At 42.3% G+C, this 576,716-nt stretch overlaps 2 protein-coding genes across 3 annotated transcripts; one reads left to right on the top strand and one right to left on the bottom strand.

Annotated features, from left to right (window-relative positions):
• Positions 1–20,012: 20,012 nt before the first annotated feature.
• ARRDC3 (arrestin domain containing 3) lies at positions 20,013–37,813 on the top strand. Of its 2 annotated transcripts, XM_054986425.1 has the most exons (8): positions 20,013–20,563; positions 25,279–25,360; positions 27,578–27,725; positions 31,098–31,200; positions 31,595–31,851; positions 31,963–32,125; positions 32,990–33,144; positions 35,096–37,813. In XM_054986425.1, the coding sequence occupies exons 1-8, from the start codon at positions 20,284–20,286 to the stop codon at positions 35,150–35,152; spliced, it is 1,245 nt and encodes a 414-aa protein (XP_054842400.1). In that variant the 5' UTR covers positions 20,013–20,283; the 3' UTR covers positions 35,153–37,813. The 2 variants fall into 2 exon arrangements, with proteins under 2 accessions (XP_054842400.1, XP_054842401.1); XM_054986426.1 differs by lacking the exons at positions 20,013–20,563; positions 27,578–27,725.
• An 87,895-nt stretch (positions 37,814–125,708) lies between these two features.
• Positions 125,709–554,303, bottom strand: ADGRV1 (adhesion G protein-coupled receptor V1). Its single transcript, XM_054987564.1, has 90 exons — positions 554,234–554,303; positions 553,375–553,559; positions 552,718–552,867; positions 551,365–551,460; positions 549,807–549,911; positions 547,865–547,978; positions 538,159–538,721; positions 536,280–536,550; positions 528,124–528,453; positions 526,280–526,456; positions 524,661–524,884; positions 518,362–518,488; positions 518,095–518,280; positions 515,860–516,040; positions 514,395–514,558; positions 510,546–510,669; positions 510,143–510,409; positions 506,485–506,611; positions 504,146–504,363; positions 502,628–503,371; positions 499,260–499,633; positions 496,103–496,279; positions 494,539–494,719; positions 493,074–493,276; positions 490,956–491,085; positions 489,726–489,803; positions 488,035–488,174; positions 485,655–486,264; positions 481,885–482,100; positions 478,367–478,582; positions 476,837–477,081; positions 475,084–475,265; positions 473,017–473,828; positions 472,089–472,298; positions 465,574–465,704; positions 464,964–465,063; positions 454,580–454,759; positions 453,780–453,943; positions 453,230–453,323; positions 451,538–451,616; positions 450,611–450,749; positions 447,642–447,783; positions 445,313–445,575; positions 443,766–443,941; positions 439,168–439,292; positions 438,169–438,335; positions 434,299–434,445; positions 419,892–419,993; positions 415,324–415,576; positions 414,395–414,541; positions 412,718–412,940; positions 411,688–411,892; positions 408,273–408,419; positions 403,359–403,614; positions 398,978–399,180; positions 388,295–388,471; positions 387,214–387,396; positions 384,912–385,091; positions 382,287–382,451; positions 381,260–381,377; positions 380,464–380,587; positions 378,927–379,065; positions 378,600–378,785; positions 375,060–375,292; positions 373,470–373,618; positions 370,926–371,127; positions 369,738–369,957; positions 368,209–368,448; positions 366,796–366,945; positions 364,857–365,330; positions 363,910–364,053; positions 363,025–363,196; positions 354,153–354,288; positions 351,315–352,162; positions 346,367–346,484; positions 345,243–345,414; positions 341,326–341,568; positions 335,209–335,616; positions 333,145–333,329; positions 328,758–329,004; positions 327,555–327,694; positions 326,866–327,026; positions 325,262–325,362; positions 258,967–259,083; positions 244,780–244,958; positions 208,806–208,963; positions 178,549–178,670; positions 143,094–143,285; positions 140,664–140,841; positions 125,709–126,115 (listed from the first exon to the last, which is right to left on the bottom strand). The coding sequence occupies exons 1-90, from the start codon at positions 554,301–554,303 to the stop codon at positions 125,997–125,999; spliced, it is 18,720 nt and encodes a 6,239-aa protein (XP_054843539.1). The 3' UTR covers positions 125,709–125,996.
• Between the last annotated feature and the right edge of the window lie 22,413 nt (positions 554,304–576,716).

Raw genomic sequence — 576,716 nt, 5'->3', positions numbered from 1 at the left:
AGTCTTACTCTTTTCTACTGCTACAGACAGACTAACATGGCTACCCATCTTGATCTAAAGCTTCTATGACATCTCCAGGGACAGCCCCTCTTAGAAAGTGTCATAGTAGTCCTATCAGGAAATACATTCACCGACCCTGTAAATCACTTTCAGCACAATGCTGTGCATAGTTGCTATAGACTAAGCGTGTTGATTTTGTAAGTTTTAACACTATCCTTTTTGTATACTTTTTCAATTGCAAAACTATTTTTAAAAAACAACATAAATAGTTCTTACAGCCAAAGAATATATCATTGATATATCACCAGTGTTAAGAATATTCCTCGACTACTAGATGATGTGTTAACAACAAAGAATGGCCATAAAAATCAATACTCTACTTATGAACCTCTCCGATGCAAGGGACTGGCCACTGTCAGTAGTTAAGCTATTTCACTGAAAGATTTTCAGGCTGAATCCACACTTACTGGCATAGCACTCAACAGTCGGAATGATAGCGTCTTACTGGCGTGTTTCATGATGTCATCGCACCATGAGAGCGGCATTGTGGCGGGATGACATCATAAAACGCACCAGGAAGACGCTATCATTCCGACTGTTGAGCGCTATGCTGGTAAGTGTGGATTCAGCCTCACTCAGACTATGGATACGCCTTACAAATAACCAGCTAACTCTTGACTGTTACCAGGAGAACCCTCAGTAAACTGAGTGCTGACATCCACTGTCACCAGACAGGACTCAGTAAGATGGACCACAAGGATTTCTCATTTTTTAGCTATTTATTGCAGAAAGCTGCATTTGCAAAAAACTAAAAAAGCAAAGATACTATAGTATTATTAACTGGAATAGTCTGATGCTGAGGGATTAATACTTTTCAGAAACGTTAGTTTCCCAGTATTTCTACCACCAAAATAGGGCTCTAGATTAAAAAGGATAAGAAAGACAAAATCCCAGGACTCCAGGTCACCCTGTTGGTCCAAGGAGCTGGGAAAATCACATTATTTGTTCTCCTTTTGCTTAGGCCTGGGTGATTGGGGGGGTGGAGAGGTAATCTTTTTCTGGGTACTGATAGTGGCTCTTGCCAGCCTGGCACCCAGATGGTCAATTCTATCACAAAATTCATCATGGAGATATACTTGATATTTTTCTGATGATGGGTTCTGGTTTGGTCCAGAAATATGATTCTTATAAGTACTGAAGTACTGAATTTAATCAATTAATGGCACCAAATGCTATCATACTTTAAATGTGAATTTTGGTAATGGCCAGCCCTGAACTTGTGCAATATCCAGGAGATGGTGTGAAGTGTTAAGTTGTAGAACCAAACAAGAATTGTGACCATATTGCTACCAAATACAACAAAAATGTAAACAGAAGTTTCCAAGCCAGTTCAACTTGGTCACAATTTATTTCAAAAGAAGAAATTTCTCAGAAACAAAGAGATTAGTTAAAAGGAAGTTGAAAAGAAGAAACATGATGCTTGGGGGTTATTCAAAACAATGGTGGTAGATGCACTAGTAGAATATACAGCAGCAAAGTATGAAAGGTACAACATTCATGAGGATACAAGTGTGGTTAAGGAGCAGAGCTAAGGAAGCTATGAAAAGCAAAATGACATCTTTTAAAAAAAACAATTGTCCAAATGAGGAAAACAAAGAACACAACCCCTGATTAAACAAGTTAGCTGGCCACAAGACGTGAAGAAAGAATTTGAAGAACATACAACAAAAGAATTATTTAAACACCACACAACTAAGAAATCAGCCATAAGGCAATTACAGTTCAATCCTAATAACAGTGTAAAAACTGCTTGAAATACTAAATCCTACAGCAACCTGACACTATTGTATTGGAGGTAACATCATCCCAGCACCATACTGGTAAAGACCTGGCATTGGTGCAGCCTCAAACGCAAAATATATTCCAAGACAGTATTTATTATAAATGTGCACAAAATGTAGGTTAAAAACACATCTTTCCATGTCGACACTGAGGGCCAAGCTACAAGTGACGAATGACACTTGAACAGCAAGTGTATTTCTCCCTGTTCACTTGCACTCCACTCAATCCACATGCCGTTCAAGTGTCATTCGTCACTTGTAGCTTGGCCCTGTGCTGGATGTGGTGGTTCTGTGCCTAAAAAACTTGTCAAAATTCATCCAACACTAGGACGTTTGTAATTAATTCTTTTAGTAACTGTAATTCAAAGGGAGTTATCTACGTGATTCAGTGTCCCTGTAATTTAATGTATATAGGAATGACTACTAGACCAGTCAACGTTCAAATATGTGAATATAAGAGCTGTATTAGATTAAAAAAACTGAACACCCCACTTGTTAATCACTATCTCACTGCTGGCCACACAGAGAAGCAGCCACAGGTGAAATGTATACAGAACACATCTTCAGGCTTATACAAACTCCTGCAGAAAATAGAAGTTTTTGGATTCACCAGTCACCACCTGCATACTTTGATGCCTTGGGGACTCAATGAAGAAGCGGACTGTACTTGCTGTGTCTGAGAGATATTTGATTTGGACATCTGCCTAGGCTCCTTACTTGACAGTGCTGTGTTCTTGCCACTGCAATGTCCTCTCCTTTCTCTCATCTCTTTTCTTCCCCCTCCTCCACCTCCCTTGGAAGCATATTTTCATATCACATGGGAGATATTGCATCACCTTTCTACCTTTTTATATAGCTGAACTTTTTGAGGTTAAAGTGTCACTTTATTTCTACTGCAGATTGATGAAACACACCCAAATACACTGGAAACCAAGCCTCAGGTTTGTTTATGTTTGAGATTGGAGAGCTGGGAGGAGGGGTTAAAGAGTTTAATACAGAGTAATTATTTCATTTGTTACATTTTTTCTACAGAAAAAAATAGCAAATTAAGAGCATTGTGTGAGTGCAGTCCTGGATTTGCTGCAACATTTGTATTTTACCACACAATACCAGAGGTAAATTTTGTTTTAGTATTTTTCTTAAAATAATTCTAGAACATAGTGGTTGCCAACACTAAATAATTTTTTTTCTTCCCCCTTCTTCTCTTATTGCAGTTTTAGATAAAGCATCGAGAGCATTTCATTATTGGCTTCTGAATGTGTGGGTGTGTTTGATTATAAATATTGTACAATTGACCACTGAGAAAGGCTTTAGGGCCAAAACACATAGGATCTGAATTTGTGTTGGTCATTGAACTGTACCATCATCTGTGTATGGAGAACATTTTAGCAACTTTTAGCATATGCATGAAGACTGCCATTCAAGCCTTATGTTTTAAACTTGTTTTTAACCTATATTTTGTGTACATTTATAATAAATGCTATCTCGCAGGGCTGATTTCAAGGGGGAACGCGCAGGAACGCAATTCCGGCAATTCCCCAAAGAGGTCACAAGTCAGGTGGCCCTGCCCACCTGACTCTCTGCCATCTTGGGCCCGTTTCAGCCTGGATTGGGGCTGAAACGTCCTGGATCGGGCCTCTGATGGGTGGTAGATCACTCTCCCACTCAGCAGAGGCCCAATCCTGACCATTTTGGGGCCCTTTTCAGCCCTTTTCAGTCCCTTTTTACCATTTTGAGCCCAGTTTCAGCCCTGAATTGCCAGGATTGGATCCAAAACAGCCCGGATAGGTGATGTCAGGGGGTGTGGCATATGCAAATCAGTTAAGCTAATGACACACTTCTGGTGATGTCAAGGGGCATGGCATATGCTAATGAGCTGTGCTAATGAGTTATGCTAATGAGTTTTTCCAGCTCTTTTTCTACGAAATGACCCCTGCTATCTTGGAATATATTTTACATTTTAGGTTGTAACTTGACCCCTCTATTTTCCCCCTGCTTGTTTGGGTTGAGTTTGTGGGGGTCTTCCCCTCATCCCCTTTTTCTTCCTTGTTATTGGTGCAGCCCCACCAATAAGTTTGTATATAATGCGCCGTCAAGTCACTTCCAATGTATGGTGACCCTATGAAATAAACAGTGCCAAAAGGACCTGTAATTAACTGCCTCACTCAGGTCTTGCGGACTGATGGCCATGGCCTCCTTTACAGAGTCAAGCTACCTCATGTTAGATCCTCCTTTTTTCCTCCTGCCTTCAAATTTTCCCAGAATTATTTTATTTCCCAGTGAATCTTGTATTCTCATTACATGACCAAAGAATGACAGCCTCACTTTAATCATTTTCGCTTCTAGGAAGAATTCAAGCTGTGATTGTTCAATCTGTCAGTGCAGATTTCAATGGCACAGGAGCCATAATTATTCCAGAGAGCAGATCACCCCATCCATCTGACTTTCTTCCAGAACTCCAGTCCTGATACTGCTTGATAAACATACAGATCCTTTCACTGCTGTAAACATACAGATCCTGTCACTGCTGTAAACATACAGATCCTGTCACTGTTGGCACTTAGTAGACAAGGAGGGATCGAGACCCATCCCCTGTTCATCACACAGCTGTCTTCAGCATGAGATTCACACTGGGAAGGGGATGACAGAATTGTATGCAATCTACCCAGATGTGCTCTAGCAAGAGAACTTCCTCCAAGGCAGCCAAATATTATGCTGAGGTGGCCATTTCTGAGAGAGGTGATAGTGAACCAGATTGACACAATCGTTTTCATCATCAGAGATGACAAGAAACACAGAATAACTCCTCACATGCAGAAACGTGCATAAATACATGTGTGAGAGAGAAAAATGCTCTCCAGCTTCCAAAAGACTCTGGCTTCTGGGGCAGTGTCTTACACTTCGGAAACAACACTCTTCTGTTCCGTTCTGAAGAAGCATACGTATTACATGCAAAAATTCTGGTACAGTATTTGGAAAGCTACAACCTAATAGTGGCTAATTCCAGTCAGCCATGTTAAGTCTATTGCAGCAAGCCAAAAAGGAACCTAGTTATGACATCTTAAAAGATCAGCTGATAAGTATATTGTGGCGTAAACCTTTGTGAACTAGAATCTACTTCAACACTATTCCAAATTTCAAAAAAACGACTGTTCAGTCAGCCTAGATTAGGAAAGCATCCTAAGAAAATTTTTAATGAGATTATGGCTGGCTGACGTTTTCCTCTTAAGGTTTTTTCCTTGTTTAACAAAGTTATTGCTCAGTTTTTCTTAAGACTCACCTAAATGCTTTCTTTTTTGTTTCCAAGTTGGTCTTTGAATCTCTCCTTTGATTTAATTTCTATTTAGCGTCACCCCAATGTTGGCCTTTCCCTATAAGTGGATATCTGCTCCCATTCATGCTTCTACCTAAACTGTGCCACTTCAAGTCATTCAGACTCAGGTTTTGTGCTAACCTCACTGATGACTTCACAAAGCTGGGGTGGTTACTGCAAGCACATTTGGTTTCTGAACTCCCTGAGTTCAGCCCTTTTCCTTGCCAAGAAAAAGCAAGCCCTGAGAATCAGCAGGTATAGTGCAGTTAGACTATCAGACTAGGATCTGGGAGACACAGGTTCAAATCCTTGCTCTAGCATAGAACCTTGCTGGGTGACCTTAGGATAGTCACACTCTCTCACACACTCTAACTGACCTCTCAGGGTTGTTGTTAGGATAAAATGGAGGAGAAGAGAATGATGTAAACTTCTTTGAATCCCCATTGTGGAGAAGGACAAGGTATATATGAAATAAGTAAAATCATGAGGACCAAGAAGCTTTTCCACAGATCACGGCTGAAATTCTACACACCAGGGAGCATGTTGTATTGATCTCAGTGGGGTTTACTTCTGCACAGGCCTCCAGATTGCATTGTAAGACGTACAACCAGGACTTTACAAACACTGGTTAAGAGAGGCAAAAGCAGATTACTCATTTCCTCCTCTCCAGCCTGACATCACCAACCATCTGTCTTCCCAGGCAAGCCCTTTCTAGAATTCTAGTACATGTACCTAAACTTCAGCTGCCAGAAAAGTACCACCAGCATAAGCCAACATGAGTGTGCCTGAAACAGGACACTTTGAGGATCATCTGGTACAAACAGCAGGTGATTTTCACACAAACATTTTTCTGCAAGCCTTATAGGGCTTCTGTTTAGACAAAGATGATATACCTCTTTGTTTATCCGCACAGTCAGTTGTTATCTCTGTTAGCATACAGCAGTCTTGCGCAACTTATGAACACAACCCATTTGCCATATATAGCTTGCCTCAAGAAGCAGAATAAAGCTCCTGGTTTTTTTTCTGTCTCTCTTGGACTGTGCACAGTATAGGATTGGTAGGCAATATCTGGCTTGGTGGTCACAGGCCTAAGCAGATTTACTCGGGCTCCTCCTCAGATCTATTCAATGGGGCTTACTCCCAATAAAGTGTTTTTAGGATTGCACTGTTAGCATATATTTATCTGGGGCTTAGGAAATGTTGCAGATATGCTTCATTTTATCTGTCATTAAATAGTATTGTCATACTATAGGATTGCACTGTGTTCCATGCACTATATATTTTTAAACATGTGTGCACGTACACAGAAGACTCACAACAAATACTTCTCAAAGGCAAGCACTATAAGTACTGGGCTGGGAAACAAAGTTGTCCACCATTTCTCATGGTAGGCTGCCTGGCTTTCTTCTATATAGATTATCTTTTGAGGAAATCATTCCACTTGCAGTAAAAAATTAACAATGTGTCACTTGCTTACAACATTAGCTTTCGGAGAACCTACCTAGCCTGCCAGGGAGAGAAGCTCAGCCTAAATTGTTTTTTTTAGAATAAGGATCTCTCAAACAGAGAGCTAGTTTTGTGTAGTGGTTAAGAGCGCGAAACTCTAATCTGGAGAATTGGGTTTGAAGCCAGCTGGGTTACCTTGGGTCAGTCACAGCTTCTAGAAGCTCTCAGCCCCACCCACCTCAAAGGATGTTTGTTGTGGGAATAATAACATACTTTGTAAACTGCTCTGAGTGGGCATTAAGTTGTCCTGAAGAGCGGTATATAAATCAAATATTATTACTATCTTATCAAGCTATTGTTTAGTAATATATATCCTTTTACATTTCCATCATGCTGCTATCAACAATAATGACATCAACTTCTTTCTCCAGTGAGACCAGGGGTCAACATCTAGATGATAATAATATTGTATATGGATCCAGGAGGATTAAGTAGCTAGTAATTTTTAAAACTGATGATATTACTATTCCCCAGAATTTCTGTAAGTTTTTACAAGGTCACAAACAGGGGGCTCCTAATTTCCTTCATCCTTTCTAACACAAGTTGAAATTTGTAATGGAGTCGGTAGGCATCTGATAAAACCTGGATAAAATTTTATATGATAATTCTTTTATATCCGTTGATGAAGATTATCAATTAGCTCCTTCAGAGTAACTTCATACAATCCCTGTCATGTGTCCATTGATATGTTGGCAATTCTGTTGATAGCACGGAACCTGTGTTTGTAATATTTTACAAAAAAAGAAAAATTAAACCTAAATAAATAATGAAAACAATGCTAAGCAACTTTTCCATGTGTTTATTTTCTTTTAGAAAATCTCATCTGTTGTAACAACAAAGCAAAAGCCCTAGAAAATACCTGGGCAAGACTTTGGGAAATACACTTGTTTTATTCTTTTAAAAGTTCTAAGTTAGTTTTCTGCCAAAGTGAGCTGAAGCTGATCTTTCACAGTGCCTCATTGACCTCAACCCTACCCCACATACTTTCTTTCCTCATCATGCTACTATAATAAAAAGAAAACCTTTTAAAAGACTGACACAACATAGGAAGGGTGTGTTTAATATTTCTACTGACATGAATTCATTGAATTGTATTAAGCAAGTCCCTGTAACACACTGCACAGCAGTGGCTGCAGGAATGGGTGTCAGAAAGTGTCCTGAATGATATGACATATTTAGAATTGTTTCCAATATTAGTAGCGGTGTGTATCCGAGGAACACAGCAAAAGGACTCCAGGGTCATTTTCTGGTGTGATAATGTGGTGGTGGTGCATGTTGTTAACAGCCCGTCCTTGCATAACCCATGGGTGGTGCAGCTACCTCAGGAACTCATTCTGTGCAGCCTTTAGCTTAATTTCTAAAGCACTGCAAGTACCAGGGATGCATAATAAAATAACAACATTTGATTTATATACCGCCCTTCAGGACAACTTAACACCTACTCAGAGCAGTTTAGAAAGTATGTTATTATTATCCCCACAACAAACTTAACAATGGGTGTTAAGCTAGGCTAACCCCCTTGTGTGGTAGGAATAGGGTGGGTTGCTCAGGATTGGTAGAGTTAATTGGCAAACACCCTAAGGCATCATAGTGATGGGGGTCCAGAACCACCACATGCTGTGTGGCTGGGTGGTGATGTGAAGGAGCACCCTTGGTGCTGAGTGGCATGTCTAGAACCTGGTAGATGCCTTGCAGCCCATCAGGGGAGCCAGAGGAAGCTGGGCACCTCTCAGCACAGGAGGGCTCTGCAGGCTCGGATAAATAAGGCAGGCAAAACCACCAGCCAGACTTGAAGCCAGAGAGTACTTGTCCAACCCAAGAAAGTGGCCTGGTACAGCCAGCCCTCTAAATAGCTAATATATTTAAGTAAGTGATGATGTAGATCAACCATTTAAAATTTAAATAAATAAACTAGCTGACCTCATATAACACTGTCTGTGTATTTATTGTCTTGTATCATATCTGAGGCACTGAGGCAAATTATTAGGCTTGCAACTACCATGATATACCTTCTAAATTTATGCAATAAATGTTGAGGAAACTTACATGAACACAGATCAGACTATAAAATCTAATATCTATCTATATTTAAATATATTTACAATAATCTTTCTTTCTGTATACAGTAGGTGGCAGTATAAGCAAGCAATGAACAGAATGTTTTAAAATGTAATGTAAAATCTTTGAAATATTATTCATAAGTCAATATATGACCTTTTAATGTAAACAATATTGCATTATGTAATATTTCCTTGTATGTGTGTGTGTGTGTGTGCGCGTGCGTGTGTGTTGTTTTTAAAAATTCTACAATGGTTCCTCCAACACAGACCAGAATGAAATGTGGAATGAATGGAAAGGAAAATACTAGTATCAAGAGTTTACCACAAGATGGCAGAGAAACATTAGAATTGGAAACAGAGTAGAAAGAAAACTCAAGGAATTAGAGAGGGAAAAAGTGGGTCAGTAAAGGTGGCATTCAAAGAAGGCAACTATTGAAGAAAAATAGACACAGATTTCAAATAATATGGACATGCACGTATATTAGATGTCAGATGGCTTGTTGTTGGGATCTTTGGAATTTTTATTCCCATCATACATAGAAAATATTTAAAATGCTCAGATACATTTATTTTACAAAATTTATATGCCACCTTTCTACTCTCACAAAGGCCATCAAGGAAGCTAACAAATTAAAACATACATAAAATCAGATTTTAAAACCATTAAAACCAACCAAAACCAACAACAGATCTTTAAAACAATTAAAGCCAGAACTAAAATACATTCAAAGACATAAAAACATTTAGAATGTTGGGCAGGAAAGAGGGATCACTGACGGAATGTCAAACAAAACAAAAACGTATTCACTTGCTGGCGGAAGATGGGCATAGAAGGGGAGAGATGAATCTTTCTGGGGAGCGTTGGCCAAGAACGCCCTCTCCTGGGCTACCACCTGCCTAATCTCAGACAGTGAGAGCACTCAAAGCAGAGCCTTTGAAGGTGATCATAGCAGTTGGGTATGTTCATAAGTGGGTAGGTGGTCCTTCAGGTATACTGGTCCCAAACCATCGAGGGCTCTAAAGGTCAACACCAGCACCTGGAAACAAACTAAGAGCCAGCATAGAAGGCCAGGACTAGAGTGATATGGTCCCTATTACCCACTCTACGCAACATCCGGGAGGCAGCATTCTGTACCAATTGAGATATGACCGCACAACCACTGTTGAAAAGTGCTTACCAAACCTATAAAATTGAGTCTAAAGCTCTTATACTCATGAAAGCTTATTCTGAAATAAATTTTGTTAAATTTTAGAAGTGTCACTGGACTCCTTTTGTAGTTTATCCTTAGTTCACATTACAAAGACAACAGAAATATTCCTATTGTAAAGAGGGTAACTAACTTCCACCATGTTTACTGTTGCATTGCACAAGCTTTGGATGTTCTACATACTTCAGTGTGGACTGTCACTTCCTAGTCAACTATTCCCTCCCTGACACACTAGAGAGAGAGAGACAAAAATGATCATCTATCCATGAACTCCTGCCACCTCACAGTTGTAGATGCTCACAACTGTGTTAAAGGACAGACTTCAGACCAACTGTCAAACTACTTATATGGAGAAAGGACACTGCAGGCTTTACATCTGGTAGAGAAAGTTCCTGGAAGTAGAATCAACATTTCTCACAATCTTAGCTGGTCAAGTGTTCCTTCCTTCACCTCATGCCAAGGAAAGCAACCTAAAGGAAACAAGCACATGCAGTGGTGGTGGAGAGAATGTCAGAGGGAGAGGGGCATTTTATACTTGTTTCTCTCACTACTTCCAGACTCAGCTAGAAGTATAATATACTTGCATAGTCTGTCAAACTTTTGCTTTTTCCTACTCTGTTCCACCAGCTTGAACTGTCGAGGTCATATACACAAACACATATAACACTCTCTCTACAAAAGGGGCAGGTATAAGAGATCTGAGGTCTCTGATAAGGTTCCATTCATTTCTTTCTGCAGTCGAGCGGCTTGTGGTATGGCTCTCTTCCTACATTTCCAGCTTCTGGAGATGACCAACAACATACATACATACATAAGTAGTCTATATACATACTTTTTGTCTCAGTCAAAAAAAGTGACAGCCCCCCCTTTTTTTCTGGGGTGCCTTAGTCCTGCCTTTCCTCCCCATCCCCATGCCCCTCCCCCCACCATGTGGTGCTCCCCCCCCCCAGAATTAGTAGTGGATTAATATGATTGGTGGCTTGTGTTGAGGGATGGGGGGGGGGGGAATGTCTGCTGTTGCTTTTTTGTGCCTTTGGGAAATGAAATGGGGTGCTTGGTGACTACGTTGGGGGTCTGTGAACCTGGTGATTTTGCAAAACAGTGTTGGGGGAAGAGGGGAAAGGGCATTTTTTAATTGAGAAGGTGCCAGTGTGTTTTTGTTTTTTCACATAAATGGGAGAGTCTCTTGCTGGAAGAAAAGCGGCATGCCCCTGGCTGCCTGAGAGAGAGGGAGAGCCCTGTTCCCTAAATTTTCAACACAGAAAGTAATTGAGCATGTTCACACACACACACACACACACACAAACACACACACAGAGAGAGAGAGAGAGAGAGAGAGAGAGAGAGCGCTGAGAAAAAGTTTTTAACCCGTCCCTGCCTCTCCAAATAGAGAGAGACACCCCGGCAACATGTTTCTCTTTTAGCACTCATTTGGCTAGCGGCTCTTTATCAGCATCATGGGTATATGACCAAAGTGTTATACTGGCCATTGAAAAAATTCTTGTAAAAACCCATCCAGACTAACACCTGTACTGATAAAACAGGCTGTTCCCCCACACTCTTAATTCCTGGTACTCGCTCCCTTTATCAACCATGGAGCACTGTGTTCCACCCCATGAATCTACTGTGGTGTATTACTTTTTCCATGTTTTATTTTTCTGGTCTGGTGGCTCTTGTTTAATGATGTGGTTTGACATCTAATGCAAATGTACATATTTGTAAAATATTGTTCATATTTGGTATTTGGTAGTGTGGTTTTTAAAAAATACTTGCTTGCGAGATATGCTTTTTCTACAGAAATACAGAACACACGACTTGAAGCAGACCATGGATTTTTTATTATTTTCACACATCAGTACAAGACTTCTCAATGTTTTTTAAATTCTATATACAGAGTAAATCCCCCCCATAAACTTATGATCAATCTTTTTACAGAGATTCACAAAAACGCTGACAAAAGATCTCTAGTCTGAAATACACTGAATAGAAATTGGTCTACAATGAGCATATATGTATGATGGGTCACATTTCAGAGAAAGGGTTCTGAAACAATGTCCTGGGCTGTCAGCTGTAGCTATTGACTCAAGGAATTTACCCAGAGTTAGAAGGTGATTATTGTTCATACTGAAACATTGCAGGGAACACGCAATCACAGTTATCATATACAACATGGGGCCTGTGTTCAGATTACAGCACACGTATTTTAAATTCTGGTCATAGGCCTCTTGAGTCCATGTTAAACACTCATGAGATTTCTGCCCCCCACAATCTAATATGCAGCCTTCACATTTAGAGTAGCACAGAGCAGAGAAACACCTTTTCACAACTCCGCAGACACTTGCCAGGACCAGCTTTCTCATGGCCGATCGCTGGTTTTGTCCTGCCAGCAGAGAGATGTATTCCTCAGCCAATCCTGCATATTTTTGCAAGACTGTGTGAATGGGGTCAGGACTCCCTGCCAAATCCACGAGGTGACATTTCTAAAAAATAAACAGGATAGACAAAAAACCAGTGAGCAATACGCAAAATCCCTCTTCATACATAAAACCCCAAAGCTGTGAGAACACATTTTATACACACCTGGAACGCATCCTGCAATTGCTGATTCGAGGTAGTGGGTTTCTCAGCATCCCAGAAACACCTTCTCTTATTTGGTGTGTGACTTTCTACCCCTTCCTCTTCCTTTTCATCCTCTGAAGTAAAAAGCCTCTTGGAAAGACCGGGCAGTACATTCTCCTTGTCAGAGTCCCCGCTAAGCTTTCGTCTTCTCAACGTAGTTGTCTTCTTCACCGGTGCCCCGAGATTCACAAGTTCATAAACAGCGGCAGGAGGGGTCAACACTGGTTCCATTTTCTTCCATGGCACAGTTTGCCCAGCAGCAACACCAGCAGACACCCTCCAGGACACCGCCAGCTGCTGTCCATGCCCCTCTTCCTTCATTGGTGCATTTAAAAGATGCTGGATACACCCCACAGGATGGGGGAGGGAACCGACACATTCCTCTCATCGAGACAAATTCGTAGACACCTCACACTTACCCCAAACCGGCAAAAAGTAACCCCCGCCTCACAGGGGCAGCATTGTCAAAATTCGCAAAACAGCCCCGATCACCCACCAAATGGCGTCACGAGGTTCCTCTCATCGAGATGAGTTGATAGACACCTCACACGTACCCCAAAACTGCGAAAAAGCAGTCCCCGCCTCGCAGGGCTGGCGGACCTCGAAATTCGCAAAACAGCTCCGAGTCAAGATGAATTGATAGAGGTATGACAAGCTCCCCCAAACCAGCAAAAAGCAACCCCATAACCAGCCTGCCCTGCAAGGTTAGCAGACCTCAAAATCACCAAAATGGTTCCTGCCGCGATTCTCGAGTCTCCCTCCACCTCTCTTGAGAAGATTAGGGCTCTCTAGGCCACCCCTCTGTACCACAACTGCCCCCCCACAGGGTCGGCTTTTGGCATTTCCATTCTTTATTCATAAAGGGATCAAGATACTTGTTTTAACATCGCCAATATTCAATGCAAATTTACTTTGCTGCCCCATTTTATAATTGGGGGGCTGCTTTTTAAACATGATACAGCCTGGATCAAGCAGGCAAAAGGTTGCTAGAGAAAAGATTGAGGGGGGGGGAAGGTGCATGATTAAAACTTACACACATGCTGGTACACAGCTCTGTGCCTCAGAAGGGGTGGGGGAAGGGAATCTCTAACAGCTCCTCCTGACTCAGCGACTTTCAGTGGGGGAGGGGTGTGAAGCAGGCAAAAAGAAAAAGGGGGTGAAACGTTTACTGGATCAGAGGAACTCTGTTGACGTGATTTATCTGGATTTCAGTAAAGCTTTTGATAAGGTCCCCCATGACATTCTGATGGGCAAACTGGAAGACTGTGGATTGGACTATAGGACAGTTCGGTGGATAGGGAACTGGTTAGAGGACCACACCCAAAGAGTGGTGGTCAACAGCGTTTCATCAGATTGGAGAGAGGTGTCCAGTGGGGTGCCGCAGGGCTCGGTTTTGGGCCCGATACTTTTTAATATTTTTATCAATGATCTGGATGAAGGAGTGGAAGGGCTGCTCATTAAATTTGCTGATGATACCAAATTGGGAGGAGTAGCAAACACCCAAGAAGATAGAATTAAAATTCAACAAGACCTGAATACTCTGGAGAAGTGGTCAGCTGCGAATAGGATGCAATTCAACAAAGACAAGTGCACAGCATTACATCTGGGCCACAAAAATGAGAAGCACAAATACTGGACGGGGGATACACTTCTGGGCAGTAGTTTATGTGAAAGGGATCTTGGGGTAAGAGTGGACTGTACACTAAATATGAGCAGTCAGTGTGATGCGGTGGCAAAAAAGGCCAATTCATTCCTGGGTTGTATCAAAGGGGCCATAGCGTCGAAATCGCAGGAGGTCATAGCCCCTCTCTATACTGCCTTGGTCAGGCCACACCTGGAATATTGTGTGCAGTTCTGGAGGTCTCACTTCAAAAAGGATGTGGACAAAATCGAGAGGGTGCAGAGGAGAGCAACAAGGATGATCAAGGGTCTGGAGAGACAGCCCTAGGAGGAAAGGCTGAGGGCCTTGGGAACGTTTAGTTTGGAGAAGAGAAGATTCAGGGGGGACATGATTGCTCTCTTTAAGTATTTGGAGGAGGGCAGGGAGCTGTTCCAATTGGCAGCAGAGGGTAGGACCAGAAACAATGGGCTTAAATTACATGCACAAAGGTACCGGCTGGATATTAGGAAGAACTTTTTCACGGTCAGAGTAGTTTAAAAGTGGAATCAGCTGCCTAGGGAGGTGGTGAGCTCCCCATCACTGGCAGTTTTCAAGAAGAGGCTGGGTGAATACTTGTCAGAAATGCTTTAGGCTGATCCTGCACTGGGCAGGGGGTTGGACTAGATGGTCTGTATGGCCCCTTCCAACGCTATGATTCTATGAAACATAAGACTTCGCACACTGTGTACCCCTGAACGACATTCAGCGGGAAGGGGGGTGCTTTTTGGAGACAGGGGCCCATTTCAGACTTTCATAGGCAGCTAAGACTCTCTCCTCCCTCTCCCCCTCCCAACTTACACTGCAATCTCATTAGCTAAGGGGCTCTCCGCCCAGCCCTCCCTGCTAGCGCGGGCTGGTCACTCTAGCTTTGAATATCAGAAGGCAGCAGTTCTCTCTCTCTCTCTCTGCAACACATGCTGGGGGGAATTTTCAAAAATGGGAAGGAAAACCTGCTTTTTTTCAAATTTGCACAGGAATTTCTCTCTGGGCTTTATTTTCTAAAAGGGGGATTAAAATGGAGACTGGGAGGGAACTCTGGCTGGTAAGTTCTGTGTGCTTCAAACGTTTTGCTTTTTAAAAATGAGGCTTAGTAGGAGGAATGGCTGTTTTTCTGTCTGTCACTCTCTGTTTTTACCAGTAACAAAAAAGAGAGGGGTCCCAACCCAAACAGACTACAACAAGGGCACAAGCCCTAGGAACCCAATAAATCTATGATTATTATATCAACATATTTTGTTATTTGTGTCTTACTCACCAAGTGAATACAAAAAATGTACAATCAGTCAAATATATACAATGCATACATCTATAAATACAACAAGTACACACATCTGTCCCATAGTTGCTGCAGAGTCAATGACAATTCTGTAATCTAAATATGCTGGAGTAGTCCTTGGAATGATTCTTCCTCTTGTGTTCACATCAGGATGGTCAATGTAAAGCTAAGTGTCCAAAACAGCAGTATCAGAAGAGCCTAATAGGATCCCTCTGGATGTCCAGGTAGGTGGCAACGAGCCCGCCAGCTTAGAGTTGCTCGTTTCGGTTTCCCTTCATCCTGGCCTCCTCTACACACATAATAGTCCCAATCACACTCTCCAGATGGCTATTTTCGTTTGGATATTTTCCGTTTCTAATCAATGCTGTGAATTAGCATAGTTTTGGACACTTAGCTTTACATTGACCATCCTGATGTGAACACAAGAGGAAGAATCATTCCAAGGACTACTCCAGCATATTTAGATTACAGAATTGTCATTGACTCTTTGCAGCAACTATGGGATAGATGTGTGTACTTGTTGTATTTATAGATGTATGCACTGTATATATTTAACTGATTGTACATTTTTTGTATTCACTTGGTGAGTAAGACACAAATAACAAAATATTTTGATATAATACTCTCTGTTTTTAACCTGCTTTTAAAACTCTGTATTTTGTGGGAAAACCTCATTCTCGGCTCTGTGTGTGTTTAAAATATGCTTTTGGAAGACTGGCTGCTTGCTTTTAAAATCGGGTGGGGAGGAATGGAGGATTCTGTCCCTGCTTTTAAAAGCTGGCTGAAACATGTTGCCGGGGTTGAAAATTTAGGGAACGGGGCTCTCCCTCTCTCTCAGGCAGCCAGGGGCATGCCGCTTTTCTTCCAGCAAGAGACTCTCCCATTTATGTGAAAAAACAAAAACACACTGGCACCTTCTCAATAAAAAATGCCCTTTCCCCTCTTTCCCCAACACTGTTTTGCAAAATCACCAGGCTCACAGACCCCCAACGTAGTCACCAAGCACCCCATTTCATTTCCCAAAGGCACAAAAAAGCAATAGCGGGCATTTCCCCCCCATCCCCCAACACAAGCCGCCAATCATATTAATCCACTACTAATTCTGGGGGTGCGGAGCACCACGTGGTGGGGGGAGGGGCATGGGGATGGGAAGGGAAGACAGGACTAAGGCACCCCAGAAAAAAGGGGGGGCTGTCACTTTTTTTGACTGAGACAAAAAGTATGTATATAGACTATTTACATACATACATACATACATACATACGTGTGCGTGCGTGTGTGTGTGTGTGTGTGTGTGTGTAAGGCAATTAAAAATAAAAGTATTGAAACAGCCAAGACATTCACATCTGGTTCTTACATGAGGTTCTTTTGTCTCCCAAAGATTTGGACATGCAGCACTAGGAGGCCTAAGTGCATAGTCTAGGATCTGATCAGTCAGAGATCACTAATTTCTTAGATCAAAGAGGTGGAATTTGTACAAGGGCTTTCCTGAACTGTTAATTTTTTATGCAAGCATACCTTAACCTTTGTGCAAGACTCTCTCGTACCCATTTTAATGGCTATTATATAATTGCACATGTAATAAATATAGAGAGAGAAGGTTTGCTGCTGTTTGCACAATTTATATTAACCTTAATTAAGTTCGAATCTGATGTTTCCTGAACTGAAAAAGGTATTGGAAGTTGACAAAACAGTAGCCCATTGTTGTTGGTAACCACTGATGTTATTCACCACTTCTAAAGAAGAAAATTAAAATGTATAACTTAAAAATAAAGCAAGACTTTTAAAAGGGTTGTTAAAAGGATGTGGGCAGTTGGGGAACAGAGGAGAGATCTATCATTCTTCAAATAACATCCCATGGATGTTTGAAAGATGTATGAAGCCATCATATTCCAAACAACAAGCTCAATAGTAATGGTTGCCCTATCTAGGAGAAAGTATCACATTTTCCCAGTCTACAAAAATTGTACTGGTAACTCAGAAAAGTAACAAGTGCAGTTCTAAACAGAATTACACCCTTCTAAGATGATCGACTTCAATGAACTTAAAAGGGTGTAACTCTGTTTAGGACAGCACTGAAACATCTGTGTGAGAGAGAGAAAATCTTGTGGGAAAGTATGAGCACAAAAGAAAAAAAAGCTAATCACACACTCAGCTTAACCTACCTCACAGGGTTGTTGTGAGGATAAATTGAGCAAAAGAGAACAATATAAGCTGCTTTGGGTTCCCACTGGGGAGACTGGCGAGGTATAAATGAAGCAAATAATAAATGGTTTCACAGATGCTGCATTGAAAAAACCATTTCATGAAAGCAATCTGCAATTGTTACTTTTGAAGGGGAAAATTGCTTACCTTCCTTGAGGAGAGATGCTGGGGCCCCAGATAAAGAAGTGGCTTATGTATCTTCCCATGTGTAAAAACACATCTCTTTCTCTTTAAGACATTATACCAAAAGCATTAAAAATGGATGGTCATGAGTGACTCAATCATTCCTGACCAGCAAAAGCACCAGAAAACTACTTCCTTAGGAAATACTTTGGAAAACATTACCTAAAATTATTTCCTTTTCAAAGAATCCACAGAAATTCAAGACCATTCAATCCAAAGCCCTTGCAAGAATAACTCTGTCCTTCAATATTATGGAATTTCCACCATCAGTAAAGAGGAACCTAAAATAACAGCTGAAATTATACTTAACATTCTGTCTAAATTCTTTGAAAATGTGTAGAATCCTCATCATGGTTAGCTAGGATCCTCTTTAAGATCTTAACTCCAGGCCCTGAAAAATATGCTTAAAATCTTTTCCGCCTTTTAAAATTCCGTGCCTTCTAGCCTGATGAAGAGTTCTGGGGTACTCAAATGCTTGCACACTGTTATCAGTTATTGGGTTAGTCTGTTTCACACAGAAGCTTCACTGAATGCCAAGTACAGAAGCCGTCTTTTGGACAGAAAAATGATGCCTAGTTTATTTATGTGTAAACTTAAAATGACTTTCTAGACAAATCATCACACATGCATATTTCTAAATATATTATCTAAAAATTGGTACTTTTTATATATATGCATATTCTACTAAATCCAGTGGCAATTATATGCACTTTCCAGTGTGATCTATCCACCACTCTTACCACAAGATGGCACAGAAACACAAAAAGTATCATACAAGAGTATTGGAATTTCCACTAGGTGTCAACCAAGAGAAAACAAAAATGACTTCATTGATCAAATAACTTGGAGATAGCTCTGCAAAAACAATTCTATGCATCCAAACTTTGTTTTACAGACCAACTCTAAACATGTTTACTCAGAAATAAGTCCCACTAGATTCCATACTTCCTGGTATATTTGCTTAGGATTATAACTTTGCAGTATGTTTACTCAGCTTCTTACTTGGGAATAAGCACCCTCTGGGACTTTTTTCTAAGAATTTATAGTGTATTCTCCCTGCACATTCTGAATGCTCAGAATAAAAAATTATTCTTAGAAATTTACAGAACTGCTGATTTCATCTAAGCATTTGAGGACAAAATGTCAGAGCTTAGCCAATGAGCAGCAAATCATGCAAATTAAATACAGCTGTTTATGCATATAGATTATTTGTTTGCACAGTACTTTTAGATGCCAGTGACAGGCAAACAGTCATGTGTGTTAGTGAAAGCAAATGGCCCAGTTTCTTTAGTGGTTTTTAAAAAGAAAGTAAACGAACCTGTGGGTAGATATTTTTTCCACAGAAAAATGCTAGCATGTTTTAACAGATCTAAGCAGCTGCATCCAGTAGACTAAGATGTGAGAAGGCCGCATGGGTCAGAGAAAACATGAGGGCAATGCAAATCTTAAAGACTGGGCTTTTTCAACTTTCTCACCTCACTAAGATAAGCAGTGTAGTATTTCCTTCATGTAGCTGATCTGGTAATATTTAGTATACTGGGAAATTCAGGGTTCCCCTTCTCTACCTTAGAAGGACTTCCAAATGTGCCTTCTAAAATAAAATTCTGAGCAAGATTTGAACCGGAAGACAAAACAGAGGAATCTTCCTGCCTCCATCAGATCAGTGCGGCTCCCTTTGATGTGACCCTCGCTCCTCTCCTGGATTCCCAATTAATTTTGTTCTTGGTTTTTAATCCATTAAACTATTTTTGTGGTTGTTGTTCCAAGTTATTTAGCACAGCCGTGGGAAGACAGCTGCCCCTGCCTCGTTCAAAGCCTTCCGGCCCGAAGCAGGCGGGCAATGCGTTGGGGCGGCTGCGGATCAGCTGTTAGGAGCCCTGGCAGGCAGCCTGTTCTGGTTTCCAAACTATAGCGCCGACTCTCTCTTAAAGGCTGCTGGTTCGGGGGTTGTGCAACCTCTTCCTCGAGGTTAGGGCAGTTTTTCACCCACGCCGAGACAGGAGAGAGGGGACGTGCAGTCCCCCGCAAGCAACCACATCAGGCAAGAGCACTGCTCCGCCGCTACACCTACTGTACCGAAAGCAGAGAGCCACGCATGCGCGTTGGAGTTGTTTTTCACAAAGCTCCTCTTAAAGTGAGCTGGCAGCCAGCGAGCGCTCGTCTTTGTACAGAGACCGCAGAGCTGGAGAGCAGCTGCCAGCAGCATCTAGCCTGGTTACTTTTTAAGCAATCCCAATGAAGTGCTTGTAGGGAACACACTGATCCTGCCTGCAGTCTTTTTTCGCAAGGCAGAGAAATTGATCAGTGTCAAGGAAAGATCACATTTTTCATATGAGATCTTGACTCATAAATTCTTCCCCCTTTTTTTTCTTACAGTATATTTTTATAGACTTTGTTATAAAAAAAATCAACATGGTGCTGGGGAAGGTGAAGAGTTTGACAATAAGCTTTGACTGTCTTAATGACAGCAATGTCCCCGTCTATTCCAGCGGGGACACAGTCTCAGGAAGGGTGAATTTAGAAGTTACTGGGGAAATTAGAGTCAAATCGCTTAAAATCCATGCAAGAGGACATGCAAAAGTACGCTGGACTGAATCAAGAAATGCTGGATCCAACACTGCCTATACACAGAATTACACCGAAGAAGTAGAATATTTCAACCATAAGGATATCTTGATCGGGCACGAAAGAGGTAAGGCTGAATTTGAATCAACTGCTCTAACATGATAGTTGGACAATTTTCCGTGTCAAATGGCATCTCTCTCTCTTGATTAGTGCAGCTTGGATGATCAGGCGCTGCGATCCTAACCATGTTTCCTCAAAAACAAGCCCTGCTGAATACTGGGGCACTTACTCCCTTGTAAGGGTGTTTAGATTGCAGCCACGGATATATAGCTATTTCAGTCTATAAGATTGGTGCCGCTTGCGCGGTTTAGATGGGAATATATGGGGCGTCTGCAAAGTGTTTCCAGACGCAAGACTTTCTCTAACTCTTGAGACCTTTTCACCGGCGCAGCCAGTTTACAAGGATTTTAAATGAATTAATTTTAGCAGCAGGCGTGTTTTTGCAGTCTACCTACTAAAGACTCAAGGAGAAAGCTAAGACAAAACCCCCAAAGGCTTGCAGGTTTATTAATACCAGGGCTCAAGCTAGTAAGTGATGGATAGAGAATCGTTAGCAGATAAAGGGCTCCCTGCGGTTTATTTTGACACTTGCTTTCAGCACCCCACGTGCAGGTCCGCATAGCTTTTTTCTCCTTAAAGCTCAGAAAAGTTGCTATGTTAAGTATATTCTTTTCTAACCCTTCTAGCTAGCAAGAGAGATGTAAAGCTCCGTTGTGGGGAGGGAGACCCCCAATTAGACGAACCTATCCTGAATCAGAGCATTATTTCTGAGTTGGGGAGTTCGGAAACCTCTGGGGTCTGCTATGTCAGTGCGGGAAATCTGCAAACGGCGAGTAATTTCAGCTAGTAATTTTAGATGCCCGGGGGCAAATCGACCTTCAGATTCCTAATCTATTGTTTAAACGGTGCCAATGTGGAAGTATAGAAGACTCTAAGGTTGTTTTTCTGAAGTTTCCACCCTTTGTTAGAAGCGGTTCAATCCTGTTTGGGACCGGTACTGAGAAGAGGGAGGGGGCACTCCTTGTGCTCTCAGCAGATTGGTTACAGGCGTCAGGTGGTGGCGATGACTTAATTCCTAGCACAAGAAAATGTTAAAACTGGTTATGTAATTTTGGCTTCCTTTTTTCCTTCTGTATTCTTGACTATATTGTAGATACACTGCAGATATGGGGGGATTTTTGCAGGAAGCCCCCCTCCTCCCCTGGGCTGTATCGTTTCTAAAACCAGCCGGGAAGTTGCACAGTATGTTCTATTGCTTCCAACGCAAACCCTGTAATTTTTTTTTTGCAAGCATGTAGTGCAAAGACGGTACTAGAAAGGTAGAAAGAATACCAGCGTTCTGTGGAGCTGCATAGTAGTGAAAGTTATTTCGGTTCATACCATTCGCCTCTATTTGCAGTCTAAAACTGCACTCCGCTCGGAAGGCGCAAAATCCATGCATCTTTGGGAAAAGGAGGCAGATGAAAGAGGTGTAATTGCAAGCAAAAGCCGCCACCGTTGTGGGAGCAGAAATGAGCTTGCACCTGTTAACGTGGCTGCATTCCTTTTAAGAGGGAAGGGACAGCCGAAACGCTGCATGTCTGGACTGCTTTAGGTCAGCCCACCTTGGACGATTTTTAGAATTAAAGGATCTGGGCGAGCGTTTCCTTTCCCGAGCTGGCCAGGCACATTTACCTTTTCGGCCAGCGGCTGCTTTGAGTGCAACCCGCAGCTCCCGTTCGGGCAGGCAAAGGAGTTTCAATGACTTGGCCGCGGAGACCGGCGCTTCTCAGCCTAGCATGTCCCTGAAGCCCCGCCCAGCCCTCCCGCAGCCATTGGCCCGGCGGGGTTTGTTAGCCTGTTGCTAAGGCAATGCCAGCCCTTGATTGGAAGGAGGCGGGAGGAAGGTGTGAGCTCATAGGGCAGGAGGAGGCGAAGGAGCCCGTTCTGCTTCCCGGCCGCCTTCAGTAGTCGGCGGGCAGCGTGCGCCCTTGGAGGGAGGCGCTTGCCAATGTCGCCCTTCGGGATCCTGGCATTCTCCCCTTTGTCCTGTCTTCTCTAGGGCCGAGCAGAGGGTGCATTGCAGAGCCTTCCAGGGTCGCCCCCAGATGCCTGTAGAAAGGGCTGGGTTCTGCACTACCCCCGGGCCAAACTACAGTGCTCTTCATTGTCGTGCCATACGGCGCCCTGGTTGCAGGCAGCTCCCACTTGAAATTTGGCTGGCCCCTGGGATCAAAACCCCCCCACTACTACCAGTCGAAGCTATCTGGTTTGGGGAGAGGTGGTCCATGCCGTTCAGTGAGATCTGTCCTGGAGGACACGCAGGGTGGCAGCGTTAAAACATTACCTAGGCACAAAAGGAGTCGGGCATGGGGTTTGGAGACCATTTGTAAGTGCAGCCCAGTCCTACTCATGACTCAGAAGCGATGTCTGTTGAGCTGTGTGGGGCTTTGCTCCCAAGTAAGCGCGCAGGGCTGCAGCCTACATCCGGTAGCACAGCTTATGGGGAAGGAGTAGATGAACATGTGGATCCCATCAGGCTGGAAAAGTGGATGTGCGCACCGTCACGTACAGCGGAAAAGTCAGCTGGGGGGGGGGCTTTCCTGCTCAGTTGTTCTGAAGACCACATTTGGCCGCATTGGAGCAGCAGCTCGACTAAAGGGTGGGGGGTGGGGGAGTGTCATTGCCTTAAGAAAACCGAAGCGCTGCTCTGGAATTGCGTTCGGGAAGCCTGACATACGGAGTGGTTTAGCCCGGTACCTTCAAACCGGCACGACCGGACAGCGCTTTTTAAGCTGCAGGTGCTTCTCAGATTTTCGGTTCACTTCCGTGTTCTCCGAGAGGCTGCAGTCTGCAATGGGGGGCGGGGGGAGACAGACCATATTGGCATGGCAGCCTTTTTGCGTTGGATCTTCCAACTCTCCTTTGTTTTAAGCCCGGGCAACTGCCTGAAATAAACGCGGTTGCTTTAAATTGGCCGGGAGCGGGCTTGACTCCTCCGGTCCCACTTAATGGCTTTCTCTGGATCCAGCAGAGGTTGCCAGCTTGAGTTTGGGGAATTCCTGGAACTTTCGGGGGAGGGGGGAGCATGAGGAGGACAGTTTAGGGAAGGTAGGGGACCTCAGTGGGATATAACGCCGTTCACCTTCCAAACCACCAGTCTTCTCCAGGGGGACTGATCTCTGTCGCCTGGAGATCAGTTGTAATTCCAAGACCTCTCCAGGCACAACCAGGAGGCTGGCAAATCTAGCTGCAAGAACTGCCTCCATTCCCATCGAGTACCACCCCCCATCCCACCCCGCAATCGTGTTTTAGTGCATTGTGCCAAGCGGCCGGTGCCTTTGTGCCTTCACACCGGGCGGCTCAAAGGAACTAGCCAAGCGTGCCCGCTGAGGCGACCGGAAGGCGAAGGCGCGGCTTCTGCGCTCTCCCTCCTCCGCTCTGCTTCCCTTGCTACGCCCACCAACAGCTAGTTTGGTGGAGCCGCTGAGCGAATCGGCGCTGGCTGGGGCGTGCGATGTATACTGTATGCATATGAGCGGCTGGCTGGGGCTCTGCTCGCGCCGGTTTAGGCCGGTCCTCTCCTGCTCGAGTCTAGTCTGTGATTGACAGCTCAGCACTTGTTTACCACAGTTTGGCTGCTGCTGCTGCTGCTCCTAGTGCTGGGGCTGAGGGGAAACTGCTGAGCTGGCAGAAAGACGAGGCAGGAGAAGCAGGCTCTGAGAAAGGAGGAGGATTTTTAAGATGAAGAGAACAAAACCTCACTCTTCCCTTCTCCTTCCCCCCACACAATACATATATAGACGTCTTCCATTTCTTTCTTTTCAAAAAGGCTTTGTAAAAGATTCAGTAATGATGCAGTGAGTGCATACACACTGGCACCCAGAAATCTACCTCGCAGTCAAGAGAGACATCAGTGGGCAGGAGGGGGTTACTAACAAAATTTCATAAGGAGGGGGTGACAAACATCAAGCTCTCTTTCTGATTGAGGTATTACCTCTGCTTAAATTTGAACTTTTCACCTCTATAAATTCAAAGGTATACCACACTTATGGACAGCAGCAATGGGTATACTCAAAGATCATTGTATTCATTATCATAATCTTTAGCATATAGGGTTTAACTCTGAAATCCTGTCCTTTGAGGATATTGCCAGTTGTAGAGAATCAAAACTTGCTTCCATCTTAGTGATTGGGTCGTTTCAAAATGCCCTTCACAGGACAAAGAAGTTTTATATTGAATCCAGAAATCCTCATTCTTAGTAAACTGTATTAATTTTATTGATATGTATATTAAAGTGTTGTAGATCAGTGCTATTACTGAACACTGCAGCTAACTAAAGAACATTATGAGAGGTTTTTTTAATGACTCTAGTACAGTAAGCAGATTGGAGACAATTATTCCTTAAAAGAATTAAAAAGAAAACCCCCTTGAAATAATACAGCCTAGTTCTTGACCATATAACCTACATTTAGAAAGTGGAGGAGAGAATGTAGAGGAAAAGGAGAAAGGAGAGGGGCAAGGTTAACTGGGATGAATACTAGATGCTGAATTTTGAAATACAGAAAGAACTGTTACTGAGATAAGATAAAATTCTTGAGGATTATCTGCAGTCCAGTTACAGGGATAAAAGGAATTGAGGTCACTAAAACAGCACAAATAAGGGTGTGGTATGCAGTTTTGCCCTACCCCAATATTAACCCTCTATTAGTCCCTTTGGTTTGTAAATCAGCCTGCGTTATATATGATGGTATGTGTATAATGTTTGCAGGTGGAATAGCATATTGGGTTTTTCCCTCCTAGATGATGACAATTCTGAAGAAGGCCTCCACATCATTCATTCAGGACGGCATGAATATGCATTCAGCTTTGAGCTTCCACAGACGTGAGTATACACTTGGTGCTGTGTGACAGCGCTACTGACAGCAGATCCATAGATAGAAAGTTCATACATCAAGATATGGGGGCAGGGAGAGAAAAAACCCTTTTCAATGGTCACAAAGATTGCACTAGAACATGCTACAGGGGGCATCTTCCTAATAAACTATTAAGAAGAGGTTGCTTTTATTCAAATCTTAAAACATTGGGGCCAGCTATTGCCCTCCTGTCAGTCATTCCCTTTATAAACCTGTTGCACAGGCAGAATATTTCATTTGATCAGGCCCATGACCTATTTTGCTCCTTACAAATGGGATGGATTGATCATTAGTCTTTTAGAGTTCTGGCATGGTTTCATGCCACATGGAGGTTGCACAGAGCTGTATACCTGATAACTTCAACTTCAATATATTGAAACCTTATCTGCCAGAAAGGTATAAATCAGAACAAAATGGGATGGAACAAATACTAAGGAAATGGCAAGTGGCAGTGGCTTGACATTTGTAAGATTGTGATTATATACAGAATCTGACAAAGAGGGAAGCTGGAATTAGGCAGATGGATGGGAGGAGAAGAGCTGTATTAAGTCAAAGGAAGGTGAAGGCAACCTTCACGCTTATAAAAGTCATAATACAGATGCATTCTAAAAATAGGACACAAAATATGGAGCAGGTTTGAAATTATGCTTGAGATTATTAGCTCAAATACTAGAAGAAAAATCAGGGAAATGGAACTGATATATATATATACACAGGAGATTTAAATATTATGAGCTAAATTTAATATATACATACATGAGAGAGTAAATCAAGAGAGGTAGAATGTGATTAGAGGACATCAGGGAAAAAGAATTGAGAGAGAAGGCAATTTTAAATAAATATACTCATAATGACTGAGTTCCCTAGCAGAAGTACAGTGTAAATGCTGTCACATATTTAAAGCATAGGCACAGACTTATTCTGAATGTCTGCAAATTTCTAACTGGGATGAGTCTGCGAGTGCTCAGCTTTCTGCAGGATTGCTTCCCAAGGAGACAGTATTTTTGATTTGCAGTTAACTGCAGTTAGTTCTGAAAACTCTGGAATAGAATTAATTCAGCTATTCCAGAGACTAGCCTTTTTGAGGTTACTGACAGGAAACAGAAATTATGTTAACTGAGAGCTTTGTGGGCAAAACAAATCTAGAGGGAATGTCTGAAACTTACGTGGATTTACAGTGCAACCTACAGAAACCTAACACTCAAACCAAGAGGAGAAAAATTGGTTATCTTCATGGTCATATGTTACAGAAATGAGCGAGCATTAGAGGCACAACTATGATAGCTAATAGTTATATTTTGATGCAGTGTATGAAATTAGTAAGACCGTACTTTTTTAATTCTGGTCTTCTAGGTGCATTCATAATGCTGAAGATTGTAGAAGATATCTTTCTGGTTTAAACAAAATTATTAATTTCCTTGAAAGTCCACAATATAGAAAGGCTGCTATTTTTGTCTAATGGTACTGAAAGGCAGCTTTATTTTCAAATACATGTGAGAATAAAAGAGTTAGATGAAAGAATATTGTATACCCAAACTCTGTCTATAGCCCATTATTTTTAACAAAAATTCTGACACCGCAGGAACTGAAGGAGCATTTCTTACAGGTGTTGGCTCTGACCTTGAAAAACCTCTGCAAAGGAATAGGCTTGCTGGCATCAATATGCTCAGATGGGCCCTTTTGGAGGTCAACTATGTTAAAGCAATTTGTTGGCCTCATCTTTTCTAGTACTTGGCTTGTTGCCTATTTTGAGATTTTAAAAGTGACCTCTTCTGAGGAAAGGATCTCTTGGCCTGATCCTGACCTATTTAAGCTGGAACACTTGGATATTAGCCTGTTAAATGACCATTCCTCTTAATGAGACCACATTGTGTAAATCGAGAATTTCAGCTTGACTAAGCTATGAGTTGGGTTAATGTATCCTTGTAGCATATTACAGTGCAAATCCAGAACAAATATGGTCATATTCTGTAGATATGCTGAGCAAATCATTTTTAACTACAGAGATATTTCTCCCAAACGAATTAAACATAAAAATCCTGCAAACAAATTATGCTTGATTATATATTATGATGCATTAACAGTACAGTACAATATTAATTATTACCCAGATTGAGTGTATATTTACGTTAAACAACAAAACAGATAAAAGGCTTACTCAGTTTTGACCTTTGTGTCCTGCACAGACCACTTGCTACCTCATTTGAAGGCAGACATGGCAGTGTGCGTTATTGGGTGAAAGCAGAATTGCACAGGCCTTGGCTTCTACCAGTAAAATTAAAGAAGGAATTTACAGTCTTTGAACATATAGATATCAACACTCCTTCATTACTGGTAAGAATTGACAGAATTACTCATTCTTTGTTTTTGGAATAAAACAATAGCAACACATGGTCCCTGAAATATCAAAACATGTAACGATAATTGCTAAGTACAATGAAATATTTAAAGTATAATAATATAATGACCTAGCAACCAGAAAGTGGTAGCGTATTGTATAATTCCGTAATCAAGTATTTTTGAGCTGCTTGTTCTGAAAGTTATGTATTGTAACTGTTCTGAAAAAATAACTTGCTTCTATATGGAACAGTTATGTTTCTCTTAAGAAAATTCAAATTGAGAATTCCACAGTTTTACAAAGCAAAATGTAAACAAATTGTACTGCAGTGCATTATTTATTATTCTTATAATAATTTGTCTATCAAATGGGGAGAAATGATCATAATTCTGTATGCTATCATAGTTTTCATACAATTATTTCAATCTGACCTAAAACTATTTTTTCACACTTGGTTTTTAAATAAATATGTAAAAATAGAATATGTAATGAAAAAGTCCATTGAAACAGGGTTCTTCTGCAAAAGGCTAGAAAGTCATAGTACCTCAACTAAAATCCACCAAAATTCAACAGAATATTTCTGTGGATTTTTGTGAATTTAAGATAAGGTCTCTAATCTTCATTTATGTAGGTCAAAAAGGATATCTTGGGAACTCTCTTAACCCCCATTAATGTCAGCAGGGTGATCCCATTGACTTTGATGTGTATAAGATTGTATACATTAGTAGGGTCAGGAGCATCCCCCAAAGAAGAAAGTATTGGTGCTCAAGAAAAAAAAGCCATAATGGGAGATTACTCTAGTAAACACATAAGTAGTCAGTCGGGTCTCATTAAGTGTTTTGAGGATTTCACATTTGTGATTCTTACCATTAGTGCATGGAAATATGTCCACTGAAGTGAGCAGTACTTAATAAATGTGTTTGGAATTGAAGTGTGAGGCTTCAATCCGGATGTCTGATTTAGCTGTCCATAATTAGTACAGTTGATGTAAAGCTGAAATCTTAAACTTAATTCTTACACATAGGCTAAACAGCTACTCTAAAGGGTCACCAGCAGGGCATAAGAAGCCGAGGCCTTCCTCTGATGTTGCTTCCTGGCACTGGAATTCAGAGGTCTACTGCTTCTGAATGTGGAGGTTCCCTTTAGTCACCATGGCTAGTAGCCATTGATAGATTTATCCTCCATGAGTCTCTCTAATCCCCTTTTAAAGTTGTTTGTGCCTGTGGCCATTACTACATCCTCTGGCCGCGAATTTCACATTTTAATCATTCATTGAGTAAATAAATATTTCCTTTTGTCCATCCTGAATAGACGGTACTGTCCATCAGCTTCATTGGATGTCCTCAAATTCTAGTATTATAGGAGAGGGAGAAGAAGTTCTCTCTGTCCATTCTGTACCCACTCTGTAATCTGATAAACCCCTATCATATCCCTCCTTAGTTATCTCTTTTCTAAACTGAAAAGTCCCAGATTTTTGCCCACTTTGCAGTGTCCTTTTTGAGATATGGTAACCAGAACTTCACACCTTATTCCAAATGAGGCCACTCCATAGATTTATACAGGGTCATTATAATATCAACCACTTTATTTTCAATCCATTTCTTAATAATCCTCTTTGTCACTGTTGTGACACACTGGGTTGACACTTTCATTGAGCTGCCCACTATGACCTCAGTGTTTCTTTCCCTCTCAGTCCCTGCAAGTTCTAACCCATTTACATATACTTGGAAGTTGAGATTTTTTGTTCTAGTGTATATCACCTTATACTTGCCTACATTGAACTTAATTTTCCATGTTGTTGCCCACTCATCCAATTTTTGAAGATCATCCTGGAGTTCCACACAATCAGCTTTGGTTTTCACTGTCTTGAATAATTTTGTGTCATCTGAAAACTTGGCCACTGCATTACTCCCTAGTTCCAGATCATTTATGAACAAATTAAGTAGCGTCAGCTCAAATACCAATCCTTGTGGAACCACACTACTTACTTCCCTCCATTGCTGGAACTGTCCATTTATTCCTACTCTTTGCTTCCTGTTTAGCCATTTTTAATCCATAAGAGGACCTATCCTCTTATCCCATGACTGCTAAGCTTACTTAGGAGTCTTTGGTGAGGTTCCTTGTCTAGACAGTGTTGTATTGTGGTTAGAGTGTTGGAATAGGATCTAGTAGAACCAGGTTTGAATCCCCACTCTGCCCTGGAAGCTTGCTTGGAACCTTGGGCCAGTCACACACTCTCAGCCTAACCTACTTCACAGGGTTGTTGTGGGGATAAACTGGAGAAGAGGGGAATCATGTAAGCCACCTTGGGCCTCTGTTGGGGAGAAAGGTGGGGTATAAATACAATAAAACAAAGCTTTTGAAAGCCCAAGTGTATAATGTATACTTGGTCACTGTTATCTACATGTTTGTTCACTTTGGAAGGTTGATAGGACGGGACTTCCCTTAACAGCGTCATGCCAATTTTCCATCAAAGTAATTAGGTTGTGGATTACATTGTAAACTAATCCATTGCCATTCTTTCCTATAAAAACAAACATGATGTGGCATCAAGTCATAGCTGACTTATGGCAACCCCTGCTGGGGTTTTCAAAGAAAGAGACTAATAGGTGATTTGCTGTTGCCTGCCTCTGCATAGCAACCCTGGTCTTCCTTTGTGGTTTCCCATCCAAGTACTAACCAGTGCCGACCCTACTTCTGAGATCTGACGAGATCAGGCTAGCCTACTTAAAACCAGTTCTCACTGGAATAAAATAAATATCGTTAGAATCAGTCTGTAAATGTTTGTAGGACTTTGCTGTTAGCCCTTTTATTTCATGGGCAGATTGTAGGGAAAGCTGTTAATTTGCCCTAGAGGATGGTTTATTCATCTACTCTACTCTTACAAATAACTTACTTTCTGTAAAAGAAAGGTAACCTTGAATCTAGAGGTATCACTGTTTGTAACTTAAGGACTCTTCCAGCCACTGGCTGTCTTTGGGTTGTAGATGCAAGACAGCTGTAATTCTTCTTGTGTCAGTGTTGATCACTGCTAGTTCAGCAGTACAATCCTAAATAGATTTACATTCTGCTAAGTATATTGAAATCAATGTGCTTAGAAGGATGTACCTCTCTTTAGGATTACACTGTAAATGTACTAGCAGTATCAGCAATTGGAGGCAGTGAGTAACTAGTGTTATCAAGAGTGTTATCTCGTGATAACAGGAACCTCTTTTACAAGATGTGTTCTGTTTCATGCCTGGATTTGTGATGAACTTTACTAAAAATACTGCTGTCTCAACACACCTGTAGAAAAACTATAGAGCAGTGTAATTTTGTACTGATCTAAAAATGTAATTGTTAGTATATCACTTCTGTTTTTCTTTCAGTCACCCCAAGCAGGCACAAAAGAAAAGACTCTCTGTTGCTGGCTTTGTACCTCAGGCCCAATATCCTTAAGTGCCAAAATCGAAAGGAAGGGCTACACCCCAGGTATGTAATACAGGTTCTTATGGAAGAGTTTCTTGCTTAACAAAAAGGCAGTCTTGTGGACATTTTGAATTAACCAAAACAGAGGGCCCCTGGCTACTAGTTAATCACGTTACCATTACAGCTGTATCTATAAGCTACATTAACCAGCTTTGCATATAGTACAGTTTCACTTTTTTCTCATTAGTGTGAATTCTGCCATTGAGTTCCATGTGATAAAGGTTGTACAGACAACCATAATCTTGTTGGGTTTGGTACTGTTACCACTGGAGTGACTAGGTGTTCTTACCATTATCCAGTTTAGGATGGGTAGTGTTACTAAATGTAATAATATCTGAATTGTAGGACGTGTTTTCCTGTTTCCATCTGATGGATCTCCTCTATGTTTATATTCAAGGTGAATCCATTCAGATCTTTGCGGAGGTTGAGAACTGCTCTTCCAGGATGGTGGTGCCAAAGGCTGCCATTTATCAAACGCAGGCATTCTATGCCAAAGGAAAAATGAAGGAAGTAAAGCAGCTTGTCGCCAACCTGCGAGGGGAGTCCTTGTCATCAGGGAAGACAGAAACCTGGAATGGCAAACAGCTGAAAATTCCACCTGTTTCCCCATCAATCCTTGATTGTAGTATAATCCGTGTGGAATATTCTCTAATGGTAAGTACCATGTTTAACTTTTTGGTGTCGAATGCTCAACTACTATTTTCTTAGTGGACTTAACAGCCATTTTGATTCATGTTTTAATCATTTGCTGTCTTTAACTCCTAGGTATATGTGGATATTCCAGGTGCAATGGATTTGTTTCTTAATTTACCACTTGTCATTGGTACTATACCATTACACCCATTTGGCAGCAGAACATCAAGTGTGAGCAGCCAGTGTAGCATGAATATGAATTGGCTTGGTCTGACACTACCTGAAAGACCTGAAGGTAATTTGACAGTACAGGTTCTGTATTATTCAATGTTGTGCTTTTTATTAATACAAACCTCAATAATCCACTGGCAGTACTGGAGAAATCCCCCACCTGTGCTTACCATGGTGTTCTCATTCTGATAGGAAGAGCACTGGCTTGTTTTCTCTTGAAAAAAAATTAAATATGGCTAAGCAGCTCCCAAATCTATCAGCTTGTACAGATTTGTATTTTTTAAAAAGCCCAATATCCAAGACTGTTTGCACAAGTTATTCTTTGATCCACCATCCCAGAGGGTCTTTGGGGGGGGGGGCGGGAAATGTTCTCTCTTGGAATTATTTTCTTGCTTGTCATCAAAAGCAGGAAGTGATGTTGGGGTGAATCCAACCATCTTCCAAGGAGCCTTCCTCCAACTTAAGTGACACTCCCTCTGATGGAAGACCCACTTAAGTTGAATGAAGTCTTTTTGGGCTGGAGGAAGGCTTCAAACTTGAACCAAAAGGAATGGAAATATTTAAACAAACAAATACCTAAATAAACTTTGCCCAATGGAGTGGTAGGCCAGGAACAGGATTTAGCCCAAATTTGTTTTTTATTTATTTATTTATAATGAAACCTCTCTGAAACAAAGCGTAACTAGAGCTGATGGAAAGCGTGTGTGCAAGTGGATGTATTTACAGGCATAGTGGTAAACTTCCTTTACAGTCCAGTAACAGATTGTGCAAACTTCCCATTACAGTTAAAGTAAAAGCTCTAGCTGCTGAGCCTTTCTTATATCTACCTTGTACAAATCACAATAACTAAAAGTTAATATATTTGTCATGTTATGTATCTTGACATGCATAAGAACATTGTTCGAACTGTGTGTAATTTTGCCTTCAGCACCTCCTAGCTATGCAGAAGTGGTCACTGAGGAGCAAAGACAGTCCAACCTGGCACCAGTAGCTGCTTGTGATGACTTTGAAAGAGCACTTCAAGGGCCGTTGTTCGCCTATATCCAGGAGTTCCGTTTCTTGCCTCCTCCACTTTATTCTGAGGTAAGGTTACGGTTACATTCAACGCCCCCCCCCCCCAATATTGCAAGATCCTTCCTCCTCCTTCCCTGTTGTGCACAAATTTCCCCCACCCCTTCCATTTGCAGAGTTACTTATGATTAGCCTTTCTGTCTCACCTTCTCTTCAAGAAGTTCCAGGCAGCACCTGGTTCTCCCGTCCTCTATTATGTGTCCACCATCTTCTTAACACCATCACAGTTAACTGAACCAGCCTTTGCACATTCAGTTCTAACTGGTTTCAGGATCTAATTTAGCTATAATTAGTATGAAGAATGGTGCACATGTCATGCTAAAATGGGTTGGCTTTGAAAATGGGGAGAGGGAGGTATTTGTGTGTTGATGGGCAAGGACAGCAGGATGCCCCAGTTTTCTCACAAAAGTTGATGAGATCTGTAGTTGGTTTGATTCCTCAGCTGCTTTTTGCAAATAAGAGACAGTGGAGCAAGATTCTAGATTTTTGTTATAGTTTATTTAGTTATTGATTCCCTTTCTCCCTTTTTCTTCAGTTTCTTCCTTTGGTTAGTTGTTTCTTTACTCATGCAAAATTGTATAGCACATGACTTTACTGCAGCAGATTTCTTCAAACAAATTCTTTCTGAGCACCACTTGAACCATTTTGGACTTCTGAAAGTAAATGCTGCAGCTTTGCTTTCAGGAATGATTTTGGCAGGAGTCTCTCCCCCGACTCCTCTTGTGAAAATCAGAATATGGGTGGTGACCCTGAAACCACTGCAGGGCCCTGCAAATAATTTGGCTCTTTCCTGTAAAAAGCTGGTCTTCCATACATCAACTAATCTGATTGGTGGAGAGAGCTGTCAAGTCCTAGCTGATTTACTGCCATCTCTGGCAGGGTTTTCATGGCAAGAGACTAACAGAGGTGGTTTGCCGTTGCCTACCTCTGTAACCCTGGTCTTTGTTAGAGGTCTCCCATCCAATTACTAACAAAGGCCAACTCTGCTTACCTTTCGAGATCTGGCAAGATCAGGCTTGCATGGCCTATCCAGGTCAGGGCAATTAATTTGATTACAGTTGTTTAAATAATTTCATCATAATTTAATTGTTAACATACTATCAGTGAAGTCCTAACCAGTAGGCTTAGACTGGAGTAACTTTGGTTAGGATTGCACTGTATGTAGCGTAGTAACCTATTCATACGTATGGGAAAGTAAATCTTACTGAAATCAATAAGATTTCCAGATAAACATAGTTAAGACCAGACTCTTTTGTTTTTTTTAGTTAGTAGGAGTCTCTCTGTTGAATTAATAATAATAACAACATTCGATTTATATACCGCCCTTCAGGACAACGTAATGCCCGCTCAGAGTGATTTGCAAAGTATGCCATTATTATCCCCACAACAATAGTCACCCTGTGAGGTGGGTGGAGCTGAGAGAGCTCCTATAAGCTGTGACTGACCCAGGGTCACCCAGCTGGGGAATCAAACCCGGTTATCCAGATTAGAGTCCCTCGCTCTTAACCACTACACCAAACTGGCTCAGATTGTTTTAATGCCTGACAACATTTTTTAATGAGCTACCTGTCTAACCATACACCTCTCCGTTACATATTAACTGATGCTCTGGGAGCATATCACAATAGCATGCACTTGCATTACAGTCCAGAATCCATTTTAATGGAGCTCACCTGTTTTTGTCCAGTCAAAGTCAACACAGTTATGTCAACACATCCAAGTATGCCACTTGATACATTTTTACAATTATCAGTCTTGCATACCTTAGTTGGAGAATGACTTTTATATATGTTGGATGCAACAGCGCACATATACATCTGCTTAGCTTTCTAGCTTGTGGTTTTTTGGATTGTCACATATGGAGGATGCCAGCAAGACACCTTATAAATAGACAGATATGTATTTGTGCTCTTATTTTTTAGGAAGGTCATACCAATTTTTTCCCTCTCTCTTTTTCATGCAGATTGATCCAAACCCAGACCAGCCCTCAGATGACAGGCCATCCTGCCCCTCTCGTTGAAGGAATGTCTCATAAGAAGAATTAACCTGGGTCTGAATTGTATTTTCACCGTGTTGAGGATAAAGGCATCCTATTGGAGACACACGTTGAAAGGAAGTTCTTGCATAAAAGAAAAGGTGAAGTAACGAAACAACCTGTGATTATGCTTTTGAAGCCTACGGCGACATCATAGGACTGCTCTTCATGCTTGAAGACCTGTGCTTTCCCTCCCTGTTGTATCCTGGCACATACTAAGAGCAGCCTTAATAGCCTACACTCATGTGTCAAAACACTCACCGTGTTGCAAGAGGGATGACTTCCTCTTTTGATTTGAAAATTTGCACATGCTCAATGCTTATGTTGTGCGGTTCAGTGTCACTACAGCTTTTTTCATTTATGTTGGGACTGTTGTTACCCTCTTCTAACTTGTTTGTGGTCCGCACAACAAGGAGCAAAAGAAAGCTTTGAAAACTTTGATGACAAATGCACTGACTTTTTTTTATTTACAAAACAAACAATATAGTCTGGACTTTACCTGCATATGCACATGCTCCGAACTGTCCCAGTAAGACTGATCCATGTATCGCCTCTTCAGCTTGGATACTATTGTGGATTGATTACAAACATCAAATGCCTTCAAGCCAATCCTTGCTGTATGTTTTGCAGCCTACTGTAGTAGATAAGCAACAGATATGTGAGGGGGGGAAATAATGGAATGAAACTAATAGGAGTTTTCATCAAGATTGTATACCTTCTTGATTACTTTTAAGAATTTGTTGCCTTTCTACTATTACCACAAAAAAAGAAGAATTTTGTTACAGACTGCCTAAAATCACTTAATCTCAGGTGAACTCATCACTTGCCAAAATGTTGAGATGCTATTTGTGTTTATGTTGCACTGTTGAATATTTCCTTCTGTTTTTGTTGTTTTGTTTGGAAAGGGGGCTTGGAAAAGGGACATGCACAAAGGATTCCATCCTCATTTCTTATCATCATTCTGGAACATGAGACACCGTTAAGAAAAGTTTGGTCAGGTTATGATGTTCAAAAAAAGAGCAACAGGAGGTAGCAGCCAACATACCAACCAAGAATTAGTGGAGGAAAAAATGTTCTGCATGATTTATGTAGTGATTCACAGAAAGGTTTCCTGGATAGTTAGGTGGGTAGAGAAAGTAAATTTATTTTTATACATAGTTAATCCATCACCACAGATTTTGTATAAGATGATTTGTAGTGAGCTTTGAAGACCTGTATCGAGAGAATCTTCACTCAGTCAGAAGGACAATATATTTTAAAAGAAGAGGATTGTTTTTAGGAAAGGTTTCCCAGTGTTGCCCACTCAGATCACTTTCTCTCCAAGGATGAAGACCTGTAGAACAAAATTAGTAAACTATGTGGCTACAGAGTAAGGAGGCTGTCCTGAAATAATAAAATTAGTAGCCATAGTTAGTTGCCAGAGAATTGCTTTGCTTGCATAATTCAGATATCTGAAAGCAAGCACACGAGATTTTCAGCTTTCTGTTGACTGGGCATTGCTAACTTGCCTTAAGAACAAGGGATCCGCTGGGGAACGACAGGTATGGAGGCACCTTTTGGCACACAAACGAGTACTTCACCATCCATTGATGCACAAGCATATTCTTGGGAAAGAAATGTGCAGCTGATTTTTATCAAAAGCAGCCATCCTGATGGTTAGGTGCAGAATGGCCACATTATAACTGCTATGTTGTTTTAACTCCACCCTTTATTACAAGTCTGGTTGCTTTGCTAGGGTGAAGCTCCACTAACTACAAAACTCCACTGACTAAATTCTGTCTTACAGTTGAGGCTTCATAACAAATAAGATAGGCTTTTCTATAAGTGGCCTTCAAGAAAACATGGACAACAATTCATGTTTGAACCATAACAGGGTGAAAAATACAGTATAAAAAATGAGCCACGTTTTAAGTGACTCAGAGAGTTTGGCCTTCAGCAAGCAAACTTAATATACTGGATAATAAGGAAACTTGAGTGATGACCTTTTAAAAATCTTGCTAAACGTTTTTGTGAATGTCCCTCTTCTGCAGAGGATTAAAAATATTTTGATGGGATAGTGGCATAAAAGGGCATTTGGTGGTTTTATTCTTTTTTCTTTTGCTGTTTTTGTTTTAACCAACTAGGGAACAATTGCTGTTAAGCATAGCATTACATTTATCATAATATGATGGAAGTTTCCATAAGAAGCAGAATTGACCAATATTGTAGTAATTGGCACTGCATCACATCAACTTGTGATCAGTTTAAAGTTCTAGACACTATTAAATTGTTCTTACAAAAAATTCCCTCTTGTACTCTTTTGTGGCATTACTGTTTATCTTTGATTCTGTAAAATATTGGTCAATTTCTGGACATTGTAAAATATGAGGTTCAGAGCTGTAGTCCAGTATTCAAAATAATATCCTACTTTTTATTTTGAATTGGAGAAAATAAGTAAAATCTAAAATGTTAGAGAAACAAGTGCAATATTTAATGTTTGCTTTATAGATTATATTCAATGGCTGTTTGTATTATATTTTTCTTTTTTATTGCCTTTTTTTTAGTTTGGTGCTGAATATGTCCTTGTAGACTCTGTTTCAAGAAAACAACATGTGGAAAACAATTTTTCCTATCGCTCTTCCTTGTGGATAATAAAAACTTTTTTACAAAAAACACACCACTTTTTATTTAAGGAGTTAAAAAAGTAAAAGACAACAAGCAGTGCAGTCCTGAGTAGAGTTACATCCTCCTAATGAACTAAAATTACACGGGCACAATTGCTTCCCCCTACATGCCTTGCACATATGCAGAGAGGTTTCCGTAAGGCAAATGTTCTCCCCCACCCCATGCATGCATGGATAAGCAGTCAGCATACGAGGTTATTATGAGAGGCTGCCCGTGCCCCTCCCCCTTCCTGATGTTCTCCTTCCATATGATCAAGGAATGTAGTCTTGAAGACTGCAGAGCAGTGGGAGAGAGTGTGGCAGCCCTTGTCCTATGCTTCTAGACTAAACTGAAGCCCCAGTACCAGTGAGATGAATTAAGGAACTTGTATAATAGGGAAGTATAATCAGAAATGCATTGTTCTGGGTAGTTTAATTTTGCATACATTGCAAGCCAGAGCTAGAAGCAATCTTGAGGCATGCAGAATTTTAATTTCAAATTTATAAGTAACATTTTTTTCCAAATCTATTGAAAGTAATCACTGAAAATTTGAAATGTGTGCCAGTCTTCTAAGAGATTGACACAATATCTATAATGTGTTAATAGATACAAGAGGTACAGAGCTAAAATATATCCACGGTATTCTTGTTCAGAATACAAAAATGTTACATCTTTCCTAAAGCTTACACCATGGAGGATAAAGCTGTATATTTTAAAACTGAATGCTATGATTCTCAAGCTCTTGTTAATTCCAGTGGAATAATTGGAGGCTATGAGTCTGATTCCAGGTTTTCAAACACTTTAATATTTCAGTTTCAGGTGGGTAACCATGTTGGTCTGTAGAAGAAGAGCAAGATTCAGGCCCAATAGCACCTTAAAGACCAACTACAGTTCCACGGTATGATCTTTTGAGAGTTAAAGCCCTGGACCCAAATCTTGCTCTTTAATATTTAAATTGTCAATGTTCTTTATCCTAAAACACATTTCTATTAGCTTTGGTGGTAGAGTATTTTTATAGATTACCTACCCTTTCCACAGCCATTTCATTGATCCCTATGGCCATAGTGCATTTCTTCTGGTTTATATTACAGAGAGCTCTTATGCTCATCTGACGCTTAATAACTGAAGGAACAGAAGTTTAAATCTCTGATCATAATACTGTAAAAATGTATCAATTACATGGGAGTAGAAATATTAATATACAAATAGTTTGACTTTAAAGAGATACCAAGAGAAATATAAAATAATGAGTTTCAAATATCTACAAATTCTATACGTATCAGACATGAGCATTACATAATGTCCAGTATTCATCTGTCTTGCAGCCAATTACAGCAAAATTGCCCGTCAAAAAACACTTTACCAGCGGCAAAAGGAGCCATCTCTTCCTTATCTTGTAGGTGATGAGATACATGGCACAATGTGTTTTAACCAACTGAATCATAATGCATATTATATCAGTTTCATAGCTGCTGTGCTTTTTTTTTTACCTTTTACTCTTAAAATAAGCAAAGAGTAAGATAAGTGAAAGAGAATAACCATGGTGTTGATTTGGTGCAGCAAATATCCAGGAGGTCTGCACCTGGGAGGATTCATTGTACCCCAGAGTACTTTTCTCCAGTGAAATACTAAGGATGTTGCAACGACACCACTGAATCGTGCACCACTGCAGGGACTGAACTACACCATGGCAGATCTTGCACAAGTCATGCATGGATGTGGCAGAAGCAGGACTGGCTGTTAACATGCATTCCTTTCTCCTTTGCATTAGTGCAACTTTGCACCCACAAAACATGAGTCTTGATTTATGGTGCTGTGCGAACACTGGCAAACAAGTAAAAGAAACTGCTATGTATCAACCAGTGATACAGCATTGCACTGATCCTATTTCACTACCTCGTATGCTAGAACTTAACATTTCTTTGTGTAGGAGGATATTTTGGAAAAGGCTTATCAGATGAGAACCTTTAAAAAAGGCAGCATATTTCCTTGAAATACATTACTGCAGAAGAGACTGAACCTTTAAAAATAGTCATTTAAAATGTGCAGCTTTGTATTGTTTTCTCATTTTTGTTATCACAGCCTCAGTCACTGCCAATGCAGTGGGTGGCAGAAAAGAAACAACCTTACGTACATTCCAGTATAAGAAGGAACATGTGAATTATTCTTCCCCGATTATTGTGAAGACTCCAGGATCTTTGTTTTGTGTTTTCCCCACATACAGAACTATAGGCCGAGGTCTTCATAGCTAGTACAATCTTAGCAACAGCTTGGACCTATATTTGACCTTGGACAGAGAACACAGTTGATCTTAGGAATGCAGAAAAATAACCCTAACTTAACCTACTTGTTGCCAAAATACTACCTTGAGAGCTACAGGGTGCTATTTTTAGAAACAGACTCATATCTTCTAAGCCATGGAGCAATGCAGTGTAGAAGCCAAATGCTACATAAGATTGTGTCTGGCTGTGTGTTTCTGGTGAGACACATTTCATAACACAAGTAAGTGGGACTGGTGTCAGGTGTCAAAAGCATTTTTGCTCTGTGAAGACTGACAGAAACATAATAGGATCGTCTGGGTCTGGGCTGTAGAGGCAGCTAAAGTCAGGGCTCCAGCTGTGAATTGTGCCATCCTTTACTGCCTCCCCCATCATCACATCTTTTCATTATAATCCTTGGTCTGCTGCCTCATGTCTGCCTCTGCAACAGCTACCAGCTCTTGGGGGCCAATTTTTCAAATTGCAAGGTGGCCTAACCTATTACTGAATTATCACAAGATCCTAACTTCATTGCCAGTTAGAACCCAGTGAGAAAATGAAGAGGAGGACGGGCAGGGAAGAACCCAGCTCAAATACAGAAACTGCAGAAATAGTCCCTGTGGTGGTTTGGGAACCCAAACAGATGTGTTTTCAGAGGAACATAGCGAAACAGTTGAGCTCAAGCCTATTAAACTCTTGCCTGCTAAGGGACGATGGACCTAGTTCCTCCACTCCTCCTGTCAGCAACCAGCCATCCCATGTGGCGGGGATCTGCCTCATAGAACGCAGCATTTACATGACCACAAAGATCTGGGCTCCTAGACAATTGCTCACAATTATTCAGGTTGTTACAGCTCAATCATCACACGTGGGGTAGTGGTAGACATATTACTTAGCAAACTACTGATATCTTTGTGAGAAACAGCAAAAATGTTAAGATTTATTTATTTAATATCATGCTTTTCTCCCAAATGAGTACCCAAAATGGCTAACAATGGTGGGGACGGGACAGAAGGCCAAGCAGGCCTTCTCTTTCTTAGCTGATCTTCTGCCCAGCTCTAGGCTGACAGCCAAAGAATAAGAGCCTCACATATGGAGGGGGCTGTTTGTGGCAGGATTCACTGTCCTGTCTTGTGGGTGGTTACTTTTCTCCATCTTGGTAGTTGGCATAAGTATTTCCACATTGTGACACTCTGAAATGGGGGTGGGGGTGGGGAATCAAGAACCAATAAAAAAAATGCCCAGGATATGATGAAAAGGAAGGGGAACCTCAAATTCAGCTCCCAGATTGCTCAGAGACTTATACAAGGCCTTGCATGAATTCAATATATCCCTCCTTTTCTTTAATTCTGTCCTGCAGAGGAGGGAAGAAAAATATGCTATTACCTGTGGGAAGGAGCAAAGATACCTTTCAAATCCAATTACTCGTTTATATTATTTTGTGTATTTTGATCCAGCTTTCCTCCAAGGAGCTAAGGGCAGCATACAAAGCCTCTGCCCTGTTTCATCCTCACGACAACCTGTGAGGTACGGTGGGATAAGAAAGAATGACTGGCCCAAGTTATCTGAAGAAGGAAACTAGAAAGAAAGCTTATACCCTGAAAATCTTGTTGGTCTTTAAGGTATCACTGGACTTGAATCTTTCTGTTCTGACTGACCCAAAGTTATTCCAATACTCTAACTACTATACCACATTGGCTAACTACTTGGGAATCTACAACAAGCTGTAGATTGTGAAAAGCAGATCTTTTCAACACACCTCTTTCAAAAATGGTTCTCTGCAGCCTAATAGAAGAATCCTCAGATTGTACAGAGATTTATTTAAAGGGGAAAACACCCCACAAAAATCCTTCCATTCAAGTTCCACTAAAAGTACAAGCTACTTCTCAATCTCACAAATTGTATGAAAAAGCCAGCATAGGATGAGCAATGATTTCATTATACGATTCCAGTCTATTAATGACACAAAACATAGCCCTTGTGAGTTCAAACAAGGACATTCCAAGCTCAGACAGAGTGTTGTGTTTTTTAACCTTATAAGAAGATGTTTTGTTTCCCTAGCTCATATCTTTCTAAATATGGTGGCATTTCTAATAAGGGGTATCAAAACATTATAATGGAATTATTTGCAGATGCTCAGAATTTTACCAAAGCACTAAAACAAAGGAAAAGTTGGTTTTGTGTTTTTTTTGCCAGCATTGATATAGTGTTGACAATAGCAAGTGCAAACATTCTTGTGCTAAGTGTTAGTTTTAAAGTTTAAAAGTTAAAGAAAAACCTTCTCAGTGTCTAGTAAACAAGTGAAGATGTGAGGAGAGGTAGGCACAATTAATGGAGTAACTAGCCGAAAAGAAAAAAAAATGCAGGCAGAAGTCTGATTATGCTATACAAGGAAATGACCCTGCAGAAAGCATAGCTGTTTACCATGTCGACATCTCATATGTTGAAAAGCAACAGATGCCAGCTGTCTAGCCTCAATGTCACTCCAGAAGGCCAAAGTGTTTGCAAGGACAAGCTTGGGCTTCTAGAGCAATGTGTTCATTATTGTCAATTAAACTATTTTGGCCATGATCTTCAATACAACACTGTTAGAATCCAAGTGTTCCCACTGGCGGTGCAAAATATATTTTTCTGCATTAACATAGTCCAGAGTCAAGAGAGATCAGGAACAGTAATGATAGTTTGTGGTGATTTTCAGAATAGCCCAGTGATTGCTACATATCTGGAACAGAAAGAAGATAAATGTTCATCTTTGGGCAAGACTGGCTTTCTTGTTGGAGTTGTGCTCAGAAAGTCATGGGTCTTGCTTGTATATGATTTATGTGGAAGATGTTGATGAGGCAGTTTATATTCCACTGGGGGGGAAATGCCTCTCTGTGTCTCCACAGCCAGGATCACATGTCTGCTTGCTTACACTGCCTTTCACAGATCCAATAATATTCACAGCTGATGTTTCCCTATTCTAGGATCATGTTCAAATGGCAAGAGTAACAGTGGGGAGAGGACGAAATGATTTCAGGCATTCAAATAAATTCCTTAGAAGCAAATGGCTCAGGTAAAGAAACTAAATTGTGAAACCCACAAGAATCTTTGTTTTTTCTTACTCATATAATCTTTCTATATTAAGAAATTGTAGGCAGCCATATCAGTTTGGGTTCATTTAGTTTGGCCCTAATAAAAGGTGGTATGTTGTGGTTTTGGTTTCTACAAAACCTTGAGCCAAGGGGAAAGGCAGGGTACAAATATTTTAATACATACATTCATTAGGGCTACATTAAGACTCAAGTGACATACATATGAAATACTCTTCCTGATACAACGTTTGTATGTGGTAACTTGTTCACATAAATATAATACAGAAATGAAAGACATTCTTAGAGGTACGACAGGGATGGTCAAACGTATTTTATTTGCTGCTGATAATGGCACTCATTTAATGGGCTGACAGCAATTACTGCACCTGATTAACACTATGCTATTTTACTAATCTGCCAAGAAAGACAGATATTCAGTCTCTCTAACTTCCGTGTTTCTGTCAGATGAATCCCAGAAAGAGGAGTTAACTGAAAAGGAGTGGAAGCAACTTGAAATAAGAATATTATAATATGAGTGGGAAGAAAATATGGGGAAACTACACAAACCATTGGATTCAGCAGGTGCATTCAAATAATGGCAACTTCCTCCTGGCACAAAGAGGTTTCCCTTGGAGTTGGAGCTCTCCCTCCAGAAACAGCAGAAGGCTCCTTGCACTGAAAGAAAGTACAACTGTTAATGGACATGCAGAATGCAACCCACAGACATCCCCTAATCATAAGCATAGTCTACAGACAAAGCAAAAAACAAAATGTTATCTTTTTCACTATTCATAGCTATGCTTTTGGAAGAGTGTTTAAGTCAGTGTCACTATTAAACCCATACATCTCTTTCCTATGAAAATTTTGGCCCAGGCTCTGAGATTGGTATATTCAGAGGAAAAACTATTCCTAGCTGAGCAAAGTAAGACCTTTGGTGCAACCATTCATCATTCTGTGTGCTTGTACTTTTTCAGAGTTGAGGGCCCTGCACCTGAACTTACCAGGGCCAGTAGAAACACCCAGGTGTATGGCACAGGCAATGCTATGGCTAGAGCAACTATTGTGACCCCCTGGTAGAAGCCCTACCTGAGAGTAGGCAAGGAAGGGCCAACTAGGCCACAGCACTGGAAGGTTTCGGTGGAGTGCTCCCCAAGCTGGCCACACCCATCACATACCACAGAGAGGAGGTGGAGCCGTGCCCACAGGCAATCCCACAGATGAGGCCAGCAATGTGCCCACCCATCTCAGGATGGCACAAGCCAGAGAAGAGGCCCTCAATGGTAGCAGGGGAGGGAGAGGTACAGGGAGGAACCCAACCACCTCTGTTAGCCACATCCAGCTGGACCATGCCCCCTTTCATGGGGCTTTAAACCAGTCTGAGGCTGCCCTGCCCACATGAAATACTTTAAAAGGCAGGAAGCAGGGTAGCCAAAGAGAATGGGTCAGACCTCTACCTTGCAGTCAGAGGAGAGGAGAGTGGAACAAGAGAGAGAGGAGCTAGAGTAAGATGGAACCTTCCTCCCCCTCCAGCAACTGAGGTTTTGTCTGTGGCCTGCTGCTAATGGATGCTGGAGAATGCAGTAGCCCTGGGCCCCATCCCTCAGCAGTACTATTGTTTTGTTTCATGTAATAACTCTGTGGAACATTGAGATATCAGAATTGGCACAATTTTTAGGGTACACTTCTACAGTTAAAATTCAAATACCAGAATATCAGCGTGATCATTTTTAAACAAAAGAAGAAAAAAATCACACACAATGTGATATTTCCCTGGAACACAGAGACATCAGAATGAATACTGCTGAGAAATGTTAGAAGAAATGTCCTAATGGTAACAGCAGTTTGAAAATGGAACCAATTACTGAGGGTGAGGCTCTCCCTCATAAGAGTCTTCAAGCAGAGGTCAGACATCCATCTGTTGGGCATGCTTTAATGTTGGATTTCCTGCATGGAGCAGCAGGTTGAACTAGATGACCTATAAGGTCCCTTTCAATTCACATTTGGGGATTAAGATGGCTAATCAAGAGGAATTTCTGGCCTTCCCAAGGTTCCACCCTCTCAAGACTCCACCCCAAAGTCTCCAAGAATTTTCCAAGCCGAACTTGACAACTCTATCCCCTACATTAAAAAAAAAAAGGAAAAAAAGTGTCATACATGGACTGCTAGCTCACTCTTATATACTAGAAGCCCGGCAGGCTCAAATGGTATGATCTAATGAGGTCTTACCAAACTGTGCTGTACATTTGAAATTTAATTAGTTCAGAAAGAGCTGAAATTATGCTCTCATATCTGCATTGGGGCGGGGGGGGGACTCATAGGACAAATTTTTGTTAAAATTTCACTGCAGTTATAATAAGCCATGGAATTATGGAGTGGGGAGAGTTGTCAAAGTCTGGGCCTTGAGTGTTTTTTTGATCTGCTGTCTCTGGACCTTGGGAAAAAATAAATGCTTTGTACTCTAAAAGTATTTAGAGGTCATATTCTAGGGCATGCAGTTTTTGAAGATTAACCTAGTGTGCCTATTTAATCAGTTGCTCTTTGAAATTTTATAGCAGGACTTTTGAAGACTGATTTTCTACCTTTAAAATAATTTTTCCATCATTTTCTCAGGAGAGCCCTTTGATTTTTTTAAGCTAAGGAACTTTAAATAGCAGTTTGTGTGACATAGTTTCCATCCACCATATCCTATGCTGTGTATATACTATTAAGTGAAACCTCTGGTAGTTTTGGAACTGAATGACATTTTATGGGAGTGAATCATAAAACATACAAGAGCAGAAGAAACTCATCTTTTGCCAAGGAAAGCTACCTAAACGATTTCTTCATTATGGCTTTGCAGTTCCTCTTCAGTAAAGGGAAACTGGGTGGTTAGTGTAATCAGCATCATATGTATAAGAATGTACCACTGATTTAGCAAAATGTCTGAAGATCATATTTTGGTTGCTTTGGCTTTCTAAATAAATTATCCCCCTAATCAAACATTTTATGGACAAAGATAGCACCAAGTCATAGTTAAACTGCAGGATCTGAGCCCAGCAGCACCTTAGAGACCAAAAAGATTTTCAGGCTATGAGCTTTCAAGAGTCAGAGTTCCCTTCTTGAGATAAGAGTAGAAAACATGTATCTGAAAAAGGGGTGCACTGACTCCCAAAAGCTCATACCCTGAAAATCTTGTTGGTCTCTCAGGTGCCACTGGAGCCAAATCCTGCTGCTATACTGCAGACCAACACAGCTACCCACCTAAAACTATCAATAATTAAAGTGAGCCCTGCTTTTATATCATGTTATAACCAAGCCATGGCTACAGGTACTCCTGACACACTACTTCTTGACTATTCTGGTCTTCCAGCCTTATTTTATCCAGGGTTGCCAGGTGGCCCAGGGGCCAGAGGACTGGGGCAAGGGGCAGAGAGGTACTGACCTCCTGTGCACCCAAGTCCCACTGAACTGGCTTCAACACACCTGACGTTTCCTCGCTTCTGCTGGAAAATGACTTTGTTTTCCAGCACAAAGGTAGAATCACAGGGGAGGCTTCAGCACAGAGAAGGAAACACTGGGCCTGCTGAAGCCAGTTCAGCAGTATGAAGAGAATGCATGCATGCACTGCCCCCCCTTCTCCCCTGTTGGCCAGATGAGCAGGGCCAGGGGCCGGCAGGTGGGGGCAAGGGGTTGGCAAGCCTACTCTCAGCCTAACCTACTCCACAAGAGTTAATGAGAAAATGAGGTAGAAGTGAATAATGTCATAACCCATTGGGAAGGAAAAGCAGGGTATGGAATCTAAATAAATAAATAAATTCCTACTACTTAACTGGCAAATAGTTAAAGATTCACCCCTTGAAAACCAGTTATTTTTCACCTCTTCTTGTGTAAGCAGTAGGCCCAGCCTCCACCATATTTAATAGCTGTTTGATAGCTGCTTGTGATATAAAAATCACAAGGCCTCTGGATAAATGCAGCCTGATCTGCAGCAGGGGAATTCCAGCCAGCGTTGCTGAGTCCCACCTAGGAGATTAAGGCATGAAGAATAAAAAGGTAAAGGTAGTCCCCTGTGCAAGCACTGAGTCAGTACTGACCCATGGGGGGACGTTGCATCACGACATTTTCTTGGCAGACTTTTTGTTACAGGGTGGTTTGCCATTGCCTTCCCCAGTCATCTACACTTTACCCCCAGGAACCTGGGTACTCATTTTACGGACCTCGGAAGGATGAAAGGCTGAGTCAACCTTGAGCCTGCTACCTGAACCCGGCTTCTGCCAGGATTGAACTCAGGTCATGAGCAGAGCTTGGTCTGCAGTACTGCAGCTTACCACTCTGCACCATGGGATAGCCATGCCAAGTCACCTCTCTACACAAGGGGAGCTGGCAGAGATTGCTCCTCAGAGGGTTTGTTAATTTCATCTTCGCCTCTCCTTTGGGGAAGTGAAATTGACAGAGTCTTTGGGGAGGTGAAAATGAAGTTAACAAATCCTCTGAGCTCTCCACTGGCTCTGTCTTTTTAAACTACCCTGGTGTAGAGAGGTGAACTTGACAGAGCCTTTGGTTCTGTATTTTTAAACTATGCTTCCCTACACTTGAGCGTCCTCAAGTGTAGGGAAAGATCTTACACTTGTTCTCCCATTGTGGATGCTAGGGAGACATACTTGAATATAAGACCATACAGAAAGTAAGTCATTTGAGCATCCCGTGTAAGATGTCTTGTGTAGAGACACTCTACATGTCAGTGCAGTTATTGGAACTCACCAGGGTTGGTACAGAAGTTGCTTGCTAGCACTGAAGTACTTCCAACACTTGCCTCAAAGCTTATCAGCAGAATCACACTATAATTTGTATGGTCATTGTGAATTCCTCCTTAGTATACTGTGAACTGGACAGGGTCCAGAATCACATAACAGATGGAGGCAGAGTGTTCAGCTTTGTAGTTAAAACACCTTTCAGAGCTCACTTGCTTTTCCTGGTTTCTAATTCTTAATTTTTACTACTTCCCCTAGTTCCACCTAAACTAACATAATGATAACATTGACTAACAGGTATCAGATCTATTTTGGTTCAGTCAGTTTCACAGGTTTAGACAAGATACTTGAAATGGTAAAATATTGTTGTGGTGGTCCCTTGTCTTCTTAAAAGGCTGCATGTAGATAAGTGGATCTGCTTACGTTCTGTACCATAATTTTTTTATTCTGGAAAAAAAGTGTATATAGACTGCTCCAAGCATGGGTGGAGAGAATGGAGTGTACTACTCACCAATGCTGTCATGGGCACTCCCTAGTAAGGGCCTATAAACAACTATGTGCACCTTTACTATGGCAGAACTAGTACTACTGGGGGCTAATTTCAGCTTTTCCAAGTACTTCTTGAACTGCTACAGAAACCAGTAAAACTGCAGAGATGCATGAGGACAGAAAAATGAACATGTCTGCCATGGGCAATGATGGTTCTAAGAATCCTTTCCAATCCTCTGGAATAATTTAATTTGTACAAAGACAAAGAGCAATTTAAATGTCCTATTATCATGCTATATAATGGTGTTTCGCAACAGATTACCGACAGGAGCTAAGTCATATTTTCTTGAACCAGTTTCTGAGCCTTTCATTTTTTTTCTGAGTCATCTCAGTCTTAACATATCTGTCTACTGCAAGGATAGTCGAAAACAGCTGGTTAGAAAAATCATCCAGATACCACTCAGGATAGGACATCTTGCAGCTTCTTAGTAACGCTGACAGGAAACAGAAGCAAAACATCTAGAGCGGGTAAGGTTATATTTGGACATTGTATTCCCTCTTTAAGCAAACCCTTGATTTAGCTAGCTTCTGCATCTTTTTAAGGAGTATCAAGCCCCTCAAAAACTGTGTTGCTATTGTGCCCTCCACAACATGAAGTGAGCTGTTAAGGAAACCAGGCCTTTCAAAGCTGTCTTCCAGGCAAATGCTTACATACATACCAGGCAAAGTTGGAATAACTCCATCTAAACAAGAAGGAGGAGGAGGAGGAGGATCCAGTCTTAAACTGGATTGTACTACTCCTGAGCACTGTGAATACATAAACAAACTCAGAGTTAATGTAACAGAAGCCAGCATCTTGCCGCCTCAGAAGAGTGGAATTGTTAAGTTGTTCATTTAATTATTTAATAGACTGATATCCCAGCCTTCTATCTCCACAAGACCACAAAAAAGGCTAACAATGTTAACATAAAGGGCACACAAATAATAACACAAAATTTTAAACATCACAACAGACATGAAACAATACAATTCAATTAAAATTCAAAACTTTTTTTCAGGTGAGCACTTGGTAGATAATTCATGTAGAATACTATCCTAAAGAAAAGTTGTACAGCTATTCTCTATTGTTGTCTGGTTTTGGCTTGAGCTGTTTTTATTTTGTCTTGAATCACTGTGGTTGGTAGGAAAATTGGTATGTGAGTATATAATTAAATAAATAAATAAAATGAGAGAAATCCAATATCCACTATAGCCTACAGAATCACAGAGTTGGAAGGGGCCATACAGACCTTCTAGTCCAACCCCTTGCCCAATGCAGGATGAGCCTAAAGCATCCCTGACAAATATTCATCCAGCCTTTTCTTGAAAACTGCCAATGAAGGGGAGCTCACCACCTCCCTGATTCCACCTTTGAACTACTCTGACCATGAACAAGTTTTTTCCTAATATCCAGCCGGTACCTTTCTGCGTGTAATTTAAGCCCATTGCTTCGAGTCCTATCCTCTGCTGCCAACTGGAACAGCTCCTTGCCCTCTTCCAAATGACAGCCTTACAAATATTTAAAGAGAGCAATCATGTCCCCCCTGAATCTCCTCTTCTCCAAACTAAACATTCCCAAGGCCCTCAGCCTTTCCTCATAGGGCTCAGTCTCCAGACCCCTGATCATTCCCGTTGCTCTCTTCTGCACCCTCTCAATTTTGTCCACATCCTTTTTGTCTTGAGGCCTCCAGAACAGCACACAGTACTCCAGGTGTGGCCTGACCAAGACAGTATAGAGAGGGACTATGACCTCTTGCGATTTCGATGCAATGGCCCTTTTGATACAACCCAGGATTGAATTGGCCTTTTTTGCCACCGCATCACACTGACTGCTCATATTTAGTTTACAGTCCACTCTTACTTCAAGATCTCTTTCGCATACACTACTACCCAGAAGTGTATCCCCCATCCTATATTTGTGCTTCACATTTTTGTGGCCCAAATGTAATACTGTGCACTTATTTATGTTGAATTGCATCCTGTTCACAACCGCCCACTTCTCCAGAGTATTCAGGTCTTGTTGAATTTTAACTCTATCTTCTTGGGTGTTTGCCACTCCTCCCAATTTGGTATCATCAGCAAATTTAATGAGTAGCCCATTTACCCCTTCATCCAGATCATTGATAAAAATCTTGAAAAGTACCAGGCCCAAAACCGAGCCCTGTGGCACCCCATTGGACATCTCCCTCCAATCTGATGAACCACGAGCCATTGACCACGACTCTTTGGGTGCGGGCCTCTAACCAGTTCCCTATCTACAGCAGCCAAAATAAACAAATAAATGAAAAACAGAAAGGAACATCAAATAGTAACCAAGCTTCTGTCTCTCCCTCAAAAGTGTTCTAAATATAATGGTCTTCTTAATCTATTTTGTGAAGAACCGGCCAGACAGATTTTCTCACATATACCTTGGGGACACTGTTTTTAGTGCTCACCTGCTAATCCTCTGATAAGAGTTGCCATTTTCTTGCAACTACTTCCCCACTGCTGAAGGTGGGTGCCCTATTTTGTGTGCTAGCCCTACTAGGGATGAGATAGGTGAGCACCGTTCCAGAAACAGGGCCTCCTCTGTTGTGGCACTAAAACATTGGAAGTCCTTCTCCACAGAAACTTTCCTGGTGCCCCATATTTTGGCACAATTTAGCTAACATCAATGTGCAGTCTCTTACACCTCAGTGCTTATCTATCTGTCACATTTTTATCTGACTCTTCCCCCAAGGGGTTTCCCTCCCCTTCCCCATATTGTTCTCACAACAACCATTTGAGGTAAGTTAGGCTGACAGAGGGACTGGCCCCATGTCATATGGAAAGCTTCTTGGAAGAGTGGGTTTTTTTGGTTTTTTTTTAAAAAAAATCATGATCTTCCACATCCTAGGCTAACCACTACACAACAACGCTTATAGGTTAGAATAATTAGATTGTCATTTAACAGCAAGTGTCTTCTGTGGCTTGATGAATTCTTAGAAGCTTCTTTTTTTGTCTCCTGAGCTTTAGAAGCAAATTTCTTTAATGGCCAGTAAATCTTGTTACAAAGGAAGTACCATAAGCTCTTTAGTTAGAAGTGATAAATGCTTTCTTGTAAAATAGTAATAAAGCTGGCGAAAGCTTACAGTTCTTATCGATATACATCATGCGCTTATCTCATTCAGAAGGATGACTACTAAGGTACCTTTAGTTATACCCATTTCAAATAGGTAGTTTACAATTCAGTCCCATGGATAAAAAAGTTGTAATGGGGAACCCTGTGTCTTGGGCCAGTGACGCATATCTACATTTTGATACCTGTAAGTCACAATCCCATTGGAATATACCAGTCACATAGGTTTGCACCAATGTAGCTGACTCAGGTAAGCCTGCTCTCATTCTTAACTGGCTGTCTCCCTCGTCTGCTTTAGAGGGCCATGCGCTACCACTGTGGTGATCCTAGCTGCTTCCAATACTGCCATGTTGTCACATTTATTTAAAATATATCACTTTTCTGTCATACACTCATATCCTGTTACCTTAGTGAAATACCCTGGGCTCATTCCTGGCACTGGAGCAATGCCTCAGAGGTTAAGATTGTATAGTACTTGTGCTTCTTCCTGCATCTCAACAGCACAGCAACTCATAGGACGAAGGTATTAGTTAGGCATCTATATAACATGCCAATGTTATAGGTCTAATGTGAGATTAGCGACTTTGACCAGAATTTCTAGCAGAGCAAGACAAACTCAGGTATATGTTGCACTTCCTTATGTGAGATGAGATGGGAACTTAAAAGAGACAGAGCCTTCATGATTGCAGAACCCAGTTGTGGAATGCCCTCCTCAAAATGATTTGCTTGTTGCCGAGTCTTACGAGCTTCTGGCTGCCAGATCTCTTTGCCCAAACATTTTGTTGATTTGTAATTGGTTTTAGTGTGTGTTTGAGTATGTTTTTCATGGCTGGTTAATTAAATCACCAGATTTTACACTACCTGCTTTTGTTATGGGTGATGTTGTTAATCCACCTATTTTAGCATATGTCAAGATTTTTTAAAGTTATTTTTAATCAACATCAATATGGCCACTTCCACATGCTGTTAAACGGACGGCCTGCTCACTGAACTCTGGCTTTTTTTTCACTCACTCCATATGTTTCTGATGTCAAAGCGGAAGCAGGCGGTTTGGCTTCCGTTTTTTCAGCTTCGTTTAGCTGGCATAGGAAAGTGTGGGAGATTCCGTTCTCAGAAAAGATGCCAAAGAAATGGAAGCTAAACTGCCTGCCTCTGCTTTGAAATTGGAGACGTATGGACCGAGTAACAAAAAAGCCAGAATTCAGGGAGTGGGCCATCTCTTTAACAGCATGTGGAAATGACCTATATCTAATTCTCAACCCATCCAAATGCATGCATACTTAAATCCAGAGGCTGGAGCCATGCATCAGCAAGATCTTTTTTACAAAGTTGAGAAATGCTCTAGTTTGACAGAAAAATCTAAAATCTAAAAAAAAAAAATTGCGGGAGTTAAATGATAAAAAGTGTACCTGTGGCTTTAAGAAACAGACGCCCTCGGTTTTGTCAGCATTCCAGTCAGTTTCTGTCAGTAAAAGAAAGGGAAAGAGGGAGAGGAGGGAGGGCTCTTTGAGGCTGTTTTGGCCCCTTTTTTTGGGGGGGGGACTGTTTTGGCCTTTGAGGGAGAACTCATTGGGGCCAGGCCTGGCAGCAGCCACCAGATTACTTACCTCCACCCAACTTGCTTGATTTACCCAGGGTTGGCTGCTTGGTAGTGTTTAACAGCAGCCACCCCATGAAAGCCAGTGTGGTGTAGTGGTTAGAGTTTCAGACTAGGATCTGGGAAACCCAGATTCAAATCCCCACTCTGCTGTGGAAGCTCACTGGGTGACTTTGGGCCAGTCACACACTTTCAGCCTAACCTACCTGATAAGGTTGTTTTGAGGATAAAATGGAGGAGAGGATTATGATGTAAGCTGTTCCTGTTGTGGAGAAAGGCAGAATAGAAATGAAATAAATAATAAATATAGCTGGAGGGGGTAGAGAAAGGGTAGGCTGGTTGATTGGTAGGTAGGAAGGAAGCAGGGAAAGGTGTGAATATGGGGGCTGCCCAGAGGAGGGAAAGAAAAAAATGTGGGGAGGGGATTCAGGCAGAAATGAGGTACCCCTGCAAGTCCTTGCAGGGTTCCTCACCACACAATTTGACCAGAGTTTTCCCAGGGAAGGCTGCTAGAGAGAGGGAAAACTGAAGTTAAGGTGGCAGATAAAGGTAGGTTGGCTGGGAAGGAGAGAAGGAAGCAGGAAAATGGGAGAGGTTATGGGGGCTTCCAGGGAACAAAAAAGGGAAAATGAAATGCCCTCTGCAAGTTCTTGTGGGTCTCTCACTTGTATGAAATGTTTTGTGATGCTCATTTGTATTGTTCATCTGTTGTTGCTCTTAAAGCTTAGATTGTGTGCTGGGCTTAAGCCTTTAGAATTGTGATCAGGCTTTTAAATAATGTAATTATATTTGTATTGGTTTTCCATCTTCGGATTTAGATCTCTTATAAGCAGTTTTGAAAACCAAGTTGATTGAGAGCTGTGGGATAGAAATACTTCAAATACATAAAATTATATTCACTCTGTTTTTCTTCACTTCTTCAAGGAACACCCAATCCTTTTAAGTATAGTCTTACCAAAAGATCATCTTCCTTCTGAGTAGCTAGTGAATGTCAAGAATAAAAAACTTATTATACATGGGAGACTCATTCCATTAGCTGTGATGCTCTTTGTGGTTAGCAATACTGTTTGAAGGGATGGTCTGTGTATTATCAGAAATCATTCTATCCTTTCATCTTAAAACCACTTGTTCTTTATTTATTGCAAAAAATTATCAGCCATCTTTTCAAAGAAAAGTCAGCCTAATTTGATGTATAATAAAAACCCTGTATGTGTATGTGTGTGTGTGTGAGAGAGAGAGTGACACACAGAGAGATAAAGAGAGAAGTATTCTATTCTATTCTAACTTATTGCTTAGAATTGATTTGTCTAGTTGGCAGGCTGAACATAGTCTCCAAAGCAATTATATTTGGTTTTGACAATTCTATCAAATTTAACCAAGATGTGGCAAAATGCAAGTTCATTTATAATGAAAGATTCTTTTCAAAACATTGTAAAAGCTATTTCACATATTAATTATACACCACTCTTTGGGCTCCATATGTGATGTTCCAAGCATGCATGTGCCCCTCTACTATGAAGCCATTACCACTAGGGCCGATTCCAGACGGCCCTCTGCAATCCAAAACGTTGCGCGTTGTCGCGCGTCATCGCGTGGAAAACGCGAAATATCGCGTTTTCTCGTGCGAGTTTTGCGCGAGGTCACGCAAAACTCGCGCGAGAAAACGCGATATTTCGCGTTTTCCGCGCGACGACGCGCAACAACGCGCAATGTTTCGGATTGCAGAGGGCCGTCTGGAATCAGCCTAGGTTATTTTGATTTTAATACCGAATCTGGACACCTGGGAACTAGTTGATTTGGGTGGCAAAATATAGGCCACTCTCAGGAGAATACAGATGTTGGCCATTCCTGACACAGATTAACTCAACATTCTACAGCACAAGGGTCATAATTACTTATTCAAAGTATTACTGAATGTTGTCAGGACATGCTGTTTTTCATCTATCCTTGGAAGCATGTGAAAATCAATACAATCGCTACAGGGAACGTCACACCTCCAGACATACATGGCCTCTCATTTTATGTTTCTGACAACTTTGTGATTAAAACTTACTCATATAAATCTATTCATTCTCATCTTGAAGATAAATGTTTTCCTTTCTTTCCTTTGACCTCCCTAGTGGCATGTTAAGCTAGTGAGCATCAGAGTTCCTGAAGAAAGAAAACACTGAACATTTCAGTTATGAGATGATTTCCTTCAAGAAAAACTGTTGTATGGAATCCTTATTCTTTTTAAAGCCACATGAAATAATACAGCAAAAGCTCAGCAAATTAGCTTGTATATAAGTAACATTTGATTTTACCATCCTGCCCTATATAAAGCATCAATATGGGTCAAGGACTATGTATCAAAGGGCAATCACAATCCATTGCCAAGGTAAGTGTATTTATAGCCTGCTGGTTTCCATTGTCTTAAGCATGCATCACATTTGACAAATCAGCTGCGTGTGTGTGTGTGTGTGTGTGTGTGTGTGTGTGTGTGTGTGTGATTACCCCAGTACTACACCAGTGTTTTCCACTGTAAACGGGTAAAGTAGGAAAGTGTAAAATGTTTGAAGCCAGGCATCTCAGCAGCCAGACCCTGACACCTTACCTTCTGCACAGTTGCTAGGTCCTTAGTATTTCAAACCCTGGATACTCATGGAGTGAGCTCTAGAGGTGTCAAATAGCAGTACTAATAATAGTACTTCCACGCACCAGTAGGAGTTGGTTGTTGTGGGTTTTCCGGGCTGTATTGCCGTGGTCTTGGCATTGTAGTTCCTGACGTTTCGCCAGCAGCTGTGGCTGGCATCTTCAGAGGTGTAGCACCAAAAGACAGAGATCTCTCAGTGTCACAGTGTGGAAAAGATGTAGGTTATTTGTATCTACTCAGGAGGGGTGGGGTTGAGCTGAGTCATCCTGTAAGAGTTTCCCAGGGTGTGGAATGCTAATGGCGGGAGGCTTCACTGTATCCTGAGGAGGTTCTTTTGCATATGGATTGGTACTTGATGTGCTAATCTTCTCTGCAGGGCTATTGTCGGGTGTAGAGTGTTTTGTTAGCCTGGTGTTTTTCAGAACTGGCAACCATGCTCGGTTCATTCTTAAGGTTTCTTCTTTCCTGTTGAAGTTTTGCTTATGCTTGTGAATTTCAATGGCTTCCCTGTGCAGTCTGACAAAGTAGTTGGAAGTGTTGTCCAGTATTTTGGTGTCCTGGAATAAGATACTGTGCCCTGTTTGAGTTAGGCTATGTTCAGCCACTGCTGATTTTTCAGGTTGTCCAAGTCTGCAGTGTCTTTCATGTTCTTTTATTCTTGTCTGGATGCTACGCTTTGTGGTCCCGATGTAAACTTGTCCACAGCTGCAGGGTATACGGTATACTCCTGCAGAGGTCAGGGGGTCTCTATGTAGAACTTTTGTATTCCAGGTCCGCAAGCCTTGGAGCAGTATTTTTCAAGGATGCCACTTTTACTACAATATAAACTGCAAAGGAGCTTGCAATCAGCCACCCTCAAGGTCCCTCAGCTCCATAAGACCCTTATAAAGGCCAAAACCTCCACAGGCCTTCAGTCTGACTGAGCCACTTGTCTTGAAGTGCAAAAATTCTACCAAGTAAGGTTGCCAGCCCTAGGTTGGGAAATTCCTGGTGATTTTGTTTCTGTTCCCTTCCCTCCATTTTTCTGCTTTCAGAATTGCCTCCCATGCTTGGGTCAGACAAACAGTTTATGTTCCTAAACATTCAGGAGACATGAACTAGGGAAATGCAGTCAAAGAGGTCTTCTTGGAGAGCGCCTTCAAGTGTGCAAGATGCACATCTGCTCTTCATACATCACAGAGTTAGAATGGGAAGAATGATTTCGGTGTAGCGTGAAGCTGCTTTTAGTATTCTAGGAAGAATTTAAGATCACAGAGAGGCATCTTGGGAGCTGGATGCATGCATTCTGCAACCCATATGTTTCCCACCCACATTCTGGATCTTTCTCCCATGTGTTTTGTACCTGATGGAAAGGGGTGGGGGTGATAATCTAGTCTGTTATTACTTAGTCTCCCACTAAATAAAGAATCCAAATGTGTGTGTGTATAAAATCCAGATTTATTCTTAGCATTTTGTATTAGTAATTAAACTAAATAAGTCATTGGCAATCAGATTGCTGGTAAGCACTATTCCCAATGCTGTAATTATATCAATTATTCTTATGTACAAACAACAAAGTAAACTAATCAGAGGTCTGTTCATTCAAAATTCATTCCAGAAAACAGGACAAGATTTGGCAAATTGAAGAGAATATCAGAGTAGGATCACAAGCAACAATTTGAGGGGGGGCAGAAGAGTGAAAATATGTTTCTGTATTATGTGGACTAATACATTTAGGCAAAACAGCTTCACGTGGAGGCTCTTAAAGCCATAAGTGTTCTTTTAAAGAATCCCAAGCAATGCTAAGGAAGGGCAGTAATTCTGTTCACTATCACTGATGCCCGGTTTGTGAGTGTGTTGGAGTTTTGCACAGCACTGGGGTCACAGCTAGTTCTTTGTTAACAAGGAAGGAATTTCCCTTTCGGATCAGTCTAGAAGGCCCTAGGTCTTTCACCATCCCTGTGGTAAACTAGAGGTTGTTAATCTCTACCTACTTCTTGCCTGTTAAACTCCAGATGTTTTACTGTCGCAATGTTTTGTCAGCAGACACGAGTATATGTGACAAAAGTAGGATGGATATTGCGACCTGTGCACTGCAGTAACCTGAATAAAATTCTTTAAAGGTTTCATACAAAAGTGGGATGACTATATGAATTCAGTAGCAGCTTAAAGACCATTAACATTTTCCAGGGGTATAAGCTTTTGGGCCTCTAACTCACTTTGTTGGATATGAATCTAGTTAAGGTCTACAAATCTAATTAAGGTAAGGTATCTGACAAAGTGTGCTTTGACTCATGAAACCTTATAACCCTGGAAAATTTTGTTGGTCATTTAGGTAATATTGGACTCAAATTTTGTTCTACTACTACACCTGAAACTACCTTTTTGTATAGTCTCTGCATTGAATTCACTCAACATAACTCATACTGTGTTTACCTTAATTAGATTCTATGTTTATTCTACCCTGCAAGTCTATCAATAGTTGGGACTTTGTTCTAACCCACTCTGAATGGACTGATTACTGTAATTGGTTCTTGTTTTCACTGGCCTCTCCCTGAAATTTCTCCCCACTTGTCTTTTGCTTGAACTCTGTATTTGGCTGTTTTTGACAGACACTGGTAAATTTTGCTAGTCTTTAAGGTACCTGTGTAATTTTGTCTTCCTGAAAGAGTTTTACAGATTGGAAATAATACAGATAGCAGGCAGAGCTCTTGGTGGATGTAAAACTCCTCCCAATATATTCCCAATCAGAATAGCTACAAGTTTGATATAGCTGCACTAATGTCCCTGCCCTTATTTACTTTGGCATATATTTAGGTCAGCCTAACAACCATAATAGAAACTCCAACCTGTTTAACCACAACACTTTGTGTTTGTCATTTCCTCCTTTCTCCTGCATTGCAAGCACTAGCAAGCTTTTCATGGGAGCTGCATTCCCATTAAAAATGTCTAATAGCTAAAATGTCTTCTTCTTAATATGTAGGGGTGTCAATAATTCCTAAGAGTAGACATGTTAATCTGCTGCAGCAAAAGAGGAAGAAGGAGCATCAGAAGAAAAATAAGCAGAAAAATGTGGCAGAGACTAACAGCATTTTATTCCAGCATAATCTTCAGTGTACTAGAGTCCATTTCTTCAGACACTATGAGACAGCCAGTGTGGTATAGTGGTCAGAGTGCCAGACTAGGATCTGGGAGACCTAGGTTCAAATCCTCTCTCTGCCTTGGATGCTTGCTGGGTGACCAATGGCCCGTCAAATACTCCCAGCCTAACCTACCGCACAAGATTTGTGAAGATAAAATGGAGGAGAGAAGAATAATGTAAGATGTTTTGTGGGCCCATTGGGGAGAAAAGATGGAGTATAACTAAAGGAAATGAAAAATAACCATGAATCAATCCTTGCTTCGCACTCATTTAGGTAGTCGTTTTGGAAAGAAAACCCCAAATAGCAGTGTCAAGAGGTTATGAAATGCAGGAAGTATGTAATGAAGTATAATTATATAAAATTCAAATCTAATCAGGTAGAAAAGCAAACTATTAGCTGGTTATGCTAACCTAGTTAGCTGAAATGAGTAAGAAAAGAGAAGTTTGTTAAAATGTAGTTACGTTGACTTTTAAAAAATCCTAAATCTTAAACCCAGAAGCAGAAGTTGTGTGGAATTTATGGATAAATCCCAATTCAGCAGCTTCACTTTGGCGTCTCCCTTTCAAGTTCTTTTGTTGGCAACTGGCAGGAAGCTCAGGGGATGGAGACAGGAGGGAATGGTGTTGTGCAATGCCATTTCTGAATGAAAAACTGTGACAGTGTCACACAGCACTCTAGGACCCCAATCTCTGTGGAAAAACCATCATCATGACATTGCGCAATGCTGTTGCCTCATCCTTGTCTGCTTCTGCTGCTCATTAGACAGTGACAAGGGCTGGGGAGTGAAGGGCAGAAAGTTGCCTACCAAAGTGAACCACCTGGCAGCTCTGTTGTTGACACCTTGTGGCATGTTTCATACTGGAGGATGAACATGAACATGTGGATTATTAGGTCCTGTGACAGTACTGTGTATATGGTGACAAAGTTAGTGTTTTGATTTCTTCCGAGGCCTGGTCCCCAGGTTTGTCTCTCTGCTACATCTTCTACTCTTGTTAGGAAGAAGCTGTTTTAGGCTAGGATGTATCTGTAAGGAAGGAAAGACTAGCCATCCAAAGCCTGTGAGGGAGAAGTATCATTACCCGGTATGAGCTGTAGTTCAATTATGATGCATGGAGAAGTAGATTTTAGTTCTTTATATATATATATATATATTCTTTTTAACATCTAAAAACAATAAACTACAAAAAACTACAATAGTACAAGGGAAGGGAAAGAAGGGAGAATAAGAAGGGGGGAAAGGGGGGTGGAAAAAAGGGGAAGGCAACTTACAAACACTAAACACTACATTTCAATGCTTTCCCTTCATACTGCCATAATTAAAAAAATAGCTTAATAAAGTAATGATGGAATGGTTGATCTTACAAAATACAAATTACAATTCAAATTAAATCTTTTTCCCCCCTCTGGGCCTCAGACGCAGTTCTCTCTGAGCAGCTACAGCCGCAGCGCTCGTTGCCTCCCCCCTCCCTTCAGGCTTCGAATCTTCTTCTTTTTGCTTGATGTCTGGCCCAAATTCTGGATTTTTGTCCACAAAATCCCTTAGCTGATCTTCCGAATTAATCTTGTAAGCTTGATCTTTGTAACTAAACCCGATTCCTTCCGGAAATAGCCATTTGTACTTTATGTCATGTTCCCTCAAAAGAGCGGCCAGCTTTTTATATTTAAATCTTCTCTTCCGAACTAAAAATGGAACGTCCTTCAGTATCTTGACTTTATTTCCCAGAAAGTTCAATTTCGCATTATATGAGTTATATAGGATATTGTCCCGGACCCTCCTGGATGAGAACTCAATAACGATTTCGCGAGGCAGCTGCCGCTTCATTGCATATTTTGAAGATGCCCGACGGACTCCCAAAATGGCGCTTCTTACTTCTTCTTTAGTTGCTCTCGCGGGTGACGCTAAAAGTTCCGAGGCAAGATCCCTTAAATCCTCGTTTTCCTCCTCTTTAACATTCTGGAGACGCAAAATGGTCTGTGTTCGTTCCACTTGCAGCCCAATCAGCTGATTTTCCACCAACTTTAGCTCCTTGTTCGTTGCTCTCGTAAGTGACGCATTTTCCCGAGCAGACTTCTCTGCCCCCCCCACTACTTCCTTGATGGCTTTCACATCGCTCTCAATTAAGCCCACCCTTTGATCTGTTTCATTCAGCTTGTCAACAAAGGGTTTTATGGCCTCAGTAACCGATCTTTTCACCAGTTCCTCGAGCGACTTGCCTCTTCCCTGCAGGGCAGCCGAAACTGACTTGCCCAAAGCAGGACTCTGTTTTTTTGCTGCCATTTTAGGGGGGGGGGACCGCCAATCTTCCGAGACTCTGCGAGGGGGGAAAAATCCGAATCTTCTAAACTTCAGATCCCACCACTCCTTCACATGCGCTTGTAGTAACAGAAGGGATTCGCTTACTTACAGGCTTCCGCCTAATCCTGTTCTTTGCCGTTTTCCATAGCCCGGCAGCACACAAGGTGCTGCGCACGTCTGCCGGCCTCCATAGGGACAAATGGGCAATTTACCCTCTGCCTCGATCTGCCAGAGGGCTCTTCCCGTCGCGTCCCGGACCCAGACTCCCTCCCTGGGAGCCCTGGGGGCTAACCTTTGCAGATCAGCCGCCCGGTCAGGGTGCTCGGCCGCTTCTTCTCGGACCTGCCGAGAGGAGCGTCCGACATGGCTGCGAAAACGAAACCGAATCGAGAAGTAGATTCTAGTTCTTGAAAGCTTAGGTCAAATCCACATTACTCATTCTAAATCGCATGTTCCCTGCATTCCCCATGCAATCCCGAGTGCCGGTCACATTACCTCATTAAACAGACGCATTTCATTCGCATTTCTCCCGAATATGTGGTCACAGGTTTTCAATGGGAGTTTCACGGTGGCTGTGAACGGGCCAATGCGCAATTTACGCGTTTTTTTTAAAAACCACCCCCCTTCCTGTCTCTCCGGCCGTTCCGAGAGTTCCTATTGGCTGATTCAACTTGCAAGTGCTCCGTAGTCTGCAAAAGACTGTTTTTGACTTCATAGCATTGGATTTATTGATTATGCTGTTTCTGAATCAAATCTGGTAGTTTGAAAAATCATTTTGGGGTGAATCCATCCTCAGAACGGACTCGCGAAACTTCCTTTGTAACTGTTTTTTTTATTTTATATTACTGTAATATCGAAATTACGAAATATCGAAATAATGACACTCCAAGGAAGTGAAACTTCAGTAAAATTCAGGCACTGAACTGTCCTGCATAGGAAATGCCCACGAAAGCTTCCCACATGCTTCCAAATTTCCAAAAAAGAAACGGGAGAGAGCCATCAGTGCTGTCAGTGGGGGAAAGAGAGGCATCATTTTCTTCAATGATGTTTCTTTATAAGGCAAGATCGAAATAACGGAAAAGTGCGCTCAAAAAAATAAAAAAAAATGGGCAGGAAAAAAGGTCCCGCCCAAAAAAGCAGTTTTCGAGCGGCCATGTGACCGGCCATGTGACCAGATTGGAAGCAGGAATGTGAACGAAGAGGAAAAAATCGCAGATTGGAGGCAAATGGAAGATATCCGATAAACATGCGGGTAATGGGTGAATGTGGATTTGACCTTAAGCTGAAATAAAATTTGGTTAGTCTTTAAGGTGCCACAAAACTCCTGTTTATTCTAGCTGCCATGTAGCCCTAACAAATTACTCATTATTTCCAAACAATTCAGAAGTCTGGCAGCAATGATAAAGACACAGTTTGAATAGCAACAGTCTGATCCAGAGCTCTTTACTCGGCACGCTCCATTCATGCTGTTGGGCTGGCGCCAACAGAGTCATTGGATCGCCACACCTCCACTTTCTTAAAAGCCTTTATAATGTTTTCAATTATCTAATCCCCATGATATTTCAGAAAGGAGGGAATCCTTTAAACATCAATTAGAAGAGTAGAGCTGTCAAGCTTCAAAAAGAAAACCCAAGTAGCTCTTCTTTAACTATGGATTGGCTGCTCCTGTCTGAACAGGACACCACTGGATATACATGTTGTCAGTTATGATGATGTCCTGGGTCACATTAAAAGCTATATAGGAATTGGAGGGGGGATTAATTACTATAGAATGGAGATTCTAACAGAATGCTACAACATACAGACGTTTGACCGGGAAAGGATTAAAGCCTTTTAAGAGTATGAAGGAGTTTTTAATGAGTCATTGTTTTTTCAAGCTGCAACTTCCCTGAGTCAACAATTCTTGCTCACAGAAAAGGAAGAAAGTTTCAGCCTCTCGTGAATCACCAGCGCTGCTTCCTGTAGCATGATGCTTTTCTTCAGTGTCTCCTTTGTGAAGAATGCCGTAGTCATTTCAGCCACTGCTCATCCAGATGTTGAAATAATTTATAACTTTAGGCCCCACCCTGCAGGAGCTCCCACATATGTGTGGCTTCTTCTTCTGTAATCATTATAGTGAATTTAGAGGGCTGCTTATCCCTTCAAGTTGTATTTATTTACAATATTTTATACTACTTTATCCAGATGTCAAAGCAGTTTATAAGTAAAATAATTGCAATTAAATGATAATAATTACATTTAAATAATGTAATTAAACCCATACAAAAACAGTTGAAACATCAAAATTCACAATATAACATTACTCTGTAATGTCAGAATTCCTCAGCCAAATGTTAATCTAAAGAAGATAGTCTCACATTCTCTACAAAAAGTTGGAAGAGATATAATGTTCTTCACCCTATCTAGTAAAGATTTCTAGAGGACAAGGATCACTACTTAAAAAATATATCAGTGATACTCAGTTGCTTGGGAGTGACATGTGACTTTTTCACATGGCAGCTGTGGTTCTTCTGAGCACCATTCTCCAATGTGGCACCTGCCTAGAGCTGCCATGTCTCCTGCTGAAGCAAGAGATCTCCTGCCAGCAGCCCTACTCATTTAGCTGCCGCTTGCTGTTCTGGCAGGGACAAAAGGGAGAGGGAATTTGTGTCACACCAGCACATAGGCTGACACTTTAGCATCTGCCCAAAACTGTATGGTTAAACCATGGAGTTCTGAGCGAATGCTAGAGCATCACCCTAACACAATGATATCACTTATGGGCTTTGCTGGAAGTGACACTATGGCATTAGCAGACTGCTAAGAAGTTAAGAGCCCCCCCCACACACACACACACAATCTGCCACCAGTTGCCAACCATGGCCTGGCAACCCTGTTTCCAACTCATGTTTATGAAAATCAGCAAGGCTACAGGAAGTTCTCACCTTGAAACAGCTGCAAGCACAGGGGTTGGAGGATGGTGGAAGTGTGGGCCTACCTGCTGTGCAGGCCTTGTGCCTGGGATGGAGATTTCTCCAGTCTCTGCACTCTCATCTCAGCACCTGGGCTGGGCTCTTGCTAGGAAGAGCAAGCTAGCTGTAGGCAAGAGACAGTAAAAACACCACCACAACCACCTAGGGAAAGAGTAAACTGGCCACAGTATGTAGGAGATGCTTTTACTCCCCCTTTCCCACAAACAGCTTGCTCTCCTCCAGGATCCTTGTCCCTCATTGTGAGAAGGTAGAGAAGAAAGCCTTCCCTCTCACTCCAGAAATAGAACAGCTACCTAACATTCAACATTGATAGGGAGAGGCAACCTTACATGTTCTGAAGTAATCTGGTAATTTATAGTTATATGTTTAATACTAATCATTATATTACTGCATATGTGTACTTGGTGGGGTAGAGCACACAGTACACAGTAATAATTTGGCTCTTTTGGTTGATGATAATCGAGAACTTGGCTCTCCATGAGCCATAGATCCTTGTCATTTAAGGACATCAATGAGGAGGGCTTGGTAGGTTATTCATAGGGATCATAAATTACATATACATACTTAAAGTTAGGCACATTAATATATGTATTAAGAAATATTTTTACAATCATCGGTATATTTTATATTGTGTTAAACTGATGTCTCACAAAGATGATGTCATGGACATGATTCAGATATAATTTTGCCTCATGTTACAGCAACCGCTATGTTCAGAACAACCATTATAATGCCACGGACAGATGACAAGGGCTGAGGGGCAACAGGGTTGATTGGCATCCTTTCACCTCTGATGCTAGTGGATGGGCCAGCCCTGGACTCATCTGCTGTAGGCCACTTTCAGTCTGATTCTATTTATTTACTTCATTTATACCACACCTTTCTTCCCAATGGGGATGCAAAGTGGCTTGTATTATTTGCCTCTCCTCCATTTTATCCTCACAGCAACCCTGTGAGGTCAGTTAGACTGAGAGAGTGAGTTTGGCCTAGGGTCACCCAGTGAGCGTCCATGACGTAGTGAGGATTTGAACCTGGGCCTCCCAGATCCTATTCTAACACTCTAACCACTACACCATGCTGGTTTCAGGCTGAGCTATGGGACTGAGTGTGTACTGGTTGCTCTAGTTGATGATCTCCATTTGAATGTAGATAAGGGCCATGCCTCTGTTGCTCTTACTGGAATTATCAGCAACCTTTGATATTGTGGACCATGCCGTCTTGTTGAGGCATTTGGAGGTAGAAGTAGGGAATAAGGGACGTGCTTTGGATTGGTTTAAAACTGTTCTTACTGACAGGACTCAGAGGGTTGCTGTTGGAGACAAATTGTCATCAGTGCAGGACTTGTCCTGTGTAGTTCCACAAGATCAGACTTATCCCCCATGCTATTTAATCTCTATGTAAAGCCCGTAGGAGAACTCAGTTGTGATTTGGGGGGGGGGTCTTTAATATGCTGACATTCAGAAAACCTTGTTATATTGTAATACCCATATAATGATATTCAATGGCTGATTTAAAAAAAACTAGAAAAGCCCTGGTGGTATGGGGTGGAAGTAAAGCCACTGCCAGAGCATTGGAGCAAGGAGATATGGGGAAACCTGCCATATGGAAGCCCCATTGCTGCTGCACTGTACCACAGGTGCATCATACAATCATAAGGTTGGAAGGTCCCTCTAGGATCATCTAGTCCAACCCCCCGCACAATGCAGGAAATTCACAAATGCCTCCCCTCCCCTCCACACACACACCCAGTGACACTTAGTCCATGCCCAGAAGATGGCAAAACAGTCAAGATCCCTAGACAACAATGGGGAAACTACAGAAACCTGTCCCCATGTGGAAAATACCTTAGCCAGAGGATGGCTTACAACCATGTTTAGGATAGCATTTTTTAAAGGGATTGGAACTGGAGTATAATGGAACAGCTCAGGGGTTTGTTTTCATAAGGGAGAGAATTGTAGTCTGTTGCAATGTTTATTTTATGTATCACTTTCCTTTTACTGCATTGTGTTCCGCCTTTTAACCCACTTTCTGCATGTCATGTCTGTTTTTGTTTGCATTGTTTTCTAACTTTATAACCCTAGTCCCATTGCATTGTTTATTGGATGTTTTATGCTGTTTAATTGCATTGTTTTTTTTAAAAAAAATTGTAATCTTGCTTCATTCTCAGTGAGAAAGGTAAAGTAAAATAAAGTAAAATAAAGATGTAACAATGTGGACCACTTCAATTGGGATAAAATCCAGCTTTTTATTAATTTTGGTGGTGCATCATTTCTCCTTGTCTGTCTCTGTTAGTGAAACAGCAAGTTGGGCAAAATGAAGGCAGTGCGCTGCATATCCTTTGGTATGGTTTGTGGTCATTCAGTAGAACTGTGAGAATCTCATAACTGTTTTGACAAACTAAGGCCATTTACTTATGGTAAATCCTATTGACAAAGTGGGACATCTCTGAGTAAATATTCATTTGGTCAGGCTGTGCATAATCCACAACTGCAGCTGAAACAGTGTTACATTTTGCATGTAAGAGTTAACTTATTTCCATTCCCATCTCTCTCTTAAATGTCAACTTTCTCACAGTAGTGACGTCTTCAATTAGGAAATCTCTGAAAGCTGAGAAGACAGCTAGCAGTAAAACAGTGCTCCAACCAAGTGAAATTTCATAATTTGTTTTTCACTGTTTTCTTTGAATTCAGAAAAAAAACACCCTGATATTTCAACATGCATATTAAATAAAGCTTAAAGTTCTGGGAACTGAATCGTAATGTCTAAGAAAATATTCTCTGATGGGATAGGGTGGAGGCTGTTGTTGATAAGCTTCCAGTTGTTCTGTGTTTTCTTTTGTTAATGTTTATTGGTACAATTAGTCTGTTTTTTCTTTTAACACGCATCCAGCCATGCTGAGAACTCTCTGCCCTTAAGGCTAGTTTTTATTAAGCAGCAGCCCTCATATAAGAGCCTGAAGAGGAAGCAGGAACATTGTCGAACTTTCAGTAAGAGGCCATGGTCACACGGAGATGCCATTTGTATGAACCACCTTCTCCACATAGAAGCTAAATGTACATGGTTGTTGTGACTCACTCAAGTATGGCAACTCAAGAAAGGCCTGCTGCAATTAGGTCAAGTATAAGTATTTATTTATTTAGTACTTTTTAAAAAATTGTGGCACCCAATTAGGTTGACAGAAAATGATGAGCCTAAGGTCACGCCGTTTCACAGTGAGTTAGGATCTGAGCCTAGGTCTTCGCAGGCATAATCTAGTGCTGTCTTACAACTCTCACACAGGCAAAGGTTTATAGAAATGATGTTCCTATGTAGGTATGTTCAGGCTGCCAACTTTAAGACAAAGCAAATAGACCAACTCTAGGGGATTATTTATGAATCATATATTTATGAATTTATATAAACCAGATGTGATTTATGCATTGCATGCACTTTGAAATTGAATAATTTTTGGTTGATTGGTTAATTTTGTAGAGGGGACTCTATTTTCCTTAGCAGGCTACCAACTTGACAACATTAGACTACTGAGAACCAGTTTGGTGTAGTGGTTATGAGCGCGGGACTCTAATCTGGAGAGCCGGGTTTGATTCCCCACTCTTCTACTTGAAGCCAGCTGGGTGACCTTGGGGTAGTCACAGTTCTCTGGAGCTCTCTCAGCCCCACCCACCTCACAGGGTGTTTTCTTGTGGGGATAATAGTAACATACTTTGTAAACCGCTCTGGCATTAAGTTGTCCTGAAGGGCGGTATATAAATCGAATGTTGTTGTTGTTATCATCATCATCACTTCAGACCCCATGAGAAGATTTTTTGCCCTATCAAGGCACACTTACCCTTTGCCACTTACAACACTGCCAATTTGTTGTCTATCATTTTGGAATAATTCATAGTCTACTTGCGTTTGTACCACTTGAAGCCAGCTGGGTGACTTGGGCTAGTCACAGTTCTCTGGAGCTCTCTCAGCCCCACCCACCTCACAGGGTGTTTTGTTGTGGGGATAATAATGACATACTTTGTAAACCACTCTGAGTGGGCATTAAGTTGTCCTGAAGGGCGGTATATAAGAAGAATGTTGTTGTTATAGGGTTGCCAATCTCCAGGTGTTACCAGAACTATGGGGAAATTAGCTGTAGTCTGGGTTTAATTATTGCGGATCTTAACCAGCTATACCAGAGTCCCTCTTCCAGATTACTCGTGCAATAAAGAGGCGAGACATAATAAAGATAAAACATGTTTTACTAATAGTGTTGTGTATGCCTATAACAACACACACAAACAAGGTACATACAAGATACTAGGAAATAAAGAGTAGGAAAAATAGAGCCGTTTGCATTAGGAGAACCCACTTGAGATCGACGGAACTGGGTATACTCACCTGGTCACGGCGTGGAAGAAAGATGTAGCAGCGAAGTGTGGCAGTATCTAATGCCTGCACTAGACATGCAGAGAGATGGCAGAGGTTCAGGATAGGAATGGCACGCGTACCTCATGGCAGGGGAAGCCTGCTTAAATACCCCAAAACATACCCTGGGGCTGGTGCCTTTCCCTGTGGTTCTCAAAAGGGGAACAAAGGTTTGATGGCTCTACAACTATCCTTAATGGGCCACTTTAGTGTCTAATTGTATGATAGTGACACCTCAGGAAGAGGGGACAAAGGAGGGGAGGGGAGTGCCGGGCGGGTTGATTGGATCTGCCAGGAAGCTGGCGTTGTCTTGTTGGCATCAGCTCAGGAATGCGGCGGTGGTATTGAGATGCGTCCATTAAGTGTCCTGGACAGCCGGCATGTAGCTTCCATTCTAGGGTGGCTTCCAAAATATGCATAGCAGGGCGAGGCTGGCCGCTGTGGACGTGACTGGCTCGCTTTCACGAAATGGCAGCCTTGGAGTAAACTGTCCAGGCTGGCTCTTTACTGCTTGGGAACATGGCTTCTTCCTTGGCGTGGCTTGGGCTTGCTAGCAGTGGTGAGGGCAGACTCAGTGACTGTCCTGCAAGGGCCTCTCACGGAAACTGACCAGGGGGTGCCTGGCCAGGCTCATGGAGACTCCCTTCAGCTGGCACTGTGCTGCTGGCAGCATGGCTCTGGGCCCAGGTGAGGTGGGTGCCCAAGGAGGCAGGAAACAGACATAGATGGCACAGTCCATTGCAGCAGAGAGAACAGGATACAGGTGTGGGCAATGCTGCCCCAAAACAGAGTCTTTGGTGGGTCCTTAAAACAGCAACACAGGAAACTGACATAGTCCATGGCAGGCCCCGTAACAGGAGGAGGGAGGTGGTCCCTGGCAACACAGGTAGGGCCTGGAGATGTTCCAGAATTACAATTGATCTCCAGGTGAGAGAGATTTGTTTCCCTGGAGCAAATGGCTGCTTTGGAGAGTGGGCTTTATGACAGTTTATTGCTCTGAGAACCCTCCCTTCCACAAACCCTGCTCTTCTCATGCTCCACCAAATCTCTAGGAATTTGGGGGTTGATTCTTAAGGACTCGGCCTTGGTGCACTCCTGTCCCCCACATGATGACATCACTTCTGAAAGTGATGTCATCATGACAGGGTGCAACCCTGAGTTGACTGAGTGCAACAGGGTGCATTACCATATAGGAGAGTTATGCACCTCCTTCTAACTTTCCCCTAACTGGCTTATATCCTACCACTCTGCTCAGCCTTCCTCCAACCTAATGAGTCTTCCTCTGATAAAGGAAGAACCACTTCATTTGGACAAGGATTCCTTAGACTGGGAATCCTAAGGGAATACAAGTCACTGCATTCAAATACAAAAATTTAACCAATCTGCTGCAGAAGGTCCTAACTCTTGTTTTCATCTCATGTCAGTATAGTCCATTGCAATAGGGAGCATTCTCTTAGTTTTGGTACATTTCCTTAATGGTTTACTATATCTTAATTTGTTACAGGTAATATGTCTTTCTATATGTACTGCTGTATCTCAGCACAACTGATTCTAGAAACCTATGCACAGATTCCTACAAATCAAATTTCTTAGAGAGATATTCCTCACAAGGGCATCATGACAGAAATGACATATCTCTTTTGCTTTGTCTACAGGTAGGGCAGATGGGGCAGATTCTAGAAGACCAAACACACAGAAAATACACACATGAATACTCACCACAGATGATGGTGCATGCACACAGTACATGCATTTCTTCTGTTAGTGATATACCTGAGGGAAATACAACTCATTTGAAGCAGCCCTGAATTTATCAGTAGAGATAGCAGATCTCCATAGTTTAGCAATCAAATCTCCCTTTTCTTCCTTAACATAAGGGAACAGCTGATTATCTAGTGGTAGTAAGTTTTACAGTAAACAGAGAGGGCCATTGAGGATTGTTCAAATGCTAATGAAAACTAGATGTCTGTAGACTTGGGATATGCAAAACATCAAAGACTTGAGTGGAGACTTGGCATTAAGTTTATTTTCTGGTGTGTTATATCAAAAAATGGAGCTTTCCACTCTGGATAAAAACAGAACCAACCCAATCTTCCCCATAAAACATGTATTGCTGATGTCATTTCAAATGTAAAGAATTTTTTAAAAACTAAATATATATTAAATTTTAGAGCAGAAATACCAGATGATGATAAAGTAGGAGAGGAGGAAAAAGTGGGAAAGGATTGTTGTTGGTATGGTATAAGCTCCATGGACAAGATTTGACAAGTCTGAAGATGGTGACTCAGGAAGTAATTTGCAGACCAAGGCCAAAACTACATGTTAATATGCACATCTGTGATTATTTTTCCTAATTTAGCTGCAGGCTATGATATAAACGTGAAAGATGAACACTGGCATGGGACAGAAGAGGGAATATTAGATTCTTTCCCTTTATACTGTTTTTCTGATGAAATTACTCCCATTCCAACTGTTGTTAGCATTATCCAGGGTTGGCATGGGGGGAAATGGAAAATTTGAGCAAACTGTATGAGGGAAAAGAGTTAAATAACCCCTCTCCCTCACAGTTGGTCTCCCTATTTTAAATTAAAACCCAAGTGGCTACATTCTGTAAACAAAAATCATTGGTGAAAATAATGAACTGTAGCCCCTTCTGCACCGGGGACATAACTCCTCACTATCCCTGAAGTCAAGCCAAAAGGCACGGAATCGGCTTGTATGAGGCCGTTTGCATCTCTCATGTTTGCACTGTGTAGCCCCATTGTTGTTGTTGGGATTTTTTTGGTCATATTCGGGCAGCTCCACTATGGCTGGTTCTCAGATTGAGAACGGGGGTGGAGGGGGCACAGACAATGACAACCTGCCCGCCCTCAACAGGTTTTAAAAACTTTCTATTCACAACATGTATGGATAGAAATGGGGTTAAATTGACCAGCCTCCTCTACTTAGCTAGAAGGTGAAATTGATGAAGGTCAGTCAATTTCAGTTGTACAGTATCTCTGCATGCTTTCAAACCAGCGATTCATTGATCTTGCACTGGACTTAACATTTTTTAAAAAAGAGGAAAGAGAGGGTGGGAGGACAGATGGAAAAGAGGAGAGAGGGAGTGGCTTGATAGATGAGAGTAGCCAATCACAATGAAGTGGGCTGGCAGGGAACAGGAGAGGGGGGAAGAGGGGGGAACACCTAAAAATGGAATAAAGAATGTGCACAGGGTAAGACTGCAAAGCAATTTTTTTTTTAAGTCATGGTATAAGAACTCCCAGGAAAGCCATGGAAAAGCCACATAGTGGCCAGAGTGACTACTCATGCTGGCAAATCTGATGCAGATGGCCAGGAAAAAAATCCTGCAGTGTGGGAACTGAACTGGCGAAATAGACCCATGCAGACTCCGCTTGTGTGTAACATGAAATTTCACCTTAACTAGGCTCATTTGAACTCAAAGATCATAATTTTTTCAAGAAGGTCTGGCCTTGACAAAGAGATCTCAAAGCTGTGTTTAATGGCGTAATGCTGGAGAGCTGAATGCAGCCACCATAATGTTCAAAACTTACATCATTTCAAGACAGATACCTAAGTAACTTCAGATAAAGTTTGCTTAATGCTGGGGGCTGCCTTCAGGTACTGGGCTGGTACTTTGGCGACATTCAGATTTTCAGTGCTATCCTAAATCTGTTCAGAATCCTACTCAGGTCTGTTCAATGGGTCTTGCTCCCAGGAAAGTGTTCTTAGGGTTGCACTGTTTATCTCCTTTTTTCCCCTCTTTCCTTAAAGCTAATTTGTTTAAACTTCACTTTTAAGATGCATTAAAAAGACACACATAGTGAAATTTGTTAGGCTAGGCACCTTGGAACTTCCAAGGTGGCCTTTCTTTATCTAAAATAGGACATATTTGCTACAGTGTTAATAAAGTGCAAAACCATTTTCCTCTGTGTGTAACTGTGGGATGTGCCCATTCTGTTTACCGACCAGGCTGCAAGTTACCACATAATAGGTTGGTTCCAGACTCACAGTGCAATCCTATGCAGATTTAGTCCAGTCTAAGCCCATTGACTTCAATGCATAGGGTTGCACTATAAATTTTCCAGTGGCAGAATGGAAGCTTCACGCCCCCCTACCTAACGGCAGCCCCTGTTCTCCACAAAATGCTGTTCCTGGGGGGTAAAGAACCCTGAAGAATGACATGAGGATGGCCTTTAGTAGGAAAGGGGAATAGGTGGAAACTGCCAGTTAAGTTTGGATCCAACCCAGTATTTGAAACCTAAGTGTGGTTTTATGAAAAGCTTCACACTTCAAAAACTTAAGCCCAAGAACGGGGTAGGAATAAAACTGGGAAATGGAAGGAAATTCTCTCCCAAACATTTTCCACATCTTCAGAATGTTCATGCATACTATGCTTTATTAGAAAATATCCCTGATGTTAAACAACCTGTCTTTTCTACCTTATAATAACACAATCCTATAAAACATAATAGAACTCCTTATTTTGACATATTTTCCTAGAACATCATGATCCTGACCAAAGAACTGAAACTCCAAGTGTCTTTTTTATTTTTGTAAAGCTTCACATACCCAATAAACTGCTTTTTACCAAGCCTACACTGACCTCTGCCAATAACCATTTTCACCCTCCATGTTCTCTTCATTCCAGTTATTTGCACTATCCTGGGAGGCTATTTAAAGAATCCAGTCCATCTGGGCCTCAAATTAACTCCACTTTAGAAATGACTCCTCTAATACAAAAGTCTTCCCTTCCTGTTGTACTTTTCTTGCACTGAAAATGAGTAGCCCCAATTTTGAATACCCCCTACCTGAGCCAGGAATAATCTCTCTGGATTGGGGAGAGGACTTTATTCTTCCAGACTTTTAAGTGGAGGGTTTTGTGCTCCCATCTCCTCCTCTGAAATTCAGGGACAATTTGGGAGTGGGGGGTTGGTGATCATACATTTATTTTTAACTTTGCTGATCTGCTGCCCATACTTGGCTTTATGATTTTAGCTGCTTAAAGTTTTTATTTTGAGCTGTAGTTATGCCTTAGAAATGATGTTTTCGCTATTATACTATTCGTACTTTAAGAGTTTAATTGTTGGCTACCTGGGAACTAGCTGTTGGTTGATGAGTGGGATACAAATGCCTAAAATAAATAAAGTAAATAAGATGAGTCACACGTGATATTGTTTCAATATAAAGATAATAATTTCCAGACCTAGCTCTATACCCTGTTATTGCATCAAAATTTCATGAGTATCATTTGCTGTGCTTGCAAATATTTAGAAACTGCTTTGCACTCTCTTTCAAAACTGATGCTCATCCCACACCTTTCTTACATATAAGCTATTAAGCAATCTAAGGACATACTTTCACATAAATTCAATTCAGGGGCTATAATTAAAATAAAATAGCTGTTTCCTGTTTTGTATCATTAATTTTGAGTTTTTTTAAAAAAAAGATGCCCATGTTAAAAAAGGATGCCCATAGAAATAATTTGGATGGTGGTAGTGGACAAGATCACTCCAGCCCTAAGGTACATTTAAAAACAGTACCCTCACACCTTATTCCTCACTCTATCTAAATCTACTTTTGACGTTTAAGAAAGTTCTACAGATTTCACTTGAACGCATTTCCAAATTAATTTGTGTTAGGATCAGAGCCTGAAGAGTTTAACAGCGCAGTCTTATGCCCTTACTCAATTCTAAGCCCTCTGAAATCAACAGTGCTTAGACTAGAGTAATTCCGCACATGATTGCACTGTAAACGGCTCCCAAACTGAGGAAAACACCCCATAATTAAAATCGTTGTTGAAATTACTTATAGCCAAATAGCACTCTTATTATTGTTGATCGCTGCACTCTCGGGAAGCAGCCTAAAAAGATCCAGTCAAAAGTAAGTCCCATGCTATACAATACGGCTTACTCCTCAAAAAAGACTAACGCCAGTATTGAAAAGGCGGCCAGTCCGCCCACGCAACGCTCCCAAGGGCTTCTACACTGCGTGCCTGCCTGCGATTCCGTTTTAGCTTATAAAGCCATGCTTCCCTCCATCTGATTGGCTGGCGAGGTCATAGCCTCCCTTCCAGCAACCAAAGACGCCGAAAGCAAAGAATTCTTGTCGAAGGGATTATTAGAATACACTCTGTAAATCCAAACAGCCGTACAGGACCCTGGCGATTCTCAGGCTTTTGTCGGCATTTCTTTCGTTGGCAGTCCGCTTTCTAGCCCGGAGAGCTGGCAAATCCGGAGCCCTCCTTTCCAAGACGCACGCAAGCCCATTAACTGCTACCGTGTGCTTTCGCGCTGTCACGTAGGGGAAGGTGACTCAACGCTGACTCATTGGATTCCCTGCCAATGGAGTTCCCAGCCGCTCAGCTGTTCTCGGTCAGCCTATCTCGGGCAACTGAAAGGACACTCCTTAAAGCTGCAAACGCCTGTCTGTCCCGAAGCCGCTTCAATCCAGTTTGCTCGGCAGCACAACTGCAAGCCTTTCCCAGCAGCCAGTCAATACTATGTTCCAAGCAGCGCGCGGGCGGGTTAGCCTCCCAACGCCAAACAAAAAAGCCCGCCTTTGTTTCCTCAGAGTTCTCCGCCGTTCCTCAATCAAGACGTTCTTCTGTTATCTTCTCGAAAAATGGCTGCAGTAATCTCTTTACCTATCGACGTGTGCCAAGCAAAACCTCCTCTTGCCCTGGTCTCTCTCCTGATTATCAGCTTCGGTTTCAGAATGTTATCTTTACTATACATCTGATAATTAACTCCGAGGACTAATCTACCTTCTACCAGTGACGCAAATCAGGCGTGATTCGACCTTACCTGTTCCAAATTGAAGAACATTCGATAGCAATGTTTGACATACAGTCTCCTTCTCGTTGTCACGATTTTAATCACGGCTTGTATGTGTGTGTGTGTGCAGTTAGCTGGGAGGGAGGGATGTCTGTGTGACTCTTGTGTGCCTCCATTGTGAGGAGTTACGCTTTACCAGCAGCTAAATCACTAGTCATGGAACTTGTCAAAACACAATTTCCTTGCAAGTACTACCAGCACTCTAGTGAGAAACTAGATGAATACTTGTCAGAGATGCTTTAGGCTGATCCTGCACTGGGCAGGGGTTTGGACTAGATGGTCTGTACAGCCCCTTCCAACTCTATGATTCTATGAAACACGTGATACCACTGGATAGTGCTTGTGATGTCACAACAGGACCTTATTGTGACATGGTTGCTAACAAGAGATAATCTACTCTCTTCTACCCACATAGCACGATTTGAGTCCAGTGGCACTTTAGAGACCAACCAGATTTTAGGGGTGTAAGCTTTTGAGAGTCAGAGTCCCTTCTACCCACATAGTTTCTTTTTTTAAAAGGTTACCTGAATAATTACTTTGTTCTATGAAGAGTAAATATTTATCTAGCCTAACATGACTGCTCATGTAGACTTTTCCTTTTGAAGGTAACCCTATCTCTATTTTACACCTCCAAAGGGGGATAAACTGGCATTTTCCTGGAAGAAAGTGGACTCCAGTTACATTTGTAGTGCTATAGAATCATCGCTTCCATTACACAAATATTTACACAAAAGATTATATGCACCAGCCCTTGAAGGGACTGTCTCATATGAGCTTACTCAACATTTCAGGTCAGAACAGCAAGGCCTGTTGATCATTCCGTTAAATGTTGGTGATAATGTCATCCATTTTCTCTGTGGTAACTCTTGTTTTATGGAACCAACTTCTTGAATAGGTGAAAGCCATTTATCTTTTCAGAGGTGCTGCCCAGCTTGTTATGTTGCTGGGCCTCTGGGGAGTGTGTCTGGCTATTTTCTAATATTTGTGTGACATGTTCACTTTTTTAAAAAAGGGATTGTATATATTTTGGTAAGTTGATATTGCAATTTAAATCTGCTTTGAACACTAGAAAAGCAATATATATATTTATTTATTAAATAGGTGGTGGTGGTGGTAGTGGAAAGTGCCGTTAAGTTGCAGCACACCTCTGCCTGGGTGTGCCATTGTTTGCCTCTGCATAGGCTTCCTTGGTGGTCTCCCATCCAATATTATAACCAAGGGCGACCCCCTGTTTAACTTCTGAGGTCTGATGAAATCAGGCTCGCCTGGGCTACCCAGGTCAGAGCAAATTAATCAATACCCATGTCAGAAATATATTTTACAGTTTCTTTGTTTCAGTCACAAATTATCCATTTTCTGCTTTAATTTTCCCTAGGTCTGGTATCCTTCCATTTTATGATTTTAAACAATGATAGCAATATAAAATACCGTTATATATTTATATATTTGACTGCTAAAAGCTGTTCAGAATAATAATATAAATCCTCAAAGTTTTGTTTTTTCCAGTTCTTATTCTATTGTTTTATTTTGGCAGTAGTATTAGGAATGTGTCCTTCAATAATTTTCCTACTCTGAACCTAGGATTTAAATCATATGAAACACCTTCCCCACCCCGTCTCGGTAAACGTATTGAAAACCATTTTCTCTCCTGTGAAAAGTAAATTTTTATCATTGTATGGAAAAACTTCTTGTGAAAGGAGGCCAGTATAATAACGTAGAGGGAGCATACGTACCCCAGATTCAAACAACCATGACATTCCCTAGGAAAATCCCATGCAATTCTTGTGTAAACCACTACATGCTCCTTAACCAGCTCTCACAATGTTGTTGTAAGAATTGAGGTCTTCCATCACTACACATCCAAGAAGCCTAAAGCCTGATTCACATAAACTGTCTGTGGCATAGGAACAAGTTCCCATTCTACTTTGTTTATCATCACAGGAGAAAACAAACGGGAGTGCCATGTGGCTCTTCCTTGCCATGAGCGGTATGGGAAGACTCTCTGTGAAAAACCAGGTTTCCTACTGCTACTAGTAATTTGCAAGTCAGCTCAGATAATGAGGTTTACTGAGAGCATACTCTGTGCTTATGTGTGGGGGGTGGGGAGTAGCATAGACCTGAGAGTTCTTAGGGATCACAAAAGTGGCATTGTTGACCTACTAACTCAAATATGACATTGTTGACCTACTAACCAGTATATGTAACTTGTCACTGTAATTACCCACTGTACTGGAGGACTGGAGAATAGCAAACATCTTCCATACTAATAGCCAAGTGGTCTGATCTGTGGATACTTAAATCTGGAGATTGGTGTCATAAACAGGCAAGACACCTAAAAACCTGGTCCAGGTTTACAGAAAATCTGAAATCTCAAAAAAAGAGAAAAAATATACATTGGGTTTTTTTTTTAAAAAATCCTCAAATGATAAAAGGAATGCCTTTAGCTTTAACCAGATGCCCTCAGGGTGTTGCTAGGCAACTCTAACACTTTAACCAGTATTTCAAGGCTGGGGGAGGGAACTGGGCCCTTTTCAGGGCTGTTTGGGCCTTCAAGGGAGTTGCAAAGGGGCAAGGCCCAGAAGCAACCACCACATGACTTACATGACTCACCCAGGCCTGACTGCTTGCTACTGTTCAACAGCAGCTCCCCCTGCACAAAAACTAGTGTAGTGTAGTGGTTAAGAGTTTCAGAGTAGGATGAGGGAAACCCAGGTTTGAATCTCAGCTCTGCTGTGGAAGCTTACTGGGTGACTGATCCAGTCACACACACTCAGTGTAACCAATCTTTCAGGATTGTTGTTAGGATAATAGGGAGACAAGGAGAATGATGTAAGCTGCTTTGGTTCCCCATTGTGGAGAAGGGCAATATATAAATGAAGTAATATAGATGGAGATGGGCAGGCAAATAAAAAAGTAGGGGTTGAAGGAGATAAGGACATGGGGAAAGGTGAGCATATGGAGGCTGCCAGGAAGAAAGAAAGAGGAAATCATGTGGGGAAGGGGGTACAGGGAAAATTCAAGTCCCCCCGCCCCCAGTAAGTTCTTGCAGGCTCAGCTGACATCATGTAACCTGGCTATAGGGGAAAGGCTACTGGCCAGGGGAAGGAAAACTGAAGCTAGGGACAGAAAAGGTGGGTGGGAAGGAGAGAATGAAATAGGAAAAAAATGGTCAGGGAAGAGGACATGGTGGGGTAGAGGAAAATGAGATGCCTTCCACAAATCCTTGCAGGTCACCCACTTTTTATGCCTATTTTTTTGAAAAGTGTCCAGGGGAAAACCAGGAAATTACAGGCCAGGCAGCCTAAAGTCTGTTGCAGGCAAGTTAGTAAAATCTGTAATCAAAGATAGAATTATTGGACACATACAGGAACAAAGCCTGTTGAGAGATAATCATAGCGTCATAGAATTGGAAGGGGCCTTACAGACCATGTAGTCTAGCTCTCTGCCCAATGCAGGAACAGCCTAAAGCATCCCTGACAATATTTGTCCAGCCACTCCTTGAAGACTGACAATGAGGGGGAACCCACCACATTCCTAGACCGCTGATTCCACTGCTGAATTACTCTTAATGTGAAGAAGTTTTTCCTAATGTCCAGTCCAGCTGGTACCTTCCCTCCTGTAGTTTAAACCCATTTCTGCAAATCCTATCTTCTGTTGCCAACAGGAACAGCTCCCTTCCCTCCTTTACGTGACAGCCTTTTAAATGCTTAAAGACAGCAATCATGTCTCCCCTCAATCTCCTTTTCTCCAAACTGAACTTTCCCAGGTTCCTCAGCCCTTCCTTGTAGGGCTTGGTTCCCAGGCCTTTGATCATCCTGGTTGCTCTCCTCTGCATCCGTTCCAGTTTGTCCACATCCTTTTTGAAGTGAGGCCTCCAGAACAATACTCCAGGTATTGTTGGTTAGTAAAATCTGTAATCAAAGATAGAATTATTGGACACATACAGGAACAAAGCCAGTTGAGGGATAATCATAGAACTGGAAGGGGCCCTAGAGACCATGTAGTCCAACCTCCTGCCCAATGTAGGAACCTGAACAACACAGTATATAGTAAGATAATGACATTCTATGATTTGGATGTTACACTGTTGTTAATACACCCCAAGATTGTGTTTGCTGTTTTTTCTGCTGCATCACCCTGACTGCTCGTATTTAGCTTCCCATCCACCTGTATCCCAAGATCTTGTTCACGCACATTGCTACCCAGAAGTGCATCCCCCATCCAGTATGCATGCTTTGCATTTCCGTTACCCAGGTGGAGAACCTGGCACTTATCCATGATAAATCACGTTATTCAAATCCGCCCACTTTTCCAGTGTGTTCAGATCTCATTGAATTCTATCCCTATCTTCAAGGGTGTCTGCTACTCCTCTCAGATTGGTGTTATCTGCAAATTTAATGAATAATCCCTTCACACCATGGTCCAGATCATTTATAAAAATATTGAAAAGCACTGGGTCCAGAACTGAGCCCTGTGGCACTCCACTGGATACCACCTTCCAATCAGACATGCTATCATTGACAACTACTCTTTGGGTGCGGTTATCCAGCCAGTTCCCTATCCAACTAACCATCCTAGAGTCCAGTCCCCAGTTCCCCAGTTTACCCATCAGAACATCATGAGGAACCTTGTCCAAAGCTTTACTGAAATCCAGATAAACTGTATCAACAGCATTCCCAAGATCCAGGAAGCCTGTCACTCGATCATAGAAGGAAATGAGGTTAGTCTGGCAGGAGCTGTTGGGGACAAATCTATGCTGCCCTCGCTGTATCACCATGTTGTCCATCAACATGGCTTCTGCAAAGGGATGTCCTGCCTAACTAACATTTTGGAGTTCTTTGAGAAAGTGAAAAACATATATAATGTTGTCCCAGGAGACATTATATACTTGGACTTTCAAAAACTTTTGACAAAATACTTTGCAAAATACTCCTGAGTAAGCTTAATAGTCATGGTCCTCTTATGGTTTAAAAAATAAGGCTGAGAAGAGGAATAAATGAAGAGTTCTCACAACAAAGGGGAGTGAGCAGTGGGGTCCCACAAGGATTGGTGTTGGGGCTGGTGGTATTTAATGAAGCTGGTGGGCAGGAGATTTAGGACAGACAAAAGGAAATAATTCTTTATTCAATGAGTGTTTAAAACGTGGAATTTGCTGCTGGAGGATATAGTGATGATGACCCACAGGCATAGATGGATTAGACAGATACATGGCAGATAAATCTATCACTGGCTACTAGCCATTGTGACTAAAGGGAACCTCTATTCAGAGACAGTATACCTGTGAACACAATTGCCAGGAAGCAACATCAGGACTAGGCCTTGGCCTCTACTGGATCTTCAAAAGATCACCCTGCAAGTGGATATAATTTCAAGAACCTTGCAAAGATGTTCTCCTAGTGAAGGGGAATATGGTAAAGTGATTCAGGCCAGACGAGTTAAAGGAAGGAAATTTAATCTATTTATGAAAGTTAATGAGTGTGCTTGCTTCTCTGTGAATTTGTGAATATATGCTCAGCAAGATACGATTCAATGAGGTTCTGTATTCCATTCAAATTCCCAATGTGGAATGTATCCTGAATTTAACTCCCTAGGCATTTTGCAAAATTCTGATTTAGCATTTTAAAAAATTGTATAAAACACCACTCTTGTGATCCACATTACTTAGGTTTTTGTGAGAACACTGCATGTAGTCAGGCACAGCTTTCTTTTATTTAGAGCCTCCTTCAGTTTGGCTTTTTTCATATTTTTGGGACACTACTGTCTACTGCTGAAAACTAACACTGACGAGTTTAAAAACATCTTCTTTTTGGGCTATCAGTTCTGCTGCCAAGAAAAATGTCAATGAAAGTGCTGTGTGTGCTTGTAGTTTCCCTTGATGAATTACAGACTTCCCGGAGGTACACCATCTAACACTGAGGAAGTTTGTTCTGGACCGTAGTACAGGGAAAGTACGGAGTATAGAAAATGCAAAGAAAAGTTCAGCATTTTTGAACTGGACATCCAGATGTTTCAGAGAATATGGGTTTCATTCTGACCCTTCCCTATACCCATTCCCAAAAGCTGCTTCTATACATTTTTATTAAAATTGTATAGCAACTTTGTACACAATTGTGTGGGGGCTTTAATGAATAACAGCATGAACTGTGTTCTCTTGCCATTATATGCATTGCCTAATTTACAAAATGCATAGTTCTAGCAAGTATGTCGTTCAGTCTTTCAGTATAAAGAGCACCCTCAATGAAATCATTGTACAGGCTTTGAAAGCCAGATAAGACCAGTTGGATATTGTTTACCCACTCCCTGTGCACTCTGTATTACACTGTGAGTCACCATGTTTGCTCACACTATCTTTGCTTCAGATTAGACATTTGAAACTCAAAATTGCCAGAAGGCATCGAAACTGGGAAAAGGTGTTCTGCTAATATACTGTGTACTTAAATGCCCTTTACAATAAAATGACACCTACTCTTTTTTTGTGGGGGGGGGGGGAGTTCATCCCAAAGTGTGCAGCAGAAATCTCAAAGGTTGTTTAATTCTTGGGACGAACAGTTCTATATTCCATTCATCCTACAGAATAAGGGCGAATGGACTTGGCTGCAATTAGCTGTTTTGGGGTGAAAGTACATTAGCCACATGCTGTAGGTAAACCAGACTCAATGGTTAGAGTCTGCTTCCTCCAATAAGACACACTGAGATTCTGCCTCCTTGGCTCCCATCACCATTTGCTCCAATATCTTTTTCTTCAGCTTGCAGTGGCTGGTTGCACCCTGCCGCGGCTGGTTGCAGCCTGCCGCAAGATTTCAGTTTTGTCCATATTGTGTGTGTGCATCATAAGAAAACAAAGCAGCTGGAGATGGAGGGTAGCAGCCACAGTGAAAAACAACAACTCGCAGGGTGGTTTGTTACTCCACAGTTTAATTGATTGACTCGTAGCCTTAGACTTCAGGAGCATGCATTGATATGGACTGAGCAATAGTTGGCATAAATAGAACGATCCACAGAATGGCTGCCAATTTTTGCCTCAGCAGTGATACCTGCACATCCACATCCTTAACATTTATATACAACCACAGCTTCTCTATTGAATATTGCCTTGAGAGCATTAAGCAAAACTTAAAATTGGGTTAATGGTAGCACAGGACATATGAGTTAAGCTATGAGCTTGGCACACTATGAAACATTCACATAAGTACTTCAACATGAGACAAAGTCATGTCAGATACATGCAACCCACAACCCTCAAAAGCTAGTGGTTGTACAAATCACCCTGTCTGGGGGAAAAAAAATCTTTATGGGAAAGACCCACAGCAAAATAAACCAATGAACATTAAGCCAGGTTGTAATGACTGGGTCTGAGGTTTCTAGAAAAAGTGTGTGTACAGTGTGTTGGGGTTGTTATAGTTTTAGGCAAATAGAAAAGGCATTTCATATTAGATAGAATCTTCCATGCAGGATATTTCTACTACTCCGATTATAGCATGAAAATTTAGATTTTAAAAGTGCAGGCACCCTAAGCTGACCTACATTAATAGTTCTCACAGGTCTCCAATCAATAAACATCCCAGCATCAGCACACAGAGACACATCCATGTACAAACACTGCAGACATTGATCTTCTCCATGCTGTGCTGGCTACTCTTTCTGCAGGACATGCTTGTAGTGCTACTATTAACCTAAATTATTATACAATGGGAAACACCACACCCCTTGTTTTCCTGTCATGAAGGAACACAGTTTTGTTTTGGAATACAAATAATTTATAAGGGAGTTCAATGTGAAACACAGGATGAGCTCTTAAATATTAAGAAACCGCTAAATAGGCTACATTTAGAGCCTCCTTCAATTTGGCCTACTACTGTGTAGATTACTTAGCATAATAATTAATCTGGATTTGGCAGTGTGCCACAGAGATGGAGAATGAAGAAGGTGCACTAAGCTAAAGAAGACTGCAAGAGTGTCTATACTGATTACTAAAACAGTAATGGTAAAATAATCCCTTTTTTCAGTTCATAACTTTGATCCACTTGTCTGGCACAGTAAAGACAGTCAATATAACCATTTGGTTAGGTTTGGTTGTGAATATATGAATAACAACATACAAAGAAAAGTGTGTATTTCTAACTTTGTACCATGTTAGCTCAAGGGCCATTAGTAGAACACCCTGTGTGAATGCTGAGGAATTTTAACTCACCACTGTGTCTTTAATGCAATCCTAAAAATCCTTCTTGGGATTAAGCCAGTTGCTGAGGAAACGAAACAGTTTATAATCCAGTTTCTGCAAAAGAAATGAATCTTGTCAACAATGCTAGGATTGAAACATCACACAAGGGCAAAATGAGAACTGGGAAGAGGCTCCAAACCAGTGCTAAGGGATAGGGAAGATCAGAAGCAAGGAGGCTGGAGGAAGGGGTGCAGACTGCAGAGTAGAAATCAGAAGGAAGGATATCTATCACATTTTTATTCCATCAACATGGACCCCTTATTCCATGGGTTACCAGCATGGCATCTATGAGAGCTATGGTCCAGTGTTTTTAGAAAGTGAGCAGGGCCAGATGGGGCTCTTGACTGGCTATTGGAGATCTGATTGGCTTTACAGATTTTTTAAAAAAATTGCTTTAGCAGCAGCTGCTGCCACAGCACAATGATCTTCACTGTGGGACTGAAGGTAAGTGGTGGATAAGCAGGAAAATATTTTTAAACAATGTTCATTTTCAAAGACATCCAGTTAAGATGAGCTTCTGCCTGAAATATTACAGTTACTATTAGAGTTATGCATAACCTCACTCCCTGATAAGGCTGGCAGGCATCCCGCTATGGTGGGATGCTGCCTGTTGGCAGCTTTGTTTGCTCGCCGCCACCACTCCAAGTTGCAGTGGCAGAAAAAGAATTTAAGTGACATCAGCTAAATTGTGACTTTACTTCCAGGAAAAAGCCAGAAGTGATGTAGGGTGGCTCTAAGAATTGCCAGAATTTCATCATGATATAGCCAACATTGCTCCCCGCCATTTCCTCACCCCCAACACTCCTGCCAGTTGCCCAGCTCAGTCTGGCAATCCTACTCCCTAACATTTTGTGGGTGGCCCTGCCTCCTGCAGCAGCCAGTTTGTGGTTGTGCCCACCACCTTGTGTCAGAATTTCAAAAGTGCCTGCAAGCCATAGATCAAGGAGATACGTGGTTGCTTGGTATGCGTCTAGAACATGGTAAGGGAGTTTGCCCGTTGCCACTGCTCTTCCTGCTGAAGCATTGCAGTGTGGCAGCTCTAAGGAAGCAATGGTGACAAGGAAGCAGTGAGTGATGAATTTCACGTGTTGATTTGAAATAACCAGCTTATTACATGGCAAAATGCTTCTCACACCATTCTAATCTGAGTATATGTTGGCCTGATGACATTGAGTGAATTTGCAATGAATGGTTCTATCCAATGGGCTTGGCATAAACTGGCCTGTTTGGGGGGAGCCAGAGCCTCCTATGAGAAAAGAATGATAAAGTTTCTTATTCAGTATAGATATCCCCTCAATGGGCCATGAATATTGGGAAATGGCACTGTGCAACTACCCAGCAGCCCTCGGAAGAGGTGTCTGTCTCTCCCCTGCACCCCTTCAGCAAGCTGAAACAAAGGGGCAGCTGCGTGCCTGAGTAGAAAGAAAACACAATGCAGGTTCTAGAAGACAAAGAGAGAGAAGCTGACAGATACTGGTGTGAGTTGGCTGAAGCACCTTGAGGGTGCAGGAGCCAATGTAGTGTAGTGGTTAAGAGTGTTGAGCTAGAATCTGGGAGACCCCAAGTTTGAATCCCCACTCTGCCATGGAAGTTCGCTTGGTGAACTTAGGCCAATCCCATACTCTTGGCCTATTCTTCCTCACAGGATTGTTGTGAGGATAAAATGGAGGAGAGAAGAATGATGTAAACCAATTTGGGTCCCCATAAAGGAAAAATGAGGTATAAATGAAGTAAAGAAAAATAAAGATGGATAATGGCTCTGCTGCTCTGTGGGAATGCTTCTTTGCCCCCAGCTGTGCTCTACTGGTATAGTTGCTAAATGCTACTAAAAAGTGGTAAGTCTCTACTACTCCCTCCTCTAGAGAGGACCAATCTGGGTAAGCCCTGTAATGACTCATTGCTTAGAGAAGTGGCATATATAACAATACATTACATACCCTGCACATAAAATGATAAAAATTCCCATGCTCTTTTCACCAGCACTTTAGCCTTTCTAAAATATAATCCGCTCTTTTAAAATGTCTTAAAGCTGTCTCGTTTACCCTCATGCCTGCCTCCTGACAGATGTACCCTGCCCCCATTGCCCATTTATCTTCTCTGGGCCTTTGCTTCTTGGCTTTGTTGACGTGTTTACACACTGATGAATCCTGAGAGTACAGGATCTTCTCAGGATCAAGTGGTTTTGGCGAGGCAGTCCATGTTGTATTACACAACCATCTGTGAGACATGTAATTGGCAAGCTGTGGATTTTCTCCATGGAAGAGGATGCACAGTAAGCCGCCTGCTGTCAGAGCCACACGTAGGAACGCTTGATTTGTTCCACTGATGGCTGCAAAACAAATGTCTAATAATAACTTGACAGAATCCTTCTCTGTTGGGAACACTGGATTCCCTGTCATTGGCTCTTCTTTAGAGAAAAGTTATACTGACCACAGTGTAAAGACAGCTGAATGAAGCTTGCATGAAGGTGAAAGAGACATTTTAGCCTCTTATATGTAATGTGCAAGGGATAATTTAGTTTCTTATATCCATCCTACTGACCTCTGATGATATTACTTAGAGCCCAATTTCAGTTCAAAATAATCTTGGAAATAGCATGAGGCAAGAAGCTTCATTTAGATACCATTAATTCTCTTAAGTCATGAAGCCAGTAGGTGTATTCTTAAATTACCAGGAGGTGAACCATCATTCTTCTCCTTATGGCCAGCTGCCAATGGAAAAAACTGACCTCATCATCATCAGTATATATTATTGGCCATGCAACGCTGAAACTCTAATGCAGGCAGGGTTTTTTTTTTCTGGGAACTGTCACTCACCACCATTTTATTTCACAGGTTTGAATTAATCTTGTCTATGTAAAGCACTACAGGGAATAGAGAAAGCCACTTTCTTTACAGGAGAATTGAGGTGAAACTGTCAGGAACATTTGTTGTTTTGCTTTTTGACAGCAGTGGCTGTTTTCTGCTTACACGCTACAATCTTTGCCATTAGGCAGCTAGGGACGTTTTTAGGACAGGTATAGAGAGAAGTTGAGTTGCTTCCAAAGTTATACAACACTCAAGTGATTTCACAGTTAAACTAGAAATGACGCAGGAGACTGATGGTCAGGATCACATGGAGAGGGGCTGTGGCTCAGCGCAAAAATGTTCAGGTTCCATCTCTGGCATCTCATGTTAAAACAAATTTTAGGGAGCAGGTGCTGGGAAAGACTTTGTGCCACCCGAGACTTTGGAGACCTACTCCAAGTCAAAGTATATCCGTCATCACCATTATGGCATCCATGGATGTTCCGGTGCCCACCAGTGTGTTTATGGGTTCCCTTTCTTCCCCAAATCACCTCATCATGAAGCAAAGAACCAGTCCTAGCTTTTCTCCACTTCATTGGATCAGGAGTTTCTTTAGATGGCTCCAAGAGGACTTTTGGGTCTGTATGCTCCTATCTGGAAACAGATGCCTTCATCATAGAAGGCTTGTTGGCTTTGTTTCAGAAATATTTCATCTCTGTGCTCAGCTTTATGCTTGTTTTTCTGCTATTATACCCTATTGTCTCTCTTTCACTGAATGTCCTAACTACTGCTCATTATTGCACTTTGCCAAGTGATTGTCCTAGTCGTTAATTGTATTATGTTTTCACTCGCACTGTGTTAATTCACCTTGGATCTGAGTGAGAAAGGCAGACTGTAAATAAAAAAAAAAACATGTTATTACTGTCCCACCTTCCATGGCAGCCTAATTCATACCTGTGCCGTTCTCAAAATTCCAGAAGTTTCCACAGATTCATCAAGATTGGGGACTCCTGGAGTAAACAATACTGAGCTACATAGAACAATGGTCTGGTGGTATAAGGCATCTTCATATGTATTTTTGTGGTGCAGGAGAAAGTGCTCAATCCTTTCCTAGTGAGCTGTTTCCTCAAGCAAAATACATATAATTGTGCTTTTCCCTTCCTTTTTTACCTAAGTGCAACAGGGGATATTTAAATCAGCAAAACACCACCTTCTCCCAATACTGAGAAAAGTTAAGGTATATGCTTAAATGTTTCCCACTGGAATCCACAGGACTTCAAAACACTTTGCTTTAACTAGCTTGTTCTTGAATGTTTTTACCAAGTAGGTGATTTTCGAAGGAGAAAAGTAATGCATAAAAATGATACAAAATAGACTGGTAATAAAGAAATGTATAACTAAATAGTATATAAAGCAACTGCTCTTCACAATGGGTTAAGGGATTGTCACCATTTTCCAACACAACATTTTGTGCCTCCATTGCGCTTTCTGCGTGCATCTGTTGTTCCTGTGTAGAAGATGATTCGCACTGCGGCATTTGAATATTCTGCTGTTGATCCCCATCATTGGGATGGAAAGAAGAAGAAAGTCATTTTAAGTAATATGTACTTTTAGCATTACAGATGAAGGAGGAAATACTTTCCAGTGTCAAGAAGAATACCCTTGTTCCTTGATCACCCTCTTGCCAGAAAATCCACATTTCTTTCTATTTTCCGTGGCCGCAGAGAGCCAGTAGTAGGGAGTTTATGGCTTTTCTTCCATTGCCATTAGGACCAGTTTGAGTTTCAGTTTAAATGAAAAGACACCAAAATTGTGCTTGTGCTTTCAGTAAACATGCTTGAGTAGCAGCTTCAGCTCCTGAAGAAACAATCATGGAATGTACAGTCATGGAACTCATAAATCAACAGGCCCAGCTCAGGCCATTCACAAACTCAAGCCAATCTTCCAGACTCTTTTTGCTTCTGGGTATGTAAAGTCTGCAACAGCGATTTGCAAACTACCCTCCCCGGTGCACTTCCACCTTTATTTGAAGAAAGAATTACAATCACAGAGAAACAAATACTGCCATTAAAAACTTGTGATACTATTTGGCATTAATTTGTCTGACACAGTGTTAGCAACACCCATGGCTGCCAAACTGGCTGGATCTACAACAGTCCCCACATGCATACAGCCCCATGGAGGTAGGAATTTATTCTGCTCTGTGTCATTGAAAACAAGCTTTGGTTTTTCTTCCACTGCCAATACAAAGAATGCCTGAGCTCAGAGAACAAACACATAAGCAAACTGTAAAATCCCCTCAATTGCCTCAATGGGGATATAATCTGGCTGCACAATCACACCCTCAAGGAGTTCTGTAGGGAAGCTCTGGCACCTCCTAACAACCAAATGCATCACGAGCAAAGGCTGCTGTGATTGGCTGTCTTCATGCTTGAAAAAAGCTGTCTAGCATAGTGTTCAAGGTGAGCAGTAAACTGTTAAGGGCTGATCTGGGACTCAATTTGTGAATGATTGCAGCAGTCAAACAATGGATGTTCACTTGGCTAATGTGTTTGCCTCAAGTTCTCAGTTTGCCTGGTTTTCTCAGATATTTGGACCCTTATTTTGGATACTGGGTGCTGCCCTGTCATTATACAGCTCATACGGCTGGCCTTTTCCTCAGACAATTTCTTCCTGGTGATCAGTAGCTCTGATAGGGTAAAGTATTGCAAAGTCCAGTTGATCAAAAACATTCTACATGCTTCTAAAAAGCAAAGTTATTTTATAAACAATTTTCCATTTTCCTTGAATGAGAGAAAAAACAGACATTTGTTTTATTCCCACTTTTCCATACTTTAATAATCTTCCTCTCAGCCTTCTTCTTGTGATTTTTCATGTGCCAGCATTTTGCGTCAGCACAATCCCAGAAAATACAACTTTTGTTCTCAGCAGCTACTCAGAGTTTTGAAATAAGTCAAATAGAAGCTTCTCCTTTTAAGAGAAATCTTTCTGCTCTACATTCCTGTTGCCTGACTGAGTTGCTTGGCTAAGGCCAGATTATAATAGATTGTTCTCATTTGTGAGTGGACTGTTTTTCTCAAGCCCTGGGAACATGTCCCAGGGCCAGGTTCTTAGGTCTGGCATCTATCTGACTTCATTCCTGTCATTTAACATGCATTTTCTTCCCTTGGCTGGGCAGTCAGCTTTTCTTCTAGAGAGACAAAGGGAATAAGGTAACTGTCATCATCACTCTCTCTTGCTGCAACAACAAACATCTTGTGTTAAGATCCACATCTGTATGTCAGGCTATTGAAGGACCAAGTTCTAGATTTCTGCAAATATTTTCCTTTTAGAGGTGCCTTTGTGCTCTGCAAATTGGAAGAGGGAGGTGAACAGAGCTAAGGTAAAATGCTGTGTGGATTCTGTTAAGAGCCTGGGGTTATTCCTGGCCTCAGCCTTGTGGATGAAGAAGTAGGTCATTGTTGTTGATAGTTGTCCTCCTGAAGGCAAACCACCTCTGCTTGTCCTTTGCCTGCAATGCCCCGTGGATGTGGTCATCTGAGGGCCAAGCTACAAGTGACGAAAGACACTTGAACAGCAAGTGTCTTTCTCCCTGTTCACTTGCCCTCCACTCAATCCACTTGCCGTTCAAGTGTCATTCGTCATGTGTAGCTTGGCCCTGTGTTGGCTGTGATTCTACAGCACATACTTCTCCTTCTCCTTCTCCTTCTTCTCCTATAGATAGCTGACCTCACGGACAGATCCATGCTACTATAACATGGTTATATATATAACATATATATACTATTGTAATGTACTGTCCATAGGCTGCTTTAAAGACAACTCAGAAACCTTAGTTAGTACAGAATGCAGATGGCTGCTGACAGGGGCTAGCAAATTCAGCTATCTTATTGAGACCTTGAAACATCTGAATTTGCTGTTAGTTTGTTTCCAAATTTAATTCAAAAGGCTGGTTTGAACATTTAAAGCTTTGATCAGCCTTGGCCTGACATACTTGCTGGACTGCCTCTCCTGGTATGAGCCATCAGAGGCTCTGTGCTCATCACAGCTGGGGCTGTGTTTAGTAATAAGGCTGAGGGATGTCAGGATGGTTTCAGCTCATACTCTTGCCTTTTTTCAGTGGCAGCTGCAGTCCTTTGGAATGGGCTGCCTAGAGAGTTGGGGAGGGAACTGTTATCTTCAGCCATCTTTAAGCGGGAAATGTTTATGTTATTATCTGTGTGTTTGGAAATGGCTTTGAGTGTATGCCAGAAAATCAGTATGTAAATATTTTAAATAAATGAATTGTGAAAAAAAACTTTATTGTAGGAGACAAGGAGTATGAGGCAAAGTGGCAGTAGAACTTACCTGGTCAGCTGTAGGTCACCGGGACTCCCTTGCAGCATAGCCATGTGTCCCAAAACGATGTCAACAAAAAATGGCCAGGCCATGGACAGCCTGGGAAGAATTGAAGAGGCTGATGGGTCTCAGTGTGGTGGGAGGGGGTGAGATAAGAGGAAAGGAGTTCTGAGGGCAAACATTCAAAAGAAGCACTAGAAGGAAAAGGAGGACAACAGAATGCAGCATTTTACAGGGAGGCAGAAAATGTCTCCAGTCTCTACTAGAGACTTGTGGTCAAGGCAAGCACTCCCTCTGAGGCAGAGGGAAGAGGTCTGGCACTCTTTGTTGAGGGAAAGGTATCTGAAGTAGGTGCCATCCGAATCCATTGGACTCTCTCATGTAACTCTTAAATATTCCTAACGTATATCCAGCCAGCAATGAGTAGGGAGTTTGGGTATTATTTTTGAGCCCTTCTAAAGTTCAGTTAAGATCCAAGGAATGCTTCAGTCCACATTAGTCCCAATACATCTCTGACTAAGAAAGGATGGGCAAAGGCTGTACAGCAGATGAAAAAGAAACCTGTCTTTCTGGGACATCTCCCATACTTTGAGTGCTACAGAGCTCAATCAGGAAAACAGGAAGCTGTTATTTGGATAAGCCCCTGGTGTCAATTCAAGCCTTTTCTTTTGAAAAGCTCTTCAGTGTAGGAAAATGCCTGAGAGTTGTGTCTCAGATCATCAAGAAAGAGCTTGCATGTACATATTTTACTGTGTGCACACATGCTGGGAATTCATGATGGGTTCCAGCTTCCTGGAGCATGTGCATGAAACTGAAATGGAAACACATTGTATGAGAAGAGCCCCACCCCCATCATTTTCAGTGCTTGTTGAAAGAATCCTGACTCAGAAGGTGTGTGTGACATCTACTGATGAGGCACTGTAGCAAATGCCTTTTATTCTTTAGAGATGTCAGCTAGATGGAGGGAAAGTGTAAGAGAGAAAGGTCATGGATGCTGCGAGCTGTAGGAGGTGAGGAAGCTTGTGAAAAATGGAACCCCCCCTGTTCTTTACCATTTGAGTTCGAATAGGTGGCATACCACCTGTTGATGGAGACAGTGGAGGGGAGGAGAGCTTCATATTTCTTATATGGGAAGAACTCCTGTAGATTCGATGCTCTGTCATCACCCCTGCTTCTTCCCAAAGCTTAGTGATTCTGGGGCAAATGCATGTTACAAGATCTTACTTTTTAAACTGAGAAGCAATCTGGGAAATGGCCATTGAAGAAACAATTATGCACCCCTGCCTCTGCTTTTCCTCAGCTCAAAATTGCAGCCTGTGAGCTGCTTTTTGCTTGAAAAAAACCCTGCATGCATTTGAATATGAAATATAGTTACCCCCTCTGTGTCAGCATAAGCAGCTTGCTCTGCATCTTTACACTGCAAAATATATTAATAAAAGCAAGGTACAAATCAGCACAATATAAACAGGCAAGAAAATTTTCAACCAGCATCCCTCAGTCTGTAAAATAACAAAAATGACCTAGCCTATAGAACTGCTGTGGATTATATTAAAATTATAACACTTTTGCTATACATAAAAGTCTTCTATTATTATCTTATGATTGATTTCTCTATGGATGTCTTTCCAGAGGAATTCTATCCAGTCTAAACCCACTGAACTCAATGCTTAGACTGAAGAAACTCTGCAGAGGATTGCTTGTTTGACCTAATCCGGTTGATGGGGTGGGGGGGAGAGAACTGAGGGGAAGCTTTATGTCAGGGTCAGGCCAAGGCTCTGGCAGGCAGTCCCAAATCGGAATTCAGAGGGTGTGTGCTCTAGCTTCTGAGAAGTCTGAAACTGGAGATGCTCCAGTCTGAAGTGAGCAAGCAAAAGGTGCGGCTGTGCTGACAGGCAAAGGGCTGAAGGCCAGACTAGTATACCAAGCCTGGCTAAATCTAGAGGTTTGTTTATGGCCTGCCCACTGCAGAGGCTGATGTTGCACATTCCTCTCTCCTTCAGTACCTGAAGACTTGGGGTCTGGTTGGGTGATCTGTTAAATGTGAGTTGGGTTGGGAAGAACACCATCCCAACTCATGTTTAATGTATGATCTGCTACTCACCTTAAAACTAGTGTAGCTGGGTGAATCAGCTCCCAAGCACACATGATTGGGCAGGAGAGGCTTTGTCGTTCCCTCTCTTCCACAGTGCATGCAGGAAAAGGCTGTGGGGGGGGGGGGGCAGGCTGTGTGTCTTACTGCCAGTTCCACCTGTCTGCCCAAGACTGTCTAATCAGATCCGTAACCTTATGGAGCCCATGGTAACCCACTAGAATCAGTTCAAACCACAAACTATCAAGGACTAGGTTCCTTTTGAAATAGTTCATATTGTATTAATTTGGCAATGTCTTTCCCTGTCACAATATTTAAAGTCAATACAATGCATAAATTATGAATCAAACACAACCACTAAGGGAAGTTTCTGATGTTTCCTTTCCCTACACACGTTCTGAACACAGCCAAAGTTGCACATCTTAGTACTGATGGTTCTGTTTGACACAAGTACAAGGTGTATCATCCTGTTGCCTACTGTTTGAACATAGCAACCACGGTCCTTACCAGATAGGTAAGGCAGCTGTAATTTCCTCCGTATAGCATTACTGTTATAAACAAATGTACTAACAACAAGCCTAAAATTGCTTACTTACCAGGCCTCATCGCTTTATGAATCCTCTCTTACCTGGTTCATCCTCCCCACAGAACTAATAACAGTGCATGGCAGGAGTTTAGTTCCCGTCTCCATGGACATGAAGGGTTAAATCTCTTCCCCTGCCCTGTTGCCTGGCCTCAGTCCAAATCAGGCCCTTGGCACAAATGCTATTTCAATTTTTTTTTAAATCACTGAAGTTCTGTTCACTGATCTCCCAGGATCACATTTAATTTAGACCTTAAAGCCATTCTGGTTTATCCAAGAGACCTCCTGGCAAGTCTTTACTTATTCAACTGTCTCCCTTGCCCAAATCATGCATGATTTAATAAACCTAGTATCAGCTTTGGGACCACTCTTCCATGTTTGTATGACTTGACTTAGATTTGTAGGCAAATCAAAATGTTGATTTTGCTGGTGAAGTTTTACTGTTCAAAATTAGCTAACGCTTACTGTAAAATGTTAAGCAGTCTTTGTGAGTGTTTTAAGGAGTTCGACAGCTGCTTTACAGTCCTTTTGAAAAAAAAACTTATCTACAAAATTATTTTCAAAGTTGCAAAGGGAAGGCTGCAGAGTATAACACCCGTGCCATAGAATTCTCCTTAGCAAAGTGATGGGTGGACCATTGTTCCTATAATTTCATACTGTACTGCTTCACATCCCGAACCCGAACAGTGAGCTCAAGCACACTTTACTCTGCATAGTATCAAGCTGTCAGTTACTAAGACATAATAAGTATATTACAAAGAATTTCAAGTTGGAACTAGCAACAACTAAATTGTGAATTCCTACTATTGGATTGTTCCTGCATATATGATTACATAAGGGCAGTCCAATTTTGCCAATGGACAAAAATAAATTTCTTTTTATATCACATCTATTTCTTTTCTATAAGGTAAAGGTTAGAGAAAATGGGCACTATTACAGTAATTATCCCAGCAGATGTTCCTGGGGAGGGAGGTGCTCTTAGGCTATTTTATAACTCATAGTTTCCATTTGGTGCCTTTTCCTGCTAGTTACAGTAGTAACACAGAAGTATCATGCTAGCTAGGAGTATGGAAACAAATGTAAAAAGAGAGTTTAAGAACAAATCCTAAAGTCTGGTATGAGAATATTGCCATTGCAGTATCCCAGAGACCATGATAGTGGGAGACACATCAAAGAATCCCCCTTACCACTGATGGAAAGCCCATAGTTTGGATACCCAGTAGACAGAGACTACCTGGCCCTCAAATGGAAGTTTTGGACCTGCTGACAACAGCACCCCCTGGCTATAAGGAAACATCCTAGGAACTTGTTTTAGGCAACATGAAGCTTCTTCCCCTTGAGTGCCTCAAGTGCTTTCTTTCAAGTCTGGGAAAACATTGATGGGTTCAAGACGCTGAACAGTAGAATAAGATGATGATGCCTGCATCTATTTGCATACTGGAATCCTGATGGGGTTTAGGGTGTCTAAAGACATTTTGCCCATGGCCTGGGCTGTATCCCTCTGAAGCCTCTAGAGTTATTCCTTACAACGTTTCATGCAAGGTCAACAGAATGCTGGAAATGGTCTACAATTTGAAACCTGCTTCCAGTAACCCCATGATAGAAAATTTAGAGAATATAGACCCCTATAAAGCAATAGCTGCTTTGGAAAGTAAAGGTGGCTACATTATGCCTGTGATCAGGGCTTTTTTTCTGGGGAAAGAGGTGATGGCACTCAGTGGTGGAACTCAGTACCACACAATGATGTCACTTTGGGTCAGCTGGAACAAGGGGAGAGTTTTTTAAAGTTTAAATCACCCTCGGCGGAAATAGTCTCATGGCCGCTTGGCACGGCCGCTCGGCGCAGAGGGCAATCTAAACTCCCCTCTGTCTGGAGATCAGGGGGTGGGGCTACTGGCCATGTGACCATTTTCAAGAGGTGCTGGAAATCCATTCCACCGCATTCCCACTGAAAAAAAGCCCTGCCTGTGATGATTTAAAGTGTGTGTGTGTCTTTAAATGCTTGGTGTGATACAGATGAAGAATGGGGGTGAAAGAAAGGGATGAATGAGTGAGATGATCGGCTGATGACTGAGAGTGTGGGCAGAGGGAACCTGTGTGGAAGCCTGAGGGGGTTCTCATTCTAGTTCAGTTAGGCAACCTGTGTGGAAGCTTGAACTTTGTGTGTCTGTGAGAGAACTTTCATTCTATCTGAAGCTATGTGTGTGCCTGAGAGAGAAAGTCTATGTATATTTGAGTGGGAAATTGATAATCTGAAGCAAGCAAACTGTGTGTACTCCTGAGAATGAAAGTTTGTGTATATCTGTGTGACTGAGCCTATGAAGAGAAACTTTAAGAATTGATAACTATCTCTGAAACCATCAAGCTTAATTAACAGTATGAAACCGATACACTTCTTGTAAAAATAAAAAGTTTTTTTTAAAATTCCAGAGTATCTGTTATTCCTATTTCCCATTACAGAGTATCTGTTTCTCCTATTTCCCATTCCAGAGTATCTGTTACTCCTATTTCCCATTCCTATCCTCAGGGTCACAGAGACCCACAAAGGAGCCTGATGCTTGTGTAACTTCTCCTTGTACAGGTTCTATGGGACTTAAGAAGCAAACTTTCACATAAATTTAAGTTAAAAAGAAAAAAAATTAAAATCTTTTAACAATTAATACTTGTATTTTTTCTTTATCTAAACTCGTAAGTGCAACCATACAGAAACTTTAAACCAACAATGTCCTTGAAAAGGGTAAACAGTTCAACTTGTCTGATTCCACCTTTTTCACTATCCTTCCAATTCAAAGCAACTGTAGCCCAGGCTTCTGTCTTCTTCTTGGCGATATACAGTCCTTATTCAAGGTGATGAGACCATATTAATGATTATTCAGCTCCCCAGCAACCAGCTTCTTCCTCAGCTGCCTGGCTCTAGCTACTGACTCCGCCCTACTGGGCTAAACCAATTACCTAACAGGGGTTACACGTGAAATGCAATAGAAAGAAAAACAAAGTTAGTACAGTAATGTTTCGTCTTGAAGGCCAGGTCAAACTGATGGAATGCTTGAAGAACCCAAACCAGAATTTGTAACAAAGCTGAGAGAAAGCCCCTTGGCAGTCCTGCAATTCTCATATTTGAAGAATGAAATGTTTATGCAGGCCAGAGCAATCCAACAAGATGAATCATCATTGAACAGGTGCAAGACAACATTGGGAACTCTCTTTGTCCTCATGCATCTTTAGAGACCAAAAAGCAGATTTTCCACATTGCTATAAGGCACAATGGCTATGGTGGCGGGCCTTATCCATTGTGCCATATGCAGCCTTAATTTAAGTGTGTTTATGACAGAGTAGCAAAACTAAGGGCCTCTCAAGACATGCAGGTTTTGAAAGAGTTCCGTTCCCCAAACCCTACTCAAGTTCCCTGCAGCTACATAACAGCTTTTGGGAATAGCTGTTACAAATAAAGGAGACTTCACAAAGTGCAAGACCCTAATGAGGCTCAGATATCCTAAATTACAGCAGAAGCTGGCCAGCCCACATGAATCTGGGATTAAGGCCAGGGAGTTTCAGATCCAATGCATGACTTCCAAGACAAGTTACACATTCAGCAGACTCATGTGATGTAGCTTAGTGCTGGAATGTACCACCTCAGACTGCTGAGGGGAGGGGAAGGGTTGTTGAGTGCACTGCCCACAGTAACCCGTTTATCAGGGAGGAGTCTAGTCTAAAATCCTTTTTATAAGGAATAGTTCTTTCAGTGCAGAATGGTCCCTATATTGACCCAGAAACCAATCTGTTCCAAGCCCATTGATTTAAATGGACTTAAAATGTTGCAACACTTCTTAGGACTGCATTGTAACTTCACTTTCTGGGTATCCATCAGCAGTCCTATACTAATTTGGTATTTGGATCTGGTTTTTTTCTGGGGTTATGAAATTAACTGAATCAATTCTTCCCCATGAGGGAATCTTTCTGGGGGTCTAGAGTGACTGTGAAGCAAATGATACCAAAATTGCAGTGGAATGATGGCTTCTTGGCCCCACCTCCCAATTTTCAAGAAATTGTGGTCAAGAGGTCCAATTCTACAGGTCCCTGAACCAGGTGCCCTAGCTACTCTACATTTTTTTCAAGGGCAGGGGATTCAGTGCTTTCTCCAGGGCAAAGATGCCTTCGCCAAAGACATAAGAGCAACCACTGACCAAAAGCCTCTTCAATGGAAAAAGAACCAACAAAGACCAACAGAGCCAATGCCAAACCAGGTAACCCCAGCAGAGCCAACCTTGGAGCAGGCAGTGGAAGGTAAGAGGAAAGCATACCCTCCAAAAAATCTCGCCCTGAAGGTGCCTGCCACCCAGCCAGCAGTTCTGTGGGCTATGAAAGAATCATCATGATTGGACAGACTGTTGAGCTCCCCCCCATGTACGATGCTATTTGCCTGTAAGACTTGCCTCCCTCCTGCCTCCATTTCCCCGCCCCCCAGGAAACCTTCAAAAACAAGAAAAACAAGTTGCTGTGGCCTTTAAAATGTTGGTCCAGGTTATTTCTGAATTTTGACGGGAATAATCAGGATTCGAATACTGGTATATCCAAGAATCTCAGGTATAGATCTGGATTCTGGAATATACCCAGCAAACACCGATAAGGTATTTTTTGGGAATGTTTTAAAACTGGAAATATTGAATTGCATATCCCTAGTTGCTACGCAGAGGCAGGCAATGGGAAACGACCTCTGTTCGTCTCTTGCCTTGAAAACCTTATGTGGTTGCCATAAGTCAGCTGTGGAAGAAGGCTCTGCCTGGCATTTTATACAGGATTCTAATGAAGAGGCATTAAGATCAGGGCTTGAAACATCTTTTCTTCATGAGTCTCCTTATTCATTTTTTAACATCCAGCCTGTTGAAGAGTGCTGCAGAACTTGAAAGCTTACACTCTGTTTTGTGTTATTATGGTTATTTTTAATAAAAAGTATTACTTTTTTCCTGAACTTCAGAGGACATTGAGGGAAGCTACATGAGATGCCTGGGTGTGTGTCGGGTACCACAAGGTTCCCTGGGTAGTTTAGTCTTACAAAAAACAGCTGCTTGATACAATGGAAAGGAATCCACAATGCAATTTTCCACCAGGGAGAAGAGCGATGGGGGAGATTCTCTCTCTCTCTCTTGCAAGAAGCTGCCCTGAATTTCCCACCTCTTGTTATCCCCCACCCGAGCTCCCAGAGGGAAACCCATGCTGAGACTTTTTGCAAGAGAGAATCCCTCCCATCGCTCTTCCCCAGTGGAGAAATGCACCCAGTGGCTGTATTTTGTAAGACTGCACTATCCAGGGAACTTCGTGGGACCCGACACATGAAGAACACATGTCTGGCATCTCGTGTAGTCTGGCTCATTGTCAGAAGTCTTGGTTTTCCAACAAAATGCTTCCAGCTACTCATCCTTCTAATGTCACTGGATCCAAACTGGCAGTTGTGTTCACCTGTTTGGTAGACAGTCACTAGATGATAGAAAGTCAAATACAAAGTACCACTTGGGGAGAACACCCACCTGGAAAAGAAAAAGACCACGGTATCTAAATAATATCTCCCATTCTTAGAGAATGAACTGTAGGGCTTTAACTTAAAAGGTCTCATCCTATTGCATTATGAAATGTTTTAAATGTGTATTTTCCAAGCAGATTAAATATAAACTCTTCTTTGTGCCACATCTTCCAAAAACATTTATCTCACAGTAGCTAGTTTGATGGTAGCCAACAGATTTGTCCAAGTGAGAAAGGGGATAAGAATAGGCTATACAAAATATAACATTCTGTTTTTGAGACCTGGAGAGCTTTACTCAACTACAAATCTCTTCTGTCTCATTTGAAAGAATTCTAGACTATGGCCGTCTTCACACTATAATGTTGTGAAACGTCGCGCAAAAAATGTGGAAGATAGTGTCTTCTCGCAAGAGTTTTGCGCGACATCGCACAAAACTGTCACGAGAAGACGCTATCGTCCGTGTTTTTTGGTTGATGTTTCGCAAGTCGCAACATTATGGAGGCAGGTTAGTAGTGTGAAAACAGCCTATGTTATAAAACAAGGTATAACATTGATCATTCCACAAGGCTTATTGATAATATTGCTACCTGCTTACATCAACAGCTTAGCTAGGTAAGTCTCCTGTTTCCAGGGGTCATTTCGTAGAAAAAGAGCTGGAGGAACTCATTAGCATAACTCATTAGCATATGCCACGCCCCTTGACATCACCAGAAATGTGTCATTAGCAAAACTGATTTGCATATGCCACACCCCCTGACATCACCTATCCTGGCTGTTTTGGACCCAATCCTGGCCATTCAGGACTGAAATTGGGCCCAAAATGGCAAAAAGGGGCTGAAAATGGCCAAAAAGGAGCCCAAAATGGTCAGGATCAGGCTGCTGCTGAACAGGAAAGTGATCCACCACCCGTCAGAGGCCCGATCTGGGCCATTTCAGCCCCAATCCAGGATGAAATGGGCCCAAAATGGCCAAGAGTCAAGTGAGCAGGGCCACCTGACATGTGACCTCTTTGGGGAACTGCTGGAACTGTGTTTCGGCGTGATCCCCCTTGAAATGAGCCCTGCTTGTTTCTAATGATGGCCAGACATAGAAGCGAAAGAGCGGAAGAATTTTCATTCTGAAAGGAAGCATAGCTGGACCTCGTAAGACTGCAAGTGCTCCACAGGACTAGCTTTCCAGCAGCTCTTGCAAGAGGAAACAGGAAGTGACTGCTGGTAAGGTTTTTCTCAAAGCAATATGAAAGTGGCTTGTAGGGTCTTCCCTACTTACACTTGAGTTATTGAGAAAGAAAAGCCAGCCTCTCTCTTAAGCTTTCTGCTTGACATTCCAAATTTTTCTTATTAGGCTACCCACTTGATGTATTGTTTCTGGATCTGACCTAGGCTTTCACTAGCCAGTATAAATTACATTGCAGATCATATGTTATCTAGACTAATTTCCCCTCATCCTGATTCTATAGGATGTCAGAACAAAATATGGGGCAGCAGTGGGTTGCCTGCATTTTTACTGACTTGGCTTCGTCATCTGAAAGGGTGGATTCTATGGCATCACATCCCTGCCGAGCTCCATTCCCTCTCCAAATTCTACCCTCTCTAGGCTCCACTCCCAAATTCCCAGATTTTTACTAGCTAAAGCTGGCAAGCCTATATTAGGCTGATGTTAAAGTCATAGCAAGACAACGGGTGGGTGTGAGTGGAAGATAATTGTAGAAGTATACAAGCCCCAAATAACCATTTGGCCTGATTTTTGTCATATTGTATAGGAATACTGCCCTCTTCAATTATTTCTCTGATGTTGCCAAATGACACAGTGACAGCATTTTATGTTCGTTTTGATCAACTGAAAATGAATATGCAAGGCTCAGTGGAGAATCAAATCAAATTGAGAATTTAAATAGCTATTGTTTTCACAGCTGAATGGCTCATTAATGATTTGCTAGATAAGGTAGAATGGGCACTTACTACGGCCATTTCCATGCTAATTTGCTTATTTTGGTTCTTTTTTTAATAACATTCTCTGCAAATTAGTTGCAATAAAAAGTGTTACAAAAGAAATAGTGGCTGCTCATGTCATGATATTTTGTAAAGGAGAATTATAATGAACAAAATAAAAAGGGGAATTGGTCAATATCGTATCTCCATAAAATCCTCTGAGATCACAAGCCACCTAAACAGATATCCAAAGGAAAACATCAAAAGAAATGAAGTGCAAAATAAGATTTGAATAGTGAAATACCAATCATAAAGGGGCATTAGAGCTTGAACATATATTGCACTCATTCCTGTATCCTTCAAAAATACACTCCTCCATAAATAGATTTAGATAAATACATTCAGGCAAACATGAAAATGATCAACAACATGAAAAGACAAACAACAGAATGGAAAGCCATTATTATGGTGAAAACAATTTTAAATAAATTTGGAGATCTTCAGATCTATCTGTAATTATACCTTATTAAAAATGAGCAAGTAAGCAGACGTGTAACTGACAGAGACGCTTTCCAATCACTAGTGTTATATGGATCTTGTGCTGATGGGTCTGTTTCCAAGGTTTTTGATTCAGAGATGAAGTGGGCTTGGTGAAGGTTTGATCTTATATAAGCATTGGGCCCTATTTGCTCAGCTTCTCTGTTCCCTGATGTTGCAACTGTTAAGTACAGATGCAAATAATTCCAGATGTTGACTTTGCCATGGGGATCTTGTTTTCAGAAGTCTTTCCATGATGTGCATCCCACAGCCCTCAGTGGTAAGACTCCACACACCATTTCCAAGGTAACTGATTTTTTTTTTTAACTTGGAGGTGCTGCAGGTTCATGCTGGTAGAGCCATGCAAGAGATTTAAGGACAAGCAAAGCCAAAAGGGGTGTCAGTTATGGTATGGTGGCATTTGCCAATAGCTAGGATTACAATTATATACCATGCCTGCAATCCAGATGAATGGGAGTTTGGTCGTTATGTTGAGTAAGCAAGGGATTGCATTCTCCAAGGATTTTGCATCAATCACCTCATTCATATAATGAAGAAACAGGGTTTCTCTCTCTGATCCAAGAAGGAAGCCAATTAACTGGGAAGGCAGCCACAAATGCCACTGGCACTTATGTGGGGATGGAGTAGGGACAGACATGTGCACTGCAGATATCCTCTAGTAAAAGGAAATCTATTGCTGATATATAAATATAAATCATCTTTAAAAGAAGACTCTGTTAAAGGAGAAGAGCAAAGGCTAACTGTGGCCATAAAGTCTTTGTCTCCTGACTGCATTGGAATAGTGTAGGGATATGAATTATAGATGCTAGGACTTGTGGCTGTAGTGGAAGGAACTGGCAACTTTTAAATTTTCTCTTGGTGAAAAAAAAGAAGTAAACTGATTCACAGCACTGACCTTCACAGAGTACAAGAAATGTGTTGATCTGATCATGGGATGCCACAGTAGTCATTATGTAATGGAGGGATTAAGTCACATGAGTTGGACTGCAGTTATATAAGACATCATCATCCATCAACACCTATAAATAATGTACGCAAACTTAAAGCCAAACTTCATGTTAGTAGAGAACATTGGCTCTACCAATGTGCACCTTCCTCCAGGTCGCTCCAATAATGTGTAATTGCAAAAATGACATCTGTGATGTTATTGCATTCAAATTTTCCCATACATAAATAACTGGCGATGAATTACAGTGAAGGAAGCTGCTGATGCTTGGCTATCACTTCTTATTTTCAGCTGCACGTGTATTTATTTCATTTATACACTTTTCCAATGGGCTCCCAAAGTGGCTTCCATCTTTCTCCTCTCCTCCATCCTCACAACAGCCCCGTGAAGTAGGTTAGGCTGAGAGTATATGACTGGCATAATGTAAACCAGCAAGCTTCCATGGCAAAATGGCAATTTTAGCCATGGGTTCCCAGATCTCAGTCCCATAACTACTACCAACACTGGCTGTGAATTATTAAGGAGATGTCTGGAGGGGGATGATCCCATTTTGTTAGGCCTTAGATGAAAATTTGTCTCCACAGACCACACACTGTCTGCTTATGTATTGGTAACATATTATCAAATCTTTTGACTAGCTATATAGCATCAAAAATGTGAGATGGTAGTTCATGTTCTTGGAGAAAGGAGAATTTTAAAAAAGGAAATGTTTTGTATAATTCCAAGAGTCGAGTGTGGTGTTCTTAGATACAGCCATGCAATTAACAGGGCAGACAGCACAGCTTGTACTGCTGGGAGTTGTAATTTAATGGGAAATGAGGAGAAGAGCTTGGACCCAGACACAATTACAGAGCTAAGTGACAGTGGTATCATCTTTAATTTTGTAAATAAACCATGTAAGAATTGAACTTGCACCTCAGGTATCTGACACAGCATACAAGGGAAGAAGTACAGGTATGGCACTTGCAGGGCCAGATCTAGGGTTGCCGGTGCCCAGGGCAACCCTAGTCCGAGCCCCTCGTGCACTTGCGCTCCCGCAAGTGCTCCTGCAAGTCCCGCAAATGATGATGTCATTTGACATCATTTTGATGTCATCACGCAGGGCGGAGCAGCGGAGGCAGCGTGCGGGGCTGGGAAGCCACCAGCGCCATTCACCTCCCCGCAGGCAAATGGCGCGGGCGGCCTTGCAGCCCGCCGCGCTGCCTTTCGCCTGCCCCACAGGACAGGGAGCAGCCGGCCCCTGTCCTATAGGGCAGGCGAATGGTGCGGGCAGCCGCACTGCCTTTTGCCTGCCCTGCAGGACGCAGCAAGCCGTCTGCACCCTGTCTTGCAGGGCAGGGGAAAGGCAGCGTGGGGGGCTGCGAGGCTGCCCGCACTGCTGCCCGCACGCTCCCGGCAGCTGCTCCCGGCGCCCCCTCCCTGGCGGCGCCAAGGGCAGACTACCCTGCCCCCCACCTCAATCTGGCCCTAGGCACTTGTATATTTCTCACTAACAGTGAAATCCTAAGCAGAGTTACTCCAGTCTAAGCCCATTGATTTCAATGGTCTTAGACTGGGGTAACTCTGCTTAGGATTTCACTATAAGTGGCAAGCAAGTCCTTTGTATTTGTGTGGGTTTTTTTATCGGGAAAATAGCATGGGGGAAAGGCTTAAAAAAATCTCCAAGCATTACAGGCTGAATCTCTTTCTCTTCCTGAGGTTTCTTTTAATATTTGGGAGTAGGGAATGAGATGTTATGGATATCCTGCTGGTTGGCTCTTACAAATAGGGATGCCGAAAATTAGATGGGGCCTGAAGATCTCATGCAATTACAACTGATCTCCAGACTATGGAGATTACTTAACCTGGAGAAAATGGCTTCTTTGGAGGGTGGACGCTATGGCATTATACCCTGCTGTGGTCCCTCCACTTCCCAAAGCCCATCCTCGTCAGGAGTGGCAATCTTACTACAGACAAGATGAGCCTTGCTGGATCATACCAATGGTCTGTCCAGTCCAGCATCCTGGTTCCCGCAGTGGCCAACAAGATGCCCTCCAAGGGCCTACACACAGGCATGGAGGCCAAGTCTTACTACAGCAGGTATTCATTGCTTTATATAAATAAATAAATAAAAATAAAACATAGAGGATCCAGTGGCTAATAGCTGTACAGGAATATGTGGAAGTGAACAGTATGTACCAAAGGTTTCTTTATACATTTTGAAGAGCAGACAAGGAAGCCACTTCTGAATCTGAGTGCTTTAAAAAATAAACAAACAATTAATGGTGGCTGCACTATATAAACTTAATGTAAAAAAAATATCAGATGAATAGCTCTTAGCTGAGAGGGAAATGAGTGCTCTATAAGTGTGCTGTGCTTTTATACATAATCAGTATAGAGTTTGGTAGTAGACATATAGCCCACTCCTAAACACGTTTATTCAGAAGTAAGACTTAATTACTGTTCAATAAGATTTACTCTCAGGTAAGTGTATGGAATATCTAAGATGGCTCTTCATCTCTTATGCCTCTGTTAACTAAAGAAATAAGAGTACTAAGGCTCAGTATGGTGCAGCTGCCTGCCAGAGAAGATTTCAGTGCAGAATGAAGCCAGATTATGCCATCATTACTCTACAAACCAGGACAGTTCATCACATTAACTGTCTGCAGTTTGAAAACAATGGTCTACCAGGTATTTACACAAATCCAAGTGTCTGGTTCTCACTGTATCATTTACTTTTGTCCTCTGATGTGTATTTTAAAAGCTTAACTGCACAGGGAAAGTATTCAAACTAACTGCTACTTCCCCGAGGTCAAAGCTTACTGATGAATGTACAATTGCACAATCCTAGCTCATTGTCATCATAAAGATTACTGAGGATCTGAGTACTATTCCAAAGGAAAAGTCCAAAGTTTAAATGAAACCCTCAAATAACCTCTGCTTTTATTAAGATGTGGTTTCAGAATTCAGGTATATACGTAGGTGCTGATTTTTTTTTACCCCTAAGATGTCAGGCAGGATATTGGATAGCTTTTGTATCAGAGACTGCTCAACCATTTGGTTAACAAAGGATACTACATATTTTCTCCCATCTTTCCCCCACTTTAGAATAAAGCCATCTTTGAGCTAGCATAGACAACCAGCTTACCAGAGCAAGATTCAAATCCAGTAGCACCTTAACGATCAGCAACATTTCTACTGCAGGACAACATGGCTAGCCACATGAAACCAGCTTGCCAGGAGATTGTGTGGTCATCGATGTGAGAGGTGACTAGAAGGTTCACTTGGAGTGACCAGTCACATTCCAAGCAATTAAAAGTAGCCCTCCGCCCCTGTTCTGGTGCTGCTTAACCACTTTCTTAACCTTCCTTTAAAGTTATCCTCTCAGCAGCATCTCTCCTCTTACTCTTGTCTGAAGGAGAAGAAGGCATACACATACATGCACCTTTGCTCTGGATGGGAAAATGATTGCACCAACACGCTTTTCCATCTGCTTCTCTTCTTCCTTTGAGTGCACACACACATGTACACGCATGCACACGCATATGCATGTGCACACACACACATCTTTGCTCTGGACTGAAAGGGTGTGTGCTATTGATGATTTCCCACTGCACCAAAGCTACTGTTTGCTTTTTCTAGGGAAAAGATAGCAGTATCTGTAGATTTTTCCCCCAGCAAAGCAAGTTACAGTTGGCGGGGTGGGGTTGGAAAAACAGCAGAGGAGAGTTTTCCCCATCAAATCATTGCAGACCTTTTTTTGAAAAGCTATAACTTTTGTGCAGGCTGCCATTTTATGGCTTGTTTCACCCACTGAACCACTGTTTTGTCACTGGCTCCACTCACTGAGCTGCTGTTATGTGACTGGTAGCTCCCCAGATTCTTGAAAAAAATTAAGTAGCTCCCCAAAACCAACTCTGATCTGCCTCATCTACATTACTGACTTTCCTTTACACATGGAAAATATTGGCACCTTTACCAAGAGGTAAGGTTTTGCCACACTTCACATAATATTGGATGGTTATCTGTCATAGCTATGCTCAGTAGCATTCAGGGAGGAAGGTATTCTTTCAAGCTGTAGAGTTTCATATCTAAAGCATTCTTTTAACAGTTTATCTTTCCTACTTTTTCTCCATGGTTTTCAGATCTCACAATATTATCATGTACTTCGAAAGAAGTAAATATCTATAACTTTTCAGAGGTACCATGATACCTCTGAAGTCACATGACTTTGTGTCATTTTAGGGGACGATTGGCTGGTGTATGTTTATATAAATACTTAATATTGATTTTAATGTTTAAAATGAACTGGGCGGGGGGGAGGATTGCTTCATGGAGGTGGCATGCAGATGCTTGTGTGAACAATGGAGGCAACATTTTAAAGTAAATTTTACTTAAGCGAAGAAGAATGTTCATAAATTATACATAAGAGATTATTTTAACCTGATCTCCAAATGTCTACTTCTCTAAATAAAGAAGCAGGAAGTAGTAACAAAATGCTGCAGGAATACATAAAGGGATAGATCGAATGGATGTTTTCATTCCACAGGAACAAGTCAATCATTAGGGGTGGAGGAATAGCATCAAAGAACATTATGAAAATAGCCACAGTTATCGGTACTGTAGTAGAATACTTTTCAGAAATGGCAGACTTCCTCTTATTTTGTGTCTGGTGTGGTGTTTGTCTGTATTTAGCCTTAAGAAAGCATTCTAATAAAAGTGGAAAGTTTTCTGCTGTAAGAATGGGGGGCATCATATAATTACCGCTACCTTAAAAAAAAAAACACATAGTTGACAGTGCACTTATATGTAGACTTGTCTAGTACAGACAAGTTCCCTACAACTTTGCCAAATTTCAGAACTTGGGAAAGGGCTGCTTTGAAAATCAACCTCAAGAAACAATGTTGCCATTCTCATGTTTACAAAAAAAAAGTTTCCTTCAGAAATTTTAGGAAGAATATATACAACTTGCAACACACCAAGCTGAAGTAGTTTGACACACCTTCTGTTTTTCATGACTGCCTACTGCAAACATGGAGGCGGGAGTAATTAAGCCTCTGACAGAACACAATACATAGCTGGAAGGCTGCATTTGGTCACAAATTGTGGCTCCCCATTCTAGCACTTGCAGGGGTTGGAAGAGATCAGATTTGACAACACATCTGCTTTCTGCTTGGAAAATCACCAAACGCTCAGTAGTATCTGGCAGTTCTTCTTCACATTAACAATGAACTACTTGAGTCCAGAAAAAAAATAAAATAGTGTTTATTGGCTCCTGTTAACCATGTGTTACTGATTGTACAGATAGTGCAAACAGATGAGTGTAACACCTCATTGCAAACAAACAATACCTTCTTCCTTCTTGGGCCATTTCCACACGGCTTACCTTTCCTCGGAACGACCCAGAACATCGCGCAAAAATCGTGGAAGATCGTGTGGAAACGGCCTTGGTAAAATTGGAGAAACTTTATTTTCTGCCTTCCTTTTGACATAATTGTATTAATACCCCCATAGAGCTTGCTTTCATTTGAACTGGGATAAAGTAGGGCTTCTTTTCAGCGGGAATGCGGTGGAACGGAGTTCCGGCACCTCTTGAAAATGGTCACATGGCCAGTGGCCCTGCCCCCTGATCTCCAGACAGAGGGGAGTTTAGATTGCCCTTGTTCCAGCTGACCCAAAGTGACATCATTACATGGTCCTGGGAATGTGCATGCACTATGCACGTGCACATGTGGTACCAGGGGCACCACCTCCCACCAGGAGTTGCCCCCTGTGCTGACAACCCACTGAATTCCACCACCTTTTTCCCCCAGAAAAAAAGCCCTGGGATAAAAAATCTGCAGGGTCTAAGTTATGTGCATCTAAGTTCCATTGACATAAAATTGGAAAGAAATGCTTAACTGTATTCTTAAAGCACATTGATTTCAACAGGATTTAGCAACACCCAATGGCCTGTGGATTGCACTCCTTAAACACCAGAAATGAGCTTTCACTTTAAGCACATTGCTTATCAGCAACATGTCTTAGGCTGCATTCACATGGTGGTGATTTCCTGTTATGCAGTTGTTGCCACTGTGAAAACAGAGTCTTTCACAGTGGCAATGCAGCATCCACACTGGGGCATTATCTGCACTTTCCTTCATTTCCCCTTCATAACTGCAAGTTGCCATACTCCACTGGAAGCTTTCAGCAACTTTTTTTTTTTACAAAAAAGACATTCCTCCACTCTGGAGATGTGGAGGGGGGAGAATAGCAGGTGCAAGGGGATTTTGGTAGTAATATGGTACAGAAGGTGAGCAGAATGTTCGAGATGGCGTGCTAAGCCACTTTGACTGCAATCATTCAGGAAAGGTTGAAGGAAAGCTGGAAAGTGAACACTAGAAGAATGTCATTGTGTCAATTCACCCCAAAATCCTGCTTTGGCTTCGGAACCAAGATGGAGCAGGATAGCCTTGTGAATGCAATCTTAGTGAGTTCAGTGGAACTGATAGGGTGACGTAGCTTTGCACTCTCAGAGACATTGTGGAAGTGGGAAAGATTTCTTTATTTAAAATGTTTTCAACCTAACTGGCCACAAAGCAATCAACAATAAATGCAGAACAATCATTTGAATCAACGGACTTTAAAACAAAAGTACCCTCAAACCCAAGAGAAGGAAATCAAATAAAAATATACTTAAAAAAAAACACTTAAAAAAATCCCAAATCCATTATTGATACTCATTGTGGAACCTGACTCTATCTAAAAGGCAGCTGTCAAGAATCTAGCCCCCATCTAAATCAGGGAGTCTCTGGGGGAAATGGATTCATTTTTTCATTTTAAATTGTTTTATTCCACCAAATCTCCTTAGACGCAAAACAGCTATATTCTCTCTCTCTCTCTCTCTCTCTCTCTCTCTCTCTCTCTCAGGCAGCATTCTCAGAATTGCTACTGGTTCCACGTGCAGGGCCAGCTAGACAGGCACAGATTAGGGGTCTCAATGCATGGATGAGAAAGTGGTGCTGGGAGGAAGGGTTTAGAATTGTTAGGCACTGGGAACTTTCTGAGACATGCTGAAGCTGTACAAAAGAGACAGCCTTCTCTTGAGTTCACTGCTGGGACTTAATATAAAAAAGGTGGCACAGGAGCTTTTAAACTAATCCCAGGGGGAAAGATGACAGGAGCTGGGGAACCTCTGGTTCAGGACAAAGACCAAAGTGATGATAATGTAAACACTCGGGAGAATATTAGTAGGAACACAACAGAACTTGGGGGTGAGAGTAGGGTGGCAAAGCAGGGCCATGTGCAGAGTCAAAGGGGCCGAGGGAGATGAGGGTTTGTTGGAGAGGGAAACATGTTATAGGAGTCTGTATGACAATGCTAGAAGCCTCCAAGCCAAGATGGGGGATGGGGAGTGCTTGCTGCTAAATGACAACTTGGATATCTGGGTATGTCAGAAACATGGTGGAATATGGAAAATCAGTGAGATATGATCATCCCTGGGTATAAGCTCTATAGGCAGGACAGGGAGGGGCGTGTTGTACATCAAAGAGGGCATAGAAACAATTAGGGGAATGAACTCACCAGCAGAAGCTATGAGTACAAATAAGTGTTACTTAAAAGTGGAGGTGTACTATCTCCCACCTGATCAAATCCTTGAGGCTAGTCTTGAGGAGGAGAAGGAAATAAGGGAGGTGACTGAAGCCAATAACGTTGCGATAATGGATGGCTTCGACTAGCTTCACATTGACTGGATAAATATGTGCTTGAGTCATGGTATAGAAATGAGATTGTTAGATATCATAAATGACTGTATGCATTAGAACAGTTGGTTGCAGAACCAAGAGGGGCAATGATCTTGGGCTTGGTTCTGAGTGGGGCCCAAAACCTTGTCAGAGAGGTACATATTGTTGCAAAATCTGGAAAGACTTACGACAATCCTATTAAGTTCAGCTTTCATGTGAATGGAAAGTTACGCTTGAAGTCCAAAACAGTGATTTCAAAAGAGGGAACTTTACAAAAATGAGGGGAATAATTAAAAGAAAGCTGAAAGGGCAACACAAGAGAGTCAAGCCCCTAGAGGACACTCGGAAGTTATTTATAACCGCACTAATTGAAGCCCAGATAGAATCCATTCCTCAGCTCAAGAAAGGTACTTCCAAATCTAAGAGAATGCCTACATGGTTAACAACCCAGGTCAAGGAAGCCATAAAAAAGCAAAAGGTCTTGATTTAAAAAGTGGAAGGTCTGTCCTAATGAAGTGAAGAGAAAGGACCACAGGATCTGGCAAAATAAGTGTAAGTTAATACTCAAGCATGCAAAAAGAGAATTCGAGGAGCAGATTTGTCAAAGTATCAGGACAAACAAAAAACATTTTTTAAATATATCCAGCGCAAGAAACCAGCCAGTGAAACAGTTGGGCCTTTGGATGACCAAGGAATAAAAGGACTGCTAAAGGAAGATGGAGAGATGGCAGAGAAACTCATTCTTTACATCTGTGTTCACTGTGGAAAGTGTGAGGCCTGTACCCATTCACAGAACATAGCGGTGGAAGGTATCCCAAGGGTCATCTAGTCCACCTCCCTGCACAATGCAGGAAATCCACAGCTACACTCTCCCCCATCTCTGACCCCCCTGCTTTAGGGCCAGAAAATGGCAAAAAAAAAAACCTTCAGGATCTCTGACTAATTTGGCTTGGAGGAAAATTCCTTTCTGCCCTGGACGTATAAGAAGGGGCCATGAGAGCCAAGCACCAGCTTATTCCTTCATGCACTCCCACGGAGCTTCCACAGCCACAGTTTTCATGAAGGGAGGCCGAAAAATTGAGTCAAACTGAGTAATGACAGATGAAGTTCTAGACCTATTGGGGAAATGAAAAACTAGTAGGTCTCTGGGTCCTCATGGGATACACCTGAGAGTTCTTAGGAAACTAAAATGTGAAATTGTTGATCTATTAGCACTTATATGTGACTTAACTCTAAACTCAGCCACTGTACCAAAAGACTGGAGATTAGCATATGTTACACTGTACAGATCTATGGTATGATCTCATTTGTAATACTGTATGCAATTCTGGTCACCATCTTTCCAAAAGGACATTGCAGAGCTGGAAAAAGTACAGAAGAGGGCAATGAAGATGATTAGTGGTTTGGAGAATGTCTGGTACATGAAGGAGATTTTGCCTTAGACAGAGTTCTTCAGATTTGCAGAAATTCTGAAGAACAATTATGCTTTTTAAAATTTTCTACAAACAGCTCACAATTGTCTTGGCATAACTTCACATAACTGTCAGCTAGAGTAAAAACGAACCCTCTTGGGCAGCAATAAATATTTTATAGACTTAATTTAAAGATATTACAGCATTAAACTGCATCTTGCAATGGAGCAGTTTTTAAGAAATCAGGGATCCCAAGTGAGCACAGATAATCCTCATTCAAGGCTGATCAATATCAGATCTCATAACTATGATGGGATGCCACAGCTATCAATGCATCCTTGTGGGCCTCTCTAGCTCCAAGCCCACCAAAGCCAATGTTCTTGCCAACACTGTGCTCTGCCCGTTTTCCACACAGAAGTTCTTATTTGTAGAATGTTCTCAAAATTAATCCTAATGGAGTGCTGGTTCACACATTGCTAAAAGGCTCTGCATTGTGTGCCCTGTGGAGGCTCAGGTGGGCACCAATTTGTTTGGGAAACCATAGTTTTTAAGCTAAGCTCCATAGGTACAGTTGTAATTTCCTGCTGGAAAAAAAATTGTTGATGTGATCACAGAAAGAACGAACATACTGTTGCGTTGCAACCAACACATGGTGACCCATGTCTATGGGGCGTTCCAGGCAAGAGACAAGCAGAGGTGGTTTTCAATTGCCTTCCTCCATATAGCAACCTGAGTTTTCCTTAGTGGTCTTCTCCATCCAAGTTCTGACCATGGCTGACCCTGCTTAGCTCCCAAGCCCAGACAAGCTCAGGCCAAACAGGGCTATTCACTGGAAATCTTACTTCAGGTCTGTTATATATTCATGTGAATGTCCCTGGTTTGGTTTGCAACTTAATGCTTTGTTTGGTTCTGTCTCATGAAGAAAAAAACATAACAGATGTAGATTTCTTTTTCCTATTTAACCTGTTCTTCTGGCATGTTATATAATTTGAGGTATAAAATATAAAATGGATGTTCTAAAAAAGGTTTCAAAAGCTCCTACTTTTTGTTGCCACAAGCAAGAACCAAATAATGTTTTACATTCCATACAATGACTTGCTTCCAGGTGATGGGAAATCATCTAGTGTCCATGTGTGGTGCTTTTCTTTCCTGTGGGGATTCTAAAGCAGCTTACAGCAGCATCTCTCTAATCCATTTTATCCTCACAACAACCCTGTGAAATAGATTAGGCTGAGTGCGATGAGGACCAAGAATTCTCAGGTGTGGGGCAAATAATTCTTTTTTTTAGTCATGACATGCCAGTTCTGACAGGAAGGCAAAATAAAATGTTTCATAGTAAACTAAGAAAAGATAAACAAGAAACTTAAGAAAAGTAATGATTCAGTAATAAGTAATGAGCAGTATTTGGGTCCAGTTACACCTTAGAGACCAACTAGATTTCCAGAGCATGAGCTTTAATGAGTCAAAGTTCTGGGATCTTTGACTCTTGACATCTCACACCCTGGAAATCTAGTAGGTCTCTAAGGTGCTACTGGACCTGAATCTGGACCCAAATCCTGCACTTCTACTACAGACTAACATGGCTCTCCACCTGAAACTATCATTTATTATGACTTTAGTCTCATTCCTCTTTCATTTCAAGAACTTCAAAGTGATTAGACCAAATTGTAATTTTTTTGTTCTAATTGCCTTTCAAAATTTTAAATGCTTTAGACATCTGCTTACCTTTGTGGGTAAGAACAACTTGGAAATTGCTTGGAGGTGGTGCCCCCAATCTTGGTTCCTAAGCACTGCTACAGTCTTTTGCATCTTCAGGATTCTGATGCTTCTGGAATCTATTTACATTCTTCCATTATACAGGAGGGAAGAATGTCTACTAACAGTACAGCCTGATTCCACAGATTTCAATAGGTTTAGACTAGAGCAACTCTGTATAAGACTGCAGAAAAAGTCTACTACTCTTGCTTCTCTAACTGATGGAGAATGCAGAAGCAAGAGAAAACCAGGTCCATCATAGTAGGCCCTGTACATACTAGCATAGGCATTTCTGGTACAATCTGAGTTTTTCCTATGCAAAATGATAATATGGATATACTGAAATCTACTAGTCCCTTTGGATTATCTGATACAAGAGATAAGACAAGAAGAAGCCATGAGGGATAAAGCACACTGCTGGAATCAAGTTAAAGGAGAAGTCACTGGATGAACAGGTCAGGTAGGGATTGTGACTCTCTCTTGAGGTCTCTGGGGCTAACCTCTGAGGACTTGCCTAATTTTACATACTTATATAAACAGTAAGAGTAATAAAAGGTTTCCTGTTCCTTTTGGAAGCTTGGCACCCCCAAAGTCTATTTATAAGCAACATTCATATAATTCATTTGTAAGCATGTGATGACATATGGCAAGTTGTCATTACAGTTTTCTGTGAAGCAGGCAGAGTGCGAGCAATCCTCCCACATTCTAGAACCCTGAGCATGTGTCAAATATCCATATGAGTCTCTGAAACTTAAGAGAAAGGAATCTATGTGTACAAGGGGGTATTTGTGTTTATAACTGGAGAAGGGCAGGGCCTGGAACTATGATTGTCAGCACAAGTGGAAGGCAACAGGAAAAGAGGAAAACCTAAAACGAGATGGCTTGATTCAATAAAAGAAGCCACGTGCTCCAGTTGGCAAGATCTAAGCAAGTCTGTTAACGATAGGACGTTAACAGTTAAAGAAATCAAGACCACCTAACGAAATAAAGCTACTCCCAAGTCAGTTTCATACAGAGTATTAATCATACATTGTCAGGAGGACCCTCCCTGTTTTTGTTGAACGATAGGATGTTAACAGACTCATTCATGGCAACCCTCATTCATAGGGTTGCCATAGGTTGGAGGTGACTTGACAGCACGTAACACACAAACAATGGTAGCGCAGAGGTAACTATGTTCCTAGAAATGTGCTCCCAGCATCCATCACTCTCTTCCAGCTTCGATTTAGAATTTTCCCAACATTGATTAGAAACTGAATGAAATGTCCTTCATAGACGACATTTGGTTTTCTTTCTTCCTTATAATTGCTCTCTCCTTACTGCCAAATGTATTTATTTTAAAAAGTATATCCTACCTTTCTCCCAAAACAGAATCAGATGATTGTTCAGATCTTTAAACTAATGATAAATGGTTAGTGAAATGAAGCAATACGTTAAAACAGCCGGAACAAGTGGCTTAAAACTAGTTCAAAATTGAAATCAATTATCATGGAAATTCAGGATAAATGTTACTTTGCCTTTAATCATCTCCCCCTTATGTTGGATTTTACAAGAGGATGTAGGAACTGTGACTAAAAGAAATTATGGTATTACTTTGCCTGATCCAGAGCAACAAGAATTTTTGTATAAAAAGACAAATATTTCTCTATAATGGATGCCTTTGTGCACACAAGAAAACTTTTAATAAGGAAGTGGTTTCACTACCAGTGGTATAGTTTCTCCATCACCTTTAGGCAAAAATTAGTCTCTTTTAATTCCCTAATATTTGAAATGATATATGATTGTGGTCAGGGAGCTTCAATACAGATGATTTCTTAAATATATTTAGTATATGCATGATAAATGAACCATGAAATAACAAGTATATACTCTCTGTATTCCTCACTGTGAAACTAAATAAGCAAGGAAATGCACTGAGATTTGACCAATGTCATGTGTGCAGTGTGTATAAGCAATGCCCATGGTTAGAATCTGCTGTCAAAGTGAATATCATCTGACTTTCACAGAGTAATCCAATGCATACAATACTCTGTTGTACATCAACAACAGCTGATAGAATGAATGCAGATTGTAGAATATAATCCTCAAGGGCATGTGAAGCATAAATGGGCAGGATTTGTCGGAACTGAGAATATACATACTGTTTTGATGGATCTGACCAAGGCCTAGCTAGTCCAGCTTTCCAATGACAGCTATGCAAGCCTTTTGCCACACAACATTCCACATTCTTGGAGGGGGTGTGGGGGACAAGAAATAATGTCATGGCAGTACTCCCCCACCCCAGGTTTAGGAACTTTCATTTAAAGGGATGTTGATCTCCTACATGCCTTTTCAAGATTCCTGATCACATGGAGAAGAACCATAAGACTGATAAAACTATGAGGAAGATTCTTGTAGTGGGTGAGATTCAATTCTAAAAGTGGATTTCACATGGTTGTTACATAATATGTTCTTTGCAGAGAGAGGACTGCTTAGGGGAATGGCTACTGGGATTGGGTTGTGATTGAATGACCACTGCCTCCTCTTTTGGCAAATCTTGAAGGGACTGGCCAAAGGAAGAGGGGCATCTTACATGACAATTGGCAGTATGTGATGCCCAATGCACTTTTGTGGCGGTTGTTGGCATGCTGGAGTCAGAAGAATACAAGGATCATTTAAATGCCTTTGAGCCCCATAAATGGTTCAGTGGCCATGAGCTGGGAATTTCAGATGAATCACAGAGGCCTTTCTGCTAGATCATGAGCCTGATAGAGCTCCCTCCTTACTGCATTTTGGACGGCAAGATGGGAAGCATGCCTCCTGCCTCTCCTGCTTGTATGTTGTGAGGAACAGCAGGATGGAGAGGTGAGGTAACTGAGTAGTGAACAAGATCCATGGCTGTGACTCTTGGCTTGTTCTTCACTCTGATATACCTCAGGGTGCTTGGCTTGCAGTTTCTATCCCAAGCTCTTTTGGTCTGATGCCCTGGCATGGACACTGGTGAGGTCTTCTTTCTCATTCTCTCATTTCCTGTTACATATCTCTGATGTCATGCTTGCAGCTTAGTAGACGCCATGCTCAACGGATCCTGGGTTTGGAAAGGCTGAAGAACCCTGGCTTAGAAAGAAAAAGTATTTTGAAGAATTAAGCCTAACCATCTAATACATAAGTTCACCTGGGATATATACACCAAAGAATAAGAAAAAATATGCCACAACTTTTAAGAAAGCAGTCATGAAAGTAATATAAAAATGTTATGCTGCATTGCAAGTTATGAATGTTGCAACCATCATGGCCATTAATCGTAATCTCTTATGTGCATTGGGATATCAGGGGCAGAGTCAGACCAGCCACCCATCAACAGATACAACTGGGTGTCATCCGCATATTGGTGACAACCCAGTCTGAAACTTCGCACCAGCTGGGCAAGGGGGCGCATATACAGGTTGAATACCAAGGAGGAGAGTATTGCCCCTTGCAGGATGCCACACACCAAAGGCTGACATGTGGATAAGCTCTCCCCAAGCGCCACCCTTTGTTCCTGACTGTGGAGAAAAGAGACACGCCACTGCAATGCAGTCCCTCGGATCCCCACCCCGGTGAGGCGATGGGTCAACAGTTCATAGTCAACCATGTCAAACGCTGCTGAAAGTTCCAACAAAATCAGCAGTGCCAACCCGCCTCGATCCAGATGTCTGTGAGGCTCGTCTGTGAGGGCGACCAGTACTGTCTCCGTCCCATGTCCTGGACAGAAGCTGGACTGGAAGGGGTCCAGGACGGAAGAATCCTTCAGGAAAACCTGCAGCTGTTCTGCCACCGCCTGCTCAATCACCTTCCCCAGCAATGGGCAGATCGAGACTGGTCGGTAACTGGACGGATTGGTGGGGTCAAAAGATTTTTTTTCAGGAGAGGCCTCACCATGGCTTCCTTTAGTGCTCCAGGGAAAACCCCAGAACTCAGTGATTGATTAATAATAACCTCCAATTGAGCTCCTAACCCGTCCGCGCTGGCCTTCACCAGCCACAACAGGCAGGGGTCTACGGAGCACGTGGTGGACCTCACCTGCTGCAGGATCCTGTCAACTTCTTCCTGAGAGACCATACTGAAGTGATCTAAATAAGGGCTGGAAGACGGCCAAGGGGCCTCCAGTTCTCTTACTGTATCAACTGTGGCTGGCAGGTCGCAGCGGAAGAGATGGTTCCTAACATGAGTAGGATCTGTGCCATGTAGGACTTTATAGGTCAAAACTAGTACCTTGAATTGGACCTAGAGGCACACAAGTCAGTATGAAGTATTTATCTTCTGAAATAATTTTTAATTGATTCACTTGCTTCTCCATTGTCTTACAGATCACAAACTTTACACATTACTTCATGAATACTCAAAATCTTCCATTGGATAGTTTTAGAGGTTATAAAATGGATGAAATTATGTTTTCCTTTGTATCTGGGATAATTCTAAATACCACTTGTTTAAAATTAGTTTATTATTGAAGATATATGCCAGTTACCCCAAGGTCAGACTCTTGCTCAGTAACACCCTTAAAGGAGTTTTCAAAGAAGAATTCTGCAGGCATTTTTGTAAATGTCAAGGGAAACACATCACTGTTAGTGACAAACCATTACACACTACAGATACTTGTGTGTAACATAAAACAGTGTGTATGTAAACAGTTAATTAGCCAATCAAACAACTCTCATAAAGTGTAATCTTTCAGCCCAAGAAAACATGGTCCTCTGGAAAGAGAATTTTACCATATACTAAGTACAGATATTGTTAGCAGTCAAGCCATACCCTCACGCTATTAAAAAACAGCTTATGATTATGGAGTGGACATACCACAAGCCTTTTCCCCATGTGCTCCAGCACATGGCACTTTGCCTGACTAAGCAGAACAGTTCTCAACTCCAGCTGAAGATGGAAAATTTGGGCTGATTCAGGCTGAATCGAGCTGCTGTGGAGTGCAGGAGCGCAGCACCTAAAAGTGCCCTAGGAGGCACATTCCTGATGTAATAACATTTGTTCTCCTTTCTCTTGTAGGTGTGCCATGGAGAAACCTCATGTGACTATCCACAAAACAAAAGTAAGGAGTCTTAAGTAGGTCTCCAAAATGTGAATCTATAATAATATTGATGTCTCTTCTTTTCCAGATGGGACCGCAATCTCATGGGGGCCGGGAACATCTCCACACGCCCCCAATCCAATGGGAGGCCAGTTATTTAAACCACTTGTTTCATAAAAAAACTTTCTCAAGGTCTCTTTCTACATCTGTAATAATAAAGAATCTCCTCAATAGTATATCTACATCTCTTCTCTCTTATATAAAGGAATAAAGTTTAAAGCTTACCACACTGCAAGTACAAATTTCCAAATTTCAATCAGCAACACGCCAAAGGAAACAGCCATGCACTTCAGCTCACATGATCTCTTACGTTATAAGCTCCATAACGACAGTGATCCATGCAATGGTCACCTCCAGATTAGATTACTGTAACTTGCTCTATGCAGGGCTTCCCTTGGGTCTGACCCGGAAACTGCAGGGGGTCCAAAATGCTGCTGCTCGTGTCCTGACAGGAATTTCATTCAGGGCACATGTGATTCCAACTCTGCAGCAGCTGCATTAGCTTCCCATGGAGTTCTGGATCAGGTTCAAGGTTCTGGTTCTGACCTATAAAGCCCTAAATGGACTGGGACCAGCGTACCTGAGGGACCGCCTCTCCCTGTATGTACCTCAGAGAGCTCTTAGATCTGCAGATAAACACCTACTGGTGGTCCCTGGCCCCAGGGAGGCTCAGCTGGCCTCAACCAGGGCCAGGGCATTTTCTGTCCTGGCCCCAACCTAGTGGAACTCTCTGTTGGAAGACGCTTGGGCTAAAAATCTAATCAATCAATCATCCGTGGCACCAAAATTAAAGGCAAAGAACAACGACAAAAAACCAGGCTAGGTTAAATTCATTGTTCAAACCTCCTGGTTTCAAGGCACCCAAAGTATGTATCCAAAACGCCTCTTTCTGCAGTAGTTCCCTCTGGATCCCTCACAAGGAACCCCTATGGGCTACATGCAGTACAGTGAACTTAAAGTCATATTCTTTGTCATGATGATTAACAAAATGTTCCATCAAGGGTGCCTCCAAGTTCCTGTTTCTAATGCGGGACATGTGTTCCATGATCTGGACCTGAATGGGGTGGACAAAGTGTCCAATAGTGGGCATGATGGAACAGTCCCTAAAATTTAAACGAACAATCATGTCTTTGAGGCTTCGGGTACATCTGATTAACTTCCTTGATATTGTGGTCTACTGGAATAATAGTAACAAGATTAGTGTGAGACCATATAGGAAGACAACCGATAGGAATTCCTATCTGGATTACAATTCCTACCACCTGAGGCACCTCCAGAATAATATGCCATATGGCCAGTTCCTTAGACTGAAAAGAAATTCCTCTGAAGCAGTTGATTACCATCGTGACAGCAGTGCTATGTTTTGGGCATTTAAAGAGAGAGGGTACCCTAACCACATCTTCCTAATGGCGCAAGACAGGGCTGAGAACATAACATGTAGAGACCTGTTCTGTGCCAAGAGAGAGACATGGGCAGCTAGAATTAGATGGGCATTACACTTTACGCCTTGAGGCCAGAACATAAGAAGTGTAGTACACAAACAGTGGCATCTAATAAAGGAGATAGAGGGATATGAGGTACAGCTCGCAATTAGATTCAGACCTATTTTGATGCCCTTGAGAAAGTCTTTTATGAAATGAGAGGTTTAAATAGTCAGCCTCCCGTTGGGCTGGGGGCATGTGGACATGTCCCCATGTCCCCTGAGATTGTGATCCCATCTGGAAAAGAAGAGACGGGCTGGGGGCATGTGGATGTGTTCCTGGGCCCCCTGAGATCGTGGTCTCATCTGGAAAAGAAGAGAGATCAATATTATTATAGATTCACACTTTGGAGAGCTACTTAAGACTACTTACCTGTGTTTTGTGGATAGTCGCATGAAGTTTCTCTGCGGAGCACCTACAAGAGAAAGGAGAACAAATGTTACTACATCATTGGGCTTAATTATAGTATCACGTTGATAGATGGCCAGGGAATTTTGTATGAAGGATATGCACTTTGTCTATGCTGCTGTTTAAATGTATTAGTGAATTATTGTTATTGATGGAATGTTAATATTTTTGTATGGATTTTAGGAATATTTAACATAGCTATTTATATATGCAATTAGTCGCTTTGCATGTATGTCTTAAATTATTTTGTAATAATCATACATTCCATATTTGGAGAATTAGTGTATAGAGTTATTCCATTGGGGAGTAGGCAATCCTCGTACCTTTGGTTGTGACTAGTTCACTTCCTGTTTCTTATTTTAGTTACGGGAGGAGCCTCTTTTTTGTTTCTATTTGAGACTACAAAACAGAGCTTGCAAGTGCTTGGCAAGCAACCATACATGGCTAGTGGACTGTGTTCAGCTTGGCAAGTTACAAATTGTGCTGGACTGTTATAGAAGGTTCTCTGTCTTTTTTGGACCACTGGAGGATTTCCAAAGGTTGGAACGTCTTATTCAAAAATGCTTCTTCTTTTGGCTGTGATGCCTGGACATTATCACGTTGGTTCTTCATTGGTAATAGTGAATGCAATGGGCCAGAAAGAAAGAAGCAGTCTTGAAGCCATGCCATTACGTGTTCCACAGGCTAAATCCAATGCAAGAAAACTGGCTAATGTACTTCTGAGGACTCAGCTTAAGTGGGAGAGGGATATGGAGATGGCTGACTTGCCCCCTTTGATTAGGGACATTTTAGTACTCTTCTACTTCAGTTGTGTTAAGTAGTCTTTGCCATGGCCTTTTAAGTGGTGTAATACCAGGCTAGAAGGGCAGGGGAGGTTACTGTTAGGAAAGTAGTCACCCATAATAATAGTGGAGGTCCCTATAAGTTTAACTAGCAGCAACCAACACAAGAGTGAGTGCAGACCCTGTGAGATTTGTAAGGATACTTGGAAAATCCCATATGGAAGTGCTGTAAATGCCATAAGCAGAAAGCTTACTTTATGAAATCAGATCAGAACATCAAGTTTGTATTGGTCAATGCTGCTGCTGCTGCTGCTGTTTACTAAAAGACCTTTGTACAGACAATTGTTCTGATGGAAGATTTCAACATGATTCCATTATCTGTGGCTTGCTCAACTACTCAGTGGAGGTAGCATTGTCCTACATATTTGACTGGCATGGAGTACGTGCTACAACGTGTGCTCAGAAACCTTATAAAGAAATCTGATGCTTGCTTCATTTTCACTTTCAACTCGGGGTACTGACTACTTCTGCTGCTTTGAAGTGTTGCATAATGGACTGGTTGTGCATCACTGCCACTCTGTGTTTGGAACAAGTCTGAATGATAATTCTAGCAGCCAGTAATGGTATGTTTGCCCCTGGTTTAGGCTGACTTTTTTTGCTGTCTGCTTTTAATGTCTTTTAGCACCCTAAAATGAGTACACTTTACAAGGAACTGTCCATTTTCTGTTAGTATGAAATGCTATCAACTGAATAAAGACATCAGGAACAAGAAAAGAATGCCATCAGAGTGTATGCGCCTGGATGGATCTCTTACATAACAGGGGGGAAATGCTGTACAAAACTATTTTCAACAGTTTCTTCCATTTCTTATTTTTTAAATGATTTTATCTAGATTTTTTTTAAAAACACACTATAATTAACTAAGAATACAGTAGTCAAATTTCTGCCGTACATACATGGCACAATCCAGACACTGTTAAGCATGCTAAAATCTCACTGAAATCTGTGGGTCAGAGAATAACCACCACCACAACAATGTGCTTATATACCACTCTTCTGGACAGATTAGTGCCATACATTGAGCAGTGAACCAAGTCAGTGTTATTATTATCCTCACAATACAGCTGGGGAGCCGGGGCTGAGAGGAAGGGTTTACCCAGGGCCGCCATCTCCTGAGCTCACAGCAGTAGTGGGGGTCAAACTAGCTGAGTGCTGATTTGCAGCCCAGCCACTTAACCACTATGCTACAGCATACTGAATACAGACAACCATTAACATAACATACGGTCATTTTATTTGCTTACATGTAACTGCCTGATAAGCCACTTAGTATTGTCACCATGGCAAATATGAGAAGAATTTTGCTGCTTCTCTATTTCCTTGGATTTACAATCATGAAGTTCAGATCTGTGGTAAAATGTGCATTGCCCGCCAGAATGTTACACAATGTGGAAACAGTAAACTATTTTATAACATTGTACTACATATTGTTACCCTAAATGTGTGTAGGGGGGTCTCCTTGTGATTTGGGGGAATTAGTGTACGAGAAGCAGCAAGAGGGAGTAACTAGTACGATCTCTACCAATTTATACCAGTATCATTCCCTCAGAGAACTCTCTAGTAAATAGGCAAATATTCAACAGGAGCAGCAAGAGAGCATGCACATGAAATACACGCAACAAACACAAAGATCTAACCAGGAAATCAGTGGGAAAAAGGGAGAGATTCAGGGAAGGGCTATATTTGCCAGTCCTGAGAGAGAAGATGGTCTGTGGAAGTAGCAGTCAAGATGGCCAGAGTCTCATGGAAGGAAAGAGGGGAGGACTCAGACTAGGGTTGCCAGTTCCCCCCTGGGAGCGGGGGAGCCCCCACTCCTACCCCCACCCTCTGCCTGTGCTTACCTGGCCAGCTGGGTGGTGGGGGACTTAATTATAGTATCAAGCTGACAGACGGCTGGGGAACTCTGTATGAAGGATATGCACTTTGTCTATGCTGCTGTTTAAATGTATTAGTGAATGATTGTTATTGATGGAATGTTAATATTTTTGTACGGATTTTAGGCATATTTAACATAGCTATTTATATATGCACTTAGTCACTTTGCATGTAAGTCTTACTTAAACTATTTTGTAAAAATCATAAATTCCATATTTGGAGAATTAGCGTATAGAGTTATTCCACTGGGGAGTAGGTAATCCCCATACCTCCGGTTGTGACTAGTTCACTTCCTGTTTCTTATTGTAGTCTCAGATAAGCAGCAGATACAGGAAACAGATTGCACCCAAAGCCTTCAGAGACAAGAACTGACTGAAACGTCAAAGAAATGAAACTATCCTTTGGGGCTTTTAAAGAACAGGTGATGGTATATTAAGTGAATGAACGAATGAACAAACAAACAAACAAAGGGGCCAAAGGAAAATGTGATAAGAACAGAGTCCTGCTTATAATGGTTTGGATCCAACCTAGTATTTTTAAAGAGAAATGTATAATCAAATAATAGTAAATAAAAGCCTTTGTAGGTGGCACTGGAGGCTGGATTTATAGCAAGTAGCTGTGTTAGGCACGATGGGATTTTCATTTTGCAGCAAGTCACTCAGTTCAGGCAATACTGATGAATTCCAGAAAGTATTTTTCATTTCAACTGTATTAGCACCATAGAGTTGGAAAAAAACAAAAGCAGGACTATCCATTTCCTAGTCAACACCCTCCGCAAGCAGATCAACATATGCATTTGAGACCACAATAGACCACAAGCCAAGAATGAATCATTTTAGGAAAATGCTAAAAGGACAAATAGCTGACCCTTCCCCTGATAAGCACCACCATCTTCCCCTTGGCCAAATTATATAAGCCATAATTATAAAATGAAGTTTTGAAGAGGTCATCAGTTTTTCCATTTTAAAAAGCATTTTTCAAAAGAGAGATGATTACTTAGTTGATTTATTGACTTTTAGAACACCTTTGGTCTTGGCAAAGTGGCTATTTTAAGATTTAGGCAATGGGAGCCAAAAGTTCCAGGAAATCAGAACCATTTCTATTTACCTCCTCAACATTCTAAGAATTTTAAGTCTCTAAACTACTCCTGCAGAGAAAAATAAGGTTAATTATATGTTACAAAAAGTTTCCCTGCCTGTCTTTCTCTTGTCTGAATATGCTCCTTTGCACCACAAATGAAACTATCCTTTTCTCATTTATGTTATGAATGTAGATTGCTGGAATTCAAAATGGCAGGTGTGCTATACTGATGCCTGGGAGCAAAGCATAAATGTTCCTTAGAAAGGAGATTGCAGGAAGCAACAGAAGACAATCAGAATGGCCTCATAGAGGGAAAATGCTTGTTGTAGCCTCAGAAGTTTCAATCCCTTTGTACTTAGGAGGTTTGGTCAAGGGAAGCAGAGAAGAGGGCATATGAAGACAATGGAAGAAGGAACAGAATCTTTCTGGGCTACCTGATAGAAGAAAGAGGTGTTGTCATGTGTTCTTCTTAGGTAAGTTCACCTATGTAGCAGTTCTACCAAATATCTTACTCTAATTGTAGCATCCACTGAGCCATTGTAGTGCAGTGGTTAGACTGTCAGACTAAGATCTGGGAGGCCCAGGTTTGAATCTCCATTTTGCTATGGAAGCAAGCAGGACCTTGGTCTAGTCATACACTCTTAGCCTATCCTACCTCGTAGGGTTGCTGAGAAGATGGAGAAGGGCAGAATGATATAAGCAGTTTTGGGTGCCCCCTGGGGAGAAAGGTGGGAGATAAATGAAGAAAAACTTCAACACAGTTAAGTAGTTCTGAGCCCACTGTAACTCTTCCAAGGATGGCACTGCAAAATGACTCAGGTTCATTTTTGCATTTGTGAACAGGAATTAGCATGCGTACCAGAAACTCTGTTATGTATGGGTTGGATTGTACCTCATCTGCCCTTTACTTATTCTGTTGTATAACTTATAACTTGTCATATGTTACAAAATACACGACAAGGTTATATTTTAACTTTATAGTGAGAATGGGATACTGGGACAGAAAACATTGAAAAGGACTTCAGGTATTAAAATAATAAGCAGCTCTACACATTGTCTATCTTCAATCAGGAGAGGTCTTGGGAGTGCAAATGGCCCTGGAACAAGCCAAGCTGAGTAGTCCCTACAAGTTAGCACAGCAGGGGCCACAGTTCAGCAGTGTCTGCAATGGACATTAGCTCACCCAGTGCTTCCTCCTTCAAAATGGTAGCAGTCCAGGAAGAGAGAGCTGGTGAGCTGACTCCAGTTACTGTTGGCAATGGTCTGAGCTAAACGGCCCTTGAGACATTGGCAGAGGTTGCTGGGGCCTGGCTTTGCTTGCTCTAGGCTGATAGTGTTCTTCTAGGGCATTGAACCACTGAGAAATTTCCCTCTAAGTTAGCAGTACTCATTTTGCACCTCATGGAGAGCCACATTCACAACTACCCTCAACCAAAAGCACCACATTTACTTTCTTTCCAGACACGAGGCCTATACCTCAGGGAGGCCTGAAGCTTACCCATTCCTCTGGTGATGGTTGCTTCCAGGTGGAAACCAACTTTCAAGCACAAGTTCCACCGAACAAGGACCTTACCCACTTTCCTGAAACATGGGGCAGGTGCCAAAGGGGCAATAGCGCTCAGAAGAGTCACATGTGGCTCTCAAGCCTCTGAATATCATTGCTCTGGCCAGTCTCTCTTGCCTTCGCTGTTCTGATCAGCTACAAAAAAATGGAGACATCTGTCTGGCAAATTGACTCTATCACTTTTTATTAAAACAGCCATATGCATATAGATTAATTAAAAAAATAGTCTACAGTTGGTGGAATATGTGCATCTAAGTTAGTGGGTTCAAATCTGAGTCAGCAGTGCAGCCACTGCAAGGAGTTACATTTACAAAAAAAAAAAAAAACTTTCTTGTTAATTCTCCAGTTACAATACACAGCATTCTACTACACAGCTGTATATAGTGGGATTAGTGCAAAAGAAAATACAGATATAAAAACATGGGGATTGGAACTTAAAAAAAAAGACGGTGTTACTAAAGATGAGTGTCTGCAATGGGTATTCTTCTAAGCTCTACAATCTGGGAGTTAACCATGCTGCTTCCATCCTGGCTGCCATGGCAGGAATCAGTATCGCTGATGGTGAGGCCCGCACCTGAAACACAGAAAGCAAGATGTAATTTGGGAGGGATACAACCAGGAAAAGCAGCAAACCTGTCCTCTTTTGTTTTATTGGACATCTACTCTTTTGTTTCCATTACAACTGCAGCTTCCATTCCTGGCGCAGATTTTTGAATCTATAAACTGCTCTTAGAAATACAAGGGGTTCTATGGGGTTGCCTCTGTGATTCTTTAATTCTGCAGTATTTCCTATATTATTATATTATGTTTTAAGGACTGGACTGATTTTTGCTTGCAATATATTCTTCATGTTATACATAGTATGCTGTTGATGTCAAGTTAAAATCAGAATTCCCAGTTCCCAAATTTAAACCATGCTGAAATTGAATTAACCACACTGGCTTGCCCCAGAGAGCGCTGCAGCCTGTAGTTTTACAGCTCTGCTTCAGGATTCTTTATTAAGGGCCTAGCCATTCACAAGGGTCGTTGAATGAGAGACTTAGCAGTTAAGCAGGCATGGAAATGATTTTAAAATTCCTGTGTAAAATGCCCTAAGTAGTTATTCCTTATTCCAAAATGATAGCACTCTAAAAATTGTGCTGAGGAAACACTGCTTGCTCTTTGTACATGTAAGAGTTTGTCTTTGATAAGGAAAACACTCTTTTCCTTATGTCCTTGTGCAACATATCATCCTCTCTCATGCTTTGGGCAACATAGCACCGTCTTTCATGCCTTTAATGAGCACACAAAGTATAACATGTACAAAACCTTCAGGATGTGAAAAGGAGATTGAGCATTACATGAGGATAGTTTTAGGTGGCTCTGCAGTAGAACAGTGGGATTTGACTCCAGTGACACCTTAGACACCAACAAGATTTTCAGAGTGTAAGCTTTTGAGAGTCAGAGCTCTCTTCTTCAGACACAAGTATGAATGGAGATTCCTAAGCCTTCATATCTCAGCCAAACAAACCTCCCCTGTAACACTCCACTCACCCGTGGTTGGAATATAAAGGTTTAGGGATCTCCATTCCTATTTGGGAGTGAAGGAGGGAGCTCTGACTCTCAAAAGCTTTTGCTCTGAAAATCTTGTTGGTTTCTAAGGTGTCACTGGAGTCAAATCCTGTTAAGCATTATAGTTACCCCTTCTAATTCTTCCTAAACTCCGTCCTCTCTTTCCTGTGTAAGAAACTTGTGCCTGAAAGGAAAACACCTGTTCAGGTAACAGATCCTCAAGAGATTATATTGACCTCCTGATTGCAGTAAGGTTGCCTTGAGGAAACTTGGCCCAAGGTCTACAACAGCTGAAGGGTTCCCTGAAGTATCCTTACACCAAGATTGGTTTGTCAAGGTAATGCCTCCAGGAATTTTCTCTAGAGATGAATTTTGAGTGGCAAAACCTATAAGGATGATGGCATAAGCAGCTTGAATTTTTCATTAAAAAGAGCAAGTATAACAGCCTTGCTCTGCCTTGCTCCGCTCCCCATTTCCAATTAGTTCTGTAAGTGGCACAACCATATAACTCTTGCCTGAATGTACTTCCTGTGCTCTGGTTTCAGGAAAAGTAAATACAGCATGAAAATTTGTCCAACCCAAATTTGGGCATTTCGAGACTTGTAGTTCCTATTTATTCAGAAGGGCAAGGAAGAGTAATTAAACATGCTAATGTCAAAAGAGATTAATGCCAGATATTACTTTCCAGTAAAACCAGTTACATATTACCAAAGGCTCAGGATGTTTGAAGGACTAGACAAGGTTATTCCTGTTGTCAATGCATCAGCTTCAGGTCAGTTGTACCAGCAATAAATCTGGCTCTCCAAGTCCTGGATATGCTCATCTTGCAAGAGATCAAGTTACCAACGTCTCAGTTAGCAAATAATTTATGAAATGTAAATCAGCTGGAAATCTGGCATATTCTACTGCATCCCACAAGTGCCCAGTCAAGTTGCAGTCTTCTTTTTTTTTCTTTTAAGTTTTAGGGCATGAGAGCCAGTTTGGTATAGTGGTTGAGACCAGTAGGACTCTAATCTGGAGAACTGGGTTTGATTCCCCACTCCTCCACTGAAGCCACCTGGGTGACCTTGGATCAGTCACAGCTTTTAGGAGCTCTCTCAGCTCCACCCACTTCACAGGGTTATTGTTGCGGGGATAATAATGACATACTTTGTAAACCCCTCTGAGTGGGTGTTAAGTCATCCTGAAGGGTGGTATATAAATCGAATGTTATTATTATTCAAATGTTATTAAAGTCTTCTCTTGGATCTCTAAAAAGGTTTTAGGAGATGAGAAAGGAAATGCATGGCATGGAAGAACAAAACCGCATGGAAGAACAAAATTTCTAAAACAGAAATGACTCAGATCGATCCATTACCTGGAGCCAGGCATGAGAAAGAGTTCCTCCTTCAAGCAAAGAAGGTGAAGTGTTACAGAGGCAGGATGGACTAACACAATGTGTGGGAAGATACGTACTTAATTATGTTACATAACCAGATGCCTATCTCTAAATAGTAGGTCTAGAGAAGGGGGTGGTTGTGTCTCCTGAGAAGAAAAGAGTAGGAGAATATTACCTGCAGATGTTACCTGCAGTTGTTCTACCATGGCCATCATCATTTCTATAAGCTACATTTTAAGCCCTGCCATAAGTATGCTGGCCTCAGATTCCAAGGCTGGACCCCTTCTGGCTGCCTGTATATTTCATCACAAAGTGACTGACAAATTCTAGATGTCCTCTATTACTCTTGATTTATGAATGGAGCCATTCCATTGGAGAGATGAAATTAAAATGTATCTAAAATAACAGTACAGAGAAGGTCAAGGTGAACTGCTATGTTACAGCTTCCTACAGATCAAAAAACAAAAAAGACACTCCAATTAGCTATCAAATACAAAATCGTCTGTTTTGTTATTAAGCAAACTGTTGAACCAACTTCCCTGTGGTTATTGGTAAAGCAGCTAATTTGTAACAAAGGGTATTCCACCAGACTTTAACAGATCCCGGATCTAAGGGTGTGCAGACTGGGATTTCTGATCCAGTTTTATAGCCAGATTTATCTGGATCTGGCATAATCCGGTGATGACAGATCACATAAGAAAATCCCAGATTAGACCCAGGGAATTGAATTTGGCTGAGACGGATTATTTGGCCATAGACAGAGAGCAAGAGGGCAGCATTGTGAGCAAGTGGGCAGCAATGCACAATGGAGACAAGCTTCATACCATGGCAGGAAAGTGGAGCAAGGCTGGTGCGGGATAGGAAGCAGCAGGTAGATTCCCATCCTGCCTCTCCACCCCTGTGCAAGTTCCAAAAGAGCCTTTTAAGCTGCTGCCAGACACCTTTTAAATGGCGTGGCTATGGCAAGCCTCATCCCGCCTTGCTTCACCTTGAGTCAGGAAGATTTTCTGTTTTTACATTGGGGTTCTGTTTGCACATTGGGATTCCCTGGTTGGTCATTGTTTCCCATCCTTCACTTGGGTTCTGTTGGGCTTTGCTGGTTCAGCTTGCATGGGAGAAGTACTGGTGTTTGGGACTGGCTTTTGCCCAGGGGTTGCCTTTGCATGAAGTTTCCCTTTGCCTGAAAAGCCTTGGAAATGTTTCCCCATAGGAAACAACAGTGTGGCTGGGGGCAGCTTGTCCAGGGGGGAGGTGTTTAGTGGACAGGGAAGAGTAGAATCCTGGCAAATTTGGTGGGGCTTGCTTGAAAAATGACACACACACACCTTGCCCCGGTCCTCAGATAGCTTCATTATTCCTCATAGAGAATAATGGCCAGATAAATCTGGGATTCTCTAACTGGATTAACGCATCTGACCTGGATTTCTGGGATAACATTTTTTTAAATATCCCCCCAAACCAGATCCGGAGATCCCCCCAAACCAGATCCGGAGATTCAACCTTCCCTTGAATCTCACCCAATGAAGGTAATCTATGCTAACCACGCTATTTTTGACAGGCTGTACTTCAAGAAAGACAGCTCTTGTCATTAGGCAGGAACACACAGGACCCAGATACTGAAACCACCAGGACCTGGAAAGTGGGGCTAAGAGTGAAAGCCTAACACTTGAGATGTTCCCCCCACTGTCACCTCTGTTAACTGGCAGTCTCTGTGTTCTGCAAGATCCTCCTAACAGGTGGCATCTCAGCAATTTCTTTCATTTAATAACACGGCAGGTTTTAACTGTAAGCTACTCTAACAGCCAATTTATATGAAAAGCACAGTATATATACAACAAATAAAATAATTTGATAAGCCATTTTACAGAGTTTGAGAGCTGAATCTGAGAAATCTTTAAAGAAAGTATCTACATTTTTACATGGAGGCATGAACAAAGTCCTGATTGAGGATGATTGCACAGTAGCTTCTTTTACAGGCACGTTTCTTCAGAACTGGCCATTATGGCATTCACTGAATTAAATGGCATCAGCCAACCTCAAGAAGCACAACAAACGACAGGTGATGCCACTGCAATTTTTTTTTTTGCTTGATTGCACAGTAGGCCTGTAGTGTGTTTAAATAACAAATTCAAGTAGATGGCTTTGGAAGGGCCAGAACCTTAAAATGGTCCCTCTGTATAGTAATGTCAATTTCTGATGTCAGAAATGAAAGCACCTATTTTTTGTTAAACTCTTGAATATAAATTGGGTATCAGATTCCATACAAGGCAACCACATAAAGCAGTCAGTGCACAGATTGCTAAGGCTACCAGTGATGTTCACAGGGTCAACTTGTTCTTGAACCAATAAGGAAAGACTAAGATATTTGGGAGTTTTCAGTTTAGAATTACTTTCCTCCTTATGTAATACTGGAACTCAGGGGCACCTAACTTCAGTGGCCTTATTTCAAATTGGGAAAATTATGCTGAGCGGGAAGAATTTAACTCCTCATGCCCCATGGTAGTTTCTTTTGTTTGTCTCAATTTGCTCTCCATCAACATTTTATCTCCTATAGTATCACTTTCTAGAGATAACATATGGTTTTTCTTTGAGGCCCTGAGATGGGGATAAATCAGGAAGACCACTGCTCCGGTGTGATAACTGGATTTTTTGCTGAATCGGTCCCTGCAGTTATCTCCAATTGAAATTAAGCATGCATGCATTTAGGCATAGGCACATTGTAGCTAAGGGCATTCTGGAGAAGTCAGTTTGCTGAAGAAACTTGCTCTACCTGTAAAGCAAGTTAAGGTAACTCTAGGCAACTTTGGCTGGTCTTTTAGCCTACGTGATACAGAGGATGAAAACAGAGCATTTCTTCAGGGCACTCATAATTCAACCCTTAGTTTGAATAGAGTGGTTTTCAAAAGGAGTTCTACATTTAGGAACATGTGCTTTTCATATGCTCGAAGTATACAATTCTATTGTTGCCACTTTATGACTTGTTCAATGGTATTACTCATATGCTGCCATGTCTACATATATTCAAATGTTTTGAATAAAAAGTTGGTGGAAAGGAGTTAACAACATATAGAAGAGCTGCTGAATTACCTGTATGTAAACTTACACTTGGCCATGTTGAAGAGGAAGTAGTAGTAAGTGAGCCGAGAATACAGGAATACTCAGCTAAATGTAATTACTATGGTCAAAATAACCATTTTTAAAGGTGATCAGACTTCATTGGTATCTACCAGAATTTCTAATATTGAGGAACCAAAACTTGGACTTTTCTTGTACCCTTGACCACCATACAACTTCCTGTCTGTAGTTTCTGCAATATACCACAACCTGTGTATTTCTTTTGGATCTTTCTAGCGCTTGCTGATAATAGTTTTCCCCATTTCTTCCTCTCCTTCCCACTTCAGCTATAACCCCAGCCTTATTGCCTGCCCCTCCTGCTCATGTAGCTGAACCTGTGATTTCAGACTGATTCCTCAGAATTGATTTCTATTTGTTTATTGGACCATGGGACTTAAGTCCTTGGCTCCTAAATTAGCAAGAAGGTACAATCCCAGCTGGTAGATAAGACCATTGGATACTTACCATGAATGGTCATTCTCCTCTGAGGAAAGGAGGACATCTTGGTGGGAGATTCCCACTCTCCAATTAGTGAAGCAGGAAAAAAGTCTTTTCACTTCCTGTCTCCTTCGTGGAAGTCACCCATCTCCTCAGTTCTGGCAACTCCAAAAAACAATGACCTAAACTATGAAATTCAGCGCTCTAGAAGACCATAACAAAGAGAAAATGAGTAACATTAAGGTAATGAAACACTAGGAGAGGAAGTGGTCCTGTTGAACAGAAGAGAGGAGAATAACAATGACTTCGGGAGGACAAGATGTCCTCCTTTCCTCAGAGGAAAAAGACCCTTTACGGTAAGTATCCAATGGTCTATTCTCTCTCTGAGGCGGAGGACATTTTGGTGGGCCCTTCCAAAGCAGTGTCCTCATATTCTTGGTGGGTCATTGTCCTCTGATTGTAAAATATGTGTAACACTCTTCTGCCAAATGTTGCATCAGCGGAGTAATAGATGTTCATCTTGTAGTGCCTTACAAATACAAATACTGATGACCAAGTGGCCACCTTGCAGACCTCTTCAATTGCAGCGTGTCCGGCAAAGGCTGCGTTGGTTGCAGCACTTTGAACTGAATGGGTGGTAATCCCAGCCAATATGTCTGATTTTGAATTTTGTAATATTTGATAATGCAAGCCTTAAGGGTACTGCTGATGGTCAATTTGGACATCCTCATTCCATTATTTGGTGGAGAGATGAAAATGAATAAGGAATCAGTTTTCCTAATATGTTCTGTCCTGCAGATGGAAGTTTTTAGTGTGTCTTACATTTAGTGTATGCCACAACCTTTCCTTAAAATGAGTAGGATTTGGGCAAAATGCACAACTCAGGATTGACCAGCAGCATGCCTAGTTCTGATACCCTCCTTGCTGATGTGATTGTGATAAGAAACAATGTTTTCATCCTCAGACACTTAAAAGGGATTTCTGTAATAGATTCAAAGGGTGTCTGGTAAGGCTGATAGAAAGGTGTGTAATTTCCATGTTGGAAATCTGTGTTTGTGGTGGATCTTTTAGAGTAGTACCTTTGAGAAAGTGATGTATGTGGGGGTGTCTGGATAGGTTCAGTCCCTGGAATTGCAGTAACACCATCGTCAGAGCTGCGACCTGTAGTCTTAGTGTAGAAGACCTGAGTCCGCTAATGTGGCCATTTTGCAGAAAAGATAGAATAGATTTGATTTTAGGTTTCAAGGGGTTGACACATTTACTTCTGTTCCACTTGATGAAGGCCTTCCATGATGTTATATTCTATTAGTAGAATGTTTCCTAGAAACTAGTAAGATGTCAGTCACCTCTCTAGAATAGCCTAGTTGTAAGAAGTTGTTCTTTTCAATCTCCAGGCAGTTAAATGTAGCCACTCCGGATGTTGATGCCAAACTGGGCCTTGCTGAAGCAAGTCCAGAGACACTGGAATGGTCAGGGGTTGACAGTTACTGAAGGGCAGAAAACCATGGATGCTGAGGCCAATATGGTGCTGCTGCTATGATGTCTGCCTTCTGGTCTTTGGTCTTCTTCTTTTTTTTAAATTATATTTTATTCAACATTTTCAATAATATTTTTAAAACAACAAGAACCAATTAACAACATAGTATATTACATACAACAATCAGAAAAGTACACCTCCTGTTACATGGTTCAATAATATTCAGTTATTTGAGTGGCTGTTGTGTAACAAAAATATATAGGAAAAGCTCTGTTAAACAAAATTTTTCCAGGTTTGGTTACTGCTTAGTGGTGATCCTATTAATGTGCCAACTGGTATCATAAATATGCTAGGGAATAGTAGAGGTCATGTTTCCTGCTTGCATTTGCCATATTTTCATCTTTTGTTAAGTAATCTAGAATTGGGGACCATTGCTCCAGAAGGTGGAATTTATAGTTTTGGTTTTCCCTTTGGGCAAGTTGATCCGAAAGTTTTTCCATTATAAAATGGTCCCAAATTCGGGCTTGCCAATTAGAGATTGTCGGTGTGGATTTTTGTTTCCAATTAGAAGCTATAATTAGTTTTGCAATCGCTAATAATGTGAGCATTAGATTTATTCTGATTTTTGGAATCCTTGGATCTTTCCAGTGGCTCAATAAAATGACTTTGTATGTTCTAGGTATTACATATCCAAAAATAAACTCTATTTCCTTAATTAATTTATCCCAGAATGCTTTTACATATTTGCACTCCCACCAGCAGTGGAGAAAGGTCCCCAGCTCGCCACAATTCTTCCAACATTTAGGAGAAATAGCATAGTTTACATGATTGAGTTTGACTGGCGTCAGATACCAGTGAGAGTATATTTTTACAGTCTGCATTTTGATATTTATAATTCTAGAAGTATAGATGTGAGATTTCCAGATTTCCTTCCAGTTGTCATTGGAAGGATCTATGTTACATTCTTTTTGCCATATTCTTTGATAGCAAAATTACAGACAAAACCAGGGCTGTGAAGTGAAAACTCAATGAATACACATTAAGAACACTCAAATTATCAAAAATATAGTTATAATGTGTATATACAAAATAATCCAAATACTGAAGTAATCAAGATGTGAGTATTACAACAACCATCCCAGTAAATACATCACAAAAGTGCTCACTGGCACAAAACAGTAAAGGGGGGGTGCACGCAGGCACCTCCTAAGAATTATACAACCTAAAGGCGTCTGTGACTAATTGGCGGCTTCACTGAGAGGGTATGTGAAACTGTTCCACAGGGATCTAACTACATGTGCCTGCTGAAGAAGTGATCCATTCACGAAACGGGCTAATACTACGTATGCTGGCAAATCCCGTCCTGTGGCTGATGAGGTGGCTGAATTTGCTGACTTGGCGTTGGACCCCTTCAGCTCTTCACAGCCTCTTTTCTTCAATTGCAGCTTGATGTTATTGGACATTTTCGCCCTTTAAATGTTTTTGCTGTGGACGGTATTCTTTGTAAACCGTTCCATGGCTGCCTAATTGAATGGTAGTGCCAGTGTGCACCCTTGTATATTTGTAATTGAGTGTTGCTGCCTTTAGGTTGTATAATTCTTAGGAGGTGCCTGCGTGCACCCCCCCTTTACTGTTTTGTGCCAGTGAGCACTTTTGTGATGTATTTACTGGGATGGTTGTTGTAATACTCACATCTTGATTACTTCAGTATTTGGATTATTTTGTATATACACATTATAACTATATTTTTGATAATTTGAGTGTTCTTAATGTGTATTCATTGAGTTTTCACTTCACAGCCCTGGTTTTGTCTGTAATTTTGCTTGTGCTTGCACCGGGGTGGTCCCTATTTTTGCTTTATATTCTTTGATAGGACAGCAATTTGTTTCCCTGCTTTACATTAATAAGGATATGGTAAATTTTAGAAATTAGCCTGCTGCCTGCTGAGCGAATCTGCCTGGATATTCATGCCTGCCTGGATATTCATGCATGCTGAGCAAATCTGCCTGCTGAGCGAATCTGCCTGGATATTCATCGATCCCTTGATGTGTTCTGTCTTGATAGATGCCAGGTTCTTCACTGCCCTTAGTAGGATCTTGGTTGCCTCCCTGTGTAATGCTGAAGATCTGGATCCTTCTTGTTTGTTAAGTTTTGGGCAACACGTTTTCTGTTCTGATTAGGATGCATTGGTCTAGTGTTTGTGGGCTGAAGTGTAGTAGAGCTAGATATATTACCCAAAGCTCCAGAATGGTTGATGGGAAGGTTTGTCTCGCACCAGTGAACCTTCTAGTACTGCTTCCCACCCAGATATTCTGGCATCTGTGAAAATCTGTTTCATTACCTGCAGTATTAGTTCCCTTGCAGAAGGTTGGGCATTTTTACTGCCAATGGGACCTGAATGGAAAGATCTTTCTTGTTCATAATTTGTAGTTGAGAAGGTCTCAGCAGTTGCTGTAAGGGTCTTGTATGTAGTCAACCCCACTGGATAGTCAAATTAGCAGGCCTATCAGTTTCACAAGTGTCATCAATGATGAAGACCTGGCCTTGATGACTGCTTGTGCCATTTTCTTCATTTTCTTTGCCTTTGTTTCAGTTAGGAAGAGGCAACTGCATTTTGTGTCTAATGTAACTCCTCGATATTCTAGTCTCTGTTTAGGTTGTAAGGAACCATTCTGTAAGTTTATCAGGAAACTGTAAGTCTGTAGACATCAGATAGTTGTTTCTGCGTCTTGGTGCAACTTTGTCTCGGACCCTGACCTGATTAACAAGTCATCCAGATTAAGGCGTATGTGAATGCCTTGTTTTCTTAGTTTTATGACTGAGTTGATCAAGACCTTTGTGAAGACCCTTGATGCCGTGGAGTGGCCAAATGGAAGTGCTCTGAACTGTAGATGGAACCCCCACAGGGGTCGGTATTGGGTCCAATGCTTTTTAACTTGTTTATTAATGATTTGGAATTGGGATTAAGCAGTGAAGTGGCTAAATTTGCAGATGACACGAAATTGTTCAGGGTGGTGAAAGCCAGAGAGGATTGTGAGGCACTCCAAAGGGATCTGTCGAGGCTAGAAGAGTGGGCATCCATGTGGCAAATGAGGTTCAATGTAGCCAAGTGCAAAGTAATGCACATTGGAACCAAAAATCCAAAATATAAATACAAGTTGATGGGGTCTGAACTGGCGGAGACTGACCAAGAGAGAGATCTTGGAGTCATGATAGATAACTCACTAAAAATGTCAGCACAGTGTGCGACTGCCATAAAAAAAGCTAATGCTATGCTAGGGGTTATTAGGAAAGGGATTGAAAACAAATCAGCCGGTATCATAATGCCTCTGTATAAATCGATGGTGAGGCCTCATTTGGAGTACTGTGTACAGTTCTGGTCGCCACACCTTAAAAAAGATATCATAGCACTGGAAAAAGTACAGAGAAGGGCAACTAAAATGATTAAAGGGTTGGAACACTTTCCCTATGAGGAAAGATTGAGGCGCTTGGGGCTCTTTAGCCTGGAGAAAAGACGACTGAGGGGAGACATGATAGAGGTTTACAAGATAATGCACGGGTTAGAGAAGGTAGAGAAAGATGTGTTTTTCTCCCTTTCTCACAATACAAGAACTCGTGGGCACTCTATGAAATTGTTGAGCAGTCGGGTTAGAACAAATAGAAGAAAATACTACTTTACACAAAGGGTGATAAACACATGGAATTCGTTGCCACAGGAGGTGGTGGCAGCTACAAGCATTGCCAGCTTCAAGAGGGGACTGGACAAATATATGGAGCAGAGGTCCATCAGTGGCTATTAGCCACAGGAGATAGATGGTATTCTCTTTGTGGGGAGGTGGTGCTCTGTTGTCTTGGTGCTGGAAGGAAGGCAGTGGGAGGGCTTCTGGTGTCCTGGCCTCACTGACAGTCCTTTAGATGGCACTGGATTTCTAGCCACTGTGTGTGACAGAATGTTGGACTGGATGGGCCACTGGCCTGATCCAACATGGCTTTGCTTATGTTCACTATGTGGAAATGGAGGAATCTTCTGTGTCCCAAAAAGATCAAAATGTGGAGATACGCTTCTGTAGATCTAATGAGGTAAGGAACTCCTCTGCTAGCAAGGATTCTGAGATGAATCTCAGCATCTCCATTCTGAAGTGTCTGTTTGATGAACTTGAGATACTTCAAGTCAAGTATTGCCCTCCAATCTCCATTGTTTTTTGGCACCATGAAGAATATGGAGTATACACCTTGTCCCCTTTCTGCAGGAGGGACAGGTTCTATGGCCCAAATGCTGAGGAGATGTTGGATATCAGAATAGGTTCTGCAAAGCTTTCCTTAATCCTTTGGAATGGAACAAGATAACATTCTGCTGGGGGTCTGGTGAATTCTACGGAGTACCCTCTGGCAACTATCTCCAAGGACCAATTGTCTGCCCTTGAGTTGATCCATATTTCTTGAAAATGTAGAAGGCACCCACACACACATACCGGAACTGATTCATAATCATGCTTTGACTAGTTTGTTGTCATGAATGGATTTGTTGGTTCTGTTTAAGAATTGTTTGTTGAAACAACTGTAGAACAGTCCTTTTTTGAAGGGTTGTCTAGGAGAGTCCCACTCAGTGTCTTGGGCGTCGCTTTTTTCTTATCTCTGGTTTCGATAAGGATCTTATCAAGAGTGTCCCTGAATAGTCTGGTGCCTTGAAATGGATAGGCTGTAACTACTGACTTGGTGTGGAAGTCAGCTTTCCAGGCCTGGAGCCATAAAGCTGTTCTGGTAGCTGCTGCAGATGCTGTAGCACTGGATGAGAAGATTAGGGAAGCTAATGTTGCATCTGCTGTGAATGAGTTGGCTTTGAGGGTTCTGTTGGGTCCTTCCACTAGGCGATAGTTGCTGGTTGGGATGAGCTGAAGAAGTTTTCTAAACCAGACCATAGCTGCTCTCGATACTATCAAGGCAATGTCGGAGCCCTTGATGGCCATGGATGTGGCTTCATGAGCTTTTCTTAGGGTGAAGTCAGCCTTTTTCCCCAGGCTGTCCCAGCTCATGCCCTTGCCATCTTCTGACAGTAATTCAGATGACTGCAATGCTGCTACTGGAGCATCCACTAGTGAGACCTGAAAAAACTGATTAGTAAATGATGGTAAAACATACAGTTTCTTAATAAAGGTTGGAAATTGCTTGTTGCTCATAGGTTTTGCCCCTTCTGCTCTTAATTGCTTCTCAAAAAAATCAGGGAAGGGGAAGACTCTCTTTGCTACGCTCGATCTAGGAAAGAATTCTTTGTTCCCCTTGTATCTGCCCTTGGGGGTCTAAGGTAGATGGATCTGTTTCTTCTTCTGATGGATTCTCCTGTAGATCCAAGCCTCTCATGATCTTAGATAGGAGATACTGGTAGTTCTCTGACTTAAAGAATCTTAGGGATTGTTCTGGGATTTCTATCTCATCCTTTTCCTCATCTGGAATGTTGTATATCATAATAAATTGTATATTATGTGTTTGTAAAATGCTGTCAGGTCGCAATTGACTCATGGAGACTTCTGCTGAGGCCCTCAAGGCAAGTGAGAAGAAGTGGTTTGCCAATGCCTTCCTCTGCAGACTCTTCTTTCGTGGTCTCCCATCCAAGTACAGACCCTGTTTAGCTTCTGGGATCTGACAGGATCGGGCTATACTATGCCACCTTCCCCCTTCTCTTTCACTATCTGCATAAACTTCTGATTCCTATTGAGATTTATCTCTCTCTTTTTCCTGCTATAGGGTTCCCTTCTAGCTGCCTTAGTGGGCCAGCCAGGTTTCCCTTTGTATGAAATTCCCCTTTCTGCATTTCTCTGTGTGGGAGGGGAAGGGCAGGAGGCTGAACCATAGGGAGATCTATTTCTTCCCTCATAGTTGGTCTAATCAAGTTTAGGAAATCTGGAGATAATATCATGGTACCTGAGCCCAACACATTACTCACAGGTAGACCTTTGCGGTCAGCACTGGATCCTGTTGCTGTTGTTATTTGTAGATCTAGAAAAATGGCTTGACTGGCTTTTGCTGGGTCCTGTGCCCATTGATTGGCTTATGGATGTGGGGAAACTCACTCCATAGCTACCTCCCAGTCAGTGGGTAAGGTTACCTGAGTATGCGGGACCAGGAATGGCTGCCATGGTTTTTTTGAGTAGGGAGGAATAGTGCCTCTTTTTGGTGTGCTTTTGAGCTCCTGATCTTTTCGTGGTGTGAATGGCAGCCACTGCGGTCTCTGCACGATCTGTGCTGATTGCACTGGTGTTGTTACTGAGAACGGTGGTGAGGGGGACTTCCAACTCATTCAGAGAGGAAGTCATCACTGCCCTCATGGTTTTCTATTTTAAAGTGGTTGGGAAACTTGCTCTGTAAAGCTGTCAGATTTGGAGAAAATGGCCGTCATGGCCAATAAGTTCTCCTGTCTGAAGAAGTCTTTCCCTGAAGTATCTTTGTGTAGAAACACAGAATAGAGTAGATTAGTGAAGGAATTAAAAGGAAATGAAGAAAGGCACAAGAATAAGAATGTAGAATTAAAAGTTTAAAAGAAGGAATGAAAAACCAAATACGTGAGACAGTGCCTATTCTAAATTGCTCTCCCTGTCAAGGCAGGAAAAGAACTGAGGGGATGGGTGACTCCCACCAAGGAGAAGGAAGTGGAAAGACTTTGTTCCTGCCTCCCTGATTGGAGGGTGAGAATCACCTACCAAGATGTCCTCTGCCTCAGAGGGAGAAGACTGTAGTTCTGATTCACATGCTATTTTCTCCATTTCCTCCAAATGTGAACAAACATGAGCTGGAGGACATTGGAGTAGAATATTTTGTAGCACCATTATATATATGAAATGGATACAAGCATACTATTTCCTTCATTCATGCTAAAGATTAGCTCAAGTAGTGGACAGAAAATCCATTAAATGTTCCATCATAGCTCAATAGCCTGACATTTGTTGGGTTAAGGCAAAACTTTAATGCCTTTAAAATTAAATTTGTTTTTATGTGATTTTAAAAAAATAATCTGCATATTAGCTTTAGTATAGAGAATGACAATTTGTGCTCAACCAACACTTGGGCTCTAATTTGCACTGGCAGCCCAAATGCAATAGCAAAAGGTACACCTGATATGTTGAATTTCAAAGCATGGCATGCATGCTTCAATAAAGAAATCAGGCTCACCTGTTTTCAAAGCAAATATTAGATCATCAAATTCTTGTGATTCTTCATCAGCCACCAAGGAGCTGTTGCTGAACCCTCCAGGAGCTGTGAAAGCGCTGCCGTTTTGTGGGCTCTGCTTGAAGACAGCACTAGCCTGACTGGCTGGCCTCAATGATGCTCCCTCCCAGTCAGCTGGCATCTGTACAAAAAAAAAAATAAGCAGCCTACAGTTATTTCCAAAGAAGCAAAATGTGGCCACTTGCACAAGTGCTTGCAAGGATTGCTTATCACTAGAGATGGGCACGATCGGCATTACGATAGGAAAATACCCCCGATAATGGCGTTCGCGCCATCGGGACCTGGCTGATCGGTGCTGTCCACGGCAACAGATCCAGCGGTCGGGGGGGGGCGCTTGTTCGGGGCTTGATCGGGTCAATCGGTATCTGATCGTGATCCAGACACTCTGGCGCCAGCAATCTATTGCCCTGGCAACGGAGCCAGGGGAATGCCTGAGCTGTGTTTCCCCTCCTTCTGTCACTCTGGAAACCCAAATGGAAGCCCAGCTTTCCTTGATCAGCAGGGCTTCCTTCCAACCACAGAGCAGCAATGCACTCAGCTCTTGGGAGAAGAGACCCAGGGGAGGGAGGGGGAAGGGGGTGTTCCAAACATTTTTTGCTTTTAAAAAAAATGGGGCTTTGTACGCTGTTTTTCTGTCTGTCACTCTCTGTTTTTAACCTGCTTTTAAAACACTGTATTTTGTAGGAAAAAAATTTTTGGATCGTGCCCACCTCTACTTATCACCCAGCTCCAAGCACTTCTGTGATTGTACCTATTCCTTAGTGACTCCCTTGATGAGGGCTTCTTTTGCTTTCACACACACAGAATAATGCACTTTCAATGCCCTTCAGTGATCGTTTGTAAGTAGTTTTTCCTGTAGGATTTTCCTGTAGAAAACCCCACTTGCAAACGATCACTAAAGTGCATTGAAAGTGCATTATTCAACGTGTATGAAAGCAGCCTAGGAATTCATCCTGACATTCTTCTTCCAATGAGTCATTGCATAGATATACTTGGTTCTTATTCACTTTACTGAGATGTCTAAATATGTTCCAAATACAGATACTACATCAGAGCTGCCGAGTGCCAACACACACACCCTGCCCCAATACCCAGATTGAACTCCAAAAATTTGCCTCCCTTTCTACCAATCCTGGAATATTAGGGGGAAAATTCTAGAACCAAACAACACTTTCTCCACAGAATTTCCTCAAACACAAAAAAGATCAAATTCATTAACATCCTAAAATACTTCCTTACATTTTCTCTTCTGATACCTTCCAAACTATGCATGAATAAATACGCCTGTTTTTCAACTACTGAACTTTGAATAGGTTATTTCCTCAGCACCATTCGCTACTCCATTTGGGCATATAGCTTGGTATGGACCAAGCCTGTACAAGGTCTATTCGTGCTAAGGTCCCTTTCTGTACACAGTTAAATATACAAGACTACTTGTCATATAACTGATGGCTAGAGCTTCAGGAGCATGAAAAGGAAAAGTGTGCAAGTGATGTCAAACTGTGACCTTGTTTCCATGGACTGTATAATGAGCCCAAAGAACTTAACAACATGGCAATAGCTGCACAAAGAGTGGTGATTTTACAAAAACAACATCAAGCTTGCTAAACACAACTTTTATATAAGCTTGAATACACAAAATATTCAGCATGCTACAGTAGTTGGGCTTGGGTGTCGTAATTCCTGTTCGAATCCTTATTTAGCTATGAGACTCACTGAGTAAGCCTGGCAAATCTCCATTGTGTGTGTAAAGGACTCTCAAATCGCAGCTGACTTATGGTAACCCCACAGGGTTTTCAAGGCAAAAGATGAATAGTGGAGGGTTTCCCATTACACGTCTCATTGCATGTCTCCTGGACTTCCTTGTGGCCTCCCACCCAATTTCTACTCAGAGCCAACCCTGCTTTGCATCTGAGATCTCATGAGATTGGGCTGGCTTGGGCCATCCAGGTGTAGATGATTAACTTGCAGCAGCAATCTGCACATGAAGAGGGGAAGTAGGATGGCTTCCACTGGCCCCTTATGCCTTACCCCCACCCCACTCCCAAGATGGACTGGCTCTTCTGTGTAGGCTCTATGTAGAAGAGCCAGTCAGTGCATGGTGTTTGGAGGTGGTGACTGGGTGCAGTCCTGCTCCTCTCTCCACACATTTAATGATCCCCTTGTGCCATTGTCTCCATCAGGCTTCAGTTTTACTGACATCTGACGGCTGATTATGAGGATAAAACTCCTCTCTGTGAAAGGATGCAAATGCAGTAAAGAACATTTACCATTTACATGACTTTTTGAGAGTGCTCTTGGATCTGATATTGCCTGAAATATCTTTTTCTAAATATCTGTTTTCTAAATGCTGATGTAAAGTGATGTTGGTACCTCTTCCAGAGCACTGATAAGGTTCTGAGTAGATTTGCTGATCTCTTCTGCCGCTGGGAGCATGCCACTGCCATGGGTGAAAAACGCAGAGCCTGGACTTGTATGTCCATTCATTTCAACAGTGTAACTTGCTTTTACAGGGCAGCACAGCTGGTTGTGTAGAATAAAATACACTACAAAAACATAAAGGCCCTGGAAAGAATGAAGCGGGTTTTGAAAAAAGCATCCATGTACAGAACAAAGCATCTTTGAATATATTTAAGGAAACTGAGTCATGCAGAACTTCCCCCCCAATCTCAACCAAACAAGCATTCTTATGATTGTAACATACTTTTTAAAAAAGAGAGAGAGAGAGAGAGAAAATATGTCAAAGTAAATTATTGCCTTGGAAGGTAAAAACAAGGTAATGCCCCGAGGCTTCTATTAAGATAAATGGATCATTTAAACTTGCAGTTTTAACCCACCCAACTATGAAGCAAAGCCAAGAACAGAATACAACAAAGATTCACCTTCCTCACAATAGGAAGAAAATATCTTGAAGAATGCCTCACAATGGAGAAAGCCAGCAGGGATTTTATTCTCTCAAGTACCATCTTTTTATTTTTTTTGCTTCCCTATTTAATGCCATGCAAATATTGGCTGATGTCAGATTTCAGTTTAAAATTACTCTTCAAGCTGATTACATTTGAAGACAGGCTTGTCTTTATGCATTTAACAAGCATGTTGTTGTGTGTGCCTTAAATTTTTCTCATTTTATTCCTTTGACCATGTCATTGAATGGGCATCACGGGGTTTGTGGCCTATGTGTTCTTGATCCATTTGTTCCCGACAGTCTTCTAAAAAGACAGAGAAAAGCACTGAACTCCCCTCTCCTGTCCTGAGTCTGACTGCCTGTATGGCTCTAAGGCAGACAGCGAAAGTGCTTCGTCAATATCTTTCCACGGTCTTGGTTGATTCATGATACGGTTCATGAATCACAGTAATATTTTTGAATCAACAGGAGCAAGCCTGTAAGTTACACTTATCCTGTTCCTCATTTCTATCATGAGATTAATAGAACAGAAGTACTGAAGGGATATCTTGAGGGCAGGGATCCCATTCTGTTGGTGGGGTCATGGGATCCTCCGCCCCCCCCCCCACCTCTCACCTGGCCATTGGGGCGCAAGGCACAGGAACAGGCCTGGGAACCCCACAGTGTACTCCCACAGGCTCTGAACCACTTCCTCATCACACTAGGAATGACACCATTCTTGGTGTGATACAGAAACAACAGGTCCTGCACAGGGCTGATCTGATTAAAACTGGCTCCCAGTCTGGCTCCTGGAAATTACAGTGGGTCCAGAACGCTGCTGCCTGTGTCCTCATGGGTGTGCCTTTCAGGACACATGTAACTCCAGTCCTGCAACAGCTACACTGGCTTCCCGTGGAGTTCCAGATCAGGTTCAAGGTTTTGGTATTAACCTCTAAAGCCCTAAATGGACTGTGACCAGCATACCTGAGGGACTGTCTCTTCCCATTTACCCTCCAGAGGGTGCTGAGATCAGCTGGAAAGCACCTACAGGTGGTCCCTGGACCCAGGGAGGCTTACTTGGCCGGGCCCCGACCTGGTGGAACTCTCTGTCTGAGGAAACCTGGGCCTGCCAAGGTATTGTCTCCTTCAGGTGGGCCTGTAAGATAGAGATGTTCCACCAGGCGTATGGTTGAGGCCATCAGGGTTTCCACCAAATGAGCCTCTCTCCCGGTCTCCTCTATGTCTGTAGGGGGTATTGACCATCTACCCCCCATATATGAGTGACTGCACATGGTTAAACCGCACCTTCACCTCCACCAGATGTTATATGTTTTTTATACAGTGAGCAGGTATTTTATTAGAAAGCTGTGTTAATTGATTGTGATTTTATCTTTTATCTTCTGTTGTGACCCGCCCTGAGCCCGCTTGCAGGGAGGGCGGGATATAAATATAATAAATAAAAATAATAAAAAATAATAATAGTGTTTGGTGCTAATTTTTATCAAATCGGCCCCGTGTGGAACCCATCATTTCCATGTCACACTAGGAATAACATCATTTCCAGCATGACAAGGAAGTGCTCTGGAGTGTGTGTACGCACATGCTATGCATGCACACAAAATGAGTCCTCCCAGTGTGCACCCTCCCAATCCCCCGCCCCCATTCCCTGGTTTCAAGCCCAGGGAATCTGGCATCCGTACCTGAGGGTTACCAACCTCCAGGTAGGGGCTGGAGATCTCCCTGTTGTTTTAATGTAAATTATGTCTGTATGTTTTAGTGTTGTTGTGATCTGCCCTGAGCCTGCTTGTGGGGAGGGTGGGATATAAATCTAATAAATGAAAAATAGCTGCTCTCCAGACTGTAGCGATCAGTGCCCCTGGAGAAAATAGCTGTTTTGGAAAGCGGACTCTATGGCATTATATCCTGCCGAGGTCTCTCCCATCCTCAAACTCCATGTTCCCCAGTTGTTCCCATTTGAATTGTCCTGGAACAGGGGGAGGCACTGAGAGAAACCTGGCGGGAATTTTAAAAAACAACGACGTTTCAATACAACACCACAATTACATGAAAACGGCTAGAGGAATACCATTCGTCTTGGCTTCAATGATGTTATGGAAACATAACCAACAAGTGCCCTAAACAGCAGCAGAACCACGCTGCATGCGCCCAGTTTCAACAGTCTTGTAGCACTCAAAGTGTAAGAATGTAATGAACCAGCAGCATCTGACTGCTGTTTGAGTGGCAGGTTTCCTTTAGAGGTGTAACTTTAAAGAAAGTTATCTGTAGCACCTGCAACTCAAGGGTTACAACTTACAAGGACAGAACCATTCTTCTAAAATTCAGTACATTTGATATGATGTTTACTCAGACTGAAGATGTTCGTGGTATACAGGTCATGCATGGGCTTGCCTGTGTTGAGCTATGTAGACTAATCTTGTGAATTAGCCTTACATTGTTTTCAACTGAAGATAATTTATTTGCTTCATTTATAATCCCCCCCACCCACCCACTTCTTCCCAGTGGAGACCCAATGGTGGCTTACATCGTTCTCCTCTTCTCCATTTTATCCTCACAACAACCTGTGAGGTAGGTTAGGCTGAGATGGTATAACTGGTCCAACTTGCACCTAGCCAAGCTTCCATGGCAGAGTGGGGATTTGAACTAATAAAAGAATCACTTGTTTGCCTTTGATCAGAGTAAGGTGGAAAGGGCCATAGGTGATGAGGTAAGTTGCCAAACTGCTTAAATAAGCTTGAAACAAATCAAGAATGTGCTTGATGTTAATAAAGAGTAAACTTCAGAACATCTATAGAAATTGTTTGCAGGAGCCATGATAAGTGATGGCGGGTCAGAAGTTACATGGTATAAGCAAGTTCCTAGACTTGCTTAAAGCCTTGACAGGATGGGTAAAAAAAAAACATTACCCTTCAAGCTAAACATGCATTGGGAGCCTGAAAGTGAAAAATTGAACTCCAGGTTTAACTCTGATTAATTTAGAAAACTCTCAGGAAAATTACATGCAGTTTCTCTCCGGTTTCATCTGCAGGCAAATGTCTGTTCACTTTGGTCAAACCTTTTATGTAGGCTGGGTGGTGGAGCAACACACTTCAGTTACTGGGCTTTTCTGCATGCTCAACTCATTTCTGATTTTCTTAGTAGTCAATCTACAAGCATTGAGATCAGTTTGGGTACAGTTTTTACACGTCTGCCCTCCAGTTGCACTTTTAGAGTTGTGGAGATGGTTTATTTTCTTCCTCATGTGCCTTAAATAATCAGGATTTTCAAGCAAGGGTGCTGTCGTCATTGATGGCATAATCACTGATGTCATAGCACCCACCCACCCCTTTTATTTGTGCATGTGCTTATATTGCTATATCAATATAAGGGCTTAAGTTTTTGAAAAAGATACAAAATGAACACATCGTCAGTCTTTGCATGGGGAAGCCTAAAAATGGAGCAGCTCCACCATCCATACCTAAGCATGCCCCAGTCCAAACCAGAACCCTTCCTGGGTTCACCTAGAACAAGGAGGTGGAGGTCACCACTGCTGGTGCAAACCAACCTTTGTTGTGACAAAGCCCAGAGCAGAAATGGCGACGTGCTTTTAAAACTGTGCTGCTTTTTTTGGCACCAGAATTGCCCCCCCCCCCCCGCCATCCTCTGGACCACTGGGTCTTTTGCTTTAAAAAAAAAAATCATCAATTTCATATTGATATATTGATCTACCATTGTAATAATAGTTGCAGCAGGTTCTCTGAATTCCAAGCTTTCATTTTTTTAAAAAGAGTATGTCTCCAGCCCTTTTTGTTGCAGAGATATAATGAAAAATGCATATCTCTTCAATGGAAGGGGCTAGGGACTTACTTTTTTAAAAAACTAAAGCTGGGAATTCAGAGAACTTGCTGCAACTATTATTAGATTGGTAGGTCAATATATCACTACGAAACTGATGTTTTTTTTTAAAAAAAGATCAAAAATAAAACCAAGAGGGGGGAAAGGAAGGCTGGGAGAAGAGTGACTTGACAACAATGAATGGCCAATTATTGAAAAGTGGGCTGAAGGTGAGTGGAAATGGGGTGGGGTGGAGGAACCAAACAAAACTGAAAGAAACATTATTCATAAGTAAAAAAATCTACTAAAAAAATCAGCTTACAGAAAAAGATTGGCATAAAAATGGTCTCAAAAGAACAACAACAAGAAGAACAAAACCTCGGGGGTAAAGACCAAAATAAACCAAAGTGAAAACTAAAGGCAAAAAATTGGTGCAGAAATCAGGGGATAAACCAAAGTAGTATGGGTCCAGAACCAATGAAAAAACCCAGTGTGGAAAACCCCACTCTCTGGGAGCAATGACGTGACTTACTGCAAGCTATCTAATCAGCAGTGGGGCAAAAGGTCACAAAGCCAGAATATGGTCTAGGTTTCCCATTTGGTCTTGAAAGTGCAACAAACTTATATTAGCTTTCAGTATAGCATTTCTTTCTGAAATTTTAAGATAAACTGGAGGCCTCTAAAATTTGAAAATCTAACCAATTTATTTCTCTGGCATAAACTGTTGTGGACTACAGCCCACTTTACTCAATGCATGGAGTGGGTCCTTGGCAGCCATATATATATGTACATGCATATGTGCAAAATTATGAAAGCAAAACTGTAAATGGCAAGAAGGCCATGATGAGATGTAACCAGGAAAGACTCAAATACAGTCTAGAAAAAAACAGAGACCCATGATAGCAGTAACTGGAAATCTTTCTAGATCTGCTAAGCTGGTTAACAGCTGTAATGACTAGACATGGGCACAAACAGCATTACGAATGCAAAAAAGACACGAACAGCACGATCGGCGGTTTGCAAACAAGCTGCTAGTGAGACCCCATTCTAGACGAACAAGTGGTCGTCGCAAGCCTTGTTTGTTGCGTACGTCTGCTGTTCATGAATCCAGACAGTTAGGCGCCTTCAATCAATTATGTTGGCAATGGAGGCAGGGACTGCCTGAACTCTGCACTCCTTCTATCGCCCTGGAAACCCCAATCTAAGCCCAACTTAGCTTGATGGGCAGGTCTTCCTTCCAAGCGTGGAGCTCCAAATTGGTTACAATTGGTTACATGAGAGCAGATACCAGGGGGCTATGGGAACTCTAATCTAATTCCCGCAAACCCTGTTAAGCAGTGCCGACTGCCAACCATAGACTTCCTGTGTTGCACTATGGGACCTCTGGTTATAAAAGGCACTGTGCTCGCAGGCTGGCTTTCAGTTTTAGCAGGCAGTGGAGTGGGACAGAGCTGTTGCTAGCCTTTTGGGAGAGAAACAGGGAGAGTGCATTGGAGCTGGGATTATTTGTGTGTGTGGTGGGATAGGGATCTATCCCCTCTGGTTCCAGGGCTGCTGCCAGGCCCTGGGGCCAAGCTCAGTGGGCACCTCGGCTGAGGGCACACACTGATTACTATTATTATCAGTGCCTGATCTGGTCATGTTTCTGGGAGGGCTGGGCTAAGGCTCTACCCCCTCCCTCTGGTTCTAGGGCTGCTGCCATGCCCTGGGGCCAAGCTCAGTGGGCGCCTTCGCTGAGAGCTCACAGTGTTCTTTCTTTTTCTTTCCTCCTTAATTCTTGTTTGCTGGCACAAAGAAGCTTCGGGCGAGGGCCAAGGGTGGTTGTGGGGGGAAGTGCAAAGATTGTCCCGGTTGCCCCATGAGAAGCAGTACTGGGCAGGGCTCTAGGGCAGCAGAGACTCCCATTCCCCAAAATTCACCTGTGGGGGCTGTGGAGGAGGCTGAAAAGCTCTTGCTGCCAGGAGAAAAGGAACTCTTTAAACTGTTTGATGAGGAGGAGGGTGAGGGATCCATGGAGGAATGGTTTGGGTTCGATGAAACATCCATCACGTCCCTATCCCAAACTCCCAGTGCGGTCCCTGCCTGCAGTCCACCCTTCACTCCATCTTCCATTGCCAGCCCTGCAGCGCGGCCAATAACCCTTGGTCCTCCTTCCCCTGAAACAGTTAGTGGGCCACGGTTCAAACTCTCTGTATGGAGGCACATTTGGGCCCTTCCAAATGACCCCCATGTGGTGTGGTGCCGTGTCTGTGATGGCCTGGTGCGCAGGGGCAATGGCCCGAAGCACCTGTCATTGACAGTCCTGACTAGGCACCTGAAGACGTGCCACCAGAGCCTGTGGTCTCCATCCTCAGCCAGCGAAACATCTGGAGGGGGGAGACAGAGGGCTACCAGCTCCTCTGAGACGGGATCAGTGGGAGGGTCACTGGAATCCACACCAAGCAAGAAGCCTTGCCCCGAGGGTGCTGCTGGTGGGAGCAGAATGGTCAGGCAGGCCGACCTTGGGGAGGTTGTTCCATCGGGGTCGGGGATAGTGCCATTTAAAAGGGTGAGGTCAAGGGCTAAGGAGGTGGGCGTTGGTGTGGTGGTGGAGACGATTGCCCTGCAAGGATTCCCCCTATCCACCGTGGAGGGAATGGGCTTCCAAAGGCTGCTTCAGCACTTTGCCCCATGGTTCTCCATGCCATCACAGAGCACCATTTGGGCGTCGAGTCCTGTCTGCCCTCTACCAGTCTGTGTGAGACATAGTGCTCAGGGAGCTGTTGGCTGCCAAAGGCCGTACAGTAAACTTCACGGCCAACCTCTGGAGCAGCTGCCATCACGAGTACTTTGCCTTCACTGCCCACTGGTGGCAACCAGAGGACCTCTGTCGCCCCAGGACAAGAACTGGCACCCGGGAAAAGGTGCCATGCTTGACACCAGGCTACAGGATAGTTCTTCTCCAGGCCCGGGGGATGGATGATGTCCATACTGGGAAGAACATTGCCACCACTGTAAAGGCGGCACTGAGAGAGTAGATGGCCGGGGGGTGGGGAAGGGTTTGTCCGTGGCTTCATGGTGACAGACGTGGGAAGCACCATGTTGGCAGCCCTGAAAGAGGCATCCCTCCCAGGCCTGGTGTGCATGGAGCACAAGCTGCACCTGGTGATGAGGGACGTGCTCGGGCTGAGGAGCAAGCCAAGGGACAGCTGGGACAAGGGAACCTTGTGGGCGCACAATCTGCTGGACATTTGCCGCCGCATCACTTCCCTCTTCTCCCGCAGCATCAACTCTTCCTGCGAGCTGTTCAAGAGGCAGGGGGAGGGGGGGACCCCGAGCACCAACTCTTTCAGGACCTGCCCACCCGCTGGAACTCCACCTACTATATGGTATGTCGTCTGGTGGAGCAGAAGGGCCCGTTGCAGGACATCCTGTCATCTATGGAAGTTCTGAGGAGGGGAGAGGAGCTGAGCCTCAGCTCCATGGAATGCAGAGTCCTTGCCCAGTTGTTCCGGAAGCTGAAACCCTTTAAGGAGGCCACCGAGCTCTTGTACACGTACGAGGCCAGCCTGGGTCAGCTCATCCCCCTGATCCACGAGCTCAACTAGTTCCTGTCCAAGAAGCTTGAGCACGAGAAAGAGCTGCTCCCCAGGGTCAGGGGCTTTGTGAGGCGGATGCAGGCATGTGTGTCCAAGAGCTTGCATCCTCTGTGCCCAGAGATGCCATACCTCTGTGACCCCCGAATCAACAGCAGCATCGCCATGCGGGTGGGTCAGATACAGCCCTGGAAAAAGGAGCTCCACACAGCAATGTTCCGTTTCCAGAAAGAGAAGGCAGGATGGAGGGAACCGGGCAAGGGCGAGGAGCAGGCGGCGTAGAAGGAGGTGGAGGAGGAGGTGGGAAGAGAATCACATCAAGAGAGACCCATCCAAACAGCCCCACTTGATCTCTGGGCCTCGTTGGTGGGCTGTGTGGTTGGCTGCAGCACAGTGGGTGCATCTCTCGCAGTGGAGGACTCAGTGGGGGCTATGGTGCGAGAGTACCTTGCTGAGCCCCCTGAGCCCCCCCATTCCAACCCATTAGAGTATTGGGTGAGTAAATCTGCCGTATGGCTGGAACTGTCCATCGTGGCAACCAACATTCTGTCCTGCTCCACCAGCGTGGAGAGTGAGTGGGTGTTCTCCCACCTGAGAGACCTCCTCCATCCCCACTGCGTACGTTTGCACGCAGACCTGCTGGACATGGTGACCTTCATCAAGGTCAACCTCAACCTACTTGGGTATCCCTCTGTGGACCTGGACCTACCTGGGCTCTGAGCCACCCCAAGACTACTGTGATTCTAGGCCAAGCTCTTCTGCATTGGGCTGTAGCCCCCCTCAGTTCTCGGGGCTGCTTTCAGGCTGGTAACCCTTTGCCTTTCTCTCCCAGACAAGTTCCTGTTCCCTCTTTCAACCTCTCCCTCTCTGGATGGCACCAATACGACCCTTCCCGACAACTTGTCCTGCCCATCGCGTCCTCTCCCTGACAAGTTCCCAGTCCCTCTTTCAACCTCGCCCCCTCTGGATGGAACCACTACGACCCTTTCCAATGACCTCTTCTTTCCTGCCCATCCTGTTCTTTATGCGAAGGTAGGAAGGTGGGTGATGTTAGTTGCTGCCGCCTTTGAGCATGAGAGACTACCACAGCACTGCCACTGCCTTTGGGCCTTCCCGCTCCTGCTCTGCAATGCGGCTGGTAAAAACCCTTTGTCCTCCTCTCCCTGCCAAGGTCCTGGACGTTCTCTCTTTCAACTCTTCCCAACGACCTCTCCTGTCCTGCCCATCCTATCCTTTCCACAAATGCAAGAAATTGGGTGCTGTCAGCTGCCACCACTTTTGGTCACGAGGGACAGCTCAGCTTCTGTTGCGCATGTGCTTGTACGGTACTGCATGGTGCCCCCTATCCATGGCGCCTTCTGTCCCCTCTGAGCAGGGAGGAATGGGTCCTACACTGCGACTCACACCCTTTCCGTGAAGGCAGGAAGGTGGGTCATATCATCTGCCGCCGCTGCCCCGCAACCCAGTGAGTTTCTTGGCTCATGGCTCACCAATGAAGGGGTCTTCCCGGTCCTGCTCTGCGATGCGGCCGATAACCCTTTGTCTCCGTCTCCCTGACAAGTTCCCTGATGGTCCCTCTTTCAACCTCTCCATTTCCCAAACCGCTCAGATGCCTCCCAACCTCTCCTGTCCTGCCCATCCCATCCTTTCTGCGAAGGCAGGAAAGTGGGTCATGTTGTCTGCCACCACTGGCCCGTAATTCAGTGGGTTTCTCGGCTCATGGCTCACCAATGAAGGGGTCTTCCCGGTCTTGCCTCTTGATGCTGCTGGTAACCCTTTGTCTCCCTCTCCCTGACAAGGTCTCAGTCCCTCTTTCAATGTCCCCCTCTCTGTACGGTGCCCAACAACCCTTCCCCACGACTTGTCCTGTCCATCGCCTCCTCTTCCTGACAAGTTCCCAGATGGTCCCTCTTTCAACCTCGGCTTCTGTGGATGGAACCAATACAACCCTTCCCAATGACCTCTCCTGTCCTGCTCATCCTGTCTTTTCCGCGAACGCAGGAAGGTGGGTTGTGTCAGCTGCTTCTGGTTTTGGGCATGAGGGACAGCTCAAAAGCTGTTGCTGATATGGTTGTGCTGCACGGTGCCCCCCACTGCATGGCCCCTGCTGTCCCCTCTGAGCAGGGGCGAATGGGTTCCTCCTACCCTTTCTGTGAAGGCAGGAAGTTGGGTGTTGTCTGCTGCTGCTGCTTTTGGGCACGTAGGGCAGCTCAGGAGCTGTTGCACATATGGTTGCGCAGCATGGTGCCCCCTATCCATGGGCACCTGCTGTTCCCTCTGAGCAGGGGAAATGGGTCCTGGCTGCGACACTCGTCCTTCCTGTGAAGGCAGGAAGGTGGGTGATGCTGGCGGCAGCCTGCTTGTACTGCTTGCACAGGTAAGCTGTCTCTAAATGGTGTGGATTCTGTGGAACTACTGTCTTCTGTAGGGTGCGTTGAATAGACTGCCATGTCTGTGATGGCAGGCTGGTGGGTGATGCAGTGGGACAGCCCATAGCTCCCCACATGGGTACCTACCTGTCTGCCCACAATCCCCTTTCCTAGGGGAACTGATGCTTCCCCCACGATGGGGGGGGGGAGGCATCCTCCCCCACCTCGATGGCCAGTACATGAGCCGCCACTTCTACATGTTAGGCCCCACCTCCCACCTTTGGTTCTTTCCTTCCAACTTTCTAATGACGGGATAACGCAGATATTTATGCAATCCACGTCTCCCCAATATGCCTGTACATGGTATCTGTCTCTCCTGTCAATTCAATACAGGTATTCAATGTATCCATGCATCTCTCTATCCTATACACTTATCCCATACAGCTATGCACCTGTCTATTGAGATACTTATCTATCCCATGTACCTAAACGTCCAATGCTCCATGTCCAGCAGGTGTGTTTGGGGGGCAACAGCCTCTGCACCACACGAGGTATGGATAGCAGCATTGGCCCCGATGCCATGATGTCCCCATCTGGTGGACATACGGTGGTGTCTCTGACCCACCAGGGTGTGTGTTTGTGTGTGCAAGGCCTCCACGTATGCCATCATATCTTGCTGGAGGGTTTTCTTTGCAGACTGTTGCTGCTGGGTCATTTGGTTATGCGGCAGCCGCCAACATGACCCACCTTCCAGCCTTGGCGGAAAGTAGCCTCTGGGAGGCCTGGCGGGTGGGTGAATGGGGGGGGGGGCGCCGGCAAGTGGCCAAACTCCCCTCCCCTGATAGTGCTATCCTAAGCACACTTACACCCTTCTAAGTCCATTGAAATAAACTGGCTTAGAGGGGTGTAACTCTGCCTAGGATTGCATTGTTAGTGCGTACCATTCAGATGATCTTTCCCCTTTGCTATCAGTAGTTTCTTTTGCAGCTCTGACCAGATAAATATAGCTGATACAGTTTATATTTTGGCTGCCTTTTAATTCTGACTGAGCTCAGATGAGCCAAAGAACAAAGGATGAAAGCCGTCATAACATTTTGGAAGCCAGTTTGGATGTGCCTTCACTGCATTGAGTCTAATCCATATTTTTTTTTCTCCAGGGCTGAACCTTAACAAACTTCAGCTGAACCCTGAAGAAAACATGGCTTTGCAAATTTTCTGCCAAAATCAACCGTAGATGATGCCAAAAAGCTGCCACCCATGATGTCCTCAAGAAACCTCTCCGCCCCTTCCTTGGAGCAACTTCTTTTTTAAACGTTTCTATTTTTTAAATCAATAAGACAAAGAATGAACAGATATATGAACGTGTGGCTCTTCAAAAGTGGTCAGTCATTTAACAATGTGAGAGGAGGCCTAATTGTAGAATCTATCCTTCAAGTTGCTAGCAGAAACACCTTATGATTCACATTATAATACTATGATTACATTGCACTTGAGGGATCCACTGTAAATTTTCCTTCTATATATGTGTTCACATTAAATGGTTCTGGGAGGAAACCTGATTCAAGAAAACTGTAAGATACCACCCAATACAGCATCTTATCAATGATGATGGAAAATCCTACCTACATATATTCTCATAGCAAAGAACAGGGCAAGTAATACTGACATATATCCAACCATGCAGTTCCTCCAGTAGAATGGCATTTCTGTTTTCAGGACAGAGATTTACACTAGTCCCTCCCTCCCACTGCAGATCCCCCCCTTGGCCCCCTATTCTGTTCCTGAGGGTCTACTGACCTCAAGGAGCAACATTTCAGAGGGATCAGTAGAATGGAGCAGGAGGGGTAAGTGGGAAGTCTTGCCCCTTGAAGTCTGTGGATGGCTGGATACATGCTGCTTCTACCAATAATTCTCAATAAGGCTTATGGTTGTATAGCTATGCCCTGAGCTGGATGGAGCACATCAGATCTTGGAAGCTAAGCAAGGTTGGTCCTGGTCAGTATTTGCATGGGAGATAATCAAGGAAGGCCAGGGTTGCTACGTAGAGGCACACCAACGGCAAACCACCTCTGAATGTCTCTTACCTTGAAAACCCTATGGGATCACCTGTATCTCACTTGTCATGGCTCCCTTGTCCCACAGGAAGACTGGAGGGGAGGCCAAGTGCAAATACTCAAAGCTGGAAGTGAATCCTTGTCTCCCAGGGTTACAGGAGCCACTACCAGTCCCTCTGAACTAACCCTCAGCTGAGACACCAAGAGACAAGTCTCCAGCCCTACCAGATGTTAATCAAGAAGTCAGCCCTGCAAGGTAGGACACCTACAGGTTGAATTCCACAAACACAATCACTTGGTGGCTGTAGCCAAAATAGGCCCAGATACTGTATTTGGACTGAAGCTCCAAAACTCAAATAACATTACAAAAGTATAATTAATAAGGTGAATTAGAAGAATGCAAGAAATTACAAAGAGAAGTTGTGCAAAACAGCAAAGGAAATTTAAAAAATACATAAATACTCTAAAATACTGTACAGGCTTTGGTCCTCTAACAGATGTTACCTTATCAGACCAGAAGCACAAAAGTCCAAGTAGAACTCCAAAGTCTATATTCCAAATGCAAGTGTCCTGGAATAACACCTATCCTGGTAGGTGGGTCCAGAGCAGAGAAAGGAGTGTAGTAGCAGGTATCCCGCCAGCAGTGACAACAATGCCCAATTGGAGCACAAAGCGAATAGAGTAGGGATGAAACTAGAATGAAGACCCTTGCATTATGCCAGGCTGCTGCACCATGACCTGAACCTGACTGACCAATCAATATGTGTTGCTAGACCTTGAGACCATGTTCCTCGGCAGAGGAACTTACTGAGCAACTTAGTGTGACTCAGGTTTCCTTGTGGTATTGAGATGGAGAGTGAGTGCAAAATCTCCTCCTGGTCTATTGAACATGAAACTCTGAGTTCCTGATCTAATCTGCACCTGTGCCTCAGTTCCGTCCCATCTCTTTATCTCTCTGAAAACAGAAGAGTCATAGGGATTGTACTTTTCCAGAGAAAGTCCTTCAGCAGCTTAACCAGACCTAAAAACCTTGCCCAAAGGTTTGAAAAGCCATGAAACGGACTAGGATAGGTCATCTTCTTGACAGTGCTCGTGACAGGAAATGGGCACATTTATAGCCTGCTTTTCTTCCAGCAAGGAACTTGAGACCGTGTACAAGCTGCCTCATAGGGTGTTTTGTTGTAGGGAAAATAATAACACATTTTGTAAACTGCTCTGAGTGGGTGTTAAGTTGTCATGAAGGGCAGTATATAAATCAAATGTTATTGTTGGTTGTTGGGGGTTTTCCGGGCTGTATTGCCGTGGTCTTGGCATTGTAGTTCCTGACATTTCGCCAGCAGCTGTGGCTGCTGTTATTGTTGTTTTCTTGTTGTTAATGTTATTGTTGTTTTCTTGTTGTTGTTGTTATTATGGAAAGCAGATAGTTTTCAACAGAATGGTAAAAGTGTTTTATTATCAATCAGTCACTGTAAGAGTTGGAAAATGAAATGAATGCAGACAGGGTTTATGTCTATAGCTGGTCTGGAGCTCTCCTGCTAGGCTGTTGCCATTTTAGAAATCAGTAGAGGTAAGTGTGGGTATGCAGAGAGCGACCAACTTTGGGATCTGTAAAAATCAACCTTTTTGTTCAATAAGATTGAAATTTAGGAGATCTTTAGATTAGAGGGTGGACTGTGTTATGTGCATATTTGGTGCCATTAACTACAGCTGCCCCAGACCCTTGAAATAGATTTCCCTTTGAAAATAAATGGTCCCAAACACCCCCCCCCAAAAAAAATTGGCTCCTGAAAATAATATTTTTCCCCAAAGTCCAGATCAGAAATTATAATGAAAACTTTCTCAGTGTATACTACTAGTAGTTACTACAACATATAGAGTGTTCAACATGTGACTCAGCCTCACTAGAAAATTTCCAGGCTGCCCTCAGTGGTTATCTTTCTTTGTAGAAGAGGAAATCTATAAGGTAAAGTGTCTCATATCTGACAAAATCAAAAAGAGTCCAGTAGCACCTTTAAGACTAACCAATTTTATTGTAGCATAAGCTTTCGAGAACCTGGTACCTGTGCTGGTGACTCTGCTGGCCAATTCATGATTGTAAGTGAGAAGTCGTTTAAGATTGGGGGGCTGTCTGTAGGCAAGGAAAGGTCTTCCACCCAGGACTTCTGAGAGAGAGGTATCATTTTCCAGGATGGGTTGTAGCTACACAGGTACCAGGCCCTGCAACAGACCCAGATGCCAGCTCTGCCCCTATTTCTACCCAGGGAATACAATTACAGGACCCAATGACATCAACTACACTGTCTCTGGCTCTTACAGCTGCTCATCCTCCAATCTGATATATGCCCTCATGTGCCAACAATGTCCTTCTGCTCTGTACATTGGACAAACCAGCCAACCTCTACACAAAAGAATAAATGGACACAAATCTGACATTAGAAATGGAAACGTCCAGAAACCAGTGGGAGAACACTTCAATCTACCAGGACATTCCACCAAAGACTTAAAGGTCGCTGTGGTTCAACAGAAACCTTTCAAAAACAAAATCCAACGGGAGGCTGCTGAATTGGAATTCATATGCAAATTTGACTCTGTCAAGCTGGGACTGAATAGAGACTATGAATGGTTATCACATTATCACAGGTAACAGATTCCCTTTACAGAGGCGTGGTCGGGGGGAGCCCAGTGACACCTGGTGTGGGCTTTCGGGGACCACAGTTCTCTTTGTCAGATGCAGCTGGCAGGGAGAGCTGTGGTTATCGAAGGCTTACACTACATAGGAATTGGATACTTTCACTGCTACAAACTAATACGGCAAACTGACTGCACACCAAAAGGAGATGTTTACATTTCCAAGCAAAGGAATGTTTTGATTGCCTCCACGCTAATTGCATTCTGTCCCCTTGTGATAAATGTCCCCTTCTTTCCTCTCTCTCTTCTCCCCTCCTCTTCTGTATCTGCCCAGTTTGGATCAGGCATCTGACGAAGAGAACTTGATTCTCGAAAGCTTATGCTACAATAAAATTGGTTAGTCTTAAAGGTGCTACTGGACTCTTTTTGATTTTGCTACTACAGACTAACACGGCTAACTCCTCTGGATCTATGATCATATCTGACAGTCACTGTATATGGAATTGTGACAGAGTGGATAATGCACTAGGTAGGCGGGCCCTTTGTTTTGTCTTTTAAAATTGCAAAGATATAAGTACCAAAGATTGTTTTCTCCTTGACAAACATTTTTATGTTTTGCCTTTCTTCATTGATATTGGAAGGTTTCACAAACAGATATTCCTTTAATTCATTCATCCCTTGAAAACAACAGCCACTGACAGTCGATCCCGGAGTTTACAATACTGTCTGGCTGGTGGATGTAGCTGCAAGAAATGGACTTGCAAGTGGGTACATCCCACCATGACCTAGCTCATTTCTCTTTCAATTAATCTCTGTTCCTCAGTGCTCTGTTCCTTGAAATCATGTATAGATGCAAAAAGAAAAAAGGCAGCATGGAAATAAATGGAGGTCAAATGGAAACAATAGCAAGTGAAATGCACTTACTAATCTAGGCATACCCTTTGTGCTGCCTATTGTGTCAGTTCTGGTCCGATTGAGTCATCTTACCTGATTTGGAAGGAAGTGGTTAAGGGCATTGAGGTAACTATGAGAGCAGAGGTGGAGGGAAGAGGCAAGAAGCCAGACCAAGCCCAAAGTGTTGCAAATCCTAAGAATGATCCTGATTGTGACCTGGCATTTCAGCCACAGAGTGTTAATTATGGAGCAACTTCTCCCAGGTGAGCCTCTTTTTTCACTAAGATCTTCCCTGGAGGCTTCGCTTCTGATTTCCGAAGGAGGCACAAAGCAGGGCTTTCTTTGAGTATGGTAAAAAGAAACTGCATCACCTTAAAACACTGAATGTCATATTTATTATTAAATCTGATAGGGAAATGCCTTGATATGTTTTAAAAATCTGGTATAACAATTTGAAAAGTAAAATAATATATAACTAAATTAAAATGTGTGCTAATCCTCTATGCTAATGTGAGAATCAAAGGGGGGAACTTTTTTCTTTGGAAATAAAGGCCTATGTTTAGCTAGCATCAGAACCACCAGAACAGAACTTAATGACATACCACTGTCTTTGGACTTTTTATAGAAATACAGCATGTATTTTTATTTTACTCTATTTATACCCCACTTTTCTCCTCAGTGGGAATCCAAAGTGGCTGACAACATTCTTGCTCCGCTTTATCTTCAAAACAGCCTTGTGAGTTAGGTAAGCGTAAACTGAAGGTGTGTGACTGGCCTAAGATCACCAAGCAAATTTCCATGGAAGAGGAGGGATTAAAATGTGGATTTCCCAGATCGTAGTCTGACACTAATTACTATACCACTCTGGCTCTAATTGTCAAATAAATGTCAAATAACTAGCTTGACTACTAGGAAATCCCTGTGGCCATTTGACGTCCTTACATTTACTTCATGATGTAGGAAATCAACAATCACAGTATCTGGGAAATCACTGTGATCCAAAGCTACTGATTTCTCCTCTCTTGGATTAGTTGACCTCTGAGTGCCCTGGTCATCCACTGTCCACTCTTCCCCCGCTTGTTAGATGACTGCCCATTGTCCCTTCACCAATTCCAGCCTCCACCCCCCAGTCCCACACCCAGCAATTGGGTGGCTACTCTAGCTGCCTTAGGCAGCCACACCTGTTGGAACTTAATTTCTAATCCCTGCAGGGTCCCTGCCTCTCTGCATCCAGTTCTTCCTTCCCCTTTTGCCTGCCTAAAGCTCTTTCCTTCCTGCCTTGCTCCTGAGTAGCCATCCTGCCTCAGAGCATTCCCCTAGTTTCTGCTAGGTTGCTGGCTGCTAACAGAAGAATTCAGGACCACCTAACGACACCCACTTCAAAAGTGAACACTCATATATTCAATACAATTACAATTTGCCAGATTACATGCAGTTCATACAATATTCAAAATCCATTCGCAATGCAAAGTTATATTAATACACACAGTCTTCGTGACAAGACGCATAAAGTGCTCAGTGCTGGTATAGCAAATAGTCTATAACCACAACTATATAGCTATATACATAAATCCATAAACAGAGTAACTCAGTCCAATGCAATTCAATGCAACAATATAGATGGCCAGGAAAGCACTATAGGTCATAAATCATATAGAAATATCCATCTGACAGGAAACCGGTGCAGAGTCCCGTTTCTGGAATCCCTTTCTCAAAGATGGTATATGTGCACTCCGACGTATCCTTCATCCACTTTTGACTTGCACTTAAGCCCTCAGTAACATAACATCCAGTGCTGAGTCGAGCAAAAGGCTGCAAGTCAAAAGTGGATGAAGCAGCAGCAAGAAGAGCTATCTTTGACCCTGCATGATGATGTCACTCATGGAAGTGACATCATCACACGAGCCGGGAGTGCACGCATGCATGGTGCGCGCACGGGGAAAGGAAGCCAGGGTAAGTGCCGGCTCCCAATCCCCCAGCCCTGGTGCCAGGGTTACTGGCGCCTGAGGCCATCCTCGCGCGCATGTGCGCAGCGTGCATGCACCCCCCAGGCTGCATGATGATGTCATCACGTGATGATGTCATCACAGAGTGACGCCGGGGCTATTGGCCGGCGGGTGGCTGGGTTGGCGCGAGGAGGCCGGCCGCACTCCGCACACCGCCCCGGCCTCCTGCCGTCCCTGGCCCGTGGCTGCTGTGCTCGCCCAGGGGTGTGTGGCGGCGGTGGCGTGGGGCTGGCCAGCAGCGGCGCGGTGCACACCTCTGCTCCCGGCACCCCCTCCGGCACCCCCTCCGGCCCTGCAGCGCCCGTGGTCCCCGCCTCAACGGTGGTGCTGGCCCTGCAATTCCCCCACCAGGAGACTACAGGGACCTGGAGATCCCCTGTTGAGGGCCTCCAGGTCCCCGGCAACCCTATCTGGGGCCCCTGGCTGCCTCTGGGCTGTGAACATGGTGATGCCTAGGACCCAGCAGACAGCGCCTGTTCCTTTGGCTTCTGTGCTGTTCGGGCTTTCCTGACTGCTTGCTACTGCGGCTTCCCTGCCTTCATGCTGGCTCAGTCATTGTTGCAAGCTGCTGCAGCCTTCCTTGTCCCTCCAGGCTCTTTTGCCTCTGGGTGAATACCCCAGTGTTGCGCTGTTCAGGTGGGGAGTGCTGGGGGGTTCCTGAAGGCCGGTGCTGGTGCCGGACAATTGGTTATTGGATGTCCCATCCTGTTGATTGTATTGACTTTTACAGTATGTAATCTGTCTTGAGTTGCAGTGAGAAAGGTGGACTACAAAGTAATGTAAATAAATAAATGAAACAAGGGAGGGCTTGAGTTCCAGGCAGAATTAGTCCTACCGACTCTTATTTTAGAAGTCCATCAATGATCAGTATACATTTCAGGATTAATGAGAACTACTTTTTAACCTTCCATATTTCCCAGAAATAAGAGCTTTTATATCTTTCTTAGTGAGAGATGCTCAAGGGTCTGAACAAAGAGAGAAGTCACACAATCTGATAGTCTTGTTAGGCACAAGCTGGTTCCTACTTCCCCTTCAAAAAGCACAGAAAGAGCAAGGGGGGGGGGGAATCAAGGTGGCTTTTAAAGTGGCTTTTTATGTGCCTGTCACTAAAATTTTCCATGTTACTGTGGCAACAGCAAAACAATAATTGTGAAGATTTAAACCACTAATAAACTAATGGTACAAGCTGGCTTGGAGCCGTTTTTTAAAAGAATCCAGCTGACCTTTGTCAAAGCAAACAAGGAACACTTGACATTTTGTTCAAAAATAAATGAAACACAATGATCTTTCAATTGTGGTAAGCTCCAACCTCATGGTCGCACAACTTTTTCAGACACAAATTATTTTTGTTGCAAACCCACATTTGGTGGCAAAAAAGGTTTCCTAACAGACCTCTTGTTAAATAGAGCTCTTCAGAGCCTATATTTGTTAAAAGCAATTTCGTTTGCTTGTGTGTGAGATGAGAAGAAATGTATTCTTTAAAAGGTTCAATAGCAATAAGACTTCAGCCAATGGGGGCAACTCTACAGACATGCTACACATCTTTAGTTGCACCCATCTGCAACTCCTAGGCCTTATGGCATCTACTACCGCAGTGATCTCATCCAAAGGTATGCAAAAAAGTTCACTGCAGTAGTAGATGCCATAAGGCCTAGGAGTTTCTGAATCATTAAGGCTGACTGGAAATGTTCAGACTGAAAAGGGCATCTAATGGATGTATGGAAGTGTGCCCTGTCATCCAGAGAAGACTGACTGAGGGGGAGACAAATTTTGTTCCAATGAATTGAATGTAATGAGAGAGGGTGAGCTGGGATTTTTCCAATTAATAAGGAGACCCTGGTGAGACATAGTATTCAGGATAAGATCTATATCCTGGAGTAGCTGGGTCTGTGAGTGGGAGGCTACAAGCCGATTGTTAAGGTTGTACAAAGATTGTACAGAGTACAATCTTGAGACTTGAGTTGGGCAACCACAACTGCCATATACTTGGTAAACAGGGGCAGTGGCTAATCCAAATGGGAGGACAGTGTGCTGGTAACACACATTCCACATTTGAAATGCAGGTACTTCCTATATGCTGGGTGGATGGAAATGTAGAAGTATGAGTCCTTGAGGTCAATGACATTGAATCAAGAGTTAGATTCCAATAACTGCATCACCTGGGAAAGAGCTAACATTTGAAATTTATCAACTTTAATAAAGTTATTCAATTTCCTGAATTCTAATATGGGCCTAAAACCCCCATCCATCTTTGAGACCAAAAAATATCTTGATTAAAACCCAGTGGAATCTCCATCTGGGAATACTTGTTGGCTACCTTAATGAGGAGGTAGACCTGCTGGAGTGTTTCAGAGCAGGCAGAAGTTACAGCAGGTAGAAAAGTCAACAGGAGTTAACTGTGAAAAACACAAACAATAACCATTTTTAATGACTGAGAGAACCCAGATAACTTCTGTGATAGGCCTCCAGAAGGGAACAAATGGGAGAGGTATGTCCAGGAAAGACACCTTGTAATTCTGATGTGATGTCGGTTATTCAGAAGAAAGATTTTTGTCCTTGCGAGGACGACAAGGGGGATTGTGGGTGAGAGGATCTTGGCTTAGGCTTCAGTTGCTTCTTTCCACTCTGGTTTGAGGTAATGTAAGATCTCTGTAAGATCTCTGTGAGTGGCATTGTTAGTAGGGATACCTTGATGAGCAACTGTTGTATGGTTGTTGACCGAGGTATCTGTGCCTGGAAGGCTGTTGCTGAGGGGGATCTTGCTGTCTGGTGATTTTTTTTGTGATTTGTGATAAGGACTCATCTGTTTTCTGTAAGAAAAATGGAAAACCTTTGATTTGGCCCATTCCACATGGCACACTTTAAGCTGGCAATGCTGAGCATTCATGTGGATTGGTGCTGAAACGGCTTGGGAGTCCCATCATTCTGCACTACACAACCTTGAGGCAATTTGATGTCTGCTGATGAGTTGAGATGTGGCTGTTTGGAGCCACATTTTGTGGGGGCTGGAGCTGATGTCATTTTTTTTAAAAAAATTGCACATGACATTGCAGTGTTGGAATCTATCCCCCCCCACCGTATTTGCTGATTGGGCTGGGCTGTCCCATGTCCACTGGAGAGGCAATTGGTGGCAGAGTGCTGAGGGAAAATATGTACTTTCCCTGCTTGTTCCACTCTCGTTTATTTTTTTAAAGCCAAGCCAGGAAAGGGTTAAAAAGCTGCTGCTCCATTCTCTCCTGGCAGCTTCCCTGCCACTTTGTTTTGCCAAAGGCTGTGAAAAATGCTTGGTTTTTTCCCTCTTTGGCATTAGGAGAAGACCCCAGGAGGCAGGGAGGAAAAAAACCAGCCATTTAACCCTTTCCTGGCTTTTAGAGCCAGCAGGAAATAAGCAGGAAAGCTACAACTCATTCCTAGCTTTGGAAAAAAAAGAGAGAGTGTGCTCATACTACTGAGGGAGGAAGGGAGAAGAAACCATTTAACCCTTTCCTGGCTTTTGAAGCCAGCAGAGAATATAGGACTCATTCTTGGCTTTGGGAAAAAAAATAAGAGAATGTGTGCATACTCGAGTGGAAGGAAGTGAATGGAGAAGCAGCCTTATGACCCTTTGGTTGCTTTACTGGTAATAACAACAGCATTCGATTTATATACCGCCCTTCAGGATGACTTAACACCCACTCAGAGTGGTTTACAAAGTATTCTATTATTATCCCCACAACAAAACACCTTGTGAGGTAGGTGGGGCTGAGAGAGCTAGAAGCTGTGACTGACCCAAGGTCACCCAGCTGGCTTCAAGTGGAGGAGTGAGGAATCAAACCCAGTTTTCCAGATTAGAGTCCTGTGCTCTTAACAACTACACCAAACTGGCTCTCTGTGCAAAAGGAGTTCAGAGAGCTGAGGAGGGTGGGAGTGGTTATTGGCCAATAGACCAATCAACTTGTGGGGGAAAGGAAGAGGGGGGCATACGAAGCAGAACAGTAGTTTTTTGATTCTGCACAGATGTAACACGCGCCAGCAGTGACTGGGCAGCGGCTTTAAAAAATTGCAGAATGTGCACAGGGGAAAAAATGGGGAAAAGATGGCCAAAAACTGTTTCTGCTTTCCATAACTCCATTGCACATGTGGAACTCTGGAAAACATGGGAAGCAGAATAAACTCTGAAATGCTGTAAAGTGACCATGTGGAAAACACCCTTGTCTTTTGTCCTGAGGGAGTGCCATTGATCAAAGCCATGTATGGTTGCATATGACTATGGCCAAGGCCATAGACCTAGCAGAGCAGTCTGCTGTATGCTTACTAGCAGTCATCTGCCATTTGGCAAGACGGAGGGCTTCTCCCTGCAGGACCTTGATCAGTGTGCGGTGTTCATCAGGTAAATTCCAGATGTAGGAAGAGAGTTTGTCCCATAAAAAGTGGTTATGGCCTGATAATTAGTGATTCTGAAGTTAAATGCTGCTGTGGAGTACACTTTGCATCCTAGGGCATCGAGCTTCCTTCCCTCATCAGCTGTGGCCAATTGAGAACCACAATGGTATTTGGCCTGTACTTCTTCCACAACAAAAGAGGATGGGCACAGATGAGTGAAGAGAAAAGGATAGTCCTGCTGTTTCAGTATATAACAGTTTTCAATGTTTTGTGATGCGGCAGGGATAGAAGTTAGTTTTTCCCATATTCCGTGAGCGATGTCAAGTAAGTTTTCTATGGCAGGGAAGGTGAAAAAAGGTGAATTGGATTGAAGGGCCTGTAATGCCTTACTTTGTGGTTTGGGCATAGAAGAGGAAATATCCAATTTGAGGGCCTGGGCTATCCATAGCATATACTCGGAGAACAGGTGGTAATCATCATTAAGGGAGGAAGATGACACTGTGTCCCTATAGTCTCTTCAGAAGAGGGGCCAGATAATAACTGAGAGGCAATGTTGGAGTGGGAGATGGCTTCCTCATCATTAGAAACAGAGAAGGTTGCAGATAGTGCATGGAACCTAGAAGTTGGAATGGAGGGTCCTGGAGCTGGTGGGAGTGAAGTGGTGGCCAGAGGGTTGGGAGTAGAGGTGGGCACGATCCCCAAAAAATTAACGATCAAGCTGATCGTGGATCGGCGCCGGGGACAATCCTGAATTAACGATCCACACCGATCATCTCCCATTTCCGATCTGTGGATCGTGGATTGTGGAGGCCAAAGCAGGGCACGCTGCTATTCCCAGCTATGTGGGAAGGTGGGTGGCGGCTGCTGCCGCTGGGCCCGGTGGGCACGGGGAGACGGCGACGAGCCACCTCCCCTCAGGGGGCAGGGGGTCTGGCCGCTCACCAGCGGCACCCCCTATGTGCCCGCCCGCCAGGCCAAAAAGGAGCACGCTGGTATTCCTGGCGCAGGCCGGAAGGTGTGTGCTGGCGGCGGCAGAACACTCCCTTCCCCCTCCCTCCCTTGAGGGTCTTCTCCCAGCAGGTGACTGCTTTGCTGCTCCATGGTTGGAAGGAAGCCCTGCTGATCAAGGAAAGCTGGGCTTCCATTTGTGTTTCCAGGGCGACAGAAGGAGGGCAAACACAGCTCAGGCATTCCCCTGGCTCCGTTGCCAGGGGAATAGATTGCTGGCGCCTGAGTGTCTGGATCCCCGATCCGAGCCCGATCGCCCTGATCCGGGCCCCTCCCGATCGCTGGATCATTGGCCGTGGATGATCACGATCCACCGGGTCATGATCGCGTGATCGCCATTATCGTGGTTTTTTTTCGATCGTAATGCGGATCGTGCCCATCTCTAGTTGGGAGCCAACATCAGAACCGATGCCTGAGGTTGGAGCCATTTAAACATTCTTAACAGCTATTACCTATGATTACTAAATGAAACATCCATGTTTGGAAACAGTGTACATTTAATTACTGGACTCTGGGGTCAACAACAGCAGATAGTCCTTTAGGTCTTGCTTGTAAGCTCCCTAAAGGCATCTGCATTCCACCACGACTGGAAGCAGAATGCTGGACAGGGTGGGCCTTAGATTGATACAGCCAGGCAAGACATATGTGCAAAAAATTTAAAGGGGATTATTCCAATTCCATGCTAGTAAAAGTAGCTCCAAGCTGTCACTTTTACAAAGAATCATCTTACATATAAAGCACAGTGAAACCAAAGTGTAGAAAGGTTTGCTTATCCTTTTAGGGAAAAATTAATTTTGTGAATCAATATTTCTTCTTTGCTGAGTTTTTTATGATCACTGGTAGTATTATGGTCAATGACAGATTTTCATTGCAGTTATGTTAAGTGCTATTCAGTTAGGGAAACAGAGCTGGAATGCAATTAGCCTTTTCCACAGCTGTTTCTGAGAGCTGGCCAATGCCAAATTTAGAAATAATTATTAGATTTGCCTTTAATTAGGAAAGATTTTGGAGAGCTATCAACTAAAACGAAAAAGAAAACCACAACTCTATTATATTACCCTAGGATGGTAGAGAAACTCACTCTCACTTGCAGGTTAAATGTCATTGGTGTAGTTTATAAATAATACATTTTTTCAGTCTGTATGCTGGAAGGGAGGTGGGAGGGGGTAGAAAAAGGATGCTGCTCTTATGCTCTAGCCTGTTTACTGCAAATCAAGGTGATTCCACAGTAAATTCCAGATTAACCTTAAGTAAACTACTATTTAGAAAATTGCCTGTGGAGAAATTAGAGTTTTGAGTCATTTGTACGGGACATTATTAGGACAAAGAACAGAGAATGTTCAGAATGAAAGGAAATTATGTTTTCCTTTGTTTTATCCTCCTTTCTAGAAGTCTACTGTAGTAGCTAATTTGTCAGCGTCTGTAGTCTCTGAAAAGTTCCAAATTGCTCTACACAAAATTTCAGATCTCTTAATTACTTGATGATTAATATAACCAGTTGGTCAAACTTATTTTACCAAAAGGTTGAGCAACAAAAAATAAAATAGGCTAAAAAACATGAGGGCTCATTTTACCACATGTGGTGGACCTGCGATAAGGCCAAAAAATTTTGGTCTAAGATATATGTGGAAATGTTGTTAATTATGAAATGTAATATGTTGAAGAACCCGGAAATGTTGTTGTTAGGACTAAACATGCAAAAGGTTAATGTGGGAGACAGGACCATAGGTGTAAACTACCGGGGGGCTGAGGGGCTCGAGCCCCCCCTGGATTTAGCCAGGGGGGGCTGAGCCCCCCTGGGCAGCCAGTGAACTACATGGGGGCTAAGGGGCTCAAGTCCCCTCAGATCTCACATGAGGGTCTCAGTTACAATAGCTGATGAAGCACAGGATTGTCCCCCCCTTCCTGTTATATCATATTATAATTTCTATGATTCTTTGGGGCTTTGTTCCTGTTTTTTGCTTGTATGTGTTAGTGTGTTATTAGGAATGTATCATTTTAAAGGTATTGTGGTTTGTATAAACAATTTACAAATAAATGTTATAGAAGAATTAAGAGACTCTGATAGAAGATATTTGATTTTGAAAATCAGGCTCCTGAAAGGCAAGATTTACACACTAGCAACAATATATGCACCAAATAATGCAAGAGAAAGTTTTTATGAAAATGTTTTCCAATCCATTTTCAATTTTCAAGAAGATAATGATCTTTGGAGTCATGAATGGGGTAATGGATCTAAGAAAAAGATAGGTGGGAAAAACAAAAACAAAGAAGGCAAACTTCCCCAAAATGTGCTCCCTCCCCTCCTATCAAGATACTATTTTTGAAGTAATATCTTAAATAGTATATGATGGCTTCAGTGCGTTAAATGTCTAAAAGATTTTTGATCCTATGAAGGGAACACAAAGCTTACAAACTGTCAACTAAGCTTGTGTCTCTTTTACATTGTGGGTGACTGAAGCGGTTTACATAAATAAAAGAAAGGACCAGAGAGCATGTGAGATTTTGACAGCCATAAATCCAGAGAGCATTTACCTCAGAAGTCTCTCCCCTCTCTTCACTTCCCCCCCCATCTTCTCCAAAATGTGTTTAATTATACGGAAATGTTACAACTGGAAGATGCTTGTAGGATCAAAAATCTGAATATTGGAGACTATACTTTCTTTTTTGACAGACATCAAACACATTCAAGGATTGATATGTGCTGGATATAAAAAACATGAGTTATTTATATTGTTTGTTATACTATGTTTACTCTTTTTCTTTTGACATAATTATAATTGTGCTATTGTTTTTTCTGTTCTGCTTATATTCATAAAAATAAATTTTATATAAAAAAGAATTTATACACTGCCTTAAAATACCTTTGACTATGACACACTAATTAGCTTAGTCCTTAACCCTGGCTGGCTCCACCCATTTTCAATGTAGCAACAGTCAGATTGCAAGACCTCTGTTGGATATAAGTGCAATATAAGTGCATGGCTACAAATTACATTCAGGGAATGTTAGAAGATTCCACTTCTAATGCTGCCCCATTCCTCAGGTTTCATAGGGGGAGAAACCAGAGAGATAGAAAGATAGACTGGTCAGAGCATCTGTTTACTGTTTATTCCTTTACTGCCCTTTGATGTGTAGGTTACTACTCAGGAGCAGAGATGGGCACGAACCTAAATACAACCCAAAAAAACCCACGAACCAGGCTGGTTCGGGGTTCGCAAACCAGGGTTCGTGGAAGTTCCTTTCCACGGAACTTCCATGAACTGTATGCTTGTTCGCTGGGTCGTATTTACCGGGGCAGTTTAAATGGCCATTTCCCCAGTTAAATGGCCATTTAAACTGCCCCTTTAAGGGCCCTGCTGCAGCAGGTCTCTCCCCCCCCCCCGGCCACCTGCCAGCTGATAGTTTAAAGGGACCTGCCTGGCAGAGCCCTTTAAACTGTCCAAACCCCAGCGGTCTTCCTGCCCTTCAAGAGGCTGAAAACGGCCTTCCTGCCCTTCAAATGGCTGCTGCGGCAGCCATTTCAGGGGCAGGAAGGCCGTTTTCAGCCTCTTCCATTGCCCTGCAGGCCCCCAGGGAGGTGGAAGTGGCCGAAAACAGCCTTCCCGCCCCTCCTGGGAAGAGAGGAAGGATGCTGCACTGCAGGAGAAGGTAAATGTGGGGCTGGGCTGGGGGGGGTAGGGGGACTGGGGTTTGGGCAGTTTAAAGGGCCATGCTAGGCAATTTCAATTTCCATTCCATGTTTAAATGGAGAGGTGGTATCTATTGCAGAAAAGGACAATTCCTAAAAACGAGTGCTGTCTCTCTGAAGCAATGAGAAGCCCTATCTGCATGAACAAGATTGGAAGAGGGGGGTGCAGATCAGAGGCCTTTTAAAAAATTTCCTTTTGCCCTGTGTCCAGGCTGTGATTTAGTTAATAATGTCTTTTAAGGTGGAGTTTAAGCAGTGTGCTAAGAAAGCAAGGTCTATAAAATCCTAGGTAGTATAACTGCGAGTTTTCTTTGGGGTCATGACTAGCACTGTTCTGAATTGCCTCAAAATGTGCTTGTACTCACTTATAGGATATGAGTTTGAAGTGAGAATATGGGAGTTTGCTACTACTTTGCACTCTGTACACTGCTCAGAAATCAAGTGCACGGCAACTGTTTTGTATTCTGCCCTGGTTCAGACTTCAACCATGCATTTACCAAACGAAGGCATCTGCAATGCCATAATTTAGTAAATTTCAGTACTAAGTCACCCTTATGAATAAGGCAGAATCAAGACTCCTGTAAATGATCGTCCTGGAAAACTTAAGAAATGTTCCCTTACAGGCTTTTCTGTGTTGCCTTTCTTAGTGTCAAATTTGTGACCATTAGTTTGTCCTATACACATGGTATGTATAATTATAGATCATAAAATGACTATCCTAAAAGTGAATTTCAAAAACAGGACACAGCAAGAAATCGCTGAGATAGCACTATAACCACTGACCAACTCCCACATTTTCCTAGGTTTGGCTCAGCTCAGGGGCATTGTTAGGGGAGTCCCCATGGGTGCCTGGGTCTCCCTAAATTTGTGCGGAGCCCCTCCCTAAATCTCCCATGGCCCTGCCTCCATAGATGGTGGCAATGGAAGCCTCTCCCTGTGATGTCATTGGCTCCTCCCTGTGATGTCACTAGCATAGCAATACCTCTGGCCCGGCCCCAGCCCCGCCCCCCCAGGAAATTGGAAAGTCTACGCCCCTGGACAGGACACTGTTATTCTATATGACTGTAGCAGCAAGAATACTGTATGCACAATACTGGAAACAGGAAGACATACCAGAAGTTGAAGAATGGATTCAAAAGCTGTTGTACATGGCGGAGATGGACAAAATGACAAGAAAGCTGAAGGAGCAAAATCTAAATGAATTTTTAATTGATTGGAGGAAATTTAAGGACTATCTTGAAAATAAATGGGACGTGAGAGGACAAATGTGGACTTTTAAGAACTATTAAGAAGCATATAGAGTCAAGGAACTTTACCTTTAATAATAGAAACTATAATTTGAATTGAGGTAATGATAAGAACTCATTACCTCAATTCAAAGGGTTCTAGTGCTGTTGGGAGGGTTTTAGTGCTGTTGGGAGTCAAAAAGGGGGGAAAGGGGGAGGGGGAAGGGATGGGGGGCATATATATTAATCTGAAGGGTAAATGTAACTGTATATCTCTAAAGAAATGTATGTTGTTAATCCATTCAATAAAAATGTTTAAATAAATAAAATAAAATAAGCTAAAACTATTTATTACACAGTGCATATAATCTTAAGATTAAAAAGGACATAGTTTCTTATTCAGATAGGCTTTGTGCGTGTGCGTCTGGTGTGAAAAGACCTTAACTGACTTGTTATTGTTTTGTCCTCAATGGACTGCTCTTAGGTCCTATTGGATATTTCCTATTTTATCAAAATACCATCTCCCATTGAAGTCATGGGTGATTTCCTGTTTATTGGCAGATATTGTTCCGGAAATAATGATCTTGGTGGTGAAAGTTTTGGCAATTATAATTTCACTGAAATGCCAAATCAGTCTCAAACTAGTTTTTAGGTGAGACTCTGTGTTGTCATTTGCGCTTAGAATCTGTAAAGTTCTCCTTACATTTAAATGCTGAATTTTAATTATACAAGTCTATTTTTTAATTTATTCTGTAAAGTATTACTATTTATCATTCAATTTTCATTCTATAGATCTTATATTTTAATGTATTGCTATCTGGTGATTGTATATTTGTATTTGATTTTAATTATGCTAAGTTATGCTTAAGACCTTTGATCATATAAGCAGATTAAATTGATGATGATGAATACCATTAAAAACTCAGATCATGGTATACAGCAACAAGATGAAATTGCATATCTAATAATAAAGAATCACAATCATGGTTACATGATTAGATGTGCAACTTTATCTTGTTGCTATATACTATGATCTGAGTTTTAATGGTATCCTATGTATGTCATTTTTAATCCTAAAATTATGTGCACTGTGTAATAAATAGTTGTATCCTGTTTTATTTTTCTGTTGCTTAACCTTTTGGTTTCTGACGACTTTCATTGGGTTTTTCCCCCTCCCCCCTTTTTTCCCTTCTATCAAACTTATTGTACCACCTGTTTTCTTGTAAGAATAAGAACATAACAGCCCTGATGGATCAAGCCAAGGATTTGTGTAGTGTGTAGTTGAACATCCTATATTCAACAGTACCTGCAAAATGCCTCTGGGACTGTTACAAGCAGACCATAAAGGCAACAACCTTCCCCAACATGCAGTATATTACCTCTGAATACAGAGGCCTCATTCATTTTGCTCAATGGGCAAAAGTTCTTTTGTTGGGTTTCCACCAGAGCGTTCTTTGCTAGATAAAGTCTGCAAACTTTGATCCTCCAGGGTAATCAGTTTTTGTAATAAACAGGTAACAAAATCTGCCCTTCCTAAACCAGAGGGAGACCTTTTTACCTTCTTAAGGCTTACAGCTGGAAACCTTGGGGTAGGGAAGACATTTCTCCTTCCACCCCAACCTTGGGGTAGGGAAGACATTTCTCCTTCCACCCCAACCGACAAAAAATGATTTATAGTGCATTTAACTGGAGTCTTCCGAGTCAAAATATGGTAGAGGATTATAAAGTCATCTGCAGTATTAAGGGACTGCTTTACAGAGATTGGGAGGTGATGGTTGGGAGAGTTTTGATAATAAATATTTATTATTAATTTACTACATATATTCAGTTCTTCTTATGGGAATCTCAGAACGGCATACATGAAGTTCCCATGAATGTTCCATCGAAGCACTGACCAAACTAACACTTGTTTAGTGTTAAGAAAAAAAACTTAAGAAGAGCCCTGCTGAATTTGGCAATTATTTGGTCCAACATTCTGTTTATAACAGTAGCTAACCACAGGCTCCCACAAATCTTATAAACAAAGTATGACAAACCCATTCTTATTGTTTGTTCTCAGCATGTGTAAATCAGAAGTACATTGCTTCTGAACATGGAAGCTGCATGTATTTGTCATAGATAACAATCACTGATATCTCCTCCCTCCACCTTCTGACTGTCATCAATGAGGCCATAAGTGGAGGGCAGGAGGTAGCCAGATACCCCACACCATGGCCAAACTAGGTTAGCTAAAAATCCCTACTTGAGGGACATTTTGTATTGAACTTTGACATTTTGTATTAGATAATTATTTTTGTAAGCCACTTCTGGAGCCAATGTTTAACCGAAAAATGGGATAAATATATTAATAAAATAAAATAGATCTATTCTCCATAAAGTTACCCACCTAACTCTTTTTATCTACTGGCCAGCACCATATTGTCTGATAGTAAATTCCTGAATTAATTATATGCTGTGTTAAACAGTGCTTCCTCCTTGTCTATTGTTTTTGTTACTCCAAGTTATAGGTTTATGACAAGAGCAAACTGTCTATTGCCTCTCTCCATAACATTGAGAATTTTATTAAACCTCTGTCATGTTCCCCTTAGCCCTCCGCCCCAGCTAAATTAAACAAGCCCTAATGCTTTATCCTCTTTGTGTAAATGCCAATTGAGCTTTATTGTTAAGATATCTTCTAGAAATGAGGCACATTATTCTAAACTGTACAGAGTCTTCTAAACACAATAGCACCACAGACTGATACAAAACATTATGATACTGGCCATTTAATTTTCAATTCCTTTCTCAATAATTTGAACCATGCCTTTTTCACTGTTTACATATAAGCATCATCACTGAGTATATCAGGCCATTCTTTGGGTTTAAATCTAGCACAATACACAGGACTCTGGCCAACAGCAAGAATCTGTGGAGGTGGGAAGGTACTGACTAGTGATTGAAGAAGGCTAGCAAGAAGAGTCAGGATGGTAGGAAATAAACAGTAAAGCAGAGGAAACTGGAAATTGAAATTAAACATCTAGCTGTAGGCTTGCAGAGAGGAGGATAGCACTAATTCAGGGACATCACAAAATGGTATTAATTCCCTTTATGTTTTGAACATTATTGTTATTTGTTGCTATTGCACATTTTGAAATATTGACATATTTGCTCAGCCATCTCTAAATTTTGCAAAGTAGAGTCTGTAGTCTGGGGGGGGGGGAAGAAGGCTTTTCTGTGCTGAATATATTCCTTGTGGTCCACTCTACCTGCTATTAATTAGTGAGATGATGTACTCTGATGATGTATTTTCAGTACTTTGGGAAAAACAGCCTCACACAAAATATATTTGGATAATTTATTGTTTATAACCTGGATTAAAAACCTGGATTACATCTATTCTACTTCCTTCCTTTCTCCCTTTTGCTGCTTCTGAGGAGACATTAACTTAAAGCAATTAATGTAACTGTTCATGATTGTTCAAAGGATTTCATACAGTGTCATTCTAGTGACTGTTCCCCCTCCCCAAACTTCTCATGGCAGTCACCTAATTTATTTTCAGTTTAATGAGACTGGTCATTTAAGAACTAACTGAATCTTTCTGTTTTGTAAACAAGGTGATAAACATGTTTTGTAACTGTTTTTGCAAACAGAATGTTTACATTTATCTGAGGCAAAAATTAGCATGTTAAATAATAAAACACATAAAAAGGGGGAAATCTGATAGGACAGAATTTTTAATTGTATCTTCCAGGGATTATGGAAAATTTTAACTATATTTTAAAATATTTGTTTTGCTTTCTATTTTAAAAACTCATTTGATAACAGATCACTAAATACAATATCATTCTAAATGCAAGTCCCACCAAGGTTTAAAATATTTCCACCTGAAATTTAATTAATTAATATTTTTTATTTCCATTATGTATAGTCTGCCTTTCTCATTGAGACTCAATGCAGATTACAATATGATCGACAACTGAGACATTCAATAAACAATACAATAGCATATGGATTACAGAAATTTGGAAAGAAAGACAGGAAGAAAGAAAAAGAAAGCTAATATAGAGCTTAAACAATGCTGAAAGAAAACATAAACAATTTAACATACCAAACATACTAAATAATGTGGAAACTACCGAGTAGCATCCTTACTGCAACAGTTGTTAGGTATTTTAAACCAAAAGAATATTTTATTCTGTTAACTACACGATGGTGCAAGTTTATTCTTTAAAAATTATATTTAGTTGACTGTTTAGAATTGCTGTCAATGTTGTGTTTTCTTCCTGTGTAAGCCACTACCTTCATGGGATACATGCAAGAGAACTTCCCACAATTTTTGGCTTAATTTGACTACTGTTCAAGATGTAAACATGTAATTTCTGCTTTTTGGCCTAATCCCAAGAACTGCTACAATGTCAAAAAATAATAAGGAAAGTGCTAGACCAGCATAGAAAGCATTAGAAAGCACTAGAACACTCAATTTATGCCAATTATGAAACTCACAGGCTATTTTAGTGCAATTTTCAGCAATTACACCCTTCTACTAAGCCTGTTGATTTCAATGGGCTTGTAAGAGTGTTAACTTTGGTTAGGTTAGTATTGTTAGACTGGTACTGCAGACTAGTGGAAATGTTTAAGAATGAGGTGCAGGTTATTTTTATATCTGTGATGTGAAAGAAAAAGAAGCTGATTCTGTAATCTTATTTTTAATCCTCAGTCATCTCAATAGTCCTATACCTGGAAGAGCTTCAAATACCATAATAGATACCAGCAACTACTTTGACTCTACAACTAGGATATCTTAATTATGCTTCTGAATTTTTAACACATGATGTCTGGGTTAGCCTAATCTAGAGGCTGGGCCAAATTCTAGCGAGGACTACTCGGGAGCCGAGGAGCCTGGTGTAGCTCAGGAGGCCTCCTCAGCAGAAGAACCTGGTGTAGCCTCAGACTACTTGGGAGAAGGGCAAGCTCAGGCAAGCAACCTTGGGGCAGCAGACACAGCAAACAAGGGGGAAATGCTGACCACTGAGCAGCATCCACCAGCAGCAACCAAAGCCCCAGCACTTCCAGGCACCCACACCAGCAGTGAAGCCCAGCCAGGGATGCCACACTCTCCAGACTCATCTCCACCCAGGGAATACCATAGGCAACAGCAAAGGGCAAAACTACAGGAGAGGCGGCGAAGTGCCTGCCTCCGGATCCAACACCAGCGGGTGCTGGTGAGTAATGATGAATAGAGCAAGATAGCTCCCACACAGCCGCCTAGGAGCAGCACTGTCACGCAGCTGGCAAGGATCAGCCCAGCACTATAAAGGGAAGCTGAGAGAGCTGCAGGGTGTGGAAGCAACTAGTCGACATCCTTGATGCCACGACCACTACCTGAACCCTGACTGAACCCTAGTGACTTTGGACCGGATTAACCCTGCTCTTGCCTGACTGTTTGGACTCCTCACTATCTGACCCTCTGGACCGCCCAACTTTGCGATACCGCTTTGCTCTCTCTCTCTCTCTGCTGGAACTCTGTGCTCGACTTAACGACTGAACTTGACCACTCGTATACAGCTAATACCAGGGACTCTCACTCCCTGCCCGGCAGCCCCGCCAGCCTCCAGACCTCCAGCCCACAACATATGACTTAAAGCCAAATTTTAATATTTATTTAAAATATTTATATCATTCCTTATTACATAAGAACTTAAGAAGCAACTTCTGGATCTTCTAGTCCAGCATACAGTCTCACACAGCAGCCAATCCAGTTGCCCAGGAGAGCAAAGTGGGCATAGAGGCTGAGACCTGCTGCTGCCCTCCTACTGCCTCCCAGTACCAGAGGTTTGCTTCCTCTGCAGATGAAGGCTCCCTTCTGTAAAAATGGATAATAAACACTGATGGACCTCTCCTCTATGAATCTGTCTAACCCCCTTTTAAAATGATCTATGCTCATGGCCATCGCTACCTCCCCTGGCAGAAAATTCCACAGTTTAAGTACTCATTGAGTAAAGAAGTATTTTCTTTTGTCTGTCCTGAATCTATTTCCTGCCAATTTCATTGACTGCTCCTGAGTTCTAATATTATAGGAAAAAGCTTCCGCTATCCACTTTCTCTACCTGATCCATAATTTTATAAATCTCTGTCATGTCCACCGAAGACTGGGACTGCTATGCAGAGGGAGGCAACAGTAAACCACCTCTGCTCACCTCTTCCCTTGAAAATCCCATGAGGTGGAACTTCATGGGGTTGCCATGAGTCGATGATGCCACACTTTACTTCTATCATGTTTCCCCTTAGCCTTCTTTTCTCTAGACTGGAAAGTCCCAGACTCACCAGCCTTTCCTCATAGGAAAGGTGCCCCAATCCCTGAATCTTCCTGAATCGATGTACCTTTTCCAGTTTTGCAATGTCCTTTTTGAGATACAGTGACCAGAACTGCACACAGTATTCCAAAAGAATCTGCATCATAGCTTTATAGAAGTGCATTACAATATTAGTCTTTTTATTTTCAGTTCTCTTCCTTAGTCCCAAGGTGCTAACACTGCAACAACAGGTTCCAAAGACAACGCCCCGCCCAAGAATCCATTACCAAATAAAAACAATGCAAAATACAAGTATCCATAAAAGTTCTCTGCCAATCAATATGATTTGCTATACACATTGTTTTATACTGATTCATATGGTTCTTTCAGAATCACTTTACTTAAAATACTTCCCCACTCCCAGGCTGCAACCCTATGCAAACTTACTTGAGAATAAATTCAGTTGAACTCAGAACTCACGAAAGGTAAACATGTATAGGATCTGGCTGTGCATTTCTTTACTGTCATGCTGTTCACAGGAACTGATATTCACAACAATCACACAACACGAGGGCTACCAACCTCCAGATGGAGCCTGGAGATATCCCAGAATTACAGCTAATCTCCAGATTACAGCGATCTGTTCCCCTGGAGAAAATGGCATCTTTGGAAGGTGGACTCTATGGCATTATACACCACTGATGTCCTTCTCCTCTCCAAATCCCATTCTCACCAGGATCTACCCTCAAATCTCTAGGAACTTTCCAACCCAGAGTTGGCAAGCCTATACAACACATTGCAACACCATTAGATGTGCAGTTTTTCTCATGCTAGTTGCAGAGTTAAAGATATACCTAATCTGCATTTATTAACATTAAATAACAGTTAACTGAGCATTGCTGTTTTACATTAGTAGATATCAAAAGTTGATCTGCTTATACTTTTTGTTCTAAGTCTGCAGTATCAAGCATGCAGTAAACAACTTAAGCACTGTGGTTTTCAGTTAACAAGAGAGACAATGCACTTACCTGCAGGCAGTTGAAAATGACAAAGAAGACCAACATCCACAGATGTCTGTAAGCCATGTGCACTCCTCCCCAGAACCATGTAATGGAAATGAGGGCAAAGAGGTATAAAATCAGAGGGATCTCTAGAAACCATAAGAACAGGAATATCTGTAAGCTGATATGGTTGTAAAAACAGCTTCAAGCTTTATCCATTTATAAACCCTTTAAGTTCTTTAATATCTGCTTTTCATCTATCAGAATAACTTACACAAGAAATTTGAGAAAGTTATGACTAAGCACAGTCCTGAATCTGACCGTCTGAGACTTTGAGAGAGGGAAGGGGAGGGGGGCAGGAGAGTTAGAGCACCATCTGCTGACCATTTCACCCCAAAGGCTCTGGAGGGCAGATATGAAAAGGCATTTCTGCTAGCAAGTTGCATGGCCAAAGAAAGCAAAGAGACATACTGATGACGCAGTGAATTGGCTGAGGGTGAAAAAGCGTGTTTTAACCTTTGCAAAACAGCTAAGAGACCAACTATGCTGAATCAGCACATTCCAAAGAAGCTTTCCAAAGAAACAAAGAGCCAATGAGAGCCTTGCTACAAGTGACATTTTACACGTGAAGGATAAAGGATCATTTTCGCAAGGCTTTCTGGGAACTGAAGTTCCTCTCCCCCACCCCTTTTCCTTCTGTTCCTTCCCCTCGCTGCCTGAAGAGACAGAGAGAGCCTAGGCAACATCAGCTTTTGCAAATCGTCTTGCTGGGGCGGGGGGGGGGGGAATGCTCCAGAGAAAGCTGAGAAAGTTGCAGCTGCCTGCCCCAAAGATCATTAAAAGCAGGCTTGTGACTGGAGAAACGATTTACAAAAGTTGCTGTTGCCGCAGGCTTTCTCTCACAGCGAGGGGAAGGAACAAAAAGGAAAAGCGGTGGGGGAGAGGAACTTCAGTTCCCAGAAAGCCTTGCGAAAATTATCCTTTATCCTTCACGTGTAAGATGTCACTTGTAGCAAGGCTCTGAGAGCATGATAGAATTTTACACTGAAAAGTCCAGAAAACGACTGCAAATGAAGTCACGTGCAGATAAACTAAATTTCTTAAATTGAATTTTAAAAATGAAGTCAAGTAATATGAGGTGATCTTTGGTATTGACATAGTCACGATGAATTTCAAAGTCTGTATTTGCTCAGGTTTGTAAATTTCAAGTGGTACAAGTGTTCTGAAAAGCGTTGCACTTTTTCCAGCTAGAATTAACACTAGTTCAGCAAAACTGACAAAAAAAAATTTAAAAGAAAGGAAAACTGTAGTGCAATCATAGATAGGATTACATCCTTCTATGCCGATTGACTTCAGTGGGCTTAGAAGGGTGTAACTCTCTTTAGGATTGCAATGTAAGCTTGAGAAACACAAAAGTTGATCCAACTTTCCAAACTCATCCTTGATGAGCAAGATAAATCATGTGTGTTGAGCTAATACCGTGGAGAGCTTCTAACAAGCAATAGTTGGTTTCAGTATAATTAATTTCATCGTCATTATTTGTTTTAAAAAAATGTTTATTCTGTTCACAAGTCAGAACTGCTTGAAGCAGAACAAATGTAGGCAGATTGAATGTTCTACAGGTTCCTCCACCTGAGCTCTTACTAAGCACGTAAGGATTTCAAGACAGATTTTAGTAAGTGCAAGATTAAATGGATTGTTTGACATTGTGACTTATGCAACAAGGTATAAAGCAGCCATTCAGCCCTTCTTAACCCGATTATACTGCAGATTCAACAGCCTTATCATTTAATCTTAGTGGCAACCCAGGTTCTTGAAAACACCCCTAATTAACATGACATATTATATGACCCTGTCGATAAGTTAACTGTAATATCATTGTGGAATGTACAGCTGCAATTTAAGGAAACTAGTGACAGAGAGCACAACGTCCAAGCAGCAGTGCTGCAGGACACATCCTATCTGTTTGGCAGCTTGTCACAATTCATAGCAGGAAGCATGGAAACTGACAGAAGTCACCAAGTGTCCCCCTGTGAAATCTGCAGGTCGTGTCATCCCTGCTTTATGCTGACTCAAACCTTTGATTGATCTAGCCTGCTATGATCTAATCTGATTGATAGCATATCTCCAAGGTATTTGGCAGGCATTTGGTTCATGCTAGCAAGAGAGACCTTCAATTGCAGCTGGCTAGGTTTAAATATGAAACTTTATATACATCATATTTCACTGTTATCTGTACTGAAAATGGCCTATATTTACTAGATTTCTAAAATCTCATCATCTAAACTTGTCCACGATGCTGTACTAGTACTAGATGGACCATTGGTCTGATCCAGCAGGGCTCTTCTGATATTCTTATGATCCAAATCTCTATTTGCAAGCAACTCGTATGCCAATATGATCAATTTCCTTCATCCAAACTCTGTCACACATAGGGAGCAAGTGGAGGCTTCCAAATGTCTCCGTTTTGGGCACCCCCACTTTTGAAATGTTAAATCCACGTGACTTTATCATTCTTAACTCCTTGGCAGGGAAGTGGGGAGCTTTTGCCAATGAAGCATTCTCTCTTAAAAGGCATCAAACGGAACCATGCCAAACAGGTTGTCTCAACTGTAGTCAAGTCTACTCAGTGGGGCTTGCTGTTATTCTCCTGGCAAGTTCATTTCTCTTTCTGCCTAGTGAGTCTCTCTTCCTGATACTTAGCTAAATGGTATGTTTACCTGGAGCTACAGAACAGATACCACCTGACTGACACCATTTCAAAACCTTGTTTACCTGGAGCTACAGAACAGATACCACCTGACTGACGCCATTTCAGAACCTTTCAAAATAGCTTATATCCAAGGAACTCTTGTCATCTGTAAATTCTGAGGACCTTGTCTTACACCCCAGTTTGTTAAGCCCTTTGTCTAAGGAATTTTGTGTTTTTCTTAGGATTTTTATCTCATTTAAAAACATTTTTTTCTGGCTATATTTATATATCCTTTGAATTTTACTTTCCTTTAAAATAAACCAATTTTACTTTTAAGTTTGCCATACCAACCGTCTACTCATCTTACCACTTTTTCTGCTATATTTCTAAGACCCAATATTGATCAATATATGCAGGGGAAGGGGGCCTAAGGAGAATTACATTATTCCTGGCAACTGGTAACAGAGTGATACCAGAACGTTTCACTTTGTGAGGTTTTGCACCTTTTTAGGGAAACTGGTTCACATCCAACTAAGGAGATTGGTGGGGGGTGGGGGGTGGATATTTCTGTGCTACCTCCACCCCTATCTAATGTGTTGGCTACTCTTAAGGCAATCCTCTGTACAGGTGAAATATGAACAGCTTCCTGAAATGTTAATCTTCACTTGACTTCAGATTGCTTTGTGGTAAACAGTTTAGTAACAAAGGATTATTGTAATAGTAGAGTATTATTGATTTCTCACATTCTCAGCATTCAAGCTCCTAATAAGGCTACCAGTTGGAGGGATCCTGTACTTATGCAGGCAGCTTTTCTCCACTTTTTTCCTCCCCTTGGCAACCTCCAATGAGTTCTGAAAATCTGTTGCTGGGAATCTGGGGAACTTTCATGGGCAAAATGCTATGCAATATGGAGGGTTGCAGTGAAGAGGGGGGATTAAGGGCTGAAGAAAGAGGAAAGCAAGACAGATTTGCCTCTGCAAACATAAATTTGGGCAGCACCTCTGCCATACTGAAAGCATGTGCATGAGTGGCCATCTCACTGAAAAGAGGTTCCTGGAAATGCAGCAGCATTATGCCCTGGCTCTTCCCTCATGGCATGACACACTGGTCAGTCTCCTGCACCTGCACCTCTGAAATGAACAGGTGCCGCACAATATAAAGAACAAATTTGTTTTTGCCTAGCTCCACTTCACTTCAACGAGAACAAAGCTGGAGATGTTAAAAGCAGCCGTTAGTGAGCTATTTCACACTTTTAGTTAGCATGCAAACATTTTTCTTGCATTTTTGCCTTTAAATGTGACTCTCTGATAGTAACAATTATGCCTTTAATGAACCTAAGCCATTGTCCTGTGAAACAAGAAATTAATGCAATGCTTCAAAAGCAATTAAGATGCAGTAGTGTTTAAAGTTTTTTAAAAAATATAATTGAACTTAAAGCGCAAAATAATATTGAAAAATTTGACCTACCTTTTTCATAAAAGCTATTTTTGAATGGTGGGGGTATAGAAATTATTATACCAAGACACAATAGGAAAATGATTAATATACTAAAATTTCACACAGTTTTGAAATTAGACTCACTACTTCAGTGACAGAACAGGTGCCTTACATAAATCCTGGCATCACCTATTCTTGAAGGGCAGAGCAGAGAAAGATCTGCACTTCTAAGAGCTGCTGCCAATTGAACCACTGGCCAGATGGACCAGTGGGTCAACTCAGTATAAGGAATTTCCTTATATTCTTACTTTCAAGGCCCTTTTAAATAAGATGTTTTAGGGAGACAGGAAGCTGTCTTGCATTGGCATGTTAAGTACTTTGTGGCAAGCATATCTGATAGGCAGACATCTTGGCTTTGTGTTAGCTGCTGAGATGAGCCTCATCTCACCTTTTCTGTTCACCACCAGACTTAAGCACCAAATAGAAAACAACACCTCTAGGACACCAGGATCCCGAGAGAGAATTTATCTGTGGTTAGGGCACTTGCATTTAAAAATATGTTCTTGTATTTGTGTGCTGTGTGTACAAGGAATATTTATATTTTAAAAACATTTTCTGTGGGAAAATGATGTAGAGTGCAGGATGGAATATCATGACTCCCTTGGAAGTGAGCAAAAAGATATACCAACTGTTGCAGATTGGCAGACTTTGACATTCATCAGAAGGACACAAATCATCACCAAATGGTATGACTTTGGATGGGGGAGGAGACATAGCTTTTCCTTTTATATAGTTTACAGTTTTTATACATTCTTCATTAAACAATTGGTGGTTAAGCAGGATCAGGTGACGGAGATCAGTGTAGGGTTTAATGTGCACTCTGTACAGCGGTCTGTATGCACTGAAAGTAACCTGGCAAACAGGCTTGAGCTGCTCACAAGCAACCAGAACTGTCCGCTGAACAACCAACTCCCTGCTTATGATGGGTAAGCAGGACATGAACTGAACTAGCAGGTGTTTCAACAACTGTACTCTTGGAGCACACCTAATTGCTCTGTAGAGAAATGTGTTTGGAGGTTTGGACTGTATGAAACCTTCACCTTTAATGTTACTCTCTCTTAGCAGAGAACAGGCATTGGGGGAGGGGGGAGAGTCAGGTTGATTATTCTCCAGCTTCATGCAGCCCAGTCCTTATATCCTTACTTTCAAGGCCCTTTTAAATAAGACCAGCGAGGCCAATGAATGGACAACGAGGACGAAAAGGTCAGCTCACACCTCAAGCTAGAAACTGACAGCTAGCAGAGATATGGGAGGCTTAAGATGTTAGAAGGTCTTTTCCTGAACATTTCAGGAAAGGCTTCTTAGTCCACAGGGAGATGGACAAACAGATAATAAAACCTCTTGGCATGGAGGGGGAAGGTATCATGGGCTGATTCCATCTAGGGAGAAGAAGCTTTCACACCTGGGCTACTGCTGAAGGCCACCGTTGGCACTTGGAGGGCTGCTGGCCAAACTCTAAGGGAAGGGGAAGTTTTTGGAACACCATAACTTCTAGGCTAAAGCTTGCCTTAGAGAAAGATCAGCTAGGGTATATACAGAGTAGGACAGAGGATTTGTATATTTACACCTTTCTTTTGGATTCTTTCAATAAATGTTTTAAATTTTTTTAATACTAGTAGTTCTCCTTTGTACCCCATAGACCTCCACTGTTCAAACACACTATTTAAAACAGGCATCAGGAGAAAGTCAAATTTGCTACTCAGTGGTGTGCAAGTACATTAAGCTGTCCCCATGGTAACCAGACACTGGGTAACAGAAGGTGCCAGGCATGAGGCAGAGCCTTAGTATGGCAATGCAGGAAGTGGGGGCTGGGAGCTCGTGTCCTCTCAGCAGGTAATTCCTACAAAGGCCAGGTGGTGGCAGTGGTGTACTGAAAAAAGAAGCCCCCCACCACCCAAGGGATGGGAAAGCTGGGGGAGAGCCATATTTTGGTATAGTGGTTAGAGTGCTGGACTAGGATCTGAGAGACCAAGGTTCAAATCCCCATTCTGCCAAGGAAGCACACTGGGTGACCTTGGGCCAGTCAGGCGCTCTCAGCCTGACCTACCTCACAGGGTTGTTATGAGGATAAAAGGGAGGAGAGGATAATGATGTAAGCCACTTTGGGTCCCCACTGGGGAGAAAGGCAGGGTATAAATGATGTAAAATAATTTAAAAAAAATATTGTCAGGTGTGTACTTGCACAGCTACTGGTGTCTAGACGTCTTAGAGGGCAAGATGGAGCAGTGTCCATGGGTCAGGTAGGGAGCATGAGCTGTTCCACCACAGCTCATGCTCCCTACCTATCTGCATTAAAGCAGATCTCCCTTGTAGCAGAACTCACGGTAAGAATGTCTTTTGCCCACTACTGTATTTATGTATGTGTGTATGTATGTATTTTATTTGGCTTATATCTGGCGCTTCCTGCAAGTGGGCTCAGGGCGGCTTCCAACAAAGATATACAGTTAAAACATACAATAAAAACCTCATAACCATATGAATCAGATAACATGAAAAAATCCAGGTGCCTCTAACTAATCAGGCTACTACAAAATCACTATAAACCACAGGCACCACCATGATGTAAATGTATCTCTGTACATGGCTGCAACCAAACATTATTTTGCACACATAAGAAGCTGTAGGGGAATGGCTTGCTTCAGCTATGTACAATATTATCTGGGAAAGGAGAAGACTGCAAGGTATTACATATGCAGCAGGGGATCTTCTGGTTACACTCCTTCCTTTTCCCTTTTCTGAACTTGGGACCCTACTCCAAATAGTAGTTTGGTAAGTTTCACAATTTTCCCAACAAGTGTACAAGTATGAAATTGCCCTCCCTAGTTACACCAACATGCCTTTGAAAAAAATCTGCCATGATCTAATGCAGACAGGTGTTTAATAATGTTCACATGTTCCTTCAACTACTGGCAAATGATTTATTAACAAAACATAATAGTTGCTTTGTACCAAAACGTTACATTTAAGTCTCGTGTGGTGAATGGTATAATTAAAACATGCTGGAGGTTTTCAGGACTTCCTGTTTTGCTCAATTCATTTGAAAGAATCATCCCTGCTTTTTTATACTGCAGACTTGTCATTAACAATAGCTTCAATACGGCGTGCCTAACCTATTAATATAATGCTGAAACACAGCCAGTTTTCATAATTCAATAGTTGGCTGAGTGCACCTTACTGACATTTGGTCCTGGCAATCCAGCATATTCTGAACAAACAAAGCCCTGAAAAGAAGAACAAATAAAATGTCCCGGGCAGTTGTGAAGATGTCTTAAAATATAGGCACCAAAAGAACATACCAAATATGAGGCATTGTATAAAAAGTGAGTTTGCCAATAAGGTGTGTTTAGAAATATAGCTAGGAACAAAACAGACTCTGATTTGCAGACTATGTTAACAGAATGGTGTAGGTGGGAAATACAGCAGGAGCACTCAGGTGACCTTAAATGCCGTTGCTAGGACCATGTCATGTTATCTCATCAAAACATCAAACCATCAGCTCTTTTTTATGTTTAATGATGGGGTGGGGATTGTTCAACTTTACACCAGTCTTTTTGTTTGTTGGAAGGATCCATATTGTCATCTGAATTGTGCATTTATTGTTTGTGAAATCTGTTATGAAAACTCATTCCTGCAGCTGAAGAAAGTGCTGAAAATGGGAACTGAAAATGACATCACACATATACTGTAAAATCAAGGAAGGTTTTGATCTGATTGTAAATCAACCTGCCTCCATGACTATTGATCAGCTCTGAGACCAAGCACTAGTATGGCAGATGGGTACACATTACAGGGCCTATGGTAAATCCAGGGGTGCCCAAGGCCCATTATCATAAGGTATTGTTCTGTCTTTTCATTTATAAAACAGATTTCTGCCCCCCCTTTCATGTCTCATGAGGATGTATGCCTAGGATGGGATGTGTGTGAGAGGGTTACACATTTATATGGGGTCCATAGAAATATTGCTTTGGTCAACAACACATTCAGAACTAGAGGTGGGTACGAACCTAAATACGAACCAAAAAACTCCACGAACCAGTCCAGTTCAGGGTTCACGAACCAGGGTTCATGGAAGCTCGTTCCCACGAACTGGACTACTAGTTTGTTTCGTTCGTATTAAAGGGCCAGTTTAAATGGCCATTTCCCCAGAGGAAATGGCCATTTAAACTTTTCCTGCTACTTGCAAGCAGCAGGTCCCTTTAAACTATCAGCTGGTAGGCGGCAGGGGGGGATCCCCCCTCGCCGACTGCCAGCTGATAGTTAAAGGGACCTGCCGCTTGCAAGTGGCAGGGCCCTTTCAGGAGCAGCACTAAGTGGACCAGCCGGCTTGTGGACCAGGCGCACACGCGTGCACACCAGCCTGCGTGATGATGTCACATGTGCTGGGGTTTGGGGAGTTTAAAGGGCCCTGCTGCTTGCAAGCAGCAGGGCCCTTTAAACTATCTGCTGGTAGACGACAGGGGGGATTCTCCGCACCTGCCAGCTGATAGTTTAAAGGGTCCTGCCCCTTACAAGTGGCAGGAAAGGGCCCTTTAAGCGATGAAATGCCCCTTTCCCTGATGGAAAGCAGCATTTAAACCCCATGAACCACAAACTGGTTCATAAATGAGCCAGTTCGTGGTTTGTGGAAACCCCACAAACCCCATGGTTTGGTTTTTTTCTGGTTCGTGCTCATGTCTATTCAGAATTGCCTCTGTTATGACACGTTTCCACTGAGAGTGGGAGAGGAATGAAAAGCAGTTTAAATGGCATTTGGTAGCTTCTCAGATACAACTCCCAATCTAACCCAATTTTTTATAGCATATCACAGGATCCTGGGCCAAGTCTGATCCTGTGAGCAACTAATAGAATACTGAAAGAATATGTAACAGAGAGCCAGTATGGTATTTTGGTTATACTATAGGACTAGGACCTGGGAGGCTCGAATTCCCCTATGCTATAGAAGCTTGGGATAGGCATCATCCTGGGCCAGTTGCATATTCTCAACCTAAACTAAGTCACAGGGTTGTTGTGAGGATAGAATAGCAAAGAACAAAAGGATATACACTGCTTTGGGTCCCCAAAGGCAGGGTATAAATGAAGTAAGTAAGTAAGTAAGTAAGTAAAGAAAGGTCAGATTATGTATGCTCTTAATCTTGGGGGGGTAGTAATATTGGTCTGCAGTAGAAAAGTAGGATTTGAGTCCAGTGGAACCTTAGAGACCAAAAAATGTTCAGGTTATGAGCTTTCAAGAGTCAGAAAACCTCCATAGCCTCTCTCCTTTTTCTGCTTCCTTCTCTCCTCTCAGCTCATCAGCCAACCTACCATTATTTGGCTCCTTTCTTCATTTCCTTCTCCTCTTTCCTGGCAGCCTCAAACCAGGAAATCTACAGCACACTAGAGTTGTGCCAGTAGTTGATGTTGGCTCAGTACAGCAGTGCAGTCCTGTCTGAGTTGGGCCCAGCTGTATGGTGCCAGCCAGACCAGCCCCCATTTCACAGTAGGAAACCTGCAAGGACTTGAGGGGGAGGGCCTCACTTTTCCATGATCACCCTCCCCCCACTTTCACATCTGGCAGCCCCTATATCCTCACTTTCTCCACTTGCTTCTCTCCTTCCCACCCACCCACCAAACCTATCTTTTATCTGTGCCTCATAGAGTTGCTAGCTCCAGGTAGGGAAATTCCTGGAGATTTGGGAGGGTGGAGCCTGGAGAGGGGGGGGGATTTGGAGAGGATATAGGGCTCAGCAGGAAATAGTGCCATAGAATTCAGACTCCAAAGCAGCCATTTTCTCCAGGGGAACTGATCTCTGTTGCCTGGAGATCAGTTGAAATTCTGGGAGATCTCCAGCCACCACCTGGAGGCTGGTAATCCTAGCTCCACATTTTCAGCTATATTTATGATTTATTTACTTCATTTATACCCCACCTTTCTCCACAGTAGGGACCCAAAGCAGCTTCATCATCTTCCTCACCTTCATTTTTTCCTCATAACAACCTTGGAGAGTGTGTGATTGGCCCAAAGTAGGAATCCAGGCCCCCCAGTGGGGGTGGGGGATCCCCTGCTTCCACCTTCCTCCCCCTGTTCCCACTCACTTGGCTGGTGGGGTGGGGGTGGGCGGAAAGTGCAGGAACAGGTCTCCTGAACGCACCGCCAGGGCAATGTGATGAAGTCACTCCTGGGAGTGAAATCATCATGCCACCCTGAGAGCTCTCTCACACTTTGCAACAGGCCAATTTGGGCCCACTGCAAAGTGCATGCTTGCACAATGATGTCACCTGGAAATGCTGTCACTGGAAGTGACATCATTGTACAGGTGTGCATGCAAGAAACAAAGAGAAGGTGAGTGCTGGGTCCCCCCTCCCACTGGGAGGGTAAGAGGGCCTGGCAACTCTAACCCAAAGTCTTACAATGAGCTTCCTCAACAGAGTGGAGATTTGAAACTGAGTCTTCCAGATTATAATCTGAAACACTAACCACTACAACACACTGTAATTTCATAGGATGGCTGCTGTTGAACAACACCAAGCAGCCATGCTTGGGTGAGACATGCAAGTTAGATAGTAGCAAGCCACCTGATGCTTGCTGCTGGGCCTGGCCTTTAGAGTCAAACTGCCAATCTGCAAGTGTGGCCTGGAGAATTCCTGGCATAACAGCTCCTCTCCAGGCTTTCCACAGACTATGCAAAACCGAATTATTCAGGAGAGCTTTCTACCCAGATTATGCGGCTATATCATAAGAAGCAGTAGTGAATACTGCTTCTTATGATATATTCACTACTCTGTTGGGTACTGTCTGCTAATGTAGACATCCACCTACAAGGGAGTTTCCACATTGCTAAACATGTCATGTAAATTAGTTATGCTTTGTTTCAGAAAGATTGCATCTCTGTGCTTGGCTTTATGCTTATTTTCAAATTTTATGCTACCATAGTATCTTTTTCACTGAATGGCTTAACTGTTGTTACTATACTTTGCTTAATGAATGCCTTAGCTGTTGATTATATTGTATTTTCACTTGCACTGTGTAATCCACCTTGGATCTTGGTGAGAAAGAAGCACTATAACAACTACTGCTGCTGCTGCTACAGACATCGGTTCCTCTGGAGAAAATGGTTGCTTTGCAGGGTGGGTTGCCAACCTCCAGGTGGTGGCTGGAGATCTTGCAGAGTTACAACTGATCTCCAGCCACTGAGATCAGTTCCCCAGGAGAAAATGGCTGCTTTGGAGGGTGCACTCTATGGCATTATACTGTACAGAGGTCTCTCCCCTCCTCAAACGTGCCATCTCCAGGCTCCATCTCCCAAATCTCCAGGAATTTCCCAACCAGGACCTAGTAACCCTAGGGTGGATTCTATGGCTTTATACCCCATTGAGGTCCCTTCCTTCCACAAACCCACCATCCTCAAGCTCCACTCTCAAATCTCCAGGAATTTTCCATCTGAGAGTTGTCCTTGTGCTTCTTCTTGTGCTAATTTGGAAGTGTCAATTCTGACCTCCACAAAAGTCAGCTTTTGTTTTCTGTTGTGCACAGTCCTAACTGAGCTCCCTCCCCATGCCAAACATGGGCCTGCACTTTTGTTTGCTGTCTGTTCTGATTTCTGAACATTGATCATACCTAGCCTCACTCTTTGAATTTATTGCCTGGAATTACTGCTGGAACTTCTGCTGGGCTTCCCCACCCCCTTTTGTGCGAAGTGCCCTTCCTCAAACTTCCAAGTTCTTCTATGGAACTCTTAAAGGAATAGGAGGTTTCTAAGAATTTGGCAGCCCTAAGATTATGAACTAAATAAATAATTAAATAAATTTTAATGGAAATAATGTTTATTGTTAAAACTAAAGTTCCCACACTAAAGTATTTCGGGACCTGGAGTCCCATAGTGGCTAAGAAAGGAACTGTGATCTGGAAGGTCACCCTTCAGATTTCACTTCAGTCACAAATTCATTAGGTGGTCATAGGCAAGCCATTCTCTCTCAGAACACCTGGTTGGGGGTGATGATGTGCTAACTTTACACAGACTATTGGAAAGATTAATGTCATAATGCATGTGAAATGCTTTGAACTACAAAAGTGCCACATACTTGCTAGATACTGTTCTTCACTCTCCTTTAAATGTGGATAGCTTTATGTTAATTGGATTTAATGGGTCAGAAAACACCTGTAGCAATTTGTTTAAATAGAGAGAACATGGTCTTCTGTTGAAAAGCAAATAGATCAAGAACATAATGTACAGGCATTTCTAATGTTTGAATGTCTTCTGAAACATCAGCATATTGTGCCCACTTCCCTTCTGCCTATGATATTTACATTTTTGCCCTAAAAAGTCAATTAAAAATTTGTTTTAATCATCCCTTGATTTTGTCTGTAAATATTGGCTTTGCTTCCTCCCAGGTAGATTGTAAAGATGACATTATTCTTCTCTTTTGCTTAGGCATAAAGATCTATTGAAAAATATGGACAAAAGTTTTTGAAATATGCTATTTATAGCTAGGCAGGCAAGGCAGAAATGATACCGTATTGTAATTTTTATGAGAGTTAAAAATTAGGGCAAGATCCTGCAGAGTAAAGTACTTCTCAAAGTCCCCTGTTTTCAGTGGGAGAGATTTAAGAACATGCTCTCCTTAAAATAATGTGTTATAAAAGTGCTTAGCTTGGGCTGGATCTTCAGGACTGTGCCTGAGAGGAAGTGGGACGGGGGTGTGGGGACATGGTAGAGTACATGACATCATGTGTGCTGTGACATCACTTTGAAAAAACCTGGAAGTGGCAGCAGGTAGCTCTAGGAATTGCCAGATATTCTATGATAAACTCTATGGTAAACTCTTTGTTGTGGTCTACCATAGAATTTCTGGCTACCAGCTGTCACTTCCAGCTTTTCCCTGGAAGTGGTATCATGACTCATGTGCTGCTTACAGGTTTTAAAAAATTTTCTTCCGACACTGCTTAAAGTGGTGGTGGGCAATGTGTGTAACCAGTGGCAGTCCTGGGAACCCTAAGTCTGGCAACATTTACAGGTGCCATCCTGAAAATGAGCAAAATCAACAATTGTCTATACATGCACATTCTCTGTTGTGGTCTCCTTATGGAATGGCCTCCCTGATGAGATTAGGAGGGCTCCCACTCTCCTGGCTTTCCACAAACTATGCTAAACTGAATTGTTCAGGAGAGCTTTTTTATACAGGTAACAGGGCTGTAATGTAAGGAAATGGTTCAGAAATATGCTTTGGTAAAGGGATAGAGACTACAGACTATACTAGTATGTACTGTCTGCTGCTTGTAATTATGCTTCTACTGTGTAGCTTCTTCATCATTTAATGTGTCATGTTTAAATATGCTTATGCTTGTTTTTTAGCTCTGATTTCAGATTTCTGACTTTTTTTTTAGAATTCTGACAGCCAAATCCTATTGTATTGTTCACTGGATATCTCAGCCATTGATCATATTTGTCTTACACAGTGTAATCTGCCTGGAATCTCAGTGAGAAAGGTTTAATAACAACAACAATAACTCTCATTTTCTGTTAAAATGACCCTGACTGAAATGTCTGAACAAAATGGCTACAGTCAGATGTCACAACAATCTGCTGTTTGTCCATGACTGGCACAAGCACAGCTTACCTAGTGTGCTCATCATGAGCTCTCCTATCATGTGCAAAGCAGAAAAGATGGCTCCTGTTTTGAGAAAGCTTTGAATCAGACTCTGATTTGCTGTGATATCCTAATACAGGTGCCTGGATTTTTTTTTCTGCTCACAAATCAGGATTCTAATCTGGGATAGTTTAGAACCTTGGTCTGTAGAGAGGGGTGGGGGGTGGGGAATCACATTTGTGTATATGCTTGCATTAGGGCTTGAGAGTAAACTAGAGTTTGAGAAAAAGCTTCCCAATATAGAAGTTTTCAGTCAAACTTTGCACAAAAGAATTGAGGTGAGGGAACATGTGAGCATGACAACAAGCAATGTTTGTGCAGTTTGATCGCAACCAATGGTTGAACAAATTCAGATGATTGGCTCATTCTTATTGGTTGGCAAGGTACCTGTGTTCTCAGACTTACCCACCCTCTTCTGTGCAAAGTGCCCTTCCTCAAACTTCCAAGTTCTTCTATGGTACTTTAAAAGCAATAGGAGGCTTTAAGAATTTGGCACCCCTAAGATTATGAAATAAATAATTAAAGAAACTTTAATGAAATAATTTAGTATTGTTAAAACTAAAGTTTTAACAGATAATGAATCAAAGTAAAAGACAAAAAAACAAATCATTACACTCCCTAAGGGGTCTGGCAATGCTTCAATTGCTTTAAAATGTAACTAGTATTATTATTTGTATTATTGTTCATGGGGAACTTCTTTGACTTTTTATGATATATCACTAGATTGTCTGAAGATTTTTAACCTGTACAGTATAGTTGCTCTCTCTTTTCCCTCATTCTAGCCAGTTACCCAAGGGATGATACATACCATTTTTATTTTAATTAAGAATTTTATAAGAACAAAACTTACAAACGGATGATACATACCTGTAGGGATATGGAACATAAGTCTATTAGATGACTCTGTTTTTATAGCAAATACTCTCATTATGTGAATTCATACAAAAATAAACTGGGCACCATCCAGTTAAAGTGGGAGATTTTAAAGTCCCACTTCATCCTCCCTTCTCATTTCAGCTATCTTTCTCCTATGCCCATTTTGTTGACTTTCTTGTTAGAAACTAAATCTTCATAGCTGGCCAAGTTAAGGTGGGAAGATGCCTAATGTCCCAAGGAGCAGATTGTCTGGGAAGAAACAGCAAAATGACGAGACCCTTTGTGCAGTTTTGGCTTTTCTCACACAGTGATGCAGCAGGGGTGGCAGCATAAAGGAAGGAAGCAGGATGTCAGACGTAGAAAGAATGTTAGTCTCAAACTGCTGATACTTTCAGTACAGAGAGGCCAACCAAGGTCAACGGTCAAGTTAGTGTTACACAGGAAAGATCTATGCATGCAAATTAAGCATCTACAAAGGATTTCCATACACACTCACTATTTCCTCCCCTGCCCCCCAAGCTAGTGAAGGCATTCCACAATATCAACGAAGATTCTCATGTTTTGCACTGCAGAAGGAAAAGGAGACCTGTGTGCTTCTTGAGATGGCTAAAGCTGCCAATAAAACGAACATGCAAAATTCTGAACTGTGGTCACTATATGTGACCTCCTCACTGATTGTTGTGACGTTTCCCCTGAATGTCTCAGTACTACTTTTCATTCATTTCCCATAATATGGTTAGAATATGTATAGGATACTTTAAATTTCTTCCTTTTAAAAAAGCTAAATTTCCACCATTGCAAACAAAATTTTCTATGTGCTACAAAGCATGTGTAGCTTGAAATAAGACTGTGAAGCAGCTGAGTTGCAGAACACGATCAGGTAAGTTTATGAAAACATGAAAGAAATGCTGCCTGGGGTATGCACACTCATCTCATTTTCACCTCTAGTAAACAGGTTTAGCTGGGTTTTGTATTGTTTCAAAATCCCATGAAACTTGTTTGACCCATAGCAATGGTGGAACAAAAGAAGCATGTGTATATTTCTCTTGTATATGTAAAATTAACTCTCCCTCATACCCCTTATATAAGTCTACAAGTAGGGGACCTCAGATTCTGGGGGTGGGGGATACAGTCCAGTGGAAACTGACACGCTTAAATGACATTAAGCTCAGAAAGATTGAAATGCTTGGAGTCCCATTGATTTTAATGGGGCACATGTCCATGTATCTCAGGCCTGTCTGCTTTGGCCCAACCCAAAGAAGGGATGTGTTCACACAGAAGCATATTGCACATGCAGCTTTACACAGGCTTTCTGATTCTACTGCAGCAGATCATACTGCTGAAATAACAATGTGCACTTCTCAAAGTAGCTTAATGGTCTGACAGTGGGAACTGTTGCAATGCAATTGGAGAATGAAGGTCTAGTTGTGTCTCTTTGTGTGATTTGGGGTTCAGGGAGTGGGAGTAGAAGATGTAATACAGTAACAAGATTCTCAATAAGCTCAACTTTGCATATAATTCTATAGAATTCCAAACTACATAAAATGATGCACACTTGTGATAACTTTTTTCTCTCATAATAAATCTACCAATGTTATTGACACAGACCCAACAGTCATGCTCATTGTTTGTGCCTTCGGCATGTATACCTAACCCACAGGCCCATTTAATTGTTTATAATGATAGTAATTTGAGCTTGCATTGGCCAGAAATAAACGTGCCGCTAAGGAACAGATATGGCCTGCCATTTCTAAATGGATCCTTGAAGTGATTTTTTTCCTGTGCTGACATATCCTTAAAAAAATATTCTGACCCTGTTGGTCTATACTAGAGCTTCATATACAAAAGGATTATAGGATAGGACATGCTGGCAAATTCTACAGTAATCTCAGATGGTTGGCCATTTTGGAAAACAACAATTCCATGCCACATTAAAGACTAACTGGCATGGTCTAAAGTCCGCTTCATCAAATGCATTAAATATGCTCTGAGTTAGTATGTACACATTCATACATACTCACAATGGCCCACATGGAAAAAATGGGAGCAGAGGGCTCAAAAAACCTCAAGGAAATGCAAGAGAGTGACATTTCCATAAAGAACTCAAATGCTTATGCACCCTATCATATCTGTTTGTGGCTCAAGAAATATTAACTTCAATGGTACACAAGGTCCAGTGTGGTAGAAACAGGTGTAGTGTTGAACTAGGATCAAGGGGACTAGGAGTCTGTGTTCATATTCTTCCTTATCAACAAAGCTCTGCCACTCAGGATTGTTGTAAGGATAACAAGGAAGAGGAATCAAGCACACCACTCTGAGTTCTATAAAGCAAAGGTGGAACTGAAATATAATAAAATATGTAACAAAAAAAGAGAATGCATTTGCTGTTGTCAGCAGTGTGATAAGCATAAGATTGAGGAAGTAAATCCTTATTGAGTGCCATCTGTCTAAAACCTTGGTTAGTCCTGAAAACAGATGAGTTTATGGAGTGTCCAAATAATTCCTTCATCAGCAACTATGATCTCAAGCCTAAGGTCACCCAGCTTGCTTTGAGGCCTTGGAGAAAAGGGAGATATAAATATTTTAATAGATACATAAATGCAATAAATCTGGCATAAGGTCAGAGCAACTTCTCCTTTATTCTGATGAATGGTGAGTGTAAGACATTGCAATTAAATAGCAGAAAAGGGTAGTTGTACTGGCAAATAGGTTTTCTAATTTTTAGACAGGCTTACATTTTCTGGCATCATTAGCAAAGGTAGTACCTAAGTCATAATTCTATTTTGTATTTATGCCTCAGGCTTCAAAGCTCTGTCATCCCAGATGTTCATGAAGAGACCAAACAAAATAAATAAAGAGAACTGGGTGTGAGCATTTGAAGACAGGCATTAAAATCAGTTCGTGAATTGTTAGCAATTCACAAGGAGCAACAAGCATTCAGTTTCATCAAGACTTGTCAAGTGATAGTCAATTAATTCAGGCTGTTGTTACGTTCCATGATTCTGAATACTGATTTCTAAATTGGAAGTAAACATACATATAAATCATCTCAATGTTATAGTTTTTATTTTATTAAAGGGCGTGATTTACTAAAGCCTCTATATTACTCAAAATCAGAGCATGGGAAGTGACTCTCAGGATTTAGGCTTATAAATCCAGACTAATTTATCCTGTGCCACTTCCATTTATGTCAACCAATCCAAATCCTAAAAAATTCATACTTGGAATATTGAACCACAGGACCTTGTTTAATATCTAGAGCTCATCAGATCAACTTATGGGTTCCTTTGACAAGGCCATGTATTCTACAAGACTCTGTGACTTTCCCATGTCTCCTTCATATTATAGCCCCCAGAGCCCCCCAGGTTTTTTTTTTCCTTTGGGTCTGTGGACCCTTGTAACAGCTTAGGAGGCAAATTGTAATCTACAGTTCTAGGAGCGAATCAGAGGAATTTGCCCCCTTTACACAACAGAAGAACCCTTGTGTTGTCCAAAACACATGCTAGGATACAAGCCAGTGTTTTGCAAACCACTATCCCCACCAGTTGAATCTGTAGGTTTGATCCCATTAGCTAATGTTCTGGGTTTTACAACTGGGAAATACTGAGGCTCAGAAAAATACAACTTATTTGTGGATTCACCAAGTAACTGTGCATACGACTGCAGTGTTTTTCTGAGCACATTCTTAGCACTGCTTCTTCAAAAGGAAACCAAATTATCAGCCTGATCTGATACATGTTTCTTCAGGGCCTAACTATGTATTACATTTTCCTCCCCAGGTCTGCCATGACGACTTTTAATGAGGACTCTTCACTCAGAGTGGTGAACAAAATCAGTGTCATTATTATCCCCACACTACAGCTAGAGAGCTGGGGCTGAGGGAATGGCTTACCCTAGCCCACCTGCTGAGCTCATAGCAGTAGCAGGATTCAAACCAGCAGAGCAGAGTGCTGACACACATCCTAAGCACTTAACCATTATGCTACAGTAGCCCTCTATTCCAGCACTTGAAAAGTTACATGGGGCAGCGGCAGGGGGATTGCCTGGTCCTGCTGACCTATGGGCTTTCACAACATTTTTAAATGGCCGAATTCTCTAAAATGGTAGGCATGTGTCAGACCTGTAGCCACTGTAACATCTAGTCTGGCTCTCAGTGTCATCAGTGGGAATCCTACACAGGATGGTAGCTTTAAAAGTTAAACAAAAAAGAAAACCAGCACAATTACTTGCGAGGTATACTGTCAGAGACTAAATGTTTCTACTAGTGCCAAACAATAATCTTGCTGTGTGGGGTTTGGGGATTTTTTTACAAGACATCAGACATCAAGAGGCAAATCTTGTTTCCTCTACTTTGTTCAGCAGTAAACAAATTATTCTAGTGCAATGGCAATTACTTAAAACGCCCCCCCCCCCCCAATCTCTGCAATGATGTGTGGGGTGGGATGACAACTGTGGAGTCAAGGAAAATGGCATCAGTGTGCGAGTGACCTTATGAAATGCACACTTTTCTGTCCAGATCCTTGTCAACATGTTTGGACACTGTTCTTCCCAGAATGATCATACCAAACTAGGTTTGAGAAACAATGAGGATGAGAAAAGACTGAAGACTGGATTATTAGAGACCAGTGTCAGGTTTGGTCGTGCCTCTCCAAAGAGCTACAGTGTGGAAGTGAAGGCAGAGAAAAACCTGTGTATGGTTGCAGCCACTGCTTTGTAGACTGGTTCCACGTGGGTGTGGGAGAAGCTGCCCCTGCTGTAAAAGCAGCAGCCAGCGAGAGGCACAGTGGATGGCATTAAATGCCCCACTCCCTTCTTCCCCACTGCAGTACTACAAACGTGCTGACCTAACATCAATCTTGCAGCGCTCCCTCCCCTGACACAGCTTAGCAACTCCCTCATCCGACAACTGATCTGTGGCTCACAGCAGACAGCAGCTTTTTAAAAAAGCCATGTCAAAAGGCTAAAAGGGGGAAGAACCACCAGTGCTGAGCATCGCCATTTTGAAAGCGGTGCTAAACTCTGCCTCCCCCTGGGCTTTCACTCAGAAGCCTGCTTGCAGCCCATGTTCTATTTTCCCTTTAAGCTGGAGCAAAGGAGGTTTTACTTTGCTTCAGCTTAAAAGGGAAAGTCCCTGGAACCCCAGGAGTCATGCCTGGAAAGAGCGCATGAGTGAAAACTCCTCAGTAAAGCAGAGGAATGCTATGGTCTACCCAGGAGAAAGCCCCTGTGTGGAAGCAGACAGGCCAGCTTTTATTACACTAATTTGTCTGTACTTTTAAGATAAATAGCACCTGCTTTAGATGCTAATTTGCAGGCACCGCTCCCATTATGCACACATTCCATGCACCCAAAGTGTGTAATGCTCTGAAGAGAAGTGTCAGGGTCCTTTGAAGGACAGGTCTTGGTGTTTTTTGGGCAATGACACTGAGTCTCCTAGCTCTGCCTGCAGACTGCCCAGGCAAATATCACAATGTGCAGTTCTGCAGTTTAAGCTGATCCATAGGCCTTTTAAAGCTGCTAGTTGATTTGAATGTTTTATTTTTTCCTTCTTTCATTTGGCTCCTGTAAAAATATTTTTAAAAAGTTCTTGGCAAACAAAAACACTTTGCAGCAAGGCTACACAATCTGGAAAACATATCTGAATCAACTCAAACTTCCAAATAACTAAGGCAATATGGTTGTGTAAGCTTTGTTTATTGTAACTGTTATCAGAAAACACTCTTTAAAAAAAAATTTTTTTTTGCTCGATCAAATCAAGTGTTTGGCTGGCCTATGGTATTTCCATCTTGGATCTGATATCTAGTTTATAATCTCACGCTCCATATAGAATGTTGATATAATCTCAGCTTTAATTTTGAAGAAGGCAAATTTGTAGCTTACATAAACTTGAAGAAAAGCTTCAGAAAGCATGACTGATTCCAAAGCATCTTCAAGGGCCAAGTGAGTTCAGTGGGCTCCAGGTAACCAGTGAAGCTCATAGATCTCACCGTGGGTGGGAGTTAGGAGTCCTAATTTAAATATTATTTTTATGATGGTAACACTTGTTTTTGCTGGCCATCTAATTAAAGGAACCAATGACCCATTTGGTTGTTTGATGGAATACACAAAGTTCTAGATTTTCCTTTATAGAGCATTCTTTGATTAGGTGGTAAGATCAAAGCTATTTTTTTCTGTTTCTTTGTGAAAGCACACTTTCTCCTTTGACATGCTTTACCTTGTTTATGTTCCTCCTGAGTAACTATGGAAGAAAAATTCTGTTTGAGATGAGAAGTTGCCACAAACCCACGTCCAACTCAGGCTTAGGCTGACTTCCCCTACCCTGAGGTAAAACTTCTCCTCTTTAAGCCTATGAAGCTGTATACTGGGCTGGGAAGCCTCTGGTAGCATGGTTGATGTTAAGCTTCAACTTTCCTTCTTGTCCCACCCTTAAGGATTATTAAAAATGGTTACCCAGCCAAGTCTTAGTAGGGAACAGATCAGGGGTTTGCGCTTCCCTTTAGCAGAAACTGGCACATAAGGCTTGGGGAGGTTCAAAAGGTAACAGAAGGTTTATTTACAGTAGGTTAAAGTCAAAAGGCAGGTAGGCAGATGTTTGAACTTAAGTAACAGAAAGGTTTTATATAGCAACTTCACTGGTGTGAGGCACAAAACACTTGCTTTAATACTAGGTTGCTAGCTTCTTTCAGAGGTTGACACTGCTTCACAAATGTTTCCCTTTTAAAGCATAGACACAGCACGACTTTCCCTCCTCTCCAGACTTAAAGTTGCTCCACTGAGACAAACTCTTCCTAGATACTGGGCAGGCGTTATAGTTATGAGCTATAACCCTGTTCCTGGCACTGAAGGGGAGACTCCTTTCTACCCACTTCCTTGGCCCCCTATAATTCCTAGATCTCTCAAGTCTAAGCAGGAGTTAGTGCTGGTTTTTCCCACTTTAGTCTGAGGACTAACAGTGCTTCACAAACATTATTTCCTCTCACAGAGGATTCTCTGGCTGACCCTCTCTGGTCAAAAGCCAGGCTCCAACTCCCTTTCACTCTCTTGTTTACCCTCCAACTCCAACTGACAGCTTCCCCAACATTCCATCTCCAACTGCCATTTCAGGCTAGCCACAAAAGGGGGAGGGGGGAAGGAAACATATCAATCATAGCTCACTGACTGGAAGTCTCAGCATCTGAAGCTGAGTCCATCACAGAAGTCTTTATTGTTTGCTGCTTAGTTCCTCACTGACCAAACCTCTTCAAAGGGCTCTTTTAGGTTTCATTATGTTATTTGTTCCTCCTCAGTTTCAGAATTTCTTCTTCTAACTTTGCAGGCACCTTCAAATGTTCTGATTTTCCCTGCAACTCTGAACTCTTTCTTGTTCTGTTGGCTTGATGTATTCCACCCATTTCCCCTAGTAATGGATTCCATTTTCTGTAAAGCTATCAACTTTCACCAGCCACTTTGTTGATATTCACATTACAATTCTGCTTAAGTGCTAGCCATTTTAGAAGTATTTCTTCTTGTGGCTGGAGGTTTGAACACTGCATCTATTCCACAAGCCAACCAAAGACATTTCTGAAAATAGTGTCATAATGGCAGGCTCCCACCCAAGACTGGCCAGCAATAGTTTTGAGAGCTTCAAGACTTCCTGAGTGTGGAATCCTCCGAAATCACAAACTCCCTCACCTTGATCAGGTTGACAGGGCCGGCGCGCCCATGGAGGCCAGGTAGGCAGTGGCCTCGGGCGCACGGGCTTTGGAGGGGCGCCGGAGGGGGTGTCGGGAGCGGAGACGCGCACAGCGAAGCTGGCATGACTGGGATGCAGCTACTACTGCAGCCAGCCAGCCAGCTCCATGCTGCTGCCGCTGCCGCCGCCGCCACACACCCCAGCCGGCCGCAGCCTCCGGGCGCCGCCCCAGCAGCGGCTCGCAGCTTGTGCGCCCAGCTGGGGTGCGTGGCGGTGGCGGCACGGAGCTGGCTGGCTGGCTGCAGCAGCAGCAGCAGCTGCAGCCAGCCACACCAGCTCCGCTGCGTGCTCCTCCACCCCAGCCGGTCGCAGAAGCCGTGAGCTGTTGCTGGGGTGGCGCACGGAGCAGCCTCCGCGCGCCACCCCAGCAGTGGCTCACAGCTTCTGCGCTCGGCTGGGGCATGTGGCGGTGGCAGCACAGGGCTGGCTGGCTGGCTGGCTGCAGCTGCTGCTGCAGCCAGCCACGCCAGCTCCGCTGCGCGCTCCTCTGCCCCAGCTGGGCGCATAAGCCATGAGCTGTTGCTGGGGCGGTGCACGAAGCAGCCTCCGCTCGCTGCCCCAGCAGCAGCTTGAAGCTTCTCTGCTTGGGGCTCCGCAAGCTGCCCAGCCCCCCTGCGGTGCGTGGTGACATCTGTGATGATGTCATCACGCAGTCCATGGTGTGCGCGCGCTGCCTCGAGCGCCAGAACCTCTGGCACCGACCCTGCAGGTTGAGGTGGGCAGGGGTGCTCCTTTTATTCTCTATACATTGCCTATGAGAACCAGCTCAGAGAAGGAGTAAGATAGCAATGATAGTGTAGGCAGGGACTTTTTCTGCAATTGCTCAACTATCAATTTCCTTCTATACTCACTGTAAATACTGATAGGCTCACCTCAGCTCAAATCAGAATTGGCTAGGTACTTGCAAACTTTCTCTGAAAAGGCTAACCTTTCTTTCATTAGTTCTCTTGAAAGGATGACTCATAATGTTGGCTGCAAGTGATCATATCGCCTTTTCAATCGGCTTTCAAAATTTCATCTCCTTTTGTACAGGCCTGGCCATTAGAGCTGCAGGCTATTCATCACACACATTCAAGGATTTCAAAACTCTCTTGTTCATAAAGCTCAGACGCAGGATTGTGCTGTGAGCACAGTCTACTGGCACTCTAAAAACTTACTTTTGGGGCTTCTACACAGCTCTGTCTAAAGTGTGATTAGTGTTGAGAGCCAGTCCAAAAATACACTAAATACAGAAAAACACTTTTCATTTTTGTACCATTTGCTTAGCTGTTCAAGATTATTAAGCATACTTGGTATATGTGCCTATAAGTCTGCCTGCATGCTGTTTTTAAGTATGTAGGCAAAATCTCACTTTACATTCTAAAATGAGGACAAACTTCATGGAATAACGGCACTTGATTCATTATATTTCCAAATTTATGAGCAGGACAAATTTTCACTCCAACACACATACACACACACATAGAGTAAATTACAAATGTTGGTGATGCCACTACCTGCAATCAGAGATTTTCAGCACACGATGGCATGAAGCAATAGAGGAGGGGGCTGAGGGGGACTGGCTGAGAGGAATGAATCCATTCTATTAACAGTGGCATGTTCCACTGGTGCAAGAAGTCCTTCAGTGGAAGAGCTTCTTCTCTTTAGGGAAAGTGCCTTGGGCTGGGGGAGGTCCACTGAAGTCAACTGGCATAGAAGAGTTGTATTGTAAAGCAAGTAAACATACCTGTGATGAACCCTTAATGTCTAGTTTGAAACCAAATAAAAGTTACTAACCCTCCATAATCCAAGGGTATTTTCTGTTTTAAAATGAGGCTCCTACTTTTTTTATAATCACAGCAATGAGAATCCAAAACAAGTACATTAATTTAAATAATTCATATTGAAATAAATATGCTTAAGTCAACTTGTTATGACATTCTGCTGGACTGTGCTCAGTGTCTGTTTTTCTCTGTAAGTAAAACTTCCTGTGGAGATAGCCTAATTCCTTAAAGACATTTATATCAAAAGGTTTGCCTTTTTTATTAGAAGGCAAATTCCTACTGATCTCTCACCTAAGACATCCTTAGCAATATCATAGCTTTCTGGCTTATAGAATTCCTTATCCATTGAAGCATACCTACTCATATTTCCTGTCACAATGTAGTACTCTACCCCATGGGCCATCCCACCCTAGCATATAAAAATATGGGAAGCAGCTGAATTTCTAGAACTGCTTGCAGAGAAAATGGCTCATACTGGCTCATTGTGCCACCCATAATAATATGCATACATATAGGTGTTACAGTTTATTAATGCTGTTTGCATGGGCATGTTATTCATGTGGTAATGTTTGTATCATATCTGCACTGTACAGGAAAAATACCATAAATGACTAGAACTGATCTAAAATATTGCTTAGTAGAACATATAGGGAGAAATTGGGGTGTTATGTGATGCAAGATGCACCCCCTGGCCCACAGGGTAAGGATTCCCACTGCACGAGCAGCGCTTTGCTGTCTCCAAGTACTCTGCTGCAGCTCATGTGCTAGTAGATGAGAGAATTGTCCAGCTGCCTAGAGCTAAGGCTGCTTTCCCATCTTCCAGCACTGAACAGCAATAGCAGTGGAATAGAGTGATCTGTTGCCTATGCAATGGGTAAATGGCTGGGCCCCCACAAAACACCATCAAAAGACTTAAGTTAACAGGTCATTTCCAGCTTGGCACTATCAGAGGCTCCCCCAGGTCAGCAAGAACGTTACCACATTGTCACTGAGTATACATGTTCATTTGACATGACAGTCCAGCTGTGATAGCCTCTGCCATGTTAGCTCCTACTGCAGGGTAATTAACTGTGATATTTTTAATTCACATTTAGGTCCCCCACACTGGAGTTGGATTTCCTCCCAAGTAAGTGTGAATTCGATTATAGGTTTAGCAGTGTAGTTCTCTGTCATAAAATCCATTGGTACTTTCAGGTCTGTTCAGTTCAGCACAAATTACAAGAAACAAATAACAACCTAAACTTTCCTTTCCGCTCTAATTTTCTCAGAAATTTGAAAGTAAACAATCCAGGCAGCATGGGGAAGTGAGTACTTCTTGTGATCATGCTGTACGTCTTTTTCTGATGAGACAAAGGATTTAGGTCTCATGGGTTTATGCCCAACAGGAAATTCACTAAAATGACATCTTTCTGCACACAGATATGAGCTGGCAGAGGATCTGAATAAAGCAGATAACAATAATGCTGAAAATGATCCCTGATATTTTAAGCAGGGCTTTTGTTCAGGGGGAACGCGGGGGAATGAAGTTCCGGAACCTCTTGAAAATGGTCACATGGCTGGTGGCCCCGCCCCCTGATCTCCAGACAGAGGGGAGTTTAGATTGCCCTCCGCGCCGCTCCAGTGGCGCGGAGGGCAATCTAAACTCCCCTCTGCCTGGAGATCAGGGGGCAGGGCCACCAGCCATGTGACCATTTTCTCCAAAGGCAACCCACTGAGTTCCACCACCTCTTTTCCCAGAAAAAAGCCCTGATTTTAAGTATTCATTTACAACACCATCATCAACCGTAGTTCGGCCTAAGAGAAGTAATCCTACCCGTAAGAGTTTGCATGAAACAATTCAAATAAACTGAAAATCAAAAAGCATTCTATAGATTTTTCTTTAAATCACTGCCATTTATACTCTCACAAACAAACTCATTTTGTTGCAAAGTGAGCTATTACATTTTTGACTCAAGGTCCATTGTATTTTCTATGCACGGGGTCCTGGGGAAGGTCTATAGCCAGAGTGGGCTAGTGGGTGCACTGCCATACCAGCTCATCATATGGAACTACAAGAGAGCTCTAAGACGAAAATGTCCTATTATAGTTTCCAAAAACAATAGGGAAAAATATGAATCAGAAATCTCTTGTAAATCTAATATCAGTTAGACAAAAGACAAATGACCTACATCTTTTCCACACTGTGACACTGAGAGATCTCTGTCTTTTGGTGCTACACCTCTGAAGATGCCAGCCACAGCTGCTGGCGAAACGTCAGGAACTACAATGCCAAGACCACGGCAATACAGCCCGGAAAACCCACAACAACCATCGTTCTCCGGCCGTGAAAGCCTTCGACAATACATCTAATATCAGTTGAATTGAACATTTTTCTATCTAGCTGACTGATGATGACGCCATAGGGTTTTCAAGGCAAGAGTCTTCAGAGGTAGTTTGCCAATGCCTGCCTCTTCATAGCAACCCTGGCATTCCTTGGTGGCCTCCCATCCAAGTACTAACCAGGGCTTACCCTGCTTAGCTTCCAGGATCCAGTGAGACTGGGCTACCCTGGACTATCCAAGTCAGGGCATACAAATTAATAGTGGAGTGCAAAAAAGAGGACTGCACCGATGCAGAGTCAAGGAAGAGAGAAGAAGAAAAATGACCACACAAATTAAATCATATGTACTGTTCTACTCTATGAATTGGAAATGTCAGAATGCAAATGCAGATCTTGTGCTTATATATTAGAACTGTCCCATGACAAAGTTGTTGGGGTTTTTTTTGCAGCTAATACTGTATCTAATTAATGATATGATAAGAAATCCTTTTCAAATATTAATATTATCTTACTTGGATATTTAAGGGACAGAGTAGAGGAAGCACACAAGAATATAATTTAAATTCAGTTACTGCTGCTTGTGTATTGCCTTCCATTGGAAAAGAGTCACTGTACCATCTTTAAGTACAGTGGTTTAATAGCTTGCGGGATATTACTTTGGTCACAAAGTGACATATTATGGAGAATAAATATTAACTCAGTTCAAATAGACCAAGAAATTGACTTTTTTCTTATGTATCTTAATACCAATTTCAAGAATATGTACAATCTTAAGTATTATATCTATGCTACAATTGGTAGATGAGGCTAGAATATTGTACATCGTAATTTTGGCTCAATGTTATTTTTGATTATATATGCTATGCAAAAAGAAAAATAAATTATTTTGTAAAGCTTCTGTGGATCTTTCTGCAGCTAGGAAAAGAAGACTGGAGACTAGATTTCCAAGGAAGGACAACATCTGGCCCACGTTACAGGACCCATTCATACTTGCTGAGTGCTATAAAGCCAAATTGGGAACGCCACTTCCTCTTCCCTCTTATACATGGACAATTTGTTATGTTTAGAAAGAATCAGGAGATGTACAGAGATTTCTTCAACACCAGGAACAACACAAATCATAAATCCCTGATATTATACTTTTGCCCTTTGACTTGTCTATGCAAGAACTGAGACTTCTTCAGAGAAATCTGGAGATAAAGAGTGCAGCCAAGCAATGGCCATTCTCAGCTGCTAACAACATTAAGAAGCAACCTATGCCAAGTTACTTAATGTACAGTGGATCGAGAACTGGATCTCCATATGCAACAGCTCAATTTAAATCTTAGGTATGAAACTTATTGGGAGACCACATGCAAAAGGAAGTGTCTCCTTGTATTCTTGTTACAATGTTTAAAAGAGAGAGAAAAATATACTGAAATCTGTCATGAGCCTTGCAGCAGGGAAGGGGAAGGGGATAACCTCGTCTAGATAAATAAACCTAAAGTAACAGCACACATTGTGTCTTCTAGTCTTCTACTAAATAAATAGCATGAAAGAGCACGAATCATGACTACAAGGCTGATTAAAGAAAGAGGAGATAGGCCAGTAAAGAAGCTGACAACCCTAACAAAACAGAATGACTTTGGACTTTAAATGGATACCCATAGAGGACATGTTTTCCAATGTATCAGCTGTATCCAACTACAACAGATGCCCTAACCAAACTAAGCTGTCTTCTACAATACTGAGCTGTCACAGACGTCCCATAGTTCTCTAGATACAATTCAAAGTGCTGCTTCTAACCCATCTAAATCCAGTGTCTTAGACAGCCCTGACCATCCTAATGTGCCAAGTCCAAACTAAAACAGGCACTTAGAAGACCATTTCCTGCAGATTTAGAATTCCCTACCCCAAACTTCAAAAAATGGCTTCTTATGGAAGTGTTAGGGCCAAACTCTGCAGAGCAGCTATGGTGCTCGTAAGTTTGCCCCAAAAAGACATTGCCCAGGGCTATTCCAGGCTGAGAAAATTCTGCAAGGAGAAAAATTAATCCCAAGATCCTCATGCAGACTGAGGGTCTTCCCCATCTTCTGTTTAAAAAGAATAAAAGCTTGGAAGTCTGTTCACACAATTTTCTGCATTTCATCTGGTTTCACCCTTAGACTTTTCCATCTGGGCCAGGATTTGTTACTGCAAAAATAAGCAGATAACTCTTTGGTTGCATGTTTTGAAAGATCTATTAACACTTCTGCCTTTTGATTATGGGTTTCTACATGCACCTAGTCCTAAATTCAGATCTTAGCATCTCTAAATAAAGAATCAAAGACAGCAGGGTTGGGAAAGACTGCTGCTTGAGTCCTAAGATAGCTACTGGGAGAATAGCCAGAACTAGGTTAGATGGACCAACCATCTGACTCTGGCTCAAACTACATGATACGTTTGTCCATTAATCAGACTGGAGTTTCCCCAACTCGTTTCTCTGCAGCCATGCAATAGCTACACGGAACATACTCTATCAATACAGGGCCTAATTTCTATTGGATTTGTGAAGTTGGGGGAAGAGGGGCTTCAGACTCACCTCCCCACACACACTCCCAACCCAACCCAAAATGGCTCCAGAATGCATTATACACCTTGTTGTGGATCAGCACTAGAGATGGGCACGGAACAAAAAAAAACTGAACCAGGAGGTTCATGGTTCATGGGTTTCACGAATCATGGAACTAGACCAGTTACGAACCAGTTCGTGGTACGTGGGGTTTAAATACCCCTTTCTGGCCTTAACAGCGGCAGGGAAAGGGGCATTTAACAGTTTAAAGGGCCCTTTCCTGCCTTGCAAGCAGCAGTTCCCTTTAAACTATCAGCTGGCAGGCGGCAGGGGGGGATCCACCCTCACCGCCTGCCAGCTGATAGTTTAAAGGGACCTGCCGTTAAACTGCCCAAACCCCAGCCCCCCTACCCCCTAACCTCCAGACTTACCTTCCCCTGCGGTGCAGTGTCTTTCCTGTCCTCCCGGGAGGGGCAGGAAGGCCGTTATTCTTTCTCCTCAAATGGTCACTGTGGTGGCCATTTGAGGGGCAGGGAGGCCAATTTCAGCCTCTTCTGCCACCCTGTGGGCCCCCAGGGTGGTGGAAGATGCCGAAAATGTCCCCTCCTGGGAAGAGAGGAAGGACGACGCATTGCAGGGGAAGGTAAGTGTGGGGCTGGGGCTGGGGGGGCTGTGGTTTGGACAGTTTAAAGGGACCTGCTGCGGCAGGTCTCTTTAAACTATCAGCTGGCAGGGGCCCTTGCAAGTCTCTTAAAGGGGCATTTAAACTGCCCCTGTAAATATGACCCAACGAATCAGTATACAGTTCGTGGAAGTTCTGTGAAAAGGAGCTTCCATGAACGCTGGTTTGCGAACCCTGAACCGGCATGGTTCGTGAGTTTTTTTGGGGTCGTATTTAGGTTCATGCCCATCTCTAGTTAGCACTTGCACCAAATACTGCCTGTGCAGTCTTGCAGTGGAGCAAAAAATACCCAGAAGAGCCATTTCAGCTTGGGAAAACTGGGAGGGTGGGGGGAGGAAGGCTGGAGTCCATCCTTCTTAGCTTCATGGTCTCAATCCAAATCGGGCACTGTGGTGCTTGGATAAGTTTCCCACACTGCCTTGCAGCTGCAGGGAAAGCAATTTGGGTCCTTCTGGACACAAAGATGTTAAAGGCACAGGAAGACATCCAGAAAAGCAGCAATTTCAAAGGTAGCTTATTGAAGAAACCTCTCTCACTAGCTTGATTAGAATTGTCTTAGGTTTCATACCTGCTGCATTAGTTCTTCCTCTGAATACATCATCATAAGCTTTCCACTGGGGAGTCACCTGGTAGGCGTGGATGAACACCACAAATACCACTACCAAGCACATTAGTGGTACCAGCACAGCAGTGAAAAGAGCTGCGTAAGTATTTGGAATAAAGCACCTGCAGGAGAAAAAGAGAAAAACCGTGTCATTTTTAAATGGAGGCATATTGGATGGTTATTATAGGAACAAGTTCCAGCATATCTAACAAGCTGCAAATTGGCTTAATTACTTACACAAATAAACTCACTTGAGAGTTTTTATTTACCAGTGACACTTAATTATCTGCTACAGCATACAATAAAAAGGAGAACATTTGCTTTTTAGAATGTGGTTCTTCTTTTTCTCATTCTAAATGAACACTAATAGGAATTAAGCATACAGAACATAGTGACTTTTTAAAAAATGCTGTTTTCTTTATTTAGTCTGGGTACTTGTAGCTACAGTATTTTAAAAATCCATTGTGCAATTGTTCACACTGCATATTTTTAGTCAGAGTATTTCTTAGAAACATACTTATATAAATCAAAAAGATTGGCCTACAGTGCAAAGGCAACCATTTCTATTTTAGCAAGACGACTCACCAAAAGCCTAATGACCCTGACTGGGACCATAGGGGGCACTTTCCGACAACAGACTAACCAAGTACTGAATGCCACTCATATGTTGTAGGTTGAAGCTATTTTCCCTTCCTTCTCTCTTTCCTCCTCATCCTGCCCCCCCTTCTTGTGGCTTGTGCTTTTATATGCACTTATGTCATCACTGTTTACCATGGTATTTTTACACTGAAAGGAAAATGGGAGGGGCTAGAACTGTCCCTTAAAGCTCAGCGAGCATAGCAGAGAAGTTTAAGTAAAGCAACTAATCCTTTCCTCCTGAAAGTCTCCTGGCAACCTTAGGAGGGAAAGAGGTTTGAGAATCACAGGGCTCAGGGATGGAGGGGACATGGATATGGCATTAAATGAAACAGCACCAGTGTTAGATCCCCTGAAAAAATGTGCCACATCTGTGATCACTTTGTTGGACTATATTGTGCAATGCATTTTTATCCTAGGCTGTCAGCAGTGTTACACCCTTCTAGGGTCACAGCAGTCAATCGTTAACTCTGCTTAGGATGGCACTGTATACTTGTGAAAAGGGCATTAGAAGAATTTGCTGACTCTTATTGTTAAGTCTTTTGCACTTGCTTGTATTCGTATTGGAAACTTTGTCCCTAGTACATCCCAACATTAACGCTGCTGCCATTTTGTACTCTTACTGTCAAACGGATGTACTTTTAGCTGTTTTTATTTTAAGTGGTGGGAATGAACATGAATGGGAGTAACGGGATTATGGCAGCAAGCACATACAGTGCAGCAGTTTGCCACTATAATCCTGTTCCCTCTCCCAAAGAATTCTTGCCATGGCCTTAGAATGAATGGGCTGCTCCACAGAGATTTTTCCCTGCACGGAAAGTAGGAAGCCCCCACATTACAGGGAAATACCCACATGATGTCATGCTCATTAGAATCGCAATTTGTGGCATTCCCAAGACTTTCCCCTGTAAACTGGATTTAAAATAAACCTGCTTTGATCTGGATCAAAGGGGAATCCCCAGAGCAGCTCCACATGAACACTTCCATCATCACCACTATGGGAGAGGAGGGTGGAGATAACTCTGTTTTCAAACTGCTGCAGTGTTGTTCACTGCCATTTGCCATCCCCCCCCCAGCCCCCAGCCCTTTAAAGGCTTTCCTCCCTTTTCCTGCCAAGCCATGCTGCACTGCTATAAACCAGGTTTGTATGTAAAGTGATGGCAAGGAGGACAATTCAGAGCTTGGGAAGGGGATTTTGTGCAATTGGTATCATGTTTACACTTTTGCACAGATGTAGAGGAAGGGGAGGAGTGGAGGGCAGCAGCACCAAGTGGTACAGGAACAGGATTGTGTGGATGCAGCCTGTCACTTCTGCCTTGACAGGGGTGTGTTTTTGTATTCCTGTGTAGATTCAGCCTTGAAAAAAGCTTGTCTCAATGAAGTGTGTAAGATTGGCTTCCTAATGCATATAACAATAGTGAAAAATATACCATCTTTATTTGGAAAACGAATAGTCCTTCAGCTCCACAGTTGTAAACATTTTTTAAAAAATCTTCAATAATGCCTATCAACAGGATGTTCCCAACATTAATAATATCTTCAAGGAAACACAATCTTTGTGAAAGACTAAATACACACACACACACACACACACACGATCATCCATTTCTAAGGAATATAAATGGAAACTTTAAAGCTGGAGAAAAAGAAAACTGACTCCTTTTTCTGTGGCATGTAGTTCTATGTAGACTTTGCTCTTTTGTGCTTTCATTTCTGAACTGAGCTATTTCCAGGAGAGCTTTAAACACATAAAATAAGGAAGTTTTCTTTGCCATCACCACAAAAAGAGACTTGCATGCTATTCTGAGGGCATGGCACATAACTGACAATGTTTTTCAAGACTAAGAATAGGCTGAGAAAGTAAATGCAAAACCAGAGCTCTTTATGTCCATTCCTAAATATACATATGCAATATTTACCAGTGCACTCATTATGATTAATTAATTAAGGGAACAATTCATCCTTGTGCAAGTGATGCCATTCATGTGCAGATGGATCGCTACATGCTTCAAAAGAACCCTGTTTCTCCCCATTACTGGCATATGTGCATGGATTCATGTGCACTGATCTATTGCTTGGACATGCGATGTGTGTTGTGGTTATTGCATGCCCTTTAAAACACATGTACTGAGGATATGTGTGTGAGTGCATTTCTACAGAAGGGCTCTAAGAGAGGCTCATGTCGATCCCCTTCATGTGCAGACATGTCCCTATGTCCTAAGTATATATTTACTATCTTCTATTGAAAACGAACTCACTCCCCTTCGAGCTCAAAAACTGCATTATAGTCTTGGTTCAATTATATATATTCACTTTAAACAAAAAGCAGTCTTACAATCAAGTTTGACAGAACATAAATATCTATTAAAGGTAAAGGTAGTCCCCTGTGCAAGCACCGAGTCATTACTGACCCATGGGGGGACGTCGCATCACAATGTTTTCTTGGCAGACTTTTTACGGGGTGGTTTGCTATTGCCTTCCCCAGTCATCTACACTTTACCCCCAGGAAACTCTTTTTACCAACCTCGGAAGGATGGAAGGCTGAGTCAACCTTGAGCTGGCTTCCTGAACCCGGCTTCTACCAGGATCAAACCCAGGTCGTGAGCAGAGAGGAAAATGCTTAGCATAGCATAAAGGAATGATGCGTTCTCTATTGCATTCTTCCTGCATGCTACCTACATACATTTGATTCCAATCCACTCATCCTCCACATGCACAGAATTGTTCTCAAATGAACATTTTGTGTATATAGGGGATAGATTGATTTGTTCCCTAGGGTTACAATACTATCCATACTTACCTAGGAGTAATTATGCATATGAAACAGCTGCCATGTGATTCATGGCCAAAATAACAGAAACAGAATCAAGGAGACATCCTTTCCCAAAAGTATCTGAACTTAATGTCTGATAAGTTCTCATGGAGAACTTTATTACTCCAGGCCCTGGAACGCCCCCTGCAGCGACGGAAAGTTATGCCACGAAAAAAGAAGGCGTAGCCCATAGGTGCCCATTGAACGGGAAAACTTGGGCCATCCTCCCGGTGCCCGGCCCCGCCCACATGGTCCAAACAGGGCATAGGATGGCAACTACAACAGGGACCAATCTGCGCTTCCGAAGTGGGCGAGTCCCCTCCTTGCACCCAATCGGCTGCCCACACACCCTACATAACCTCCAGCTGCACTGCTCATGAATTCAGGTAAGTGGGCGGGGGCTGGAGGCTCTGCCTGGCAGCCTCCTGCCGCAGGACTTTGTGCACAAGGTGGGAGAGTGGGTACACACGGAGGAGGGTCATGAGTGCACTGGGGAGACTTGGCGGAAAATTAGGAGCACTTTGCACTTGCTCAAAAGAAGAGCAAAGTCCAGAATGTCTGACTAACAAGAACCATCCAAATCCCCTGGCAGGTTATCCGACTCTGGAGTCCCAGCTTTGGAAGGGGCAAGGGAGCACTGACGGGTAAGAAGGAGGTGAGGCGGCAGCTACCCCGGCTCACTGATTTATGCCAGCTGCCTTCCTTACCTGAACCCTCCCAAATGCCAGCCTCTGCAGGTGAGGCTCACCAGTGGGGGGGCTTGGTGGCACAGAGACCAGAAAACTGCTCTTGACACAGCCATTTGAGGGGAGCCATTTGGGGACTCTGTTCAGACTCTCTCAGCCGAGGACCCGTGGCTGCAGGTCAGGTTGACAGGGTCTTCATAACCCCCTGTTGATGGATGATGCTTATCCCCTTGACTTTCTTCCTCATAGGATAAGACCATTCTGATGCACAGCACTTTCTCACCAGAGGGTCATGCATCATTTGGTTGTGGGCTGGACCTCTGATACTGGAGCTGCCACAGCCACTATCACCCATGGACCCTCTCCCAGAAAGTGGCAGACTGGGCTGGCGCTTGGACCAAGCTGGGTCTCTCGCCACACATGTCTCTTTCCCTTGTATATAGGTCGCAACTTGTCAGGGAGACGAAGGAGAGTGGCTGTTTCAGTCTCCGGTGATCCTCCTTGAGTGCCATTCAAGTCTAGCTCCGGGAGCAGTTTCCCACAGCAGCCCACATCTCTCTCTCGCCCCTGCAAGGGCAGGATGAGGGATGGATTTTGCAGCTCTGACTGCTGCACAAACTGCCTTTTCTCCCTTTCTAGCCAAGGGACATTGAAATATGTCCAGAGAACCTCTTCACCTTTTCCAGTTTAATAAAATATGTTGAAAAACAACAAACTGCCTGTCTGCTTGCTTCCTGACGATGACAGTAGTCTCCTCCCCAACTTCCTGTCGAGATGTCTTTTCATACATCCCTGCAAATGTTTCCTGGATTAGGGCTGGGATGGATGGGGTGGGCTCTGCTGCCAGAAGGAGCAGGTGTCAAGTGGTGCCTTGGGGCCCCATCCAGCTTCCCTGCCCCCTTCCCCTCCTCAATGTAACTTAGGGGCTGTGGGGTAGGAATTGAAGTGTGGCCAATGAATGTCTGGCGGGGCGGGGGGGGGCACCACAAAGGACTTTAATTTTCTGACAGAGCTGCTGGCATATGATAAGCCAGGCAGATGACTGCTGCATGCAGGGGAAGGGGGAAGTTGCTGTTGGGAGGTGGGGGATGTGAAGTGACATCTTGGGATCTCTGGGTTCCTCCTCTAGGAGGATGGACCACCATCCTTTTCACTGTTTGCAGAGGCAGGGATGGACTTAGGAAATCTGGCACAGGGAGGGAGGTGGACGATGCCCCCCGGAGCACTTTCTCTGCTTCTTCAGGCCATCAGTCCACTCTGGGGGGGGCATCACCCCAGGACCAGAGCATGGATATCCTGGTCCAACCCATGTTCTCACATATTTGTGATGCGTTCAAATGGTGCTGCCACAAGTCTGTGGGCACTTTTCACTCCCATCACCTCCAATGAGCTTTCTGGTCTCTCGTGCGGTTTCCAATGGGCATTCCTGTCACTCATTGAAGAACCTGCCCCCCCACCTGCCTCTCCAGAATCTGGGGGCTGATCCCAAGTGCTGCAGGCTGTGAGTGCGACCCTGGCCGAGTCCTGCTGCCTTTCTGGTCCCACTTTTCAGGGAGGGGAACCTGTTTCTCATGGAAGCAGTGGCAGCAGGGGAGGGGATTTGCAGGCTTGTGGAGCTGCAGCCACCAACCTGGCCCTCATCAGAAATGGGGGTTGGACTGGCGAGAGGGTGCATGCTCGATTCACACCTTCAGTGTTACCTCTGTCCTCCCCCCCAGCAGGGATGCCTGCTTCCTGATGGAGGGGTGTTGGTGGGCAGCAGGGATCGCCACCTTCCCATTGGCTGCACCACTGCCTGCCTGTCGCCCGCCTGTCAGGGGAGCAGTGTGGCCATTGGCTGATGTGGGCGGGGTTGTCAGGGGAATGACGGGCAGGTTCTCTTGGCAGTGGCCGCACCTCACCTTGCCAAACTCTGGGGCAGGTATGGCTCTCCTGCAAAAGTTCATAGGGAGTGACGAAGCAGCACTGCTTTTACGTCGCCACATGGACAGGAGCGCTGCCCAAGGTCTTGGGATTGCGTTGCCCATTTCAGCATTAATTAATTCAAGACAAAAGAATTTCAAAAGAAGCAACAATAGTTTTGATAAGACTAGCTAACGTTCTCAGGAGGTTCCACCCATCCATACTGCCTCTATTGAACCTCTGGGTTTCATATTGTTTTGTCTACATGAGTCCTGATCAGCTTTTAGGAGGTCTCAGGTGCCTTGTTGTTCATGGATGGCAATGAACAATGAACACCATGTTCATTTTTTTTCTGTTCGTGCCCATGTCTAATTGGGGCAGGCCTACATTTAAAAATATTCATTGGTCACTGGGCACAGAGTTCAGCCTTAAAGGGTATTCCTTCCTTTCAAATCTTTGAAAGGATTGTTCCATATTCTAAAAAGCAACCATTCCTTAGGACATACTGAATACCCCATTTTATTCCTTTCTCATGAGCTGTAAGTATGAATTGACTCACTTTTTATATGTTGTAATAAACTCAACCAGTTGTGTGAATTGCCAGTCAATCGGTCTTTACCTTCTTCCCCCACCCCACCCGATTCTTTTGAAATATACATTTAATTGCAGCTCAGTGAATATATATTCAAATGTGTGCATGTCCACAAAGGATGCATAGCTTAATTTGTGTCCTACTTGACATCAAAATAGAAAATCACCATCACTTACCCTAAAGAAGCATAGTCCTTTAATATATATTCATTAAATCTCTAAGCTGTATGCCAAAATCACAAATGCTTAGTCATGCATTGTACAAGACAGAAAGCACTCACAGTAGCAAATGAAGTTATGTTCAAATGTGTTTCTCACTCAAATGCTATTGCATCTTTCTCGGTCAAACTAAAGAACACAAAGCAAGATATTTTAAATTGATGTTAGATTGCATAAATGAAAGCATTGTGACTCACCAATGTCTTATAACAAGTGTGCATGTGAAAAACCTAACCAATTTAGAAGGCAAAACTCCTGCCTGCCATAGAAGGTCATGTTTTACCGAAATACTTATTGAGATTTTGATTTTGGCATGCACAGGCAGATTTGGATACTGAAATAGGGCAGGAGCAAGCTGAACTGAGCAGCCTCTGCAACACTGGCAGTCCCACAGGGAACTGCTCAGCTTGGATTCAGCCACTAGTAGCATGGAAGGAGGTGAGACAATACTATGCCTACCCTTATCACCAGTGGTGACATCTGAGGCAGGTGGCTCTTGTGGTACTTTTGTGCTGCTGGGGCTTGGTGTTCTCCTAACCTCCTGAAGCCTTCAGGCTAGTGACCTACCAGGAACTTTCTTAGTAAAGGAAAGAGCAACAGTCCAGTAGCACTTATAAGGCTAACAAAATTTGTGGTAGGGAATGAGCTTTCATGAGCCACAGCTCACTTCTTCAGATACATTTCTTAGTAAGGTTAAAGAGCCCTTGGTCATGCAAGGAGATGAAGCCCCTCTCCTATGTAGTCTTCCATCAAGAAGAATGTTGATTTTGCTAGTTGTAAAAGTCTGAAAGGAAGAAATTCACTATTACAAATATCATGGGGTTTCTCTCTTTCTTTAGCTACCAAAATCCATTATAGCCAGTGCACAGGCAGTGAAAGAGGGAACTAGGTATTCTGGCAGCAGCCACTGTCTGTGCATGGGATGGATAGTGGTGTCTCATATTGTTGTTGCAACCCCTTTGGGCTCTCTTATGTAATAACTCTCCTGTTCTATGCACTCTGTGAGTATGTATGTGTGCATACACACTGTCTCCTTGCCAGGTCAGTGCAGTCATATCTAGTTCCTGTGTGGGTTTGCTGGGGTTGAGTGAGTAACTGATATCCTACACAGCATGTCAGCCCTGTGACCTGATTTTTCTGCCAGTTTATAAGTAGTAGCTGCTTTGGGTGAGCACATATTTGCGTGTGCACTAATTCTCTCCTTGTAGCAACCTTTGCTGACCTCAATTTGACATAGGAAGGTGTAACAAATTCATTGACAGAATTACTTGGTTTGTTGTTCAGTCTTTAGCAGTGATACCACAAAGTGTTCTTTTTAAAAAACACACTGTCATATATTTATACCCAGTGTCATGTAGATAAAAAGAGCAGTGCAGAGTGCATTACAATAGACACAGTACTCGTTTGTTCAACTGCAAATAGTCTGTAATCTACATTTGAATGACTGGAGCAGAGAATGTGAACCCAAGTGGTTCTTATCAAAAGAACTGCATCTGGCTTTCCCAGATCATGAACAGGAAATTACGGATACACACTGAAATACATGGAAAACAGCAGAATGTGCTGCACACTGTTGCTGAGCAAACATCCACACAAATGCCATTGGTTCAGAGGTTAGTGTGTTTGTTCACTGGAAGGAGGGGGTGAGGGGAGTTGTGGCTGCTTACTTTTAAACCAGTCTTGTCTACTCTCTGCAATACAAAGAAAACATGAAAGAGGTTGGTATAAACATCTGCTGCTACACAATTCCCATGGAATAAAATAGGGAGATGCCTCTGAATGGACCAACTCTGATTGGTATTAAAGGTCACATAAACCAGATTCATTACCCTTTAAACATTCTTGTTGCACTCACAATCAGAGACATTCTAGATACTTTCCAGGAGATCTGAACAGACATCCTATGTCTGACTAGATGATGCTGCCCTGGCAAGAGTACCCTTTTTCCTAATAAATAAACTTCCCAGGAATCAGGCCACTAACAGCAATTCCTGGGAACCAATTAGTTTTTGCTCCCATCAAGCATGACTATCGTTCAAGGTTTTCTGTGGGGAACAGTAATATAGTAGTGTCACAAGCACCTAGTGAATGGCACTCTGGGATATCACTTGTAAACAGGCCAGTGGCCTCTCTCCACATTTCTTTAAAAACAAATTCTGCACTGACTATGTGTTTGCCCTTGCCAGTGCTTAAAAACATTGCACAAGCTCTACTTGAAGCACAATGCAAGCACCCGCTTGGTAGCTGGGACAGAGCATCAAGCATATAGTCAACAAACCTTGAAAGAACTACTCTAGTTGCTTATTTGTTTTGGAGTTCATTTCAAGATGCAGGTTCTTACCTATAATATCCCCTTCATGTAGGGTTGCCAGCCTCCAGGTAGTGGCTGGAGATCTCCCGGAATTACAGTTGGTCTCCAGGCCACAGAGATCAGTTCACCGGGAGAAAATGGCTACTTTGGGGGGTGGACTCTATGGAATTATGCCATGTCAAGGTCTTTTCCCTCCCCAAACCCCACTTTCTCCAGGTTTCTCCAGGTTTCACCCCCCAGATCTCCAGGAATTTCCCAACTTGGAGCTGGCAACCCTACCTTCATGACCTGGGACCAACATTTCTGAAGAAGTGTCTCACCTCATATTAGCCATCTACTTGCCAGCTTTGATCCTCTAACCACCCTCACTGATGATGCCCTGAATGTGGTGAGTCTATATGGCAACAGGTAGACCTTATGCTTTCTCAACAGTATGGCTACATGAATGTTGGTCCCAGGTACCTCAATAACTTTTTACAAGGCATATAAATCTGTCTTTATTTGTAAAAAACAGCTTTCCCCTCTCAGGAATGCAATACATAGGAATGAGCATTATGTAGCAGTGATGGCACAGTGCTAGCAAAGATCTGATGTCCTCTTAGAGAGAGGGTGATTTATATTTTTAAGGCCTTCAGAATAGTTCAAGAGCAGATATTAGCAAGAGAGTTGTCCACTGAATTTTGCTTAAATTTCTAGAGTAACATTTGTAGGAGTTTTGAGGAAAGCAAAAATAATTCCAATAATATTTGTGACTCTTAGAGTTTCCCTGGATCTTTTTCTATGGATGTAAAAGGAAACTGGATTATCACTAGTATTGGGTATGGAAACCTTCCAGGCCTTAGGGTTAATTAAACATTTTGTGTGGTAAACCAGGAAAAAATTATTTGCTTAAAGGCAGATAATAGCATGTCTTTTAATAAAAAATATTTTGTAATTGGTTAGAACAGAAGAAGACAGTAAGACATATTCCTTCTATAGTTCCTTAGATACATGGGGAAAGTCTTCAGAAGAGTTTGAACAACTAGAAGCCAAGAGTAATTGCTTAGAGCCAAACTAAATGTGACAGCAAACTTGTGGCCGCCATTTGAATTACTCTAAATGGCAACAGTGAACCCATAATGGCCACAAGTTTGCTGTCATATTTGGCCCTTAGCAATGATTGCTAAGATGACTAGCTCTTTAGGCTATACCTGGAATTCAATACCAGGTACAGGCAGCATGCTTTCGGGAGACATCAGATAAAAAGAGCAGATTTACTACTGAATTCCATCTAATGTGGAATCACAGATGGATTTGGGGGTCCTGGTAGGGTAATTCCTAGAGCAGATATTTTAGAGGCTGTATTAAAATCTGGAACAAGTTCTATGCCATTGTTAAAGGTTCTCAGTGCCATAAACAATGCAAAAAATGGAACTACAAAAGTAGAAAATATTTCAATAAGAACAGATACAATAAAGGGTGGAATAGACCACAATCCTATTCCCTTTATAAAATTGTCCTCCTGAGCTATTCCATTATACTACAACCCTATTCCCATTATAAAAATACTTCCTGAACAAATCTGTTTTACACATTCTGTGGAATGACAGAAGTGTGAGAGCCTTTCTGACCTCCTCATGCATGCCATTCCACAAGGTGGGGGTGACAACAGGGAATACACATGTACAGACAGCTATCAATCTTACCCATTTGCTGTGTGGCACCTTCAGAAGACATTGCTCAGATGTGTGATGCTGTCGCACTGGAGCATAGCAAGAGTGGTGGTCCTGCAGATATGAGGGCTCAAGGCCATGTAGGGCTTTGTCTTGTGTAATAAGTACCTTGAATTGAATTTAGTAACTGATAGGTAACCAATGGAGGGGCTACAGAATGGGTGTAATACACATAATCTACTTAGCTCCTGATAATAACTGGGCTGTGATATTTTGTACCAATCAGAGTTTCTGAGTTGACTTCAAGGATAGGCCAATGTATAGTACATTACAATAAACTAGTTGAACTCACGGTGGCATGGATCCATATGGCCAGATCGGGCAAGTCAAGGAGCCAACTTCTGGCTAAATGAATTCTCCCAAGGTAGGATGTGTCCAAAAAGACTGGAGTCAGGATAATACTGTTGCCCCAGGCAACTCTCAAGTGTTTGAGAACTGCCACTGGCAAATGGCACCATGGGGACCATATCCATACAAGACCCAGACCAGGGGAGGATAAGCAGGGCTTGCAGAAGTGCCAGGAGGAGGTATTGGCTTATTCTCTTCCAACCTAAGAGAAAGGAGCAGCCCAATGGGGAGAGGAAGAGGACCAGGGTGAAGGCAAAACCACCTCCTCTAAACATCTGAAGCCTCTAGGGGGTTGGCATGTCATGGAGCATTTCCATGGAAGGTGGTGGAAACAAGCAACACCTCTCCAAACCCTACACTAGAGAAGGGCACGAACCAAAATATGAACCAAAATTAAGCACGAACCAGGCCGGTTCATGGTTCGCAAACTGTGGTTCAACAAATCCCATTTCTGACGAACCGCCATGAACTTTGGAGTGGTTCGTTTGGTTTGTTTTTTGGTTCATGACTGCAGACAGCCTGGTGCCACTCAATCAGTTTCCTAGGCAATAGGGGATGGACTTCCTGCAGACCTTCTGCTGACCCGGAAGTGACCTTCTTCTGGCCCGGCAGTGACCTTCTGCTGAACCGGAAGTGATGGTTTTCTGAACCGGATGTGACGTTTTCATGAACCAAGTGAACCGGTTCGTGAACCAGGGGCAGGTTCGTGAAAGTTCATGGTTTGTGAAATTTGATGAACCACGAACCACATGGTTCATTTTTTTCCCGGTCCATGCCCATCTCTACCCTACACTACTGAATTTTTCATTTTGTTTTTTCTTCTCCTTTGCACAAATTAAAACCTGTGACTATTTTTGGACTATTTTCTGTTTCCATGTGTTGAAGTTTTGCCACATAATTTATGCATTTATCAATGCTATTTGTGTCTCTCTCCCTCTCTCCCTGCCTCCTTTCCACTCTCTTTCACTCTAGTATGTATAAATTACAAGTGCATATAAAAAGCACAAGAAATGAGCACATTAGCAATAAAAATTGGTGGACTGAAACTGATCCCAATGACAACATATAGGGTAAAAAAGGAAATGAAAGACAGTACATTCATCCATCCCTATTAGAAGAGCAAATAAAAGGAGAACTTTAGCTAAATTATCTTTTCATAGTGGTTTTTCCCTCCAGATATCATTAGGAACCTCTTTATGTAATCATTTATATTTAGTGAATAAACTATGATCAGGAAGAACTGTGAAGAAGGCACTTTAGCATCACCAAGGTATCAATGACCTTAGTACATAAAGAGCTAGATTTTGCCACTCCCCAATAATGTCCAATATTGTAGCCTACTTAATTTGCTTCAGAGAACCCAGTGGATGTCTCTGATACCTAAGACAGTAATTCTAGAGGAACTATCATTAGGGTTGCCAGCCATTGGCAACCAGCAGGAGAGGGAGGAGGCGGGGATGTCAGGAATGACAGTATGCTGATGTTGCAACATCACTTCTGACAAATACCAGAAGCAACATCATGTTGCTGGTGTGATGTCGATGCAACACTCTAGGTTTCAGACAAAACTCTATGGTTTTGCCTGAATCCTAGACTAGTGCATTGGTGTCAATGGGTATCAACTTTTTAAAACCTTTTTTCTTCCTGTCAGCTCTCATAGGTCTTGTGGGTAATACAAAGGGAGGTCAGGAGCAGCAGACTCGATCTCCCTAGTTGTCATGTTGATCTATTGCTGTGAAAGGAAACAGAAATCTTGTGGTATTTACTATTTTTTATTCTAGCATAATCTTATGTGGATTGGAGCACATTTCATCAGATAGGCTCTGGTCCACAAAATCTTATGCTATAAAAACTTGTCAGCTTTAAAGTCCACAAGATTCCTGCTTATTTCTGATAAGTAAGTCCACAGTTGTGTAGCCTGGCTATTATACTGGAAGATGTGATGAATTCAGTGTGTGCCTGCAATAACCATGCAAATAATTGGCTCGTTTTTCCAAAACATAAGGTTACTTGTAAGGGAAAATGAAATAGAAAGGAAAACAAGGATGCTGCATTTAAAAATATACACACTTTGGACTTTCCCTTTATCACTCTTCACAGAGTTGAAGGTTTTGTTTCTCTTTCAACCAAGTATAGCTGCAAATATGACCTCACTGGAAAACCCCCTAAATGCCAATACAGAGTGAGCAAGGGATTAAAAAAAAACATGCATTGTGCTCAGAGTGTCAATAGCTTTATGAATTAAAATAAATAGCTCTTAGATGAACTAGATATATTGCCCAGCTAGGGGTGCCAAAAGACCTGGAGAAAAATTCCTGTCCCTTTAATAGACATTTAATGTGTGGAAATGGCCAACTGAAGCTTTTCATGTAGTGGAGATAACATCATCTGGTAAATAACATCGCATTAAACCTCTGTTAAAGAGACAGGGGTAGGGGTGTGCAAAGGCACCTCGATTCGGCTTTCCTCTCGTCCTCCTTCCTCTCGGCTTCCTTCTCCAGCGGCGAGAGAGGCGGCGGCGGCGGCGAGCAGCAGAAGCAAGAGCGCCACTGCCGCCGCGCCCCAGCCTAAGAGCACCCCCCCGCCACTTTCCAGGCTCCTCGAGTCCCTCGCGCTTGGGAACGGTGGCAGCCGGATGAGAGGAGCCCTCCTCCTCCCCCCTCCTCCTCTGAGCGACGGGAAGGAGAAATGCCTACATTTCCCGTCAAACCTTGAGGCAATTCAACCCAGGTTGAATTGAGGGAACTCGTCTCGTCTGTTTCGGCTCTTAGACCCAGAAGAAGCCAAGAGTGGAGAAGGAAGTTAACCTTGTGCTGGTTAGCTGTGTAGATTGAACTAAATAAACATTCCACAATGCCAGTGCTCAAGAGTCTTGCTTAGGAAGTGGTTTCAGCATATGGCAAAATGGGAAAGGACAAATTTCCACACAGCAACCTGTCAAAATCACATTTATGCTCTAAATCTTCAAGAGACAATCCGTTTATGTAAAGCCTGCCCAGGGGGATTGGTATGCAAAGAAACAACAAAAGATCACAGGGCCCTCTTCACCCTTTTCTTCCAGCACTGATTTTAGCACCTTCAGGTTTGTTGTCTGCATGTTCCAGCTCATCCTTTAAGATCTGTGGGTTGTATTACAAATTCAGATGGAAGAGACTGCCCTCCAGCTATTGCTACATAACTTCTTTTAAGAGGGCCTTGTCTACAATACCAAAACAGCCAGGCTGCAGAACAGCATTTAAAAAGAACTGATATAACTCCATTTCTAAGCTGTATCTTTTTGGGCATGTTATACAAGGTATAGACATATATGCAAATCAGGACTTGCTATACTTCTGCTGTCAATCAAGCCTAGCTAGCACCCTAATGCAGCACTCCTTTGCAATACGTTTGAGAGCTCTCCTGGCTAGTTTGGTGTAGTGGTTAAGAGCGCGGGACTCTAATCTGGAGAGCTGGGTTTGATTCCCCACTCCTCCACTTGAACCCAGCTGGGTGACCTTGGGCTAGTCACAGCTCTCTGAAGCTCTCTCAGCCCCACTTACCTCATAGGGTGTTTTGTTGTGGGGATAATAATGGCATACTTTGTAAACCGCTCTGATTGGGCATTAAGTTGTCCTGAAGGATGGTACATAAATCGAATGTTATTATTATGTTATTATTATTATGTTATTATGAAACAATGGATACATAGTTTGTCCTGCCCCATACTTCATGCAGGGTGTGCATCATTTACTATTTCTCAAAACATCATATATAAATTAATTCAATTACATATACATTTATGCCTACTTTAAAAAAAATAAATGCTGAAAAACTGCACTGGGGAGCAGCAAAGAGAAGGGCTAGTGACAACACTAGTTTCTAGGCAATTAGTGCTATGTACATCCACATTCTGCATTAAACACAAAACCCAGTTTCCCTTGACCTTGATCCAAGAAATTTAAACAAAGGCAGTGAGTACATTTCCACACTGAGATCGTTGCTCAAATTATATATGTCTCTATGTCCTCTAAGGGCTGAGTTACATGTTACGAATTCCTTGTGGCCACCACTAAGACCTTCAGTAGAGAGTGCTGGGAATCTTGTACAAGGAATTCAATTTCCAGGCATGAATGGACACAATTTGGATCAGGATCACAATGCACAGGGAGGGAGTATTTAAGCCTCCTGGCACATCTTTTTTCTGATCTGAAACAGGCCACGGTAGTTACTGTTTGCCCCCACTGGGCACATGTACGGATAGTTATATATAAGCTTCCCCAAGAGAACAAACAGCAGCTCCCCAGGGTATTTCAGGTTGGGAAATGGCAGCGGGGAGGAAGAATAAGCACAAGCCACAGCGCTGATTCTGACCTGAGCAGGAAACGACCAGACCACAAGTGTTGACCAAACATGAATTTTGAAATGTGGGAATCAGCCTCAAAATCTTTACTAGTTTACTGTATGACAGAGTTCTGGATTTCATATTCTGACATCTGCTTATTACAGGTGTTTGAAAAGAGGAGGAAATAAAAGATCTGCATGAAATGGTGGAGAAAATAAGGAAGCATCACCAGTCAAATAAAAAATATATCAAAATGATGTATGCTTTTAAGTTTCAGTGATGATGCTTTCATTTGTCTTGACCCCAAGGGATACTGGGTTGAATGCTAAGATGTCCTTCCACAAATGGAATGTGCTAGCGCACCTCAGGTGCAGGATTTTTTTGGACATGTAGACGCCTGTAGAAGATGAGTGCAGGGAAAAAGAGTCTCTTTTACTCATGTTTCTTTGGATCCAACCCCTAAAGCCAGCAACAGAGAACTGAAGTGAACAGCATTCAAGATCTATTTCCTTCTCAACATAACATAACTGGTTCAGAATATAACTCAAAATGATGGTTTATTTTAATCAAGATTGAGCTCACAGATGATGACTCAAATCCTGGTTTGCCTCATAAAATGTTGGTTACATTGCCTTCTGTCTGCAGTCGGTATGGCATCACCAAAGAACTTGCCAGGATTAAATTTAGCTAAGGAATAAATAGCTTGCCAGGATTAAATAGCTAAAATTAATTGGTTAATAAACCAACTTCAGATCACAGTTTGATGGATCCTAACTAACCATAGTTAGTGGAACAGCTGCATTCAGACTAGGAAACTAACCATAGGTTGTGCAATTAAATCATGATTTCATGTGATGAATAGAAATGGGCACGAATTGAAATATGAATCAAATTTCATGACAAATTGGACTGATTCATGTTTCACGGAACGCGTTTTGTGGGGCTGCAGTTTTCATGAAATTCATGACTTTTGGGGCTGATTTGTTCGATTTGTGAATGATTCAGGCTGCTAGACAGGCTGGTGCTGATCCATTGATTCCCTAGGCAACATAGGCCTGGAATGTCTGCAGACCTTTTGTTGCCATTGGAAACCCCAACCTTAGCCACATAACCTTGATAGACAGCTCTCCCAGCCAACTGGAGAGCTTCCATTCTGCCCTATACAGCAAGGAGAAGGGGGGGCGGTTAATCCCCTAGGCAACTGAGGAGATGGGCCTTCTGTAGCCATGGGAACACCAATCTCATCCCTCCAAATCCTGTTAGGCAGGTCTATCTGCCAATCAGAGACCTCTTGTTCTGCTCTATGTGAGAATTTCCTATAGAAGGCACAGCTCTCTGCCTCGTGCTTTTCAGTTTCAGTAGACAGAGAGAGGGAGGGCCTGCTGCTGAGATTTGGAGTGAGAAAGTGGAATTGGGATCTTTTGGCTGGATTTGCTGCTGCTTTAAAAGAGAATGAAAAACATCTTTCTTATTTTCAGCTCTTGGCCTTGCTGGGAAGGTTGTTGGGTGAGGGTGCCTTCTTTCCTCCACCCTACCCAACCCCAGTCTCAGGACATTGCCTGGCTCTGGGGCCTGGCTTGACTGAGGCCTACTTTTTTTCCTTTAATTTTCTTTGCTTATATTCTTATTTAGAACATTTGTTCTTGCTGGCTTGTTGGGTGAGGGTGGGTGGAGGAGAGCCTGCTGATGTCTCCCTGCAAGTTTGGCATCTCTGGGTATGAAGAGGGCCATTGAAGTGCCCTGGATTCTGACGAATCATGAAACCAACTAATCATAAAATGGGACAATTTCATGAAAGTTCATGATTCGTAATTTGTGGAATGCGACAAAATACAAAATACTCATTTCGTTTTTCCCATTTCGTGCCCATCTCTAGTGATGACTGAACTAGAGCTAATAACTGTGACTAATAACTGATGACTGAACTGTGGCTAATAAATCTATTTTAGACCATACTTTCTCATCTTGGTTTGATAGACTTTAGCTAACCATAACAGGAGGGTTCCACATTTAGGTGATCATACTGGACATAGTTACTTTAATTAAATCATGATTTCATGTCATGTCTGATCTGCCCCCCTGTCTGTCATGATGATGGAAGTTACCTTTTTGGATTTTGTGAATCAAGAATTTTGGAAGAATTTGTGTAAAGGAAGAACCACCATCAAGGAGACTTCTGTAAGAACTGAAATTGTAGAAAAATATTTAGTAAGGCTTACAGCACAGATTGCTGGCTATAAAACCAACAAACAAATACAACAAAGAAAGACAGTGGGTTGGATCCAGCACAAAATTTCTTGTGCTAGAGCCCTTACACAAGTGGTAAAGCAAGTGGTGGTTGCATAAGCTGAACTGCACTAGTCTACATTTTCGTTTACAGATTGCTGGATCCAAGCCAGTAACTATATGATTATCAACTTTATTTTTGCAGATAGACGGAGTCTGAACAGCAGTTCTGACAGTAGAGGTAGACTGGCCATTATAGACACTGCGGAATCTCCTAGTGAGCCAATGGCCTGATCCCCTGACTTTGGTCAGTTCAGCCCAGGGTGGAAGAGCCATGCTTGGCCTGTAGAAGGCAACTCCTGGCTCAGGTAAGCTATGTGCAGCTTGGGGAAGTTGGCTCCTGGTCAGTGCAATCCTTGCTCAACCTGGAAAAGTTTTCTCCTGGCCCATGTGAGCTAGGCACAGTGTGCAAATGGCCACACCTGGGTCCAGCAGAATTGTAGGAGGCGATCCTCCTACGCTGTATGAGATGCAGGGCTGGCTGGCTCCTTTCCCCCCAATCCTTTGGTAAGTCCTCTGGATGGGCAGGGGCCTGCTTCTGGCCATCTGCCATCCTATACCATGCATCCCTGAGGGCTTCTGGCAGGCCTTAGTTGTGGAAGAATGGGACAGGCTTGCTTCACCTCAGTCCCCAATGACTCCGGGGGGGGGGGCTGCCTTGGGTGGTTGCTTTCTTTCTCTCCCTCTCTCTCTCTCTCTCTCTCTCGCACACTTGCTTACTCACCTACTTGCTTGCTCTCTCTCTTTCTCCACTTCTCATGCTGTTGTCTCTCTCCTCTCCTCCTCCCTGGCCTGCCTTAGGAGCCCTCCTTTTATCTCTCCCCTCAGCTTCAGCCCTACCCCCTAATCCTCATTCCCAGTATCTGGACCAATCCCATGGCCATAGAATGGAGGGCAGCCTGTTAGAAGTGGGCTGCAATAGAGTCTCCTTGAGGGGAAGGAGAGGAAGTCTGCTGGTTTGGGCCCCACTATAGGCCCTTTGTTCCCCTCAGCAGGGTCTCATGGGGTGCCTGCCTCTATTCCCCTGCGGTCAGGGATCACATCAGCTCAGTGGGTGGAGGGAGCGTGGAGATCACCTGACTCGGCAGGTACGTGGCGGTGTTCCCAAGCTTCATCAGGGACGAGTGCTTGGGCTGTGCAAGGGATGCCCAGCTGGGCCAAGAGAACCCTGTGTGCTTCAGCAGTGTGACCAACATGTGCCTGAGTGGCGTTGGGGATGGCTGCCCAAATGCAAGGGAAATTGCATCCCCAGGTAGCGAGGGAGTCGTGGGGCCTAGTCAAGCAGGGGTGTCCCATCTTGGATGAAAGGGGGGTTCCCCATATGCCTCCAAGCTAGTGTAGCTGGGGTGGGTATCAGCATTCTGGGGCCATTGGGCGTGGCCGTGTTTGACTCAGGGGGGTGTTGAGTCTGGGGCACCAAGGGCTGGCATCCCTGGACACCTTTGTGTGAGCAAGGCTTAGTTGGGCCAGAGGTGGAACCTGTTCTGAGAATAAACAAAAAAAAACTCCCTCACGCATTCAAGTGCAAAGATTGATATACACAAGAGAAGTATACCTGAATATGTAACTGATTTAACATGCCTCCAGTAACAAAACAAAAACAGATCTGCAGCCACTTCGAAAGGATATGGAAAGTTATATTCCATAACAATGTTGCATCTATCAAACCCAGAGTTGCATCACAAACTTTTCAACAGTGCTTCAGTATTCAAACATTTTACAGTATCTTCCCCAGATTTCACACAAAACCATCTCAGGTAAAGTGTTCAAGTTCTTTCAACATTACGGATAAAGAACTGAAATGGAGAGATTAATTTTTCCCAAATAAATCTTACACGGTGTAAAATGCATACTTTCCACTTTTGCAACAATTCTTTATCTGATGCTTTCTTATACCCAGGCAGAGTCATGCGGACAGCTCAGCAATTAATCCATCCAAGTGTCTGCTCACCCAAACAATTATCCAGTGACTACTTCTAGGAAGCCAGTGTCATACATGGAAACATTGCATCATGCATGGGTGGCTCCAATGATCCAGAAATATTACACACAGCAAACTTTCTGAATTTAAATCCGCAATTGTGTTATTCACAATCTAAAAATGACTGCTGTATGTGGACTTCATGATCATCTTGCCACAATAAACCACCTCTTCTGTTTTAAACACTCTCAAGGCATATCCCATGGATTCACACCTCTTATTTTGGCAAGGGACGGCACCAACATTTGTTTCGCCTAGAGGTCAATATTTTCAAAGAGTGTTCGAGTGGAACAGGAAAAGTTTGTTTTCACTGAATAGGATTTTTTTCATCAAAGCCATACACCTCCAATGAAGGAAGGAATAAAAAATATTTGGCACCTTGATGTCTGTGATTGCATAACTCTGATGGCACAGAATATAACCCCTAGTAGCATATCTAAAGCACTATGCTGTTCAAGAATAGTGGGTGGGAGAAATCTTTTCTACTCTGTTCATCAGTTGCATTTCCATTGCATTCTATTTCAGAATTTAGGCTGCTACCAGTATAACAACAACATAGGTACATTTCGCACTTGGTTTTTAGAGCGCGTTTGTACCTGTTCCACATCCCATGTTTGCAAGGTTTTCACACTTAAAAGCAGTCATGGGATGCAGTCCCGCTTTTTGTCCGCTGTATCCCCGATTTTTCCCCCTGCGGACATACCCGATGTTTTTTTAAGTTCGCTGCCGACTGGCAGCTGGCCCGCATTTTGCTAATGTGAACACTTTTGCCCCCTTTTTGCTTCTCCCCCCCTCTCCTTTTCCCTGGGAGCTGATTGGTTTGTGCAGAATTAACCACTCCCACCCTCCTCAGCTCTCTGAACTCCTTGTCCACCATTTTTTTTAGTAAAGCGAGGTGAGGGTCATAAGGCTGCTTCTTCGTTGGTTTCCTTCCTCCCGGTATGCATGCTCTTTTATTTTTTTTCAAAAGCCAGGAATGATTCCTAAGCTTGCTGCTAATTCCCTAATAGCTTTAAAAGCAAGGAAAGTGTTAAATAGCTGCTTTCTCCTTCCTCCCTTAGGGTATGCACACACATTCTTTTTTTTTTTTAAGACAAGAATGGGTTGCAATGTTGTAATGTTACTGCACTTTCTTCCTGGCTTTAAAAGCCAGGAAAGGATTAAGTGGCTGCTTTTCCCTCCCTCCCAGGCATGTTTCAGACTTTGCCAAAGAGGGGGGAAAACCCAAGCATTTTGCATAGCCCTTTGGAAACAAGCCTCTGCTTCCTGGGAGGAGATGAATCGGCAGCATTTTAACCCTTTCCTGGCTTGATTAAAAAAAATGAGAGTGGTACATGTTTTCCCTCAGAACTCTGCCACCAATTGCCTCTCCAGTGGGCAGGGGACAGCCCAATCAGCAAAAAGGGGGGAAGGGTTCCAACATTGCAACGTTACTACGCATGCCCAATTTTTTTTAAAAAAGTGTGACGTGAATTGCAAGGCCCCGAAAGCCCAAAATTGCAACGAGGTTTTGAAATGAAGCACAGACACCAAATCGAAATTGCAGTGGACAATGTGAAATGAACAGGCGCAATGCCGAAGCCCCTGCGATCGGGGCGAATGCTCATAAATGGCGGTTTAAAACTTAATTGCGAGAAGAGCCTAAGAAGACCTTAGGGAGGCAAGTGAATCATCTCCCCTTCCTCTCCTTCCATTTCAAAGTTAGGCAATGGCTTTAGGCACCACTATTTTATCACATTTTCAGTACAATCCTTAGAAGAGTTACTCCAGTCAAAGCCCATTGATTTCAATGATCTTAGACTGGAGTAACTCTTCTGAGGATTGCACTGTTTGTCATAGTAATTCTTGCCAATACCACTTGGTAGACATGTAGAGGTCTACCTTTTAAGAAAGTGTATCACAAAATTGTGCTGTAGTCCCGTATCTATGTCAAAATATATATACTTTTCATGCCATGCACTAGAATTACCTCCAGTCTACTGAGCAGTGGAGCAAGCAGCAGTGCAGTACCTTATATTGAGAGCCAGTGGAGACCCAGGCTTGAATCCCTACTCTGCCATGGAAGCTTGCCGAGTGGCCTTGGGCCAGTCACACATCTTTAGCCTAGCCTACTTCACAGGGTTGTTGTAAGTATAAAACGGTAGAGAGGAGAATGATATAAACGAGATTGGGCCCTATTGGGGAGAAAAGCAGGGTATAAATTAAGTAAATAAAGAAATAGTACATTAGAAGGAGGCTGAAGTGTAGAGCTGGCTTAGGGATGCCAGGTCCCTTGGGGGCTAAATTGGAAAGAGGGGGAAGCATGGTATTTACCCTCACATGAACACACGTTTCTGTGCTTTCTCGTCATGCCGGAAAATGATATCATTTTCTGGAATGATAGGAGATCTATGGTTTGCAACAAGGCATGGTTAAGTAAAAATCACCTCTAAACATTTGTTTGGATGGGATTTTTACTTAACCTCACTACAGTAGCTCCCCCGTCATCATCATCATAATATAATAATAACATTTGATTTATATACCACCCTTCATCATGACTTAACACCCATTCAGAGCAGTTTACAAAGTATGTTATTATCCCCACAACAAAACACCCTGTGAGGTGGATGGGGCTGAGAAAGCTAGAAGCTGTGACTGACCCAAGGTCACCCAGCTGGCTTCAAGTAGAGGAGTGGGGAATCAAACCTGTTTCTCCAGATTAGAGTCCTGCGCTCTTAACCACTACACCAAACTGACAACATTTTTTGGCACAATGGGGGAGCACAGGAGCGTGTTTACACATTTCTCCCCCCCCCCACCGCCCCAACACCATTTGCCTTTCCCTTGCTGGCCAGGTCAGTGGAGCAGGGGGTGGCAGGTGGGGGCAGGGGTCTGATAGCCCTAATATGGCTCTGTTCTAGTTAGGCCCACATTCCTCCTCTTCTGTCTGTCCAGGTGTACTGCAAACTCTCATTGCCAGTATCACCAGTTGCCAACCAACAGACTAATGCACTGTCATATTCTGATCAACTTGTGTCCTAAGCAATGATACACATTGTCATGTCAGTTCTTGCTTAATTTCCAAATTATCTGGTTGGAAATATGCGTTTTCCAGTTTATATTGTTTGGCTATATTACAAGCTAAACATTGCTTTCCTCCAAAACCCCTTCCCTCTCTTGGAAGTTTAAAACAAGTATCTTTGCATGCATGATCAGCATTCAGCAGATCAGTCATCAATCATCAGCAGTTCCGTAGCTCCATACATAGAAGTTCCTTAATGTTCAACCCCTTACTCTTAATAAAAATGTTCTCTTCGCTGTTAATTATGTCACTACGGCTGCAATCCTAAGGACACTTCCCTGGAACAAGCTCCATTGAATAACATGGAACTTACTTCTGAGTAAACTTGGTTAGGATTGCTCCCAATGCCACCTGAGCAGCCATTTTTATGAGAAGTATCTTCTTTTGATTGTTTCTTATAAACATCATGTGTTGATTGTCATCTAGATTGAAAACACTCTCTTATTCTGAAGGGTTATTTTGTGGAGGCTTTCATTTCCCAGCAGCTCTCTCCATAGCAGGCAGGCGCTGGGGAGTAAGTGCAGGGCAGGTGAAACCAAACTACTGTTCACCAATTGCATATACACCAATTTTACAAACAAGAAGAAAATCTCAGAAAATTGATAAGATTTTCTTCTACAGTATTGCTAAGAAAGCTCATGAATCCTAAGATGTTCCTAACAGAGCCAAACATATCTCCACTCAACTCAGTTTGAAACCAACTTGGAAATTTCCTGAGTAAAGATTTTTTAAAAGTGCATTTGTTCTTGTACCTGAGCCTATATGTCCACTTCCTGAACTCACATGATAATGAAGCAATCACATTTTTAACAGTTTTTACAGCACATATTTAATATTGTAGAATATATTATACCATGATGCTGCATGAAGGCACAGACTCTGCCCTGTATAACTTGGGCCAAAAAACCTAACCAAAATAGGCATCAGCTACAGATTATCAATTACAATGATGATTCATAACAACATGTATGGGGTATTTTTGATGCAGCAAATGCATAGTAATTCACTGTGTCTGAAAGTGTATGGTGATTATTAGAAATCTGTTAATGAAGATTACTGGTTTCCTCCTAATAGATTTGTAGCATCAGAATTACATTGACTTCAAATTGAGACACATGGGCATCATTTCATTCTCAGCCTTAGTATCTGGATAATCTCTTGAGTAGTGTGATACCAGCTGTTCCATCATCATTACAAGAAAAACTATAGTGTTCACTGTGATCAGTGTAGAAATGGAAGCCAAATAAGTCAATTGGGGGATGATCTTAAGTCTGCTTATTAAAATTAAGAAGACGCAGTGAAATTAGCGAAATTTATCCTAACCAAAAGGAATAAAACATAAGCCTGAAAACAATGCTTCAGGCAGGGAATATAGTATTTAAAACTTTTCATTATCTGTACTGCCCAATACAGCTGCTGAAGTACTAATTCAGGTCTGAAGTTAGGTTTTCCCATTGCATGGCCTCACTACTGCCAGGTAAGATTTCCAAAGAGGAGGATTTGGTGAGGTGAGGAAGGAGCTCATAAGGATTTGAGATACCCACAAACCCTGCTGAGCTTTGGGAGCATAACTGAGCCACAGTTCAGAGGGAGGTTAAATTTGAAAAACCTTAATTTGGGCCTGAGACAAATTAGCTCAATTGAGATGAGCCCATTCTCAACTGAGCCTGGAGGAGCTTGCCCACCAACATCTAAAACTACATACAGGACTTTGCTTGCTCAAGGTGTCTGTCAGGAAATCCTGCAACTCGGTGTCCTTAGGGTACAGAGTCTAGTCTGGAATTCAGATTCTGATTAAATGCTGGATATGATTCTTACTATTAGTTTTACATTTTGCAGATTTCCCTGCAAGATTGTTAAGAGTGCCACATACATTAAAAACAACACTAAGATCTATTCCACTGCATTTATTTTCATCTTCTGTTGAGCATGGAAATCACGAAATTGCAGATGCTCTCTGTAATGATTTTCTTAGTTTTGAACCACCCTGTAATGATTTTCTGTTGGTTTTTACCCTTTTTAAACCTTTGTTTTTGGACCTTTGATCAAGCTCCACCTTTCTTTACCTTAAACCTATACCTCAGGAAGGCTTTGGTCACAACTAGACATGGGCACGAACAGAAAAAAACCCCACGAACATGCCATCCACGAACAACAAACAACGAACATTGACGAACAAGACCTGTTCACGAACATGTTCGTTGTTCATTGTTCGTGGGGACCAGCAGGCTCTCCTCCAGCAATCAAGATCCCTACCACACCACTCCCAGAAACCCTACCTGAGCAGACAGCAGGAAATGTACCAATAATAAACATTAGTTTGGCCCCAGAGCCTGGCAGCAGCCCTGGAACCTGAAGGGGTAGATCCCTATCCCACCACACACAAAGAAAATTCAAGCTCCAGTGCACTTTCCCTGTCTCTCTCTCAAAATGCCAACAGCAACTGCCTCTCCCTTGCTGCCTGCAAAACCAGAGCTGGGAGCTCCCCTCCCCCCTGCTCTTTGCTTCCTTGTAACAAATTTGGAGCTCCACACTTGAAAGGAAGACCTGCCTATCAAGCTAAATTGGGCTTAGATTGGGGTTTCCAGGGCAACAGCAGGAGTTCAGACAGAGTTCAGACAGTCCCTGCCTCCGGCTGCGAAGGGAATTGATTGCAGGTGCCAGATTATCTGGTTTGACGAACAGCAACGAACAAGGCTTGCAACGACCACCTGTTCGTTTAGAATGGAGCCTCACAAACAGCTTGTTCACAAACAGCTGATTGGGCTGTTCGTGGCTTTTTTTTAGTTCGTATTGCTGTTCGTGCCCATCTCTAGTCACAACCAACACTCTTTTATTTCTACTCACACAGAGCTTCAGGTGTTCTCTATTTTACTCAGGCTTTTACCTCAAGACCACCTTCTCTTTTTTTGTTTGTGTGACCTATATATTGCAGCCTCCCTGACTCCCTCAGTGCCATCAAAGGCTTTTACCTCCGATATCCTCAATTTAACTGGTAATATAGAAAGGCTTGTTATAGTTGGTAGTTTGAAAGAACAGTCAGCATGTGAGATGGTTCTAAGGTTAAAAAAAGGATCTTTTTTTCCTTAAACAAATCAGACTCAGTCACACTGAGTAATTTTCCACACAGGTCTTCACTAAAAGAATAAACTCTCTTTTCATTCATACAAATATGGATTCACTCAGGGCTTTGTACACAGCTTGCCTGACCTATATAGACTAATCTGTCTCTCAGATATACACAGACTGATCCAGGCTAACACACAGTTTGCCTGACTTAGATAAGAATTAGGCCCTCAGGCTTCTACACAGTTTGCCTGATTTAGTCAGAATTCTTTCTGGTTGCTTAACTCTCTCTCAGAAACACACAGATTCTCTTCAGGCTCCATGGAGTTTGCCTGACTCAACTAAAATCTCTCAGAACTTCATACAGACAGGTTCCACATAGATTGCCTGACTAAACAAAAATGAACACTTTCTCTCAGCACCTGCATATGGCTACTCTTCAATATTTCCTCAGAGGCCTGCATTCAAATGCACAGTGAGAAATTAAAACCCTCACGTTAACCAGCAGAAACAAAATCCAAATTAAATACCTTACAGGCAAAAACATAACACTCTAATAATCCTGATTGTAAAGAAAACATCTGTCTGAAGTAAAAATGTATCTGAAGTTCATATCATGTTAGGGTTGCGAGGTACCCTTACTCTCCTAGTAGGAGGCAAGGATCCAGTACCGTCAATGGTGTTGAAATCTTCGTGTGCATACAGAACACCGGAGGCAGATGATTGCCAGGTGACTTGTAATATCCCTCTGATTGCCAAAAGTTACTGGGCAATGGGGCATACTGCTGGGAGTTTGCCTGCCACCAGCGGGCACCTGGGGAGCATACATGAGATGGATCCCAAGGATCCTTTCTGCTAACTTCCTTGGATGCAAGGAGCCTACCTTTAATGCAAGATGATCTGACAATGGAAAAGCTTTCTGATGGTGGAAATATCCTCTAGTAGAGGAAAGGATCTGCATAACCCAAGCCAAAATTTCGCACTGAATAAATCTTCCCTTTCCTCAGTCCATTTTCTGGGGCCTCAGTGTTCTCACTTTCAGAAGTGAGGTACCTGGGACACTGTTTTCTCTATTCTGTTGACAAAAATGTTGAACTCTTGAGATCTGTCAGGTGCTAAATCAGTTTTAGGTACCATGAGAAAATGTTTCTATATTTCCATGCCTTTATTTCTCCATACCTTGTTCCTTTTTCTCATTGGAATTTTTTAACGACTGGCCTACTGTTTTATGTCAGCTGGCTCTCAGAGTTTATTGATAATTTTAAAATCAAATGTGACTGATTTTACCTTTCTTAAAAATATGTTGCTTTAATTATATTTTGCTTCTAGATTTTATTGTTGTATTTTAGTTTGTTTTTATGATGTTGTGAACAACCTTAGAAATACTGAAAGTACATGACAAATATTTATATAACAAAACATTACAAAATAGTCTCCATGGCAATGAGTTCTCAAAATGTTTGAAAATTGCTGCCAGTTAATTTCATTACTGCCTCCAGACTTTTGTAATCGGAGGCTGAAAAAAAGATAAAATTTCTCTGGAAGTTAGAGCATGGTATTTATATTACAGCGTTACTATTTTCAATATTTGGAAGCATTTGGTGACTGTCTTACTGACACCTGCTAAGGCTTATCATGTAAACGAGGTTGTCATGTAAGCACTCATCATTATAAGAGCTAAACTACACAAGACGCCCAGCACATGTCCTTCATGTGTTGGGTTCCTGAAAGTTTCCCTGGGAAGTAGTCTGATAAAGAATGGCCGCTCAATGCGATTCTCCTCCCAGGTCGGCTGCTCTCCCTCACCTCTTGCTCCCTTGCTCTTTGCAGTTGCTCCTCACCCGCACTTCATGGGGCAAATGGAGCTTGCTTTTTTTGTTGTTTTAAAGATGCATCTCAGCAGATAGTTATGGGGGGGGGGTAGCTGTTCTTCCTTCTCCTTCTCCTCTCCCTTTTCCTTCCAAAGGTACTGTAATCACTTTACCAGCTTTGCAAGAGAGTGAAGGGGAAAAAAAGCAGGAACCTCAGCACTGGGGAGATAGGACTCCCCCTGTGGTGCTGCAGGTCACTCTTTTTCTCCTAGTCCAGTTCAGGGCGACTCATGCTTTTCTTCCTCTGGCAGGCAGCATGGGGAAGGGAGAAAAGACTGAATTCCAGCAGTGAGGAACAGAAGGGAAATGGCATGATCAGCAACAGGGATAGGAGGGGGGAGGAAGAAAGAGAGTCAACAGAGTAAGTGGGATTACTTTACTGCTGCTGTTGGTTTATAATACTGTTCTGAAACTAGGGATCCCAGACTCCCGGAGGGGGCGGGGCATCCCCCACCCCCACTCCGCCCCCACTTACCTAACCGGCAGAGGGGCGCACACCTTCCCTGCGGGCTCCCCCGTGGCGCTGCGCACTCCCGTGCACAAAAGCCACCAGGATTGGGCCCGTTTTGGCCCAGATTGGGGCCGCTGGGGTGCATGGGAGTGCTCCTGTGCTCCACAGAGCCTGAAAACGGGCATGGCAAACCAGGGTCATTTTTGGGCGCTATGGAGTGCAGGAGAGTTCCTGCGCTCCACAGAGCCCCCAGATGGATCCGTTCTGCCGTGGATCCGGTCTGTTTTGAGGCGCTGCGGAGCACAGGAGCGCTCTGCAGCGCCTCAAAAACAGGCCCATCTGCACTGAAACGAGCCCATTTTGAGGCGCTGCAGAGCACAGGAGCACTCCTGCGCTCCGCAGCACCTCTAAACAGGCCCAATCCGCGGCAGAACGGGCCTGTTTTCAGGCGCTGTGGAGTGCAAAAATGCTCCTGCGCTCCACAGCACCTCAAAAATGGGCCCATTTCAGTGCGGATCAGGCCCGTTTTGAGCCCCTGTGGAGCCTGGACGTGCTCCCAGGGGATGCACGATGACATCACTTCTGAAGTGATGTCATTGCGCCTGTAGGGCCGCACGCACACCCCCTCTCCACCAAGTTAAGTGCCAGGCCCCTATCCCCTGTCCAGAGGCTGAGGGGGCCTGGCAACCCTATCTGAAACTGTTCAGTTTGTTATTGGATTTTAAATTGGTTGTATTAGATTTTTTAAAAAGAATTTCACAAGCTGCTTGCAGCACTTAAATAAAAAGCCAGGATATATATGACATAAGACATAAATGTTTTTGTCTTACTTTTGAAGTTAAGTTTGCATTCATAATCACCTTTTGGCTCACACAATGACAGTAGGTAGGTCCTGTTGGTATAAATAGAACACTAAAAAAACTTTGTGCAGGCTTGTAGGCATTATTTTAATTTATACCTGGACATTATTTTTACCTTGGGAAAGTACTGTTTATATGGAGAACTAAGTGATACATTTTAGACTGTTTTAGAATTTTAAAATTAAAACAGCAAAACTCAGAATTTGGAAACCTTAAAAGTAGTAAGGGATGGGAGAACGGTTACTAACATCCTTTCCATGCTCCCAAGGAAGAAACTTGGAAAACTGCTTTGCTCATTTGATAAACAGTCAGGTCTATTATGTTAAAGGATACTAGAGTTCTCTCAGACATGTAGGCTCCAAAGGAACTGCAAATATCTTATCTTGTATTTCCCAAGAGGGGGGAAACTACATCCCTGCCCCTTCGTAATAAGGCCAGACTTCAACTTTCTTCTACACATGTTATTCTTTATTTGTTGTGTCATTTTTATTTATATTATTTTTTGTTCTAAGTTGTGTTGGGGGGTAACACATAGAAAAATGGGATATATTTTCATCCTGCCCCCTTTTCAACTTCTCCATTGACACTGCAAACCTAAGCAGAGTTATATCCTTCTAATGCCATTAACGTAAATGGGCTTGAAAGAGTACAACACTCCTTAGGATTGTACTGTGAGTCACCCATTGAAAGTTGTCCAAGTCACTGCTTGTTCCTTCTTCCATCTGTCTCAAATGGGAAGACCTAAGAAGCTCCAAACTCTGCCAGTTAGGGAAGGCTCTGTTTCCATAAAGAGGGGATAATTAATATGGTTGTACTGGGGGAAAAGAATGAATATAAAAGCCAGGTTGAGCAAGTTACTAGATAGTCTACGTTCCACTTTATCCATTTTCTTTTCAATAAACTCAAAGGAAAATCCACCACAGAATTATTATTTTCAGTATTTTTAACTTGCTTATACTGTAAGTGGAGATAGTCAAAAGGTTAAAAAGTCGTTATGTGACAGGTCATTGCAGTGACCTGTACCCAAGTCTTTTCCAGCACTTCCTTTTTCAGTGTTTGCCGTTTAAATGGCCAATTTGTTTCATTTCTGGCCTCAACTCATCAGGCTTCTTTGTTTTTGTTTTTTTAACTCTACCTGCTGTGGTTTTGAAAATAAAGAGCTGCTGGCAACCAGCAAAATAATCTGAGGTAACCTATCTAAAAATAAATGTGTGCTGATCACATTTTCCTCTTTTTTTAAAAAAACTACATGACTACCATAAAGCATTCAGAGGTAGCATAAAAGCATTCAGAGGTAGCATAAAATCGTTTCTCTTTGCTGCAGAAAATTCCTACTGTATTTTTTTCTGCTACTGAAATGTGAAGCCTCAGGAAACTAGTGTTGAAAGCACCCAGCTCTTCCCAACCTCCACCCCTAAAAGCTCCAGGAATTTCTCAACCTGGAGCTGACAACCCTAAAACATGCCCTAGGTCACAAAACCCAAGGTTCTACACACAACCTGATAAAGTCACTGTTACAGCTACCTGAGACAGCCCTAGGCCCTTTCCCTAAGTTAAAAGAATGTTTGTTTCACAGACACATTTAAAACTGCCCAGAAGGACTACATGGCACGAAGGGGCAGGAGTAAGAGGAGCTCCTTTACCCATATCCATCATGCTATTTTCCTGCATTAAATTGCCCCTTTAGCAGTTTTTTCACCATTATTAGATGGTAGACCAAAATAGTGGTTAGCTAGCAGAAGGGGATGTCATTAACTGTGATTCCAAGGAATACTTCAGGAAAAATATATTTGACTTTGAAAATATTATTTTTCATTTTTAAATTGTTAGGCTTTAAGATACAAACATTTGATTTCCAAACAGAAATGGAATTTGAATTGAAATAGGTTACTGAGGTTAAATATAATTGTAATACAGTCCACATTTATTTTGCATCAGAAGGATACAAAATCCTTTTAAAAGTACAATATTTGTCACTTTTTAGAACCACTTTATAGCAGTCAGTACTGACAAGCAAGGATGTTTAAAGTAGTTATAAAAAATAGGAGAACTCAGGCGAGAGTCACCTCTTGCTCTTCCTGATTCCCACCACTGTCCATCACTGAGTGTTTTAACAGAAAAAGAAAGAAGAAAAAATAGATGAAGAATCTGCTCCTGGGATTCATAAGTGATCTACAATGCCATCTAAACATGGCTACTCAGAATCCTACTCATGTCTGTTCAATGGGGCTTACTCTCAGGCAAGTGTTCTTAGGATTGCTCTGTTGTAGATTTTAAATCCACATTCTGATAAACTTTCAGAAAGTTTAAAAATCCGAGGATGACATAGTTAAAGGATCACCTCTCATGATATGAACATGGGCAATCACAACAGGATCTCCGAGCATTCCCCTTGCTCTTCAGGATACTATCTGCTACTGTCTGGGTCTGAGGTCTTCTCTGTCCTGGAAAGGGTGAGGGAGGTAATTATTTTTGGGATCTTCTGGCAATATGAGACAGACTTATTCAAAAGAGCTTATGGGCAGCTTGGAAACTATAGAGGTGGGCTTTGACTTACCTGTTCTAATTGTTTTAATGATGTATTTTAATAAATGATTATTTTTGTATTGTTATTGTTGTTACCCATCTTGTGCTGCATGGTGCCAGAGGAAAGGTGGGACATTTATGGTATATAAATGTATGTATATAAATACATACATAAATAAAGCCACTGAACTTAACTTAACCGTTTTATTTACGTATTGCAAGGAGTGAATCAGAAGTTCAAATGCAGAAGTTCAAATTCTCCTTTTCCAATGAGTTTGCAACCAGCTATTTAGAAAGAACAAGAAGAAGCATTAGGTGTTCTTAATATCCCAAATTAAAATACTAGTTTCACAGAAGTAGAGGAAAAAACTGGCTTTTGTTTTGTTTCAGACTAAAGAAAAAAATGTTTTCAGCAGAAATGAATAGCTATAACATAAACATTATTTGTGAGAATGCTAATAATTAATCATATGATTAAAAGAAGAAAAACTGCTCCTAGCTTTAAACAATAATAACAATAACAGTGTGCAAAATAAGCAGAGGTAATGTTTCTGGAAGAAAACCATTTAGTTAATATATACGCTTATTAGAAAAATTTGTAATGGTCATAGGTATGTGTGTTTGTGTGTATGAACTAATACAGCAATTCCTTTGTGTTTGTATTTCCAGTGTGTGTGTGCATGTGTTGGAAAAACAAACACACTGGAATTGCTATTTTAGTTGATGACAGCACTGGAACGCCAAAAGGGAACTAGTAGACAAAGATGGTAGGTGTACGTTGGCTAAAGAGCTGCTACCCAGCATTATCACCTTTACTCTCATTAGAATCTATAGACTTAACTGTAGTTGATAATTAACAGGGTTGACTTCTCAGTAAAACAATATTTTGTCATTTAGAAAAGGAGAAAATTGGATTTTGCCAGATGATTGAAATAAGATGGTTTATCTTTGTTTAGATAAATCCAGAAGTTATAATTAGAGATGGGTACAAACTGCATTATGAGCATCAAAACCACACAAAAATGGCGATTGCGCGATCGTGACCCGGCGGATCGTAATCGTCCACGGCCAACGATCTAGCGGTCGGGAGAGGCCTGGATCGTGGCGTTTGGGCTCAGTTCGGGAATCCAGACACTCAGGTGCCAGCAATCTATTCCCCTGGCAACGGAGCCAGGGGAATGCCTGAGCTCTGTCTGCCCTCCTTCTGTCACCCTGGAAACCCCAATGGAAGCCCAGCTTTCCTTGATCAGCACTTCTTCCTTCCAACCATGGAGCTGCAAAGCAGTTACAAGTTGGGAGAAGACAACCAGGGGAGGGAGGGGGAAGGGGGTGTTCTGTAGCCATGGGCACTCCAATCTCATCCCTGCAAACCCTGATAGGCAGCTCTGATGGCCAAACACAGACCTCCTGTGTTGCTGAATGGGACCCATGCTTATAAATAGCCATGGGCTGGGAACAGCGGCGTGCCCCGCTGCGTTTTCCACGATCCATGATCTGGGTTTGGTTCGGGGATGGGAGATGGTCGTTGCTGTTTGGGAATTCGGGATCATGGTCCACACCGAACCACGATCCGTTGGTTTGATAAATTTTTTTGGTTCGTGCCCATGTCTAGTTATAATGTCAAAATGGTATTCCTAGCATATTTCAAAAATGTAAGCGAGACAGGATGTTTGAATGGTACATCCTATAGCTTGTATCCAGAGAATTATGAATTGAATGGAATGACAGAACGGATCCTCTCCTCCTCCTTGCTGTGAACCTCTGTTGCCCACCAAAAGCTTTTCCAATGCTTTTCCAAAGCTTTGAGAACAGTGCAGGATGTAGGATGATGGGCTGAAATGGGAGGGAAATTGGTGGAAATTGCCTTCCACTTGCACTAGTGGAAGTGCCCTTATACCTTCAGCAAAGTAGAGGAAGGACAAAGCACCTCCAAAATCAGCTCCTGAGAACTGGGGGACTTCAGCAACAGTATGAGATGCAGTGTGTGTGTGGGGGGGGAGGTCTATTTCTCAAGTAAGAAAAAAATGGAAATTGCACCCCACGCTTGAACAAACAGTTCAGGACTGGATCAAACCCAATGTGTGTAGAAGAAATGGTGTTTACATGAAAGTAGTTGAAAAATACTATTTATTGGTATTAGAATACTCAATGTCATAATCTAAAAGTAGTGTTTTTGCCCATTTACTGTAATAAAATACATGTTCCTTTAAAAGTTGAAGTTAGTTAAAAGATCTAACAAACATCAGGAATGACTTGTCTCTCTTTCATCCGCAGTGATGTGAACATGGTAAATATTAATGTTGTCACTTCAAGTTCACAGTTTTGTAGAGAAACACTGTACAAGGCCCATGATAGGAAGGGAAGGGTGTGTATCTGAGAACATCCTGGAACATCTTGATCTCACTTATACAGGCAGGCTTGTTATAACAGAGGCTGATATAACAATCATGAGATGATAATCTCAGTCTTGGCTAGGAATTAATCCCTTAGCTCGAGGGGGGCAGTGAGCAGTATGAGTGAGTAGTGCACTAGAGCCCAATTTTTCCTTTCCAGCTTTCCTTTCTCTAGCTGATCTACTGGTTCCAGAGTCATGCTTTTCCATTCCATTCCTGACTAGGCATCTTTCTCTCACATCATCAAACACGCCTAAAAAAGTAGCTGAAAACGACTACCTAGGCTAATATGAACCACAGCAGAGAACTGCAAGATATCGGCTATATATGTTCTTCCAAAGTGAAAAAGAAGCTCCAAAGAGCAGGGTGAAGGGGAAATGCAGCTGAGTAAATGCTGAAATTCCCATGTGTCTATGTCTGAGGTGAAGTTAAACTTATAGCTTTAGTAAGACTTGTTTTCTCATTCACATTTGTTCTGCATTTATTGCTTCTCTCCAAGTAACTGTTCTCTTAAAGGGGAAGGAGGATAGTCCTAAAATGAACCAGGTTGCCTAGTCCGACACCAGCAGGAGACCGGGGCGGGGGACAGTATATGGGGTTGAAACTCAGTAATTCTAGGGAAATATAACTCCCTTCAAATTACCAGAAACTTTATGGCAAAAGTACAGGCTCAATGCTATATGCCCAAAGGCAATATTTAAAAAAATTCTCCCAATGCCCTTCAAAACAGTGGCAGGAAATGGGAGATACTGGACTGGCAAACCTAGCCACAATACTTTTTATTCTGTGGAACCTGATTAACAATTCTGCAGTTTTGGTTTCTCTAAAAATTAAAAACCTTTTTGAAAAACTTTAGGGCTCAATTCAGACCCTATGGTTAGTATGATAAACCAGATGTGGGCCATTTTACTAACTACAGGTTGTTAGGGTCTGCCATAACAGAATCTGAAATTATTGTTTGACGTTGATTTAATAACCACAGTTAGTCTTAACTATGGTTTTCTGTGCAGAATGAATGCAGACACCCAGGTATGATTCCCAGAGCTACCACTGTGCACTTCCAAGCTACAGACACTTGATCAGAATGGAAGTAATGAAATCAGCATTTGCTGAGGCAAACCAAGATTTGAGTGATCATCTGTAAGCCAAATCCTGGCTTCAGAAAATGACCATAATATTAATAAAAGACAAACAAACCATTGTTTGGTGTTAAACCTGAATAGATCTTTAAACTATATAATAAGAGCTGAAACAGACGTTATGAATTACACGTGTGAAGCTATCCAACTTCACCGTAATCTTTCCTTCTTCCAAATATGAAGTATGAAACCAACTCATTGGTTTTTACTTTGGATAATCCAAGGAAGTGGAAAAGAATTGGAAATGGCTGCAAAGCACTGCAGATATTAGCACATGTACCACCTGAATATCATAGTCTGTTAAAAAAATAAAAGGATACTGTTTGACAATCTTAGTTTTGCATAGTCTAGATTAGGGGTGTGCACCTTAAAAAGATTTGGGTTTCCTGATAATTCAGGATAACCTGAATCCTGAAGTGGCAAGCCTTCCTCCCCCTCCCATTGGATAAAAAAGTGGCAGGGTGGGAAGTTTGAAACTTTTCTTGCTGTTTGTTGTTACAGAAGCCAGTACAAGACTTATCGATACATCCTGCACAGGTATTGTCAAGGCTTTTTTTGGCAGTCCAGTCGGGAAGCTTTGCTTCGGGAGTTCCAAATCAGCTCAGCAATGCTGGAGCCAATTTGGGAATCCCGAATCTTTCCAAATCAGGCCTGGAAATCTGAAGCACACACTCCTAGTCTAGACCACAGATAAAGCAAGAAGAATAATGCACAAATGTCCACTCAATCTGTGGCATGAATGTTTTCATATATAGAGACTTACAGATCATTGTGGACCAGGCCATAAATCTGTGACACGTTGTGATGATAGATTCCTCGGAGGATAATTAAAAGCAGAACAACAACAAAAGCTGGAAGACCCCAACCCAGAAGAAAAAACATCAGATAACGCCGTTCCGTGTGTTCATCATTCATCACCAGGACATACCAGAAATTAACAGCCTAGAAAAATAATAGAAAACTGGATCAATAATGTATATATGAATTACTAACTAGTCTATAAAATAAAAAAATTCAGAAACATATCACTGTAAACATTCAATAACAAACTGGTTAAAAAAAATCTCAAATCTTGAAAGTGGTATTTATGGGATTTTTGATCTGAGTTAAGTATGCAATCATCCTGCCACAGCAAGATACTAATTCAGCAAAATCACTACAAATTCTTCTTGGGACAAACCCTCTTATTTTTATGAGTTTCAAATGTTGACAACAAATATAATATCATAGTGATGCCTAATTACATTGTAGACAACAGGCCAGTCATACAGATCTAATATGAATAATTAGAACACAGTCAAACCCCATTTAAGTAGTTTTAATACAGATGGAAATTTTTACCACAAATATATACTATGTTGATTTGTTTGTTTATTTAATTCAGTTTTACTTGTCTTTCTCCCCAATGGGGATCAAAAGCAGCTTATACCATTCTCCTCTCCTCCAGTTTTTCCCCACAACAACCCTGTGAGGTAGGTTAGGCTGAGAGAGTATGACATGTCCAAGATCACTCAGCAAGCTTCCATGGCAGAGTTGGGATTTGAACCTGGGTCTCCCAGATCCTAGTCTGGCACTCTTACCGTTATACCATGTCCCCCCGCTCCCAGCTCTGTGTTGCATACTTCATATTCATGCATGAGCAGACAAAGAAAACTGCTGAGGGGTAACATGGTGAACTTGAAAATAAAGACCGCAGCATCAAAAGATGCACTTTAAGATCAGGAGCAAAGCCACAGCATCAAAAGCCTCTTGTCAACAATCATGCACATCATCTATTGAAAGCAGAAGTCATCTGCTTCCAAATCACCTCATAGTTCATTAGCTAAGTGCTCTACAGGTGACAGAGAGTAAGCCTCAGTCTCAATTCAGTTTCCCTCACCACACCTACAACCCTACTGGGAACCAAGATCCGATGTAACACTGCCACAATGAGTAAGATTCATCTACCATGAAAAGGGGATTTATGTGCACAGGCATGTATTCATATTCTCATGCACAATGGGAGAGACAACATGAACTATGGGTTTACGGCAGTGCCTTACGTTGTGTATAACTCTATATGCCTGGACTGTGTTTGAAAAGTTCTTAAGGCAAACAAGTAAAATATATCATGCAAACTGAAGACATTTACCATAAGCACAAACTCAATCAATTTTTAAATGTTCAGTCCTCTCACATCACATCCATTGTTTAGTTACATTATCATTCAAACTGTTCTTGTCCTTAAGAAATGTATTAAGAAATACAGTTAAAAAAGAGACCAGGGAAAAAGAAATTATATCAGGAAGTTAAAATGCTTCAGGAACAGTTAACAGCAATGAGTAATGAAGAATTGGAGTGGAACCTTAAGGGACTGGGTCAGAGGGCGTTTGGAGGTGCAAATGAACCTGGGAGGTATCTGGCATGGCAACTGAAGAAGAGAAGGGAAAAGAAAATAATAAATAGAATTTGCGAAGATAATAAAACGTATTTGGAACAGACTACCATTAGTAGAGCCTTTTACAAATTCTACGCTAAGTTGTATAATAAGAAAGAGGTAAATAAAGAGTCAATAGCGTTATATTTGGAGAAAATGAATCTTCCAGTAATTTCGGAAGCTTGGAGAAATAAACTGAACAGTGAAGTAACAGATGAGGAACTAAACAAGGCAATACAATCTGCAAATCTAGGAAAGGCGCCAGGGCCAGATGGACTTACAGCGAAATTTTATAAGGTAATGGCCAATGAACTGGCACCATTCCTAAAAGAGGTGATCAATGGAGTTTTAAAGGACCAGCGGATTCCAGATACCTGGAATGAAGCGAATATATCATTGATCCCCAAAGAAGGCCAAGACTTGACTAATGTGAAAAACTACAGACCTATATCGCTACTTAACAATGATTATAAAATCTTTGCGAAGATACTGGCGGAGAGACTGAAGGGGTGGCTTACGGAAGTCATTGAGGAGGAACAAGCAGGCTTTTTGCCAGACAGACAAATCAGAGACAATTTAAGGACAGTGATTAATGCTATTGAATATTATGACAAGCGTTGTGACAAAGAGGTTGGTTTCTTCTTCGTTGATGCTGAAAAGGCGTTTGATAATTTAAACTGGGACTTTATGTTTGCCACTATGGAAAAGCTACAATTGGGAGAAAGATTCATTAGAGCAATTAAGGAAATTTACAGAGACCAGACTGCAGCAATTGTGGTGAATGATGAAGCGACTAAGAAATTGATTATAAGTAAAGGAACAAGACAAGGTTGCCCGTTGTCTCCACTGCTGTTCATTTTGGTATTGGAGATCCTGATGATACAAATACGACAAGATGAAAAAATTCGAGGAATTAAAATAAAGGACTATTCATATAAGGTCAGAGCATTTGCGGATGACATAATGTTAATTGTAGAAGACCCATTGGAGAACATGCCAAAAGTGATAGATAAGATTAAGGAGTTCGGAGATTTGGCAGGTTTCTATATTAATAAAAAGAAGTCAAAGATACTATGCAAAAATATGACTAAGCAGAAACAACAATTGTTAACGGAAATAACGGATTGTGAAGTAACAAGTAAGGTGAAATATTTAGGAATCGAACTGACTGCTAAGAATATAGACTTATTTAAAAACAACTATGAAAAACTATGGACTCAGATAGAGAGAGATTTGATTAAATGGAACAGACTAAATTTGTCATGGTTGGGAAGGATTGCAGCAGTTAAGATGAATGTGCTACCAAGAGTAATGTTTTTGCTACAGACAATACCAATCATCAGTGACTCTAAGCAATTTGAGAAATGGCAGAGGAAAATATCAGACTTTGTATGGGCAGGCAAGAAGCCTCGAGTGAAAATGAAAGTTTTACAAGATGCAAAGGAAAGAGGCGGAATGCAACTGCCCAATCTAAGACTTTACCATGACGCAATTTGCTTGGTGTGGTTGAAGGAGTGGATGACGCTAAAGAATAAGAAATTACTAGCCCTAGAGGGATATAAAAAAATATTTGGATGGCACGCATACTTATGGCATGATAAAGTAAAGGCGAACTCGATGTTCCTGCATCACTATATACGGAGAAGTTTATATATAATCTGGAAGAAGTATAGAATCTATCTGGAAGAAGGAACCCATTTGTGGGTAGTTCCATATGAGGTGATAGATCCGAGAGCTGTTGATAATGAGCAACAATGTCTAACTTATAAAGAAATAACTAGAACTGAAGAATCTAAACTCAGAATAAAGACTCAGGAGGAACTATCACCTTATTATGATTGGTTCCAGTATAGACAGATTAGAGATTTATATAACTCGGACTCTGTAAAGGGAGGTATACGAACAGAAAACTCGGAACTAGAGCAGACCCTTCTTAAAGAGGACAAGAAAAGAATATCTAAGGTATACCAAGCACTGCTGAAATGGTATACTGAGGATGAAATAGTTAAAGGACAAATGGTGAAATGGGCCATAAATTTCAACAAAGAAATAACAATGGAGGCATGGGAATACTTGTGGAAGACTACAATGAAGACAACGACATGCACTAGTATTAAAGAGAACATTTACAAAATGATTTACCGTTGGTACATGACACCAAAGAAGATTGCGCTAGGGAATTTGAACACTTCTAATAAATGCTGGAAATGCAGGAAGCATGAGGGCTCCCTCTACCACATATGGTGGACGTGTGAGGTAGCTAGGCAGTACTGGGGGGAAATAATAAGAGAAATGAGTGAGATATTACAATTTCAAATTAATAAGAACCCAGAACTCCTGCTACTAAACTTGGGAATGGAGGGAATTCCAGCCCATCATAGGACGTTGATATTTTACATGACGGCAGCAGCTAGACTTTTGTATGCGCAAAAATGGAAAATACAAGAAGTGCCAACTATTGAAGATTGGATCCACAAATTGCTGTATATGGCAGAAATGGACAAAATGACAAGAAAATTGAGAAACCTGGACTCAGGACAGTTTAACACAGACTGGGAGAAGCTGAAACAATATTTGGAGAAGAAATGGGAGGTGGGAGGAGAACTGTGGCAGTTTGAGAACTACTGAAGTACAATAAAATGTAGAGGGGGGTGACTTTACCGGGGAGGAGAAGAGGTAAAAGAGAATTTCTAAGCAGTTATGATATTAGATTGATATATATAGAATAATAAATAGAATATTGATAGAAAATAATTAATCATAAGGGTTAACTATAAGGATTGATTAACTAATAATATTTTCTTTTTGATTCCGTACAGTGTACCAAACTGAATATGTTTATTTGAAGTTGTATATGAGTCAAATTGATTGATATCATATATAGACTTATGACTGAAGGGGAATAGAAATACTAATGTAAACAAATATAACTAAAATAGAAAGAAGATAGAATGAATAACATATAGAGTATAAGTTAAACTGGTTGATTTATATGAATGTGTGGTTTACATAGTTTATGATATATAGAAATATTTGAAAGTGAAATAATGAAAAATGGGATAAATTGTTTATCCATTATGGAAAATGGGACTCATAGTCAGGGTACAGAGTATTAAAAATAGTTAAAGAAGTATTGCTTAGAATAAAGGGAGAATATATATTTGTTAGATAGAGGAGATTAAAAGGAGTAAGGGAAAAGGGACAAAGGGTTGGAAAACTGTTGGAAGTCAACAAAAAGGGGGAGGAAAGGGAGGGGGTTAGAAATTGGGAAATGGGAATATTGACTGTAATGTGTAAACATTTGATCCTAACCCAATAAAAAAATTTTCAAAAAAAAAAAGAAATGTATTATTTTTAAAAAACACATACATATACACAAAATATACAGAGAAAACTTTTGTCAGATTTCTGATCATGTACAGATAAGTTATAGCATATCAGTCTAAGATCTAGGCCATCTCTGAACGGATGATTACCATATACAAAAGAATATAAGCAACTCATAGTCAAACAGATGTTTAGCATTCTAGAAGACAAGTTTCCTAGCTCAGTGAAATCATTAGCAAGGGCAGACAGAAACAAAAGTAATGAATACATTGTTGTAATAGACTTGGTTTTTGATGTGAGACTGAGCCACATCACAGTTAAGATGTAGACTGAACAGACTTCATCCAATCTGTTCACATAGGACTTCTAGCCCACTTGAAGGGCACATTTAGGGCTGACTGAAATACAGACATTTCATCAAACAAGTCATCAGAGATAAAACACCACAGGCAGAACTTTCATACCTTGTACATCTTAACCACAGTGCTTTTCAATGGACACACTGAAGGGAGTGGAGTAAACATTCTGAACCCCTATATAAAGGAGAAGCCACTAAGGGAAAATTGTTCCCACCACTGCTCCTCTGTCTTAAATCACTCCCTCCCAAACTGGCCTTTCTAAAAATAAACATGTTGTCAGTGAGGTGAAGTTAGCCTCTTATTGAGAGATAAGATACAGAGGACCATGAATATGTGCATCAAATCCTGAATGCCAAGGAGGGTCAAAGGAAGTTCTGTAGCCACAAGATGCTCCTCAGAAAACTTCAACTTGTGAGTTTAGCCTCAAAAGAGGCACTAATGGTTTCTAGGAGGGACACAAGCTCCTCCCAAGTACAAACAACCTTGGAAGGACAGACAGGCATGCATTACATGTATAATCAATTAACAATATCTAATTCTCAATCCAGTCAAATCTGAGGGTACCTAAATCAGCAGACTGGAGCTGTGAACAGACAGGACAGATCTTTCTACAAACCTGAAAAATGTCCCAAGATTGCTGACAAATCTGTGTGTATGTTTGTGTGTGTGTGTGTGGGGGGGTGAATTAGACAGTTTAAAAACTCCAAAATGATAAAAGAAGTACCTGTAGCATTAAGAAAGGGATGTCCTCTGTGGCTGTTGCCAGACAACCACAACAGTTTTGCCTGCATTTCACACTTGGTTTCTGTCAGTAAAAGGCATAGGGTGGGAGGGCTCCTTCCAGGGCTATTTTGGCCATTGAGAGAGGGCTCATTGAGGTAGGGCTGCTATATCCACTGGTGGGGCCAGGGATTCCCCGTTCCCAGCCTCTGCCCTCCCTCACCAGGCCAGTGGGAGGAAAGGCCTGAGGAATGGGCCTGGGAGGCAAGAAATATCCAGAGCCAGTGTGCAGTGGGTGTATTCACACTAGCTGTGATGACGTCACTTCCTTAAGTGACGTCATCACACCCCACCAGTAGCATGGGCGTGCTTTGCATGAACGTAAGATCCTCAAGGTAAATGCCAGGTCCCCCCTCTCCCACAATGAGGGTAAGGGGACCTGGCAACCCTACACTGAGGCCAGGCCCTGCAGCAATCATTGGACATCTTGCTACCATACAACTTGCTTGACTCACCCAGGCTCAGAAGCTATCCTACAAAAAGTCATTGTGGTATAGTGGTTAGAGTTTCAGACTAGAATCTCAAATCATTCTGCTGTGGAAACTCACTGAGAGACCTTAGGCCAGATATACATTATCAGCCTAACTTATCTCACAGGCAGGGTGGATTGGCCATTAAGAGCACCACTGATGAAGACACGGGAGAGTTGACATTGTGAGCACCACTATGTCTATGAAAACATTGTGTAACCTTCTGCGTTTAGCTGAGCACAAGACATTGGCCTTATATTTTATACTTCTCCTACTGTCACTTGGAGCAGCAGCAAGGACAGGTGTCGGCAGGAGGCAGCCTTACCTCTTGGTGGGGCAATGGCCTCCCCCCCACTATCTGGGCTGAGCCCTGCACTATCTGGGCTGAGCCTGAGACGCGGCATGAGAGGCAGTGGTTGGCCTGCAGGAGCCTTGAGCAAAGCATGGTGATGGAAGCACTGCCCAGCCTGCACAAGCCCTGCCCGAGGTGGAACAGTAGGCTTGGTCTTGAAGCTTATTTTATTGACCCTTGTTGCACATAGACATAATGGAATATAATCTAATTTAGGCTGGAGGAAGTTCCTTGAGCCTAAGCAGACTACCTCCAATCGCTTCCATTGGAAGAAGCTGGAGGAACAGTCCTTGGGCTAGAGAGAGCCTTCAAACTTTGGTCAGTGGAATGGTGGGATACATGCCAATACACCTGATGGGGTTGTGTGCAAAGGTTTCATTGCTTTAATGGAATCTTCAATAAATTGAAAACATCTCTTCTAATGCAGGAAGGCTCCTTGCACCTAAGGAAGGGTCTATCATAACTGGAACAAAAAGTTTACATCCAACCAGATATGTTTTGGTTTAAATAAGATATGATTCGAGAGCTTCCATAGGACAAGAATTCTCAGAATTCTGCTTCTCAGTGAGAAACAGATGGTTATTTTGTTGTACCTCGGCTAGCACTGCAGAAAATCAGACTAGTAAGTGAAATGGTAAGAAATTGTCTTAGTGTAACTGGGGAAGAAATGTGGTATACTTACAATCAAATCTCTTTCCATTTAATGTACTCCTGTATACTACCTGTGCTTCATGTTGTTTAATGTCAGCCCTAGAATTATGTTCTGTTTCAGCAATTCTTCAGCCCCATTTTGAATCCTTACTAATGCTATGTCTTTGTAAACTTGTATTCATTTACCCTATGACATTGTTTATGGAAATGTTCTTGACAATGTATGGAAATGCCTGCCTTTGTCCTTCCCACTGATGGTACTAATCTCACACTATGTAATACGCTTTGAGTCTCAGTGAGAAAGGCAGACTATAAATGACATAAATAAATAAATAAATAAATAAATTTATAGACTTTCCTCCCATTACTTGCTGAACAGTCATTGTGATACCACTACCACTCCCCCACTCAAGCTTTCTTTTCTCTGCTATCATTTTATAATATATGAGGCTATTTCCTGCCTATAACATTAAAAGAACAAACTGGCAGAAAGCAACCAGCTTCGTGGCCTTGTTGACAAAACTAGGCCATGGTCCAGCTCTAGACAGATGAACCCTGGAATTTATTTATGCCATTCTGTTTAGTCAAGGAGATGTGATCCCATTAATTTTCTCTGTTAGAACACGTCTGCTTATTCATGCAATTCGAATTGTTTCTAAGAACTGGTACTATATGTCCTTAACCTTGTTTTCTCTGTCTAACTATATTTACCTACCTTCTTATCTCTTACCACATGAATGATGACTCGGACTCTACTGGGCCCTACAAAGTTTTGGTCTGTTTGTTATCTCCTGTCCAGTGTCATTTTATCTTGATAGCTATAAGTCTGATCGTCCAAAATTAAATAGGTGAAATACAAACAGATCTAAATTTAGCAAAACCTTTCCTGTTGCTATGGTGTAACAATAACCAACATGTAGAGACCAAAAATGTACAGCTAGTTTCCCACTTTTCAGATGAAGGAACTTTTGTGTTAATATCACACTGGGGAGAAAATTCAAAATGATTGCCTTTTAATATAAAGCTTAATGGAAGCCCAATTAAATATATTTCATGTGAGGGTTTATATTGGGATGGAGGTCTTCAAGCTACTTTTCAGATGACATATTTAATTTGAATTTTTAAAATCTCAAATACTTAAATAGTTACAAGTAGTGCAGACAATATTGTTCGTGCTAAGAAAAAAAATCAAGCTTTATCATGACGACTTTCTGCTCTCTCTGGTAGTGGCAGAACAGAACTTTCCTGTGTCCCCCTAGGGCTGCCAACTTCCAGGTGGTAGCTGGAGATCTCCCAGAATTACAACTGATTTTCAGAGCGCACAGATCAGTTCCTCAGGAGAAAATGGCTGCTTTGGAGTGTGGACTCTGTGGCATTATACCATGCTTAGGTCCCTCCCCTCCAACAAACCTGAACTCTCCAGACTGTACCCCTTAAATCTCCAGGAGCTGGCAATCCTACTCCCCCCTCTCACTGTAATCTCCACAAAATGCTGCTTTTACAGGATAAGAGACCCTGAAGAATTACATGAGGGTAGTCTTTAGCAGAATCAACAGAAATTGACAATTTAGTCTGAATTCAGCAAAATATATTTTACAAACAAATATTTATTGCTTGTTTGATAATAGTAGGTAGTTTCCACAAATGGGAGGATAGTCTTGTATAGTTTTCCCACTGATGCTAGAGCTGCCAGTACAGTACAGAAACAATAGGGCTTCCACAGGGTAGGTTTTCTTGTAGTTTCCCTGCCCCACTCCCCCAGCAGTGGCTATCACCCCTTCCCCATGCAGCACCAGTGCTTATCCAATTTTTTTAAAAATCAGCAATTGAATATCATCATATTGTTACAAGCAGAGAACCTGCAAAGACTTTTGAGGGCACCTCATCTCTCCCCAGTCTTTGTGGGTCCTATGTTTTATCTGTTTATTAAATTGTTTATGAATTTAATTAATGAAGTGCTACATGAATACCTGTACAAAGGTGTGGTTATTTACCTAGATGATGTGTTGATTTATTCTCCTGATAAAGAATCCCATGGGGAATTGTCAGAAAGGTGTTGACCGCTTTAAAAAAGCATAAACTACCAGTAAATTGTCTAAATGTGAGTTCCATAAAGAGGAACTGGACTTTTTGGGATACTTCTTGTTGTAATGGTACAGGGATCTGTCTGCCATATCCTGTCATCCATAGCCTGAAAATCTGTCCCCCATCTTAATCTATTTGTATTATTTATTTGCTTCCTTTATACCTCTCCTTTCTCCATAAGGGGGGCTTAAAGCAGCTTTCCCTTCATTTTATCCTCATAGCAATCCCATGAGGTTGATTAGACTGAGTATGTGTCACTGGCTCAATGAACTATGAACTTCCACAGCGGAGTGGGGATTCAAACCTGGGTCTCACAGATCCTAGTATGAAACTCTAACCCTGACAACACACTGGCTTTTATGGGGCAGCTGCTTTTAAACACTAGCAAGCGTTAAGTCATACAAGTTGCATAGTAACAAGCCACTCCAGTAGTCGCTGCTGATCCTAGCACCAATCAAATTAGGGGTGTGCACCTGAAAAAAATGCGAGCTTCCTGCTTCGAGCTTACCTAAAGCAGGAAAATGACTCGTAACAACCCAAAACTTGAAGTGGCAAGCTGCTTCAGATTTGGGTGTTCAAATCGCTTTGGTATGCTCCGTGAAGATTCGGACGATACTGAAGTGAGGGGCAAAGCTTTGTCCCCGCCCCCCACCCCACATACCTGGCCAGGGAGGAAGCCAGTAAGACTAACTGGGTGGCAGGCTGGAGCTTCCACCTCTGCTGCCGCAGTGACCATCTGGGTGGCAGGGAAGGCTAGAGCCACTGCCTCTGCCCGACAGTGGCTAGCTAGGTGCTGGGGTAGGTTGGAGCTGCCACGTCTGCCTCTGCCTCTGCAGCGGCCAGCTGGGTGGTGGGAAAGGCCAGAGCTGTCACCTCTGCCACCACACGTGCAGCCAGCTGGGCAGCGGGGAAGACTGGAGCTGCCACCTCCACCACCACAGCGGCTGGCTGGGAGGCACTGAAAGCCGTAGCCGCTGCCTCCACTGCAGCTGCAACGGCCAGCAGGAAGGCCCAGGTAAGTGGGGTGGTGGGAACTTCAGCTGACCCATGGGGGAGGATTCCCCCACGGGCCAGCTGAAGCCTAGGAAGGGTCCCAAAGCTTTCCGAAGCAACCCAAATTGCTTTGGGAACCTTTGATTTCCGAATCTTTAGAGATCAGGTCCCAAATCAGAAACCCGAAATGCATACCTCTACCAATAATTCCTCCTTCAAATGCCAAAACAGCCGTGGAAAAGGCCAAGTTGAGAAGTAGATATAGATTACATTAGATATTTGTTTTATCATACCCCCAATAATTGTTAATGGTCCTCCTCCCTGTTCTCTGTGTTGTGTGTGTTTTCACTGAATTCTTTTAATACTATTTTAAATATGATTTTAAATTTAAATGGTTTTAAAATGTTGTTTTAAATTTGTAATGGTCACTGCCTTGTGTCCCCTCCAGTTGAATAGTACGGTTGCCATGACAGCCTCTAGGAGGTGGCTGGTTATCTCCCAGAATTATGAATGATCTCCAGGTTTCAGTGATCAGTTCCCCTGAAGAAAATGACTGCTCCAAAGATCCATAGCATTATACCCAGCTGAGGTCCCCACCCTCTCCAAACCCTGCATTCCTCAGGCTCCTCCCCACAAATCTCTAGGAATTTCTCAGCCCCAATCTGGCAATTCTTGGGTAGAAAGGCAGAATACAAATGTTTTAATATCGATATCAATAAATAGGTAGATAATGATATAGCAATCTTTGTATTAGGTTCTCTGAAGTCTTTAGCCTGCCTTCTCACTTTTATCTTTGCAAAGAAAGGGGCTAGAGATTTACTTGATTTTTAATGAAAGCTAGGAATTCAGAGGACCTGATACATAAATTGTTACACCATTATAACAATATTCAATTGTGGAGTTCTTTTTTTAAGTGCCTCTAATGGTGGGAGGAGGAAATTGATGCTGCTAGGACAGGAGCCATGTGGGCAGGACTAGATAAATCCGAAGTTCCCCATCCACACAGCAGCCATCCAGGCTTTGCTCTGATCTTTCCAAACTTTCATGGCAAAGCAGGTCGGGGAAAGACTAAAGAAAAACCAGAGACACCCTAGGAGGTACACAAATATATGATAATACCATGGGGAAGTAGAAATAATCCCTACTTCCCAAAAGCATCAAACCTGGGGCAAATAACCCTTGTGAAAACAGCCCAAGAGTCACAATTACCTCCTTCATTTGAGATGTTATAGCATCCATCTTGTGTGACTGCTTAGATGTTTCAATCATAAGCCAACTATGAAAACGCCATAGAGAACCTGATACCTCCAGGGGATAGTGCAGTCCAACAAGCAAGAAGAAACATGTACGGAGTGTGGGGTAGGCCTGCAAAACCTCCTACCCTGCCCCAAAACTAGCCTCATAACGTCCATGGAAGAATTGTGTGCCTTGGTAGCAGAGAAAACCTAACATTTCCCCCTTCCTACCTCACATGTGCAGAGGGAAGAATATTTCACTGAAGATATGATCACTCACTCATTCACCCTCCCCCCATTATAAACAGCCATCTTTCCTACGCAAGGGCACAAAGATTAGTATCTCAGACTTAGTTAAACGTCTTGTTTTCGTATGACTTAAAGGTCTCCATGCCAAATCTCTAAAATAAACTGGTATTGTTTGATTGCACTTTAGATATGCTCAGAGGGACACTTCTAGGGGCCTGGGAGAAACTTAGGTAACCATTCAGGTAACACATTCCGCTAGGATTGCCAGCTCTGGGATAGAAAATTCTTGGAGACAGCAAAATATAATACCATAGAGCCCATCCTCCAAAGCAGCCACTTTCTCCAGAGGAACGGAATACTGGAGTCTGGAGATCAGTTGTAATTCTGGGAGATCTCCAGGCCCCACCTGGAGGTTGGCAAATCTATATGATGCCCTTAGAAGTTCACTTGCATTTCTTCAATCTCTTGTATGTTTTTATTTGAGCTTGCATGTTTCCCCATCATACCTAGTCTTCTTGCATCTTTCTAGACCTGATCCTGCCTAGCTTCCTGCCTAATCCCCTTCAGTATTATTTTTATTATTTATTTTATTCAATTTATATTCTGCTCTTCCACAAGCGGGATCACAGTGGATCAAAATTATTGATTAAACTGAAAAAAGTTCTGGATCGCCAGAACTTGTTTCTGGGTCTGCATATGCATGTCCAAGGCATTTTGGTGCATTCTACACACCACACACAGACATTCAAGGGAACCAATATATACTTCAGCCACTGATATACAGCTTCCAAGAAACAACTCCCTCCCCAGAATATGGGGCAGGGCCTGTTTGTTTTCTCTTGAACAGTGTCCCTGAAATCATGGCAAGAAAGTAAAGTAGTGATGTAGCTCAATCCTTTCTGACTGCCCAATAAATTATACTAAAAAAACCTGAGGTATTGTAGTATGACATCAAGCCTGAGGGACATCTTTTTGTACCCATCTCAGTGATGTCCCCGAGTGTAGTGCTTTACTTTACTCCGAATAAATGATTGATAGCTATATACTGCATATCACTGGGAAACAATCTCTCCCACCACCCGAAAGCATAGTATATATACACCATACAGCCATCATGAATTAATGCAGCTGATCTTAGAAGTTCCTGGACATCTTGTTCTGTAGAGAACTTCTCTGTTGCAAAATAAAGCAATAGCAAAAGGACAAGAAAATACACATGCTAATGGATGGAAAAAGAATGGAAACTTTGTTAGGCAGCTCATATAAACCTATTTTTACACGAAAAACCTGTGGCAAGATCAAGGGATTTGAGAGTCTGCATGAGGTTCACTTCCTTAGAATAGTATTAAATACAATTTGTAGGGACAGAAACAAAGCTAGGCATAGAAAGCTGAAGAGTGAAGACCATTAAAAAAAACCTAATCATGGTTGGAAAAGAAGAGGGCTGGCTAAATAGCCAGCTGCTAAGGCTCTAAATTGTGTAGTTGTTTTATTTTGATTTATTGTTTAATGATATATTATGTGAACTAATCAATTTAGCTATGGAAACATAATTATTTTATAGCAATAGTTAATTTCCTCCCTTTTGGATTTTTGCTGTAATTCTATGACTCACTGGAACTGTATAATTATAATGAATGACAGAGTGCAAGACATTTTATTTCCATTCATTATGGATGACCATGCACCAGTTAGCAAAGACTTCACTTTCTTCTTCATGAGCAACGTAGCTAATCTGAAAATAAAATTAATCCACATTATTCAACCAAGATGATGGGAGTGAGGGAGAGCTAAACAATGGTATTCCTTCAAACCTGAATTGTGGCAAGAATACGCATAACTAGGACAACCTAGAATATATACACTTTAGTGGAGAAATAGGCTTTTCCTAGATATAGGTTTCTCCCAGGATAGCACAAAAATAAAAAGGCCACAGAAATGGGATTTAAGCATTCTACATTATATATCCAGGATTAAGGGGTAAAAGCACTATTTGTTAAAGTTGAGTAACAGAAACTAACGCAATTACTAACCTGAATAAGCATCCAGCTGAACTGGCAAAGATAGAGGTAGTGGGTGATTGCCCCCAAAGCTGAGCAGCTTTCTTCGGAGAGTTGCTGACTTACATAAGCTGAGGCTAGAAATGAGACCTAGAAGAAAAAATTATATTGGCATCAATTAACAATGATATTCATTCCAGAGCAATGTCAGGCCTTTTAGAGCTGCCAACTGAAATACAAGGTTATTGGTTTACCTGATGTCATTTTTATATGGTTTGTGGAATATTTATTTTATTCATGTTATTGGTCACATCTTTGCGGATGACCAAGGTATCCAGGAATGGGAGTTTTCCCTCGATTTCTTTCGCCATTGTGAATTGTATGTTCAGGTGGATGTTGTTGAGATGATTCAAAAACCCCATCAATTCTTCCTCCCCATGGCTCCAAATGATAAATGTATCATCCACAAACCGGAACCATACACTAGGTTTGTGGGGTGCTGATTCTAAAGCAAACTTTCAGTTAGGTCACAAGGTCTACAGGAAACCAACTCACACTGATCGGTACTTACACAAAAACTCCAATCACCACCCCCGACAGAAAAGAGGCATAATGAAAACATTAGTGGACCGTGCAAGACGGATATGTGAGCCGCACTTTCTCAATGAGGAAATTAACCATCTAAACCACGCACTTCAGGCAAATGGCTACTCCAGAAATGAAATCCGAAGAGCAATCAAACCCAGGATGAATCAAACAACCAAGGAAAAACAGTCTCCTACAGGAAAAGTGTTTTTGCCATATATCAAAGGAATTACTGATCAGATGGGAAAGCTTATGAAAAAGCATAACCTTCAAGCAGTATTCAGACCCACCCGAAAAATACAACAGATGCTACGATCAGCAAAAGACAGTAGAGACCCCTCACCTCTGCAGGAGTATATCGTATACCCTGCAGCTGTGGACAAGTTTACATCGGGACCACAAAGCGTAGCATCCAGACAAGAATAAAAGAACATGAAAGACACTCCAGACTTGGACAACCTGAAAAATCAGCAGTGGCTGAACATAGCCTAACTCAAACAGGGCACAGTATCTTATTCCAGGACACCAAAATACTGGACAACACTTCCAACTACTTTGTCAGACTGCACAGGGAAGCCATTGAAATTCACAAGCATAAGCAAAACTTCAACAGGAAAGAAGAAACCTTAAGAATGAACAGAGCATGGTTTCCAGTTCTGAAAAACACCAGGCTAACAAAACATTCTATCCCCGACAATAGCCCTGCAGAGAAGATTAGCACATCAAGTACCAATCCATATGCAAAAGAACCTCCTCAGGATACAGTGAAGCCTCCCGCCATTAGCATTCCACACCCTGGGAAACTCTCACAGGATGACTCAGCTCAACCCCACCCCTCCTGAGTAGATACAAATGACCCACATCTTTTCCACACTGTGACACTGAGAGATCTCTGTCTTTTGGTGCTACACCTCTGAAGATGCCAGCCACAGCTGCTGGCGAAACGTCAGGAACTACAATGCCAAGACCACGGCAATACAGCCCGGAAAACCCACAACAACCATCGTTCTCCGGCCATGAAAGCTTTCGACAATACATTCACCAAATGGCCCAAAGGCCAGACATAGCCCACAATGGCTTGTCTTGCATCTCTTTGGTTCCTAATGCCTACACTCAAAACTATAGGTAGTCTACTAATTTTTAAATGCTATTAGCAATGGCAGTGCTACTAGGATTGTTTTAAAATGAGCTACAGATGCTGAACTACTGTCAGCTAATAGGCTCTACAGATTAAGTCTAAGTTCACATAGGCATGTTTCTCACTTAGCTCAAACACCGCTGGGGTTGGGTGACTCTTATATCACCTCATTTTACCTCCAACAATTATTTTCAATTGAGGCATTTGCATCCATCCATCTGTGAGGCCGTTTTCACACTGCTTACCGGCCACAGAACATCGCGTCAAGCTCCTGGAATGACAGCATCTTCCTGGTGCGATTTCGCACGAGAATGGCTGTTGTTCTGGAAGCTTGGTGTGATGTTCCGTGGCCAGTAAGCAGTGTGAAAATGGCCTGAGGCACTTGCAGTGCCATCCTAAGCAGAGTTATTCCTTTCTAAGCCTATTGATTTCAAGGGACTGAGAGCCAAGCTACAAGTGACGCCTGACACAGGTTGGACACTTGTCAGCTTCCCTCAAGTTTTGATGGGAAATGTAGGCGTTCTGGTCTTGCAGCTGTAATGGAGAGCCAAGCTGTAAAACCAGAATGCCTACATTTCCCATCAAAACTTGAGGGAAGCTGACAAGTGTCCAAGCTGTGTAAGGCGTTACTTGTAGTTAGGCTCTGTAACTACTCTGCTTAGGACAGCACTTGTTGTGAGTAATGGACAATCACATGCGAGCCAGCTGTTTCCTCTTGTTCATAATAGTATTATTTTGAATTGCATTTAAGCACATACTTTTTCTCAAAAGCTAATGAAACATTTTATGTATATGTGCATGTCTTGTCTGACAAAATACCATGGGGCAGAGTTCGTTTTTTAAAAAACACAGATTTTCTTTTGTACCTATATAAACCTAGAAAGATGCATGATTGCAGTTTTATACCTCTTTCGTAGCTTTCAAAGAACTCTACCATTTGATAATGAAGCACAACTAACAGCATGGAAGGCAGATGCTAGTACAAACATGCATTGCAGGAAGCAATATGTTACTCAACAAAATAAATTTTAAAAATAATAATTTAGCATCTTCTATCCTTTGTGGGAGGGGCAAAGAGAAACATCTGAAATACAGCAACTACAGCATCTATTGGCACATAGCTAAAATAATATTTTGATACATAAGGTAAATATGTGTTCAGGACAGTTCTATCAACTTTAGGAAACACAATCATGTCTGCCATATAAAAAGACAGCAGCACGCAATACTTCCCAGCCAAGGCATTTAGCTGCTATTTGAAACAAATCCATCAAGTTCCAAGCACAGTCTTCCCACTGCGTCATTCATTTATATAAGACACTCTGCATTCTCAAGCATTACACATTCAAAGTGGCATCCAAGTAAAAACTGAGAACAATATGCAATAACCAAAAAGCAATTTAACCAACCAGAAAGCCAAAAATATCACCATCCAATACAGTCAGCACAACAATAAAACCTCATAATCATAAAACAACCAGCCTAAAAATAACTAGCACATAAAGCAGAGAAGAATATAACCAAGTCTCTGAAGACAGAGAGAAAAAAAACTAATACAACCTTTAAAGAAAAGAAAATCTCTTAAAACAAAACTTAATAGAAAATATAGGGGAAAAAAGAATGTATTTACCTGGCACCTCAAGCTTGGTGGCAGGTGAGTTTTGTTGGGAAAGAAGTTTGATAACCAATGTGAAGGTCCATTTCCATGTGCTTATCCATATAACTTCTAAAGGAACACTAAGATCAGGACTAGACATGGGCACGAACCAAAAAAATTTAGCAAAGCAGTGGTTCGCAGTTCGGTGCCAACAATGATCCCAAGATCGCAAACCGCAATGAAGATTTTCTGTTGCCGAACCGGTTCACGGTTTGTGGGGTGCGGAACAGCCCCCATGGCACTTAAGAGAGCCCATATTCCTGAGGAGCCTTTTGCAGGCTCTCCTACAGCCATCACCCAAGTTTGGACAAGATTGCAAAAGGGATCTTGTAGTTATACCCTCTCCAATCCAAGGCCCCCAGGAAACTCCCACAAAAATCCAAGCTCAATTATACTCCCAAAGGCTAGCAACTGGCAAGCAAGAGCTCTGTTCCACTCCACTGCTCGCTGAAAGTGAAACCCAGCCTGGGAGCCCACGGCTATTTATAAGCACAGGTCTGTGTTTGGCTGTCAGAGCTGCCTATCAGGGTTTGCAAGGATGAGATTGGAGTGCCCATGGCTACAGAACACCCCCCTCCCCCTCCCTCCCTTGGGTGTCTTTTCCCAACTTGTAACCGCTTTGCAGCTCCATGGTTGGAAGGAAGACCTGCCGATCAAGGTAAGCTGGGCTTCCATTCGGGTTTCCAGGGCAACAGAAGGAGCGCAGACAGAGTTCAGGCATTCCCCCAGCTCCGTCGCCAGCGGAATTGATTGCTGGCACCTGACTGGCTTCACGAAGTACGGCCGAACGCACCGAACCAGGCCTCTTCTGAACTCTGGTTCGTTGGTCGTGGACAATCATGAACCGCTGGATCGCGATTGCACGATCGCCAATTTTGTGGATTTTTGAAGTTCATTATGCGGTTCATGCCCATCTCTAATCAGGACTTCTGAAGCAGATTTAATTGACAGGTAGGTTTATGGGCAGGAAGGCCATCTTATGAGTAACAACATTATGCCACATAAAGAGCAGTAACTACAGTCTACTATCAATGGAAGCAATTATTGCTTAAAATGGCCAATTGTACTGTACTGCATGGTTAGTAAGGAATACAGTGAAACAACCTGCCAAAAATACAAACAGCAAGCTGTGAGAACTACCTGATGGCTGTATGTGTGCAGTACTTTTGCAGCACACACTTTCCTGGGTAAGGGGTGGGTGCCCTGTCTGTCATAAGGATGCCTTTCCTGTAGGCACTGGAAAGGGGCACTCAGGCCTCTGTTGAGTTGTGCTGCTGCCAGGTCTTTCCTTCCTGTTTCTAGATCTCCATGGAGGTGAGTGGCATCAGAGAACAATGGCTCGACTGGTGAACAGTGATTGGCTGTGCCTGTGTGCCACTCACAATGGTTGCCGTTGTCTGATTGGTGAGTGTTGCTGGCGTTGATATGAACTCCAGCATGCTTGGTATGCCGTTTGTGCCTTATGGAGGGGTGTGTGTTATTTCTCCCTGCAGAATGTCCATAGGGAATGGACCAGCAGCACCACTTTTGCATCAGCAGCTACCCACCACCACTACAGCAGCCCTCAGGATATGCTGTCCAGCATCTATTTCTCTGTCTGTCACGGTTTATCAGATGCCTCAGCAGCACACAGTGCCTGGATCCAATGGCTATTTTGCTATGCTTAGTTGCCACATTAGCACACTATTTTGGTATAAAGGAATGGCAATTCCCTTCACATCAGCACTGAAGCATTCAATCCTATATACATCTGCATCAGGGTCATATGATTGGTTATCAATGTGTATAATAATAAACAAGTATTTAAATGATCAAACATGCTAAAATATTTCTGCAAATTAATATTATACATTTGTAGCAGGGTCATGCAGAAATCTTGATTCTGTTAGGCAGGTTTAAAAGGTGGTGCTAGTGGTCTGCTATTCTGCTCCGTGAGAGTTCTGTTTTTCCCTCTATGACTTTTAACATCTAATTAAACTACAAGTGGAGTTCATTAGGGGATATAGACTATAGTGTCTTCCGTATACTGACGACATTCAATTATATATTTTCTTCTCAACTCCTACAAGGACAGTGGAATTCCTGAATTCTTAAATGGAATATGTATCAGTCTCGATGATGGCCAACAAACTGAAATGCAGTCCAAATAAAACAGTAAGTTTGTTTATGAGATATATATATTCTTGCCTCTGGGAAAGATAACAGAGAGAGAGTACTAAATGGTGCTCCTGGGGGATAAGAGGGGGGACTGCAGCAGGAAGGGCCAATCAGTGGAAATTGCTACATTAGTCTACCAAGATTTAGAGCCTTCCTGGTGGTGGTTCTCCAGTTATGCAACTCCCTGCAGCTGACAAAAGCTTTTAACCGAGTGAAGTTTTAAACTGAAATATTTACCTTTTACCTATTATTTACCTTTATATCACATATGGTAAGTCATTGATGGCTTATATCAATTTATCATTATACCAGCCTTATATCATTATACCATTGGTCCATCCAGCACAGTGTTGTCTGCTTTCACTGGAGCAGTCCTCGGCAGCAGCACTGCTACTTAAGATTAGAGGTGGGCACGAATCCAATTAAGACCCAAAAAAATGCATGAACCAGGCCACTTCATGGTTCACGAACCACGGATTGTGGAAGCTCCTTTCTACGAACTTCCACGAACTGGTTACTGGATTGGGTTCGTTTGGGTTATATTGGGAAAGGGACAGTTTAAATGGCCATTTCCCCGAGGAAATGGCCATGTAAACTTTTCCTGCAGCTTGCAAGCAGCAGGTCCCTTTAAACTATCAGCTGGCAGGCAGCAGGGGGGGATCCCCCCATTTCCACCTGCCAGCTGATAGTTTAAAGGGACCTGCCGCTTCCAAGCAGCAGACCCCTTTAAACGGCCCACAAACCCCACCCCCAGCCCCCCACTTACCTTGAGGACTCCTGTGGCCTGTGCCATCCTCCCCCTCCTCCTGCGAGGGGTGGCAAGGCTGTTTTTGGCCTCCTCTGCCCCTGCACAGGCCCACAGAGGGATGGAGGAGGCCGAAAATGGCCTTTCTGCCCCTCAAATGGATGCCGCACAGCCATTTGAGAGGTGGAAAGGCCGTTTTTGGCCTCCTCCTTTCCTCTGTGGGCCTGCACAGGGGCAGAGGGGGCCGAAAACAGCCTTTCTGCCCCTTGCTGGAGGAGAGGGAGGACGCCGCGCCGCAGGGGAAGATAAGTGTGGGACTGGGGCTGGGGGAGTTGGGGTGGTGGGGGCTAGGGTTTGGGCAGTTTAAAGGGCCCTGCCACTGGCAGGTCCCTTTAAACTATCAGCTGGCAGGCGGTGAGGGGGGATCCCCCCACCGCCTGCCAGCTGATAGTTTAAAGGGACCTGCTGCTTGCAAGGCAGGAAAGGGGCCTTTAAACTGTTAAATGCCCCTTTCCCTGCCACTGCTAAGCAGCTGGAAAGGAGTATTTAAACCCCACAAACCATGAACTGGTTCATAACTGGCCCCAGTTCCGTGCCAGTTCGTGGTTTTTGGTTTGTCAAAATCCACGAACCTCATGGTTTGTGTTTTTTTTGGTTCATGCCCATGTCTACTTAAGATCCCCTCAACTAGATAGGTCAGCATTTGCTTGTTTTGTTTTTCCTGCATTTTATTGCAAATATCAGAAACAGCTTTTCTATGGAACGGTACAGAAACACAATAAATAAACGAGTTGTTCAGAAGCCAACGCTGGTCAGCACATGATAAAATATACAGATCTTTCTTCAGTTTCCTCCCACTGTGATTATTTAGAGTTAAAACAAATTCTTACTAGGCAGAGGACAATATCAGCATGTGTCTACTGTGAATAATGTTGATTTTGGATCATTTCTCCTCAGGATCACATTGTTTTCAAGTGAGCTTTGTGAACTTGTGTTCAAGAAAAAGCCTATTTTAATGCTTCTGTTTCAGTTAACCACACATTTAGCTGCAAGGTCATTAATGGGTTTTATTAACTCTAATAATAGCAAATATAATCTTTCAAAACAGTTGGTATTAATCTTTTGCTATTTCTTGAAGAAAGGCTTTAAACAAATCACTGAGATCATTTAAGAAGCCTGATGAAGCCTCTTTTGTTGCAGCACAGCACGACCTCTGGTCCGCACTATTTAAGTGCACGAAACAACGAAAAGCAAGGAAAGAACAAAAGGCAGATCTAATTTATTTTCTTTGTTGATTTCATGTAAGACTGGGTTCCACCTGCTGTGCATGGGTACTCTATGAGGGGTTTTTAAGTGTCTCTCTTGCAGTGGCAGCTTCCTCGCCCAGCCACCATCCAAGGTCAGGGAGCCTGCTGGAGGTGCACTTTGTGAAGCATGATCCCACCACAGAGAAATGTTGTTCCTCTCCTGTGGGTGAGCAGAAGTACTTTCACCTTCACTCTGGAGAGTTTGGATCCCACCTCTCATATATATTAGGCATCTATGAAGCAAGCATGTTTGCTACATGGACAGTGGCATTTGCAGTGCTAAATTCAGTAGCACAATTGACAACAGTCAGGGTGCCATGGGCTCATCACAATGGTGACATGTTCTTTAGCACTTACAGACATGTGTCTATACTTTCACTGCAAATGCCATATGGAAAAGTACACTTGCTGTGTAAAGTGTGAAAAGGCTTTTAATGAGGATGCAAAAATAGCTGGGGCTGTGGTTGTGGATTTCTGGAACTATGAGGAGAAAGAGAAGGCTGAATATTTCCTTTTGTCAGGAGCTCCAAAGCCTTCAAAATACTGTTTCTCCTAAACAATGGTAAAATGCTGAAAGAGGAGGGGTATTTTGAAAGCTTTGGGGGCTTGTAATATGGATAGACCCTTTTATTCTTGAGGATTAAAAAGGAAGTTAAAACTGTTTTATTAAGGTAACAGAACTATTTATAATAACATTCATATTTCCAATGGCTCAAGACACTACCCACTGACAATCTCTATGACTCATACCTTTACTTGCTCCACAAGGAGCCAATGAAGAGTTTGTTTTTATTCCTCTACAAAAATCTAAGCCAAAAGTACATACAGAATCAGATACATGGCACAGGGATAGGTGGCAGAATGTTTCTCCTTGAGAATTTTGAATGCATGAAAAAAACTGTTGATAAACATGGAAAATAAATAGATACAAGAAAAGTGTTACATTACAAAAATTGATGTAACAATATAGATAACTTGTCTTTGGGAGGAGAATGGAAAGCCAGGGAATAATTTTCAACCCATCTAAAAATCTGCAACAATATGAAATTCAATAGTCAACAGAATTGTATGCACCTTAGAAAACAACTAGATTTCCAGGGTGTGAGCTTTTGAGAACTGAAGTTTCTTACCCATCTGTAACCTGAATTGTACGGCAACAGATGCAATCATCAAGCCTGAAGTCAATGTGACTTTGACAAAGAAAGTGATTAAATCAAAATGCTTCCCAAGTACAAAGTGCTTCTGGTCACAGAAAGGTACCTGAAAGGAAGCTGTGCTGAAATAAAGGAATCTTCCTTCCAAGTAAGCACCCCTGTAAACAGGAAGTATTTGCATGCCTTTACACAGATCAGCTACAGAATCTCAGCCAGTCTGCTCTACTTTAGTGGACTTTCTGAAACACTAAATATATGTTTAGGATAGGGCAATAATGACAACTGTGCCAAGGCTTCAGTAATGTAGGCGCACAGGTCAGTTGCAGCACAAACTTGGAATCTGATCTCTGCCACTATTTGGCTTTTATTAATGAGAAACCATAATCAGCTCCAGTAAAACTATGGACTGTTTTCTCTGACAGTGTCTCCTTTGCATTCCAGAATATAGATTTCCTGTAAAGTAAAACAAAATAAGCTAGTGAAGCTATGAATTAGATAACAGTTGACGTTTCCTACCTACTTATGAAAGCAGTTGTTTACACAGTGCATTTGCAGGGTGTGTCTCACCCTGTTCTCCTTTGGCAATGAGTATGTTTTTACAATCAGGTGTGAGGAGAGTTAAGGGCATTGTTTACTTACTCATACATTCCATCAACTTTGCTGTAAACAACAATTAAGACAGATAACCTGAAGCAAAGCCAAGACTAGAAATCTGCTTTTCTCATTAAAAAATGCTGACAAACATTAACCCCTTTGTCAAGCATTTCTATGTGTACCTTGTGTAAGCTCTCTACCTTTTCACTTAAATGTGCTTGATTCAAAGTACTTTATTTCAAATAAAAAGTTGTGAATTCTTACTTTAAAAAAGGCCGCTGCAGTTAACCCTGTATTCTTATGATGGTTTGCAAAAAAAATCACAGAGGCTTGCACGAATTATAACTCACCAAATCAAATACAACCATCTAGATATGGAGACCTATCAATTTGGTTTTTACCTAGTACTGCATAAGCATTCGGTAGGACACCACCCATTGGTAGTTAACATTTCATTTGGTGAGCCACAATCTGCTGACATAGAGAAACTTTCTCATCCCCCTCAAAGGTACCATGTGATCTTGGAACTGGGTTAAGTGATGAACCATGCAATCCTAAACAGTTATACCCTTCTAAATCCACAGAAATAAATGGGCTTAAAAGGGTGTAACTCTGCTTAAGATTGTACTCTGGGGCCTCTTATGCCTGGCCAAGTAGGGGCAGGGGCTCCCCTTACCCATTGACCTGAGCGCTGGTGAATCTGATTTCTATCACCCACCAATTTATTCATCCTACCTCATCAAAAAGATCTAGAGAGCTTACACAAGTCAAAAATGTATTGTAAAGGCAACAATGTTAAAAACTACATATACTGTACATGTGTAGAAGGGAACAGAAACATGTCTTCTGGCCCACTCCCAATGCCTGCATCTTCACATGACCAGGAAAGTTGCAATGTTTTCAATAATGTAGAGTAGACATGGCTTTTAATACCTGCAAAGGGCTATAATTAGGGTTGCCAGGTCCCTATAGGCTCCTTTTATTATTTGGGAGCAAATGTACACTATGTTAAACATTATTATGTATTACTATGAAATTGTTTGCATTGATAGATAAGCTGAAAAAATGTACTGGTATATACAGATGTGGTTATCCCTACAATAAATGTACTGGGAAGCAATTTTCCCTAAACATTTCCTATTGACTCTTGTTTGGACTTGCAATGTGTTCTATCTGGAGGCATAAAGGAAATGTAAGGTGGTGTAGTGGTTAAAATGTTGGGCTAGTATCTTGGAGACAGAACTTTGAATCCCCTACTGCAATGGATGCTTGCTGGATGATCTTGGACCAATCACACACTCTCAGCCACACACTCTCACCCTGACCTGCCTCAGAGGGTTGTTGTGAGGATAAAATGAAGGAGCAGAAAACGATGTGAGCCACTTTCAGTCCCCAATGGAGAGAAAGGTAGGATATAAATGAAGTGAATAAATAAATAAATGAGATTTTTAAAATGCACAGATGGCAATCATAGATAGGCATGTGGTTAACATAATCATTTGTGAATAAAGCCTTGGAATAGCGCACCTTCACCAGACAACTGAACCAATCAATTTTGTAGTTGCACTGTAGTGTGATGAAGTTTCATTTCTTTTCTTGTGCAGGGTGGATTTGATTTAAATCTAATCGATTTAAATCACGATTTAAATCACTAGTCAGTAAGATTCAATTTAAATCATGGTTTGCGCAGATCTATTCTACTCTCAACCATCTTCTATTCATTGAATGTTTTGAAACTTAGCACTTAAGAGGTAAGGGTGGTTCTGTGTACAAAAATTTGCAAAAGAACAATGGGATTAAGGTCTTTTTCTCATCTCTGTATGTTTATAACCTTTTTGCTGTGAAGAAGAGACGTGTGATCTCTGCAGACACAAATTCACAGTTTTGAGAAATATAAAACCAAGCCTCTGTGATAATATCTTCTAGACAGAAAAACTGCCCAATAATCTTACAGAAACCTCTGGAAGGGCATGACATTGTGAATGGATTAATGGAATTCATTTACCAAAACATTTAAACATTGCATGAATATACAGCCTCATGCTACATAATTAAAAACTAATCATTCATAATGATTAACCTTTGGACTATAATGTATCTTTAATAGAAAACTATCTTTAGATAGATTTTTCCTCCAAAAACATTTTATTTTTTAAAAAATCTGATTTAAATTTTTTAAAATCCAATTTTTGGGTTGGGGTCAGGTGATTAAATTACATCAGTGTGTATGTGTGTAAAATTATTACTCCTATCAGCCTATGTGAAAATGTGCATGCACAATCTGCTTCAAAGCCAAATAGACTGACAGCCATTAATTTTGATATGAACCAAACAGACTTAAGAGGGACATCAGATATTAAAAACTTTTTAAAAGTACACAGTGTTTACATGACTGGCTGTTGTTCTTCATTCTTTGTTTAAACAAAGAATGTCCACATCGTTTTTGTGGACGATGTGACAGGGGCAGGTGGGGGATTAATTTGACCATATATATGCATAGAAAGTAACTCACTGAACAGGCTCAAACTGTTTGTGAACAACCAAAACTACCTGCTGAACTATCAACTTCCTTCTTGCAACGGGTGAGCAGTATAACTGCTAAACTAGCGGGTGCTCAAGCATATCTAGAAAGAGTTTGTCTTTTGTCTTTCTCAATCATCCTGATGTATTGTGCAGTTTGAAACTAAATGCTTTATTTAAAATGTCCTGCTGAGTTCAATTGGACTGGTGTGTAATTGTTGCAGTCTTTATTTAGCTATTAGACTGGACATCTCATAAGGCAGGAATGGGAACTATAATGCAGTATGCGTTTTTATGGTGGTTGGTGGTGGTGATGATGATAAAGGTGCCAGTAAAAGAATGGTTGAGCTATCCTAATGCCATGGAGAAATTGGGCAGGCTACTCAGATACTTAGGCAGCTTCTTGTGAGCTACTCAGATACTTGGGCAACATTTGGATCCAGTAGCACCTTAAAGACCTACTAGATTTCCAAGGTATGAACTTTTGAAAATGTCAAAACTCCCTTAAGGGAACTTTAAGGTGCTACTGGACCCAATTTTTGCTCTTCTATTACAGACCAACATTACCTACCTGAAACTAGGTATTCCATTCCCTCGGCAGGGATAGGGGATCCTTCACTCCCAGTCTCTGCCCCCGCCACCTCTCACCAGACTGGTGGGAGGAAAGGCATAGGAGCAGGTCAACAACCCACCAGAACTTGTTCCTGCACACTCTGGAATGCTTCTGTGTTGCACTGGAAATGACATCATTACTGGCCCGATGCATTACTGGTCACACCAGAGGCTGATTGGATAAACGGGAGGGGTAAGTACCCCCATCGCACCACCCCTTCATAATCTCCTGTCTTCTGGTTTGCGGCCCAGGGGACCTGGCAGCCCTACCTGAAACTATCAGATACTTGGGAAAGGCAGGCAAGATGAAGGGCTTAGGGAAGGAGAGAGCAAAGAAGAATAGACTTTCGAGGGCAGAAGCCAGGGGCAAGAGAAGGCAGTAAAGTCCAGAGAAAGAAGCATGGAAATTAAGGAACTGAATGGTGGAGTAGGAGAAATGATTCCAAGGCCAACGGGCCAGAGGCAAGAGTCTAGGAAGAAAAGGAATCTCTGAAGAGAAGAGAATTATATGGTTCGAGTTACAGAGGTAAAGAATCATTAACTGGTCTGAAATAGACATGGGCACAAACAGAAAAAAAAATAACATGGTGTTCATTGTTCATTGCCATCCATGAACAATGAACACTGACGAACATGACCTGTTCATGAACATGTTCATTGTTCATGGGGGCCAGTAGGCTCTCCTCCAGCCATCAAGATCCCTACCACACCACTCTCAGAAACCCTACCTGAGCAGACAGCAGGAAATGTACCAATAATAAATAATAGCTTGGCCCAGAGCCTAGCAGCAGCCCTGGAACTTGAGGAGGTAGATCCCTATCCCACCACACACAAAGAAAATTCAAGCTCCAATGCACTTTCCCTGTCCCTCTCTCAAAATGCCAACAGCAACTGTCTCTCCCTTGCTGCCTGCAAAACCAGAGCTGGGAGCTCCCCTCCCCCCTGCTCTTTGCTTCCTTGTAACAAATTTGGAGCTCCACACTTGAAAGGAAGACCTGCCTATCAAGCTAAATTGGGCTTCGATTGGGATTTCCAGAGCAGCAGCAGGCGTTCAGACAGAGTTCAGGCAGTCCCTGCCTCTGGTTGCCAAGGGAATTGATTGCAGGTGCCAGATTGTCTGGCTTGACGAACAGCAATGAACAAGGCTTGCAATGACCACCTGTTTGTTTAGAATGGGGCCTCAGGAACAGCTTGTTCACAAACAGCTGATTGGGCTGTTCGTGGCTTTTTTTTAGTTCGTATTGCTGTTCATGCCCATCTCTAGTCTGAAATAACATTTGGCCATATTTGTACTTAATATTGTTAAGTACTGATATGCTGCTGCAGTACCCAAAGAAGTCCCATTTTACTTAAGACTTCAGCCAGAGCCGCACAATACCAATTGCTCAGCAGAAGCTGCTGAGGTCTAACTGGAACAAAAAGCGTAGGGCGAGCCCAGCGAAGCAAATCAGGGGAGGGAGCATACGGCGTGATTAGATCTTTACAGTGCTGTAAGTAACTCCAATTACATGAAACTGTTAGGGGAGATTTTTAAATAGTACTCTGCTTCCAATTTATAAGTCCCCTACTACCACTAACCCATATATATATTTCAAGACACCAAACAGTGGTTACAGAGGAAAAATGGGCTTATTTCTTACATGGAATAATCCCACACACTGCCTCCATTAGGGGGATACATGTAAAGACCAGTAGCATTGGAGGGCCTTATATACTCTTCAGTTGTGATTATTTACAGAATAATTGCTATTTATTTACAGAATAAAAGATCAGAGGTTAGGATGCAACCCTGTCAAAATGACACATATACCTTGTCAAAATGACGTACAATGACACGTTTTCCCAGAGAACATGACGTCTGACAAGTTTGAATGATAAATGAATTATACAAACATTTGAGAAGCTGGAGCCATGTATCTGATATTTTCCTTGGGAAGGAATTCAATCAAGGTTAAATCGTACTTTATTTAATTAGAATAACCAAAACAACAAATGTTTACACATTGCTCCAGTGACCTGTCTCCATCAGAGGAGACACATATAACAAGCAGGATATCTCAGAAGAAGGAATGTGACACTTAAGAAGAAGGCTTTATTACTTGTTTACAGATTTCTGTGTGCCAGTAGCTAGAATGTATACTCAAAATAAGATTTTATAAAATGGGGCCTAAAAATTCCCTAACAGAAACAAGGTCCACTCCTAATGGCAACACTTCTGTTTGGGTTAGAGGCACTGTATTTGACTTTTTAAAGATGTGAATGCCTATGTACATTATCTGAATACTGTGTAGGCATTAGTGTGCACGATTGGAAGAAATAGGTTAAGCCTACAGGTCTGCTTTCAAAAGCAGGAATCCCAATACTTTTAACATTCTCTTTGTTCAAAAGCATTTTTGCTGTTTTTCAGTTACTCAAAAGACAAATAACAGCCCGTCTTTAAAATCAGTGAATGCAAATTTAATGTTATGTCCCAGAACAACAGCTTGCTGAAGGCCTGTTTTAGATTCCACGCTGTGGGTACATTGTGTGATAATCACAGATGTGCATGTTTCATAGGGTGTGTGCATGTGTTTGTGTATAATTTGTAATATGTCTCGAGTCTCAGTGAGAAAGGTGGATTATTAATAAATATAAACATACATACAAACACACACACACGAATGCTCACACACAAATGTCAAATAGATATGGGCCGTTTCCACACGACTTACCGGCCTCTGGAACATTGCGCAAAACACATGAAACATAACATCTTCTCTCAGCAAAACTCCCGGAAGATAGCATTTTCCTGGCGCGATTTCGTGTGAGAAGACACTATCTTCCGCGTGTTTTGCACAATGTTCCAGAGGCTGGTAAGTTGTGTGGAAATGGCCCTTTACACAGAAGGGTTGTTATATCAACGAGAAACCAGAAGGCCACCAGAGACAAGTGTGTCACTTACTATGCAAAGCACAGATGAAAACAAAATGCAGTTTGCAGTTAACATGGCTACGTTCCTGGAAATGGAAAGCCTTGACTGACTGAAAAACATTGGACACATGAGCATTCATAATACATGATAGTGTACAGGCAATATATGTGCTTTTTTCTATATGGGGCCATATACAAGTATGGAAACTGTCCTATGTGATGCAGCCCTAAAGTGTCTCCCAGATCTCTGCCTCACAATAAGCAATAAACCAAGTACAGCAAGGCATAAATGAACACACAGTGTGTGCCTTTTCATTTTGAATCATGGATTTGGCCTGAGGTAAGTGGCAAGATAGGACAGCTTTGACAAGACAGAGGTATGTAGGAAAAAAAGAAACTAGAAATACAGCAGCCAGCTGAATGACCATGCTAGAAATCAGAAGACTGACTGACCTGTCAAAACAAGCTGAAACGCATTTTGTATATCAGATTCATGTCAGGTTTATACCTGGTTTTGAAAAGAACTTGGTCAGGTGACAGAAGTTCACACCTTTGTCACTGACTCAAAATCATGTTATAAATACTTTATGATATTCATGGATTGGATCCCACTAGCTTTTCACTTAGTCCTGCCCAGACCACCCCCTCCTTACTGCAGCCCCTGTCTCACATAGTTTTGACTCATGCTGATCCTGTGATCCTCAGTCTAGCCTTTTCGGAGGTCAAAAGAGAAACCACCTCCCTTTTTTAACAGCAGAAAAGTTGCCTGGATCGAACCCCGTGTCTCATTTATCCCCTAGTTTAATTAAAAGAGGTTGCCTAGCTATTTTTCCTGACAGAGGAAAACAACAGCTAACAACAGGTGGAGGAAGGTGATTTTTATTGGGGAGAAGAGCAGGAGCAAAGTGTTACCCCTCCAAATGCACCCTTGTTAGGTGCATTTAACGAAGATTAAAGATGGTGAGAGATTTTAGGGTTCTAATGGTTCTTTTGTTTATCTTTTCTCCCTAAGTCTGCCTATCTCCCTAGTGTGACTGTCACAGATCGCAATACATACATTATTGAGAAAAGACACACTGCCTGACATCTGGGGTGAGGGACAGTAGCATTTGCCTATATTTCTCCCTCCAGTCTGTAGCACTGCCTGTGGTCACAGAGGCACATTTACCTCTGTCTGCCCACCATAGTGGCAACATCTTGAGGTCACTCTAGCATTTGTCGCCATCTCCCCCACCCCAGTGTATAACACACACACACCCTGCCCTAGCAATCCCTGCACCAGAAAGAAGATCAAACATATAGGAACTATTGCACAACACTTCAGAAAATCCATCCATGCCATTCCCCTTGGTGCCAAATCTGAATGTAACTCTGCTGGTTGGAAAACACTCCTGTCAGTAACATATATATCCAGTCACTCCCCTTCTCACTGAACTACTTGAAACCTAAATTTGAGAGTCAGGTGCCAGAATAACAGCCATATCTGAAGAGCTTCAAATATTACTGAATGGCAATATTTCATAAATTCAGATTATTTATTTATTTATTTTACTTCATCTATATATCACCTTTCTCCCCAATGGGAACCAAAGTAATTGTTGTACCTCACCCTATGAGGTAGATTAGGCTGAGATTATGTGACTGGCCCAAGGTCACCCTAAAGGCTTCTATGGTAGAGTAGGGATGTGAACCTAGGTCTCTCAAACCCTAATCTAACACTCTAACCACTAAGACACTCTATTTAATATGATTATAGTAGCCTGGTTCAGGTACTGAATACATGAACACACACCACCACAAGTACAGAACATGCATGTCTTAATCTGAAAAGGAATAGTGTTATGTGTGTTTGTTATTTCTTTATCATTAGAGAGACCTCAACTATGACACTGAAGCACCAGTGTGGAGTAGTAGTTAGAATGTTTGATTAGGGTTTGGGAGACTCTGTTTCAAATTCCCACTCTGCCATGGAAGCTTGCTTAGTGACCTTGGCTCAGTCATACTCTCTCACCCAAAGTTACCCCATAGGGTTGTTGTGAGTAGAAGATGTAGGAGAGGAGAAGGATATAAGCTACTTTGGGTCCCTGCTGGGGAGAAAGGCAGGATATAAATTAAATAAATACATAAATACATACATACATACATACATAAGAAGAAAAGATTGGTCAAGATTAGGATTACCAATCCCCCGCTGGGGGCAGGGGATTCCCTGCTCCCACCCTCTGACCCCTGCCACCACTCACCAGGCTGGCATGGGAGAAAGGCATGGGAACATGACTCTCAGGAGTGTTCCTGGGCAGCATGACGTCTCTTCTTGGGGGTGATGTCATAGCTGCCCCGAGAGCACTCCCACGTTTTGCAGCAGGCCAATTTGGGCCTCAAATTGGCCTGCTGAGAAGCACATGTGCACTCCTGCGCCTGCATGATGACATCACCCAGAACTGCTGTCACTGGAAGTGATGTCATCATCATACAGGCACAGAACAAGGAAAAGATGAGTGCTGGGTTCCTCCCTGCTGCTGGGAGGGTAAGGAGGCCTGGTAACCCTAGCAAGATAATATGAAAACATACTTAAGAGACATATGACTGACTTCCACTTCTGTGGTTAGTTCCTTAGGTTAAAAAGACTGTGTGTGTAAAATCACAGAACTACAAATTATTCCAGTGTAATCATAGAGCTAAAAACATTTGTCAAGCCAGAAAACAACAGAAGAATCACAAATGTTCACAATATGCATTACATACTGAAACTAATATGTTCACTTGTCCACATAAAATGATACCATCTAGCCCACAATGCAAGCAGATAATCTAAAGTGGTTTTAACTGGGAAATGTTTAGAAGCTAGCTGCTTCTCAACACAGATGCCTTTTTTCTCCCTGTGAGTGCCTTTCCCTCCCCCATCCCACCTCTACTCTCTCTGTCACTGCTAAATGGTGCCGGCTCAAACTGGCTAGCTCCAGCCTCAGCAGCATCTTCTCTTTCTCTCTTTCCTAGCTTTTGTTCCTCTTCTTTTTAGAATGCAGCACTATTCTGGATTCTAAGCTGTTCATGCAAGGCATCTGCTAACTGGCAAATACTGAAACGTCTCATTGAAGAACAGGAGACAATGTTATAAGAGATTAAAAATGCATCCTTTTAGGACAGACATATTTTAACAATATATCCTTTTAACTGCAGCATTAGCTATGTTGTAAAGTATGCTAGCATCAACTGTGAAACAGATTCAGCACATCAGCCATGTTCTTAATTCATAGTTACTAAGTTGCCGTTCTTGTGATTATTGTGTGATCCACTTAAATCTGATTTGAACAAAAGAGAAGCTTATTTCCAGTAATGAAAGCTACCCAAGAGGTAGTTTTAAATCTGCAGTTGTCTTAGCTTAGTGCAGAACAGTTCAAGTATATATGGAAATGCATTTTAGAGGAAAATGCTTGTATGAGAATAATTTGTGGATGTGATTAAGGCTGATTTCCATGAATTACATGAAACGTGGAGTCTGAAGAATAAGCCTGTCATGGCTTCAGGAAAATAACTTGTCAGATACAGCATTCTCTGACGCAAATGAACAGTGACATTTATTTATCTCACTATCTATCAATAAGACAGGGACAGCCAAAGCCACTGCCATGCCAAGTAGTGCAGCCGAGGAGACTGAGCCTCCACCTTTGGAATGCACGCAGAAGTAGCACACAACCCAGCGACTGAGCCCCAGGATCCTTTCAGTCCCTGACAGGCAACTCGGAGGCACGCCTCTCAGATCATATGCAATTTTTTTAAAGAAACAGATTGTCTCCTCAAGCACCTACTGGGTTACTTGTGCAGTCAGTACTTGTGCAGTCAGTAGGGTTGCCAGCTCTGGGCTGGAAAATTCCTGGAGATTCTGGGGATGGAGCCTGGAGAGAATAGGGTTTGGGAAGGGGAGGGACCTCAACAGGCTATACCACAGAGTCCTAAACAGTTTCTCCTGGGATCATATGTGACCTGGATATGCGATCTCTGTGACCTGGAGATCGGTTGTAATTCCAGCAGATTGCCTGGCCCCACCTAGAGGTTGGAAACCCTAGCAGCCAGGTTGGCAATAGTTGCACAGCTGAACATTGTAGCTTATTTTGTTGAGGTATACCGTGTGATATATTCCATGCGTGCACCGAATAAAAATTCTAAGGTTGCGGTTTTGTTTAGAGAGTGACAAAATGCCTGCACAGTACTAGCCCTTTCTCATCCTTTCAATGTTTTCAACATTGAACAAGTTTACAGAAATTGGTTCCATAAAAGATAACACCTCACCTATTTTGCATTTCTTCTTGTCTGGAACCGACATACCAACCAAAATCTTTACATGCCACTTGGAGCAGTTGCACAAACCATTGCTCTATAGATAAGGATGGAGAAAAAGCCAGACCAGCTTGTTCGAAACAGATCCTTGTGCAGTGATAGATGCTGAACTCTATTTACATTCCTTCCCTGAGGTGATTGCAGTTACTCTGCAGTTCTACCCTCAGAAACTCTAGGAGCTGTTTAGATCTAAGAGCCCTAGGAGATAAGTACTTCTGCTGGGTTTCAAGCAAGCGAGCAAGCAAATCTAGATATACAGAAAAGCAGTTCTAGTAATTAAAATCAACAAAACACTTGTCATAAAGGCAAGGTGTTCTAGTAGTATAAGGGAAATCCCATCAAACTTTGATATTCCCATGGGCAAGAGAGTGAAGTAGTGTAGTTCAAGTACCAGGGATCAAATTCTTTTTAAAATTCTTTCTGGTTTATTCATGGCTCCTTAAAATAAGGCAGTACTTTGGCTAATGTTCATTTCTGGGGATCCTCACAAAACAAAGAATGTGACATTTCTGTAAATCATTTCAATTATTAAAATGAAAAATCAGCCAGACTGAAAAAATGGTTAGAATTAAACACTCAAAAAAGCAATCTAAGGGCACCCCAACCATCTTGGATAGCACTTGTGTAGAACATAACAGATGAAACATCCCACACATAGAATAGTTGCCACAGTTTCTATGATTGCATACTAGCTGGGAGGGAAAAAAACCTCATGTCTCAGTTGCAAAAATCACTGCTGGGTTTCTACAACTGTATCCAGAGATATATATTTTCGATGGGATCATGACTACAGATGCTTCACATGGTGCCACTTCTCACTTGAATTTGCCGTAAGACCTTGAAAAACAGATTCCATGCCCCCTAAAACCTTTAAAACTTACATCCGTTGTTTTTAAGACAGACCTGGTTCATACTGGTGATGAACTTTTTGTAGTGGTGGAGCAACATGGATACCTCTGCTCTCCACCATGTAGATGATGCCATTTGTATATTGGGTGCTCCATGTGATTGCCCAGGCACATCAAACCTTACACGCAATTGAAGAAACTGGGACTCTACAAGTTCCAGCATTTGTATGGATCATGATCAAAATGATGTTATGTGTAAGGTGGAGGTGAGACATGTCTGCACCCATCCTCCACCACATGAAGTCCATTTCTGGCCCTGTGTGATGGTGCTGGTCTAAGAGGCTGATTTGGTACTCAAGTAATATTTGTGACTTCAATCTGTGTGCCACTTGCATACACTCATCGCTTCTCCCGATTTCTTCCTGTACTCCTGAAAGTATAAATAATTTGTCCTGTTGCTATGTAGCTTCAGAAAACTGAATCACTATATTGTGAGACCACACACACCTTTAGAATTTCAAGAAAGGGTACTGGGTGCCAACATAAAATGGCTGCCTTGGAATACATTAACTCTAACTCTCCCCATATATAGTTAAATGAAACACTGTTGGCGAAAAGGGAAGACATTCATTTTTGAAGGGTGGCAAAAACTTTTATTTTGGGAATATGTGAAAGTATTGTGAATGTAGCAGGATCTAGGAATTTAAGTGGGTTTCCCTGGCTGATCTTGGAAGAACATAAATACTCCATTCTCCTCCTCCTTCCCTGTCTTTTTAAAATCTCATACTTAGTTTAATGTCTCATATTGAGGATCCTTTTTTAGGCAAGCAAGAAGGGAAGCAAATCACAAGTAGGTGCCATGGTTCCCAGTGGTGCCACTTGGAAGGTGTAGCATTAGCCTTTTAAGCACAAGGTTGCATAATTCTGACATTATGCCATTGTTTTGTGATTTATTAGATGATATGCTAGAAGCAGTCCTTTTGAATTATGTGTCAAACTAATGCCCGCATGTCCTCAAATGTATCAGAGACATCATAAGGACAATAGACATTTAGTAGTGCAATTTTAAAAATCTAATACTGCTATCGACTATTCCAACATATAATTGCTCATGCAATCACAAGAGTTGAAATCCACAGCTTCTGAATTAATATAACTTTGTGCTTGGCTTGCTCCTCCACCATAGCAGAACATCTTCAGAGTATAACTTCATTATGTGTTCATTCACTTTTTTGCATTATTTAATTTGCACTTACTATTTACAAAAATGAATGCCTATGTAAACATGGGAGTGAAATAACAGTAGAAACAATCCTGCTAAAATTAAACATTTTTAAAGCCTATTGATTTAAGTGAGAAAGACTGAAATGTGTTAGCTCTCCTGACAAAATCAATGAGACTGCTTTATTTTGGAATGAATCGTGTCCTGCGAGTTTTACAGCTTTTTTCAAGCTGGAAGGGATTTTTCCCTCCTATGGAATTACCATATCCAGTTGTAGTATTAAGGTAGGGCACATAATTCTGTAGCCAACTTTCCCATTAGCTGTCTTACAATTTATGCTATGTATACTGTGCTACACTGCCTTCAGGGTCTGCCTCAAAGGGATAGATCCAGCCAGCTTTTCCACTGGTGAATAAAGGAGTCCCCCTGAAATTAGGGCTGCCAGACCCCCGGTGGGGGCGGAGGATCCCCCGCCCCCACACTCCCACCCCCGCCCCACCTACCTGGCCAGTGGGGGGCACGCACCTTCAATGCGTGCCCCCTGCGGAGCTGCACGCCCCTGCGCACAGCAGCCACCAGGATCAGGCCTGTTTTGGCCTGGATCGTGGCCCCTGTGGAGCGCGGGAGTGTTCCTGCGCTCCACAAGGGCCCACAACGGGTCTGATCCACGTCAAAACGGGCCCGATCCATGCCAAAACGGGCATGGATCGGGCCCGTTTTGGCACGGATCGAGCCGGTTGTGGGCCCGAGGAGCGCAGGAACACTCCCATGCTCCACAGGGGCCTAAAACAGGCCCAATCCGCACCAAAACGGACCCGATCCATGCCGAAAGGGGTGCAGATTGGGCCCATTTTGGAATGGATTGGGCCTGTTGTGGGCCCCTGCTGAGCGCAGGAACGCTCCTGTGCTCCAAAGGGCCCACAACGGGCCCAATCCACGCCCAAAACGGGCTGCGTGGTGACGTCACTAAGTGCCATCATCGCGCTTGCAGGCGCGTGTGCGCTCTGCGCGCACCCCCCCACACTCAGGTAAGATCCAGGCCCCAATCTCCCGCTGGAAGATCGAGGGGGCCTGGCAACCCTACCTGAAATGGCTAGGAATTATGGGACCTGCTTAGACAAAATCCATATGGGATGGTAGCTGGTGAAGAACGGCTGAAAAAGCTGGCTAGATCCAACCCAACACACATTACTAGGGAGGCCCATCAAACAATTTTTTCTTTTTGAGATCCAGTAGTGCAGGTTCCCAAATGTTAACAGCCTTTTGCTTTATCTACAAAACTTCCTTCATATATTTGTGGGTCCTGTCTGGATATGATATTTGCTAAATGCTGGCTTTGAATTTCGTCGGTTCATCTCATGCTACCATAGACATGTAATTATTTGAATATCTCATGCCAAATTTGTCATGTCACAAGGACAGATTCATGATTTTAAGGTTACAAAAGAGCAAATTCTCAGCCCCACTACAATGATTTACTGTTTTAAAATAAAGGGTAGTTTGAGTCATATTGATGTAACTTTTTGTCCTGTCAAAAGTGGCGTGTTTCACTGCATTTCTATGACATCGAGTACAGAATGATCCATTCAGGAGCTTTGCTAACGGAGCTTCACAGATCCACACATGAATTCGGTGTAAAGAATGGCCTTTGCAGAGCAAATGAGATGAAAGTACATGAATGAAAGATTAGAATGGTTCATAGCCCTCCCTCCCCACTCCTATAAGGAGCATGGATAAAGAGTGCCTCTTAGTGGACAGTTAGGTTCAACGTAAAAATGAAAGTGATGGTAGGAAATCTGGCTTTTGAGAAAGCGAGAGTGGATGCTGTGTAATCTCTTACATGGACTGGGCAGTGAATGTGGCAAAACAACAGTCCCGTGTACTTTTTTCTAGCTTTCACCCTCAAACACCATACTTTCAAACAGTTCACAAATGTAAACTGTTTAAAATGAGTGGAAGAAGAGCTGCTTTCACTCATGGTGTGTGTCATGACTAGAGGTGGGCACGATCCAAAAAAAATTACCGATCAAGCTGATCGGGGATTGGAGCCGGAGATGACCCCAAATCACCGATCCACACCAGTCATCTCCCGTTTCCGATCTGTGGATTGGGGATTGGGGAAGCCAAAGCGGAGGGGCGCCCCGCAGTTCCCAGCTATGTGGGAAGGTGGGAGGTGGTGGCGACCACCGGGTCCGGCGGGCACGGGGAGGCGGTGATGAGCCGCCACCCCTCAGGGAGGGGACGTTCACACACACACACACACACTTAGAGCAGAGGGGAGGGGGAAAGTTTTTAACCCAGAGACGAGCCGCCTCCCCTCAGGGAGGGGACGTTCACACACACTTAGAGCAGGGGGGGGGAGTTTTTAACTCGTCCCTGCCTCTCCAAATAGAGAGAGAGAGAGACCCCGTCAACAAGTTTCAGCCAGCTTTTTAAAAAAAGCAGGGGCAGAATCCTCCATTCCTCCCCACCCAATTTTAAAAGCAAGTAGCCAGTCTTCCAAAAGCATATTTTAAACACACACACACAGAGCCGTGAATGAGGTTTTCCCACAAAATAGTGTTTTAAAAGCAGGTTAAAAACAGAGAGTGACAGACAGAAAAACAGCCATTCCTCCTACAAAGCCCCGTATTTTTAAAACGCAAAAAACGTTTGGAGTGCCCATGGCTACAGAACACCCCCTTCCCCCTCCCTCCCCTGGCTGTCTTCTCCCAACTGCTGAATGCGTTGCTGCTCCGTGGTTGGAAGGAAGCCCTGCTGATTAAGGCAAGCTGGGCTTCCATTCGGGTTTCCAGGGTGACAGAAGGAGGGCACAGTTCAGGCATTCCCCTGGCTCCGTTGCCAGGGGAATAGATTACTGGCGCCGGAGTGACTGGATCTCCGATCAGATACTGATCACACCAATCAAGCCCTGATCAAGCCCCCCCCCCCCCGAATGCTGGATCGGTCGCTGTGGATGGCACCGATCCGCCGGGTCCCGATCGCGCAAACACCATTATCGTGGGTATTTTTCTATCGTAATGCCGATCGTGCCCATCTCTAGTCATGACTTACTTCCTTGAGCCACCTAGATTTGTTTCTTAATAACTGTTTGTAATATGAGACACATCAGTTCTTCTTGCTTCCTAATTATGACACTCTAGTAATGAATATAAAAAATCTTGCTGTATTATTTTTCTATATGGGTTTACTCTGTCTGTAAGCTGGGACCCCAACTGGTATGAGAGTCCCTGTAGAGGTGCCATTTTCGGCTGCATTTTGGAAGGTCCATGCTGCTGCTGTACATGCACAGACAGTGAGGCTGCCACATCTTTCGCCTTATTTTACAACACACTCAAAGGAACAGAGCAGAATGGTAGAGAAGATTCCTCCATGACTCTGACCTTCTTCCTCACTATGGCACACTTCCTGATGCTCAGCATGTGCTTTCTGTCCCCGACTCTCTTGGCCTGCTGCTCACAGTCCTGGCCTTGACCCCATTGACAGGATAACTCTGATTTCCCTCTTCATATCACATGCCCCTGATGTCAAAAGGCTTTCTGTCATGTGCTTGAAGTTCAATAGGACATATATTCAGAAGTACCTGGGTCTGAAAATGTTGAAAGACCAATGAGTTAAGTAATCAGTCAGGAATATTTGGCTTTGAAAAATGAAAACCGTTTAAAAGTGATCTGGATTCTGTACAATCCATTCTGACATTACTGCAATTTTTATATGAAAATCACAGAAATCCAACAATACAAAGTTCTGCAATAAAAGTGAGGAATAAAAGGAAAGAGCAGAAGCAAAAAATGAGTCTAGATGGACCTGGACACTTAACAGCTTGTAAAATCAAAGAAGAATGTCTTACAAGACTTTGGGTGCCATGACAATTCAATTAAAAATGCACTATGTTAAACCTGGCAAACACTTTCCATAAACACCCTAAGCACTCTCTTTTGGGTTTTCAAATGATGGAAGGTAAAATGCAAAGTCAACATGTAAGCTATTATCACTTGTCTTCACAACTTCACTTCCTAAGGCTCCCTTAGCCAAATAAGAAAACCAAAGCCTAGTGAAATGCATATAATGCAATGCATTTATGGGTCAGACTGGCTTATCAGAAAAGAACATGCCAAGCAAGGATACTATATTTATTTTTTAACTAGGACAGGAGAAAGATTAATCCACATCTGTTGTTGACCTAACACTATATATATGTTACAAAGAACTTTTCCAAATGGGCTGTTTGCCCTGAGTTTGATGCTGTTGGCACCAGCCTCCTTCCCCAACAGCTTCATCGTGTATTTCTGCACCTCCCAGTTTTTTACCTGGCTTTTTTTCTATCTTTCCTAAACCTGCTTTACTCCAAGTTTTGGGAAACACCACAGCAAAGCCTGGATGGCTGCTGTAAGGTCAGCAACGTTCAGATTTCCCTGGGCCTGCCCACACTGCAGCCATTTTTCCTCCTCCTGTCTCTGTGGTAGCCATTCCTATTATTAATGGGAGACACCTTTGTTTTTAAATCAGCAATTGAATGTTATTACGATGTTATGACTATCTGTGTATCATGTTTTCTGAACTCCCAACTTCTATTACAAAAAAAAAGTGTGTCTGAAGGATGTCTCTCTCTGACTCTTGAAAGCTTATACCCTGAAAATCTTGTTGGTTTCTAAAGTGCCACTGGACTCGAATCCTGCTGTATTACAGAAAAGGTAAGTTTCTAACCCCTTTCATTGCAGAGATATGCCTTTCCCTTTATATCTCTGAAACAAAAGGCCTAAAGCCTTTTTTAATGGAAGTTTTGAATTCAGAGAACCAGCTACATAGATTGTAATAACGTTATAATGCCATTTAATTGCCCACTAACACCCCCCCCCAAAGTCTCAACAGCGAGGGGGAGGAGAGTGGCCACTACCAAGGGACTGAGGCAAGGAGAATGTGGGGAATAGCTGATAGCTGACAGCACATATGAGGCATGAAAAGAGTTCTAGGGAGCTAGGATTCTAGAGACCTGCAAAAGATTTTAGAGACGTGTTTTTAGAGGTCCTTTTAATAAATCAGTTTAGATGTGTCCATTCATCTTCACAGCTCCCACATGATAGAAGCTCTGGTCACATGATCTTCACCCTATGTGAGGCCTGCCCTCTGTTTTGAAGTCTTTTGGGCCTCGTTACTTTTATTTACCCAATTGGTTAATATGGATAAGGATTTTCACATTTTCCATATTATATACTTATATGGAAAATATATTAATAAATTTGAAGAGAGAAAGCCAAGTTATATTCTTAATATCATCATTGAAAATGACCTCAGGGTATTTCAAAGAATCCATACCTGTACAAACCACATGAATTACACTGTATCAGGCTCCCTTTAACTTAGACACAGTATACTCCTTTTTAAATATACTGACTTGGACCAAAACTGATGTAACTCTGTGTAGGATTGCACTCTTCTTATGGTTCATCTAACTCAGTGGACTATGCCTTGATGCAAGGACACAGATTACTTTATTTTCAGGTCCTTTCTGACCTACAATTTAGTGCACTTTAAAGCAGTAACAGTCACTAAAAAAAAAGAAAAGAAAATCTAGAATAAATAGGTGTCTTGAATATCATGGTGGCACAGCAACAAACAGGGATGTTATATAAACATTTGGGTGAAGGTCAAAACCTGATTGTCAACACAGGTTGGGAGGAAAAAATAATTAACTGAATACCAATCATAGCCAAGAAAGGGGTTCCAGTAAGGACACAGTCTTCTTTTTTTCCTTTAGACATTCTTGTTCTGGCACTCAGTAAAACAACAAAAGATAAACGGTGTGGGCTCCCAGTAGAGGCCATGTGGCTTTTTCTCAGACCTGTCCTGATCAAAGTCCATGTAAGATTAACAAATAATGCCATTTACAGAGAGGGCTAAACAGCAATCCAAGCTCCACAGCCAAAACATACACTATTTTTCCTAGTATCTAAACTTACTCTAGATTAAATATAACTGGCTTCTAAGGTCCACAGAACTGGAACTGACCTCCTTGTCACCTTCAGAATTGTATAATTTGAGAATGTTTCTCTTGACTTGTTAATGTAATGTTGGGATATGCCCACTATTATTAAGCATTTCAGCTCATTAAAAGTCTGAAAAAATAATATCTGCCTGGAATCCTGTGCATGCCATTAAATCTCTACTTACAGTGTTCACGGCTTTTTGAGAACCCAGCATATAACCAGGCAGACTCCAATGACACTGCCTAACGTTTTTGTTAAAGTGCTATTTGTATGATGTTTTGTTTTGGTCTCTACTACAGATCTCAAAAGATTGCATATTGGTTGTATTTAGTTATTCTCTTTTTACAAAATTTGCTTCATATTATTGGTCAACAGATGGTCAAAGACAGTAGAAATCTGTTACTCATGATAGAAATTTGGAAATTCTTCCAATAGTGACTTTTATGACTATTACTCAGTTTTGTCTTCTGGAGTACAGAAACGGGAAAGTGATCTGTGGACATGCCAAACATTTCACAATATGGCAATGAATGTACTACATAAACAGGCTGACACAGAAATACCACATCATTTTTGAAATTGTATCACACATCAAAAAATCTTTAAAAGAAGCAGCCTCCCAGGCTGTGTATAGAACTAGATCCATAGGCTCCAAATCTGTGAAGAGCTCCTCAGACACCACCACATCTATACCAGGAACTGAGCTCTGTGCCTATCCATCCCACCTCATCCCACCTGCAGTATCTTTCCAAATGGATTCCGCTGACAGTTGATGCTTCTGCTGGGCAGAGGGGATTTCCAGTACCCAGTACCAAAGATTTATTTACCTCCTTCAGCAACGCTCTGAATTTATCTTTTGTACCACATTCAGGACTGAGCTCTGGTACCCAGCTTTATATTATATGAAATTATTATATGTTAGATTGTCAACTCTTTGGAGACACAAAGGTGTTTGCGGAAACTACTGAAAACTACTCTGAGACCCTGAAATGGAGAAGGAACTAAATCAAATACGTAACAGTGCAATCTTAAGTAGGAATGGTCACACACCCACAAGTTCAGCTCATATTCTGTTCACCTGTTGAGAATAGGTACCTGATTTTTAGACAATCAGTTTAATGGTTCGTCAGTCTGTGTTTGACAGGCTGCTTCACTGTACTGCTTCTTAACCATGCAGTACAGTGCAACTGGCTTTTCATGCATGTGTATCCTCATACAACCTGACTGAGTTCTACTACCTTTCCCCATCCTTGCTGTGTAACTGCTCTGCTCAGCAGGCAATTGTTTAAATAGACAGATCACTTACAAATCACATGAATCAGTCATAAATAAAAGCTAAGCTTTAATAAAATCCTACCCTTCAGTGTTCATCTAAGTAGTCTTCAGTGATGCTAATGGCTGCCAACCAGTTTGAATCAGCAGTACCTTTGAGCATGCAGTTTTGAAAAAACCCCAATGCGTTTATGCCTGTTCAGCACAAACTGAACAAATAGGGTGACTAACTTGCATCTGATCTGCACCTTCAAACCTGATAAATTTGACTGTTGAATGAGTTTGTACCAAAATTCATAGATGCAGAGGAGTTAGCCGTGTTAGTCTGTAGTAGCAAAATCAAAAAGAGTCCAGTAGCACCTTTAAGACTAACCAACTTTATTGTAGCATACGCTGACGAAGAGAAAACAGGGTTAACATACCTGTAACTTATGTTCATTGAGTTCTTCTGTGCTGACACACATGGGACTGCGCAGGTGCAGGCCAGCCGCCGGAAAATTCTTTATCGCTTCTCTAGCTCCGAAGGGGCCGTTAGTCGCGCGCCTCAGCGACCGTTTCCCGCCCAACGGTCACGTCCTTCCAACGACCAACAGCCCCTTCCCTCAGTTCTCCCTTGCCGCCGCTATCCAATACACATAGCCATAATTTTTCAAATCACCATTATCGTTCTTGTCATCATATTTATTATTATTCTGCATTGGAATTCACAGTGGGGCAGGAGGGAGGGATGTGTGTCAGCACAGAAGAACTCGATGAACATAAGTTACAGGTATGTTAACCCTGTTTTCATCTTCGTTCTTCTGTGCCTCCACACATGGGAGAGTACCAAGCTTCACACAATAAGGAAGGTGGGGTGAAATCCAACTCAATTTTATTATGTACCATAACCCATTGTACAAGAACCAAGAGATAAATAGATTTGTTCAATAACATTAAACTTGTTCAATAAATATATACATATATACACCAAGTGTCATTGTCAATTATTGCAGTAAGACCCTCCAGTATCCCTCTAGGAAAACAAGGAGTGGAGGACAGCTTTGGCTACAGCAACCTCTTGCTCTGCATTGACATCCACAGCATAATGCTTAACAAACGTGTCAGCAGAGGACCATGTAGCCGCCTTGCAGATATTAACCAGCGGCACACCCCTGATGAGTGCCGATGAAGCTGCCTGAGACCGCGTGGAATGGGCTTTGATCTCCAGTGGACAATCCGCCCTGGCCAGAGCATAGGCCCTATTAATGGCCGACACAATCCACCGTGGCAGAGTCTGTGATGATGCCTTGTGGCCTTTGTCCTTTATCCCAAAGCAAACAGATGGGGACTACTACGGAAGTCCTTTGTCCTGTCCAAATAAAAGGCTAAGGCCCTCCTTAAATCTAAAGTATGAAGGGCCTTTTCTCCCCCGGTAGATGCATTTGGAAAGAACACAGGTAGCGTAATGTCCTGCGACAAATGGAAGGCTGACACCACTTTGGGCAGAAACTTAAGACATGGTCGCAGGGCCACCCTATTTTTATGGAAAAGAAGAAATGGGGGGTCAGCCCTGAGTGCTGCTAACTCGCTAACCCTTCTAGCAGATGTTACAACCACCAGAAATGCCACCTTGTAAGACAGTAAGTCTAAAGGGCATGTAGCTAACGGTTCGAAGGGAGGTAGCATCAACCTAGATAACACTAGGGAGAGAGACCACTGAGGCACTGGCGGTGACACGGGCGGGTAGAGATTAAATATCCCTTTCAGGAACTGACAAGATTTGCAGTGTGAGAACACTGTACTACCGTCAACCTGATCGTGAAAAGCGGAAATCGCTGCGAGATGGACCTTCAGGGAGGTAACCCTAAGTCCTTGGTCCTTTAATCGACATAGGTAGTCAAATATTAACCCCAGGGGACTACTGGCAGGCACCACTTTCTTTGAAAGCGCCCAAGACTCAAACCTAAGCCACTTTGCCTCATAAGCCCATCTAGTGGACGGCTTCCTTGCATTTAGCAAGATCTTCTCCACCTGCTCAGAGAAAATTACAGGCGGGGCCGAATCCGCCAGGCAGACAGGTGCAACCTCACTGGCTCATGGTGAAATAGGCTCCCGTTCAGCAGGAGATCCTGTCGGGGAGGCAGAGTCACATACGTCCGATTGGACATCCGCAACAGTTTGGGGAACCACACTTGTCTCGGCCAGAAGGGTGCCACCAAAATGCAATCTGCATTGTCCTTCTCTATTTTGCACAACACCCTTGGTATCAGCGGGAATGGTGGAAACATATAGTGCAACTTGTGGGTCCACGTAAATTGGAAGGCATCCCCAATAGAGAGGGGGTCGCTCCCCGCCCTTGAACAAAATATCTGGGCCTTGGCGTTTGCTGACATTGCAAACACATCTATGCTCGGTTGGCCCCACATTTGGAAGATCGGCCCAATGTACTTTGCGTTTAGTTCCCACTCGTGGTCCAACATGTGCACCCGGCTCAGGGCATCTGCCCGAGCATTGTCTGATCCCGCTACGTGTATTGCCCGAAGCATCACACCATTCTGGATTGCCCATTGCCAAATGAGTGTAGCCTCCCTGCAGAGAATCATAGAAGCTGTGCCCCCTTGCTGGTTTAGGTAATACATGGCAGTCGTGTTGTCCGTCTGCACCAACACCTGACGGCTTTGTAGAAGTGCTGCAAGGGACACAAGTGCAAAACGAATAGCTCTTAGTTCAAGAACATTAATATGCAGGTTCTTTTCCCTTTCTGCCCATACATCTTGTACACATACAGCACCACAATAAGCCCCCCATCCCTGCAAGGATGCATCCGTGGTCACTGTAACCTCTGGATGCAGATAACCAAACCGGGTTCCTTTAAACAAGTTGTCATCCGCCAGCCACCAGTCAAGGGAGGATAGAATGACCCTAGGTACAGAAAACTTGAGAGACGGCGGGTGCTGTAGAGCATTGTACCTCCGCACAAACCATTTCTGAAGCGGACGCATACGCAGTCTCGCAAAGGGGACCACTGAGGTGGCAGCTGCCATATGACCCAGTAAACATTGGATGGTCCGAACAGATTGGAACCAATTCCTCTTAAACATGGAAACCAACCCCTTAAGAGATCTAGCTCTTTCTTGTGGGAGTAGTGCTTTAGCCTCTACTGAGTCTAATACTGCAGCAATGTAAGAGACCCTACGGCTGGGTACTAGTTTTGACTTATCAAAATTCACCAGCAGACCCAAACTTTTGCAAGTGCTCAGTATTAACTCCACATCTTGCAAAAGCTGAGCCTCAGACCCTGCCACGATGAGCCAATCATCGAGGTAAAGAAAGATGGTACAGCCTTTCTCTCTAAGGAAAGACACCACAGGAGCCATACACTTGGTGAATACTCGTGGCGCTGTGGATAGGCCGAAGGGAAGTACCCTATAACGGAACACCCTTCGCTTGTAAACGAAACTCAGGAATTTCCTGTGCTCCTCTAATATTCCAACATGAAAACAGGCGCCCTTCAAGTCGAGGACAGCAAACCAATCCCCTTCCTTTAGCAAGGAAATTACAGCAGACAGTGTGACCATCATGAACTTAGTCACTTTTAGAAAAACATTAAGGCCCCTTAAATCTAGAATGGGGCATAAACCCCCATCCTTTTTGGGGACCAAGAAGAGTCAAGAGAAGAAGCCTTTCTCAGACTCCTCATACGCCACCTCCTCCACAGCACCCTTGGCCAAGAGTGACCTTATTTCTGCGTCCAGCTCAGCCATGGTATCATTTACAGCTGTTAGGGGTGAGATACACCTAGCCAGTTCAGTGAATTCCAGCCCGTATCCTTTATTTACAATCGTTAAGACCCATGAGTCAGATGTTATCGACTCCCACTCGAAGAGGAAAGGCTTCAGCCTGTCCAAAAAATTCAAGGATGCGGCTGGTTCATACTGTCAAAATTGCCTCCCTGCTCCCTGCTGATCTTTCTGTTGGGCAGGGGGCTGAGGCGTGTGGGGCTTGAAGGGCCTACGCCTCCTGGGCTGTTGTGCAGGAGTGAAGTGGCGCTGAGAGGCAGGGTACTGCTGGTAGTAGGGATGCTGTTGGTATCTGCCATGGTACTGATATGGGTTGTATCTCGCAGGGTACCGTGGCCTAAATGTAGACCTGTCCGTCGAGGTCACTCCCAACGACCGGGCCGTCTGCCTATCTTCCTTCTTCTTTTTTAGCGCCTCGTCCGTGGTCGTAGAAAACAAGGAGTCCCCTTCAAAGGGCAGATTCTCGATCCTTGTTTTCACTTCCTGCGGGAGAGCTGTCGACCGGAGCCAAGAGTGATGCCTAAGAACCACCGCTGCCGCCATTCCACGGGCCGCAGTGTCAGCTGCATGGCTCCCAGCATTCATCTGCTGCTTGGAGAGGCGGATGGCTTCATTCTGCAGCACGGACACCACTGCCTTCTTGTCTGCAGGCAAGTCATTGACATAAGACGCCAGCTTCTCCCATAGATATAACTGATAGCCAGCCATGATGGTCTGGTAGTTGGCTATCCGGAGGCCCAATGCCGAGATGGAGTACTGGCGCCTGCCCAGGGCGTTGATCTTTCTGCCCTCCTTATCTGGGGGTGCAGAAGAGGGGCCTGATCGTCGAGGCTGGACTTCCTCAGCGATCAACGAGGAAGGTGGAGGATGCTTGACCAGAGATTGCCACGTGCCTTGTTTGATCTTATACATCTGCTCGATGCGCTTAGATGTAGCTGGCAGATCCGAGGGCACCTTCCACACCTCCACAATTTCCTCTATTCCTTCCAGCATCGGAAAGCCCACTGTAGCTGGGTTATCGCCGTAGATACGGCACAGCACTTGTCCTTCGTCTTAGGCGTGGCCAAAGATCTCCAACGCCCTGGCCATACGGGCCATCTGGTCAGCGTAGATCCGGAGGTCCTCATAAGGGGAGCTCGTACTGGGAGCCACATTATCATCTGGGGACGGTTCCGATAACGATTCCGACCAATATCCACAGCTGACATCAGCCTCCTCTTCATCGGAAGCAGGCACCGACAAATCCCCTGGGAAAGGTGGAGGCAACCACCCCTGTCTGGAAGTCGACGGCCTCGGTTCCGAATACTCAAAGCCCGCAGGGGCCCCTCTCCACTGGCAATGGTAGGCTGGAGGGATGTACGAGGCCTGTCGATGCCGAGACTCCAGGGAACGTTTGGAACCGACGCTCTCTGCCTCCGAACGGCGCTGGCTCCAAGTAGAAGAAGCCGGAGACACAGGAGATGGTCCTCTTTGTGTGCGTCAGATCCGACGATGGGTAGCCGAGCCCGGCTCCATCGAGGGGGAATGATGTTCGCTGGAAACCACGACGAATGCACCCGGATCCGGCACCTCCTCTGGAGCAGAACGGTCCGGCGAGTTTAGATGAGGGGAAGGTGTGCGTGGAGACACTAGCACCACCTCATCAGCCGACCTGCGCAATGGGGACCGAGAGTGCCGGTGTTTGGCCTTCTTCGGCTTCTTCGACGGCGGTTCCGAGCTAGCCCTCGGATCCGAAGCCCTTTCGACGGTCGGCCTCTTGGTGGACTCTGGTCTTGGACCCGAAGCCTTCTTGGGCGTCGACTTTCCAGCACCGACCTCCTGCCTCGGAGTCGCGACAGCCGTCGGTTCCGATGTCGGTGCCGGATCCGACCCCCTCGGCTCCGATCCTGAAGACGCCTTCCTCGGATCTGGACACAACGACGCCGGCTCCAGGGGAGATCTCGCAGATCTTTGCACTGGATAGCCGGCTTTTGAGCCTGCTGCACTCGCCGGCCAAGATTTTGATGCCGACTTCGCAGAAGTCACTGAGCTCGCTCGTGATTGCCTTTCAGCAGAGGAGCAATGGGCCAGCCTTTGGGGAGGGTAATGGAGTCTTCCCCACCACAGAAGGGGTACCTCCTCCTTCCAGCACCTTTTGCCACAGCGACGCGTTTAATCGCACAGACCGTTCCTGTCTGGCCTTGTGCGTGAACTTTTGGCAGATTTTACATGCTGGAACATTATGGGTCTCCCAAAGGCAGAACAAGTACAACTCATGCCCATCGGTTTGGGCCATTTTCGAGGGGGAATGATGTTCGCTGGAAACCACGACGAATGCACCCGGATCCGGCACCTCCTCTGGAGCAGAACGGTCCGGCGAGTTTAGATGAGGGGAAGGTGTGCGTGGAGACACTAGCACCACCTCATCAGCCGACCTGCGCAATGGGGACCGAGAGTGCCGGTGTTTGGCCTTCTTCGGCTTCTTCGACGGCGGTTCCGAGCTAGCCCTCGGATCCGAAGCCCTTTCGACGGTCGGCCTCTTGGTGGACTCTGGTCTTGGACCCGAAGCCTTCTTGGGCGTCGACTTTCCAGCACCGACCTCCTGCCTCGGAGTCGCGACAGCCGTCGGTTCCGATGTCGGTGCCGGATCCGACCCCCTCGGCTCCGATCCTGAAGACGCCTTCCTCGGATCTGGACACAACGACGCCGGCTCCAGGGGAGATCTCGCAGATCTTTGCACTGGATAGCCGGCTTTTGAGCCTGCTGCACTCGCCGGCCAAGATTTTGATGCCGACTTCGCAGAAGTCACTGAGCTCGCTCGTGATTGCCTTTCAGCAGAGGAGCAATGGGCCAGCCTTTGGGGAGGGTAATGGAGTCTTCCCCACCACAGAAGGGGTACCTCCTCCTTCCAGCACCTTTTGCCACAGCGACGCGTTTAATCGCACAGACCGTTCCTGTCTGGCCTTGTGCGTGAACTTTTGGCAGATTTTACATGCTGGAACATTATGGGTCTCCCAAAGGCAGAACAAGTACAACTCATGCCCATCGGTTTGGGCCATTTTCGTATGTTTAAAGCCTTAAACAAGGCTTTCGAAGCCATTGTAGGGGTCAGGCAAAATCGCGTCGTCAAACAGTCCGAGTTATACACTACCGAGTCCAGAAAGAGTCCAAATCAGTTAGAAGAAGAGTAGTCAAGTCCAAAATCCTAGTCAACACCGAAGCAAGCAATCATTCACTGTAAAGTACCGGAGCTGCGAAGCAGATGTTCACTTCTAGCGGCGGCAAGAAGAGAACTGAGGGAAGGGGCCGTTGGTCGTTGGAAGGACATGTGACCGTTGGGCGGGAAACGGTCGCTGAGGCGCGCGACTAACGGCCCCTTCGGAGCTAGAGAAGCGATAAAGAATTTTCCGGCGGCTGGCCTGCGCCTGCGCAGTCCCCATGTGTGGAGGCACAGAAGAACGAAGATGAACTGTGATTCTCGAAAGCTTATGCTACAATAAAGTTGGTTAGTCTTAAAGGTGCTACTGGACTCTTTTTAATTTTACCAAAATTCAGTTTCCCAATCCCTAGTCCTAAAAAGAGTCATACCCTTCTAAGCTCATTGACATCAGTGGACTTAAATGGGTATAACTCTGTTTACGAATGCATTATAAATAATTCAACAATTTGTACATCTCTGTGCAGTGAATAGACCCATCATTTGAAGTTGCAGGAAATGGTCAACTAATCTGCTTCCTTGCAAAATTAAGAATGTGATCTACATTTGCATCTCTTATCTAGTAAATGGAACAGCAGGTTATCAGTCCAGTGGCACCTTGCAAACCAACACGTTTTTCAGAGTGTAAACTTTCAAGAGTCAGAGCTCCCTTCTTTAGACATGAGTAGGAACGAAGATCCCAAGCCTTTATAGCCCAGCCAAAGGTGGAAGAGGTGTTACAAGGGAGAGCATCAGGAATGGAGTGAATGGAGAAAACTGACTTAAATTTCCTGTCACTCCTTTTTGCTAGGCAAAAATAACACCTTCTCACAAACATTGGGGCACTTAAATCAGGTATTTCTGAAGTAATTCTTATACTCATTTCCCATATGCATCCATATGCAAAGTAAAATTGTAGCTGATGAATGTACTGGATTATAAATTTTAGGCAGGGGGTGGGATAGCTTTGTTGACCTGCACTACTTAGTTTGATATTCCTGGCTGTTAAGTAAATCACTGATTTAGTATCCTTGGAAACACAACAGGAATGAATAATATAAGTTAGATCCTACTGTGAACTTTTAAAAAAGTACAAAGGTACATGGCCATGTACTCAGCAGATGAGTGAAAGTCAACATTTGGATATGTAGATTTTGGCACCTCCATGTGTTTACATATGTAAAGTTATTTGAACTGCCATGCAAGTGCAATCATAAGCAGGTCAACTCAGAAGTAAATATCACTGAGTTCAATAATGCCTTCTCCAAGGAAAGTGTTCTTTCCAAATTGGACTTTGCTTAAACTTGCTTCCTAAATGTACAATCTTTAAAAGAAAAAAAACTTTTCATAATACTTCTTTGAAGGTGACTATAAAGCTTTCCATGCAAAAGTTTACAGGTTTAATTTTGGCAATCTGTAGTTAAAGTATCTCTGTCTGGGACGCTGCAAAACTATTAACAGTTCTGACTCAGGAAAAAGCTCCTTCCTATATGTACACAGTTCAGACATAAACATGTTCATTGGTGGTAAATTTCATTAAGTGGCATCTGCCTTTAAACAAATAATCTACAGGTTAAATTAGATATGAAAGAAATTGTGCTTTCCCACATTTGTATTTCCCTTCTAATGGTAGTTTGCAAAGTGGAGGAAAGTTTGCAGAGAAAAATCAGTAGGCAAAGGGAATGCTTAACTCTTCTCCCACAAATTCTCCCTGCAAAGTCCCTCCATTTTATTTATTTACTTACTTACTTTCCATCCACTTGCCTCCAAAACTGAAAATGAATCTAGATGGGGACACACAGCTTTGGGGAACAGACTAGTTGCTGGAGATTACCTACCCCACCTTAGTCCCACCCAGTATGTGCAATCCCTGTAATTTGGGCAAAATATGGTTGGGGCCATGCATTCACATGCTGCGATAATGTCTGACTGGGCCCTTAAGTTGCAACCAAAACATTCCAGGGGGTTATTTGTGGCTAGGGTTGTTCAAATGGTTAGATGTGGATATTAGAAATTCAGTTTCTCCTCCCTGAACAGCCGTTGAGATTAATGTAAGTAGCTAATGATACCTCTTTATCCTGAAACTCAGTTATATAACTAAATGGACCAGACTCTCCTACCTTCACACATGGTTCAATATTCTTCTAGCAGTAATAACTTAGCATGACAAAGTCCAGCCATATTAAAAGAGTCTATGAAAAGGCAAGGACAGAAACCTGTCACAAGGAAATGAGAAAACAGCACTGATTACAATTGTCAAATGAGGGTTGAATAAGATTGTCAACTGGCCTGGTGATAAAATGCCCTGTACCTTTAATACGCCCTACCTGGATGGCCCAGGCTAGCCCATTGACATAAGTTGATGGTAACTTGATGACACTTTCCACCACCAACACCTATAACACAGGCTTAGTGTGCGGAAATGGGCAGTTGAAGCATTTCATGGCAGGCATATCACCGGATGACAAATAGGCTATTAAATTTTTATTAAAGAGAAAGGATATTTTTCTGCAGGTCATTGCCAGCCTTAGCATCAGGGCAGGATACTTTCATTCACAGATGTAGTCTGGTAAAAATCATTTAAAATATTCTGTGTTCTGCCTTTCCCATGAAGTGCCTGAGGTGGTTCACAGAATAAGCTACTATCTGACCAACTCCGCATTTCACTTGCAGCCTGGAACTGGACGACAGACAGCAAGAGGGCTTACAGACAGCTGAAAAGTGTACACAAAAAGGTAGGCAGGCACATTTGTAGCAGCTGATGCTCATAACATCAGTCCAGTCCAGAACGTGTTGCATAACTCTGAGTCACATCAACTGAGAATATAAGCAACATAAAATTAACAAAATTAACAAGAGCATGATACACAGAATTGTTTTGGCTGGCCTCAGCACATTCTTTCATCCAGGTTTTATAATCCATTGGTTAACTAAGTTCAACAAACAGAAGTTCATTGTAAAGTTAACCATTGTAAAATAACAATGTAGTTCAGATAACATGGGTTAAGTCTGGAAAGGTACTTTTGTTTCGTGAAGGTGGATAGAAGAAGCCATAAACATTTATAAATCTGAGAGCTGATATGACATTGTGTTTACAGTATTGAACTAGAATCTGAGAGCCAAGCTACAAGAGACAAATTACACAAGGAGGAGCACACAAAGGCAGTCGCAATGTTAGTCGGGAAGCTGAGTTTTAAAAGAGATCAGAAGGCTTTGTCAATTTCCCCTCTCTACAGAGCCAGGGAGATGCAGTTCAGAACCTGTATTTCCTCTTGCCTCTTGGAAGGGGAGGTGAAACTGACAGAGCCTTCAGGAGTGGGGGTGTGGATCTTGATTTATAAACAGATTATATTTAAAGTGAAAATCTTAGCATATGGACCACCAAGCCCTACGGCATGGATAATCATCAGTGAAATGGCTTAAAAGCTGCAGTTGAATCTGGCAATTTCTTAAATATGTACCAGAAGTTTCCTGTGTGTGTAAAGATATTTTTAACTTCTATAAGTTAATGAGGTTCCAGTAAATACTTTCTTGACTACCTAACTGCAAATGATTAAACTTGTAAATTCTTTAAACCAAACATCTGCACTATAAATAATTTACAAGGTCTACTACATGTATACCTAAAAAATGGAGAACATAAGTTCAGTTAATAGACCCAGAGGAGTTAGCTGTGTTAGTCTGCAGTAGCAAAATAGCAGAGTCCTGTAGCACCTTTAAGACTAACCAACTTTAGTATAGCATAAGCTTTCGAGAGCCACAGCTCTCTTCATCAGATATAGAACAGCACTATGCATGCATCTGACGAAGAGAGCTGTGGCTCTCAAAAGCTTATGCTACAATAAAGTTGGTTAGTCTTAAAGATGCTACTGAACTCTTTGCTAAGTTCAGTTAAGGACAGTAGAACTGAAGACATATGCCCAGTACCTTTCATAAGGAATCTTTAATATTTCTATTGCAGTGCCAACAGAGAATATAAACCAGGTATTAAAGAGTTGGCACCAATGTTCGTTAAGCCCAGTGCTTTTTCTGTTTTTTAAAAAGTGCAGGTACTCATAGATATGGTCACACTGATTCCCACCAATTCCCCCTCAGAACTTGGGAGAGGCCCCCACTCCCTGTCAAAGTTGCTGGTACTAAGTACCTGTGAGTACCATGACCAAAAAAAGCCCTGCTTAGACCTCTCTCTCTCTCTCTCTCTCTCTCTCTCTCTCTCTCTCTCTCTATATATATATATATATATATATATATATATATATATTTAAAATACTATTCCTTAAAATGTTTTAACTTGGCATTGGTGGTAGAGAGTGCCATCAAGTCATAGCTGACTTATGGCATCCCCTGCTGAGGTTTTCAAGGCAAGAGTCGAATGGAGGTGGTTTGCCATAGCCTGCCTCTGCATAGCAACTCTGGTCTTCCTTGAAGGTCTCCCATCCAATTAGTAACCAAGACCAGCCCTACTTAACTCCTGAGATCAGGCTTGCCTGGGGTATCCCGGCCAACACAACTAGGCATTAAAGTATTCAAATTACTAAATATCCATCTAAATCACTCCCTTAAAATTAATTGCTGCAACTGACTTAGATATAGAACAGTACAAAACAGTACACTATAATACAAAATACAACATATTCTAATCAATATAGTGAAAATTCTATGTAAAATCAATAATGTTGCCTCTAGATCACCCTCTAACCACCACCCTTAAGCTATCTTTTGCCCCAGAGGAGAAAACATTCAGGAACCCTGAGAGGACCTGCATGCTTTCCTCTGTGGGATAAAAAGTAGCTCAGTGTATGTTTGTGTGTGATTTGCACTAGAAAACTACATGGGGGGAAAGGTAAAATACTACCCCAAGCTGCTTTTAAGCCTAAAAAAACTGGTTGAGACCTGTTTAGAAAACTCCTGCTGCTACATTGAGTTTGATCCTTCTTCTTCTACGCATCTGGCTATGCTTTTATGCAAACCCTATGTTGTATGCTCCTGTCTCTACTATTAAATGTTTAACACATAGGTGAGTCTTAGCCCATTACACCAAGAGCATGAACTTAAAAATGGATGCACAAGACATTGGCTTCTATAAAAGCCAAGCAAAGATATTTTTCTGAGCAGTGGTCCTAGAAGGGAACAACGAAAAATACAAGGAAGCAGATTATTAAAGAGCTTATTAAAATCACTAGCAACCAACCGAAATTGGCCTGCTGCAGAGCACAGGAGTGCGGCCGGGGTGGCACAAAGGGACCTGGAGTGCTCCTGTGCTCCACAGTAGGCCAATTTTGGGCGCATACAGGACTGATTCGGCCTCAAATGGGTCAAAATTGGGCTGCTATGGGGCACAGGAGCACTCCAGATCCCATCACACTGCCCTGTCCTGCTTGGGGCTACTGCTGTGTCGGGCCTTCCTGGGCCTTTGGAAGCACCGAGGTGGCAGGAAGGCCCAGCACCTTCCTGCAGCTGTGCTGGGCCTTCCTGGGCCTTTGGAAGCACCGAGGTGGCAGGAAGGCCCAGCACCTTCCTGCAGCTGTGCTGGGCCTTCCTGGGCCTTTGGAAGCACCGAGGTGGCAGGAAGGCCCAGCACCTTCCTGCAGCTGTGCTGGGCCTTCCTGGGCCTTCCTGGGCCTTTGGAAGCACCGAGGTGGCAGGAAGGCCCAGCACCTTCCTGCAGCTGTGCTGGGCCTTCCTGGGCCTTTGGAAGCACCGAGGTGGCAGGAAGGCCCAGCACCTTCCTGCAGCTGTGCTGGGCCTTCCTGGGCCTTTGGAAGCACCGAGGTGGCAGGAAGGCCCAGCACCTTCCTGCAGCTGTGCTGGGCCTTCCTGGGCCTTTGGAAGCACCGAGGTGGCAGGAAGGCCCAGCACCTTCCTGCAGCTGTGCTGGGCCTTCCTGGGCCTCCAGAGGCCCCGAGGAGGCAGTGGGAAGACAAAACGTGTTGCCGCTGACTCAATTTTTATCCCCTGTGCCTGTGTGGAGATAAAAAGTGAGGCATTGGCAACATGGTTTGCCTTTTACGTCTTAGGAATAAAGAGTTTTTACATGGTGGGAAGCAGTTCACCAAGACCTTCTGGCTGTTCTATAGGGTTGCCAGCACAAGGCTGGATACTGGTGGGAGTCTTACCAGGTGAGTGGAGGCCCTTGTTGGTGACTGAGTGATGTTGCTGGCAACATCTTGTCACACCAGAAGTGATGTTGTCATCTCACTGACAATGCTGATTGGTCCCCTTTCTCCCTTCCCATTTTTCTGGTGAATGACCAGCAGGGGCACCCCTGCTCTTCAGTCTTAATGATTAAATAAAACCCTACTGGAACTGTCTAGAACCTTAGTGTTTGAGACAAGAAACAAAGCAAGATTTTTATGTTCTCTCTCACTAAGTCTAGCTGACTAAATAAATGCTGAAAGTGTGACTTCAAGGAACTAGTAAAAGACCTGTTTGCATAAAATCCTAAAACAAACAAACAAACAAGATTCCATTTGGCCAGAGAGAAGGAAAATAAATTATGACAAACTCAACACATCCTGCTGAATTCACCCTGCCAGCTTAGAAAGCAAGAAGATTAACATCACTGTTTAATTTGACAAATAAAACTAGACAAACAGGTGAACCTGTCATCAAATTAGCAGAATTTAGCCTTCCCAAAGTTGAACCTGAAATGAAAACATCTATGGTATCTGTGTCAGATGTTTCTAAATTCTTAGGACAAAAGGAAAGGCACTGAATGGAAAAATACAAGATTGCAAACCTCCCATAGTAATCCTATAATGAAGGTCTCAAACTAACATGAACCTATTAAATAATGTCACATTTAATGAGTTCTTAAATAATATCATTAATAATGAAGTAATTGGACCTATTTACACCAAGAACATGTATCTAAGACAGCATTCATTTCCGGCAATACAGGTTACTCAATGCTGTTTTATTCCTACTTATTATTTTTTCAAAAACTTAAGTAATCCAACTATAATGAGCAAATCTGACTCTTCCGGGAACTGCAGCCCAATCATTTAATCTCTTTTCTCCTAAACTATTGGTATCCACTTTTAATTATACCAGGTAGGGATTCACAATTACGGTTGTGCGTGTAGCATCTTGGAACTTTTTGAAGCTTCTCAGTACAACTGCTTAGGCAGGATCCAAACGGCAAGCAATTTCACAGCAATTATCACCCAAGAACACAACGAGAAACAGCCTTCAGCTCTATATGCGTTCAACTATCACAGGTGCCTTCCATGGATAGGGAAAGAGGGAGGGAATAAGGTGGAGGATATTGTTAATCAATTTTAGCAAATTTATTCCTTTGACTCTGTGGAACTGCTAAAAAGGACAACTTATTATGCAATATGAATTCACTGCTCTTAAAGAGTCAGCATGCTTTGTAACACAGGATTTGTTGAGCTGAAGCCTTGGATTCATCTAACATTATCAAGGAAATTAGAAAAACACATAATTAATTGATTAATTATTTTTTATTTATTTATGTTATATATAGTCTACCTTTCTCACTGAGACTCAAGGCGGATTACACAGTGTGAAATTAGTACAGTCAATTTCAAGGACATTTCCATAAACAATGCCATAGGGTAAATAAACACAATTTTACAAAGACACAGCATTAGTAAGAATCCAATACAGAATTGAAGAAATGGTGAAACAGAACATAAGCAATTTTAAAGCTGACAGACTACATAAGCACAAGTAGCTCATAGGAGCACATATTTAAGACAACAGGTAGTATATAAGGCAATATAGTGGTGAAGTCTATGGTCCTTAACTCCCTACAATACAAACGCCTTTTTGAATAATTTGGTTTTGCATCATTTGTGGAAAGCTAGGAGAGTGGGGATTCAGCTGACCTCCTCATGCAGGCTGTTCCGCAGGGTAGGGGCCACCACAGAGAAAGCCCGTGTATGGGCGGCTGCTGATTTCGCCCATGTGCAGGCTGGCACCTGCAGAAGATCCGTTCAGATGAGCGAAGCTGCTGAGAAGGAACAGAGGGAGGGAAGCAGTCCCATAGGGAGGGGTCCAAGGCTATGACGCGCTTTGTATGTGATAACCAATACCTTGAACTGAACACAGTAGCTGACAGGTAACCAATGGAGTGACTGCAGAATGGGGGTGATGTTCATGCTCCTGCTTGCTCCTGATAGCAGTCGTGCTGCAGCATTTTACACCAATTGGAGTCTCCTTGTTAATTTGGATGGGAGACCTACTTATAGTGCATTATAATAGACAAATCTTGATGTTACCATAGCATGGATCTAGGTGGCCAGGATGGCCATGTCAAGCCTGGGGAAGAGGCGCAGCTGGGGCCAGCCGAGGAAGCATGGAGCTGCGGGGAAGTCCCTGCCAACCAGCTGGGCTGCATGGGAAAGTCCTTGCAACAGCTGAGCCATGTGGTAGAGCGGCAGCAGGCCACAGAGCCAGCCGACCAGCGGGGAAAGGTGGTGGCGCAGCTTGTGGTGGGCTGGTGGCTGGGGCCCATGGGGACACGCCTGCTGCCGGAGCCTACAGCGCACACCCTACGGGAGCCCACTATGCCTGCCTGAGCAAGTGCAGGATGCACACTGGAAGGGTAGAAGGCGGAAGAGCCATCCTGGAAGGTGGGGTCACGGCACCTGGGGAGTCCTTGGCCCAGTGGCTGGGAGCCTGAGAAGGGGGAGGGACTCCCGTGAGAGGGACAGGAGTGGAACCTGTCCAGGGGCAATGCACCAGGTGGGGGGAGAGAAGAACCTCCAGGAGTAGGCAGAGCTGGAGGGCCAATTGGTGGCCCGTGGAAGGGAGGGGCAGAAAAGTGCAATAAAAGAGAGAATTCCCTGGGAGGCTGGTGATGACTGTGCTGGTGTGTGCTGGCTGGAGAGAGGGCAAGAGTTCACGTTCCAGTGGGCAGGAGGAATCCCGGGGTGACTTAACCCCCTCCCCTGCCAAGCAATAAGGCCAAGGGAAGGCTTCATTGGTGCACCTGGGAGGATGGCGGAGGGTGGCAACCTCACTGCGGGCAGGGTGGCGGCTCACAGCTTTCATACATGTCAGGATCCTATTAATATCTGTCATTGTAATTGGTTCAAGGCAGTCCAAATGCAAGCCATTAAGCATTTCTACCATCTCATCTACATCACAACTAGCATCCAGATCAGAGCGTATTTGTGCTATTTTATCAACAAAAAACTTGGCAAAGACCTCGCAGCTGATTGTCTGTTTTGGGGACTGTAAAGGTTCAGATTTAGGGGTTAGGAGGTGTCTGGATATCTTAAACAACTGGGATGGTTGTGAACTATGTAGTCCATGGAATACATCTCTAATATTTTGTAACAGTAAAGGGAGACAGGATGGATACCAAATGGCGGAAGGCTTTGGAGTGAACTTAATAATATGGAATCTCTCAGTCTTAGCTTGCTTTCTACGCCTATCTAATCAATAACAACGCCATCCTTGGTTACCTTTAAGGCTCCCACATCATATTTTCAATCACAAGCTGACATTTTGGGACACAGAATTCTATGTTCCATGGAAGTAATCCTCCAAATTAAAGGCAGTTAAGATTACTTCTAAGCATCAGATATGGGCTCTTTCACAGATGTGGTTGATCCTCAGAGTCAGACTATACATTATATACAACATTGGACTTCTTGGACTTTTTATCATTAAAAAAACCCTGATTTGGATGGGGGCCATGGTGCTGGGGAAGGAAGGCACATCTTTCCCCACTGTGCCATTTCTTAAATAGAAATCCCCTTCTAAGATGCTATTAACTGCAGAAGGGGGGAGTTTCTATGCCTATTTGCCCACCCCCGCCAAATAGAAAAATGCAGTTACAGGAGTGGTCATGGTTAACTTCACTAATGCAGAGCTGTAACCTTGATCCAGATCAGACCTCTCCTCTAAAGAAATGTTAACAACAACAACATGTGATTGATATACCACCCTTCAGGACAACTTAATGGCCATTCAGAGTGGTTTACAAAGTATGTTATAATTATCCTCACAACAGACACCCTGTGAGGTGGGTGGGGCTGAGAGAGCTCCTAGAAGCTGTGACTCACCCAAGGTCACCCAGCTGGCTTCAAGTGGAGGAGCGAGGAATCTAATCTGGCTCTCCAGATTAGAACCCCACACTCTTAACCATTACACCAAACTGGATCTGTTGGGAGATCCAATCAGGGTTTTAGTATTAAAGAAGAGCCAACTAAAGGAAGGATACAGGAAGTGATTTATCCAGCTTTGCTAGCTCTACTGCCCCTCTGAAGCACTGATGTTCTCTGTACATATGAATACTGTATAATCCTCCCCAAAGTTTGGCCCTCACATGAATCTGAAGATTTGCCCAGAAACCAACTTCATAAGGAACAGGCCTCAAGTAGGGTGTATTTTACTATCCAGTGAACAGTTTGTAGAACTTGAGAAGTATCAGGGAATTTTCTATGGCATTTCAGGAACAAGTGTCCCTGTCTAATGAATGTTCTCTCTTTTGTTTGACTTTTAGTAGCACCTATGGATTCTTTTCCTCTTTTGAGACCACTGACTGGAGCAGCCTTTCTGCTTGTTCAATTGTCATTTCCTGGCAATCAATTAAATGATGAAAACAGAATTATGACCATGCAATTCCTCTCAAAAGTCACTACCAAATAATTCCTCAATGATGCAGCCTCTGTTGCCCCATGTCTCCTCAGAAGCAGGTCTCCGCAATATCCCGTTAATCTGAATGCAACTTAACTAGCCAAGCATTGTGGCCTAAAATGTGGTGTATTAGGCTATCATCAAAAGCAGAAAGCTTATGAAATCCACAGTGAGCTGTCATATATGACTATGTTCAGCTCAGTCAGTTATAGTTCTGCCCAAAGTATTGTTTGCACTGGATATACCCTGTTTCCCTTTGGACCACTGAACTTGTAATATCCCCTAAATCCCTTGTTTGGATATATATAACCAGCCAGTGAAAATATGTAAAACGAAACTGGAAGACAACTGCAACACATGGTGGATTTCAAAATGAAGTAAGAAAATAACTATGATAAACATGGATTGGAAAAAGTTGTTTTGAAACTGCTATGCTTAGCAAAAGGTTCACAACTCAGACAAAGCTAAAGAAGATTTCAAATGTTCCTGAAAACTTTTTGTATTATTGTTACAAACTGTTCCTTTTCATTCAGATGTAGTTGAATCTATGATTGACATTGAATGTGAACAAGCAGTAGCCCCAACAGTATATTGGTTAAGACTTCGCTACCACATGTAAACTGAACTGCACTGTAACTCAAACAGACCTCACTGATAGCTAGGCTGGATACCTTCCTCCCTCTCCGCAGCTTTTTACAAAAGTCTTTAGATTCTGCTTCCATCTAACTCCAAACAGCAACCATTTCTGTTAGCAGGCTTATTGTTATTGTTGGTCCTGTTAATAACTCAGACATAACATGTAAGGCTCGTAGTGATGTTTAAACAAAGGAGTACATTTTGCAAAGGTACCATTTTAGACAATGCAGTTCACATGTGATTATTGCAACAGTATTAACATTTGGTTCCTTATGCTAAGTGGTTGAATATTATCCAACACCTATTTAAATGAAGCTCCTGTCCTGATGTTTATTTTATCACTGGGCATTAGTTTTGTTTCTGTTATTCCATATTTGATTGGAAAGATTGCTATAACCATGATTTCTGCGAAATATCCATCCATGTATATCACAAAGATCAGAGAAAATGAACTGTATATTCTAGAATGGATGAATGGATAGATGGATGGATAGATAGATTTCCACCAATTTTACAGACATAGGAGAGCCTATCCATCCCTCCATCCCCTAGAGCATTTTTGTGAGTGCTACACTCCTTATGAAACAGAAGAGCTAAAAATAACCCTGCAGGCTGTTTGTGGTAATTTAAAACAATTAGATATAACCTTTCTTCTCTGCACGAAAGACATATATAAAATATTGCACTAGACGCACTATAACTTGCACCAGCAAAACAGCGCTAAGTACGTTATACTTTCCGCTTGCAGTTCACAGGATCCAATCCCATTAATTTAAAAACATTTTTACTCTGCCTATTCCTGAAGGTAGCTAAGAGTATAATTATTTAAAATAATCTCATAAAAACAATCCAGAAAGCTCCTTTAATTATAAATAAATTAAAAACCAACCTATTAGCCCCATTAAGAGCATTTTTTCACTCTCAACGATATGGAGTAAATCAGCAGGGCTGGATTGAGGGAGGGAGGGGGGTAGCCTGCCCCCAGTGCCACCAAAGAGGGGGTGCCGGGTGTGGCTACCAGCCACCTGGAGCACGCCAGAGCTGGTGGCTTGCCGTGTGGGAGGCTGAGCGCAGGGTTGGGAGGCCCTTGCCTGCCCCGTCGATGGGGTGGCTGGCTTGCTGCATGTGCAGGACCTCCCAGCCCTGTGCTCAGCCAGCCGCCCCAGCGGACGCACGCGCCACCAACAGCTCCACAGCGCATCGTGAGCTGAGGCGGTGGGCTTGCCGTGCGGGCAGCACAGGTTAGTGGGGCAGGTGAACTGTGCGGAGGGCCTCCTAGCCCTGTGCTCAACCACCCGCGTGGCAACCCGGCCGCCCCAGCGCATGCTTGCACTGCCACCACCAGCTCCATGGCGCACCGGGTGCTGGGGCGGCTGGCTTGCCACGTGTGCAGCATGCCTCCTGCCCTGCATGATGATGTCACGGAAGTGACATCATCACACAGTGCCAGGAGCATGCGCGCGCTGTGTGCGTATGCATGGAGGGCTGGAGAAGGGTTGCACCGGGCACCAGCAACCCTAGATCCAGCCCTGTAAATCAGCACCACTAAACAGCACATTGGTTGTGTTTAACGATTTTAGTTGGAAAGTGAGACCTGGACAACCTGTCCAGTCTCCCATTTTTATTAATAAAAGACAGAGAAAAGTCATCCTCCACTACTTACTTTCCTGCAAAGGAAACCAAAGCTCCTTCCCTCCCTTTCTGCGCCCTTTTACACATAATGCAAGAAATGCTGGTGTCCAGCAGCAACCAACCCCTATATGGAGTGGGTGTATCTTTCATGTGGGATTAAAGAGGAAGGGCTCTGAGTCCCTGGCTGCTACAAAGTCTCATGTTTTGCAAATTAGGTTGGAAATTGGAAATATTAAATAATTATTAAGGGAAATCCACACTGAGGCGGATCTAGGCATATGGATCAGGTTGCTGCCCATTCAGTGGCCTTCTGCTGCTGCTGTCCTTCATTCAGGTAGCATCGCAAGTCAACTGTGACTGTAGAAATCAACCTCAGATAGTGTGTCAAGGAGCACCAGGAGACACTTCAAATCTGGGCTTTGATTAAAACTGTTAAGCTGATGTTAAATGAAAAGAGAGAGCTCATTTCCAGATTGGTATTCCACATGGAAGCACTAGTATGCTACAATTGGGCTGCCTTCGTTTTCTTTATTGACGTTATGCCTTTGGTTTCAGTTTAACTTCTTTACTAATAAAGGTTTCCCACCTTTATTTGTTAAAAAAAAGAAAAGAAAAATAAGAAGGCAATCCCATCCCATTAACAAAATCAAACCAACACTGTCCCTCCACTCTCAATCTCAGAGTCGTGGAGTGTTTTAGGAAGAAAAGGGATCACTGGTGTGGAAGTTATGAGTGAAACATGACATCATGTTGATGGTACGAAAGCACCCCCCAACATTTCTCTGCCAGTGCTCTATCAGGCATCGGATATGGCACGAAACATTATTGCCCAGAAAGATCGAGGGCCAAACTCAACGGATCATAGTAATGTGGTCTGAATGGTCAAAAACACAGTAACTTTCGCAGAACAACAGGTGCTCAGAGGCAGAGGGCATCATGTGAAGTGCCAATCACGGTTCCAGCAGGTCTTTCCACGCATGTCCACTGTGACAAAAAAATCTGATCTTGAGATAAAGGTCTTTATTTGGAGCACTTCACTCATAAAGTCTAGGAAGAGCTCTACAATGCTCTTTCTATGCTTTTTGGTTCTGGTGTTCAAAGATCAGAGCTGAGAATGAACTCAGTCAGATCCACCTGCATCGACCTCCTGAGTGTTGAAACTGATGATTCGCTGCTCATCATGAGACTGCAACTACAAATTGTAGGGAAACATGGCATCAACAGCAACAGTAGAACACAAAGGTAATTTACTGGCATTACTATGAAGCAGGGAAGTTTTTAAAAAAATTGTGCTGTGCTGTTTGGCAATGGAGTGCTCTCCTGCTTGGGTGCTGGCCCACCACTGCTGCTTTGCCACTCCAGTTAGTCAGGCCATTGTGTGTGCCCACCAACACTAGCCTTCTTTGGGGTCTATTGTTTTGTGTTTTTGTGCTTGAGGAGAAACCCATTGGATTGATGGGCTTTTGTACTAGGAGGGAGGGGCTAAAGGTTGGCAATGAATTTGTGTTTTTTGGTTAAACATGAATAAAACCTCATTTCTGTAACTCCCCCTTTGAAAAGAACAATGTGTGTGCGCGCAAAACTGCACAACACTTGCCTTGATGCCTTTCCTCAAGCATTCATCAGTGTCCATAAACACCAAAACCCACTGTTGTGTGTGTGCTGAAACTTGGTGGGTTGATGATTTGGAAGGAGGACTGTTTTCTGTGCAATTCTGGTGCCATTATGCAAAAATGGCCATCCTAGAGCCTCACTTCCCTACCCCCGCCTCCTGAAAAGAACAGCACAAGTGTGCATATGCACAGCTAAAACTTGTCTTGCAAACACCTTGAGAACACAACAGGCTGAAACTTATGAAAACAGAAAAAATCAATCGGATTAGATCTGAGCTGGCAGTGCCCCAGCCAGAACAAACCAATAATGGAACCAAGTTCATTTAGAAGCCACAGATCCAAAATTCTCTCACTGAACAACTCTAACAAGTAACTGAAAACCAAAAGTTATTTTTGAAAACTGTTTGACTGATGTTTTGGAAATAAAGGTAAGATTCTGTGGAACAAGAAGGCAATTGACAGTGAGAGATAAATTAACACCCAGATTTCTAATTTTAGCACTGGAATTTGATTTTCTGCAAGGCGCAGTCTGCCAGAGACCAATCCTTACCACCTAAATTTCCCAAATCCGAAGTCTGAAAAGATCAGTAATATTAAAAACTGCATTTCAGCCTATCACAAGTGGCAGAAGTCGAGAAATTAGCAATATTATAATACTGAGATGAAAGCAACTGACCACTTGGCTTTAAAAACACCCTTAGGGCCACTGTAACCACACAAGAGTAGGTAGCATTCTACCAGCTTGGACCACACAGACAGCTGACATTATCAAATACCCAGAACCACAGAGGTCTGGTGGTAAGATTTGGCTCACTGTGTGGATGAAACTTACAGATGACCGGATCCACATGCAATTATATTTACTGATTTAAATATTTCTGTACCCTTATGGTAACCTCAAGGTGGCATACAATAAATTTAGACAATCATAAAACAATAACAATAAAACCAATACAAATAAAACAACAAAGCAAGCCAGCTGCACTGAACTGGTCAAAAGCCAAATATAACACCAGTCATTACACACAACAGATCTGCAGCCTAGATTCCAAGGGCCCCCTTAAAAGCAGCAGTTTTCAGCAGATGCCAAAACACTGGTAAGGACTGGAGGGGGTCAAGGTCGACCACCTTTAGTTGGGCATTCTAAAGTTATGACATCACAACAGAAAAGATCTCTCTCTTGTGACTGTTCACAATACTTCAGAAGAACCTCAAAAGAGGATCTTTATGCCTGTATGCAAAGTAAACTTTCATTTCAGCTCTCACTTTTCCTGAACCTTAAATGGCAAACTGGAGCAGCACAAAAATGCATAATGTGCTACAGACTTACAGTGCAATGCTAAGCAGAGTTACACTGTACCAAACCCACTGACTTTACGTACTTCCTTCAAGCACTATGTTATACAATAATTCCATCAATATTATAAAGTCCTTGTACTTTTTTCCTTAATATGATGAAAGCTACCCTACATGGGCTTGACAAGTAAGACAGCAGATAAGATCACTCATATTTTGGAGGACTACATGTTCTCCGTTCATACTATAACCAGACCTTTGGATCTCCTAACAGCATTGCTCACATGTTAAAGAGTTTTTGGTCAGTTGCAATGACAATTTCATACCTTCTTCCAATATAAATTTAAGGGGGGGGAATGGTGACAAAATCAATAATTATTAGAATTCCAGTTCCTCTATACAAAGAAGAGGGAAGGGAGATCAAGACACTTACAGTGGCAGTAGAAATATAAGGAACCTGCTGCCGTTTCCTTGTAAACAGTTCTGATCACACATTGTAAGGTGAAGAGAGAACCTATGAGGTAGACTAGAGACAAAAAAGAACATTACGTTCCTTTGGAAAATGCTAGAAGTGTACAAAACAGAAAAAGCCTCACCCCCTGGGTGATAGTTTCTTACTCTGCACACTCTTGCTCAACAGGATAGCAAGACAAGAAATAAACTTTGGCTCCAAATGCTTTTGAGTGTTATGCAAGAGTCCTGTAAAATGCCTGTTGTAACAAAGTGCTCAGCTTTCTCCACAGCAAGCGGTTTTCACTTGTGTGCGTGTACATCTTTGCTTTCTGTATATTATTGTCTTAATCTTGCCAGAATTTAACACCCATATGTTTTAATTAAGCAAGGAACAAAGCGCACACAATAAAATGACTTACATTTTTTTCCAGGACCAAGAAAGGTGTCTGTACATATGCAAAATTCTTCCCCAGGCATATGGATAGTAGCCAAGTTCCGTTTCCAGCAGCACCTCCGTATGCCTCATAGGGAGCTGCTCTCAAGGGTCCCCCAAAACAATTTGCAATGCTTTTGGAAGTAAGGAAGGCTGCTACCAGAAGGAGAAAGGTGAAAAGCCTCCATATAATACTTTGATCACAAATCCCACCCACTGTAAATCGGGACACTATAATTTGAGACTGAAGACTGAATGTTGTAAATGGCCTGCTTCATTATTGCATTTGCTTGTAAACTGTCTTTAGAGAAAGATGTACATGTTACCCCCAGTTTGCTTCATTTTCAAAGATTATATTGCTGTTTTATAATAGCATTCACTAATTGTTTACACTTGTCACTTCTTTTTAGAAAATCATTTCCAGCTGTATTCTTTTTTGTTTTCCCTTCAATTTGAATGTAACTTTCAGCAACTAATTCTTCTCACCAAGGAGATCTCTCTGCCAAATTTCAAGCAGATACCAGAATGGGTCCCAGTTTTATGGGTAATTTAACAAAAAAACCTCATCTATGGCTGTACCATCTTTGTTTCTTATCCAAGTGGGACAAAATTGTATCAATACCCAAAAGGTTCCTCCCTGCCAAATTTCAGGCAGATAAGGGAAATGCTCTAGATTTTATAGGCAACTAAAATCTTTTTAAAATCATAGAAATATATAATAATATTATATATTATTAAAGTAATAATAATAATACTTCCTTTAAAACAGTAGGTGAATCAAATAAAATTTTAACAAGACAAGAAGAATCCTACAGCGTCCTGGCACAGAACTCCTAGATAGAGGTGGGCACGATCCCAAAAAAATTACCGATTAAGCTAATCGTGGATCTGTGCTGGCGATGACCCCAAATCACCGATCCACACCGATCATCTCCGGATCAGGGAGGCCAAAGCGGAGGGGCGCCCCGCTGTTCCCAGCTATGTGGGAAGATGGGTGGTGGTGGCGACTGCCGGACACGGCGGGCACGGGGAGGCGGCGTTCACACACAGAGCAGAGGGGGAAGGAAGTTTTTAACCCAGTGACGAGCCGCCTCCCCTCAGGGAGGGGACGTTCACACACACACACACACACTTAGAGCGGGGAGGGGTTTAACTCGGCGATGAGCCGCCTCCTCTCAGGGAGGGAACGTTCACACACACACACACACACTTAGAACAGGGTGGGGGGAGTTTTTAACCCGTCCCTGCCTCTCCAAATAGAGAGAGACACCCCGTCAACATGTTTCAGCCAGCTTTTTTTAAAAAAAGCAGGGACAGAATCCTCCATTCCTCCCCACCCAATTTTAAAAGCAAGCAGCCAGTCTTCCAAAAAAATATATTTTAAACACACACACAGAGCCATGAATGAGGTTTTCTCATAAAATACAGTGTTTTAAAAGCAGGTTAAAAAGAGAGAGTGACAAACAGAAAAACAGCCATTCCTCCTACAAAGCCCCGTTTTTTAAAAAAGCAAAAAACATTTGGAGTGCCCACGGCTACAGAACACCCCCTTCCCCCTCCCTCCCCTGGGTCTCTTCTCTCAACTGGTGGTGAGTGTGTTGCATTCCCCTGGCTCTGTTGCCCCGGGAATAGATTACTGGCGCATGATTGTCTGCATCCCCGATCAGATCCCGATGGCCCGAATCAAGCCCCGATGAAGGCCCCCCCCCGAACGCTGGATCGGTCGCCGTGGATGGCACCGATCCGCTGGGTCCCGATCGCGTGAACGCCATTATCGTGGGTATTTTTCTATCGTAATGCTGATCGTGCCCATTTCTACTCCTAGATTTACAACCTAATCGACACAAACTTTATTGCAGTGATGAACAGAACAAAATATTCCAGTGTCTCAAAAGTGAAGGTTCAAATTCTGCCTCAACAAAATCAAAGCAGACGTCCAGGTTTTCATATATACAGAATTTATATTTGATAGGAAAGCACAGCAATAGCTGACAGGGCTCTTCATTTCAGGCATTGCAGACTACTATGGAATTTAAGGCAATCTCCTATGGCAGGGGTCCTCAACCTTTTTAAGCCTGCAGGTACCTTTGGAATTCTGACACAGGGAGGTGTGTGAAACTACAAAACAACTGCCACTGGAGGCAAAGTCAACCAAAAAATATCAGAGGAGGCTGGTTATGCATAAATCTAAATAGTAACTCTTCAACATTTCAAAAGAAGCTCTGCTTAACAGGATGTCCTGTTAAGCAGAGTATGTTTTAAAACATACTGTTAAAAAATATATTCTTGCACACACACAGCTTATCTTCAGTCATGAAATGAAAATCCTTGTGCTGTGGTGGTAGTTGCTTCCAAAGCATTTTTTAAAAAATCTGCACATTTAATCAGATCTCCAATGGCCAATCAGAAGCCATTCTTGGCAAAAGCCCCATCTGGCCCACCTACTTTCTAAAAAAATTGGTGGGCACTAGGAAAGGTATTGGCAGGTGCCATGGCAATCGTGGGCATCACAATGGGGACCCCTGTCCTTTGGCTATGAAAGGGGAAGCAAAAGGAAATCTGAAAATTAGGAGGTACAATGGATTTCTTTTAAAAATTTCACAAGGAAAGCACACTGGAAAGACAAAAAGAAAGGGAAAAGAGACAAGGTGCACCTTTAACAGGATGAGTATTTTAGCTGTTAGTGTTACCAAAGTAAGAAATACCACTTTCTGGTTTTGTTTCAAGGTATGGCCTGTATATGTGTCACATGCAGTACAATCCTAAACAGAGTTATTCCCTTCTAAACCCATTGAAGTCAATGAGATAAAGAAGGGTATAACTCCGTTAAAGACTGCACTGTTAGACACATCTTGTGTGAATGAGCTCCCAAACTGGAATTAAACGAAACAACCAAGCATAGGAGTAAACCCTCTTTTCTGTCATCTTTTGCTTCCTATCCTGGCAGAAACAGTTATTCTATATTTTAACAATTGTCTAGAAGGGAATATATCTAAAAACCTGTTCGCAGACCACCATGTTTTAATTCCAGATATTTTTGACAAAGTGACAGTGCTGGAATGAGGACAGAAATGGAAATTTAGCAAAATAATCAGGGAAATTATTTTATAGAAATCAAAGTATAAGCATGCCATCAGAGTAATATCCAGATATTGGACAATATGAGGAATATTAAAAATCCCTTGGATACTTCTTGCCAATGAGAACATCCACACAATACTTACCTATACCATACAACATTTATTTCAGACAGCAAAGGATTAAAAGGAGGGAGAAAAGAGCTGAGAGGTTGGAAAGTTCTGGAATGCAAAGATGCAGAAGAATATTGGACCTATACTAACCCAAAGGTAGCAGTTCTTCAAGGGTCACTTGGTGAGAATGCCAAGCAAGGAATGTGGGTAGAGTTTCAGGCACTAAATCCCAGATATGTCTGACAAGCCAGACCCAGGGTACACAGACATAATTCCAGAGCTGAGCTCAAACTGAAAGGATGAGAGCAGTTCTTGCAATAGGGATCAGAATAATGCAAACAAAAGTTTGATTTTTTTGTAGAACTGGGGTGAGGTGAAGGCACCTAAAGTAAGCCTTGGGACGGGTTGAGGCAAGGGGTAATGCCTGAGGCAGTGCTTGGGAGGAGCTCTCAAAGTCAGGTCACCATCTCAATGGCCTCCTTTTGTTACAGATTTTGCAATCTTTGGAGATCCCTTTTGTTAGGCTACGGTTCAGTATGGGGAATCAGGGCATGGTTCTTTGCTTGAATCAAACTGTCCTGCACTGTCCTACAGAATTTACAGAGCATGACTGAAATTCAAATGCTAACATGAACCACTCCTGCCTTTCTCCTGGCTAATATAACCACTTTTCTCTCGCAGGACTCAAGTTCACCTAACCTTTCTGATAAACAACTCTTTGGACAAGGATGAATGAGATTTCTCCACGAAAGTCAGAGAGGTAGCCTGGTAACACACCAATGACATGCTGAGATTGGAGCCACAAAACGAAAGGTAAAATGGTCATGGCAACAGTCTACAATTAAATAGATAGATATGGTCTTTCTGTGATTCTCAGCATGTTTCCTGAATGTGTATTTATATGTTTTCATTGAGCTCTGGTCACTCAGTTACAAAAATTTCAGTCTTTCCTCAAGTGACAAGCTTCCACAGATGTTGACTCTAGATGCCTTTTTACAAGAGACTGGGGATTATGGTTTATGGATTGCATCCATAAAATGCAGAGTGGCATTTAGCTCAGAGTTATTACCTTCAGAGTGTTTCCACTGCCATACTGGTTCCTCAGAAATTGAAGGAGAAGAGGTAGTATATTTTATTTAATGCACTTCTGGTACTAAATGCACACAGCCCTTAATACAAAGAATGCAGATAGAATAAAATAGTTGCTGCTACATCAGAGTTCACATATAATACCGAAGATAATGCTTGTCTACAAGATATATTGTCGAAGGCTTTCATGGCCGGAGAACAATGGTTGTTGTGGATTTTCCGGGCTGTATAGCCATGGTCTTGGCACTGTAGTTCCTGTAGTTCAGGAACTACAATGCCAAGACCACAGCTATACAGCCCGGAAAATCCACAACAACCATCCTTGTCTACAAGGTAAGCAACATAAACTCTCCATTTTACCACCAATCAAATTGTATTGCCTGAATAAAAGTTCTGAGTATGCTACAAACTCATGGAACAGAGTGATTCCAAATAATTAGCACTGGCTATGATCTGAGGGTCAAATCAGATGTGATGTTGGAATAACTAGTCTTCCTAGTGTTTTTAAAGCTAAGTTGCAACTTTGTGGGACCTTGATCCCAACTGAGGCCATGGTGCGGGAGAAGAAGTTTAATCCTTTGCAAATATTTTCACCAGTAAAACCTAAATGTTTAAACTCTCCTCTCCATGGAGAGGCACAGGTTTCCAAAAAAGCCATTGAGAAGAAAACAGGGTTGTACATATCCTATTACTTCAACTTTGTATTAGTTCAACTTTTCAGCACTACAGAAAAGGTTTCACTGCCACCTGCAGGTTTGGTAGTTTATATCTGTCCAATTTAAAACATGTAAAATATCAACACAATAAGGCTCCTTTGTCCTCTGTGAATTCAAGTATTATCTAATAATGAAAGCTTCAATCTATTCTCTTTAGTCAGTAGCCTACCCTATTTATGTCTGGAAAGCAGAGTAACATTTAGGCAAATGTCAGGATTGTTTTCACTGCAGCAATGGATACAATCCATGAGAATATCTCAAGTACAAGCACCACTACAAGAAAAGGGAGATTATTTTATTTGTTTCATTTATACCCTGCCTTTCTCACCAAAGTATCTTAAACCATTCTCCTCTCCTCTATTTTATCCTCACAACAAAGGGGGTGACTGAACAAAAAGGTGCAAATATCCTCCTTGGTCTTATAGAGACTTTCTGACTTCCTGGAGGTAGGCTGAGCTGAAGCAGGCTTTTCACATATTGTGTTGATTAGTTCCACCAGCCCCTCAATGATAGGACATGTTAGAAGGGTTCCCTGAGTAGAGGTGTTGAAGTATCCTGTCCTTTGGTTTAAGGTCTACAGCAGATACTTCTATCTCTAGCGAACGAGCCATCCACAACATTTGTTCTGTGTATAAACAGTAGTCCTCAGTAGGAGACACCTGGCCGGTTCTCATAACTGCTTCATTGGGGGAAGGGTCTGATGCTGGGCTGGGACTCCGTTCCTGACCCCTCTCTGAAAGCTGGTAGAACATTGCGGATTCAGGGATCTCATACGGTGACCTGGATCCTCTGGGCTCCTCAAACACATCAAATCCCGATGTTATAGAATGTGTACGGTAGGGTTCCCCAAAATTCAGACCATACCTGAATGGAGCCTGCCAAGACTACTCTTGTCCTGATCAAGGATAATAAGGCTGCTTATCTTCCAGATCTGACTGCCAGGGAAGATCAGGCAAAAATCCCTCCAGTAGCTCACCCTGCTCAGCAGAGGAGTGATATGATAGGGACCTTGAATGAAAGGATGGTGTCTGCAGTCTGTTCCCTGGGACAGTCTCTGCCGGTTCAACATAGGTTTGCAGATGCTTAGTTTTACGTTTGGCTTTCTTGCAGGGAGGCTGAACAAACTCAGAAGTCACCTTGGGTCGATCTGCACTCTTTGGATCCATGCTCCTCAGATCTACGCTCTAAGGATCTGTGTTCCTCGGATCCACACTCCTCAGATCCAAAATCCTCAAATCTTCGGAGCTGAACTCTTTGGCTCTCACCCTTTTGATTCTGGGCAACTCGGATCTGACCGTTTCTTCTTAGACTTCACCACCGCAGTTGGCACTGGTTCAGATCTCGCAGGCGACTTCGAAGGTGGTTTGTGGACTCGAGGAGCCTCAGTGAGACTTGGAGTCTCAAATGCCTGGATCTGGGGTTGATTCCGAGATGGATCCAAAGACAACAGACCCAATGCTGTCGAGTGAGCAGAGGGGTGACGGATCTGTGTCGACTCCAAGGTCGGATGATCTGCGCTCCCCAATGGAGGTAAAGGAGTGGTTTTTGGAACATCCAACATCTTAATCACCGTTTCCCACAATAGAATCTTAAGCCTCATTGCCCTTTCTGCTCTGGCCTTGGGGGTAAATTTATGCAGAGCTCACAACCCTGCACATTATGCCCTTCCATGAGGCACTCAAGACAGACAGAATGGCTCTCTGTTCTGGTCATCTTGGTGGCACAAGTCATGCACCTCTTAAAAAGAGCTTTGCCAGTCAAAATAGCAAAGTTTCTCATGTCTCCTTTTCCTTCCTTTTCCTCTTCTAGCACAAGTAGAACGAGCAGAACCTTCCTGGTTGGTGGCGAAGAAGGAACTGGAGGGGGGGGTGCTGCCTCCCAGTGCCATTTCGGCGCGAAAAGCTGTGCATGTGCACTGGGGAGGCAACCACCCCCTAGCAGAATTTTAGCTTAAAACCTACCAATCGGCAGGCCTGCGCGCGTGCACAGTTCCATGTTGGACTGCATAGAAGACAGGCAATGAACCAGGCCTGAACAACCTATGGTCATTTATAACTCATTGGATCAATCCATAAATCTTGTCTTTGTGTCCCACTCCCACTACTGTGTAGAAATAGCTAAGATCCCCAGAAGCCCATTGACAGTGGAGATAAATATGGGAGCATATTACCCCACTCCTGGGGTCCAGAGACATGTATATGTGGTGATTTTCTCATACCTGTTCTAACCATTCACCAACTCTGCACAACTCACCTGTATCTGAGAGTGGAGGCATTGTGTGCTGCTGCTACTACAGACTTCAGGAAGGGGGAATATACTTAGGAAGAGTTAGAAACAGTAGAGTGGATGAAGATGAGGGTGGAAAGACAGACCATGTGTGGAGTTCTCTTGAGAACAGAAAGAGAAAAAAAGGCAAGACAACACATGGAGTACAGAAAGGAGCAGTCAACAAAAATGAGAGGGGTTGAGAAATCTGGCAGATGCAGTGGTGCAAAAAGAGACGATCATGGTATGGGGAGCAGAGAAACAATAGAGACAAAAATAGAGAGTACACAAAAAACTAGAGAAATGGAGTGCAGGAATTCCTGAAATACACAGGCAAAAAATAAGAGTATGCACTGTTGGGTATGAGAGAATAGGCCAAGAAAACTGTAAAGAAAAATGTTTTTCCATGGTCAACAAAGTGTTATGGCTCTCTTGAGTCAATAATACGATAGTGCCACTCAGAGGGATCTGAGTTGCCCACCTCTGCTGTATACAGATACAACAGGCAACAGCAATTCCTTGACATTCCACCTGGAAATATGGCAGCCCCACCTAATGACCAAGGCTGGCTATGATCCTCCTAATAGCAACTTGAAAGTCTCAAGACTGAGTGAAACCATGAAACAAAGAAAAGTACATATAACAACTCCAAAATACAAGTATAAAAGTAACTGCATAAAAGTTACTTTGGTTGCAATGAAAGAAAAAGTTAATGGGAGTGCCAATATCACATCAAAGGTTCAAAGAACTTTAGCAACTTCAACTCCCACTATAAATACATTTGAAGGTGTATCAGTTTAGCCTTAAAGCTCAAGTTCAAAAGTACTCTGTAAAAGAATGGCCGTATAGCCCAATTTGAAAACAGAACTCTGGTCTACCCCAGAGCAAACAGAGGTCTTTGTGGCCAGACTAACCATTCCAGCATACAGCATAGCCAGTAGTGTCTATAAAGTGAGGACCACAGCACAAAACAAAGGCTTACAAAGCAGCTTTTGCAGGAAAGGAAGACTAACTGGAGACAATGGGTTGGATGCAGACTGAACTGGTCATTTACACCAATTTGCTCTATCTACTGCAGACTGTAGTTCCTCGGGGTCTTCTATCCCGCAGGCACAACATTTCATGGAAATCAGTGAACTGCAGTGGGAAGAGGGAAGCAGGGAAGTTCCAATCTGCTAATGTAAAACTTAATCTGGATTCAACACAATGGACTTCGGGGTTTACAGAAAGCACCATTATCATCAATGACAAATAAATGAAGACCCTCAGACAAGACAGACATTTGGTATTTTTCCCCTCATAAAAACAGCCTCAGAAGCTGTATTTTTTTAAAAAAAGTGTTTTGAAAATCCTTACAAAACGAAACTATGCACAGCTGTATCCTACCTTTTCCAGAGAATCCATGTTTATAAAACTACATGAAGACAAGGAAACAAAACAGAATCTGTTCACATCCTGGGAAAACCCTAGCCCTAACATTTTAATAAAGCATGATATGGCATAAAGGATAACAATACTCTAATTAAACTTTTGTGTTACTAAGAACATAAGAATAGTGAGTGTTCTGTTAAATTTGAACTCAGATTTTGATTGAAGTGGAATTGGACCAATTACTCTTTCTCCTCAATGGGTAAAAGGTAAGAATGAATTATGAGAGCCAGTTTGGTGTAGTGGTTAAGAGTGTGGGACTCTAATCTGGAGAGCCGGGTTTGATTCCTCACTCCTCCACTTGAAGCCAGCTGGGTGACCTTGGGCTAGTCACGGCTCTCTGGAGCTCTCTCAGCCTCACCCACCTCACAGGGTGTTTTGTTGTGGGGATAATAATGACATACTTCATAAACCGCTCTGAGTGGGCATTAAGTTGTCCTGAGGGGGGGGGTATATAAATCAAATATTATTATTATTATGTTATTATCTGACTTGCTTAAGAAAATTCTGCTTTCATAGCAATCCAGGATCTCTCAATGTATTCATTACCTTCTGTCCATAATAATGAGAGCATAACAGAAAGTATGCAAGCCTGAACAGGTTCAATCTTGGAGGCCAATTTACCCTTCTTTTTTGGTAAGAAGATCTCTGCTGGATCAGACCAGTAGTTCATCAAATCCAATATCCTGTTTTTGACAGTGCCAGGCCAAGATGCCCTGGAAGGCTCTGTCCCAATGAAAATGATCATAGTAAAAGTTAAGCACTTTAAAGTTATTGATTTCATTGGGGTTGCAATGCTTTGTTCCTTCTAGATTTCAGGCACTGTGACTAAAGCATACCTGTATAAATAACGAAATAAAGCTAAATCACCAGCTGGGGTCCAAACGTCTGCACTGGCATATCTTTCAGTGATACTGCAATAATTTCCTTGTAATGCCACCAAAATCATTTTGCTAGATTTTAGCCAAACTTTATAGAGGAAGAAAGAAATGGTTGAGTGTCGAAGGGGTACATTAAATGTCACATCTAGCATAATCCCACTCAGACAACAACAGATGCTTTTCATCAGAAATATTTCCTTGCAGATTCCAGAATACATGAAATGCAACTCTCAGTCCTTCACCCAGTATTAATCGTTACATAAAATGAGAAAAGTCTTTTTTTTTAATTGGCAATGAAAATTAAAAGAATGAGATAATGAGTAAAGGAAGCAAATTACTACAGACTGGGTCCTAGCTCTTGGCTACAACACATATCCTGACTGCCTTCATTACTTTACTTTACTTTACTTTAATTGAATTTTTATACCGCCCATCTCCCAAAGGACTCAGGGCGGTGTACAGCAAAGATAAAACATACAAATATAAAACAATAAGAATATAAAATATAAACATATTAAATAATTTAACTCAGAAACAGGACAACTCAATTAAAACAAATTTAGGCCAGCCCCACTTGTTGGAATAATAGCGTCTTAAGGGCACAGTGAAAGGTGTGTAGGTCAGGGACCATACGTATCTCCGGGGGCAATTCATTCCAGAGGGCAGGTGCCCTGACAGAGAAGGCTCTCCCCCTGGGGGTCACCAGCCGACATTGTTTGACCGACGGCACCCTGAGGAGGCCCTCTCTGTGGGAGCGTACCGGCCTGTGGGAGGCTATCGGTAGCAGCAGGCGATCTCGCAAATACCTAGGCCCTTACCCATGGAATGCTCTAAAGATGGTAACCAGCACCTTGAAGCGTACCCGGAAGACCACCGGAAGCCAATGTAGCTCGCGCAGGAGAGGTGTTACATGGGTGCACCATGTCGCTCCCATAATCACCCGCGCGGCCGCATTCTGCACTAATTGCAGCCTCCGGGAGGTCCTCAAGGGGAGCCCCATATAGAGAGCGTTATCAGAACACTTATTCAGCATTGCCAGTATCCATACTCAGAGAGAATAAGAGATAACTAAATTAATCCTTCATCTAATGTATTCATTCAGAGGCCTTTTTAGATTTACATGGACGTCTTTAGGGGAACATATGAAACTGTCATATCTATCCAGGCTATGTCCTTTATTTTCTCGCTTCTTCAGTTTTTTCCCACTTTCAGAAAGCTTCCTGTTCCATGCCTTCACACATCTGGCTTATTTCTGTGGCTTTGCAGGCATGCTCTGTGATGTCTATTATTTCCAGCACTTCCTAACTCTTTTGTTTCACTTCCACTTGATATCAGGCCAATCCCTTGACATATATTTAGTATGCCTAAGACAGTTTTTATTTCAAAATAAATCAGTTCCCTTATAATTTGCATTAAGGAATTTTGGTACCATATTTAGTATGTGATCTTCATAAATAAAGAAAAGACTTCCGGTCACAATGTTTCTATTCTCAAGTTAGAACAAATACAAACCTTAACAGGACAGCATAACGACTACAAAAGTTATTTTTGACTCACAGCATTATAAGAGTAGAAACATTTATCAATGAGATTACAGTCTGTGCATGATTAAGTCCTTGTACATACTGCAGATGTTAAATTCATTACAAGAATTCAATGAAAATCATTACAGTGTTGCAATATTAAATATTTCATATTCTCCTGTTAAGGATTAGAGATGGGCACGAACCGGGAAAAAACCGAACCATGCGGTTTGTGGTTTGTCAAATTTCACGAACCACGAACTTTCATGAACCTGCCCCTGGTTCGCGAACCGGTTCATTTGGTTCGTGAAAACATCACATTCAGGTCAGAAAATCATCACTTCTGGGTCAGCAGAAGGTCGCTTCCAGGTCAGCAGAAGGTCTGCAGGAAGTCCATCCCCTGTTGCCTAGGAAACTGATTGATTGGCACCAGGCTGTCTATAGTCATGAACCAAAAAATGAACCAAACGAACCATGGCAGTTCGTTAGAAATGGGATCTGACGAACTGTGGTTCACGAACCACGAACCAGTCTGGTTTGTGCTTAATTTTGGTTCGTATTTTGGTTCGTGCCCATCTCTATTAAGGATATTACTGTAGCCAAATCCAAACCCAAATCCAAATCCAAATTCAATTTATTATAGCAAAAGCCAGCAATATAAGACAACACGGTTACAAGTAATAAATCAATAATATCATTACAGAAGAACCAGAGGTATAAAAGGGATAAAAGTTAAAAAAAAAATTATATGTTTTTTTCTAAAAGAAGTTTACGTTTTCTAATAGCTAAAGAGCAGAATTTGGCCACAGCATAGGTTACTGAGCTGTGAGAATCTTCTAATAAAAATTTGCGCAGAGCTTCTGGTCTGAATTCCAGATAGGATTGCAAGGGGGTAAATTTAGACAGAAGAGGTAATATGAGGCGAGACCGTTCTTCACAATAGAATTCACAGAATAGAAGTGTATGAGTAACAGATTCCACCATATTGGACGTGCATGGGCATAAGCGCTCATGCATTGGTATCTGCAAGAATTTGTCGTACAATACAGCTGAAGGCAATGCCTCAAACCGGGCTCTAGAGAATGCCCATCTGTAGGGCTCATGGGTAATACTGGATAAATATGGAGCAGCTGAGAAACTGGGCCAAGATTTTAAACACCTGAAGTTCTTGGGAAGTAAAGCTTCTTCATTTCAAAGTTCAGTATCAAGAAGCCTCTGAGTAATAGCTGTTTTTGCCATATTCAGGGTTCCATTAAAAAGATCTTCAGGATTTAGACCAATTTGCTTGATCTTGTTAGAAATTTGTGTCAACCAAGGTGGATAAGGGTCCACTGCTAGGAGATGAATTATCATTCCCTTTGGATTATAGTGAATTTTCAGCCAGAGGAATATTGCCTGTTCCCAGATTTTTAATTCAACTCTGGGTAATCCTGCCTCTTGTCTAAGTATCACATTAGATGTACTCTTGGGAGCACCAAATAGTGATCTAAGGAATTTTGATTGAACTGTTTCAAGAATCTTAAAGTTGGCAGAGAGTCCAATTTGTGAGCCATACAAAAGTTGGGCCAGAGATTTTGCCTGGTAAGTTTTTAAGGCCATAGGGAGAAAGCCAGCGCCTTTCTTTCTAAATAATTTAAGGATGGCAATTACACTTCTCTCTGCCAAAGTGGCTGATGAGGTCAAATGTGCTGAGAATTTGGCATTATAGGAGAAAGTTATGCCTAAATACTGAAAGTTCTTAATTTGTATGTTGTAATATGAGGATAAAAATGCTAACCTTTATCTTACAGGGTATCATAAGAATTACAGCAAGATGCGGGGGGGGGGGCTGCAAGAACCTTCAAATAGGTGATTGACAGCTGTCTGTACATGTGCATTCTCTATAGTGGCCCCCACCTTGTGGAATGGCCCACCTGAGGAGATCAGAAAAGTTTCCCCACTTCTGTCATTCTTTGAAGTACGTAAAACAGAATTGTTCAGGAGGGCTTTTTAAATACAAGTAATAGAATTATGGCATAATGGAATGGTTCAGGAAGCAGCTTTTATAAAGGGAACAAGACTGTAGTCTGTCACTGAGTATTCTCTGTTTATTATTATTCTGTTCTTTATGCATTGTTTTCTCATTTTGTAATTCCATTTTCTGCAGTGCTTGACATATCATGAAGATGCCCTATGCTGAATCAGACTGTTGGTTAATAATCTCAGTATTGTGAGCAGTGGCTCTCCATGGTCTCAGGCACAGGTCTTTCACATCGCCTGCTACCTGATCCTTTTCACTGAAGGTACTGAGGATTGAACTTGGAACTGTTTACATGCAAAGATGCTGTGTCACTGATCTATGGCTCATGTCCGATACACGTGGCCTCCAGAGCTATTGTCTCCCAAGAACTGTCTTTGTTTTTACAAATTAAGCTCTGTATACAGCAAATTTTTTCCAATTTTCAATAATTATGTGAATTCTACAATTAGTGTTCTCATTTTGCCTCCAACACTTCTACATCTCTTTGAAGAACATTTAGGAAGAAGGTAAAAAGTATTATATTTAACATTTTTCCTACCTGAGTACCCAAGCAGGCAACCATCATATGAGTAAGAAGTTTAGCTGCAAACACTGAAGCCCTGGTACAGAAGAGGTGTGCAAAAATAGCCAAGATTAAGCCTGTTATAAAAGAAAGAAAAAATGGAGTTATTGATAAATAGATCAAATGTTGTGTATGATAGCTGGAGAATTGTTAAATTCCAAGGACCTTAATATCAGGAAAAAAGAGCATATACTTAACTTAGGCTATTAAAAAAAGTCCCTGCCTCTCTTTTTGCAACTCTGTGCCTTATGTGTCTCCTATTTTTGAGCTATTTTCATATAATGGTTCACATTGGCCTGGAGTAATAAATATCTTACGGAAACACTTAATACTGAAATTCATGCATAAGCAAATGCCCACTTCATTAAAGCAGGGATGGGTAGATTATTTGGAAGAAGCTAGTAATTCTCCAAGTAATTATAAGGTGCTGTCAGTGCATCCTCCAATGTTGCTGTTATCTTTCATTTTAAAGCTACCACAGTAGCTTCTCTCTTTTTCTTTTGTGTGAAGGAAGCACACACATGTACATATCTTTCTTCTAGATGGAAACACCACAACAGCACCCTTCTCAGTTGCCCCTTTCCTTACACATGCCTGGAGTATGCTATAAACTCTTTCCCCCTGCATCAAAACTGCAATTAGTTTCTTGCAAGGAGAACATAGAGGTAACGGTGCATTTTTCTCCGGCAGGACATATAACAATTTGGGGTGTAGTTTGTCCTGGGAAAAGGGCCAAGGGAAAGTTTCCCCACCTGGGCGCAGCAGAACTGCTCTGCTTACAACACTGTAAGATGTGTACAAGCTGCCATTTGGTAACTGGTAGCTCCTAAGATTCTTGGGGGGGAAATTAAGTAGCTCTCAAAAACATCACGCCTGCCCACCTCTGCATCAAAGCATCTTCTTGGATGCTTTGATGAACTCCTGTGATTAGAAATTATTGGAACTTAGGGCAGAAAATTTTCTTATATGAAATGTAATTGTTCACTCTATTACATGATAACGTGAAATGACTGCTAATCTATCCTTTTTGTTCACCGTTCTTCTTGAAATTGCTAGAACCCAATGTGTTAATCAGGACATCATGGCTTGTCTACATCCCAATCGCTTGTATTGACTTCCCACAGCATCCCTAAACCAGTCAATGGTGTTATTGTGTTATATTATGCGAGCAGCAATTCCAAGCTCGTGATCAAGAATGTTCATATAAGGATCGACCACCAATCCAAACTTTCTGATTGCTCATTAATACATATTTCCAAACTTTTTGTATTTATACAGCCCATTTTTAGTTATATCTTTAAAAAAAGTCAGACGGCCTAAGTGACTACTAAGTTCGTAAACTACAGGGTAAGGTTTGATGTACTTGGCATAACTAGTGAAATTACTTTACTATAGCAATTTTATTTTATTTGCATTGACCCATGAAACATGTTTCACTATGCTAGTTTAATTTTTTTCCCCTTCTCAAGTCAATGTTATGTCCTTTTTTTTTAGCCACTAAGGACAACTTCCTTCATCATTCTCTGCTTCAAAGTCAGTACACTGTTCATCAGAATGAAAATAATAATGTAGAAACTGACCTGAAATACAGATGAAACCAGATGAGAAAAAAGCTTCATTGTAAGAGGACAAGGTGTCTGTCTGGGCATAAGCTGCATACAGAGACAAGTGTGAACAAGAGCATTCCACATAATTTGAGGATTCGTCAATCACTTTACAGAACTGACTGTCAGTCAACCAGCTGCAGAAGAAACAAAAAGATTAATGATTTTCATTCATCTTCAGATCAGTGATCAATAATCATAATAAAAATATGGCTAACCATTGGTACAAGCAAAATACTGTCAACATCACAAGAACAACTAACATTTGAAACCCCACACAAATTATGTCTGATGCCCGTGTAATACAAGGTATTAGAAATACTAATTGAGATGATGGCTGAGTGAAGATGAAGGATATTGACAAGAAAAAGGAAATCATTTGACCAGGAATGATACCAAATCTAGTGAAAAACAGATTCTGGTGACAGATTTTAGGGGTTGGCTTATACGGTTGGAAGACTTGAGAAAAGGTTTGAAAATGTCTTTCCCTACTCTTCTACACTAGGATCAAAGCCTAGTGGTTCAACTTGGGTTGATTATATCAGTCTTTTATGCAAACTTTGGCTAGAAGCTTGCAAGATCCAGTATGCCATTTAGCTGCTATACCAAGCCCCAGTAGTTCCAAGCTAGATATATATACCAAAACAATGAACTAAAAAGTGTACCTTTCAGCAGCCTCATTCCAAAGGAGGCACAGTGATTTATGAGGAACAATTCGGCTGTCTGGAGAATGAATTCGATAGGTAACATCATTTTTATCTTTCAGTAGAAGTGGACTCAAACTTTTCAAACTCAAGGAAAAAATCTGAAATAGGTAAAGCGGATTTTTTTTCTATTAATTTGGACATGAAACATAAAACTGCCTAAATCAACCACTGCCCTGCTAGCTCAGTATTAACTTTTTAGGGTCGTGGCTGAGACCTTCCCTGGCCTCAAACCATGTATATATAAATTCCAAATATCATTTGCATCTGTTTACATTCACAAAGATTCTGTTGTAAACTAACTATATTAATTGCCCTTATCATAATCAGTTTCTGGAGAAAGGTTTTGAGATTACTTAACTGATACACATTATCAAGGTATTATTTAAAAACCTATGACAATCACATTACAGTAAATTTTAAGTTTGCTTAAAGCAGCCATAGTCCTTAAAATCCAAAAGTCATCCCACAGCTTTCAGCAGTCTGGCCCAAGGCTTGCAAGATCCTCTCTGGCAAGCAGAAGCTGGGATATATGATCAATGAAACCAATACAAACCAGAAGGTCCATGGTTCTTGATGCCCACACCAGATCCTTTGATGTTAGAATACCTTGCAAACCTAGGACCAGGCAGATGAATCATTTGAAGAATAACACAGACTAGTGATGGTATCACAATAGGTCAGACACAGAGGAAGAGAAAGGAGAAGGAGAGAATGGAGAATGCATGGTCCCCATCACATTGACAGAGCTCTTAATTAGCAGTCTACTAACCAAGTTTCTTCACAAACCATAAGCAAATAGGCTTATTTTCCTTAGTTAAATTTACATATCTGATACAAAGTTGTTGCCTATCATAGCTCAGTGAAACAGTCTCAAAGGCACAAGGACAGTTTGTGTTCATCTTCTGGATCACATGTAGATTAAGCATCTTTTAAAAGTTAGACACCTTATGCTTAAATTTAAAAAAGGAAACTCTAAGCCTTTAATAATAGTAACATTTGAGGAGGTATGGACTTGCTCAGTGCTTGGATGGGAAATGATTAGGAAGCCCAATATAAGCAGCTCTGAATTTTCTATAGGAAGCCCAATATAAGCAGCTCTGAATTTTCTAAAGGAAACATAAAAGCTATCAATCCAATCAATAACAACAAAATTAGGCATACCTTGTTTTTTAGGGCAGTTCCTTTATCACCAGTGATAAACCATTGTTGGCTGCTATACTCAGTGAACTGAATAAACCAACAGGTGTCATCTTTAGAATGAGATGAATCAGAAATCTCTAACAAGCGTTCAGGTATTCTGATAAAATCACCATCTTTCCCATAAAATATGTGCCCATTGATTTGCTGGGGATACCAGGAATGGGCCATGATCACAATGTAAGGGCAATGGTCAAGAATAGTTTTGCCTCTGTTAAAACAGAAGTAAGGAAATTGTTTACAACCTGTGAAAGAAAAAGTGTGATGTAGACACTCATATTCTCTTGATACCTTTATTGGGTGGTGTGCTTATTATTAGCAATATTAATAATTAATATTAACAGGAGGGGAACTGTTATCAGGGATATGTGGAAATTTCACATATATGCATACATGCCCAAGTCTCTCCATTCCATGGTTCTATAAACTCTCATAGGGCTGAGCAGGTCAAGTTCTCAATTTCCATCTGCTGTCCACCCTTTAAATGACTCTCAATTGCTCTCAACATTCTGTGCTTTCAAGAGTATTCTCAATCCTCATTTTTCCATTTACTGAGTATGTTTTCTTTTGGACAACATACAAAATAGTATTTTTCTGCATACTGTTAAATATGTCTCCAAGCATTAGTAAAGAAATTTGTTTTCATTCTTTATCTGCATTTTATTTTTCCTAAAATATTACAAGCATGAATTTTCTATGTTAAGAGAATCAACAGAAAATGCAGAACTTACCAATTAACAAACAATGTATAGATTATTAACAAATTGCTGTGGGGTAAGTTGTTTTGAAGGCAATAATTCAGTATTCTGCATGGAAACACTGATCCGACCATGCTGCAAAGTTGCAAGCAACATGGTCAGGGCCACAGCCCCCCCCCCCCTCACACAGGAAGGATCCAACAACCCTCAGCAGGGCCGCAGGGAAGCCACGGACTTGTGACAGGCCCGATTAGTGACAGGGGCTGCCCCTGTGGCTGGGATGACCTGTGATGCTCCTCTGCCATGGCATGGCCTTGCCAGTCAATGGCCACCATGCCACAGGCACCCTCACACCCACTTGGTCACACTCCTATCACTGTGCTCAACCATGGGCTCGGGTGAGCCGGTGGCTAGGGCCCGTCCCAGGGCTCCTCCCCCAGTCCCTCCAACAAGGACAGAGGAGGCTGTTGCATGGTGGTGATGCTACAGAACATCACACAGAGAGCCATGAACTTGGCGACCACAATGGTCTACATCGCCCACCAGTCTCCTATATGGTGCTGACCTCAAAATCAAATCTTCATCTGTCTTAATGCCCTCTCAATGACCATCTGTGTACTCTGGGGGGGTTGGTTGTAGGCAGCATGGTCTATTGCCTCATCTGAGGAAAATGTGGCCAGGAGGTATGGGAGGAGTGAATAGCCCCAGTAAACTGCATGGGGAAGGGAAACTGTTAGACATCAGTTCCCCTTCCTGTGGCAGCCTCCCGCCCCCCGCTCCTGAGCTACCTACCCAGCAGCCAGCCCTTGCCCTCTAGCCATGCAACAAGGAGGCAGTTCAGGCCGGACACCATGAAAATCTGGGCATCGTGAACACTCCCCAGCATGAATGGAATGCCAGATGTAAATGCAGAGTGACCATTAACAAACTGCCCCTTTTGTACAGTTCCAGGAGATACTTTGCATTTTCTTTCACACCCCTGACAACAAACAATCAAGGTAATCAAACCTTTGTTATTCCCAGGAACTGACTACTGGAGTCTTTGTTCCAACGGTTGGGAGGGCTCTCCCACCTCAGGGCATGTTTTGCCCTATAAGAACAGGAACCCTTGCCCCATTCAAACTGTGCACACTTATTGGATCCAAAGTGCTGCTCCCTTGAGGTTACTCTAAGCATCTTGCTCTCCTCACCGAGAACACAGGGCATTTGAAGCTACTCTCTTCCTCCATGGATTGAACTACTGTCCAGGATAGGTAGATATACTCCCCCCCCATTCTATTCCAACTTCTGGCTAGTTTCCTAGGATTCTGTGCGTGTATAACCATTTTATTATTTACTCCTGTGTGCGCGTGTGTTTTTCCTCTTAAATAAAATATCGATCTTTGAATTTATAAGCACCAGCCTAGTCTGCTATCTTGGGGGACTCCGTAAAAATTGGTGAAAAGATCCCATTGTTACCCCTTTTGCATAGCCATGTTCCTTGCTGCTAATTCTCCCCCCACAATTCTATTACTCACAAGGAGACCAATTCAGGTAACACTTGCAGGCCACTAGTGCCCTTGTTTCTCTTGTGCAGATGAATTGGTTCACTTGGATGCCACTCCAGAGCTGTTGGGTCCCATAGGTGGGGAGTAGAGATGGGCACAAACAGAAAAGCAAATGAAAGTTCATGATGAATCATGCTGGTTCATGGTTCACGTCAGAGCCCATTTCTGATGAACTACCATGAACTTTAGGCTGGTTCGTTTGGTTCATTTTTGGGTTTGTCACTGCAGACAGCCTGGCACCAGTCAATCAGTTTCCTAGGCAACAGGTGATGGACTTTCTGCAGACCTTCTGCTGACCCGGAAGTGGCCTTCTGCTGGCCCGGAAGTGACCATTTGCTGACCTGGATGTGACATTTTCATGAATCAAATGAACCAGTTCGTGAACTGGGGCAGGTTCGGGAAAGTTCGTGGTTCATGGTTCGTAAAATGCAACGAATCACAAACCGCACAATTTTTTCCCGGTTTTTGTCCATCTCTAGTGGGGAGGCTGCAGGGGAGGGGACCCCGTGTTTAGCCTCCTGGGAGGAGATGTAGCTGAGCGATGTGGTAAATGAGCCCGATGCTGGGGATGTGGACTCAAAAGGGGATGGAGATGAGAGGCAGTGGCTGGGGAGGCATCCTGTACACCCGACCCAAACACCTGGTTTCTTCCCCACAGAAGTCTGCAAGTTGGCCATCTCTGATGAAGTGGTGATGCATCTCTGAGCCATAACCTCCTTGCAACCAGCTGCAGTGGTGGGAATGGCTGTTCTCTAGGCTTTCTGCATTGGCGGGTCCCTGGAGCCAGTGAACATAGGGGATCCTGTGGTGCAGAAAGACTCTACATCCTTCAAGGGGGCAAGGTGACTCTGCCAGGAAACACGGATGGGGCCAGCGGGCTGGCAGAGCAGGTGAATCAAAGGGTGGCTGTTGTGAGCTCTGGAGCAGAGTGGGGACATGGGGGACACAGAACCCATGCCAGGGGCCCTTGTGCTGCTCAGTGAGGCCTCCTACCCTCTCTGCCAAGTGGGTGGTGATCGAGAGAGAGCAGCTGGAGACTCAACATGAGTGGAGGGAGGCTGTGTCCCAGGGCCATGAATGCATAGTTAGCCTGGCCGTATGTGCAGTGGCAGCTGCAGACTGCCTCGAGAATCTGCTGGCTGTGACGTGCAAGGGTCAGGTATGCACTGAGGAGCTGCTTGGGGAGCTTGTAGCTGTGTCTCATGATCCACTGCCAGCCCCCCTCCCATTCCCCTGCCTGTGGTGGTGGTCTGGGGCACACCACAGGATTGCTCTTGGCAACATGACCAGGCGGCCCCCCTTCCAGTGAGTATAGCTCACCTCCAGGTGGGTTGCGAGTCCTTCTCCATTGTGCACAGCAGCTGCTCCTGCTACATGTTCCAGGGCCACCTCAGTCCTTCCCCTGTGGAGGGGCAGCTGCCCTCCATCCCTTGCAGTGGGATGTGTCTCCAATGTGGGGAGGAGGGGAGAGTGTGCTCCACCTGCCACTCAGCTGGGCAGCTCCCCCCATGAATGGGGCACCTCCAGGGATGGGTGCTCAGCTGGGCAGCTCCACCCATGAATGGGGCACCTCCAGGGATGGGTGCTTTCTAGGGACGTAGCATGCGTGTTTCTGGGAGGGTTATTTCATTTTGGTGCCTGCTCTCTGGGGGGGCAGCATTTATAGGCAGTGCTGGGGAGACCACCTGCAGGGGGCAGGGGATCGAGACTCTCCCATAGCACCAGGGCTCCCCTCCAGACAGTTTCCCCCTGGCCAGGCACCTCATTGTGGGTGCTGTGACTGTGGAGGCACATGGTCCTCAGCTGCCTGCTGCTCCAAGAACAGAAGTTTTGACATCTGATAGGACCACTGCACTCACCCTCTACCCAGCAAGTCTAGGATGTATTTCAGTCATCTACAAGTTTTTGTAGATGACTGAAATACATCCTGAAATAATTTTATAGCATGTCAGATTTTTAAAGAGTTCACTGTTCTAGTATTGCCCACCAAGATCTATACTGTTCCAAGGGATTATAACATATACATAAAACACCAAGTGAGCTTCAAAACTCACTTCAATATCAGGGACTGTTTCTGGCATATTCTCTATGTGAGAAGTCTCTTACCTTTCACCCAGTGACCCACACATTTCTCCAATAGGAAGAGAAAAGGCAAATTTCTCAGTAATATCGGCAAGGAAGCTGTAGCCCTGGGTATCCTTGCGTTTGGGATTAATAAGTGCACAAAGGATCTCATACAAAAGATTTCGGTTTATGTTGGTGAGGGGATGCTTCTCCACTTTAGACATTACCTTAAAAAGCAAAAGTTGGAAAAATAATAAAATTATTCAGTGCTACACAAGTGAAAATCATGTAATTCTTTTATAATGAAGTTATTTGATAAGAACAAAGATGTCCAAGGACTGAAATAACATACTTTGCCTAAAGGTGTTATCAGGTAAGGATGTACATTTTAAAAAAAATTTATAATTTAAAAAAATGCTATTCAGTTTCTTTAATATCAGTATTAAAGCTATTAATACAAGTTTATAAATTCAGTATTCATTTCCACTGACTTGAAAAGGAAACCATATTTCTGGGTGTGGTTATCTTTCCTCATTCAATTTGAATGAAATATTTAGGGGTTGTACTCCTCACCCCAAACTGCAGACAAATAGGCAAAATTGTCTTCATAGTCATTAAAAATGGGAATGATTTTTTTAAAACAAAAACAGAGTATGTAGGTGACAAAAATAGAACCTTGATTCCAAATGCACATAGGAATTTATTCCACCCCCTCCCAGGCTACCTGACTTCTGCTATAAGAAGTGTTCTGGGAGTAATTTGCTTCAAACAGCAGAACACAGAAAGGTTAGATGATTTCCCCTTATCTATAATGCTTTATTTTTGTAAAAACAATACTGATCCAACCATTTTTGCACAGGATCAGACAAATTCATGCAAACAGGGATAGCCTGGTTTAGTCCTAACAACAACAAAAATTGCCTAACCTTTTCCCAACCCCACCCCTGATGCTTTTAAATTCTAGGATCGGTTGACTGATCTCAGATCCTGAGTCATTGGTTCTCCTGCACAGCGGTATCTGATCCTTTCTCATCACTGATCTCTCATGTCTTGTCAGTAAAGCTTCCTACCAAAAGGGGCAAAAACTCGAGCCTCTACTTCTATTTTCTCCTCTCCCACAGTGTGCTCAGGCCTGGCTGTCTGCAAGCAAATAAACATGAGCCATCTCATCACTGGGTGGTGCACAACCCCTGTCTAATTGCCAACAGATACAACCAAAGCCTGTGTCCACCGCCATCCCAAATCTGCACAAATATGTCTGCCTGCCTGGCAGTAGGTACAAGCAAAACTTTGTCAAGCAGGCACAACCCCAAACAACAAAATGGTTTATGCAAACAAGAATAATAAAGCCATCATAAGGTCACTGGCATGGTGCAGTAACTGACAGAAAGTAGAAACGTTTGTATATTTATAAGAGCTGAAAAGAAAAAAAATAGATCACAGTCTTCAGCTTATACTGTCACTTCTTCTCCCTCTACCCTTCCTACTACTCAGGAAACTGAAAGCAGACAGTAAGGCATTACACACAGTCATATTGGATCTGAATGTCAGAAAATATTTCAGATTACATATATCTAAAATAATGTATGTGATTCTGATCAGATTTTAATTATTATTCAAATATGTATCTCTGTTTCCTGGAGGTAAATACAACTGTTTTTACTTGAGCCATTATACACAAAGAGAACTACAATATTCTCCACTAATTAAAATGTATATTTGAACCATTTTCTTTAAAATTTAATACTTGATAAATTTAAAAAGGTAGTCCCCTGTGCAAGCACCGAGTTATTACTGACCCATGAGGGAATGCTGCATCACACATTTTCTTGGAAGACTTTTTATGGGGTAGTTTGCCATTGCCTTCATCTACACTTTACCCTCAGGAAACTGGGTACTTGATAAATAGAGAGGCAATTATCTTAATAGTGTGTTCCCCCTCTTAAAGGTTCAGTTAACCTTTCTTTAGAACTAAAAATCTTTTGTCACAGGACATCACCTGCAGGTTATCATTTTGATCTTTCACGTTTCCAAGACAGTTACTGCACCTCCATCTAATTCTAGGGCAGCCATTAATCAGTACAGAAGGAATATCCAGATACCTACCTTGTCAATTATGTACATCACAGCAGCAAGCTGCTCTTCCGTACTTTCTAAGACTACTTTGATGTTTAACAACTGAAGGACTCTATTCAAAATGGTTTCATCAATTGGTTGGTAAAGCTGATCTGCCAGCCCCCAGACTGCTTGGGAGTTTGAATCGGACACAATAGTTATGTTGGCAATACCATAGATGTCATCGACTCTGGCACCTCCAGTAGGATTAAAAAGCACAACTTGGAAGCGTTTAGGAAATGGGTTTAAGGATCCAGTCTCTGGAGTGAGCATTATATCTAGAATGGTATTTCTCTGTCCAGGTTCAAAGAACAATGTTCCCTCAGATCTGGTAAAATCCTGCCCAGAAATGGCTGGTGATATGGTTATTCGACCAACAGCTTCAGGTCTTGTAAGCTCCTTGAAATCAAACAATAAACTCATGGTAAGAATTCAACAATTCTACACAAAAACATTTGTTTCAAGTTATAATTTATTTTAAAAGTACATTTGTAAAGGTAAAAGTCACCTTTCTCATTTAGACAGACAGACTGACAGAAGACTATCTATACACTTATACTTACAAACTTCTGGTCAGATAACTTCTCTGAAGATATCAAGAAAATACATAATTCATCAATCAAACTAATCTCTGGAAGCATAAGAAATGTGTGTTTATCTGTGCAACTGGTCTCTACATGTGCCTGTCTTGGCTGTGTGGCCTGTGTCCATTACGTGATGTTTGAACATCAGGAAGACAAAAACATCTCAATTCAGAATGGTCTGTTTTTATGGAGTGGAGAGTTTCCTTCAAGTCATAGCTGACTTAATGCAACCACTGCTGGGGTTTTTCATGGCAAGAGACTAACAGAGGTGGCTTGCCAGTGGCTGCCTCTGCAGCCCTTTGTTGGGAGATCTCCCATCCAATTACTTGCTTTAGAGTAGCCGCCATTTTGCTCTGGCATGGAGATTGAGAGACACTGTCTGCTTCCTGCTGCTGAATCTTGGCTCTCTCTCTGTGGTCTGGCCTACTTTGGACTGCATCCTGCTGTCCTACTTTGGACTTGCATCCTGCTGCTGCCTGCTAAGTCAGGTTGCACCTGGAGGACTTCTGCTGCTACCTGGTTTGAGAGTTGTAGATTCACTGGGGTTTTTTTTCTTTCTTGGGGAGAAGGGGTTCGCTTGGTGTCTGGAGGAGTTGGGGAGGGGGGGATATGGGGTTTTTTTACTTTGCATTTTAAAAACTTTGCTATGTGGGAGGTACTTTGGTTGGGCTTTTGTGTGTGGGGGTGCTTTAATTTGAAGTTGATTATATTTACTGTTCATTTTGCTGCTTGTTCTTGTGGAGGGATGTCTTTTTTGCTTTATCCTTTTGTGGGTGATCCTGTTGTGAGTGTTGTAGGCATTTTACAGTTCCAATTAAGTTTATTAAATTCATCTCTGGTTTTGCTGGTTGTTCTTTGGGTGGGCTATTTCCCCCTGTTGTTGGTGCTTGGGGTGCTGTTTCTTTATAGTGTTCACTGGTTTTTTTGCTTGGTGTTTTCTGTTGTCACAGGTTTGGTTTAGTATTCAGTTGTTGGTTCAGGGTTGTTGTTCTTTGGGGGAGGGGTGTTTGCTTGGGTGCTTGGTTCAGTTTAGCTTAAATTACCTAGTGGTATTTGGGTATACTTTCAGGAGTAGGTTCGTTGCAAATTTGGTGGATTTTGCTTGCAAAATGCTACCCGCAACCCACTGGATAGTAGACATGGGCACAAATTGAAATACGAAGCAAATTTCATTATGAAATGGGCCGTTTCGTGTGTCATGAAACAATGTTTTGATGGACCATGGTTATCACAAAATTATCAAGAAATACATGACTTTTGGGCCTGTTTCATTAGCTTCATGAATGATTCATAATTTCAGACAGGCTGACGCTGATCCATTGATTTCCTAGGCAACAATGGGCCGACCTTTTGTTGCCATTAGAAACCCCAATCATAGCCCACTTACAATTGATTGAAAGCTTTCCTAGCCATTTGGAGAGCTTCCATTTTGCCCTATACAGCCAGGAGCTGGGGAGGGGGTCATTCCCCTAGGCAACCAAGGAGGGGGGCCTTCTGTAGCTATGGGCACACCAATCTCACCCCTCCAAACCCTGTTAGGCAGGTCTATCAGCCAACCATAGACCTCCTGTTCTTTTTCTGCTCTATGTCAGTGTTTTTTTTATAAAAGGCACCTCTCTCTACCTTGTGTTTCAGTCTCAGTAAACAGAGGGAGAGGGAGGAGGACTTGTTGCTGGGATTGGAGTGGGAGAGTGTGTGGAAGGATTTGAGATTGTGCTTTTGGCTGCTGCTGCTTTAAAGAGACCTCTTAAATAAGAAGCCTCTTATTTCCAGCTCTTGGCCTTGCTGTGGGAAGGTCTTTGGGTGAGGGTGCCTTTTTTCCTCTACCCCACCCCACCCCTCATTCTGTCTTCCCAGCCCAGCTCCACCATGGCCAGTCCATCCTCCTCTGATCCAGCAACTCCCAGTCCTCGTTTTAGTCATGCACTTTGGCAGCACTTCCCTTCCCACTCTTCCCATTGATCTTCCCGATCAACGTATTGCAAACTGGGAGGGTGGATGGAGGAGAGCCGGCTGAAGTTTCCCTGCGGGTTTGGCATCTCCAGGTATGAAGGGAACCGTTGAAATGCCCCGGGTTCTGATGAATCACAAAACTAACAAATCATTTCGGCAAACGTGGGCAATTTCATGAAGTTTACTGATTCATGGATCGTGATGAAATATGAAGCAGCACAAATCTCAGATAGTTTTCCCCATAGGGAATAATGGAGATTGAAGGTAGCTAGGGGCGCCTTCTTTGGGGGGCCATAAAGTGGCCCCCAGGACCAATCTCCATGAAACTTGGGGGATTCTTTAGAGGACAGTAGTAGGTCCCCTGCAAATTTGGTGGAATTCAGTCAAAAAATGACCTGTACCCCAGGCAACAGGAATTGTGTTTCCCATAGGAAACAAAGGTTGAATTTTACTGAATTTGTTCTGTACTTCCAAACCAGACTAGATAAAGAATTTAGTATTTGGGGAATACTGATTTTTTTCCTGCGCATACCCCCTAGCAACAAGTGCGACGGACAGCACTAGCTCCAGCTTCACCTCTCCTGAGAAACAATCAATGAGAGGAAGAAAAATGCTGGGCCAGTGACAGTTGGAGTCCACTGGAAAGAGTGAGAGGAGGGGAGAAGGTTTCTGAAAAGGCTGAGAGAAAGCAGCAGAAATCTTGCTGGCTTTTACAAACCTGTTCTGTTACACGGAGACATTCCCTGGTTAACTCCAGTATATTTATGAGTTTAAAAACATTCACTCCTATGTTCCATCTTGTAAATAAAATTTAATTTTCTATTGTTTAACCCTCGCTGGTTTGAAATTGTTGGCTGAAGGAAAATATCATACACATACCTTAAACTCTCTGGTCACGTTAAATGGGCCAAGTTTAAGTAAATGGTGGCCAAGTATACAGGGAAAGTAAACTCTTCTTTTCCCCAGTATCCCTAGGCTGTAACTGGGTGAATGGAAGGAAAAAGAGGGAACCGGCTAGCTGTCTGGTGAAGCCTCTGGAAGAGGAGATAGGGGACCCTGTGAGAATTTGGGTCAGGGCTCTCTGCTTGATAATAAGGATTAGACAGGTGGTTTATAGTGACTGCCTTTTATTGCATGGGAAGCCCCCAAACCTGTAAAGGAGGGTTAGGATGGGTGGCAGTGTGAAAGATAGTCATCATAACAAGTTCCCAGTGCATGGTGTTGTGGGAGCTAGCTCATTTGTGTGTTTGTCTGTGAAGCTGGACTCTGTATGTGCCTGTCTGGGTTGTTTGTCCTTTATGTGAGGCCTAAATTTCCAGGAAGAAATGGCAACAAAACATACATTGAAGGGGGATTTGTGAGAGTAGATTAGTGGGAGTGGGGCGAACCATCAGTATGTCACTTGATTTAGGCAACAATTGTTCCCACTGATTAATAAGTACATTTGCGGCATAACTAATAAATAGTATACTTAAGCCATAGTTGATAGAAGTCTGTCTAAGCAAGTTTCAGAAGAATTGCCTGTTCTTCTGTAAGTGAACTGGTATGATTACTTACATGCTGCAGAACAAAGACACTGCCTTTGTCTGTTCCTGGAAGCAATAATTGTTCATTTCCCAGTGGCTTAGCAAAACCAGTAAAAATAAAGGAAACAGGGAATGATTAAAAAAATCCCACCCCAACCTAAAAATATTTTCAGGAAAAGGAAATATGTACACTCTGGGAATGGGATAAGGATCTCAAAGTGAATTCTTTATTCTTCCTGCCTCCCCCTTGACTTCCTTTCCCTAAGTTCCTTCATGCTTTGGCATTCTGCCATGCATGCTTAAAACTACAAATATTAATGGACAAAATGTATGAGCTAAATCAGTGAAGTGATTACTTACCTGCAACCCCTATGGTTCCACATTTATGTACTAGCTTCATGATTGCAACAATTCCCTTTTCTAAGAATGCAAAAACCTACTGCTGCAATGTTTGATAAATGCACACACAATATAATGTATCTAGAAAACATACACACAAGAATCAAATGCCTTGGTTGCTCTGGCATATGACTCACATCAGGAGAGGGATAGGGGAAATAAGAACTTAAGAAAATCCCTATTGAATCAGCATTACCTTTCTAGAGTCTGAGGCTGAAACCTTCCCTAGACTTGCTGCTTAGGATCCCTCTGGAGGTACTGGGATTAAAATGGGACTCAAAGCAAAGCATCTGCTCTACCACTATGTAGGAACTCTTTCTGTTTTTAAGGTAAAGGTCTCAATTTCCCCTTAACTAGGGTCATGATGATCCTTGAGGTCTGACAAAGGAAGTGTAAGGAAAATTGCTATTTGCAGCAGCAACAAGAGCTGCACACAAAATCATCTCAGTGTGGAAGTAGCCATAGTGTCCCCTAATTGAATCCCAGCAAAATAATCGAGAAGGATACCAGGGAGAGATCCAGTAAAAGCAGCACAGTTACACCCATTCAGTGCAATCATTGGGCTGTCACTACATGCCGAAGCACCATGCCCAAGTAAGGCATGCTTGAGAGTTCACTCCAGATACTTTTTTTCAGTGAAATCCAAGTGTGATTTTTTTAACAAGGGTCCCAAAACAGTCACCTTCAGTGTCATTATGACAATCCCCTCAGAGAGACAGGAATAACTTCCATCGCTATAAACCAGTCCTGTTCAAGCCATTCTAATAATCCAAGAAAACTGTGTGTCAGGCACACATGTAGTGGGCATCATTTCACTAAAAATCCTGTCCACATCCTCAGGTTGCATACATTGAAAGATATCCCCACAGAAGCATTACTGAATGGAACTAAAGCCATATCCAGAACTCTGTTCCATAAATTTATGTGAGGAGTTCCATCAGATCCAGACAATTTTATCTGAAAAGTGAACTGGACACAGCATGCCACTGAGAAATCCTTTCATTCTTTCTGGAGTGAGAATATAAAAGACCTTTCAGCACATAGGTTAGTACCAAGTAGATCCCATGGTGATGGGAAGTGTGGTAACTTTGCCACAGTTATCACCATAGAACAGGCACTAAAACAAGCTCTAGCCTATGCTTGGAGTGGATTTGTTCTGAATTTCTTCTACTAGGATTCTAGCTATCATCCCATCTCAGCTTTCTGAGGTAAATTAGACTAACAACTAGTCACCGACTCAAGGTCAGCTCAGCTTCATTGCTGAGTGGAGATCTGAACCCAGGACCGAGTTGTCTATCAACTACCCACACAATTCTCATAAGAACAGCCATTGTTGTTACAAGTATAACCTGTGAGCCTGTAACTCATCAATTCCATCTGTAGCAACTTCAGTAATTTCTGAAATGACCATTTCTATGGACAAAAAACTGGCAAACTGGCGTCTAGGTGAAGTTTGACAGTTAGAGGGTACTGTCTAAGATTACATTTTCATGATTTCAGAGAATCAGTCCAATGAGGGAAAGTCTTCATTCTGTTATAGATTATTGTTATGCTGTTAAAGCTTTATGAGAAAATTTAACATCTACTAACTTGTTACTTGAAGAACTAAAGACATGACGGTATAAGCATTTATGAAGCAGTCCTACCTGAGTTCTGTAGCCAATGGAGATGGTAAGTGCTGTGCTAGAATCTCTAACCACCTGGAGACTAATGAAAGTGGTTTTCTTATGGGCCACAGCCAGACGAGACCCCACAGCAAAGTATATCAGGCCCCGAGGAGAGTCACTTTCCGGGACTAATATGTAGGCAAATCTGGCACTATCGTTTAACGCTGCTCCTGTGCTCACATTGTAAAGCTCCACAAAAAAAGCAGTCTCAAATTCAGGTACCTGAGAAGCAAAAAAAGACACTGAAAGCATGGTACCAAAGGAATATGTTTTTAAAAAGGCACTGTTAATAGTGCTTTTTTGCTCTTCATGGTTGTTTTTGCACCATATGCTTTTCAAACCAAGGGATCATCTCCACAAGGAATCTTGTAATTGAAGAAAACAAAGTGAACAAATGTCTGCTATCCTGGGCACAGTAGCTCTGGAGACTCTCCACTGCTTCTCCCAAGATCACAGGTCTTCCCTTGCTTATGGCATTCACATTAACATGCTTGGCATCAATACAACTGTCATCCTACGGCATGAATATTATGCCATGTAGAGGATCTCTTAGGGCCTGATTATATGAGACACTGAACCCAAGTTAGGTTGAGAGAAACTTGCATTTAATGTGATTGGCACTCATATTCAAAATAGTGTGTGGTGTGTGTGTGTGTTTGTGTGGAAGGTGATTGTTCTGGTGAAAGAGACTCTACTGTATTTTGGCTCCCTTCAAATGCTATAATTATATGGATTTTCATACTATATTTGATCAATTATCTCACTACCACCCCTCAATTCATCATCCAATTATTAAAGAAAATGTTCTCAAAAAATCCCCAAGTTTTCTAAAATGTTGCAATGTTTCAATAAAATCATTTAACATTCAGAAACATTTTAAATTCATAATTTCACTGGAAATCTCAAGTTGCATTATATAATCTTATATACTAACAGCCAAGTGGCCCTGACTGGAGGATACTTAAATCTAGAGACTGGAGCCATGAATGGACAGATCTTCCTACACACCTGAAAAATGCCCCAAGTTTGCAGAAAAATCTGAAATCTAAAAAAAATGCATTCAAAATAGAAGCACCTGCACCTTTAACTAGATGCCCTCAGATGCTGTTGCTAGGTAAATCATAGCAGTTTAGCCAGTATTCCAGGTTTGGTTTCTGTCAGTAAAAGACAGGGGGAGGTGGCAAGGCCCTTTTCAGGACTGTTTTGGCCATTGAGGAAGGACTCATTGGGGCCAGGCCCAGAAGCAACCACCCAGTGTTTCGATACCTCGTGACTTGCATGACTGGCTGCTTGCTACTATTCAACAGCAGTGTAGTGTAGTAGTTAGAGTTGCAGAATACGATCCAGGAGACCAGGTATGAATCACCACACTGCTGTGGAAACTCACTGGGTGATTTTGATCTAGCTACACCCTCTTAGCCTAACCTACCACTGAGGTCCTTGTGAGGATAATATAGAGGCACAGAGAATGAGGTAAACTGGTTCCCATTGAGGAGAAAAGCAGGCATGATGGTCAGATGTGGTCTTGGAATGGAAGGCCGTGGAGATATGGGATGGCTCCGTGTACTTCCACCGTGCGTCCCATCCCAAGGCATGCTGGTAGTGGAGCTAGGATGAGGAGCCTCCCTCTGGCACTGATGTTGTGCAATGCCAGGTCCATTACCAATAAAACCAACACAATTCAGAATGATTTTGCTGAGAATAATATGGACATGGTATGTGTGACCGAGACCTGGGTGAGGGATGGCAAGACAGTTGCCTTGAATGAGCTGACTCCCCCAGACTGATGGTCGAGGGGGAGGAGTGGCGATACTCATTTGAGAGTCTTTCTCTTTCAAGCTGCTCCTCACACCAAAGATCATTGACACTGACTGTGTGGGTTGTTACCGAGCAGCCCCCTTCTGCCCTGAGGCCAGCCACGAACCGTGTCTGAGTTCTACACTAAAAGATTGCCTTGCACGTGTGCCCTTAATACACGTGTCAGTTTCATATCTGATGCTGCAACAGACTGCGTCAGTTTCCTGGACAATTGCTTTCAGGACCCTTGTGTAGCACAGCCCTGTTCAAGCTTATATTTGGACTTTCCCTTGTGGTTCTACCCTGCTGCCAACCACGAACTGTGTCTTAAACGCTGCTCCCTTGCTTGCCATGAGAGCTTGCCTTACCCTGGACCCCAGCCACGCTGCTAGCAGCCAGGTGCCAGCCAGGGAGATCTTCAGCGAGCCCGACCAGGCGCCTCCTGGCCAGCTCCCGCTGGGAGCCTCCCGCGGGCTGGTTACCAAGCTCGCCCTCGCTACTGGGCAGCCTGCTAGTAAGCCCTAGCCATGCACAGATGCCAGCCTTGTTCTCAGGCAGCCAGGAAACCGAAGGGAACAGCCTGCTTTGGGAAGCCATTTCGAAGCGAGCTGACCACGTACACAGCGAGAGAATTCCGCTCTCCTCTGCATATCTTAACACCTATCCAGAATGAAGATTGAGTGCCAGTCAGCCAGAGCAATCAACGAGCGCACATCAAAGCAGCCCCCGCAAGCCGGACTTGATGGCACCAGGATGAGCACTGTTAATGTGCAAACCACCCGGATCCTCTTCCTTCCCCCGTCCCCTCTCCCAAAAGGTGTCATGATATATCAATCAGACTTCAAACATCGTCCAATCAAGGCTATTCCGATAGCCCCAAATCCTTTGATTTAAGTCGTGAGAACCAGTAAACGGGGCGTCAGCCCCTGGGTACTTTGAAGGTATATAAGCTAGCCCCTCGAACCTGAGGGCGCGCGCCATTCCTATCCTAACTTCCTTGCTGCCTTTCTACCCGTGGTCCTAGTGCTGGCACTAGACCCCCTCGCTGCTAAGATCTCTGCTCAGCCTCAGGATTGTAAGTATATCCTTTGTCATCGTGGGGTTCCCGCTCATGCAGCTGTCTCTAATTTTCCTACTCTGTATTTCTTAGCTCTTGTATGTAATCTTGTATGTGTGTGTAAGTTCAGGCATACGCCACACTATCAGAAAATACACCTTATTGATTGAATAATTGTAGTCTGCCTCTTTGTCACGTGAGTCTCTGGGAAAAGGACCTTGGTATACATTGGTTAGATCCGCGCTAAACTTAGTTCTGGACTGCTAAGATAATTCCCCATTCAAATAAAAGAGCAGTTCCAGTAACAGGGTCTGATATAGGATGCTGAGGAGAGTTTGGCTATCTGTTTAGTGTACCAACTGCCCAGCGCACCAGCAGTACCCTGTCGAGCCTGTTGAAGGCTGTAACCTGCAAGTGATCTTGATTTGATATGGTATTCTATAGATTTTTTAAAAAAATGAATTGGATATTCCATATAAAACTTTTTAAACCCCCTAGGATTTTCCAATTTTCAACAAACCTGAGGCTTGGTTTCCTATGTCTTTAGGTGTGTTTCATCAATCTGCAGTTATAGTGAAGTGGCACTTTAACCTCATGAAGTTCAGCTATATGAAAAAGTAGATGGGTGTTGCATCACCCTTCTACTTTTTTCATTAAAAAAAATTCAATAGAATACCATATCAAGTGAAGATCACTGTGTGAGTGCAGCCTACAGCCTGCTACAACCATTTAAATTATACCACACAATACAAGAGGTAAAATTGATTTGGTGTTTTTTAAAAAAATATTTCTAGGGTATAGTGGTTGTCAACACTAAAAACATTTTTTCCTCCCTCCTTTCTCTTTTTGCATTTTAAATAAGTGCATTGGATAGAAAGGGTTAACCACCCAGCCCCAATTCAGATTAAGGGTCCTACACTTCATATCAATACATTAAAAAGCTGTAGAAAACTCTTGCTGTCTGTTTGTCACTTAGGAGACATAAACACCTTGGATTTTTGAGAGGTCACTGAAGTGACCAACCTTTATAATAAATACTTACATTATCAGGCTTTATCTCAATAGAGATGATGCATTTGGTTTGACTGGCATTACAGGTAGTAACTCCTAAGACTGCCACCAGTTCATTTGCTAGATTCACACCATGCTTCTGCAGGATAACTGATGTTTCATTAAAAGTCACACGCCACGAGATTTTCACTTCTTCAAAAGCCCTATCAACAAAGCAAACCAGTATACATGCATTGACAGAGGTTTAGGAAATACTAAACCTTCTCACCTTTTTTCCTCATGCAATTCAAAATGGCATTCCATTGTAAAACAGTGTAATAAACAGAAGGAAAGAAATAGGGTTTTTTGTAGTGTAATGTATCCTAATACTACTCTGATACTCTGTACAGATAAGTTAACTAGTTTCAGTCAGTAGGCTTCAATTCAGTATTTTAGTATATGTACATATCAGGTTTCAGGCCAGCAAATGTATAGTGGTGCTTTCCAATTCTGTTTCCATGTCAAGATAAAAATGCTTTGAACTACTCCAAGTCAAAATAAAAATGGGATGGCTGCATTATGCATTTTTAAATTAATCACTGCTTATTTTACAGTGCTTTCCTAAGCATAGTTATGATTTCTATGCCTATTGACTTCAGTGGGCTTAGAAGGGTGTTGCTTTGCTTAAGATTGCACTGTTAATCCCTTAAATATATAGGCATCACAATGCCCTTGGCTTCCCCAGTATAAGAGATGAGGTACCCGCTTACAGATGAATGTAGGGAAGGTTAGTAATAAGAACACATGAATTCTGAAGCTACAATTTCCAGCCCTAGCCAACTGACCACTGTGCCTTAGCAGAGTAAGCAATAAATCACATATGTGTGCAAATAGCAAGGAAATTAATTTCACATCTCAGCTATTATGCATATGAGTTAGAGTGTTTAATTCTTTCATTTTTGTTCAGTTCTGGTAGACTGACTGACTCGCTGAAATCACATTCTAAATTTACGAGGCAAGTTTACCAAATTGCATCGAGCTATTAGAACATCTGAAAGTCAAAGATTTATGATAAAATTCCATGATAACCTCTTCTGCTAACAGCAGCATCCTTGATTTCAACACTGCATACTACAGCATGTGGAGACAGCACTTTTTAGCAGCCGTTGCCTGCACCTGTTTGGTTGCCTGGTGACAATGAGCAGTACCTCCCTCTTCTCAGAATCTTCATCAAGCAGGAGGCCACTTTGTGCCTCTCCGGTGAATCCCAGAACACCATTCTGAAGATCATTTCCTAGATGAGAAGCAGATCGCACAGAACTATTAGGAAAACTGTCAACTGCTTGATGATTTTTGGTACATATGTGTTAAATTATTGGTTTTAATTATTTATTTTCTTTACTTATACTCCACCTTTCTCCCCAATGGAGACCTAAAACTGCTTACATCATTCTTCTCTCCTCTATTTTATCTTTACAACAATCTTGTGAAGTAGGTTAGGCTGAGAGAGCGTGACTGAGCCAAGGTCACACAGCAGGTTTTTATGCCAGAGTGAGGATTTTAATATGGGTCTCCCATATTATAATTTGACACTCTTACCACTACATCATGGTTTGGCCAATTAACGCCCTGTCATACCATTTCTTAAAAAATTATGCAGGAAACTGAAATATTTACTCAAACTTTATGAAATGTTATCACTAAATCAGTATTTAGTTGGAACTAAACCAGTACTCCATAGTAATCTCTGCCATTTAAACTGAAAACTTAAGAGACGAAACAATTTTCCGATTTAAGCAGCATTACAACCAACTATTCTTGTTCTGTCAGTCTCATGGAATAGGTAGGTAAAACAAATTAGACTGAAACAAATTACATTGAATGTTATTTAAAATGTACACATAGACTTTACAATAGACATGGCATGTCATTAAGTGCCAGTAATTTAAGACATTAAAGAAACCCAAAGTCTCCCTTTGCAGGTATGCAGATGCCTTTAGCAGCTTCAACCACTGTAACAAGCCAGGATTACTTTTGTAGATGGCTACTGTCAGGCTGTAGCTTATTTTCTCCATTTACATAGAAACAATAGGAATCCATCCTTCCAACTTTAAAAAAAAAAGAACAGCTGAAATTCTTGTTTAGAGCTTGCCTGAATCTTGTAAACTTTTTAAGGTGAATTCAGAGAGCCCTTGTATTGAGAGCAAGGAAAAATTCAGTGCTAGTAGCATCATTGATAAAATAAAACTAGACAAAGTTTAGGTAAAAAGAGCAAAATGTGTCCTCTTTTTAAGGAACTACCTAACCTACAGCATCCCCCTTTAAGCTTTTCTTGCTGATTTTTCAAGTGTTAAGAGGCCAATGCCTTTGACTAGGCTATTTCCCCCACTTTTGACTTAGAAATGGAAGCAAGGGATCAATTGCCATATACTGTTACCTTCTCTTTTCTGAAAGAGTTCTGTTTTGATCCTTACTTTCCTGTTCAAGAAATGCTTTGGAAAACAGTGAATACTGTAATGAATCAAATGGGCCTTCTCTGCAGACACTTAATATAAATTATGTAGTGATGGCAGCATGATTCTCTTCCTCCATTATTATAAACAATATTCATCATGCAAGCACACAGATGCGTATCTGCTTTAAAAAATGTTACCAAGGGAAAGTAAACAGTCGGTATTCCCATATGTATTTTTGACAATTATTTGAGAAAAGAGCACTGAATAGTGCCTATGAGAAAGAAGTTGCAACAGGTTTTAAATGAAAACTCTTCGCACATGTCTCTTTTGTTCTTCACCAGTGTCAAATATTACACTCTAAAAGTGCTTCTCTTTTATGGAGTAAGGGGTAGGGGGCTCTCTGTTTTCTTCATGCTACACTGTAGAGCATAACATTGGGACCCCCAGAATCAAGGTGTTGAGAGGATTCCCCCCATTTCTGGAAAAATGGCTAGATCTGAAAACAAAGAGACGATGAAAGAGAAACAGACTAGAATTGAAAAGTATGTCATAACTAGAGATGGGCACGAACAGAAAAAAAACCCAAACATGATGTTCATTGTTCGTTGCCATCCACGAACAGGGACTCACAAACACTTACGAGCATGACCTGTTCACGAACATGTTCATGGTTGGATGTTCATGGGGGACAGCAGGCTCTCTTCCAGCCATCATCCAAGTTTGGTCAAGATCCCTACTGCACCACTTCCAGAAACCTGACCTGAGCAGGCACCAGGAAAGGTACCAATAATCAATAATAGCTTGGCCCCAGAGCGTGGCAGCAGCCCTGGAACTTGAAGGGGTAGATCACTATCGCACCACTCCCAGAAACCCTACCTGAGCAGGCAGCAGGGAAGGTACCAATAGTAAATAATAGCTTGGCCTCAGAGCCTGGCAGCAGCCCTGGAACCTGAAGGGGTAGATCCCTATCCCACCACACACAAAGAAAATTCAAGCTCCAATGCACTCTCCCTGTCCCTCTATTAAAATGCCAACAGCAGCTCTCTCTCCCTCTCCACTGTCTGCAAAGACTGAAAGCCAGAGCTGGGAGCCCTCCTCCTCCCCTCTAGTCTTTGCTCTCTTGTAACAAATTTGGGGTTCCACACTTGGAAGGAAGACCTGCCTATCAAGCTAAATTGGGCTTCGGTTTGGGTTTCCAGGGCAACAGCAGGAGTTCAGACAGAGTTCAAACAATCCCTGCTTACGTTGCCAAGGGAATTGATTACAGGTGCCAGACTGTCTGGCTTGACCAACAGCAATGAAAAGGCTTGCAACAACCACCTGTTCGTTTAGAATGGGGCCTCACGAACAGCTGTTTCACGAACAGCAGATTGGACTGTTCGTGGCTTTTTTTTGTTCATATTGCTGTTCGTGCCCATCTCTAGTCACAACTCTAGTCACATTCCTGTATGCAGGAGTACAGACAAATCCACAGAGTGAGAGAAGGTTTCTGAAAACTGGCCAGAGTTCAGAAGATCATTCTTTTGGGCTTTCTTTGTATGGACTCTCTGAAATTTGGGGAACAATCTACTAATTCTTTAATCAGTTAGCTGCTGGCTAAGTAGTCTGCACAGGATAATGACAGGAAATGTGCTAAGAGGATGTACTGGAGCGAGCTAGGATTGCTAAAGCCGTCAGTACTTACCTGTCTGTCCATGGCTGCTCCTGTTCATGAGCAAAAGACCTTGTCTTAATAGGGTGTTGTAAACTACCTTTGACATAACATTAGAACTAACAGAAATGTTCTTATACAGAACTGAAGGTTAGCTGTTAGAGATCAGAGTAGTTAGAAGCAGCAAAGATCAGAGAGAAAATCATTCCCAAACTAGCTGCATAGCTGACTCAAACCTTTTAAATGTTGCAGGACTTAAAACTAGATGTTGGGCTGAAGTGACACTTCACTCCAGGCATCTGTTTAAAAGTTGACAACTCTGCAAGGTTAATGTTGAATTTGCACTCTGTGAATGCTAGGAGACTAAACTAACACTACTATGTTTTTCCTTTTAAATTCCAGACTCAAAAGGCAGCTGGATGTCAATTAAAATGTACTGATGCAATTAACCAGAAAGGACAAAAGATATTTGGGGGGCTTGGGGAAGCAGCACATATTCAATGAAAGTGGAAGGAACCTTCTGGAATCTGGCTAGTATTTTCCATTAGGGAACAGAGGAGGATCTGATGGCCTGTCCTTTTGTGAGGGATCAGAGCACATGGTGGGAAAAGAAGAGAGATTTTGAAATTCTTTTGGAAGGCTGAGGTGAGTCAAAGGAAGATGTCTATAAGAAGGCAGAGAAAAGTAGAGACATGAACAGAGGCTGAACAAGAAATCTAGAAATCTGAAGATTATTCTGCCTTCCTCCTAATTCACCATCAGAGTGGGGGATGTCAGATGACGTGTCAAAGGACGTGGGTTTTTTTCTCATTTGTTCAAGGGTTGTTAGGCAACACTTGCTCAACTATACCCCTTTTTCTTTGTGTAACAAATGACAGCTTATACAAGTTACATATATTATTTTGTGACACTGGTGTTATGGTTCATGCTCACCAAGTTACAAAGAGAAGGTAAGGAAGACACTTGCTTGAATTGGAATGAGTCAAACAGGTGAGTTTTTCAAGGTTCTCCCCTACTTTCATGATTGGAATAAAAGACTGATTCTTAGCTCTTCTGAGGGACCATGGAATAAAGTACAAATGGTTATTCCCGGAAGGAATATGGTTTAGATATAAAGATCAGGCCTATAAGATACTATCAGAAGATCAACTAAAGGATTTTGAGAATAAAAACCCGGAACTCTGCTGCACCGAGAACGAAGAAAAGGAGAAGCCGGAGGGGGGGGGAGGAGGAGGAGAGCACCGCAACAGCGGTTGCACAGAGAGAATTGCGTCCGGGACCTAGAAGGGGGAGGAAAGTTTAATCAGAATTTGAAATGTTTATTCTCTGTATGATTAACCACTCCATCATTATCTTATGGAGCTATTTTTGTATTATGACAGTATGAAGGGAAAACATTGAAGTGTAGTGTTTAGTGTTTGTAGTTCATTCTCCCCCCTTTTCTTTTTCCATCCCCCTTTGTCCCTTCCCTCTCCCCTTTCCTTGTGATAGTCGTGTGTAGTGCTGTGTAGTGTTTTGTAGTTATGAAAAATAAAAAAAATTATAAAAAAAAAAGGAATAAAAGACTGATTCTTAATTAGAACTAAAGTCTCTTAAGACACAAAAACGATCACAGTTATGGCCATGGCTGCCTGCTTTCTCCAGAGATTCTTGAGAAGCCTGAATCTAATTTTGCTCCCTGACTCCCAAGCTGAACAACTGGCCACTCGGCATTCTTCTAGAGTGAATAATCAATGGTGAAGTAATATAATGTATTTGTATGCACTTTCCTTGATTATTTGTTATCAATATGAAATTATGCTACTATACTTCATAAATCAGTTTGATTTGTAAATCTAACCCAGCAGTGTACATGGTTATCAATATCATAAAAGAATCTGTGCACTGTAATTTACTACAGGAGTGGATTTCGGCATAGGAAAAATGCCAAGTACAATGACAGTGCTGTTAAATAAACAATAACAACCTTACCCAACAGTATTTAATTATTTACTGAATGGGGGAAAAAAAGTATTACCTTTGATAACTATGGTGGCAAAGCCTGCAAACCCATATTCATCACTGTCTTGCGAAATCAGCGCTCCACCTTCGGGGTCAGAGAGGACAACATAAAAGAATTCCTGTCCTTCAGGTTCATCATCATCAAGAATTCTGACAGACACTAGGCTTTCTCCTTCTCCATCCAGCAACATCACAGAAAAAGCCAGCTCTTCAAAATCCACCCCTTCAGTCGCCCAGGTCAGGTTGGAAACCCAAGAAACTGTTTCAAAAGAGAATGTATCTATCCCACTTTGAGCACTTATTCCACCAAATGTTTTAACGGCTACTGAGACATTGCCCACAACCCCCCGAGTCCTTTTGATATGAATCAAAACTGTGTTTGGCATGCTATTATTGGTATCTTCTTCAGTGTAAATAACAGATGGCCCAATGCTCAAGATTCCATGATGGATATCGTTGGCCAATAGGACAATTGATGCAACACTAAGTTCTGGGTTCAGACGTGGATTCCACATCAAGTCTAATTCCTGTGTAGGTAAAACTTCCACAGACGTTAAGTTCACAAAAAATATTTCATCTTCTTCTGATATGCTGTCATCAATTATCAAGATTTCAAACATGGCCTCAGTTTGAAAGAGGCCAAAAACAAGCTCTCCATTATAAACAGACTCAAAGTCTTCTAGTGGTTTGGCACTTCCTGCAATTGTCTGATAGAATAATTTGGTGAAGTTGCTTTGGTAACCAAACAGTCTTTGTACATATAATCTGACCACTTGAACATCTTCCTGTACCAAAATATGCCTTGAGTTAGGAGCAAACTGGAAGATTCCCATTGGCTCAATTTCAGCAACAGTGAAGCCTAATCTACAACAAGAAACAAATATGTACAAGTTGAATTTGGAAAAAAAAGCCATCTGTGGAAGAAAAACGTGCCCAGTGAAAATGGGAAGGACAAAAATAAAAACAATGGGTTCAACACAAGCAAGGATGGTTTTACTCTACTACCACTTTCACTTCTCTGAAAACAATCTTCCTCCAGCCACATAGCAGAGCTTTACCTTTTGCAACAGCTGAAGTCAAATCAAGACTGGTGTGCAAAATTAAAAATCCATACCTTGAACTTTTCTTCTATCAAGTTGAACAAGAATCCGTTGATTTTACTAGAATTATTGTTCCATTATACACACACACGTTTAAGATATAGACATGGGCTTGGATTCCAACCTTTGTTTCTGCTGGCACAAGACTTCCAATCATGGAGCATAATCCCCTGCCTCCCGTTGTATCCTGAAATGTTCCCTGAAATCTTGTGCCTGGGGATCTCATGTACCCTACACCAAACAGCATTTCAGGTGGTGTTTTGGACTGCTGTAGGACAAGGACAATGGGGAAATCATACTCCATGATTGTGTCTTTGTACAATTCTTTATGCGAGTATTTGATCCTGTGACAAAGTCTAGTTGGTTCCAGAGACTAGTAGATAGTCTCTGTCTATATACTATTAGGTACGGATAAGTGATGTCACCAAAGTTTGTAATTATTTGCATTGGAATACAAATTTAGGCAAATCATAAACCAACCTACAGTTTGATTTCTTCACCCTCCCATTTTCCTGGCTGCTCCACTGTTGTGATAATGGAGGCAGAAAAACGGAAGGAGTTCTCTCCCCAACCCCTTCCCTTGCGGTCTGCAACACAGCTAAAGGCAGTATCCCAACATCTGGGAGTTGTGGGATGTGTCCTTGTGATGGACAGCAATAATTCCAGCTCCACCTCTTCTGTGAAAACAGCCAATGAGAGCTGGCAGAATGCTGGGCCAGTGACAGTTGAAAGTCTGTTGAAAGACCAGTTAACGCAGTTACTAACAGAAAAGGTTTGGAAGCTGCTGAAGAGAAGCAGCAGAGATATTGCTGACTGTTGACACTTATTCTGATACATTAACCACAATATATCTTACTAGCAACAAAGCCTGTTTTTTTAAAAAAAAAACAGGCCCTAGAAAACCCAAGACAGTTGGCCCTCCCACCACGGCACCTTCCGGAGGGACACCACACCTCGCTTGGCCATCCCATGACAGTGGCGCCCTCTGGAGTGACGGGCTGGCTCGCCTGGCTGTCCTGTGGTGGCGGTGCCCTTTGGAGATGCGTCATAGGCAATACGGCTTGCCTTTTATATAGAAAGATGTGTTTTAAAATCATTCACTCGTGTTTTATCTTATAAATATAAATTATTGTTTCTATGTTAAACCTGGCTGGCTTGAAGTTGTTGGCTGAAGGGAAATAAGACACACACAAACCTCAAACACACTAATCACGACAAATGTGTTAAGTTTAATTAAATGGTAGTAGTGTATATAGGGAAAATAAACTCTTTAAGTTCCCTGAAATCCCTTGTGAAGGTAGGTTTATAGTTGGTGGCAGTGTGAAAAGGGATTACATATTGTTGTCTCCACACTGCCACCAACCTTAAACATCCCTTCACAGGTTTGAGGATTCACAAGCAGCTAAGGGCAGTCACAACCCACCACCTGTATAACCTTTATTATCAGGCAGAATTATTCCTGTCCATCACAGTCCATTTACTACAGTACCCAAAATTCATACTAAGAATTTAGTATGGGGAAAGGAACTGCACAACTACTCATGACATATAAATTCTGCCCTAAGCAGGTTAGATTCTACCAAGCTGCATGTTCTAGACTCTACCTGGCAATCATAACCCTATGCTGCTCTGAGTTCCCAAGATGAAGAAAGGGATACAAGTATGATTAGATAACTAAAAGAGATCAAAAGAGTTTTTTAAACTGTCTGCATACAGCTGCTGAGCAACACACAACCAACCAATAATTTTCTTACCTCAGCTGAACCCCACCAGATACATTACTATGAAGTTCTGATAGATGTACAGCAAATGCCTCCGGAATACTTGGATTTGGAGTAACATGAAATACAATTGCTCTGCTTGGCTCACCATGAGAAAAGGTAGCAGAGCCTAGAAAAAGAAAGTCAGAAAAGGAAAGAAGGGTAATTTGAGAATGATCAGATTATACCCTACTTAACAATCATTTTACAGATGAATGTTCAGTGTTGAAGGCAGGACTATTCTCCTTTATGCCAGTGCTGAAAGAACCTTCTTCCAACATAACAAAAAATGAAGTGGTCAAGAATGGGGGTCAACATACTTTCAGAAAGATTTGGAATTTGGGCAAGGCAGAGATGAAATAATTATCTATTTAATCCTTAATGAGGAGCAAACACATGTGTTCCAAGTAAAAGGTCCCAGTGTATCTCTCTACCATCTCTGGGACAGGGCGGGGGACAGGGTTTTGTGTTGTGGTGGCTTTGCCTTTCCAATGGTATGGCAGCATGCCTGGAGAATGAGTGGGTTACTGTTCATCTCCTCATGGGTTGGAAGGGGTGAAAAGGGCCTCCAACCCCTGTATGACCTCCTCACCTGCCCAGCAGTGTGGCAGCCCTGCTCACTCATAGGCAGCCTCATGCTTGCTGGTGGGGTGCACTTGGCTGCTCCAGCCGTCCTGCACCCTGGGGTATGCGGAGCAGCTTAGCTTTCACACTGCTGCCATTTTGCCTTTCCAGTGGCATGGCAGCATACCTGGAGGATAAGTGGGCCACTACTCATCTCCCTGTAGTTCGGAAGGGGCCAAAGGAGCTTTTGGCCCTCATATAGATTCCTCATCATGTGCTCAGTGGTGCTGTGGTCCTGCTCGTTGATGGGTGGCCTCGCACTTACTGATGGGGAGGAGTAATCACTGCCTCTGGACAGCCCACTCCATGCTGCCGTGGCCTCATTCCTCCAGAGGCGCAGCAGTGCTAGCCTGAGACTGGTGGGTTGGTGCTTGACTCCATGGTGGTACCGGGGGGATGGGTGTGGAGCTGCCTGGCTTTCCAGCTGCTGCTGCTCTTTTCCCCTTCAGTGCCATGATTCCTACAGAAGAGGCCAAATGGGCTTGCACTTACTGTGCACTTGGCTTGCATGGGTTGCCTCTGGCTGCCATGCAGGGGTGGGATGGGGGGCTGACAGGCCTTAGTGGGTGTGACCCTGTTTTTTCCCTGGAGGTTGAGCTGCCCCAGGATCGAACATGTGAGGGCTACCTGTTCCTCCAATGCCTGCCTCATGATGACCATCTCATGTGACTCACCAGTGGTAGGATTGCCAGATTGTTGCTTCTTGCAGCACTTTCTTGGCACTGGTGCAGTGGGGGGTGGGGGAGCAGGTTGGATCACCTTGCTCCTACCACAGGTAGAGTTGCCAACTTCCAGGTAGTGGCTGGAGGTCTCCCAGAATTACAACTGATTAGTTCCCCTGAAGAAAATGGCTGTATCGGTAGGTGGATAATTTGGCATTACACCCCACTGAGGTTCCTCGCCTCCCTGGACTCTGCCCTCCCTTTCTCCTCAATATATTGGACATTATATTGGAGAAGAATTATTTCAGATTTAATTATTGTTACTATTTCCAGTTGAGGGGGGTAGCCATGGGATGCGCGGCCGCTCCCAGCATCACGAACATTTTTATGTCCGCCTTGGAGAACAAGTGTATATTTAACAATGCGGTGAACCCCTTTAAGGATTTAATCCTCTTGTATAGGCGGTACATAGATGATGTCATTATCCTGTTAAAGCATGAGGGCATTGCAGAGGAGCTCGGTAACTGGTTTAACTCTTTACATCCAGATATTCAATTTACCTGAACCGGTAGTAACAGCAGCCTAGACTATTTAGACGTTACCATTTATCGGGAGGTAGACAACAGACTGGCGGTGCGCCCCTTTAGGAAGCAGACAGATCGTTGCTCCTATCTACATTATCGGTCCTTTCACCCGAGGAGCCTAAGGGACAATATTCCCTTGGGTCAATTTCTGCGGTTGAAACGGAATTCCACAAACCCGTATTTTTACAGGTCTTGTGGCCAGGAGTTGGGTGATAACTTTGCAGTGAGGGGGTACCCGACCCAAGTCATTGAGCAGGCCAAAGAATGATCGGACACAACAGATCAGGCTGCCTTATTGACCCCTAGACAAAGGAGGCCGGACAACAGAATTAAATGGGGTTTGGAATATACCCCCCTGGCCCCAAAAATTACTTCCATCATTAGGCAACACTGGCATATTATAAGCGGGGTTCGTGGTTGTGAATCCGGACTGTCAGTTGGTTACAGACGCACGAGGTCAATAAGGGATATCTTGATTAGATCAGAATTCTCCAGCAGCCCCCCTCCCACAAATGTGCCGAAGGGCCATTTTGCATGTGGCACATGTAATGTATGTAGTCTGATGGTTAGGCTTGATCAAATTTTACCAAATCATTCCTTTCATAGGAACAGGTTTTCCAATTGTAAGTCAGCAAATGTGGTATACATTATTCAATGCAAGTGCCCCTTGCTGTACATAGGGAGCACCACGCGCCCTTTAAGGACGAGAATCCAGGAGCACATATCAAGAATTAAGAACAGAGTGTCAGAGGCGCCTTTGGTTAATCATTTCCATGAGCATAAACATCTTCATAATGATTTTAAGGTCTCGGTGATCGAACATCTGGATTGCCCACACACTTTGGACGCAGGAAAATTATTAATGCAATTGGAATCCAAGTGGATTTTCCAACTAAATTCTTTGTCACCACATGGATTAAACTTAGAGATTATTTTCTCCTGCTTTTTATGATCCCTTACTGTAAGTTTTCGCGTTCCTGCCGGACCTCCCTCCAGCTTTAATTGGCTCCAATGGACCACTAATTAGCCCGGCCCCATTCAGTGGTATAATACAGTAGTCCTTTTCATTTGTCATTAGTCCGTGAATACCATCCTTTTGCAAGCGGTAGGAGAGTGTGTTCTGTGCCTGTAATGTACTGTGAGTATAATCCCAATTAATGTTTTTATTGTAGAATGGTGTGTACATATATATTTGCAATTCGCTTATTGTTACTTTCCACTTTCACAGTATGTCCGTTTTGAATTGCTTTATGCCCAGGATGAAGTGAGTTTTTTACTCACGAAACGGGTTAATAACAATTGCCTGCACATACCCGTCGGCGTTTTTTAGATATTTATTCAAGTTCTTGGACTGTGAATGAACAACATCTTGCACAACTCCCTATCTACCGGCTCCCTTCACCATTATTGGCATTTTGCATTTTAAAAATCTGAATTATTCCGGACAGTGAAGATTGATAATTCCAAGTTTCAAAACGAATGGACTTTGTATTTTTGTATTTGTGTATTTATACTTTATGATTAATTATGTATTTATTCACAATAGCACTTTTGCACTTTGCACTTTAAAAATTGAAAAAATATACAAAATTAATTCTATGCTTTGAGTATCCCTGGTCTTGTCGCTTCCTCTCGGTTTGTGTTCCGGGGTTGCCCGTTGTCTTTTCCTCCAACTTCCAGGTAGTGGCTGGAGGTCTCCCAGAATTACAACTGATTAGTTCCCCTGAAGAAAATGGCTGTATCGGTAGGTGGATAATTTGGCATTACACCCCACTGAGGTCCCTTGCCTCCCTGGACTCTGCCCTCCCTAGGCTTTGCCCCAAACCTCCAGGAATTTCTCAGCCTAGAGGTGGCAACCCCAGATACTGGAAGGTGGTGAGGTGGTGTGTGCGGGGAAGAGGGCATGGTGCACACCCTGGTCTTTGTGTGCAGGGGATATTGTCTTGGGCAGTTACTGGCTCTCAGGCCCTGCAGAGCTTTGGGTCTGTGGCAGCTTGCTCCTTTTGGGTATGACACGAGTGCTGGCAATCTGGCACAAGGGTTCAACTGGCTGTATGGAGTGGCCCCATGACTAGTGGACAGACCAGCAGGCTGGAATCCAGGACAATGCTGGGTCCCTGAATGGGATGGGTAGCTGCTATCTTCTCCTTCTAGGTGAAGTGCAGGCCCTGGCTGTGGATGGCTCCCAAGAAGACTAGATGATAGCACTGCTCTGGGGCATCTTGGTTCATCTCACTGCCTGTCCTGATGATGGTGGTGCCACTGTCTTCTTGGTTGTGGTGGCTGTAGTGTTGCTGGACGGCTGGACAGTCTAGAGTTCATCCAGGGACCAGGGGCTGGAATGAGCTGGCTCCATAGTGCCTCTCACAACTCTGGTCGCTCTGACAGACAGAACCGGCGCAGCAGATTGCTGGTCAAGAAGAAGACCCAAACGAAGGGACACCAGAGAATAACATGACGGACAAGCATCCATGATTCTCCGCACTGCAATGGGTCTTCTGGCTTGTGAGGACTGCTCGGCCAAAATGAAGAAGGACAGCAGGAAGGGTGTAGCAGACCACACGTTCAATAACTAGCTGGTAAGTTACGCCATATTTGCCAAAGTGGTGGCCTCAGATTTTCCGGAGACAGAGTAACATCCCTTCACCTGGGGAATGAGCTACAGGCCCGAGCCTTGGCTGGGGGCACAGCAGCCATCAAGTACATCAAGGACTTCTGGAAGATGGTGTTGCACTGAGAGAAGGTGGGACCTGGCTGACAAGATATGGTTGGTGACAGCCAGACAGCAGGCTCACAGCTGGGGGTCCAGGCAGGGGAAGCTGCCCACAGTGGGACTTGGGTCTGTGGGGTGTGCTGGGCAACATGTCTGTGAAATGGTTGTTGTGGATTTTCTGGGCTGTGAAAGCTGCTACATGTCTCATCGCCAGTCCTCCTGCCCATGCAATTCTGGATCTCAGCAGCCCTTTAGGGAAGGGCAGCTGCAAGGGCTGCCAAGAATGAGGGCTGGAACAGCACCACTCATGGGGCCACCAGTGCCCCACAAAGTAGCCTGGTGTCGTTGGGGGAGACAGAGTTCACCAAGTGAATGAAAGTGGACCTGCAGATTTGGGTGTGCATTCATCAGTCTTCAAAAGCACCCCCTTCGAGCTATTTTCCTCAGATGTGAATGCCAACTTCTGACACCTAAGGGGGTTGGGTGCAGTGTGCACTTTGATGCGAGGATATATGTTCAACGGTGGTCTGCCACTTGGCTGGGGGTAGATATAAGCAGGGACCTGATGTTCCTAGAGTTCTTTCCCATACTGGTTGCAGTCAACACCTGGCAGGATGTGTTCAGGCATACAAAGGTATGTTTGATGCAACAATCAGTGGTATGGTTGGTTACCAGCAGTCATCGCACTGAGCAAGTACCACACTTGGTGCATAAATTCATTCTAGTCTGCTAGCATAATAACATTTAATTCTCAGTTTGCTATGTTGCAAGTGTGGATAACAACACTGAGAGTACTTTATATTGCTTTCAGGAGGAGAGATTCAGGGCCTTGGCATCTGACTTAAGAAGCCATCCCATCCTGGAGGAGTACTAGGCACTTGAGAGCGACTCATAATGCAGGGAACATGGAACTCAGCTGCAGTCACCTCATTTCTAGAGTTTTCCAACATGTTGGGGAGGCTCAATGCCTCGATGGGCTTCTAAGGTTCTGGGCTTCGGGGACACACAAAGAGTATGTCTGTGGTCAGTAAGGCTTTAATGCCTCTGTGTTATAGTTGCAGGTATTATTTATTATTTATTTCAAATTTGTATTCCGCCCTCCCCGCAAGTGGGCTCAGGGCGGATACCAACGTATTAAAAATACAATTAAAATACAATAAAAAATTCATATTCATTAAAAACAACACATTTAAAACAAGATGGTGGACAACCTTCACAGGGAGGGTTTTATTCCCCCCTTTTTTCCAGGCCAGTGGAGGCCCAGCCTCAGCCATATGCCTGGCGGAACAACTCTGTCTTGCAGGCCTGGCGAAAAGATAGCAAGTCCTGCCGGGCCCTGATTTCAGAAAGCAAAAATAGGGACCACCCCGGTGCAAGCACAAGCAAAATTACAGACAAAACCAGGGCTGTGAAGTGAAAACTCAATGAATACACATTAAGAACACTCAAATTATCAAAAATATAGTTATAATGTGTATATACAAAATAATCCAAATACTGAAGTAATCAAGATGTGAGTATTACAACAACCATCCCAGTAAATACATCACAAAAGTGCTCACTGGCACAAAACAGTAAAGGGGGGGTGCACGCAGGCACCTCCTAAGAATTATACAACCTAAAGGCAGCAACACTCAATTACAAATATACAAGGGTGCACACTGGCACTACCATTCAATTAGGCAGCCATGGAACGGTTTACAAGGGATACCGTCCACAGCAAAAACATTTAAAGGGCGAAAATGTCCAATAACATCAAGCTGCAATTGAAGAAAAGAGGCTGGAAAGAGCTGAAGGGGTCCAACGCCAAGTCAGCAAATTCAGCCACCTCATCAGCCACAGGACGGGATTTGCGTCTGTGACTAATTGGCGGCTTCACTGAGAGAGTATGCGAAACTGTTCCACAGGGATCTAACTACATGTGCCTGCTGAAGAAGTGATCCATTCACGAAATGGGCTAATACTATGTATGCTGGCAAATCCCGTCCAAACCCCACCTTCCCACAAAGCTGGGAACAGCGGGGCGCCCCTCCGCTTTGGCCTCCCCGATCCGATCCACAGATCGGAAACAGGAGATGATCGGTGTGGATCGGTGATTTGGGGTCGTCGCTGGCGCAGATCCACGATTAGCTTGATCGGTAATTTTTTTGGGATCGTGCCCACCTCTATCTAGGAGTTGTGTGCCAGGACGCTGTAGGATTCTTCTTGTCTTGTTAAAATTTTGTTTGATTCACCTACTGTTTTAAAGGAAGTATTATTAACTGAATATGAGCAGTCACTGTGATGCGGTGGCAAAAAAGGCTAATTCAATCCTGGGTTGTATCAAAGGGGCCATAGCATCGAAATCACAGGAGGTCATAGCCCCTCTCTATACTGCCTTGGTCAGGAGTATTGGAGTACCTGGAGTATTGTGTGCAGTTCTGGAGGCCTCACTTCAAAAAGGATGTGGACAAAATCGAGAGGGTGCAGAGGAGAGCGACAAGAATGATCAGGGGTCTGGAGACTGAGCCCTACGAGGAAAGGCTGAGGGCCTTGGGAATGTTTAGTTTGGAGAAGAGGAGGTTGAGGGGGGACATGATTGCTCTCTTTAAATATCTGAAAGGCTGTCATTTGGAGGAGGGGAAGGAGCTGTTCCAGTTGACAGCAGAGGGTAGGACCCGAAGCAATGGGCTTAAATTACATGCACAAAGGTTCCGGCTGGATATTAGGAAAAACTTTTTCATGGTCAGAGTAGTTTAAAAGTGGAATCAGCTGCCTAGGGAGGTGGTGAGCTCCCCATCACTGGCAGTTTTCAAGAAGAGGCTGGATGAATACTTGTCAGAGATGCTTTAGGCTGATCCTGCACTGGGCAGGGGGTTGGACTAGATTGTCTGTATGGCCCCTTCCAACTCTATGATTCTATGATTCTATGAAAATAAAAAAAAAATCAGTAGCACGCAACACATAACATGCATTCAAGGCTAACTAGAAAAGAGAGTAAAAGTTGGGGAATAGGTACCATCCATATGCCTGAGAGAGAGCGAGAAGAGGAGCGATAAGCAGCCGGTGCTTCAAGGTGGAAGGGCTTGAACAGAGTTCGAGGGTGGAATGCTGGATCCAAGCATGCACACAGTCTGAGACTGAGCGACAGCCTATCTTATACCATGGATCCTACCTTGGGGCAAGATTGCATCTTCTACCCCCAAAACAAAAGCTTGAGTGGTTGGTCCCGGGGCAGGACAAAGGATTGCGAAGTTGTCTTTGGGGCGAGACAAAGAGCTGGCAAATTGTTCCAAGTGGGACAGTAAGTTGGTAAACCATCTCTGGGGTGTAACAAAGAATTAGGAAGGTTTGATTAAGTCTTCCCGGGTGGAACTAAAGTTATCAAATTATGATTCACAACCCATGAAGTGGATGAGTAAGGCGATCAGTCTCTAAATCACTTAAGAATAGGAAAATGAGATCACTGGGGTGGGATGCATTGATTAATTCAGGAACTCTGGGAAGGCCCTATCGTATCAGGATCCTTAGCTCACTTCCGGGGCCAGGGAGAGGGTCGAGCTGGCCTTGCCTGTTTCTCCCCATGTTTGCATGTTCCAGCTCCTGGGCGGAATCTGCCTGGGCAGCAGCTTCCATGTTTTCTGCCGGCTTGGACAGTAGTTTAGTGCTGGAAGCACATTTAGAGAAGAGGTTTATGGTATAACCATTACCATAAGAACCTCCAAAACCTCCATTACCATAAGAACCTGCAAAAGAACCTCCTCAGGATACAGTGAAGCATTAGCACTCCATTAGCATTCCACACCCTGGGAAACCCTTACAGGATGACATAACCCAACCCACCTTTCTGAGTAGATATAAATCACCTGCAAACATCTCCTCCACAGTTTGACACTGAGAGATCCCTGTCTTTCGGTGCTACACCTCTGAAGATGCCAGTCACAGCTGCTGGCGAAACGTCAGGAACTACAATGCCAAGACCACGGCAATACAGCCTGGAAAATCCCCAACAACCATCATTACCATAAGCCTTCTAATATTATGGGGGTGGTTCTGACCGCTAACATATGCTGTGCCAATGCTCGGATGGCTGTAATCAACAAAGTGGTGTCCTATTTCCATCCAAAAATGGTGTGTTGTGTATTGCCCTAGGCACCTGCCTCATGCAAAGTCTATATGGATGCAATTCTATGCAACTGTGGGAATCTCTCTAGAGGAAAGTTTTTCCCTACTGTCCCCAAGAAAAGCCATTTCCTATTGTGTCAGATTGTCCCTCTATGCAAGGGCAAAATAAAAGCTCTCACCAGATGCTGGTGTAATGTTGCCTGGAAGAAGGAACTCTGGAAGAGTGCCAGGTGGATATCCAGAAGTCCAGATTACTGTGACTGAGCCATATACTCCTTCCCGAATTATCAGAGCTTGAGTTACGCCTGTTGTGATATTTCTAACTCGTAACAGAAGAGAATCAAAGGCAACCTACCAAAAGAAAAAAAAGAAAGAAAGAAATGACTGCTAAAAAAAGTGCAGTTTTACATGTTCAGGTGTGTTATTATACTGGCAACAGCTATGTAATATTTACAATAAATTTAAATTTGTGTTTATCAAGTTATCATATATAGACTATATATCAGACATTACTTGTATTACAAATATAAACCCCCAAATTCCAAGTGTTATAGCAAGAATATCCAGGACACTGACATTCTCATTGCATAATTCCTTTATTAATGCAAAATTATGAACCCATAGAGCTACATGCAGAAGCAGAAAAATAAAACATTTGGGGGGGGGGGGAGGTCCGCTCTTATATAATCTAATGATATCTAATAAAAAAAAACCAGTGAAGTAGTTGAAATATTTTGAAGTGTGTAATAAAAAGCACATTATATTTTTGAAAAAAACTACCAGAATTCTACTTTTGAAAACAGAACATAATAGCATATGAGCCATGACAGAATCTGCAATTCTGGTTGACCTATATGGCATATCCTACCTCAACAGCAAACAAACATTAAACAAGTATTTCCCTCCAATTTTACAAGTTAGTATATTTATAACTAAATAATTCAAATGTTTCAACATCTATGAAATATCATCACATTAATTTTAGTATAATCTATGTACTCAGATTTGCAGGTTTACTCTGCCCTCTGCTGGAATACATATTACAGTGCAACAAGGCTCCTTACCTGAGAATTGGCAGCTTCCCTGGGAACTGGAAGAGAGACTGAAATTGCTGTCTGTAGTATTTTAGGCACAGTATTGGCATGGACATTAAACAAGCTTACATTGTTCAATTCCAGAGTGAAATTCAAGCCCAGGAAGAGAAATACCTTGAAAAGAAATCACTTATATGACTGTCCTCGACTAGCAAATGACACGAATAAGGCATTCAAATCAGCAAATCTGTATAGTTCTAATTCAGCAAGGGCCAGTTTTAAAACACAGTTTTACAAACCTTTTCGTTAAAAAGTTACTGATAAGAATGTTCATATTATGATAACAACCAGGAGAGAGTGAATTTTGCCTTCAGGTATGTTTTAATTTACAGAAAGTAGTCCAAAGGATATTGATAAGATTTCCTAAAAATATTGCAAATGATTGAGAGATTTGTGATTTTTACCCTTTTTACCTGACTTAAACAATTTTTCTCCTGATTCACTTTATCATATTTTTAAAACTTTGTTTATTCTTTCCAGAATATTTTATTTTTTTAAAAAATCTATTTGCTGACTTTGGAATTTAAGAGACTACACTTTAGCAAGAGTCTGTGATTTTACAGAATTGATCTAGTAATCACAGGTAAAGAGCTTAATAGTGCCAGTTTCCTTCAGGAGAACCTTTTGCCCATCAAAAACAAATAATGAAGAGATTGCTTCTCAAGTCATTGCAGCCTAAATGACTTCACTGGAAGCAAAAGAGATTTTCTATTCTGGCACACATACAGATACCCAGTCTTGCACATATTTAAGTTCCCCTTCTTCCAGAATGAAATGTCTGAATTTCTAAGGTTGAAACCACATTTGATAACAGATATTGTTCACAAAAGATTCTATGTTGCCTATGCTACTCCATCTCTAAAAGTGTAGGGATCAATCAAAATAATGTTCTTGCAATGTGACAAGTAGTTACAGACCTGGGGACATATTGGCACTGTCTTCACTCCATAACTAGAACCTTCTTTAACTACCAGATGTCCTACTGTATTGGCAGGGGTGATTAACTGTTCTTGACTGGAGGAGGAGATCTGATACTCCACAATCACATCTGCAAAAGTCCCACCAGACCGCGTTACATTAATCTGGATGTGTCGGCTGAGGTCTTCCTCTACCAATACTGATTGCTTTTCAGAATACAAGGCAAATACTCCATGAGGCTCATCATTTGCAAATACAGTGAATCTAGAAGTACTTTTCTCCCAATCTACATCCGCTCCTCCTTCCACTGAAGTCAGCTGTACCACATAATCCTCATCTATTTCAGGAACATCATCAGGCAATAAGGAAATAACAATTTCAGATGTCCTCTGCTGATCAAGAATGATGACAGAACCATTGGTTATGAGGAAATCATCTGTAGTATCAGAATCACTACTCAGTTCCCAGCGAACCTAAAATAAGTCAAAATCTTAAACCAGTATATTCAAAACCATGCAAAATGTTCACATATATTTTATATACAGCAAATACCTCATTTTAAACTGAAAGTAAATTCTCCACTAAGTATTTATATGTCATGTAAAATTACTTATGTTTTATTTCAGGAATACTTCATCTCTGTATTTGGAATTATGCTTGTTTTCATATTTCTGTGATCCATAGCCCATTGTATTGTTTACTGAATGTCCCAGCTGTTGATTGTATTGACTTACACTGTATAATCTGCCTTGAGTCTCAGTGTACTATAAAAAATTAAAAAATAAAATTGTTTGCCTTTCTCATTGAGTTTCAAGGTAGATTACACAATGTAAATCAATGAAGTCGATAGGATGAGACATCTAATAAGCAAGAATAAGACTAGGATTGCAGAAATTTGAAAGCATATATTAGACATAATATATTAACCAATGCAGAAAATGGCATTACATAAGTAGAAAGCAATGTAGTGTTAGTAGGATAATACACACAACAAACAGATAGACACAGATACACAAACAGATATACTATACACAGTTATTAAAACATCTGAACCATCCCATTATATAATAGCCCTTATAATAATGCCTTCCTGAGCAATTCTGTTTTACATAGTTTGTGGAATGACAGATGCATCTTAAGGCAGGCTGTCCTACAAGGTGGGTGCTGATACAGAAAATAAACTTCAGAGAATCCACTTGTCTGGCAGGTGTTAATCTTGCCCATTTGTAGGGCAACACCTGAAGAAGGCCCTGATCAGAGAAGCAAAGTTGTCATGGCAGAACATAGGGGGATAGGCAGTCCTGCAGATATGAAGGACCAAGACCATGAAGGGCTTTGAATACAATAGCTTATACCTAGAACTGAACTTGATAACTGATGGCTAGCTAGTGTAGTGATTGCAGAAAGGGTATAAAATGAATGCTCCACCAAGCTTTTGATAATAGCTGCGGCTTTCTGCACCAACTGGAATCTCCAAATTGACTTCGAGGGGAGACTCATGTTAATCTTGGTGTCATATGGCATGGCCAAATCTGCCGAGTCAAGGCAAAGGGCCATTTTTCAGGCTAAACTAAGTTAAAGTGTGTGTGTGTGGGGGGGGGCGGGTTGTGTGTGTGTGACTGCATTAATATACTGAATCCAGTAATGCTGGATCCAGTATAAGGCCTAGGCCCTTAACCAAGTCAGCAATGGTTAGCTATAAATAAATACATTTTTTCTGAAGGACAGCTCAATTCTCCATATGCTTTCTATTCTAGCTCTGACTTCTGTGCTGGTTCATGTGACTCATCTCCTTCCAAATTGTAGAATAATGTAAAAATAATAATAATGAGTAACCCTAATTACCTTGTAGTTGGAATGATATGATGATAAATGAGCTGCCAAAGAACTGAGATTGCAATGTTGTGATTGAGCAGCTAAGAACCAAAGAAAAATTACCGTAATGTTCCCTGTGGTGCCTTGAATTCGTGTTATGAAAAGCACAATTTTCAGTGGCCCATCTGATTCTGATGGCTCTTCATAGTATTTTGGGAGTAATGATTCTGGAGTGAACTGTACAATTCCATTGGGATCACCAAATTTTTGAATCTATAAAGAAACAGAAGATGCAAAATCATAAAATTGCAATGGGCCATAACTGGTTTCCCTACTTTGTAAGATAAGGAAAAATATTTATTTATTAGATTTTTAATTAAAACAATTTAAGCGGAAACTTCTGACTTCATGTTCACCACGAAATTAAGAACAATGCAACTAGGTTTGCATTCTCAAAGGGACAGTTGACTTTTGTTTGCCTCCCTCTGCCCCATGCCCCATGGAAAAATTGCATGTGAAAGTAAAGGGAGCTTCAAAGCATTTTGCAATATGGCAAAATAAAATAACAGAGCCCTGGAAGAGACAGCAGATGAACTGTATACCTCTAAGCCTAGCAATATTTTGGTAGATTTGGTTAAAATAAAATAAACACAAAGTAAGCTGAGCAGTACTTCAACTGTCTCAAAGCAATTACCTGTACCCAAGTCCTTGGAAAGCTGCTGCCTGTCAGAGTAGACAATACTGAGCTCGATATACCAGTGGTCTGTTCAGTAAAAGGCCACTTCATGTGTATTCTCTCTTGTTCAGGATGAAAGCAGCAGTAGAAAAAGAACACTTAAGGGCAAGCCATGATTAGGCTCACACGTAATTTGGCTTAAGGATCAAATTACATGTGATATTGGCAAGCCATGATTAGGAACTCCCAACATTATTTTTAAAAGAAAAACTAACTAGCAGCCCTTTACAGTTTCTTTAAAGGTAACAGAATTAGCTAGAAAAAGATGTTCAACCCTTTCTTCCCAAGCCATTTCCTCAATATAAATTGTCATTGGCTTAATGGAACGTGGGAAAAGGGGTATACAAACTTCCCTGAGTATATTTTTATGAGGTTGCTAATTAGTACAAAAGAACAGAAAGGGAAACTTGTTAACAGTGCTGGTGGTTTTGGATGTTCCACACACATCGGATTCCCTTTCTCCTTCTCGCTACAGCCTCCCAGTCCTTGTAGCTACTTTTAACATGGGATGGGAAAGAGGGAAAGATCCTTGCATTTTGTGGATCACTGGATCCAACCCACTGTCTAACTTAACCCTAGGTGACACAGGCAGTGATCAGAAAAACTGGATGAAGTGCCAGCTTCTCAATATGTTGACAGGAATTTTTTGATTTAGGATATGTCTCCTTTTTTGCAATACGAGTCCTCAAAGCTACCCACATATATGCATTCGATTGAATTGTTAAACAATCTTCTGCAATTAAAGTACTTATTTCAGGGCATGAAAGCTTAACAGAAATAGAAACAAATATATGATTTACAATCAGTGTAATGCTGGCAGCCTTGGGATCTAGTTCTATTTCTCCCTTTAAAACGATCAGCCTAATAATGTAGGTTTCCTGAACTTCAACATCTTCAGGAGGATAAATTTCCAAGTTGATGCTTCTCAGACCTTCTTCTCCTTCTTCAAAATAGAATGATCCATTCACTGGGTCACCAATGTCACTGTTTAGGGCAGGTAAAACTACCTCTGAATTGGGTCCTAAAATGTCCCAATTAACCTGTCAAAGACATAACATAAATATTGCATGATTAGCTTAATCAAAATATTATAAAAGAAATGAAATGTTACAATTCTACAAGTCCTCAGCGTTATGACCCATTGCAATTTTATGATTTTGCATGTTCTGTTTCTTTATAGATTCAAAAATTTGGTGATCCCAATGGAATTGTACAGTTCACTCCAGAATCACTACCTTCTAGATTCACTGTACAATTGGAAGAGGACTAAAGAAGTCTGAAGTAGTGTCACATAAATACTGGCAAAATATTGCCAGGCAAGGCTCTTTTGACTACCATTATCTTAGCTGAGCTGCTGTCAGCCTTAACCCAAGAAGGTCATCAGTGACTGTAGATTCCAAGATACAAGCAACGTGGGTGAAATTAAACTCCCCCATCTGTAGCAGAATATCTTGCATTTTCAAATAACACTTTGCAGAGTGCAAATTAGTTCACCAGTCTTGGAGGTTTTCACAAGAAAAGAAAAGGCTACATTTTCTGCTTATAATCTAGGGTACTTTCAGCCAAACCACAAATACTGGTGGTCATTACTGAATACAACATCTGAGAGTAGAGCATCAGTTTAGGAATATTTTTTGGTAGGCAGTAATTTCTCAGCTTGGTTTTGGTTTATTTTTGTAATTAATGACCTTTTTAAGACAGAAGTAACTAAGCAACAAGAAATCCAATTATCTACAGTTGACCTATGAGAATAATAAAACTCGTTATTTATGTTGAATGACTAAAATGATGTTATAATTGTATTATTGTTGTTATAGATTTTTCTAAAACTATATCAGCAAACACAACCTTGCAAAACCACATTCACACTTTGTACTATTAATACCTCCATCAGTCACTTTTCTTGCTCAGGAACTAGAAGCGAAAGAAAGCTACTTCCTTGGCAATCACTCAAATTAAAATATTAGATAGAATTTGGGAGAGAGATTTATAGGTTTGTCCACTCATATCCTCCTCTGCTAAGCACAGATACTGATATATTTCCCCGCCCTGAGCCTGTTCGCGGGGAGGGAGGGCTAAAAATCAAATTAATAAATAAAAATAAATAAATTTAAACCGAAGCCCTTCAATATACTAGTCCATGCTGAACTGGAAGAATTCTCCGTAAAGTTTATTACGTTCAGTGGCATACATATGCCATATATGATTCCTCTATATACACTCAATCTGATATGAAGACTTCAATAAGAAGGGATCATTTTATCATAAGTATACGTATTGCTATCAAGAGTCCATAATTACAAACAAAAATGCAGAAGAAAGGGCATACCTGAGTATCTTCTACCAAACTACCAGTTCTTTCCAGCACCAAGGACAGCGTCAATGACACATTAGGATTGGGAAGAATTATTTGGCTTTGATTGAGGAATCGAACAGTCCCATGTGGAGAGTCACTCTTAGAAATAGTTATTTGGCTCACTAGGTGGAGCCCAAGGACTGCTCCTCCAGTGGCTCCTATGAGATGGATTGCAAACTGCTCATCATATTCCCTGTTCCAGAGACAAGAGAAATGATCATATTTTGTTGCCAAACATAACCTGATAATTGAAGTATCACTGTCACTGAAATCTGAATGTCCAGTAATTTGCTACATCACTTGTATATAGGGCTTTTTTTCAGGGGGAACGGAATTCCGGCACCTCTTGAAAATACTCGGCAATAGTGCTTGAAAATAATATGATTTCAAAGAATCCCATGTGTTTCTTCCTCATTTCCCTCTTGAGAGTTCCGCCACCTTTTTTCCCAGAAAAAAACCCGCTTTTATATATTCCTGAGTAACGCTGTGGCTGTATTTACATATCAAGACTTAAGCTACCTCTCAGGATTATTGTGAGGATAAAATTGAAGAAAGAAAAACAGTGTATGCTTCCTGAAGATCCTTGGAAGATCAGGATAAAGACTGAAATGTAATGAATTATTTAACAGCTACATGGATATGAAGTCTGATTTCTTCATGAGAAAAATTTACAGGAAAAAAATCGGAAAGCAAATGGGCAGACTACAATAATAGTAGTTTTCTATTTTGCATTCTCAATAATTGCTACACAGTTCAAATGTAGATTACTTTTCCAGTATAGGCACTACATGCCCTGACCTGGATTGCCCAGGTGAGCCTGATCTTGTCAGATCTCAGAAGCTAAGCAGGGTCAACCTTGATTAGTAATTGGATGGGAGACCTCTGTTGAAGACCAGGGTTGTAGAGGAAGGCAATGGTAAACCACTTCTGTTAGTCTCTTGCCATGAAAACCCCACCTGTGGTCACTATAAACCGACTATGACTTAAAGGTAAGGGTAAGGTTTCATTTCATAGGCGTGAGATATTTTCATATTTTTGAAGTTGCTTTACCCATTTTTATAATCACAAATTCCAGTTAAAATCACATTAAAAGCCTAACACAGAATTTTTGAATAATTATTGCTTAGTAAATGAATAATTCAATAGTATTAATATCGTTACCTTTCATCATCATCTATGATCAAAACGTTGATAAAACTCTGGTTCTGGCCATGATTAAAGGTGACTGAGTTATTTGTAATACTATAGTCAACACCACCAGGAAGAGCTGAAATACTTCTAGATATGAAATCTGCTGTCACATAACCGTAATTCCCATGTCTTCGCAATACTGGAATCATTATTAACCCAATGTCTTCTTCCACTTAAAAAAAATAAATAGAAAGAGTGGCTTTCTAAATTATGTCAATGTACATCACCATCTGGTTGCTACTTGAGTAGGAGATGTTCAAGAAACTGTCTAGAAACACCACCATCACCTGCACAAAATTATAATTTTGATCAGCTTACGGCATACATCTTGAAACTTGATATTTGTTAGGGAATGATCATGTAATCCTTTCTTCCCAACTATCATGGACTGAAACCTTTTGGAGAATCAATAAGCAGCCCGACAGGCACTGTCATTTCTTTGTGTTTTTAATTTCCCCCATTTTTCTCCCAGTGTTCACACTAACTTTGGGCAATATGGAAAAAATTGCTTTAATGTTTCAGAGGAGCACACCTCTGTATGTAACAACAACATTCAAGAATCTACGGAAAAGCACACTTGGGTGTTATAAAAGAGAAATGGGGAAAGATAATGGAAAGAAAGCAATTCAAAACTCCTTTTTTGTTTCCTGAAAAAACATATATGTTTAGAGTTTTATATTTTTTTGGCATGGAAAGAGCTAGTTTTGATTGGGTTTGTGTTACTCTTTTGTTTCTATGGTACTGAAGTGGGTAGTTCTGTATCATAAAAAAGACATTAGAAGAAACACCTACAAAATTTGTGTATGTTCAAACACACATTTAATTTTCCAGATTTTGGCACAAAAGGACTTGTTATGAAGAGTTTCAATTTTCTGTTGTTTCTGTGGTACTTAAGGGCACCTTTTTGTACCATGAGAAAAAACAGAAATTCATTCATTAGTGTCCTGCAAGCTGAAAATCTTATGTTTTAGTTTTACCATTTAAAGCAAATAAAAGCCTATTATTGAAGAAGCTTCTATTATATCACTGATGTAATTTTTACGTGGCAACATCAAAGTGTACTTTTCCCAGGATCCCCAATTCTTGGAGTTATAGAAGTCTGCACATGTGGGAAATGAGAAAGAGTAATCTCTTTTTAATCCTTGTGTTCCTTTCCTTGATGATCTGTGACATTCAATGGAACAAAATCCATGTATTAAAGATGGAGCAAACCATAATCAAGGTGGAGCTGTAGTAGAATACAAAGGTGTTAGAGGTGCTGAACAAGAAAGCTGAGTCAACCCAGGGCTAAGGCTTCATGGCCAGTTTGGTAGAGTTGCCATCACCATCTGAAGTAAATAAATAAATAAATACTACTCTTTCAAATCAGTGAACAGTGTGTTCACAGCAATATCTGCTTCCTGGCTCAGTGAGAGCAGTAGCAAGCGCTGGATCTAGGGTTGCCCACACCCGGGGCAACCCTTGGCTGGCCACCTTGCGTGCGCGCACTGTGTGCGCACGCTCCCCGCGCTGCGTGATGACGTCACTTCGGGGCTGGGAAGCCGCCCGCGCCATTCACCTCCCTGCAGGCGAATGGCGCGGGCGGCCTCACAGCCCCCCGCACTGCTTTTGCCTGCCCCGCAAGACAGGGGGCAGCCAGCTTGCCGCGCACCCCCTGCCCTGCAGGACAGGCAAAAGCAGCGCGGGGGACTGCGAGGCCGCCCACGCCATTCGCCTGCCCCGCAGGACAGGGGGCGGCCGGCTTACCGCGCACCCCCTGCCCTGCAGGGCACGCAAAAGGCAGTGCGGCCGCCCACGCCATTCGCCTGCCCCGCAGGACAGGGGGCGGCCGGCTTACCGCGCACCCCCTGCCCTGCAGGGCACGCAAAAGGCAGTGCGGCCACTCGTGCCTTTTGCCTGCCCCACAGGACAGGGGGTGTGCGGCAAGCCGGCCGCCCCATCCTGCGGAGCAGGCAAAAGGCAGCGCGGGGGGCTGTGAGGCTGCCCGCACTGCTGCCTCCGCCCTCTGGCAGCTGGCAGCTGCTCCTGGAGCCCCATCCCTGGTGGTGCCAGGGACAGACTACCCCCCTGCCTCCCCCTTGATCCGGCCCTGGCAGTAGCTTATACACCAGCAGGAAACGTGCCTGTAGCATCTTTTGGTGTGTAAAGTTACTGTTCTAGTAGGATACATATGTACAGAAACTTGATTTTGTACAAGGATTACACTAAGATAGGACACTGAGGAACTGAGCAATTAACATTCTGTAGTATAATTCTGTAGTATAATTAAACATTTAGATTATTTAAAGAGCTGATTTTTTATTTTATTTTCTGATACCAATATACTGAGTTTTTGGCCCTCTTTCTGTCATATGTGGAGCAGTTTTTACACTTTTGTTCTCTGCTTTGTTCACAGGAAAACATAAGTATGTTAATCAGATACAGAATTCTGAATAGATAGTATTATTTCTATGTTAATGATGATTACTCTAATTCTTCTTGCAGAATGCAGCATGAAGCAAAATATTAACTTACCTTGCAGGCTTGTGTAAAGTGGATCAAATTCAATTATGCCTTCTGCATTGTCACTTTTTGATATAATGATTCTCACAACTGAGGCATTTCCTATTTCAGGGGGCTGATCAACCTGCAGTCCGTGTTCTTTTATTGTAAAATCAAACCCACTTGCAAGAGTATGTGAAGGGAAATACAAAGGAATTAGACAAGGTGCTTAGACTCCCCATATGTCCCTCTTCCTGCTCCTTTATATATGGGTTTCAACCTTTCTAGCCATGCCTTTAATAATAATAACATTCGATTTATATACTGCCCTTCAGGATGACTTAACACCCACTCAGAGCAGTTTACAAAGTATGTTGTTATTATCCCCACAACAAAACACCCTGTGAGGTGGGTGGGGCTGAGAGAGCTAGATGCTGTGACTGACCTGAGGTCACCCAGCTGGCTTCAAGTGAAGAAGCGAGGAATCAAACCCAGTTCTCCAGATTAAGAGTCCTGTGCTCTTAGCCACTACACCAAACTTGCTCTTTACAGTTTGAATCGGGGACTTTGACAATCTTCCTGTAATCCATACAATTATAAGCAAGCACCTTCTGCTGATTTCTTAATCTCTTTATTTTATGCTTCATACACAAAATGCTGGGGAAAGATATGAACCAAATTTCACATGGCCATCACTTACCAACAGAAAAAAACCCGATAGCAGTGGAAGCTATTCCCAAATAAGTTGCTCTGATCCAGCAGGCATCTGTATGCATAACCTTTCCTAGACAAAACAGTGCGTTCCTAAGCAGAGTTACTCCAAGCTAAGCCAATTGATTTCAATGGGCTTATATTGGAGTAACTCTGCTTGGGATTGCAATGTAAGGCACCATGTGCAACAGATCCTTCTCAAATTCATCTATAAGGAGTTTTTGCTATCAGGTTAAGATCTAACTTTGTCTCCCCAGCATTTTGTTTTGTTGTTGGTCAATATGAGTATGGAAGTATTTTTTTTCTCCTTCTTCCCACTGCTTGACTTCTAACTTTACAATCAGATAATTTTCTGTTACCCATTTTAAAATATATTTTAAGGATATATTTCAAGTACCTATTTATTTATTTGATGCCAGTAAAATTGCATCAAATGGTGACTTTCAAGATTTCACAGAAATTAGTATGGAGATTTAGACTGTCATCTGTTTTATTGTAATTTTTGATTTTTTCATTGTAGAGCCAAATATTTGTTGAGATATAACTGACCAAAAACAAATAAGTCAGTATTTAAACATCTAAATATGGAGAGCTGCAGTATCTTGCATTTAAAACATCTGAATTAAATATCTTCCGGAACACAGCTTTATTACCCAAGTACAGACTGCATTCATGTGTTCTTTTCTGAAATGCTGTTAACTTATAAAAATTATGCTTTATTACTATATATACTAATTTTGACGGTGGGAAATCAGTATATCCATTCTTTTAGACCTGATCAAACATCTGTATCTTGTGATCTGTTGCTGAATCCTGAGCATCAAGTAAGATTAGTTTTGGCAAACAGTACTATACAAAGAACATTTTGTTGCAGTAGTTAATTTCTTCCCATACACTGAAAGTCATTTTTACCTTCCCAGTAGTTCCACTTTGGTAATTTCTATTGAAAAGTCTTCAGGGCCTTCAGGAAGATCATCATCATGAATTTCAGTAACAAGGGTTTTCACTGTTTCATTGGGTTCAAACTTAAGCTCTCCCAACATGACAGTAAAATCCATGCCTTCCATTGCAGTTCCATTCAGTGCCTGACACCAGAGATGAACTTGCCCATAATGTCCATGGGAACGGAAAATGGTGATATTAGCCTGTGGAAGACAAACATTTCTTAAGGTTTCAGCTATTCTTCCAAGAATCTAATGGTTTAATTCTAAGGCTGGAATTCTGGTATATCTAATTCTGATAGACAGTGGAAAATCTCAGAGGAATTGGTGATCTTTCCCTTCATTTACCCAGCATGCCACTGTTGGTCCCCCCGCCCAATCCTCTCTAAGTGATAGGAGACCATCATGAACAAAATGGACCACAGCAGGAGGGGGGAGGGAGGAATGGAACACTGCACTAAGGAAGAAGGATGGGGCAAAATCATTGGAAGGAAGCAGCCTTATGTCTTGTGGTAAGCTTTGTTCATGAGGCTTCCTCCAACCTAAAGAAAGAACTTTTGGACAGCAGGCTGCAGGCCAAGGGCAAGTGGAGAAACCTGCTTTTTCCATCAGCTCCTCCAAATTTCATCTTCTTCTGAACAGAAAAACAGCAATGTGGTGGCCTGATGTGAGCATCAGCTACTTTAGGACACCTGGGCCGATTCCAGACGGCCCTCCCCATCCCGAAACGTCGCGCGTCATCTCACGGAAAACGCAAAATATCGTGTTTTCTCGCGTGAGTTTTGCACGACGTCGCGCAAAACTTGCGCGAGAAAACACGATATTTCGCGTTTTCCGCACGATGACGCGCGACGTTTCGGGATGGGGAGGGCCGTCTGGAATCAGCCCAGGCAAAGTATGTGTTCATGCTTGCACTCTCTTGTACAGACCACTCCTGCTGTCATCAGATTCACAGCTGTTGTGTCCTTTATTCTCCAGGAATCTGTAATGGCTTCCAAATAAGAACTGATATACAAATTTGACAAGCTTCATTTATTTGGAAATCAATAGTTGTTAGTAAGATAGTGGTCTGAAAATTTGTGTGCACCTGAGCCATTCTGAATGGTAGCCAGTGTTTGTACGGCATTCCACAACCTGGAAGCACGAAATTCCCTTCTATTTAAAACTAGGACAAAAGATAAGAAAGGCTCTCCTGGCAGTAAAAAGATCTCTGCCTTGTTCTTAGATCCTACCCTTTCCTCCTATCTGTGTGGGACACCTTGCTCTTGCCCACCTCACCTAATACATTAGTGAGGAAGAAGAAAGGAAAGAGCAGTTAGCCACTTAAATCTATCTCAACAGACCCCAACCTTTAGAACTTGGAAAGCAAGGGAAAAGCTGCTTCCTCTTCTCAGAACTGGGAGTGTCTTCTCTAATGGTGGAACAGGATTTATTTCACTCTGACTCATGAACAGAGACCCAGATCTGGCTAGCCCAGATGAGCCTGATCTTATTAGATTTCGGAAGCTAAGCAGGGTCAGTCTTGGTTAGTAATTGGATGGGAGACCTTGAACAAAGACCAGGGTTGCAAAGGCAGGTAAAGGAAAACCACTTCTGTAAGTCTCTAGCCATGAAAACCCCACCAGAGGTTGCCATAAGTCAGCTCTGACTTGAGGGCACTCTACACACACACACACACACACACAAACTGGGAGAGGAATTAAGCCTTTCCAGTACGTTCTCCTGGAACTGGTAGTTTAGGGTCTCATCAGTATTCTATGAATAAATAATCATTCTCAGACACAATGTGCTGGGCTAGATACTTACAGAATACATTACTATCCACTTCAGTTTAACTACATGATAAATAAATGACTGCTAAAAATGTACTGCTCTTCTAGGCAGATTAGTGCCCACTCAGAGCAGTGAACTAAGTCAGTGTTGTTATTATTCAGACAATATAGTTGGGAAGCTGGGGCTGAGAGGACTGGCTTACTCAAGGCCACCTGCTGAGCTCATGGCAGTAGCACACAGAAGAAAACAAAACAACTGGTGGAAGAAAAAGACAGAGGAAGATAGAGAAATCTCCTGGGGTTGGGTGGGGGTGTTCTAAAGACTGAGCACATTACTGAAAATGCTGTTTCTTGACTTGTCACCTGTCTAGCCTCAGATGGTTAGGGCACCTAAAACAAGACCTCTGAAGATGACCAGAGCGGTAGGCTCATATGGGAGTAGGCAATCCTTCAGGTATGCTGGCCCCCAGCTACATAGTGCTTTAAATTGGGCCTGGCAGCAAATTGGGAGCCCATAGTGGAGCCCATAGACTGCTTCCAATTCAGGCTAGAATTCAGTAAGAGACTCTGGAGGAGCTAGGTCCCAAATCAAGAAAGATGCTCTTTTCTTTCCTTATATAATCTGTGTTTTGCTTGGATTTTACAGAAAAATGCCTTTAATAAGCATTTTATAGTTCGGTTCAGAGTGTCTGTTGTCATCCTATTTTTACAACACAATAGAACATTTCCTTTTGATGTATTTCTGTATTATTTTAAGCCCACCTTACATTACAGAGTATTTCTGAGAAGGCCTGGCCCCAGACTTACCTAGGGCTCCAGTTTGCAGCCTGTGGGTGTGTGTGGCACAGCACAGGGAGGCTGCCATTATTCTTGATCCCCGGCAGCTCCCAGCAGCTTCTATGGGTCTGCTGCAGGCAGCCTGTGGTTCAAAACACCAAACCAGCCAGTCAGCAGAAGGCTGGCTGGGCTTGCGCTGGGGAGGGCTATTCAGCCAGTAAACGTGGAAGATGCAGTCTTCCCTCTGGTCTGCTGGCTGGGTATATCTTCAGGAACCAGCTGGGACCCTCAACACTTTGCTCTTGGCCAGCTTCCCACCACCCCTCCTTCTCTGTGGTGCTGGTGGTTGATGGTTCTGTACAATTGTTGATCTGATTTGAGATGTTATTCCTTGGCTAGTGGTTTTCAGTTTTTGTAACTCACACTGGGGTTTCGGTGTCTGCTGTTTTCTTGCTTTGTCACAACTTTAGGTAGGGGTGCTTTTGACACTGGGCATGGATACTTTTGGGGTGGAAACGTGGCCTGTGAGCCAGTTTCCACATTAACTGGAGATCTGCTTAAGGGTTCTTGAGGGTGACACATAGCAGGGACACGCCCAGCTTGGGAGCTGTTGGGGTATGCTCACTCCCAGGTGGCAAGAGATCCATGCAGAAGTGTGCTCCCATGTGGAATTACACTTACTGTCATCCCACAGTTCCCCCTCTCAGCAAATGGGATGAGGGGGCAAGAGGGTCATTGGCTGGCAGAGGGGTCAGCTGATGCTTGCATCTTATGTGGTGCCAAGGCTCCATAAGCTATAAACCCAAAAAGTTGTGGGCTTTTTAATTCCAACAAGTTATCTTGTGTCTTCTGTCACCTTGTCCTCACCCCCTCAATGCTGGGTATGCAAAAAAATTTGTAGCCTGACTTGGCATTGCCACATGCAGAATTTATACCTTAAATAATGAAAAGCTATTCCATACCCATTTTTCTTCTTCTGTTATCTGCAACAGTTCTTGGGAAAATGCAAACCGCCCATAGGGCAAGTCACTAGCAGCCACTGTGATATAGGCTGTGTTGGCAGACTCGTTTATGATTCCTCCCTCACTGATACCAGTTAGATGAAACTGGTATTGATGCTTCTCCTCAGGGAAGCTATCATCTAGAGCCTAAAAAAAGAAAACATCAAGTTGAATGATTTCAAGTAAGGCTCATGAAAGAAAAGGGCTGGACTGTGCTATTAAATGTGAACCAAGATACACTCTCTAGCCAGCATGGGACACTGCAAAATCTAATTCTATAGCTCATACCTGTATTAGTACAACAGCAGCAGACTGTCTGTCTCTCATAATCAAAGTTCCTGATATTTCAGCAAATTCCTTCTGAAGAGGGGGCGTTATATTCCAGGAGACTGTGACCTCTCCAAAAATCCCTGGCCCACGTACTAAGCTGCAGACAACAACATGCACTCAGCAATGTTTCAAGTATGGTGCCACTGCTGCAGTTCTGACCTCAAACACCTCTAAACAAAAACACTGCAGCCAATCCTAATTTGGTTTCCCACCCCCCAAAAAACGTTACAGCAAAATGACAGCCGAGTGTGTAAATTATGTGCGCTGGAAATACTGTATCTCAGACCTCTGAAATTGTATGTATTATTATGGCATACTGGCACTTTGTTTCAGACTTAAAATTAATTCATGCTTGACATACCCGAATCGTATCTTCAGTTGCAATGACAGCCAGTGTAGTGTGCAGGTTAGAACATTGGACTAGGACTGGGGAACCCAAGGTCAAAATCCCATTCAGTCATGAAGCTCACTGACCAATCAGTCTTAGCTTAACCTGCCTCATAGGGTTGTTGTGAGAATAAAACATAAGAGTATCATGTATGCTGCACTGAGCTCCTTAGAGGAAGCACAGAATGAAATATAATACACAGGCTTGTAGCTGCAGATTAAAAATTTCTAGGCGTTCTCAGAATGCTTCTAGATGTCAGCTTCTCCAACAACAGTAGCCACAAACCCAGAACCCAAACTGGAAGTACCTCTTATAGGAAATAGCAATAAGAGTTGCTGGTTTTATATGAAAGTTATTTCCCCCATGTTGATCCTATGTGTTCATTCTAAACAAACTAATTGTGTACCTTGTGGTGTCCAGAATACCAGATGTGACCCTATACTCAAAAGAAAAAAACAATTTCTGGGAGAAAACTGAAATTTTGCAGGTCACTTTAAATTAGAATTCAAGGCAAGCCTTCTCCAATCATCATCATCATCATCATCATCATCATCATCATCATCATCATCATCATCAAGGTCTTTGCTTCCCCCAGATGAAAGGAAATATATTCTTTACAGAAATACTAAGAGTTTGAAGAGAAATGTTCTTTTTAAAAAAATGTCATTTCAGAAACAGTAACCCCCATCATCCAGTGAAAACCACGAAACTTTTGAGATATCTATGTATACATTTTGATATCTATGAATAGATTTGCCAATGGTGTTTTTGTAGCCAGTATTGTTTTCTCCCCTGCCCCCTGCCCTTTTCTAATGTTCTACTCTTTGCTTTTTATTTCTTTTGGTTTTGCACTAATAAAATAATTTAAAAAATAAAAATTTAAAAAAACTTTTGAGAATGACTCAATATGAAATAAATGAGACCAGAGAGAGACTCATGAAAGTTCAAGACATTCTGAACAGAATAAGGAATTTTAAAAATTACAAAGTTATAATGTTATTGTGAATATTTTAAATAAGAGTAAGAGGTTTCTATTAAGTTATATGCATTTATACTTCACATAGTTTTATTCTGCAACAAAGAAGGAGAAATCAGTAAATCACCTACCCAATAAAAGCAGTTCCATTATACCTTCCTATTGGTTCTCCAATTAGAATATGAGCAGATGATGAAGCAACCCCAACAACCCCAGAAGCTCCCGGATCCCCTAACAGAGTAATGGTGGCTATACCTAGGAACAGAAAGAATATGATGAAAAAAGTTATTTTTATTTAACTCTCTGACTGACTGATCTCATCTTTTTCTTCAATAAACTAAAGGCTTACAAACAGTAATTTTTTCATGGCTATCCTAACAGTTGATTTCTGATAGCTTAATGTTATTGCAACCATCTTTGAAAGAATGTGCATATGCAATTTGCTTCAACTAAATAGCAATCCATTTTACCACCACTTTTCTAGAAATTGAGCCAATTAAGGTATTTGGCTTAGCTCAGCTGTACCCCTCAACATTCAGTTGTGTGTTGGTTATCTGGTTAGCAAGGTGATTAACTCCATTAAACACTGAGATATTGGAATAAAATTGATTACACAAGGTGAAGGCACAATTTTATGTTTCAGGTTTGAATAACAGCTCCAATTCTCATATTTCATTTCAAGAAGAGCGGCAGGAAAGATGCAAAATGCAACAAGAAAAAAGATTTGAAATGCAACAGCAATATCTGTTGAAGACTGAGCTATCAGACTGAAAATTAGTTTCCACTTCCAGGACAACATTTTAACCTTCAATCTTAGTTAAGAAATATTAGCAGAATAACAAGATGTTACAACAAAAAATAACACCAAACAATCTTCCATAATTATATTTTGATGTAACCTCTAAGACTAAAAATTTGTATACTTGCCACTGATTGGTGATATCTCTGTGCCATCAGTAGACACCAGCTGAATATTATAAGTTTCATTGGCTTCCAGAAGACCATCTTGAATTGCCTGCAAATGTATGGTTTTCTCCAATTCCATCTGTATTAGAAAGATGGAACAGAAAATTATTCATCTTAAAAATGTGACTCATTGGTAGGACAAACATCTTCATTTCTAAATAAAACATTTTTTTCTCCAGATAAGTAAGAATACTGTCTTAAATCCTCAATTTTTTGTAGGAGAGATTTACAGTGACATCGTAAGTAGAGTTACAGCCCTTCTATTCAACAGAATGCACTTGACAGTGCATAAAGTTAGCACAAGTTAGGGCCAAAACATTTCACTTCCTGCTGCCAACTGTATACTGCAGATAGAAGTTGCACACATAAAATTCACAAATCACCCAGGGACATGGTTTCACAGAACCCATATGAAATAGGTAAGTCTCCCTGCAGTCAGGGTATCAAGATTTAACTTCACACATTTGCAGCTTTATCTCAAAAGATCCATTAGACTTTGAATATACCATCACATATACCTTTTCCAAAGACTATCTGCTGCACAGGCAAGACAAATCTCATTAACATGAAATTCATAAGTATATTGCATTCCACTGTGGATATCTGCTTCATATAAATATGCAATTGGAGCAACTGGACACAGCATCTACTAATTGACATGATGAGGTATTAGCTAGGGCTACATGAGGGGTATGTCCCAGGGGTGTAACAGTGTAGTGGTGTAGGAAGGACTGCATCCATGCAACAGAATTTATGAGGTCTTGAACTCCCAGGTTTTCAAACCTGCAATATAAAGCTGGTAGCTGGAATCCAAATATTATTTTTCACTGAATTCCTGCATTCCAATTATAATCCAGAAAACAGGACCCCGAAGAAGAGTCCTAAATGTCTTTAGCTCACCACAATATCAGAAAAAGATATTGAGAGCTTTTCTCTGGCAGGGAGGGGGGTGAAAGAGAAAAATCAACTGATCAACCAACAGATGTACCTCAGCAAAGAGAAGAGTTCCATTGAGGGGAGTGAGATCATATTTAGCTGTCTCTTCAAGAATCCAAATAAGTCGAACTTCTCCCTGGCCCCCCTGACTCCGATATACAGTAAGAAATACATTTGCAGCAGGATCATCAGTTGACTGGGGCTCCTTCACTGTTACCTTTAAAAAAAGATAAAAAGGTTAGACAAGAGAAGCAGAAGCTTCAATCTGTGCTCACATCCACATCAGACCAAGTCTCCTCTCTCTGCATTCAAAATGTTGATTGTTCCATCATGCTTCCTGCTTCTTTTAAATCTTTCAAGTAGAAAACAGGGCAGATACCTAGCAAAAACCATAAATAACAATTTTACATACTTGGTGAAAAACCCTCCGCATCAGAAAGAATGACTGCAATTCCAAAACAATTAAATTTGTTGATTACATTTATCAAAGAATTACAGCCCAACTCAACTTGCACGAGTGGCTGAGTCATCAGGGTGCAACCTGGTGTCCTTCCTATGCAAGCAGTCTCTTAGCAACAAAGGACCTGAGAATCTTAATATCCTGCCTACAAATAACATCTTATCTCCGTTTAAAGCCAGCTGTTATAAGCCTCTCTAACAATTAAGCTATCTGTGCAAAACCATTCTACAAGGAAAGAAGAAAACCCAACTGATTAATCCAGTGGCTGGAGTAGGACAATGGATAAGAGACCAAGTTTTTTTATAAATATAAGGTTAACTAAACAATACTTAAATCCAATTTAAAACCCAATCAATATGAAAAAAATACTACTGGTAGGGGAGGAAGTAGGAAATAAATTGTTCATTCTAGCAGCAGCTGAAGAATGCCTCGCTGCGTTTGGTTTTCTTTCTGTTCGTACAGGTACTTAAAGCCTGAGCATGCCCAGAGGCGCAAGCTCTTGAGTATGAGCTGAAGAGCAGGAGTCAAAGGGCGCAGAGCTGGAAGGAAGATGTGATAGCAGTAGAATCAGCTGCCTAGGGTTGCAGCAGGTTCCCCTCATTGGCAGTCTTCAAAGAGTGGCTGGAAGAATACTTGTCAAGGATGCTTTGGGCTGTTCCTGAATTGGGCAGGCGGTTGGACTAGATGCCCATTCCAACTCAATGATTCTCTGTACTTGGAAGCCTTCCTCCTACTTTGTCTTGTTTATTTCTGTTTTGTTATGCAAAGCCTAAGGAAACTAAAAGCTGCTCCAACAAAAACAAAACTGGCAACTTTGCTAGTGGTACTTCATTACCAGTGGTACTTCTCATTACCTTGGCCACTGATAAAGGAAGAGCGCACAGATATGGTCTGTGAAAGTGGAACTACACGTTATGAGATATGCAGAGCTACTATGAATATTGGTAGCCCTGTGTCATGTTTTCTTCTTCATAATATACAGTACAAAATCCTCTGTGTACTGCCATACTGTTTCCCAGATTCTCATCCATATCACCCAACATGATGATTTTAAGGCATGGATCAGTTGCACTATACATTAAGGAGAAGAAGAAGAAAAGGGAAAACTCATTTTCAGCAGTAGCCTGTATTGCTCACAATGTATATAATCAGACCCAAGGCAAAGTTCACGGTCCTTAAAGAAAGAACTTTGATCAGACTGTAAAAGAGACTGTAAAAGAGAATACAGCCATACTACCCCACACTCATGAAGAAAGCAAATGGCTGAGGAGGGCACATGATCTCATACTAAACTGAGCAAGCTGGTGTAAAGTAGTGGCTAAGACTGAGCTATGAGTCAGGAAGTCCCTTGTTAAAATCTTCCCTTTGCCATCAATCTTGCCTTTATGAAGATCACAAGACAGCCTTAGGCAAGCCACTCTTTCTCAGCCTCACTCCACCTACAGTACAAGAATAATAATGGCATATCCTACAAGATAAAATACAAGAAGCACTCTGGACACTTGAAAGGGCTAGAAAAATGCCAAATATTATTATCAATACTGATAGGAAACATCATCTTCCAGCTTACTCAATATATGTGCAAAAGAAAGGGCCCTCCTCAATAGATGCCACAGCCATCCTGCAGAGGCTTACTTTTCACGCCAGGATGCAGAATTTTGTACCTTGGGTGTCGTATTCTACATATTCCTTACAGCGTGCACTTTTTAAAGATTATGAAATGTAACTGCATTTACTTTGGATCATCACTTTACTAAAAGTCTTCAGAGTTATATTTTTGAAGTAATGGTTCAATAACTACACAGCCAGTGGCTCAGTTCACGTATAGAAAGAAAAACATGGTTTATTTAAGCTTGACTGCAGGCTAGTCTACTGACTATGGTTAATTAGGTTTTATCAAACCAGGAACTGAAACAATTGTGTGAAGTTGGCTTATTAACCACAGTTAGCTTTAGCTGTTGTTGTGCATTATATACAACTATGGACATCCTGGCTCGTTCCTGGCCTTTGCGACATCCATTCATACTCTTCAAGTACAGAGATATAGGCCAGAGTGAAGGCGATAAAAACAAGGCAAACTGGACTCTGGGTGATTGTTTGTAAGCTGATTGTTTCCCAGACTAACCATAGTTAAAATAAATCAAGGTTTTGCATTACATCTAAACTGAGCGAGGATCACACAAATATTCACAAATGCACCATCCCGATCTCACTTACAAACGTTTCTTTAAACCCAAATACTCCAACTGGAGAGTCATTGGGTGGAATAGTGACAGCCACCAGCACGTCATCTCCTAACCTGGCACCACCCGTCACTCCAAGTAAGGTGACACTGAACATTTCTAAAAATTCAACAATGTCATCATCTATGATGGTGATCTCTATCACTCCCGTCTCCTGGAGAAAAAAACACAATGAAATATATTAAATGCATCATTATGACTAGAGATGGGCACGAGCTGGGAAAAATCCGAACCATGTGATTCGTGGTTCATCACATTTAATGAACCACGGATTTTCATGAACTTGCCCTGGTTCGCGAACTGGTTCATTTGGTTTGTGAAAACATCACTTTCAGGGAAGCAGAAGGTCTGCAGAATAGGGGTTTGCACTTCTGGTTTCCCCCTTTTAAATGCCTGCTGCTTTTCAGCTGATGGGAGGGGGATCCCCCATCAGCTGAAAAAAGGTGCCAGCTTGAAAGCAGCAATACTTTTCTTGTGTGGCAAGAAAAGTGTTGCCACTTTCAAACTCCTGCTGCTTTTTTCAGCTGAGGGGAGAGGCATCCTCCTATCAACTGAGGTACTTTTCACACGGAGACTTTAAAGTATTTCAGTATCAGTTCTGCATCCTATGTTTGCAGGAGTTTACTTATTCCCTGCTGGCTTTAATAGCCAGGAAAGGGTTAAATGGCTGGTTTTTCCCTTCCTCCTTTGGGGTATGCACACTCTCTCTTTTTTTTCAAAAGCAAGAAAGGGTTGTAATGTTGTAATATCGTGACATTGCAACATTGTAATGTTGCTGCACATTTCTCCTGGCTTTAAACACCAGGAAAGGATTAAATGGCTCCTTTTCCCTCCTTCCCAGGCATGTTTCAGGCTTTGAAAAAGAGAGAAAAAAACAAGCATTTTGAACAGCCCTTTGGAAACAAAATAGCAAAGTGGGAAGCTGGGAAGGGATGAAGCAGCAGCATTCCTGCCACTTTGTTTCCAAAGAACTGTGCAAAACGCTTGTTTTTTTCTCTCTTTTTCAAAGCCTGAAACATCTTTGGAATGGAAGTACATTGTTCCAATCTACCATACATTATGGTTAAACATTTGCTGCAGTGGATATGGACCTGATGCCAAGAGACCATCTTTATCATTAAGGACAATGCAGAAAGGCAGCCATTTTTGTACAAGTGGAACAAGCATTGGATAACTGAAGGAGCTGTCTAGTGGAAGTTATTGTATGTTTCAGAGACCAGAAGATTTTCAACATCCTTCCATTCAAATGCGTTTTAAAGTTTCCATGTGAGTATGCTCTAATTGTTTGCATGTCAGAAACAGTAAGCTGGTTATACAAACATCTTTAAAATTAAAGACAATGGGTGGATTCTGAAAACTCCTTCACGTCACCATTCGTAAGGTGATAGGGAAAGCTTTCCTCTTACTGACAGATACCTGCTTTTATGTGACAGGGTTCTTAATTATTTTTTTAAAAACTAGCATGGAGAAAAGGAACATATAATAAGGATTTCCAAAAGACCACTCCATCACATGGTTAACTGTAATTACCATGTAAAGAACAAAAATACAGCCTAACAGTTTCTGGAAATAGAAACTGACAAGTACCAGATTATTGAAATGCATCAATATTATTTTATTTAAAACACCTATAGCCCACTCTCTGTTAAAAGCAAAATATAACTACACATGAGGTTCCCCAATGAGGAAAACAGTTGTTCTCAAGGGCTGCCTCCAATCTGGTGAACAGCACAAAGGGGAAGCGCATGCCCCAAAGTTCCAATCTTAATTGAGCTGCCATGTGCCTAGGAATCCCAAGCACAGAATTCCAGGCATGCAACTGTTGACAGTCTGCACATGTGAGCCACATGGACTCTGAAATGTGTGAATCAGCCTTAGCCACATCATAAAATAGAGCAAGAAAAAAAATCTAAAAGCCTACTGATGCATTCAAACACTGAGGAGAATGGCAAGAAAAAAATTCGGGTTGAATTTCATGAACCCGTCCAGCAAGAATGCGGCACTCCCCAGGCATGGCAACAGCTGCTTGCCTGAGGGCTGGGATTTGCCTCCCCGAAGGAGGGGGAAGCAGCCAGGCTTTCCCAGGCATCTGGGAATGCTGGGAGGGTGGAGACAGTGGCCTTATTAGGCTGCTTCGCCCCCCACAGAAGCCTCTTGTGCCTCGTGATTGAGGCATCCTATTGAATCTGAAAGGAGCAATGGGATGAAGGGAAGAAAAATAGCCTTATATAAACATATGCACAAAAGCAGTACAAGTCAATAAAATGCCTGCATACTTGTCCATCTGCAAATGTCAGATTTCCAAATGGTGGTGTAAAGTCATCCAGGCTAGCAGTGGCAGGTGTGGCTTTCCAATACAAATGTACAGATCCAAACTTGCCTGCCTTTCGAACAACTGGTAACTTAAGAATATTCTCTGGTGGAGGTACCTCATAACCAGCCACTGTTCCACTTATATCCTGGTAAGAAAAAATAAACAATGCATAATGACATCACTTGGGCAGAGATAAAAAACAAAACTACTCATTTTCACTGGGAATGGAAGCCATAAAATACAACAATCAAGTCAAAAACATTATCTCAGTCCTTCATTTATTTGTTCAAATACAGTAATATTGGCTTCATTCAGACATAACATGAAATTACGGTTTAACTGAAACTAACTACAGTTAGTGGTGTTATTTGAATGCACACCATGCCATTAACTAAGGTTAGTTAGGATGTGTCAAACCAGTATCTGAAACTATGGTTTGAAGTGTTTTTTTTAAACTTCTAAATATAGTTTTGCATGATGTACAAACACAGATATCCTGTCTTAATCTTCTTACAGTTTTGTATTATGTCTGAATTTAGTCATTGACCACTGATGTATAAAGATTGTTAGGCTAAAAGCTAAAATCAGTCATTGTGAAATATTTAAATGCCTCCATCTCTTCATGGGATACAGTTTAAGTTTCATGACCCCATCAGAACCCAATGACTTGTATACTCTGGATCATACAACTGACCAGAATTCAAACAAGCAATAGCTGCTCTCCTGCCAATATACTGCTTATGCCCCATAAAATACCCTATATCCTGCTACTGCCACTGGGATTCTTTGCTTTTCGCTGGCCATCCTTGCATTCTTGTAACACTAGGGCTGCTATTATTTCTTCATCCATAGCTGTAGATACTTGAGAGGCAACTGTATATAGAAAAGTGTCCTATCTATTTGCTGTTTCCTAAGTCTAAGACTTGTTTCGGTCCCTCAGGAACAAGATCCTACATTCTGTCTCTATATGAACACAGTTTCAGATGATTTGGACCAAGTGTAATTACTGTACAGGGCACTGGTATTCTTCAGGTTGCCCTCACCTTGGTAGCATTGAAATTAAATATTCCTCTGGGATCATCATTCTCTTCAATCGTTATCTCAGCTATCTCTAAACCAATTCTCTTTACACTTGGCTGCCCTCCAGTGAGTGAAGAGTCCAGCAATTGCACATTGCTAATATCAATTACAAATCCTTCCTGTAATTCTGGAATAGTATCCTGGAGGGAAGAAAAATAAGCTTTAAAAAGGTTTTGCAAATTCACATTATGATTTTGGGTAGTTTATAAAGAGAAATCACGTGCTGGCTAAGTACAAATCAACTCTGGCTGCAATCCTGTGGATACTTTCCTGGGAGTAAACCCAAATGAACAACATGGGACTTGCTTCCAAGTAGACCTGCTTAGGATTGTTCCCTAGAACACTAAATATATAGTGTATAACTGAGCAAGTTTATGAATGTCTTCTTCCCGTCTCACTCTAGGACAAATTACCTAAGACAGAAAACAGGTACCTTACTGTAAAAAAGCAATTCTCAATTTTAATTTTGACAAATAAAAAGCCCCTGTACTTCAAGGCCATGATCAAGTAATATCAGAGGGCTGATGATCTGCTACTTGTACATTCTAAAATATAACAATAGATCTGCCATACACAGAGCTGAAATTACATTTTAATTTGCAGCCTATGCTTAAGCCCGGTGGGAAGGACGGCGCGCAAAGAACTCAAACAACAAGAGCTGGAGGAAAATAGGCCACAACTTTATTGCGAACAGAAACAAACAAACAAGGAGCGTTGGCAAGCATATGGATCGGATCTCAAGCAAAGGCTGGCCCGCCTGCCAGCCACTGAGCCCTCCCCCCCTTCAGGACCCCCGCTGAAGGAGGGGGCACCAAGGAGTGACATTATAGGGGGAATCAGATGGGTGTATACCCCTGCCTGATTCCCTGCCACCTGGGAGTGAGCACCTCGCAACCCCCGTCCGGGTCTGCCACTCACCTCACTCCCAAGATTCCGTATGGGAATCCCCTGAACAGGGAACCAGAGCCGTGGCCCTGGTCCCCCGGATAGAGATCCGATCCAATGCTACCCGCAAAGCTGTGACAGATAAACTGCAGAAAACAGGGAGTGGAGGGTGGGGCTCGCGTCCCGGCGTCGACTGCCGGGGAGGCGGGGCCGGGTCTGCTTAAATGCAGAGCCGCCGGACCAGAGGGAGAACCTCGCCCTCCAGGTCCGGCGGTTGGCCCCGCCCCCCCGGCAGCCGCTCCCCGGCAGTCCTGATTGGGCGGCCAAGGTTCAAACCGATTGGCCGCCCAGACCGAGGGGCCTGCCGGGAAGCAGAGGCCGGGACCTTGCAGCCGTTCCTTCCTCTGCACCGCCGGCTGCAAAGCCTTCGCCCGGTAAGTCGGGCGTCGGTCCCTTGCAGCCTATGCTTAAGCCCGGTGGGAAGGACGGCGCGCAAAGAACTCAAACAACAAGAGCTGGAGGAAAATAGGCCACAACTTTATTGCGAACAGAAACAAAAAAACAAGGAGCGTTGGCAAGCATATGGATCGGATCTCAAGCAAAGGCTGGCCCGCCTGCCAGCCACTGAGCCCTCCCCCCCTTCAGGACCCCCGCTGAAGGAGGGGGCACCAAGGAGTGACATTATAGGGGGAATCAGATGGGTGTATACCCCTGCCTGATTCCCTGCCACCTGGGAGTGAGCACCTCGCAATCCCCGTCCGGGTCTGCCACTCACCTCACTCCCAAGATTCCGTATGGGAATCCCCTGAACAGGGAACCAGAGCCGTGGCCCTGGTCCCCCGGATAGAGATCCGATCCAATGCTACCCGCCACAAGAGCCACAAGTGGCTCCCGCCAAAGCTCCTAACAACCAAGCCACCCCAGCAAAGCATCCCTCAGGTCCTGGAGCCAGATGTCATGGCCCCAGCTAGACAGGTGGACTCCGTCCTGCCGATACAAAGCCTCTAGGTGAAAGGAAATGTCCGGGTGCATGACGAGGCACCCCCCTGCCGCGGAGACGTGGTGCCCCACGGCCCGGGCAAGCCGCTGCCTGCCGCCATCGATCTTCTCTGGGTTTAGGGCCCCTCGCCACACACGCCTTTGGAGCAAGTCGGACCATAGAATATAAGTCCCAGGAAGGATGGAGAAGAGGTAGTCCAAATCCTTGCACATGGAGAGCTTCAAGTCCAGGCATCCCCGCTGGACCAGGTCATTCTCGCCGAGCTGGATGATCAGTGCGTCTGGTGGGCCACGCCGCCGGGCCTGGAGTTCGATGACTGGGACAAGTGACTCCCAGCGCTTGCCGCGCTGGCCGAGCCACAGGATGTTGATGTGCCGGTCCAGGCCGAGGTTGCCTCCCCATCCGGAACCCGTCGCGTACTGACCGGCCCAATGCACAATGCTGTGGCCGCAGATCCAGACCGTCCTCCGCTTGCCTGAGGAATGAAGAGAGGGGAAAACCACACAATTAGTAATGCAAGATACGTGCGGGGCGGATGTACAACCGGAAGGCCCTGGACCTCCACCGGCCGATCCGCTGGATTAGGGGAGGCGAGATGCCCAGCTCTGCTGCCAGCGTGGCTGCCCCGATGCGGAAGGAGTGCGTGGCGAACTCCCGGGCTGGGAGCCCAGCAGCCTGAAGGCAGGCACGGAGAACGGAGGCAAACTGGTAGCGGGTGAGGGGGTCCCCGTTCGAATGTATCAAAAAAGGACCAGCCGGGTGCGGGCGCACCTCGAGGTATTCCCGCACGGTGGAGACGGGACAAGCCACCCCATGTGGGGAGGCCCGCAGGGTAATGGACGTTCCCCGGCCAAGTTGATCTGTTTTAGACCTACGAATGGTAAGGGTGACCCTCTGCCGAGACAGGGCCACGTCGGCCAGCGCGAGAGCCCTGCCAGAGGAGTCCGTGCGGGAGCTAGCCACCAACTCTCCGACCCGGAGGGCCCTGAAGAATGCCAGTGCAAAGGCTGCTCGGAATAGCCGGGTCTCGAATGGGGACCAGCACAGGCCTGCCAGCTCCCGTAATAGCGCATCCAGGATGGGCAGAGTGATGGGCCTGCGCTGGTCGGGGAGGGGGGGGGGCGACCCACCCCCAACCCGCCACCGCCCGGCGTGCAGCAAAGCTGGAGCAGGGATCGGGGAACCCCTGGGCCTTGCTGAAAAAGGAGATAGCGGCCAAGTCCCGCTGCATGGTCCTAGGGGCAACCCCTCGGCCCCGTAAGTGGGCCAGGTACTGCAACACAAGCTCCTGAGATGCCGGCCACGGGGGCTGGCCCCCCGCCCTTGACGCAAAGGAGAGGTATTTTTGCGCTGCCGCTGAATAGGCCCGCAGAGTTGATGGCGCTACGGAGCTGCTGATTCCTTCCCAGATGATGTCCCTCCAACCGTCCCTCCAACCGGCGCTTGGGGCTCTTTAGCCTGGAGAAAAGACGACTGAGGGGAGACATGATAGAGGTTTACAAGATAATGCACGGGTTAGAGAAGGTAGAGAAAGATGTGTTTTTCTCCCTTTCTCACAATACAAGAACTCGTGGGCACTCTATGAAATTATTGAGCAGTCGGGTTAGAACAGATAGAAGAAAATACTACTTTACACAAAGGGTGATAAACACATGGAATTCGTTGCCACAGGAGGTGGTGGCAGCTACAAGCATTGCCAGCTTCAAGAGGGGACTGGACAAATATATGGAGCAGAGGTCCATCAGTGGCTATTAGCCACAGGAGATAGATGGTATTCTCTTTGTGGGGAGGTGGTGCTCTGTTGTCTTGGTGCTGGAAGGAAGGCAGTGGGAGGGCTTCTGGTGTCCTGGCCTCACTGACAGTCCTTTAGATGGCACTGGATTTCTAGCCACTGTGTGTGACAGAATGTTGGACTGGATGGGCCACTGGCCTGATCCAACATGGCTTTGCTTATGTTCTTATGTTCTTATGTCCACAGTTCCACCGGGAATGGGTCGGGTGTCCGATGAGCCTCGGGAGCCAGCGCGAAGAACCTCTCCATCTGGAAGCGAGACAGCGCGTCTGCTATGCCATTATCTACCCCTGCCACGTGCCGTGCTGAAAAAGAGATGTTAGAGGCAAGGCAAACCAACACAAAACGCCGCACCAGACGCATGACCCGCTCAGAGCGAGATGACTGCTTGTTGATGACTCTGACCGAGGCCTGATTGTCGCACCAAAACAGGACGCGTCTGTCCTGGAACTCCCCCTTCCAAATTGTTACAGCAACCAAGAGGGGGAAGAGCTCCAGGAAGGTGAGGTCCCTGAGAATGCCCGCCGTGACCCAGGATGGGGGCCAGCGCTGAGCGCACCACCTGCCCTTGAAGTACACCCCGAACCCCAGGCTTCCCGCCGCATCTGAACGAACTTGCAGGTCCGAGCCAGGGGTGAGGGCTTCCTGCCATAGTGACACACCATTAAAGTTTGACAAAAAACCTAGCCACACCCGCAGGTCCTCCTTGATCCCCCGTGTCAAGCGTATGTGATGGTGAGGGGAAGAGCCCCCCCTGCACGCCCAGGAAAGGCGGGCACAGAAGGCCCGCCCCGGGGAGACCACCTTGCAGGCAAAGTTAAGGTGCCCAATGATGGCCTGCAATTCTCTTAAAGTGCACTTCTGGCGGACTAGTAGCTGGGAGATTAGTGCTGTTAAACGGGCCAGCTTGTCTGAGGGGAGCCTGGAGACGCCCGCCACTGAGTCCAGCTCAATGCCCAAGTACGTTAAACTAGAGGCTGGGCAATCGGTTTTGTCCTGCACCAAGGGGACGCCCAACTCCTGGGCCAGCGACTGGAAACTGCTCAGCCGCTCAGCGCAAGCGGGGGTCCCGGGGGGGGCCATTATCAGAAAATCATCTAAATAATGGGTAATGTGGGGGGAACCCATGCGATCCTTGGCCGCCCATTCAATGAAAGTGCTAAAGGTCTCGAACGCAGCATATGCCATCGAGCACCCCATTGGCATAGCCTTATCCACGTACCAATGCCCCTGAAACTTGAACCCCAGCAGGCAGAAATCCCGGAGGTGGACCGGCAGGAGCCTGAAGGCCGATTCCACATCACACTTGGCCATGACTGACCCCGGGCCGCACGAACGGACCAGCTGCACGGCATGATCAAAGGAGGCGTATTTCACCGAGCATAGCTCTTGTGGGATGGCGTCGTTCACCGAGGAACCACGGGGGTAGGAGAGATGGTGAATCAGTCTGAACTCCCCCGGGGCCTTCTTAGGGACCACCCCCAGGGGAGAGACCCTTAGGTTCGGCAGAGGTGGGGAAGGGAAGGGGCCCGCCACCCGGCCCACCGCCACCTCCTTTGCTATCTTGGCCGCCACCACCTCCGGCAACTCCATGGCTGACTTAAGGTTGCCGGAGGTGGTTGCTATACGGGGCCCCACGCAAGGTATCCTAAAGCCAGCTGTAAAGCCCTTGAGCAGGTAGACGGCAGCCTGCCTATTGGGGTAGCGGGCAAGGAGCAGGCATAGGGGCTCAGCACGCAAGGGGGTGAAGACCAGGCCCAAGTCTCTGCCGCTGGGGCTACTTGCTGCCACTGCTGGCTGAGGCGGTGTTGGCGCCGGGACCTCCATCCTTATGGGAGCCGCTGTTGGAGGCCCGGCCGCCACGAAAGGGGGCGGAGGAAAGTGGGCCCCGGGAGCATGTCGAGCAGGGGTGGGAACCCCAGCACGATTCGCAGCAGTGCTCATAGCGGCATTTCTGCCGCTGACATTTCCCCTGATTGAATTCCCAGCACAACCAGCGGGATTTTTCCCGGCGGGCGAACCACCGCCCAGACCGGGAGCCCTCCCCTTTTCCCAGTATGTGGGGGCCAACCAGCCACAGCCACAGTTTCTGGCTGATCAGGTCCCACCTGGCTCTGGGGTTGTGGGAGGCCCTCTTACGGAAGGCCTCGTCATAATCCAGGGCCGCCCCATCTCCTGCCAGCGCCCGGGCCCGAAGGACATTACCCAGGTGGTTGGAAAGATGCCATCCCCTGTCCGGGTAAGCCGCCTGCACCACCCCCATGTAAACTGTAAACCCCTCCAGCCAGTTATTAAATGATCGCTCAGCCACGTCTTTCTTGGCCCCTTTTTTTTCTTTCCTGGATGGGGGGCCGCTTCTCCCGTCCTCGGCCTCAGGCCTGAGCAGGAGAAGACGTCCACATAATAGCCGTCCAGAATGCGTTCCCTGACCTTGCGGGTCAGGTGAATGCCTGGAGTGTCCTCGTCATCGGTAAACAACTTAGGGAGGGGGGGTCTGTTCTGAACTCGCATCCCAAACCGCCCACGCATCCTCGCAGTTGGCACCCCCGGCCCTTCTACACAGGGCCCACCGCCGTTTCCCAGTAGCCCTCCCCCGGAGTCTCCTCGCCCGAGGATGAGGACTCACCTGACGATCCCCCGCTGTCTGACTCCTCTCGCCTCCTATGCCGAAGAGCCTTCCTCTTGGGTGCCTTCTTCCTTTTGCTAGCAGGCTGCCGCTCGGGACTGGAGTCAGTGGAGCTCGAGCTTGGCGATCGAGCTATCTGGCGACCCCCGCTGGCCTTGCGTTTAGCTGCCTGGCCACCAGGCTCCTTGTGGACCTCCACGGGCCCTTGCCCAGAGTTCCCCAATTGCTCCACCCTTGCTGTTAGTAATTCCAGGGCCCGACCAATATCCTGGAGAGAGCTGGGGGAAAGGTCAGGATTGTTGTCCCCAGCCCGGCCCCCGCTCTGCTTTGTTGACCTGCTGCGGGCGCCTGCCCTCTGGCCCCTTCCACCTTTTTCAGGAGCTGGCGGGGGGGAGAGCCCCGCCGACCGGTTGCCCGCTGCGGCCCCCTGGGGGAACCTTTGGCCTTCCCCTTCTGTGCCCCCGGGGATTTCTTGCCAGACGCCGGCTGCAATGCGGCAGGCTTGCAGCCCCCCTGCTGCGGGGCTCGAGGCATCCTAGCCCTCCCCGAAGGAGCTGTCCCGGTTCTGGCCTTGGGCCTGGCCCCCTTTCCCTTCTGAGTGGGTGCCATCAGGGCCGAACCCCAAGAAAAACGGATTGCCCCCAAGCCACCCGGTGAGATCTAGAGGAGGGGGGGAGCCCACAGCACCCTCAGCCACCCCCCACAACCGTCCCGTATAAGGGAGGGGGAGGGCGCCGGACAGCAGCAGCTGCTGACCGGTAAAGAGAAGGGGAACGAGGAAAAACAAGAGGGGGGTAAAAAAAAATTCCCCCGCAGGCCCAGAAGCCACGAGGCCTGCTGCCGCCGCTCGTCGCTGTTCCCCTCTTCGCCACGCCGAAGTGCGGGCTCAGCCCAAACCCGACCTCTGGCAGCAGCGCTCCCACCTGACCCGGGTCAGGGAGCCGAACGATGGACGGTCGAGGAGACACCGCGAGTCCAGCCGCTGTGTTCCGCCCCTTCGTCGCGCCGAGGTGCGGGCTCAGCTAGACCCGACCTCCGGTAGCGACGCTCCCACCCGACGAAAGTCAGGGAGCCGATCGACGCGTGGCTGGGCTCGTCTTCTCTCTTCCTCTCGTCGTGTCCACGCTCCTCTCCCGTTCGCGTCCCGGCGCCGACTGCCGGGGAGGCGGGGCCGGGTCTGCTTAAATGCAGAGCCGCCGGACCAGAGGGAGAACCTCGCCCTCCAGGTCCGGCGGTTGGCCCCGCCCCCCCGGCAGCCGCTCCCCGGCAGTCCTGATTGGGCGGCCAAAGTTCAAACCGATTGGCCGCCCAGACCGAGGGGCCTGCCGGGAAGCAGAGGCCGGGACCTTGCAGCCGTTCCTTCCTCCGCGCCGCCGGCTGCAAAGCCTTCGCCCGGTAAGTCGGGCGTCGGTCCCTTCCTACTTTAACTCAAATCACCTGGCCCAGACTCACAAATGCTTTTCAAATTCAGTGTGACAGAAACTATGAGATATGCTGCACATTCAACTTGTTCTGATATTCATTTTATGTTTATGTTACCTCTGCCCTGTTGGTGACATGTTATGTTTGCCAATCTTTGAAAAATACCATCCTTTTCAACCCATGTTCCGTGATACAAACATGCTAAATTGTCATGAACCCAGGAAAATCTATTTCTGTGTGTTTTTCTTAATCATCAGTTCATTACATTTTTACTCCACTCTTCCTCCAAGGAGCTCAGAACAATGGATGTTTGTCCTTGCCTTTATTTCCCTCATCACCCTAGTTCCATGTTGGGTTTTGTTTTGTTTCTGAGCTGTTCTTGCTTTCTTTTATTCTGTTCAGCTCAGTATTAGATTTCTTCTTGTTTTCAAATTTCTGCTGTCCTTACCCTATTGGATTGTATTTGAATTTTCTGGTCAGTGTTCATATTATACTATGTAATCCACCTTGAATCTCAATGAGAAAGGCAGATTATAAATAATGTGCATAAATAAATACAAAATGCATTAAACATCCATTAATGACAATACAAAAACAGCACCAAAAGTTAAATCAACAAGGAGGGTGGAGGAGTATGAGGAATCTGCTTAAATATACATACAGTGCACTTTTTAAAAAAATTAACCAAAAACTGAAGTGAAAAGTAAAGTTTTAGCAAATTTCACAAACATCTCAGTGAACCTATTAGGCAGTCATATTTTACCATGTTAAACACTATGAGCTGTCAGGAGTATGTTCAGATTGTATCAAGAATCTTGAAAGGGTGCCGGACAAGATAACTTCCACACAGGTTATCTGCTCTGAATTCAATGCTTTGGGGAAGAGTCCCCCTGCCCCGCTTTCCTGCAGTATTGTGATGCATTTGTGCACCTTCTGGGGTTTCCCTGACTTTTCATTCTCAAACCATCTTTGCTCAGACATTTTGGGAAAGATCACAATAAAACTATTGTAACAATAAGGTATAACAGGTTCTCTGATTACTCAAGTTTCCTTTTTTTTCTAGCCCTTTCTCTTGTAGAGATATAAGGGGAAAAGCAGATATTCACAAGGGAAGGTGCTAGAGACTTTTTTCAATGACAGCTGGGAATTCAGAGAGTTGGCTACACCTGTTGTTACAATGGTATATCTGTATAATGATATTATTTTGCTGATTTATTCTTTTTAAAAATTCAAGAGCCCTGGTGGACCAGGGGAAGAGGGGTAGCCCCTCCTAAAGAAGTGAAGCAGGGAAACTGCAAGAAAACATGCCATGTGGAGGCCCCATTGCTGCTGTGCTTTATCTGTAGCTGCACTACAACAGAGAAATCACTGAATCTTGTCCCTGTTTACAACTGCCTGTTGGTCAGAAGCCTCTCACAGCTGACTGGCAAACCAGCTGAAAGTTGGGTTCTGATCCAACCCCCACCCTTGCAAAGTATCTACACAGTGAAGTTGCAAAAGGAGGAGGTCGGTTCTCTTTCACTTTAAACTGTGTAGAGACAGAAACAATGCTTTTCTCTTTATTGCAAAAAGAGGAGGAGGAAAAGCTTGTTTCTTTTCCCTCTGCTCGAAACTGAGCAGGGATGGAAGCAATGCTTCTAAGCTTCCCATTGCAAAGGGAAGAGGAGAAAGACAGAGTTTCTCTTTTTTCATTCCAAGCTGTTGGGGTGGAGAGAAATCAGCTGGGTTTCTGATCACTCCTCCCTGCAAAATTTGCTGCATCGCTGTTTCTCATGGCTGTGAGTATCCAGCTTTGCAATGGATTGCAAACTGCTGAGCAACCCATCAATTGCTACCTGTTCCCCACTGGCAGGTGTTCAGGCATTCCTAGTTTTAACCTGATGCCTGGTTAGGAGTTTGGTAGATATCTGTAGGGACAGTAGCACAAATAGGAAATATCTCTTCTGAGGTGACCACCCACTTTGTCTCTAAGGAACAGTACACAGCAGGGACTCACTGAAAGGTCTTAACTGAAGAAAGAATGCAAGGACAATTCTAAGAAAGTCTACTCAGGTCTACCCAGTGAGGCTTACTCCCTGGGAAGGGGGGGGGTTGTGTCCAGCAGCGCAAGCCTAAGCAGTTAAACACTTCTAAGCTCACTGATTCCAATGGATTTAGAAATAGGTAACTCTGTTCAGGATAGCCCTGTTGAAGAGGTGACAGTGCCATACTTCAGTCCCACAGTCACTTTTGTTAGTGGATTCTAGGCATTAGTTTCAGCTGAATTTAAATAAATGAAGAATGGTAGTCACAAAATTTAACTTTTAATTTATTGAATACACTATAGCTGAGCAGCAATTTCTGATCTGGTGTAGTGTATTGCAATAAAGTGGAAAAACAATTTCACTAAAGTGCCTCTGGGTTCTGTGCTGCAGATCTCCTACAATGTGCACCATTTCCTTGGAGACATTTTATGTGCTAGCTCAAGGGAGTGCACAAATGGACCCCTGAAGCCAAGTTGAAACAAAGGGGGAACCCATTTTGCATTCCATGTTGCGAAAGATTTCTAGATGCCCTAGGTTACTGAAGATCATTATCTTTGTATGCATCTTGTTTTCTACTCAAGAGGATTGACTCTTGTCTGAAGTTGCCAGCTGGCCAATGTGTTGCTGCACCCTGTGGCCTTGTCCAGGACTCGCATATTTCCTTTTGAACTGGTTCAGGCCCTATCAATTCCAGAAAGAGCTCTTGGTACTGATCTGGAGTCTAGTGTTTGGAAAACATTGCTGAATTAGACTACACATATTGTAATAAAGTTTGTAAATAAGAACTATCCTATTTTTCACAAAGTCATTCACATTAACTATAAAAGTATTCATATTGTTCATAAGCTGGTTAATAATAGAGTTGCAAAGAACCTGAACATAGTTTCAAATACTCACCGGCAGAATGACTACACTTACAGAAGCCATCGTCACATTCTCTGCCATAATAACCATTTTGTTTTCTAACTGATAATCCTCATTTTCCATGGCTTGATTGACAAAAGGGAGTGAAAAAATAGGTTTGGATATTAACTGCACACAGATATCGCCAACAAATCCTTGTTCTCGGAGAACATGTAAAGTGACAATTGTTGGTTCATCTGAAATATTGAAGAACAAATTTGTAATAAAGATATCCAACACATGGTTTCTTGATTTAGTTTCTTCTGCTTCAGTGAACTACATTTGTCATGTTACCAAATTTCTGGAACAATCAGAGTACTCTGTGGCAGAAATGAGAGGCTAAATGCATTTTAGAATACTTCAAAGCTATATGAATCCCTGAAAGAGGTGGAGGATTATTCAGCAAGGTATAAGAAACTGACTGGACCTCATTATTTTAAACAAAGGCTGAATTCTTTCTTTTCACTTTACACTGTCCATCCATCTGCCCTGCCACCTTTAACCCTACACATACACTTCAGGAGCAATGCTAAGCAGATTGATACCAGGAAAGTGTCTCTAGGATTGTAGCTTCATTCAGCTTCTGTGGCCCTGATTTTGGCACCTCTGCGCTCTGAGATTAGATGGGTAGCAATCCAGGAAAGGGTCTTCTTGGCTGTGGCACCAAAACTCTGTAACTCTCTCCCCAAGGCTCCCCTTCTGTTGTTATCTTTCACCAGTGGGTAAAGACTTGTTTGTTTAATTTTGGGTTCCCTCACGATTAGACCTGGGAACCCCCCCATGTGCCTGCCTGCCAGGCCTCAGAGAGGCCACTTTCCAAGAGCCAGGGAGATGGGTGATATCAGCGGCCGCTGGGCCTGGCGGGTTCAGGGCGGCGGTGGCAGGCTGCCTCCCCTCTAGGGGGCAGGGGGATTGGCCACTCACTGGTGGCACCCCCCATGTGCCCGCCTGCCAGGCCTCAGAGAGGCCACCTTCCAGGAGCCAGAGAGATGGGCTTTATCGGCGGCCACCAGGCCTGGCAAGCTCAGGGAGGCAGTGGCAGGCTGCCTCCCCTCCAGGGGGTGGGGGGTTTGGCTGCTCGCTGGCGGCACCCCCCCATGTGCCCACCTGCCAGGCCTCAGAGAGGCTACTTTCCGGATGCCAGGGAGATGGGTGATGTTGGCAACTGCTGCATTACCAAATGACCCAGCAACAATCTGCTAAGAAAACTCTCCAGCAAGACATGGTGGTGTACGTGGAGGCCTTGCACACACAAACATACACGCTGGTGGGTCAGAGACACCAACATACGTCCCTAGATGGGGCAGACATTGAATACCTGTATTGGATTGACAGGAGAGACAGATACTATGTACAGGGATATTGGGGAGACAGGTCTATTGCATAAATATCTTGGTTGTCCTGGCATTAGACAGTTGGAAGGAAAGAACCAAGTGTGGGAGGTGGGGCCCGCCCCTAACGTGTAGAAGCGGAGGCTCATGTGCTGGCTGTCAAGGAGGTAGAGGATGCCTTCCCCCACGGTGTGGGGGAGGCATCAGTTCCCCTAGGAAAGGGGATTGTGGGCAGACAGGTAGGAGCCCACATAGGGACCTGTGGGCTGCCCCCAGCATCACCCACCGGCCTGCTGTCACGGACACGGCAGCCTATTCAGCACCCTACAGTAGATGGCATTGCAGCGAAGGCTGATGCCATTGAGGGTCCCTCCAGCCAGACACGGTGGAGCTGGGAGGACAGTCAGCTCAAACTAAGAACCCCAGGTGAGGAGATCCACCTTGAAGGAATGCGCAGACTGCTGCTGGAGACAATTGTCCAGCCTTCCTGTGTCGAATTGGAGGCTGCTACCAACATCACCCACCTTCCTGCCTTTGTGGAAAGTCACGGGACCCATTCCCCCCTGCTCAGAGGGGACAGCAGGAGCCATTGATAGGGGGCACCATGCTAAACAACCACATGTGCAACAGCTCCTGAGCTGTCCCTCGTACCCAAAAGCGGTGGCTGCAGACATCACCCACCTTCCTGCCTTCGTGGAAAGGACAGGATGGGCAGGACAAGTAGTTGGGAAGGGTCGTAGTGGTTCCAGAGAGGGAGAGGTTGAAAGAGGGACCGGGAACTTTTCAGGGAGAGGAGGACAAAGGGTTACCAGCCGCACTGCGGAGCAGGACCAGGAAGACACAAACATTTACAAACTGTCATCCAAGAAACCCACTGAGCCTGGCACCGGACCATGGAAGCAGCCCCAAGAACTGAGGGGGGCTAGAGCGGCACCGCATCATTCAGAAACACCTTACCAGTGCAGGCAGGACAGGCACTAATAATAACCAGTGTGAGCACTCATCCAAGATACCCACTGAGCTTGGAACCCAACCGTGAAAGCAGCCCCGGGAACTGAGGGGGGCTACAGCACGACACCACCACTCACAGAAACCTGACCTGAGCAGCCATGTGACAGGTAATAGCAGTAAGTAGCTTTGCCCCAGAGTCAGTCAGCAGGCCAAGACTCACCTGTGGGGGCTGTGGAGGAGGCCCATCCCCATCCCAAACTCTCGTTTCTGTCCCTGCCTGCACCCCTTACTCCGTCTTCCGGTGCAACCTCTGCAGCACGGCCTGTAACCCTTCATCCTCCTCCTCCTGGAACAGTTAGTGGGCTATGTTTCAAACTCTCCGTATGGAGGCACTTTCGGGCCCTTTTGAATGACCTCCATGTGGTGAGGTACCGTACTTGTGATGGCTTAGTGTGCAGGGGCAATGACCCGAAGCACCTTTCATTGACGGTCCTGAGTAGGCACCTGAAGACGCACCACCTGAGCCTTTGCTGTCCGTCGTCGCCCAGCTCCCCCACACAGCAGCAGCCCATATCAAGCTGTTTTCGGCCCAATTTTAGCCATTTCGGGTCCATTTTGGCTGAAAATGGCCAGGATCAGACCCAAAACAGCCTCAAATAGGCTGCTGCCACACGGGAGACCACTCCCCCAACCAGAAGCGGTCTGATCCTGGCCGTTTCAGTCCCAAACTGGGCAAAATGTGTCTGAAACAACCACGGTCGGGCCCCTGTTGGCCTGGATTGGGCCGCTGCCGAGCGGGGGAGTGCTCCTCCGCTCAGCAGCAGCCTGTTCCAGGCCATTCCCCCACCCTCCCCCACGTGTACCTCCCCCCCTCTGTAAGCGATCAGACCGGCCTCTGCCATTTTAATATGCAGTCCTGGATATGGCTGCTTATGATAATAAAGATGTTCAGGCCTCTGGAGTTAAAATGGCTTCTGTACTGCCACTAGAGAGCCTCTTAAGAGTTGCTGAGTCCCGCCCAGGAGAACCCAGCATGAATGGAATGCCACTCAGGAGTGAGGGGTGATTAAGAAATGATTGGACTTGCAGTCCCTCTGGCCCCAAAAGTGCCCAGTGCAACAAAGGTCTCGCAGAGTCATCCCCACTTAACACATCCCTTTCCTTTCTTCCGTGATGAGATCTCCTGTCCATGATTGAGGAGCTAATCAAATGACATTCATAAGTATATACAGTCATTCCTGGGAAAGAACAGTCCCTCCCTAAAAGTACTTAACTTAGCTCCGGTGGACTTCATCAGCAAACTATCCTTTTTGTGCAGTGCTAGAACATGTTTTGCATTTGCTTTCACACACCCCAGCAGCTACCAATCAAGGAACTCAAACCTTTTGTCAAACACAGGAACTGACCATTGGAGTCTTTGTTCTAATGGCTAGGTGGGCTCTTCCACTTCAGGGCACATTTTAAAGGTAGAGCTCTGGACTCATTCAAATCGAACACGTTTCCGGATGCACAAGCAATGTTCCCTTGAGGTTTGCTCTGAGCCTCTTGCTCTCTTGGCTGAGGACGCTGGATGTTTGAAGCTTCTCTCTCTCTCTCTCCTCACCACAGACTGGACTACTCCCGCTTGTTATTCCCCTTGTATAGCCATTCTCCTTGCTTGCTAATTCCCCCCCCCAATTATTTATTGCAAGGAGACCACTTCCAGTAACACCTCTGGAGTAGGCTTACCTTTGCTAGGGGAACTGATCTCCATCTAGAGATCAAGGGGCAGGGCCCACACAGACAAAGAGGTGCTCAAATGCCATTCCTGAGTGTTCTGGCAGAAAAAAGCCCTGCTTATAAGGTAAGTTAAACTGAGAGTATATGACTAGCTCAGGGTCACCCAGCAAGCTTTTCCGGCAGAGCGGTGAATCGCATATTGGCTGCCCAGATCTCAGTCTTTCAATCTAGCCACTACTGACATAACAGGGCGTCTCTGAGTGCTTTTTAAAAAAAATTCTGTTAAGGTCCACACCACAAATGTGAAAAAATAGGAGATTTGAAAGTATCCACATATATGTATCTTCCCTTTCAGAAGATAAAAATTTACTCACCTTGAGGCTCCACAACTTTTACAAACAGAGACTCTGCATGCCATCCTACTATGCCATAGGGTGAATCATTAGGCAAAATGGTAAGTATAGCTTTTGCTCGGTCAGGGTCAATAATAGCTCCTCTTTTGGGATCTTGAATACCCACAGTGCTGACATGAGTGAGAGTAATAATCACCCTCTCTGCAATTTCCGGGATGACATCTGAAAGGACTGTTAATGTGATTGTGGACAAAGCTTGGCCTTCTGAAAACGTAATCTAAATATTTGAAAGAAAATACGGAACAGAACAGAATTCAAGCAACTGGTAAGGCAACATGGCATTTTTAGAGTAAATGGTGCATGACCTAGCAATTTAATTCAACCAAGTGTAGGTATTTTAAATTCCACTCATTACAAAGGGAAAGATCTAATCATGTGCTTGGCTTTGCCCAGTGGGAGGTGCTTAATGTTGGCTCAATGGTGTCACTAATTTCATTTTAAAAAACTCACAAATTTATGCAACATATATGAACTATGTATATTTATTTTTGTACAATTAAGAAACGATATCATCAAGCGAAATAGAACAACACTATAGTTAGGAAATAAAATTGGCTTCCCATTCAGTAAGATATAGTTTAATTATGGTAAAAGTGACACCAACAGGCATTAGTGGCAGGGAAGTAGTGGAAGTGAGAAACAGATTTTAAATATTGCATATATTTTGATTTACTTGTCAATAATTGTTGAATATAGTCCTCTGGAAGAAAAACAGTGTAAGTATAACTTACCTGTAACTGTTGTTCGTCGTGTATCTTCTATACAGGCACACATTGGGACTGCGCACATGCAGGCCAATCATGGAGAGATTTTTCTAGCTTAAAATCTGTTAAGGGGGAGCTCGGCCCTACTGCACATGTGCAGTAGCTTTCCTGCCAAAATGTGGTTGCTAGGGCAAGCACCCCCAGGTTCCCTCAGTTCTCCTGAGCTGCCGGAGAAGCAATATAGTTAAATAACACTCACAGCAGGGCAGGAGGGAGGGAATGTGTACCTGCACAGAAGATATTTGACGAACAATAGTTACAGGTAAGTGCAACACTGTTTTTCGTCATCGTCCTTCTGTGCAGTCCCACACTGGGAGTATAGCAAGCTACTCATCAATGGGGGAAGGTGTGAGTGGTCAGCCAAACAACTGGAATACAGGCTTTCCAACTGCTGATTCACATCTTGCATTCATATCCACAGAGTAATGCTTGATAAACATGTTGGATGAAGACCAGGTTGCAGCTTGACACACGTCCTGCAATGACACACCTCGAAGGAATGCAGCAGAAGCAGCTTGAGCATGTGTAGAGTGTGCTTTGATTGAAAAAGGGCAACTCACGCCAGCTTTGCGATAACAAAGTTTAATGGTTGAGACAATCCATCTTGACAAGGTCTGGGAGGAAGCCGAATTTTTTCTACAAGTACCAGAATGACACACAAACAAGGACTTAGATTTTCAGAAGCATTTTGTTCTGTCCAGATAATAAAATAAAGAACATTTGACATCAAGTGTGCGTAAAGATCTTTCAGAACTAGAAATAAGAGTGGGAAAGAACACAGGTAACACAACCTTTTGTTGCAAGTGAAACTTGGACACCACCTTGGGTAGGAACTCTAAACTGATGTGTAATAGAACCTTCTCAGGAAAAAATTGCAAAAATGGAGAATCAACTCAAAAGGTGGTAAGTTCTCCCACACGTGGGCCAGCTGAAGTTTAAAATTTAAACAACAACAACAACCAATTTATATACTGCTTTTCAGGATGACTTAACACCCACTCAGAGCAGTTTACAAAGTATGTTATTATTATCCCCACAACAAAACACCCTGTGAGGTGGGTGGGGCTGAGAGAGCTAGAAGCTGTGACTGACCCAAGGTCACCCGGCTGGCTTCAAGTGGAGGAGTGAAGAATCAAACCTGGTTCTCCAAATTAGAGTCCCATGCTCTTAACAACTACACCAAACTGGCTGATCCTCCTCCGCCAGTCAGCTGGAGCCAGCCACTGGGTTTGAAAGTGCCCCAAAGCTTCCCGAAGTGACCCATATCATTTCAGGAAGCTTTGATTCAGAAATCCCAAATCTTTACAGATCAGGTCTGATTCAGGTATTTATCCCGAATCGGGAACCCGAATCACACATCCCTAGTAGCAATGCTGTCAACTTCAGGGTGGCAGCATTGTGGTGCCAGACATCCCCTCTGTGTAACAGATTTGGAACTAAGGGCAACTGGTAAAAACAGCCTTGAGCCATAGAGTGAAGGACTGGAAACCATTCCTGACAGGGCCAATAGGAGGTGATCAAGATGTAATAAGTTTGAAATGCTCGGATCCTGCAAAGGACATTGGTTATTAATGGGGTAGGGGGAAAGGCATAAAACATGCCTTGAGATCATGGGATCTGAAACACATTCCCCTGTGACCGAGGATCTGCCCCTGCTCGGGAGCAGAAACTGCTGACCTTCTTGTTGGATGCTGAAGCAAATAGGTCTATTAAGGGGAAACTCCATTGTTGGAAAATGGGTATAAAGTATTTCTCCTGCAGGGACCACTTGTGTTGGTTTAGAAACACTCTGCTGAAAGCATCTGCTGTGGTGTTTGCACTCCCTACTATATGAATAGCTTGAGGGTGGACATTGTTTAGTATAGCCCCTTCCCAAAGGCTTCTGCACAGAGCTTGAGCGATGCCATTCCTCCTTGCTTGTTCAGATAATATAATGCTGTTGTATTGTCTGTGGGGATCTGAACCCTCTCGTTGCATAGAGAACTTGTAAAAGAAGCAAGGGAATAACAGATCTCTCGAAGCTCAAGGACATTAATGTGCAACTTAGATTCACCTAGGGACCAAGTATCCTGGATCGAAAGTGTGCCACAGTGGCCACCCCACCCCAAGGAGGATGCATCAGTGGAGACGGAAACGTCCACACAGAAGGAACCAAATTGACACCCCTGCAATAAGTTGTTAGAGTTAGTCCACCAGACTAAGGATTTAAATATAGCTCTATACCATCTCCCAAGCTCGCTGGGGTTTAAATGTCCCTTTCCATGCTGCTGCAAAGTGGCAGGGAATGGGGCATTTAAACCCTGGGATCAGCAGTTTGGCAGGGAAATCCCTGCCAAGCAGCTGATTGAAGGGCGGGTTAAATGCCCTTTCCCCACTGCTGTGGAGCAGCAGGGAAAAGAGCATTTAACCCCCTCCCTTAAATCAGCTGCCTAGCCAGGCAACTGATTGAAAGGGGGGAATGCCCTTTTCCTGCTGCTGCAAAGTGGTGTGGAAAGGAGCATCGCCCTGGATCATCGGCTTGCCAATCCACTGATAGAAGCTGGTCGGGAATTACAATGCCTCTTTCCGTGCCGCTGCGCAACGGCATGGGAAGGGGCATTGTAAACTCCAGGATCAGCGTCTTGGCAGGGAAATCCCCGCCAAGCAGCTAACTGAAGTGGGGGAGGGAAATGTCCTTTCCCTGTCACTGCAAAGCAGCGGGAAAAGGAGCATCCTTCCCCTGGCCAGGCAGCTGATCCAAGGGGGTGGAGAAGAATGCCCTTTCCCTGCTGCTTCACAGCAACAGGGAAAAGGCATTTAAATGTTCCTTTCCCCGTCGCTCCGAAGTGGTGGGCAAAGGAGTATCCTCCCTCCCCTTGGATTAACTGCCTGGCCAAGCTGCTGATGGAAGCAGGTCGGGGTTTACAATGCCCCTTTCCGTCTCGAGCCAAACTGGCCCGGTTTAAAAATCCCCTTCTGTGCCACTGGAGGGGGGGGCTGGAAGCGTCCCCCCTCACTTTGGTATGCTCCAAATCTTTATGGAGCATACTGAAGCTGTTTAAATACCTGAATCCAAAGTGGCTTGCCGCTTAGGGTTTCGGGTGTTTACGAAGCTTTTTCCCGCTTCGGGTAAACCTGAAGCAGGAAACCCGAACTTTTTTCTGGACACCCCTACTCAGAACCAAGGACTGTTTTTCAGATCTGATGGTCATTTTGGAACAGATGATCCCCACAATGATCGAGGAGATTGCCCTTTCACAGCAGGTTTTTGCTTCACCAGTTTGTCAGGGCTCAACAAGTATTTCTCCTATAGAGCAGCTTTCAAGCGGGAAGCTCTATTGCTCCTGGCCTTGGGGGTGAATCTTTGACAAAGTTTACAGCCAGAGACATTATGTCCCTCTCCCAAACATAATAGACACTGATTGCGTCTAACCGTCTGGGTCATTTTGGTCCCACACTCTCAATATTTTTTGAACAAGGAAGGCTGAGATATGATGAACGAAGAAAACACTGAGCGATGCTAGAAACAAATCTCTCTTGGTGGTGAAAGAAGAATTGAGGGAATCTGGGTTGCTCGACCTAGCAACCGCGTTTTTGCGGGAAAGCTACAGTGCATGCACAGTAGAGCTGAGCACCCCTCTTAACAGATTTTAAGCTAGAAAAATCTCTCCGCGGCTGGCCTGCATGTGCACAGTCCCAATGTGGATGACAACGAACAAGTCAGTTTTCAGCACTATTTTGGACAGTCTACCTTTTAGAAACACATGTTAAGCTTTTTTTGTAAAATTAACTTTCCTGCTTTTTAGCATGCAATAAAATAAGTTCTGCTACCTCTGGAATTATGAGCTAATAATGTACTTGAATTTTATAAAGGAAAACAGTTTATTATTTGACAGTGCAATCCTATGCAAAGTTACTCCAACCATGGGATTGCATTGTGTGTCAGGTAGATGGTTTACACTATGCATGCTGTAAAAATTCAATATAACATCATTATTAGTAAATCTGTTTTTCATCATTTGTATGTACAAACTGGGAATAAATTTGTTCCCAGATATACTAGAAGTTACGACATCATCCTAATTGTATCTGAAGATATGTTCTGCAACAAATGTTTTGTTAAAATACATACCACTCCTGAAGTTGGAAATATATCACTAATGCTCCCATTGGCTACCCACTGTACTGTAATACGTCCATAGGTACCGATTAAGCGTTCAACATTCAGTGTAATCAAGGTATCTTGTTCCATTTCTTCAAATTGCTTAAATAACGAATTCTAAAAAAGAATAAATGAGGTATTAAGATATCCAATTTAATAGTGTTTTTAAAAGATGTAATAAACATTTTATTAGTGTTTGGCATGAAGAAACTGTTTTTGATGGGTTCGCTCCTAATGGATCCGGCCTGGATCTCTCCAGCCCCCTCTTCTTTGATCACCTCCTTGCAGCCTCCTTTGCCCAGACCAGACATTTGCAAGAGCCATGTGACTTTCAGGAAGGATGTTGGAAACAGTAAAGGAAGATCCAGCTCAGAGAAAACAACACAAGACATCTACTCCCAAGCTCCTCAAAAGCCACAAGCCATCATTCCGGAATGGTGCAGTGCTGTCTCAGCAGCTGAGTTATGAGCTCAGTGCCATGATCTTCCCGACTCCTCGGGACTCGAGGATTCGGGTCCCCAAGACCCCCCCCCACTGAGAGGGGGGGTAGGCCAGAGCAAGGTGGAAGAGCTCAAGGGGACTGGCAACCCCCTGTGTAGCCCCCATGCCAGCTCAAAGGCAAGGACCAAGGAAGAAGACTTTATGGCTCTCAAACTGCGAACTCCGGGACTTTGAATAAGCAAAAATAAAGCAAAGATTCCTGACAAAATAAGAAGTAAAGACAACTGAAGGACCGAAAAAGAGTGATTCTACCTGACATCTCTCCAGTAACAGAATTGTTTATGGCTTTATGAGGGCTATTCAGGTTGAGGAGGGGGGTTTCATTATCCTCCGGAGAAGCGGCTGTTTTATGACCCAGAGGAATGTCATCGAAGTATAATTGCAAAAAGTGTCTTCCTGGGGGAGAGCTGGGTAGCAAAAATCTTCTGAATTATAAGCAGCAAGAGCAAAGTAGCTTTTTACCTGGTTTAAGAGATCTTTGGTGACTATATGAAAGCGAGTGAATAAAATGGCGCTCCCTGAAGAAATATTTTCAAAGCTGCAGCAAATCTCTAAGCTGCTGAATGACTTATTAAGAAAAGCAGATGAGACACTTGGATTGAAATCAGATGACAATGTGATAGATGCCAAACTAGAAGAAAACCTTGATGAGACAGATTTATTTGAAAGAAAATTGGAGGAGAAACAACAACAAAAGCGAACAGAAAACCAGTATTTTTCTGTGAAAGTACAAAAGCTGGAGAAGAAGGGGGAAGGGCGTGGACGGAAGGCTGTGAAGAAGAGATCTAGTGTATCACCTCTGTACGAAAGCACACAACGCACTTCAACTAAGAAATACATCACAAAGAGGAAGAAAGACAATCAGAGACATAGTAATGTATCCATCAACATCTTGCAAAAATGCTTGGAAGGCAAGAAGAGACGTTTATGGTTGATTGTTGGAAAGAAAGAGTTGCAACATTATTTTAGAGGCAGAAGGAAGAAGAAAAAAAAGATGGACCTTAAATCATGATCCTGGGGCTCTGACAACTGGATTAGAGGGAGTGGGATAGAAGGGTTCTTAGAGGGAGGGAGAAGAGGAACAAAAATGAAATTCAAAGTATGACCTGGTAAACGGGTCTTGGGGGTCTCTTATTTCCCCTTTTATTTCTTATGTTTTTTATTGTAATTTTTTTTTATTTCTAGAAGATGGAATTTAAATCATGATCCTGGGGCTTTGATAATTGGATTAGAGGGAGTGGGGCAGAGGGGCTCTTGGAGTCCTCTGCTCCCCTTCTTATTTTTGTTTTTTACTTTCCTTCTGTTGGAGCGCTTTTCTTTTCCTTAAATAAAAGTATTGTAGGAAAGAAGGGGCCATAATACTGTTTTGGAGGGAGGGATAAGAGGAACAAAAATGAAATTCAAAGTATGACCCAGTAAACGGGTCTTGGGTGTCTCTTATTCCCCCTCTTATTTCTTTTTATTGGAAATCTTTTTATTCCTTTAAATAAAGGGATGGGAATGATTTTGATATTAGATAGCTGGTAGGTTTAACAGGGGAAACACTAGGGAACTAGAGGGAACTAGTGTGCTAATTTTTAAATTTAAATTATAGGTTAAGCTAAGTCTGCCTATATATTTGTTTTGTTTTTCTTCTGCCTTTATATAATGAAAATACAAGTAGAAAATCTTAGATGGCTTGAGATTTGATATATTAAAGATCGAGGGTAGGTTGTTATAAAAACTTTATTGTATACTTCTCTCCTTTAAGAAAATATTTAGTTAATGACATATATAAATAATGGGACTAATAATAGAATGTAATGATGTTCACTTCTACTTTCTGGGTTTTTTTTCTTTTCTCCTCTCTGCTTTACTTCTGGAAAGGCTAAGGGCTTAGTACCCTGGGCTCAAGAATTAAAGAATTGAAATGTGCCTTAAGATGATGTTCACTTAAAATATAAATAATTGTTAGAAATGAGAAAGGAAATTGAATAGGTGGGTTACAAAGCGAGAAAATTAAAAAGTGCTTGGAGAGCACAGTCCAGATTTAAATGGACTATGCACTATATAAAGAGAGAAAGAAGGTGGTGTGTGGTTATTCAGTTTCTTTTTCTATGGACTGATGTCTATACTGCAATTTTTTCTGAAATATTGATCTTATAATGGATTATCTTGTACACGAATCTGAGACATAGAAGTTCTCTTTTCTTTTTTTTGTATTTTTTGAAAACTTAATAAAACTTATATTTTATATATATAAAAAAAAGCCACAAGCCATCCACTCCCAAGTTTGCACAGGCAAACTGCCGTCCATGCTATGTAAGAGTTAGTTTAGATACAACCCCTTATACATGAATTTCCAAATCATATGTAAGGAATTATTCTTATTTTCAGAGATTCTGAGTTTTCACAGCTTTTCTGAAGCCACTGTGAAATAGCAGCTAGAGTGCTGGGTTTGGACAGGAGAGGCCTAGGCTGAAATCCCCACTCAGCCCATGAAATCAGTTATCAACCCACATGTGTACAGTGCAGATAAAATGAGAGTGAGATAAATCAATATATATAGCACCTCAAGTTCTCGGTGGAATACAAGTGCAACAAACAAGGTAACAAATACTTATTTTCATTGATAAGCCTGATTTCAGCCTTAATGATCTCATCTTACATCATAACAAATTACAATGAAGAATGTGTGAATAACATGAATCAAATTCCAATTTCTAGTGAATGACACCAAGGAAACTTCAATTGCTAATTAACAATGCGCAGGCATTTTTTTCCTGAGAGCTGCTACTTCTTGCAGATTTATATTGAATGACATAAAGTGGGTATAAGCAGATTCAACTTCAGAAAGATAGTGTTTTTAACTAATATCTTATGATACAATAAAACTCAATATTACCTGGGCAAATGCAACAACACCATGAGCATCATCATTAGAGGGAACAATTATGGTCACATAACCATTAGGACCAATTTCTGCACCACCTTTGGGATTTTTTAGCCATACTCGAAAAAACTCTTCTTCCTCTGGGACTGTGTCATCAAAGATATTGATGGCCACCACAACTTCCATGTCTCCAGGTTTAAATATCAGTTCACCTGAACTAGCATTAAAACACACATGGGCAACATAGTTATAATTAAAGGCTTGTTTTCCAAGACAAATATAGAAAACATCATGATTTTGTCAGAGCACAAACATCTTATCTCCAGTTATTTCACAGAGGTAAAACATGGCACATAAGATTTCAAGTGCTACTAAACTGATCAAGAGGGCAACTTGATATTAATCGCACCTTGTGCACCAGCTAAAGTCAGCACAGCACTCTATCTGGGATGGAAACAAGGCCTTAAGAATAATGGCCTGAAAGATCTTTCTTTCCCACCACACCACCCCTTTTCTATCATCTAGCCTGATGAAGAGTTCTGGAGAACAGATAGTTGTGATGTTTTATTTCAGTTAATTTTAATAAAAGGAATCACACTATTTTCGTTTTGGGATTTTTCTATGGACCATCAAGGCTACATATATTCTTAGCTGTCATTTTTGTTTTAGCTTTCCAAGAAATATGTTATTCATACATATTTTTAGCAAGCATATTACACTAGATTTATCCCCTTCCCCAATGATTTTAGGCGGCACTGCATGGTACAGCAGAAGGGAGAAGGCAGGCAACTTTGTTTCTATAAGTGCCTAATCATTCACATTAGCAATAAGGTCTACTTCACTGATTTGTGAATTTTACAGTTCTTTCACTAGAAATTCAAATGATAAGAAACTATTTATGTCCCATAATGCTGCAGCAAGGAAACAAATAAGAAGAGAGGGTCCATGAAGGAACTTTGCAAATTATAACTAATTAAAACATTAGGACAGGAAAAACTCTTTTATACTACTGCAAGGCAAAGGATAAAATCGAAAAACCTACCTCGGTATAAAATCTGATTGGTTTGATACTGCAGTCAGCTCATAAACATAGGAATAGAAATCTCCAGACAGAACAATTAAGCTTTTGTTGGAATTAAGTGACCTTACATTAAAAGTGGTGAAATGATTGGCAGAAGGGGCTTCTAGGACTGGAGAAAACTGATTTATTTCTGAATTCCAGGAATAGAGAACTGATTTATCCTTGCCAGCAAACAGCACATGAACTGCATCAAGAAACATATGAAAGGGAGAACTTCAGAGATACAAATTGTAAACATTTCAACTGAGAGAAAAGGTCTAAATATTTGCTTAACACTTAAATTAACTTTACATTTACTCGTAGAATAGGGTGTAGGCATAATGGCACAGCTTGCTCTGACCAGAGAACAACAGTAACTATTAACTTTAGGTCTATTCAACCAGCTTACTCTATATTTACTTGCAATACTGGAATATCACGCTAGTAATAGAGAGTAGAGATGAGCATGAACAGAAAAAAAAACGAACATGATGTTCGTTGTTCGTTGCCATCCACGAACAGGGACTCACGAACAACCACAAACATGGCCCTGTTCACGAACATGTTCATGGTTGGCTGTTCGTGGGGGCCAGCAGGCTCTCCTCCAGCCATCATCCAAGTTTGGTTAAGATCCCTAATGCACCACTCCCAAAAACCTGACCTGAGCAGGCAGCAGGAAAGGTACCAATAGTAAATAATAGCCTGGTCCAGAGCCTGGCAGCACCCCTGGAACTTGAAGGGGTAGATCCCTATCCCACCACACACAAAGAAAATTCAAGCTCCAATGCACTCTATCAAAATGCCAACAGCAACTGTCTCTCCCCCTCTCCACTCTCTGCAAAGTCAGAGCTGGGATCCTCCCTCCCCCCCTGCTCTTTGCTCCCTTGTTGTAACAAATTTGGAGCTCCACATTTGAAAGGAAGACCTACCTATCAATCTAAATTGGGCTTAGGTTGGGGTTTCCAGGGCAACAGCAGGAGTTCATACAGAGTTCAGACCATCTCTGCCTAAGTTGCTAAGGGAATTGACTGCAAGTGCCAGACTGTCTGGCTTGATGAACAGCAACAAACAGCAACGAATGAGGCTTGCAACGACCACCTGTTCGTTTACAATGGGGCCTCAAGAACAGCTTGTTCGCGAACAGCTGATTGGGCTGTTCGTAGGGTTTTTTTGTTCGTATTGCTGTTCATGCCCATCTCTAATAGAGAGTGCTGTTTCTTCAATCTGCAATAATAAATTATTCATTTCTTCCAGAACCAATATATTTGTCAATATAGTGCTTATTCCATTTTGAACTGAACTCCATAATATACTATAGAGCTAGGATGCCACACAGATTGCAGGAAAATTAGTAGCAATAACAATCACAAAAAGAGCACATTAATTATCCTTTTAAATACGGGTATTCATATCATTTTAAATTGCCAAAGTAAATTAGAAGATACAAGCTGGATCAGACCAATGGTCTATCTAGTCCAGCAACCTCTTTTTCACAATAGCTGGACACATGCCCTTGGAAACCCTATCAGGTGCAAATTCCACTACATGTAATTTTTAAAAACCTTGCATTTTTCACACACAATGGCATATACAGCTTGTATACTCCTACACACAAAATGAGTGAAGCATCATAAAGGCATACGGGTTTTGTCATCTTACCTAAACCTGAGGATGGGAGAAAAGTATGGATTTCATTTACAGCTTTTATGGAAAGAGATTGAAAATGCCTGAAGAAAGATTGCCCTGTCTCCCAGACAAAAATTTCACATGTGTTGCTGGTTCCTGTGAAGAACAACAAAAGGAAGTCTGCGAACATTGCATACAGAAAATAAAATAATTTGTATTAATGCCTGATATATTAAAACATTATCTTTATATCTGAGAATATTTATTTATTTTAGATATTTCTACACCACTTTTCCTGGAAGCTCAAAGCAGGTTTCAATAACAAATGACAATGTAATAAATATCTCTACATGCCGCAAAAAGAACATATTTTCCTATTGTGTGTGTAAAGTGTTGTCAGGTCACAGCCAAATTTCGGCAACCCTATATGCTTTTCAAGCCAAGTGAGGAACACAGGTGGTTTGCCATTGCCTGCCTCTGCATAGTAACCCTGCACTTAGTGGCCATGAGGGCTGACCCTGCTTAGTTTCCAGAATCTGATGAAGTTGGGCATTCTTGGGCCATCCAAGTCAGGGCACAATTTCTGATTACAGCTATTGAAAACAGGAGATATATGATTTGGCTAAACAACAGATGAGACAGGCTACTATATTATAGTTAGCCATTTACAAGTTTTCTCTCTAACACAAAGTGTCAGGGTAAATTTTTTTTTAAAGCAAATTTAAATTCATAGGAAATCAAGACAGCTAGAAATTACCAGATTTACATATGCTTCTAAAAAAAAAGCACAAGCTGTACATTAAACTTTATATTTTGCTTTTGATTGTCAAGAGCACATTTGTTAAAAATTGGCCTAGAAACTTTTTCTTGATAGGATAGCAATTTTCAATTTTATTTCATGATTCTATTTCCATAGTAACAGCTGAATATTTCCACTAGGCGGATTTTGTATGTATGAATACCTTTTGCAAAAATTAAGTAAACATCAGATTCAGAAGTTAAAGTTTTCACTTGTGTTATTCCACTGACTGGCACTTCATGAAACTTCCTAAATTTGTTGTCTGACCATTCATATAAAAGAGTTTCTTGACTGGAATCTGATGGAACAACTACAAGATAAAGAGTGCCTCCTCTCGGAAACAGAGCCAGTCCTATAGCACCATTCATAGAGATTTCATGATGAAATACAAAGATGCCATTATTCCAAAGGAAAATCTGTATAAAATAAAAGAAATATAGATGCAATTAAGAGGCTGAAAGAAATTGGATGTCATGTTAAAATTCAACTGCCCTCCATATAAAAGACTAACTAGCCGTTTCCTTATAATATGAAAAAAGGGTATGGCTCTTGCATATGAATAAGATATTTGTCTGACTAATTAACTGAATCACTGGAAGTATCAACATTATGATACTATTTCCCCAACGACTGAAAGTTAAAGTTTGGCGGACTCAAGTTGCATCCAATGGTTGTTTTCCACTGATAGAAGGGGCACTTCTACTAGTGTATGTGGGGAGGAATTTTTGGCAATTCCCCTGTCCTATTCGGGGCTCATTTGGAGGGGGAACGCGCCGGAACAGCGTTCCAGTAGCTCTGAAAATGGCATTCCAGTAGCTTCCTCAACGCTGCCTCCATGCTGCCCATCTCTTTAGCAGCAGGAAGCGGAGGCAGCAGCCGGGCTGCTGGGGCTATCTTTGTAAAGGAGGATAAGCTGCTTTGATTTCACTTGCTTTACTTTCATTCGTGAGTGAGTGAGTGAGAGAGAGTGAGTGAGTGAGTGACTGCCTGCCTGCCTACCTGCCTGCAAGCTGGGCTGCTGGTGTAACGAAGGGCAAGCTGCTTTGATTTCACTTGCTTTAGTTTCGTGACTCGTGAGTGAGAGAGAGTGACTGCCTGCCTGCCTGCAAACCGGGCTGCTGGTGTAAAGGAGGGCAAGCTGCTTTGATTTCACTTGCTTTAGTTTCATTCGTGACTCGTGAATGAGTGAGTGAGTGAGTGAGAGAGAGAGAGAGAGAGAGAGAGAGGGAGCCTGCCTGCCTGCCTGCCTGCCGGGCTGCTGGTGTAAAGGAGGGCAGTTTGCTTTGATTTCACTTGCTTTACTTTCATTTATGACTCCTGAGTGATTGCCTGCCTGCAAGCCGGGCTGCTGGTGTAAAGAAGGGTAACCTGCTTTGATTTCACTTGCTTTATTTTCATTCGTGATTCCCGAGTGAGTGAGTGAGTGAGTGAGTGAGTGAGTGAGTGAGTGAGTGAGTGAGTGAGTGAGTGAGTGAGTGAGTGAGTGAGTGAGTGCCTGCCTGCCTGCCTGCCTGCCTGCCTGTAAGCTGGGCTGCTGGGGCTGGCTTTCTAAAGGAGTGTACGCTGCTTTGATTTCATTTGCTTTACTTTCATTCATGACTCCTGAGTGAGTGATTGCCTGCCTGCAAGCCGGGCTGCAGGTGTAAAGAAGGGTAACCTGCTTTGATTTCACTTGCTTTATTTTCATTTGTGATTCCTGAGTGAGTGAGTGAGTGAGTGAATGGCTGCCTGTAAGCTGAGCTGCTGGGGCTGGCTTTCTAAAGGAGGGTACGCTGCTTTGATTTCATTTGCTTTACTTTCATTTTTGACTCCTGAGTGTGTGTGAGAGAGTGTGCGGAGTGGAGGGGGAGAGAGAGAGTGGGGGGTGGTAGAGGGAGAGGGAGAGAAAGAGTGGGGGGGGTGGACTGGAGGGAGAGAGAGAATGGGGGGTGGTATAGACAGAGAGAGAAAAATCAATCCATAGATCATAAATACAAATATCCACAGATCTTGAATTCATTTCATCTGAGGCTCAGCTCTACTGCTTCGGTTATCTGCCTAGCATGCCATTTTCCTTCTTGAGTTGCCCAGGAGATGCAGTTAAGGTCTGAACTGTGTTAGAAAGCTCTGTGCTGGCCTAGCAAGTGCACAAGGTGGTCACTTAGAGAGGACTGTAGAGTTAAGTGACTTACAGTGCAATTTTAAGCAGAGTTACTGCAGTCTAAGCCCACTAAAGGGACCTCTCCCTCAGTTTGATCTTTGCCACTGCAAGGACAGGGTTGTTCCTTAGTGTGTACTACACTGTATAGTGACTTTTTTCCTCTGAGGTTATTTTTTGTCATCTTTTGATTGTTCTCTGTTGATTGTCATCTTCCAGAAGGACCCTAGGAATACATATCTGTATTCCTCTGGAGGGAGAAAAAGGGCACTCTGGAGGGTGATAAAGCCTCCCCCAGTGATGTCAGAGGGTGTGGCATATGCAAATCAGTTATGCCAACGACACACTTCCAGTGTGAAATGACCCCTGGTCCTATTATAGATCACCACATCATGCATAGCACTGATTCTGATGGTCTTCTCAACCTCAGGGGCAACGAGTAAAGGGATGCAGAGGACAGCAATGGGAGACAGAAAAGTTTCGTCCTGTTCCTGGTTAGATGAATATATGTTAGCATGGGTTTTTTTTATAAAAATTTTTATTGGATTAGATTATATAATCATAAAATACAAACATTCCCCCTTTATTAATATCTGTTTCTAACCCCCTCCCTTTCCTCCCCCCTTTTATTTGACTTCCAACAGTTTTCCAACACTTTATCTATCTTATTACTTACTTACATAATACCTCATGTAATCTATTAAACATACACTTAAACTCTCTTCTAAGCTTATTCTTTTTTTTTTAAACACAGAACTACCATCAACCCCTCCTTTACTAAATCTTATATTCTAAATAACACATTGCTAGCATTTTGATAACCTTTATATTATTAATATAACATTTTATCCGTTTTCTATTCCCTTACTTAATCTCTTTACTCTCCCTCATATAAGTTAATCAATTTAACTTATAGTCTATATATTTCTTTAAACATTTCTTATTCTTATTCTCGATCTATTTTAGTTATATAAAATACCTGTTATACTAAGAACTTAACTACAATAAAAAATACCCAGCTAGCATGCTCATATATATTCATAATATCTATTCATAATAATACATCTGCTATTTAATACTGTGTGTAAGAAAACAGAATTTTCATCTTAACCCTGATAATAGCTTAGAATTTAATATTTAAATCCCCCTTTCCCGGTAAAGCCACTTCTCTCTTCTTTTATAAAGTCTCAGTAATTTTCAAACTGCCACAGTTTCCCTTCCACATCCCATTTTTTCTCCAAATATTGCTTCAGTTTCTCCCAATCCATATTAAACTGTCCTGGATCGAGGTCTCTGAGCTTCCTTGTCATTTTGTCCATCTCAGCCATGTACAGCAATTTATAAATCCAATCTTCAATAGTTGGTACTTCTTGCAATTTCCATTTCTGCGCATATAAAAGTCTAGCCGCTGTTGTCATGTAAAATAACAATGTTCTATGTTGTGCTGGAATATCTTCCATTCCCAAATTCAGTAGCAGCAATTCTGGGTTTCTATTAACTTGAAATTGTAAAATCTCATTAATCACTTCTATTATTCCTCCCCAGTATTGCTTAGCTACCTCACAGGTCCACCACATGTGATACAACGATCCTTCATGTTTTTTACATTTCCAGCATTTATTTGACATGTTAGTATTCCCTAACGCAATTTTCTTTGGTGTCAAATACCAGCGATATATCATTTTATAAATGTTCTCTTTAATATTTGTGCAAGTCGTTATCTTCAAAGTAGTTTTCCACAGGTATTCCCACGCCTCCATTGTTATCTCTTTATGAAAGTTTATCGCCCACTTCACCATTTGAACTTTAACTGTCTCATCTTCTGTATACCATTTTAAAAGTACTTTGTAGATCCTTGAAATTTCCTTTTTGCCCTCTTGAAGTATCACCTCTTCTAATTCTGAATTCTCCATTCTCAGTCCTCCTTTCACACAGTCCGAATTATAGAGATCTCTTATCTGTCTATATTGAAACCATCCATAACTTGAGGACAGTTCCTCTTGCGTCTTTATTCTTAATTTAGAGAATTCCAATAATGTTATCTCCTTATATGTTAAACACTGTTGTTCATTTCCAACAGTTCTTGGGTCTAAATATATGTTAGCATGTTTAAGACATGCTGTTCAAAAAGAAATCTGAAAATCTTGCATATTATGCCTCTGTTAGAACTTGCATAATGTGAAACCTGTCTCAGAATAGCATCCTTTCCAGCAAGCCAAGCATCATCTCTGCCATACTGTAAGCCTGTGGGATTTTTCTTTCACACACTATAGTGCTCTCTGGATAGGAAAAGATGGAATTTGCACTGGTATCCAGGAATATATCATACATGTGGCAGAATGGCGTTCTCCCTCAGTGCACTTTAATAGGTCTTGGATAGATATGAAGGAATTTCCATGGGAAGTTAGAAACTTAACTACATTTAAAAGTTATTTACCTATAATAGTAGTATTTGAGTTTATTTTTAGTGTTCTATATATATAGCTACCATCCTATTGAATGTGGCATATTATTAAGAACACTATGTAAGGTACACCTATCACAGCAGTCTAAAAGCACACTTCATACAGGAAGAATAATGAAGATCATCCAACCTGCACAGAGTCAGTCACATAACTTGCAATTATTAAGTAGTGATTTTGATCATAAGTGAAGTACTTCATATCACTGCTGTCTGGCACCACGATGTCCTGTATCTACAAGAAACAAATAAAAAGAAAGAAGAAATTTTTCTAACTCAACCACTTACCAGGCCCAATTGAAGGTTTTGATTCCTTCCTAGAGATCATGACTTATTCATGTTGCAAGACTCATATATCTGCAACAGCTTCACTCACCAAAGCAAAAGCACACATAACTGCCTTATATTGAATCAGACCACTGGTCTATCAAGGTCAGCATTGTCTACTTTGACTGGCAGCAGTCCTCCATGGTCTCAGGTAGAAGTTTTTCACTTAATCAGATCTTTTTAACTAGAAGATGCTGAAGTCTGAACCTAAGACCTCTGCATCCAACCCCGATCCATTACCACTGAGTCATGACTAGACAGGGGCATGAACAGGGGGGAAAAAATGAATACGCTGTTCATAGTTGGTTGCCGTTGACAAACATGAACAGAACAGTAATGAACGTGTCTCGTTAACTAACATGTTTGTTGTTCGTTGTTCACGGAGGCCACAACGGCACCCATTGGACTTAGAGGAAGTCCATATTCACAGGAAGTGATCAGCACGCTCTCCTCCAGCCACCACCCAAGTTTGGTCAAGATAGTAGCAAGGATCTTGGACTAATACATTCCCAAATCCGACACCCCCTGGAAACTCCCATTCAATATAATGGGAGCCACTAGTTGACTTTGGCCCCGTGTACAAGCGGTGGATTCGAAGGTGGCCTGCGTCCCCTCTAAGGGGCGGGTGGTGTTGCCGCTCGCTGGTGGCAACCCCATGTGCCCGCCCGCCAGACCTCACAGAGGCTACTTTCCGCCTCTGTATAGAGGAGGGTGATGTGTGTGGCCGACGGCCCTGGCAGGCTGGGGGAGGTGGTGGCATGCCGCCTCCCCTCTAGGGAGCGGGGTGTGTGGCTGCTCATCAGTGGCACCCCTCCATGTGCCTGCCCGCCACGTCTGAGAAGTTGATTATTTCTGGGGTAGGCCAGAAGGAGGGTGAAGTTTGCAGCCGCCAGGCCTGGCAGGTTTGGGGAGGCGGTGGTGTGCCATCTCCCCTCTAGGGGGTGTGATGTGTGGCCGCTCACCAGCAGCACCCCCCATGTGCTAGACCAACAGGCCACAGAGAACTTTATGTTTCTGGTGTAGGCCGGAAGGAGGGTGTCAGCAGCCGCAGGGCCTGGCGGGCTCGAGGAGGCGGTGGCGTGCCACCTCCCCTCTAGGGGGTGGGGGATGTGGCTGCTCGCCAGCAGCAGCACCCGTGTCCGCCTGCCAGGCCTCAGAGAACTTGATATTTCCGGCGTAGGCCAGAAGGAGGGTGATGTTTGCAGCCGCCAGGCCTGGCGGGCTTGGGGAGGCAGTGGCATGCTGCCTCCCCTCTAAAGGGCGGGGGGTGGCTGCTCGCTGGTGGCACCCCCTATGTGCCCACCCACCAGGCCTCAGAGAACTTGTTATTTCCGGGGTAGGCCGGAAGTAGGATGATGTTTGCGGCCACCGGGCCTGGCGGGCTCAGGGAGGTGGTGGCGTGTTGCCTCCCCTCTTGGGGGCGGGGTGTGTGGCCACTCGCTGGTGGCACCCCCCACATGCCTTCCCACCAGGCCTCCCAGAGGCTGCTTTCCACCTCAGTATAAAGGTATGGTACTGACAGGTTTCTCAATAGACAGGTGCATAGCTGTATGGGATAGATGTATAGGATAGAGGGATGCGTGGATACACTGAATAACTGTATTGGATTGACAGGAAAGACAGATACCATGTTCAGGGATATTGGGAAGACAGGTGGATTGCATAAATATCTGTGTTATTCTGTCATTAGAAAGCTGGAAGGAAAGAACCAAGAGTGGGAGGTGAGGCCCGCCCCTAACATGTAGAAGTGGAGGCTCACAGCCAGCCATCGAGGAGGTGGATGATGCCTTCTGCCACATCATGGGGGAGACATCAGTTCCCCTAGGAAAGGGGATTATGGGCAGACAGGTAGGTTCCCTCATGGGGAGCTGTGGGCTGCTTTGGGGTGGCTTAGAGCCCAGGTAGGTCCAGGTCCACAGAAGGATACCCAAGTAGTTTGAGGTTGACTTTGATGAAGGTCAACATGTCCACCAGGTCCGGGTGCATACATTCACGGTGGGGACGGAGGAGCTCTCCCAGGTTGGAGAACACCCGCTTGCTCTGTACGCATTTGGGAAGACAGGACAGGATGTTGGTTGCCACAATGCACAGATCTGGCCATGAGGCAGATTTACTTGTCCAATACTCCAAGGGGTTGGAATGGGGGGGCTCTGTGGGCTCTGTGAGGTACTCTTGCACCATAGCCCCCGCCGAGTCCTCCACTGTGAGAGATGCACCTATTGTGCTGTGGCCAACCACACAGCCCACCGACAAGGCCCAGAGATCAAGTGGGTCTGTTTGGGTGGGTCTGTCCTGGTGTGGCTCTCTTCCCACCTCCTCCCCCTCCTACTCCTACTCCTTCTCCGCTACCTGCCCCTTGCCCCTGCCCAGTTCCCTCCGTCCTGCCTTCTCTTTCTGGAAATGGAGCACGGCAGTGTGGAGCTCCTTTTTCCAATGCTACATCTGACCCACCCACATGGCATTGCTGCCCTTGATCCAGGGGTCACTGAGGGAGGCCATTTGGTATGGCACCTCATGGTGCAGAGGATGCAAGCGCTCGGCCACACATGCCTGCAACCTCCTCACAAAGTCCGGGACCCTGGGGAGCAGCTCTTTCTCGTGCTCGAGCTCCTTGGCCAGGAACTGGTCGAGCCTGTGGATCAGGGAGATGAGCTGACCCAGGCTGGTCTCATATTAGCACAAGACCTTGGTGGCCTCCTTAAAGGGTTTCAGCATCTGGGACATCTGGGCAAGGACTCTCTATTCCATGGAGCTGAGGCTCAGCTCCTCTCTTCTCCTCAGAACATCCGTAGATGACAGGATGTCCTGCAACGGGCCCTTCTGCTTCACCAGATGACATACCATACTGTAGATGGAGTTCCAGCAGGTGGGCAGGTCCTGAAAGTGTTGGTGCTCAGGGTCCCCCCTCCCCTTGCCTCTGGAACAGCTCACAGAAAGAGTTGATGCTGTGGAAGAAGTGGGAAGCGATGTGGCAGCAGCTGTCCAGAGATTGAGTGTCCACAACGTTCCCTCATCCCAGCTGTCCCTTGGCTTGCTCCCCAGCCTGAGCACATCCCTCATCACCAAGGGCAGCTTGTGTGCTATGCACACCAGGCCCAGGAGGGATGCCTCTTTCAGGGCTGCAAACATGTTGCTTTCCCCATCTGTCACCATGAAGCTATGGACAAACACTTCCCCCCAGCCGTCCACTCCCTCAGTGCCACCTTTACGGTGGTGGCAATGTTCTTCCCAGTATGGACATCGTCCATCCTGAGCCTGGAGAAGAACTACCCTGTAGCCCAGTGTCAAGCATGGCACCTTTTCCGGGTGCTAGTTCTTGACCTGGGGCAGCAGAAGTCCTCTGGTTGCCACCAGTGGGTGGTGATGGCAAGGTAGCCGTGATGGCAGCCCCTCCACAGGTCGGCCGTGAAGTGTAGTGTACAGTCTTTGGCTGCCGACAGCTCCCTGAGCACCATGTCTCGCACAGACTGGTAGAGGGCAGGCAGGACTCGATGCCCAACAGTGCGCCGTGACGGCATGGAGAACCATGGGGCAAAGTGCTGAAGCAGCCTTTGGAAGCCCACACCCTCCACGACGGAGAGGGGGAATCCTAGCAGAGCAATTGTTTCTGCTACCACACGAACGTCCGCCTCCTGAGCCCTTGACCTCACCCTTTTCAATAGCACTATCCCCAGGGCTCATTTGGAGGCAGAACACACAGGAACGGCGTTCCGGTAGATCTGAAAAGAAGTCTCGTGGGTTTTGACCCCACCCACATTATTCCTTTTCCTCCGAGTGCAAGCCAAGTGGGGCTGGGCCCCAAAGGGACGTAAGCTGGTTGGATTCATTCTGCTCTGTTGCTTTACTTTCATTTGTGACTCGAGGGGGGGGGAAGAGAGAGAGAGAAAATGAGTGAAAGGGTGCAAGCCGAGTGGTGCTGGGCTCCAAAGGAATGCAAGCTGCTTGGATACATTCTGCTCTATTGCTTTACTTTCATTTGTGACTCGAGGGGGGGGGAAGAGAGAGAAAATGAGTGAAAGGGTGCAAGCCGAGTCGTGCTGGGATCCAAAGGAACGCAAGCTGCTTGGATTCATTCTGCTCTGTTGCTTTATTTTCATTTGGGACGGGGAGGGGGAGAGAGAGAGAAAATGAATGAATGGGTGCCAGCCGAGTGGTGCTGGGCTCCAAAGGAACGCAAGCTGCTTGGATTCATTCTGCTCTGTTGCTTTACTTTAATTTGTGACTCGTGGGAGGGGGGAAGAAAGAGAGAGAGAGAAAATGAGTGAATGGGTGCAAGCCGAGTGGTGCTGGGCTCCAAAGGAACGTAAACTGCTTGGAATTCGTGCTGCTTTATTTTCATTTGTGACTTGTGAGAGAGAGTGAGTGCATGGGTGCAAGCAGTGCTGGCTCTCCAGAGGAGGGTAAGCTGCTTTGAGTTCATTCTGCTTTAAGGAAATACCTGGAGATTTTTGCGGAAAGGGGCCTGAGGGGTGGATGTTGCCTTCGGACACACTTCTGGTGATGTCAGGGGGTGTGGCATATGCTAATGAGTTATGCTAATGAGGTCCTGCAGTTCTTTTTCTAGGAAATGACCCCTGACTATCCCCAACCCCGATGGAACAACCTCCCCAAAAGGAGCCTGCCTTACCATTCCACTCACACCAGCAGCATCCTCTGGGCAAGGCTCCTTGCTTGGGGTGGATTCCGGTGACCCTCCCACTGATTCCCGCTCAGAGGAGCTGGTAGCCCTCTGTCTCTCCCCACTGGATGTTTAGCTGGACAAGGATGGAGACCACAGGCTTGAGTGGAGCGTCCTCAGTTGCCTAGACAGGAAGACTGTCGATGACAGGTGCTTCAGGTCATTACCCCTGTGCACCAGGCCATCACAGACACAGCACTGCACCACACGAGGGTCATTTGGAAGGGCCTGAAAGTGCCTCCATACAGAGAGTTTGAACTGTGGCCCACTAACTGTTCCAGGGGAAGGAGGACAAAGGGTTACTGGCTGCGCAGCAGAGCTGGAAATGGAAGATGGAGTGAGGGGTTAACTGCAGGCAGGGATAGCACCTGGAGTTTGGAATGGGGATGGGATGGATGTTTCATCAAACCCCAACCATTCCTCCATGGATCCCTCACCCTCCTCCTCCTCAAACAGTTTAAAGAGTTCCTTTTCCCCGGCAGCAAGAGCTCTTTGGCCTCCTCCACAGCCCCCGCAGGTGATTTTTGAGGAGTGAGAGTTTCTGCTGCCTGAGAGCCCTGCCCAGTACTGCTTCCTGGGCAACCAGGACAACGAGGCCAATATTTGCACTTCCCCCCACGACCATACTTAGCCCTCACCCGAAGCCTCATTGTGCCAGCAAACAAGAATTAAGGAGAAAAGAAAAGGAGAGAACACTGTGAGCCCTCAGCCAAGGCGCCCACTGAGCTTGGTCCCAGGGCCTGGCAGCAGCCTTGGAACTAGAGGGAGGGGGTAGAGCACTAGCCCAACACTCCCAGAAACCTGACCAGATCAGGCACTAATAATACTGTGAGCCCTCAGCCGAGGTGCCCACTGAGCTTGGCCGCAGGGCCTGGCAGCAGCCCTGGAACGAGAGAGAATAGTTCCCTATCCCACCCACCACACACAGAAAAAATCCCAGCTCCAATGCACTCTCCTTGTCTCTCTCCCAAAAGGCTAGCAACAGCTCTGTCCCACTATACTGCCTGCTGAAACTGAAAGCCAGAACTGGGAGCACAGTGCCCTTTAATAACCAGATGTCTCATTGAGAAAAGCAGGAGGTTTGTGGTTGGCAGTCAGAACTGCCTAAAAGGGTTTGCAGGGATGAGATAGAAGTACCCATGGCTACAGAACACCACCCCTCCCCACTCCCTCCTCCTTGGTCTCGGGTCCCATGTAACCAATTGTAACCAATTTGGAGCTCCACACTTGGAAGAAAGACTTGCCCATCAAGCTAAATTGGGCTTAGATTGAGGTTTCCAGGGCAACAGAAGGAGTGCAGACAGAGTTCAGGCAGTCCCTGCCTCTGTTGTCAAGGGAATTGATTGAAGGTGCCTGACTGACTGGCTTCATAAACAGCAGACGAACCCAATGAACCAGGCTTTCGATGACCACTTGTTTGTCTACAATGGCGCCTCATGAACGGCTTGTTTGCGAACAGACGAATGGGCTGTTCATGGGTTTTTTCGTTCGGATTGCTGTTCATGCGCATGTCTAGTCATAACTTTGAATTTATTAAGACAATTCATATGCTCTCCCCAAAATCTTCTAAAGGTACCCTCCCTGCAAGGAGGTAACATCAACAGCTGACTATTCTCAAACATTTGTTATTTCAACCTCAAGGTTGGGTCACAGAGTGGGGAAAAGAAAAATATCACCATTGTGGGATAGAGTGGAAGCTGTCCAGAAGTTAGATATTCCCCAGACAAAGAAACAAGTAAGACGTTTTCTTGGAATGGCAAACTATTATAGAAGTTTTATTCCTAATTTTGGGGAAATAATAATACCTTTACATGAGCTGACCAGAAAACAGAACCCGTCCCAGACAAAATAGTTTGGAATGAAAAATGCCAAGAAGCATTTACCACTCTACAACAAGCGCTCACATCAAAGCCTATTTTCAGAGCACCAAACTACAAGAAAAGGTTTTACATCACCACAGATGCTTCACATTTAGCATTAGGTGCAGCCTGAGCAAATCTAAGCATTTCTGAGAGAAATATTGAGTCTGGGGAAAGCAGGCAAGCTGTGTGCAGTCTGAGCGTATTTAAGCATTTTTGAGAGAAATATAATCTGTGTGGAAGCCTGAACTGTGTATGTTTGTGAAAGAACATTCATTCAGGGCAAGAAAGGCAAACTGTGTGTGCACCTGAGATAAAATCTATGTGTATTTGAGTGAGAAATTGGTATCAGAAGCAGGCAAACTGTGTGTGCAGCCTGAGAGAAGATCTGAGTGACTGTGTCTATGAAAAGTAACTTTAAGAACAAATAACACTCTTTCGAACCCATCAAGCTTAAGAAATAATATGAATTATTTAATTCTTTAATATTTAATTTATTTATATTTATTATTTAATTAATATTAAGAAATAATATGAATTATAATATGATGAAGTCAAGAAGGCACCTGCATTTTAATTATTCCACAGAATGTATAAAACAGGTGGACTTTTGAAAATAAAGGGAATAGAATCACAGTTAATGTCTTTGAACTAGAGATGAGCACAAAACAGAACACGAACCAAAAAGAACCACGAACTGGCCCAGTTCATGGTTCTCGAACCAGCAGTTTGTGGAAGCTGCTTTCCACAAAATTCTGAACTGGTATGCTGGTTCGTTTGGTTCATTTTAAAGAACAATGCCCCTTTCCGTGCCGCTGCAAAGGGGCATTTAAACCCGCCGATCAGCGGCTTGTCATGGAGATCCCACAGCTCAGAGCAGCGGGGAAATGGCCATTTAAACTGCAGGTGGGGCTTGGAATTGCACTATGCACTATGCACTATTGCACTATGCCACACCACAGCTGTTTTGTTTAGTATCATTGTTTTTGTTTGCTCTTCAAATGTGAAGCCACTCGTTACCTTTGAAGACTTTAGACATATACAAGAGCTTTATTGATCCAAATACACAAGATAGTGCCAGAGTATATAAAATGAGACCTGCACCTTCACTGACCATACGAATTTTGATCTAATGCAGATGGCACTCATGCATTTCATAGCAAGCCTTGTTGGCAGTATGGGAAGTCGCGGGCTTCATACTATGAGCAGATGGGAAAGCCTTGAAAAAGAACTGAAGAACCAGACTTCCGGTTTGGGATTCATGGAGGTCTAACGCAGCTCCATTTGCGGAGCTGACCGGATTGCCGTTTTAACCGGCCGGAGGGGTGAAAATAACCCGCGGCCGACTGCTCTCAGGCGGGGAGCAGGCAAAGAACGCTCAAGACCCTAGGGTGAGCTAGATCTCGGACGAGGGGGGGCTCTACACAAGGAGTCTCCCCCCCGATCCTTGAGGTCCCACCTTGCGACGGGTCGGCTATAATCTCTGCGGCAATTTTGGGGCCAACTCGGCTGGCATAAGACCTACATACCCAAGCTTCGATCGGGGAGGGAAGTCGAGAGGAGAATTTAAGATCGAAACAGCGATTACAACCCGAGAAAGTTGAAGAGAAGGTAAAGATCGCTATCTCTTGAAACGGGACAGATTGACAAAAACAGAGAGGAAAGAAAGTAGATTTTTAAACTGCAACAGACTAGTGAAAAGGAGGTGAAGACTCGGCAGGAGTTGTATTTTAAAAGAGACTAAGTTTAAAGAAGTTATTACAAAAATCGGACTATTGTTTTGAATACCTGTGGTCTTGGAGCTGTGGGAAAAAGACACCATCGCGAGACCTGCTGTGGGAAGACGGGAGACAGGAAGTGCGTAATAACAATAGAGTGGCTGGAGGGAAGCGGCCCTTGCCAAGGGACAGGAAGTGGGGAATCGCCATTTTTGAAAGTGGAAGGGTCGTGGCTTCAGCGGAAGAGGAAGTAGGCCATCTTGGATTATAATAACATAGAGAAACCATAGAGAAAAGACGCCCGACATTTTGGATATAAAAAATTAATTTTGGCAAAGATTGGGACATTTGAAAAAAAAGGAAAACGTTTAATTATACGCCACGGAGCTGAGGAAGAGAGCAGATTCGTGGGAGCGAGCTAAAGCAAGCCCCACGATGTCGAAAAAAGAGTGGCAATCGGCAATAGAAAATTTGGACAAAAAACTTATAGACATGATGAAAGAACTTAAGGACACGAAATTGGAGCTTATTAAAGAGGTCAAAGAAGTTACACAGACAGTAAAGTCGGAGCTGTCAGAAGTGAAAAAAGGCGTGGAAACGATTAGCAGTGAATTACAAGGAACGAAACAGAGAGTCAAAACAGTAGAAGACGCGATGGAGAATTTAATAGAAACGCAACAAACAGAGATGAGATCGGTAAAGGGGAGGATGTCAGTTGCAGAAACTAAACACATGGAGAAGCAGCTTCGTTTTCGTGGTCTGCCAGAAGTTGAAGGGAAGTCAGCGCAAGAACAGATGACTGAGGTGTTGGCTGAATACCTGGGGAAGGAGGAGGAGGAAATTGTGGCTATCCTAGATGTGGCGTATCGTGTGAACTCGAGAATTGCAACCCAGAGGAAACTACCAAGGGATGTGATCGTGCAGTTTACAACTAGAAATATGAAAGAGAGGATTGTGACAAAACAATTTCAAGACCCATTGGAGATTGATGGCAAGACGATTATCATAATGAAGGAATTGCCCAGATCAGTGTTACTGGACAGGAAAAAATATAGAGTGTTAATTCAGACTTTGAAGGACATGAACATTAGGTACAGATGGGAGTTACCGGAAGGAGTGTCCTTTGAGTTTGGAGGGGCAAAAAAGCGTATCAGATCTGAGCGGGAGATGGAGAGATTTATTAAGGACAATGAAAAAGACTTACCAACAAAACCATGAATATGGAGAGTAAAGTATTATCTTGGAATGTAAATGGACTAAACTCACCGAATAAGAGAAAAAATATTTTTCATTGGCTACTAAAACAAAAATGTGATATTGTTTGTTTGCAGGAGACCCATATTAGAAAACAGGATGTAAAATATTTAAAATCTGGAAAATTGGGCAAAGAATTTGTAGCGGCTTCCAACAAGAAAAAAAGAGGAGTGGTGTTGTATATAAAAGAGGAGCTGCAGCCAAAATTTGTTATGAGAGATGTGGAAGCTAGATTTGTAGCAGTGGAATGTAACTGGAACTTAAAGAGAGTGTTGGTAGTCGGACTTTATGCACCTAACGGTGCAAAGGAAAGCTTCTTTGAGGACTTAAGGAAGCACTTAGACGATCTTGTATATGACCAGATAATTCTTGCTGGAGATTTCAATGGAGTGACAGATTTGGAACTAGACAAAAAGACTACAAAAGCACAAAAGAAAAGAGGATTATTGCCAAAGCTTTTTTTTGAGTTGATTCAACAAGAGACTCTCGAAGACGTATGGAGGAGAGAATATCCTAAAACCAGACAGTTTACTTTTTATTCTGCAAGGCATCTTACATTATCAAGAATTGATATGATCTGGGCCTCAAAGGACTTAGCGTTATGGACTAAGGAGGTAGGAATAATGCCGATGGTAGGCTCAGATCACAACCCAATTATGTGGAAATTCGGAAAAAGGAGAAAAAGGAAAGCCTGGAGAATAAATGAGGACTTGTTACAGGAAAGTGAGAATATGGAAATATTGAGAAGAGAGACAAAGTTTTTTATACAATACAACGTGAATAAAGAAGTACCAACCAATAAAGTTTGGGATGCGTACAAGGCGGTTGTAAGGGGCATACTAATGGACTTAAATGGCAGAGCAAGAAAAAAGAAAGAGGAGAAAAGACAAGAGATTGAGGAGAAAATAAAAGCCAAAGAAGTACAGTTAAAAAAGAGACCAGGGAAAAAGAAAATATACCAGGAAATCAAAATTCTTCAAGAACAGCTAACAGCAATGAGTAATAAAGAATTGGAGTGGAATCTTAAAAGACTGAATCAAAAAGCGTTTGAGGGTGCTAATAAACCTGGGAAATATTTGGCATGGCAATTGAAGAAGAAAAGGGAAAAGAAAATAATAAATAAAATATGTGAAGAAGATAAAACGTACTTGGAGCAGACTACCATTAGTAGAGCCTTCTATAAATTCTATGCTAAGCTGTATAATAAAAAAGAAGTAAACAAAGAATCAATAGCATCATATCTGGAGAAAACCAAACTTCCAGAAATCTCGGAAGCTTGGAGAAGTAAGTTGAACAGTGAAGTAACTGACGAGGAAATAAGCAAGGCAATACAATCTGCAAATCTAGGAAAGGCGCCAGGGCCAGATGGACTTACGGCTAAATTTTATAAGACAATGGCCAATGAACTGGCACCATTCCTAAAAGAGGTGATGAATGGAGTTTTTAGGGATCAAAGGATTCCAGATACTTGGAGTGAAGCGAATATATCATTGATCCCAAAGGAGGGCCAAGACCTGACCAACGTGAAAAATTACAGACCTATATCACTACTTAATAATGACTATAAAATTTTTGCGAAGATATTGGCGGAGAGATTGAAGGGGTGGCTCTCGGAAGTCATAGAGGAGGAACAAGCAGGCTTTTTGCCAGACAGACAAATAAGAGACAACTTAAGGACAGTGATCAATGCTATTGAATACTACGACAAGCGTTGTGACAAAGAGGTTGGTTTCTTCTTTGTAGACGCCGAAAAAGCGTTTGACAATTTAAACTGGGACTTTATGTTTGCCACTATGGAAAAGCTACAACTGGGAGAAAGATTCGTCAGAGCAATCAAGGAAATCTATAGAGACCAGACTGCAGCAATTGTAGTGAATGATGAACTGACCAAGAAATTGACGATTAGTAAAGGAACAAGACAAGGTTGCCCGTTATCTCCATTGTTGTTCATCTTAGTATTGGAGATTCTGATGATACAAATCCGACAAGATGAGGAAATACGAGGAATAAAGATAAAGGACTATTCATATAAGGTCAGAGCATTTGCAGACGACATAATGTTAATTGTAGAAGACCCACTGGAGAACATGCCAAAAGTGATAGACAAGATCAAGGAGTTTGGAGACTTGGCAGGTTTCTTCATTAACAAAAAGAAGTCAAAGATATTATGCAAAAACATGACTAAGCAGAAACAACAATTGTTAATGGAAACAACGGATTGTGAAGTAACTAGTAAGGTGAAATACTTGGGAGTTGAGCTGACTGCAAAAAATATTGATTTGTTCAAGAATAATTATGAAAAATTATGGACTCAGATAGAGAGAGACTTGATCAAATGGAATAGATTGAACCTGTCATGGTTGGGCAGGATTGCAGCAGTTAAGATGAATGTGTTACCAAGAGTAATGTTTTTGTTACAGACAATACCAATCATCAGAGACTCTAAACAATTTGAAAAATGGCAGAGGAAAATATCAGATTTTGTTTGGGCAGGCAAGAAGCCTCGAGTGAAAGTAAAAGTTTTACAAGATGCAAAGGAGAGAGGCGGAATGCAACTGCCCAATCTGAGACTTTACCATGATGCAATCTGCCTAGTTTGGCTAAAAGAGTGGATGACATTAAAGAATAAGAAACTATTAGCCCTAGAGGGATATAAAAAAATTTTTGGATGGCACGCATACCTATGGCATGACAAAGTAAAGGTCAACTCGATGTTCCTGCATCATTTTGTAAGGAGAAGTCTATTTACAATCTGGAAGAAGTATAGAACTTACCTACAAGAAGGAACCCCCTTGTGGGTGGTTCCATATGAGGTGATAGATCCGAGAGCTGTGGATAATGAACAACAATGTTTAACGTACAAAGAAATAACTAAGATTGAAGTATCTAAACTTAGAATAAAGACGCAAGAGGAACTATCACCTAACTATGATTGGTTCCAGTATAGACAGATTAGAGACTTATACAACTCAGACTTTGCAAAAGGGGGCATACGAACAGAGAACTCGGAACTAGAGCAGACCCTTCTTAAAGAAGACAAGAAAAGAATATCCAAGGTATACCAAGTATTGCTGAAATGGTATACTGAGGATGAGATAGTTAAAACACAGATGGTGAAATGGGCTATAAATTTCAATAAAGAAATAACAATGGAGGCATGGGAATACTTGTGGAAAACTACAATGAAGACAACGACATGTATCAATATTAAAGAGAACATTTTCAAAATGATCTATCGTTGGTACATGACACCAAAGAAGATTGCGCTAGGGAACTTGAATACTTCTAATAAATGCTGGAAATGTAAGAAACATGAGGGCTCCCTCTATCATATGTGGTGGTCGTGTGAGGTAGCTAGGCAGTTCTGGGGGGAAATAATAAGAGAAATGAGTGAAATTTTACAGTTTCAAATAAATAAGAACCCAGAACTCCTGCTGCTAAACTTGGGAATGGAGGGAATTCCAGCCCATCATAGGACGTTGATTTTTTATATGACTGCAGCAGCTAGACTTTTGTATGCGCAGAAATGGAAAGTACAAGAAGTACCAACTATTGAAGATTGGATCTACAAATTGCTGTATATGGCTGAAATGGACAAGATGACAAGAAAACTGAGAGACCTGGACTCAGGGCAGTTCAACACAGACTGGGAGAAGCTGAAACAATACCTGGAGAAGAAATGGGAGGTGGGAGGAAAACTGTGGCAGTTTGAGAACTACTGAAATATAATAAAAGTATAAAAGAGAGGGGTGACTTTACCGGGGGAGGAAGAGAAATGTGAATTTATAAGCAGTTAGATTAATTGATTGAGATATATATAGATATGTATAGGTCAACTGATAGAGAATAATTAATGATAAGGTTTAAACATGAGGATTGACTAACTAACAATATTTTCTTTCTTTGACAAGATTTATATGCACCAAACTGAATATATAGAAGAGTTAAATTGATTGAGTATCTGAGGAGTTATATAGAATTACCATAAAAAGTTGAAATGAGTAATATATAGAGAACAAATCAAATTGTTTGATTTAAATGTGGGAAATTTTTATGGTTTATGATATATAGGTTTATATAGAATTATTCAAAACTGGAAAATGGGATAAATTGTTTATCTAAAGACGTATAGTTTGGGTGTATAATAAGTAAAGGAGTTAAAGATGTACTGCTTAATATAATGGAGAATGTATATCTGTTTTAGACAGAGGAACTTAATAGAAGTAAGGGAAAAGGGACAGAGGGTGGGAAAGCTGTTGGAAGTCAACAAAAGGGGGGGAAAGGGAGGGGGTTAGAAACGAAAAATTAGGGGAAAATTGACTGTAATGTAAAAATAAAAATGTTCTAACCCAATAAAAATTTTTCAAAAAAAAAAAAAAAAAAAAGAACTGAAGAACCAGATGTGGACCTTATTGTACTGGCTGCCCATCCTATATTTATTTAGGAAATTTTTATGCTGCCTCTTCAGGAACCTTTTGTATCTTTTGCAATTCAGTGTGTTACAGGAATGAGGCAGACACATGAAATTGCAGGCCAGGATAGAAATTCTGATCCTAATGTTCCCCATGCTTATGACATTTCTATGAGACAATCCTGCTACAGGATTTACCTGAGATGGGGAAAAGCATGCTGAATGTATGTGTTCTAACCTAATTGTACAAGAGAGGTGTGAAAGAAACAATCTGAATAATGCAAAAAATTTACCTGTACTAACTTGATCTCATTGGTGAGGGAGTACACGGTGGTTTTAGAAGGTCTGTTTTGTTTTGTTCCACTGTGACTAATCACTATATAGGAGGATCCATCAATTTGAAAGGCCATACAGTGTTGAGGATTTTGAATATTAAAATCCTGAGAAAAGAACCATGAAGAACCATGAAGTTGATGACCCAAGTGTGCTTTGTCTGCTCAATTAACACCATGCATGAACAAATATCTAAAACAAAAATATCAGTTTGAAACTCCCATTTCTGTGAACAGAAGTACATTTCAATTGCACAAAATTGCAGACCCTTACACCACATTCCATGCTATTCCTGATGGTTCCTCCAATCTTTGGGACTGGCTTTTGGGAAAGGTGCTAGGGACTGCTGTAGGAAGAAAAAGGTGGGAAAATATCTGGTCTAGAAGCAGTCTACTTTTGGTTCTTTGGATCTAACAAACTATATAACATTCTACTGAGATGTCAAAAGGATCCCCATAAGAGATAAATAATTTGTCTTATTGAAATACGAGGTACAGTACAACATCAATATATCTAATTCTCAATACGGCCCCATTTATGAATACTTAAATCCAGAGACTGGAGTCATGAACAGACAAGGCAGATCTTTCTACAAACCCGAGAAATGCCCCAGCTTTGCAGAAAAACCTGAAAATACATGTACATATCGGGAGGTTCAAACAAAAACAAAAATAACAGAAGCAGTGCTTGTATCTTTAAGAAATGGATGCTCTCTAAGATCCTTGTAGACATTGTGGTGGTTGTTAGGCAACCATAACAATACCGGCAGTCTTCAGAACTTGGTTTCTGGCAAGAAAAAATGGGTGAAAGGGGCACAGCCTTCTAGTCTACCCTCGGTCTCCTTCCTCCAGTCCTGCAGGAAGGGATCATTGGGCCAGGCTCAACATCAACATCAACCAGGCAATTTCCTCTCATGCAATTTGCAAAACTCACTGAAGTGCAGTGGTGGCAAGCTGATGCAACAGATGTTGTCTGTTCAGCAGCAGCCATTATACAACTTGAATAGGTCCAGCAGAGGCCACTATACAACTCACATGAGTAACTTACTACTACATAACTTTTGCAACTTTGCCAGAAAGAGACTGTCAGGAAGAGTCTGCCAGGGGAAGGGAGGGATGGAAAGCTGAGAGCCAGTGTGTGTAGTAGTTCTGGAAGATCTGGAAGACCCAGGGTCAAATCTCCCCACTGCTAGGAAAGCTTTTTGGATGACTTTGGGCCAGCCTCTCTCCCTCAGCCTAATATACCTCACAGGGTTGTTGTGAGGATAAAATGGAAGACATAATGTTGTAAGGTGCTTTGGGGGCTCATTGGGCATAAAGGTGGGGTTTAAATGAAATGCATAATAAATAAAGTTGAAGACTGGAGATGCAGACAAAATAAATACTGGTTGTTGATGGGAAGGGGAGAAGGAATCAGGGAAAGGGGAGAAAATATGGGGGCTCTCATGAGATGAGAAACAGGAAATAGTGTGGCGAAGGAGTTGAAGGGGAAAATGAAGTGACCCTTACTAGTCCTTGTGGGTTTCTCACTTGTACCTCACCAATTCATCATTATAACCACTGTATTGCATTATTTATTTTCAAACTCTGCAGAAATCATTGGGTCTAAAGTATTCTTATTTTTTCACACACAGAGATTTAATATACAGTCAACAGGCATTTCAGTAACACAGTCATTAAAACAAAATAAAGCATGGATGGGCATCTGCTGGAACAATTACAAATTTGTAAGAATTTGGACATTGTATTTCATTCTTTTGCATGTCTTCAACATGCACAAGTGGATGCTGAATAATCTGCTCACACCAAAACATATGTGTTGTTTTTCAGGAATAAACTGCTCAAGCAGTTACTTGATTCTATCTTGGGCATTTGATTCCTCCTGAGAGCCAAGTGGTGTCTCAACTAGCTTACAAGGTATCTATCTGGCCTGATGGACACTATCCAAACATAAAAGGTGGGTTGAGGCTCAATTCCTTATAGCTATTATGGGACTCCCTAAATGTTTAACAGTAGCAGTAATGATATTCCATGTGGGATTCTGTTAACTACCCTTTTGTCATGGATTGCAATCATAAACTTCTGGCTGACAAGTTGCCACAGAGATCCATCCTCTAATTTTACCTATGTAGTATTGAAAGATGCATTTTCAAGCAAATGAGAGAAAGTTATAATCCACAGTTAACAGAGCTGAATTTTCTACCCCGGCTTTACTGTTTTAAGACCTGGGCGTTAATCAAGAAAAGGATTTGTGATATGGATTACCAGAATATGCATGCTATAACACATAGATCTTGTTCACTTTTAACTTTAGATCTACTTTCCAGTACTTAAGAAACATGCAAGTTATTTAAAAATCTCAAATGTACCAAAATATTGGTTTACAGTATTACACTGTAACTCAGCAATCCTTGAAAACCATGAGAGATCATATAAAGAAGAGCCTTGCTGGATCAAACCAGTGATTCATCAAGTCCAGCATCCTGTCTATGTCCTGTCAGGAGGGCCTGGAGAGCCAACACCAGGGCATAGAGGAAAAGGCCTTCCCCTGACGTTGCCTCCTTGCATTGCCTCTGAATGTGCAGGTTCCCTTTAGTCACTGATAGACATATCTATTTTCCATGCATTTATCTAATCCCCTTTTAAAGTGATCTATGCTTGCTGGCCATCACTACTTCCTTTTGCGGTGAGTTCCAAATCACTTGGTGAGTAAGGAAGTACTCCTTCTGTCTGACCTGAATCTATTGTCCATCACCTTCACTGCATGCCACTGAGTTTTATTAATTGGGGAGGAGAAAAAATTCTATCTACTATGTCTTCCTTATGCATAATTTTATAAACCTGTCTCATGTCAGCTCTCAAGTGGTGATTTTCCAAGCTGAAAAGTTCATCATAAGAAAGGTGCTCCAGTCTCTTAATTATCTTCATTGCTCTCTTCTGTACTTTTTCCAGCTCTTCAATATTGTTTTTGAGATATGGTGACCAAAACTGCACACAGTATTTCAAATGGGGCATCATAGATCTATACAGTGGCATTATAATATTGGCCATTTTATTTTCAATCCCTTTCCTAACAATCCTCTTTATGGAGTTTTCTTTTTCCACTACTGAGGAACACTGATTTGACATTTTCATTGAGCTAACCACTATGATCCAAAGGTCTCTTTCCCTCTCAGTCTCAACAAGTTCAAATCCCATTAGCATATACTTAAAGCTGGGATTTTTTGTACCAATGTGCATCACCTTACACTTACCTACAGTGAAATCGTTGCCCACTCATCCAAGCTTTTCACAGTTGGCCTTAGATTCTACAATCCCGAACAATTTTGAATAATCAGCAAACTTAGCCACTACACTGCTCACCTCAATCCCAGATCATTCATGAACAAATTAAATACCACCGGCTTCAATATCAATCCTTGTAGGAATCTACTGCTTACTTCATTCCATTGTGAGAACTTACTCCTGTTCTCTGTTTCCTGTAATTTAACCATTTTTTCATCCATAGGAGGGCCTGTCTTCTTATCCCATGACTGTTTAGCTTACACAGAAGTCTTTGGTGTTATCATTACAAACATATCCCTTCAAATGATTGTGGTACAGGGGTCATAGAGACCATATCCCATGGGTTGTTGTTTCCTAATTATCATGAAGGAGTTAATAGATGATGTAATTACTCCAGTCTTGGTAATGGTACTAGGCCAGGCCATTCAGCAGGACAGATAGTTGCCCTTTGTCTTGGTGGGGAGAATGTACTTATAATTGGAAAAGGGACTTTTTTTTTCCCTTTACATTTTAAAAAATAGAAAAAAATCTGTAAAAGTGTTTTACCTCAATAGGAACAAAAACACCCCTCCACTGGTATATTGAAGAATGTACAGCTGGATGCGTTCGCAACAATATGCCATATACAGATTCTCCTGATGTAAAAAAACACCAGCTAGATACTGGTTCTTCCACAAAACTTTGTAACATGGACAGCACACTTATTCCACCCTCTAGAACATGGACAAAATATACCAGTTATGGAGACAAAGAAAGAAACACTAGCACAACTAATGTAGTGACATTATCTCAAATACATACAATCATAAATTGGACAAAAATTAAACCCTGGAATAAAGAATGCAAAAACAGCAATGAGAATATAGACAGAAGTACCAGACAAGTCAGTTACTGGCTTGTGCTACCTGATACAGTTTAAGTGGGTATGCAAAGACAATGCATCCCACGCAAGCAAGCAAGGGGCAGAGGCTCCTGTCCGAGCTGTGACTGCCGCAATAAGTTGCCCTTGCTCCCCGTGCCCATTTTCTCTATTGCCCCAATAATAGTTGCTGCTGGTAGAAAGTATGTAATATGCAGAAATAGGGATTCTTCTAGCAGATACGACAGAGCCACAGCATCTCCCCGGTAGTGTAATGTTATGCTGGTCTAACCACCTCCCTCCAAAGTGTGGGATACAAGGAGGACAGCCAGTAGCCTAGAGAACTTCCAGCCACCCACTCCAATCATTGCTACTACACTAATGGTGCCTATTGCCTTACAGAATCAGAGCTCCATGGAATGGCCAAAGCAGACAGTAGACATAATTTTAATGCATCATTCTATGGCAGCTGGCTACCTCCCTGACACAGGGATGCTGGCAGCATGCTGTGCCATGATTGGTAGGTTGTGCCAAAGTTCATTGGCTATGCACCTTGGTGAAGGGTGTTTCTATTATACATTTCCCTTCTGCAGCAGAATAACAGAATTCCAACTCCCAGCAACTGTGCTATGCTAGTCATTATCATAGAATGGGGTTGTTAAAAATCAGCTCATAAATTGACTTACTTATACCAAATGCAGTATCTGATAGTGTTTCCCATTCCACACTGACTGATGTGTTGAGCCCATTGCTGCGTGATACTTCCAGGTAGACTGTAGCATTGGCTTCTTCAATGATGACAGAATTAGTCCTAAAAGTCAGGAAGACCATTACTAAAGTAAAGAAATACATAACCATCATAAGACAAGGGCCTGCAGTGACAAATGACAAAGGTAGAAATAAAAAACTAACACTGATATCTGATGCCGCGCACTGCAGGGGAAGGTAAGTGTGGGGCTGGGGCTGGGGGTGGTGGCAGATTTCTGAAGAATGTGAACCTGTGCCAGATTTCTGAAGAATGTGACAAAGGGCAGCTTAAAGGGCTCTGCCACGGGCAGGTCCCTTTAAACTATCAGCTGAGAGGCGGCGAGGGGGGATCCCCCCCGCCGCCTGCCAGCTGATAGTTTAAAGGGACCTGCTGCTTGCAAGGCAGGAAAGGGCGCGTTAAACTATTAAATGCCCCTTTCCCTGCTGCTGCTAAGCAGCCGGAAACAGGTATTTAAACCTGTCCCGATTTCCGTGCCAGTTCGTGGTTCCTGGTTCGTGAAAATCCATGAACCTCATGATTTGGTTTTTTGGGGTTCATGCCGATGTGTAATATAGATCTTAACAATACTAAGCTTGATGAAAATAATTTTAAAGAAAAATTGAGGGACATTTTAAAAATTAAGTATTTGGGAAATGTTTAAATTATCCCTACTGGACAGGTTAATACAATTAAATTGATGGTAATCCCAAAATTAATTTATCTATTAATGAATATTCTGCAATATTCCAGCACAATCCTGAGGCCCGCCAGGTGCTGGCATGCCCGCGTAACTGTGGCAGCTCCGGTTCACTCCCTGAGGACTTTTGCAGGAGGGCTGCATTGGCAGGCCGAGCCCAGCAAGGCACAACCAGGAGAGAATGCTTCATAGTTGCCTAGGAAATGCTGGCAGAATCCACCAATTGCAGGGTGACCACAGTTGACAGCACTGTGAGTGCAGGGAAAGGCACAGCCACTCCACGAACAGGGCCATGTTTCCCTGTCACCATCTGCCAGTCCTATTCCCCTGCCTGGCAGAGAGTGGGTGCACAGGGCAGGAAGACCCCCACAACCGGGCTTCCTGCACCCCAGCAGAGGCACCTGCCTCAAGAGGAACCCTGCCCTGTGAGGAAGGTGAAACTGAAGGAATGCCCATTGGAAACCACAGGACAGGAATGCCCACTGGAAACCATGGGAGAGGCTGGAAGGCCCACTGGATGTGATGGGAGCAACAGACTGTGGAGCTACCACACTGACTTGCAGCAGCTCCACTGAAACACATCACTGCATTGCAAAGATGCAAGGAGAATGTGGGCTGCACTTCAAGAGCTGTGCTCTGGCCCAGAGTGGAATGACTGCCTGTGAGACCAGAGAAACTGGTCATCTCATCCCCTGTGCCAGATTTCTGAAGAATGTGACAAAGGGCATACCTATGGTGAAGTGGAGGGGGGCTGCTGTTATGCACAGGCAACCAAACAGATAGGGAGGGAGTTGTTGTTCGTCACAGACTTTATTGAACTGCCCAAAGTGAAGAGGATGTCTGGATGCATGTTGCCAACTTCCCTTGCCCAGAAAGGGAGCTGTCATGGGCTGGGTCAGCACAGGCAGGATAGTCTAGGTCTGGTCCAAGGTCAGCACACGAGTTCAAAGCCCAGAGGGAGTTACAAGTCCAATTTCCAGAATTGAAAAGCTGAGTCTAGGCACGGTCCAGAGGTCATACAGAACGGCAGCAGGGCAGGGCAGGGCAGGGCAGGGCAGGGCAGGGCAGGGCAGGGCAGGGCAGGGCAGGGCAGGGCAGGGCAGGGCAGGGCAGGGCAGGGCAGGGCAGGGCAGGGCGAGTGGTCACAGTCAGAGCAGAATGCTGACATGTTGCTTCCACGTTCCCTGGTTGCCTGTGGCTGGCTTTTATAGATAGGCTGGGCTTGCAGCCAGCTGCTTGGGAGCTATCCTGTGCTCACTCCTCATCACTCTCAACAAGCAGCTGGCATCTGGCCAGGAGGAGTGCACTTTGCCTCCTTGCCTGCAATTCAGTTCTCATCTTCTGTCTGCGGCACTCAAAGGGTGGAGGTGAATCTGGAGGGCTGGGGTCAGCTAACTTGGTTTCACCTGCTGGGGCAGAGCTAGAGGGCATTGGTCCTGCCTCAGCTGTTGATGGTGCAGGCTGATCAGCAGCTTATGTTAGCTCCCCTTCCTCTGAGGAGTCCTTAGCTTCTGGCTGTTCAAGGCTGGCTGCATGGGGCTCCTCTTCCCCAGAGGAGTCCTCTCTATCACTCAGCCCTGGCTGACTCATGACAGGAGCTGTGCCTGTCAATTCAGCAAAAGCAAGTCAGTGCTAAGAGAGGCATTCCACAAGTTGCCTGAGGAACCCCTCTCAGGAGCGGGGCTGACTTGAAGGCTGCCTGGGGAACCACTCCTGAGGCTGGCTCTGATGGTAATCAAGAAGGATTACTGGTGGCTGGAACAGCCGTGCTCCTCAGTCTCCCTGATAGGTCAAGACCGGCCTAAAAGGAAAATGGACACACATGTGCTGAGGGGCCTGGTGTCGTGCAAGCCATGGCCAGGTCTGCCACATCACAGGAGGGTTCCACAATTGGGGGCAGTGGCAGCTGCTCCATCATCACAAAGCCACACTTATGCCTGCACCTGGCCATGGTGGCCGGGCACCAGGGGAGGGTGGGCGCTGAGCAGCGCCATGGCTGCATGCCGTCATAGGGGGGTTACACCAGAGGGAGTCCAGGATACACCAGTGTAACTCTTAGTTGGCTCCCTAAGTGCTTTCGGCTCCTCCACTCAAGATTACAGGGCCCAGGTACCAAATATTGCTTTGTATCATGATGGTTGCTAAAATTCTGTAGTTATCAAACTGGTATTCAGACAATTCTGACTGCTACATTATTGCCTTTGAACAGGCATCAGCTCATCTCCCCCTAAGAACCATGGCTTAATAAACAAGCCAGGAAAGGTATTATAAAAAAGAAAAAATTGTAATCAATAATATATTACAGTGTTGAGTACACATAAGAATAAAACTTTAATAGATATTTCTCCTTTATGTTCTGCTATTCAAGGTTTAGATAAATTTCAAGGATATAAATTGCAATCTTTAACTAAATGGGGGAAAATAGATTTTGAAATGTATAATAAATTTATAATTGGTAATAGCAATGTTCTGTTTGAAGACATTTACTTTAATAACCAAATTAATTAAGTCAAAAGTTACATGACAAAAAAAGTATTGTGAAACTCAGGGATGAGAGCATATATTCAGTTTGAATGAATTATTACTAAAAATAGAAACATCAATTAGCTAAACAATATATTTTATTAGTTTTTCCTCAAATAATAATTATCGCCTTAAATGGAACTGTATGTTAGGTTATGAAATTCCTGATCAAACAAGGGAATTTATGATGACACAAGGGCTAACTTTTTCTGTTAGTCTACAGTTTAAAGGAAATATTCTTAATTTGATTAGCATTATTTACTGAAAAGGCTTTCAAGAATGTCTAGCTCGTGTTCTAGTAAATGCTGGTTGTGTGGATTGAAGGATGCTGACTTTTATCATCTTTGGTGGCTCTGCTGACAGGCTCTTCAATTTTAGCAAAATGTACCAGAATTACTAAAGGACGATTTTGCTACTGATATACTTTTTACATCTGAACTCTTTTTTAAAAATAATGTATTGAGTATTCCTTATTAATATTGGAATATTATACCCCATGCAGTTACAGCTGCTAGATTAGTTTATGCTAAACACTGGAAGAACAAATTTTGGTTGATATTATGGAATGGGTAAAGTAAAAGATGTGTTTTTCTTGGTAAAACTAACAAATTTACAAGAGGGTAGAAATTTATATGAATTTGAAACTCTTTGTAAAAACCTTTTTAATAATTTAGAAAAAAAGATGAAATTAGATTTGTTGTTTATATGTATTATTATTTCATGTCATTTCCTTCCTATGTTTCTTGTTGTGTGAAATAAAGAATTATTATTTAAGAAAGGAGTTGATTATCAAGGTACGGCAAATAGGACAATTAACTAAAGTGATTGAAATTATTCATATTTTCTATATGTTGTTTTCCAAGAGTAGGCAACGAAATTTTGATCAAAAAGGAACATATGGCATTATCAATATTTATAATCATGTGATATTAACATTTTTCAGTTCTTCCTTATGGCATCTTTGATATACCATGAGTTTTTAGTTTGTAAGTATCCGGTTTTAGACAAATCACTATAAGAACAAAGAAAGTATTACTCAGGCCAATATCCTGGCAGGTCTTGCAATATCCTATCTACAAACAAGAAAACATGAAGTCGCCTTATACTGCATCAGATCATTGGTTCACCAAAGCCAGCATTGTCTACTGGCTGCAGCTCTCCAGGATCTTTGACAGAGGTCTTTCACATCACCTACTACCAGGGATTGAATCTGGAACATTCTGCATACCAAGTCAATGCTCTACCACGGAATCATAGCCGTTTCCCCAAAGAAAAAAATGCATACATTCATATATGAAGACAGCGACACGATATACCTATTTGAAATGGGGAAGATACTAAAAAGTCCCAATGGGGCCTGGTTTTGTAAAACTGTGATAAAAGTTTCTACTCTGATGCCTAGTCTGGCTCCTCCAGTTGGACTAAACAGCGTAACAATGAAATGCTCATCCATTTCTGGTTCAGTATCTAATATGGCAGAAATATGCAGAGTCTGTAAGAGAGGGGGGGGGGAAGAGATAAACCAAAAAATTCAATGAAACTGGACCACACAAAGAATTGCAATTAGTGAGTATTAAGAACTATAAATATGAGCATCATTATTCTGATTCCAAAGCAAATCAACATCTCCTTTATTATGCCATGGACTATACTATTATGTTTACTGTATATATTATCTTATTCTCGCTGCACTGTTTACTACCTATATAATACCATTTTCTGCATTAATATAATACTTATGCTTGTTTCAGATTTCTGTAATCCTAGTTCTATTACATTGTTTATTACATCTCATCCTGTTGACTGTATTGACTTTCACTGTGTAATCAACCTTGAGTCTTAGTGAGAAAGGCCAACTATAAATAAATAAATAAATAAATAAATAAATAAATAAATAAATAAATAAATGTCTGCATTAGAGTTGACCTACATACTACAAACAATTAAATGGTAAACTGAGGTGAATGAAGTCTGTGTTCTAGCAATTCAGCACAGTGCCTGCAATATTTTGAATGTTCTTCTTGTATACTACATGAAGGGAGGTAGGGTTTTTAATGTGGCACAGTCTTTGAACTTTTTAAAAAAATGTGGCATAGCAATATTGCAGATGGTGGCTGGACACTTCACACTTTCCTGGATGAAGTGTATTGTTTTGATCCTTTCCAATCTGGTTTTATACCTAGTTACGAAACTGGAACAGTCTTGGTCACCACGGTGAATGATCTGTACCAGGAGATGAACAGAAGCAGTGTGACTCTGCTGATTCTCCTGAAACTTTCAAAAGCTTTTGATACCATTGAGCATGGTGCCCTTTTCTTGATCTCCTGGGATTGAGAAGCGCTGTTCTCCAAGTTCTACTTGAAGAGTAGGTTTCAGAAGGGGACTCTGGGAGACTCCTGCTCAGCCCTTGGTCTTTGGCCAGTCCCGCAAAGTCCCATCTTGTCCCCTATGCTCTTTAATATCTAAATGAAACTGCTGGGTGAAATCATCTGGAGACTCGGTCTGTGTTGTCACCAATATGTGGATGATACTCAGCTCTATATCACACTGCTGATCCTAGGGAGGCTGTAGAAGCCCTGAACCAGTGCCTGGAGGAGTTATGGAGTAGATGCAGGCTAATAATTGAAGCTTAATCCTGACAAGACAGAAGAGTTGCTTCAAACTGCAGTTTGAAGCAGTAATACCAGCCAAAATTCTACCACCTTATCTACTACCTGCTTCTGTCTAATAAGCATACTGGCTCTTAACCCATGCTATGGAATAATTTCTCCTTGTTCATTTTTTTAAAACTGATGCATGAATACATTTTCACATGACACCAAATTAAATTTCTTCCATTTTGTTTTAACTACCTGCATATTACCTTGAATCTTATTCCCTCTTCTAGGACAATATAGCCTTGTGATGGGGTCAAATCTACAGATGCTTCAGAAGAATTTATCTCATGCACAAGATACTGCACAGTCACAGTTCCAAATGTTCCCTGAGGAGGTTCCCTGATAATAGTTAGCACTGCAACACTTTCCATCAGTTGGAGTGCTGATTGCTCCCTTAGAAAGAAATGCTCACTGTTGTTGAAAGACAAAACTCCATGGCCATCATCATTGGTAAGAATAGTTACTGTGGCTTTTAACAGAAAACAAACAGAATGATTACAATGCATCAAACATAATTTAATCTATATCAGACAAAAAAAATTATGTAGAATAACTTCTAAAAAAATTCTAGTTCTTATTTAATCATAGGTAAACATGAGTTGTCTTCTATACAGCATTTAACAATCTGACTAGATTGGAGATATTACGTTGCTTGCATTTAGTACATATTTAAGAATTTTACGGTTTCCACACATCCTTAAAGGGACAGCCTGCTCACTGAACACTGGTGGCTTCTCCCCTTCACTCCAGACATCTCCATTTTCAAAACAGTTGTTTGGCTTCCATTTTCTTCGGCACCTTTTCAGAGATTGCAGAAAGTACATTCCCATAAAAGGCACAAAAAACCTGGAAGCCAAACAGCTTGCAACTATTTTGAAAATGGAGACATCCGGAGTGAAGAGGAAAAGCTGCCAGCATTCGGTGAGTGGGCCATCTCTTTAAGAGTGTGTGGAAATGGCCTAAAGCTCCTAGTATAAGTTGTCACAAGAAAATAATCTAGATATATACAATGTGACATTTAAAAACTTAAAGCCATTGTTTAACATGATACATAATCATGTGCCTTTTTTCTCTCTAACCAATGCAGTAAAATTTCTACTGTAATAAAAGGCAGCACATATTTAAGTATTTTATTTATTTATTTATTTAATTTAATTTATATTCTGCTCTCTCCACAAGCGGACTCAGAGCAGATCACAACAATATAATAAATACAATAATAAAAATATGGCAGCATAAAATACAAAATCATCAAGCAATAATACAATACTTTAAAACTGCCACACGTATATTGTACCACCCATTCAGCCTAACCAAACTCGTGGTTAAGTATCATTAAACATTGTGCCCTCCAGTTCTTTCTTTTTATAAATCTACTCTAAATACCATGACTAGGCAGTTCCAAGAAACTTCACAGGATTTCCAGCAAAAGCAATAATACAAATCATGACTATGGGAAATTAAGTCCAAATGATTTCAACAAACTATGGAAAACAAATAAAATCAAGAAGTTTGTTGCAAGTCAGAAAGTACATTATTAGCTTCCTAGTACTGTCATGGGAGTAAGCTCCACTGAATAGATCTGAGTAGCATTCACACCTGTTTAAGATTGTTCTCTATTAGTGTTGCATATGGATATGTGTTTATTATCAACATGTCATATGACAACATAAATTTGACCTGTTTCCAAAATTATCTTAGTCTGACATAACATGACTTTAAGTCAGTGAAAGCTAGCTTCAGAATCCTGAATTTAAGAATTGGAGCCATTGGTCTGTCCAGATTGGCAATGTTGCTCCAGGTGAAAAGGTTATGTTCAGCACTGTGTGAATTATTCAACTCTACTACAGTGCTTAAGTTAAGTTCTACATAATGTATTATGTAGATTATCCAATGTAAACAGCACTTAACTGGAGGGCAAGATTTGCATAGTTTTGCTTAACATTATGAGCCAGTTACAATTCACATGAGAACAACATAGTTATTACTGAGGAATTATTAACACACTTTATTTATTTATTTATTTTATTTTTAACCCGCCCTCCCCGCAAGTGGGCTCAGGGCGAAGAACAACTTTGATTAAAATACAACTTAAAATCAATCATAAAAACAGATAAAATACTGTACCCCTTTCGGGGCAACCAGCGTGAGTGGACTCTCCATACCCCTTGTAGAGGGAGACCGGTGGAAGGCTCGGCAATGATGGGCTAAAATTAGCCTCCACCATATGCCTGGCGGAACATCTCTGTCTTACAGACCCACCTAAATGATACAAGATCCTGGCAGTCCCAAGTGTCCTCAGATGAGGTGAAAAATGTCACTATCTATGTCAATAATTATGTTATTGAAAAACAATACAGTTCAATGCTTAGCAAAGTGTTTTACTCAAAAATTATTGCATTGTTATGAATAGATCATGCTTTTGTAGTGGTTTGGAATCTTGAACAAAACCAGATAATTATTCACTATAACTGATTATGGTATCTAGATTACAATTCTACAGAAAAATAGAGTTTCAAGAATAGTTTGAATTACCCGTTGTGGTTTCTCCTAACTCCAATCCAAGAGATGGATTTGTTAAAATTAGTTGGAATCTCTCATCCCCTTCAGGAATCTCATCATCAAAAATCATAATATCAACATATTTATACCTTTCGCCATCAGCAAAGGAAAGAGTCTAGTAACATAAGAACATAAAAACATAAGAGAATCCATGATCGATCAGGCCAATGGTCCATCCAGTCCAACACTCTGTGTTACACAGTGGCCAAAAAAAAAGGTTTCATCAGGAGGTCTGCCAGTAGGGAAGGGACACTAGAGGCCCTCCACTGATTGCCGCCCCAAACGAAATGTATTGGATGTATTGTCGAAGGCTTTCATGGCCGGAGAACGATGGCTGTTGTGGGTTTTCCAGGCTGTATTGCCGTGGTCTTGGCATTGTAGTTCCTGACGTTTCGCCAGCAGCTGTGGCTGGCATCTTCAGAGGTGTAGCACCAAAAGACAGAGATCTCTCAGATCTCTGAGAGATCTCTGTCTTTTGGTGCTACACCTCTGAAGATGCCAGCCACAGCTGCTGGTGAAACGTCAGGAACTACAATGCCAAGACCACGGCAATATAGCCCGGAAAACCCACAAAAGCCATCGAAATGTATTGGCATGGTAATTTTAGAAATATGAGTCATTATATACATTTTTTTCTAATTCAATGCTTTACATATTAAGCAACTCTTACAACCAACTATGTTCATAGATGCAGAGGTGGAGCAGTTGTCATCATGGACAAACATAACTACATACAAGAAGCAGAAAGACAACTCTCCAACACAACATTCTATAAAATACTACCTTCTGACCCTACAGAGCAATACAAAAGAGAACTCAATAAAATATTAAAGACACTCCCCATGGACATACAAGAATGCATCCATACGGACACACCCCAGGAACCATGACCAGGAAGATTCTACCTACTACCCCAAATCCACAAACCAGGTAACCTGGGACGCCCCATTGTTTCAGGAATAGGCACTATCACAGTAGGAGTCTCAGGATACACAGACTCTATCCTCAGGCCCTATGCCACCAGCACACCCAGCTATCTACGGGACACCACTGACTTCCTCAGGAAAATACAGTCCATTGACAACCTACCAGATGACACCATCCTAGCAACCATGGATGTGGAGGCTCTATACACCAATATCCCACATGCAGATGGACTGCAAGCCATAAGGAATATTATCCCGGACAAAACCACAGCACACCTCGCCACTGAACTTTGCCACTTCGTACTCACTCACAATTACTTCAAATTTGGTGACAGCTTATATCTACAGGTTAATGGCACAGCCATGGGCACACGCATGGCACCACAATATGCTAACATATTCATGGTGGACTTGGGGCAACGCTTCCTAAGCTCCCATCCAATGAAACCACTATTATACTTACGATTCTTGGATGACATCTTCATCATTTGGACCCATGGGAAGGAAACCCTTGAGAGATTTTATCAGGACTTCAACAACTTTCACCCTACTATCAACCTGAGCCTGGACCACTCTACACAACAGGTACACTTCCTGGACACCACTGTACAATTACATAATGGACGGATAAATACCACCTTATACCGAAAACCCACAGACTGATACTCATATCTACATGCCTCCAGCTACCACCCTAAACATACCACTCGGTCAATTGTCTATAGCCAAGCCTTACATTACAATCGTATCTGCTCCAATGCTCTTGATCAGGACTCCCACTTAAGAGATTCACAACAAGCATTTTTGGGACTACAGTACCCACCAAATGAAGTGAGGAAACAAATCGACAGGGCCAGACTAGTACCCAGAAACAGCCTGCTCCAGGACAAACCTAAAGGAACTAACAACAGAACACCACGGGTTGTCACCTATAGTTCCCAGCTCAAACCCATCCAACGTATCATCAGTGAGCTACAACCCATCCTGGAAAATGATGCCTCTCTCTCAGAAGCCCTGGTTGGAAGACCTCTCCTTGCCTACAGACAGCCCCCCAACCTGAAACAACTTCTCTCTTACAATCATGAATCGGCTAGCAAAGTCACCAGCACAGGTACCAGGCCCTGCAATAGACCCAGATGCCAGCTCTGCCCTTATATCTACCCAGGAAATACAATTACAGGACCCAATGGCGTCAACTACATTGTCTCTGGCTCTTACAACTGCTCATCCTCCAACGTGATATATGCCCTCATGTGCCAACAATGTCCATCTGCTCTGTACATTGGACAAACCAGCCAACTTCTGTGCAAAAGAATAAATGGACACAAATCTGACATTAAAAATGGCAACATCCAGAAACCAGTGGGAGAACACTTCAATCTACCAGGACCTTCCACCAAAGACTTAAAGGTCACTGTAGTTCAATAGAAACCTTTCAAAAACAAAATCCAACAGGAAGCTGCTGAATTGGAATTCATATGTAAATTTGACTCAGTCAAGCTGGGATTGAATAGAGACTATGAATGGTTATCTCATTATCAGAAGTAACTGACTTCCTTAACAGAAGCAAACTGATCTCCATATCAGAAGCCACTGTTTGCATCTACTCCGCCCTCCCCTCTCCACCTATGTATCTGACCAGTTTCTTCTTGCCCTCCATGCATCTGACGAAGAGAACTGTGATTCTCGAAAGCTTATGCGACAATAAAGTTGGTTTGTCTTAAAGGTGCTACTGGACTCTATTTGGTTTTGAACCAACTATGTGACAGTAATAAAGATCATTCAAGGCACAATAGATTTTGGTCCTGTTCCCCCTGTCCTGCAAAAAAAACCCCAACCCTGATCTTCCATGGTGCTGAGGAAGCTGTCTCCTTCTCTTTCTTCCTTCTCTGCAGCCTACTATTTAAGGATTTTTCTAATTAAGAATACTAGCTGATCTCTCTCTTAATCACATTATCCAAACCAATAGCTAGCTGCTGTTATGGGGCGTAGTATTGTATTATCAATTTTTCTTACCCTTGAGGTAATGTTAAAATCCAATCCCAGCTGTGCTTCCAGATTCTGAGCATACAAGAACAATGATACATTCCCATAAGATCCTCTATCTCGAAATGCCACTAATGTCAAACTTACATTCTGTTCACTTATTTCAAAACTGTAAAAAAAAGAAGAAATGTCCCCTGTCACATGATTTACCGGTATCAAATTTTGAAACCATTCAGGCATTTTAAAGACAAAACTGCCATGTTTCTATAAACTTTGTAGAGATCTTCAGTAGATACTAATTGGAAAAAAATGTAAAATACTAGATGAAAACTATGATACTAGATAGAGAGTACTATGATGTAACTAACTCAGTATTACCTACTTTGACTGGTAAAGTTTTCCAAACTCTCAGGTAAATATGCTGTGAATTTTGCCACCAATGTGTTAGACAGTCAAATGCCTTCTGTTTAAAAGTGCCTATTACGTGACCTAATCACTCAGTCTGCTTGATTTGTGCTGAATGACTGTAAATGCCTGTAAGAACAGGTTTGCACGGGGTTTTCACTAAACTGCACATGCAGAAAGACACTGCCAATTCAAACAGCTCAATATTGATATATGGACTACTTTAGGTGAACACCAAAGTGAAGGATTTTTTTAAAGACATGTTTGTTTGACTGAGCATCCACATGGAAATTGTGTATTTATTTTTCTTGAACAGCACTATTTTCCCTTCATTTTAACTCTGCTACAATGTGGGAATCTGCTGGGAAATCTGCTTCTAAAAGGATACTTGCAGCAGTATCTGGATACACTGTTGCCAAGTGCATGTTCTTCTGAATTATCTAAACTATATATGAACTGTTATTTTTTTAAACAGTTCTTCTTATACAACCTGAGAAAACAGTTGAACACTCAAGCAACTGGCAACAGAAGACATGCTAATGGAAGACTCACTTTGCTGTTTGCCAGCCAATTACTCCTCTTGCACCGTCATTAGCATCAATAATAATCTGCGCGGACAAGCCATGTATATCTAAAAAATGATTATAAATTGTGCATTATTTTATTTGAGGTATTATTCTAGGATCATCTATCAGTTCACATAGAAATTTAAGTCTCATTCACATATTACAGTCAATACACATACATCCTGTATGTATGTGTGTACATCTGTTTATAAGAATAATAACATTCAATATAGATACCACCCTTCAGGACAACTTAACACCCACTCAGAGCAGTTTACAGAATACGTTATTATTATCCCCACAACAAACACCTTGAGAGGTGTGTGGGGCTGAGAGAGCTCTGGAAAGCTGTGGCTGACCTAAGGTCACCCAACTGGCTTCAAGTGGAGGAGTGGGGAATCATATCCAGTTCTCCAGATTAGAGTCCCGTGTTCTTAACCACTACACCAAACCAGCATTCGCTTTACAATTATTTTTAAATTATACTTCATCTATGCCCTTCTTTTCTTTCCAATGGGGATTCAAAATAGCTTACATCTTCTCCTCCATTTTTTCCTCATAACAAACCCTGTGAGGTAGGTTAGGCTGACAGTTTGTGACTGGGCCAAGGTCACCCAGCAAGCTTCCAAGGTACAGATGCATCTGACGAAGAGAACTGTGGTTCTTGAAAGCTTATGCTACAGTAAAGTTGGTTATTCTTAAAGGTGCTACTTGACTCTTTTCTACTTTACTTCAGCCAGTGTAATGAAACCATGCTGCTTCTCCTCTCCCACTGCAGCCACTGAGCTTCCCAAATGCTGTTCCAGGGGGATCCTCAAGAACTGCATAAGGGGGTTAAGCAGAATCTGCAGTGGGAAGGGAGCCTCAGTGAAAACCACCTCCCCTTTCGCTGGCAAAAAACAGAACTCTGATGCAAACCAGTATCTCTAGAATCTTGAGTACTGAAAGTATTATTCCATTTTATATCATCATTCTGCCAAAAAACACCCAAGAAGATATAAAACATCAATTCACAAAATATCCGGATTGATTGCTTTTGAACTCAGAGAAGACATTGCCCTCAATGAACACAGAAAAGGAAGCTAGGGAAATCTAACAACACAGTAAGCTTATACATCACCTCTACTACTTCTAGAACATATATCTCAAATTGGGCAAATTAACACGAGGTTCTGCTGTTTACCTTTAAACCTGTAATAAATTAACCCAGTCATATCTATAGGCATGCAAAGAAGTAAAAAAGAAAATATTAATTGCATATACAGCATTTACATTTCCTTAACATGATGATAGGACTGTTAACCAGCAGGCATTCTACTGCTGGCAACAGTGGAAAAAATTCATTACTAACAAGGTCGATAGATATAGGAAGATAAATTAACGTGTGAAAAGTTGGCGAACTGATTAAGAGATTTGTGATGTGGAGCTGCTTCTAAAGGAGGAAAGAGATCATGAATTTCAGTTCTGCCTCCCACTATCTTATTTACATTTTCTGTAAGAGGTCTATTTCCCTATATTTTTTCTTATAATGTAGAGCCTCTTGAAAGCTTGCATATGGAATGTAAAAGAAACACCAATGTGTACTGAAGTTAGTCCAAGAAAAGATATTACATCTTCCATTCTGTAGGTTACTGTATGTAAACAATCAGTGAATGCTGTATTGATGTGGAGTTTATACCAAGTCTGGGAGGGACAGATGTCAAAGGATTTATGATGAGTTCAACAGATGTTAAATTAACCATGAAGAATTCTTGCATCTCTGGTTCATCATCCTGCAAAAGAGAGAGATAATTAATGTTCCTTTTATTGGGCTGATAATTAATGAACATACTTGAGCACAAAGGAAAATATACTAAAAAGACCACACTGGCAGCTTGCACTGCATGAAACTTATTGTGTCTCTGCTTGTGCATGACATTGTACAAGTAATTGCAAGAACTGTAGTATATCTAGCACTATTATTTGTGCAAGCAGAACTGTGCTGAGTAGAATTCTGCTTAGGACTGCACAGTAAGTTCTTAAATTAGTTAACTACAATGAGTAGTTATTCCCTTTGACTTTTTGAGATTACCATTAGAACAAAAATAATTCTACAATTATCTCCATGCATCAATGAAACACATATGGAATACAATATTAAACAGATGCACAACACAATTATGACCTAAAATCTGTATCCATCAAAATCCAAACCCATTTTTCCAATGTTGAATGGAATTACTACTTACCTCTAGGACAGTAACATTTATGGTAGCTGACGTTTCACCTTCTCCTAAAAGGAATGATCCTAGCGCTGATATGAAATCAGCTCCTGGTTCAGCCAACATCATTTCTGTCTGATTCTTTAAACCAAGCAATCCTGGAACTGTTGCATAGGTGACATTGATAATACCTGGTAAGCGTGCAATAAATTTGAATTTAAATTCATGAATAATTATAATCAAGATATATCAAATCTGAGAAAATGAAAGAACTTTTATTGGTTCCAGATAGACAGGCCAGAAAAAAGATGCATTAAAAAATCTACTTATAGTCATAGATGTATGAAAGAACTGCTAAACTGAATCTAATCTTCTTGTTGACAACCACAATGCTCCAAGATTATTAATTCCCTTAATTATGTAAAGTAGAGATATTTTCAAAATCTGACAACTGGATTTCATCATCAAATTAGGCTTACTACTCTTTTGAATTGCTCATCAGATCAGATCTTGATCCATTGGATTTCCAATCAGCAGATCAAAGAACCCACCATTGTATTTTCCAAATACAGGGAGGGCTTGCTCAAAATCTTGAAAAGAAAATTAACCAAGGCTTTACAGCTGCTGAAAATCTTAAACAATTTCCTTTTCAATATACTGGAAGAGCACTGGCATATTCTTTCGCATTGCAGTGTAGTTTTCAAGCAAATAATGTGAAGTAGAAGTCTCTGAACTGCACACTTGCAAAAGAAAAAAAGTTCATGGCTATGGGGAGCAAGAGAAGGCTAAAATTAGCCTAAGACAAATACCCTCCTTCCTATACAAACCTAGCGATCCAAATTCTCTGTTAATGAAAAGCTGGACAGTTTTATTTTCTTCTTGGACCAAAACAACTCTAGATGAAGAAGCAAAGTTCAGAACTCCATGTGGCTCATCACTAGCCTCTATTGTCAAAACAGCTTCATAACCTTGGTTATCTAACACAGCAGCTCCAGCAGAACTAACTCCTGAAAAAGATATCAATAGATGGTGTTAAAACAAAATGGTCATCTGCACAAATGTTTTTGTTTTAAATACCCACAACATCATTTAGAATGCTTTCCTGAAGATGTTGAGAAGTCTATCATTTAATCAGGCCAATGAATAAGAAAGGATGAAATCCATGTTTCTTATGTTTTTATTTGTCTAGTATGCCATACTGAATATGACGCAACATAAGGCACAACATGGGAGAGAAGACAGCACGGTATAGCCTGATCTCATCAGATCTCAGAAGCTAAACTGGGTCATTACTTGGATGGACAACCAACAAGAAATGCTCTGAGGAGGAAGGCAATGGCAAACCACTTCTTATTCTCACATGCCTTGAAAGTCCTTTGCTGGGGTTGCAATAAATTGGTTGTGATTTGATGGCACATAGCACACAAGGAACAACATAACATTGTTCTGCTTTCAAGGTAACATACGGCTTGGTTTTCACCAGTGCCCTGGAACTGTTTTGAAGAAAAACTGCAGTATAACATAGGTGAAGGTAGGATGTTTCAGCATTGTCAACTCTTCCTTACAAACACTACTTCAGCATGAAATGTATGCCATCTCAGGAGTCACGTATGTTGTAAAAGACAGTGAAATTTAATATCAGAAGTAGTGATGGGTAGTTTTACCTCCTCAATTTAGAAGATAATGGATTTGAAATAAAATTGATTTTTTCCCAAATAACTGAAATCTTTTTTTCCTGACAGTGTTGGTGCCCCACTGAATTCCCAAATGGAGCATAATATGGACTGAGTGGTTCTCTCAAACTTCATGAGCTCCTGAATCTCTTTCCATTTCCCCAAATGCATCCAGCACTAGTAATATTAACTGAACTTCTACTAAGCTCTAGAATAAGTTATGACAGAATTCCAGATGTCAAGATGTCCCCAGAAAAAGTTTCAGGATCCATAAAAAAACAGGTTTCACTTACCGTAACAGTTGTTCATCTAGGTCTTCCGTGCAGGCACACATGGGACCGTGCACATGCATGCCTGCCGATTTCGGAGATTTTTATAGCTCAATACCACTAGGGGGCGCCCCTGCCTCTTTGCGCACATGCATGGCTGTTCTTCCCACCAAAATGGCATCTAAGAGGCAGGGCGCCCCCCGGCATACCCTCAGTCCTCTTTCACTGCCGTGCTGCAAAGTAAGAACCAAGAGTGTTAGCGGGGAAGGAGGGAGGGCATGTGTGCCTGCACGGAAGACCTAGATGAACAACAGTTACGGTAGGTGAAGCCTGTTTTTCATCAACAGTTTTCCTGTGCAGTCCCACATGAGAGATTATAAAGCTTAAATACCTAGGTGGAGGCAGGAAGCAGCCCTCATGAGAATATCGATTGCAAGACCGCCATGCCAACCGCTGTCTCCCTTCTGTCCAGGATGTCCAATACGTAGTGTTTGACAAACGTGTCAGCTGAGGCCCACGTCACCGCTCTGCAGATGTCTTGAAGTGGGACACCCTTCAGGAAGGCAGCTGACGACACCTGAGACCTAGTGGAATGAGTGTGAACACCTAGCAGACAAGGTAGGATAGCACTTACATAGCACAGCAGTATAGCCTGCACCACCCAACAGGCCAGGGTTTGAGGGGTTGCTCTTTACCCTTCTTCTGACCCGAAAAACATATGAACATGTGAAAATCTATTCTGAAAGATTTAACCTGATCTAGGTAAAAAAGAATCGCCCTACGCACATCTAAAGAGTGCAGGGTTTTCTCGGCATCTGAATTCTGCGTATGAAAGAATACAGGTAGGGAAATTTCCTGGGAGAGGTGAAAACTATAAACCACCTTAGGTAGGAACTCAACTTTAGTCCTAAGGACCACCTTCTCAGTGTGGAACTTCAAATAAGGGGGTTTGCATGACAATGCAGCCAATTCCCCCACCCTCCTGGCCGAAGTAATCGCCACTAAAAAGGCCACCTTGAAGGATAGATACCGCAACGGGCACATGGCCAAGGGTTCGAAGGGCTTAGACATCAATTTAGTTAATACTAAAGGTAAAGACCACTGGGGAACCACAGCCCTAATGGGAGGAAACAGATTGTTCAAACTCTTAAGGAATAACTTGGCAGTGTGGTCAGAAAACGCTGTCTCGTGGTCTATCAGTGGGTGATAAGCGAAGATAGCAGCCAAATACACCTTAACTGATGAGTTCGACAACCCTTGTTTCAAATCTCATAAAAAATCCAAGACTTCCAGAAGAGAGGAGATAAAAGGGTCTATATCCCTCTCTATACACCAGTTACTAAACTTTCCTCATTTAATAGTATATGACTGAGGAGTAGACAATCGTCTAGCATTCGGTAAGATGTGAGCTACTTCGGAGGAAAACGTTAGACTCAAGCGATCAGCCAAGCTGTCGGTCTGAGTTTGTCTATCTTGTGGTGGAACACTCCCCTCCAGGACAATAGGTCCGGCACTGATGGGAAGCTGTATCTCTGAGACTGAAGTCGTAACAGGGCATGAGACCACGGTTGGTGTGGCCAAAAGGGGGCTATCAGAATGATTGAAAGCCTGTCCAATTGAATCTTGCTGATCACCCTGGTTATCAGGGGGAAATGGAGAAAAGCATAGAAGTGCCCCGACCACTCGAGTTGAAATGCGTCCCCAAGAGACTCGCGGCCTTAGCCGCCTCTGGAACAAAACTTGTGAGTCTTGTGATTTTCTTCGGAGGCAAAAAGGTCTACATCGGGAAAACCCCATTTGGAGAAAATAGTGTTTAGATAAATGTCTTGAAGGGACCACTCGTGGTTGTCCCCGTGGAGCCTGCTCAAGTGGTCCACAATTAAGTTGTCTGTGCCTAGGATGTGAACCACCAGTAGCCATGTTGCATGATCTACAGCCCAATTCCAGATTCTCACAGCTTCGTTGCACAGGGTCACAGACGCTGTGCCCCCTTGCTTATTTATATAAAACATAGCTGTTGTATTGTCCTTGAGAATCTGGATGGTCTTGTTCTTCACTATATCTGAAAAGGAAACCAATGCATAGAACACAGCCCTCAGTTCTAGCAGATTAATATGCTCTTGTCCTTCAGATTCAACCCATACACCATGTGCATAAGATCCTTCACAATGAGCTCCCCAGCCCAGATTAGAGGCATCTGTTGTGATGGACACCTGTGATTGCTTACAACCAAAAGGAACCCCTTGAAACAGATTAGCATCTACTAACCACCGTTCTAGGGAATGCATGATGTTCCAAGGGACATTAAACCTCTTATGTTGAGGGTCCCTGTCTGGGGAAAAAACTGAAGTGAACCAAAGTTGCAAGGAGCGCATATGCAACCTTGCCAAAGATACCACTGCAGTGGTAGACACCATACAACCCAATAGAGTCTGGATGAACTGGGCTGACTGAAAACGGCACCTTTTAAGTCTCCTGATAAGGGCCTTAATCTTAACTGCTCTTTCATGGGGCAAGAATCCTGCGTTATGGGTACTTCTAGAGTGGAACATATAAATTGGATAACCTTAGAAGGGGTAAGCTTGTATTTCTTTTGGTTCACAAAGAGTCCCAGATGAAGGCAAGTGGTCAAGGTAACCGAAACTTGTCTAGTTACGTCTAGAGGTGTGCAATTCGACATTCTGATTAGGTTAAAAATACTGAATCAGGGCCGTTTCGGTTTTTTTCAGTATTACCGAAACTTTTTCTGAATTCCAAAAAATTTCGGTAATACTGAAACAGAGATTGCCGAAACGATTTGGCCATTGTTTTCAATGAGAAAACCTTCTCCTGGCTTTCTGGGAGTCTGGGGGGGGCATTTTCTGTCCACATCACACCAAACTTGGTGGAGACCTTCTCCCAACTCTCCTCTAACTACCCTCCAATTTTCAGAAAGATTGGGCTTTGGGGGGCCATGTTATGCCCCCCAAACAAGGTGCCCCCATCCTCCTACACTCTCCATGGTTCTCTATGGGGAAAAACAAGTCATCTTTCTAGGTGGCTTGGGGTGGCATTTTGCAAGCAAAATGCAACCAACTTTCAGCGGACTTGTTCCCACCTGTCCTCCCACCCTCCACCAAGTTTCAGGCAGATTCCACTTTGGGGGGCCATTTTACGGCCTCCCAAAGAAGGTGCCCCTATCCACCTCCACTCCACTATTCCCTATGGAGGAAATAAGAGAGGCTTGTCTGGCTAGGGGTGGCATTTTGCATGCAAAATGTCCCCAAACTTCAGAGGACCTCCTCCTACCTGTCCTCCCTCCCTCCACCAAGGCTCAAGCAAATCTCACTTTGGGGGGGCATTTTATGGCCTCCCAAAGATGCTGTTCTTAGCCCCCCCCCCTTTCTCCATTATCTCCTAGAGGGGAAATAAGACAGGCTTGTCTGACTAGGGGTGGCATTTTGCATGCAAAATGCCCCCAACCTTCAGGGACCCATCTCCCACCTGTCCTCCCACCCTCCACCAAGGCCCAAGCTGATCCCACTTTGGGGAGCCATTTTATGCCCCCCCAGGTGGTTCTCCGGCCACACCACTTTGTCTTTCTACTGTGGGGAAGACTTCCACACCACAGAAACATATGGGATTGGGGCTGCCAATGGCCACAGCCACAGTCCACCTGCACCCAAACTGCCAAATACCAAACACACCCTCCCCAAAACCTAACCTCCCCTGTCCTGTGGCCAGCTACTTTCTATTGATTCCTGTTATGGGAAAATCTCTCACAGCAGGAACCCACAGAATGTGGCATCTATGGCCACAGGAACAGTCCCCCTTTTAAATCCACCCCCCACAGCCCCACACTGACCCAAAGACACCCTCACCAACATTCCCACACCGGCCACTACCCCAGGAACAGGCTGGCCAGTCGTCTCCCATTGTTCCCTGTGATGGGAACTTTTAAACTCTCTTTCCCTGGGCAATTATGCACAGCCCAAGGATGCCACAATGGTGGGCACACTCCTGAGTGCGAGCTTGTCCCTGTGAAAGAGCACCTGAACCACAGACACCCTTCCCCAAATTCCCCCACCACCTACAGGGATGGCTGGCCAGCCAGCCCCATTGTTCCCTATGATGGGAACCAACTGCACAACAAAGAATAAAACACAAACACTCTGAATAAAGTTTTTTAAAAAATATTTTCTCACTTTCAAAGTACAAGTAGGCAAAGCATTGTGACACATTACACCAGCAGTCCCCCACAGAGAAAAATAACACAACTCACTTAACATCAGAGAATCACAAAAACACAATTCCTGTCAAAAACACTTTATTTCTTTAACAGCTTTAGGTTGCACAGCAGGGGGGCACACCAAAGGGCATGCCAACAATATCTTACACAAAAATAACACAACTCACTTCACATTAAAGAATCACCCAAAACACAATTGCTGTCAAAAAGTGATGTGAGTTGTGTTATTTTGTATAGTAGACTGCTTTCATGCCCTGTTGTGCCCCCCTGCTGTGCAACCTAAAGCTGTTCAAGAAATAAAGTGTTTTTGACAGGAATTGTGTTTTTGTGATTCTTTAATGTGAAGTGAGATGTGTTATTTTTGTGTAAGATACTGCTGGTATGCCCTTTGGTGTGCCCCCCTGCTGTATAACCTACAGCTGTTAAAGAAATAAAGTGTTTTTGACAGGAATTGTGTTTTTATGATTCTCTGACGTTAAGTGAGTTATGTTATTTTTCTGTGTGGGGGACTGCTGGTGTAATGTGTCACAATGCTTTGCCGCCCCAAGCCACCTAGAAAGATGACTTGTTTTCCCCCATAGAGAACCATGGAGAGTGTAGGAGGATGGGGGCACCTTGTTTGGGGGGCATAACATAGCCCCCCAAAGTCCAATCTTTCTGAAACTTGGAGGGAAGTTAGAGGAGAGTTAGGAGAAGGTCTCCACCAAGTTTGGTATGATGTGGACAGAAAATGCCCCCCCCCCAGACTCCCGGAAAGCTGGGAGAAGGTTTTCTCATTGAAAACAATGGCCGAATCAAGCCGAAACGCGAATACTGAATCGGCTTGCTGTTTTGGTATTCCCTGAATACTGAAACGGTTTCCTAATTCAGTTAAAACCGAATTAGGTTTAACGAAACAGGCAGGCCTTGCACACCCCTAGTTACGTCTTCAGCCGAATTACCAACCAGTAACCAATCATCCAGGTAGGGGAAAATACAGCACCCCTGGATTCTCAAATGGGCCACCACCACTGCCTTAATTTTGGTAAAAACCCGCGGGGCAGTGGAAAACCCGAACAGAAGGACCCTATACTGAAAAATACGGTCCCCGTACGAAAAACAAAGGAACTTCTTATGTTCCGAAAAAATAGAAATATGAAAATAGGTGTCCCTTAGGCCCATAAATGTGAACCAAGCGTCAAGAAGGTAATAATGTCAGGACCGCCTGTAAGGTAACCATTTTGAATTTACAAACTCTAATAACTTTATTCAAATTACGAAGATCTAGGATGGGCCAATGGCCCCCATCCTTCTTCTCTACTACAAATAACTTGGAGTAGAATCCCAACAAATCTGATTGGTCAGAGACTTCCTCAATGGCCCCTTTCTCTAAGAGAGCCAAGAGCTCGGACAGCACCCCTGATTGGGATGCCTCAGAAGAAATCACAGGAAGCCATAGGTAAGGTAACTGCAAAAACTCAACTTTATAACCAACTTTAACTATTTTTTTAACCCAAATATCATCAGTGATAGAACACCATTCAGCAAAAAACACACTCAACCTGATGCCAAAAAATGGGTCAGGGCCCTGTGGTTGTCAGAATTGATTATTTGGTTGAATTTGGTCCTTGGCATGCTGTTGAAGTGTGCCTTGTTTGAACTTCTGGCCTGGCCTCCTCCTAAAAAAAGAGGATTGCGGACTCTGATAGGTTCGCTGGCTTCAGTAAGCGTACCCTTGATAAGGCTGAAAAAGTTGTTGTTGTTGCTGGACTGTGGGGAAGGTGATGCAGAAGGTTGATACCGCATCACCTTGCTGCTGGTGATGCGGTAGTACACCATATGAGCCGATCCATTGTCTTCTTTGACAGATATTCATCCATCTTGTCTGAAAACAAGGTGGAGCCTTCAAAAGGGAGATCTTCTACCCTGTTTCTTATGTCTGCAGGCAGAGCCATGGTTCTCAGCCACACGTAACAGCGGAGGACAACAGCTGACAACAAAGATCTAGCCAACATGTCCGCCAAGTTACGGCTTGCATTGATTTGATGGCGGGAAAGGCAAATCACTTCCTCCTGTATCACTCTAAGGAATACCTTTTGGTCCTCCGGTAGTTTAGGTATAAAGGTGGCTACTTTATTCCAAAGGAGGAGCTGATAGGTAGCCATCATTGCTGAATAATTTGCAATTTTTACTCCAAAGGCCGCAGAAGTATAGAAGTTGCATCCCATTGCATCCAGGCGTCTACTCTCTTTGTCAGACGGAACCAACAGAGACCCTTGTTTGGGCTTTGCTTGTATCTCTTCAGTCACCAGAGATGAAGATGGGGGATGGACAGATAAGAAAGGACAGAGTTCATCTTTTACTCTATAAAGGTTTTCGAACTTCCTATTCGTGGCTGGTGTGGAAGCCAGTTTCAGGTTCAGGTCTTTTAGCAGCTTCACAAACCCTTCAATAACTGGGAAGGAGACAGCCGGAGTTGACCTAGATGTGCTGCAAAATTTTATCTGTGAACTTCGGTTCCGTAGAAATCACTTCTATTTCCAGAGCCTTCGCCATGTGTTGGAGCAGTTTGTTATATGCTCTAAAGTCACCTGTAGGAGACACATCCTCCAAAGGACCAATCTCTCCATCTGGAGAGTCAGACAAAGGAGAATCGCTGGAGCGATGTCGTCCAGAACCAGCTTCTGCATCAGGGTCCGACAAGTGCAGGGTTCGACCGGAGCCAGCATAGGAGTGAGCTCACACAGAAGGAGATCTGGATTCCCTTCTATGAAGGTGGTCCGAATAATAGGAGCTCTCTCTGTAGTGGCGCTGAGGAATTTGTTCATTATGCAGATGGTGCTCTCTTGAGTAGTTCCAATAGGAACAGGGGCTCACCCTGTGTCTAGAACGTCCCCTTCCTTCACGAGACGATTGAGAGGACCAGGAGCCTCGAGTCAGCGATCTAGGACGTCCCATCGGGGTAGGAGGTTTCTCTGCAAGAATAACATCCTCCTCATAACTACTCCTGGAAAGGGGAATACTATGGGGCAATGGGAGGCCCTCTGATCCCCTCTGCTTTTTTTCCAGGGGGTTCAGAACCGATATCCCCCGCAGGAGGATCCAAGGTCAAAAGTACACTGTATAAGACAGCTTTATCTTGTTTCGAGGAGTGATGCTTCCTCCTCTTCTTTTTTCTCTAAATCCGATTGGACCGATCCCAGAACCGATGTCGGATCCGACGGTGTCAGGGCTGAAGCAATGTCCGCAAGTTGACGCGATGAGGGTCAGTCCGAAACATTAGTTGGAGCCGAAGGCATTCCACTCTGGGAAGTCTTCGATCCAGAGGTCTTTACAGGAGCATCATCTCGATGGATTCAAGAAGACGTGATAACCACCATCGACATGGAGGGCATTCGACTCCAAGGAGTCTTCGAACCTGATGGTGTTGCGACCGATATGGAAGGGGTCAGTTCCGACGCACTTCGGACCGAAGTTGGGGTCAAGACTGGTGGCAGTCCAGGCTTTGAATGGGTTGGAGACGCCCAGGAACACAGCATCTTCAAGCCTGTTGAAGCGGGGCCAGGTTGGGTAGTAGAACTGAGCGAGGCAGACGACAGTGCCTTAGTCGGTGGATCCGTAGCCTCTATAGCATGCTTCCAAAGGAAAGCTTGTAGTCTACCCGCCCGCTCTGCTCTGGCCTTCGAAGTGAAGGCTTTGCAATGCTTACAAGCCTGCGTGTTGTGATTCTTGCCCAGGCAGTAAAGGCAGCTTGAATGGCCATCCAATCTGGTCATCTTCCTGTCGCAAGACACACAGCGCTTGAACAGAGCTGTCTCCGACATTGTTGATAACTTCGAGTGAGCTATGAACCTCTCTCATTGGTGGCAAAAGAGGAACTGAAGTTATGTTGGGGAAACCCCGCCTCTTAGACGCTGTTTTTGGTGGGAAGAATGGTTGTGCATGTGCGCAAAGAGGCAGGGGCACCCTCTAGTGGTATTGAGTTATAAAAATCTCCGAAATCTGTGGGACTGCACAGGAAGATCATCGATGAACAACTACTTTCGTATGATTCCTAGCACTCAGAGTACTTCCGGGTGCTAGCAATCATCTTGAACCTAATGGAGAATCCAATCACTATCCTGCCTCATCACTGCTACTGCTGTGACAAATTTAAATTTAGGAGAGAAAAGAACAGGGCATTACAGCAGTGTGGAGGACTAGTGTTACACTGAGCTCGTTCCCAGCCACATCTGAGTGCTAGAGGATTTTTGCATGATTCAGAACAGATTGGGTTGGAGAGAGAGGGCTATATTAGGAAAAGTTATTATTTAGATAATGTACATGCCATGGAGGGGCCAAGGCTCAGTGGTAGAGCAACTGCTTGGCATGCAGACTTTTTCAGTCAAAGGTTCTGGCAGTAGGTGACGTGAAAAACCTCTGCCTGAAACCCTTGAATCTGCTGCCTGTCTGAGTAGACAATATGGACTTCAATGGACCAAGGGTCTGATTCAGTATAAGGCAGCTTTATGTATGTATTCCACCTCTCCAGAGACCTGGCTCAAGATGAAGCATTTTCATTCCCCTCCATTTCTTAACTTTGCTGACATCACTAATCAGAAACCTTAAAAAGGATTTTCAGCACAAAGAAAACTGCTATTTTCTTATGTGATCCCTAGAATTTGCTTTATAGATATTTTCTCTTCAAAATGTATGCAATGTACATTATATTTTAACAGATCTTAAGACATTGATATAGAATCTCTCCACATGATCAGGGTAATCCATGAGGCAAACTGTGCTGGATGATAAGGTAAGAACATGAAAAATTAGCATGTGGACACATGCACATAGTGCACTGAATGACTGTAACACCTCTGGTGCATACATGTATAAAGCCAACACAACAGGCAGGTCTTTTGTTTCATTTCTCATCACATTGAACACAGTACTTTTCAACTGCTCAGCACACACTCAGCTACAAAGCACCAAGTGCTCAGTAATTGAGTAACAGCATATACATGGACCCAAGCCTGAGAATGGCCCAAATCTTTTAAGTTTATTGAGTAGGACTCTAAGTTACCTTGAGTTCTAACATTATGCAGGATTACTTGATATTCTTCCTTTTCTTCTGGAATAACGTCATCTAGCAGATGAACATAAAATGTTGCATTCAGTGATCCCTGTTGTTTAAAGTGAGGAACTGGTGAGTTGCCACTCAACAAAGTAATGTAAATTATCAATCACTACATCTATACAACTTCTATATAAAGTATTCCAACGTAAACTATACACCTTCCATTTTATTACAAACAATAGCATCATGATTCTGTCTTCTGTTGTAGCCTACCCTATGCAACAAAAGTGGGCGCAGAACTAGAGAACACCACTCATCTTGCCTGTGGATAGAGTGGGGAATTACATCTTCACAGGTTCTAGCCAGGACAAGGCTGTCGAAGCACAGGAAGCTCAGGAATACCCTGTAGGCCTTAGTTTGGGACCAACAGGCAACATTCACTCTGACCTGAAGGTTTTTGCATGGTGCTCTTAAGATAGTAAATAAATAATCAGATAAGGAAATAAATCAGATAAATAAAGGCTGCTCTTGGGAATTAAGTTCCACCATTCCTTGTTCTACTGCAGCCATGAATATTTTCTTTTAATGTTAATAAGAAATAAATGACTGTAGTTACCTCCAGAAAAAAGATTATACCAGAAACATTTTCAAAGTTTTGTTCTGCACGGTGCCCAACAATTTTCCACTCTACAGTACAATTTCTAGTTCCTGGGCCAGTCCGTAGAACATGAAACTGCAAGAAGTCTCCTGGGAATTAAAGAAAGCATAACACAATATTAATACAGGGAAATGTAACTTTGTTGTACATATACCAGCAGTAAGTTCTCTTGTGCAATCTCTACTGCAAACAATGGAATTTGCTCAAAGACATCCATGTATTCTAGCTCCAAGTCATTTCAATAGAGCATGCAGCTAAGTGGTTTCTGATGAGCTGTCACCATCATTTGCTTTGCTTCCACAGAACCTTGGTATTATGAGACATGCAACACAACAAATGAAACAATCATGGTAATATTCTTCAAAAGCAAAACCATAGTGTGTAATTACAAAAAGCCTTGCTTTAGAGACCCTATTAAGTGGACTATTTCAGTGTAAGTAGAACAAGAGTTGTCCAAATGCTAAATCTTAACAATTCTTTCATTACTTACATTTTTAAAAGTAGTGAAAAGATATTTTAAAACTGCACACTGAGAAACGGAAGCAAATCAGATTATCAAAAGGGCATGCAAAAAGACCAAGACTCCCCGCTCCAATCTTGCAGATCACAAAAAAATAGAAAATGCTGTATGTACTAGCTGTCTCATGTTAATTCCTAAAGCAGTTCAATAACAGGAAATATATATCTAGTGTAACATTGCACTGCTGCAGAATGTTACACCATGCATGCAGAAAAATGCTTGTAATTACCTGCAGATTCCATTTATTTGAGTTAAAACTTACATGGCATCACCAATGTTACTTTTTTAATTCCAAGAAAAGAATTCAGAAGAGGTTAGTAATTACCTGTGTGCACATATTCTTTAATGTACAACATATCCTATGTTCATTCCTATTTTACTATGTAAATATATTTATATGTGTAATACATACCCATTATAAGACATAAAATATTATTCAGGAATATGAGTTTTCTGCATGGTCATAACTGGTATTAAAGGAGCACTGTTTTGCCTTTAGGACTGCTAAAAAACTGTACCAGACAAGAAATTCAATTTTCTTCTAATCATGTAAAGAGCATTAATAAATTAAACAAGTATAATTGATTGATAGGGTTAAATGCACACTCAAATAGGTTCTGGAGCTTTTCTAGATTTTTTTTAAAGGAGGGTTGACTTGCCAAAACCTCATGTCCCTGGAATAATTATGTCTACAGCATTTTTCAAGTGCACAGTGTTTAGGCTTGCCAGTACATACAGTATTGCTTGGACCAAAGGAAAAGAGATGAATGCAGCAAAGAATCATTTACTGTATAAAATAAGTGAAGAGTAACTACTTCATAAAATAGTATCATATTATGCAAGGGTCATAATTGGAAGAGGTTTTTTAAAAAAACTTATTGGATCTCTTCTAAAACTCAGAAACTGTTATTCCATTAAAAACCAAGAGAAGAAAGTCACAAAATTCACAATTATCATAAAATTTGGTACTAGAATGCAGCATCCAGAGAATGCTCAATTTTCATTCTCTCATTTGTTCTCTCTCTCTTTTACAAACAAAGTTCTATCATCAAAGAAAGGCCTGAATTACACAATACCTAGTGAAACTTCAGAAACCATAGCTGAGCTACATTGACAGTAGCTGAGGGCATGTCTTTATTGCCCTTCTCTGTGAATAATGCAGGAACACAATGAAGTTTTCATGTATCTACACTGTATCTACATCTACATTCAACTTTACCTGGTATGGAACGCAAAACAGCCCAGGGATAACTGCAGAAATGATTTTAAAAAATACTCTAGGGGGACTGGAACTAAAGTAACTATTTGATAACTTCCAGGTGATAAGATCTACACTTTTAACATGGGCAGAAAATAAATTGAAAACTGTGACCTCCAGTGCAATTTTTCAGTGAACAATAATGGACTGTGTACGTTTATATAATACAAGCATATTTTACACACACAGAAATAAATACCATTTTTTATTTTAAAATCTTGAAGTAACAGAAAATACAGCTTATTAAAGAAGTGTTCCATGTATTGTTTATTAGAGTACTAAGAATAAAGTGACTGATCAATATTTAGGAATCTATTGAAAGAGTCATCTGTATAAATACTTTTGTACAAAAATAAAAATTAAATCATAATTAAGTCAAAATATAGTGTTGACGTGATTACCTTATTTTAATTTAATTGCTACTACTTTTCTTTCATAAGTAGGTCCATGCACTTCTGGAGATGACACAAAATTAAAAACCAATGGAGCAGGTTTATATCTGTTTCCCCCTAAACCATATTGTTTAACGCTGTTCAGAAATACATTATATCCTATTTGAGAATTTTGCACAAGTATAACAAAGGTAACTCCTAATAGTATAGAGCATCTTTCACCTCAACAGCAAAATGCACAAATAAGACACAGTATATTTCAACACATCATTAATCAACATTAGTTTATATTATTTTCAATAAAATGTATGGAATTGACATATAGGATAATGAGAGAGACTAAGTTTCATGTTCATATCTGCCATTCCAGATATTACATCCATGAACATCTTTAGCCATTTCCTAGTAATTAATACATGCGTTTTGCAAACAGGTTTAAGAAAAAGTAAAGTCAAAATGAGTTCATCAGTGTGCCTTCACAGAGATTCACATTTTGGACATGGCTAGAATGGAAGTATTCCCAAAGTACTTTAATGATTCTCCAGTCCCTTAATAACGTAATGTGAGGAAAAACAAAAACAATTCTAAGGAGACTGGCCACGCCTGGTAACTGTTACAATCATTGGAGAAGCTGGTGATTTTATACTGTAAATAGTAAAGTCCTTGCTTGGATGTAGAACGGTATATCTGTGTTTAGTATCACACTCTTACAGTAATGTAGTATCATGTAACTAACTGGAACAATTATAAGCATGGCCAGTTATAAGGTTTTATAGGTTTTAGCAGGTAGTGTTATCATTGGCCCCTCCACTGTCCCCCTCCAGCCAATCGCTGACAATTTTCCTCCCAAGTGCGGCTGTCTTTCACCATCACCTCACAATTACAGCTGAAGGAAGGAGCAGAATATAACTTTCTTGATCTTTATTTTGCCTATCAGTGCTCACAAGTTTAAAAAGAACAAGAAGTGTCACTGAAATGTTGCATGTATCTCTAGGCCAATTGGGAGGGGAGCCAAAATAAGATGACAGCATGAAATTTTCTTGTGCTCAGCTTCCTTAGTGGCAAGATACTTATCCCACTAGCAAATGGAAGATTGGTCCAGCATCTCCAGTTGAGGATGGGACCTCAACTATGCTGGGAGTCTTTGGTATGTGTCCAACCATGACAACCCTTCACATCAACCTTATTTATAAGAATGGATAAAAGATAGGAAGTAGAGAATTATAAAGGAAGTCTGCCTGAAAAGTTAGAAGATACAATGGTCGAATTATAAGTTTAGGTTGGGAAGAGGGGCTCAGCTGGATTGGTTTCCATAACTTATTACTCATGCAAGAAGAACTTTTTACCAAAGGAAACATTTAGACATTTCATTATCTTTGAACTATTCGCTTCTGGGTAATGCCATGTTGCACTTATTCTTTAGAGACTGACAGCTCAAGTGTCCACAATCTCTATATTGTATAATGAAGGTCTTTAGTTCTACTAATTTCTCCAACCCACTACCCCTCTGCATATTCCACCCTATTCTATCACACATGCCTTTGTCATTCACTGGCTATTATCATTCGCCTCTGTAATCACTCCACTCTCCAAGATATAAGGACAGATGGACTCACATTCCATCTGTATCTGAAGAGGTGAGCTGTGGCTCATGAAAGCCCATACCCTACCACTAATTTTGTTAGTCTTATAGGTGCTATTAGACTCTTTATTTAGTTCTGCAGTACTTCTACATGCACAAATGAATTTTAATTAGTGGCAAAGAGCTCATGAAGGTCACCATACAGTCAGTATTAATTCAAAGTGATCTCTGATAGCTCTTGTAACCTTGTCAGATTACAGCTACTGTGACAGGCTGGTCGGAATAACTGACACAGATAAGAAAGGGGTGAAAACAGACAAATAACAGCAGAAGAATTAACAATGGCAATCTATGGGAAAGTGATATGATATGATGATTACCTTTCATGTATAAGAACTATATACATAGATTAGATAGCTTATATAAGATTTCCAAAAACAATTGCAAAATTACATACTATATATGCATTATCTAAAAAAAATTAATCTAGAATTTCAATTTTCCTTACCATTACAGTTTTAGAATCAATATGATAGCTCACGTATACAAGAGAAGGCAAGACAATAACAGAAAATGCACCAAAATATAAGCAGGTGCAGTTTTCCATTTAAAATACTAGAACTTGTTCAATTTCAATAATTAGAAATCTTCAGAAAATTTATTTGCTGTTACTTTGTACCTAACTTAATATTTCCATGAGAGATAAGAAAATTATCTCTTTTTAATGTCTTTGTTTCTACAATATTATCCCTGTTTGTATACAACTGATGATATTCAGAGCATGTTACAGATGTGCTTACATAGTGCAATCCTAAACATACTTAACTGGAAATCAATCACATTGATTTTATGCATTAAGATAGTTAGGAGATGGATGTTAATTCAAGAGATGATAAAACAAAATACTTTTAATTGTTGTGTGTATGGTAGGTGTAAAAATGCTCCTCCATGTACCATGATAGTTATAGCTATTGCTGTAATTATGTTATAGTGATCACATTAAAATGATTGTAAGGGGGGAAAGTCACATAACTGTATAGGACATGTTGAAATGAAGCAACTCATATGTGTAAGGATAAGAGACTGCTGGCAATTGCCTGATACTGGCACTTCAAATAGAAAGACCTGGCTTCTGAATCCCTTCTATCAAGAAAAGACCTGTTAGAGGAGTCTTACAAGTAAAAACAACACAATTAAAAGTGACATTAAGTTATCAATATAAAAACAAGCCACGGTCATAAAAACTAGCATAAAATTGAAATGATTTTCTAGAGACTGCTAAAATAGAAAGGAATATTGCTAAGAGCAAATGAATAAGCATCAGCAGTATTATGGTATAAACATTTAGGCTGCTTGTAAATGGTAACTGAGCAAGCAAGAAGAGTCAGACATCTGTCCTATCCCTTAAATATCTCATACACGTGACAGTGGATACAGGACAGAAATATTGATAAATACAATGTATCAACTCTGGTCTGAGCTAGAAAGATGCAATATCTTATCTTGGCCCAAATTAAATCAATAGATCTAATTCTCAACGTGGCCTCACAAGACCGATCTTCCTACAAATCTGAGGAAAGTCTCAGGTTTGCAGAAAAATTTTAAAAAATGATAAGTTTAATGAAACTCAAAATGATAGAGTGCCTGCAACTTTAAGAAACAGGTGCCCTCAGTGGCCATTGCTAAGCAATCACAATATTGAAGCTTTGGTTTTTGCCAGGAAAAGACAGGAAGAGGGTCGTTTCCAGGGCTGTTTTGGCCTTGAAAGAGAACTCACTGAGGCTAGTCCTGGCAGCAACCATTGGGCGACTTGCTACCACAAGACTTGCATGACTCATCCATGACTGGTTGCTTCCTACTGTTCAACAGCAGCCACCTCATGAAAGCCAGTGCGGTGTAATGGTTAGAGTTTCAAACCAGGATCAGAGATACCCAAGTCTGAATCTCCACTCTACTGTGGAAGCTCACTGGGTGACTTCAGGCGTCACATACTCTCAGCCTAACCTACCTGATAGGGTTGTTGTGATGACAAAATGGAAGAGAGGAGAATGATGGAAGGTGCTTTGTGTTCCCATTGTGGGGTTACCAGGAGGAAGGAAAAACTAAATGGTGTGTGAATACAGGAGAAAATGAGGCGCCCCTATAAACTGTTGTAGGTTCCCCACTGCACAACTTGGCCTGGGCTGACGGTTGGAATGCAACTGGGCCATAGTTTTCCCAGAAAGAGGTTGCCAGGGGGGAGGAATGAGGAAAAGTTGAAGACAGGGTGGCAGATAAAGATAGGCCGGCTGGTGGGTGGGGAGGAGAGAAGGATGTAGGAAAAGGGGAATGGGGGGGCTTTCAGGGAAGGGAAAACGGAAATAGTGGGTGAGGGGGAAATGAGATGCCTCTTTAAGGCTCTTGCACTTGTTCTAAAAGTAATGCACTGGAATGGAGGGATCCCGAATTTGCGAGGTTAAAGAGTTTTAAACAGGCTTTAATATAAACTGTAGGCAGCAAAAAAAACCTGTCTTCTAGTTTCCCAAGGCCTTTTTTTTGGGTTTATTATTTGTTTGAGTTCTTCTGATCCATGTTTAAAATGTGGCTGAGGACTCTTCAAGGGTTTTTCTTACCACTTTCATCCTATATGATTAAGTGAAGCATACTCTCAGTGAGAGAAAACATAAATAAAGGGATTGATCACACACAGAGTAATGGAAGCAAGTATGGAGAGAAACCGACCTTCGTGTCCAATAACAGATCTTGACGCTGTCTGAAAGCTAAGAACTCCTGCCACATTGTCATTGGCCAAAATAACCACCATGACGGTGTCAGAGCTCGGGAGAATGCGGCTGCCACCTTCAGTGTGGGTCAAACTGATTATAATGCTTTCATCATCCTCTGGCTCGGAGTCGTCTAAAATGGTCAGTGTTATTGCCTTCTTTGTTTCGCCTGTCAAGAGAAATAGGAGACACCTTAATATAGCAGTGCTACTACATGTGATTTTAGCAATGATTCTATAAAATTGTTTAGTAGAAAAGACACTAAATAAAGAAATCAATACATTTCCTAGGGGTAAACACATACAAAAAGAGAACACTCAAGTTATATTAAACATCATAAATTTCCCTTTATTTTCTTTTGCTGATTGGGCACAGCTCTCTCTTTATCATCCACCTTAGGCCATCATATTGATAGCCAGTATGGTGTAGCAGTTAGAGTGTTGGACTAGGATCTGGGAGATCCAGATTCGAATCTCCACTCTGTCATAGAAGCTTGCTGGGTGACTATGGGCTTGTCACAGTCTCTCAACCTAACATATCTCAGTGTTGTTCTGAAGATAAAATGGCAGAACAATGTGAGTCAATTTGTGTCCCCACTGGAGAGAAAGGCAGGGTATTAAATAAATAAATAAATAAATAAATAAATAAATAAATAAATAAATAAGAAAGAGAGAGAGAGAGAGAGAGAGAGAGAGAGAGAGAGAGAGATGATGCACAATCATGGACTACAAAAACCCATGATTTAAGGAATATAAATTTCAAGTAAGTGATTATGACATAACTCAACCCCTTTCACTCTTTCTTTCAGGTAGCCATTGCTTTTCTAAGGCTGCCTCACATGATTGTTATGCACATTGTATTACCTTGTAATAACCCACATTCCTTACCTTCAGCAAAAATCAGGCTCTCTCCTTCACCTATGAAATCCAGATTTGGGGTTGCTGTGCCACCAGCTATGCTCCACTCCACCAAAACCTGTCCCAAGCTACCATCTGTTCTATGTATCACCAACTGCACAGTATTCAGAGGCCATTCTTGAACTTCCACGTAAAGACCATTCTCTGTTGTATTGGGACTGATGCTGTAGATCACAAACACTCCGAAGGCATCCCCATTCATGAGTATGACAACTGTAGAGGTATTCGGGAGTCCTATGGTTGGCTGATTTTCAGCACTGGCAGAGATGTTCATCAGTTCAACTTTTAACAGAGATACAATGAATGTTTCATCCAGTTCAGGAAAATCATCAGGAAGTATGTTAACTGTGAGATTTGTAAACTCTGCATCTTCTGCCATTATTACCCATTGCTCTGTTACAGATTCATAGTCACTATTAGCAATTGCTTGTGTACTGAAAAGTGTAGATACAGAAGTAAGGTTTTTCTTGTAGATCCAGAATCCTGAATCATTGGTTACTGGGCTACTCAGCATTGCCACCCAAAAACATGATTGGATCCCAAAGGCACTGGAAAAGGCAAAGGCTGGACATGCATGTTCTTTTAGGCACAATGTTGCACATGTATATAGTGAATCACTTGTTAAAGAAATGTTCACTTTAATCATCTGTGTTGTGTCAGGAGTTCCTTGCATAGGGGCTTCATAATAGGACAGTACGTCCAAGCCTTGTTCTATTGCAAGAGTCACAACATCAATTTCAGAAGTGCTGAAGAAAATCTGTAGCTGGCCAAACCTTCCACCACTAGAAATTATGAAAAGCAAGAAAAGAATGTCATCTAAGGAAGATTCTCTTATAAACTTACAATCTCTGTAATTGGAAAAGAAAATATAGCTTAAGAAGATACCAACTTCTAAGAATGTTTAAACATTTCTGTATATTTTAAGAAGTTTAATTTCTATTGCAACGTCAAAGCAGAAAATTCTGGGGAAACTCAAGAAATGGAAATGGATAATGGTGGGCCAATATTCAGTACAGCAAATGTAGTGGATGTAGTGGGCCAGTTACTATCTCCCACTCCAATCTGCCTCCAAAGATGTGAGAGGAATCAGATATACCAACTAAAGCTCATTTAATAAACAAAATAAAGGGGAAACAGATGGACATGGTGAAAGAGAAAAAACGAGCCTGTAGAGCTGATCATCTTCACTCCCAATGGCCAACACCACTTTTAGGTGGATTTCTTCTCAAGCTTCATAAGATGATGGGACAGGCAAACCTTGCACCTATAGCTTGGCTGAGGATGGAAATCTTTCTGTTGACTGTGTTTGTTCAAGGTTTTTTTGCCTTCCTGCTTCTCAGCTGAAGCTAGGGCCATATCCAGATTCCCAAATTACTTTATTCCTTCCCCTTTCTCAAATAAGTCCCATTGAAATCAGTAGGGCTTTGCTTCTGAGTAAGCATTCATAAGCAGCCTGAACTTTTAAGACTTTGACAGGCAGAAAAACAACCAACATGTCTAAGTAACCATGAAAAGCAACTCTGGGATCCTTCCCTAATTTCTTCTTCTTCTATTGGCGAACTGTTATGCCTTTATTTATTTATTTTGCAAGTGTACCTTTTGTTTCCTTCAATCCTCCATTATTATTATTTTTTTCATTTCAGCACTGACGTATGGAATAGGTTGGATTAGAGGTTGAATTCTACCACTACACTACAATTCAGCCTTCTCTAGTTCAGTTTTAATAGAAATAAAAGCAACATAACTAGATGAAGAATTGACTATAACTCCATGTGTATACTGCTCTTATAAAGCTACACCGTTAATCTATTATCATAAAGACTTTGCTACATACAGCATAAGGACTATGGCCTGCTTTATTGCAGGATCTAATAGTTTCCTTCCATTAAACACAGGATTTTCATCAACGAAACGACACCTTCCTCCAATGAAAGATTCTTAAATTAAAGAGCAAGTAGTGTTTGATCCATCCCCACATAATAACCAGATACAGAACAGATCACAAACTGTTAAAAAAACTAAAGTATGAAGACACACCTTCTTGTCACTGTTATGTTTGCAACTGAGCTTTTCTCCAGTGGTTCTTGAACTCGGTACACAGAATGATAAAGACAAACGGTGCCGTATGGTTTGTCATTGGCGGGAATTATAACATTTGCCACTCTATCTGGCCCAATAGTACCTCCATTGGAGGCCTGAGTTAATTCCACTCTGATCATCTAAAAAATATGTTAGAGAGTTGATCTCATAATTTTGTTAAGAAATGAACAAGTGGAACCAGGTAATAAATAACTATTGGTAAACATCTCCTACTTAGTCTAATTTTAGAATATTGGCTGGCTCACAACAATATTCAAAATAAAAGCAAAGGACTCAATTCAGCCTTTTCAGGCAGACAAGATGTATCTTAGTAGTTATTAGATCGCTTGTCTACCTCCTCATAGTCAGGTGAATCTAAATTCAGACACTGAATGACCACATTCACTTTTTCAATATTTGTGCTACAATCTTCTGTATGTTTATGTCCACGTAGTAGGCTACCATGTATAAACAGCAAATTTGAGAAGAATGTACTCAGTATACACATGTTCACATACACACACCAAAGATATAATTCATCAATATTGTCCAAGAGACATGTCTCAAGGTTACTCAGGATTTCAGGATATGTCGAGTGACAGTTTAAACACGGGCCCTTCCTTAACAATATAAAGCACCATAAGAGTCATCATTAGATACAGCACTTAAAGCAATATGGTAAGGGACTAGAATATGCTTGCTTTGCTTCTTACACCTAGGGAGGGTTTATTACTGCTTTACCAAATTTACCTCCAAGATTCCCATACCAAAGATGAATTATTCCTGAATTTCATGGTATTAACAGCTTCAAAGCAACAGTATATGAAACATGTCTACAAATTGTTGTTATTATTCCCTAGCATGAATTTTCATGTCCAACTAAACATCAATTATTCTCTGAACTAAAAGTGGGCACAAACTGGAGGAAAAACTGAACCGTGTGGTTCGTGGGTCATCCCGTTTCACAAACTTTCATGAACTTGCCCTAGTTCACAAACCAGTTTGTGGTTCATGGGGTTTAAATACCTCTTTCTGTGCTGCTGCAAAGTGGCACAGAAAGAAGCATTTCACCCCCTCCAGCTTGGATCAGCTGCTTGTCGGGGAGATCTGGGGGGTTAAATGCCCCTTTCAGTGCTGCTTGGCAGCGGCAGAGAAAGGGGCATTTCACCCTCCACTGGCTTGGATCAGCTGTTTGTCAGGGAGATCCCCAACAAGCAGCTGATCAAGGGTGAAATGCCCCTTTCTGTGCTGCTTCACAGCAGCAGAGAAAGAAGCATTCCTCTCACAGGCTTGGATCAGCTGCTTGTCAGGGAGATCCCAGACAAGCAGCTGATCAGGAGGTTTAAATGCCCCCTTTCTGTGCTCCTTCCCAGCGGCAGAGAAAGGGGCATTTCACACACACCCCAGTGGCTTGGATCAGCTGCTTGTTGGGGAGATCCCTGACAAGCAACTGATCAGGGGGTTAAAATGCCCCTTTCCCTGCTAGGGGTATTGGGCTTTTACACAAACCAAACGAACTGGCAGACCAGTTTGTGGAAGTTCGTGGAAAACAGGCTTCCACGAACTGCTGGTTCGCGAAGCACGAACCGGCCCAGTTCATGACAAACTTTAGTTCATCTTGCCGTTCATACCCATATCTACTAGGAACTAATCAATGCTTATTATAAAACAAAATTAATACATATTTATTTTTGCATGCTGTTGAACTCACCTCCTGAATTTCTGGGTCATCATCAGCCAGGATCTCTAGTGTTAACTTCTGCATGGTTTCCCCAGGCGAAAAGTGAATGTTACCTGAGGAGTCCAGCAAATCACTGGTAGCATGCTGCCCATTAATGGTAGCAACCCATAGAACTGTCACATTGCCAAGTGTTCCAGCATTGCGAATTATTGGCAAATCTATCATCACAGTGTTAGACTCTGGCTCTTCAACAGTGACTTCAGCGATCTGAAAGACTAGAAAAGGTATTGGCCCACAGAAAGCCTTCACAGTATAATACATGTTTTAATAGAAGTTTTAATTATAACCGGCTTCTACGAAACACTTACTAAGCAGCAGTAAGTTTAGCAAACCACAATATAGAGTCATACTGAACTATTTTCTACACAAGAGTTACCATTTTGATTGATTTGAACATTTCTTGCCCTGGCCTCTGGAAGAGGGAGACTGCAAAAAAGCTATGCTTCACATCATTGACAGTGTGTTGGAGTAGCAAAAATGAATATATGAAACTGAGGTTCAAATATTTATTCTTTCATGAAGCTTGCAGGGTGATCTTTTAGCTTGACAGACTACAGGAAATAATGTAAAGCTAACATGTATCTCTAAGCTCTTTGGAGGAAGGGTAGAATACTGATAACGAACATACCAAACAGTCTTAACTGGTCGCTGTCATATTAGCAAGGAAAAGATGTATGCTTCCTTCCTTAGCAAGGAAAATATGTATGCAGCAGTGAACCTGCTGCCAATCATGCTATATATTATAGCGAAATTAAATAATAATAACAACAACAACTTTCGATTTATATACCGCCCTTCAGGACAACTTAATGCCCACTCAGAGCAGTTTACAAAGTGTTATTATTACCCCACAACAATCACCCTGTGAGGTGGGTGGGGCTGAGAGAGCTCCAGAGAACTGTGACTCGCCCAAGGTCACCCAGCTGGCTTTGTGGAGGAGTGGGGAATCAAACCCGGCTCTCCAGATTAGAGTCCCGCGCTCTTAACCACTACACCAAACTGGCTCTAAATTTACAACTACCTAAGGGCCCATCAGTATAACAAGCCATACATGTTAATGTCATCAAATTTACCCACTGGGGGACCTGCTGCTCCCCTTTCCCTTTTTGCTTTCTCCTCATCTCTCTCTTTGCCACTGGATGATCTCCTTTGATGTCATACAGAAGGTACCTGATGTAACTGAATGCAAGGAGGTCATTTTAAACCTTAGAATCCGAACTGCAAGGCTAATGAGAATCCTGCATAAAATGAAGCTTCATGTATTCAGTAGTTTATGACAGTAGACCATAGGTTTTCAAATAATACACAGAAAATTTAGATCGGCTGAATGGCCTCTGAACTTTTCTTCGGAAAAGGACAGACAAACAACACTTTGTGCTGAAAGAAAATAATGCCTTGTCATTAAAAGTTATATAAAAGCAGCTTCTTAAATCAGTAAATGGGTATTCTGACATTTTTGAACCAGAGGATCCAAAAGAAAGTTTAAAAGTTCCATCTTACCAAAAGATCCATAAGGATCATCGGAGGCCTCAATGGTTATAACTGCCTGAGTTAGGCCTCCAACTAATGCTCCCCCTGTTGTCTGATTGAGCAGCTGCACAAGCAAGGACTCTTCAACCTCAGGGTTTATATCATTTATGATATAAATTGGCACAGCTTTACTGGTCTCTCCTTCTAGTAAGAGAACATCTGATGAGGCTACACTGTAGTCTTCACCTGTAAATATAAATATACTGAGGTTGCTTAAATAATATTATAAAAAAGCCTATTAACTTGTAATCACGTGACCTATTATTCAAAGACAAGATGACATCAGAGTTTGTATGGTTTCACAAGTGGTCGCATGGAAGTTTGGGTGTGTTGAGAATGAACTGATGTAGACTAAGTGATAAAGAGTATGATTAAAATGGCAGCAACCATTGGCCTGTAGCCAATCACACTGTTTGAAAGACATAAGGAATATGTTTTCTTAAACATGGAAACAATTGTAGCCAGATATATCACAAAATATGTGTGTGTGTGTGTGTAAAAACCAGGGGTCATTTCGTAGAAAAAGAGCTGCAGGAACTCATTAGCATAACTCATTAGTAAATGCCACACCCATTGATTGAGCCGAAATGGCTGGGATTTGGCTGTTGCCAGACAGGGGAGTGTTCTCCCACCTGGCAGTGGCCCCGATCAGGGCCCTTTTGGCCCCAATCCAGGCTGAAGCAGACCCAAAATTGCTCAAAAGGGCTATTCTGGGCACATTTTGGCCTGGATCAGACCCAAAACAGCCCAGATTGGGTCCTCTGCCGGAGGGATCCCCTGCCAGGCACCGACCCAATCATGGCTGTTTTGGTCCTGATTCCGACCGAAATGGGCTCCAAATGGCCAAAAATGGCCATTTGGGCCATGTTTGGGCTCGGATCAGGGCCAAAACAGCCAGGAATAGGTCAGCACAGCAGGGGAGGGTTCGCTCACCTGGCACAGACCCTATCCTGGCCGTTCTGGCCCTGATCCCAGGAGGAATGGGGCCAAAATGGCCCAAAATGGCAATTTTGGGTTCGTTTCGGCCCGGATCAGGGCTGAAATGGCTGGGACTGGGTCGGAGCCAAGAGGGGGAGGCTTCCCGCGCCCAGCACCGACCCAATCCCAGCCATTTCAGCCCCAATCCTAGCGAAAATTGCCCAAAATGGCCGGAAGTGGCCAAAGGCCCAGATCAGGGCCAAAACAGCCCAGATCAGGACAGAGCAGGGTGGAGGAACCCTCCCCTGCCTGGAACTGATGCAGTCCAGGCTGTTTCAGCCCTGATCCGGGCCAAAAGGGTCAAAAATGACCCATTGGGGCCCGGATTGGGGCCAAAACAACCAGAGTTGGGTCACTGCCAGGTGGAGGAGGATTCCCCCCCATGACACCGACCTGATCCGAGCCCATTCGGCCCCAATCTGGGCCAAAACAGGCCCAAAAGTGCTAAAAACTGCCATTTTGGGGGCATTTCGGCTTGGATTGGGGCCAAAACGGCCAGGATCAGGTCGGTGCTGGTTGGGGAAGGGCCCCCCCCCACCTGGCAATGACCTGATCTGAGTCATTTCAGCCCCGATCCAGACCGTGTCGGCCCTTATCCACTACAAAACGGGCATAAAATGTACAAAAATGGCCATTTTGAGCCCATTTCCAGCCGTATAAGGGCTGAAATGGCTGGGACCAGGTTGGTGCTGGGTGGAGAAGGCTTCCCCCGCCCAGTACCGACCCAATCCAGGCAGTTTAGGCCCTGATTCAGGCCCCTTCGCCCCCAAACGGGTCCAAAATGGTAAAAAATGGCCATTTGGGGCCCAGATCGTCCCGGATCGGGGTAGAAATGACCGGGACCAGGTTGGTGCCGGGTGGGGGAGGCTTCCCTCACCAGGCACCGACCCTCCCCTGCCTAGCACTGACACAGTCTGGGCTCTTTTGGCCCTGATCCAGGCCCAAAAGGGCTAAAATGGCCCATTTGGGCCCGGACTGGGGCCAAAATGACTGGGGTTGGGTCACTGCCAGGTGGAGGAGGCTTCCCCCAGCTGACACCGACCTGATCTGGGCCCATTCAGCCCCAATGCGGCCTGAAACGGGCCCAAAATGGCCATATTTGGCCCATTTTGGCCTGGATTGGGGCCAAAATGTCAGTGTCGGGTGGGTGAGGGTTCCCCCTACCCAGCACCGACCTGATCTGGGCCATTTCAGCCCTGATTCGGGCCGAATCAGTCCTTATCTGGGCCGAAACAGGCACAAAATGGACATTTTTGGCCCGCATAAGGGCTGAAACGGCTGGGACCAGGTTGGTGCTGGGTGGGGGAGGCTTCCCCCACCCAGTACCGACCCAATCCGGGCAGTTTCAGCCCTGATTCAGGCCCCTTCGCCCCCCAAATGAGTCCAAAATGGTCCAAAATGGCCATTTTGGGCCCGTTCCGGCCCAGATCGGGGCTGAAACAGCATTCCCCGTCGAAATGAGCCCTGGTAAAAACAATTCTATTTCTCTTCCTGCTCTAGTTTATTTTTTCAGTACTGGGTATGTTCATGATGACATGCTACATTATGGCACTATGTTCCTACCAATGAGAGAAGCTATGGTTTAGTGGCAGGGTTAGGATTATATACACACCTCACACACATATAAGCAGAAAAGTAAACCATATAGAGATGTTAAAGGGAGTTATTTAAAGGAGGTAAAACAATTTATCAAGGACTACGTATATTTTTTAAAAAAATAAAAATTTCCTCATATTCTAAAGCCAGAAATACTGAATTTTGCAACTTGCATATTGCCACTGTGTCAACTTTATTGGCCTCTCTCTCTCTCCGTCTTGCAAACCAAGACCAGCTTCTCTCAACCAGTTATGTTAGGCCCAAAAATGAGTTTCAGGACCCTTCCAAGAAAAAGTCTGAGCACCAGCATCTTTGGGCATATTTTATTATGATCCCATTATGCTCACTGATGACAACAGCAACCCAGAAATAAATCAAGTCTGTCCTACAGCACTCCAATTGAGTACTTTTTATTAAAGAATGCTAATGTAAACTTAGACCTTGGCAGGTATGGATCAAGATGCATTTATGTACAAAGGATCTTACTGCATTAACATTACTAAGATCTAGGCTCACATTAGAATTCTTTACTAAAAGACTCTTCATTCAGACACATCCAATTCCAGCTGGTTGGAATTTCCCAGTACAGATCTCAGCTCAATTAAGTAAATAAGTCTTAAACACACTTCCTCCTCACCCTGCACCTACTTAGGAATGTACAATTTGGGTTTGGTATTCAGTAAAAGTTACCAAATTTTACCTGATTCATACACTGATTATGCAGTGTGGTCACTGCATAAGTTGTCATGAGTTATACACAACCTCAAATATAATTAAGTATCATATGATTCTGTATTCTATAGTAAATTTACCTAAATGAAAGTGTCTGTCATTGCTTTTGTTATTTGGTAGTACTTAATCTATATTTTTGTAGCTTTTACCATCTTGTTACCTTACCATCATTTTTCCCTTACCAGCAGTTGCAGTTATTGGCACAGCTTTAAATTTCACTGAAACATCAGAAAAAAGTCCCCCAGTTCTTGTGACATTGATGATTGGTCCAATGTAATTTTCAGCCACACGCACAGCTGGTACGGAAAGCTGCAGTGTTCCAAAAGCATCATCATTGGCATTGATAATCACATGAGCAACTGTGTCACCTTTTGGTCCAAGGCGAGGAGAATTTAAAACTGAAATACAAAAAAACAAAAAAACAAACCTCTGTGACAATCGGAGATCCCTGTTTTATAATTAAGTAATGCTTACAGAACCACAAAGATTCTGATAGCACTTTACCTACAGACTGCAAATGCTGTGTAACTTCATTAGACAGTCATAACATCAGTATATATTAAACATGTACAAAATTATAATACATGAGATTTCTGAGTAGTCTGCAAAATCACTGTATGTTATGCAAAGTTACAACAAAACAAGAAGATGGCTATTTGTGACGGAATGGGCTTTTAAATGAAAGGTTTACTAAGTGCAACCCTCAGGGAGTGGAAAGGGTTAAAAAACTGCCTCAAGGGAGAATGATGTTGGCTGCTCCCCCCCTCTGTGAGAAGGTAACAATTGGTACTGACAGAATTGTTGAAGGAGTTGAAGTTTGGAGTCTGACAAGGAGGGTCAGTCTAATAATCCTCTGGGTGAGGAAAAGAAAAAGTTTGCCCTAACTGGGACAGCTTTAGGTTTAAAGAAGACTTAAGTGTGAAAGCCAGCAGTAATTTACACAGACAAGATAGAACAGGGGGTGTTGCTAGTAGAGGAAGTGATTCTATTCTATCATCAGCTCCCATCACAGCCACCAAAATATAAGCCAGGAAAGTGCCAATGCATCAGTGTATCTAATAAGAGGTTGGCCATTGCGTCAATCATGAAAGCAACAAAAACAGGCTGTCCACAGACAAGAAACTCCCCAGGCATGAAGAAAAATACAATTTTGTAAATTAATCAAAATGAGAGGGGGGGAGTCCAATGAGGACTGAATATGATCCTAGGGATACAACATGTTGAGAACAGAGAGAGTTACGTGTTAAAAATAGGAAAACTGGCTTGTTTAAGGGTCTGTAAATTTAGAGAATCCTAGAAGGAGTATGGGTATTTGGGATTGGAAATTGCAACTCATACCCCAAATCTGTCTTAAGGCTCTGTTATAAGTTGTATTAGTTATGATGATGATACCAAACTAGATATAGAGGCTGCAATGCAAGAAAGTATATCTTGGTTAAATTATTATCAGATTAGGCATATTCTAGAAACCTTAGGTATAGTGCGAAATTGGGCAATACCTTTAACTGCTCTAGAAGCACTATTTAAGCAAAGTGAGTGTGGCCATAAAGGTCTCCTTTCTAAGATCTATAAAGTACTATTATCAACATGTAATAAACCTAATATAACAGCTGAAAGAGCTTGGATTGCAGATTGTGAAGGTAGAATTTCCAAAGAAGAATTTGAAAAAGCTTGGAAGGCCCCAAGTTTTAACTCTAAAATTTCAACAATTCACCTTAACTCATTTAAAATATTACATAGAAGCTATTCAACTCCAATGAGAATTGCTAAATTTAAAAAAAAATTGAACTTAAAATGTTGGAAAGGTTGTGGACAGACAGGAGACTTTTTCCTTTTTTTTGGCTTTGCCCCACCATTAAAAGGTTCTGGAATAAAGTATTATTGCAAATAGAAAGTATAGTGGGCCAACAGATTCCAAGAAATCCAGAAAATATTTTTCTAGAAATAGATTTGTTAAAACAAGTAGATAAAAACAAGCTGGTTACAATAACAACTTCGTTAGCAATTGCTAGGATAGAGATTGCCAAGAAATGGAGAAATAAGAAAGGGCCCTCACTACAAAATTGGTATGATTCTATCTGGAACCATTTTATATTGGGTAAAGTGGATTGCTCTACAGGCATTCAAATTTGGAAGCCTATCGAAAACATTTCCAAGCAATATGGTTCCCTATTGTGCATTTTTTGCAGGAAAAAGATATTGTTTCTTCTAACATTCATTGTCAAGAACTATTGAATTTCTAGATGTATGGAACTCCTTAGGAATTGTTGTATTTTGGGTTTTGTATGGTTATGTTTATGTGGAATTGGTTTTGTATGGTTATGTTTTAAGTTAATGTGGAATAAATTTTTTTAAAAAAATGATGACGATAGCACAGAAAACCTCTGGAGAATAGACACAAGAAACATATAACCCACAAAGGCTAATCAACACATATATATTTAAAAACCAGGAATACAGCCATGGTCTCAGCTTGCAGTGCTCTTCTTATGTATATTCATTTATCCAACGCTTAATAGAAAAAGCACTTCACTTTCAATTAGAGTATTATTTCTCAGTTTCTTATGATGAAATATACATGGCATTTCAGAACTTAGTATCTCAACTGTCTCAGTTTATCAAGAACTAAAGGGAAAGGTAATTTGTCAGCCAGGGAAAACTTGAAGTGCAAATCAGTATATAATCCTCCAGATAAGACTGGATAATTAACATTCCTACTCACAGACAAAAATTACCAGATTATATACTGTGCTGTATATGAGAAGCAAACATACAAAAGGTCATAACATGATCAAGTTATGCAAAGCCCCCAAATGCAAGGTAATCTCTAAAGACATACTGGCAAAAAAATGAGAGAGAACCATGTTCAATACAAGATAAAATCCCAGTGCTGGGGGAGGAGGAAAAAAAACTTCACACATTTTTCAACACGTAAGAGGCTGTGCCTAATTTCTATGGTGGATCTAGGATGGGGAAAGCATTTGTTTAGGTAAATTGTGAAACAGTAAATGGTTCCTTATTCAGCACCTATAGTACATGAGCACAGAAAATTTTACAAATGGGCAAATAAATTTAAATCTACATACATACATGCATCTGACTGGAAAAGTTTTTAATACATTGTTATTTGTTTAGGTTCTATGGAAACTGGTGCTAAGGCCAGTGTGCTGGCACAGGTGCACAAAAGGCATCCACAGTGTTTGTTGCTTGTCTGCACCTATAAACTCGCATTGAGAACTGCCAGCGCAATGGCTTAATGGAGGATGTATCAGAGGTGGACTTCTATTAGGGCACTTTCAGAGATATCTGCTGATTGGACAGCAGCTGTCCTTTTCAAACAAATTAGAGAACCACCAAAGAAAGGGTGAAATCAGACAGCATTTCTGCGGCAACCAAATTCTACACGCTGATTAAAGAATGGTGTGACAAACTGCCAGCATCACAGACTACATCAGAATGAAAACAGTAACCAATGCAGCACATACTGTTTGGTAAATAGTACCAGCAAGACCAGCAAGTACCACTGCTCAAGAAATTCAAGCAACCTGACAGTAGGTATATTAGCTCTTGTCTTTTAAAAATATATATGTAAAGAATGCCTTTTCCTTAGTATATCATTTCTGCTGCAGAAAGGTGACATGGAATTAATCTGTTAGGTACATATCTGACAACTTGGCTCGTGAGATGTGTTTTTCATTCTGCCTTTGGAAGATCTATGCTCATGGCAAAGGGATCATCTGACTCATTACCCAGGAACAGAACTTGAAATTGTATTTTCCATCATCAGATGGAAAAAAAAAGTGGTTGCCATAAATAAGATGGTCATGTGCACTGGCCTTTATTGTGATTTTGTATAAGGAGGAAAATGTGTTAGTGAAATTAGTACATTCTCAACATCCTTTGAGATTTTATCACAACACATCTAGTAAAGTCTAAAAATATACATTCTTACTTGGCCGATACTGGGCTCCTTCTACCAAAGCAACATCAAGCAGCTCCACAAACACAGACTCTGATCTCTCTGGTTCATTATCATCTAGGATGGGAAGCTCTATCGTGGCCTCACTTTCATTGGCTGCAAAAATTATAGATCCAAAAATGGGTAAGTAATCTTCCTCCCGAGTTGCTCTGGCAACATTCAATGGCAGATAGAGCGACATATTCTCATCACTCATAGTTCTATATGTAACCATGATTACTCCCAACAGGCCTTTTAACCTTGCTATTGTAAGGGTGATGTTCTTGGTTTCTTCCTCAACTTTAATTGGCCTGTTTTTCTCAGAGAAAATCAGAAGCCCATAAGGATCATCATTAGCAAGAACTGTCAATGTAGCATTAGTGTAAACTCCAAGACGTCCACAGGAAACATCAATGATCCAAACGGAGAAAATCTTGTCTAGTTCTGGAATGTCATCATGCAAGACTTGCACTACTAAATTTGCTTTTCTTTGCTCTATATTGAAAGATATGTTGCCAGAGGTAGCAACTAGATCTGCAGTATCTTCAGGAACTATGAGCCATTGCAAAGTTATTTGGGACAAAGCTCCATGATTTCTGATAACCTGAAAAGTAAAACAGGATGTTACTATTGCATCACGAATGATCAACTGCTTCAGCTACAAAGTTGGCTAAACCAAAAAGTCCTATAGGTTATTCAAGGAACTAATGAATGATACAAGGAACCAGATGCATTTTATGTATTTATATAGTTATACCTACTTTTCTTCCCAATGAGGGCCCAAAGCAACACGGATCTCCGTTTCTTTGTTTCATTTTAACAATAATCCTATGAATTAGGTTAGGCTAAAAGAAGTGACAGGTCCGAGGTCAACCAACAAGCTTCTATAATAGATTGGGGATTTGAACCTGGGTCTCCCAGATCCTAGTCTTATGCTCTAACAATTATACCACATTTTTTATTACAGAGGCAAGTAGAAGGCATTTGAACTGAGAATACCAGGCACTCAGGATCAGTGGATAAACCTTCCTTACTCCTTTTGTTTATAAATTTTATAATCCACTGAATAAGCCTTCAAAGTTGCTCAGAGCAGAAAATATAAAATCTAATACCTAAAAAAACTATCAACCATCTTCAGAATTAAATAAACAAGCAATAAGGCACACAGACAAGGCTGTTGTCAAGACTTGCTAGCTGTTCATCTTTCTTTTTTTTTTCAACACAAGTAAAACCGGCAGTTTGGTAAGATATTACAAACCTGCTCCCTGTGAGCCAAGTAGCGGTGTGCCAGACTGCACATTCTGTCTGTGGACTTGGATTATTTGTTCAACAAAGAAAAGCAAGGAGAAGCGACCACAGACAGCAGTGCAAAGCTAACACAGTCACAAACCCAGAGCTGGGATAAATCTGACGTATACATCCTCATTCTTGGCATTGACCTAGCTGTTCAGATTCATTGAAGGATGAGGCATACTGCATCTGTCCTTAAACCTGTGCTTTCAGTCCTATAGCACAAATATTTACATCAGTATAAGAAAAACATCTAAACAATATTTGAACACTATATCCATTTCAACGCCCCGGACTCTACTCTTCTGCGGATAAACACTTCTTAAATGTGACAGTGTAATGTGTTCAAAAGCACTGATGCTTATTCTATTAATCCTATTAACATGTTTTTTCTCTCTCTCCCATCCATGCTTACTTTCTATTTCAAAAGCTAGAAACCACAGCAGACTCTTCTTTTTCTTCCTACGCTGTGGAGCCTAGAAGCTGCAACCATCTGATGTACTGCTTTCAAATGAACAAAATCTGAATCCAGCATCCCTTTAAAGACCAACAAAATTCTCCAGGGTACATGCTTTTGTGAGTCAAAGCTCACTCTGTGACTCATGAAAATGTACACCCTGTAAAATTTTGTTGGTCTTTCAAGTAGATTCAGATTTTGTTTTACTACTACAGATTAACACAGCTATCCACCTGAAACTTCTTTCAAATGGCCATCCCACCTCACACAGTTCCAAGCAACCTCTTACCCTGCAAGTATGATGATGAACCTGACAGAAATTTGTGATCACCTGGAGGCCCACATGAATGGGCCTCCAATATAAAAGACTGCTGCTAAATCCTGATTTAGGTGGCCGTAATCAATTCCAATCTGCTTCCACCCTTTGTGTCCCTTCCCCAGAGCAGCCATCCCTTGCTTATTACACAGAATGGGGAGACCAGACCACAATAACATCTATTGTCATACATTTTTTTAAAAAAAACCCTGCAGAAACATAGACTATCGCTATTAACCCACATCCTTGTCAAATGAACTACAAAGAGCTCTAAAGAAAATGATGTCAAATGTGGTGCCATCTTTGTTGACCTTAAGTGTAATTGTTCCATCTCCATCCTCAGGTTCAGTTCCATTGACAGAGAGAGATTCAGCACTGAACTCAAATACACCATGAGCATCATCCGAGGCTTCAATAGTCACTATGATGTGAGAAGCAGTTCCCAAGCTGGCTGCAGATACCAAGTTCCAAGGAGAAAGGGGAAAAAAGTAATACATTATGCGAAGTTGCACTAATAAAAATTTGAACCAGATAGCAATTCTTTAAAACAGCTGTAATTTTAGCATACGGTAGACAGTATCCTACCACTCCTTCCTCTCCACTGCCATAGATTTTTCCCCCCTACTCCTGGAAGGACCAGTCCCAGGGCTGCAGGACCTTTGAGGAGGAACAGCTACACGGGTTGGAGGGCTGGAGTGAGGAAATAAAAGGAATTGAAACCACTCCTCCTTCCTGTTCTGTGTGCACAGTTCTGCTGAGGTAAGGGGCCAAATTCGTCCCCTTGTACTCCTTGTTCCAGCCCATGGGCCCTCGTGGCTGTTCCTCTGGGACTCAGGGAGCAGTCTTTCCAGGGTACGGAGGGAGCTACAATTATGGAGAGGAATATGGGGAATCTTTGTGAACTTTTTGCACTTTGACAGGAGGATACCGTGTCCCAAAACTGGCCTCTCTTAGCTGATTTCTGAGCTTTCAAAACTTTGGTTCAGACTTTTGGTCCTGGTCAGGCTGAAGAAGAGAAACCTCTAGAAAATAACTGAAGCTGTGATCTAGCTGTTCTCAGAGAGATAAGAGAAGAAACATGGAAACGTGATAATAGAATCAGAGGGCATCAAGGCCATAGAGCTGGATGGGAGGCTCTCTACTACATTCCAACTAATTAGCACAAGGAACACTGGTTGGGGTAAGTTGCTCTGATTGTGTACACATCCCAGCTGCAGAAAGTTGTGGTTGTGTGTCCTAGTAACACTCCTGATTGATCAAGCAAGGATCTTCATTCTGTTCTGTGCTGTTTGTAATTTGCCTACTGCTTACATGTCATCTTGAGCTCTGGATCTGACAACCACTCTTGGTGTCAGCTCCAATCTTTTTGTTTCTGGACTTTGGAGCTTGGGAATTCTGTTGGACTTTGTATTTAAACTGAAAGGGTAGCATCTTGGGTTAGGAAACCAAAGCCTGTACAGTATATTAGATTTCTTTATTATTATTTTCTTTCCTGTCTTGTGCAATTTCTTTATTTGTAATCATTTGCACAATTCTTTAAAAAACTTTCTTAATTATATTTCTGTGGTTATTTGAGTTTCGAAACTTCAGTCTAACTCCAGTTCTTTGGCCTAATTGGCTACAGCTACAAGTAATTGTTTTTGTGGAACTCAAGTCTGCAGGACCCCTTGTAGGGCTGATCTTAATTAGTACCTGGAAGGGCTGGAGCCTTTGTTGTTTGTTTGTTTGTTTGTTTTTGTAGAGCCTTTGTTTGTTTTTGTGGAACTCAAGTCTGCAGGACCCCTTGTAGGGCTGATCTTAATTAGTACCTGGAAGGGCTGGAGCCTTTGTTGTTTGGTCTCTAAACTTATGGGTAACTAAAAGGGACTGGTGGTGGCACTTGTATATTGTGATGAACACACTGCAAACATTAACTTACAGAAATCACAATTGCAAGATATGTCAGTTATGACAATACATTTGGGCTAATTCAGGAATCGGGAAAGAGAAAAATACAGCTTACCGTGTTGAAGGACAGCAGGAAGAAAGAACTCCACATTCCCATCACCACTACCGCTGCCATCACTAAAGAGTTCAGCAACTTCAAGAAGACACACACAGATACACACATATAAAGCAGATGACAGAGAACACTTAAAATGCTTGCAGACAAAAAGCAAAAGATATTCCAACAATACTTTGAAAGTTCATCAGACACTGATAAGGTGGGGAGGAGTAAACAAATGCTACAGTTTTATGGTATCTATCACTGCTATTTATCAGGGAATTTCAGTTATTGACACTTAGTTTCTCATTGGCTTTTTACAGGTGGAAATGCACGGAAGTTGAAAGAGACAGAACCTATATGAAATGCACCACTGTAAAATGAGTAAATTAATATGTACAGGAAATGCAAATAAATCAAAAAGACAGCAGAAAGGATTTAACTGGACCTGTTTGGTAAAAAGAAAAAGAGTTTCTCCTTATTTTAGGAAAGCATACATGTAAATTCCTTCAGATGGTTAGTAAGTATATACAAAATGGCACCTTCTGCAGATTTCACAAGGAGAAGATACTTGATGTTCCCTAGTCTTACACAAGAAAAGCAACAGAGCCATGCTGTACCTGATAACATTAAAATGAATAAGGCCGCAGGTGACTGGAATAGGCCATGGCACGTGACATGCTCTGCATGCAGAAGGCCCTAGGTTCAATCCCTGGCATCTCCAATTAAACAATATCACTTAGCAGGGCTGGGAGACTCCACGTGAAATCTTGGAACAGTCAGAGTAGACAATAAGAAGGTAGGTGGACTAATAGCACATCTACATGTTCAAATATAATCTAAATGGAGTTACTTGTAACTGGCAATGACAAAATCCCAGTGGCATGTATCTCATTTACTAGACGCTTGTAGCCATTTATTATGATTCAGGGAACTGTAAGTGCAGAAAAAACTTGTACGGTTACTGCTAATTTAGCAGCTCTTCCACACACATGGCATTTGCAAATATCTAGGACTACTGGACCACATTAATACCTACTTCCTTTGGAATATGTCTATTTTCAGCAATAATAAAGATATCCAAAAAAGATCTTCAAAAGAATATTAGAAAGTTTATCCTGTCTTTCAGGAGGGAAAATGTAATTCAAGCTTTAGAAGATCAACCTTCCCAGAAAGCTCTAATAAAATTTCATATCTTGAAATAAGGCCACATGTGTTTACAGAAAAAAAAAATCTGAGATTTCTTACCTTTCCCATTTGGGTTCAGCAACTCTACTTTAAAAGCCTTTTCCAACTCAGGGATAGAATTATCTGTAATGTTAATGATAATGTACTTGTATCTTTCTCCTGGCAGAAATTCCAGGGTGTCTGCAATACCCTGCAGTAAAAAAAGCTATTTATACTTTTGTTCACATTTTACAGTGTAGCTAAATAAAATGTACTGATGCAAGAAAATCAACAAACATGAAATATCCATTTTACATCTAGAACATGCATTTTTGTACAGGATTGTTGTTGGCAGGGCAGATTTGAAGGTCTCACTCTGGATTACTTTTTTAGGAAGACTATATAAATCCACAGCAATACTAGTCCTCTCCCCCTGACATACTAACAAAACGGAGAATAAATTGTGACTACCCAGTTTGCAGACTGCGCAGTAATTAAGATAGTAATCAGTTTTGTGAGATAGGATCACCTATCTACTAGAAGATTAAACCAAACCCAATGACTTCATTATTGGAATTATTTCCTCCACTATAATTTCATTCAGATTTTGGATGGGGATTCAGTGACCTCCAACAGAGTGTGTTCACACAGAGATAAACATTTCACAAACATCTGAAGATATGAAACAAGCAATCATTTGGAGTATCATCATTATATTCTTTGGTTATTTCTTTACTAGTAACAAAGCTCATTGTGGGAAAAAATACAACAGGCTCTAGAAAGGGGAGGGCGGGCATTTGGGCATTGCCTCCTGCTCCATGCCTCATTCTGGCCAGGTGAATGGAGGGTAGGCATTGCAATCTGCTCTGCGCCTGATTCAGCAGGGTGAACGGGGGGTGGGGGTGGCAGGCATTGCCACATGCTCCATTCCTGATCCTAGGCAGGTAAAGGGAACGCAAGCATTGCTACCTGCTCTGTGCCTGATTTGTGCAGTGTGAAGTTGGGAGGTGGTTATTGCTGTCTGCTCTGCTCCTGATCCCAGTCGGGTGAAGAGGGGTTGGACATTGCCTCCTGCTCTGTGCCTGATCCCAGCTGGGTGAAGGCGGGGGGCGAGCACTGTCACCTGCTCCGGGCCTGATCCCAGCCGCATGAAGGGGGGGCAAGCACTGCCACCTGCTCTATGCCTGATCTCAGCAGGGTGAAGGGGGGACTGGCATTGGTACCTGCTCTGCTCCTGATCCCAGCTGGGTGAAGGGGAGGTGGGCATTGCCTCCTGCTCTGCACCTGATTCTATCCAGGTGAAAGGGGGCGGGCATTGCTACCTGCTCCACATCTGACCTCAGCTGGGTGAAGGGGGGATGGACATGGCCGCCTGCTCCACATCTGATTCTGGCACATTGAAAGGGGAGCAGACATTACCATCTGCTCCACTCCTATTTCTACTCATTATTTTAGTAATAAGAAAAAAAAGACAATTATTAACACTAACACTGCTTATTACTTAATATAACTGATTATTATAACCTTTAAGAGCTTTAAAGTACTATTAAGAACCTATTTCTGCTACTTATCTTCATTACCTATTACTTATACTTTACTTAACAGTAACAATGACGACTACTTGCCAATATTTCAATATTATACAATCTTTTATCTTTATATAACTAATTATCCCAGCTGGGTGAAGGCAGGGGCTGGGGGTGGGCATTGCCACCTGCTCCACTCCTGATCCCGTCTGAGTGTAAGTGGGGGGCGGGCATTGCCACCTGCTCCAAACCTGATCCCGGCCTGGGCTTCCCGCCATGGCATGCTCTCTGGAGGGATGGGTTGCCTTGTCTGGGCTTCCCTCCACAGCAGCACCCTCTGGCGGCGCACCAGGGTAGGAGGTGTATTGTCAGGAATACGGTTTGCCTTTTATATAGTAGGATACAGAATATTTTTGTACTATCATGTGCAATACATGTTTCTACCTTCCTTGGTCCTTTATTTTTGTCTTTGTATTAGCAGAGGCTTTAGAGAACCCGAGAATCAGGATTTACTCCTCACTGGATTCTGGGCTATGTCAAGCTAGGACTGCTCTTTGTTCATGCTCTCACCAAAATATATATAATAATTATTTTAAAGCTCTGATTAATGGGAATAAACATATCTATTCCAGCTGATTAATATCTGTTCCTACTTTCAGTTTGCAACTCATACCTGATAATCTTGAGGACTGAATGCTGTTAGTGAGATTGTTCTGTATTGTACCAGGACCATTCCAAGTAGGCCTTGTGCACGAATCACAAGCAAGCTGACATGCCCTATTTCTTCCTTTACAGTAATGTGGGGTGCTGTGGTGGCTGGCAGAATGATGTCATCACTGTCTGATGGAGGTTGCCCCACAGAGAACTGAAGCAAACCTGAGAGAAGCAAGACAAAGATTTGAATTAGAGTCAGTTACTAGGTTTTGGCGGGACCTGGGCAAAGAGTGATCAGGGCTCCCCTATACCCACTACTAGATTCTCCTTCTTGTCCTCCCATCCATGTGCCCCACCTGCCTGTGATTCCTTTCTTTGCCCTATCACAAGTTCTTCCACCACCTGCAGTCGCAGCTGCCCACTCTTTTCCTGATGGTGATGGGTGCAGCTAGGAGTGCCAGTGCCATGGCCACTAGGAATACTGACGCTTTGTGCACCATCCACCACCACCATATGCTATTCTCCAGCAGTGCTGCTAGGCAGCATATGCAGCTGAGAACAGAGGACACAAAGCACTCACAAGCAGGCAGTGGAAGAGTGTGAGTGCAGGCATCAGAGGAGATGTGCAGGCATCAGAGGAGAGGGAGTCAGCAGCAGTGGGTCCCACCAGAAGCCATGGGTCTTGGCAGCTGCCCCACCTCACCATGTGCTGATGCCCGCCCTGATTTGAATAACCTAACACTTCAGTGCATATAAGTATTTGTTAATTAAACTTAACCATCTCCCAGTGATGATACATGCACATATGTGTGCTACAGTTTCAAGTGAAAAAATGACTTGAACTAGTAAAATAATTTCCAGATCAGCCTTGTCCGTTTCATTTCACCTCTAAACTGTGTTGTGTGGTTTGGGATTTAATTTACGTGAATCCACCAATTTATAATTTATTTATTTTAAACCCCATATTTCTCCCAGAATACTGGGACACAAGTTAGAACCATAGCGTTGGAAGGGATCTCCAGGGTCATCTAACCCTAGCCCAACCCCCTGCACAATGTAGGAAATTCACAACTACCTCCCACATCAAAATATCCAAAAAAAGCAATAAAGTAGCCAGCAATAAAAATGTTTAAAATGGTTCCTATTAGCACTGTCTCCATTACTCCAATTGGCCTGGACTGCAATGCCCTCCTAAGACTTATTCATTCCATGGGGACCATGTCAATATTGCATGCTGATGGTATAGTTTCCCCCACTCAACAAATGCACTACACTGAGAAAGAATGGACAGGAAGGGGGTCAATGTAGAGGCAGACTTTCAACCAAAGAGAATCTCTCACTGACTATTAACATGGGAAACAAGTGTATATGTAGCTCCATGCAAACACCATTGGCACAAAATTTGGGATTTGTTAATTATTCCCATGAAATAGCTTTCATCCATTCATTGCTGAACAAAAGTCTTTATGAGCTATTACAGTTACCATAAGGGTGGTCACTGGCTTTGATGGTGATGTAGGTTGTTTCCTTTTCAGGGTCTATGCTTGCTCCACTACTTGGGGTTGAGCCTATTTTTCCATCTCCAGAAACAGCAGACACTAACGTCACCTGAAAATATTCATTCAGCTCAGGTATGTCATCATCAAGAACAACCAGATTCAATACCTAGAGAAAGATGGAAGATCCAATTAAAATGACTCACCTGAGAATCAATTTCAATCAACGTTATTTAAGAATTCCTGGCATTTCAGTTTCTGCACTAATTTATTTTTGAAATGACTTATTTCAGGAAGAGAAATCTGTATGGAGGTCTATGCTCATTCTAGTGACCTGAGAAATTCATGTAAACTTTTTATTTGTCTGTATTCAAAGTTTCCAGTTGACTCCTATATAGGAAAATCACTTACATTTGAATCATCAGCATCTATAACAACCACCACCACCACCCCCTTGCTTAACCATGACATCAAACTATGCCATGGTATCCTTCAGCAGCAATAATGAGAGCAAATGAGCAGCATACTGTCAGTGGATTCGATTAAACACTTATTTATCTGTACATAAAATCTATACTGATTTTTACAAAGTCTTTTCATCAAAAGATATGCAGTACAAATTCATTCTCCTTTTCAACTGCTCAAGTAAATTTGTTCAATATCTATGCAGGGTCCATTTTAGTCACCTGACTGCTTTACGAACACATTGAAAACACCTACAACACAAGTTTCTTGATTTTCTGACTGAGAGCTGGAATGTTTTTGCAGAACTTCCAGCCTATACTGTGTGATTATCAGTTTACTTTCAGTAAAAATAAGTATGGTTAGTAATGCTAGGTTGTAACTATAACAGAGCAGGTTATATGCTGAAGATAGATGTAACAAAAGTCTACCACACTTAAAATTAGGGTTGCCAAGTGTTCTTACCCTCTAAGTAGGAGGGGACCTGGAACTTATCTTTACTGTCTTCTCGTGTGCATGCTACCACCACGCTGCGACGTCACTTCTGGGAGTGCAGCCCAGGGGCACTCTCAGGGCCTGCACAATGACATCTCTCCTGGGAGTAACATCATTGCACCACGCTGGGAGCGCACCCTGGGAGGCCCATTCCTGCACCTTTCCCCTCACCAGTCAGGTAAATGGGGGGTGGGGGGAAGGCTGGGAGGGAACCCCTGCCCTCACTGAGGGAACAGCAACTCTACTTAAAATGTTGTCTCTCTTCATTCCTAGATACATCCTTGACTACCCCAAGCCAATTAGAGGAAACATCCACAAACAGGTGCTGCATGCACATTTTCCAAAAAAAAATGTATTCCAGGAGCCCGTAAGTTCAGGGGTCCCCAACGTGGTGCCTGTGGACACAATTGTGCCCACTGACATTTTTCCTTGTGCCCACCAAGTGTTTTTAGAAATGGATAGGGCTAGGTGGGGGTTTTGCCCAGCAAGTCTTCTGACTGGCCACTGGAGTCAATGGCCTCAGAAAAGTATACAGAAAAGAGGGCTTCTGAAGGAAGCAGCAGATGATTCCATTTAATTAAGAAACAGGATTTACCTCTGATCTCTCAAAAGGACGGAAAGTGATTATTCCACTCTTGTTTGCAAAATCATCAACAAAGAAATTAACTCCGTCAGAATCAATCTGAGAGATACTGTAATGAACAAATACATAGTCCAGAGCTCCTCTGGTGCGTTCAACCACGCAAGACACAGTAGAACCTTCATTTGACACCTATAAGCAAATAAGAGTTTTGTTTTTAGATCTGAGTGAAAACATTATTTTAGTGTCATGGTAATCAAAATGATATTTATTTCTTTAAAAGGCTCCATCTAAGTCCATACATATCCAGAAAGCCAAACACCAAAACCAGAAATATAACTTGAATTGCAAACCTGCGTAACTCAGCTATCAGTTGGGATTCTGCTCCTTTCATCTTCTTCCTTCTTCCCAAGCTGTTCTCTGTACTACTTTTGCAAAGGGCTAACAAAGTCACTGCATCTATACTTTCTCATGCAGTCTGCTAATCAGTTGCTCTTCCTACCCCTCAACGGCTATCTTTCATCAAGTCTTATCTATCTTCTGAAAGCCCTATTTCAAATGGACAGCCTGGTTGCCACTGAAAAACAACTCTCAGTGGCAGGAACATTATGGCCTCTACCTCATGCTCAGTTTTACAATGGGTTTTCTCCGTATCCAGCTCATGCAGATTGGATCTGCTTATTTGTCGGTTCTGCCCCTAAAGTTCCAATTCTTTAATTCCATGGAGGGGGTTGAAGTGGTGCCTGGTACACTAGAATAATGCCCCGTTTCTTCTGAAGACTTTCTGGGGGAAGATAACATGTCAGTGGTGTTGTCAGGGAAGGGACGTTGCACATGCAGTGTTGTAATGTTTAGACTTTAGAGGGGATTGTATGATTAGCTGAGGGAAACTTTAAAATATTCTGGAGGAAAACTTTAAAATATTAAGCAAGACTCAGGGTTTCTGCAGAGTGTTTACGTTAGCCATTGCTGCGGTTTTTCTCCAACATTGCAACTTTTAATTTTTTTTCCGTTAAAACAGCAATGTTGCAATTTTTAAAAAAATTAAAAACCAGGAAAACCAATGTGTCATCCTGACAGTTTCTTGTGTTGTGAGATGATGATTTACCGCACAGGTTAACTGCCGAGGTTCACATACATACACTAACGACAACATTTTTGTTTTTAAAAAAGCATTGTGCTGAGCATGGTGGGAGAAGAAAGGAGAAAAAAGGGTGTAGTTACACACTGCTGTTCAACCAATCAGGATGCAGGCAGATAAAGGGGAGGGTGAAAGGCAAGGCAAGGTGTCATGATCTGGCTGTGCCAGGAAGGCTTAGCAAGGCCTCAGAAGCCTGTTTGCAGTAGGAGTAGGCCTGCCTACAATTCCCAGGAGCCCCTGGGCCATTTTGGTGCCCTTTTTGGCCAATCAGAACACATGGGGCTAGTGCTATATGAATCTGGGAGGGAAAAAGCCTGTGTTCGTTCTCCCAGGGAGCAGGCTAGAGGAGGTTTCTGCTAGGGAGAGAGGCCCTCATCCAGTTAGGGTGAGAAGATAGGCCTGGCAGACAGAGGGACAGTGAGTTCAGTCGTGCTAGGGCCTTTTGTTTATTTTGCTTTCACCCATCTATTGTTGCTAATGCACCTTGCTTCTTTGTTTGTTTGTTTGATATTAACTGACTTCCTTGTAAATAAATCCTTTTGTTTGTTGTTACTCTGCTGAGTCCTCACGCCTATTTATTGGCCAAGCTACGGAGGTCAGAAGGGTTGGGAGGGTACTCTGGACCTTCCCAAGGGACCCTAAATCCCAGAGTGGTGGCAGCGTAAGGCGGCTCACCCTACCCTGAGGCATGACGCAAGGGCTTACACCGAATAAAACATTTTGCACTACAAAAAGGCATTTTTACTTTTATGTAACCCCCCCCCCCCCCAATCAGGGTATGTGAGCTGAGAGAAAAGCCACAGAAAACCCAGGGAAAGCCCATTTCTGCATCAGAAGGAGCCCTTCACTATGCAAAATGCATAAAAAACTGGGAAGCAGTTTGGAGACTGAACTGGGGTATCTGAAGGTCTGAAAAAGCAAAGAAACAGACTGGGATAGACCAGTTTCTTGACAAAGGCTACATTAACTGTAGAAGAACAGAGTGGCCTCTTGACTTTAGCTCACCACACCAGCCTTTCAGGGAGTTTATCAGCAATGGGCCCGCAGGCCACAGCACCAGTTTGCCCCTGTGAGGCTTTCCCCATAACTCAGATCTGGTAATCGGACCAAGGGGAAGTCCCATCTGCTGCACAGCTAATTACTGTGCAGGCCTAGAGGAAAACCCCACTAGCTTCTCAGTTGTTCAAAGGTGAGGGGCAAAGTACACAGGGCCAGTAGCTGGGCTAACTCCTCAGCTTACTTGGGAGGGCTTGGTGCTTTCCCAGGATCAGGAAATCCCAGCTGGCTTTGTAAGGCAAAAAGAAGGCGGCCATGAATGTTAATACCTATCCAGGCTGCAAGGGAGGGTTGAGGAGGACAAGGATGGTACAGAACTCCCTGCTCTCTAATGATTGATGCCTACTAGGGAAGGTGGAGCAAAGAGCAAGGCACATGGACTATTTCAAGGATGAGGTGGCAGAATCAGAACCTTTCAAAAATGACATGTTAAGCTAACATTAAACTAACATTGTGCATGAATATGGCTTTTGTTTTCATCCCTTACTCTAACTTACCCCCCTTGTGTGGAGTACAATGAAGGAATGATGAAAAAATAATTCCAGTTTCCCACAACATATGAATGCAGATATCTAAGTTAAGCAAGTTAGTTTTCCTCCCACAAAATGGCATTCTAAACTTGGATTAAACCATGGTTAAAGTCCTGGTTTGCGGCGATGGGGAACTAACACTGGTTAACCTGGGGACCTCCACTGGAATGTCTTCAGCAGCTAGAGTTTGTTTTAAATCAAAATTCCTTCATTGTGGTCCATGTCAGGAAGGGGAGAGGAGGAGGCAGGAGTGAGGCATATAACAAGCTCATGCACTATTAGTGCAATCCTAAACAGAGTTACTCCAGTCTAAGCCCACTGAAATTAATGGGCTTTGATTAGAGTAATTCTTAGGATCGCACTGAAAGTCAGCTAATGTAATGTCTGAATGTAGCTATATGACACCAGGTCCTTGGCATTTTTACAATTTTGTTACATTTCTTACCTCAGGAATACATGCTCCCGTGAAACCAAACAGACCATTGGCATTATCACTCTTCTGGATTCTTAATACGGCAGTTGTGTTTTCATGTGAAATTCGTGCTCCCCCATGAACAGAAATGAGCTTAAGGATGAACACCTCTTCTCCTTCTTCTTCTATGTCATCTCTGGCAGAAACGATGAATGACTTATTAGTTTCTCCCTGTCTATATTCTAAGTACCCAGAGATGGGGTGCAAATCAGCCTTTGCCGGCATAGTATGAAGCTCATAGATCTCTTCCTTAGTCAATCTGCGTTCATAAAATCTCATGTCTTGAATCAGCCCTTTGTACCTGCTACCACCATTTATGCCAGCACCAACTCTTGTTATTCCTGGTCCTGGAAAAGAAAAGAAAAATCCAAAGTTGTTCCTGACTATGCAGATCATCCCAACCCAATTAAAAATATTCAAAAACTCATCAAATGTATTGTTAGCAAAATATATTTGTTCAAGTTAAATATATTTGGTTCTCTGAAATGTGAGAATAAAACGGGCATTCAAATATGGTAAACTGCAAAATCATTTAAAAAAATTAAAAAACTGCAACCCATGTGTTTCCCAATAAGGAGGTCTCCTCGTGCAAGGAGAGGCAGTGAGAGGTGAGTAACTGCGAGATCTCCACACGGATTGTCCCTGCTAGAGAACTCTTCTTAATAAACTGGCAGATGTTCATCAAATGGGTTATTGGAAATAATAAAGATTAATAGCAGGCAAAAGCGCACAACACACACTCAGAGCTAACTAGAAAGCAGCGGTGAAAACTGGATGGAGTTTGATGGATTGGGTGATAGTTACCATCAGAAACGGGCATCCAGGAGAGAGAGAGCATTGAGCGACCAGCATGTTAATGAGGAAGAGCTCAGATGGAGATCTCAGAGTGGATGCTGGATCTGAGGGCATACACACAACTATGGTGGAGGGGTAGTCCGTATACTGTGCAACGTACCCTCGGACAAGACTGCATCTTCTGCCCCCCAAACAATAACTTAATGGTTGCCCTGGGGTGGCACAAAGGACAGGAAAGCTGTCTCTGGGGCGAGACAATGAACTGGTGAGCTGTCTCTAGAGTGAGACAAACTGGGAAGGTTTGATAAAATCTCCCCAGGTGAAACTAAAGTTATCAGCGATGACTGACGACCCATGATGGATGGGTGGGTAAGGCTATCAGAGCCCGGGGTCACCTGAGAATAGGAGGGTGGATAAGGGAAGATTAGTAGGGTGTGTTATGGTGATTAATTCTGGAACTCCTAGAAGATCCTATTGTCTCAGGATCTTTGCTCATGACCGGGGCGTAGGGGCTGAAAGCTGGTCTCACTTCACATGGTCCATCTCCTGGCCGGAATGTGGCTTCCATGTTTCTGCTTGGGCAGTATTTTGTGTTTAAAACACAGAGTGGAGCTTATGGCTTAGCCCTATTCATAAGCCTCCTTAAAATCGTGAGGGCAAGTCTGACTGCTAACACACAAACATCCTTGGTTTCGAAAGATCTTAATCATAGATGGTTGTGGATTTCCCAGACTATATAGCCGTGGTCTTGGCATTGTAGTTCCTGACGTTTCGCCGGCGAAACGTCAGGAACTACAATGCCAAGACTACGGCTATACAGCCCGGAAAATCCACAACAACCATCATTCTCCGGCCGTGAAAGCCTTCGACAATATATTAATCATAGATGTTGTCTTTCCAGCATCTATGGACTTAGACTGGAGTAACTCTGCTTAGGATTTCACTGTTCACCATTTAAAACCAGAAACTTATCTTTAATGCAAGATTTTATCATTTTCACATGCCACACCCTATTGAAAAGTGAGTTGTTTAGAGGATGAGGTCTGTCTCCTTGCTGTTGTGATCCAGTATGAAAGAACTAATATTGACGGATGCAAGATGAAAAAAATGACAAATGGACAAAAACATAGAACTATTGTTACAGAAAAGAAAAATCCAAAGTTGGGATGACCTTGCAGGCCACCCCAAACCAATTAACAATATTCTAAAACCTACCATACCTATTGCTAGCAAAATATATATGCTCTAACAAAATTAATTTGTTCTAGCAAAATATATTTAATTTGCTTAAATTCGAGAAAAAAACAAGAGCATTCAAATATGGTTTGCCAATGTTCCCTGATAACTGGAACCCTTGTCAATTTTATACTCAAAACGTGCATTCACCTGTTTGACATTGAAATGTTCATGAGAAGACTCTGAAGTTGCCTACAGGAAAATGCCACTTTGAGATCAAAGCTCACTGCCAATATTTAAAATGTAATTTAGTGTTAATTTTAAAGAAAAGAACAACTACTATAAAAAGAATACCCTGTCACTAGTCTAGAGATGGAAAATTTCCAGATATTTTAAAGCCATGAAAAAACCCAGAAATTTGGAGGGAAATTGAAATATATGCAACACTTACTTTTCTATCAAATCTAAACTTCTTTTATTGATTGTAAAACATAAAATGTATCATTTATAATTAGTCATCATATAAAACTACTGTTTTATTTATGGAAATAAAAGTATAAGTGTCTTCATTTTTTATATGAAAAATTGCAAATATATCTGATACTTAACAAACAGGTGCAAACTACTACATCCTATGCTACTGTAACACGTGTATCTTTAATTTTTGCAGTATGAGAGGTAAGAAAAAATAAACATGTTCAAGGTAGAAAACAAATTCTGTAGTAAACAAAAGAAAATGTATTATTTGCACAGAAACTCTCTCATAGAGTTACAAAAGGTAGGAATAGAATACTGGATATTAAGCTAAAGTTGAAAACATTGAAAACATTGACTCTTTAATAATGTATTATTAAAGAAATTATTGTTGCTAAAAGTATTTACATTTAAACAAAAAAACCTGAACAAATATATGTCTACAGTATATATATTTAGAGAGAGAGAGAGAGAGAGAGTGCTTTCCCAATTTTCCCATAGGAATTTTTTTTAACGTCTCCGTACTTTTGCACACTAGATATTTTGTATGTGAAAACCCTGTCTTAAGAAGTGTTCTACTCATTCTAAAAGATAAAATATTTCATAGGCATTTCTTTGCAGGGTTCCCTCCAAAGTTTCCAGTTTTTCCATTAAAAAAACTTTTAAAGACCTCAGAAAAAATTGAAACAACATTTCTCCCCATGCTTCTGGACCCTGACATTTCTAAACTGGTCTATAACAGCACTTTTCTTTTCTTGAAAGTAGAAATCCATCAACATTTATTTATATCAGTAACACATTTCTTGTTGCAGGCATGTGTTGTTGCTAAAAGGAGTCTGGACTTGTCAAGATCCACATAGACTGAGAAGGAGAAAGCTACACGGCATATCGCTTACCATCAGCAATCGCTTCTCCTTTGAGGCTCTTAATGCCTCTAGGCACCAGACTTCCATCAATAAAAAATTCAATTATGCCATCATCCAGTGTAAGCAGAAGGTGCACCCAAGTATTTTCATCCAAGTATTTAGTGACTGTGATCTTGGCCACAAATGTCACATTAGACTGCAATGGTGTATAATAAAGTCTGACAGTAACATGAGATTCATTTGTGATGATTTTCACTCCATAATACATGGTTCCATTTCCATTGTCCTTTGAGATTATAAATCCATCACTGTTGGCACTAGGAATCACCCAGACTGAAAATGTGAAGTTGGCAAGAGTTCTGTTCTTGCTGATGTGGAACTGAGACTCGATAATCCCAAAAGCATCCTCTTCACCACTAAAATACAAAGCGTCCGTTCCAGTGTGATGACGACGCATGTGAGGCTGTGACTGCACTGAATCTGAAAATTTTCCCAGCAGCAAGCAATCAATCATCAGAGGCAACCCTTCTCTGAATGTACCAGACAGTATTTCCCAGCCAACTCGGACATCTCCAAAAGTTCCCTGCTGCCTCCATATCGTAAAGTTAGCAACATAGGACATATCATCTTCAGAGAGAACATCTTCTGCGAGCTCCCTTTCTTGGCTTTTGGAATCTAGGATGAAAACTCCAAAGGGGTCGTCATTAAACGGGATCATCACTGTCACTGTAAGGTTGGTTTCAGATAACTGGCCACCAGGACCTGGATATCCTCCTATAAAATATATTTAAAAGCAAACAAAAGATTGAGTGAACTCCATCTTGAAGCTAGCTCTTGCATCACTCTCTTAAATAACACTAGTTTCATCTTCTAGAAAAATATATAGTTCTATGCTTAAAAACAGGACAATTTGTGTGGAAGCTAAATAACCAAGGATCATTTTGTGCACTAATACCAAGTGCCGACTCTTTCTTGGAACGTTTTATTTTATGTAACTTTCCTGCACATAAATGTAAAGGCTATATTGAATCCTTATCCCAACATGCTATTTTCCCATACACATGGACATTCATTTATAGGGAAGCATTCAAACACATAACTATCTTACCACTAGCAATGGTATGGTCCAGAAAAAGCTTTTATTTCTTGACTTTGCTGATACAATAAACTGGACCTTTGTAATTTATTTTGACAAGTGCTTTCATGAGCAACAGACTTCTTTTAAAAACAAATGTACAGAGAACATTTAAAAAGAGTGGGTTTTAAGCAAAATTTCTTCAATACACTACACTTCTGTAAAATCAGTACATAAATACATGCAGTAAAAAAAATTACAGAACATTGGGGCTTCCCCCTTTACAGATTATGCAAACGTGTTTGAAATGTGAATTCAAACTTTCATTAGGTCTGAAAACTAGCCCCCCTCACAAAGGCTTCGATTAATATTCTGCCCTTCAAGAATGAAGCTTAAATTGTCAGAGCTTGGCTATTTTATCACTGTTTTCTGTTCTGCTCTTTAAGAGTAAAAAAAGAGCACTCCCACTATACCTGTAGCGTTCACTAACTTCAACATGTAAAATTCATTGAATTCTGGAATTTTATCCGATATAGCATGAAGAATGATGGGCTTTGACCCTTCTCCATCCCTGAACTGTACAGTTCCAGACACTTCATAGAATTCTTCTCCTGGGTCCAAAGCAGAACCATTCTCAAACAGCCGCCAGGTCACAGAAACGTTGCCAAAACAACCTCTATGCCTCATAATCCTATAGAAGAGATTAAAAGAGTGCTTTTAGTTATAATAGCAACACATTTCATATATAATCATGTAATTGGGCTACAATACATTTGGAGATGATGGAAAGAAAATAAGAACGTAAGAAGAGCCCTGCTGCATCAGACCTGTGGTCCATTTAGTCCAGCATCCTGTCTCATACAGTGGTTAACTAGCTACCCTGCATAGTCAATAAGAGGGCACAGAGGTCAAGGCCTTCCTCTGATGTTGCCTCCTGGCACTGGAATTCAGAAGTTTATTGCCTCTGAATCTGGAGATTCCTGTTAGTCGCCATGGCCAGTAGCCATTGAGTCCTATCCTTCATGAATCTGTCAAAACTCTCAGATTTGCAACACAGGTCCCCCCCACCCCCATGCACACACACACACTTTCAAATAGCATCATGATGCTGTCATGCACGTTTCTTCCCTAAGTTTCCTGCAATCTTTACAAAACTTGCTTTATTATGATATTTTTGGAAAGACTGCACCAAAGCAATGTGGGGTAGCCATGTGGATGGTAAAGTCTAAACCTTTCCATTTTTTCTGTCCCCAAACTCAGGTATTCGGGGGAGGGGGACTCCCCAATTCAGTACTATAAGGGTTCTCAGTAGGGTTGCCAGCCTCCAGGTAGTGGCTGGAGATCTCCCAGAATTACAACTGGTCTCCAGGCCACAAAGATCAGTTCACTTGGAGAAAATGGCTACTTTGGGGGGTGGCTTCTATGAAATTATGCCATGCCAAGGTCTTGTCCCTCCCCAAACCCCACTTTCTCCAGGTTTCTCCAGGTTTCACCCTCCAGATCTCCAGGAATTTCCCAACTTGGAGCTGGCAACCCTAGTTCTCAGGCATGTTACAGGAAGACTAGACAGGGACTGGAAGGGGTGCTTTTGCTATGGGGTATTTGGTCTTTCAAAAGGAAGCTGTTCAACATAAACCACTGGGTCCCTTTTCCTTGTATGGCTATGTTCAAGAAAGGCTTATGGAGTGCTCTGTTTTGAAAATTCAAACAGAATAACAATGCACAAATCCTACAAATATCTCTCATCTCAGCTATGCCAATAAAGGAGGTATCAGTTGCTTTCTCAAAGAAAAACAAAATGAAAAGGGGGACCCAGCAGCAACAATTATAAAAAATACAATGGGAAATCCTCTTCTCTGTTATTTAGACCAGAGACATTTCTGAAGGTTCACTAACTTATCTCTATGGCTCACCAATCCTCTTGTTAGAGAGTGTCAATGGATTATACACTTCCTGCTGAGTTAATTGGCAACATAACAAGGAGCATCAGCCAAGCAAAAATAACTTCTTAAACCCTGCTGGCTCCTGGACACATTCATGAATGACTACCAATAATGGATGGTGTGTATCTATAGCCTGCAGAATATTTTACCCCCAGATATACAGGCTTGAAAGAAAATAAAAGCTACTCTAAGATTTACACAAATATTCATAGAAGACAAAAAAATCACTTGTTTTATACAACGAAGAAATGTTTGCACAAGTTTGCAAAGCTGTACCCCAGTTGACAGGTGTTTTCCACCAACACGACTCGAGAGATATGTCAATAGGTAACCACAGAATACACAGAATACCATTTTTGTAGCAACTTCACCTCCAATTCACATACCAATTCAGCTTGTGCAACAGCTGTGGGACTTCTCCAATCCAGCACATCTACTTTCACAGTTTACCTCTCATACCCCATATTCTTATATGCATGTTTTTTCCACAAAGCTCAGCATGGAAGTAAACTCATATACCTCAGTTCAGAAAAGCTTTCCATTCTGAATATTTAAAGCAGGGACTATGACAGTTCTTACAACTTTGTGAACAAAAACATAAAATGGGAGGGAACTGTATACACACACATTTACTTCCAAGAAAGGCTCTCATATACCAAGAAACAAACAGCAGTTTCATATACCAAAACCTTTCCCACACGTTTAAAAATGTTCTGGTATGTCAATTTTGAATTGAAGCTGATTTGAGGAACACTCTTAATTGCTTAAAAGCCTTCCTTGGGAAACAAGCAGCAACAAAAAGTTTCAGTACATTTTCTCCAAAGATGTTCAAGAGAAAAGAGAAGAGTATTTTTTTCAATATTACTTACAAAACATTATTAGTCTTGCCTTCTTCCACTGCTTTGACTATAGATTCCAATGAAAAAATGCCATTTGGATCATCATTCGCTTCAATTATTAAAGTTGCCATGCCCGATCCATAGACTACTGTGTCTCCTGTACAGGGGATTTATTTAAATACAAAGCTAGAAACAAATTCATATCTGAAAAGGACCATATTTTTCACATTCACAGTTAATATTTTTCCAAAACTAAGATTTTAAATATCTAGGATCTGGTTTAAATGATCTTCGCTTTGGGGAATAAAAACACATCTTCTCTCTCACACACACACCTAGCAAACCTGTCCTGTCTCCAGCCCCTGAAGAGCACATAAGCATAAAGTTCACATGATAGGGCTTATACATAAAAATTCTGCAAGCAAGGCCTGATTCACACAGTTGAATCACAGCATCAGATTTTTATATTTTTGTTCAACCCCACAGGCCCAAATTGGCTAACATATTTTTTAAAAGAATAAAATCATATATCAATGAAAACTAAAACATCAAAACAACTGAACAAGAACAATGGACAAAATAAGCCAAAAAGACACATCAGCAATTCAGATCCAACCAATGTTATTTTTAAACCTATCAAAACAGAGCGAACTTTAGGCCTAACACATTATATTCTATCTGTGTAGGCTGTACACAAACATTATACTTGTACATGGACTACTAGGCCCAGAGCAGAAACAGGCACATCTGGAAGCTGGGATAGCAAGACACTATCTTACCCTTTCATCAAGCATAGTGAGAAGAACTGGCCTCAAAAGAAAAACTGAGATACTGCTAGAAAAGCAAGTTAAGGCAACTGCAAAAAAATGCTTTCTACATTCTCACTCTATCCTAGAAGATGGCTTCCTACCTCGACACGGCCAATCTGACCACCTGGATTTCTGTTATGATAACATCAACACTGATGATTGTAACACATAAAGTCTAAATCGGAGACTCCACTTGGTGCAGAATGCTGCATCTCTGTTATTATTGGAAGTGAGCAAGAATATGAATATTACTCCCCTTCTGCAGTCACTCCACTGGCTACTATCAGTTACCGGGCTCAATTCAAGGAGTTGGCTATTACATACAAAACTCTTTATGGCCTTGGACCAACGTCTCTCTCCCTATGTTCCTCCATGGCAGTTTTGGTCATCTGAACAGGGTCTCCTGCAGGTGCCACCCTACACATGGGCAAAATCAACAGCTGCTCATGCATGTGCATTCTCTGTGGTGGCCCCTACCCTATGGAATGGCCTACCTGAAGTTATCAGAAAAGCCCCCACTCTCCTGGATTTCCACAAGCGATGCAAAACAGAATTATTCCAGAGGGCTTTCTACTCAGATAGGAGGGCTGTACTGCAAGAAGATGATCTCAAAGAGATGCTTCTCTAAAGACTACAGACTTCACTACTATTTATTTATTTATTTATTTATTTATTTATTTATTTATTTATTTATTTATTTATTTATTTGTGTCGTGTATAGTCCGCCTTTCTCACTGAGACTCAAGGCGGATTACACAGTATGAGATTAGTACAATCAGTATCAAGTACATTTCAATACAGTATCAAGGACATTTCATAAACAATACCATAGGGTAAATAGATACAAGTTTAAAAGATATAGTATTAGCAAGAATCCAATACAGAGTAGAAAAAATACTGAAGCAGAACATAATCAATTCTAGGACTAACATTAGACAACATGGATCACTGGTGGTACATAGGAATATGTATTTAAAGCAGCAGATAATATGTAAGGCAATATAGTGATGAAGTCTATGTTCCCTAACTCATTAGCGAAGCATCTTCCCTACAATACAGCTGTCCCATTTGAGTAAAAAGCCTTTTTGAATAGTTCGGTTTTGCATAATTTACGATAAGCCAGGAGAGTGGGGGCTCTTCTGACTTCCTCAGGCAGGTCATTCCACAGGACATGGGCCACCACAGAGAAAGCCCATGTATCGGCTGCTGCTGACTTCACCTGTGTGCAGCCTGACACCTGCCAGAGACCCTGTTCAGATGAGCGAAGCTGCCATAGAAGAACATAGGGAGGGAGGTGGTCCCGTAGGTATGCTCAACGAAAGCCATGAAGAACTTTGTATGTAATAACTAATACCTTGAACTGAGCACAGTAACTGATGGGTAGCCAAAGAAGTGACTGTAGAATGGGAGTGACGTTCATGCTCCTGTTCGCTCCTGATAACAGTCGAGCTGCAGCATTTTGCACTAATTGGAGCCTCCTAGTTAACTTAGATGGAAGACCTATGTATAGAACATTACAATAGTCAAGCCTTCATGGCTTGAATATACCATAGCATGGATCCAAGTGGCCAGGTCAACCGTGTAAAGATAAGAATCCATCTTCCAGGCTAGAGTGAGGTTGTAGTAAGCATTTTTTGCTGCTGCCTTAACTTGTTTTTCTAGCAATAATGCTGGATCTAGTATAACCCCTAGCTCTCAACAGAGAGTACTATGCACTGTTGTCTTATACACTATCGGTTGCTTTAAGTATATGCTACTATGCACTCTCTAGCAAAGAATCCAGTAGAACCTTTAACAGCAAAGAGTCCAGTAGCACCTTTAAGACTAACCAACTTTATTGTAGCATAAGCTTACTGCAGACTAAAACGGCTAACTCCTCTGGATATATGTACTCTCTGTTGCTTTTAAGTATGATCCTACTGGGTAGTTCTATGTTGTTTAATATGCCAGTCTTAGAACTGTTCATACCCTCTTTCAGCATTTCTTCTGCTCTGTATTGGATTTCTGCTGATGTGATGTCTTTGCAAATTCACATTTATATACCCTATTACAATGTTGATTAAAATATCCTTGATATTAACTGCACTAATCTCACAGTATGTAATTCACCTTCAGTCCTTGTGAGAAAGACGGACTATACATGACATAAATAAGTAACAGAAAATGTATTGGGTCATATTCAGCAGTGGGCTTTATGTTGCATTCTTGGATTTGCTGTTATTATCAGCCACAGAAAAGGGGGAACCATCCTCAGAAAGGGCACAAAGATTTTGCCTTTCTATAGTCAACCAACATGAATCTTTCAGTAACAGCCTTCTGAGTTTACAAATTCAAGACAACAGCATTAATACAAGATATAATAAACATACCACTATATGGAAAACATGTGCTAAAACAATAATGTCAAATAATATATTGCACAACACAATGACAATGCTAACGATTTTATTTAATCCCTCATAAATTTATCCCTCTACCTTTTTATGCGTATCATTTTCTCCCGTTTGCTCCAGGTACCTCAGATCGTGGGAGGATTAATGATAAATATTACACTGGAATGTTTGTTTTGCTGTTTTAATAATCTATCATGAATAATAAAAGCTGAACCAGTCCTCTACAAGGACATCAAAAAACAAGTCAGCTGGGGATTTCTTGTGTTGTAATCAAGCAGTATTACAATCAGCCACAAATTCATGGATTCAGACATTCTGCAAGCTTCCTAAGGATATAAATAGATGCTTTGATGTGAGATGCATGGCAACAGGAATCTCTAATGATCATTGCCTTATATCAATATCAAAATATCAATCAGAATGCAAGCAAAACATCAGAAAAGCAGTAGCTGCATAGTTTACACAGATCAAATAAATCATTTCAACCTGTAGAGTTGAAGAGAATGATGTAAAAAGTCTCATCAGACTCAGGGATATCATCATCATTGATAAACACTGTTATATTCCGTTCCCTTATCCCAACATCAAAGAAAAGTTCGCCACTCTTTTCACTAAAAATGAAGTCTTCCCCTTTGGCAATGGCTCCTCCATTAACAGTGGCATACAAAACCGAAGCAGCCGGAGTATCAGAGCCATTTCTTATTACTACAAAATTAGCAATGCCACCTTCTTGGACCATCACAATAACAGGATCTGAAACATATAAATATGTAAACATACAGATATTAGAACCTCAAGCCTTCTGTATAGCTTTGTCCCTAGGACAGAGAACATGATTATTCTCTTAAGAGTGCATATTTAAACGTAAGTTACAAAGAACATCTCTCACCAGAAAAATAAATTGGATCATCGTTTTTGGTAATCTGCAGGGTTGCAGTGGTTCTGTTCCCCATTCTAGAACCTCCTGTAGCATTGAAAAGATTAATGGTGAATACTTCCATTTCTTCAGGTACCTGGGGGGAAAATAAAGCAAATCTATGTTACTTCTAAAATAAGAATTGTAATGCACTAGTGTTTACAAATAATAGCACACTGTTCCCACATAATGAAGATTTTAAGACAATCATAAAAAAATGCAGAATACTGACATTTAGATTCCCAGTATGTATCTTTCAGTCTCTAAGCCATTATAATACACCGTAGTCACAATGGGCATGTACTTAACTATTTCCTATTGAAATCAAGGGGTGTTAAATATGCTGTATCTAATAGGATGGACCTAAAGAACCACTAGTATGCCAACTGGCCTCTAGGAAAGTGTCCTGTCCCTTTAACAGAGTCTTTATTTATTTATTTCAATTTTTCTTCCGCCCTCCCCGCACAGGCAGGCTCAGGGCAGATTACATTCAATAAAAACATTACAATAAAACTTGCATTTCAAACAGTTTAAAACAGCAGTAACAAGATAATGTACTACAAATATTTAAAAAGATACAAGTTAGCAGCAACAGAGGTAGTCAATCTGCCACTAGGGGCAAGCCGCTTTGGGATACAGGTATTTAGCTTGCTTCGGTATGCTCTGGAAAGATTCGGTGAATACTGACGTGAGGGGGAGCACACACCCCACCCCACCCCGTGGCAAACCCACTCACCCGGCCGGCAGGGAAAGGGGAGGCCGATCAGCTGGGCAGTGGGAGGATGCCTTCACCGCCACAATGGCAATGGCAGCCCTCGCGAGGCCAAGACAGCCCAGAGCTGGCTCCTCTGCTGCCACTGTGGCCCTCGCAAGGCCGGGATGGCCCGGAGCTGGTTCTTCCACTGCCCGCGCCACCTCCTCCGCCACCACAGCAGCCAGCTGGGTGGCAGGGAAGGCCAGAGCCAGCTCCTCTGCCACCCATGCTGCCTCCTCCACTGTTGCAGCAGCCAACTGAGCAGCAGGGAAGGCCAGAGCTGGCTCCTCCATCACTGCAGCAACCAGCTGGGCGGCAGGGAACACCAGAGCCGGCTCCTTTGCCACTGCAGCAACACAGAAGGGAATTTAAACCCCCACTGGCTGGATCAGCTGCTTGGCGGGAATCTCCCCGCTAAATAGCTGATCCATGGGTTTAAATGCCCCTTTCTGTGCTGCGAAGCAGCAGCATGGAAAGGGGCATTTAAACCCCCACCGGCTGGATCAGCTGCTTGGTGATCTCCCCACCAAACAGCTGACCCACGGGTTTAAAAAAGCTTCCCAAAGCGATTCGTATCTCCATCAATAGGCAACCAGCAATCCTAAGAACCACACCTAGAACAAAGCATTCCACAAATTTTGTGCAACAACTTACACAGAAGTTCACATAGTACTATACAAGTATAGGATCCACAGCAGTTCTTATGCCTCTTTGATAGAGGTTGTGCAAGATGCTCTAACTACAGAGCAAGAACATTTGGGGGGGGTCAATTTCATTTTTTCCATTCAACACTGTAGCACAAGTTAATAAAATAGCCTTTTCATTAAGGGCATCTTTAAACTTGGACTGGAGTTTTCTCATTTTCATTATTGCCCTGTAACTCTGAACATTTTGTTTTTTTCCAGCATGAAAGCTGATCATTTTAACCTGTCAGAGTACAGAGGATTCTTAAAATAAACTTAACGGTAATAAACACACAGCTCTTCATACACGATGTTCAATTTGTCAAGCAAGCCTTTATTGGCATATATAAAATATAAAATTTTAAATACAGAGATTCCATACAAAATGAGATTAAAATACAGATAGGAGCAGGGCAACAGTGCAGCAAAACCAGTACAGAATATTACTTGTCAGGGCGTATAGCCATGGCACTGTAGAGAAACTTAGCTACTATTTCAGTTATTCCCCCATCAGGGTTGTCAAGCAGGAACTGAACCTTAAAATCATCAGAAAACTCTGAAAGTTGGGCTAATATAGGATGTAGAAGATCCCAGTGTGGCACCAGATAAAAAGGGCACTGGAGAAGAACATGGGAAACAGTTTCAACACAGTCCCTCAAACAAGGACAACACCTGCTATAATAAGGGATCCCATGAAATCTGCCAGATAAAATGGCTGAAGGAAGAATATTAAATCTGGCCAGAGAAAAGACTCTACATAAATTGGGAGCCAGGAGTTGGTAAAGGTATACTGCTGGGAAACTTACATTAGGGAAAATCCCCAAGTTTAGGGGAGAACAAGTTCTATTAGCAGAACTATAGAGAGTTTGTAACTCTAATCCCAAAAGACTGGATTTTATTTTTGAGAAGGCCTCAGAGCGGAACCACAAGTGACGCCTGACACAGGTTGGACACTTGTCAGCTTCCTTCCAGTTTTGATGGGAAATGTAGGCATCCTAGTCTTGCAGCTTGACTCTCTGACTGCTGTCCAATGGACTTTTCAACTGTCACTTGTCCAACATTCCGCCAAGCTGCTTACATTCCCCATCAAAACCGGAGGGAAGCTGACAAGTGTCCAACCTGTGTCAGGCGTCACTTGTGGTTCCGCTCTCAGACTCAGATAGCAGGGATAAAGATTCTATAGATAAGTTCAAGGAACTTATTTTAGCTTCAATACAGGCTGACCAACTAGAGTTGGCAAATTCAGATAATAAATGGTACGTATAACTGGGGAGATCAGAATTAAAATGGAGTTTCAACCAATATTTAATAGTGTGAAGCCATGCCTTGGTGGCCAACAAATTCCGACTGCACTCTAAGCATAAGGCAGCATATGGAACACACCCATGATCTTATGCAGAAAGGAACCCCCATGATCTTACACAGAAAGTTAGATTGAACACGTTCAACTGAATTGTTAATAGCATCAATCCAGAGCGGGGGCCCCCGTTCAATTTCTCTCTACATATACATACATACATACGTACGTACATATATATGTACGTACGTACGTACGTACATGTGTGTGTAAGGGAATCCTTAAGCTGTTACATCCTAGATCAGAGTTTGTAATTGGTCAGTCACTGTACCACTATTACGTATTTATACCTCTTTACACCCACTTCCACTAAGATACGCTGCGCTTCCCTGTCAGCTGAGCCCAGTTGTTTCATGCTGTATGTCTCAGTCATATATAGCTGATTTGGGCAGGCATATGACTTCAGTTGTGTATTTGATGACTTCACAATAGGTGACTTCACAATACTTGATGACTTCACAATAGGTGACTTCACAGTGACTTCATGAATGACTTAATGGAAAACACTGTGTATTAGTAGCTCTCTCACTTATCCATGTGAACATTTGATGCTACTGTAAATGAGCAGTGAACAGTGGATTTTTTTCCTGAAGCCTGCATATTCTAAAGTTAATCTTATTTTCCTCCGTGGGAAAAAGACGAAAACAATTATATGGGTAAGTATATATCCAGCAACATAAATTTTAAAAAGAATGAGCAGAAGGAACATTATGGGCAAAAGAGTTAATCAACAAAAGAAAAAAATCAACTTTCCTTTTTGGTCCAAGCTCAGTAATTCTCACATGATTCTAGTGTGTAACTTTATTTCAGCTGTACTCTACAACAAGTGCTCTCATTTTCTTGTTCTAATTAATTAGTATCAAAGATATATCCCACAGTTATTGGTAATCAACTCTGAATTCTTCTTGGACTTCTTGGAAGAAACCACACCTTCAGGTGAATTCACTATGATATTCAACAACCCCTCCCTTTGGTATCAATCAAAGCTCCACACATCTCAGCAGTCACTTGTGTAAAAAAATATTTACCTCATCAGGCAATGAAAATATGGTGATATTTTTTGAAAATTCTTCAGTTTCAAAGAAAATTGTTCCTTGCTCTGGGAAGATGTCTTTTGAAGAAACTGGATGAATTGCCCAGGACACAGTCACATTACCAAACGTTCCTTGGTTTCTTATTACACTGAAGACAGCTTTGAAACATAAGCATATGCTTTATTCAAAATACAGCTTAACAGCAATAATAACCAGCCAAATAAGAGAAAATTCAGAGGAAAGAAATTTAAGAGACATGGGAATGTAACTCTGCTCCCTCTTTGACTAAATGACATGAGCTTTCAAACAACATCTTTTTGGTGCAGACTTTTTTTGAAAACAAATGATGAAAATGAGATTTTTGCTTAGACATGTGATGATGATTGTTAATGTTGCTATTTCTTAGCATCTTATATCTACTGCAAACTCAATTAGAATCACATCCAGTTTTATTTAGGTGATAAAGAAATTTTTCTCCCTCTTCCATAACATGAGAACTTGGAAGCACCCAGTGGAGCTGATGGTCAATGGAATCAGGATGGACAAAAGGAAGTTCTTCTTAACTCAGTAAGTAATTAAATTTTAGAATTCATTGCCAAGTAATATAGTAATGAAGATGAGCATAGATTGCTTTAGAACAGGATTGGACAGGTTCATAGATGATAGGTTCATCAATGGCTACTAGCCATGGTAACCAAAAGGAACCTCCACTTTCAGAGGCAGTAAAGCATCTGAATGCCCTGACCTGGATAGCCCAAGTAAGCCTTGTCTCATCCGATTTTGGAAGCAAAGCAGGGTCAGCTTTGGTTAGTAATTGCATGGGAGACCTCCAACAAAGACCAGAGTTGCAGAGGCAGGCAACAGTAAATCACCTATTACTCGCCTGCCATGAAAATCCCACCAGGAGTAGCCATAAGTCAACTATGAGTCTCCACCACCACAGCCTCTGAATACCGGTGACTAGAAGACAACATCAGTGAAAGACCTTGGCTTTTATGTCATTTGTTGGCCCTCCAGAGCAACTGGTTGGCTACTGTCTGAAGTAAGATGCTGAACTAGGGACCACTGGTCTAATCTAGCAGAGCTCTTATGTACTTAGAAGAACTAGGAGCTTCTTATCATGCCATCTTTGTGGCATGGAAGCCACTGAAGCATAGCTGTTTATAACAGAAAAGTCAGAAACTAGAAGCCTTGTAGGAAGATCAACATGCTGTAGCTCCTCACCATATCTTGTCAGCCCTCCTGAAAACTTGAATAATAGTATGGGGAAGAGCTCACTGTTGGTTCTCCAACAAAACTTTAAGCATCTGACTAACCTTAACAGTGTGGGAAGAAACTGTGCTGCAGCAGCTCCTATGATGTGAAGGCAACATGAGAAGGGCTCTTAGACACAATGTGACTCAACTAACTAGAAATAAATGTTAATGTGGCTAAACCTTCAATGAAAACAAGGAATTACCAGCACAGATGTCTCCCTCTTTACTTTCATTTATAGTTACTGTTAGTCCATCCTCAACAAACTGAATTATTCCATGTGGATCATCATTCTTCAGAATTGTGATGCTGACTCTTGTGGCATTTCCCAGCTTACTTGGCAACTCACCGTGGCTATTGAGTACCACCAAGTAAAATTCATCCAGCTAGAAAAAAGGAACTTAATCAAAACAATACAGACTGGCAACATGATATAGACTGATCCAAATTTATTTGATGTAAAAGAAAAATGTTTGCATTTCTAAGACAGGTTTCAGAAAGGACCCTATTCCAATATTTTTAAAATGAAACAGACAAGAAACAGACAAGCCATTTATGATAATTCCATTTCTTAGCACATTATGTTTAATAAAGCTGCATAATACATGTGATTTGTCATAGCAGATCAAGGGGGTACTTGTATTTATTGTACTGCCAAATTCACCCAAACAAAACTGACTAATGGTCCATTCCTACAATATTTTTTCTCACCATAGATGACAGATTTCTATTAAAATATATTGTGTAAATGATGTAAGCAAAGAAACTGCACACTAAAACGGGCTTGCAAGACTTACCTGCAGGCACTGTTGCTGCTGGAACGTGAGGATGGGCAGACAGCAAGCTGCTCCTACTCAGGCGGCAGCCATTGCACAATGGCAGAATGGGGAGGAACCCTGGGGAGGAACCCTGCTTCCCATGTTCCATCATGGTCCAATGGGAGGGGGAGGAGAGAAGTGAGGCCAGCAGCCACCGGGGACCCTCACTGCCAAGTTTAATAATAAAAACTGTGCCTGTGAGGCTCCTCTGTCACCAATGCCCGTCTGGCTATCAGCTTGCCAGTCAGATGCCACAAGCAGGTGTCCTCAGGCCTCAAATGGGCAGGAAGGGGGCCGCACCACCTTGTTCCTTCTCCTGCCCTAGGAACAGCAGCACACTCCAATAGTCTCTTTCTCTTTTTGCTTTTTCCTCCCTTGGCCCTCACAGGAACCTCTTTTTAAGGGATTCCTTCTCCCACCTCCCTGGCTTTCCTCCCAGTCCCCACTCAGACTCCCTGATCAACCCTTCTCTCAGCCTATCCAGGGGAGGGCAGGATAGCCTCTGCAGGATAGTCCTGCCCTCTCCACCCCAGCCGATGATGATGCATTTGCTCAGCCCTCTGCCTGGTTTGTCCTTGTTGCTGCTGAAGCTCCTTCAGTGGTTCGCTCAGCAGTCTGGACTCTGTGCCTAACCTGCCCTGGTTACCAAGACTGTCCTGTGGGCCTGGCTGGGTTTGGTCTGCCTGCGCTGCTGCAGGAGGCAGGTGAATCAGCTGCAGGGCTGAGGGTTGCCATCCAGGGCTGGGCACAGGTGTCGGCTGCTGCTTTTCCACCATTGAATGTGGCCTGGGCCTCTGTGGAGGTTCCTGCAGCTGAGGGTCTGACGGAGGGGCCAGTGCAGGGCTTGGGAAAGATGCCTACTACTGCAGTGCTGGTGGAGGTGGTGGAAAGGAGGATGGCATTACTGCACAGTACCACATAAAATAATAGGAATGGAGCCTATGATGGTGCAGTTTATCTAGGATAAATTAATAATTACTCATCAATATTTTCTACTTCAGGTTACCCACAGAGATGAAGGATAAGACCTGTTCCTTTTAATAAGGGCTTAATGTTTGGAAATGGACAATTAAAGGTTTTCATGTCATAAAAGTAAACAATATCACCTGGTAAACAACGTCTCATTAAGCTTCTGTTTAAGGGACATTTTTATACTAAATGTACACAGAGGCAGAAAAAGTTCAACAGTGCTACTCATGACTAGAAAATAGCTTTTGAATTTCTGATAGTAGGAATTTCTGGTTTGGGAAATCCTATCTCCCATGGGCCACTTGCTGGAGCAAGGAGGACATTTCTGATTCATAAAAAGCAAAGGGCACAAGAAAGAAAAGCAACAATACTGGAGCATTAAGTACTCATTAATCATCTGCCCCCAAAGAAATAGAGTCTCTTGGTCTAGTACTCTAGGAAAAAGTCAGAAAACAGCAATGTCCCACAAAGTAGCTATAGTTATTTCATTCCCGGAACAGCAGCAATTTTTCAGCCATTAATGTAAAGCAAGCATTATAATGTAAAAACCAGAAACTCTAACTACTATTGAGGTACTAAGTATCATATATGCAGCCTTTATATATTCCAAATTAGGCACAAGAAAGGGTTTTTTATAAAAAAAAACCTCTTACCTCTGGAATGCCATCCATCCTTGTTAGCAAAGTAATTTTAATTTCCTGTTCCCCAGGTTTAAACTCCAGAATTCCTGTACTCCCATAGAACTCATTGCCTTCTCTTGGCTCTACAGTGTAGCGCAAAAATTGCTTGATAAGGGTTCCTCTAGAGCGTACAATATGGAGTTCAACAGACTCGCCTTCCTTCAGAAAAAAAATACAGAAACTCACTCTTCTTGTATGGTGCTGCTCTACTCTGGGTTAAATTAATTTGGGGGCACTTACTTTTATCCTGTACGGTCCTCTGGAAGAAGCAGCAAACTCAAACACTCCCCCAGGATCATCATTTTCTAGAATGATTAATTCACGGCTAGTAAATCCAGATTTCAAAATCTGATTTTCAACACTAACCCTGGGAAAAGAAACACAATGCCATTTTGCCAGTCTGCAGGTGAACTTGAGATAATTAAATATATTATCACTTATGGAAAAGTATAAAGCATCTGGGCTGTATCTTTTTATTTTTCCTCCAACTAGTTATTCCAAAATAATTAATTTTGAAGTTTTAAATCTTTTTTTCTGTAAACATTTTAACCACAAAATAATGAGTCTCTTTTGTCAGTAAAGTTGTGTCCAGTCTACCTTATGCAGACTGGCTTAATCTTAAAAACACATGCACACAACACAGAGAAAAAGACAATAAATAACAGTGATGTAACTGAAATGGAAAGACAATCTTCACTTGCAAAAATGGTGTTGAAGAAGGGAGTGCAAATCTTAAGAGCTAATATATTTTTTAAACTAACATCTCAACTTTGTCAGTATTGTACACAAAACTTCAGTTTATTAAGATGTTTTGTTTCCAGCTTTACTTGGGGCTGGATTTGACACTTGGTGTTCCAAATCTGATAACTTACAGATCTGCACAGTAAGTAGAGATCAGTTCAAGGCTAAAAGAAATGTTTAAAACAGCTTAGCTGCCAGGGTTTTTTACACCCCCACAAAATCATATTAAGCTGTAATTAAGCATGAATGCGCATATTCTCCCCTCTCTCTTCTCATTCAAAGCACGATGAAGGAAACCTGGTTAAAAAATAACTCCAGTTACAAGTGTACAGCTTAACCGGATAGCTTTCCCCACAAAAAGTAAGGATTCTTAAATTATTAACCAAGGGATTAATCAAGGTTTAGAATTCCTTTGTGTTTGGGGGGTGGGAAGTGGGAGCAAATGGTTAAGCCACGCACCCGCATTCCTATTTCCTAAGTAAGCTTTTCAACTAGCATTCCATCACTGAGCTCTATCTGAGAAGAGGGGAGTAGGAAATAGCGAAGCATATGTATGAACCTAGTAACAAAGGTGAGTTTGTACACATTCAGGCTTATTGTTAGCTTGAAGCGATATCTGAATACAACCTAACTCAACCAAATGTAAAATTCTTGGAGGGATGTTCAACAGTTATTCAATAATATTGTAGGCTCCTGCTTATGGGCTGCAGAATGTCTTTGATCAGACAGCACAGAAAATAAAATTTTAAAATGGAATAATTATACTCATGTGTAATTTGTATAGTGTTTCAATTATTAATGTAGTTTTGTTAGAGCCTACTGTACCAATACAGGTGAGCTTTTAAAAAGCTCTTTAAACTATTGCAGTGAAAGTCCACAAAGTATTTGAAGATATCTGTAGAAAGCAATTTTTGTATAACCCTCATTATGTAATAATAAAGTGTCATTAAATCACAACTGACTTGTGGTGACCACTCATGAGGTTTTCAAGGCAGGAGTTGAGCAGAGGCGGTTTGCCATTGCCTTTCTCTGCATAGCAACCCGTCTTGCTTGGTGGTCTCCTATCCAAGTATTAACCATAACTGACCATCCTTAGCTTCCAAGCTCAAGCTAGTCTGGGTTATTCAGGCTGTTAAATCTCACTATACAGCTCAATTATACCATATTTATGTGGTCAGATTTTCCAGTGGTTTATCAGAACAACCAATCTACTGTTCTGAGCCATCTTAAAACATCAAACACCGAGTCATGCATTTATAACTTTTTATTATTCATAGGCCTTACATAAAGGAGCATTTTCAGTCTGCCACCCCACTCTCCCCCATAAAACAGCAATAGGAAGCATGCATTGTCTGAGGAGGTCTGCAAGGCACAGTGCTTCAGAAGGAAAGGAACACTAAAAGGAGACAGAGTCTTGTCCAGACCAACCACTTCCAAAACAAAGCATTGATTCACTGAAGACAAAGACACAGCTTGCTGCACTTACCCAAAGTACACGACAAACCTTTCTGTTTCTACCCTGTCAATACAGAGAAAAAGAAATGGGGGTAGAAATAAAACTGCTGTTTGCCAGATTCTTTGTAAGACAGGAATTCTTTGGAGAGGAAAAATAAAAAAGAGGGATAAAAACCCAGCACCTTCCTAGCAGCTAATGTTCACTTTCTGGGAATCCTACTTACTTGGCACTTTCTTGTTTGACTAATGCGAGCAAGAGGTTTGGCAATTCCCACTCATGGGAGATGACCCCATGACCAATTGGAATGTCAAGGACCATTCAAGGCCTTCGTTACCAGCTAGCTAAGAGCTAGCTGCAGACTGCCAAGCACTGTGCAAGCCACAGCAGCTGAGTAAATTTTATTCAGCACCATTTGTAATTACTCAGTGCTTTTAATTAGACAAAAGAAGCCCATTTTATTCATAGATGTTCATGCCTCCAGGATCTGTCATTCTAATAAGCCGCCCAAAAAATTGTCTCAGCAGATAAAGGAAGGGCAGGATTGCCATTGTCCAAATTTTTGTAATGGGGACATATTTAAAAGCCTTCATTTAAACAGGAATTAAAACAGCATGAAGTGTTTTTGTGACTGCTTTTTCTGCTAATCAAATGGAATGAATGATGTCAACAAGGAAAGCATTTTCTAAGCCCTAAATTGCTTCAGCTCTAAATAAAGGCTTATAACAGAAGCACAAACCCCTCATTGGATAATGAAAGTAGAAATATAGTATGGTCTCAGATATTCGTGTTCTTAATTCAGCAATTGTATTGTTTCATTGATTTCAATGAGCTTAGACTGGGGTATCTCTGCTTAGGATTTCACAGTTAAGTAGCCATCCTAAGTAGGTCTACTGAGAGGTAAGTCCCATTACATTCAAGAGGCTTACTCTCAGAAAAGTGCTCTAAAGAATGTAGCCTTAGTGGGTACAGATGGGACACAAGTCACTAGAAATGTCCACTGCAAAGGCTCCCATTAATGTTAATGGGACTTGCTCAGAAAAACTTCTGTACACAGAATACCCAGGGAAGGAGGAAAGTAACTTTCTGCAACTTGCTTAAGGACATAAACCAGAAAAAAAAACTGAAAAGGTACATTTATAACCATGCCTTAACAATTAATATTTGTATGAAGAATTAACAGTTTGCTAGATGCAAGCTTTCTGCAAATATTGCAGTCTCTTCCAAGAGGCTTCATAGTTATAAAGTAGACAGAACGTGTAGTGCAAACAAAGGGTTAACTGGTGGTATTAGATTGATAGATAGATGAGAAAAGTCTCTGCATGAAAATCTGGGAGAGATACTGTTAGTAAATTTACTGGACTAGGTGGGACCAACAGTCTGATTCAATATAAAAAAGAGTCCAGTAGCACCTTTAAGACTAACCAATTTTATTGTAGCATAAGCTTTCGAGAATCACGTTCTCTTCGTCAGATGCATGGAGGGCAGAAGGAAACTGGTCAAATATAGAGGAGGAGAGGGGAGGGGAGGGGGAGGAGGAGATGTAAACAACTCCTTTGATATGGAGATGCAGACAGCTCCTTTTGGTGTGGGGATCAGTTTGCTTGTGTAAAGGTTCAAAGGAGTTTGCCGTGTTAGTCTGTAGTAGCAAAATCAAAAAGAGTTCAGCTGTCTGCATCTCCATATCAAAGGAGTTGTTTACATCCCCCCTCTCCTCCTCCCCCCTCCCCTCTCCTCTATATTTGACCAGTTTCCTTCTGCCCTCCATGCATCTGACGAAGAGAACGTGATTCTCGAAAGCTTATGCTACAATAAAATTGGTTAGTCTTAAAGGTGCTACTGGACTCTCTTTTATTTTGCTATTACAGACTAACACGGCTAACTCCTCTGAGTCTGATTCAATGTAAACATGTTCTTATAATGGTTCAAGAAAGGTTTTAGAAAATAATTCATTTTGAGGCAGCATTTGAAGAACCCAGAGATTTACAGCACAGCCCTAAGGGGAGGGGCTAAAAGTGTTCAGGGAGATACGCTCTTGGAGATACACTAATGTAGTGTTCCACTGGTACTGCTCTGTAGTTAGGATGCTAGTCTTAGGTTTAGGGACTGTGTGTTCAAGCTGCCACCGCCTCCTCCTCCTCCAATGCCCCTTTTTTCCCTGTCCTCTGACATGCCATGTGTAGGGTGGCAGTAGCTGCATTGTCAGACTATAATTAACTGCACCTGTGTGTGCAACTCAGAATGTTATCAGGTGCCACTGCCTGTTTGGTAGGTGTTGCCAGGGTTGCTATGGACACCAGCCCTCTTGCTATCCAGTCTGCACCATTCAGAGGGGCACATGTTGCCCCCACACACTATGAAATGTCTAGAGGGTAGACCAACACTGCCGCGATTATGTTGGCTGCTGGCTGCCACTACCCATTCTCCAGCTACTGTTTTTGATACATAAGGCTATATAACTGCAAAGTGGAAAAAGAGAACTGTGGGGATGGATTAACAGCAGGTGAGCCTTGGACATATTAGGAAAGCAATTACAGGAATAAGAGAGAAAAGACTCACAGCCCTTACACTGAAGGGCCAGGAGTTTGAAGATGCTGTGGGATGTAGCTGGGAACCACTCAAGGAGATATCCATAGTTATGGCAAAAAATCAGGGGTCATTTCGTAGAAAAAGAGCTGCAGGAACTCATTAGCATAACCTATTAGCATATGCCACACCCCTTGATTGGGCTGAAATGGCCAGGATTTGGCTGCTGCTGCCAGACAAGAGAGTGTTCCCTCACCTGGCTGTGGCCTGATCAGGGCCCCAATTCAGGCCGAAACAGGCCCAAAATGGATCAAACCGGCCATTTTGGGCCCGTTTTGGCCTGGATCGGGCCCAAAATGGCCCAGATTGGGTCAGTGCTGGGCAGGGCAGGGGTCCCCCACCAGGCACAGACCCAATCCTGGTGGTTTTGGTCCTGATCCTGACCAAAATGGGCCCCAAATGGCCAAAAATTGCCATTTTGGGCCCGTTTCAGCACATTTTGGGAACAAAACGGCCGGGATTGGGTCAGTGCTGGGCGGGGGAAGGTTCCCCCACTCAGCACCGACCTGATCCAGGCCATTTTGGCCTAGATTTGGGCTTTTTTGCCCCCAATCGAGGCCTAAACGGCCCTAAAGTCAGGTGAGCGGGGCCACCTGACTTGAGGGAACTGCCAGAATGTGGTTCCAGTGCGTTCCCTCTCGAAATGAGCCCTGCAAAATATAATTTTAAGAGTAGCATTATGAATCATAAAGTAACTGAACTGGGGAAAGATTACAGGAGAGACAGGCAGTAACAAGGATGTTATGGCACTATAGGTAAGAGATGGGTAAAATAGACTTTTTCTCCCATTCAAGCAACATTAACAAGCAATCCACATGGTGTTACTTAGAAAAATAAGCACATTTAGAAGGATAGGTTAGTCTTGTGACAACATTCTGATTTTTAATATTAATAATAAGCATAATAAAAGGGAAACATTTTTTTTAGAATTCTGAAGCTGTTGTCCAGCTACACTTTACAGGAAAAAAGATTTCCTTTGCAGCAATATTAAAATATCATGATTCCATCCGTACACCACTAGCACATGGTATGAGGAAGTTACCATTACTTGTATTCATATGATTCACATTGGTTGCTGCCCTCCAGTGAGGGAAATCAAAAGAAGAATGTTGTTTAAAATATTTTCAGGATAGATTACGTAGACGAATCTTCAGAAACAAATCTGAAAATGCCTTGAATTCTCAGAAAACTCCTTAGCATGAAGCAAAGGAAATAGGCTTTGCAGAGAACAGATTCCAGTCGGAAATACAGTTTGAAATATGAAGAGTATAACTTCTGTATGAGCAATACACATTGTAAAATAAAATTACATACTGCCCACTGAAGCAGCAGAAAAAATACTGAAATATCACGAAAGAAAATAAAGCTTCTTTTTTCCTGCCAACCCACTGAAAGGAAAATCAAGCCCTTACACCTGCCTATTAATTTTGAATAGTATGGCATTGTAAGAATCAGACTTTTACAGGCACAATTCAATAGAAATATATCATTATAAGAACCTGAAATGGAAGTTCAGCCTAATGAAATCTTAAAGTAACGTTGTCTGCTACAGAAAATACAGAAACGAGTTTGGAAGACAACCAGAATCATACGCTAGGTCATTTTCATATTACCCTCAAGGTAAAAGGTAGTAGGAAATATGCATTAATCAAAAACATTAATAAGGAGTTTTGAAACAAGTTCCACTAAGTGGCTTCTATAGTGCTGGATCAGAAATGATATCTTCATTTGTTTCCTACAAATTATTGAAGAATAATACCTGTCTAGTGATAATGTCAGAGTCTCATTCATTTCAGGGGTATCATCAGCTTTAATGGTGATGTTGATCACTGTGTCACTTTGTCCAGATAAAAACACAACAAAGCCAGAGAAAGGAGTTATATCATCCATTGTTACTGCTTTTGCATTGCGGCCAGAAGGTTTCAGGCTCCAGAACACAGTAGCTTGTCCATCTGTTCCATCTCGATGTAAGGGAATAGAGACCTAGAATGCATATATAGTTTTATACTTTTTAAACATGCATGCAGCCCTGGTTATTGTCATACTTCAGTTAATCCAAAATTTTGACGGGCATATTTCCAAAATTGCATATCTTTCAAAAATAAAACCTCCCTAGAACCCTGCAAATGTGCTATTCTTGAGAGAATTCTGCAGTGTTTTTTTTAAATGTCACCTTGTAGATAGGGTTACAAATCAACAGACTATGCTCAGAGGGAGGCTAGTACTTATCAAGATGTCTGGCAATCCCACAGACAAGTACCACAAATGGAAGTAAGCAGACCAAACCAGAAGTGCCCCAATATTAGCCAGAGACCAGTAACCATGTTCACTTGTCCTTCCAGGAACCCTCTAAAGTTCCCTGATTGGCAGCAATAGTGAAGGCAAGGTTGGAAGTGTCAGATGAAGGAGCTAGCTGAACATTAAGAAGGGGCATACTTAATCCTTTGATATTCTGTTACCTGCCCAGAAGGACTGGAGGAGGAATAACAATTCAGGCACTGCGCATGGAACCCATTCCAGACACTGCCTGATCAACTGATTACGGCCAGGGGAAGCAATCCTCCTCCTCCTCCTCTTCTAGATCACTATAGGAGCACAGCATGTGTAACAGATCTGAGAGCCAAAACACATGTTAAGAAAAACCTAGGTTCAGCACGTGTTCTCTTACCTCAAGGTTTGCTGGGATCTGTAGGCGTCCTGGAAGCTTAAAGTTTAGCATTTACAGAGCAGCAAAAAGGGAAAGGGAAATACAGGCGCCTGTATTTTAAGCTTTAAGCTTCCAGGACGCCTTTAAGCTTCCAGGACGCTTGCAGATCCTTTAAGCTTCCAGGACTTTAAGCTTCCAGGACCCCTACAGATCTTTAAGCTTCCAGGACGCCTACTTTAAGCTTCCAGGACTCCTACAGATCCCGGCAAACCTTGAGGTAAGAGAACACGTGCTGAACCTAGGTTTTTCTTAACGTGTGTTTTGGCTCTAAGTTTGGTATTGCAGCTGTACTCTCTGAAGCCACTGCTGTACAGCTCCATCCAAGGTCCTTTTACCTATACACTCATCATGAAAATGTAAAATGGTCTAGTCTACATTTGCCATATCAATTGCTTGGAAATAGGAAGGTAAAGCTTTCATTACATCTATATGACCATTAAAACTATTTCCTTTGAGTAGCTTTTCCATAGAGTACAAAGCTCAGATGTCATTTCAATTTAACTGTGAATTATTCTTGTTAAGATGATTATGCTTTATAAAACCAAGATACGGCACATTTTAATTCTGTCTGTCTTGCTTTCCTTTGCAAATATCTGCACTATATGATGCCAGACTCTGCTTTCTCTAAATACATTTGCAGTAAGCAAGGACAATGTAAAAGATTTACTTACTACTGTAGCAACAGAATCCTCTGGCTCATGTAAAATTAGTGGAAGATTGCTGATAAATCCAATTTCTCCATTTGCAATGTCAGATGTAATTCTCAAGGAAATGTTTTGGATTTCACCTAACCTAGGACTTACAGATGGAACTAGAGGAATAATATTCAGCAGTTCAACTTTTTCAAGCTGCAGTGAGAAAAAAAACCAAGTCTTTATATTATCTGTATTCATATACATACAACAATTTATAAAATTATGCAACATACTCCTAGGTATTGTTTACTCTTCAATATAGACTACACTGCAAAACTCTGATCATGGGGAAAAAATCAAGACATCAAAATTATCATGCAGAATTTCCATGGCAAGAGAGATCATCTTCCACTTCTTTAGTTATTCTGGGGCAGTGCTTTTTTTTCTTTTTCTTTTTCTTTAAAGTACTGATATGCATTAGGTTTGCCACCTTGGGGGCCCAAGCCTGCCAGCTGGAAAAAGTGCATAGATACTGCAGAGAGAGAAAAAAGCCAGTTCTGGAGACACTTTGATAGAACAGGTATAAAGTACTGCAGATGTTTACTGAAACATTTAATTTAACATGGAGAGGGAGAAGACAACCACCTGTATAGCTCTGTATAAGAATAATTGAGTAACTGCCTAAAGAAGATCATGGCCAGACATTTTTCAACCAATCAGAATCTTTCTGGATGGGAAAACTTGATGAAATGTGTGTCCAAGAGTTTTACAGCCTATGGCAAACTCCTGGTATGGGCAATCAGAACTTGAAAGGGAAGACAAAGATGGAGCGGAAGAATTTCCAAATAGTGAATAAAATCAAATTTCAAGTTATTCATACCCAATTTTTAACTATATTTTGTGTCTATTATGTTTTGGAATCTTTAATTTACTTTTGTTATTTATGATATCTGGATAGTCTTCTCTACCGTAAGAAACTTACTGCTTCTCTATTAATATGAAGTTCAACCACCACACTAATTTGTGAAGAACTAAAACTGCAAAGGCAATTTGTTAGCACTGTTGTTTGGAGCACATAAAAACTCCACGTGATCTAAAAGGAGTGCCCAAAATCCTCTGTAACATTGTTGTGAATAGTTGTGCAACTCTCAGATGGAGGGAGGGTAGAACAGATGCTTTCTGCTAGCCCTGAGTGATTCAGGCTGCTCACTCACATGTATGGAAATTGTTGTGCCTCCAAACCTCAAAAAAGTTTCTAGCAGATAGTCTTCAGTGCCTATTATGGTCATTATTAGTGCTTCCTAAAGTTTATAAAAGGAGGAAACCCAGGGAGAAAATGTGAAACTATGAAAAAAATTCATCACACAAAGTAAGTAACCAAATATTTTAAGTCACCAGAGATTTTCTCACCCCCCATACTTTAAGTGTTTTCTTGAACTTATTTGTTGAAATATTTTGGGAACCTTTGCAATAATTTCTTCTCTTCATCTCAAGCTACAGCATGTTATATGAGTGGATCCTGAAGAATGCCATTGTTAATAGGTATATCTTCACCAACCTAAAACATGATCAACACTAACCACATTCCTACTTAACAACTTCAAACACTCTTCATACCCAACTCATGAATGTGGGTTAAGCATTAAGGTCAGGATAGACTTAACCTTTAACCATGTTTAAAACAGTCAGGCTGTTATGTGCAAAACATTTACGTGTGAGGAAGAAAGGGCTGAAAGAAGGAGGAAGAACTTAGTGACATATGGTGGTAGTATTGGTACCTCTGTACAAAAAACTAGTATTTTTGAAAAGAAAACAATGTACTGTAAAACAGCATACCAGAGAGCCATAATTAGTTCATACCATATAACGTATGCACATACCTGTACTAGGAAATGGGCCCCATTTTGCAGAAATGCATCATTTCTTATTGGTACTTTAACAATGTCTTCTGTTTTTCCTTCAGGTAAATGAAGGATGTTTCTTCCAGAAATGTTTAGGACGCCTTCTTTAGTTCGCTCAGGATCCACAGGCCCAGCCGGAATATACAGAACAGTATAAGACAGCTTCAGATCTCCCACTGTTCCCTTTTGCCTTGCAAAGCTAAGGGACAAAAAACGTCCCTCTGGGCTGCTTTCTATCCTCTGGTTCTCCAAAGGGTAGAACTTTATGACACCATAAACATCATCACTGTCCTGAATATAGAACAAAAGCTACAAAAACAACAAAAGAACAAAACATTTTTGAAATGAAAGTTACCACTGCAATTCTGTACTATATTATCCCTTCACTGCATGTAGTTTCTCATAGCAAAGTATAGGTCCACAAAATTCCAGCCCCTATATGGTTTTTCCAGTTGTGGTAATCACTTGCTCATACTGATGGACGAACGGATCAGTGCAAGGATCACTGACAGAGAATGAGTGCACTGAACTTTAGCATATCCTGGCAGGAGACCAAACCTCAACTGCTTTGCCTGGGGCTAACTGTCTGTTTTGCCTGGGGCTAACTGCTGGCCCCACCCTCTACTGCGTGAGCCTTGATTGAATTAGGCTCCTCCTCACCAGAGGCACATCACAGCCATCTGGACACTGAGAAGAAGGAAAGGGACCTGCAGCTAGAAGAGTACTCTTGGAATATACTTGGGAGGCAATGATGTCGACAGAAGGCCCCTTTCCAGTCATCTGTATGGAGTGTGCCATGTTTGTTTTCCTCCCGGAACAGAGGATGGACTACTTGTCAGAAGTGTAAGCTCGTCAGGCTTTTGGAGGAGAAGATTCAGGGCCTGGAGGATAGGATCACCACCCTTCAAGAAATCAAGGAAGGGGAGGATTTTATTGAGAAGAGCCTGGGGGCTTTGCACAAACATGAAGAAATAAGTTCAAGAGAAGAAGGAAGAGTCAATCTCCTGTCTGAGCCTCCTCTCAGTTCTGCAGTATAAACCAGAAGATGTGGTCTAAGGCGATGCTCTGCTCCACTGGAGGTCAAGAATCGTTTTGAGGTGCTTGAGATGGTGACGGAGATGAGAGTGGAAGGAGACCCACAAAAACCTGGAGGAGGGAGTGAAGAGGGCATGGAGCTACACGAAAGTGGAAGAAAACGGGTGGTGGTCATCGGGGACTCTCTGCTCAGGGGTATGGAACATCATGTGTCCAGGCCAGATCTCCTACTCCGAGAGATGTGTTGCTTGCCAGGAGCCAGAATTCAGGATATTACAGACCAACTGCCGAAACTGATCAGTACTCCTTTCTGCTGGTTCACGTGGGAACGAATGACACAGCTGGGAATACCATCACAAGAATTAAAGAGGACTATGAAGCTCTTGGAAGGCAGTTGAAGATAATGGGGGCACAGGTGGTATTCTCTTCTATCCTTCCTTTCAAATGAAGAGGAATGCAAAGGGAGCAGACCATACTCGAGGTGAATCGTTGGCTGAGGTGGTGGTGCAGGCAGGAGCGCTTTGGGTTCTGGGACCACAGGATAAGTTTTCTTAGAGAAGGCCTTCTAGCACATGATGGGCTTCACCTCTCAAGGTCAGGGAAGAAAATGTTTGGAAAGAACCTGGAGAGCTTTATCAGGAGACTTTAAACTGATGCTGCAAGGGGAAGGGGACGATCAACATGCAGGTTTCAATTAAGAAGTGATAACAGCGCGGGCCCACCTGGGTAGGGGAAATCAAACAAAGGTACGAGGCTACAACTGCCTATATACCGATGCCCGAAGTATGGGTAATAAGAAGGAAGAGCTTGAGCTTCTCTTGCAAACAGAGGACTATGATACAGTAGGAATTACTGAGACTTGGTGAGATGATTCCCATGACTGGAATGTGGTAGTGGATGGGAACAAGTTGTTCAAGAAAAACCGGAAGGGTAGAAGAGGAGATGGAGTGACATTGTATGTGAGGGAGAAGGCTTTATTGTCAAGAAGTTCTGGAGAATGTGGTTGACAACTCAGTGGAAAGTATATGGGTGGAAATAAGGGGAGGAAGGACAAAGGGCATTGTTGTTGGAGTCTGCTACAGACCACCTAACCAGGGAGAGGAAATGGATGCTGCCCTCCTTGAACAGATTGGTAGAGTATCCAGACATCAGAACCTTATAATTATGGGTGACTTCAACTTCCCCAATGTGTGCTGGGAGACAAGCTCAGCAAAGCGACAAGAATCACACAACTTCCTGACCTGCCTGTCCAATAACATCCTTTTTCAAATGGTGGAGGAAGCTACAAGAGGCTCAGCCATACTAGACTTAATATTAACCAACAGGGAAGAATTGGTAGATGGGGTGAAGGTGGTGGGGACCTTAGAGGGAAGTGACCATGTCCTCCTTGAATTCCAGTTGCTGTGGGGGGCCAAGGAAGTTCATAGCCAGACTCGTAGGTTAGATTTTCGTAGGGCCGACTTCAATGAACACAGAGGCTTGATGACAGTCATTCAGTGGGGGAGTGTGCTGGAAGGGAAAGGAACGAGTGAAGGGTGGGCTCTTCTCAAACATGAGCTTTTGCAAGCTCAAGCCCTCACTATTCCAGAAAGACATAAACATGGTATGGGCTTCAAAAAACCAATGTGGATGAACAGAGAGCTCCAGAATAAGCTAAGGGAGAAAAAGGAAATGTTCAGGAAATGGAGAGAAGGACAGGCCTCTAAAGAGGAATATATGAGGGTTACTAGGTACTACAGATCATCCATCAGAGAAGCTAAAGCTCATTATGAGCTGGGTCTGGCCAGAGGGGCTCGCTGTAATAAGAAAAACTTCTACAGATATGTGAGAAGCAAACGTAAGGTACAAGAGGCAACTGGACCGCTGTTGGGAGTGGAAGGGGAAACTCTGATGGAGGACAGAGAAAAAGCAGACAGGCTTAATGACTTTTTTGCCTCTGTTTTCTCCCTGAAGAACTTGAATCCATCTAGAGATGGTAGTAGACACGACAGGACACCTGGGTGGCTAGTTGGCTTTGACAGAGCGGTTGTGGAGAGGCACCTGGCTGCACTGGACGAATACCAATCCCCTGGGCCGGATGGTGTGTACCCAAGAGTGCTCAAAAAAGTTTCTAGAGAACTTGCAGAGCCTCTGTCCATCATCTTCAAGGCCTCCTGGAAGACTGAGGATGTGTTACAAGATTGGAGTAGAGCGAATTTTATCTCAATCTTTAAGAAAGGGAAGAAGGATGACCTGGGAAACTACAGGCCAGTCAGTCTGACTTCTGTTGTTGGGAAGATATTAGAACACATTTTAAAGGGATTGATCTGTAAGCATCTGAAGGACCGCTTACTGATCCAGGGAAGTCAACATGGTTTTATCCCCAGCAGATCTTGTCAGACCAACCCGGTTTCCTTCTTTGATCAAGTGACGAGCTTGCTGGATCGTGGGAACTCTGTCGACATGATTTACCTGGATTTCAGTAAAGCTTTTGATAAGGTTCCTCATGACATTCTAATGGGTAAACTGGAAGACTGTGGACTGGACTATAGGACAGTTTGGTGGATAGGGAACTGGTTAGAGGACCGTACCAAAGAGTGGTGGTCAATGGTGTTTCTTCAGATTGGAGGGAGGTGTCCAGTGGGGTGCCGCAGGGCTCGATTTTACGCCCAGTACTTTTCAATATTTTTATCAATGATCTGGATGAAGGGGTAAATGGGCTACTCATTAAATTTGCTGATGATACCAAATTGGGAGGAGTAGCAAACACCCAAGAAGAGAGTATTAAAATTCAACAAGACCTGAATACTCTGGAGAAGTGGGCGGTTGTAAGCAGGATGTAATTCAACATAGACAAGTATTACATCTGGGCCACAAAAATGAGAAGCACAAATACAGGATGGGGGATACACTTCTGGGTAGTAGTGTATGCGAAAGAGATCTTGGGGTAAGAGTGGACTGTAAACTAAATATGAGCTGTCAGTGTGATATGGTGGCAAAAAAGGCAAACTCAGTCTTGGGTTGTATCAAAAGGGTCATTGCATCAAAATCGCAGGTCATTGTCCCTCTCTATACTGCCTTGGTCAGGCCACACCTGGAGTACTGTGTGCAGTTCTGGAGGCCTCACTTCAAAAAGGATGTGGACAAAATTGAGAGGGTGAAGAAGAGAGCGATGAGAATGATCAGGGATCTGGAGACTGAACCCTACGAGAAAAGGCTGAGGGCCCTGGGAATGTTTAGTTTGGAGAAGAGGAAATTGAGGGGGGAAATGATTGTTCTCTTTAAATATTTGAAAGGCTGTCATTTGGAGGAGGGCAAGAAACTGTTCCAGTTGGCAGCAGAGGATAGGACTCGAAGCAATGGGCTTAAATTACATGAAGAAAGGTATCAGCTGGATATTAGGAAAAACTTTTTCACGATCAGAGTAGTTCAAAGGTGGAATCAGCTGCCTAGGGAGGTGGTGAGCTCCTCTTCACTGGCAGTTTTCAAGAAGAGGCTGGATGAATATTTGTCAGGGCTGCTTTAGGCTCATCCTGCATTGTGCAGCGGGTTGGACTAGGTCTGTATGGCCCCTTCCAACTCCGTGATTCTGTGTGATTCTGCTTATAGCAACAACAACAAAAATAAGAGAGCACCTATCATTGTCTGGAGGGTCATGTAAAGTGGGCCCCTAGGGATCATTTTACCACTCCACTACTCTCTGCTGTTTAACCATGTCTGCAGTGCTATATATCTTGACAACTAGCTTAATGCTACTATATTAGAATTGTTCTACTTCTACAAAAGCTTCAGAGGACAGACAAAAACTGCCCATAAAACTGTATCCTACAGAGATCCTGCACAAAACTGGAGAGCTACTGAATGAAATGAACTTCTGCATATAACAAGGAAAACAATTATTTCTTTTAACACAAAATCCTCAATTACATAAACCAGATACACACTTTGGTCTCCATGTTAGTTGGGGAGGGGGGAACCTTTCTTAATTAGAATTGAAGTATAACTATCTGCAGATTTCAAGAACACTTAGAAGTCACGCCTGGGAAAATATTTGCCTACTTATTTAGAATGCCCCTTATGGCTGCCTCTCTCAATTAGTTTTTTTTTATTTAGACACACTGAAACACAGCAAAACCAACTGGCAACCCAAGTAGAGATATCATTCCACTTGCTGTGTAATCTCTGGTAGAGATGGGCACAAATAGAAAAAAACCCGAACATGATGTTCGTTGTTCGTTGCCATCCACGAACAGGGACTCACGAACACTTACGAGCATGACCTGTTCACGAACATGTTCATGGTTGGTTGTTCGTGGGGGCCAGCAGGCTCTCCTCCAGCCATCATCCCTACCAGACCACTCCCAGAAACCTTACCTGAACAGGCAGCAGGAAAGGTACCAATAGTAAATAATAGCTTGGCCCCAGAGCCTGGCAGCAGCTCTGGAACCTAAAGGGGTAGATCCCTATCCCACCACACATAAAGAAAATTCAAGCTCCAATGCACTCTCTTTATCAAAATGCCAACAGCAACTCTCTCCCTCTCCACTGTCTGCAAACTAAGCCAGAGCTGGGAGCCCCCTCCCCGCTGCTCTTTGCTCCCTTGTAACAGATTTGGAGCTCCACACTTGAAAGGAAGACCTGCCTATCAAGCTAAATTGGGCTTCGATTGGAGTTTCCAGGGCAACAGCAGGAGTTCAGACAAAGTTCAGACAATCCCTGTCTAAGTTGCCAAGGGAATTGATTGCAGGTGCCAGACTGCCTGGCTTGACGAACAGCAACAAACGAGGCTTGCAACGACCATCTGTTCATTTAGAATGGGGTCTCACAAACAGCTTGTTCTTGAACAGGAGATTGGGCTGTTCATGGCTTTTTTTTGTTCGTATTGCTGTTCATGCCCATCTCTAATCTCTGGCTAGGATCACCCATGAGATTTGTCCAGAAAATCCCTGGTTCCTCTCAAGCAAATCTGTTTGCCCTCAATGGCATCATTACAAAGCCAAATCTGACTGTTTGTTTTTATGTGATCAGTGATACTCAGTGGCTAGAAAGCCACATATGGCTATTTGAGATAACACCTGTAAATCTTCTGAGCATTGTTCCCCAATGTGGCATCCAACCCATGTTTCATTAAAGTTGGCAAAGCCATTGTTCAGGAGGCTGGTGGTTGGTAGATGATTCCCACCTCAATATTGCTGCCACCAGTGGGTCTAGAGAACAGGTAACTTGTGAGCCTCCATAGAGTGCAGGCTTTGTGCTATGGGCCCATCATCTCCAACACCTCCCACCATAGCCTCTACATTCTGATCCCAGCACCTGGACAGCTACCAGGAAGAAAGCAAGCTTGCTGCAGAGAAAGGACAGCAAAAGCACTACTACCACAGCTGCTCCCCAGGAAAAGAGCAACTGGCCACACTAAAGTGGGGGTGGGGGTTTCACTCCGCTTTCCTCTTTCTTCACTTGCTCTCTTCTGGATACACTGCCAATTTCACTTTCTCACAAGTTGCTGTTCTTCATACTGGGGAGACAGCAAGAAAGCAGAGAAGAAAGGGTGCCCAGCCTTCTTGTGAAGAGAAGCTTCACAACACTGCTGGCTATCTAGGCTTCAGCAGTAAGACCTGTGCCCTTTACTGCCATTCTTGCCCTGTTAATCTTTTCCTCTCTCTGCAGAATCACAAGAATTGGCTAAAGTTCAACAATGTTGGGGAAAGACAGCCTACGTGTTTAGATGTACTCTGGTAAAATGATTATAGTTATATGTTTATATTAATAGTTTAATTACTGAGCGTGTGTGTTTGGTGAGGTGGCACACAGTGCATACAGTAGTCATACTGCTCTTCACAAGACATGGAGTGAGTACCACTGAGCTAGATATACTGATCCCCAATTGGTTGAGATCCCAATTTGACTAATTCAAGCAGCAGCAATAACCAGAAAAGGGGAGGGGGGAATGAACAGCAGATATGAAGCACTAGCATATGTGGAATCAAGAGCACTGAACATGTTATTTCTGAAAATAATTCTGTACTTTCAACCTGAATATTAAATAGGAGACTACTTCGCACAGTCCTAAACTGAAGAAATCCTATATAAGCAAAAATAATTATGATCAGCTGCTTAGTTGAATCTAAAAGTACATTTTGCAACTGTTGCAGTCACACTTTTCTGCCTTCTCTTGCTTTGAACTCCAACATAAGAAAGTCAGTACAATCCAGCAAACAAACCACTGAAACAACTGCTAAAACCGAAATGCTTACAAGTTTCCAGCAGGCAATGACATCTTTAATGTTGAGAACATAGCTTAGACAATGTTGATGAATTTACCTTTGTATTTAACTCTTTCTAAGCTCTTTGCAGGCATTCTATGAGGAAGACTGGATGTGCATGGGGGAGGGGGAGACAGGATTTCAGCAGCAAATTCCATCCATGACATATGTAAATTGATTAGAACGTATTACAGAGCATATGGGTTGGCTCCAACAGAAGTTCACGGAAGGAATTCACAGAGCAGATCTGTTCCTACCTAACAAGAGCTGCAAGTGGAAGTGATTATCCGTCACTGCTGCAGCACTTCAACCTGTGACACATTTGCTTGAGAAGGTCTCCTGGTCAGAGAGGAGGTTAGGGACAAACAGCAGGCTGCATGGGAAGGGGAAGGTGGAGAAAGATAACTTACTCCTTCTGTGAACTCCTCTGCTGGGTTCAGCTGCATGCATGTACATGTGTGCATGTATGAACCTCCCTGCACAGTCAGGAACTCTGCTTTTCCAGAGTTCTTATTCACACAAATATAGCAGATATGCAACAGGCTATATATATACTTGCATTCCAAATAAACTCAGGAGTGGAACTTGTCATAGCAATCTCGTTACCTGCTTTGTGCATTCATTCTTCATCTCTGGAATGCCTGGAAAGTGCTACAATTGCGAAACACTTGGCTGGTAATACATTATTTCCACATATTTTGCACAAGATGTGCTTGGATTGAGAAATGACTCTTGGAAACTGAATTCCATGTTCTAACTATGACATCAAAATGAAAAAATAACCCTAAACTGATTTTTTGAACTTCAACATTATTTTACTTGAAATTTGTATTTATTTATTTATTTAGAATTTCTTACCTCAGCTGGTTCACTCACTTCTGCACCCCCCTGTATTGTGTGTGCAAGAATTCTAAGCAGAAACGGTTCTGCTTCTTCAGGGATATCATCATTAATAATATTCAGAGGAAGTGATGCTAACATCTGCCCTTGAGCAAAATATAACATTCCTGAATCTGGAGTGATATCTGTAGTCACAGGTGAAGGATCACTGCTGTTGCGGGTTATAATCCATGCTACTGAAATATTTCCATGAGTTCCACCATTCCTTACAATCGTGATACCTTCATACCTAGAGGTTGCAAACAAAATTTAACATAGCTCTCTTATCATAAACACTAACTGTGTGACAGATGGGGCATCATTTCCCACTCTGTATAATTGTTTCAGTTGTGCAGTTTTCTTGCACTGACACTTTGCTCTTTTCGTGGATTTGCACCAGTTTTAAAATGTGTTGCTTTATTTAGGATGCTTAACCCACAATATGCATTTTTTCCACTGATAGAAGAAAAAAACGTATAGATATTCATGATATCCCTATCTATGCTATACATATTTGCCTGTGTACATGTATACACAATATTTGCATACATCTTGTGGAAAGTGCATGTACTCCTAAATAAGGGCTTATATTCCAATATCAAGCCACTGATTGCATTGGCTGAACTAATTCAGAAAAAGCATTACAAAGAGAAATGAAAAGCTCTTACTAAATGGCAGTTTCACTAACTTTACGGATTTAGCCTTACAGCAAAGTACCTTTAGATGCTCTCCAGCCACCTGAGAGACATTTATCCATGAACAGCTTCCATACGACTGAGTGTTTCAATGCCAATTCACATGGCAAGGACAGATTGTATGGTCTTTTCCAACAGATTTGGCACATCTCCGGGAGGGGGTGTTAATTTTGTGAGAAAGACCCATGTGAGCAGCACCTGCTTACATTATTAGGTCATTTAAAGACTTTCAGAGCCATGAAGGAGTTGCTCAGAGATAAGTGGTTCACACAGAAGGAAAAACATTTAAAAGGCACATTTTAAAGCAGAACTTGTCAGGATGGGAATATTAATTCATAATGAACTTTCTACTAAACTTACTCTGTTTTTAAATGTAAAACTGCAATTGATTTAAGTATGATCTCAACTGCTGAGCAATTTATGAAAACAATGCAAATAATTTCTCATTCACAATGAAATCATATAGATAGGCCCACAAATATACTTTCTTTTACAACCTACAGTATGTACGCCTAACTACGGACAGAAACATATTCCAACATACCAGCCCAAATCCAGAGAAAAAAATTGTACTTAAGTTACACTGAAATCAGTGGAACAAATAGGTTGACTAACAAGTCCCATTAATTAAATTGTGGTTTCAATTAAAATAACTTCCTCTGGACTGAGGCTATTATATTTAATTTGTACTTGTAATTACACAAGTCATTAAACAAAATTGTACACATCACTATACATTGGTTTCAATCAGCTTTTAAGAATGAAACCTCACTGAGAATTCTCAGTAGAGGGATTTCATGAGACTCAGTAAAAACTGTAATCCCAGTTGATATTTACATAATCCTGATCCTGACTCAAAGCATGTCAGTCTCAGGAGGAATGTATTAACATCAGAGAAAAACATAATTAAATACTGAATTCCAAAGAACATCACATACAAAAGTGCCTATAAGAATTATGAACTTTCACCTTCATGTCTAAGATCTGAGTTCTTAAAATCAAATTGTGAGACTTGATCATAAAAATACTTTTTAAGACAGGACTTTGCTCAATGATTTAAACTGTGTAAACCACCTTGTCTCAGTGAGAAAGATGGACTATAAATAATGTAAATAAATAATGCAAATACATACGCTTATTAATAGAATGAAGAGGTGCAATACCTTAATATTTGATCTTCATCAATAATGACTGTCCATGTAAACAAAACACTGTTAATGGATAATACTCCATAAGGTTTATCATTGGGCTTAATGGTTACTTGAACAACAGAAGGATTTGTTAAAACTGCATCTCCTTGCAAGGTGTCCTTAAGCAGCACGATATGAAATGTCTCAGCGATTTCTGGTATGGCATCATCAAGAATTTTGAATTTTATAGAAGTTTCATGTACTAGAGGGGGGAAAATAACAGTTGTATTTGGCTGTAGATCTAGAAAGTCTAAATTAATCTGTGCATGCGCTGTTGAATTTCCAGTTACAATGATGTAGCAGATGGAGACTTCATATTCATCAGGCCCAATATTTCCACTGTCTTCTTTACCCCGAACAATTGGAATTGTTATTATGTCATCCTCTTCATGTACCATATAAAAACCTTGAGTAAATCGCACTGGGCTATCATTTTTCATAATAATAATTTCAACAGATTTTTTTGATGCGTTGATTTCTGCTCCCCCTTCTACACTTTTCAGGTGAATAATAAATCTCTCATCATTTTCCGGTATCTAGAAAAATAACAAGACAAGACTTGATGACATTAAAAGTATATATGGACAAATGAGTGGGGAAAAACAGGGCATCTTCAATTACTCCCCACCCCGCCGCACTGAAAAAAAATGTGAAATTTAGGGGAGCACTGGAAAAATCTCCAGTTAAACCTCTCTCTTTTGGAAAATGCTTCTTAAGACAAGACTTTGCTCATTCAAAATGTACAAAAAGGAAAAATTTCCCGTGTGTGTAATAATGTCTCCACAATTAACAATAAAGCATATGTTATTTAATATATAGTTTCCAGAATTATTTAATTGTCAATACATGGGGGATATAGTAAACAATTTCAATTCATTTCTCATACTACAAACAAGAACTGCATCACGTATTGTAACTTCCTATGACCTTAATTATGCAAACATTCCGTGTATCCTGTATATAAATAGATTAAAGTGTCTTGTGCTCAATATGCTACAATTATAATAACTAAAGTGCAAATACTTCCAATATCCTATGACACTACTTCTTGCATACAGAATACAATTTGCCTATTTGTCAGTTACAATGTAGATACAGTCCAAAATAAATTCCAGACACTGTGTGTGTCACAGATCGTGTGCTGATCCTTGCGGTATAAGTTGTTAATTCTGTGACTGAATTCCTCTAACGGACGGTCCAGATCCACATATGGTCCGTTTCCAGAGTTCTTTTTCAAAGAGCACAGTAGCTGGAAAAACATACATAGATCAAAGACAGAATCCCCGAGAATATAAAATTTATAATAATACACTCCTAGTTCAGTATACTCACTCAGAGATTCTTACAGTCAGCCTTCCATATCCCTTTCCGATACTCTCAATTACTTTCATCTGTATCCTGTTACCAGGTTATCGTCTTATCTACAGAAAGGAATCCACGCCCCTCTCACCTAGTTACTTCATCTTAAAGTTAAACCCATTCTATAAGTAATTATCCCAAAAAGCAAGCATAGTCATTAGCTATATTCAAGCCATAGGGAATGAGAGTATTGAGTTTATAGATCCAAAAGGTTTCCTTCTGGTGTAGTTCCCTAGTAGCTGCCATATGTTCTTTCTTTCGGGTCTTAAACAGTACAGTGAATAGCATTTCCATGTCTCCATGTTTCTTGTCTAGATAGTGTTGGACTAAAGGAGCCTCTAGTACCTTATTCTTTATTCTCGACTGATGTTCGCTGAGCCTTATTTTGATGGAACGTACAGTACTCCCTATATATAGTAAACCACACGGACATTTTAGAACATATACCACCCCTTCAGTATTGCAATTGACAAATTCACACGTAGTCCTCAATCCCGACTGCTGCAAATCTTCTACTGTCATTACAAGGGAGCATTGTCTGCAACGTCCACATTTATATACCCCCTTTGGTAATCCCGTGTTACTATCAGTGTCACGAATTAAATCCGAGTGTATCAGCTGGTCCTTGATGTTTCGAGTCCTCCTGAAGGCTATCAATGGGGGGGTTTCACAACCCGGGATATCATTAACAAGCGGCCAATGTTTCAGGATCGCCCGTCTGATTGCGTTAGCTTTTTCACTGTAATTAAAAACTCCCACAATGCGGTTCTCCATCGTTCTTCCCCTTGGTCTAAATAAATCCTCCCTGACTGCTTCATCTGCACGGCGCCTTGCCTGAAGTAGTACCCTGTCAGGGTACCCCCGTTGTTTCAGACGTTCTTGTAGCACATCACTTTGACAGATATAATCTGCATTCCTAGTGGAATTTCTTTTGAGTCGCAAGAATTGTCCAAATGGTAAATTTGCCCTTAGATGTCCTGGGTGGAAAGATCTGTAATGAAGTAATGAGTTCTTATCTGTTTGTTTTTTAAAAGGTCTTACTGCCAAGGTACCGTCCTCCCCCTTGTATACTGTCACGTCCAAATAGTTTACACAATCCCTACTTGCATTCCAAGTAAATTTAATATTGGGATGTATACTATTCATCCATTCTCCCAGCTGCTGGATATTAACATTTTCATTAGTCACTAGGAAGAGATCGTCAATAAAACGGACGAATATGATGATATCTTTCCAAAATGGATTAGTTATAGGATTGCAAAAATAATTCCTTTCTAATTGTCCCATGAAGAGATTCGCTATGCATGGTGCCGCAGAGCATCCCATTGCTACCCCTCGAAGCTGGAGAAAAAATTGATCTTCTACTCTGAAGTAGTTGTTTTCCAGTATTATCTCCAAGAGTGATATTAGAAAAAAGGTAGGTGGATGCATGTGTTCCCTCTGATCTAAAGTTTCCATCACCACCAGGCGTGCCTCTTCATGCGGAATGTTAGTATACAATGAGGCGACATCCAATGTTGCTAATATTGCTCCTGTTGGCAGTTGAAAACCCTCAAACCTCCTAATAAAGTCGCCTGTGTCCAGTAGAAAAGACGGTAATCTTCTTACAAAATCCTGAAGAAAAAAATCCAAATATTTAGACAGTGGTTCCAGGATAGAATTGCTTCCCGATATAATTGGCCGTCCAGGGGGGGGAAACCCTTCTTTGTGAATTTTTGGCAGTATATACATCACGGGTGTCCTGGGAGACAAATTGATTAGACCCTTGTGTTCCAGTTCTGTAATGTATCCTAATGCCAAAGCTTCATCTACAGTCACCTTGATTAGGAAGCCGATCTTCTTTACCGGATCACTGGGGATGGGTCGATAATCCAACTCATTGTTCAGCTGTCTCTTTATTTCCTTCATGTAGTCTCTCTTGTCCATCACTACAATCGCGCCCCCCTTGTCAGCCTCTTTTATTATAATAGATCGGTCAGATTGCAAATTTTTTATGGCCATCCTTTCTTCCCTTGGTAGGTTGTTGTGTCTGATGCCTTCACGGGCTTCAATGTCATTAATTTCCTTCACTAACATTTTTTCAAATGTCTGTACATAGGGGTTATTGACAGTGGGGTTATATGAGGAACGTGTTGAAATGCCCGTTTCTTTTTTCTTAATTGCAGTTCCACCAAAAACAATCTTCAGCTTAATTTGTCTTACTAACTTAAAGATGTCAATTCTAGTTTGAAAGCCATCATATCTGGGAGTAGGTACAAATCCAAGACCTTTGTTGAGGGCCATTTTTTCTAAGTCTGAAAGAGTTCTGCTTGAAAGATTGACTACTAAGTCAAATTCCTCTACTGGCGTCAGGTCCGTTTCCCTCTGTTGTACCTGCCTCCCCGTAAAAAACGGCCCCTGCCCTCATAATTATATGTCTTCTTATCTGGGCGTGCTGACATAGACCTAGTAGACATCCCCTCTTCTACTGAGGTATCAGTATCCTCCCCCTCCGTAGTCTCTATGTCTGAAAATTGGGCTAAAGGATTTGACCAGGAGACCTTCTTCCTTTTGATATTTTCTTCATTCCACCAGCTGTATACACGTCCCGTGGCATAGTCTCTGTTGTCCCTCTGGTATTTCCTCACCTTGATTTCTTTCATTTTATTTTCAAACTCTTTGACTAATTTTTCCAGCTCCTTTATTTTATTTTTAAACTGCTCATGCTCACTTTAATCTATTTATATACAGGATACACGGAATGTTTGCATAATTAAGGTCATAGGAAGTTACAATACGTGATGCAGCTCTTGTTTGTAGTATGAGAAATGAATTGAAATTGTTTACTATATCCCCCATGTATTGACAATTAAATAATTCTGGAAACTATATATTAAATAACATATGCTTTATTGTTAATTGTGGAGACATTATTACACACACGGGAAATTTTTCCTTTTTGTTCACTATAACCATTACCGTGTTGCTCTATATTGTTGGACCTTGTAACTGGAGCTATGTCTAATTATGAAGGGTTATTAATGTATACTGAGGAAGATAAGACACGTATTATCTCTGAAATGTCATCCACGCCCTTTTCTTTTGATAAAAATGAGAGTAATGGGGAGAATGATTGGAACAACTTACAGTTCTTAAAGAAAAAACAGCTGCGTTACCAACTTCATGCGGGTTCCCTGATTGAGTACCTTAAGATCAATAGGATACCCAGGGGGCTCCGTATACATAAACCTCCAGGTCTTTTCCGAGACCAGGAGGAGTTTAAAAGTAAATGGGCTGCCGTGTTGAATAAATGTTCCATGGACTTAATGTTACTAGTGGTCGAGACGGCGCAGGTGGAAGTGAAGAATCTTGATAAGGATATTGAAGGTCTAGAGACTAAACTTAAAAATAACGCCGAGCATGAGCAGTTTAAAAATAAAATAAAGGAGCTGGAAAAATTAGTCAAAGAGTTTGAAAATAAAATGAAAGAAATCAAGGTGAGGAAATACCAGAGGGACAACAGAGACTATGCCACGGGACGTGTATACAGCTGGTGGAATGAAGAAAATATCAAAAGGAAGAAGGTCTCCTGGTCAAATCCTTTAGCCCAATTTTCAGACATAGAGACTACGGAGGGGGAGGATACTGATACCTCAGTAGAAGACGGGATGTCTACTAGGTCTATGTCAGCACGCCCAGATAAGAAGACATATAATTATGAGGGCAGGGGCCGTTTTTTACGGGGAGGCAGGTACAACAGAGGGAAACGGACCTGACGCCAGTAGAGGAATTTGACTTAGTAGTCAATCTTTCAAGCAGAACTCTTTCAGACTTAGAAAAAATGGCCCTCAACAAAGGTCTTGGATTTGTACCTACTCCCAGATATGATGGCTTTCAAACTAGAATTGACATCTTTAAGTTAGTAAGACAAATTAAGCTGAAGATTGTTTTTGGTGGAACTGCAATTAAGAAAAAAGAAACGGGCATTTCAACACGTTCCTCATATAACCCCACTGTCAATAACCCCTATGTACAGACATTTGAAAAAATGTTAGTGAAGGAAATTAATGACATTGAAGCCCGTGAAGGCATCAGACACAACAACCTACCAAGGGAAGAAAGGATGGCCATAAAAAATTTGCAATCTGACCGATCTATTATAATAAAAGAGGCTGACAAGGGGGGCGCGATTGTAGTGATGGACAAGAGAGACTACATGAAGGAAATAAAGAGACAGCTGAACAATGAGTTGGATTATCGACCCATCCCCAGTGATCCGGTAAAGAAGATCGGCTTCCTAATCAAGGTGACTGTAGATGAAGCTTTGGCATTAGGATACATTACAGAACTGGAACACAAGGGTCTAATCAATTTGTCTCCCAGGACACCCGTGATGTATATACTGCCAAAAATTCACAAAGAAGGGTTTCCCCCCCCTGGACGGCCAATTATATCGGGAAGCAATTCTATCCTGGAACCACTGTCTAAATATTTGGATTTTTTTCTTCAGGATTTTGTAAGAAGATTACCGTCTTTTCTACTGGACACAGGCGACTTTATTAGGAGGTTTGAGGGTTTTCAACTGCCAACAGGAGCAATATTAGCAACATTGGATGTCGCCTCATTGTATACTAACATTCCGCATGAAGAGGCACGCCTGGTGGTGATGGAAACTTTAGATCAGAGGGAACACATGCATCCACCTACCTTTTTTCTAATATCACTCTTGGAGATAATACTGGAAAACAACTACTTCAGAGTAGAAGATCAATTTTTTCTCCAGCTTCGAGGGGTAGCAATGGGATGCTCTGCGGCACCATGCATAGCGAATCTCTTCATGGGACAATTAGAAAGGAATTATTTTTGCAATCCTATAACTAATCCATTTTGGAAAGATATCATCATATTCGTCCGTTTTATTGACGATCTCTTCCTAGTGACTAATGAAAATGTTAATATCCAGCAGCTGGGAGAATGGATGAATAGTATACATCCCAATATTAAATTTACTTGGAATGCAAGTAGGGATTGTGTAAACTATTTGGACGTGACAGTATACAAGGGGGAGGACGGTACCTTGGCAGTAAGACCTTTTAAAAAACAAACAGATAAGAACTCATTACTTCATTACAGATCTTTCCACCCAGGACATCTAAGGGCAAATTTACCATTTGGACAATTCTTGCGACTCAAAAGAAATTCCACTAGGAATGCAGATTATATCTGTCAAAGTGATGTGCTACAAGAACGTCTGAAACAACGGGGGTACCCTGACAGGGTACTACTTCAGGCAAGGCGCCGTGCAGATGAAGCAGTCAGGGAGGATTTATTTAGACCAAGGGGAAGAACGATGGAGAACCGCATTGTGGGAGTTTTTAATTACAGTGAAAAAGCTAACGCAATCAGACGGGCGATCCTGAAACATTGGCCGCTTGTTAATGATATCCCGGGTTGTGAAACCCCCCCATTGATAGCCTTCAGGAGGACTCGAAACATCAAGGACCAGCTGATACACTCGGATTTAATTCGTGACACTGATAGTAACACGGGATTACCAAAGGGGGTATATAAATGTGGACGTTGCAGACAATGCTCCCTTGTAATGACAGTAGAAGATTTGCAGCAGTCGGGATTGAGGACTACGTGTGAATTTGTCAATTGCAATACTGAAGGGGTGGTATATGTTCTAAAATGTCCGTGTGGTTTACTATATATAGGGAGTACTGTACGTTCCATCAAAATAAGGCTCAGCGAACATCAGTCGAGAATAAAGAATAAGGTACTAGAGGCTCCTTTAGTCCAACACTATCTAGACAAGAAACATGGAGACATGGAAATGCTATTCACTGTACTGTTTAAGACCCGAAAGAAAGAACATATGGCAGCTACTAGGGAACTACACCAGAAGGAAACCTTTTGGATCTATAAACTCAATACTCTCATTCCCTATGGCTTGAATATAGCTAATGACTATGCTTGCTTTTTGGGATAATTACTTATAGAATGGGTTTAACTTTAAGATGAAGTAACTAGGTGAGAGGGGCGTGGATTCCTTTCTGTAGATAAGACGATAACCTGGTAACAGGATACAGATGAAAGTAATTGAGAGTATCGGAAAGGGATATGGAAGGCTGACTGTAAGAATCTCTGAGTGAGTATACTGAACTAGGAGTGTATTATTATAAATTTTATATTCTCGGGGATTCTGTCTTTGATCTATGTATGTTTTTCCAGCTACTGTGCTCTTTGAAAAAGAACTCTGGAAACGGACCATATGTGGATCTGGACCGTCCGTTAGAGGAATTCAGTCACAGAATTAACAACTTATACCGCAAGGATCAGCACACGATCTGTGACACACACAGTGTCTGGAATTTATTTTGGACTGTATCTACATTGTAACTGACAAATAGGCAAATTGTATTCTGTATGCAAGAAGTAGTGTCATAGGATATTGGAAGTATTTGCACTTTAGTTATTATAATTGTAGCATATTGAGCACAAGACACTTTAATCTATTTATATACAGGATACACGGAATGTTTGCATAATTAAGGTCATAGGAAGTTACAATACGTGATGCAGTTCTTGTTTGTAGTATGAGAAATGAATTGAAATTGTTTACTATATCCCCCATGTATTGACAATTAAATAATTCTGGAAACTATATATTAAATAACATATGCTTTATTGTTAATTGTGGAGACATTATTACACACACGGGAAATTTTTCCTTTTTGTTCACTATAACCATTACCGTGTTGCTCTATATTGTTGGACATTCAAAATGTACAGCATGAAAACCTTTATGTAGAACAATATACAGCATTAGAAAATGAAAATTCTTACATACACAGTAGATATATAAAGCATATTTTCAAAGATATGGTTTAAATGTGATAATGTGAATAAAGCAACTAGCATTGCTTTAGTATGTTTGATGGCAGTATACTATTAAAGGGTTAAACGTTTTCAATATTATAAAGCTTAGTTTGATATCCAAATATGCACTTGTAAAATCTAACACTTAAAACACTATTAAGTCTTTTAATAGCAATAAAGAAACCTCCTGATATTAGTTTTTGGTTATGGCTCATAGGTCATTTTAATGCTGCTTTGAAACACTGTCATTCTATGTTAATCAGAACTTCATCCTAACATCACCAAATGTTCACTGGATCACAACAGTCTTTATAAAAAGTTTCCTAAAAATAAGCCAGAGGTGGACTGTTAACCTTCCTTCAAGAGGGAATTCCATAGTGTAGGCACCACAACCAAGAAGACTCTGTTCTTTGTCCAGTGTATTAAAACATCATTTGTATTTCTCATTCAATATCATATCTACGGAATCTTGATAGAGCTCAGTTCTTACCCCAAAGCAAATTGCTTTGAAAAGCCCATGCACCTGTTCCATGACTTTGACATTCAAAAACACCATTCACTGCTTTGAGAAGAACACTTAGGACATTATTTCCAGGGATTTCCTGGTAGTAAATATTCAGTTAGTGTTCATAGCATCTTTTCTAAGCAAACTATTGTCTTGAGCTTCCAAGTGAAGGTCCAAGTTTCGTACTCCCTACCTTTTTCTTCTCTTTCATACTCATTTGCTAATTGGCCACCCTCAAATACTTTTCTAGAGATGGTATTCAGGAGTGGGTATTCAAGTGGTCTTTGAAGTTAAGGCCAACTTTATTCTTTGTTTAGTTTGTGGCATTTGTACTTTCATAATAGGTTTTGACTTGTACTCCTCAATTAGTTTTAGCATATACAAGATCTAAGTCTCTCAAATCTTCATCTTGGTACTGTAACTTTTATTCCTGTAGTCTGCTACACATGGCTTATCATTTACAATAATGTTTTATGCAATTACATGGATTCACACTGATGGCAGTTCTTTTTGTATTGAGATAATGAGTTTTTAAAAAATAAATAAAAATAAAATAAAGGTATCTTAACTCATATTAGTGATATTTATTTTAAATATTTAGAGAATAAAGGTTCTGCAGTCCTTGAATTAAACCAGAGCTGATCCATATAAATGTGAAAACCAAATATTGACATACTAATTGTACTGTACAGCATGACAAATAATACTTTTAACCACATAACAATAGCATGTCTTGAAGCTTATGGGGCCCTGCTGATAACAAGGTAGGACCACGAAGCAGGAAATATGTATATGAAGTAGAGTTTAGTGAACAGACCCAGCAAGTAGCCCATCAGTTCATGCATTATTTTCCCAACCTCTCTTGTACATGCAAGCGTATACACTCTTAATTGTTTCATATTAATTGTTTCATATTTATCATATATTAAAAAAGTGACAGAAGTGTGCTCTCACCTGGTCATCAAGAACAAGCAAGTTATAAATCAACTCAGCTGTGCCAGGAGGAAAGGTGATATTCCCTCTTACTGGGCTCAAGTCTTCTTCAGGAGTATCTGGAGCACCTTCTACCTATAAAGAAACCATTATCTATGTTCAGTAAATTTGGAGGAGTCTTTCCGTACTTAACACCCAGAAGGCAAAAGTACTCCTCTAATGCAGCTGGTTAAATGGTCAAAATATTCAAGATGAAATTGAAATGCTTATTGAAACCAGCACCAATTCTTGTCCAACATTCTGTTTCCCACCATGTTCTCAACCCTTCCATGTTCATCAAGAATAGCAATGTCAGAACACAATCCCAGCAAAATAATGGGATTTGGTCACGATTACTGATGTACGTTAAATTGATTTTACCATGATTCAGTGATGGCTAATTGCTTCAGAATCAGAGTTTTTTGTGAGTGACTGTTATCACTAGAGTCCTTTCTTGATCTTTGGGACTTTAATTAAATTATTAAATATAAATAAATGTCTGATTTTGTGGCTAAGTCCACCTCTTCTGGCAGCCATTTTGTGACTGGTTCCACCTCTTTCAGCAGACATTTTGTGCCTGTGCCCATCATCCTCTGTCAAGATTCCAAAAGTGCCCAGGGGCCCAAAAAGATTGGGGACCCCTGCATAATATGAATTTCACATAACATAGATTTCATGTACTGTGGAAGTTTAAAGAAGCTCAATAGTTTGGTGAAACAGAATAGTCTATATTTCCTTCCTAAATACTAACAGAAAGAGTTGTGTCAGCTTCCCTTACTAGGGTGTTCTGTAATTTTTGTGCTGTCAGTGAAAAGTCCTATTATATACTGCCACCCAGTATATTTTTGATGGTGGAGGTAGATGGAGCAAAGCTTTTGAAGATGACCTAAGATTCCTATGGTAAGAGTCATTCTTTAAACTGTTCTGGGCACAGACCATTTAGGGCCTCAATCGTCAAAACCAGCATCTTCAATTGAGCTCACAAATTAATGGGAGTCAGCATAATTGCTGCAGAATGGAGTACTATGCTACCAATAGCTGACCCCTGCTACCACCCTACAAGCCACATTTTAAACCAGCTGCAATTCCAGGCACTTCTGAAAGACAGCTCCATGCATTGCAATAAAGTAGTCTGGAGGTTATCAGGACATATATAACTGGGGTTAGATCTTTCTTGTCAATGGAGGGACACAGTTAATGAATCAGTAACAGCTAGTAAAATGCAACAGCTCACCGTGGACACTATCTGAACACAGGGTGCAGCTCCAGACCCAGAAGTATTCACAGACTGTGAACATTTTCAGGAAGACTGCATCACATCCAAAACAGGCAAAACCCTTAATCTATAATCAGTTCATCCCTGACTAATCCCATGTCCACCTCACCTGGATAAACTTGTTTACTCAAACCCATCCAAGACTGACTCCAAGCACTGGCTTTGAGTCTCAGCTCCCCCATCCCCTCTAGGTTCAGACAGAAAGAAGAGACAGAGCTTAGTATCATCCGTATATTGATGACATCTAACTACAACTCTCTGGACAACCTCACCCAGTTGTTTGTATAGCTGTCAAATGGTAAGGAACATAAGATGGTATCTCATGGCACCCAATAAGTCACAGTCAAAGAGTATAACAGCACAAACTTCTGCTCTTTAAGAATGGTCTGAACCACAGCAAGGCAAAGCTACATACTGGCAAGGCAATCCAGAAGGATATCATGACTGATGTTATCAAAGTTGCTGAAAGGTCCAAAAGAACCAACTCAGATACAGTTCCTTGGTCCATTTCACAGCACAACTCATCCACTAGAGCAATCAGAGCAGTGTCTCTTCTGAAAACATGATTGAAGCCAGACTGAAAAGGATCCAGATAACCAGCATCATCTAATATTATGTTTAAGGGAGAAAGAACTTCTACAGACTTACCTCATAAATAACAGTCACAGTTCCATAAGTTCCCTTCTCTCTAATTAAATTGAGAGGAACAGATTCATTCCCACCCTTGGGCTCATTCAGTGTGATTAAGGCAGGCTAAAAAGGGGAGAGAAATAAAAAGTAATATCTGGAACCAATGAAATATCCTATGCAGAAACTGTTACCATAGCAATACTAAACTCCCTAAGAGTTAATCACATCTATGAATAGGTCTACTGATACTATTCCATTTCCCAATAACAAATTTGTTTTGCTAATTAAAACACTGAAAGATATAAATATTAAAAACAGTAACGGCACTATAAACAAGGTAAAAGTTTTTGTGAACTTAGCAATTATAGAGCTTCTTAAACCTAACAAAACAGATGTTTTGCTCACCACGTCAAGAAAATTAACCACCAAATTAGAAAAATAAATCCATTTTAAATGTTTGATAAGGAGGAAGTGGGAATAATATACATTTCGAGTAGCAGTCATCAGTATTTTGGTTATAATCCAGAAATTACACACCGTTTCTTTCAGCTATGTAACAACAAAACAACATGCAGGCACACACACATACATACTAGTCAATTGTTGTGAAGTGCCCTAAGCAAAATACAACACAATGCAATTACTTTTCCACTATTTACATGAATACACAAATATCAACTTTGCTGCTTATGGTAACAGCCAAGGTAGTTATGCAGGTGGGTCAAAAATTTTTAATGAGGCTAAAGACCATGCAAGTTTGCCAGAGTTAGAGTTATTAGCTCCCCTTTCCTCAAACCTAACCCTAAAGCCCCTGAAAACTACATTATATGATCTAGCATCTACTCTTGGTATTTTCCTGCCAAGATCAGCTAACATGATAGACATGACCCTGGTTACGGAGGAAGGGGGTTGATATGAGGCAGAGGATCAACAGGTGGCCATTCTGTCTGCTTTCTTGGATCCATATCTCTTTGTATGGTCCAATAACCAAAATCACTTTATTTACGTTATGTCAATAATATTTATAATGTCTAGCAATCACTACAAGATTGTTATCTTTTCTGTCTTCTAACTTTTTGTATCCAAAGGAAATAAAATGTGATCAGTTTTTTCAGCTCATTTGGCACTTCCAATGTGTTGCCAAGTATCACACCGTCTTGTTGTCTTTGACTCAATTGTTTGATGCCACAGTCCAAATGAGTCCAATTAGATCTGCTGAGCCACAACTGGCTATTTTGGGGGAATACATCCAAAGGGCCATAGGTAACTTTCTTTCTAAATTAAACAGCAGCATCAAGAACTTTCTTAAGGTACCTTGCTGCTGTTGAGCAGTTTCAAGCCCTATTGCTGGATAGCTTATGAGGCAGGATGGGGAGAGGGGCTGGGATGAAAGACTATGGTATACCAAAACCCATCCATATCATTTATGTCTGAGCTTAGAATTTACTGGGGGTCTTCCCACTAACTCAGCCACAATGCTATAGTTCCCCCCCCACTCACACCTAAATTATTCCTCAGAGTAATCTTCCTGTTATTCCATTTCAAAGAATAAAGGTATAAAATACAAAAATCATACCATATTGAAAGAAATAATTCCAAAAGCATTGTCATTTGATAAAATTGTTACAGTTACAGCTCTGGGTGATCCAAGCTTTACTCCTGGAAATGGCTTCTGAAAAAGACCAGGCACACAATATGTAAAACTAGAACGGTATATTTTAAATGAAAAATGCATTCATGTTTTGAGTAAGTTCCTGCATTCAATAACGTAGTTATTTTCAGAGTAAATAAATCTCTCTTAATGACACATTCCAATGAAATGGTATTCCGAGAGAACAGAATGCTCAAAAAGCGCTTACTTTTTTCAAGGAACACAAGTTCTATAGACTTACTCCTCTGGTTAAACAACGTGTTTGATTCAAACTTTGAAGATCATTTATCATAGCTTGACAATATTATTGACACCATAGCAATAAGAAGCTAGGTAAGAAGAATGTCTTCTCCCCTACCCCCAACAAGAAACTGAAGGTCTTTTCACACTATATACAATACTGAAAACTCTGAGATGAATTTTTATGACTCCCATAATGATCATCTATATGATCACAATGAAGAAACAGAACAACCCTGTCAATATAAAAACTGTAGAACCAGTGTATCACAATTTCCTTCTCTATCTCATTTACAGGATTTTGCAAGAATAAAATGAAAATGGGGAAGTAGTGAAAAAAATACTGAAAATTACTTCTGAATTTGCAACACAGTAATATTCATATATTCAGTGACTTGTGTACACTGGGGGATAGTGAAGGGGTCCTCTATCAGGCAGACCTGCCAGTGTTGCAATGCAGGACGGAGGGGGACTTGATAATATAACCTACAGAGACTACAAGATTGGCAAGAAACTATCTTTAAGATGCATTATATATACTCTACTACTACGTATTGCCTGTTACTGTAAGTATGATCCTACTGGGTAGTTTATATGTTGTTTCATATGTCAGTCTTCAAATTGTTTATGCCTTGTTTTAGCATTTCTTCAACTCTGTATTAGATTTCTAAAGGCTTTAAATCTTTGCAAATTTGTCCTATTACATTGTTATTGAAACATCTTTAAAATTGACTGAACTGACTCACACTGTTTAATCTGCCTTGAAAGGTGGACTATAAATGACAAATAAACAAATATCAGATATCTATTTCAATTATACCTCCACACGAGCATACAAAGCTGCCTTTAACCACCTGTCTATCTGACTAAGTACTAGGTAATCTAACTGACAGTGACTGTCCAGACTTCCAGATAGAGAAGAAGTATTTCCCAACAGCTATAAACTAAGCTCCTTTCCCTAGAAATGCCAAGGACTTTCTATAGGCAAAACATGTGCCATAGTGACAATCCCCCCTCCTGTGAAAAATTAGTACCTACCTGTAAAGTCAAATAAAATATGAAAGTCTCATCAGCCTCTGGAAGGTCATCATCACACACTGATATATACACTGTTCGGTTTGTTTCTGTTTCAGTTATGTATGCTGCTGCATATGTATCAAAAAAATCTCCTGTATTTTCACCATGTATCTACAATGAATACATAAATATTTCTTAAAATGGAAACTTCATTACATAAAACTTTAAATAACATTTCCATAAATATGTATGTCCAATACTATAATAAAAATAAGAATATTTATTCGAGTTGTCAACCTTCAGGTGGGTCCTGGAGATCTCACAGAAGTATAACTAGTCTCCAGACCACAAAATTCAGTTCACCTGGAGAAAATGGCTGCTTTGGAGGGTGGACTCTATGCCATACCTTGCTGAGGTCCCCCAAACCTGCCCTCCCCTGGTACCACCCTCAAACTTCCAGGAATTTCTCAACCTGGAATTGGCAATTCCTTTCTTTATCACAAAAATATTATTACATTGTTTGCTGGTCTTTTGATGGAAAAATAATTTTGGCCTTGGTTTTCCAAGAACAAATGGATCTGTACACTCCTTCCCCCTCAAAAAAAAATCCTTTATTTGACCTGTTTTGGTTTTAAAAGGCTTCATTCCCTATTTGTGCATAAAAACAGTGTTTCTTACCGATACAATTGCTGTGACATTCACTGGTTCTCCTGTTCTTTCAATAACAAGGCGTATAACTGTTGTACTTGTTTCATTAACCACAAATTCTGTTTGCCCAATGAACTTTACTTCTGTTTCTCCAGAGGTAAAACTGATGGATAATGCTAAAAAAAGTGTAACTAATGAATAGGCAGAGGGCATCCCTACAAACAGAAAGAAAACTGGAAATATGAATATGAACTGAAAATAATATTTTCAAGCACTTCAAGTAACACCCGTATTTCATATTTCTATGAACAGTAATGCACATGTTCTGAATATTTTTTTTAAAAAAAATTCAGGAAGAAATATCTTTATGTTCTGCAATACCTGCATAGATGATTTTATATCAAGTTTGTTCATTTAGTGACATGCCCTGCAACATTGATCCTAGAGACTCTACTGAAGCCACCTTTGAACATCCAGGGGGGTCGGATTTTTCTTAGCATCTCTAGGCTTATCACTATCATCTGAGATTTCTGGACTAATATCTTATATTGAGATGTGCTGAATGTGCAGTCTGGGGAGCAGTTCTCTTAAAATGCAACAGGAAAAGGGAACTTCACAAACTCCATCATTGTAAAGAACATCATTGTAAAGATCCACAACAGTAAAACTTTTCATATATGTTTCTGGAGGGGTGTTGCATCTGATCCACCACAATGGGTACACAGAATGGCCCAGTCACCAGCCATTAGGAAACACATTGAAATAGAACAGACCACATTTTTAAGTAAAAGTTCAGCTGTCACAGAACACTAGCTATAATCCACATGGGCTGCCCAATCCTAAGGACTGGCCTGGCGCCTGCGTCCATGCGTCAATGTAAAAGCAGTACCACTCTGCCACTCCCTATGGACTTTTGTGGGAGAGCCACACTGGCGCGTGAGCTCAGCAAGGCGAGGCATGGCCGCTGCCAAGAGCACCCACCTGCTGTTCCCCTGATAACCCTGACAGAACCTGCCAATGGCCGCACTACTCCTGATAGGCACACAAGGGGTGAGCAGCAGCGCAGCCAATGGACAAGCTGTGATGTCCATTGGCCAGTGGCACCCCTCCCATCAGGGAGCAGACATCCTTGCCCGGGGGGGGCACACTGAAGGTACAGACAGGGCACCCACCCTCTCACCCATCCAATCCCATTTCCAAGTAGGATCAACCAGATGGCTGCAGCTCCACTTGCTTGCAAATCCCGCCGTGATAAACAGGTTCCCCCTCCCTGAAAAGTGGGATCAGAAAGGCTGTGAAGAGTGAAGAGGGACGCAGCACCCAGGATCAGCCCCCCCAAGGTCAAAGAAAGGCAGCTAAGTAGAGGAGAGCAGGTATGGGCGCCAAAGGAACTGACAGTGCTGCTCACTGGAGACCACTGGGGAGACAAGAAGGACCATTGGATGTGATGGGAGCAATCTATGCCCATCGACTTGCAGCAGCTCCATTACACATCACTGCATCGAAAAGGTGTAAGGAGAATGCGGGGTGGACCTCATGAGCCATGCTCCAGTCCTGGGATTATGCCCTCCAGAATGGAATGATGGCTTGCAGGACCAGAGAACCTGCTCCAGGGGCTGCCATCCCACTCCCCAACACAAGATACCTGGAGTCCATCCCTGGCTCCACAAAGGGCAAACAGGAGAGGTGTATTGTAAGCAGTCGACCCCGGCCTCTGTCATATCTAATAGCTGTTTGATAGCTGCCTGTGATATAAAAATCACACAGCCCCTGGAGTAATGCAGCCTCATCTACAGCAGGGGGAATTTCAGCCGGTATTGCTGAGTCCTGTGAAGGAGATTAAGGCATAAAAGGAATGTTCATGCTAATACAGAGGAATGACGTGATCTGATTTACTGCCTCCCCAGCGGCATGAGTGAGCTGTGATAAGAAAGGGTGTCATTGAGTCACCCCTCTTAGCACATGCCGATACCCTCCTTCCATGATGAATTCCCTACCCTAAGATCAAGGCTCAATCAACCAGCACTGATAAGTTTAATTTGTCTCTGGGAACATGCATTTTCATATCTAAATTCATCAACCCAGCTCCAGGGAGATTGATTAGCAAACTGCCCCTTTGTGAGGCAGCAGAAGAGACTGCATTTCCTTTCACACACCCTGGCAGCAAGTAATCAAGCAATCAAACCTTTGTAATTCCCAGAGACTGACCTTATGGTCTTTGTTCCAACGGCTGAGGGGGCTCCCCAGCCTCAGGGCATGTTTTGTCCTATAAGGACCGGGGCTCTTGCTCCAATCAAACTGTGCACACTTACTGGATCCAAGCACTGCTCCCTTGAGGCCACTTCCCTAAGTCTCTCTCTCTGGCGGAGAACGCTGGACGTTTGAAGCTGTCTTCCTCCATGCACCACTCTACTCTCCGAGACTGGTAAATATACTTTCCCACTCTCTCACTCTATTCCAATGTCTGGCTAGCTTCCTAGGACTCTGTGTGTGGGTGGGTGTGGGTGTGTGGGTGGGTGTGCGTGTGGGGGTGTGGGGGTGGGGGTGTGTGTCCCAACCATTTTTAATTGCCTCTTGTGTGTATGTGGGTTTTTCCTCTTTAAATAAAAATACTCTTTGACCTTAAAAGTACCAAGTCTCGTCTGCTACCTTGGGGAAAGGACCCCATAAATACTAGTGGAGTTATCCTGCAGTTACCCCTCCCACATAGCCTTCCTCCTTGCTGCTAATTCTCCCTACTTGCAAGGAGGCCCATTTCTGGTAACAGTATGGCCTCGCAGGGGAAGAGCCCCTGAGATCCCAGGATGTCACTCCATCCTCCCTCCAGGCAACAACCTAGCTCCCCACATGCAGAGGTCCTCTCCCTGACTTATTAGATGCCAGGAGAGCTGTTGGAGAATGGGAGTCCTCCATGGCACCACCTCCACCCCCACCAGACACACACAGGCTACACTCCAAGTCCCACCCTGCTGCCTCATTGGAGCCACCCCACCTGTCCCAGCCGAGAGCCAGAGACTATTTGCTTTGAAGTGTGGAAGAGCAGCACTGTGGGGAAATGGAGGGGACCTACTGACATCCAAAGGCAATCAAACAGACTGAAGGGGAGTTAAACTGCAAAAAGGGAAGAGGGTGTCTGGACACACTTTTTCCCAATGTCGACTGGCCAGGATGGGCGCAAAGCCAGCCTGTGCAACTATCAGAGCCACAGGATCCATCCCTTGTGCTGTCCTCACAGGAGTGAGGTTGAGATGCGGGCTGCATGGAGAACCACTCTTTGGGCTGGATTTGAATGGCAGTCGAGGAGGGTCACAGGGGGCTGGAAAAGCCATGCTCCTTGGCCTCCCTGACTGGCCTGTAACCTGCCTGAAAGAGAAACAGACACACGTGTGGCAAGGGACTTGGCATTGTGCAAGCCCAGTCTGCCATATTCTGGGAGGGTTTCACTGGTAGGAGCGGCAGCAACAGCTCCATTGTCACAGATGCAGCCCACAGGCATGCATGCCCCTCCAGTGAGAAATTACTCCTCATCTGCATCAGGATGGTCTCATCTTGTGAGGGAGACAGTCAAGGGGCTCTGCATCCACCACCACCAGGGAATTACAAAAACCCAGTCACCTCAACCTACAGTTGCACTTCCTCCTCTGCTGGGTGTGTGTGTGTGTGTGCACAGCTGAGGGGGTCTGAACAGAGCCTCTAAATGGGAAGCTGAAGCCCCCCCACCGAATGGCAGTGTCGAGGTTCCTTGGGCCTTCATGACCAGTGGGGGAGCTGCTGCCACCTCCCCACCACCACTGGCAAGCCTCACCTGCAGAGACTGGTGTTCAGGAGGGTGCAGGTGAGGGGAGGGGGGTAGCTGGTGCAAACAAGTAAATCAGGCTGTCCAAGCCCCAGCTCCTGCTTACCTGACAGTTCTCCCTTGCCCCTTCTCAAGCCAGGACTCAGGTGTCAGATAACCTGTAAGGAAACTAGGGTGGTAGTTGTTTCTCAGACAATCTAAATTTAGCTCTTCTTCCCTTGAGTAAGTGCAAAGTACTCCCTGATTCCTCAAAGTCCCCCAAGTGCACTCATGTCCCGCCACTGTGAGCACCCTCTCCCGCCGCACGCTCTAAGTCCCCGCAGTTTTAAGTCCCCATGGTAGGGGCTTCCAGGCAGAGCCTCTGGCCATCTCCCTACTTACCCCGCCTAGAAGTTATATAGGGTGCGGATTGGTCCGTGCTGTAGTCGCCATCCTATGCTCCACCGGGCTGCATGGGCAGGGCTGGGTGCAAGGGGAAGCTGAGTTTTCCTGTTCAATGGGTGTCTATGGCTACGTTGTTTTTTTTTCACAGTGTAACTTTCTGCCGCTACAGGGTGTGTAACTGGGCCCAAAGAGGCTTTGGGAGCTGACAGCCAGTCCCCGGGCCCACCCCCTCCAGCGCCAGCACAGGAACCTGCGCTGCACTTACGCCTCCGTATGGTTGCTGATCCCAGCTGTGGGTGGCTGCCCACAGTGGTGGTGCACATCACCCAGCCACTGGTGGTGGTGGTGTTACACCCACATAAGTCTGATTTATGACAGTGTAAACCTTAGTCCGCTCCCTGAGTGCTTTCCACCCCCTCACTCAGGATTGTGCTGTTAAAGTACCCATAGGTCTTCAAACCATCAGTTATCTTAAGGCATGGGTAGAAAAATGGGGTTGGAACTTTATGGACCTCTCTTCACAGAACTGCCTGTAGGAAGATCCAGAATGAAGCAATGGACTGTACATGTGTGTCTGAAACAGGGAGGCAAGAAATTCTATACATCTTCCTATGACAGCAGATGTTAGATGCTACTATGGACACTTGAACAACTCTATTACTCGGCCAACTGAAGCCAGTTAACACTGTACAGTCTCAGATAATACAGATCTACTAAAAGTTAAAGAGTAACAGTTAGATCCCCTCCCCCTAAGTGCTCCTTTTTCTTTCAGAAGTGCTTTCTTCCTTAGTGAAAAACAAAGTCTTTGGACCCAAACCAATCCAAAAGCACCATTAGAAAGTGAAATCAAGCCCTATAATATATTTTGACATGTTCACTGAAATTAAAGATTCTCAGCAAGTAACCTTAAAATATAAATGCATTTTATTGCTAACCTGCCAAGTGGTTTTCAGTGGTGTCTATGCTGGTTGCCTCCCTAGAACACAAAAGTTATCTTGAGTGTTCAACTACAACTTGAATGTGAACCATGCAACCTTTGTAAACTCTGAGGCAATTACTCTGTCTGCAAATTCAGGCATGATCTATAATGAACTAAGGGTATCGTTGACCTTTTAGCTTCAGCTGTTACCTCATCATAGACTAAGCAAGTATCTTCCCACGGTGTGTGCCTCAAGTAAATAATCCCAGAAATATGATCCTTAGAGAGCAAGGTTAAGGCGTTTAGAATTACTTGAATTCTATTACGTCTGTTAAGGGGCATTCTAAACCTATAAAGTTACTCTTGTGGAATTAGAGAAGTCTCATAATCATATCATTAATTATTCAACTGCCAAGAAGTCTTCCTCATTACATTTATTTGCACAATGATTTTTTTTGCAAAACATGCAAAAATATATTAATTGCCTAATAAAATAGTTAGCTACTGATAGTACTTTAAACTTTAGATCATGACAAACAGAAAAATACCTTGTAAATGTCACACAATATCAGAAAATACTTCAGCATATAAATTATTTCTCTTACTCTATAGGCCCAATTACATTTTTGCAATGAAAATAATAACTCTCTCTCCTTTTTGAATGCACTGCTTGCCTTCAAGTGATCTGAGAACAAATATTAAGATATAAATTATGTTGCTACAATTATTCTCAAAGAGGTTGTAAAATGATGCTTCTAATTTTGCAGCTGAGTCCCTTGGTGGGACTTACTTAAAGTTTAGGAAGTAAAATATATTTTAAGGCTACTTTATGTCTCCTTTGACAGAAAACAGGCATATGGTCTCATTATGGTTGAATTTTTTTTCAGCATGTCACATAGTCAATAGGTAAGCAAGGTCAGCCAAATAGGTACTGGGGGTTAACCAGATTAAACCTAGACATAATAGCAAATTAAATATAAAGATTTTAAAATTCATTTTAGCAGAATATTCCATGTTTACTTTTATCAGAAACAATGGAATGTAGTGTGTATGTATGTGATCATCTTGAAATACTTTTTTCCTTTCCCAAATGCAGTCATTGAAGCTGTTTTTTGGAAGGGAGAAAAGGCACTGTGGGGAGGCAAAAAGGGGCTTTTTAACCCTTTCTCCTCTTGTCACTTTCTTCACAGATAATGCCACCCTGAACCAGTTTTACCCTCAATAGGAAAATTCTAAGGGTACTTTTATTTTCCTTCCCCCGAAGGGATAAAAAGGATTGTGGGAGTTTCATTGAAAAATGCCAGAAGAAAAAATATTTTTAAACCTTCTTCACTTACATTATTCTCTTATCCAAAAAGCATCACCAGCAGCTGCATTTGGGGGGAAAGTGTTTTAAAATTATTATCACAGGATTTTGCTACTACAGACTAACACAGCTAACTCCTCTGGATCTTTCCTAAACTGGGGAAGTGTTATTTAAGGTATATATTAGCTAGGTTCATAATATTCGGAGTTCTAAGTTGTAAATAATAACAACATAGCTACCAGCTTTTTTAACTTGCTGTTGCCCAGTTCCCTTCCTCACTCCAGTTCCCTGTATCATTTATTTAATTTATATCCTGCCTTTCTCCCCAGTAGGGACTCAAAGTGGCTTACACCCTTCTCCTTGCCTTCATTATATCCTCACAACAACCCTGTGAGGTAGATTAGGTAGTGTGTGACTACTAGCTGAATGTTATCCAGCAAGCTTTCATGGTAGAGGGAAATTTGAACCTGACTGTCCCAGATCCCAGTCTAACACTCAAACCACTATACCACACAGATCTCAGGCCCATCAGCATAGCCTTTTTGGTGGTCAAAACTGACCCCACCCCTTTTCACCGGCAGAAAAGCTGGTGGGAACTGATCCTATTAGTGCACCACTAAAGATACTACAGTAATAAATGATGACTAAAGCTATGGCTTGTATCCTACCACTCCTCTCAGTAATGTCTGAAGTTTTCTTCTAGACCATGAAGCTTCCCTCCAACAAAAGTGAATCTTCTTCCACTATCGGAGAAAGGCTCTTAGGCTACAGGAACACTTCAAACTTTATTAAAAGGAGTGTTTGAATACAAGCCTGCCACTGTGGAACAGAGCAAGCACAATGCTCGTTTAGCACATTTCCAATCTATGTAATCAAACACTGCATAAGTTCTGCATCTGTCAAACTATTTATATACATAAAAACCAGTCCCAAAAATTTACTAACTGTCTAGTATGATCAAGAAACAGAACCGAGGGCAGGGAATGTATATGGTCAAATTTGATTCTACATGGCTAAAGTCACCTGAGGCAAGGATCAGGGTTTTTTTTTTCCCCTGAACACAGCAGATTCCTTGACTACATCTCTTTATTTTCTCCTGTCTAAATGTATAGCTGCCATTCCTTCATATACAGAAAACATAGATCCAGAGGAGTTAGCCGTGTTAGTCTGTAGTAGCAAAATCAAAAAGAGTCCAGTAGCACCTTTAAGACTAACCAATTTTATTGTAGCATAAGCTTTCGAGAATCACGTGATTCTTGAAAGCTTATGCTACAATAAAATTGGTTAGTCTTAAAGGTGCTACTGGACTCTTTTTGATTTTTATACAGAAAACTAAATTGCTGCACTTGTGGAGTATCCTTCATTCCCTTCCTGAAGGAATGAAAAACTACATTTCTATAGCTTCTTCCTCTACTTGAAATAAACAAACAAAGCCAGAAGTATGTTCAAGATGAGGAGAGAAGGAGGCAATCCCCTCCTCTGTCTCCTATGTGCTGCTTCAGGACTGAGGGTGGCTGCATGAGAATTACTTACTGTTTCAGGGCCTGAAGACCACTGTCAGTTTTATTAAAGGCAGGATCATTAGGTTAATGATTTACAATTAAAGAGAGAAAAGCCCTATGGAGAAAAAAATTGGCATGAGTTCTGCAAAGGGAAGCTCAGAGTTCTTTAAGAGTGTTCACAAGTATGTGGATAAGAGCAATACTTGGACTTCCAAAAAACTTTTGACAAATCCCTCACCAAAGGTTTCTGAGTAAACTTAACAATCATCAGAACAAGGCAAGTTCTTGCATGGATTAATAACTGGCACAAAAAGCAGCAGCAGGGGTTAAATATAGAGAGAATTCTGAAATGGAGAGAGGCAGGGCTTTTTTTCAGGGGGAACGCGGGGGAATGGAGTTCCGGAACCTCTTGAAAATGGTCACATGGCTGCTGGCCCCGCCCCCTGATCTCCAGACAGAAGGGAGCTTAGATTGATCTCCGCACCGCCGAGCGGCACGGAGAGCAATCTAAGCTCCCCTCTGTCTGGAGATCAGGGGGCGGGGCCAGCAGCCATGTGACCATTTTCTCCAAGGGCAACCCACTGAGTTCCCCCACCTCTTTTCCCAGAAAAAAGCCCTGGAGAGAGGTATATCTAGGGATTTGTATTGGAACTACAGCTATTTAATTTGTTTATAAATGACCTGGAATCAGTGAGATAGCCAAATTTTCAGATGACACCAAGGAAGGCTGAAGAGCTCCATGAAGATATCTCCAGATCACAGCAACGAAAATGGATGATGAGAGTGAGGCTCACTATAAGTGTAAAATGAATACAATTGGGAAGGGGAATCTTAACCATACACAGATGAACTTTCAGGAACTGTATCTTAGGGTCATAGTGGATAGTTCAATGAAAACTCAGTATATTGTATTGTTCTGGATAACTCTGGTCAGGCCTGATTCAAATATAGACACACACACTCAAGAAGCCCTAGGTATCTGTTCTTAGCTTTCCTACATCACATCATTTAATTCCTGGCAACAGCTACACCTCAATAATGTTTTAGGTTCATTGTGGGTCTAGTACACAAGTCAGAAAACTTCTGCTTCCATTTTAATATTTTATAAAAACATAACTGTAATATTTTGCATGTAATGTTTTTAATTTGAATTTTATTTCTGCTTGACAATATGGTGTTTTAAATATTTGTTACTGTGGGTTTAATCACAGGCCTCCGAGGAAAGAAGGAGGGCAGCTGGATGGGTGAATGAAGTCTGCTCTGACTGGACAGCAGCTAGGCTTGCCACACACACACGCCCTGCTTTGCTCACCTGGCCAGCAAAGGGAGAACACAGGGGTGGGGAGAACTGCTTGCATGCTCTCCCCCCTGCAGAGGAATCCCGGTATATGCTGGCTGAAAACAAAAGTGAAGACTGAAAACCAGTCTTCACTTCAAGCACTCATGCACACTCTGCGGCTCCTTCCTTCATTCCATTGGGAAATGAGCAGGAAGGTCTCCCTCCTCCTACCTGCTCATTTTCCAATGGAACGGAAAGAACTGCTGCAAAGTGAAAACTGCCTCCAAAGGAGCGGTTATCAGTTAGTGCACACTGGGATTCCTCTTCAGAGAGGGAGCGTAGGATCATGCGTGGGCATAATGTATGCATGGGAAGTAAGTGCCCTACTCTCCCCTGCCCCATGCACCCCTGCTTAGGCTCTCGGGACCCTGGCAAGCCTAATGGTAGCTGTACTCTAGGGGGCAGAGTGAACTGCAGTTTTTAGTCAGTGCTGAGGGAAGGTTTCAGTCAGCCTTTGTATGTCTCTTTGAGAGGTTATTCTAACCAACATTAAAATCAATGGGTTTAGACTGGAGTAACTGCTTAGGATTTCACTGTAAATAAGGCAAACTATGTGCAAGCCTGAAAGGGATTTTATCCTGTCTAAGGCAAACTGTGTGTGTGCCTGAGTCAGTCTCTTTGGGTATCTCAGAGAAAGGATTCTGGCTAAATGAGGCAAAATATGTGGAAGTGGAGGCTGAGGGTCTAATTCTGGCTAAGTCAGGCAAACTGTATGAGCCTGGGTTAGTCTGTGTATATTTGAGAGATAATTCTATCTAGGTCAGGCAAGCTGTGTGGAAAGGCCTGAGTGAATCTAGTCCATGTGGATAAGATGAGAGTTTATTCTGTTTGTGAAGATATGTTCATAAAATTAGACTGTTTTACTAAGTCTATGAATATACCTTTAAGAAGAGATTATTTTGAAAGCACTAAGCTTAAGATCTAATCTGAAACCAATACATTTAGTAAAACTCTGCAACCATCACATTTATATACTTATAAATAAATTCTACTTTTGCTTAAAAAAACATTCTTTTTTTACCTCATAACCACCCTCATGTGCTAACTATTCCGTCAAACTACTATCTATAACAAGCCTTCCTATATTACCAATAAAACCAAGGAGGTCTAAGGTGAAAGCCTTTGGTGGCAGCAAAAACTTTTTGAGGGAGTCAGGGGGGCAGCACTATATAAGTCACATAAACAAAAAAGGGAGAATATTGTTGAGGTAAGTAGAGAACAACTAAAGCTCTGAATGAATGGAAATAAAAAGAGTGTCAGTTGTGATCAGAATCCTTCTGAGTTTAGGGTAAAGTAAGGAGGAAATGAATTAAGGTCCAAAGGCAAATGTCATAAAAAACAAAATCATTATGATAACTATACTGCATTTTTAACACTGACTAACTCAACAGAATACTACATCATCCATTACAACAACATAGATAATTAAAGGAGAGCAATTACAAGTCCATAAAAATATTCAAAGATAAGCAGCTCACAAGCATGGAGCCTTGTGAGCTCCCGATCCTAAGAAGCTCCCAATCAATTCAATTTCCCATATTTGTAAATTTTTAAAATAATCTCCTTACAGTAACTAACTTCCCATTTGATACATGCACATATGGTTGGCAAATTATCATATAACTTCAAACACCATACAAAGTTATCTGTACTTGAAATGCATAAAAATTGTTAGCTCATTCTTACTATTTTTATCTTCGCGAAGTCTATATAAAAATAGTGATCACAAGTTTCTCATACATATGAATATCTTTTGGGCCCAACCAATACACTCCATCTTTGAACTATATCTTCACTTCTGTGCAGTTAGACATTCTTGCCATCCTCAGATGCTTCTGCTGTAACTGGGCCTTAACACACTGTATCCATTGATAAGGGTTTAAAAAGGTAAAGGTAGCCCCCTATGCAAGCACCAAGTCATTACTGACCCATGGGGGACGTCGTATCATGACGTTTTCTTGGCAGACTTTTTGTTGCGGGGTGGTTTGCCATCGCCTTCCCCTGTCATCTACACTTTACCCCCAGGAACCTGGGTACTCATTTTAGATAGCTTCTAATCTACCCAAGGCCATATAATTGTGTTGCTTCACACAAGCCTCTAAAAATCCAAAACCCATCTCACAAATCTAAATTCTAACAGATTCCCTCTGCCAGCATAGAAAAAAAATATAAAATTCTTTCACAAAATTCCACAGAGTCTGAAATTCCTAATCTAATGAATATTGAATTTTCAAATTTTCAGGGAGAGTTTTGCTTTACTGAAGCAATTCAAAAGTAGATACTCAACTTTAGCTGCATTAGATTTATACTTAGTTTAAAATGACTTTTTTTGTTGCCACCTTACCAATGGCTAAGCCGTTGCGACATTGTGAAATGTCATAAATATTCCAATGTCCCAGACAAACGATATTCATAAAAACTTGTTTAACACCCAATGTCCACAGCAATTTCAGTGATGTTAATCAGCTGGGGATGGAGAGAACCATTTGAGTTACAGCTATTAAGAGGAATATATTGATGAAAGCCTTCTGTGACTTGGACACAGCTATCCATCCCTAGCATATAACTGGAATAACCATAGCTGATATATTTAACTAACACAGAACCAATCTGCATTCAAAAGCTGTGGGAACCATAACAATGCCAACTTCAGTCAACAAAAGAGTGAAAGCAACACACACATGCACAGCCCCACACCACCCCATGTAAAGAAAGCAGAATGAACTCAAAGCAACACACACACACTTAGCCCCACCCCTGAAAAGCAGAATGAACTCAAAGCAGCACACACACTCACAGCCCCACCCACCCACTCCCCCAATGAAAATAAAACCGAATGAACTCAAAGCAGCACACACATACACAGAAACCCCTGAATGAAATGAAAGCAGAATGAACTCAAAGCAGCTTACCCTCCTCTGCAGAGCCGGCTCCAGCAGCTCTGCTTGCACTCTCTCTCACTCATGAATAAAAAAAAGCAGAATGAACTCAAAGCAGCTAAACCACCTCTGCAGAGCTCGTGCTGGGCCCCAGCTCTCTCTCTCTCTCTCTCTCTCTCTCTCTCTCTCTCTCTCTCTCTCTCTCTCTCTCTCTCACACACACACACACACTCACTCACTCACAGAGGAATGGGAAAAAAACAGAATGAACTCTAAGCAGCTAAGCTTCCTCAGCAGAGCCAGCGCCAGGCCTGAGCAGCGTCTGCATGCACGCTCTTGCTCTCTCTCTCTTTCTTTCACTCACTCACTCAAGAAAGCAGAATGAACTCAAAGCAGCTCAACCTCCTCTGCAGAGCCCACGGGGCGAAGGAGGAAGGATTCGCATGGGCAGATTCTAGAGCTGCTGGAACGGCGTTTCAGAGCGTTCTGCCTCAAAAAAAGCCCTGGAGTTAGGTAACAGCATATCGTTACAGTTTCAGCTTTACAGAAGAGCACTGCTGAGTGCAAGACTTTCTCACACTGCACAGTTCTTCTTAAAGGTGAACATCCAACTATACAGATTTTCTTTAAGTGCTAACAAAATAGACATAACAGCAAGTCCCCCTAATTCAACATATACACTTGTTACGGAGGACATCAAGACAACTGAAGCCACATTTTTAGCATAAGTAAATAAGCTCTGTTTTCTTCACTCCCACATACGTGATACATCCAACCTTCTGGGACAACAGTAATTATCAAGGGCCAAACTTCCAAATATAAATAGGAGAATAAACTGTCAATACCAATTTCCAAACATAACTATTATTTAGGAGAATCTGATGGAATCATATCTGATCCACGCAAGTCACCCCAGCTTCAGTCTGTACTGGTCCCCAACCCATTCCCATGGCTGAGAGAAACAACTGCAAAGCCAACATGCTCTGTGCACTCTGTAGCCTTTCCATGGACTCCGCAGTAGACGGAAAAAACTGCCGTCCCATTTTCAGAATACTTCCTGCATTTATTTATTTATGCATTTCCAGTTTCATAAAACAACAGTGAACTAAACACAAAAGGGTAGTAGCTCTTCCTATCATCATTACTGGTTAAACTTAAAGCTGAAACTGTCTAAATTGACTGCTAAATAGATTTGAATTGCAAAAGGTCCAAATCATACAAATAACACAGCACATTCCTACTTCACGAACCCTATGGACACTTTTTTATGTTATTAATAAATATATGCCATAATGAGTTGATGGTGATAAAAGGCTGCTATGTACAATACAAAATTCGTACATAGAAGCACTCAAAACTAACACTTTTAGCCACTACTTATATATTCGTAGTGCATAAATATTCCAATACTCAGAAAACTGCATTCTGTTATTTGAACAGTCTAAGCAAGACTCCATAGATCCAGAGGAGTTAGCTGTGTTAAGTCTGTAGTAGTAAAATAGTAAAGAGTCCAGTAGCACCTCTAAGACTAACCAACTTTATTGTAGCATAAGCTTTTGAGAGCCACAGCATCTGATGAAGAGAGCTGTGGCTCTTGAAAGCTTATGCTTCAATAAAGTTGGTTAGTCTTAGAGGTGCTACTGGACTCTTTACTAGTAAGACTCCAGGTATTGAGGATTCAGCCTCAATTCAAGTGAAAACTGTGGAGTTGCAAGGTTTTATATCTGGGTTAAGATGTAAATACTGAAGTGAAGTATATGAAATCTAGGTAAACTTAGAAAGACAATGGCACATTTTTAAAAAACTGTTATCAGATTATATATATGCCTTCTTGACTATCCCCCAGCTAATCATTAAAGACGAGATTGAAATAAAAATTCTCCGAGGGGGGAAAAAACAGAAATTGAAGTCTAAAGTAGCAGATCCAGAGGAGTTAGCCATGTAGCAAAATAGTAAAGAGTCCAGTAGCACCTTTAAGACTAACCAACTTTACTGTGGCATAAGCTTTCAAGAACCACAGTTCTCATACATCTAACGTAGAGAACTGTGATTCTCGAAAGCTTATGCTACAGTAAAGTTGGTTAGTCTTAAAGGTGCTACTGAACTCTACTAAAGTAGCAGATGACTTTTTGTTCTGATTAATTAGGTTTTCTGGACATTACAACACAATTTGGTTACATTAGAAAGGCCTCTTTTATTCCAGCTTCTTCAAAAATAATTTGGAAGAAGCCATATTTGAGAGGCAGGACTGAATTTCTGTGGGTGACACGAATGAAATGGTATTACTTTCAAGTGCAGCCTGATCTTATCCTGATCTGTAGCTGTTGCTAAGTAAGTGGAAGCTGCTGTGCCATCTGGCTTGAGACAAATGAAAAGCTCTTCCAATCTATCCTGCTTTTTAGTAACCACAGACTTTTGGCTATTTCTTCCAGCACTTGTAAGACATCTTCCTGTCATGGGGTATAAGGAAACATCACACATCTCCAAAGCTCCTTGTTCTATGAGCTCTCCATTGTACTGCAAGAACTGGACTAGGCTCTTACTGACAAAAAGGATTAATGTTATCCTATATGATGGCTCTTTCAAAAGGAGTAAATGTGGATAAACCACACTGCATGTTAATGTGCTTGCAAAGTGTGGAAATAAATTATTCAGCTATGCTTGACAACATACAATTATACTTCAAATGCTAAAAATTGTACTGAACAATTTCACGGTTACTCTAAATTGCAGATGTGTATCAAAATCCTATTCACTGATTCAATTATGCCTCATTTTATAACATCTAGAAAGCTTTCTTTCCTCTTGATTTTCTTTCTTAGAACAAGCTCATTCTTCAAAGAGGAGAAACCCATTTTTCCATCCTTTTGATAAAGGTGATTCACCTCTTTTCCAATTTACCATATCAATTATCTCTCATATTCATCCAAATTCATTTTAAATCAGATGGATGCAGCATCTTGCCTTCCAATTGATTTGAGGAAACATGGTGTTTAAAAATCTTGTCTGTTTTTAAAGACATATCATTTATCCTTCCCTGTGAATTGCAAACCATTTTCCTTAGCTTTTCTAAGCCTCATGCCCTGAGCTATAATTTAATAGTGACTATTTAATAATTATAATTATTTCCTTATTAGCCGAGTATTTTGCTTTCCCTGCTCTCTTGCACCCCTGCAGTTCAAGGCAAGGAAGCCTCTTTGTTGATTAGTTATTTAAGACAAGCAACAATGACCGGGCTGGAAAGAAAGGTGCTTTGAGAGGATTACATAAGGACTAGTTCTCAGCAGCACCAAGCAGAGGGAAGCAAATTACAAACCCAAGTACTTTACTACATGTAACCAAAATGGCTGGTTGAAATGCTAATTGCCTTTCAGAAACATTAAAGGCAGACAGTGGGGCTTGGGCTTCATGGGAATAACATGACCCCCTTCCACAACTTCTGCATCATTGTCTTGCTGAGCATGATTCAAAATCTATTCAGAAAGGTAGCTCTTTCCTTAACCTTCAAACACATGAAAAATTCCTAACACTTTGTTCAATACTTCAGATAACTCTGGCTTGTCATATGTATAACAGATGGCTGAATTAAGGCCATGTTAAATCCCTAAGAAATCTTGGAACAGTTGAAAGTCCAGGTATGCCAAGACCAGCCTAAAGCAGGATGTGGGGAAAAGGAGACATGCAACAAATAAGACACCACCCATAAACAACTTGTTTTTAAAAATCTGACCACACTTATAGAGCATAACCATAAATACTTTAAAAGATTTATTACAGCAGTTTAAAAGAAGCTGTTCCCATTCTTTTATTCAAAACCCTCTGCAATGTGTTATTATCTTCTCTTATGCTGCCATATGAATTCAACAACTGGTTGATGGAGCATTATTACATCAAATACAAATATGCTGAATGTGCTTTTACTCCACTGTTTGCAGCAGCATCATTTTAAACATTATTCTTCTAAGAATCATTTAAGTCTTTTTAACCAGAAGTCTTTCCCCCCCCCCTCAGTAGCACCAAACTGATTTTCACCCTACTGAATTTCTTGCAAAAGGGTTTCCAAGGCTGGGACTATTTAATTATTTTCCTAACATCATAATATCAGGCTGGGACTATTTAATTGTTTCCCTAACATAATAATGTCACCCTTTGGATTAGGGAGGATCAATGACTTCCCATGGTTATCTGATTTGACAGTCCTTCTTTACAGAAGTGACATGTATCCTTTAATAAATGGTCATCTGTCTCTATTTTGTTCAAAATTGACTCTAAAATTTTTATTCTGGGTATAATTTCAACATGCTATTCCCAATTTTGGTGGTATATCTCATCAATTCTCTTTGAAGTTGCTTCAAATAGAGGTACTCCTGTGTCCCAATCTGATCCTAAACTAAAGATATAAAAAATTAAATCATTTCAAAAATGGAAGTGGACCCATTGAAATACGAAGAAAATGCTCACATGCATAAGCCTACTAATGTGTTCAGTGCTTTGAAATATCAGTGACTGGCAGAACAATCCTAAACACATATGCTCAGAAGTAACTCCCCCACTGCTTTCTCTGGAACATACTCTCAAGTATGTTTAGGACTGAAGGATTTGATATGTCATAATTTCTTCTTCCTACATAATTGTAATTATTGATTTAAAGTGAGATTTGCATAGCAGAAGCAATAGTAATTGAATGAAAAAAATGTTCCAGAAAGGTGTATTCTGCTACTATAAATAATATCAACTTTTGTTAGCAAAATTATTTGACATGAGAAAACGTCAAAAGCAGAGTAGACAAGTATAAAAGATCCTTCTTCTGTTGAAGTCAGGCATACAGAAATAGTGAGAATTTTCAAATATGTTATATTTTTCTAACTTATACTCATGTTACAGATAAAATGTTAAAACACAACAAACTAATGTGTTTATCAATAACTTAAGACACACAAATATGTTCACAAACCCCTTCTGTATACAGCACACAGACCTAGAGTCATTTAACTCTACAAATCCAGATAGCTCCTTCTAAGTAATTAGATAGTCATGTGTGTAAACTATACTTGATTAATACTTGAACAACACCACATGTTAACATTTCTCCATAGATCTGAAGGATTTATTACAATACACAAATGAATCAAAACAAATAGGCTGCTAACATTTTAAAACTGGAATAATGCTCAGCATAGTAAATGGACTAATAGGCATATTATCTATATATACACGCTGGGCACAGTCATGCTTTTAAGTCCCAGTTCTTTTAATTGACAAGTTAACTATGTGTTTAAATCTCTGTAGCTAAAAAGAGTGGAACTTGAAAGACTTAGTTCTAGCTGGCTTGTGTCCCTGTTTGTTCCCTGCTTGATTAAAAATTGCACAAAAATCTTTGTTAGACTCATTCCAACCCCAAGTTTCCAAAGACTTTGATGTGCATTTCAAACCACAAATACTGATCACATATATACTTTTCAAAATGAGACATTTTGTTAGCATTATTTAAAAAAATCTTTTCCAAAGCTTTATTTCCCCCACCCACCCCCTTTCAATGGCAGCTTTAATGCTGTTTCCTGGGAGTAGGATTCAACCAATTATCATCCCATGTTGAAGGAGCCATCTGATATCCTGATTCAAAACTAAAGGAATCATTCTATAGATTTATTTCACCTTCAAAAGTTCTAGACTATCAAAGAATAATTCAAATGATGGTAACATCTGACATGTTTAAAGCATATCTTATGTTCTGGTAACAATTTCACCAACAGTTACTAACACTAAGACTTACATGAAGTTTGGCAATGCAGCCTGACCCTATACTTGATTTACACTCAAGTAAGCACCACATAGACGAAGCTTTTAGGGTATGAGCTAGCCAGAGTTAGGCACATCCACGTCTCGTTAATTTTTTGAGACCAGTCCAGAGTACATACTTAATGCTTCATTAAAATCACTAGGAGCTACATTTTAAGTCTGGATCACACCCTTATCATCTTTGTAATGCCTTTCTTACCATTTTCAGTGACACAATAAAGAACTGACACTTCAAGTGAAATACAAAAAAGTCATCTGTGCAATGGATGGATTGTTCTTTGTATGACCTATTTATTTGGCTGTATACAGTTCTTTTCTCCATAAATCCATTTATTAGACTACAAGCAGAAAATGCATACATGGCGGAAGCTAATGTAGCAACAGGAGTGTGGCATAATTAGTACATCAATATTATAACATATAAATAAGCAATGTTACTTATCCACAGCTGATGCATAGCTACTATTTTTCAAATGGAGAAAGGCCATCCTTAGAAATAACTTTTGACAGGAAAGTTTCCTAGTCATAAACGTCAAACAATTACTTCAAGCGGTGGAGTTCGCTGTCTCCCCAAACGAACCCATTCCACCACAGCAATTCGAAACGCGTTGCCATTTCAATTTCAAAAGAGGGTGTACGTGTGTGTGTGGCACGGAGATATGGGGCCGGGGGGGGGGGGGCAGCTCCACTGTTATATTCCTGGTTTCCTGCTAAACAGAAATCCGGAGCAAAATACTGGTAAAAGGAGCACACGCATCTCTATCCCGGAGGGTTTTTCTGGACCGCTCTTAGCACAGCACCCTCCCCGCGTTTAGGCAGACGAAGCGCGCCACGCAGCTCCAGCCTCTACCTAAGCAGAAAAAGGAGCCCTTGGGCAGCCAGAGCGGGAAGCGCTTCAGGAGGCGTTCCGGGCGAAGGCGGCAAGGCTCGCCGGCTGCAACAGGTGCTGCTCACCAAGGGCAAGAATCACACGGCCGCCCTCCAAACGAATCCCGCGAGCGAGCAACCTACCTAGACCCAGGGATGTGGACATCCGCGTCCCGTGCGCTCGCCAGCCAGCCAGCCCGCCGCCCGCCTGCTCCCCGTCACTCACGCCCGGATTATGCATTCCCCCAGGGCCAGCCCTCCTCAGGCGCCGGGCTGCGCTGCATCCTGGGCTCGCCTCCTCTTGGTTCTCTCGTGGCCACCTCCTCCTCGCTGGCTGGGAGGGGACGAGCGGGGCCCCCAGCCCGCCCGGCTCAAGGGAAGGCTTGCTTTCCGAGGGGCGAAATGCAAAGGTGCGGGTCTTGAGGCCTCCCTGGAAAACTGAACTCCCGCCTCTGTACTGTGTGTGGACCAGGCTTTGGTCTATGCCAGGAGTCAGGCAAGTTGACTAAAATTAGTGCTCCGCCCTAAAATATGTAACGTGGGTGGCCGAATATGAGAAAATCCCTACAGACGTTTTAGGCGACGGTTCTTTTTTCACAATAAATGCGATACTCATTTGTTATAAAGATTGGGGGGGGGGGTGGCGGCACACACGCTCAAGTTTCAGTTGCTGTTGCAGATAAGATGGGTTTTCCTAGCACTGTTTTTCCTCTCCTATATTTTGTTTCTTGGGCAAATGCGATGGTCTCCAAAGGTTGCCTCCCCGCCCCCTCCCCCCCGGGCTGTCTGGAGACTCAGGCAACTTACAGTTGACTCCCACCCCCCACCCCATAGAGTGCAGTAGTTTTATTCTTCTCTGTTGTGGTAGCCCTTTCCACCATTCAAAATTTATTTTGTGCTCAGCACCGTCACTGACTTTTGCACATTTATCCTCCTGGACAATGGGAAAACAACGCTCATTGTATCTGAAGAAGTGGGTTCTAGTTCACAAAAGCATTTGCTGGAATAAAATTTCATTAGCCTTTAAGACACTCAAGGCTATACTCCTATTTGCAACAGACAGCCACTCCTCCTCAGGAAAATTCAGAGAATGATAGCAGCAGCATCACGTCCAATGACATGAACGTAGCTTTACACAGTTTCACCTCTCCTCGATTTTGAGACCGCTACTAAGGCATTTTTGAGGTCTTCGCTCTCCTCCCTCTCTCTCCTTTTTGTACTGAACAGTCTGATGATCCAGCAGCCTTGTAGGGTGAAAAGGCTCTCTAGTCTAACTTTTTTCAATTTTTAGTCTGAGCTTGATCACTGGAGAGCCAGTGTGGTATAGTGCTTAGAGTGAATGGCTAGGATCTGGGCAATCGGGATTCGATTCCCCACTTTGCCTTAGAATATTGCAGGGTGACCTTGGGCCAGTCACATACTCTTAGCCTAACCTACCTTACAGGATGGTTGGGAGGACAAATGCAGAAGAAGTGAATGATGTAAGTGGCTTTGGGTCCCCCTCTAGAGAGATAAGTGGGGTATAAAGTAAGTAAAATACATAAATTATTGGAAAGGAGGCCTTACTGTTATCAATGGAATAAATTCCGTGTAAGTATGTTTAGCATTGCAACTGGTCCAGCAAGGAAAAAACTAAATTTGTATGGGGTTTTTTGCTACCCACCTAGTATGTTTCCTATAGTATTCAGAAATGCTTTAAAAATACAGGTATATCAAACTCTGCACTGGCAGAATTTAATTTTCCCTGTTGCAGGATAAGAATAGTGTTAATGTTTAGGATGTTTTCCCCCTCTTCTACTTCTCTTTCTGATAAGATCTAGGCAGTGTCAGTAGGAGCTGGTCAGTCAGAAAGGTTATTGTTGGCTGCCTGGAACAAGGCATTCCAAATCCACTCCTGAAAATTCAGCAGGCTGCCTTCATAGAAGTCTACAGATGTAAGGGTGCAAATGAAATAATTTTGCATAAAATGATGGCTCCTCTTCAACAATTGTCCCTTTTCAGAAACCAGTATTATATAAGATATCGCAAGACTATGCCTTACTTAGGCAAGGCAAGGCCTTTCTGCTTGCCAGGCATTTGAGGGGGTTTAAATGGCAGGCTTCTTTTAAGGGAGGGAGGGAGGGAGGATTCAGGGGTTGTTTTATTTTAGTTTTAACTGTAAATACTTTAATCTACTACTGAAAACCACCCAGAACCACAAGTAAAGGCGGGGTTAAAATATCTTAACAAATAAATAAACTAGGACTTTCCTTTTCTTCATTCTAAGTTGCACACTATGAATGCTTCAACAAAGACAAGACGCATCGTGATTCCAAGACAAAACACAACAGCAGTAGCAGCAGCCTTCTGTATGTTTGTTTATTTTTAAGTCCTGCCTTTTTCCCTTTTACTGACATGGAATGAATGAAGACTTTTCCTCAGTTTTCTCCTGCGAGGGAAATGGTGCTCAACATGGCAATAAGAGAACACATGATGGGGAAGGGAGATACAGCCTAGGATCAGCATAGAGGATGTACATAAACACCTAGTTTCTTGAAATGGAACTAAGTCCTCAGGTCCAGATGAATTGCACCCAAGGGTACTAAAAGAACTCGCAAATGTAATTTCTGGGCCTCCGTCCATTATTTTTGAGAATGCTTGGAGATCAGACGAGGTGCTAGAAGATTGGAGGCGGGCAAATGTTGTCCTCATCTTCAAGAAGGGGAAAGAGGAGGATCCAGGTCGCTACTGACCCGTCAGCTTGACATCTGTACCTGGAAAAGTCTTAAAATAAATCATCAGTCAGTCCTTGAGCATTTAGAAAGGATGGGTGTGATAACTAAGATGTGTTTCTCATGTGTTTCTCAAGAACAAGTCATGTCAGACTAACCTTATCTCTTTTTTAAAGAAAGTTACTACCTTGCTGTATCGGGAATGCTGCAAATATAGTTTATCTCGATTTCAGTAAGGCTTTTGATAAGGTTCCACATAATATCCTTGTCGACAAGTTGGTAAAATGTGGTTTGGATCCTATTACTATTAGGTGGATCTGTAACTGGTTGACAGATTGTACCCCAAAAGTGCTAGTTAATGGTTCCTTATCCTCTTGGAGAAGAGTGACAAGTGCAGTTCCTCAGGGATCAGTCCTGGGACTTGTTCTGTTCAACATTTTTATAAATGATTTGGATGAAGGAATAGAGGAAATGCTTATTAAATTTGCAGATGATACTAAATTGGGAGGGGTAGCAAATACAGTCGAAGACAGAAAGGATATAGGATGATCTTGACAGGCTGGAAAACTGCTAAAAAATGAATTTCAACAGAGAAATACAAAGTTCTGCATTTAGGAAGGAAAAAACAAATGCATAATTGATGGATATAGATTTGAAGAAAAGGGATTTTATATACTTTTTATATACTATTTCTGTGCCTTTTCAGTATTACATGCTTTGCACTCTTTCTATGCTCAGGAGCCAATGCAGTATTTGTAAGGCAACCTGTAAGAATATGACACTTGAAACAAGAAGACAAAAAGAAGAATGTAAGCTGAAACTCTGTAAGAACTGAGGACTAAATATATTGCTTGTAGGAGATGCACTTATAGAAATATTACACATATGTTATATTATTCTACAGGATTCCAATAGGAATCAGTACCAGAGAGCCTTTTGTAGAAAACTGATTTGATGCAGCAAGCTGGTATGGCCACCTGTGGCATTATCTCCCTGCAGAAAAAAAACTAGGGGAAAGGGCAGAAATGGAGGAAACATCCTTTTCTGCTCACGGACTTCAGTTATCTGAAGGCACCAAGGCTGCCAGATTGAGACTCCCTGGCACCATTGAAGGTGGTGTTATGCTGGTGTTATGCCCAGAAGGTGGTATCCACAGGGTTAAGGTGGTGTTATGCCCAGAAGGAAGTGGGTGAAAGGTTGGAAGGTGTCCTTCCAAAATGAGGACAAGGGGGGGGGGAAGCTGCAAGAATTGGAATTCCCCCAAGTAGAGGGGCCGACCCAGAATTGCATCTTCAAATCAGAACTGACCCTAGATACCTTACGAGCCAATAAGACAACAAATATTAGAATATTGTAATATTATTATAATTACCTGAAGGTATTAATTGCTTTGCACTTCTATTGTAATTTGGGATGAGCTTTGCACACGAGGAGACTGTCTACTTCTGTGTAAAGAAGGGGCTCATCCACCGGTTTAATTAAACCATCTGTTTTGCTTCAATTCAAGAAGGACTCCAGGATCTTTATTTTAATTTTTATTGTGGTTGGTCGGAAACGGGAGAACGAACCACAGAGGCGCAAAGTTTTGCACATAACATAATTATAGGATAGGGGAGACTTGTCTTGGCAATAGTATGAGCAAAAAGGATCTAGGGGTCCTAGTAGACCATACATTGAATATGAGTCAGCGGTGTGATGTTAGCTAAAAAGGCAAATGCAGTTTTGGGCTGTATAAACAGAAGCATAGTGTCCAGATCACAAGTGATGGTATTGCTCTACTCTGCTCTGGTTAGACCTCACCTAGAATATTGTATTCCGTTTTGGGCACCACAATTTAAGGTTATAGACAAGCGGGAACATGTACAGATGA

Source organism: Eublepharis macularius, chromosome 8, assembly GCF_028583425.1.
Source record: "Eublepharis macularius isolate TG4126 chromosome 8, MPM_Emac_v1.0, whole genome shotgun sequence".
Taxonomy (NCBI): domain Eukaryota; kingdom Metazoa; phylum Chordata; class Lepidosauria; order Squamata; family Eublepharidae; genus Eublepharis; species Eublepharis macularius.
This window is presented reverse-complemented; position numbering and strand designations above follow the sequence as displayed.

Coding starts and splice junctions, on each gene's coding strand:
- ARRDC3 (XM_054986425.1), top strand. CDS start 20,284: ATGGTGCTGGGGAAGGTGAAGAGTTTGACAATAAGCTTTGACTGTCTT. Junction 31,201..31,594: donor AAGGAAGGGCTACACCCCAG/GTATGTAATACA, acceptor TTTATATTCAAG/GTGAATCCATTCAGATCTTT. Junction 32,126..32,989: donor ACTACCTGAAAGACCTGAAG/GTAATTTGACAG, acceptor TTTTGCCTTCAG/CACCTCCTAGCTATGCAGAA.
- ADGRV1 (XM_054987564.1), bottom strand. CDS start 554,303: ATGCCTCGCCTTGCTGAGCTCACGCGCCAGTGTGGCTCTCCCACAAAA. Junction 493,277..494,538: donor AGCCAGTGACCACCCTTATG/GTAACTGTAATA, acceptor TGCTTCTCTCAG/GTTTGCTTCAGTTCTCTGTG. Junction 403,615..408,272: donor TATTTCCAACTTCAGGAGTG/GTATGTATTTTA, acceptor TCAAATATTTAG/ATTACGTTTTCAGAAGGCCA.